The sequence below is a fragment of the Nyctibius grandis genome, chromosome 1 (genome assembly GCF_013368605.1).
Source record: "Nyctibius grandis isolate bNycGra1 chromosome 1, bNycGra1.pri, whole genome shotgun sequence".
In the NCBI taxonomy this organism is placed as follows: domain Eukaryota; kingdom Metazoa; phylum Chordata; class Aves; order Nyctibiiformes; family Nyctibiidae; genus Nyctibius; species Nyctibius grandis.
In genome coordinates this window covers 35,988,180-36,560,878 of record NC_090658.1, presented here as the reverse complement: position 1 = coordinate 36,560,878, position 572,699 = coordinate 35,988,180, and the positions used below count along the sequence as shown (strand labels likewise).

The 572,699-nt window shown below is 43.6% G+C and overlaps 14 protein-coding genes and 1 long non-coding RNA gene across 38 annotated transcripts; 8 read left to right on the top strand and 7 right to left on the bottom strand.

Annotated features, from left to right (window-relative positions):
• The first annotated feature begins 95,955 nt into the window (after positions 1-95,955).
• LTBP1 (latent transforming growth factor beta binding protein 1) lies at positions 95,956-252,701 on the top strand. 6 transcript variants are annotated; one of them, XM_068414396.1, is made up of 30 exons: positions 95,956-96,038; positions 116,418-116,585; positions 139,227-139,451; positions 142,931-143,208; positions 155,080-155,182; positions 160,805-160,876; positions 174,349-174,471; positions 176,018-176,185; positions 179,416-179,649; positions 181,614-181,636; positions 182,656-182,758; positions 183,356-183,454; positions 188,692-188,817; positions 189,969-190,094; positions 190,816-190,938; positions 195,876-195,995; positions 198,240-198,362; positions 200,414-200,536; positions 205,176-205,298; positions 208,730-208,855; positions 217,161-217,286; positions 219,551-219,694; positions 226,959-227,141; positions 228,460-228,546; positions 231,689-231,817; positions 233,138-233,278; positions 235,584-235,754; positions 246,154-246,276; positions 250,322-250,471; positions 251,708-252,701. In XM_068414396.1, exons 3-30 carry the CDS (start codon positions 139,247-139,249, stop codon positions 251,875-251,877), a joined length of 3,822 nt encoding a protein of 1,273 aa, XP_068270497.1. In that variant the 5' UTR covers positions 95,956-96,038; positions 116,418-116,585; positions 139,227-139,246; the 3' UTR covers positions 251,878-252,701. The 6 variants fall into 6 exon arrangements, with proteins under 6 accessions (XP_068270497.1, XP_068270507.1, XP_068270488.1 ...); XM_068414406.1 differs by having other exon boundaries at positions 95,957-96,038; positions 179,581-179,649; XM_068414387.1 differs by lacking the exon at positions 95,956-96,038 and having other exon boundaries at positions 116,265-116,585; positions 179,581-179,649.
• Positions 252,702-267,051: 14,350 nt separating this feature from the next.
• Positions 267,052-329,412, top strand: RASGRP3 (RAS guanyl releasing protein 3). 2 transcript variants are annotated; one of them, XM_068402287.1, is made up of 17 exons: positions 267,052-267,207; positions 297,474-297,664; positions 299,139-299,241; positions 299,825-299,887; positions 301,067-301,198; positions 302,498-302,645; positions 305,634-305,807; positions 306,227-306,343; positions 306,651-306,926; positions 314,321-314,398; positions 318,293-318,409; positions 319,792-319,907; positions 320,691-320,838; positions 324,397-324,433; positions 326,917-327,042; positions 327,798-328,162; positions 328,668-329,412. In XM_068402287.1, the coding sequence occupies exons 2-17, from the start codon at positions 297,595-297,597 to the stop codon at positions 328,674-328,676; spliced, it is 2,079 nt and encodes a 692-aa protein (XP_068258388.1). In that variant the 5' UTR covers positions 267,052-267,207; positions 297,474-297,594; the 3' UTR covers positions 328,677-329,412. The 2 variants fall into 2 exon arrangements, with proteins under 2 accessions (XP_068258388.1, XP_068258379.1); XM_068402278.1 differs by lacking the exons at positions 267,052-267,207; positions 297,474-297,664; positions 299,139-299,241 and having other exon boundaries at positions 299,829-299,887; positions 318,296-318,409.
• A 7,702-nt stretch (positions 329,413-337,114) lies between these two features.
• Positions 337,115-357,349, bottom strand: FAM98A (family with sequence similarity 98 member A). Its single transcript, XM_068399098.1, has 9 exons — positions 357,295-357,349; positions 357,017-357,105; positions 353,816-353,964; positions 352,088-352,222; positions 349,003-349,187; positions 346,558-346,638; positions 345,106-345,222; positions 342,195-342,362; positions 337,115-339,004 (listed from the first exon to the last, which is right to left on the bottom strand). Exons 1-9 carry the CDS (start codon positions 357,334-357,336, stop codon positions 338,249-338,251), a joined length of 1,722 nt encoding a protein of 573 aa, XP_068255199.1. The 5' UTR covers positions 357,337-357,349; the 3' UTR covers positions 337,115-338,248.
• An 11,090-nt stretch (positions 357,350-368,439) lies between these two features.
• ZNF318 (zinc finger protein 318) lies at positions 368,440-395,269 on the bottom strand. 2 transcript variants are annotated; one of them, XR_011048837.1, is made up of 11 exons: positions 394,852-395,269; positions 390,439-390,584; positions 384,934-385,567; positions 382,398-383,819; positions 379,246-379,345; positions 378,192-378,478; positions 375,070-375,273; positions 374,494-374,593; positions 373,336-373,454; positions 368,785-372,901; positions 368,440-368,668 (listed from the first exon to the last, which is right to left on the bottom strand). XR_011048837.1 is itself a non-coding variant. In XM_068408721.1 (10 exons), exons 1-10 carry the CDS (start codon positions 395,218-395,220, stop codon positions 369,467-369,469), a joined length of 6,816 nt encoding a protein of 2,271 aa, XP_068264822.1. In that variant the 5' UTR covers positions 395,221-395,269; the 3' UTR covers positions 368,440-369,466. The 2 variants fall into 2 exon arrangements, 1 of the variants encoding a protein (XP_068264822.1); XM_068408721.1 differs by having other exon boundaries at positions 368,440-372,901.
• A 147-nt stretch (positions 395,270-395,416) lies between these two features.
• Positions 395,417-399,818, top strand: LOC137670471 (uncharacterized). 3 transcript variants are annotated; one of them, XR_011049300.1, is made up of 4 exons: positions 395,417-395,503; positions 397,475-397,585; positions 398,632-398,813; positions 399,482-399,818. It is a non-coding gene; the product is annotated as an uncharacterized lncRNA (long non-coding RNA). The 3 variants fall into 3 exon arrangements; XR_011049301.1 differs by having other exon boundaries at positions 395,420-395,503; positions 397,467-397,585; XR_011049302.1 differs by lacking the exon at positions 395,417-395,503 and adding an exon at positions 396,768-397,001.
• Positions 399,819-402,516: 2,698 nt separating this feature from the next.
• Positions 402,517-419,209, top strand: ABCC10 (ATP binding cassette subfamily C member 10). Of its 3 annotated transcripts, none has more exons than XM_068397885.1 (21): positions 402,517-403,097; positions 404,038-405,409; positions 406,686-406,913; positions 407,123-407,279; positions 407,995-408,134; positions 408,631-408,710; positions 408,859-409,030; positions 410,026-410,124; positions 410,344-410,533; positions 410,921-410,998; positions 411,390-411,581; positions 412,010-412,145; positions 412,543-412,738; positions 413,539-413,882; positions 414,042-414,211; positions 414,482-414,642; positions 415,044-415,297; positions 415,625-415,770; positions 416,252-416,349; positions 416,528-416,640; positions 418,669-419,209. In XM_068397885.1, exons 1-21 carry the CDS (start codon positions 402,937-402,939, stop codon positions 418,802-418,804), a joined length of 4,623 nt encoding a protein of 1,540 aa, XP_068253986.1. In that variant the 5' UTR covers positions 402,517-402,936; the 3' UTR covers positions 418,805-419,209. The 3 variants fall into 3 exon arrangements, with proteins under 3 accessions (XP_068253986.1, XP_068253995.1, XP_068254004.1); XM_068397894.1 differs by lacking the exon at positions 402,517-403,097 and adding an exon at positions 403,361-403,426; XM_068397903.1 differs by lacking the exon at positions 402,517-403,097 and having other exon boundaries at positions 404,157-404,241; positions 404,405-405,409.
• A 2,122-nt stretch (positions 419,210-421,331) lies between these two features.
• On the bottom strand, positions 421,332-430,351 carry DLK2 (delta like non-canonical Notch ligand 2). The gene is made up of 6 exons (XM_068412781.1): positions 430,333-430,351; positions 427,760-427,861; positions 426,083-426,146; positions 423,473-423,603; positions 422,652-422,796; positions 421,332-422,109 (listed from the first exon to the last, which is right to left on the bottom strand). The coding sequence occupies exons 2-6, from the start codon at positions 427,830-427,832 to the stop codon at positions 421,332-421,334; spliced, it is 1,191 nt and encodes a 396-aa protein (XP_068268882.1). The 5' UTR covers positions 427,833-427,861; positions 430,333-430,351.
• An 11,177-nt stretch (positions 430,352-441,528) lies between these two features.
• On the top strand, positions 441,529-486,790 carry TJAP1 (tight junction associated protein 1). Of its 5 annotated transcripts, XM_068407616.1 has the most exons (12): positions 441,529-441,667; positions 442,718-442,792; positions 469,408-469,502; positions 471,087-471,140; positions 473,054-473,212; positions 476,280-476,308; positions 477,447-477,608; positions 478,334-478,400; positions 478,872-478,901; positions 480,145-480,252; positions 480,970-481,053; positions 482,750-486,790. In XM_068407616.1, the coding sequence occupies exons 5-12, from the start codon at positions 473,087-473,089 to the stop codon at positions 484,064-484,066; spliced, it is 1,923 nt and encodes a 640-aa protein (XP_068263717.1). In that variant the 5' UTR covers positions 441,529-441,667; positions 442,718-442,792; positions 469,408-469,502; positions 471,087-471,140; positions 473,054-473,086; the 3' UTR covers positions 484,067-486,790. The 5 variants fall into 5 exon arrangements, with proteins under 5 accessions (XP_068263717.1, XP_068263686.1, XP_068263706.1 ...); XM_068407585.1 differs by lacking the exon at positions 478,872-478,901; XM_068407605.1 differs by lacking the exons at positions 441,529-441,667; positions 478,872-478,901 and adding an exon at positions 441,844-441,879.
• A 1,560-nt stretch (positions 486,791-488,350) lies between these two features.
• Positions 488,351-494,745, bottom strand: LRRC73 (leucine rich repeat containing 73). The gene is made up of 6 exons (XM_068410428.1): positions 494,470-494,745; positions 493,835-493,995; positions 492,549-492,671; positions 491,238-491,338; positions 490,374-490,557; positions 488,351-488,754 (listed from the first exon to the last, which is right to left on the bottom strand). Exons 1-6 carry the CDS (start codon positions 494,739-494,741, stop codon positions 488,684-488,686), a joined length of 912 nt encoding a protein of 303 aa, XP_068266529.1. The 5' UTR covers positions 494,742-494,745; the 3' UTR covers positions 488,351-488,683.
• Positions 494,746-499,767: 5,022 nt separating this feature from the next.
• YIPF3 (Yip1 domain family member 3) lies at positions 499,768-504,979 on the bottom strand. The gene is made up of 9 exons (XM_068405414.1): positions 504,861-504,979; positions 504,579-504,788; positions 504,396-504,502; positions 503,708-503,753; positions 503,204-503,296; positions 502,729-502,860; positions 502,100-502,213; positions 501,507-501,630; positions 499,768-500,262 (listed from the first exon to the last, which is right to left on the bottom strand). The coding sequence occupies exons 1-9, from the start codon at positions 504,942-504,944 to the stop codon at positions 500,141-500,143; spliced, it is 1,032 nt and encodes a 343-aa protein (XP_068261515.1). The 5' UTR covers positions 504,945-504,979; the 3' UTR covers positions 499,768-500,140.
• Positions 504,980-505,187: 208 nt separating this feature from the next.
• Positions 505,188-508,666, top strand: POLR1C (RNA polymerase I and III subunit C). 4 transcript variants are annotated; one of them, XM_068404160.1, is made up of 10 exons: positions 505,188-505,394; positions 505,472-505,543; positions 505,640-505,693; positions 506,274-506,406; positions 506,527-506,646; positions 506,850-507,002; positions 507,179-507,328; positions 507,637-507,726; positions 507,885-508,001; positions 508,348-508,666. In XM_068404160.1, exons 1-10 carry the CDS (start codon positions 505,326-505,328, stop codon positions 508,464-508,466), a joined length of 1,077 nt encoding a protein of 358 aa, XP_068260261.1. In that variant the 5' UTR covers positions 505,188-505,325; the 3' UTR covers positions 508,467-508,666. The 4 variants fall into 4 exon arrangements, with proteins under 4 accessions (XP_068260261.1, XP_068260254.1, XP_068260276.1 ...); XM_068404153.1 differs by having other exon boundaries at positions 505,640-505,747; XM_068404175.1 differs by lacking the exon at positions 505,640-505,693.
• Positions 508,667-511,106: 2,440 nt separating this feature from the next.
• XPO5 (exportin 5) lies at positions 511,107-542,187 on the bottom strand. Of its 5 annotated transcripts, none has more exons than XM_068404328.1 (33): positions 542,047-542,187; positions 541,605-541,726; positions 540,878-540,950; positions 540,140-540,277; positions 539,654-539,836; positions 538,582-538,623; positions 537,664-537,690; positions 537,143-537,328; positions 536,368-536,444; positions 535,821-535,920; positions 534,303-534,386; positions 533,761-533,886; positions 533,425-533,515; positions 531,827-531,955; positions 530,957-531,072; positions 529,832-529,987; positions 529,372-529,413; positions 528,661-528,768; positions 526,590-526,789; positions 525,871-525,970; positions 524,771-524,952; positions 519,759-519,859; positions 518,566-518,662; positions 517,888-518,024; positions 517,177-517,274; positions 516,633-516,679; positions 516,333-516,427; positions 515,416-515,478; positions 514,824-514,906; positions 513,969-514,076; positions 513,651-513,788; positions 513,332-513,496; positions 511,107-512,772 (listed from the first exon to the last, which is right to left on the bottom strand). In XM_068404328.1, exons 1-33 carry the CDS (start codon positions 542,149-542,151, stop codon positions 512,632-512,634), a joined length of 3,660 nt encoding a protein of 1,219 aa, XP_068260429.1. In that variant the 5' UTR covers positions 542,152-542,187; the 3' UTR covers positions 511,107-512,631. The 5 variants fall into 5 exon arrangements, with proteins under 5 accessions (XP_068260429.1, XP_068260440.1, XP_068260448.1 ...); XM_068404339.1 differs by having other exon boundaries at positions 528,661-528,750; XM_068404347.1 differs by lacking the exon at positions 538,582-538,623.
• Positions 542,188-542,387: 200 nt separating this feature from the next.
• On the top strand, positions 542,388-552,441 carry POLH (DNA polymerase eta). 2 transcript variants are annotated; one of them, XM_068403205.1, is made up of 10 exons: positions 542,388-542,566; positions 542,668-542,802; positions 542,894-543,123; positions 543,550-543,719; positions 547,002-547,105; positions 548,160-548,279; positions 548,875-548,998; positions 549,669-549,734; positions 550,436-550,599; positions 551,462-552,441. In XM_068403205.1, exons 1-10 carry the CDS (start codon positions 542,430-542,432, stop codon positions 552,315-552,317), a joined length of 2,106 nt encoding a protein of 701 aa, XP_068259306.1. In that variant the 5' UTR covers positions 542,388-542,429; the 3' UTR covers positions 552,318-552,441. The 2 variants fall into 2 exon arrangements, with proteins under 2 accessions (XP_068259306.1, XP_068259316.1); XM_068403215.1 differs by lacking the exon at positions 548,160-548,279.
• A 2,151-nt stretch (positions 552,442-554,592) lies between these two features.
• On the bottom strand, positions 554,593-565,719 carry GTPBP2 (GTP binding protein 2). The gene is made up of 12 exons (XM_068411698.1): positions 565,455-565,719; positions 563,030-563,056; positions 562,218-562,402; positions 561,805-561,913; positions 561,070-561,267; positions 560,614-560,788; positions 559,784-560,003; positions 559,213-559,348; positions 558,746-558,804; positions 557,770-557,941; positions 557,327-557,491; positions 554,593-556,899 (listed from the first exon to the last, which is right to left on the bottom strand). Exons 1-12 carry the CDS (start codon positions 565,629-565,631, stop codon positions 556,702-556,704), a joined length of 1,821 nt encoding a protein of 606 aa, XP_068267799.1. The 5' UTR covers positions 565,632-565,719; the 3' UTR covers positions 554,593-556,701.
• Positions 565,720-568,589: 2,870 nt separating this feature from the next.
• Positions 568,590-570,543, top strand: LOC137668878 (MAD2L1-binding protein-like). Its single transcript, XM_068410698.1, is given in 3 exon segments — positions 568,590-568,635; positions 568,638-568,942; positions 569,589-570,543. Coding segments are annotated over 3 exon segments (882 nt in total). The 3' UTR covers positions 570,120-570,543.
• The last annotated feature ends 2,156 nt before the right edge of the window (positions 570,544-572,699 follow it).

Genomic DNA, 572,699 nt, shown 5'->3' with positions numbered 1-572,699 from the left:
GTTAGCTGGCCTAAGCCAAAACCATGCCAGGGGCCATGCTACCAGTTCAGCAAGACGGGTGACTGTGGTGGGCCTGTGCTCAGGCACTATTAGTTTGACCAGCCTAGGCATAGCTGAAGAATACGGTTCGTCCTCCAGGAAAACCACAGCCCAAGGACTGCCAAATAGGCAGAGGAATAAGAACACCAGTTTTTAGCAAATTCAGTTTGTGTACAAGTTACTGTGATTATCTGTGAGCGGGTAGAGGAGATGTGAGGTAAGGCCTTGTAAAAGGCAAAGGGCTTTGCAGGCGACCTGAGAGCCATTGGTTTTGAATATAGTTACACATATGGAAGATGTCCCAGAGGTGACCTTGGGGAGCTGACAAAGAAGCTTGTTGCCTTGGCAGAACAAATAAGCCACAGATGGAAGAAGAAGTAGATAACAGCCAGTCTTGACAAGAAAACATAAAAGAGGACAAGACTGAATTAAGCCAGTCTTGAAGGTCCTTAGTCTCTAAATGACTGATAAGGGAGAATAATTAAACAGGAAAGGGTAAAGAGATGGGAACCATAAAATAATCAAACTTGCTAGTGAGCAGCAACCACTAAAATTAATGACTTTCTTCTGCCCCAGAACAAGGATTTTAATCTTCTGCTTTCATTTACTCAGCTCCCATCTCCACCTTAATGTTATTTTTATATATTACACTTTCCTGTGAATACAGCAGATGGTGAATATAGCAGATGTAACTTCTATAAGAAGTCAAAGAAGCCTCTCACAGCTGTGCAGAACAAATACTAATGCCCAGAATATCTTTAGAGAAATATAACCGTAAAAGGTTTTAATTTGTAGCAGGAAATAGAAATCTGAAATTCATGCATGCCTGCAGTCCCCCATGTGCTATATTCCAGCTACAGATGACAGCACCAGGGGGGCAGACAGGCCATAGTGGTCTTCTTCGCAGAGAACCTGTAAATTCAACAGCATCTGGACCCATCCTATGGCTGAATGGCAAGGGAAGGTGTAGCTGTTTTTTTTCTATAATCCTGTTTTATGGATCCCTGGTCATGGAGCGGGACTTTGTTGTGCTAGGCACGCTGTCACCGTTTCAGTCAGTCTGCCCACATCCCCACACAGAAAGGAAGAGATCTGCAATATTTGACCCTCTGGAATCTTTCCCTGGCTCCCCCTTGCCATCAGCATTAAGTACTGACTGAGCTGTATGAAAGGTGTTGGGAAATAAATCCCAGCCCCTACTCTCAGCTGCATCTAGCAGGGCACTTTCAGCACCATTTGGAAGATTTCATTTTAAATGACCTTCAGGCATGACTTATTTTTGTGCTGTGAGTATTTTTAAGATGAGCCCAACGGAACTCCTAAATATCTCACTGGTGACAGTGGAAGAGTACATATGCTGTTGCTGTTTCAAATAGCACTGAAGGGTCTGGAAAGTCCCTGCGTGGAGTTTTCAGCTTTAAAGAGAATATTCTAAGTGTAGAAAGCCTGAGCCCATAAGTAATCTTTGTTGCCAAAAGACTGAGTGAGGGAAGCAGATTTGTTTGTGGCATTTAGAATTTACCCTGTCCAGCGTTATATGGCTAATTGCACAGAGGGGTGAGACAACGGTAAGCATGGCTGTACTTCAGTGTGTGGTGCACACCCCTTGCAGGGCTACAAGGAATTTGCCCATGTTATTTGGGACCACACATTGGGGTGAACAGCTGTATGGGGAGATAGAAAACGGTTGGCTTCCCACTTTAAGTATGGTGGTACTTGCAACTAAACTGGAGTGGAAAGAAACGCAAACTGTAGCCTGGGCATGCTACAGCAGGTTTTTGTTTAGATCAAGGTTCCTGCATCTCAGCTGAGAAGTGGCAGCTCCAGGATGGAAGTGTGACTGAGCAGCTGCTTCTCTGCCCTGGCTGTGGGTGCCACAGGTCATCAGCCCTTGATCTCTACTTGGCCGGAACAGGGAGGCTGGGGAAGCTGCTCTTTACCTCTTCCCAGATGGAGTCTCTGGTGTTTCTGTGTGGCTGCCCATCCATGCCACACATCGAAAGGACACACAGGCTCACGAGTGCTGGATGTCTTCCGACAGCCTGCTCCCAGTGGGATTATGCTTGGAGCAATTGCATAAGGGAGGGCTACGAGACTGAATAGTTTGGATAGTCTCCAAGTCTGACTAGTCTCAAGCTAGTAAGCAAAATGAATATACCCCAGAAGACATCCTCTTGGCTTGTTTCTTCCTGGGGAGCAAGGAAAGAAACTGAATTAGGGTTTTGTACTGCAGGGGCAGGGCATTTAAATGATGTTTCTCCTCTCGGTAGGATTGCAGGGGGTTAAGCTTCCTTGGAGAAAAAGCAGCAGCAGAATAAAGGAAGACTGAGGCTGCTGGGTAAAGAGACAACTGGTAGTGGCTACAGCCTAATTACTGTGTCTGCATATCTAATTAACTTTTTTCCCCTCTTTTTTCTGAAATGTTTTTTGAGTAATTACTGCTATTACTTGTAAACAATCATTTTATAAGGTGTGAAATTCCTATACTGCTGTGTTTATCATGATTCATGACCTTACGCCCCAGGGGAAGGGTGTAGTCAGCTTGGCATAAGCAGCCCTGAGCCAGATGCAGGGTGGTTCATATTCAGAAATGTTATTTACAGAGATACAAGCCAGGGGTGGGCATGAGGCAGGAATCAGAGGATCAAGGTCCCGGATAGCCTGGAATGTGCAGGATCAGATATCTGCATTGGAATGATTACCCTCTTAATTCATGTTTCCCAGGATGCCTGACTCTTACAGATCATTTTTCTTCTCAATGAACATGTGCCTACATATAGCTATTTCCATTCCAGTCATAGCCCTTGTTTATGTCACTAACAGACCTCATCACATTTGACTGTGTTATTTTTACATGATGACTAAATCAGTGGAGGACCATGGAATATGCAGTATACAAATTTTGAAATCAGCTTAAATGTATGCATCAATATGGTTTTAAAAATAGCGAGGGACTTAGAGTAATGTTGCTTAGGTGCCACAAAGTTTAGCTGGTGAGGAGTCTGGTGTTAGTTAGCCATTTAGAATCATAGAATCACAGAATCACTTTGGTTGGAAAAGACCCTTAAGATCATTGATCCAACCGTTAACCTAACACCATCAAGTCCACCACTAAACCATGTCCCTAAGCACCACATCTGCACATCTTTTAAATGCCTCCAGAGATGGTGACTCAGCCACTGAGTTACAAAGATTGATTAGGGAACGTATCAGTGAAATTCACTAAAGATACTAAAATGAGAAAAGCAAGAATGTCAAATAATTACAAAATGGCTTGATGAATGATCTGTAAACACTGAAGAGAGGTATGTAAATATCATCTAAGAATCAGTACATGTCTGGGATTCAAGAGACCCGGGTTAAAATCCCCTATCTAAACATCTCCATTAAATGCAAAATTGCATTTAATTGGAGTGATACCAGCCAGCTCTGCCTGGGACATGGAAACTTGCTCCCGGGGCAGAGCATTATGTGAGACAGAGAATAGTTATGGCATGCCAAGCTAGAAAAAATAAGCAGGTATTTCTTTCTTTAGAGGATGTTCATTGTCTTCCCAACATCAGCGTTTCTCCTAGCTCCAGTCTGATGCTCGGTTACCTCCTGCATTCTGTTGTTGCTCCAGTCACATAAAACTTGGGTGGAGAGAACTGAAAATTAGATACGAAGTTGTGACAAGACATCTAAAGCAGGTCCCATGGTAGGGGAATAAGCTGGAAATGGTTCCAATGTCACAGAAAGTGAAGGAAGGAGGCAGCAAACTGAATCAACTTTTAAGGTGTAAAGAGAAAGATTATGGGGACTTTACTTAAGAAAGGGACAGGGGGGGAAAAAGAGGATTTAAATAAAACAGTAAAGGGAAAAAGTTGATTTAAGTGGGGCTTATGAAAGGTAAAGAAAATATTATTCTACAGAAGTTTTGATCTGGCTACAACTAAGAAGTGTTTTCCTGTCATCCTACTAACTGGAAACAATACAGACATATTTTGATCCATATTTGCACAACTGCACCCCCTTACAAACTATATTTTCTTTGCAAAGATGGGATGAAAAGTAAGAAAGGAGTAAGTGCAGCCATGAGAGGTGTGAGAGAATGAATAAGTCCTTCAAGCAATTGCTCTCCAGAGCAGCGGATGGATCTCTGTCCGTACCAATGTGCATATTTCACATATGGGACTGCTGCCACCTTCACCCTTCCTGTTTTCTGAGGCTTTTGAGCCAGAGCCCAGTGAAGCTTATGGTTGTTGGCCGCTTGCTTTGAGGTGAACTTGGGTTTTTGGTTTTTTTTAAAGTCTGTAGCCTGCTTCCTGAAGCAGACCTGAAAAATGTAAACCAGTATAAATCCACACTAACGGACCACCAGGGAAGAAAGTTGCTGGGCCTTACTTTTTCAGCTGATGATACTGGGGAACCCAAAAGATTCAATTCCTTGAGCCTAACCAAAGTCTCTAGGTTGTTTTTGTGAATGCTGGTACAATCAGAATTGCAAAAGATTTCCAGGGTGTTGAATGTATTTTGTGTGTGTGTGTATGTGTGAAATCCAGAATTTGGTGGGCAGATTATTACAGTTTTGTAACTTGCTTTAGTGTTTGAAGAGTGCCTACTGTCAAGAATACAGAGGAACTTTTGTGACTAAATTTCCTCCTCTCTCAAACAGAGTGAGAACTCCAAGAAGCAAAAAAGTATACACACAACCCATGATTAAAAATAAAATCACTAAAGATTTTGTATGCCTCATTTCTGAGTTGACCAGCTATGAGACGTCAAAATAGACTTGTTTTTTTTAGCTGTATTTTCAAAATTCACTCTCTGATAATAAATCTTGTTTCAGATGTTTTGGCATGCAAAACCACTGCTGAAAATTTAGGACACAACATACTGCTGAAAAGAAAATTCTGAATAGCTTGATTTTTGGCTTTTTTTTTTTCCTCCATGTTCTGCTAAAGATTTAGTTCCTAAAAATCAGGCATCACTTGTTGGCAAAGTAGGCAAGTAGTTTAAATTGTTCATTCTTTGTTGGTCTCAGTAGACTTGTGTCATGGTTTGGTTGTGCAAATATTCGCTCAACTCTCATGTTGTGTGCTTCATAGGTCGCTATTTTCTTTGTCTTCCTATTTACGGCAGTGAGACTGTTTTGTGGTGAGTTAGGTATGTAATTTAAAGAGAAGCGCCTAGTGAAAAAGGAAAAAAATAATCCAGACTTGCACACACCTACAGTACAGTGCTTTTCTTCAAAAATCCTGGAATAGCCATTTTGTTAAACAAGTGATTTTGTGGCAGCAGAATTAATGAAGCCTGGTTTCCTATGGTTTTTTGTCTCATGGGTGATTGACTTTCACTATCTAAGAGGATGTGAGCCCCAGGCAAAGCTTTTCCCATCATTGGGGTGTTTATATAAGGGCTTTCTCCCACGAGGCTTCTCTCATATCTTGAACTCACAATTGCAAGTTTTCTCAGAGACAGGACCTTGATAGCATCTCTACCCATATGTCTATTTTCAACAAAAAAAAAAAAAAGCAGGAGGAATTCAGCTATCTTTTACAACTCTACCAGTGTTAGAAGCTGGGTGGAAATATCATTAAGAAATTGTTGGAATGAATACACAGGTGAACACAAAAAGAATGATCACAAAGGCTCTAATTTTGTAGGAAATTCTACTGAAAATGACTTGGGCATTCCAGGATGCAGTACTGCAGTGAATATCAGAGATATTTTGTGTGCTTAGAAAACCCTGGTTCAAAATTTTTCCCATAAAAGAAGGCAGATTTGATGGTTTATTTCCTGATTTTCAATGTTATATGCACAACAGCAGATGTGTAATATGTCTCCAAAATGGTGCTTTTGTCTTTTTCTTTTGGTGAGTCCACACAACTACTGCCATCAGCTGTTGAATAACTTACACTGTTTAATCCAGACTGCATAGATGTGCACTTTGGAACGGAAGATTTCTATTTCAGCCCTACTATAAAAGCCTGTACTGGTAAATGTTAAGCCTAATTTTTTAGTTTTCACAATTGCACACTGATTCATAATTGTGTAGGTAATTATCCAGTCAAATACAAAGTATCCATTACTGTTTTTATAAGAATGCTATTCCTCAGTGCAGTCCACTGAAACAACTTCTAGCACTTCATGTGTGTATTTGGAGTAAAGGAAAAGTTATAAAGAGATAGTCCTAGCACAGCCAGGATATAGCAATGCCTATATTAAAGTCAGTGAAGTAAAACTCTAGTGTGTATCCTTTGATGCTCTGCCTCAGTGATGCAACACAAATGTACATTTTAATGGTGTTTTTATAGTACTTGAACTCTTGGCTATATTGAAACGCAATTTTTCATCCTTGATGTTTTTGGAACGTGTTGAGAGCATAATATCCATGTTTTTCACAGATCCCAGAGAGACCTTCCTCTAACTTTTCTTTTGCCCACTCACAGCAAACCCTGCCTTGTTTGGGTGCTGGGGAACTCTTGTGAATTAGTCATCATCAGTGAGGTGAGAAGTGGAGTTTGAGTTAGCTGTCTATATTTTAATTAAATGAGAAACTCCGGATTCTCACTAGACAGATTCTTAGGTCTGGACCTTATTTTTAGTGCTTAAGAGTCTGAACTGCAGGAAATCTCCTGACTCTTTTAAAAAGACCTGTATTTTTGTGAGAGGGTCCCATGCAATTTTAAGAACTGCTGGGGAAATAACCTAATAATAGTATCTAGAACTTTTCAGTCATCCATTTCCAGAGGCTTTAGAGAGCTATCATTAGCTCCATTTCACATATGGGGAAACTGAGGCACGGAGGATTGAAGTGACTTGCCCCAGACCATCCAGCAAGTAAGAACCAGAACTAGATTTAGGAGCTCTGACTTTTAAGTTGTGCCAAATCCATTCAGACACATGCTGCAGCCATCATGAGAGGAGGAGATGTCACATGCTAGCAGTGAATAGTAAAGATTTTAACCTTTAGAAATAACAATTATTTAACCTCTGTGGTTCAAAAACCAAACTGAGTGTCTAAAGAGTAGTAAGAGCTGGAGATTTGCACCTTCTGACATTCAGACAGCTTGCACCAGTGGGCTAGCAAGGAGAAGCTTGTGTCTCTGCCTGGACTAGAGAGGAGACATGCCTCCGTGACTGAATCAGTCTTCACATGATTTCCTCTCTCACTCAGTGGAAAAAACCTTTTTTGGGTACAGAATGAGATTCTACTATTTTCTACAGTATTCAACTGTGATGGTGACTGGGATCTCAAGCTCTCATGAGAGAATTATCCTTCTTTCCTTCTGTGCAGACACGTCATATTTCTTTAGGTACCATCTGATCTAATATTTTACTAGTGAGCCACCTGATGCTTAATCATAATCTAAATAAGCTTATTTTGTCTATGTGTGTTACAGTAGGAATCTGGGCAGGACAGACCAAGTTTTGAACTTCTGTCCTGGATTGTGCTGTCTTACGTGAGTAGCTAGAGGTGGAGAACTACTTGTGCTACCCTTCCTACCTCCAATGCCTAGAATCACAGCTTGTCAGCAGCCAGAGGATGGAAACATCTGATATTTTTCTTCTTTCTCTCACAGGCTTCCTCAGCCAGAGACGGAGGCAAGCAGCAGAATAATAGCTTTACATATTCTTCTGAAAAAGGGGAGAAATAGCAAGAAACTACGGTGGGGAAAGATGGAAAACTACAGATAGAGGAACTAAGTTCTGAAATATTTTGAAATGATCCTGTTTGCTTATGGCCTTCAGAATTTCAGTGGCACCCATTACGTAGCATGGTCACAGCACAGGAACTGAGATGTGAACTCCAAACAAACAGTAGGGAAGGGGGAAATGTGCTTACATCTGTTTAAGGAAAGACGTGTAAACATTACACTGAAATCTTCCTGTTGAATTTTCTTAACAGCAGTGAAGAGTAAGCCTGTGTGACGAATGCTGCCCAACCACAGCTTTGCTTTAAAATGATCCCATATTCCTAAAGCTGTGTACTATTGTTTTGTACTGGTAAACCATCTTCTGTGTGTACTCAATTTTTTATTTTATTTTTTTTTCACTAACAACCCGCACTGTGGGCCAAGGGAGGTCAAGACGAGGTTTTCATTTCATTCAGAGCTCTGGAATCCAGCCCACTGGAACTTTTATCTTTTGAAGCTCTAATAATTAACATGCCTGCATTCCTTAAACTGCAGCCCTCACCAGAATGTGCTTCCTGCAGAGCTGAATGAGGGCAAGGACATTGTCTGGCCAGGAGGAAGAAAAGGATGGTGACCCTTCCTGGAAGGATTCCTGCTGTCTTTGGGCTGGTCAGAGGAGAGGATTCACCTGAGCTGGGGGTGACCAGACGGCTCTTGCCTCCTTTGCACATACAGGAGGTATGTAGGCCGTGGCTCTGTCTCTTTAGTCCTCTTAACTTATCTAAGAAGCAGGCTCTTTCCCACCCCAGGGCTCTGCTTACTGTACAGATGCTCCAGTTCCCTGTTAATCCAAATTTGGAAGCAGATATAAGAGAATTCTGTTGATCTAAAAAAAAGCTGTGATTTCTAACAACTGGTGTGAGGATACAACTTCTTTTCCCAGACCCCTTCCTCCCTCGTGTGAAAGGCCAAGTGAGGCCCTATCAGTGACTGTAAGACTGTCTTCTCTGAAGCAGCTCCCAGATAAGCAGAAATGACTTGGAAATGACAAAGGGGAGTCAGCGTCAGTAGGTAATATTTCACATACAATATGGCCTGAAATAAGTACCCAAGATCCTCCTCTGAAGTGCCAAGAAATCCGTTTGGCCTGTCAGCATGGTGCAGTCCTTGTTGACCTTCATTCACATATGCTGTCTAGGGGTCTGTAGAGTGACCATGACACACAGTTTATCTCATTTAGAGTTTTCTCAATCTATGATCTAAGGAAGGTTATGAATTCCGCTCCCTGTCCCAAGGAAGGGTCAGTTAAACCAACATCACTTGTCATAGAGATTTGTCTGATCTGTTCTTGAATACACCCATTAACAATCTCTCCAGACAAACTATCCAGTGTTATATTTTCTTCTTTGTTAGATGACTCTTTTCCCCAAATTTCTCATACTGCAAATCAAGCATATTACTTCTCATCCTGTCCACACTGGACTCGGAAAACAGTTTGTTCCTTTCCTTTTCTTTTTGCAGCCTTACACACTGAAGATTTTTATCAAGTCTCCTCTCAATCCTTTGCTCTAAACAACTCCAGTTTATTCAATCTTTCCTTCTACGTCAGGTTTTCTGGACCTCAGATTAGTTTCCACTGCTCTCCTCAGGGCTATCTCCATTTGGCTTCATCCGTGAAGTGCAGAGTCCAAATGGGGCAGAGTACTTCGGCTGAGCTCTTTCCCATGCTGAGATGGGGAAAGCATCTAGCCCTTGTATATGTTTCACAGTCCTACCAGTGTTTGCTATTCCAGCACTTAGGCCAACAACTATTCCTCAATTTAAGGGTAAAGCAGAAATCTCTAGCCTATAGCCAAAGCAAAACAGGTACTCAAACACCACGTTTCAGTACAGCCCTGGACTGGTGGCTGAATCCACAGAGGGCTCTTATTTAGCTCCTCTGCTTTCTTTCCTCTTTGCTCAGAAAGGGTGACAAAGTGTGGCTTGCCAAGGCAGAATGCCAGCAGCTAAAATTTCCTATACAGCTGTAGAAATAAAGAACTATTGAGCATGCCTGGTCCCCACCACACCCTTTCCCTGGCTCTGCTTTGCCCTTTCTAGCTGAAGTACCCTGCTCTGCCCTCTGCACGTGCAGGGAGGCACACATGGTTGCAGGGTACAATCCCTGTCTCTTCTCATGCCCACTTTCCTTTCTTTTTGAGGCAGACACAGATTCTGCACGGTTGGACCTACGGCATGTTTTGTGCTGCATGGCTGGGGCTCACTTCCCTTACTATGCTGGGCTATTTTCTAGCATTTTAGGGAGATAAAATCTTCTAGGTTGGCCATTCTTATTTCACTCTCAGGTAATAGCAAAGGTGCCCCATAAGTTCAGAAGGACTGTGTGGCACATCCCTACTCTGACACAAAGCTTGAGTCCTGCTTTTGTCTTTTTTTATTTAACCGGAAGTTGATGCTTTACTTCACTGATGTCCCTGGCAGAAGAAGGGAACAGGCAGTCCTGAAAACTACTTTAAAAGCACCTCATAGTTACATTGTGACCACGTCTGAAGCTGTGAGTTCAGGGACTCAGTCTTTCAAGATGCTGAGAGCACTCAGCTGCCTGGAGGTCAACAGAAGTTAAAGTCACTAAGCATTTCATAGGAGGTTCTTACCACCCAGTAGAACAAGAACCAACTGAAATCAGTAAGTGACTGACCTGGTTGCCTGCTTGTATTAAAACCAGTTGTATGAAACTGACCCAGAGAGTAAAAGAAACCTAAGAATTTAATCTGAAAAGGAGGGGAGTTTCATTACACTTGTATGGGGGTTTGGGGAGAGTGAATACAATCAGATGTGATTTTTTTTTTTCTGTTACTGGTAGTGGGGGGGTTTTATCATTCAGCAAAACCATGTATATGTGGCAGAATAAGAATAACATACATGCCAAATCTAAGAGAGCAGGGATTCCTAGCTGTGCAGAGAAAGGCAAGGTGTTTTTTTCTTCTTTGTATAGTAGGAAAATGTATTTTTTTTTCCAGCCTTGCATAACTTGATGAACAGCTGGATATATTTACATTCAAACTTTTCAATAAAGTCTAACTTAGATGATAATAAGCATGAAAAATTTAAAGATAATTTTCAGACAGCAGACAGAGGAAATGTTGGGGTTCTCAGCCCTGACTAATGCTACTCTTGATATGTTGTGCTTTCCACAAATAAGGTAAAGATGCTTGAGGAAATGATTCAGTACGATTAATACCCTGCATTGCAAGAGATCTATATTATCTTGTCAGGATTCTCTCTCTACAAAGGGAGAGTAAAGGAAAGGTACACTGTGTAAAGCAAAGAGTTTAGTACAGACAGCGCATGAAAGGGAAGGCTAGAGAAACAGTAGCAGCACACTTTTACCTAGCATAGGCTTATGCTCAGCTATTGCATCTTGAATGACTTGTCATGTCCCGACTCTGTGTCCAATTAAGTCAATGGCAAAACTCCTGAAGTAACAAACTGGTTTGTTGTAGGACCAGGCTTTTTATATGTTAAAAAAAAATTATATCTTTACATCTGAACTGTCACGTTTATTTACTATAGAAGATTATCTTTAAAGTTTCTTGGCAATAAGCCCCAGTTCTGCTCAGAACCAGAAAAGCTGAGGCTTGGCTGTACGTGGTACTTGGCAATGCCAGAGGCAGTCACTCCTATGTCATCTTAACTAATTAAAAACACAGGGAAATTGATTTTATAATGCTTGGACTATCCATGCTGTAGATGCTATCAGAGGCTTTCATTCCATAGCAATTAATTGCAAATATCTAGTGACTGATGATGCAAATATGCCATGATTTACTCTCACCATGGGCTTCATTTAGGTACCTAATGTCAGTCTGGTACCATACACAGCCTTTGAAAAGCAGCTTTTATAACTAGTCTTTGCTTTAATGAAAACCAGAATTCTTTCAGGAACTGAACAATAAAATTTTTAGGCATTTGTTTTTCTAGCTGAACTTCCAGTGACAAAATACTTAAGGCATATAGTACAATTGGTTTTCATCAGAGATGGGATGGATGATGTCAGGGTATAAAGAGTACATTATTCTTTATACATACAAAAATTGTATTAAATTAGTAAACATTTTTTTAAAATATATTGGGAGATCTTTCGGTCAAAACAAATATTTTGTCCTACATGTTTACAGATTCTAAGAATCTGGTCTTTCTGCCTTTGTATTTTAAATCTCTGTGGCTTGAACTTGATTTTCTAAGTTTCCATAGGACTGTCCAAATTGGTTAGCTATTACAGCCATATTTTAAAGTTTATTTTCAGTTTTTCTTGCAATCTATCTAGTATTTATCAGTTCCAGGAAAAATCTTGACATAGAGGCTGGGTCATTTTTCAATTCAGTGTTTTCTTAGTGGCTTTTTTCTCCTTATAGATACAGCATAATTCTATATTGTTTAGCTTGCAGATGAGAAATTCATTTAGAAAAAAGAAGGTAGAAACACAGAATTCCAACAGAAAACCAAAGCCATAACAATGTAGTGAAATAACGCAAATATTATTGTGATGAAATTACTGCATGAGATTTTATGGTTTGTGTGATTAGCTGTCTAACCCTTCTTAGGAGGGAGGGCTGGAGGCTAGTTGTTGGGACCTGCTCACAGGACGTGGCGTAGAGATGATGGCTCCTGGGTTGAAGTGCCTGGATAAGTAGGAGGATGCCAGGTCTTCCCCTTCAGTAGGGCACAGGGAACAGCAGCAGTGGTTCTTGGGAGGCAGAGGCAATCTTTTGTGTGGAGTTAGCCTGCAGCCTGGATGGCACCTGCAGGGAGCCGCTTGGTGTGCAGCAGGTTGGGACTACACAAACACTTCTGTCTTAAAAACAAATTTAAAAAAAATCTATCAATCACTGTATAGAAGGTAGTTTTGTGAGCATCAAAGCTACTGAGGTCTAATATATAGCTTTCTGTCTTACGGGTAGATCTTGTCTGATCTACAGTGCAAATGCCAACCAAACCTGTTCCCAGAGCTGGAATACCCACAATGTGTTGCATTTGCTGATGTCTAATACTGTTGTCATTTTTCAGTGGAGCTGTAATAGAAGCTTCTCCTCAGTTCAGTTTAACAACCTTGTAGGAACTGAATATGTTTCACACCTTTATTCCTCTTAAAATGCAACTGAAATTGGCCATGTGCTTAGAAGCTATTAAGGGAAGACACATATCGTGATTACATATTTTCAATATCTTAGGAAACTAGGCCAAGAATAATAATGATATCAGGTTGTTGAATAAAATTTTGAATTGCATCAAGATGTTTTTGCACACAAACTCTCCAGGTTTGGCAGGGTCTCATTTGGAGAATGAATTATACATTATAGGGGTTCACTGGAAAGTCAATTGTCTGCAGATTCCTTAGTAGGACAGATCTCTATCTTCCGCTCTCCCCATATGAAAGACAGGTGATGCAAAAAGAGATGCATTAACTTCTTTAGATTGTAGGAAGTCAAAAGGGAAATGAGTTCGGATGGTTCTCTACTTCCAACATTATATAACAGAATAGGTCTAATGTTGGTCAGCCATGTCAGAGGGAGCTGATTTCTATTCACTGTTTGTAAAATTAACTAAATATGGATTTTGGTGTTTAACTTTAGGATTCTACTTCTTCAAACATTTGAGTAAATACTTAACACAGTAAGTGATGCCTGCAGAGATGTTTAGCACTTACTCTACTTGAAGTATCTGTTGATTGCTGAAATAAGGTCTCTGATATCTTTGGTAAAAGCTACTTTCAGGTCTTTCAGGACAAAATCAAACTTAAGCAATTAAAAAAAATCTTTCTACTATCTTATAATGGATGCATAAAACCATGGTTGCATCTGAAGTAGGCAGAAATATTTAGTAGTTTAAGCAGATCTTTTGAGGAAATTTTTGTTTTGTTTTGTTGTTTCATTTACTCCCCACCCCCCCCCCCCCAAAAAAAAAAAGTCAGGAAAATAAAAAGTGTAGCAAACACTAAAAAATAGGAGCATGTTTCCAAAATAATACAATTTTAAAAATCTGAAAACAATAGATTGGAGAAGTCTTCCAAATGTCTTAGTGGGACTCTGATCAGAGGTCAGAGAACTGGTAGGTTTTAAAGCCAGGAGAGGTTATTAATATTCATCTCTTTCAGCTTTCCTTATAGGACAAACCATAGAATTTCACCCTGCAGTTTTTGGTTTGTGCCCAGAACATTTGAGCCAGGTGTGAAAAAATTCAATATTGACACAGACTTGAAGTCATGGAGAATTTACTGCATCCTTTCATAAACTGTTTAACTGCTTAATTTCCTCACAGTAGAAATTTGTGTGCTTTACCATTTGAACTTACCTAACTTCATCTTCTAGCCATGGGATCTTGTTATGTCATTATGCACAGCATTAAAGCATCTGTTTTTATAATGTGAACACCAGTACCTGCACCGAGGCAGGGATGTCTGCTCAGAAAATCAGGATAACACTGAAATGTGTGTCACAGCTCTGCGTGTGTGAAGGTTTTTCCCAAAGTTAGAGTATCTCATCAAGCATGGAAATGGGAAACCTGTTGAGTTACCAGCAACAGAGGTGAAAGACCAGGCAGTTTTAGTACCGATTACTAGTTTCCCACATGCCTCTCCTTAGTGGTAATATCCTATGAGAGACTGTGATTTAACATAGCCACCACACTGACACATAAGATGGCAGAGCTACATCTAAGAGAAAACACTCGTGTGCAGTTCTGGGCCCCTCCGTTCAAGAAAGATAAGGAACTACTGGAGAGACTCCAGTGGAGGGCTACAAAGATGATTAGAGGACTCCCTTATGAGGAGAGGCTAAGGGAGCTGGGTCTGTTTAGCCTGGAGAAGACTGAGAGGGGATCTCATCAATATTTACAAATACCTTAAGGGTGGGTGTCAAGAGGATGGGGCCAGATTATTTTCAGTGGTGCCCAGTGACAGGACAAGGGGCAACGAGCACAAACTGAAACATGAAAAGTTCCATCTCAATATGAGGAAAAACTTCTTTACTTTGAGGGTGACAGAGCACTGGAACAGGCTGCCCAGGGAGGCTGTGGAGTCTCCTTCTCTGGAGATATTCAAAACCCACCTGGACACGACCCTGTGCAATATGTGCTCTAGGGGAACCTGCTTTGGCAGGGGGTTGGACTAGATGATCTCTAGAGGTCCCTTCCAACCCTGACCATTCTGTGACTGTTTGTTGTCTTGTCTTTCCAGAGCTGAGAGTATGTTGCCTGACAGAGACCAAATACCGGTCTGGTCACTTCTATCACCAGAAGCCAAATCTGTCATTTTTACTGAGGTCACGAAGGTAACTAACTTGATTCTGTCTCTTCTATGTCTGACAATACATTTTGAAAAACACACTTAGCATTTCTTCCATCCTTTCTAGCACACAGGATCAGCATCAAGGGAAAGGTTTATGTCGCAGGGGCAAAAGGGTTCTGGGACAGGAATTAGCAGGGCTCATTCGGAGAGCTTTAAACTAGATTCAAAGGGGGATGGGGTAGTAGCTGGGCTTGCACCACTGGGGCAACGCTCTAGTGTTGAGGTAGACCAGGTGGCCTCCCATCCCCCTAGGGTGAAATCGGTGTGCTCAGCTCGCTCCCTGAAATGCCTGTACACCAATGCACGCAGCATGGGGAATAAACAGGAGGAGTTAGAAATCTGTGTTTGGTCGGGGGGCTATGATCTAGTGGCAATTACAGAGACGTGGTGGGACGCCTCGCATGACTGGAATGTGGTCATGGATGCCTATGTCCTGTTCAGGAAAGACAGGCCGCTAAGGAGAGGTGGTGGAGTTGCTCTTTATGTGAGTGAGCAGCTAGAATGTATTGAGTTCTGTCCAGGGGCGGATCAGGAGCGAGTTGAGAGTTTGTGGGTGCGAACTAAGGGGCAGGCTGGCAGGGGTGATACTGTTGTGGGTGTCTATTACAGGCCACCGGATCAGGATGAGGAGGGTGATGAGGCCTTCTACAGGCAGCTGAGAGCAGTCTCTCAATTACAGGGTCTGGTTGTCATGGGGGATTTCAACTACCCTGATATTTGCTGGGAGGCCTACTCAGCCAGCCATCCTCAGTCCAGGAGGTTCCTCCAGTGCATTGATGATAACTTTCTGATGCAAATGGTGGATGAGCCAACTAGGAGAGGAGCGCTGCTGGATCTTATCCTTACTAACAAGGAGGGTCTGGTTGAAGAGGTGAAGGTTGAGGGCAGCCTTGGTTGTAGTGACCACGAGATGGTAGAGTTCAGGATCTCATGTGGCAGGAACAGAATAGCTAGCAGAATTGCAACCCTGGACTTCAGGAGGGCCAACTTTGGCCTTTTCAAGCAATTGCTAGGGGAAATCCCATGGGACAGGGTACTAGAAGGTAAGGGGGCCCAAGACAGTTGGTTAGCATTCAAGGACTGCTTCTTCCAAGCTCAAGATCAGAGCATCCCAACAGGTAGGAAGTCAAGGAAGGGTACCAGGAAACCTGCATGGTTAAACAGGGAACTGCTGGGCAAACTCAAGTGGAAGAAGAGGGTGTACAGATCATGGAAGGAGGGGCTGGCCACTTGGGAGGAATATAAGTCTGTTGTCAGAGGATGTAGGGAGGCAACTAGGAAAGCTAAGGCCTCCTTGGAATTAAACCTTGCAAGAGAGGTCAAGGACAACAGAAAGGGCTTCTTCAAATACATTGCAGGTAAAGCCAACACTAGAGGCAATGTAGGCCCACTGATGAATGAGGTGGGGGCCCTGGAGAGAGAGGAAAAAAAGAAGGCAGAGTTACTGAATGCCTTCTTTGCCTCTGTCTATACTGCTGGAGGCTGTCCTGAGGAGCCCCAGATCCCTGAGGCCCCAGAAGAAGTCAGGATAGAGGAGGAGTCTGTCTTGGTTGATGAGGGCTGGGTCAGGGACCAATTAAGCAATCTGGACATCCATAAATCCATGGGCCCTGATGGGATGCACCAGTGGGTGCTGAGGGAGCTGGCGGAAGTCATTGCTAGGCCACTCTCCATCATCTTTGCTAAGTCGTGGGCAACGGGAGAGGTGCCTGAGGACTGGAGGAAAGCGAATGTCGCTCCAGTCTTCAAAAAGGGCAAGAAGGAGGACCCGGGTAACTATAGACCAGTCAGCCTCACCTCCATCCCCAGAAAGGTGATGGAACAACTTGTCCTTGGTGCTGTCTCTAGGCACATCAAGGATAGGGGGATCATTAGGGGCAGTCAACATGGCTTCACCAAGGGGAAGTCATGCTTAACCAACTTGATAGCCTTTTATGAGGATGTAACCCGGTGGATAGATGATGGTAGAGCTGTGGATGTGGTCTATCTTGATTTCAGTAAAGCGTTTGACACGGTCTCCCACAGCATCCTCGCAGCTAAACTGAGGAAGTGTGGTCTGGATGATCGGGTAGTGAGGTGGATTGTGAACTGGCTGAAGGAAAGAAGCCAGAGAGTGGTGGTCAATGGGACAGAGTCCAGTTGGAGGCCTGTGTCTAGCGGAGTCCCTCAGGGGTCGGTACTGGGACCAGTACTATTCAATATATTCATTAATGACTTGGATGAGGGAATAGAGTGCACTGTCAGCAAGTTCGCTGATGACACAAAACTGGGAGGAGTGGCTGACACACCGGAAGGCTGCGCAGCCGTTCAGAGAGATCTGGACAGGCTGGAGAGTTGGGCGGGGAGAAATTCAATGAAATATAACAAGAGCAAGTGTAGAGTCCTGCATCTGGGCAAGAACAACCCCATGTACGAGTACAAGTTGGGGACAGACCTGTTGGAGAGCAGCGTAGGGGAAAGGGACCTGGGGGTCCTAGTGGACAGCAGGATGACCATGAGCCAGCAGTGTGCCCTTGTGGCCAAGAAGGCCAATGGCATCCTGGGGTGTATTAGAAGGGGTGTGGTTAGCAGGTCAAGAGAGGTTCTCCTCTCCCTCTACTCTGCCCTGGTGAGGCCGCATCTGGAGTATTGTGTCCAGTTCTGGGCCCCTCAGTTCAAGAAGGACAGGGAACTGCTAGAGAGAGTCCAGCACAGAGCCACAAAGATGATTAAGGGAGTGGAACATCTCCCTTATGAGGAGAGGCTGAGGGAGCTGGGTCTCTTTAGCTTGGAGAAGAGGAGACTGAGGGGTGACCTCATTAATGTTTATAAATATGTAAAAGGCAAGTGTCATGAGGATGGAGCCAGGCTTTTCTCAGTGACATCCCTTGACAGGACAAGGGGCAATGGGTGCAAGCTGGAACACAGGAGGTTCCACATAAATATGAGGAAAAACTTCTTTACGGTGAGGGTAACCTAACACTGGAACAGGCTGCCCAGAGAGGTTGTGGAGTCTCCTTCTCTGGAGACATTCAAAACCCGCCTGGACGCGTTCCTGTGTGATATGGTCTAGGTAATCCTGCTCCGGCCGGGGGACTGGACTAGATGATCTTTCGAGGTCCATTCCAATCCCTAACATTCTGTGATTCTGTGATTCTGTGACATGTTAGCTGGAGTATCTTGCTGTCCAGGGTCTGAATACAAGGAGGTGGGCAGCAGCTTTTCCTGCTGTCCTCAAGCATGAAAGCTCCTAATTTCCGAAAAGGAAAGATCAAATTGTGCAGTTTCAATGTCTGAAAGTGGGGAAGAGGGGGAGCACAGTGAAAAATGGGGAAATTACAGTCTTGTTGCATGTGTGGGTCAATCTGCTTGTTTGTTTTCAACCACTTAATTAGAAAAGGACACATTAAAATTGTTCAGTGATTCCAAGACAATGTGTTCTTCCATTTGCAGTGGAATTTTAGAGAAGTTCAGGTGACAAGTTAAGTTTGAATCATAGCCACGTGGATTGAAGTCAGAGGGTTTTGCCTTCTACAAGGTAAGTTATGACACATAGCATAGTGTCATTATTTTTCTAGTAGAAATGGGCCTGTTTACTTGGGGACCTTGGCTTTGGGTGTGTATATCTATCTGCAGTGTCAGTCACACATCTGGTGTTTGTCTCTGCAACCACTTTTTGCTAGTTTTGGTTTAATACATCTGCTGATAGCTATGGTATCCACTGTCCTGTAGCAGGGAAACAGGTAATGTTTTTCAGTTTGCTAAATCTGTCTCTTCTTGTGCATATTACAGCTTCTTTTTTTGCTCCTTTGGTGCAGCTGCATTCGTGCCAGTATAACATAGGAAAGCATCAAAATTTCCTAGTGCAGGCAGAGACCCGCACACAGTGACTAAACTGGATTTGTCCAAACTTTTGCCATTTCATTCTTTCTCAGATGTTTTGTGGGGAAGTTGTTTGTGCTCTGACAAGCAAACTATTGTGTGTGTTTGTTTGCTTGCTTTTTAAGTGTTAGATATTTTTAAAAGTTCATTTTATGCTCCAATGACTACACAAATTGCTACTATCCGTTAGTATTTGCCTGGAGGATTACGGCTAACATTTAGAATAATGTACCCAGCATGTCTCTGATTATCACAGAACTGCCACATGAAATATTATTTGGTGGCAATTTTATGATGTGCCCAAGTGGAATAAAATGCCTATTTTATTAAAAAAAGAATGCACCCAAGGACAGTGCAATGGGACCCTGATACAAATGTTTTGCAATAGGATACATTCTCATGAAGTGATTTACTGTCTCAGCTGGGATTTAACTCCCAGGGAGAATTCCAGAATTGTCACTTACTGACACTGGTTTATTTTCAGTGGCGAATGCTGACTTCTCAGAAAGGGAGGAGGGGAGTGAAGAACTGTCTCGTTTGTTTTATCCCTGTATTTGGTGGGTCAGGGCAAAGTTATTTGGGGGCAAATCTGCTGCATTCCTTGTCAGATCCTCATTCTTCAAGTGCTGAGCAGGGAATTTTATTGCTTTCACTTAGGGCAGTTAAAAATAATAAATTGTATTTGAGAACAGGAGATGCATTTTATATGTCTCTTGTAAACTTTGCCCTCAAAGATCTCCATCACCTGTGCAAATGCACCAGCGATCCTGCTAACATCTAGCAAGGAGCAAACGGGAAAAAAATAAGTTTTAAAAAAAAAAATCTTTAGTGTAATATTCCAAAGCAAGTTTTTAGTTAGTTAGGTTTCCCCCCCCTTATTTTGCCTAACGTGATCAGCAATTTCTTAGTCAGAAAATATGCTGCTTCCACTGACAGTCCTGATTACAATGTGACTGCAACTACTGGACTGTCTTGTTTGAACTGAATTGTCATTGCTGCATTTTGGAAAACTTGAGTTCTTAAGCTTGACAAGAGTGGTGCTTGCAGGACTGTGTGTGCCTACATATCTGCAGTCAGCTCGTGCCAGTAGGAGACATAAAGCTAAATGATTCCTTGCATTTTAACTGACATGGGATGTAAATTGGGTAAGTAATAGGCAGAAACACTGGTTTCTTGACAGCTATGTTCATAACTGGAAACCGTTTGAGTTCTAATTAATGAAATGGAAAAAGCCACTTCCAGCATTATTTTCCCATAGGAGGATTTTTTTAAATGATAAATGACTGCTTTTTTTTTTAATGTTGTAACTGCTGTTCTTGTATGTAGGTGTGTTCATGTATACACATACACAGGCACAGAGGAAACGGATCCATTTCTCCTGGTTTTAAGTCATGCCCGAGAAAAAGCCAAATTCTAATGTATAAAATAGACACACAAATGCAGCAATGTGTATTTTGTTCTGATCTGCTAGCAACGGCTCTCTGTACTTCATTCCTTTATGAAAAATCCAACTTAGAGTTAAAACATACTTTGAAATTTTTCAATATTTGTAACATTTTCTGAGAAGCTGTCCATGCTTCATGCTCAGAAAATTCAGAGATTATTTAAGTGTGCTTTCTCACATGATTGATAGAAAAGACTTTTTGGATAGATGATCTGTTGCATCTCAGGGGCCCTTAAGATTGCCAATATCTATTTTACTTATGTGTGATGCCTCACTGGTACCCAGAACTATCTATTCCCTTCTTTTCGGTGAAAGCCCAGCATGGGTATGGCAGGACTCAGGCTGGATGCTCTCCTGAGTGGCATGCCACACCCACGTGTGAGATAACATACTGCAGTGGCGCCACTCTTTGTAACAGGAGTCGCTGGCTGTGACATGCAGGTGGATATTTCTGGCAATCGTAACTCACCATATCAATATGTAAAGTTTCTGTCAATTTCTCTTTGCATAGCGATACTTTCTCATGATTTTAAAAGAATTTACTGACAAGATAAAGATCAAATAATAGCATTTTAAATGTAATATAATTGTCAAAAGCTATGGGCAAAATTATCTCTTGCATCTGTCTTTGAAGTGAGTCTACAGAAAGGGATGATTTTGATTTCTCTGTCTGCCTTGTCTTCCCTTTTCAGCCCTGCAGACAGACTCTTTTCTTCTGTCCCTCTTCCATGGCTGCACAGAGATGGCAGAACTGGTTGACTGCATGGTGGAGTGCAGAGAGGTTTGGGCAGAAGGGCAAAAGAAGGGGGTGGGAATTGAAGGAAAGTGAGAGTTATTTCCACTGCCTGCAACCCTCTGTGAGACGGGCAGCATTTTGAGAGGACTCCAGCTCCTTGAAGGTGTTTGACTTCTCTAAAGGTTCCTGAGAGAGAAAGGGGAAAATAGAGAAGACCTGCACATCCTACCTAATGGGAGGTCTGACCTTGATCTTGGGAGATGTCTCAATTTCGAGTCTCCCTTGGGCAGCTTAAAGATGCTGGGAACTCCAGTGCACAGGCATTGGGTTTTACAGCTTTTGGGTTTTGGAGTAGGTAAACTCCAAACCAAGTAAACTCCAACTAAGCAAACTGCTTGGGTACATGAGTGGTATCCTTCCTTGAAGGTGAACATGTACCTAAACGCTCTGATTAATCAGGAGCTAAATTGTCACAAAATTATTCAGTGATGCTTTTGTTTCACTGGAATGGAATGTGGCACGACCAGTTCAATATATATTGTGATACTCTGAGTAACTGATGGACTGGAACAGCTTAGAGTCAAGTGCTTAGTAACTGCAGAGCTTAAAGTAGCAGAATGCAACAAAAGCATTTGGGAGCTGCAGTTCTTGGAAGAAAACACTCTTCAGTGTGTCTGTGTTTAGGCTATTTCTTCTTCCTTTGCTCTCACCCTCCACAAGGTTCTGCTGTGATAGTGTGAGGCATCTCTCTCCTTCATTGTCTGCTGCCTCTGCAGAGCCTTCTGAGCATCCAGATCATGCAGGTATAACTGTATCAAGTCACAAAACATGGAGGAGTTTAATCAGGACATTCTAAAGGTCTTAGCAGATATATTCAGAATTGCCAACACCTTTATTTTTATCTTAGTTTGTTTTCAAGCTTGAACATGTGTGTACACTAAGATTAGAACTATTTGCATGGAGGGTTTCAGAGTTCAGTTATTTTTAAGTTAATGCAATAAAAATAAAAATCAAAAAAAGGAAAGTGGGTGGCATTTGATCAGGAGGAGAAGGGGAGATGATTTTATTTAAGGCAAAAATAAAAGACAAAATTTTTTTCAAATCAGTTAATAAAACAAAGAAAAGGCAAAGCTATGCATGGAGATCAAGCACAGGAAAATTTTACTTCCTGAAGAAAGTATTCTCTCTTATCTTCCTCCCTTCTCCAAAGGTAAAATTTAATCTCATTTTTGGATCCATGAGAGCTTGTCCTTGTAGCCATGTATGGGAGGTCTGCTGCACAAGGAATCGGCAGCACTTCAAGGGAAGTTATGGCCAACTGCACTAGTGCTCCACGCTTCTACACCAACACTTATCTTTTTTTTTTCCTTTTTCCAGTTCCCAGCTAGATTGAAGTGCATTTGAATCAATAACCAACCAAACTTTTATGATATGCCAGATACTTAAGGGGTAGATTCCACATGCTTCGCAGTTAACATCTGCTTGCAGACGTAGGTTGTAATACGTTCGTGCATGTAAAAACAGGACTTTCCACACAACTAATAGATTGCTTAATAAGACTACTAATGGCATAATCTAGCTTTTTAAAGTCCAATGGCTACTAATTCTCCTTAGTTCTCATCCTGAATTTATGGCATTTTTATATGTGAAGGTCAGAAATGGGAAGAAACCTTCTCTGAATTCAGAGAAGCAGTAAAGCCACTCTGCGGCTGCTACTGAGTTAGCCAGACTGCAGTTACAGCCAAGACCCTGTATCTTTATGTTGGTAGAAAGGGGTCTCAACTTCTGTTTGGCTATTAAAAGCCGTGGTCCAGATGCAACATCTGGCTCACGAAGTCCCTAAACTGCTGATTGTCGGAAACAGGGAGGATATTTGGGGGGGGGGGGAGGGGGGAGGGGTGGGTGGAGGGGGAATTACTGTGCACACACCCTGTTCTTATATTCTTTTCCTAAGCATCTGCCTCTGCCTGCTGTCAAAGGCAGGATATTGGGCTGGATGGATCTTTCATCTGACCCGTGATGGCAGTTCCTGTGTGTCTGGGGGTGGAGTGGGGTGTGGCTGTGAACCTCCATCTCCCAGGGTCTGAAGATCCCAAACATGACTTTCCACTCCTGCCTAAAGCTTTATGGCTGTACTGCTTCATCTATCATCTGTTTTCCCCAAATCCTGCTTACAGCAGAAGTCCAGCACAGGGGAAAGGGGAGAGTTGGCCCCCTCCTCAAGGGCTGTGTATTTTTATGTGTTTATGTATTTATTTTGGCTCGGATGGAGATTCTTACCCCGCCCCCTCCCTGAATAGGGAATTCAGAAAAGTGACATCATTTTTAATCAGTGACATTTTATGGGCTTTGAAAGAGATTCTGGATGACACTGAGCAATTAAGATGCCATTTTAATAGTTCTTTCAAGTGAAATCAAGTGAGTAATTAAATAAAATTGAATGACGACCATGTCAGGCCACCCACAAGCTCTCATATCCGCTACAAATAAATGAATAAGTCAGGGTAGGGGACAAATGCTGTGTGCCTAAGTGGCCCTATTTATGTATTATTTGGGTTACTCTGGGAATGAGGCTTTCAGCTGAAGATTTGTTTTCGTTGTACAATGTTTCCAAGCAAGAAGATGTAAGATTGTCAATTGCTATTCAGGCAGCAGTAACTTTCCTATCTTTTTAAATTCTATATGGTGGTGTTAATGCCGTTGTTTTGTATAGACGGGCTACTGTTAAAGTCATAGAACATAAACAGGATTTTTTGCATTAAATGCTGGATTTGAATTTCTGCTGCCTTGTTATTTATATGATTGTATATGGACACTTGTCAAAAGTTGCTTCAGAGCGCAAGCATGGGGTATGGTGTTACGCATGCTTTGCATTCATTTTACACAGATAAAAAAAGCAAAGTGCAGGCAAAGGAAAAACAAGTGCTTTTGAGATTTACAGTACGATAACTAAGTAGGTATTGCTGAAAAGTGATATCTCTCTGTTGTATATCAGTTCATTTTTCACAATGAGAACGATCAGCCACTGGAATAATCTCCCCAGGGAAGTGGTGGATTCCCCAACATCGGACACTTTTAAGATTCAGCTGGACAGGGTGCTGGGCCATCTTGTCTAGACTGCGCTTTTGCCAAGGAAGGTTGGGCCAGAGGGTCCTTGAGGTCCCTCCAACCTGGTATTCTATGATTCTACGATTCTATTATTTTCTTAGGGGAAAAAAACCCTTTTTTTTGTTTAAGCTTTTCCACTCTTAGTGTTAAATTTTGTGCCATGATTTCTCACTATAATTAGAAGTATTAACAGGAAACTGTATTTCTGAAGTTTATTCTTTGTACTGTGGCTGGGATGCCTAACCCTGTCTTAGATCTACGCAAAATGTTGATAAAATATTGACGATTGAAAAATGTCCCATTTGAAATTAAAACAGAGATATTAATATGATGACATTCAATAACAGTTTTGAAAACTTGACCTGCATCTACAGCATTACTTTTCCTGAAATTAACACAGGGGGAGGCAGTGGTTCAGTACAACAGCCAAAATAATCTCCTCATATTTCACATACAGATTCACAGAAACACTCATATTATTCCTCAAGAATTTCCTCCATAGGATACCTTCTGGGCACAGCCGATGGAGTGGGTACCAGGCAGCACTCCCTGCTCACCTCACACAAACTTGTTTTCCCTTCATCTTGTCAGTGTGTTGCAGTCAGCTCATCATCGCCCAGTGCCTGTACAAATACATACTTGCCTTTTTTCTTCCTCTCCTAAAACATGATTTTCTGTTTTCACTGTGAATCTGGGACAGTGCAGGCCCCCTCTGGTGGTCAAAACAACATCTGTACATTTCTATGGGATTTCACTCTAAAACTGTTTTGCTGAGGGGCCAAAATGTCTGCTTTATGTTTTAAAGTCATATGACCATAGTTAGTTCATTTTTCTAAGAAAACCACCGGAATGAACCAAAACTGGAGGAGAAGAATGCGTAGGAGAGGTGTTCCAGTGTGTGTCAGGTCCCAGGAATGTAGTCGGTGTCACTGACGGGTGCACACAGAGATTAGCTGCAAAATTCATTGCACCGATTCTCCCTGCCCGGCTGGCGCACGGGAGTAGGGACGGTGCTCGGGATGCCAGGACTGGGCCCACTGTTGGAGACAGGACAGAGCATTAGGGAGAAATAGGAAACAAACTCTTACGGCTGAGAAAAAATACCTGCCTAGTGTCATGGGCTGCTCTTTCTCTGATCACTGGAAACCACAGGGATACTCAATGTGGCATCTCAGGGTACAGAAAGCAAGTATAAGTTGATTAACTGGTTTCTATGGCTCCCTTTTAATTTGGTAGAGTTGGCTCATGATAACAAAAACATTTGGACTCTCACAGAGGATTATGATACGCAACTCTTAAATTTAGAGGAAGACTCTCCTGATCACTTTTCCTTTTCCTCGAATATGTTTGTGTGTGAAAAAGTGGCATTTCCCTTTGCTGTTGTGAGCGTGTTTGGTGGTGTTCTCTCTAGCAAGTTATTTCAACAATGTCTGACTTCCTGAAGGTTGAGATGGTTTCTGAAACTACTGGGAAAACCAGTGTTTGAAATCACTCTGGCATCTTTAAAAGCAACTATTAGCCATGTCATCAGGAAGATAATCCAAATGGCTGTCCAAAATCTCAGTCTTACAGTCACTAGCCGGGGCTTCTCCTTCCCTTCTGAATCTGGCTGATTCTCACACATTGCACAAGCTTCCACTGGCATTTCTTTGCCTGTCCCCTAAGTCCTCAACTTGACTTTCTGTCTGCTGCCTCCCAGCAGCAATACATACCAGCCGCCACTCAAAGAATAACGGAGTCCTGTCAACACAACAGCTGACCAAGAAAAAGAGTAATTCACCAATGTGTTTATTCGCTGAAGAGCCCTCAATCAATTCTAGCAATGGTGACAAAGAGGATTTAATAGTAACAATACAATAATTCTGTTGTTTTAAAAACCCCACTAGCCACAATAATGGCTGCTGAAGTGCTTGTCGTTGTCATGCGATTCTTAGCCTATTCTTAAGGAAGCTGAGAAAGAGGGATTTTAATGTTTCATAAAAATACATTTAATGTTATTTAAGAGTTTGTAATTGAGAGTGTTGGCTCTGTGCCGTAATACACTGTGAAGTTTTAAAACTCTACTAGCAGGGGTCATCCTGGCCAAGGGCTTCTGCATGTGTTTTTTTTTTCTATAGTAAGTCTGAAGGCCCTGCACAATTTGCTGGTAAGTGTACACTGTTAGCAGCTACATGCCACCATCAGAAAAGAGGCAAGCCGCCAGAGTAGCTGGGCTGCTTAGAGTTTAGGGTGTATTTTTTTATTCAAGTTTATGAATTCCTATGTCATAAATAGATATTTCCAAGCTAGAAAGTTAGAAATGGGTATGAGGGTTTTTATTTGTTCTTTTCAATACAGAAAAAAAAAAAGAATAATTTTCCATGAGATTTCTTTTAGTTACACAGCTACAGCCATTCACTATGTGAATAAGCAATACTTGTGCACAGGCTTGTGCAGAGGAGAATGGCTTTAAGAGGGAAGAAGAGGAGTTTATGGCTGCCTCGAGCTTTCTTTTTCAAAATGCCAAATGCTGGATTACGTTCAAAAAGAGTTTGTCCACCTTAAGAAATGAGGATAAGCAACCTTCAGAGTCCTTCTCCTTTGCTGAATTGAACAGTTGTTATCAAAGTCGCTACTCACGTATCAGTCTCTGAACATGTCAATCCTTAACCTTCTTTTTGATGAGCTAAGTCATCTGAATTCATGGTCTTTCTCATATATGATGTTTATTTTCCAGGTGGCTAACCAGTAGCACTTGAGCTACATAAAATGCAAGCAGTGAAGGTGCAATCTCATGCCAGGACCATGGCATGGTTATGGAAGAAGGTGAGTCACCAGCCCATCTTCTATCATGGCCTTGTCTCAGCTTTCATGCAGTGAGTGGTGGGACTCCTGGGGGACCAATGTTGTCTTCTACTGATTATTCCTGGAGTTCCCCTTTCCTGGCTTTTGATCAAAGATTTTGGTACAGGGCTTATAGGACAAGGAAGATTGGTCGTGTCCATGTTAATCACTGTTGTGGCTTTTCTCTGAACTTTCTATAACTTATCAGCGTTCCTTTTGAACCGCAAGCACTAAGCCTGGACAGTATTCTAGCAGTAATTGCTCAAGACTGCATGCAGACATACCATAGCCATAGTACTTGATGTACCCTTGGGTATGTGCTTGTGTATCCAAGAGCAGCATTGTGTCTTTTAGCAGTGTGTCACATTAGGAGCTCCTGTGCAGCTGACAAAGCAGCATGACTCCAGTGTGTTTCCAGTGACCTAAAGCTCATGAAAGAGATCCCCTTTTTTTCCTAGCTGCAGTTAATCATGAAGGGAAACAAGATTACATTGAGGTCTTTTTAACCATTTTTTTTCCTGGGGGCCAGCTTCATTCCTGTGCCCCAGAAACAAAGACCTTAGGTATGAATTGCTAAATGTCTGAAAAGACCCATTCTCTTTCTTTGTTCAGGCAATATACAACAGATGCCAGCAAAGGTATTGAAAGAACTTTTGGTATGGGCATGCATTCCTTTGACTGGGTGCTTGCATGTAAGAAAGTTTATGTAGTTGTAAGAGCTGATATTTGAATACTATTCTTGGCGCAAACTACAAATTAAAAGTTGAACGGGTCTACCCTATTCATCCTGCTGCTGATACTGAGAGCCGCTTCGAAATGGTATTCTAAAGATCAGGAAAAAAATGCTAAGAAAAATACAGTATCCAAGCGAAGTGTGGGCAGGTGTAAAGGGCATGAATATCCAAGCTGCTATGAGGTCCCTAAATACCCTAAGATAGTATATTTGTGTGACAGAAATTGGCTTAGATTCTCCACCCTTCTTCCTCATTACTACTGCTGACAGCTCCCCAGGCTTCTGCCCGGGAAATCCAGCCCCAAGCTGCTGTGTGCTGTATGCCCAGCAGCCTGAACATCAGATGCTGATAAAGACATCAGGTCATGATCAAGGGACAGAAAGAACTAAGTGAGGGATTTCACAGCCACACACAAGGATGGTGCTGAAGAAGAGGGGATAGAGACAAACAAGATTTTTCAATAGGAAGAGCCCAGTTTACCTGCAAGATCAGCTGAGGACAGAAAAGGGAGATGAGCTGGTAGATCTAAACAAAACAAGCCAGGAGCTGGGCCATAATGTAAGGATGCTCCTCCGTAGCAGCAAGAAAACAGAGGCAAAGAAGCATGCGCAGTCTTCGTTGCTTCATTACAAACTCCCTCGTAGTGCTCTGTACTTGGCAGGCTCTTGGCTCACCCTGTGTGCCAGAGGATTTTCCTGGCTAAAGCAGTCTGCTGGCAGATGCTCCCCCACCTCAAACCCAGAGATATCATCTCCCAAACAGCTTGTGTGACTAAGAGGAGGCTGACTATATTATCATTACAGTATCCTGAAAAATATAGATAGGGACGATGGTAACAGGAAAAGCTTTAAACTTTGCCATGCTCGCGGGAACAGAGTGCTTTATTGTGTGAGGTTACTTACAGTCAGATTTTCCCTTAAACTGAGGCTAAATGAAGAGGCTTGCTTCAAACCATCGATCTGTTATACAAAGGTAGGAAAAAGTAAAACCAAACTCACTATTAAAACTACATTTGGTAAGCATCCTCTCTAGGGTCTCCATGAGCTCATGAGGCTGTAGGCCACTGTGTACTGTGTACCCCAGCCGTGGTGTGCACTGGTGGGTGCTCAGAGACGTTATATGTGGTTTTTAGGCCCAGGCAGAGCCACTGCCTCGGTGGAGACAGCTTTTCCCAGCCAGGATGGCAGGACTGCTCTCTTCTTGTCTTTCTGCCCCATTTTTTCAGGGCACTGGACTATAACATGGCACTAAGGGGATTATGTCATGTCTTCCCCCTTCCTCCTACCTCCTTCCCACCCTTAAGGTCACTTGGTTAATATTTCTATTGTATACTTTAATTAGCACATTCCTGGCTGCAGGCTACCTTCTCCTGTTCCTGACCTCTTTAAAACACAGCACTTGATATAATATATATATTTTTGAAAATGTTAATTGTGCAAAGACCTTTTAGGATTTGTAATGTTTAGCTTAGTGTGACCTTTGCACAGGACCTGCCCATGACATGCACACAGCAAACACTGGCTTGCAGCGGCAGGCTGCCAAAACTCCCCAGCCTCTTACCACCTCGTCCCCTGCTTATAGTTTGTTAGATTTCTGGGGAACCCTGCCACATCTGTTAATGCAGTGAAACCCTATCTGTATCTGTTCCTTAACACCTATCCTGTGGTGTGCCAAACTGAGACTAAAAGGTTGGCTTTGACTGGCATCTGAGGGAGTCTGCGTTTATGGCACAGCAGAGTCTCAGAATAAGGACTAGCCCAGTGAACTGGACCAGAGGTTTCCATTTCTCAGGAGGGCTGCTCAAGAGAGGCTCACGTACCCAGAGGGGGTCACCAGCCCCTCAAGGCAAGAAGTGCCTGTGATGACTTTCTGCTGCCATAAACTCTGGACTCCTACAGCAGCCTTAGCCTCGCTGGTGTGTGCAGGTGTCAGCAAGCCCACTGACCAAGCTCACTACGCATTGGTTACCATCCATGATAAACTAAAAAGCCGATGACTATCCCTGACCTAAGAGATATACAGGTGTGATCTTATCCATAAAGTGAGTACCTATTGAGAGGTATCAATGATAAAGCAATCACGACAATGACAACTACATAATTTCACAATGTCACCCTAAGCATGCAGTGACAGAGGCAGATCTCAGAGGAGCGTAACTTCTGGCAGAGGAAAAAAGAAAAAGCAACAGTGAGCAGCTGGGAGGGTGCCCAGGAGCTTCAGTCTCTGACCCAGTTAAGCTGCAGATACAGCAACACTCCCAGGCAAAGCCTCATTAACAGCTTCATAAATTTCTGCAATATCTGGGTGTTGTCTGAAGGTTTCCCCTGAGCACGCCCACGCGATCTGAGCCTCAGTCAGGACGGCTATAGAATATACAGGAAAAAGTAACAATGCTTCTTTTTAAGAAGCAGATATCAGCATCTGAAATAAGTCACTGTGCTTGACTTAGCCAAACCAAATTCCTGATGTCTGGAGTTTTGTCTATCTAGCGATAGCAGGTTTAGATACAATATGCATGAATATACTGCAGGACCATGCAAAACCAAATAGTGCCGCAAAGATAATTGTGGTTTAATTAATACAGTCTGTTGCTCCATGCTCCACCAAGTTTTTGATTATTTGTCCATCTTTAAATTTTCAACAAAGCATTCCTGCACAGTCAGATGCCTTCAGAAAAAGAAGCAAAAATGTATCTTCCTTTCCATTTTGGAAGTTTGGCTTGTTTTCAAACCATTTCATTCAATAAAATATCTTTTTTGGTTTATTAACAACACATTTGGCACGTTCATTTTTCAAAAGTTTTTGAGATTCTAAATTTCTGCTAATTTCATAAGTGAAAAACATGAAATATTTTTACAGATGGCATAAAAAACTAAAGCCATTTGGAAAACATGTTTTAGTTAAGGACATAAACATGTTTCTGAAGTACTAAGTTTACTTGTTAACTTTGTTCAACAATTTCACCTTCATGTCTCAAAGTGCAGCTTTTAACAACGTATCTCTCTCAACTACAAGGTGGCACTTTTGCCACTCACAGCAGTTGACACTGACTTTTTTTTTCATGGTTATTTGGTGTAAAAGACTAAAAATAAACACATATTGTTCTGAGCATTGTGGACAACTTTTCCAGACGGGGAAAACAGAGGTTTTTATGACTTAGGAAAGCAGAGTTCCCAGAGGGCTGGTCTGCTTTTCTTCCACTCTTCCCTTTAGGACTTTCTGAAAACATTTCACTTGCTTTTGACTCTGCAGTACATTTATAGCCTCTTATTTTTAGGGTTTTGTGTATACCTCCCATGTGCATGTTGCAGCCCTGCCTTCTGCCTGCTTTCCCATGCACACAGAGGTATCACAGCACACTTGTTTACATTCACTCCCTCAAATGTGACCAAAGATTCAAAGTGGTGGGGGTGCCTGGTTTTGGTTTCCCCTACCCAGTTCTAGGCAGAAATTTGCTGAGTGTTCAGTCTCCAGGAGGGAGCAGCCCTGGCAAGGAGGGGAGCCCTTGGAGGGGTCTGCTCCAGCCTGGGGTGTTCCCTCATACAGCAGGTGGAGGGGCAGCGAAGGTGGGCTGCAGCCCCCAGCTTCCTTGCCCCACACCAAGTTTCTGTCCTAGTCTGTGCCCATGTGGATGAGTGGGCAGGAGGTTCAAGGAAACAGATATCTCTGCCCATCAGCTCCCAGGGGTATCCGCCAGCTGGCAGCCCATACCCTCCCTTCATTTCCCAAAGCAAAAGCTAAGCAGAAGCAGTGCAGCAAGGTCTGAAAGGGCGAAACATGCCTTTGTCTGCTCCCTTGTTATCCTGAACAGCTGGGTTAGAGCCACACACAACCCACGGCTGTGAATGGCAATATTAACTTTAAAAAGAAAATCCTATTTTTGATTGGCTGTGCCAGCTGTTGGATGGCACAGCTTTCCAGCACCTCAGAATTTCTTTGTAAATAGCGCATCGTTACAAAATAGGGAACAATGTTATACAAAGACTGAGATTCAAACTGGGATGGCCAAATTTACCTTCTAGTTGCACCTAAATTAATAATCTAATTTTGAAAGGAAATCAGAACCTAGCAGCTGCTGGTGACTTTCTTTAAACTGCTTTAGAAAGAGTCAGATTATGTTTTTTCTGAGTATTTGGATGCATATGCTATAAAAATTTGATAGCCTATTCTTAGAATATACTTCTGTTCTTTGTTGATTTTTTTTTTGAACTAGCAATCTAACTGGTAAACGTACAAATGCCTTAAAACTTAAACCACACAAAAAGTATTTTGTACTCAACAGAGGGGCCCAGTGTGTATTTCTTGTTCAACACATAAGCCGTGAGGAGATTAATTGTCAGGTAACTGTATGCTTCCCAATATTTCATGGTTTTTAATCTGATAAGCTTCACTGCCAGACTAAACTCTCTATTATTTGGTGTTTTGTAAAAAGTTATTGAAGTGTGTTGTCTCTAATGTCTCTATTTAAGCATTAATTTCATGCTATTTAAATGTTTTATTAAGGCTACGTTATTTAAATGTTTTGTTAAGGCTAAAGCTTAGTTATTTAACTGATAAATCTGTTAGTCTGCTTAATGATTCTTAAATATCACATGTTTCTTAGTGGTTTAAGTCAAGAACATTGTCTACACCTCTGTAAAGGAAATTAATGTTTTATATTAGTAATTGGCAAGGTGTTGGGAAGTACACTAGATGTATAGTCTTTCTCTTACATCCAAACTGGGATATTCTAATATAGTGTCCTATATTAACATAGCAGTTGTTATTAATCCATAGGTGCTGTGCCAATAGACCTGCAGTTAACTCAACATACCTGTTATCCACTCAGGAAAAGCCCCGAACTTTGCTAAGATGGAAAGAAATTTCTCACACCAAAAGCAGGGAGTCGCTATAAAGCAGTGATGGATAAATGGAGGCTGGAAATTAAAAGAGGGTGTTAGCCTTGCAAAGAAATGGTGGGGCAAAAACTCTACAGGCTATGAAAATGAAGCTTGATACACCTCTGCACCATGGGTGATGGGGGTGCTCCTAACAAAGACTGCACTGTTGGCCCCTTTACGCCTGGGATCTTGCCTCATGGTCCATTTTGTTCTTGTGCAATGATAGGGGCTTGTCTTCCTCTTCTGTTAAGCTTTCATTTACCTGGGCATGGTAATCAGAACTGGGCTATAAATCTGTGAATGTTTCCAGTACAGGGCAGGAACATGGACAGATATGTGACTGCAAAACTCAGGCACTCAAAACAGGGAACTCCAGGCTTAAATCTGCCTGCACACCCTTGATTCAGATCTTACCAGGTGCAGGTGCACACGGCACCTCATTTGTATTCCAGCTCCCCAAATTCAAAGGACACTTAAGCAATGCTTAGGTATTTTGTTGGATCAAAACTTGAGTGTATGAGGTGGAGAGAGTGCCCCCTCTCCTCCTTCCATGAATGCATTTTCCCTCACCCTTCTGGAAGTTTCTGCAGTGTGTCCCCCTCCTCCTTACACAATCTCCCTCTCCCCTTCGCCTTCCTTCTGACCCCATGCACCGACCTTTCCAAGGCTGTGTGTCTCCCTCCTTTTTATTTCTACTTATCGTTGTAATGTGGGAGCAGGCTGTGTTTGGGTGTAGCGGACGTGCTGTGCCTCGGGGCTGCGGCGGGAGGGTGCTGCCACACTTTGGGCTGAGCCCCCGTGCCCAAAGCACAACCAGCTGTGCCCGCAGGATGTGTGGGAACCCTGTGGGGCCTTCAGCCCCATAAATGGCTGCACACTTGAAGTCTGCTGTGGCTAATTAAACCCTTTTCCAGCACACCAGAGGAAAAAAACAAGTAATATCCGTCAGCCCCTTGCCACCCAAATTGCAAAGTGCATTAGAAAATCCAGTGTCCTTCTTGCGTTCCTTGACTTTTGCCCTGTGTAAAACAGGGGTGCAGCTGTGCCAGTGTGCTGAAGTCTATAAATGAAAAGTGTTGCATAGGTGTGAGTATTATTAGCTGCTTAATAGAAGCAGACAGCATTAGAAATGAACCCGAGGCAGACAGTGAGCCACAGCAGTGTCAGTTTAAACCCAGATAGCTGAAATTTTTGCCGAGAACTACTAAAGTGCAAGGAAAAAAACCATTTCTGTAACCTTCCTGTAACTATGTCAAAGGTTTCTGTCTAGCTGAGTCAAATGCAGCAGAGACCATTGAGGTCCTGCAAAGGCTACAAAGATCACTTTTTGGCTCACATTTTTCAACGTCTCTTTCAAAAAAAAAAAGTCATTTTGAACAGCTGAGCTGCCTTCTCCTCCTCTTAGAGCCTTGCAGAGAGATTTCCTGACAGCCTAGTACATCCTCTCATACTACTGGGAGCTCTGTGCTTAGTGCAATCGCGTCACACAAGTGCTTTCCTTGAGTTCGGATGACAAGGTCAGTTTTGGACACCAGGACAGCAGAGGGATGACTTCCCATCAAGAAATAAGCTTAAAATGAACATGTTAGCAAAATCTGTCTGTCTTACAACGACTCACAGAGAAGTGGCCGTAGGCAGAGGTGGCTGGACTGTGACCAGTGCAGTGTTATGGAGGGGAAACCTGTGAGACTAAGCTGGGAAAACCTTTGGAGTTTTCTGAGTGAACTTCTCTGGGCTGAGGAGCACCAGGATGTGTGTGGTTATACAGCATATATTGCGACTGCACCCAGGGCACGGAATTGTTTTCTAACAGGGACAAATGTGGCGTTTTTTCCTCCCTTACCTTGCACTGTTACTTTGATACAGTCCCCCAACCCCTTTTCCTCTGACTCTGTAACACCTCATAAAACAAAGTGCTTGGTTGACTCAGGGGTTTATAACAATGAAACTGGTATATGTAACTTGGAGATTTTTTTAGCAAGCCTGTTTTGTTTTTTGTGTTTTAGTGTTCCACCTGCAGCTTCCAAATCCACAGGCTACCACAGCATTTCCACTGAATTTTGGAGTTTTGGCCCCAAGTGCCAGTGGGTAAGTTGTGCCTAAGCTTTAATTTGAAGATTTTTTTTTACAGTATTATAAGAAACAGATATATTCAGAAATAATACACTGAATTCTTTTCTACGGTACCTAGAGGGGTAATATCGTACCAAAAAATCTGTACTGATTTTTCCCAAAGAACTTGGAAACAAAACAGTGTAGCCATTGTATTTCAAACATTAGAGCAATTGTTCAGTACATGTGGTGTAACCCTAAATTTCTGTCAGAACATGGTACCAGCTCTGGGTCTCTGTAAATTACGGTACTGTGGGCATGTGCATGTTTAAACAAGTGCTTTCCTAGCTGCAGGTTATATAGTCATATTTATGTATATGGTTTGGAAAAGCCAGACAACACTCTAAAGTGATAAAAGGGAACGTAAACATGTGCTCATTTTTCACACCATTGTACTTTTAAAACAAAGCAAAACCTGTTATGGGGCTTGGATTTTTCCTCTAAGTACATTGGCATTTGTTATATATAAAACCTAATGATGCTTATTCTTGTATACTGTAAAACCTGGAGGTAGAAAAAAGAGACCTAGTAAAACAAATACAGATAAACAAAGAATAATTCATTGCCTGCAGTTGAAAGTGTTTTGTGCTATAGTTTGTGTTACTCTAGTATACTCATAAACCTGTTACTCCAAACATCTTTAAATTACAGATTTAGGCAGCCAAAATATTAGTGTAACTCCTTTTGGATTCAACAGGCTACGTAGTGGCTTAACCTACTACTGAAGGTCAGGAGAATATAATTCGTCTTCCACAATGCCTAGACATCACCAGCTACACTTCTGGAGATATCCTGGAAAATGAAACTGTGAAAACATTCCAAGCGCTTCAGTGGGATTATTGTCTATGACAAGATCCTCTTGGACAATACACAGACCTTTGTGCACATATCGCCATAATACCCAATAAAAATCAAAGCTCCCCCTCGAGACCGCTCTGCTTACTGTGCACAGTGTTTCAGATGGGCTGGTAATATGTGGAATCAGCACTATCAGTGACAAAAACTAACTCATGGCTTCTCACCCACATTTCCAGTTTAGGTATTCACTGTTCTTTTGAATGTGTTATTTTCTTACTTTTGAAGAAAGGTTTCCCATATACCATACATAACACTTAGCCCGGGAAGATGCGAATCACTGTGTTATATTTCCCTGTTTGAACAAAACTGGTTATCCTCTGAGACACTATTTCTGTTTTTTTAAGTCACAAAAGTAAAAACATTTTCTTCTTTATTGTTCTTGCTGGAATTACCCTGTGGAAACAATGGTTGTATAGAATAGTTAAGACACTGTGCAAGATTAATTGATTACAGGATCAGCCAGTATGCTCAAAGAGCATTAGCTTTTCCCAAGATAAGAATCTTATTACAAACTAGAAGTGGACTGTAACAGGCAGTGCTAGCCCTTGAACCCAGGCTCAGTGTCCACCCCCAAGCTGCTGCTGATTTAAGTCTAAGCCTTAGCACTGCAGTGCTGCAAAGAATGATCACATGCGAACAACATAATTTCCCAATGCAGATGTGATCAGATAGTATAAGAAGAGAAGAGCATCTCCCTGACGGAAAAACATTAGGAAGACTGGTGGCTGCTTTAGAAATAATCAATATGAGAAACCTAAAAGGTAAGCATGTTGTTTCGATTAGAGAGCCAGACGTAGGAAAACAGCAAGAGGAATGGGAAAGTGAGGAAAACTCCAGAAGGAAAAGAGGCAAAAAGTTTGGTTTGTAGCTGCACAGGGCTTCTATTCTTGTTAGTGTTAGAGGTTAGTATTCTTTTCAGCTATAAAAGATAATTTGGGTTACGCTGATCTTATATTGCTGAGACAAGGAGCTGGACAGATTCTGCAGAAGAGAAGCGTGTGACTCATGGAAAGAGTAACTAGTGAAGAAGTTGCTCGACTTGAACTCTTGCTTATAGGGATTTTATTTACCCCTGGGGAAGGGTGAAATTTTCCAGTTTGGCATAGAGCTAAACTACTTTACCAGTGAGAGAGAACTTGAAGTCTCCTTTGCTGAGAAGATAAGCTTTCATGATACAGGATAAAGGCTAACATGTACTGAAGATTATTGCACAGCAAGAGAGGAAAAAGATGCCTGTTTCTTTTAACTGTGAAAAATAGCTAATGGAGTATTCAACACATATGTCGTAATTAATGAGGTGGTCACATCAACTCTTTTTCAATACACAAGACAAACCATCATACATTTCTTTACAGCAGACACACTTATGAAAACATAAAGAAAAATGCTCCCTGCTTTGAGGAACTGAGGGGAACTAGTAGCTCTTTCAACAGTATTATACCCATATGCTCATTCACAAAAAGCTCCATTAGAGAATGCAGCCAGAACTCTTTTTTGATTTTTATTCCTAATATGAATAATAAGCCACCTGCCTGGTGACAACATTATGGGCACTTTAAAAAATTTGCTGTGGAAACATTTGGAAAGAGTTACTTGCAAGAAAATTACTTGCTAAAGAGGTTTAGTTTAAATGCAAATTCAGCCTCAGCTCATCTGTACCAACATGTTTTAAAAGGGAAAAAAAACCCTACTTCTCTAATGTGCTGATCAGAGCTCTTAATAGCAGTCTAAAACATGCATAAGTTAAGCAAAACTCCCCAGTTTCTCCAGAACAGGGCAGAACTTAATCCTCAGGCACTGCCTGCCTGAAAACTTGGAGATCACAGAGGGGAAGAGAGATGCGATGAGATTTGGGTGCAGATTCCAAACAAACACTTTTAATACATGACTTATGAATATGGATTTTTTTTTACAAACCCTACATCAAATTATGAGGAAATATTTAAACCGCTGTTGTGAATCTTTTGTTCAGAGTAACGAACTATTTGTATAGTTTTGTAAAAACACTTTGTTCTACCTAATTGTGTTGTCAAATCACCTAGATCCTCTCTGCAATAAAAACAAATCTTAAGTTCTTTCAGAAGGAAAAAACCCACCTCATTTTAAAACTAATAAAACATAATAACAGGTAGTAGGAGTGAAAGTTCAATTTATCAGCCCTATATTTGAGTAGAGCTAAATCATTTAGTAGAAATCTATTCTAGTCTTCGAAAGATACATGATAACGTACAAGGCAAGAGAAGACTGAAGAACTGTATGATAGTGGCTTGCAAAAGGTGCTTTAAATAATGAAACACTGAAGTTGAAAATGTCAATATTTGATGAACTGAACTGTAAAGAATCGTGAGATATTCCCGCAGACCCTGAGAACGTTGTATAGTATATCTTAAGCAAAACTGGCAAACACCCAAAAAACCCACTGGTGTTTTTGCCAATCAATGCTAAGAACTTACATATGGCCTTTGTTCAGGTGTTCTCTCAACTGGAGAGGGTTTATCTCAATTTAAATAGTTGGCAGTCATAATTTCTAATTTTCATAATTGCAGTTGCCTTTAAATCAACTCTGCTTGAAAAACTCCTGCAAGGGACCTTGCTGGAAGTCATCAAACTAACCATCCTGGAGAAGAATCCCAATCCTTGTCATCCATGGCTACAGCCCCACAGAAAATGAGGGGCAACATAGATGAATTCAGCTTAGAAGGAGTATAGAAATTACTTGATCTTAGGTCAGAGATGGCCATCCAAGTGTTTTGAATAGGAAGAGACGAGAAGCTTCTGTATAGAGGGAGATCATTCTTTTTGTCTTCAGATTACATCTTTTCAGTTCAAGATTGTACGTACTCTGATAGGTCAAAAGTGTGGTCCTTGAAAATGCTATGCTTATTTTGAAAGAAAAGGATAGAAATCTGCATATTTTTTTTCCTGGAAATGTTGAACTTTAATATGAACAGAGCTAGCAAATTCATCTACGCATGGATCCTGAATCCAGAGACTTTTCTGGATTTTTTGTGTGCCACTGGCTAAAAGTCAACACAAGTAAAAGGAAAAAAAGAAGGGCAACGTGAGCTGAAACTGCTTGCTACAAATGCTTGCTTTCCTGGATGACCCTAGTCTGGACAGATAACGGCTCTACTCTTTACAGCCCAACTACGTATGATTCAAACAAGAATCTAACTCACAGACAGACTATTTAGCACTGAGGCACATCTTCAGGTTATTTCCAGAGAGGAATACAGATGTGTGTAGCTAAAAGACTCTGTGCATGCTGTTCCTGTCTGCTGCATGTGATCTTATATTGCCCTGCAAATCAATCTTTGTATTCTAATAAATCAGCCTGCAGATGTGTAGTGGGACTGCCTGCTTTTGTGTTCAAAAGGCTTATGAAGAGACCATCAGTACGTCTCTGCGGAGACATTGCCTATGCCGGAGACTGGAGCCCCACTGGGAGAAGTGAGTGAGTGCCTGGATGAAGGAAGGAGTGAAAGGCTGCCCCTCAGGTGGGCTCCCTTTGCCGGCAGCGAGGAGCTGCGGTTGCGTGACTCACCGGCTGGCCGCCACGGGAATGTCTGAGAGCAGGACGATGTCGTGGGTATGCTGTGGACAGACCACAAGCCCTGCACTGTTTGGATTCATCTGCTACTGCAGTACTGCTTTAGGGAAGCATGCTAAATTATGATGGCAAGCTTAAAACAATCTGACAATTATAGAGACTTATTTTAAATGCAGCTGTTAAGGGAGGATACAAATTTATAATTTTCATAATCATCCTTTGTTTAGGCTCAGTGTCCTGAGCCCAACAGGCGAATGCTGCAAAACTGACTCTGACCAATGGGAATGGAAAAAGGATCTGGGGATGTGACAGATTCTGAGGCAGGTTAAAGCCATTGCACAAAATACTCTACCTTCCACATATGGGCTTCAATCCAGAGACCAGCAAAATCAGTAGGAAATCTTTCCATTGATTGCAGCTCACTGAGTTTGAAGCCTTTTGAGAAAAATAGCATATCTACTTGTTTATGCTCCTGCCCCCTTTGTGGGGCGTGGTGGTCCATTGCACACAATTTAGGATCACAGTCCTTCTTGCTGATAAGTGCTAGGCAGGTTCTTCCCCCGTTCTCCTTCTTGTGTCCCAGGAAGACCACTCTGGAGGGGGGCTTCTGCTGCCGTCCCTTTGCACAGGAATGAAACAGCATCTGAACTACTGCTGGGTGTGCTTAGCCTGCCTCAGAAAAAAAAAGCCCTTAATTAGGAATCAGATGCGAGGCTAGTGTCATAAGGATAAATCAAGTCACTGGCTTCCTCTGACCTCCACATGCCTGTTTTCCTCAGGATCTCGCAGGGTATTTGGGACAGCTACAGTTCATCTGCTTTGGAAGAAGTAGTCACTCACATCACTTTGATTTGGCATTTGCAAACCATGTTTTAATTACCTGGTGTTGTCAGCTCGTACCAGGCCCTTCTTGGCTAAGCCCCTTTGCTCTAAGGCCAGAGTGAATTTCTGTTGTCTAAATACAGGTGAGGCTCTGTGCTGGGCTGACGTGTCTCTCTACGGTACTCCTATGTTACAACCTGCCTGGTGGCAAGATCAGTTCAGGCTGTGCCTGGCGTCATGTTTGAGCTCAGGTGTTTAGCCTTTTTCTGGGGCCTGCTTCATCCCTTCTGGCGTGTCCTAGCTCTTCCAGTCCTCAAGCTCCTTCCCACCTGCAGCCTACACCAGGAAGCCTTGTACATTATTACCCTGCAGGCTTACTTTCTTGAAACTGGTTTCTGTCCCACCCAAAATGGGCACAAGCTGTGCGTGTTTCCACCTGAGGCTGCTTGTTAGGCACGACGCCACACCTCATCACAGACTCACGCAATAACTGAGGGTGGAAGGGACCCTCAGAGGTCCTTCTGCTCAGACCAGGGTCAGCGTTTAAGCATCCTGATGCAAAACACAGACAGAAACACTGCAGACTGACATTAAACACCTCTGCAGACGCCTTTTGCTGTTGGAGAGAAAGTGATGGAAATGAAAGCCCAGCATTTTTCTCCCTACCTACTTTTTTTTAAAAAAAAGCTTGTAATTTTCATTTCATCACCTTCCACCACAAACCTTGAAAGACCAGCAGACAGAGGACCTATACACATACTCCCAACCTCTAACACTGGTGTGGCTGGGAGCTCCTCCAAATGCATCATTAGAAATAGTATTCTGCCCTTTTTTTTTCAATCCAGAGAGCCATGAGCTGCTGCTCTGTGTGCCCAGCTGGTCTTTAAACAATTGTTTACCCTGTCAGTCAAGATTGGGTACTAGTTTTTAGCACAGCAGTCTAAGCAGGGCTGGGTTTCTCTTTTTGCGACATGGAGAGCAAAGTGAAAGCAGGCAGTAGATACCCAAGCTGGCCATCCAGCGTCACCCCAAGATGTCGGAGCAGGAGACAAGGGGGTGAAAACATTACCTGTCAGGTTATTAAGCAGCTGCTGCAGGGGCAATCATGGCTGGTGTTCCCATGAGCTGTGGCTCCTCTTTCCATAGTATCATACCGCTTCTGTCTGCTTCTCTTCCACTTACACTGATGGGCTGGTCTGCCTGGATTATGTATAATTATGAAATCTTTAAGACATTCTTTGATGCTAATTCAAGTTTGGAGGAGCTTTATTTTACACAGATGCTTTTTCCTTCAGCTTTCATAAGTCTGAGCAGTGCACAGTGTGACAGTGAAAAATCAGGATCCACTGCTGAAGTTTATTTTTGTAGAGGTTAGTATTCTTGGCATATGACATAGCCACGCTGCGAGAGTTTTCAAATATTAGTTATAATATTTACTTTGCTTTTGTGAAGAATGTGTTAGTTTAAACACGTCTTCTCCTAAGGTAAAGTGAAATAATTAAATGTATTTTCTCATTTTTGTGGTCTTTCCACCTAATTTCCTCTGCAGTTTATTTATTTTCAGAGTACATGGGTTTGTACAAAGAAACAAGCAACTGCAAGGAATACTGTAATAAAAAAGCTCAATGGATATTTTAATTGTTTTGTAGACAAGATATATTTATTTCTTTGAGGCGAAGAATAATAGCAACAGCACAGTGTGGAGATTTTCATATCTTGAAAAAAAATCTTGTATTTCTGAATCAGTTATTTTATGTATGTGAGGATAACTGTGAAACTGCCAAATATTCTAGTAGAGATTTCTGCTAGTTCAGGAAAACGTAATTCGAGACTATGCAAATCCACACAACTTCTTTTACTATGACAGTTATGTCAGCAACTTGGAAAGAAGCCAACTCCTACTTGCCTTAAGCATGTATTTTGTTGGATATGGCAGTGGTCAGTAGTAATAGACTGGCATGAGACTTTTGCCAAATGGATTCAACTTTCAGTATGAATTAATGCAAAAAAAAAACAAAAAAAAAGGCCTTATGGCAATCTCTTTCGGTAGTAGTCTGAGGGGGAGTGATGACCATTACCCTAGCTATCATCAGTCTGTCTTCTTTTCCCATCCAGACTTGTAGTCCTGGACTATCTGTGTGCTAATCTGACTGCTTCAGACACCAGTGCCACACAGGACCGACCCATACTGCTCCAAGATACGAATTCATATACAGACCAAGCTCTAAGTCTCATTATCAAAGTTCCTTCATCCCTGAAAATCTAGTCTGCTTCAGGATCATGGAACTCAGTCAGAAAAGCCGGTATGATTTATCTGCTGGCACATGTGTATAGTGCCTAATGCAACAGAGCCCTGATCGCAGTGGGAAGAACTATGCATTGGGAGATGACTTCTTTCAGAGGAGGTGCTGGGCAAGGCGCTACAAAGATGCATTCATGGTAGGAAATCCAAGGAGGGGGAGGCAGAAGGTTGTTTACCCAAGGTAATGTAGTGTGAGTCTGGAAACACTGAGACATGCCAGAGCTGATCATTACAGATCCCCAAGTCACAAAGCAGGGCCACTGGTAGTGAATGGATTCAGCAAAGCTAAGCCACTTCCTTCCAAGCCTCACACATCCGTCCAGACCTAGTCTGACTATCAGAGTACCTTGGAAGTGAAAATAAGTGCCTAAATGAATAGAGTGAGCAGGACTTGTCTTCTTGTGAAATGTTATTAATGATATTTATACTGTGGTAACACTCAGGAACAGTTGAGGCCTCAGGATATTAGTTGCAAACCGTAGAGTAATTACAGTTTCTGCCTGAAGGAACAAACAACAGTCATGGTTGGAATGTACAGTTCTGTTCAAAAAATACCATGTAGAAATTATACTAACATCAACACAGTCTTACTCTACGAGTCTACTTCATGTATGTATTCAGAGTCACGTGTGCTATATACGTTAGTGACATAATAAAGGTCAGTTGCGTCTTTTCCCTACTCTGATGACAATGAGACTAAGTAGTTCTCTTTTGTTCAAAAGAAATACCTTCTGAATTAGCGTCATGTTACCTGTACAAAGCTGTGGCTAAAAGTATAATTTAGCCTGCAAAATACAGAGGTTTTTTGCAGATACTTGTATAGTATGGAAAACGAAAACAGCAGATACAGGTCTCCAGCTGATTCTCAGCTTACAAGAAATTATAGAGACTGCTTTTCCTCCTTTAGCTCAGAAGAAGTTTGGAGTAATATTATTGAAGCTAATGGAGCTACACTACTGTAAAATGCTCTTCTATAGCCAAAATTGGGACTGAACACAGCATACAACCTTGTCAAACTCTAATATGTTAACTGTGAGCTCCCAACCCAGCTTTCCTTGCAGGCTAAGGCTTGCTGCCTGGTGGATCTACAGGAGCACCAGGGCCACTTGCTGGCCCTGTAGCCCGACACAGTGGGCATTGCCAGTCATTCAACATGCTCCTGGGCTAACCTGGACATCAGGTCCCAAGGAGACACTGTGGCACTACGCTGCATAAGAAAGGCTGAGTGATCACCCGTGCTCAGATGACTTCACCCTCAACATAATGTACATCTTCCCTGAAGCATCCTGCAAAGGACCCTGCTTTGCCCTTGAGCCTATGCAGCAGACACATCCTCCATGAGACATGGGGCCACAGTCCTTGCTTTCATTTTGATTTGAATAATGCTATTTTGGTTCTTGTTGTGCATACACTCTCAAACTGGCTTCTCCCCTGTCTGTTAAGCCTTTAACCCTTGAAGCAATCCTGCCATCTCATTGCGCAGCAATTCTGCCTCCTGGATCAGTCCTGCTTCCAGTCTGCCAGCCAGTTCTGCCCTTCACAGCCTCAGCTATGCTCTTGCAGCAGAGCACCCAGAGGGCTGCCCCTCTGTCTGGAGGTGTACAGACTAAGGACCTCTCTTCATGTTTCCCTGTGTTCACCCTTTAGTCACAAACCAGGGCAGGTAAGGAACAGAAACAACGTGAATTGCTTTCCCAGCCCTTTAAGAGTGGTGTGCCTGGTAGGTGGTGTGAGACACTAACTCCTGCTGCCAGCTGCAAACTCAGTGTGTTTTCCACAGGAGGTGGGGAGGCAGCCAGAGGAGGTTTCTCATGAGCAGTGATATCATTTACAGGAGGTTCCTCAGGAACTCTAGTAGCCACCTGGCTTGTTTTTGAAAAGCCAGCATCTAGCTCTTTGGTGCTGGACAGATGAGCTTTTTGGCTTTTGGAAGCAGAGATTTCTACACCGTGAAGAAATTTGGAGCTGAGCTTTGGACTGCAGTGGCGGTTCACTGCAGTTCTCTTCTAGCTCTTAAAACTTCTACAGCCAACCCAAGGTGTTAGTGCAGCCAAACCAGGTCCCTAACACCCAATACCCTCCAGACTTGGGGGGGTAGGAAATAAAAAAAAGGTGACCAAAACCAGAAAAACAGAGAAATGTGGATTTCCTTGTTAGAGGAAAAAAAAGAACTCTGAAAGTCAGATCTGCCATGTAAAATTGTGAGGAGTGCTTGACTTCAAACAATTAATCTCAGTTAATACTTCACATTTTTTCAAGTATGTTTTTAAACCTCGATCATTTTATGCAAGGCATCCACCTTTGTGGATATATTTCCCTTGAGGTCCCTTACCATTTGCTGTACAGTAGCCAGGAATACACTCCATTTGCCCCCTGCTTGACATGACTTAAACCCCACATTTCTTAAAAGCAACTGGCTTCTGCTGTGGAATGATGCAGTTTTTGCCCTCTGTTCAACAAACCCAGCCACACACGTAGTTGTGATCTCATTCTGGAAGACTTCTGAAGGACAGCAGCCTTGTGCAGAGCAACAATCCGGAGTACCACATCAGTTTCTCTCTACTTACTCAGTCCTCACCACACCTCTCTGGTTTCAAGGTAATTTTTGTTCCCTAAACACTATAAAAACATTTAGCATACTCAAGATTGACAATAATCAGCCTTTGGAAGACTGAACAGTTCAGTTGCTGAGAATGTCTTCCAAGTTAAAAAAACAACAGACATACACGTTTGCTAAGAGAGGAGGCAGTGGTCCCACAGTTAACTTCTTAGTTATCTTCAAGCTGGAGTTACTTTCAGGCTTTATCTCTTTTTATTTTTTTTTGTACCACCACAGAGTTTCATTCTAGTTTAACCCACTGTGGATTTAGAAGCCCCCAGTGCTAGTGGCATGTTCTTTTCCAACACTGGGTTTCACTTCAGAGCACTGGAGGCATAGGAGCAGAAGCCTTTAATGTCAATGTGGCTCCCTTACACTGTGACTATAGAAAGCTCCGAACTCTCATCTATTTAAAACATCTATTTATTTTTGAGCAGTTTTAAATAGATGAGAACTAAGGAGGAAGGGACCATTTTGCTCCTAACGCTGGCTCTTGCCTGGAACCCTGTCAGTGTAAAACCCTCCTGCTCCCCATGTCAGCTGCATAGCTGTGCCAAGAGCATTTAACAACAAAATCTCATCAGTTCGGAGGCAGGGTCAGTGTCCTTAAAGCTCTGGAAAAGAGCAGAGGAGAACCCAGGGAGGAGGACCTGGATTCCAAGCTATCGGATTTACAAACTCTTTGATTCTTCAAATAGTTTCCTGGAAAGAACTTAGTCACATCAGCTTCTGAGTATTTTAAAAGATGTAACCTTCAGGGTATTTTGTGAACTTTGTTTTTTTCTTTATTTACAATGCTAAAGGGTGACATCGGTTAAGACACACTGGAGAAAAATGTAGGTAGTTTTGCTTATATATTAATTCCAAGTGTACAATTGTGGTGTGTATTTTGTTCTTTAGGAATACATACTGCTTTACAAACATAAAGAAAAACAAGAAAGAATATGGTCCCTCCTAATCCTGCTAGGATTTCTGCAATCTCAAATCCATGGCTTTCATCAGGCAGAGACTGAGGAATGTGCTTACCTTTAACGTGTGTAAGTGCTTTCATTGAGTTCCTACCCACACACTAAAGCATGTATATAAAGCTTTTGTGGGGGGTTAAAGCCTTGCCTCCATCTGACACCACCGCTCTACCCAGATGGACACTTAATCTGTTGCATTGAGCCCCAGAGCAAGACACAGGCAGCGAGTAGGGCATTACCCTGATTCTCTTCCGCTCCCCCATACCCATTAAAACACAAATGCTCAGCTATTGCAAAAGCACAGGGATGCCGCCCCGGCTGTACGGGACAGCAGCAGCGCCGGTGCCGCAGGCAGCACGGCCAGTTAGCGCCCACCAGGTCACACTCGTGGTTTTGAGGCTTGCTTAGCGGCGCGGGGTCTGTCGCAGGCTCTGATGGCCCCGCTCGGAGTCGGGACCCGCGCGGCCTCCCCGTCCCCATCCCCGTCACCTGGCCCCGGCCCCCCGCGCCCCGGGAGCGCCGCCTGACGTCACGGCGGCCCCAGATTGGCTGCGCGGGGCCGGCACCGGGGCAGGGGCACCCCCCGCCCCCTCCCCTCCGCACACACTCGCGGAGAAACTCTTAAAAAGAGGGTGTTTTTTTCAGCCCGGAGTGGCTTAAGGACCTTTTCTTACACGCGCCCGCAGACCCCTGGCAGCTCCGGCAGCTGAAACATCTGCTCTCCATTGCGACCACCCCCCTCCAGCGAACACCCTTCCCCTGCTGCTGCTCCTCCTCCCTGCCCGCTCCGGCTCGCAGCTCGGCTCGCACCCGCCGCTTCCTTTCTTCCAACGATGTTTTCCTGCTCCACGGGGCGACGTGTTTGCTGAACTTTTCTAACAGTTTGGGGGGCGGGTGGGGGGGAACCTGAGGCTTTTTTCCTTTCTCCTCCTGGAGCAGCCGGGAGGGCAGCGAGCGGAGGAAGGATCCGCAGCCGGAGCGCGGGGAGCGGGTCTCACACACACACAAGGAAACCCTTGCACCGGGGCTCCCGCTGTGGAAATGGCTCGCATCAGATGGGGCTTCCTCCTCCTCCTCGCTGCCTGTGCACTTTTGTCACCAGCGCTCGCTGCCTCCGAAAAGGGCAGGCTGAGGAGGATCACGTACGTCCTGCAGCCCGGCCGGGCGGGCTCCGCCGGCAGCCGGCATCAGCGCCCGGCCCTCCTCGGGGGGGAACAGCAGCAGCGCACGTTTAATGTACAGCTGAACACGCGCTACAGCGGCGGCGGGGGCACCCTGGAGCGGACCCGGCGGATGAGCAAGCCGGGCGGCGCGGGCGTCCAGCTGCGCTTGGGCCCCGCCGGGCAGGTCCACCCGAACTCCGCCGCTCACGCCGCCTCCTTCGCCAAGCCGGCCCGCTTCGGCCCGCGGCCCAAGCCGCCGCCGGCCCCCCACAGCAACAGCAGCGCCGCCCTGCCCCTCCGCCAGAAGCACCAGCTGCCGCCGCTGCCGGGGTAAGGCGCCCTCCCGCCAGCCGTGCCCCGCACGCCCCCCGCTCCCCAGCGCGGCTCAGGTGACCGTGGTGCTGCCCGCCCGCCTGCAGCCTCCCTCCCCCCGCAAGCACCTTCTTCGCGGCCGTTGTCGCCTCCTCTCGGGGAGGGAGGTAGGGGCAGAGGGCCGGGGGAGTCCGCGCCGGGCTCCTGAGGGGCACTGCGGCGTTACCTGCCCGCCGCCGGTGCCCGGCCGGCTGCAAAGCAGCTGGGAGCGTAACCTCCCCGTTTCTTTGCCGCCTCTTCGCGGCACCCGAGTCCGGGCGCGGGGCCAGCCCGCACCCCCGCCCCGGGCTGAGGCTGAGGCGTCGAGTGCGCGAGGAGCCCCGCAGCCGCCCCCCTCTCGGTCCTGCCAGGGGCGAGCTGCAGCCCCCCCGCCTTTGTCGTTTGCGTCCCTGAAAGTAGAGCCCGGGGTGCCCGTCCGTCCCCGGCCCCCTCCGGGAGGCGCCAGCCCGCCTTTCCAGTCAGGGCCGGCGCCGGGCGAGAGGTTCCCGCGAACGCTCTTCGGGAGGTTTCATTCTTCCCGCCTTTTCTCTCCCCGGCCCAGCGCCCGCCCCGCGGCCCGCCTGGGCATGGGGAGCGGGGCCGGCCGTGGAGCCGAGGGGGGCCCCGCCGGACTCTCGCCCCTCTTTGGTGTTCCCGCAGGGTCAATGTCTGCGGGGGGCAGTGCTGCCACGGCTGGAGCAAGGCCACGGGCTCCCAGAGGTGCATCAAACGTGAGTAGCCGTGTGGGTCGGGGGGCTGTGGGGACGCCGCTGCAGTCAGTGTCGGGGGGACCTGTGGGGACCGCGCTGGCGTCTGACCTGGTGGTGGATGCTGACATCGGCTGTGGGCGAGGAGGTGCCGGCTGAGCTACAGATCCCACCCGCACCGCGCTAGCACGGTTAACCAGTGCGCTTGCTAGAGTCCTTCTCCCACAGTGCCGTGGTGCGCAGCATCACTCCACTTTTCGTCCCTAAATCCCTGCTTGCTAAACTTCAGCTTTGCTAAAGGATGAACAGCGGGTGCTTCTTATATTTATTCTCAGCTCAGATAGTGGCATTTTTGCAGAGGTTATTTTTTTGTGGACCCCCCCCCCCCCCCCCCCCCCCGCACATAAATGGGGGCTTAATAGTGTAAAAAACCTGCTAGAGGAGCATAGGTGGGGAGCAAGGAATTGCCATCTACCCTCACTGTCCCTTCACCAGCAGCCTGCATGATGATCCCATGGTTAGGGCATGGAATTTTTGAAGCATTGAACAAGGCAAAAGAAGTGGTTTTGGAGAAGCCCCTGTGTAGGGATGTACCTTTACTGGCATCTCTAGAAACACAAAATATGTGCATAAAATAACACTGATTGAGTCTGCTATTATACTCATGTTGTCCCTTCTAATGTGCAACAGGAAGAATCTTTGCTAATTTAGGCAGGATTCAGGATGACTGCAAATGGCTAAACTGGAGTGATATTGCCATGAGGTCATGGAAGACTGGAATGACACACCTCTTCAGGAAACCCGTTTGGATATCAGCAAAACTGGGCAGATCTTGGAACATTACTTTAGTTCAGCAGGACAGACTACTGTCCCTGAGAGCGTTGAAGAAAACAATGCTTTCAAGATGCAAACTCTGTTTGGGGTTTTTTATAGTGGCTTTTGTCCCTGTGTGGGGTTTTTCACAACAGGGAGCAATCAGTTGTAATCCTCAGAAAGGTCAAGTACCTTTGACCTGCATGGAGCTGTTGCTAAGAAGCAAAGACTTTATTACAGTAGGCTGTTAAAGACAAAACTTCACGATTTCTCTGACCAATTTAGACATGCATTTAAGGTAGTCTTCTAAATGAACATTTTCAGCTTGAAATACATGCTGCTGTGTTAGGGTAGTAACCTTTTTTGCTTAACACATGTTATGAGTACTAGAATGATTTCCTTTAGCTTACATTGTTTGAGATGGTATTTTGAGGCTAATTGCAGACCTTAATAAACACCTACCTTAGCTGAAAGACTAATGAAAGTGTAAAAAACTAATAATTTCTGGAGATTAAAAGTCAAAAACTGTATTTCAACTGCAATGGTATTGTCAACCAATTTTATTTTAACTATTTTTAACAAAACCCAAACAGTTTTCCTTTTTGTGGCTCTTTCTTTGTTTTCTAGTAACTTTTATATCCAGATAACTTCAATCCATCCTTTTTAACTTTTGTTTAGAAATTGTTTGCTTTCTGTCCTTTATGTTTCATCTTTTCAGCTTCTCCAATTATCATCCAACTGTTCTCTCCCTTTTGTCTTATCTTTTTTTATTCCTTTCTATTTTTAGGGTCTTCAGTAAGGACTAAGCCAGGCAATTAGAATTTTATGGGATAACTGTGTAGAATCTCATTTAAATCCATGAATTACTTGGTTCATTCATATAGTTATTGGAGGAATGGAGTAGCAGAGAAAGAGTTAAAAGAAGGGGGGGGATTTTCTCTTTGACCTTTTTTTGTCCTTTTTTGTCTCTGATATTGAGCCCTCCTTTGCATTAAATATTCTTGCTGCCTTCTCTGCTACTCTGATGCCTCCCAGCAGTGGTATAATGCACTTGGCTTGGATCTTCTCGGTTTTACCCCTCTCTTGGCAAGCCAAGGGAAGCACTAAATGTACTGATGTTGTCTGTTTTGTAACTTAGGCAAATCATGAGATAGCATTGACTTGATTTAGCTGTGGAAGATTAGTCTCGCAGTCATAAAAGCCAGATATCTCCTTTTCTTGAACCTCCCAATGTTCCTTTCAGAAGAACAGAAACCCTATAACTGAACAAAAGTTAACTCCTTTGTTTCCTGTAAAAATAAGTGATTTTTAAATTCAGGTAGTGGACTCGCAGTTGTTTTTGAGTGGATTATTGCAGTTGTGGATTAATTGTGCCACAGATGCAGGCACACCTGAGCTGACTTCATGCAGAGTCAGTTTGGATCTGTCAGGGTTTATTAGCTCAGGCTCAGTATCACTTTAATAAGCTATTTGGCCTCTAGGGCCAGTTTATATTCTTTTGCATGGTGCAAAGCCTGAGCTAATAAACCCCAGGCCCATACTGGGTCCTTCCAGAGCCAACTTCCATTTGTCTACATCGTGCTTCCAGAGCCACAGTGCTGAGAGCCAGCTCTGATCAGCGAGGCTTATTAGCTCAGGTGTAATCCAGGCTGGAACAAGCACCATGTGTTTCTGCTCTGCTGCACCTGTGTGAATAAGCCTGCCTGTAACCCTCAGAAAGAGAGGTTGAAGGGAAGAAATATGGTCTTGCAGCCCAGGCTTTGTTAATCTTTCTCTCTCCCTTTCTCTTGCGTGGTGCTGTTTGCTAGCCCTACTTTCTCACGTGTGGGGCTATGGGTGAGCCTGCTGTTCCCCTGAGTGACTTCCATCCCAGGTGAGTGGCAGTCTGGCTGGAAGCAGTGGCAGCTGGATCCCATTTCCCTTGGTAGCAGCAACAGGAGGTATTTGAAATGTTTCTGGGCAGGTCAGAGGGCAGCATCTGTATGGAGGAGGCGAGTGGACTTTTCAAGTCCTTTTTGTAAATTTTAGTTTGAAGCTGAACTGCCTGTTGTGTTTACAGTATTCATGTTCTCTTGGAAACCTTACAGTCTGTTCTCAGAAGGTGAGCTTCTATGTTCCTGTTAACTACCTGTTTGAGAATGTCTACCATATCTGATTTTAGGCGTGTAGGTTTTCCCCCTTCTGTGCCTAATGCTTCAGTTTTACATTGTAAAGTTTTATCTTAAGGACTTTTTTCAGACTTGGTATGACTTTGCTTATGAAGAACTCTATCATTCTAATTAAGAAGATGAAATCATGAAGTTCAGCATTAAAAGTATTCAGAATTGCTTTACACTGGGAGAATGACTTCTAACAATCAAAACCAACCTTTTTGAAGCATTCAAAACATCCACTTTTGGGTAAAGACAAAGGTGGGAAAAATTCAACCACAGCAGTGAACACCTTGGAAAGTTATAAGCACGTGAAAGGGTTTATGGCAAAGATTGTCTTCCAGTCATAGTTATCATGGGTTATAATCTGTGTAAGCACAATAATAAGATACCACCAAGGCTGGAGTCATCATGTTTTATTAGTACTTGTTGCATTACCACAGCATTATACAAACATTAATTAGCTCTATAACATGGCTGTAAGGCAAGTAAAACCTAGAGTATGTTTTTTTTGTTATTTATTTCACTTATGGAAATTGAACCATAAGTTAAATGCGGCCTTGGACAAGTTATAACTGACTGGAAGGCCTAAGCTGGAAATTAGGAGTTCCTGCCTCTCAGCTGCATGTTTATCCTATTGAAACCTGTTGTTTCCTACTTGCTACTAAATTTCTATCAGTTAATACTGCTTCCTACAAAATACACTCTTCTGTTTGTTCTGGTTTTGTTTTCTTTTTCTTAATGATTACAAGGAGCTGTTTTTCATGTTGGGAAGTCAAGAAAGAAATTACCTATTGTATGCAGGACCTGATATCTTAAAAGAAATAATTAACAGAACCACCTTATTGTAATAGTAGACCCCTTCTAAAATGTATAATATGTTTTGTCTGGTGTATTAATATAAATTGTATGTGAGTGTTCTCAATGTAAACTGGATAGTTTAAAAAATAGCATTGCCTGGAGGAATTCTAACTGTCACTAACATAACGGCAAGAATTAACAAATGCTAGTGGGAAGAAGAGAGTTGGCTGTTAATGGACTGCTGAATATGAGTTCCTTATTGCAGAGGTGTAAGAAAAACTCAGGGCAAACAGGTGAGGAAGTGGATTTTGCAGGACTATGCTTAGAGCAAATTTCATACAAGGAGAGGAGTTACTGTCTGTGTAGATGAAGAACCCATGTACACAATCCTCCTTAATTAAGAGAAAAAGGATCTTGTGTCTTTGTCAGTTGAAGGTGTGTGTGTGCATGCATGGGCATAAGGTGAGGATTTTGGAGTTGGAACTGGACTAGATTCTTTGAGTTTGGCCATGAAGTTCTTTCCTGTCTGTTGTGTGCTCAGGCACCTTGGAAAGGTCATCAGAAAATAAGACAAAGGGTCTGTTGTCTTTTTTATATTAAAAGATTGTTTTGCTTATTCTGTTCTCTTTTGAAAGACTTCATGACTCAACATTAAATAAATGCGCTATAGATAAACAAGGTTTAATTTATTTTTCAGAATAAGAAAATATACAACAGTGGAGTCTTCCTGCTGGACAAGGAGACTAGAAAGTTGTCTTAATACTTGCCTAGAGGAAGGTCCCTTTTACTCAGTTCCCAAAACTGCATGGCCTCTGCTTGTGTATTGCTATTCAGTTTGAGCTGTCTGATCCCTAAACCTCCAGAGCTATACTTGTCACTGTTGCTGAGTTTGCACGCTACAGCTTTGTGTCTCCTTCAGGACAAGGGCACTTCACAATGTGACTAGTAGTTCTAGACCCCCAGTTGTCCAAGACCTACTAGCTTGTACTCCTGAATTTTCTTGGGGGAGGTGAGGGAAAGGTTGTATGCTTAGGTCTTGTTCCGATATAGGGTTAGGATCCAGTCCTGGAAGCTTAGAAGCATGCGTGGGTCCCCCAGTTTAGGTATAATGCTGTACCACCAAATATTTTAATATTGGTTGCTCAGAATCTCCTCTTCCACTGTCTTCACTTCAGCTCTTAAAAATGGTGGTATCCAGGGGAGCTGTACTTCTTGTCGTTGGAACTGAGTACTTCAAATGTTTGCAGCTGTGCTTCGTGGAAGCTTTCTGGTCATAAATGATCCCAGAGTCTTGTGCTTAATCAGTTTTGTGGCTTTGAGTTTTACCAAGGACTGTTTATTTACATTGTGTGTACAAAGCCTAACCATAACATACTCTCCCCAAATGTTTCTTCTCATTCTAAGACCATCATCTTGGTAAAAGCAGTATCAATCTCCTTCAAATTACATCTCAATCAAAATTACATATCTCAATTTTAAAGAGACATAACTACTTTGACCTCATGTGACTGACCTATACATTAGTCATTTTTAATCTATTCTTTGATGTTGCTTTTAAACACTTCAAAATTGAAAAACTGAAAGTCATTACTTGAGTAGTTTTTGCCTCTGCTGTACTTGCTACTGTGATGTGTAAATAAAACTTTTTAATTTCATATACAAGGAATAGATGGCTTCTGTAGTGGGAAAGCCCTTGGTGGTAGTTCCACTCTGCTTTATTTTCACTTACTGTCCTTGGGAAGGGGGTAGGATGAGAGTATCCAGATTCTTGTGATGTTTGGCTTTGTCTACATTAGCAAGCAGCATGGACTAACAGGAGCAGATCCACAGACTAAAGCCTTTGGTTTTGATGACCTGAGGCCTATGGTAAACATGTTTCAGGGCTTAGTGTTTTATTTTGGACTAGGTGTAGTCTGGTCTCATGGAATGAATACCAATATGAGGCTGAAAGACATTAGGTGCGTTCCTGGGAGTGTTCATGTTTATGTTTTTATTTAATTTATTTTTCCTCTGCATCTAAAAGAAGTACAGTGCATGTGCCTTAAGACGGCCCCACAACATGAACCAAACCTCGGTGAGTGCGATTGAGAAGATATGCTTTGAGAGAATCCTGACCTAACCTAAAGCAGTAACGCAGACTTTGAGCACAGTGTCGTCTCCTGGCCATTGATGGCAGCCAGCCTCCCTCCCTCGAGAGCAGGCAGTAAAAACTGTGAGAAGACAGGTAGCTGTTAGCTGCTCCCTGCCGTACAGATGTGACCATGCCATGTGCCATTGCCACATTTGGGTGAGGAAACATAAGTCCACAATTAGTATGAGGTGAAACCTACACAGCCTTTTCTTTGTGAGCCATTTGGGGCTTTACTGGAAACAAATGATAAGTAGTCTCTATTTCATACAAATACTATGTGTGTATAGATTTAAAACAAACAAAAAAAGAACCTGAAAAGACACTTCTGAAGATGTTGCGCTCCTGCACTGAAGCAGACAACAGATGGATAGTGAACTAGTTCAGCTCATTGCAGCAGTTAGTGTTAATGAAAGAACCAGGACATGTAGTAAAGTTGTGGTAAATCTACGGTGGATAAAAAGTCCTGAACACTTCCTCTGTTAGTATAGTATCAGAAGACACCCAGAAAACTGTGTTGTTTTTTTTTCTTTTTTTTTCTTTTTTTCCCTTTCAGATTTGTTGGCTATTTATTTTCAATGTGTAACTTGGACGTGGTGTAGAAAGCTGTGTAGGTGCTGGGGGGAGCTGTGGTTCATCCAGCGATTGCACGGTGTCTTCCTAGTTCTGCACGTGTGCAGGAAAAAAATGACATGTTGACAGTGAAGTGATACTTTGATACTTCCAATACTAGTCTTAACACCTCTCTTTGGTACAGCTGCTCTTCCCGAGCGTGGAGAAGGGAAGAGCTGGAAGCAGAGAGTGCTCTCCTCTCCTTCCTCTCCAGCAAAGTGGGAGAAGGAGGGCAAAGCAGCTGTGTGTACAGGATCAGCGAGCCTGCTGGTCTTTGGGAAAGGGGGGCTGTAGTGAGGGATGGGGTTCTGCACTCTGCAGGGCCTTGAGAAGAAGTTGGGTGCAGCACCTCTAACTTTACCCTTCTTTGCAGCCTCCAACATGAAGGGCTGCTTGTGCCACCTGATCCTGCCTTAAAGAAAGCTTGGATTGCTGGGGAGCTACAGGGTTAGAAGAGGGTGGATGGAGAGGGGCACATACCTTCCTCAGCTGGCTTCTTGTTCAAAAACTGCAGTACTAGGTGGTAGCACATTATGGGTGGTTCAGGTTGTCAAGTGAGTCTGTTCTGTAACTAATATGGTCTGATACTGGGTTGGGTTTGGGGTTTTTGCTTTAGTTTTTTTGTTCTGCCTTTAAAAACACCAGTACTTGACTTGTGTAGCCTAATTTATTCATAGAAAAGAGATCCTCTCCACTGACTATGGAAAGAAAGCAAAGCTTTAGCATCTCTCCGCATTTCTGACTACACATAGAAGCAGAATGAGGATTTTACATGTTAGCAAGACAAGATGTTCATTTAAATACAGAGCTAAAAATAGTTCTGCTCGGCCATAGTCGTCTTTTTGTGAAATGCAGATGGTAATCCCTGCAGAAGCCTAGAGTTTTGGAGAGCTACTCCCTGATAAAGGAGGATTGTTTTGTGTCTTATGGCAAGACTTGTTTTTTCATAATTCAGATCACTTTTTTTTTTATTATGTCTAGATGGCAGTTTAGGCCTGGATTTCTGGAGAAGCTCAACTAAATGGTGAACTCTTATTGACACTTGGTTGGGTTTAGGAAAAACGATCTTTCTTAGCATTTTAATTACTCTATTACGATTAATAGTCTTTTCTCTGGTATTTCTTTTCTGTAATACTTCAGCCGTCTGAATCCTGCATCCAGTTAAAAATTTTCAATTGTCTCTTTATTGAGTTTCTCTTAGTTTGTTCATTTTCCTGCATATTTCTTACAAAGTATTTTGTAACAAAATGAATAAGCACTGTGATGAGAAAGGTTAAGAGAATTAAAAAGATTGCAAACTGGAGTGTTAACCACTCCAGCAAGCAAGAACAGCGTGTAACATCTGATGGTTTCCTTGGCTTAGTCCATTCTGTAGTGAATGTTGCTTGTTTTTTTTTTTTTGATACTGAAATGATAGAAGGCTCTATAGCATGTGAAATGTTTGTACTTTCAGAATATGTATAATTATGATCTCATATAATTAAATACTTCAAATGTCTCCCAGATTGTACAGTCTAACTTAAGTATTTATACTATGTGAACTTCAGTTAACACAACATTAATGAAAATGCCAAGTATCAAACAGCATGTTATATTCTTATGACTGATAAAATAATGCGTCCTTTTGCTGAAGTTAAGCTTTTGAAGTATTTGAGTATAGCTGCTATTAAATTCTGATAAATCTTAGCATTTAGAGATAATACTATGAAGATACATAGAAAATAATAAAGGATGTTATCTTGTCATTAGGTTAGGAGAGAAACTCTGTGACTTTTGTTTGTTTTAAAAGAAATATGTATGCCAAAAGCATTGTTTTTTTGTTTCCCTCCTTTCTTGGAGGTCATGTTTGTATAGCCATCCACGCCAGTGTGGGAATGCATCAGATGTTTTGAAGTGGACCAGTGAAGAATTCCAACAGTGACTCATGCTTTTATTTGAAGTATATTTAGGGAAAGAATTCCCTAAGACCATATAAGTTATGATAAAAACAAAGTTCCTGTGTAGGAAGACACAGATGGTCGTAATACTTCCTCCATTAGTAGTGTAGAGGTCATACAGGTTTTATTTAAGTAATTTCAACTTTTTTTTTTATAGAATGGTTTTACAACATGGTTGTCTCATGCTTGGTCACAAATTCCTCTCTCCCCCATCCTCAACAGTTGTGTCAAATTGTTGGATACATTTCTGGTAAAATTCAACTTTTGAAAACTATTTGGAGGGAGATACTCAGGTGGAGAACTAGATCTCTAGAAAAGCATTAGATGGTGAGCACCAAGTGTTCTTTCATTTAGCTTTTGAGTTTCTAGTCTCCATTGTAACGCTTACAATAACTTAAAAGACTCAAAATGGTATCCAGAATTAAAAGGGTAAAAATAAGTGGTGAGCTAATCAATAAGGCAATTCAGAGAATGGTAGATTATTATAAACTTTGCTTTTCTCCAGGATGTTGGCACCATATTCTTTTTTTTCTGAGAGAAACTAGAATATGCGTCTTTCCTTTCAGAACCCACAGCTTGTTGCTCTCCAGAGAAAGTGCTTCACTGCTTTTCTTTTGGAATCGGTGGGGGGTCATCACGCTGTCTTTCAACACAGCAGGAGTTAAAGGTGCCTTTGAGTCACAACTTTTTGTTTAGGATGCGCACTCAACCAAGATGAGCTTTGGTTTGGTTTCCTTGTGTGCTTGAAGAATAGAAAACCTGAATTAATGGAATAAGAAAGACAGTATTTGCTATGCCTTTAATAGTATTCCTGTGATGCATGTAAAGGAACTAGAAATTTCTGTTCTATCACAGGCATATTCATGTTACTCTGTCAGTTTTTCCCATTTCTGTAAACTTGATGCATGCATCATTTCTCGACCATTTTATTCTGGAATCTGAAAAAGCCCCACACTTCTAATCCTCCTTCCAGTTACTATATTTTCTATTATTTGCCCTCCAGCATTAATTTTGCCTGACAGGATTTACGCACTCCTGTGAGAGAAGTTGATACATGCTGTGCCAATGTGCGCAGTGATGAAATTTGTCAGAAGTCAGTGCATTCTGCTGAAACTGATGTTTGACTGTGTGGTTAAGAGGAGGGGAAAAAAAAAAGTATGTTAAATTCTATATGGAAACAGAAAGGAAGAATCTAGTGGATGGGCTTACTAGTAATAACACAAAACTCACAACACTGTTGTAGTGTAATTGTTGTACCAAAGTATTAGAAATTCAGGAATGACATTGAAAAATTTTTGTGGTCATTTAAGCACTAACCAACATCAGGTGCTTGATATAGGAGATGCTTAAAGGTGGAGCTGATGCTAAAACATTATAAACTTTCGGGTGCAAGAAACTTTTGGGACATTCAAACTGTTTATTATGAGTTTCTCACTGAAAAGTACATTTTTGTGAATTTCAATTCTCCACATGGTCTAGAGACACAACGAAATAAACTTGTGAATGAGGTGTTACTGCTTGAAGAAGGTAATTGTGAATCAAGGTAAAATCAAAGTGATTAGCATGGGAATCAGATCTTAATGATCTTAATTCAAGAATTATCAGGAATTTAATATAAAAGTTTATTCATGACAAGTGGAGTTAGTTACACCTGTATTTTGATTCTTTCAAAAGAGCTGAAAAAGCAATTTTTATCTAAACTTCTTCAATATATTACAATATTTTATGCTTACTGATTTAATATAATAAATTATGCTTAGTTTAGTATGTATTAAAACAGAAATACGTTCAGTATATGTAGAAGTTTAAAAATATTTACATATTTTAAAACTGTTATAAAGCTTATGTTTTAGGTCTTGCTCCTGCAAATATTTATATAGTCTTTAACCAAAATAACATGAACACATGGACTGAAAAGGGCACTTGTAGATCAGTCCCAAACCAACATACAGATGTGTTGGAAGGGGTGTGTTTAAGCCTAATGGTAATGTTGTTATTTTAAACTTGCTTTTCAGAAAGAATGTCATAAATACAACCGTACCAGGCCTGATATGCGTCTCTCTATCCCACTATTCTGTCTGAGATGGTGGTGAGCAGTAGTTGATTAGAGAAAGATGCATAAAAAGGATGAACATGTTGGGATACAGCCACAGAAAGTGTTCAGCTTTTTGTGATTTGGGGACTTGCAAAGCAAGCGTGGCACCGTGGCTTTATTTTTACTAGATACAGATTGCATGGTCTTAAAGCACAAAAACCAACCCAAAAGAACCCCATGTTCCTTCACCAGACTTCTGGAAAATGGCCGGGAGGTTGGTTATGTTGTCTGCACCTGGCCTTCCAACGTGGCCAACTTCCTTGGCATAGCAAGTTTTGGATGCTGAAACTAACTGGTTCCAAAAGCAGGTGGGTGGACTCCTGACAGAAAAATCTGTGGAGGGTTATTAAATACAAAAAACAGTCTTGCTCAGGAAGTTGCCAAGATTCTAATTCTTGAAGGCTGTAGTGGTACAAACTTTTACTGCTTCTCATGCTGTCCTTACACTTGTCCTTAAGCATCCACCTTAGTAATGGTGAGAGGAGACTGGACTAAGTGGAACTTTGATCCGACCCACTAAGCCTGGTGTTATCTGCATCTTTGCCAAGCTCCATTTTGAATTTCCAGTCATGACCTCCTTGAATTGAATAGGACCAAGCCTATTGCCTTTAACAGGAGTATATTGGCCCGCTTTTTGGTTTTAAACTTGATACTTCCACGCTTCAGTTTTCGGAAGCTTAGCTTTATGGAAAATAATGATGTTTTCAGTTAGATGTGCCATTGTTGTCTTCAAATGAAATAATTAGGTCATATATTGGGCACCCTGCAGCTATCTTGAACATTTTTAAAACTAAACTGCTGTATTATATCAATTAAAATGTTAATTTTAATTCTTTCCTGAAAATGTGATCTTTTATCCTATTTTGTGATCTTCTATTATGCAACATTAATGAATAACTTCAATCAAAGGGTGTATTGCTGTGAAGATCTAATGGATCAGTTTTTCAACCTGTTGTCACTGTTCACATGATTTGAGACAAACCAAGTCTTTTGTAACATAGCTGCTGGATCTGCTGATGCTTGTTCTGCTGTAAGGCCAGCTGGAGTAATGCAGTTTGTTCTGCAGAGCTTCGTATGCTTTATGTATACGTAAAGCTGAGAACCTTTCAGGGTTTACATTGCTGTCAGTGAAGTAAGAAGCTTCAAGTCTGTTTGGGTATAAAAGATAACGTCATTCCAAAACAGGTTCTATTTTCAGCTTCTTGGTTTTAAATTCATTGCAGCCATATTAGGTTCACTTTGATAAGTGGGAGCTTAAGTTTTCTTAGGCTTCTGAAGCACAGCTTTGGTTATTAACTACAGGAAAAAGAGAGTTGCAGTTTTCCCAGGGTTGTCTTTTGTGCGTGTATAAATTGTTGTTTCACTTCTGAGAGTTAGGAGATACACAATGATCAGTGTCCTAGCAGAGTTGATATTTTGTTATATTGACTTTTGGGGTGGTCTTGTTAGCTTACTTCTGTGTTCAATTTTTGGTTTTTTTTTTTAAATAACTGGTTGAGAAGCCTGGAGGTTAATATAGTTGTGTATCCATAAATCTCCAGAAATATATGTTCAGTATGAATGGTTTTTTAATGTTGTAAAAATAGGACTTTTGAAAATCCTGATTTTTTTTTTTTATTTTTTTTTTTTTACTGATATTTTTATGTGGTATTTTCCTAAAGCACTCCTAACTGTGCCCAAACTGTTTCACTGTGATTTTTGCCCATTTTGTACAGATGACCTGGATGATGGGGTCACTGTTCTGGTCTTAGATCCTCTCCAAAGCCAATGAAACTTAATTAGAATTTAAGGCTCCCGAATCTATTTTCCAAAGATATAATTAATTTCAGTTGTGTGCATATAAGCAAATTTTTACTTTTTGTAGCAAAATCTAGGTCTTAAAAACAAGGTGCAAGAGTTGGCTTGTATATTACAACATATGCTTGTTGTAAATCCCTTTTCAAGTTTACAGTGAAAATGGTCTTCAGTCTTCCAGCGAAGACAAAATATAGTCTCAAAAACAAACAGAAATGTAAGAAAATGATTACTTTTTTGTTGCCAGGGACATGCATAATATTCAATTAAGCTAGCTCAGCTAAGTAGTATTGAAAAGGAAATGTGTTGCTGAACAACATGTGGATGTGGGCAGTAAATGTGAGAAGAACCCCATGCAAAGCTCGAAGTTGTAAGGCAATTCTGGTGTCTTGTGCAGGTGGTACACGTGATACATCTGTATCAGATGGTATTATCAGTTGACAAATTAGTCCTCCAAATTAACACAGTCCCATCCTAATAAGTTATTTCATATGTATGCTTGTGGGTTTATTTTTTATATATCAACATATGTATTAAAACTTGACTGAAGTGCTAAGTACTCCAGTTTATTTGGACCAGGGCTGTGGACAGACTTTTTTAAAAAATAAAATAATTGTGCAATTGGATATACCTGAATATGGTGCAGAATCACATCTTATAGTTTAAGGTAGGATCTTACCTATTTTAGTAAAACCTGTAGACTTTATGATCTGGCATATCATTTTGTTAAAAGATCTTTAACAGTATTAAAAGTATGCTTAGTTTGAAGGAGCAAAGTAGCTCAGCAGTGATTCTTCTTATAAATGCTTCATTATATGCCATCTGTAATGGGACTAATGAAGAAATTATTTTGATAGCTATTTTAATTAGAAGTGTATTTTACTGTTAAATTGTATCCTCTGGATGACAATTTGTTTTGACATCTTTGTGTTATTTTAACATTCTCTAAATACAATAGCATTGTAAGTTTAAGCATCCAAAATAAATCTTCAAACTAGGCATAGCTTTGCAGTGTTCTGTATACATACAATCAACAACTGCTTTTGCTTTTTTTTTTTCTCATTGTTTCGGTATGATTTTCTTCTCAAAGTTTCTTGCTCATTCAGAATGGAATTGATCCTGTGTTAACTAGGTCTACAAGCTGGGTGTTGAGTCTAGGCTGACTATTCAGACTTCGTTTATAGTCAGTGGATAGAGCAACACAAACAGTGTAATTAATCCTAACTGAAGGCAGGTATCTGAAAGTGAGTTGAAGAATCGGATCCCTTTTCACTGGTGGTACTAAGAACGTATAGAAGCTAGTTCAGGATAATCACAAACACCTCTGTTTCTTCGAAGAATGCAATACCTAGATATAGCTATGTCTTTGTAGCAGCAGTTTGTGTCTCCTTTTTATGTTACTATGGTGGTGATATCGGAGGGAGTTACATTTGGGCTTTAGAGGGGGAAAGGTTGAATCACTTCATGCTTCTCTGCATTGTTTTGGTCACCTATAACGTGACTGTAAGGATTCCTTCTAGGTATCTATGGAGGATCTGTGATTTTAAATTTTAAATAGTAATAGAATGAAACCAAGCCTGGATCAGCAGTAAAAGTCTATAATCTGCATTATAGCAGATATTGGTATAATATTGCATTATAGCAATATTGCTTCATTGGATGCAGTTTGGTTGTTAAAGAATGGGTAGGGAGTATGCAGGGAAGGAGAGTATAAAACTTCTCTAACAGGAAAATTTGAAATAATGCCATATTTCTTATTTAACTTGTGCATTTTCTATTTTTTATCTCACCAGTATTTAACTTTCCAAAGCTGTTCAAATGTTGTGCATGTCTTATGTAGGAAAGCAGTAAAAGCTATACCAACTTATATACTATTTTGTGGAGCTTAGTGATGTTGCTCCCTCCTACTCCAATTAACGTTAGCAATTAGCGTCTTTATTGCGGGGAGGGTTTGCGTTTTCCTTCATGCTTTGTTTCACAGGTACTTTTTAAAATGTCTTTTCTTAGCTAACTGTGCACCACCATGCCAAAATGGAGGGATGTGCCTGCGACCTCAGCTTTGTGTGTGTAAACCAGGAACAAAAGGTAATTCCTGTGAGGATGCAGTCATGCAAGACACATCTTCCACTGGAGGCCGGAGCCCTGTTGTTCCCCCGTGGCCCATACCCCAGCAGGCTGCCCAGCAGACCTTCTCTCAGAAGGTGCAGGTCCCACCGAAGGTTGGCCCTATGACTCAGATGGCATTCACCATCAAGCAGAAGCCTCCTGTTGGGTTACCTCAGCAAATGCAACCACAGTAAGTGTTTTCTTTGCTTTCAAAGAAGTCTAGTATGTTAGATTTATAAAACATTGTTCCTTGCAAGTGTTTTCATATAATCATACTTGGAAACTTACACAGATTTTTTTTTTTTAAGAGCTTTTAACTGTCAGAGTTCAGTGGATTTTTAAACTTCTATTACTTATGAGCCAGATCTCCTCACCTGAACAGAATATCCCTTAATATCAGTCAACTTTATTTTCCTTAGAATGACAATGCTGTACTAATTTTAGAGGAGTTAATCTTAATTTACAGTAGTGACTTTTTACATTTAGCCTAGAACAGAGTCTGGCATGGAATTTCAACATCTTCCCTAACTGAGGAGAGTAAGATTTGGTGCTTGTGTTGTGTTCTGGTTTTTTCCATTTGCATTATATTTTCTCTTTTAAAATAGGTGTGTATGGTTTTACTACAATGGATACTTCTGCTTGCTTGCATTTGAGGTTCAGGATTGTATCTGCCTGTCATAGGTAGCATGGAAACACCCCTCTTGTTGGAGAATTTTTTCTCTGCCTCTTCAGTGGCTGGTGACTTAGCCAGACTTTGATATTACTTTCATTAGTTTAAATACTTCAAGTGAGTCTGAAATTTCTCTAATTATAATGTTGTTTTTATTTATGTGTTTGACCTTAACTTGTTTCAGGGCTGCATTTGATATAGGGGGAGGGAGGTGCACAGGAGGGTGACAAGTTGAATGTGGACAGTTTTAGGTGTCTACAGCTACTGTCCTTCCAGTTTCAGGTGAAGTCAGTGACAAAAAGTGTTTCTGTCCTGTAACAGGTGTTGCTTTTGGTTAGCTGTAAGCAGGGTGCAGTCTGTCTTGCTTTTGCCTCTAGAGCAAGATAATCAGGACTGGGAAATAAACTGTGTTTTTCTGTGCCCAAAACTATAAAAATGAACACAGAAGGGTGCTGTGTATTTATAGAAGTCTGTACCTGAGCTGTTATATGGTCCTGGCAACAATACATCCTGCCACCCCTCTCCAAAGCTTTATGTGAGCATAGAGGTCACTGGGCACAGTCAATGACATTTGGTGTTGTCTGGTATCCTCTTTGTCAGGTTCTTTCATCCTAAACCCTTCCAATTCCATTTACTGTTGTCCTAGTTCATCTAACTGTGGAGCCACAAGCAAAACTGGGTTCATACATGTCTTGTGTAATAGGAAGAAGTGTTTATCTGAGTTCCCTTGGAGTTCTAAATCCTAAGCGAGTATGTTCTTTGAGAAAGGTAGAAGGTGAGGCAGAGGGGGCTTTAGGAACAAATACATCCACAGTCTTAAAGGACTGAGAAATTGCTACCCAATTTTAATATTTTATAGTACTCTGAGCCCAGAGAAGACTTTTTTTCCATAATTCCTGGAAAAGCAGGGTACAGGGATAAAGGGTTCCTCTTGTATGGAAAGAGAAGATGATAAACGGATACTCTATGCTATTATGGTAGTTGCCAGGCTATGACGCTCAAAGTGTTTCTAGAGGGTACCAACAGCATGTCATGCTTCACAAAATCTCAGTTTGTTGTAAGACAACATCCCAGATGTAGAGGAAGCAACTTTAGACCAACAAAACCAGTCATCTGTTATCTGCTATCCAAAGGGCCTCTGCATGCTTCCATAAGCAGTGTTAACCCAGGTGCGCTTTGTTGTTCATGTGACCCTTCTCAACCTAAGGGTTTTCTCCTAGATATAAAGAGACCTTTTCAGGTAGATAGGACTGTTAGTATTTGAGATCACGGGAAGATAAATCTATTTCAACCAGCTTAATAATAGAGTGGGAAAATGGAAAACTGAGTCTTTGGAGTAATGAGAAAGCCAGCCTACAACCTTGGCAGGAGCCAGACATAGGAGTTGGGAGATGGAGAGGAAACAGGCTGTTTCACAAACCAAAGTAGTCATATAAAGTGCAGGAGAAGGTGGATGTTTAGGTACAACTGTTGAAATGAGTGCTAGCAGTAGTTCTCATGTAGACTATTAGGACAATTTACAGGGCTGATAGATCCTTCTGAGGTCAAGTCTCTACCATTGACACAGAACAAATGGGCTAGTTTCTGCTTCAGTTCCTCTTCAAATATCTTGTGATCTTGCATGTTGTGTGAGGCTGCCCAGGTATTTCTGGAATGGCATTTTTCTGTTCCTGCTCCTAGAAACATAGGGAAGGCTATGGCAGGAGTGGAATTATCCATTGTCAGTGCAGTTGGTATGCTGATCTAGACACTGCTGCTATGCAGAGCTGTCAAGGACTGGTGAGAGTCAGGGCAGAACTCAGCCTGAAATACCAAAATAAGCTCCTAAAGGAAACTTGTCTCTACAGCGCTTCTGTTTTGCCATCCTCTGTCATTTTTTTCTGTTTTGTATATGAGTGCAACTTTTCCAACTTCAGTCATCGAGTTGTGTTCTTGCATGTTTTCTTAGGATCATGGTGGCAATGGTATAGGGAATTCATTTATTTCTTCCCGGAGATCTTTTCTTGAAGAATATGGTGCTGAACAGAAGGAAGCCTGGAGAGAGATTAATTTCCTGGAATATCCTGGATTTAGAACACAGGCACTTAGCACTAGCAAAGTCTGTCATAGCCCTGGGCTGAAGATGGATATTATCAGGTACAAGGTCTCATCTTGGAAGAATGTTAGCAGAAGATATACATGGCTGTAATTGAAAACAAGTGGTGTCTCAGAAACAAAAATCTGCTTCTTATTGGAACCTGTTGGGAATTCTGATCTCCATAACAGACGTGCTTTGTGGTCCTGAATTCCTGTGATAGCTCTCCAGTAGCCCCGGGTGTCCCTTTTACATCTCATTCTCTCACTTGTTGGCAACAGTATAGCTCCAACAGCTTGATTTTCTGCATTTACCAGCTGTGGAAGCAGAAAATATATACATATATTTTTTTTTTTAAGGGAACTTTCTAGTGCAGTTTTGGAAATGGTCACCAGAATCAGTACAGGATCAACCAACTGAAGCTCAGTAATGCACTGAAGTGTCACAGCATTGCTCCTTCAGCCTCCTCTGGAGGCAGTTGTCGATGGAATTTGAAAGTTTGCTTTTATGTTCAGCAAAGCAAAGCACATCAAGGGAGAGGTAGATGCACAGACTTTAGGTGGCAGATTTGAGCTTACTGGTCTGTCTGATGCACCTCTAAATGTTTCCCAAGAGGTCCCGTCCTCTTCCTGGGTCACTGGGTCTAATCCCATGCTATTACAGGCAGGCGTATTGCCTGCTAATTTTAGTGACTCTGTCAACCTGTGTCTTAAAACTGTTTTTTCCTTCTGTTCAAGGATGTAATATTTTTTCCAATATTTCCCTAATTTTTACTAATTGATGTGAGACTAGTGTGAATTTAGATTAAAAAAACCTGACTGAGAGAAGAATTGGGTATGCTGTTGTGACCCTACTGAATCAGTAATGTATGACAGTTGTAACTGAAAATGGAATATATGCTTTATATAATCTATAATTGTAAGTTATAGATTTACATATATATGTAAAATAACCTATAAAGATTGTTGACTTCGTACAAACTCTTGGCTGAGGTTTACTGCAAAAAATGAGAGACTGCTCTTTCAGCTATTTCCTGTCCTGTGTACCGGTTCATTTTTGTATCTTTGACTGTATGTAATGTATTTTTTTAGAACATGTGGTTCTAAGATGTGATGACTGACCAGGTGGTGGTCAAAAAAAAAAGATTAATATTTTCTGAAGGTTAATAGCTGGTGTGAGAATAAATATTTCTGGAGGACATCCATTTTCATCACCATTATGGTAGATTTTTTTGTACTAAAGATGTACAGAGCAAGTGAAACTGTACTACTTTTTAGTTAGAAGAGCCCTGCACTTGAACTTAACTGTGAGGTCTGTTTAAAAATACTTTATGGAAGCTCTTCTTGACAGAATATTGGACTTGTTGTTTGGTTGTTTTTTTAAAAAGGAAACTTTTTTAAGGAAAGCAAGGACTTTTGGGTAGTGTTAGTGTTAGACGCATAGAAAAATTGAGTTTGGAAGTAGAGGTAATCTGGTCCAACCCTCTGCTTAAAGTGAGATCACCTGTAAGAGGTTGCTCAGCACTTTGTGTGGTTGAGCTTTGAACGTTTTCAAGGCTGAAAGGTTGGAGATCTCACAGTATCTCTGGGCTCCTGTTGCAGTGTTTGACCACCCTCAGAAAAAAAAAATCCTTATCTAGTTGAAATTTCCATTGTTGCACATTGATTGTTACCCTTTGTCCTTTTGCTGTATGTCTCTAAGAAGTCTGGCTTAGTCTTCTCTATATGTTCTTAAGAGGCAGTTGTAGATTGCAGTATCATCCCCTTGAGCTGCCTTTTCTTAGAGCTGAACAAACTCATCTCCCTCAATCTCTGCCCATATGCTACGTACTCCAGTCCCTGACGGTCTTGGTGGCCCTCTGCTGGACTTGCTCCACTGTGTCAATATCTTTCTTGATTTGAGGAGGCCATAACTGGACACAGTACTCAAGATGCAGTCTCACAAGTGCCAGATAGAGGGAATAATCATTCCCTTGGCCTGCTTGGCTGTGCTCTTGCTAATGCAGCCCAATACATGATTGGCATTCTTCACATGGGGGCACGCTGCTCTCTCATGTTCAGCTTGTCCAGCAGGACCCCCAGATCACTTTTTGCAGGCTGCTTTCCAGCTATTTCAGTGCCAAACCTGCACTGTTGCACAGAGTTGCTGTGTCTCAGATACAGGACTTTGTGTTTGCCTTTGAACTTTGTGAGCCCATTTCTGCAGCCTGTCAAAACCCCATGGCCCTCCAGTATAACAACCACTCCTCCAAATTGGAGTTGTCTGTATAATTGCTGAGACTGCATTTTTCCCCTTCTCTGGGTCATTAATAAAGTTGTTAAACAATATTTGTCTCATTATTGATCTATAAGGAAAATAGTTACCCACTTAACCTCCTGTGAGTTGGATTTTGTATCACCAAATACCACCTATTCAGCAGGCAGTTTTTGCACCGTCTGTATAATCCAGTTATCCATATTTCATCAATTTTTACATAAGGAGACAACGCCTTGCTAAAGCTCAGGTTAAAAAGATTCATCACGCTTCTTTCACACGCTGAGCTAGTCATCTCATCACAGAAGTCAAACAAAATGTGAGCAAATAAAACAAAAAAACTTTAATCCAAGCTAAAACTAGAAAGTCTGTGATGACTTCTTAACTTCTGAAAGTTGTAGTTCAGTTGTTTTCGTTCTCTGTTGGTGACACTTTCCCTTCAAAACCAGGAACTTGTATGAGACACTGCCTTCTTTCTTTAGGAGGAGAGAGCCTCTCTTCTCTTGGGTTACACAGGGGAGCTGGAGCTGGAAGCAACTGAACTATAATTCCAGTGATGATAACTTGGGAAATTAATATTTTTTATTCTAGGCAAAATATTCTATATTAATATTCCTAATTCTGTTTTTTCCTGTTCTTGGTGCAATTTGGGGTTTAATCTGTGTTCTTAGGCATATGCATGTATGTGTGCTCAGGGCTGATACACCGAAGAGTGTACTTGAGGATACTGAGTGTATAGAGGGGTCTGAACAAATCCTTGCTTGAGTGAGCCATGACTACACTGTTAAGACGCAACCATATTGTTACCTTGGGCTTCAGAGCTTTTGTCTGTAAGTCGTGGGCTAGTAGGTCTGTCTGCCTAGAGCCCAGTGCCATGGCTGTTTGATTTATTTTAAGAACAGAACACCTAAATCCTGTGAGCTTGTATCAGCACCGTGTGCTATGCAACATCGGGGTGTTACTGCTTTTCAGGCTTCAAAATTTAACTCCAGTGGTCAGCGGTGAGGTTTTTCCAGCAGTGCTTGAGCTTTATTGGTTTGTGTCAGAGAGGTGGAAAACTGACAGTCTGACTGCAGTGTTAAGCTGACAGCTATATCCCTTCAGTATAGGTTTCTAACCTGTAATGAACTCATGGTGTACTTGTTACAGGTTCACTAATGCAAGGTGGCTCCAGGGAGAATCAGGAAAGTTAATTTTCCATTGTGAGCTATTTGGAGTGGATTCTGAGGTGCCTTTGCACAATGCTTTTAACAAGAGACCTACTGCAAGGAACCATAGTGTACCCTATTGTCCCTCAGATAGTGATTTCTTCCTGATTGACTTGAAAATAATTTCTGCGGGCCAGTTATTCATATTGTCCTGTAAGGCACCTTCCTTTTGAGAAAGTAGATGTAGCCTTCCCTCCCACAATCCCAGTGAATTGAACACTCTCCACAAGGTAAACTCAACTTTTTAATTAACTTGTCATCAAGTTACTTTCTTTGAGTGGTACTGGAATATGTTCATGCTAATGTATGTTAATAACTGCAAAATAGAAACATAACGATTTAAGCACACTCCATGTGTGGAGAACTCATTGCCTCTGCTTTCAAGGCACTGCTTTTCAGGAAAGTAAATTGCTTCTAAAACTATACTGGTGCTTTCAACTTAGTTGAAAAGAGGACTGTAAGCCACCATTCCAAACCAAAGTGTTTTTAAAATTCTGTTTTTCTAGCTTAAAGAAAAGTGTGCCTGGCCATTCAGTGTTTGCATGGGAATGTGTAGTGATGGCTTTAATGAGGAGTTCTAAGTGTTATTTGTTACTGTGTTGCAAATTTATGTGTTCTCTTCCAGTGTGGCTTTTCAATTTTTTTTTTTTTTTAAATTGTACAACTATTAAAACTTTTACCATTTCTCATCAAGAAATTATTTCAGGAGGTGTTGGGAAACAATCAAAACAACTTCTTTCCAATGGCTTGCTGGGGCCTGAAGTAGCACAGTTTTTCATGGATAGCATGACTGTGTTTTCAGGTTTAGGAAGGAGTATTTGTATTGTTGAAGTTCGTTCCTCTAAGCAAACTAACCTGCAAGAGTAGGGATTATAGGATGTGGCTGAAGTAAAACAACATTGTAAGTAGCCATTTCCATTGGAGCATGTATGATCAATAAGCTATTGGGAATCATTTTCATGTCATTTTCATTTCTCCCTCTTTAGACCTGTGGGAATAGATCTCAGTAGGTTGATTTGGAAAACTAATGTCTATTGTCAAAAGACATTTGTACCTTTTACTTCCCAAAGAAGAAAAACAAAGTGAGAATAGAGTTTGTTACTGATTTCAGGTATAGAAATATGATTTAACAGTACTCTGTCTTTAGAAAATTCTAGGTGTTTTTGTTTAGTGTTGTAATGAACACTGAACCAGGGACATTTTCCTCTGTTTTAGGTATATTGAACTTGGAGAAAAGGCTTACTATGTTTGTAGATGTGTCTTCTGTTGGTCTTTGTATTAGAAATCTTGCCTATATATTTGATCTTCAGCTCTTTAAAAACAAAATTGGCTGAAACTATTAGCTGATCTGTATGTCTTGGGTATTAGTAGAACTTTTGGTATTGTCTTAACACATCCAGTCTATATTGAGAAATGATTCTTAATAACCTTATTAAATAGATAACGAAGACACAAAGAACCCCTCCTCAGGGGGTTTACTTAATCTTAGCATTTGGCTAGTGTAGCAGATAACTAGATGGTTCATCTTAATTCAGAGGGTGATGTGGGCTGGCTTTAGACAAAGACAGATGTATTTTCGGGATTGGCCTGTCTGATTAATTACAAATGCCTCATTGATTTCTCATCTATGAATAGCCTGTTCTGCTCATGATTTAGGAACCCCAAGAGACACATACTTCATCTCTAGTAAACTTACTTTCTTCTTCAGTGCTAGAGTCTGAATACTTCACTGAGAAGCAGACTTTTTCCTGCTGAGAAGCAATTTCCACTTTACCTAAGCTCCATAAATGTTATGTATGACATGTATGCTTGTACTTTGATAAATTTCTCCCAGGAATCCAAAACTATTGTTTTACCCAATGTGTAATCAGTTGCTAATCTAACCACTACCAAGGAGATTTATTACTCATGTCTTATGTTGAAGTTTGGGTGTTACTGTTCATCAGTATCTGGTGAGAGACAGATTTTTTTTTTTTTTTGTATGACTGGATTTAAGACATGAGTGTAAATAGTGAAGAACACTAGGCAGTTGGAGAAAGCAGGATCTCCTCCTGATGTTATTGCTGAAATATTGATTGAGACTTTGTAACCAGCCATTAGTCTACTAGAGGGACTCTCAGTAAATCCTTGTCGATTTCCCTCTTCAGCAAATTTTCCCTGAATTATCTCATAGGGCCTTAGAGAGGTGTTGGAGGACCAGAAGGTGGGCTGTTGGCTAATTTGAAGTGTCTAGCCTAGATAGAGTTGTATGTGAAGATAAGTCTGCTGGTGTGCTCAGAAGTTATGTAGGCAATTGAATCATGAGTACTTGACTTTGAATTAAGCAACATCCTACACTAAGCAAAGGACTTATTGTTATTCAGAAAGGACTATTTACGTGTGGTATGTTAGGAAAATAAATACGTCCAGACTAATAGCTCACTGAAGCATTGTAATTATTGAAGAGAATTTCTCTCCATGCTTGAAAACAAAAAGAAGCATCGTTTCTGCTATTGAGACATGGAACTTCCAGGCCAAAGGAAGTTGCAACAAACCAGCCTTCATTACCGTCCTGTTTTGTTATTAAAGCAATCTATAGCTTTAACAATATCTCCTTCAGATGTGTGTACAGGGAAAAAAATATTTTCTGATAAGCTTTATCTGTTGTAATAATTTTAAAAATTTTTCTCTATACAGAAAAGTTATACTGCAGCTGAGGACAGACTGTGTTAAAGCCCATAGCACCACTGGAGGATATTGAAAGGAATTCCTTGCCAGTTTGGATGCTATGATACATGATGTTTCAGGCTTGTCAGGGATTTTGTAAGCAGTTTAAAATTGGTTTAAAAGGAAAATACTGCTTTTGGATATTCTGTGTATTGGCTTTGTGTTTTCTGTCTTATTAAAAAGACAATTGAAGATGCAATTCTGTACATTCTGTGTCAGGGAAATGAGTTTCAAAGGCAAGATAGTCTGTTAAAAGAAGATAGACAATACTAGTACATACTATTATGTCATTGGGCAGTAGGTGGCAAGCTTTGCTTTTCCTTCTACTTAGGATTTATTTTCATATTACAGAATGCCAGAATTCTGAAAAGGGTGGTTTGGATTCACTGGAATATGTCATCTATTGGCAGCACATTTTGTGTATAATTGTATTTCTATTGAATGCTGAAGTGAAGCCTCTCTCCTTCGGATGACAGATGGACACAAATCAATACATGTGAGCTCTGTTGTATTCTCTTATGGCTTCAGTGGGCAGATTACTAATACACAAATTAAAAACAAATGAGTTGCAGTCCCAGTCAATCCCAAATTATTTGGGATTCTCCTGTTCAAGTTTTATTGTGGAGCACAGTACAGCTGGGGGGGAGGGGGCACAAAACCCTCTTTTAACAGAACATTTTCCCAAAATGGGACTTACGCTTCTAGCTCTGTAACTAACAACTGAAAAGGAAAAATAACAGAATGTTTTTTTTGCCTTTCTCCTGATGTGTCCTGTGTCCCATCCTGTGTCCTCGCCTGTCTGTTCCTGCCATCCCCACCATTCCCCCCATGAATTGCTAGTCTGGTATAGCTCTCCTGACAAACCCAGCCTGTTCTGCTGATGTGTAGGCTCAAGCATGGGGACAGTAAAGCAGCAGCAAATTGCCTAGCTAAAACTATGGATGTGTAGAGAGGGCAATGCTTGGGTGCTTGTCCTCAGGTATTTTCTGTTGTGGGTGACTGTTAAGACCCCTTCTCTGCTCAGACTTCTTGCCTAGAGCCAGTCACCTGACATCTGATGAATCAGCAGCCAGCTGTGTATCTGTACCAAGGATAGAGGGGGCACAGCACCTCTCCTGTGCAGTTCCACTCAGCTGTTGTCTGGCTTAGACATCCTCAGCTGTTCTTCAGAACACATTTTTACCTGTTAGCCAAGTTAATTCTTCATTGAGTTTCCTCATAGTGAGTGAGTTAGAGTCCTTCTTGCTTTTCTATTAAAGTTTTTTAAAAGTTTGTTCTGGATTGAAAAAATGCCACTCCTCTCACTGTCACTCTGTCCTGCATGCACTTTACAATAACTGTTCTGAGGAAGATCAGCTGTCTTGGATCTTCTTGATCTCAAACTTAAACTTATTAATGTAGATAGCTATTTAATTATGTCATCCTAGAAATTCTAAAACAGTAATTAACACTTTTTTTTCTTACTATGGCAGGGCATTCTGCACAGGGGTCTCCTTATGTAAATAGAGGCTGCATATGAGTTTACGTTTTCACTGCTGAGGCTTTGTGTCCTCACACTATTCTTAATGAATGTCAGAAGTGTTTTGGGACCAGTAACGTGGTTCTGAGCTGTCAGTTGAGGGCATGGTTAACTTAATTGCTGCAGCAGCACTAGGCATACGTAAAGGATCTTTGGCATCAACTATTGGTAAGTTGAGACCAGTATTTTGAGATTCTGATACTGCAGCTATTCTCACTTCTGTAGTCTTTGGCAGTGCTATTGATGTATGTGTGCTAGAACAAAAACTGGTTCATAGGTAGTTACTCATTTCTTTGTGCTGCCAGGCACTGAGTCAGCCCTCAAGAGCACCTCCATTCATCATTCTAGGGGAATGTAGTCATCGGGCTGCAGGAGCTGAAGTCACTCTTTAGTTGAAATGGCTGGTCTCCATCAGAACTGGGATCATTTGTGTTGGCAGAGAACATGGAGATGATTTTTTGATGACAATTATACTGGTCCCAGTCCTAGTGTTCTTTTTGAATGCTGCCGGTGCACACTTCAGTGCTAGTTCATAAGCTAACAGATAATTTGTAGTTACATCTGTTGAATTGAGTATTCTTGCTCTTAATTGTTTTGTAACAGACCTGGGCCTAAAGACCATGGCCTTACTTACGTGAAAGGCGGAAAAACATGAATTCATTACAATATAGGCTAGTTGTTTGGTACCATTGTGAACTAACAGGATCTATGAGAAGTGGGCATTGCAATTGTTATGGCAGACTGCCTTGAGGGAAGCCTTTGGTGTTTTGGTGGACAAAGTCCAGTCTGTTGTTGCAACTTGTTCGTAAGGCCTTTTAGATGTGAACACTTGTGTTTACCACACCTGTTTTAGTTGAAATCTTCGGGTCTGCAAGTATCAAGTTTGCTTGTGTTGAGAGTTCAGCAGAGACTCATGTCGACGGACTGGAGCTAGATAGCATCTGGCCATGTCAAGTACTGTGCGTATGCAGGGAACTCTCAGCAGTACATTGGCTTCTATGCACCGGAAAAGCAGAGATATCTTGGAGAGAATTTTGAAAATACAGAGTATCACTATTGCACCGCCACATGAGGCATTCATGAGGTTCAGCTGCAGTGTCCTACACTTCAGATTATTGATGTTCCTGAGATGATGCAGCCTACCTTTGCATGAACATCTTGTTTTATCCACACTTGAGCTATAATCTAGTGAAGTGATGGTCTCACAAACAGGCATTAGAGGATGTTCAGTGCTTTCATCAGTATCTTTGACAGGAAAAGGATTCTCAGAAATAGAATCACTTTTTGATACAGAGATTTAAATGATAGGAAGCCAACTGGGATCTCAAGCCAGACAGATTTTATTCCAGACAGGAGGAGGAAACTAATTTGTGTGATGGCAGCAGCCAGTTGGCTTATGATTTTATGTGGCTATGTAACACCACTTGCCTGAGTAGAGCTTTGGTGCAAGAAAAGGGTGGTCAATGTTGGAGTAATATCAGAGAAATTTTTGCTTGGCTCTACTGTTGTACAATTTCCTCTACTAGTCCCATCTTTAGTGAGATGGAAGGATCAACTGAATGTGTGTAGGAGAGTCCTCCACCCCCCTTCCCTATCATTCAGCCATGACTCAGCTATGTTAGGAAGCCAACACAGACAACCTTCGTCACAGTGAGAGATAAAACAGCTCAGTCAAGATTCCGGTCAGTGTCCAAGAGCTCACTGTGTTTGATTCACCTCTCCAGGCACTGTGCATGGATTGTAACAAACTGTATGAAAAACATGTTCCACATCAATGGTAAGGCAAATAAAACCCCATCCAATTTTTCTTTTTTATTTTTTTTATGAAAGTTACTATAATTCTTCTCCGTTGCGTTCTGTTGTGCCCAGAGTACTACATACTAAACAGGTAGAACCTTGCTTGCTTAACTTTTAGAAGTTTTGGGTGAGAATTACCTGGTCTAATGACCCCTTGGTGTTGACTGGCTGTCTGTTCTGGCACCTTCTCTGTCCTTCAATTTGAAACAGATCCTGGGAATCCCTCATAGAGAAAGGCATAGGAACCTTTCTAAGCTCCTTCATGATGAACACAGATGGGAAGAATTAATCGAGACTTTCTTCTCTGGCCTTTTCTTCTCTGTGTGTTCCTTTAATATGTGTCTTAATTGGTTCTAAAGACTTTTGGGCAGTTTTTCAGCTCATTAACTTTTTTCCAACTAGCTTCCATTTTGTGTTCATTCTCCTGTTTTGAAACTATGAACTGTTGTAATGAATCTTTGACTTTTGTTCCCCCTTCAAGGGTGTTAGCTAAGTAAGTTTTGCTCATTCTTGCAGTGTCTCTTTAGTGGTAACATTTGAATTTTGGCCTAACCTGTACACAGGTTAGGCCAAAACAAGATTTTATTCTTTTCTTCTGGGTTCCTGATGAGCTGATCGATGAAGATGTTCTTAATCACATCTAAAAATTTTGTTTCACTGTTTTGCTGTTGTTTGGGGGTAACTGAAATTTTCTATTACTATTGCTTCCTGTCTTTGTAGCTTCATTGATATGGTACCTGTTTCCATCTTAGGCAACTAGTAATACAGTCCTAATGCTGTGTTTCCTCTACTTTGCATGGAAATTACAATTCACAGAGATGCTCTGTTAGTGATTGATAGGGTTAATTTGCTGATCTAATTTGAGAGGCTACTCTTTGAGAAGTAGCATCACTCCTCCACCAGGTGGTCTGTTTCATATCCAGGATATTCCGTGGATAATTCCATCCCAATAATGTTCCTTTCCCAAGGTAGGAATGATTCTGTCCTAATAAGTCTGTATAAAGCTGGTCATTCTTTCTCCATTCTGTTTCTTGAACTTGTAATGTTTCATGTAGAAGCACAGGTACTTCTGGTTTGGTTGTCTGCTCTGTTAAAAAGCATGCAGTTTGTTCTGTTTCTCATTGTTACGTGTTTAAGTGTTACCAACTTTTCCTTTGTTCTTTACTTGAGTGCGCTGAGTTCACTAAAAGTGTGACTGTACCATTCAGAGCTGTATACTTTCTTTCCCAGTCTCCAATTTAAAAATTCTCCTATGATATTTGTAAGTGCCATCAACCTAGTCATTAAGCTTTAAATGGAGTTGTCTTCCATAGAGCTTTCTCTGTTCCAGTTTCTGACAACTCTGAAGTCCCCTATGTTTATACCATTTTCTGAGCCATGCACTGAAACCATCAACCGCTCTGGCACCTTGTTTTTGCAACCTGTTAGCAAAAAGTGTTAAGTTTTCGAGCATGAGACAAACACGCTGTCATTTGCCACTTCGGTAATCATCTTCAGTGATCACCTCTGGACAGCAATATCTGAGTCTAGAATCCCTTTAGCTTTAAGTACTTTTAGAATGTGACAAGTTTGGGGAGCATAAAGTTAGGCTTACCTTTATGTGGGTTTTATACTGGGAGAGCTCTTTCCTTAGACCATTTTACATTTTATAGCCTGTGTATGCTTCTGGAAAAGGTAGCAATCAGATGTAAATCACGTACAATTGGTGAATACTCTGATCTTAATTACTACTTTGATATGGGTTCTGTTCTGGTTTCTGCATGGTGGACACAGATGGCTGTAGAATTGATGCTGTTGTCAATAATTACGTTGAAGCAGAAATATATTTATATATTTATTTACTGGAGCAAAAGCTCTGGTGTCTCTCTTGCTTCCTGCACTAGAACCTTGAAGCTCTGAAGTGGAGGACAACTGCTGGTCACCATAGTCCCAGCTGTGCCTCCTTAGTATTTTGAACAGCTTTTTTTGTTGTTATGTAATGCCTGTTTGGGAATTCCAGCTGTTGCACACATGCAGATCCTTAACAAGAGCCAACTCCCCCTCCCTCCCCCCTTTCAGTATTCCAGAGGCTTTTAACTGCAGGGTATGTTCTACATCCTGAAGTATTTTCCTTCTGTTGCACCCTGGATGGCTGTATCCATAAATTTTCTTTGATGGACTACATAGAAATCCAGTGAATTCCTAAATTGGATTGTCTTTTGATGTGCTTCTGGGAGTGAAATTAGAAAGCGATGTAACCCACAGCTGTACACTCAGAATGTTTCTAATGGGAGTTCAGGTGTTCAAGACTGAAGAGAATGAGGTTGTAAAAGGAAAAAGAGGTGTATAAATTTAGTGTGTGTTGTGGTGTGTTTTTTTCACCCCTACTCTTTCCTCCCATTCATTGCCAAATTCTATTATTGAAAGAGTAGAGGGGGGATCTGCTAATTCTGTGTGCAATGCCCTGGTAAGGAGATAATTTTGGGGTGATTCTAGAGTAGTCAGTCTGTCAGTCCTTTCTGTAATAGGTAGTCTGTTTGGAGGGATGGCATTTCACCCCTTTTTCAGGTTCCCATTGGAGAAGGGAGACACACACTCTTCATAGCTTCCTATTTCTATAGCTGGGATGCTTTTTTTTGGCAGGGAGCAGGTTTTCCTTCTGGTTGCTTTGGCAGGTCAGAGTCTTAAAGGAAGAGGACATATGCACTTTTTTAATAGGCTTCCAGTTATTTTGCCTTCAGGCACTTAACACATCTTTGGAGAACTGTTTTGGGTGGACATTGCCATTTCTTCTTGAGTACCCTTACTCCACCTGCATGTGGAATCCTTCAAGTGAGAAGAAGGTGCTGGGCTCACTGTTATGAATGCAGTTTTTCCTGAAACATTTGCGTGTTTTATGGTAGAGCTCCTTTTGGAGATGTCATAGGGGTTAATCTTCAGCCAACTGGATTCTGTGGTGGAATATGAAGTGAAACAGCGTAACTGTGTAAACATTCTATAACTTCTGTACTGAGTGCTTTAACTTTATCAAAGGGTAAGACATAGCAAGGCCTGGTAAGTACTGAACGGAGACCTAGAGTTCCTTTAACTTACAATCTAGGTTGGTTCTGTACAGGGTAGCAGGATGCTGTCATGTTATCCTGTGTTGTCATGTAGCATGAACCGCAGCTGCTTTTCCTAGATGATGCATAGTTTATTCATAGCAGGATGAGATGTTGTAGCTGCTGACTGCTTAATTGATACTTACTTGTGTTGTCATTGTTGAAAATGAAACAAATAGAATCATAGAATGGTTTGGGTTGGAAGGGACCTTAAAGATCATCTAGTTCCAACCCCCCTTCCACAGGCAGGGACACCTTCCACTAGACCAGGTTGCTCAAAGCCTCATCCAGCCCGGCCTTAAAACACTACCAGGGAGGGGCATCCGCAGCTTCTCTGGGCAACCTGTTCCAGTGTCTCACCACCCTCACAGTAAAGAACTTCCTCCTAATAGCTAATCTAAATCCTCCCCTCTTTCAGTTTAAAACCATTTCACCTCGTCCTGTCACTACATGCCCTTGTAAAAAGCCCTTCTCCCGCTTTCCTGTAGGCCCCCTTCAGGTACTGGAAGGCTGCTATAAGGTCTCCCTGGAGCCTTTTCTTCTCCAGGCTGAACAAGGCCAACCCTCTCAGCCTGTCTTCATAGGAGAGGTGCTCCAGCCCTCTGATCACCTTTGTGGCCCTCCTCTGGACTTGCTCCAACAGCTCCATGTCCTTCTTATGTTGGGGGCCCATAAAAATGACATAGGGGAGGTCTGGTGACTGATTTTTGCTCATCTTCTCTTTCACTTTGGGAAGTCTGTTCCTTTCTCTTGGAGCCCTATTCTTTCATTCCTGCTTCTTGTGGTGTGTATTTGGCCTCTATGATCCTTGCACTGTAATTTCTGCCTTGCTGTGTATTTTTTGAAGTGTTTCACGTGGCAAGATTGGAATCCTGGTTGAGGTATCTAAGGCTTACACTGTATTACCAGTGATAATATTATGAAAAAGGTAACTATATTATCTGCTGTTTGTCTGCATTTTAACACTACCTATTTGTCTTTTTAAAAAGTTTAAAACAGCAGCCACTGTTAAGTATTGTACTTTTTTGTAAATGCTTTCAAGTGGCTTTTTCTGAGAACAGCCATTTTAAACTTATTCGTAGTAAACAAGGTTGTTCTAAGAAATGATAGAGCTTACAATTGTTTAAAAAGTAGCTATGGAAACGAGCAGATGATTCTCAATATAAAATGAGCATTCTTTGCTTTCATTGGCTGTGCTCCCGTCTTGAAAATGTCATGCTTCATGGGCACTCTACAACACTTTCAATTAATTTAGTTTTCTTTAAATGGGCAAAATATTCATCCTCACTAAGATATGTTAGAGTTTTAAACATAAAGCTGCTGTTTGCTTGGTTTTCTGTGTTTGTATCTTAAATTATGCAATCATAAATAGAATCTTTTTTTTTCTCTTCCAAGCTGGAAATGTTAAAATCTATTTCTTTTCAAGTCTGGCAAAAGAAAGTTTCCTTCTTGAAACAAGACCAAGTATGCCAAGTTTCGGCTTTAGTCCTTTAAGCTGAAATATTCTTCTCAATATATGTTACAAAACATGTCCTGAACACTATAGGAGTAGTGTACCTGGGCTTAGAGGTGCATAACTTTCAGTTTGTTAGATTACACTGTAGAAAATGCATCTCTAGCACAAAAGGTTACACATTGCCATTTTACTTAGATCATGGCATTTAAAAAAAATACTTGAATAGTCTGTTATTTTCTCTTTAAAGAGAAAGGGGGTGGGGGGGAGATTTCTCCAGCCTAAAAGAATGAAACCAAAGAGGCAATAAAAGCTGGTGATTGCCACACATTTCTTTCTATTCAGTCTGTGGTGGCTGTACTGTTGTAGATACAAAATTCTGTGGGAACGCTTGTTAAATGTTAAATACAGTTCAAAGTCAAAGTTCCTTTTTGGTGCTGAGAGGGGTAGATTATAAACTCTGAGTGTAATGGTTGTCAAGTTGCTTGACATTGAACTTGGTGTAGCTTTACTAAGTTTGTCTCTTGATAATATTAATGAAGTTCTAAAATACCAGGGACTCATATCGGAAGTAGTTGCTATTCTGATTCAACATCCTCGTGGTACACAGAGTATAATGCAGTTATAGTAAAGGCAAATAGTTTGAAAACTTTCCTAACTATATAGAAAACAGTATGCATGCATTCTTAAAATCTTTAGCTTTTTAACATGATAGTGCTTGCTAGAAAAGACTTATTTTTAGAGACTTTTAGCGTGCTTGGCACAAGCTTTCAGAACTACTTTTTCAGCTGTACCCTTAAGCACATGCTATGAGGAGCCATAGCTGGTTTTCACTGTGGTTACGTAGCTCAGGTAAATAATTAGTTTCAGATTCAGTTAAACTATGAATTACAGTGATTGTCTTATGAAAATATATCGTTTTAATTTTCAGACTTGTTACAGAGAATGGAAGAAGTAATGTGTGCCTCTATTGTAAAATTCGAGTGTCAGCTCTTGGCTTTTCTGTTCCTGCTTCGCTTCCTCCTATCCTTCCTCTGTTATTGGGGGGGAAAACCAAACCGAACAAAAAAAAAACCCCTATCCTGTATAGTTTAAACCATTTGTAATTGTTATGCACTATATTTATTGCAATTGGTTTCTAAATTGATTTATAATTTAGTAAAATGCAATGATCGCAGTTTGCATGCAGTTCTGTGTGTGTCAGTTTCGTACAAAAGTTTTGGCGTTCCTAGGAGCTGTAGTTAAGAACTCTAGAAAAATACTTACGGCTGGAAGCGCAGCCCAAATTTTACCCTTTAGTATGTTGTTCTTTTAAAATATTGTTCTTTTTTATCATTATGCGTTATTTCACAATTAATAATAAAGCACCTGGAACTGCAAAACTGCAGAGCTTCATATAGTACAGAACAGCACTGAGAACTACAGCAGCTCATGCAGTAAGCTACAGAACAGAGGATGCAAAAAAATTTAAAGATACTCTTAAAGTCAAATTATTCTCAGCATCTAGCTGATAAATTTTAGTAGAAAATTGCTGTGTGCCCTGTACTTCTGAAATCGGGTATTTTTTCAGGTGCTTGCGGGTCTTTGTCTTCAGTTCTGTCAAGGAAGATATTTAGGATATTTCTCTGCTAAGCATCAAGTGCATTTGTGCTGCATCAAGAGCTAAGCTGAACTGGAAAAAAACTGTTCTTTAAGAACAAGTATGCATAGGAGATGTTATTTTCCTGTAACTAGATTGTTTTAAATGTGAAAACAAGCCTCTGCTATAGCAGTTTCAATCTCCATGTATGTAGAAGCCTGTTCATGAGAAAAAGCTCCTTATAAGCTAAGGAGCAGCAAGCTGTGAGGATTGTGAAAGGCCTGGCAGGCAGTTCTGCTCGTGACCATCCTAGGCCCAATAACATAGGCATACTGTGGCTCCTGTGTGGGGGCTTTTTTTATTTCTCTCCCCCCCCCAATCTTGTGTCTCATTCTCTCCCTCTCCCAGTTTGTTCAGTTGTGAAGTTAATATTGGCAGCAGAGGATCATGATCTGCCTACTAACAGTATCAGTGCAGTCCCCTATCATTATCCTGAGCAGGGGTACTTGGGCAAACCATCTCTGTGGGTTGGATGCTCATGGTATCTCCCCATTGCTGATTGTTAGAGAAAGGAAGTGGAGTGTTATACCCGCCCAGCTTTATATATCTCCCCTGGAAGGCAGGCTGCAGATTTAGACAGCACCTATGGATGATTTACAAGGGCAAGTAGTGACAGGATGAGGGGGAACGGTTTTAAACTGAAAGAGGGTAGATTTAGACTAGATATTAGGAAGAAATTCTTGACTGTGAGGGTGGTGAGACACTGGGACAGGTTGCCCAGAGAAGCTGTGAATATCCCCTCCCTGGCAGTGTTTAAGGCCAGGTTGGGATGGGGTTTTGAGCAACCTGGTCTAGTGGAAAGGTGTCCCTGCCTGTGGAAGGGGGGCTGGAACTAGATGATCTTTAAGGTCCCTTCCAACCGAAACCATTCTATGGTTCTATGATTCAGCCATTTCCAGCAGAAGAACAGGAACTGATCTCAAGATGGCAGGCTGCCTGGCCAGCAAGTACCAAGGAGAGATTGCAGGACTTCTGTATCCTCTAGTCAGCTGAAAGGGCAGAACCAGTGCCTTAATCACTCAAACCTCTTATCTGTGGGTGTGCATAGCGAAGCTTGCAGTGTTTGCTTATTGGTCACGTTGTACGTGATCAGGTGTACTTTTAAACCTGGATCTGAGGATGAAGACATTTGAGCAAGCTAAGCCCAAAGTAGCATTTAAAGAATTGGAGATGAGCAGTGACTGCTCCATCTTTCACTCTTTGTTCAAAAGCAGTGTGTTAAGCCCAGGGGTTCCAAACAGCTGTGCCTTTTCATCATCAAATGGTGCGTAAGGGTAGGTACCTACGGTATTTGTTGCTGGAGTTTCTAAAAATAGCACTGAGCAGTGAGTCCTGCCAAAGGACTCAAAAAGTGACGAGAAATACCAGGCAATTACAGGAACATTTAAGTGTTGGAAACAGGAAGAATGTGCTCAGCGTCATCGTGATTCAAGGTAGCAAAGTGACCTGGAAATGTGTAATGTTGTTGGTTTCACAGTAGTATCCACAGCTTTCTGAAATCCTTGTTGCTTTACTAACGTAGAGGTGAATTTTCTTCATGTAGAACCAAGGACTGCAGAGTTTCTACAGGCTGTTTGGATGTGGGGCTAAACACAAGCCTCAAAAAGGTCTGTTTGGCAGGAATGCCAGTTTCCAAAAGTTCAGTGGAACAAGTTCTGCTGGGCTGCTGAAGATGTGTAATTCACAAATCAGCTGGTACCACAGAATAGTATGTTTTCAAAATACAGGCTTTTAGCAGTGGTCCTGAGATGGTACTGAGTTATTTTGCTTATATTCCTACCATGACAAGTTATGTCAGTATATTTGGTTTGCAAGACGTATGTATTTTACTGTGTCCATAAGGTTGTTTGATCTGTTTTGTGATTCAACATGTATTAGCCTATGCAAATATTGTGAACAGTTTTGTGTTGGTTTGGGCAGTAAGTTGTCACTGTCAATCATCTGATTTGAAAATACAAATTTTGATTTGGTTTATAATTAAGATACATGTTTTAATAACTGAATAATTTTGTCACTTTTTTCTTTACAGCCCAATATATAGCTACATTAAGTTCTGCATATCATTTTTTAAAAAATTGAAATCTTGTTTTAATTTTCAAAAATTCTCTAATAGAACTCATCCCTGTAGAGGGGAAATGCTGTGCTTAGATTTTTGTTTTTCATTGAGTTAACAAACCTAGATATATCAGATGCTAGTTAAAATTATACCATAAACTGATGAGTTTGTAGGTTTGAAGTACACATCTGAATTGTTTCATTGTGGAAGGTGCATAAACGTTTGCTTTTTTAAAATTTTATTTTCTTCCCCCTGGGAAATAAAGAGCAGAAATGGTATGCCATGAAAACCTTTTTGAAAATAAAAATTCAAAATAATTATGTACATCTAGGAGTTTTAAAAATTTATTTTTGTTTCTAGGTTACTGTGGTGCTTTTGCAACTTAAACTCAAATTATATGTATATATATAGGTGGTATTCTTTAATTAGATGTGTTTATTTTTAATTGATTATGCGTGCAGTTCACTAACTAAATAGTATGTTATTTCCAGAAGCACAGTCTGCTTTTTCTGGTTTGCTGAACAGTCAGTGGGTGTTTTAAGATAATTTAAATTACTTTAATGTATTTAGGAGTTCAAGCATGTATTTCTTTGAAGTCATTAATGAGGAAAGAAAAAGAACTCTAGCAGACATTTCAATAATGAAGCATGCAAATCAAAAGAATGTGAGGAGAAGCTTCTAAATTGAACCCTAAGGATGTAATTTCAGACACTTTATAACCTGTCCTTTTTATAGTTTAGACTTGTTGGAATGACAGTATTCAGCTTACGTTTAAAAGAAATCGCTTATGCAACAGGGGGAAAAAAAAATTAGGTACTATGAAATGTGGCTTACTGTTATGACTGTGTATAACACAAACCTGTAAGTCACACACTTCTTTGTCTTAGAATATATGCGTAATATATTGTACCAAAACCTGTGAACCAAAACCAAGGTCTGGAACAGTATCAGAAAGAAGGAATGTACAGCAACTGCATTTTCTCAAAATTTACTCTGAAAAATGTTTCTTGTAACAAAGCTTGTAGTTCTAGGGAAAGCAAAATTTTACATGTAGAGAAAGAAGCAAAGTGAATTTTTGAGGAGAAATCGGAGACATCCTTAAAAACCAGAGGAATGCCTCACAGGCTTCAAATTTACCTACTGCAAATAGGAAAACAAGCTATTCCTAGACCTCTGGAATGCAGTCTGGGCTTTTGGTCACAGTATTTTTTTTTTTTTTTTTTTTTTTAAAGTAGGCAAAGTGGTTTGGAATAGGAGATCCAAGTTCTTCCAGACATTGTTGGTTCAGCCGTATGTCAGAAATTCTTCATAGCTGCTTTCTTGCAAGCTGAATTGAACTGTATTTGGACTTACTTCTATAATAAGGAATTAGATCGCTTTCACATGCTTTATCCCCGTGTTGATGATGGGCTGAAGTCAGGGATACAGTGTTCTTTAAATTTGTTTGCATTTCACTGCCTTCCAGGGTGACAAATGTGGGTTTCAGGAACTAGAGTTAGGAACCAAGAAGAATCTCTACTTTGGTATTTGAAGGCAGGGTAAAAGGCCGCTGAACGTAGTAGCATCTACGGGTTTTAAGTCCAACAGTGCAAAGCTGTGTTTGACAAGTAACAAAGTCCTGGGATGAAATCATGGCCAGCAATGAAATAAATGAGAGTTCTGCTGTTGACTTCAGTGGAATCAGGATTTTATGCTAGTGTCTGGGAAAACAGATCGTATTAAAACCAGTTCAACTGTTTCGGTATTCTTTTGGATGTGTAGCGAGCAATGTACAATCTTAAAACCTTTCACTGTTAAATGCTTTGCAGCCTCTTATTAGGTTGTGATGTAGATCATTGTTTTACAGATGCAGAAGTGGAGAGGAGAAAAAATGTGTGCCTATTCTAACCTTTTTCGGCCAGCTTCTCTGTCTGGAGTAAACTGCATTGCTCGGTATAGCAAGATCAGTAGTAAAATTGAGATTTCAAACAGTTTAGTTTTCATCATTGACCTCAGTGCACTAGATAAGCTTACCTTCTACCTAATTATTTTAGAAATAACAGTGCATCATTATAATACTATAATTATAGCATTTGCTGGGCTCATTAGCAGTGGAATGGTGAGTCACTATTCAGTTGAAATCTACGCTCACCTTCAGCCCTGTAATTTTTGCTGAAAATCATGAACCTTTCTCAGACAAAAATATTACTGCCTTTATATTATCTGGGTTTGCGTTCTGAAAGATTATTTTAACACTCAGTTTTCAAGCAACCAATCTTTTTCTAGTAGGTTTAAGTTAAGTAAATGATAAAAAGCCAATTTTTAAATCTGGATTCGTTGTGTGCTGTTTTTAGATTTACTTGCTGTATGAAATGTTGTAGTGATCTATATATATGTTAAGAGTTAGTGTTGATGTACCAAACTTACTTTTTCTTCCTTTAATATCTGAAGTTAAAAGGTATATGTTGTACCTCTCCTGACTCTGGGACACTGAGCCAATAGAGATACTCCTAAACTGCTACTCCTGTTAAGCCTTAAAGTGATTAGTTGTATAGGTAAAATCCGCAATATCTTCTCTCAATTACTAAACAGGCTGATAAGCTGATACATAGTGTTTTGGTGGGATTTAATTTTTTTTGTGGTATGTCTAGTAGAAGTATAAATAAAGCATGTTGATTTTTGTTAATCTGTTGTCAAGGTTCTTTGTCAAGGTTTTTTCTGCAGAGGAATTCCCCAGGTCATGACAGTGAGTAAGTGCTTTATTAGTTCCGTTAACTTTAGTCAATTCTTTAGCTCTGCTGAAGTGAGCTTTTTACATCAGGGGTCTTGTACTGACACAAACAGGATTAGAGCTACTTTCACTTTCTCTTTTTAAGACATTGTACCATGTAGGGACAAATGCACAATTTCCCTGGATATTGTTTGCCTGAAAATCCATTATGATGAAAACACAGTTATACTGCATCATATGTATGCCATTTTAATGAACAAAAAGTTATGTGGCTGAATTTCAAGAAACAACTAAAATTCACTAATAACTTTTGGAAATTGCTGTTCTCTGATCCTGCATGAATGTACTACCTTAATTGCTTAGAAAATGTTTTTTGCATGATGTTATGTTCAAACTGTTTGTAGCCTCGTCTGTCACGAGGCTTTAGAAGCTCCTGACCCCCAAAGTTAGACTTGCGGTAAGTGTAACTGCTTGCTGTTGCCCCCCCTTTCCCTGGTTCTGCCTGCAATTGGAAGCATTCCATTTTTGTGATGACTTAAAACAAAGGATAATCTTTATTACTCAATTTTGTGGTATGAAAAAGTAGATAACATGAGTTGTTTATCTAGTTCAGCTAAGAAAGTAGTTGTACATTTGAAAGTTTAGATGTTAGACATGTTCTTGGCCTAATACAAATATTATTTCTACCTCCAAAACTTTTTATCACTTATCTTTTCACCGTCAGGGGTACACCATAACATGTACTTCTGGTTTTGTCTTGCATCACTTCCAGAATTCCCAGATGTGGCAGGGAGAATGCTGTTGTTGCATCACTTGAATTTAGGTGGCCACTGGAGGAGAACTTGGATAAACTTTTTGGTTTTGCTTTTTTCCCTTACTCTCAATCTTCAGGATTGCTAAATTCTGTGGCGTAATTTAGTAAGAGCTGTCTGTCCCTGGGGTGTTGCAGGGAGTGTATCCTCTAGCCAGTACAGTCTGTCAGAGCTTCTGGCTGCTGGTTTAGATACCAAAAAGAGATTCTGCTGAGAAATACACGTACTGAAGGTGGAGTCTGGATTTAATCTTGAAATTTTCTAGGCTTGCCTGTCATGAAGTACTATGCACTTTATGCTTCTTGTCAAGTAAATTTAGAAAGCCTTCAGTAAATACGGATAAGATGGTTATTGTGCAATAACCATTTCCCCATTCAAACACATGAAGACATAGTTTATTCTCATATAATGAGTGCATGGCACTTTTTGTGTATAATGCTTGGGCAAAGTCAATATCATACTACATCTGCTAGTAGTTTCTTATGTACGAAATCAGTGTGTATTACAGAGGGATGAAGTGCTCTGACTTGTACACTTGTTGGCACTTCCTTACAAGGAGAAAATTAAGGTTTGTTTACATTGTTTATTATGTGGGAAACTCATATCCTTCACCACGGGGATTTCTGAGGTTTTTTCTGTGATCTCATAATCGAATTTGAGGTGTGCTCATCATGCATTTATATTGGCATCCTTGGAAGCAATTATGGTCAATAATATCTTGTGATAGTTCTTTCCATAAACTGATTATGCAGTATGTGGAAAAAGTATTTCCTTTTTAGTCTAGAATTTATTGCATTTCATTTTGAATTAAGGGTTATTTTGTATCTTTCTGTCATACATTCCCTAAAGAATTTTTTCTGGAACCAAACAGAGTCTGGCTTTTCCATACCTGGGCACTTCATGGACTCTCTTTTAGCTTTGTGGGAATCAGTGCCTTTAAAAGCCTTCCTTGTTATTTTCCATCAGCTCTTTACACTAAGTAATGCTTTGAGTTTATCTTTTAATCCGATTTTGTACGCTAGAAACTTTCACCAGGCTGATGCTAGAGTCTCTTCATTGGTTGGCTGCAGTCAGCAGAGACATCAGTAATGTGTGTGACACGTTCTGGTTGTTTCTGATGCATTTTGTCATGTTCATCTGTGCTTGATTTCATCTACAGTCCAGGTACTCTGAGTCCTCCTCTCTTCCTGTCTAGCCACTATTAATTGTCTTGGGGTTTTTTTTTATGCCTTTTCCTACTTGTACATAAGCCTGATTTATAAACAGGTTGTAAACCTATGATGTATTTCCTGTTTCTGTCTCCTTCTGAGAAGCTCAGCTTGTACCAGCAAGCTCATACTTTTAAAACATTTCCTAGACGTAACAAGCTGTAGTGACAAAATATTTTTGCTAATCCATCTGCATCTACACAAAAACTTGATGGTGTAGTTACTTGCTTGTTGCATTATTTTTGTCATAATCATGACTTAATCTGTCAGAATCTCAAGGGTAGACCAAGGATTTAGGTTCTTTACTGGCATATTTACTTTTATTTAGTTATTAGATTCCTAAATGACAGACTTCTGCTTCATTCAGACAAGGCTATAAGTGCATTCTCAGAAGGAATTTATCTTGTGTAAATATATGCCTGCTAGTCTGGAAGACCAAATTAGATTTGAGGGTTTTCTGAATTACTGTAACAAAAGTGAGGTGAGGTATTACCAAACCATGTATGTGTTGGTAGACTTCAAAAGGACATACTATAATTAATACAGGTCCAAGAAAAAAAGGTGTATCTGTTCTGTTCCATATCTTTGCCTATTTTAAGCTTGCAACACTTTTATAATTTAGGGTTCCTTAGTAGCCTCTTGTAAGATAAGTCTTCAAAGTCTTTTTTGAATTTCAAATAAATTATATCAACCAACTGGGCTCTTTGTCTGCTATTTTGTTTAACATGCTCAAGAATTTGAGTAGATTAGTGATGCATGGTTTTCCTTTGCAGCAGCTGTGCTCGTTCGCCTTTATCATAACATCCATCATGGGAGTTTGTTTCTATTTTTAATTGTAATTTCAGCATACTTGACTAATACCAAAGTCTGTCTCATGGGTGAACAGGTTAGAAATTATCACTAGTTAATGTGTCTTTATCAGAGTAATATTTTATTACACAATGTCAGTGTAATATTCAGTAACGTGCCACTAGCCCTGTGAAAACAAAAGCGATGTTTCTGTAGAAACTGTAATGTGAAACAGGGAAGGGATATCGTATGTTAATTTTACTAAAGATTATGTATTGAACTTGCTCAGTGCTCTGGTTAAGTAAGTTTGTCATTAACTAGTGAATTTCATCTTGACTCAGTGTTGCAGCATAGTGAATGCCTGAAGGTCAAATTTTTTAATGCAAATATTTGTGACATTGGCAGTGACTCTTAAAAGCTGAATTATTAATTAGTTTGATACCCTCCCTGATTTCTAAAAGACACTGACAAAGTATCTTACATGAATGTAGTAGTATCAAATGTAGTGTCCTGGGGAAAAAGAAAAAAAAAAAAACAACCCACCAAACAAAAAACACCAAACCAAAATCAACAAAAGCAAGTCAATAAGAACAAGTCAGCAACGCACCTAGGTTTTTTTGCTTTGGAGTTTTTCCTTTTTTTTACCTTCTTGAACTTTGCTGGTAAGAGGTGCCTGACGAGTCGAAGGTGTATGTAGACTGCGAACCTGTATAAAATAATCCGGATGTCGAATTAATTCATCTGGATTCATGAAGAGCTTCACTGGTTAAGTGTTGGTGTAGGTATGCATAAGATAAAGAATACTTTGTAGCTTCTAGTTGTTCATTTGATGCATGGTGAAAAGGGAAGTTTGGGAGTTGCTGTTGCTGTGAGACTACAGACTTACCTCTGGTTTTTGCTCATCATTGTCTTCTATTGGATTTTCCTAGCCTTCATGCATATTGTTTCTTTAAGTGTTGCTTTACTTTGAGGACAGTTAAGACAGTACTTGTAAGAAGATTTTTTTTTTTAGATTTGCATAAGTTGTATCTTGGTGACACTTTGGGAGTGTGGTGGAACAAACTTTCTGTGCTCATTTTAATGAAAAGATCTAGTAGGCAAGCTTTCATTTTTTGCACTGATAGAATTACCATTTATATAATTTAATTCATTTTCAGAAGGAGTATTCTTCAAATTTAATCTTAAATGCTCTATTATGTGTGAAATGCTTGTCTGCTGTTGCATAACTTCGAGAACTGTAGCTTCCATCAGGCTGCGTCACTGAGCATCTGTATTTTTGCTCTGTATCGGAATATTTAACCAACAGATACACTTCTTTTCCCTTAAGACCTTTTTCTGCTTTTTGACATCCAGGAAATGAATCATTGCCCATGGTTCTGGGAAACTCACTGTACCTCTTCTCTTTAGAAACCTGGAAGAACGTTCATAATCTACACATTTCACTTTATTGTGTTGTATGTAGAAGATGGAATGAGTCAATGGAGTCATAGTTGCGCTTAGTTTGAAAACAGTGTTGTTTCACAGAGCTTTAGTTTGGCTATTACACCAGCTTATGCTGGCAAAAGGATTCTAACCAATGAGCAATTCATTTCAGTCTGCAATTACAGGGCTAGCTTTATTAGCAAGTACTTAAGAGTAGATAATCCCTGAAAGTGTCTCCAACAAGGATTTTACCACAGAAATATTTAAGTTGGGCAATACTGATAGTTGTGGATAAACTATGTTTTATGTTTCTGTGGGAAACTTTATAAACAATTTTGATTTCCTGTTTACCTTTTTTAACTTGGTGTAGATTAAATATCTTTATTAAGATTTGTAGTATTACTTCCTTTACAAATCAAATCAACTTGATTATGATCAAATAAGATCTTGTCTATGGTGTAAATAACATCTTAACCTTTTAAAGGGGTAAAAAAGGTAAAAATTTAATAACGTGAAGGTATTGTTTGAAAACAAATTAGTCATATCCAAACCATGATCTTTGCAAATTTTTGCCTGGGGAAAAATGTATCACAAAGATATAGAGTCAAGGCAGATTTATAATGAAAATACTAATGCAGCCCTGTTTATTCTAGGAGAGGCAGGTCTCAGCGCCTGTTTTGCAGTGTTTGCACTATATTTCAGGGACAGGATTTTTAATTATGCATTAAAAATACATTTTTGTACATAAAATCAATTTTGTGCAGAATTTTTGCAATGATGAAAAGAAAGAAAAGCCTGATCACTTCCTTTCTTTCATTTCTTGTGACTGGTAGGACATAGTAAAATAGGCCATGCTTGATTTATGTTGGGTATGATAATGTAAAGGGCTTTGAATCCCATCTGTTCATCATCAGCTGGGAAGTTAAACTTTTTCATATATCTTAAAAAAAATCAGAGAAGCAATGTAAGGAGGAAACAGCTGGCAAAGGTCAGGCTGAACTAGCAACTGAATTTTAATAATTTGCAGGGTGGGGGGGATTTAGTTCTATTTTCATGCCTTTTGAACTGTCCTGCATGTTTTCTTTATTATCTCATAGTTTTAGAAAAATGCTGGGTTTTCTTCTCCTTTTGACTGTTCTTTGTGAGTTTGAGAGGAGGTAGTGAAGAAGGAATTAACTTGTAGGTTTGTACACAACAATTGTGTTGGCAATTTAGACTTTTTTAAGTATTGCTAGCTAGGAGCCAAGCATGGGAGCATCAGACTTACAGTAAATAAAATGAAGAAAGCAGCCTGAGTCAGGCTTGTCTTATTTAGTCTAGACAGTACTTTTCATGCCAAACATTGCTGATCTCATTTCTGCTTGCCAGAGTTACTCTGATACATCGCATTCCTGGTTTGCTTTTATCAAGCAAGAGAGCTTTCTTTTGCATGATAGTTAGCTGCAAATGTTTGTTCTCCCTCTGTAGTGCTGTTGTAACCTTATTAGTATTTATCATATTGTTTGTTCGTTGAAAATGCAATTAGACGTTTGTTTGTCTGCCTAGTGTACACTTCAGCAATGGAAAGTTTTTGTCAAGCTTATTAAGTTAATGTCAGTTTTGACCATCTAGTTACAAACTACCAGATAAATTAGTGACATAAGCCTGTGTAATGCAAAAATCTTATGGAGTCTTGGCTGTTTCATGCAAAATTTAAAGATTGGAACTAACGATTGCATCTTTTTAACTAGGGTTACAGGAAGCATTAGTAGTACTTGAATATTTTTTTATTGCGACAATGCCTAGGGGTTCCGCTGAGTTGTGTGATGTTCAAATGTGCAGTAAGCAACATGCAAAGTTGGGAAGCCATAAAATATCTTCAGTTGTGGTGATGGTTGTTATTAATAGATAAGAACTATTTATCTCTTAATATTAAGTAGAGTGGCCATGAGTTGATGAGTATGCCTTTCATTTCTTTGTTTTAAATTATAAAACCTGGTTTAGAGTGTCTGTGACCTACTTTGAGTATCCTCTTGTGGGCTGTGGTAGCAAGATAGCACCAGCTGTTCCTAGTGACCTTGAATCTTTAGTGTTGTGAAGAAATCAGTCTGTCCTGCTACTAATTTATTAATTTGGATATTCCAGCACCGGGACTAGATGAAAACACTCCCATTCGGTTCCTAGCATTTCTACCCTAGTGTACACGGAACAGAGATTAAGCTGCCTGAACCATTTGCCTTGGGACAGCTAAATGAATCTGAGCATAACAGCAAGCTTGGCTTTTGCTTTGTGCCAGGGGCCCCTGGTGCAGGTGATGTGACTCTGGGTACAGCACCTGGGCCTCCATGCAAAGACAGGACCAGCGTAAGGGGCTCAGGCAGAGCTCCATAACTTGGCGGAGGCCACCCTACAGGAAAGGGAAGAAGCAGTAGTACTACTGGGCTGGTAGAAAGATTGGCAAGATGGCACCAACAGTCATAGCAACAACCACTGCTTTTTAGAGGACTGGAATACATTGTAGTAGAGCTGTTAAGATAATTTCCAAAGGCTCAATATGGACTGGGGTGATGCTTGTTATCAAACTAGGCCTGTAATATTTCCTTGTGACATCTTACATTTGTGTTAATCATTTTCAGTGCTGACATATTACTTGCCTTCTCTCTGAGGCTCAGGCTCCTCTCTGTCTTTTGAGGTCAATTAGAAGGGATAGTTTTGAAGATTTCTTTCACAAGGATCAATACAAGGAAAAAAAATACTCCTCACCGTGTTGCTGAGCCCACTAGAAATCATCATACTTAGAAGTCCTGCAGCACTGAAGGACCCCTATGTGCTGGTCTAGGAAGAAAAAACCCGTGTCCTTCACTAGCATCTATACCCAAGCCATTGACAGAGCTATGTGACTGGTCTCATATAGCTCCCATGATGTAGTTAGAAGAGTATCCTTGACTCTAGAGGAAGATGCAGCATCTCAGTTAGCCATGCAATATCCTTTTGATTATGAACTAATATCTTTAAGAACTAGGTCACATTGAGAAGAATTTGAATATCAAAAGAAGAGTCAGGACAGAGGGATCTCATAAATACTTTGATATTTGACCATATCAGCTCCTACTGGAACTGCACTTCTCACGAGCAAAACCAGTTGAGCTGGTCGGATGGTTGGCAAAAAACTGCTGCTGGTTAGCTCTCATCCACGCTAGCAGTGGATGCCCAATACTGGGCAACTTTTAAACATTTGGAGTACTCTTGTGCATACCTATACTCAAGATCTTTGGTAGTTATACACCAAGGTGACCAAAACTGAGGGTAAATGTGCTAGAAAAAGGGTCTAGGCAACTTTTAACTTTGGTGTCATGCAACTATTGTAAGCTTACACCTTGATACAAGAATAGGTGATTTGATCTGTGTTGAAACTAAGATTAACAATTCATACATCGGGTGAAGGTGTTTCCTTTTAAAGAACTGGAGTTTCTAGAGTAAAGATTACAGCTTTCCTGTGTACTACTGAGTAAACCACTCTTGCAAAACAAAGCTTACTCTTATACTGCCTTTACAATAATTAACATTAATAGTTAATGCAAGCTAAGTTAAGGAAGAAAATTACAATATTTGAGAAAGAAGGAAGAGGCAACTTTTATAAATTCTGGTGGTAAAACTTTCAGCCTCCAATGTATGACATTTCTGTCTTTTGGTGTGGTGGTGGTCTTTTTTAATTATTTTTAAATTTTATTTTAATTTCAAGTGTTATGAAGGACTCTATTGTAGGTTGACAGGCTTGGGCTGCAGTGTGGCTGGATATGTGGCAATACAAGAGGTAACACTTTACGACATGTTATAGCCTTAACAGAAAACAGACAGGCACTTAAATGGCAGCATCTGTCTGTGTCCAATCAAAGAAGATAACATCATTAAACTTAAATATATTTAACTTCTAAAAGATTGCTGTAGTATCAACTTTTGTAGTATTTTGACCTCTGTTGTAGTGACCTGCTTACACATAACATGGGAAGAATTGTGTAGACCCTTTTATGTCCAAGTACAGAAGTGAATGTCCTTATACTTAGGCTTCAAATGCTATCTGTAGAAAAAAATAGTCTATGCAGGAAGGATTGGAGTGACTCTTCAAAGAAATTAAATTCATATATAAGCAGTACTGAAGGCAGTGACTTTAGCTTTATCACAGGCTGAGGTCTTCCTGGTGATACTTCTTACCAGATTGTGTTGAATTCTGAGCCTGACCTCCAACATCCTTGAAGCGTCTCTTTAGATCTGCTGGTAGGAAACCTATAGACAACATGGGAAGTATAGTATTCTCTCTTAATCTGGGGAAGGGACTTTTATTGAATATAATGAGAATGTGTAAGCACTGTATTAGAAAAATTTGAGTTGGAGGTAGTCTGAGGAGTTACTTTTCTGTTGTATGTAAGAGTCATAGAGTGTCTCTGTTAATGAATGCACTTTTTCTCAAACTGATCCAAGTTAACAAGAGCATCTGTGTAGGACAAAACCCCATTGTTTGTTCTAACCACAAATCCATTGGCTACAGCAGTTACTAAGCATCCTTGAATAACATGACTGAGGAATCAGGCATTGCTTTGGAGATAGGAGCTGGCTCAGGCTCCCCATGTTGGAAAACAATACAATAATCGTCCGACTTCTCACTCAGCTGAAACTCTTCAGTCCCACCACTGTGGGGAAGTGCTGCTCAGCTGTCCTCTGTGATGTAGGGCCCATGCCTTATTCTCAGAGGACAATAATTTACCCTGCAGAACTGTGGCTCTTTGAGGCATGGTTGTTACAAATCCCATGACTTTCCCATTTTTTCACTTTTGCAGGCTGAACTTATTACAGACTCTTAGTTGAGAAGAAAGTGAGGGAGGCTTACAGCATCCCACTCTTTATGCCTTCATCTGAGCAAAGGACAATGTAGTCCTAGTAGCCACTGTTATTAGGTTAGTAATTGATACCACTCTCTGAGGAACATGCTATCTCTACAGTGTGATCTACACTAGCTACAGCTTGTTGAAGACATGCTATTAGTAGGTTTATTACTTGAAGTTGTGCTATTACTTGCTAGGCAGTGGAACTCTGCAGCCCAGGGCCCCAAAGTGGCTCGCAGTTTCACTGTGTGTGGCTAACAGCTGTGTGATTTGCTCTCTTGCTTGTTTATTGCTGGGTCTCACTGTGGAGGAGTGAAGGCCAGTTTGTCTGTTAGTAAAGAAATGGTTCCTATTGCTGATGGTGGCTAAATAACCATGGTTTTTTGAGAGGGAGAGAAGGGAATTTCTATTGAAAGTTGGCAAGATCTTTTGCAGTGAGAAGCTGTTTTTCACAGCAGTTTTGCTGTGAAAGGAAGCCATGTTGTGGGCAGGACATTTGTCAGAGATGTTCAATAGTGCAGGCAAAGAGAAAGTGGATGGGGAAAGTAATGGGGAGCTGGGAAACGGAGACAGACCTTCTGATGAGATGGGAGACAGGCTGAAAAAGGGGAAGAGGAGCAGTGCTCTACTCTATGGCTAAAGAATTACAGTGGGGAAGGGAACAGGGTTTCTGGGAACAGAGTGAGAAAAGTCAGCTGGGCTTAGGTTTTACTTAACGTACCTGGGTATGAAATGGCAGTTGTAAGAAATGGAGAGAGGTTTAAATGCGCTGCTGCTTCTCTGACTGGTCTGGTAAGCTCTGTATGCTAAGAAAGTTGAGCTCCAACTCAGGATTTTGAGGAGAACTCTTTCCCATTTCTCCCTGTTTTCTGAACTGTCCATGATACTTCTTTTGCTGTGTCAAAAAGGAAGTGGTATAATCTCTGTAGTCTTTGTTAGGTGTTTGTTGAGCTGACAAGACAATGAGAATGCTAAATGTATGGAAAATCAGGTGCTTAATTCGAAGCTAGTAAGTTTCCCAAACTGTATTTTGAGAACTTGGAGTAGAGATTAATTTGTCTTTTCATTTTTTACCAGTAGCTTCTAAGTCTAATTTATTAATTCTTACATCATTCTCTCTTCTATTTTTTTTTTTTTTTCCCCCATAAAACAGGATGATACCACTTTCGTCTCAGACGCTGATGATGAATCTTCATCATGGCCATACACAGGAATATGTGATCAAACCCAAATATTATCCAGTAAAAAAAGTGATTTCAGGAGAACAGTCCACCGAGGGCTCATTACCACTGAGACTGGGCCAGGATCAACTTGCATCACCTTTTCAATGTGAGTACAACTGCAAAAAGTGTACTCCCTTCTTTCCCCCCAAAAGATTTCCCCCCCCCCCTTTTTTTTAAGGTCTTGAAAATTTCTTGTGTTCACTTGAATTGCAGTAACACTTCAAGACAGAAAAAGGTTAAAATAGTTAAACATGAGATAATTCTTAGATTAGCAGATGCTTCAACATTATACATCCTGTTGAGAGGCAAACCAGATTTCCTGGATGAAGAAAAAAATGGAACCTGATTCACTGCTGGAATCTCATAATGCTATTTCTAGATGATAGTTTTACCTTCAGATAAAAGGTGCTTTGTGAACACTTGCTAGAGTAGGCATAACCATGAGTGTAGTGAGTGTAAGATGACGGTTCCCCTTACTTCAGCATGATGGATACCCTTCTTGTAAAGCTGGAGTCAGGGATTGTGGTCTCGTTGGTGACTGTTTTTCTCTATGTTTAATTTATTGTGTGTTTATGAACTTCTGCACAGTATGGAGGCTGCATGAGAGTTTCTGCTTCATACTTATAAAAAAAGGATTGTGTAGGTGCCCAGCTTGTAGCCTTGGCTCGTGCCTCATTGTGTGGGGAGCCTGAGGACAAGTTTTGGCTTAAAAGATGAAGAGCTTGATGAATTGTGGGTTAGGTATTACAGAGTGTCTGCTGGCTTGATTCCACGAAAAGTTCCTGCAGTTAAATAATGGACTGATTAACATGGAGACCTAAGGTACTTGCGGTCTCCTGTGACAGACTTCTCCTCTGCTGTAGCACAGAGAAATATGTTCTGCTGAGGATTTAGGGAAGAACCTTTCCTTCTAAATATGTAAATATGGTTTCTTTTTGTGAGTATTGTTGCATTTCTGCATTGCACATCTTTATGATCTGTCCATTTATACTTAAATGCAACCCTGTGCTTCCTTTTCCTCAAGTGTAAGTTCATCTGTGGTTAATTAGAATCTTGGCCCTAATGGGAAGAACAGGGGGCAGCTGGAGTTCTTTTGATTAACACTTTCAAAGTGGTGAAGTATACTGCTTGCAAAGCACTACATCCCTTTCTTGAAAGCTTCAAAAAGATGTTTAATCACATTGTCAACATCAACCAATAGTCCCTTTTGCAAATAAGATACCATTGTTTTTCTTCCAGCTAGCTGTAATTTTCCTCCAAATAAGATACTAGTGGCCACTGGGATTGGACTGTGTCCCTCTTCTCTGACAAAGAGTATACAAATTCCAGGTTGTATAGTTCTCTCAGCACTGGGAGTGACTATTGCTGGGTTGGATTCTGGCCAAAAAATCTTCACTTTTGCCCCTTTCTTTCAGGCTGTTTGAATCAGTCTAACTTAGATACACTCAGTGTTGCTTGCAAGTACCAAACTGCCACTAAACGAATGGGTTGTGTGAGATTTTTTTTTTCTTCTATCATAGCATAAGGAGATAACTCCATGCAGCTCTAAGACAAAGGAGCCAGTGCTTCTAGCTCTCTTTAGCTTATTGGAGCTTCTCTGTTAATTAGAGTACTCTGAGAGGCCTGAGTAGGAGAAGGAAAGCCAGGAGCTGAAGGCATAAAATAATTGTTATCAAATTCTAAGTAGCCCCTCAGTGAGCAGTGCATTAGTGAAACATTCTACCCTTGTTGAAAAGCCTATGATTCCTAAAACACCCAAGAGACAGATAGTTTTGTGGACTGATAAGATCTGCTGTGACTTAAATGTTGCCTCAGAGGTCAAATGCAGGACTAAGTCTGAGGCTATTTATATGGTGTTGAAGTTTCTGATACTGGGCTTTTGAGCAGTGTAAAAAAGGTCCCTTTACCTGTTTTGCCTCCACTTCTACGTTTGTGAGGAGGGGGTAAGTGGTTCCAACTTCTGATGAAGCCATTTCAATATCTGCTAGTACAGAGTTCAGTTTGAGCTATTTGTTATTAAAGATTGTATATCCCTAGCCTGAACAGGAGACCTAGAACGTGGCCAGATATATCTATTTAGGGTGGCTTCTGGTTACTAGAGGTGCTGGAATGGATTCCCAGGGTAGAAGACTACTTGTTTCCATAAAAATTGAGTGTTAAACTTCAACTGTCAGTATTTTAATGTTAGGGATGTTTGAATTATTTATAGTGAGCTAAGATAAGGATGGACATTTCATGTCAAGTGCTCTGTGATAACCACCGGTATGCAGGTCCTAGCCCTGTCTGGAACTGAGAGATGAGCTCCTGCGAATTATGTCATGCCTATGGCAGGGTTGACATTCATTGTCCAATTAATATGAGGAAATTTGAGTGGCTGATGATCTCATGGTATTTTGTCACTGCTGTTAAATGTGTAATTTTGGTACATGGCAGAGCCTCTTATTTCATTAAGCAAAGGAATCAATAATGGCAATGTGGAGATACTTGAAAAGGAAGATGGGAAAAATGTAATAATTTTATTAAAAAGCAAAAGCCAGAAATTTAGTACTGAATACTTCAAGACCTTTTGTTTTTTCCTTCTCATTAAATATTTTTTTTTCAGAGAAGAGAACATATAGTAGCCAGATAATACTTGGTGGCATTGCCCAAGAGTTCATAGTTATCAATTAACATGGGGTGCAAAGCAAGTCATTCTGTTATTTTTTTCTGAGCATTTCTATGCATTCTATTTTAAAGCATTAACACTGTGACAGAGATTGGCATCTGTGAAAGATGTACTCCATAGAATAAATCTGTTTTTCCAGCTGTAGCTTCAATTGGTGTTGATTTTTCTGGACTTCTGCAGATGATTTCAGTCCTGTGACATGAAATGTATAGACTTGAAACTGGAGCAAGTGTCAGTCCTGAGATACCTTTAGAGATAGGTCTGTCCTGGTAGAGGCAAATGAGATGTGGGCTAACAGTACTTTAGGAAGAAAACTGCCAACCTTGAGTAGGTGCTTCTGGGCATCTTCTGATTCATGGACAGTCAGTCGTGTTTGAATGTCCCATTATAGTGTTGCCAGATCAGCTTTGGAGATACTAGGGAAAAAATGTTAAAGATAGTCACATTAAACATTTTCCAATTAAAATTAATTTAAGATTCCTCCTGGAACATTTACTCTGGTGTATTTATGAGCGGTTTAATTTCTCTGACATGCAGTATAGTAGTCTTATTAAAGACAGCAAAATAGTCTATTCTTTTTTTTCCTTTTTAAGCTGAATTTTACTGTAAAGTTATATATCACATCAACAGAGTTCGAAAATTCAGTAAGCCATTGGGGTTACAATAATAACATTTAAAGTCACTCTGGGATGTGAAATGCAGTTAGCTGCCAGTAGCCATTTCTACTATCAAGCATTTTGATCTTTTGTGCTTGGGTTATAAGCCTTCTCCTAAGACTAGCTAGTGTGATTAGTCAAAAAGCTCACATAAAAATTAAGTTCTTCAGTGCTGAATTTGTAATCCTCATTCACTGTACCTAATGGAGGATGCTGTTACAATTGTTCATAGTTATTTTTAAAAAGTCTTGTTTTTTAAAAACAAAACAAAAACCCACCCTGGAAATAATGTTACAGATCTTGAATTAAACATTTTTTGTGTTCAATGACTCATTCAAATTTTCAGAACGGTCACAATTTTACTCCATAATTAATTCTGTCTCCTTGTGCTTAGTATTGTGATACAGTTTTATTTATATGGCCATATATTGCTTTTTTCAAAGGGCTTATACCAGATTCAATACAGAAGGAGAGAGAAAAATCAAGACCCGTAAATAAGGCATTGTATAATTTTAAAGTGCTTATCTTCAGAGCTGAAATGCTATTCTGTTCACATGCTTCTAAATCGTCTGTTCTTAAAGTTATGACACTGTAAAACATCTATCTGATTTTGTTTTAATCTGTATGCTGGTATGTTTAAGCTACTGCAAATTAATCTTCAGATATCTTTGTGCAGAATTAGCAAATACTGAAGGATAAGGCTTTGGAAGTTCAGAGCCTTCTCAAGCAAATGAAAATAGCTCATAGGATAGACTGACAGCTGCAGAGAAAGTATAAATATGGTTTAGCACTAGTAGGAAGACTGAATATGTATATAGTGACAAAAATAAGCTTTAAGTGGAATTGATATGATAAGCAAAGAATAACTGAAAAGGATGAGATCATGTTGGTCTCAACATTTGTAATGTAAACATCAAAAATACTTTGACATGTAGGTGAGGGCAGCCAAATAGCCTGTCTTATATAAGCTCACCATGAGCTCTGAGTAATTCTCAAGGGATGCATTGCTTTCTTAAAAGTACATACCGGCACACTTGACCTATACTCTGCCTGAATATTTGAAACCTCAGGGTTAAAAATCCTCTAAGAGTCTAACAGTAGCAATGGTACCAGCGCAGAAATTTCAACTGTAAAATTCTATTCAGAATCTAGTAGTTGATAAAACAGTAAGAAGATGATACTTTCGGTAATTCAGGTACATCTACCTCAGACATTTTCCACTACTCTTTTAATGGAACTGTTAAATAGTAACCACTAGTCAGTGTGAGCTGGGCATGGATCCTCTAAATATCAGTGTTGATCTCCCTGGCTTTATAAATGTAATGCTGATGAAAATTAGGTAAAGGAATTCTGTGCTGTTTCCATTGGTCTAAAATGTATTAGTGTATGATAATAAGCAAATTCTAAACAGAACGTGTGCTTTCTGGAATTCCTTCATGTAGGGATTGAGTGCACCCTCAGCAAATTTGCAGATGACACCAAGCTGGGTGGGAGTGTCGATCTGCTGGAGGGTAGGGAGGCCCTACAGAGGGATCTGGACAGGTTAGATAAATGGGCAGAAACCAACGGCATGAGGTTCAACAACAACAAGTGCCGGGTCTTACACTTTGGCCGCAACAACCCCATGCAGCTCTACAGGCTGGGAAAAGAGTGGTTAGAAAGCGGCCCGGCGGAAAGATACCTGGGGGTGCTGATCGACAGGTGGCTAAACATGAGCCAGCAGTGTGCCCAGGTGGCCAAGAAGGCCAATGGCATCCTGGCCTCTATTAGGAATAGTGTAGCCAGCCGGTCTAGGGAAGTGATCGTCCCTCTGTACTCGGCACTGGTGAGGCCGCACCTTGAATACCGTGTCCAGTTCTGGGCCCCGCACTTCAAGAAAGATGTTGAGGTGTTGGAGCGAGTCCAGAGGAGGGCAACCAAGCTGGTGAAGGGTCTGGAGGGTCTGACCTACGAAGAACGGCTGAGGAATCTGGGGTTGTTTAGCCTGGAGAAGAGGAGGCTCCGAGGTGACCTTATTGCAGTCTACAACTACCTGAAGGGAGGTTGTAGTGGAGTGGGAGTTGGCCTCTTCTCCCGGGCAACTAGCAATAGGATAAGAGGACATAGCCTCAAGCTTCGCCAGGGGAGGTTCAGGTTGGACATCAGGAAGAATTTCTTTACAGAAAAGGTTATTAGACGTTGGAATGGGCTGCCCAGGGAGGTGGTGGAGTCACCATCTCTGGATGTGTTTAAGAAAAGACTGGGCATGGCACTTAGTGCCATGGTCTAGTTGGCATGGTGGTGTCAGGGCAACGGTTGGACTCGATGATCCCTGAGGTCTCTTCCAACCTGGTTGATTCTGTGATTCCTTTCAACACAGTTATTGTGAGAACTGCTTATTACAGCCGTAAGAGGCTAGGAATTTCTCAGTTTCACTCGATCCACTTTTGGTGTTAAATGGTTCTTCAGAAAATGCATTTAAATGGATGCCTCATTTTCCAGCCTGAGACAGTTGAGAGCTAGTTTTTAGTGGCAGTGTGCATTTTGCGCATCAAGCTGAAAAAAGTGAAATTCCTGCTTCTGAAATCAGTTGTCTGGTGTTGCCTGCGTGTGCAGGACACTTTCCCATACCTCTCACCAGGCTACAGTTCCCCATGTGTACAATGATGATGCCCCCAGTGCCCTGTCTTAGAGGCATGTTGTGAAAATATATTAATTAGCGCCTAAGGCGAACAGAAATTACACTAAAAGCGAAAGGAAAACTCAAGAGTATGTATAGAGAACCTTACCCACAGCTGGAACGGCATCATGTGAAGTAAATAAAGCATGTGTTTATATAACAAAGTTATCCTAAGGATAAATATATGTTTAAGGAGGAAAATGGGCCTAATCTGTTTATTCAGGAAAATAATACAACATGTATGTGAATTCTGCAATTGAAGTTGCATGTTAAGTTGATACAGTTAAATAGTATTGAAGACTTTTTTCCTTTCTTTTTAGGTAGCTGGGGGTTTTTTGATCTTCACCAAAATTCCTTATAAAATGCATTGAGGAGACTTGCCTCCTTTCCATTTTAGGCAGAAAATGAAAACATGCCTTGAATTTAAGTAGTACAGGTTACATAATGCTTAGTGAATACAGGCTTGCAGCACCCTACTATGGCTTAGTTGTGTGTGTTGTGGCTTGAAGTTGAACAAGTATGCATGTATGGGTATTAGACTTTTAGAATCTGCATATGGTTCTGTGGGCAGCAGTTAAATCCTTGTGTAAAGATGAAGCTGAAACAATCATATGAAAGTTGTGTAACGGTTCTATTGATACATTATATTGCCTCATATTTTACAACATAATTTTATATATGTTCATATACATGAAATAAGCTTAATGTGGAAGACAATGTCCCACTGCTTAGGATTGCAATGTGCAGAATACTCTTACAATTTTGGCATAACAGCTGTCCTACTATTGGAAGCATAATACACTGATAACTTAGAGAAGCTCTTTTTTAAGCTCATACATAATTTACACATGCTGGTTTCACTGGTGACTTCATAGGTTGATTTAAGCAAAAACAGGTGTTGCTTTGAAATTCCAATTTAAACTATTTTTGTGAAATTGCACCATTCTGACTTCACTATGTGACACTTACATCATAATAATAGTATTTCCCCATCAGTAAGTATGGGTAAACAGCTGTAAAATACATAAATGTTTTACTGTTTAAAAGAATGCATACAGAGATATGACATGTGTTCCATGTAAATGCATCTTTATGATTTGACACACTACCACAATTCACTGTCTGACTTTAGGGGAAAAGCTCCCTCAGGTCTTCAGTGGGTCAGATATTCTTTCCACCCTTCTTGGTATTTGTTTGTGGAACTGCCCTACATAAACAGCAAAGTAATTCTCTCACTGGGTTGTCTTAACCAGAGCATTGTGTTCCTTGTAACTTCTGCCTACATACGTATGGATGGATATTAGAGTTGAACAGTGGTGACTTTTCTGAATAAGAGGTATTGGGAAATTTGGAGGTAAGGGAGGGATGTTAAGGCTATACTGTGTTTAAACAAAGTATAGCCAGCAGAATGAGGTGGGTAAAAAGAGGATGAACAGTTAGAAGACTAACAAGTGGAAATAACTGATAAAGCACAACACAGTCTATTTGGAGAGAATGTAGAGTCAGATTCATTTCAGTCACTGATGGGAACTGACATTCGTGTCTTGCTCCTGACGTTGTACACAATCAAGTACAAATAAGGGAGTGGGGTAAGTGTATAAATGTCAGGGACTTTTTTTGTTTTGTTTTCTCAAATGCAAAACATTTGCATGTGTGTTCAAAGCCTTTGCTCCCCTTCGGTGGGGGGGGTGAAATTTTTCAAGGCCATTCTAAAAGGGTTAAGAAAAAATTTTGGTGCAGTCAGGGTCGAACAACACTGTGGCTTTTTTGATGACAAAACCCAAACAATTTTAGTAAAGCATCCTTTTCCTCTCTTTCATTTAAGAGCATTACCCATACTGCTATTGAAAGGCATGACAATTCATAACAGCCAGTTAAAGTTTTCATTTGATTCCCGTGGGACTTGGAAACAAGAGGCTAAACTCCAAACATAAGTTAAGTGGCTTAACTAGATTCATGCTAATGCAGTTAACTCTGTGAAATCAAGCAGCACATTTACTTTGCTTTTGCTTTAAAAAGTAGAGTGACAAATTCTGAAAAAAAAATAACTTTAACAAATGAACATAGTTTATTTAGCAAATATAAAAAAACTATGGAGTTCCTTGAAATCCTTGGAGACAGAAAAACTCTGTATAAATGCAGACTGCTTCTCTCAATATACTATAGCTACAGACATTTTAACAATACCCTTTCTAAGCCGTCTTTGTGATTGTGTATCCATAAAGTGTTCACAGTTGAGGAGGTCAGTAAATCAGCACCCCCAAAAAGTACTGTAGTTTTCTCTTTTGACTCTGAGAAGATTTTATGGCCCTGAGCTCACCAATAATTGAATGTCTGTGTGACAGGCAAAGGCTGCTGGTGCTTTTATAGGAACTAATTTAAATGTTATGTTCACCCAAAAATGAATGATCATCTCTCTACGCTTTAAAATATGGAGGCCAAGACTGATAAACAGCAGTGTGGGGGCAAAATGTTGGAAAAACAGATTGGTGATCTGGCAAACAGAACTAAAATCGGTTCAAAACGTGTTATAGCTAGGGGAAACACAGACTGAGACAAATGGATCTCAACTGCTCTGATGAAAGAGAATTGGCTCCAAAACCAGCGATTTCTCAAGAAGAAAGAGAGAAGAGGCTTTCCAGAAAATTCTGTAGGGGTAAACTTCTGTGACGTGTTTGAAAAATAGTAATTTAGCTGGATATAGAGACCAATTGAACCCACACAATTAAACATTAAAAGTCCCTTAGCCAGGCTAACTCCAGAGTTGCTGTGATATACAAGTCCTGGATACCAAGAATTGGTTCTGACTGTTGCAAGTAGCTAAGTCTGGTTTTACTCACAGGAGATGTGAAAGTGCTTTTCTCTGTCAGTGCTGTTGCCCATGCCAGAAGGAATGAACAAATGTTGACAAAAAAAGTACTGCAAGAATAAGGTCCTTTCATACCCAGTGAAACTGAGATTTCAGAATCAGTGACATCCTTATTTCTGTTGTCAATTTTTCCACCTTCAGAAAATTAAGGGAACAAAAGATCTTGGCTTCATGCGGTGCTGAGAGAGAAGATTTTTAATGGTGATTCAGCATGTGGAGAGGACTATGTTCATTTATAACTTAATTCCATGACATTCTGTCCTTTGTCACTGTTTACAGTTTGTTGACTTCCTTAGTGCTTTTCAGTTGCTTCCTTTCAGGAAATCGAATGTTAAGTGAATATACTTAGTAAGGTAATATTAATTTAATTTTTATTCCCTGTTCTTCCTGGAAGTGGTAAACACTTTTAGAATGTTGCATCTAAGACTTGGTTTCTCATTTAAGGGAGTCACATATGCCGGGAGGGGGAAACTGTCTGTCTCAATAATTTATTTTTTAAAGAAGTAACGCTCTTCTAACTTAAGACTTGTACTACTGTCATAGGGCAGGGTAAAGTCTGTTGTCTTGATCGTGAAAGGAGCCTAGATAATTAGCTTAGGCAAAATGCATAGTTTCAGATGAGTGAGGTGAGGTGGGAATGAGTCTCATTCCCAGTGTATAAAGGCCTAATTCAGACCTTCTTGAAAGAGTCCTTGAAAGAGTGAACAGTAGCAGTTGTATTTAGCTGGTAATACTAAAGTGTCAATGACGCTAATAACATGTGTTCATCTGTGCCCACCTGAGCTCATGTATGGCTGTAAGTTGGTGTGTAAAGATGCTGACTTCACTATCAGAGCGTGCAATTCCTGCAGTAGTACCTGCAGTAGCATCCATCAGCGGAAAATTGCTTGTGGTGGGCTGTGAAGTCTCTGCTGCTTCATTACAGCTGAGACGAGCATTGTGTAGAATGGCTTTCCGTCCTAGACATAAAGACAATTGTCTATGTCTAAATGTGGCTTTTTGGCTTTTGTTCCCTTGCCCCTCAAGTGAAAGCCTTTTGAGTCAGGGTATGCTCTTAGGTACCTAAGAATCTTGATAACTTGAATGGGAGTTAAGAAAAGGCTTGTGGACCTGAATCCTCTGCTGGGTTGCTTACAGAATCACAGAATGGTTGGGGTTGGAAGGGACCTCTGGAGATGATCTAGTCCAAACCCCTGACAAAGCAGATTCCCCTAGAGCAGGTTGCATAGAGTCATGTCCAGGCAGGTTTTGAATATCTCCAGAGAAGGAGACTCCACAGCCTCCCTGGGCAGCCTGTTCCAGTGTTCTGTCACCCTCAAAGTAAAGAAGTTTTTCCTCATATTGAGATGGAACTTTTCATGTTTCAGTTTGTGCCCGTTGCTCCTTGTCCTGTTGCTGGGCACCACTGAGAAGAGTCTGGCCCCATCCTCTTGACACCCTCCCCTAAGGTATTTGTAAGTATTGATAAGATCCCCTCTCAGTCTTCTCCAGGCTGAACAGACCCAGCTCTCTCAGCCTCTCCTCATAAGAGAGATGCTCCAGTCCTCTAATCATCTTTGTAGCCCTCCTCTGGACTCTCTCCAGTAGTTCCTTATCTTTCTTGAACTGGGGGGGGGCCCAGAACTGCACACAGTACTCCAGGTGTGGCCTCACTAGGGCAGTGTAGAGGGGGAGGATAACTTCATTCGACCTGCTGGCCACACTCTTCCTATTGCACCCCAGGATACCGTTGGCCTTCTTGGTCACAAGGGCACATTGTTGGCTCATGGTGAACTTGTTGTCCACCAGAACTCCCAGGTCCTTCTCTGCAGAGCTGCTTTCCAGCAGGTCAGCTCCCAGCCTGTACTGGTGCATGGGGTTATTCCTCCCTAGGTGCAGGACCCTACACTTGGCCCTTGTTGAACTTCATGAGGTCCCTCTCCGCCCAGCCCTCTAGCCTGTCCAGGTCATGCTGAATGGCAGCACAGCCTCCTGGTGTATCAGCCACTCCTCTCAGTTTTGTGTCATCAGCAAACTTGCTGTGAGTGTACACTCAGTTCCTTCATCCAGATCATTGATGAATAAGTTAAACAGGACTGGACCCAGTACTGACCCCTGGGAAACACCTCTAGCTACAGGCCTCCAACTAGACTCAGCACCACTGATCACAACCCTCTGAGCTCTGCCATTCAGCCAGTTCTTAATGCCCCTCACCGTCCACTCATCTAAGCCACACTTCCTGAGCTTCCCTATGAGGATGTTGTGGGAGACAATGTCAAAAGCCTTGCTGAAGTCAAGGTAGACAACATCCACTGCTCTCCCCTCACCTACCCAACTGGTCATATCGTCATAGAAGGCCATCAGACAGGTCAAGCATAGCTATAGTGTGGTCATGGTGGGGTTTGGAACACAGCTGTATAGTGAAGAGTTGCCCCGTTCCTCAAAGAAATGTGTCTGAGCCCTAGAAGGATTTGACTAAGCAGTCTTATGTCCTCAGCATTTCCTCTTTAATGGGTTGGGCGCATTCCTATTCAGTGTGCTGGTTAGGCTGCTTGCTTCATGCAATTAGCTTCTCTCATCCCTTGTACAAGAGGCTTAGGACTGATTAGTGGTATAACTCAAGGTTAAAATTTAAGCTTTCTAGTATCGTATCCATTTGTGGATCTAGTCTACATGTAATACCTTTCAAGCAAATAAACAAAAACCAGATTAAAATATTTATCCTCCAATACATTTAATTCAATAGCGTTGAGGCTATTCCATCAGACATCTCAAACCACATTGCAGTCTCTATTAATTTATTTAGGTTGGTATCTTTTTCTGGAACATCCTAAACTATGTAAAGGGAAATGACAGTTATATTCCTCATTACTGGCTACTGATTAGTGTTTTTTAAATTGCTTTAAACATGGAAAATGGCTGTAGTTCAAGATAGGATGTTCATTGCCTGAGGATTGCATGTAGAAAATCTTTGTAGTGGTAAAAAAGACAAGGAAGACAAAATGAGATTCATAAAACCTGCTGACAGAGATCCCAGATTTCAAATCTATGTGTGATTTTTGTTATGCACTTGCACATGACAAGCATGATTGTAATTACTCTGAATTCCTCTGACTTGCTCTAAAAAGGCTGTGTCGGTAACAGAATTTATCAGCAAAGGGTTCCTGGGGGCATGTAAATACAATTATGAGTGTCTTTCAAAACGATTTCAGCACTTGTGCCTGCACGCGCTCCTTTGATGCTTGTGCAGGCACAAGTGACAGCCATCCATCTAAAAGAAAACACAAGCCTGTGTTGTAGACAACAGAGTTTGTCAGAATCTGCCAAAATTAATGAAGACGACCTACTTGAATGGAGAAAGTTTTGCTGTAGTAAATTGCTTCAAACAATATACTGCTTACCTTCATTTCTATCTTAAACCGAGACTGAGTACTGAAGAGTGGGTTGGTTACTTGCCCGTCCTAGAACAGACCAAAAATTTTGCTGTATATTAGGTTTTTTTCTGTGGCGTGGTCATGAGGAAAACAGCAGAAGTCCCTCTTCTCTCTGCCAAGACAGAGCGAGCAAGGAAGAGGTTTTATCCCTGTGATAATCAGGGAGGAAAAAGGCTTTTCCAGATACCTTCTTTTCAGTTATCTTCTTCCTTACCTTGGGAGCATCAAGTCTTCTGGATGATTTCTCTGCCTGTCTGTCAAGGATGCTGAAGAAGCAAGCAGGGCTTTAAAAAGAGGGTAAAAAACCAAGAGTGTGATAGAAGCAAGAAGTCTGAGAGCTCATTTCTGACTGGAGGGAGAATCTAAATTCTGAGAATTCTGACTGGTAGGAGCAACTAAACAAGACAGAAGGAAGAAATGATGTGAAGATGTAGTGACATGGCTAGTCAGAAATAGGTATATAGAGAAGTGTGTATAATACCAATGGTAGCGATAAGAATGGCAACAAAAAGAAGCTGTGGAGATCACTGTTCAGTTACTGTCGCAAGAGCTGGATTGTGTTTTGTTCTTTGAAGCCCCATTGGTTTGCATAAAGGCAGTAGAACTGAGTACTTGAAAAGTGACAAAATATCACAGGTTAAACTGTATTAACTAATGAAATACCTGTAAGATCATACAAATGCAACAAAATTAAGGAGTTACAGAAATAACAAAAAGTAGAAGGAATGCTGGAATTAATTACATGTCAATAATGCGTAGCTATAGCTGTCTAGACATGGTAAATAAAGTACAGCTGGACATACTGCCTTCTTGTTCAAAATGTTTGACTGGGTGGATATGCGCACATACACCTCACCTCATGCAGAACTGTGGGGAGTATTTTTAAGCATCAGAGAAGGCATTGAATTTTGGATGAAATAAAGCTGTGTCATCTTATTTTTAATTTCATTGCCATGTCTAATTTCTCCCAATGCTTGTGAAAAGAGAACCAGGTGTGAGGTGTGCAAGTGTGCTATAACAAAGTTTCTGGAAAGAGCCAAGATGCACTGCCGTACCTGAAGACAGGCATTGTATATTGAAGCCAAAAATGAAATTACTCAGCAGCTGTACCTTGCCTTTTTGAATCCATATAGTTTTCACACTTGTTTATGCTTGTGACTGTTACAGAAAGAATAAGGCTCATATTCTGCCTGGTTTTCAGATGGGCGAGGTTTGAATGCAGAAGGCTTTACTCCCATGCTCAGAGCAGAGTAAGGGCTGAATTCAGTCCTGCTAAGGTCATGTAAGGAATGGTCCACATTCGCTTCACTGGGATGACATCCATATCAAGAGATCAGAAAGGGATTTGGGAGATTTGTGCCCCTTTGGCCTAACCTGCAGACTGGTTCTGAGTATGAAGTATAAATAGTGCACTGTTGGGCAAGAAAAATAAACTATACCAACAGAAGCATTTTACGTAAGCTGTATTAAGTAATTCTGCTGCTCTCCCCAATGCTGACCAGACCTCAGCTGCAGTATTGTCTAGTTTTGGACAGCATATTTGAAGAAAGATGAGGACCAAGTGAGTGGTATCAAAAGCAAAACAAGAAAGAATGGAGGTCTGCAAAATATGGCCTGTTAAACTGAAAAAGTTTAGATGGTTTTGGTCTGGAGAAAATGAGACTGAGAGAGATTCATGGTAGCAGTCTTTAAGTATGTTAGAAATTGATCCACAGAGGAATAATGTTTTGTCAGAGTTTGCTGTAGATAAGGCAGGGCAATAATACACTTGAGTTGCAACAGGGGAAATGTGGGTTATGTATTGGGAATAGCTTTATAATAAGAGAGGCTGAAGCACTGGGATACGTTCCTTAGGGAGGCTGTGGAATCTGCGTAATAGAAGAGTTTTGAGAAAAGGCTGCACAAACTTTTTGTGTAATGCAGCTGGTTTGTCCTGTGTTGGGAAAAAGAAGAGAGGGGAGATTAGGTGATGTCTCAGAGTCTCTTTCAGTCCTTTCTATGCCTAGCAAGGGCTGTATTCATCTCAATGTGTAATCTGAAATTTAGGGAAGATCTGCCTTTGGTCTGTATGTGAATCTGGTGTGTTTTTATTTCTTCTTTTTTTCTTCTTTTTCTTTTTCCTTTTTTTTCCCCCCTTAGCTCCTAGCATTACTAAATCTTCCACACTCTGATATAGCTAAGATGTATGATGGCCCAGTTTCAACTTGTTCTGATTTTTGGAAGATAGGTTTTGGGTTTTTTGTTTGTTTGTTTGTCACGGTTTAAAGCTGGGCCAGCTATTAAACCTGTGGCAGATGCTCTTTGTTAACCCCACCCCCACCCCCCCGAAGGGGAAGGGAAAGGGAAAAGAGAGAGAGACTTACGGGTTGGAAAGTTAAAACAGTTTTAATAAACTATAATAATGAAAGAAAAAGTAATAATAATAATATTGGAACAATCAAATATATGCAAATATATACAAAACCAAGATCGAGCTCCCCCAATGTTGGCCACGTCACCACCAGCACTGCAGGGCAGACTCCGGGAAGGCCCAGGCTGGGCCCAGCGACAGACGGGAACAGGATTCAGGGATGCGCGGATCGGGATCCGGGGCAGCAGGAAAACAGACAAGAGTCCTCTTTGGACACCAGCTGTAGCAGAAGGGCGAGAAGGGAGAAGAAAGGGCCGAAGGCTCAAGCAGAAGCCCCCCAAAACCAGCCAAGACCCTCGTGATCCCCCCACTTTATACAGAGAATGACGTGTATGGGATGGAATACCTTCGTTGGTCAATTTTGCATCACCTGCCCTGTCCGCTCCTCCCTGCAGCTGCAACCTCCCTTCGGCTCTTCACTCGTAAGCAGTGAGGAATTTAGCAGTGACCTTGGTTTCTCTAAGAACAAGTACAGCAAGAGCCTTTCTGCATAACATCCCTACCAGTGCCTCAGCGATAACTACAAACTTCGAGCGTTATCAGTCCTGGAAGCAGACACTGTCTGCAGAACACGCAGTTAGTTGCAGAAAGTGAGGTTACTTAGAAGAGACTTAGCTGAAAGTAAAAATTACTGAAAGGAAAATTGACCTGGTTTAGGCCAAACCAGGACATTGTTTTAAATTGATGACTAAGTGGTGATAAGACAGAACTTCCTCATATATTGTCAAAAATGTAGAAAGGTCATTTGACAATAGTTCTAAAAGCTTAACTGTTTTACTTACGTGGTTGATTTTTATACAATGTCAGCTTTCCTTTTGGCTGAACAAGCATATCTAGTAGAAAGGACTATACTAGGTGGACTGGTGAAATAACTGGGAGACACCTGTTTCAGGAAATAAGTAATTTCCTTCTGGTTATTTCATTTTTTTTCTGTCAGCATTTAATTAAGAAAAAGAGAGAGAGTGGGTCATAGATTTTCACTCCAAAGTTTTCCTCATGGACCATGGTTATCATTCGAAAACATGAAATTCCCTGAGGTAATCTATTGTCTTTGGGAAGAGAATGTAATTTTAAGATAGAATCTTCAAGTCTGATGAGATGCTATGTAGATAAACATATGAAAACATACTGGGTTCAGTGCAGAAGTAGGGTGTCATGAAAACAGAGTAGTGTGTATCGTTATTGGAGGTACTAATGGAGAGCCTACAGTTTGCTTAGTTCTGTTTCCTCAGGAGTTTTGCCTTAGGATATTTGTCATAAGTGAAGTTATTTTTTTAAAAAAAATAAACAAACAAACAAACAAAAAACAAACAAACAAACAAAAAAACACAAACCCCTCTAAAAGTAGAGTCAGAAGGAAGTTTTGTTGAAGGATTATAGGAAAGGTATGTGTAAGCTCTATCAGCCAAGTCCACGGTATAAGCCATTGCTTGCGATTTTTATTGTGAATCCTTTTGATTAGATCACTGTGAAGCACAAAAACATCATACACACAATAACATAATATTTTTTTCAACACATTAAAGTATTTTCTTCTCTTCGCCCCATATGACCTATGAGACAGTACAATGTAGTCATCTTTTTAGCTGAATACCAGTTCTGCTTTCACTAGTGTTGCTAGCCCATTGTCTTCCCGCAAAACAGGGACATGCCACAAATCTTCTGAGATCCACTACAGCTATTGAATACTGTCTAGTTAAATCTTTACAGAATGCTGGAGCTGTGAGGGCAGCCATAAAACCAAGAAAAAAATGTGTTTATAGAAATTCTTCTAGAACGAAATGGAAGGCTGAGTAGTATTAGAGACAAAGGGACCCAGGAGGTTAAGGAGGAATCCTTCCCCTTATGCAGCCCTGCCCAGGCATGGTCCTGTGAGCTGTTGTGACCACCTGGACCTAAAACCTGCCAACTGCCTTGTCTGAGCTCATTCACCTTCTCTGCTAATGCAGAAAAAAATCAGTTTGTCATGATGGACAGTGGGACCAGAAGGGATTCTATGAAGAAATCGTTTTGCTTATATTTTCCATTTCTCCTGCAGTTGTTGTTAAATCATAAATTTATCACAGCAGGAGTTTGCCATGTTCATAATATTATATCATAATGACTTACAGAGATGGAAAGAAAATCACATACATGTGGTGCCAATTTTCAACTAAAATCTCATCACTTTGCCCAGACATCTTTCTTTTTTGAATCTGGCTCAAGAGAGTTTCACAGATTTTTGGAAATTACGGGTACATTCTTCCACTGATCTCCTTTAACAAATGTGTCTAAGAGTTCCTAGGTGTAAGTGAGCCTGGACTATGAGGCAGGATGATGGTGCAGTTGGCTGAGCCTCCCCACTGTGAATTTGTTGCCTAGCAAAGGGATGAAGCTTTCTCCAGTATTAGTAATCCTGACTGTCCTATCTTTATTAAAACAATAATCTGAATTTATCTCTAGTTCTGCCATTTTTTCAGTAGGTTTGCTATTTATTCGAAGTTTATATCTTCTGCTTTTGTTGTCCTTCATTAGGCTAATTTATTTATCTGGTCTCACATTTGTATTTCTTCAGTCTGGTGTTATACTTAAGAGCAGAGTGAGGTGTTTCATTTCCACATGTTTAAAATTGGTTTTGAAGAGTTTATGATACATTTCTGTCTATATATTAAAAAAAGTTATTCCAAGTATGTTGCAGTGCTGTAGCACCATCGTTTTTTTCCAGAACTGAATTTGAGATAATCTAAATTGCAGATCTTGTCATGTCTATGGCATAGTGGCATCATCGGTAAAGCTTCTGGAGTTTAGAGGAAAATAATCTGTATACTACCTTAAAAATGCACTGTTCTCCTTTAATGTGAACTAGCCCAAAACCAAAAGAGGTCAAGGCAGTAATGGGCTTTTTCTAGGTGAAATTGTGGCTTTGAACATTAATACTGCCAAACCAGCTAAGAGATATTGAAGGATTTAGTTTCTCATTTAGAATTAAATCATCCCCTCTTTGGAGAAGAGGGTGGTGGGGGGAACTACAGCAGAGAAGAAGGGGAGAGGATTGAAGGAACTCCCAGAGTCTAACCTTGCAGAGTTTCTGCCAAAAGCTTCCTTTCAGAGAGAGGGGTTTGTGGACTGTTTTCAGTCTAAATCTGCATGTATTATGCTCACCGTTAAGGTCTCTAAACCTTAGGATGTGTGAGGATAGTACTGTCTACTTAGGTACAGCTACAGAGGAGGATGAAGATAGTGTCTCTGCGTTGAATCACCTCCTCATACACTGGTCAATTTTCAGCTCACAGGCTGTTAGCTTTGTATCCTTCCTAAATATCTCCAGAAGAACTAAGGAAGTGAAAAGCTGTGGCCTGCTGGGCAAGGAGAAGAAAATAACAGCTTCATTATAGTTTTCATTAATCTGAGAAAGATGGGGAGAATCTTCCCATGTTAAAAAAATATGAAGCTGTATTATTTCTGGCTCTTTGCAACTAGCAAAACAGGAATATTTGTGAGAATTGAATGTGTTTTATAGCAAAAGCATTGCTGAATAATGATTTGAATATTTGTAGGGGCTTACATCATGTTATTTTTCAGACTTCTCACTTATCTGAAAACCTGCATTTAAATATTCTTTCATGGATACTCTTTACCTCTGTAGATACTGGTCTGTGTTTTTGAAGGTACTGTTCAACTGCTGTTCCTATGTTACTCCCAAACTTACATGCTAACATTTCTCACCCAAAAGGGGTGAGAGCCAAATTTACAATTTCCATTCAGTCTCGTACTAAAGCGTCTCTTCTACCAAAAAAATTATGTTACAGAATTTTTCTGGTAAAATCTGAACTATGTAATAAAAAAATTATTTTAAAAACATGATTTTTTTGTTATAAACATTGTGCCCAAATTTTACTACAGCTCAGGACTCAACAACATAATACAGAATACTATGAAGGAGAATTAAATCATGGTTTAGTTCCATCTATACTGGCAAAGCCAAATTTTTTTTTTTTTTTTTTTTAGCTAAGCTGGAAAACTTGTGTGGTTCCCCCAATACTGGTTTTTACAGTGTAGGCAAGACTGACTTTTGTGACTCAACTAACCATGTTTTTTTAATTAGATCACATCCTAAAGGAGAAATGTTACTCAAACATCTGAAAATACAAAATATAAAATGGATTGGGCTTTTCTAGGAAGAGATACATGCAAAACTATGCAAATGGAATAGAAAGATGGCAGTATTGCTTGCAAAGCTGTGCTTAGCAAAAGGAAAGCTTAGAAGTTCTAGTCTCAGCAGTTCACAAGCCACTTATGCCTGTTCATTGGGAAAGGTGTACTAATAATTTTCATAAGAATTGCTTGGCATCCAGGAATCTAGGGTGTCTTCTAAATCGACTGAAATCACAATATTAGCCTTTAATTGAAATATTTTATACCTGTGTCTGTCTGGGATGTGCTTTTTGTAACTATAGTCTAGGGAGAATAAGGTGGGAACATCTGTAGTACAGCTGCTGTTCAAATAGAGCAATGCCTTTACTGTAGACAGAAGAGTTGGCACAATTGTTTTAATTTATTTGTTTATGAAGACCCAGAAATAAGAAGGCTTTATATTCTTTTGATGTAGGAGGATTTTCTTCATTTTCTTGAGATTTTCAAAAAAATGTTTGTCCAGAGGGTATTTCATAAACTAGGTTAGACAACTATCCAGCAACTTTTTTATTTCTATGACATGAGGAAGAAGGAGATTCTTTTCTTTCTGTGCATCATTTCTTGGGATTGTTACTTTGATATGGAAGTACTTATTAATAGTTTCCACAAAGATGCTGTGATATATTTACAAGAACTTGCTGAATTTATTAGTAAGTGTGCAGACGGCAAACTGTTTTCTTTTTAAATAGTTGCAAATGGAATCTGTTCTTTTCCCTAATTTTCCTAATGAGTAGTTTTAATCTCTTTTTTTTGTCTTCAGCTGTTAGATGTGGAATCAAATACATCTGTTTTTACATCAACTTCTGTAACAAGAAGTTCTTCTAATGAGCTTAATTTAAAATTAGTGTTTGCTCAGTCTTCTTTACATTCAAGTTCTTAAAATGACTGTAAGGAAGTATATAAAAAAAGAGAATCTACCTATTTTTTATCTTTGAGCTCAGAACCAGTATTTTCAAGTATTGATTCTTACTCACCCTTTTCTCTGACTGAGCTATTTATTAAACAAAGGCTGACAGCAAAGCTCAGTCTATAATATGTAAATCCTAGTGGAAAAATTAGTGGCAAAAAACTGTGAAAAAATGGGTCCAGGCAGCTGCGTCACAAGGCTTGACCACTTTGGGCTGGGGTGCCAGGAGATTTGAGACAGATGTTTTCAGACATGCCGCATGCCTAAAACATTTCCAGAGGTCGAGCTACAAATAGTGACTTAATAAGTGCAGAAAGAGGAAAAGTATGCAGGAGGACACAAGAGTTTATTCACCCCTAGGTGCACAGCCAGCCTCTTTACATTACATCTGCCTGTCAGGGTTGGCTATTTAAGCTGTCATGCCCTTGGTATTGCTCTTTGTCTGCCTGTGAATAAAGTGCAGCATTGTGATTACTAATCCCACTCCAGTGACTTGACTTTAAATGTGGTTTTGGAGCAGATCCCGGAGTTCTGTTTGCTAAGCTTCCTACTCCTGTTTCAGAGACACCACTGGAGATCTATGAGAGAGAGCACTGCAGACTGCCCTCCTCCTGTAGACCTGTCGCCTGTTTCTCCCCCCCGCCTTTTTTTTTTCCCAAAACTTTTTGAAGGAAATCAATGGATACCAAAGTGATCTGTTTATTTTTCTTTTTTTCTTTGCCTCCGCTGACAGTGGGAAATCACACTGGTCGCATCAAGGTGGTCTTTACCCCCAGCATCTGTAAAGTGACTTGTACCAAAGGCAACTGTCAGAACAACTGTGAGAAGGGAAATACCACCACCCTCATTAGTGAAAACGGCCATGCTGCCGACACTCTGACAGCCACTAACTTCCGAGTAGGTAAGTACCCTGAAACTGTATTTGTCCTTAGCTGTCCTCTCTTGACGAACAGAGGGAGGAGATATTTTGTTATTAATACCAGTTGTGCATCTGTTACTCTTTGTTTGGAGGGCTGTGCTGAGTAGGAACCATTGTATGTTAGACAAGCTTTCTGGTATCCTTCGGAAATGTTCCCAAAAGTTCCTTTTGTGTCACAGAAAAAAACTCCCATATTTTTCATCTGAATTTTCAGCTGCAGGGCTACAATGTGCTAAGCTGGAGCTTTTCATAAAGTTCATCTCTCAGAGTTTGTGTTGGTAAATAGAGAAAATGTCAGATTGCACTAAAAGTTCTGTTTCCTCTTTTTTGCTTGTTGAATAGGTATTAAATGCACATAAAATCTAGATAACACAGTGAATCTGTCTTCAAAAAATTGTTCAGGAGTCCTTAAAACTACAATCCTTTTTAAAAATGCATCAGCTTAAAACTTTTTTCTTGCTGCTGAAAGGAAATCAGATTTCATGTTTGTCATTTTTAGAAACTGAAATAATGTTAAGTTCAACTGAAGTTATTGAAGCCAGTCATTTCTCTGTTAATGTTTATTCTTTCTGCTTGCTTACAATGAGAGTATCAGCAGTATGTCAGTCTAAACCCTACAACTGCTGGACTGTGTTGAAACAAATCCTGAAAGTTCTCTAGGATAATGATTAGCATATTTTAACTGTACACTATATGATGTTGGTAGGAATTTGTATGCAAGTATTAGTCTTATATCTGTATTTCTCTTAGCTTACATGGATACATACCTAAACACTTTTAAATTTGTTGTTTCACATTATGATATCCTTAACTGCTCTTGGAAAGTATTTTCTTGTTATCCTGAAAATATCATAGTATCATTTTCTAAAAACACCTTATTTTAAAATTAATTATTTTCCCAGTTTGTACTCAAAGAATGCCAGATATGAACATTGTAATTTTAGTCTCCATCTAGTATAAACATAATGTCAGGCAGTGCTGAGGCTGGCCCATACTGCCCTTTTTAAAGTGCACTATATTTCAGGCTCTGAGGGGGAAAAAAGCTATTCCAAATTATTTTTCTTTCATCCGGACAGACGATACAAAGAGCAGTTCCCTCTCTTAACACTCCTACTAGACTATTAGACTGTGGGTGAAAGCTCTTGAAATTAATAACACATTCCTTGGTAAGATGCATGTTAGTAAAAACCTATATGTTTTAGACCAATGATGATAAAACCAGTGTTTTAAAAGAGCAATACAGCACATTTTGGGGTTGTGTGTGGTTGTTTTGAGGCATTAAAAAGAAAAGGATTTTGTAAAGGAATGGTAAATCAGATACTTTAAACTTGTGTTTACTGTCAATACCGATTTTTACCAATGTTTTGGCAAGAACCACAGCTAAGTTTTTCATTTAATTTTCTGACTACTGTGAAAGGATAGGGTTATTCTCCCCCCCTTTCATTTGACCTAATTTTTTTATTGAAATTATGAAATGCTGAGAACGGGCAGTCATGTAATTTGTCTGCTATGTAAATCTGTGCTGTAACATGACCTTCTCTCAAATACTTGAAAACTCTGAGAGTGGAAATCGACCTGTGAAGACGTGTTCTACACCTTCCTTCCTGGCCTCAGGCCATGTAGCTCGTGATGCACTGTGTACAATAGGCTGCTAGAAATATTCAACAAAAGCAGCTCATAATAGTATTTGATGGAAAGATAGGGGAGCATTATGTTTAAAAATGTATAAAAACAAGTTGCTACACGTGTGTAGGGATTTTTAACCTGCCTGTAGCTATCTATCTTCCCTACTACCTTTAAAAGACCAAAAGCATTCACTGCATCTCTAAGTATCCTCATTTTTACAGAAGAGGAATAAGAAAGAGGTCTACACTGTGACTTCAAGGCTCTCTAGCTAAAAATAAAAATGCTGAGTGAGCTTAACTTCTTAATAGCCAGAGAGGAGAGATCTCACACCTGTAGACTGAGTTCTTTCACTGATATCAGATTTTTCGGGAGCTTTTGAATCAGGATTTAAAATATATATTACTGAAATAATTTTATATCTATCCTCTAACTAGTGCCTCTCATTAGCTTAGCCTTGTTCTGATAGAAATGTCCCCTGACACATAAAGCAGAAGTAATTTGGGTCTTCTGAGATCATGTATTTTTGTTATATTTTTAACATCTGTATTAGGTTCTGCTTGTGCTTTTTGCTTTTAAGTCCCTGTTCTAAACTTGTTTAATTACCCTTTATCCAAAATGCATGGAAATTCTTACTCTGATCATTTGACATTTTAAAAGTGCAATCATGAAACAGAATGTTGTGTCAGAAAATACATACTTAAAGCAGCTAACAGCACTTTTTCGTATGTTTTTTTAAAGTATTTGCTCTTCCTAAAGCCAGAAAAGATAAATTCACATGCCCTATTTGGAAAACTAACTCCTATTACTAATAATAGGTACCTACTATGAGTGGTGAATTTAGGAAACTGCTTTAGGTTGTTAGAACTAAATGTATTTCTGTAGCAGGAGCAGCATTCTAGTACACAAGATTGAATTTAGATTCTCTGATGACAGATTGCAGTTAGCCATCACTTTGCTTTGCTCTTAATAATCCATTGTTTCTAATAACCAACAAGAGTAAAATTTTATGTATATGTTTTAAACTTTGTGCTGAACTTTGTAAACACTTTTTATTTTCAGAGAGAATAAGTTGCAGTGCCTGTACTAAAGCTACTCAAGTTTTTCCGTGGGTTATTTCAGATCCTTAAAATTTACTCAGTCATTTCAGCTGAAACTTAGTACCAGCGAGTCCAGGCAAGGAACAAACCCTGTTTCCCGAAAATTTTATTAGATATGGATAAGCCATTAAAAACAAAAACCCACAACAAGAAACAGATTAGGGGAAATGTAGCTTTTCGGGTAGCTGAGATTTTGGCTGTTCTCATGAAGAGCTCTAGCATTTCAATTGAAGGTGATGAAAGCTTGGTATTTAAAAGGAAGGATCTCCTTGAGTGCCAGTCTGCTTCAGTGAAACTTTGGGGTTTTTTGCAGTTTCATTTTGTGAATGGGATACGTTGCACAGTTAAACTAACCAACCTCCAATATTTCATTGGCTTGGAGAATGAAAGCATTTATCTAAGTGGAAACTTCTGCTGAATAGATGATTCTCATTATTCTGTTGGATTGATGCATGTGCAGTTTGTATGGTATTTCAGACCTGATATGTCTACAGAGGCTTGTAAAACAGGGTCGATATATGTGCATAGGACAGGATGCATATAGAATAACGTATGAGGTTTCTGTCTCATTCGCTGTTGAAGTTACTCAGTGATGTGTCCTGTTTCTCCTCAAAATTATTCCACATTCCAAAATACCTATTTTTGAAATGAATTTTCTCTCTGTAAGGAGTGGGAGGACAGCGACTAATTTGTAACTGTAACATGAAGCAGTAAGGAATTGGGAAATGCCCTAATTAATGTTCTTCATGCTCTTTCATTTTTTCCCTATTGTGCATAAGTATTTAATTATACATTTATATTCTGTTTTTTCCACAGGATATCCCCGCCTCATTCATTGCACAAGAATGACAGAACTTAGTAAAGGAAGCAGTCATTTAATACTTAAGTTTATATTCACTGTTGATTTGCAGCCCTGAGTCTCGTTTAAAGTGCTTCATTCAAACTGTTATAAATGAAAAGTTAAAAAGAGTTGCATGCTATTCAGTGGAAGTCCATATCTTTATGTAGAAATTTTGTGTCTGAGCACTTGGCAGTATCTGTGTCAAACAGAGAAATAGCAGCATTCTACAGATGGAGACCAAGGAGAGTTTAAGAATTTTTTCCCAAGACCATAGGAGACGATTGTGGCAGAGGTGGTGATAGAATTATTGCTCTGCTTACTCCTCTTTATGTCACTCCTTAACATTCATCAGTATCTCTTCTTTTAGCATTCCCTTCCGCTTTCCTTCTGATCCCTTTTCATGTAGCCTGCACAGTTGTACTTCCTCCTGGCTTTGCTGTGCACAGCTATCGTTTACTTAGGCCATTATTGGGGATGGGGGAATGTTTTGTTGTGTGCTTTCCCTTGGAAGAAGGGCAGACTTTTAGGAACCCTTTACTTGTTTCATTGAATTTGAGTGAAAGATAGTGTTTCTCCCACAGCCTCCCTAATGATTTTTGTAGGGAATTGTTGTGAGGTTGAGAATTATGTCAGATGTGTGTGTTGTGGCCTGCAGTCCATGTGTGCCATTCTTTCTTGAGAGACTAGAAGAGAATGAGATGATGTTTATCCATCCTCCTTTATTTTCTTCTCATCTCTAAAAGGGCCATTTGTCTCTGGTCCTATATTAATATTGTAATAAGGATCCACTGGACACCATTTGGTGATGTGGTGTCATGGTGTCCAAAGTGAAAATGTATCTGGTCTATCATATTTTGGGACCAGATACATTTATTTAATCATAAATTTTAAAACTTTCAGCATGGATCAGAGTGATCTGCATATCCTGTGACCTATTGCAATAATGCTCAAATTACATTGCCTATTGAATTTTGGCACTTTCCCTATAGGAATTTTGTATCAAAAAATTTTCCTGTTTTACTGTATTGACTCTGTACCAATGTTTTTGGATAATTGAGGTTGTCCAGAAGTTTCCAATTATGTATAGGCAGAGACTTCCAAGAAGCAGCATAAACATTTTGCTCAAATTCTATTTGCTCTTCTGTTGAAAGTAATGAAAGAAAATTTGACCAATATATTTTAAAACAATAGATTATTCAATGGGAATTTAGTAAAAAGTCTCAGTATGTAATTATTATTCTAACAATTTCCTATCTAGGAGAGTCTAGAGAGCGTAATTATTTAGAACTGTGAAAAGGTAAAGCACTTATTTTACAAAAAGGTGATAGAACTTCTGAATTTTATTCAGACATATATGATCATGAATTCCTCTCAATGCTGTAGAAGTTAACATTGCTTTTTATTCAAGCACTTCTGCTGTTTTCAAAAAGTTGTGTTGGTTAAAAATGGCAATGACCTATAAGCATGCCAACACATTTCTATCTGTATTTTTTGTATGACAGGAAATCCAAGAGCAATGAAGGACGTTTTCTTGCTGCCATTTGCCATGTAATAAAGTTGTTGTTTCTTTGCTCCATACCATACATACTACACATACCCTATTATGTTTAAGAGGTACTGTAAGACTATGACATTTGAGGAGATGTATCAATACTGTTTGGTTTGAAAAGGCATTTATTGTAAACAGTATTGGAGGGCAAATTTGATGACTTATAAAGGCTTGTATGCCAAGGAAGGCAGACTAAAAGACAGATATTAGACAAGGTGCTTTCTTCTCTATTATGAAGTGGTGTTTACTACTTGGTGAATGGTGTCAGCCTGGGTAGATGACCCCTGTCGCATCTATGTAACTTGTGCCCCAGCAAAACACAATTCCTATGGCTTGAGCAGAGACTTCGCAGATGTAGATGTAGCTTCTCAAATGGAGGATTTAAAATAGTTGATAACTAATGTCATGCAGAGATTTTTTTAATTCCTTTTGGTAACATAACTGCGGAGAATTTTTTTTTAATGCTTTGGTTTTCAAGTTTATTATGTTCCATCAGACGTCCTAATTCGTGAGTAGCTGATTTCTGGAATAACTGCTTAGCTCAAGAACGGCATATGATAATTCATGGTCTGTTTTCAGTAGTGTATTCTCTGTGGGTAAGAGTGAAGTGTTACTTTGAAATATCCTTTGTTTTTGCACTTGAACTTGCCATAGTATTGTCCTTTTCTGAAGTAGTTATGTTGTAAGAACCTTGCTATTCCCCCAGTATTATCAGTTTAGTTCTTTTATTCCTCTATAGTGGCTACCTTGTAGCCTTATTTGGTAAAAGTTCCGTTTCTACTGTTCCTGCAGTAATTATCATTTCCGCTCTGTCAGGCTTTATTGTTTTATGCTCTTTTTGCTGCCAGATGAAATATTTTTTTCTTTTAACAGACACTGGCAGACACTTGAAAATGTCAGAATTCTTGGTCAACTTGGTTAAAAGATTAACTTTTTAAACTTTCTGCAACAGTAATCAAGCAAGTTGGTCTGTCTGTCACAGTCTTTCTCGCTCAAAAAAAAAAAAAAGAAAAAGAAAAGGATCAGGACATTAGAGTTTATTCACTGGTTTAGATGGTAATTTGAAATTTAATCTGTATAAATGATGACCATTCTTGAAATATTTATTCATGCAGCAGCATTGTAACAGCTGTAGCAAAATGAAGGCCAAGGATTTTTCCTCAGACGCTGGACTATGTGGCTAAACTAGAAAGAAAGACAAATAATGGCGGAACTATTTTATGAATTGTTTACATCCTTATAGGAGATACTAGGAAAAAGCTATTTCCCAGCCTGAAGAGCCAACACAGCTTCGGAGGAACCACTTATCATGAGCATCAATTTAACAGATATTCCTTTTTTCCAATCTCCCTTTGTTGTATAAAGTAAATTTAAGCAGACAGGAGAATGAATTCATTTACTTACAATCCAGGCAGTGCAGTGTAGGCTTTACTAATCTGAACCACTAGTGGACTAAAATTCTGCCCTGTAATGTAAATGTACTACTCTGTAGTCTGAGCAGCACTCAGGGTTTTAATGCATTTTCAATTATTGGCCACCTATACTCAAATTACAAAGAAAAATTATGTCTTAAGGATTTTGTTGTTGTTGTTGATATCCACATCTGTTCAGAAGGAATGCTTTCTTTCCCCCATGTATTTATCAGTACTTGTCATCAACAAATAGTTCTGGTTTCTACCATACAGTTTACAGCATCTGTGAGCTCTTTCTCCATAATCTTAAAATAATTGTTCAAATTTGACATCTTTCCCTCTGGTTCTAACAGAGGCCAGATGTTAATTTAAAGAAAATACATTGTTTAGCCAGATGATTTTAATGAGGTTGAACTTAGACAAGCCTGTTAGCAACTCATTTCCACTCCCTTGCTCACCTTAAGGACTTTAGAAGCAAAAGTCCATCTGCTCTCAAAGCACTCACCAAACTGTATATTATAGAGAACACAGTTTTTGGATGTGCAGTCATAGGAAAAACCACAAATGGAAATGGTACAAAATCCACACCTGTAGCCATTCAAAAACACATGGAGTATGTTTCCCTCAAAGTTAAAGCAAAACAGAACACAAAGTTAAAATGTATAATGCTTTATTTTACTGTATATGGTTTTAATTTATAGGGATTAGTTTATGCACATCTGACTTGAAGTACTGTAAAAAGAGAGCTAAGAGTGCATTTATTTGAATGATTACATTGTTGCATATTCAAATAAACACACTACCTTATACGGCTATAATTTTGTTATTGCTAAACCAAATGTCTTTGCACATACCTCACTGAAGATCAAGTATATGCCAATTTTGGCTTAAAAAAGAATAAAGTTGCCTTTGAATTATGCAAGCACAGAAGAGTGACAAATTTCTTTACTGGTTAAAGTATGGCATTTATCATGGATAGATTTGTTGCAAATGGGTTTGTATTTAAGGTGTGCTTTTGAACGTAACACAATCAGAAGGAAGCAAGCAGCTATCACTGCTTTACTGATCGCAGTCTTTCCCCATTCAGCCTCTCTGCTGTCTATTCTGGTTTTGTTTATTCTGCTCCAGATAATTCCCCCATCTCTGCACAATGTAGCCTATATAACTTTCACCTATCCATTCCACCTATAATTAGTTCTTAGATTTGAGTATCACTGTAATTGAGAGGCCTGTTTTGTGTCAGAGGCACAGAGATTTCTGGATCTTCCTTTTAGAACATGAACTTTATTTTCATTATGTGCACATTTTAATTCTTTGAGTTTTCTATCTATCTGTAAAAAATCTGAACTGTTAAAAGGGACCTGTGAACTTTCAACCAGGGATTTACAGTTGTGAATCAAGTTGAAGTCCATGGGAATTGCAAACTTTTTTTTACAAACCTCTTCCAAAGTCTTGAGGGATGCCAGTCAATGAACAGAAGGAAAATTGGGTATTTGCTGCTTGCACAGCGAAGGAGTTGAGTTTTAAGAAACCCAATCACAGAGAGTATTTCTCGTCTGTATTTTATTCAGCCAAATACCTCGTTAATTTGTCATGTTGGTTGTATTTTTAGTTTAATTTAAAGATGATAAGCTGAGCTACCAAGTCAAATTTTTGTATTTTATATTATTCAGACACTTCAAGTTTAGGGGAACTTTCAGCAACTTTTCGTGTTGTAATTTAGGAACACCAGTTCTCCGACTTCTCCCTGAGAGGGACTGCCTCTGTCGGTGGATTGTATAGGGCAGTGGTCTCCAAACTTCTTTGATCGCATGTGCCTATCAGTAAAAAAATTTTGAGCACGCACCCCCAATATGTGTATATTTATTTATAAATGATATACATGTACTACTGTATATGTCATATATATGTACATTATAAAACATATACAAAATAGAAACTAAAGCTGAATGAGATAAAGGTGAAGTAAACTCTATTTTGAAAATGTATATTGCTTATTAATGGTACAAAACTTATTTCTTTCCAGCATCCCAGTAGATTGTCTTGCACACTGCCATGGGTGAGCACACCCTGCTTTGGAGACCACTGGTACAGGGGGAACCAAAGGAGAGCAGCTTCATAACATAAGCTGTAATATTATCTTTCTGCAGTTAGTATGTGTCCATCGTGTCTCTCTTACTTATTGTTTGATTATATTAAATTCAGCCTGTTATGTTAGATGTTATATGTGAAGGTGCTAGAACACCTTTTTTCAATCTGATCAGAAGTTACGTAGGTCCAAGAATGCCTATTGGAACAACAGGGGCAAAGGGATTTTTTGGACTTACACACATTTTGGTGCACAGGGTCAGGTACAACACTGTGGTGTGAAGCTAATTGATGGGGTTGTACACAGCTCAGGGGAGTTGGATGCATGGTTTAATTGCTTGGAACTGGACACAACCAGCCAGAGCACTGACTGTATTTTAGGTTTGCGCAGCTTGTGCAACAATTTATACAGCTATTATGTGTTGTTAAAAGAACCACAATGAGAAGTGTTGAAGTTGTGTGTTTTTAAATGAATTTCCAACTGTACATTCTCTGCAGAGTAACCGTTATCCTTCCTGCTCGTTAGCAGTGACTCTGCTCCTTTCCTTCTTCAGAACTCCAGGATTTGAGTCTCTTGCTTTTCACTGGTCTCCTATGACCTAATTTATTACTCAAACTCTGAATAATATCCTTCCCAATATTCTCATATTGTGTCACCTCCTCAAAGTCAACTCCCTAGAAAACTTTCCAGTTTCTTGTGGTGTAGCCAGTGCCAGAAAATCTTAGATAGCTTATGTTTTTCATGTTTTTTAACTAGTCCAGGAAGGTCTGGATTACGAGCTCTTACTTGTATGTTAATGGGTATCGTCTTTGAAGAATCTATTCCTACTTTATTCTTCTTGTAAACTTTTTCACACAAAAGTGAGCACTGTCGTAGTGTTACAGTAATCAGAGAGCGGTCTCCTGATGTTTGGAAATGATGGAATTTTTGTAATGACTGCAGTTTTTGTGGCTTTTCTTTTTCTATTCTAAACATAATTTTGTTATTGGAGGATGTCTTGTGTATGGGATGCAGTGGATCAGTGTTCATAGACCCTTTGGATCTAAGGTTGGGACTTCATCCCACTCACCAAATCTTAGTGAGATGCCTGAGTCAGGAGCCTAGCAGTTGGTGATGACAGACATCTTTATGGCAGGTTGGCCTATGGATGGCCTGAATGGCCTGCTGGGTGAGCTTCTCTTCACTGACAGAGTGGGAAACCTCAGGTAACAACACTCCTAACTTAGGTGGCTCAAGAAGGCACAAAAGGTTACATGGGATGAATCTCAGCTGAAATATCTATTATTCAGTTGCCAGAAATGGTAAGGATGCCGATGTCCCTGGCTAGTGTCACCTTTGCTGCTTCTGTGGTCTTCAGAGCCTTTGCATAACAGAGGCGTGACCAATCGCTTAAAGGTTTCTCGGAACATATTGCCACATTGTCTGATGGTAGCCAAGTAGCTTGATGTCCAAGAGCAGCTCTTTTCTCTGCCTTACACTACTGGGTGGTGTTACTTTTTTACTCCATGCAAGAGTCCAGTACGGTTTTTGGAAATAGCTTAATAGGAGCATGGTGTCAGAGCAGAGGATCAGTTCAGTGACTTCATCAGATTGTAACAGTGCATGAGGAATAACAGCTTAGTGTCTTTGTGGTCAAGTTACTCATTAATCCTGTAGACCTTAAAGGTGGGTCATGCTTCTCGGCTGACACCGGAAGGGAAGAGTACAGCCTGGAAGGATCCTGTAGCGGTAAAGATGCTTGTTGTTCTTGTTCTCTCTGTTGAAAACAGATACATTACAACATTAACTAATACATGTTAGTATTACGCGTGCTCAGGCTCACGTACGCTATAGAGAGGAGTAAGAGCCTTAAAAGCGCTGGGAACATAGGAAGGGTTAGTTTTCATTGGGCACTGGGCACCTTGATTTCAGTGCTCCCACTTTGACAATGGCAATTAATAAGTTATTCAGGATTGCTTAAAGTGATACCTAGAAAGTCTTTACACTGCAACATACTATTTTGCAATCTGTTTACGTTTTGTATTCTGCAGGAAATTTTTTTAAGAATGATGGTTATAAAAGAAGTGTTGCTAACTTGCTACACTTTCAAACCCAGCCTTCTCTAGAGATTTTATTTCAGTTGCAAATGTCTTGCACAAAGAAGGAAACTAATACCAACACACTGTAGAAATCTGAAGAAATACCTAGGGTAGCTTTTCTGTATGTGTTAGCATCATTATCAAAGGTTTGACACTGGCCGTTTTTAATGCATTAATTCCTGATAAAGAGCAACTAGTGGTTTTTTTCCTTAGTATACTCTTCTAGGCCTAACTCTTGTGTTATACTCAATATATCAGGACCAGCTATAATAAAATAAATAGATTAACCAAATATGATCAGGGTAGGAGTGAGTCATCCCTTAACGCTGTCTATCCCCTTGCCTCTAAAAATAATGTCTGAATTGTCTCAGATATTGAGAATATTAGAAGCAGGTTTAGCAAAGAGTGACTGTGAACATCATGTCTGGTAGTGAGCCAGAATCCTCCTGTCAAACATTTCTCATCTACCATGATTTTTGCTATACCCTTTCTATGTTGAGTAACCACAGCTTTAGGCCATTTTCCATGACACAGCGTGCCTTTTATTTTTCTGATAACATATGAATATTCTAATAGTTTTTCAGCCATCACATTCTTTCCACACTGTAACACTTCAATAGTTTTTTGGCAGCTTTTGGTCAGATGGTGCTCAATCACCTACACACAGGCCTATGGCTGCATTTGATGTGTCTGAGGATAGCTGGCCTATCACACAAGCTTGGAAGGATGTGATACAGGTCCTACGAGACTCCCATGCCCTTTGGACCCACATTGAGGGATGGGTGAAATACCCAGGGGCGTAACAGATGTCTCGTGGTTGACTTTGTGTACACATCTTGAAGTCACCAACATTCAGCTTTTCTTCTTGATGTGTTTGAAAGTACTGAGTTTAAAACTGAGGAAGACATACGAGTAGTACAGTGAAATTATCTTGTGCGTGTTCCTTCTGAATTTCTTGCTGGTCATGATGCTCATGCAACGAGTACATATTTCTCTGAAATGTAATGCAGCTTTGACCTTTATGATCTGAACCTGCTCCCCAGTTTTCAGTATCGGGATCTCCCATAGTTGACGATGTAGCCTCCATTAAAGAATGACTGATACCCCACTACTGATATGCTTTTATAATGAGAAACTGAGACATAGTGGGACAAGCATGTAGACTGAGACAGCTTAAACATCAGCATCTACATATGAGGTGCATGTTGATACTTACGTTATGGGCAATGAAGATTTAGAAATTTGTTCAGCTCGCTCTAATACAAACACAGAGAACTAAGGCAATACCTGCTTGACTCTATTTTTCTTTGGATGGGGTCTCACAGCTTTCCATCCCCAGTGAAGACAGCACCCCTCCCCCTTTTTCCTTAAGTAGACAGTTCTTCTTTTCTAGTGTATATCTAATTTGTTACACTTACTGTACCTTATTTACAGTGAGTTGACACTACCATTAAGTGATGCTAATCACTAGACAGCCTTTCAGCAGCTCACATAAAGCTCAATTAGTCGTGGAGATAACGATCATCCCAGAAGCTGAGCCTGTACTTACCAGCTGAGTTAGAGAATGAATTTTAAATGGAAAGTTTGCTGTTGGGAGATACGAAAATGTGAAATGCCTGAAGATATAGGTGATCTGATTTTGTGATGCTTTCTTCTACTTGCCTTCCTTGGTAATTGCCATGTAGTGCTGCATTAAGTAACATCACAGACATTCCTCCAATTAGGCTTTAAGGTACTACGTGATTTGTTAAAGCTTCATGCTGATAGTGGTACATGGAGGAGTTTGAGAAGAACTGGTGAAGTACAGTTTCATTTAAAGAGATACATCTTCCAAAATTGTGAGAACAACAGTGAAAACATTAAGAAAATAGCTAGACTGCATTCGAGCAGTGGACTTTCTTTTTTTAGTGTTTCTTTTCTGTTTATTTTAAATGTATTGTTCTGGATCTGTAATAGAATATAAAAAACCAGCTTCTGTAATTCCCAGTTTTAGAACTATGTTGTCAACATGTATACTGCAATGAAAATGCATGTTTGTCTATGAAAAAATGTAGACAGTTTATTTTGTAAAATGATATGACTGCAGCCTGAAAATGGTCATGGCTACAACAGACACATAGTATATCTGTAACATTTTTCTTCACAAATGTAAACATGCAGCAAGTTTAAAATAACTGAATTGATAAATCATCAAATAGCCATAGGCAGGATGACAGCTACTGAGCTTACTTAGTGCAATGTCTCTTTTTTCAGATTTTTAATACGTGCAGTGTGGCATTTCATGGAGTAGGGAAGAGTGACAGAAAGAGAAGGCTATTTGGGAATTTCTTTATTTTTTTTCTGTTGAGAGGAAGAATCCTTCTAGAGCAAGAGCAGTTCCCCAGGATTCTTGGCAGCATATTTTAAAGTGTAAAATCCTGCTTGTCCTGGCTTTGGTGACTAGTACTTGCTCATCTGCTCAGTGGTTCTCAACTCTGCTCAGTTCAGTCGTGAGACTGGATTCAAGCTAAGAACAGTGCTTTGGATCCAATCCTCAAAGCTACCTGCATTTTTCTCTAAATCTTTGTGTATGATTTTTCTTTGGTAAAGATTCTTTGACAAGTGAAAATTCAAAGTAGAATTGATTAGGAGAAAAAAATATGGAAAACTGTGAAAAGATCAGAATTACTTTTGGAAGTGTTCAGTCATGATTCAGCAAGGAAGAAGGAAGACACCAACCTGATTTTGTAATAAGGAGTGGGACACGGAGGGATCACCGATGACAAGTGGAAGGGGGGAAAATAGTGATAAGTATAAATTAAAAGTTAGTAAATATAGAAAGTTGGTAAGGGTAGCTAAAGAATTCACAGAAAAATATTGTAGGGTAGACATTAAATATTATATGAGAAGAAGCCCAGTAGTGGTACAGGAGATAACATACAACAGACACATTTATAAAATTATTACTGCTGATAGAATAAAAGCAGAAGGATTCAGTAACTATTTGGTTTTTGTGTGGAAACAATCTGTCCAGCATATGTGCATCATACAGAAATGCCTGATTACTTTCTGGAATGTTAGTAACTAGAAATACTGGTTAGAGATGTTTTCAAAGCGGATATAGGTACCATCTAGTACAGGAGAGCTGTTGAATTCAAGACAGTGATCTTAATAAAGAGGCCGAAAGGATGAAATCTCATGCTTTGTGAGAAGGATACAATGTTCTTTCCTCTTCTTTAAAAGTGTGGGTCCATGTTGGATCAACAAAAACTAGATTTCAAAAATATTTATAAATTTCACAGTCTAAGAGATATCTCTAAGTAGACTTCTGGTTACATCAATGAGCTTTTTAAATAGAGGAAACAAGAATGTCATCCTCAACAACATTTATTCCATTTCAGAAAGGGCCCGGGCGTACCATTTTTACAGCGTGTCCTTGGAAACTGGCAAAAAAAAATGCTGTTTTACACCATTGGCAGGAGATAGAGGCTAAAACTCTTTTCCCCTTAGTTGTTCTGCCTGGATTCCTCACACTGAAATATGGGTATTTCATCTGTTCTGTCATAACATGATACAATGAGGGATCCATTTCTAGGACACTTTATCTTCTGCCTAAAGCAATCCATTTTTTGAAAGCCCCATGTTCTCATAATGTTTAGAAGTTTAGCGTGCTCTTTGGAGCAAAAAAATAATTCAAAGACTCTTGTATCCTTGTTAGTAGTTTCTGGATAAAGAAATAATTTTATATAAAAGGAAGGCGCGTACGTCTGTATGTGGTGTGTGCACAGATCTCCTTACTCTGGGATTTTTAGAGGCAACCTGCTGCTTTGGTCTTCTTGACAGAGTTGAATGTGTTTGCAGGTGGGCTAGAGTGGAGTAAAGACAGTTGTCGTTACTTGAATGCGGTTCGTTCTCTTGCTCAAGAATTCCTTATTAGTTGAGTTCATCCTTGGACTCTGATGTTTGCTTACATCTTTAATGTTAACAGTCTTGAAAAGTCATGTGCACTCAACTGCAAACCAACAAAATGACCCCTCCAGTGCAGCTTAGCATTAATATTGTTTTGTGGGAGGGGGAGATATTAATAAGTGATTATATATAATTCCTGACAGATGTCGTCATTCTGCATTTATCCCTAGTGTGGTGGGCTTTTTTTTTTTTAATAATTTCAACAGTGCAAATATAAGAAAATAATTTTACCTGCAGAAAATTACATTTATATGCAGAAAAGATTGTTTGTATTTTGGAAGTGTTAAACTCATTTCAGGACTGTTCTTTGAGGCTGACTCTCTTGATTTTCTTCGAGACATTTTTTTTTTGTCCCAGAAAACGTGCATGATCCAGACAGGAATAACACCACAAAGCTTCTTTATTTTGGCAATAATGTGGTTTCCGTCTGGATAAACAGCAGTACTTATGATCCTGTTCCCAAGTGGGGGAGCATTACTTTGTTAAAGATCCCTTGGTAATAATAGTTTAAAAATATATGGCAAATTCTAATGAAGTCGGTGACCACGTTAATTCACAATAGCTGAGAACCCAGTTTAGTAGCTGTGTATTTTTTCTTATCATACCATTAGGTTTGAGGTAAGTTCCTGTTTGAAATTTTTTCCTGCAGTGTTGCAGATCTTATTTCTTTCCAGAGGAAACATCTGAAGTGCCTTCAGTGTCATGTTCAGCCTTTTAGGATGATTTCTATTAATGTACTGCAGCATTCAGAGTAAAAACTTGTTTGATAAGATCCTTGTTATAATATTTACACATCTACTGATAAGCAATGTGAAGGTGACACTATAAGGGACCACATTTGATATAGTTCCTCTGTATCACTTTCTGATCAGAAGTCTGGCATAATGGAACATGCCACCTTGAATGGCATACAGTAGGTTTTTCCCCACTTCTGAACATTTTCAGTTGTTTTATTTCTTTCTCACTGAACAAATGTGAATGTTAATGTGCCCACTGAAGTGACAACTGTGTTTTTTCACAAGATTAAGACTTGGGAGTTCCTATGCAAAAGAACATGCATATAACAACTTTGAATCTATTGTGTTGATGATAGTTATAACTACAGAAGCAGAGAATAAGGAGAAACAAAATCCTGGGAGTATATAAACAAACTAGATTTTGGTGTTCTTATTCACAAATGGTATTCATCAAGTCTGATAAAAACAACCTCCAAGTAAAGATGTTCTTTAAAGTATGCCCCTTACCTATACTGCTCTATTGTCATTCCTACTAATTTACAGTTATTTGTTGTAAAATATTACATGTTTAAATTCATGCCATTTCAGGGGAATCTGTGTTTGTGTAAGCTAATTTTAAACTGCTTAAACTAGCAATAAACCAAATTAAACTATTTACTTGGAGAGATTTCTATATGGCAATTATTCTATTGTATTTTTTACTTTGTATCTTTTTGGTGTACCCAGCTGAGAAAGTGTGCAGTGTTGTTCTACCCACCTTTTCTGGACTGATTTTCCAGCAACACTTACTTTTACAAGCATCTTTCAAAATATAATTGCATGTTGTTATACATATTACAGGGTATTAATCTACCTGCGTTCTTGCCTTATACTTAAGCCATTATTTATGGACAAGATTGCATTCAACAAAGGAAACCAGAGCAGAGCCTCAAAATATTTTTCCCTTCTTGTTGAATACTGGAGATTTTATTAAAGGATGCTGTGATGGGGAGGCTTATCCCCCACACAGTGCTGCCATTTGTCACACACCCTGACTGCTCTCTCAGTAGTAGCCGGGAGTAACCATTTCTACAGGACTGCTCATGTCTGGAACCAAATCTGGTGCTGTCCTCACTGTTTGGATCAGTGAAGAGCAGTGGTACGTAACAAGGGATTTGTGGGTGGTAACCAGGCTATTCACATGAGCAGGGCATCACTTTCCTGTTTTCAGTGGGGAGCAGAAAAGAGAAAAGACCTGTTGGAGAGCAGCATAGGGGAAAGGGACCTGGGGGTCCTAGTGGACAGCAGGATGACCATGAGCCAGCAGTGTGCCCTTGTGGCCAGGAAGGCCAATGGCATCCTGGGGTGTATTAGAAGGGGTGTGGTAAGCAGGTCAAGAGAGGTTCTCCTCCCCCTCTACTCTGCCCTGGTGAGGCCGCGTCTGGAATAGTGTCCAGTTCTGGGCCCCTCAGTTCAAGAAGGACAGGGAACTGCTAGAGAGAGTCCAGCGCAGAGCCACGAAGATGATTAAGGGGGTGGAATATCTCCCTTATGAGGAGAGGCTGAGGGAGCTGGGTCTCTTTAGCTTAGACAAGAGGAGACTGAGGGGTGACCTCATTAATGTTTATAAATATGTAAAGGGCAGGTGTCATGAGGATGGAGCCAGGCTCTTCTCAGTGACATCCCTTGACAGGACAAGGGGCAATGGGTGCAAGCTGGAACACAGGAGGTTCCACATAAATATGAGAAAAAACTTCTTTACGGTGAGGGTAACCGAACACTGGAACAGGCTGCCCAGAGAGGTTGTGGAGTCTCCTTCTCTGGAGACATTCAAAACCCGCCTGGACACGTTCCTGTGTGATATGGTCTAGGTAATCCTGCTCCGGCAGGGGGATTGGACTAGATGATCTTTCGAGGTCCCTTCCAATCCCTAACATTCTGTGATTCTGTGGTTTTTCCTCTGCTGCTGGAGCTCTCGCCATCAGATTTACTTTAAAAATTGTTTGGTTGTTGAAATAGAGTGTTTCTCTTAAAATATAAACATTAGGATAAATTCAGAGATGAATGTAGAGGTGTTATGCTGTTAAGTCAAGGCCACTTAAAGCTGCTTTTCTTTTCTCCCTGTGCTTCCCAAAGCACAAGTTTGTAATATGAAGATTATCTTAATCTTACTTAAAAAAAAATATTATTTGGTTACTTAACTTGCAATTTCTTTACATAACACCTCTGAATTGCAACTAGGAATCTGAAGAGAAAACTCTTTAGGATGAAGAAGTTAGAAAATTGAGGGACAACAGGAACGATGTGGCAAAAAAAAACTAAGGGAATAGGGAAGAGTCTAAGCTGTAGGGATAGCATCATTAGTGCAGTTCATGCCTCTGTGCCTTTTGTGAGTTACTGTTAGAGTTTCTGCAATTAGAAAGTAGAAATAAGTTTGGAGCGATTGCACAGTTCTATATATAGCACCTCTGGGTTTCAACTTTTACCTAAAACATATGGTGTTACAGACACTACATTACAAGAATGTTGCATATGGCAGTGCTTCCCCTCGCTAAATGCCATCTCTTCTTTCCTGTGAAAAAATGTGTTTGGTAGGACTGTGTGCTAGTCCCTGCACTTTCTGTGTGCTTAGTAACAACGTGGATGAAAGATGCCCAAACAGCTGTGGGGCATGTAGTAATGCTGGATAACTGTGTAGTACTCAGACAACATTAATCTGCTGATTCGTGATGCATCCAGTGGAAATACTGTAATCAAATGAGCAGTTTAAGGTTTTCCTTGGAGAGTCTGTTGATGTAATTGAATAGTGCTTACACTTGAATAGTTGATAGCATGTAAATAGAAAAGGCAAAGAGTGGTGAGGGAACACGAGACAGAAACTCGCATGTTCCCTGAGGTGTAAAAGAAATGGAATTTGGACAGTCAGATGAGGAACACTTCAAAACCCGTCTTCATTTTCTTCAACACTAGTTACAGGAAGGGAGTTTCCATCCATCCTAAGGGCTTGTTTGGGTAAGCGTGGGCTACTTTTTAAGGATTAGGAGGATTTACGTGCTTGGAATTTGCTTTGTTACACATTATTTTGATTAAATGAAAACATTCGGACTTGATTGAATTAGTTTATCTGGAGCTGTTCAAGGTTGTTCGAGTATCTTGAAAACAAATTAGATGATGTAATTACATGGACAAACTGTATATCGGTGGTTTCCTAGCTGCTTTGTTGGTGATTTCATGCCCTATTCTTGTGTTTCCAACCCATAGCTGTGGCAGCTTTATCAGGATTCATGTTGCAAATGTTTTCCTTTTTCTATGCATTCAGCCTTTCATATGTTCCCCATGAGGGCATCTTGACACACCTTCTCTGCTTGGCTCATTTTGAACAGTATTACCCACTAAGCTGTGCCAGGCTGGGGGGAATTAAGGCCTTTGGATGCCAGAGAAATCAAAGCTTGTTATTACCAATTGGTTGCCCAACAATGAGAAGAATACTTAAAATGTTTGTAATTCCTTAAACCTGTCTCTACATTTCTAAAGGATGGTTGTTCATTTATATTAAGAAATCATTAAATTTGTTCAATCATATGTTGACTGATCCTTAAGAAAGAGAACTGCTGTAAGCCAAGTCTCTCAACTAAGTGAAGAATTTGTTGCCTTTCTTAGGTCCATTAATACTTTCTTTGTTTTGTTTGTAAGATACCCACATGTGAACTAAAATTTCTTGTCATCTTGTGCAGACCTATCTCCACGTTTTTATCAGGCTTCGAGCAGCTAGAGGGTTTCACACCATAATGGATATTTTTATTTCCCTTTTTTTTTTCCTTTTCAGAGGAAATGGTAACAGCCCAGTGAGAATCAGGCTCCAGTGCGCCCTTTGTCTGAATGCCAATTGTGAACAGACGTGCAAACCCAGCAACTTCTAATGGTCTCTCCCAGTGCATGGGTCTGGTTTTTGTCGGGAATGTCCCCATGCCTCTGGCAGTGTTCAGCCATTCTGTTTGTTTAAGTTCTTTAACCTCAATGACAAAACAAAACAAAGCAAAAAACTTCCATCAGAAGTTGAGCTGTTCAAACATACCCTGGCTTTATATCCTGTTCCTATCTTAAGTGGTTCTTTCCCCAGGGCTCTTTGGTCTTTGTTAACCTGAGATTCCCAGAGCCTTGTCGAGGAAAAGTAGCATTTCCTTCCTCTGCCTTTTTGGAGGCTTACCCCCCTTCAGCACACTTTTCTCAAATGGTCTGTGTGTAATTGCAGCTCCAGTGAAGTTGTGTGCCTGTGATTTCCAGCACCAGTGTCATAATCAAATGTAGCCCTTTTTCCTAGCCATAAACTACCTGAGAAAGTGTCGCAATTAGTGTGTGTGCTTATTTATACCTATTTGAAATTATCAGGTATTTTATTTCGACGTGTTTCATTCTTAATTTTTTGTGTTTTTTTTTTTAAGTTCTCATAATATTTGCCATTTGAGATTATCAGGTTTTCAGTTTAGCCTGGCAATCACATCCTATTTGGTTTTACATGGATGAATATAACTTATAATTGTATATTTCAGAATTTTTAGTCTTTTTATTACAGAATTTTATATTCTCAGAATAGATTTAATGTATTCTCATTTAAAGTTCATTTCTCATAGGTTAGGCCAGACCTTCAAGAGATGTAAGTCAATATGTCTGTACATAAATCAGTTGACCGAGTGATTTGCACCACATGATAATGTGGGCAGCTTGGAATTTTTATTTTCTGTTATGTATAAATACTGAGAAATTAAACATTCTTCATTATTTACCTCATACTAGACCTTTCAGTGGCATTTGTTTGCACTTATTTGCACAAGTTATTTGTGTGAATACCCACAGCAAACAGTTACAAAAAGGGACATGAATGGACTCTTTTTTCTATTGGTGTCTTCCTTCCCAGTATTTTTAGCACAAACTTTTGTTTGCTTGAAAGCAAAGCTTTTCACATGCCTGTTCCTTACCCTGCGGGCTCCTGCAGGAGAGGAAAGCCTATGGAGCGCCCTGTAATGCAGAGATACTCACGTGACGTGGCCTTCCAGACACCAACTGCTTTATAGGAACAGGAGCTCAGAAGAAATTAATTTTATTTTGGTGGAAATACTGGGTATATTTATATTGTTTAAAAGCTGGGTTTTGCATGTTACCTTGTTGCCTCAAGGCCAGAGAGGGTGGGAAGAAAATCTATGGGACAGGCTTCTTTCACTCAAGGAATTCCTCAGGAAAACTATTTCTGTTTGATTTTGTTTCATTGTACTTCTTTCGAACACCAAATTGCTGTCCCCTTAATGCTACTTTACACTATTTCATTGTGCGATGTTACTTTTGCAGGAAAACCATCTTAACTTTCAGCCTTGCTCAGGCAGATCTTTACAAGTACCTAAAATTCTTTGTATGTTGTTGCCATTGTTGCCAGTAAACCTGCTCATTTGTGGCTGCTCGAGGAGAAATGGTACAAGAACGAAAGAGATAGCTGTCATGCTTTAATTACTACTGCAGTCAAAAATCATTCATGTTGCCCTGAAGTAACAGCCATCCTGTAAGGACATCTTTTACACACTCAGATAAAGTCCCAGCGGCGTTGGGACCCAAAAAAGTGAGGCCGGCGCTGGCGTGAATAGCCTTCCAAAGTCAACTAGGCCTTTCAGCACAGTGCCACAGCTTGAAGTACTTTCAGTCAGTTTATATGAAATGAAAATATGAGATAAGACGAGAAAAATATTAAATATACATTTGCAGAAGAGAGTGGAAAAACAGCTCTGGCTGTTTACATTTGTGCTTGGACCTATCTGGCAATCAGGCAGCGCCGTTCCAGACCCTGTCAATACAGCGTGAGGGTGCTCTGCGACGAGCCGGGCTGATTGCACTGTTTCTTGAGCAGTCTTCCTGGGCCAAGCGAGTTACGCAGCTGGGTTGGAACTCCTTGGGCTGCTGAATGTCCTACTTTGTCTTCTTGCAATGCACAACACTCAGGTTCATTTTCCAATACTGACTTTTTACATTATTAATAATAGCAATAGGCTGTGGTTGTCCAGAGATTACACCTCTTGGAATAATAAGCACTAGGTTCCTAATTACTTTGCAGTATCTACAGTTTCTCATTTTTATTGTAATTCAATATAGACCGAACAATACCAATCCAGCAAAATGCCATATTACTGTAAAGTCTAGGTTTTTATTTATTTATTTTCACAGTCAGAATCTTATCTTAAAGATGATAAATGGATCCTCTATGCTATTGCTCCAGAAGTCTTGGATTTCTGAACAAATGACCTTAGTTTGTCTTGAACAAAAACTTATGGTATTTTTCCTGTTGTTTTTACATCATTTAGTTCTTGAAAATGTTGACAGCTCAGCTAGATTATGGTTGGTTATTAAGTCCCACATCATATTTTTTAAAGTGATGAACCTTGCCTCTTACTGTTTGTATCTCTGAGTTAAGAAATATTTTTCATTCAATGTTGACATTTTTCATGTTTCATCTGATAATTTATATTGCTCTAAATGTGCAAGTACTACCTGGCACAGAAGTAATTACCCTTGTCTTTATATTGGAGTTAAAACATTTTAATACTTTGGAATTTGTCTCTGAAATAATTTGAGTAGAATCTCTTGATATTTTTATGATCTTCATGGATGGGTGTACAAATTAGCTTTTTTTATCTGAGAGATAATGTTAAGCAGAATTCTAGATACTCAGTAAGACATGATTTTCCAGAAAACAGCCAAGGCTTACAGTGAAAATGGAAAATTTATCCCCAGTACTGTCTGCTCTCCGGTGAGTTTTTCCCCAGTCTTCCAGGGAAGTGTAGGTGGCCCAGGATTTTCAGAAATGGGAGGCTGACTAAATAAGAATACCTGTACCAAAGCATGAATAAGAGGTACAGACAGGCACCACATTAATTTAGCATCTTGCTTAATATCATGATGAACTAAAATAGCTGGGATTTCTCAGGGAAGAATGCGCTTCCCATGTTTGCCATGGAGAGAAGATGCGAATCAGGCAGAGGGCGAAAGGAGGATTTGTTGTGGAGAGACGATGCGAACCAGGCAGAGGTCACAAAGAGGGGAAGGGAAGTGGTTCTACCACAAGGCAATTAAAAGTGCATGTCAGATGGATAGTCATTCTACAGATGTCAGAAGAACAAAGGGCCCCAGCCCTATTCCTTTCCTCCTTGACTTCTGTGTCATATGTGGTCAGATAGTACTAAAGCTAAAGTCATTAACAACGCTTTTCTTTCTGTTTTCATTTCAGTTATTTGCCACCTTCCATGCATGAATGGAGGCCAGTGCAGTTCTAGAGATAAATGCCAGTGCCCTCCTAATTACACTGGTAAACTTTGTCAGATCCCTGTGCAGACTGCCAATACTCCAAAAGTGTACCATCACCCACAACAGGTGAACAAGGCTGTAGGATCACAAATTATCCACTCTACTCATACTTTACCACTGACGATGTCAGGACAGCAAGGTGTAAAAGGTAACTTTTTTCTTGATAGATATTTTTTTCCTTTGGAGTTGATTTTATTAACTAGTTTTGGGTATCCAACCAGTAACAGTAGTGATCTGTCTACATAGTTTGAATCTTGACACCACAACTTGAATCGTGAGCTCACCAGAATGATTGGAAAGTATTTTGATCAATGACTGAAATAATAAGAAATAACAGAGCTATTGAAAAGAGTTTGTAAGTAAATTTACTTCAGTTTACAGTGGAATTTAATGCAGATTGCAGAGTCAAAGGATAATGCAGGGTCTTCTTCCAGGAATGTAGACCTGTTCAAAAACAGAATGATTGTGGCTGAACAGAGTCCCTAAATTCCAGTATACCTAGATAGAAAGTTGCAGGTGATTCCATAGTTACTAGTGGAGAGAAGAGACAATACTTTTCAACATAACTAAATTTAAATCTAATGTAAAACTAAATATACAATCCATGTTTCTCTTTGTTATGTCATTTGGTAGAGTCCTGTAAGTTAATTTTGTGGTGAACTTTTTAATGTAGAAAGGACATGACATGATTCAGTTAAATAGAACATTCTTTCCAGGTGTTACAACACTATCATAGAAAAAAATGGTAAGGATTTCCTACTGCTAATCCTGTGAAGAAGGCAGAGGATCATAAACAAGAAAAACTGTGTTATTATTCAAATTCTGCCCAGTCAAAGAAAGTTCAGTCAGCTTCAGGTTTCCATTTCCCCTAGTACTTTTTTGTGAGATGACAAATTCTGATGACCTTGAAGAGGAGTGTTGTATTTGTTTCCTGTGTGTCCTGTGACTCTACGTAGCATTTTATCTGGGTGAGATCCTGTCCATATGGAGAGACCCTGCAATTCAGTTTCACAACATATAAATTAGTGTGAATTTTATTTGTTTCTTTGCATTGCCAGATTGTTTTATTTTTTTTTCTTGTCAAGGGTAATTTTGCAATTACCTCTGCAAGACTACTACCTCTGAAAAAACCAAAATATATGGGGGAAAGATGTGAGGTGGCTCAGTTGTTCCTAAATAACTGCTAAAAGAGGTCAAAATATTTATACGTTTGTGATAAATATATTTTTATGTAGTAATTCTGTTTTCAGACAGGGACATAGCTGTGAAGGAAGTGTTGACAGTATCCTTCTGGAAAGACAATATTTTATAAATGCTTTTAAGTATATGCTCAATCTTTTCAATGGATTTGTTCTCTAGAGACTGCTACACAGTCCATTGGGAAATAGTTTCCACTGACGTGTTGGAGTATTAGTCCCTAAAGCTCCCCAGAACTTTTCTGACTAAAAAAAAAAAAGGGGGGGGGAGGAGTGTGAGAATAAGAGAATATAATTGCCTAAACATTTAGCCGAGCAGGAATTTATTTCTGTGACTCTTTAATTCCAGATCAAATTATTTTAGACAATATGGTGGAACATAAAATTTTTTTTTAAGACCTAGTTGTTTTTCATATTTAGAGTTGCTGTCTTAAAAGCCGCAATAGGTTTCTCATTGCTAAAGAGTCTGACCTCTTGAAAATTTTTTTTCCTGACCCTCAAGTTCTCATCAGCACCATCAGCAGTCACAATGCCTTTTCTTCCCTTTCCATGCCCAAATGAGGATGTTGGGTTGTGGAAAGAGGAATGTTTCATTTCTTTCCAGGAAAGAATAAAACTATTCATCCTGAAATGGCTGGCAGAAATAAAAATTAATCAGCACATCTAGGCAGTGATCCAAGACCTGGAGAGGTTTGTGGTGATAATACTACATGGGAGGAACCAGCCTAAATTTGATGTTTTCAGCATCTGTACACCTCTAGGTGAAATGACAGATTAAAGCAGAGCAATTCAGTGATTTCTTTTGAGGGCTAGTATATTCTTTAGATATTCTTTAGATATATCATCTGGAGAAACTAGTTGAAGGAATTGCTCTTCATACATAAAAATGTATGATAGTAAGTTGGGGTGAGTTTTGTTCTTTCCACAGCCAGGCTATGCTGTCTTGTCTTGCCCTGTGAAACCAGTCTGATAGCCTAAGAAGGTCCTTACTGCTGCTCCTTTTAACACTGAATCTTTTCCTTATGAGTTTACCCGTAATGGAACTCACATAGCATAAATTTTGCTTGAAAGTTGTTTTCTGCTACAGGCAAGATCGGAAGAGCCCTTAAGGCCCTGCAGCCGTATTTTGCTGACTTTCTACTACCTTATTCATGATATTTCTGTCTGCAATATGTTGAAGATTTTCATAAATGAAACAATACACGGCAGAGTAAAAGTAACTTTGTTTCTTTTAAGAAATTCCTATGTGAGACCAATTAATACTGAAAATGTGCCTAGAGAAATGAAAATAGTGTGAAAAACCAAAAGTAATTTCTACAAAACAATAAAAGTTTAAAGCAGCTAAAATAAAGGAAATATGCTTCCTGGGAAGTGGAGCTGCAAGGTTGAAATTTGTAAATGAGAACTGAAAATGCCTAATCAAGTTCCAAAGAACAGTCTGGCCTCCTGGAGGCAAGGAGACAATTCAGAAGGCTCAACAATCCAGTATGCATTATAGGGAAAGTACGTCAAGCGATATTTGTTGGTTCTTGATGTTTGGAAGGGCTGTTACATCCGATGGATTGGCTGGCCTCAAGTAGTCTCTGCAATACTTGCTGACGAGAGAGACTCAGCCAGACATAGTAAATGCAACTTTGTTATGCAACTTACAAACTATAAAACTTTTTACACACCTCTCCTCCCTGCCCCTCCCCAATAATAATATGAGTTACATGTTTAAAGGGCATTTTGTGTTTCAATGAAAAGAAGCTTGAGGGTCATAAACAGTTCTGTGGGTGTGGAGTTGACTGGAGGGTCTCAATCTATATACCCAGACCTAAAACTACAACCGTATTTAAAAACAGAAGTATGTGAAAAACATTTCCTCCCTCTGTATCTGCCAAATCCTGAATTCAAAGTTCAGTGAAGGGAGTGGTGGTTTTAGATGGTTGAGATGCTGGCAAGTTTTGCAGGGGCAAACTCAGGACTTGGCCGGTATATAAAGGTGAAAGGATGAAATCTGAAGCTTTTTTTGTGTTCCAAAGAAAGGTGATGGATCTGAAAAAGAAAATAAAGCTTACGATATATCAAAAAATAACCCAGTGAATTCTGGAACTTTGAATGGGATTCTTATTACACAGTATGACCACAAATATTAATATCACACCAGCCAATTTGGACATCCATGTTTATGTAGCAGTCTTTACAATACTATAATGTCGTTCTTTCCTGTGTGAAGTTTTCATTTTCTGCTTTGTAAATGAGACTCTACACATTCTTTCAGCCTTCTCTCTAAGCCCAGATTTGGGCTTTGTTTATATTTTGGTCTCTTCAAGGCACTCTATAAAACTTCTAATGTACAAAAAAAGATGCCTTAGAGGTGCCTAAGATCTCTTTTTGGACATATTTTATTACCAATTTATTTAATGTGTTTTTCCTTCAATTATTTTAGTGAAGTTCCCTCCTAACATAGTGAATATCCATGTGAAACATCCCCCTGAAGCCTCAGTTCAGATCCATCAAGTTTCAAGAATTGACAGCACATCAACAGGACAAAAAGCAAAAGTACCTCAGCCAGGACATCCACAGGTCTCTTACCAGGGTCTTCCGTATCAGAAGACCCAGAAAGGACATACTACTTACACGAGTCAACAACCCATTCCTCATATGTTTCCTGTTTCAGTTAAAACTCAGCTTGGGCGCTGCTTCCAGGAGACTATTGGGACACAGGTAAGAAATGTTTTCTAAGGCTTTTGAGGCAGGTGGCTTTAAACAATATCATAAAAGAAAAAAAAATTCTTCACCAATCACAGGGAAAGGACGCATTTGACATTCTTTTCTAAAAGAAAATTCTTGTAAGAATGGACTGTAAAATGTTTTACGATGTAACATTTTTCTGAATCTCCTTCTCCTTCAAGCTAATGTCTTTATTTTCTGCAGAGTTGGATCCCTGACATCCTGATTTCAGTTATTCTAGCCATAACTTCTCCATTTATAAGCTATTTCTCCAAATTAAAAAATGTGACTTAAATCTTAGCTCCATCTCTCCTGATTGCATAACTAAGGTTACATGATCTTCCACAGCTTTTAGTGTCCTTTGGTTTAATGAATCTTTTTGCAAGTGTGTCTCACCAGCCAGTGTTTTTTAAGGAGTTGCAGTTTTCATTGAAATTTCTATTCAGCAGCTTCATATGTTTTACAGTATTGTAGGCTAATGTTTTGAATCTGTTGAAATGTGACCATTGAATGGAGCAGAAAAATCATGAAAGCCAGTTGCGTGTTTGCTGGAGCATTAAAACCTTAGGTCAGTTTAAAATAATATGTTCACATCAGGTTTTCCTTATGGCTATTCAAAATTGCATATCTTCTTTCAGCTCTTGAAAGCACTTTAATAAGCGACACAGCGTTATCAGTTTTGCATATATATGTAAATATGCAGAGAAAGGAAAAAAGCATATATGAAGAGATTGTAAAAGAGTTAGTAAGACCCTGTTATTTATTGTTTATCACCTTGCCAAAATTTAACTTTTAAGATCAATTTTTTTTATGCCACATGCATGCTTCAGGCTGAAATTTTGTGGGAGGTTTCAGAAAAATCACTCACTTGTTTTGAGGGATGATGTTAGAGAATGAATATGTTGCTTTACTCAGAATAAAAAAAAAATTTACGACTGTTTCAATGAAGATTTGGATTGTCTGTATGCTTTGAAATAGAAACTTAAATTTATCAGAAAGGTCACTCTGCTTTTGGTCCTTCCAGTAACATGCACCCAAAGTTAGCCCATTTTCAGGCATCTAAAAATATAACTATTTCCAATATATTCCAGAAACATTTGTTAGATGTTGGCAGCAAAATTCTCCAAAGATTTCACCTGCACAGAGCATGGTCTGCCTTCCCCTCCAAGGGACAACACTCATCGTCCCTGAAATGCAGGACTGGAGCAAAATGTCCTTCACAGGTGTTTCTTCTAGCTGTCAGTGAATGCTGTGATGCCAAGCATTAGAACTGACTGCAAGGAAATTTTCTCGTGGCTCCCAAGCAGCACTCCCTGCCCTGCAGACCCCCCTCCCCACCCCTCCCCACCCCCCAGAAAAAGAAATACCTCACTCAGTGAGGATCAGTGATGAGGAACAGACAGGAGCAGAAGCAGGATGAGGGTAACGTAGGTGACAGATTCCAAGGTAGCGATAGCAATTACCTTCTGGAACCTCAAACTGAAATCATAATTCCTTAGTCTCAGTCATCCTCTGCCAGGTCCAAAGAACTGACTTCTTTCCTGTAAAATATTTTTCTCTTTTCCTTTCAATGACTGGCTTCTGCACAGCATTGTAGCATTCTTACTAGTGACATAATTAACTCTAGTTTCAGAAGTCATTGCTGTGGAAGTAAAGATCCCAAAACCTTCTTATGCTAGACCATCATGTGAGGGTGTTTAAAAAGAATTAATTCTGAGAAATGCTATGGAAGAAGTAAATTTAAATGTCATCGTGCACCAAAAATGTTTCTAGAAGACCAGAGTTAAGTTTGCGTATGGAACATTAAAGGCTAGTATTCACTAATTGTTGAATGCTTGATTTGGGATCCACAGTGTTAGTTTATACTGATGAGCTCTTTGTGCTTGTCTGTTTCAGGAATAGTAGAACCTTGAATTTGTTCTTTGACAAGCGTTGAAGCGCATGTTAAAATGAAAGTTCGTGGATTTTACATGACAAAATGGAGCAGGGCCTGTGTCAAACAACCATTTCTCTGTATTTCCTAAGAATGAGAGAGCTAACAAACGTGGCATTATAATATGCAATCATGAAATGCTGGAAATAATTATGATAATTAATAGTTATTTATTATTTATTTGTATTTCAATTTGCACTTGTATATAGAAGACAAAATTCCTTCCTCAATCTTAGACTTGGCAGTGGGTGCTGCATCTTTTCTCTCTTACCTCTTGTGCTTGATACATTTCCTGTCTGCTCTTTCTGTTGCATGCATGAGTGAGGTGTTTTGAATGACATATCCCAAACTTGCAGTGTCCTACGCATGCCCCTCACATTACAGTGGTTTTAAAACTAAAGCTTGCTGATCGCTCACCAGAAGACAGGAACGTGCTTCTTTTAAAGGGGGAGAAAAGGGGAAATACACTTGCATTGCTTTCATGCCTGACTGGAATCCTACTAAATGTTCAGTTTTTTTTCAGTATTCCCCTGGAAAAATGTGTCTTTGTAGTGCTCTCAAGAAAAGGGTAGTGCCTCCTAGTTTAGAATAATGCATGTTCTAATTTTTTACAAATTTCATTGATTCTTTCAGTGTCAGTCTTGGAGAAGAGCTCCAAGAGTAAGGATTTCAGAGGCCTTTTGTTATTTAATTTAATGGTTCAATTTAGAATTGGAGTTGTATGGTGGCATTTTGTAGAGCATTCATTTAAGACCTTGCCATAATATATAGAGTTAAGTGACTCATTCAACTTTCAAATTTGAACCTGAAATGTTAATATGTTTTTCCTGCAGTAAGGCAATGCATATTATTTATTTGTATGTTAAATATACCTTGAACTTGGAAAGACACCTATTTTTTTTTTTTTTACTCTTAAATAAATCCATTCTAAAAGAATTTGGTTTTCTGTTTCTTTGATATTCGCTTTGCTAAATATGAGGGTTCTGCTTATTTCTTCACATGAGCTGCTAAACTGAGCTTTCCCTATTAGTTGCAATGTGTTACAAGTCCTTTCTGGAGTTTATGCTGAATAATTTTGGTGTCCATACTTTTTTCAACAATCATCAGTGTTTATACATTTTTTTGCAGGGTGGATTGTATATTTGGCTTCAGAAATGTTTTATTAAATATTCCAGGATCAGAGGTGACTTTACTGTCTATAGAGCAGCTTGATGGAAGGATATGTGTGTGGCCTCTTGTAGGCAAATCAACCAAGTTAATAAAGACTTTGCTGAACTTACTTTTGATCCAGGCTAAAAGCACAGGATAAAAACAGTATCAGAATCTCTATGGTGGTTTTGTGTGTGTGTGTAACCTCTACCATTCTATGTTTCTCTCCATCTCTTTTTCTCTCCTTCTTCCTTGAATTTCTTCAATTACAGGTCCTCTGATTTTAATGCTTTGTTTTTTTCACAACCTTCTGTGGAATTTTTTTCATCTCCCAACACATTCTTCTTCGCCTCACCTTAGTTAATTTCCTTTAATGTATCTCATCCAAAAACTGTACTCCTGCAAAAACAGTAGGATAGTTGCTATACTCAAATCCCAAGACAGACAGGGCGTATTTTCTGCAGTGTATTTCCAAAAGAGTGCATATTGCTAAAGTTAGCAACTGGAGCCACCCTGAACTGAAGCTTGGAGGACATTATGCTACAGATAGTTGAAGAATCTGGTCGTATTCTCAGGGCCTCCAGTCACTCCTAATTAACAACACAGAAATTCTTCTAGACCTCCTATTCGCTTGGTTGTCTATAGTGTCATAAATGACTATAACCAAAGGCAGCAACCAGAAAAGAGTAGTAAAAGATGTGTGAAAAGATGTCAGTCTACAAGCTTAGAGGGACAACGGCCAGGAGGAGGGGGGGGGGGACTAGAGGAATGAAATTTCCTAGTTCAATTAGAATAGATAAAGAAAGATGTGTGTTTTCATAAATACGTGTACACATGTATGTATGTGTTGCTTAATTGTGACTGTTTTCTGAAGTGTCCTCAACATTGGGAAATAAAGTGGAAAGGGCAACTATGAAAGTAGTGTTAATATTTCCATTTTTAAAAAGTAATAGAAGAAGCAAATAGTGTTCTAGATGGCTCTCTTTTCTACTCAAGTCAATTCACCTTTTCTGGCTGCCTGCCTTTTCTGTGAGTGGAATGCTTAGCAATTATTTCTGCTCTGGGAGACGTTGACGATTACTCCAGCACAGCTTACCGTGTTACATGATAGCTTACTGTGATATGTCGCATACAAAAGTTGTGGTTCATCAAATGCTTTCCTAGCACCAAAAAGATTTTTGCAGGGTATATCATAAGCTAGCAGTTAAGCGGCAGGCCAGAAACTTATTGTTGTCATAAAAATATAGGAAACAAACCTTTACCTAAACTTGTACCTTGTTATATAGAAAATGATGTTGAGAAAATAGAGACTTGAGGTTGGGAAACAGATGCAATGGAAGCAGTAGAGCAGAAATCCCATTTAAGATGGAGAACAGTAGATTTGTGGAGAGCACTGTATGATACGGTGCCTTCAAATGCTGGAGACTGGATGTGGTGTCCTGCAAGGTCCTTTACAGCCAGGTAGTCTTGTGTTTCTGAAATCCAAGGAGTCGGTTATCTTAGACCCCTGATTCTCTAAATCCTGTTTAAAAAGCAAGCAAACAGGGAAGATTATGTTGCTCTTCTTTAATTCCTCCTCTTCAGCTGCTTTTCATTTTAATTCTAATAAAAATGCCTTTATTATGACACAGAATATCTTGTTATTTCCCAAAAGACTTCTACAGTGTCAGTGGTGCACCTAGTAAAGATTGTGTTGGTAATCTCAAGTCCTGTTAATTTTGCATGTGATTACTTTGCATTTAAATTAAGAAAAGAATGCAGATGCCTACTATCTGTCAAAATTCATATAAAGAGAATTAAGCACTGGTTTTTTTTCCTGTCTTAAGATCACTTTGAAGTGTCTACTAAGTATATTCATGTGTTTTCCTGTGGTTACTGCATTTCAGTGTTTGACTAAAAAAAGTCTTTTTTTTCTTCAAAATTTATTTGGTCTCTCTTTTGCTTAACTGTAAAGAGGGAGGCATTTTTTGCAAGGCAGCAAGAAATTGGAGAAGCTGGTGTTTCCAAATTTCTCTAAAGCAGGCTCTTTCTGACTAGATTCACAAGTAGTGCTGTTCTCTTCAGCAGATATTTTTGAGTATTGTTTTTACTGAAGGAGACTTCTGGTGATCTCAGCATCTATAATTTAAAAACAAAATAAAAAAAGAGTTGTTATTCTAAAGAGAGACAGATGTTGAAGATGCTTACCTGGCTGAAGGCAACATATGCCAAAATGTCCAGAAGAGAAGCTGGCTAAAAAGTCATGTCTGCCCGTGCTTGTTCATTCCTTCTCACTGTCCCTCAGTTGTGCTAGTGTAACTGCTGAGAGGAAGTTGGATTGCTCTCCAAAATAATCGCTGATCTTCTCATTCCCCCTTTTTGTTGGAGTGTTTTAAATTCAGATCAGTTCCAGGTTGCAGTGTTCGGGAGATATGTTCCACTCCTCGCTTGTCAGTTGTTTGCTGAGTGATGCTTTGTTCTTCCCTTGTGAAGTACCTTGAAAGGTGTTGCAGAAAAGATCCATGCTTGTTGCAGCTCTGTTGAGAAGGATGCCTGAATTAGAGTTGTTCTGGTATTGTGAAGTGAAATTTGATGTATTATAATAATATTTTGGAAAATCATATTAAAGAAAAACAAAATATACCACCTATAGCAGACAATAGGAGCATATTTTGATAGATTTTTTTTTTTAGAATAGATTAAGCTAAATACATTAATGGTGAACACTGGTAAAGACTTTATTGAAAATTATAATGGCTGTCCATTTTTCAGCATGATCAAAACGCTCACATATATGCATTCAAATGTGTTTCAAATGCTGCTTAGTTTTGATAAATAACAAGTATGTCTGATAAACAGGTGTTAGTTGATCAGCATCTTTAGTGGGATAAATTTCTGTGGAAATTGTTTAATACTGTGTTTCAGTAATGTCTTTTACAGGAAACGTTTGTTTTGGTTTGAGCAACACCCTTCTCTCTGCTGTCATACTTGGTAAAATGCAAAATAAGCCAAGTGGTAGGTGGCAGCTGGAAAAGCTCAGAAATTGTCAACATGGTATCATGATAAAGATTCTGACTGCAAATCATTGAGCATTTACTTAACTTTATTCACACAAGGGCATACACTAATTGTGTATTAACTATGAGAATATACATAAAGCATTTAGGAACTGGGCTTAGATCACTGATTTTTTCATGATGGGAACTATTAAACAAAGGCATCAAAGTTTTTGAGTTGGAAATCAGAGCAGCAAAAGGTGTTGATAGCTCTTAATGCATAATGTAACGTGTCGATACTACTGTATGCAATATGATCATAGTGTATGTAGGCTGGAAGCGATGACAGTAGGAATACGCCAGTTGAAGTTATTCATTCAACTGTATAAATATCCCTGTTGAACTTCAGATTTAACAAAACATTTCCTATGAAGATAAATTTCAGGTATTTTAATTTTTTGATAGCTGTATGAAATGAACTTCCCTGTTTATATTCTTTAGGCAGGAAAAATGATACGAGTAAAATTCTGTGCTTCATACTGGTGCTTCTTCTCTTCGAGCACTTTTAAAACCTTTTTTCTTTAGAATAGTCTTAAAAATACCATCTCATAAAATAAAATAACTGTCTGGAATTCCTTGAAGCTCATGGTTTGGCTTCTGAAGTTTTTAAACAAACAGACTGTCAGAAATCAGCGTGGATTCCTTTCCAGGATTAATGCTTCATTCGCAATAGATTCTTTGCAAGATCAATACCCTGAAATATCAGAAGATTAAAGCTGTATCAGATACCAAAAACACCAAACGTTGTTTTAATTACTCAAATAGAAGAAAGCTGGATAATTTTTACTTGCCTACGAAGAATGTTCTGCTTAAGCCAAAACAAATTCTTTACCAGTTCTTTTAGAAAGTCTGGAAGTATTTAAGTTTCTCTCCTCTGCTTATGAGACAATGCCCGTTAGTGAGCCAGTGCTACATGGGATAATACTCTTCATTTGTAACAACCTGTCATTCAGCTGGTCAGTAAGCTAATTAAGTATGTTTGTTAATTGTTCCAGTAATATGGTTTATTAAGTTCGAGGTTTCTTACTCTGTTTGTCACGCCTATAGGGGCAAAAAAAAAGCAGCAACAGTCCAAGGTCTGTGCCTGTTGAATAGTTTACAGAAAGTTAAACAGTGTATCCATTCACTTCTGCTATTGTGGTATGTGAAATGCAGCCTTTTGAGCTGAATCCGAGAGTCATTAGCTATTAACTCAGGCAAAGCACCTATCGATTTCAATCATAGTTAATCATGTGACACTCCTTTATTTATGCTGTATTGTGATTTTAACTAATAGCTCGTGACAGGGATTTGTAGATGGGTCACGCAGAAGTGGGAGTCCCAGGAAACGTTGTGGTCCCTCAGCCAGAATCCTCTGTGGTTGCACTGAGACTAGTTGCCAGACTGGGTGCTCTTCTACACTTTACAGGGAGCTGAATAAATTCCTTCTACTTCCCTTAGCAGAGGGATTTCGAGGATATAATCCTTCCTTTTCCCTGGCATTGAAAAACACATGGAGCCCTGGTGGCAGTGCACAACTCAAGTACTGTTAGCGCTCCAGGACTGCAGAGATGGGGCAGAGGCTGAAGTCTGGACAGAGGAACAATGAGGTGATGTGGCTTGGGGTGGCCTTTGTGCACCAGCACAGGGTCAGCCAGAATTTCAGTCTACCAGTGGGAATATTCAGTACTTCCTTCAGTTATATAAAATATTGGCATAGAAGCCCAGGCACGCATGGGGAAAAATATGTGGATTCGAAACAATACTTTCAGTGTCTGTGAGTGCTTTACCCAGGAAGAACTTTGTTTTATAGCAGTAGCATGTGTGCCTCATACTGCTGCTACTGCTGAGCCTCTTTGAGCACAGCTGAGGTCTTTTATACCAATCCTTCATGACTTCTTTGCCTTCTGAACCAGTAAGAATTTTCTCCAAATCATAAGTTTGTGACAGATGTATCATTCATGAAAATCTGTTCTCTGTCTATGAGGAGTTTTCCAGAAGCCCTCAGAAATACAGGCTAGATTAGTTTAAAATGTGTGTGGATGATGGATAGAAAAGTGCAAGCCTAAGCTTAGGGAATGGCATCATCTTCATGCATAGTGCAAGCTGTGTGCTTGTGTTTAGCTTCTGTGCTTATTTTAGGTTCATACTTAATGTGTTGGAGTTATGTTGAATGGTGAGACAAACTAAAAATAGTTATGGATTCCCCCAAGTGACTTTTCCAGTCACTTGTGACTCAGAGACTGGAACAGACTGTCTGAAGAACTAATGAGTTCTTCTCAGTAGTAGGAAGCAGGTAAGACTTTTGAAGTGGATAGAAATTACCTAAAAGTTTTTGAGACCTGTAGAAACAGAGCTTCAGTTCATTGATGATAAGGGTTTGTGAAAGGGAGGAGCATCTTGAGAAATTGTAGCTGGCTAGGAAAGTTTGTGTAGTGCCACGAGTGTTGAAAGTATCTGAAGCACTATGAGATGTACCAGAGAAATTGGGGTTTATTAGCCGTAGAACTCTCTGCTTGGCTTAGGAATTTGCAGAGCAGTCATTTTTTCTGATGCATAGCTCCAAAATTACACAGATCTTACACCACTAGGAGCCCCATGTGGCAGTTGCTTTTCCTCACTGGCCAGTTTCTACAATGATCTGGATGTTACCCAAATTATCATTGATTCTTCAAGCTTTAATTCACCATAGAGGCAGTGGGAGCAGCAGCTTTAATCATTGCCAGTTTTTACTGACAGGACTACAAACCACAGTTGCCAGATGACTCAGACTTTGGCATCCTTATTTTTGCTCATGGTTTTTATATGGAAATTTGAAAAAGTTATTACCACAGAGATCATGATTTTCAGTAGAGTGCAAATGCTGTAGCACCACACCTAAACTAAAAGTGGGCTTTAGTCCATCTTCTTCTTCCTTTCTTTTTTTTCCTTTGTTTTATATGCTTTTAGTTTACTACTGTTAAATGACACCTTTTCTATTCTGGGGAAAAAGGAAAAAAAGGGCCAGTTCATGATGGCATATTGGCTCTCATGTCAGTGAAGTCTTGCCTCAACACACAGGAGCTGCTGGGATGTGTCTTTGAGGCTTGTGACCTTGCAGAGGAACATTGGGTGTTAGGTAATGTGCCTCGCTGCCCAAATGCTCCATTTCTGAGATCATAAGGGGAGGTGCAGCAGCAGCCTTGATTCCTCCCACTTCTTTTTGGAGAGATGAGTGTTGTAAAACTCTCTTCTCCTTGTGAGGCACAAGGAGGGAGAAGAGTCGAGTGCAAATTGGTTTAGCTGACTCTCACTAACAGCCACAGTATACGACTTCAGTAAGTGGCTTCTCTTTTTTGAAGAAGCAGTACCAGCTCTAGGATAGGAGCTGAGCAGCTGTAATTATAAAGTAAAATGTTCCTTCCTAGAGCATGCTCACCTGGGATGAAGGTTGAGAAACCAGCATTGTGTAAAGATGTAACATGAATTCTCTGAAGGTTTTAGGGCAGCCACTTGGAGGAAACATTGTGAGTATTCTCCAGTTGAAAGATTTTTGAGCTTCTGAGAGCTGGAGCAAGATCTGTGTCTCATCTATCTAGAGGCAGTTGAAAGAGCTAGTTCCAGTTTTGATAACAGCTGAGCTGCTGCAGTAGAGGAAGTTGTGCAGAATTCCATGTTTGCGCATCTTGACAGCCTTTGTGAAGTGCCAGGCCAAGAGTTGCTTCTGGAAACAGAGTGGACTCTGACTGATCAGGAATGGTCTATCTCATACTAATCCTGCCACTGCCCAAAGCCAGGGGAACACAAGACAGCCTGAAAGATGGGTTCACATAGTGTAAGTCTGGGCCTGCATCTGAAAGATGGGACTTGCTTTGATACTTTACTGTTTTAACACAGCCAAATACCATCCAGACCAGGACTGTTTCTCACCCCTTGGAACATGGGAAAATTTGTCGCAAGACCCGCTGCAGGTGGTAGTGTAGAAATAGACTCCTAAAGTTACACGATAACTGAGCAGTCTCTTTTAACCTGTTTGGCCACTCTGTTCTTTATGTTGTTCATGTGTCACCGTAAAATGCGGCTCAAAGCACAAGTGGTGCTACCCCGTATAGGGGTGATGTGCAGAGGCGAACCGTAACTTCGCAAAGTTGCCCTGGTGCTAAAAGCTCTGTTTCATGGGAGAGGCTGGGACAGAGGATGCTCCTGGCTGCTCACACACCCCTTAATTGACAGATCTCTATGCTTCACAAGCAGCAAGTGCAGAGCTGCTGCAGGTCGCACATTACTGTCTGGTGTTTAAATGGTGAACTGGTGCTGCTTTCAGTTTGTTGCTGAGGTATTTTAGGAGGCGCTTGGGGAGTATCTGTGAAAAAGGGGCAGAGAATATGACTGGGATGATGCCTTGCCAGCCCTCACCATGCAAAGAGGGGATGCTCTGATGAGTCAGAGCCCTGACGTTGTGGGTTAGCCTGCTATCCTGTTACCAGTCACACTGTGAAGCTACACAGAGTAACTGTACTTTGAAAACCTCATTGACTCCTGGGTATCAGTACAGTTAAGAGCACACTGGAAAAATTTTGGGAAGGTTGGAGGAAGCCGTCAGTGCCTGTGCATTCAGCCTGTGTCCCCTACTGCGGAGTGACTGGGTTACCAGCCCAAGTGAAAGCAACCATAAGGCCACAGCCTGTGCCATAGGATGAGCCAGCTATCTTGAGCTGAAAGCTAAGTGGCAGTGAGCATTTGGGTAAGAGGTTTACATGCAGTCAGGAAGGGAAGTTAGATTAGGGAAGGTCTATTCGCTGCATATTGAGGATTCACACTTCACATTTGAATTGTTTGCTGCAGTACCTATTTATATCAGCATGTGCTTTGAAAGTGTTACGCAGTGCAGCTGTTGTGCACTTCTCTTGTGCTTTGTGCACTTCCATTTTATGCCAAATTAGTGGATTTAGATGTGTTTTTGTCTGCATCTCAGAAATACACTTAAGCTTTCTTTACCATGTAAAATGGAAGAAAATTGCGAAAATCAAGAACATAACTATACTGCAATATTCTGAAAATTAGTATTCTTATTAATAAAAGGCATAATAAGATTATTCTTGGTCAGGGGGAAAAAAAAGGAATATTGACCTCAGAAATTATTGCAAGATTAATTTAAATATTTGCATGGGGAAAGACACTTGTTTGGGATAACATAGACATCACTAACTTCAGCTTCAATCATCTTATCTGTGTTACCTTCTTTAGTATCTGGGCAGCAGAATCTGTCATTATAATTTGGCAGTTTTCAGTAAGTGGTCATAAACATTAAACATAAGTGGGCAGGAAGCTGAGGCTTTTTAGGCAGAAATAACATTATAGAAATCACAGTCACACTTTTTGTCTTTCTTTAAGAGAGTAGTTAGAAAGGTATTTGAGATAATTTATCAGCTTTTGCAAAAGTGGATGAGCACATTTTAATGAGGAAAAATGTACGGAATAGGTGCCAATGGTGAGGTACTACCTTGGAAATATACTCACTCATTCCTATGACATACAGTTCTCTTCTGTTTCTTTCTCATTCTTTTCAAGTTGACACAGGGGAAGATAATAATGTCACCTAATTTTCTCATGCCTGTGTAGAGAGCCATTGCAATGCATAGGCACTATTTTAAGTTCAGCTAAGAGCTCTAGTGAATCTTCAGTGTTTCAGCAAGAGGTTGATCGAGGATGACTGAAAAAGAACATTGCACTAGAAGTGAGCATCATATTGTATCATTAACCGGAGTATTCTTTACCTGACTATTCCAGTGTGGCAAAGCACTTCCTGGCCTTTCCAAGCAAGAAGACTGCTGTGGAACCGTGGGTACTTCCTGGGGTTTTAACAAATGCCAGAAATGTCCCAAGAAGCCATGTAAGTGCTGTTTTGTTGTTATTCTCTTGATCAGTTTATGGCTTTTTTTTTCCCCCTCAGGTAGTATTTTTCCTTTTTTTTGGAAAAAAAAAATAATCTACTAGAAAGAATATACTATGCTTTGATTAGGGACAGGTTGCAGAAACTGGATTTCTCCTGCATGCCAGCAGAGTTACAATATGCAGGCACTCAGTGCAGCCAGCAAAGTTAACGTTGTCGGGTTTTTTTCCCCTTCCCCCATTCCTTTAAGTCAATGATGCACTGTTGCGTTTTCTCAGGAAGGATAATGACATCGAATCATCGTGCCTCTTCCAGCTGGATTTATTTTTTTAAAAGTTTGCACAGAAATGTTAAATTATAGAGGCGCCAGTTACTGCTTGGAGAGAATGCAGTGACCTCTTGGGACTGCAGATGAACTTCCAAGTTTGAAGCCAAAGTTTTCTAGGCTCTAAATTGTCAGTTACATTTTTTTGCTCTGTTTTTGAAATATCTTCCTCAACAATTAGGCAATGACAAAGACTTTCTTCACTGTTTTGTTATGATTTGACATCATATTATAATGAGAAAGAAATTTCAATTTACATTATAGGTGAAGCTAGTCTCTGAATGTGAATGACATTACTGTTGCACAGGAATAGTGATATTTCGCCATTATGTCCTATTTTCATCACTAAATGAAAGATGAGAAAAGATAATGTAATCTCCATTTTGCAGGTGGAGTGGACCTGTATTTAGTGGGCCAAAAATAGTGCAAGGAGTTGCAGTCATTCTTATCTAGGTCTTCTAGTTCTCTGTTGTTTTAACAGATAGCAACGCTGGAAACATGTTCAGTGTTTGATTTTTTTGGAAGCATATATTTGTCCTCAAGTCTTAATGTGGACATAAATACAATCCCAGCAGAAAATCTACTGTTACTTCTACTTCTCTGACTCTTCCTTCCACGGGAGAGTCTGATACAAATTTACACTGACTCAGTCTGATCTGCTAGTTTATGAAGCATTTAAATTTTGTGGTTTGGAGTATGTTTATCTTCTGATTTGCTTCCAAAAGAGAGCCTTCTTGGGGTCTTTGAGGTCCATAGTTAATAAAAGACTCGGGTATCTGAATTTTTGTTCCTGTAGCACATAAATTCGGTTTCTAAGAGAGACACATGTTCTGTATTGGTGTATGAATTGTGAAATGTGTCCTGATTTTGTACCTTTCTCTAAAGAAGTAGCAATTTATTTATAGCTTTCTCCAAAGAAGTAGCAATTTAACTACAACTGGAAGTTTTGTTCATCAGAAGCATGCAGGTGTGCACAATATTGCTTAGTGGATATAGGTGTGCCGTGGGAAAATCATAAAAGCCTGAAATGTGCTTCAACCAAAAACTGGTTGGAACTACTAATACAAATTTTTGGTGCCTAGTTCAAAAGGAAGCCCTGTGTGCTAGTTCTTCGTAACTCAGGTAAAACACTGGTCTCCTCAGCCTGGAATCCACAACAGACAACATGTTGTTCAGGCAGCTGCTTAATGCCAACATACTTGGCATGATGTTAAGAGCAAGGAAACAGGGAAACACTGGGACAAAACACGTCCAAAATCCTGGTCCCCAGATGCTTCCTAGGTGGGTACAGAGAAGTGCCTAGACTTGCCCTAGAACCTCTTCTGAAGGGAAGTTCACCACCCTTTTTTCAAAGCAGAGTAGGAATAATTTTTTTTAAATGCTAATAAGATGAGCACTGTCCTTTATAATAAAAGCTTGGTGGCTAGCACACTTGCTCAAGACAGGGCAATTCAGAGTTTCTTTATCTGCCAGAAGAATTTCTAATCTACATTTTATACCTATGAGGAGATGCCCTAACCCGTAAAATGTAGAAACAATTCTTGGAACAGTACTGGGAACTCAGTCTCTTTCCCAGTGTCCATAATTACTTATGGTATGAGTCATGCTTATTTCTGCTTTCTGGCTCAATCTGGAATTGTTTTTTTGAACATAACTGTACGATTTCAAGAGGAGACAGAGAATGTTGCCACTTGGAATAATCCCGTCCTTGTGATTAAGGCATTCCTGGAAAGCTAAGGGTTTGTGTCTCCTAGACATAACAGGATACATTTCTCATCTTTCTAGGTGGGAGCTCTTGCTGTACAGTAGTGTTTTAAGAAGGGAGGAGGAGATGGGTGCACTGTCTGTCAGTGTCATCTACCACTACATTATATCAAGAGTATGATTTGGTAGGTGTATGCTTCAAGAATATTCACTGAATCTGTCAGGAAGCTTTGGTAGAAGTATATGTAATTTGTTAGTCTAGATTTGATTTAGAAATTAGTTAAGCAATTAAGCAATTAATGCTATTCAATCATGCCGTGACATATGGCAATTCTGCATGAGTGCAAATGGTGAATTTTCAGATTTCTAAGAATGTAAGGTGATAAATTTGGAGGGTTGCAGGAGTTTTAAGTGATCTTAAAGCATCTTAGAGTTTTACAGATGTTCAGTTTGAACTTAGGCACACAACTTGTTTTGGATCTGGGCCTAAGTGTCCTTTGGGTATAGGTGTCAAATTAAGCCTTGTGTCAGTATCAAAGTGTTATGCTTCTGTAGAGCAAACAATTTCCAAAAAATAAATGGAAATTTATGATAAGATTTAATGAAAGTGTAGAGTGCCTGCTTAAGGATTTATATTTCATGAAGTATTTTTTTTACAATAATAAGAATGTTTCAGTGGTAAAGAGTGTGTGCATATATATGTATGTATGATATTGGATGAAAAAAATCGTGAATCAAGTAAATTATTAGTAAATTATCAGTTAAGTGGTGTCCATGGTAGTGTCTCAGCAGGCAAAGTTAGTCCCACATTAGTCCCATGTCAATTTGACCTGTTCTGATTCTTCACTAAATTGGTATTACCCTTTTTATTGTAGATGTTTTGGAAGCAAACAGACTTCCTTTTGCTTTTATGGTTTTACGCTTTATAAACTTAATTTAAGATTGACCTCTTTTTATAACAATACCTAATCAGATTGCATTTAATGTGATCTTCTGCAAAACCCACTTCAGCAAAGTATTTAAGCATATACTTCACTCTTGTTAGCAGGCACTTTTCTTGTCTCTTCAGTCAACTACTTAAGGATGTACTTAAGTTTACATGTGGCTTGTTTCCATGGACTCAAATAGGGCTTTGTCGCTTTGTAAAGATGTACTTGCATATTTTGGGTAGTAGCCACTGCTCAGTCAGGGCTTCTGTCTTGTTGCAAAGTCAAGTGCCTTGGCCGGAGACAGCTCCCATGTCTGTAAGTTTACGGGTTATTCAGTATTACTGAAAAATGAAAGAAGAAATTTTGGAACAAATCTCCACTTTTGAGGGCTTCTACAGAAGACAACTTTTAAGACAAAGTGCATTTCTGTGTTACATGGGGAATGTTACGATTTTTCAGGCTTCTTGCTAACAGTTAATAATTACAAACAGGTTGTCTTAAGTGAGTAAAGGGTAAGTAATGTAGGACTCCATCCAGCTCCCACATGGATCACTAGCCATCACTGTATAAGCTCCTCACTCTACTGCGACCTGCTTACGTTGCTGCTCTTTGTAGAAGGAAGAAAACAGCTGCTACTAAGCTGCTATTTCCTGTTCAGTATGGGAGTAGGAGGATGAGGAGGGAGGGAGAGATTAAAATCTCTGACCTCACTCCACCACTGCACTTTCTAGAGCAGCTGAGTCACCCTGGAAGGGAAAATGCGTTGCAGCACTGGAAAAGGCCTGGCATAGCTTACGGGCTGGTCTCCATCTACAACTGGAAGAGCTCTTCTCTTCCTCTGTTTTCCTCCGCCAGGCTGTACTGCAGGGTACCATTCCTACCCACAAAAAGTTAGAGAGACTCTCTTGGTTTTAGTGTTAATTGAATCAGGTCTGTAATGGCAAACACATATAAGTTAGGACATAATCAGTGCAATTATGAATCTGAATCTGCCAACATGAGCATTACGAGTTTCACTGACATTTTTGGGGACCAGGAATGGTCTAATGCATTGCACTTTTGAAAATCTCACGTTATATTTCAAATGTTTTTAATATTAACATTGTGAAAAGATTGGAACTGTCTTGAAAGTAAATGTGTAGCTGCCACTTTTTTGGTGAGAGATATGAAATTTTCAAATTTTAATTTGTGTTAAAATGGATGTAGTCAATGTAAAGATGGAAAAGTATGTGTTCAAAACTGTAAGAACATTGTTGCTGTATTTTGATCCATACTATTTTTGTGTTTAACCATTTTATCACTTTAAGCAATCTCTAAGGAGAATCTTAATGTTCTAATAAAGCAATTATTTTAAATAATTCTCAGCAATTTGAAATAAAACTCACTCCAAAAGCTGCTACTCAAGATCATCACTTAAATTTTTCCAAAGAACAGGAAAAGCTTTAGAACTAATAAAAAGAATTCTTTTTTTTTTTTTTTTTTTTCACCCTTACAGTTACCAATTTTAAAATAAACTGTGGGGATAAATGTGCAATTCAGGCATTATATGTGAAGTGAAGCTAATTGGAAACATTATCTCACTCAGTGTTTTGTCCTAGTTGACATTTTACATATGATAAAGATGGAAAGTGGTGTTCGATTTTTTTATTTTTTTCTTCTTTTTTTCTTTCCCCTCACTGAACATTTAGAACAAAAGATCTGACCAAATGTAAGGTATCTCTGTTGTAGCATTCAAATCCTGAAAACTCTCTTGTCTCATAAAAGGCACTTGTGTGATCATAGTGCCAAAAGGTGAGTCCTATATGTTTAATAAAGTACTGGGCTTTGCCAAGAGGTTAGCTTTTAGTGCATGACCATACAAAGAAGTTACTGCTTTCATTTATGATGTTATAACAGTTTAAGAATCAATAAACAGTTTTCTGTAGTCTCAAAGGCAACCTTAAGTGGAGGAAAGAAACAATAAATAGAAATAAGAATCTAGTTAACTGAACACTTTCTATTTTGGCAAAATTGAATTCAGTCTGTATTTTGCAGTGTTGCTATGCCCTTGACAGTCTACACTGATCAGCCAATAAATCACAAAGTCTTCTAAAATTCAGCAGTTTTGTTAGGTAAATCACAAATGTGCCTCTTTCTAGTTTTTGCCTTGTTTTAAAAGTTCATTTGCTTCTATTTCCTATGTATTTCAAATATTTTTTAATTCATTGTGGCAGGAGAAATGGTACCCAACAATTTTGCTTAACACTGAAGTAATTCTGCTTTCTAAAGCTGCTTTCAGTTTTAAAACCATTGACTTTCCATCATGAATCTTGAATTTTATCTTTTCCCAGCGTGATATTTGTAGCTGATTTGGGAAAGTAATTCTTTGAATATTTGAGAACAACTAGGATGAAAGATAATGTCCTGATTTCAAAGATTTCTCTTTTGGAAAAAAAAAAAATTTGACTGGATAACTGAAGACTTAAGTGGTATACATGTGGGAAGAGATGGAATTAAGGTTACCTGTACAACCTTTAATTTTAATTTCTTGACCTTTTATGCTTAACCATACATCATAAAAACTGAAATGATATTTTTTTATAGTTACATAATAATTTGGTTTTCAGACTCTGTAAATAAGCATATAAATCAGCAGTATTTAACGGATGTAATTTTTTTCTTCAGCTTACCATGGATACGGTCCTATGATGGAATGCCCACAAGGCTACAAAAGGATCAACGCTACATTTTGTCAAGGTACGATAGCGCCCACAATTAATTGTGTTTATTTTGAGTACCAGTTTTCTGTGACAGATCTTTGATATTTATGACTTAGGTGAATGGATCCAGTCCATTTATTTGTATTTGGGAAAAAACATTGAGGCTACTTTTAACTCTTTCCAGATATTGGCAACTCCAGAGTGGTGTTTGTTTTTTTTTTTGTTCCAGGGCAAAAAACTTTTAAAACTTTTATGTATACTCTTGGTTTTTTTGATGATGTATAAAGATGACTTCATAAGGATTCATTTACTTTGTTTTTCAGTAGAAATATACTGTTCTGTCAGTTCTTTTGCTGAACAGTGAACCTGCAGACTTACTCAGTTAAGTCAGATGAAACTAGCAATAGAGAATAATTTCTATAATCGTGAAAGTATAGAGTAATCAGAGAACAATTCTTCTGGACTTAAGAGGTTAGACACAACAGTACTCAGAACAGCCAGATAATGTCACTGGCAAGTGGAAATGAAAAACCATGCGTACCTGACTGCCATGTAAAGCAGTGACCCACGTACTTCAAGAATGTGCATAGTGCAGGTGAGGATACTGCATAAGTTGTGTTACTCCAAGGTTATGCCCTATATCTCCTGGCTGTAAGCACAGAGGTTATCTAAACGCAGAGGCTTGTGGAATCTGCATGATCATGCAGCTCCACAGAAAGGCTTGGGGCATTTAGAGTCTCCTGGCTTACGGCATGTCTATCTGATGAAGCTGGACAGATGACCACAGACATATGCTCATTATTTCTGTGTATCTTGGGGTATGGAACAGAGGTGCCAGATGAGGATGTAGGCAACAGCTTAATTGCTTGTCCGACTTGTTTGGCGCAGCTCAAGTAAACAAGAGAAAGGAGCACTGAGAAGATGTGAGCAATCCTGCAGTGGTGCTCTGGAGAGAGATTTGGAAAGGAAGGGAAGAATGAGTTCAAGTGAGGCTGATGTTGAGCTGTGGTCAGGTTTGTTAGTCATTGTTGTCACTGCAAGGGTAAAAGAGGTCCCAACAAATAGTAGTAGTGGTGGAGAGAAGGAGAAAATGAAAGAGTAACTGGCATTAAAGGATATATGTAGGCACTTTGGAGATAAAGTTAATTTTATTTAACTGAAAACTTCCTGTTAGCACATCGATGAAGGAACGTGCAGCAGCTAGCCACATAAAGAAATTATTTTACCAACAAAAAATACCATTTGTAGAGCACTAAACACAAACATCCCACTGCTTCCACTGCTGAGGGACATGTGAGCTGCTGTCTGAAAGTACAGGCATTTGGGCCTATCTGCTGATCAGTTCTCTACCTTGTGGTTTACCAGCTTGCAGGGTAGGGGCATTTGGAGGATTGTGAGAGAAAATTGGGTTGGGTCAAAATAATAACAAAGTGGAGAAGAGCTGCAAATCTCAAGAGCTTCTTCCTTGATCTGCAGTGAAAGACTGTAGAGTCTTCTTAATAAATAAAAGGGATGGGAACATGTTGATGGCAACTTACTGATGAGGACTGCAGAGTGAAAAGGTGAAGGAGGTGAATGTAAGGCAAAGATGGGCCACCTTTTCATGCCTCAAATTAAACACATAGTTGGTGCATATATTTTAGCAAAATGTTTCCAACCATTTCGAAAGAGATTGTCTCATTCTGTATATTACTTACAAGGTTTTTCAGTCTGCAAAAGAGAGTATTTCTAATGTTGAGCACAGAAAGTGTCTGGAAGATGCCATGATGCATTAGTACTATCATGCATCCCTCTGCACATGGTCCAGGAGAGACAGGAGCTTTTGGTATCTCCAGTAGTTGTACGCAAACTCCACTGCATACACAGTGGTTTCCTAGACAGCAGCAACCTACTCGCATTTAAAGGCGAGTAGGGCATTTGGTTTATTTCAAGGGGTTGTACCTAGGTGTTAGCAAACCTTGTTTCATGGAAACTAAGATCCTTAATCAGAGGCTACAGACAGTTATAAAATGGTCTGGTACTTGTGAAGGTTACCAGAAGTAGACCAGGAAGTTGTTTCACTGAGCAGTGACAGGCTGAGAGAGAGGGAGAACATATGCGTCTGGGTAGCAGTGTAAGAGGGAGCCAAGTCCTGCCATGATGGTGTGCAGAAATAGATCTGTACCTGGTAGGCTAGTCATTGTTTGTAGTACTGGGTTTTGATAGTTTTTCCCCTGACACAGTTTTGTATGACATAACTAATACTGCAAGACATATGAGACTTTAAATAGTTTGTTTTATTGCTGCTATCATTATCCCAGAAGAGAGAGAGCTGTAGACTCTAAATATAACTTGTAGTTGATACATAGAAACTTATAACCTAGAGTTTAATCAGATAATGGGAGTCAGATTATCCCACCAGAAAGCAGAGTGTTGATGAATTGAGGATGGGGACGATCTCTTAACTTTCTGGAGAGGACAGAGGTGGTGACTTCTGCAGGTTCCCCTTATTGCCTTATTGAGGCTCGGGTGGCTTCTCTGTCATTTACTTACCAACACACTCCAAAAAAAGGAGGTACAAATAAGGAAGGAACCGGGAGAAGGAATACCCATGAAACAAAGCCAGGGTGAAGTTTAGTCCTATTGAAGTAAGTAACAAGATTACCATTTTCTTTCAGAGGGTCAGGATTTTGACCTCTGTTTGAACGGTCATCAGGAAAGCTAGCTTTATACATGAAAGTTGATTACAGGGTGCATTTCAGTCCTGAAATGGTCATTAGCATGCGCTTCTCAATGGATCAGGCAAAAGTGTCCTGTTTGTGTTTATCTGGAGCAGACATGCTTTTCTAGAAGAGAGGGGGACAGGGCTGATGCTTTTCTAGAAGAGAGGGGGACAGGGCTGATGAAGAAACAGCTATCCATATCACAAACACGGAGCAAGGCAACAGCAATAACTGTGAAAACGGTTTAAGCTGCTGGCGGGGGAGTATTCATATTCTTGTAATATTCCTTACAATTAAATTGGAAAGGAGTGGCACAGCACGTCTGTACACAAGTATACGTTTTAATTAGATTATTCTTTGCTGAAAGGGCGTGCATGCTGTGGCCATGCTCAGAAAGGGCCAGCATTGCCAGACCAAATAGTAATGGGGATATATTTCTGAATCTCTGCCTGCAGCTAAAAGAGATTGCTGTTTTCACCTAGATGTCGTCCAGCTTTCCCTGCCTTTGAAAACTCAGGCCTAAAAGCCTAATTAATCTTTTGTTCTACATTGTTTTTGCAGTCAAAAGCCTCCTTAGTTTACAAAGCCTATGTAGTATTAGTGTGATTAATAACCAGATCCTGATTTTTTTTCCTTTCAAGTGAGCGAACTAATGTAATGAAACGTTCTCCTCTCTGATGTGTATGTAGGATAACAAAGAACCATCTGTGGGTATGCTAATTCAAACAGTTTAGTGTAATTGGTATCAAGAAAGCTTTTCCCCCCCTCAGTAATTATCTTTTCAGTGGGTTGATTTATTACATGTACACACATGGATACCCTAAGGCTGTCATTAAAGCCAAAATACAGCTTATCAGAGTTGCAACTTCTTTGTCAGAATCCACAGGCAATGCTATTTTCTGGTTCCCTGTTTAGAATTATACTCACTGTTTCCTTCTTCTGCTAATGGTTTTCTTGGAAAACTGAAATAGAATGAAAAAAACAGCTAGTGAAAAGGCTGGATTCATTTTTCAGGAAACGAGCATGTTGCCAATGGAGCACTTTAAAAATCTTATCTTGAAGAACTGGAAAAATACCTGAACACTTGTTGTTTTTCAATGAAGTAAAAAGTTGCACATGAAATTTCTTGAAAAGTCCCCATATGCTTAAAATTAACTGTATATGAGCTTGCAGAAACTAGTACTTGTATGTTGATGGATCAAATTCTGTAATCATGTGCTCTGGGACTTCAAGATTTTCCCCTTGGCTTCATCACGATTTAAAATAAATTTGAAGGTATATTCTGCCCTCCTACATTTGTCCCTAAAATACAGTAATAAATGTTTTCTCTGCATGTTGTATATATATTTTATTACTTTTAAGTAATAAAAGATCTTCGCTTCATAAGAAATGCTGTTTAATGTTACTTAGCTACTAAGTTAACAGCCTTCTTTCAAAGAAGTTTTTATGATGATCATACTGAGAAATAACTATATCTCCAGAAACTGGGCTGGGTTGCTGTTTGGACATTGATTATGTGTCTGAAAAGTGTGGCTCTGCAAACTTGCATTCCAGTAAATTCCATGCAGAAGTACAAAATGAGTTGGATTGATTTCTCCTGCTGCTACTCTGTTAGCTCACAGAAATCAGTGGGTCATTTCTTAGAATAAGCAACTGTGTTTTCTGTAATTTTTGAAAATACATATTCCAATAGTTTCATTAGCAACCAAACCTTGTTGTTTGTTTCTTTTACCCCTTGTTGTTCTCACTAATGAGGTTATTATTGAAACAATCAACTATAATGGAGGCATTAAAATCTGGATGTTTTTCTTAGAACCGAGGATACTAATAGTGGTTAACAATATAGCTATAGCAGAAACAGTTGGAACAGTATTTTCAGTGGTGTTGGTAGGTACAGTTGTGATTGATTGATTTTCGTAAAGAGAATAAAAAATGATGCCTACATATTGAGCCAATTTGGAGGTCATTCAGTCAGATAGCACTCCCCGTGAAGCCTAGCATACACCCACCAGAATGAGTCAAATTTTCACAAATGAGACATAAATTATATATTCCAGTCTTAATTTGCAACATGAGATATTGTGCACATTAAAGCATTTACTTCAGGAAAACATTTGTTGAGGCAGATATTACTAAATAACATTTAATGACTGACCACTAGGTCATTTCTAATTAAGACGTTGCCCAGTACTTTGACAAATTCTAATTAGTAGGTAATTGATCTAGAAGGCTTGCTTTGCTTTAATGCAGCGAAGTGTCTTAAGTGTGTGTGGTTCTTATTGAAAGGCAAGTTGCTCGCTTTGCATCAAAAGGAGATAAACATTTTCCGTTCAGTTTTATTACTTATTTAAACAAAGCCAGTCAGTTTTTGAAAAGCATAGAAATCTGTTTTCAGAGCTAAGTGCAGAAGGCCACCTACAGAAATTTACCTTTCCATGGTGCTTAGGCCTGAAATCACCTGTGGGCTGCTGATGTTGAGATTGCTTGTGTCCTCTGGCACCAGGCATTTGGGGCAGAGGGGATGAGAAGGGCTGCAGTACTTTCTAGCCACAAGTTTATTCTGATTGTTTCAGTGCAGCTACCAGGGCTGTAGTGGTCTGACTAGGCTTTCTGCTTCTACAAGTTCCATTTCTTGGTCCAGTTTTCGTAAGAACCTTCTGGATATCATGACTGCCCTAGCTGGAGGCTGTTGCGTATTCAGTTTTTATGCCTGTCATCTTTATGCCATGTGTTGTCTTAAAAATTGTGTGGTTATAAGTTGTTTTCTTCTGTTTATGCATATAATGTGACTTTGAAACTCTGAATTTTTCATTGTCATAATCAAAAATCACTTACCAAATGTGTAAAGTAGAGAACACATTGTATAAAATGAGATCTATTGTTTCAAAAGAGGGATTATTATTTTAATACTAAATCGCTTCTTAGTATTCTCCAGCCTTGTTTATGAAAATGTTAAAAGTCTTTTAGCTACTTCAACATAATATAGTAAAAAAAACAAACCCTGATCCGATTTTGATGGTTGACACTATCACTTCAAAGTTACTAGTGCTCCTGAAAAGAAACTTGACTGCATACTTTACAGGAATGGTAGAAATTATTTCTTTCAAAAAACAAATTAAAGATTATTTTTGTTTACATTTGCATTGTTAAGAATTCTTGTAGTGACCTCTGACTTTTTTGAACTCATAGACTGTTTTTCTCAAGCAAAAATATTTTCTTTAAAAGGAATAGATAGATTTCAATAACATACTGTCAGAAGATTGCAGCTTTGACTAGAAGACTTTAATAAACATGTACATTCAGTTCTGGAATTTTGTTTTTAAGTTAAATGTTTAAACGTGGTTAAATGCTCCAAGCTGTGATGATTTTGATGAGCATAAATTCAATGCGTTAAGCGTGGAGATGAAAGAATGAATTTCATTTTATATGAATGTTTCAAATTCTGGGATGTCTGTGACCAAATATGGGCCTCACTCGCTATCTGAAAAGGGTAGAGAGTGGACTTGCTCCATGTGTCCAAATGAGCTACAAGGCTGAAGGCAGAGAAGACAGCTTTACACCACTTTAGTGCTTCCCGTGATTCTGCGTTAGGCCAACTGGGCCTGGGTGGTCTGAAGAGCTGTTATAATGGTTAACACAGCCAAAACACAGTGAACTTCTCTTCCTAAATACTCTTCCAGCTGGAGGCTGCCAAAGGGAAACACTACAGAGCTGATATTCCAACCGTCAGCTTTTGTAGGTTAGTCTATAGCAGAACAGCTCTCTGCTGATCAACTAGTCCTTCTGTACCACTTCACTTTGCTATAGCGGGCATCAAGCTCTTCAGGTTGTGTTTACCTGTTAATGTGTAGAAGACCAGTAGGCTGGGAAGCACTTTCGTATTTGCTTGCTGAGGCATCTAGTAAAGTTATTTCAGTAAATGGGCAAATTAAAGGAGGTTACAGTAGCTTTATGATGCACCCAGTAAGTCACTCAGCATGTTTTACAGTAACCAAGCAAAGCATATTCTTTCAGCAGTAAGTGAGAGGTACAGATCTCGTTATAAGCAGGCACAGGAATTTTTCCTAGGATTGGATGTTTACACTTGACATGGTTTGTTATCCTTGGAGAAAGGATACCCAGTCTATGTTATGGTGTCATTAATCCTGGAATAAAGCTGGAATGATTCACTTCCTGAATGTGATTGAATTAGGCATGCCATTGCTCAGGGAAAGGTAGGAGAACAGTACATGTAGGTTTGCAGCAGAGAGCCAAAGTAGTGTGGAACAGCAGCTAATGCAGCCCCAAAGACTGTTTTAATCTACTTTAAAAGCTATTGTAGAATTGGAGAATGCAAGCAGAGGATTGGAAGATAATACCTTCTGCAACATGTCCTCCACTCCAGCACAGAGTTCTTCCATGCATCATCGTACAATGAAGAGAGAAAGAGATTCTAGTGCATTGTGCCCTTCTGTACAGAAATACCTATACATTACCCAGAGGGAAACCTTCCATGAGGTGTATAAATACTTTATCACTTAAATTTAAGTACCTTAGAACAGAATTTGATCCCATATCTAACTTTTCTCCTTCTAGAGTTTTGATTCATATATTTCTTTTTCAGTGATCACAATTCCCCAGTGTGCAATGCATGTAAGAGAGGAAAACAAGTAAATCAATACTTGAGTAAAAGAGCCCAGCCCTTATAATACAGATTGAGATGTTGAAAAGCCACTGAGGTTTTGAGTCTTCAAGCAAGGAAGAACTGTGCTTGTGCTTTCTTGTTTAAATGAATACCGTCTTATGTTGTTCACATCTTCCTCCTTCACTTCTGTTTGATTTTGAAGGGTTGGTTTTTTTTTTTTAAGTCATAAAGATTACTTTGTTTGTAGTCACACTCTTCACATGAACAGACAAGCATTCAGTTGGGAAATGGTTTTTTTATCTTGTTTTTTTTCCCAGGAAATTCAGTGGCAGTGAGTCATTAACACATTACATTTTCTGAGAGTAGGTTGACCTGAGACCCAGTAGACCTATAAAAATCCGTGGGAAGGTGTCAAGCACTAACTGTTGTTTTTAAGTTCTCTTTCGTGGGGAAGACTGTGGGATAGATTAGCAGCGGTTTGGTTACAGCGTCTGGGTTGTTTGAATCTGGGAGCACTATGGTGGCTCTGGAAGAGAGTGTGGTGGCTGACCTCACCATATATCAATCTCTGTGCTTAGAAGAGGACATAGGAGGGGCTGAGACACAGCAGTCTCATCTGTACAGTACTGCAACACCACTGTCAAGACCCTGGTTATGGCAAAGCTTCTGTGCCTTTGGATGAACTTGTATGAGTGGAGTCACCAAGAGGGCCTCTGGGATGGCATGTGGCTTCCACTGCCATCTCAACAGATCCAAAGTAAAAGTAAAGCTTTCATTTCTTGTCAGACTTTCACAAGGACAGACTACCAAATCTAGGAGCACAGTGTGTCAAGGACCAGTTCCATGTATAATACTAAAGAGTAACAGCAAAGGGTCAGGCTGTCAGTCAGTGCAGAATGACAACACTTCTTTCACGCCAGTGAGGTTACACCAGTTTATTACCATTGAGAAGGGTCAAGTCATTGACATTATCAAGCACCAACTATTACAAAATCAATGCCTTATAAATCATAAATAACAGCACCCACTGTGAGAGTTTGCTGTGGAGCCGTGCAAGGTGCTGTGTGGAAAATCTCCTTGCTTAAGCTTTTTTTTTTCCCCTATCACTAATGCAGAGGCTTTTTACCAGTGGAACTTCATTACTGTGTTTTCCTTGGAAACTGAAAATTAATATTTAGTTGGTCTTTAGAAAGCTTTATTTACATATGTATGGTTTTATAGTACTGCTACATAGCCCCTTAAAATATTTCCTCTGTGTAGAGGAAGGTGTTTGATCAAAGCACTCTACAAGCATGTCATCAGTTCGTACTTCTGCACAACAAAAGGTTATTCAGACAACTTTAAAGTAGCTTTTTCTCTATTTTTTACAAAAAAATCAATTCTCATTGCTATATTAATTTAAAACTGGAATCTTTATGTCCATATACAAGAAATAGAGGGCTAAAAAGAAAAAAAAAAAAAAGTCTGTTGATCTTGAATCAGATTTCTTTTCCAGCTGCCTGAACAAGTTGATCCCAGTGAAATTTGCACAGCTAGTCAGGCTGGCAGGTGGTAGGAAACATTTTGGGTAGGTGGCCTTTTACCACAGTCTGAAATAAAGTAGATAGTAAATCTGGAAGGGTTTGTTATGTTGTTTGGTTTTTTTTTTTACCCAAAGTTGTTAAATAAACACTATTCCTACGTGTATGTATGTTTCTTTTGAAAATTTGAAGGGTTTTTTTTATCAACCTGGGGCTTGTTTCTGTTGAATCCCTAGATAGGCTTGTGTAATTCTGCATAGAGCATCAGCTCAGTAATTCTATGAGCTCATTGAAAAGACATGACTTGGAAAAGTGACATTAAAAATACATTATAATTAAGTTATGCTGAGGCATCAGAACATGCACAATAAAGTTAACTTCAAAAATTGGACAAATTTAGCAAGAGAAATATCTGTATCAGGAACTCTAGAAGGAACATTCATTGGTATTTACGTACGTGTAAGGTGTTACTTAAATGTAGCAGTGCCCACATTAAATAGCAATAACAGAGTACATGTGAATAGGGTGTTATGTTTTTAAATATTAGATGTACAAGAACAGTTCATCTGGGAAGAGATTTAATAGAGACAGTAATGACAGCATCTGTGAATGTTTCCTGCAGAATAGTTCAGTCATTTGGAAAGAAAAATGACTGTGTATTGATGAATTATAGGAAGACCCCATCTACCTGCAAATTAACTACTTCAGTAAATAATGTCATGAAACCTTTACAAACAGGATTCTCCCAGCATCACCAAATGCATCCAATACGTTCCTATGCCAGTTTTTCTCAGCAGTGACATGAACTAAAGTTCAGATCTCTAAAAATGTGCATAATTTCTATTTAGATTATATTTAAATTCAGTCTACTTTAAAATTCACAATTAGAGTTTATCTGTATAAAGACTTAAATATAAGCTATGTTAAAAAAAATTTTCGTTATAAAATACGAATTGCACAGTTTTGCTACTAAATATTCAAGATCACTCAGGTAGTTGAAGTCTGTAACCTGTAACTAGAATTTGTTCAAGCGCAAAGCCAGTTTTTGTACCCCCTTCTGCAGAACAAAATTTTTTTTTCTTCATTTCACGGTAAATATATATATATATGCATTTCAGTTCAGTAGCTAAGTTATTCAAGGTTGTAAAACTGCTTGAGAATTATAACAACAGACACCATTTTTTCCTTCTACAACATGCAGATATAGTTCTACAAACTTAAAAGATATGTTTCATTTGAATAGTACAGATAATAGTGTTGTGAATAAAGTTATTCAAATTCAAGTTAGAAAGCAGGTTTCATAAATTTTTTTTTTCTCTTATCTATCTGTGTCTTTGTGGGATTTTACTTTTTGTGTTTTGCATGCCTATATACTTTCAGTATTCAAATAATAAATTTATCTATATAGAGATTTTTAACATTCCTTGAAATGAAGCTTGATGCAAACAATGAGTAAAATTATCATCTAATAAATGAAAAATGCATCATTAATAATTTTAAACTTTGAAAGTATGAATGCAGTTATATTAAGCCATGTAATTACTTACCTTGCTGAAATACATGCAGAGTGGTAGAGCTATCCTCCTAGACAGGAAGGAAAAGTGCCAGGTTTTCCATAATGATGATATATAAGCAAATAGCAATGTATTTTAATGGTTAACAAACAAGAAACTTGGTCTTTCCTTGAAAATAAGAACTATAAAATCAAAGTCAAATTAATATTATTTAAAATAAGTTGACTTTTTCACTGGTTTGAAATTTAAATGCTGTCTTCACTAGACAAAGCAATTCTGCTTGTTCTACATGTATATATATTCCAGAAAAAATGACAGAAAAAGCAGTATGTTATGTAAGTCCCCTGGAAAATATCTTCCATTTTTTTCCCAGTAGTATAGGTTAATTTTCCTGAAAATAAAAATATATACTTAGAATTTGTAAAGGGAGAAAGTTGTTTAAAAATGTCTGGCTATTACGATGTAGAAAGTGAGCGATTATTTTCACTATATGTACCAATGTCAACACCAATGAGTAACTAATATTAAATGATAAAAAGCAAAAGTCAGATCAGAATAAAAGAACACAGTCCTTGTTAAAAATATGTATCTTAATTTTTAATTTTTGATATTATCTTTCTTCCATCTCTTAATTTCTCCTGTTTTTTCTCTTCCTCAAAAATTATATGTCCTTTTTTTTGCACGTATGTGTGTATATAATTTTTGTATTTGTGTGTAATTGTGTTGAGGATTTTAATTTTTAAATGAACCCGGATACAGAGATTTCTCCTGTATTCAGAGTAAAGCATACTGTCTCTTCCTCTGACTTGTTTCCGATGACAGTCAGTGCTTCATCAAAGCAAGTAGAATTGTTCCACGGTTTAGCATTTGAGGACCAATCTGACAACCCAAATTGCCAACAGGTAGAAAATTCAATAGCAGTTCATGAGTGTTCCAGTATTTGCTTTGTATTAGCTTCCAGGTATTTCATAGCCTTCTCTTCCGTTATGCTCCTCGTCGTGCCTGATGTTTGGAAGTGGAGGGTTAGCAATAGGTCCTTTCCTCCCGACAGCTTTACAACAGCATCAGTATGTTTCTATTCAGGGATGTTTCAATAAAGTCTTTGGTTTGCTGTCTGTTAAGATTTAAGTTCATTCCTTGCAATAGTCACAAAAGGTAATGGTATTGAAACGATGATCTTCCTTTTCAGATCAGTTGGCATTCTTTAGATGCCTTCAATCATATTTTGAGATTTCAGGGTAAAAGAAAGAACCTAGTCAGGCTAATCAACTGAAGAAACTGTCTAAAAATTTTTCATCGAGTGCATCAGAACAACTCTAGCTTACTAAACATTCTGTACTAGTGCAATCCTTAAATAAGATACTCCTGTGCTTATATGGGGCATCTTCCTGCTCAAAGATTGGATGGGTCAAAAGGTCGACTGCTGTAGGAGAATATTTCGGCAGGTTTTTGTGTTCTTTTCTTATACCATTCTCCTTTTTAAATAGTCCACTTCCTCTGAGGTCAGAAAGTCATGTAGTCTGGGAATTTCACTTGAAAATTCCTCAGAGGCAGAGCTGATCCTTTGTAATTCATGTGGTTTCCAACATTTCATTCAAAGTTCTAGGATATAAATTACCACTCTGCCATATGTGGCTAAGTGCGCATAGAGGCGAAGTTGATCCAGGTGGTGTCAAGATACTAGACTAGGTATAGCATTGGAAGAGCTGAGGGATAAGCTCATCACTGAATATTTGGAAAAACTCACAGCTGACATGACAACTGCTAGAGTCTGCTCTACTGTGAGCTTAAGTTGTGTGCTCCTGTGTAGTGGGAGAGGTAGCCAAACTTGTGGAGAAAAATTAAGAAGGTAGGAACATGAAAGATTCTTTCTGTAGGTTTCCAAAAGCAAACTCCAGCACATCTGTTATATTTTACATATTCAACTTCTTACCCTCATTGATTGTGTTGAATCAGGCAGCAACATACAATGAGGTCAAATAAAATGGTGAAGGTTTTATAAAAACTAAGAGGAAAGGTAATAAATATTATATATTTTAGATAAAATGATCACTAATACCTGATTTCCAAGGAGCTAGCTGGAATATCTGACTTCCACTTGAAGCTTGTTTACCCAGCAAGGCAGGCATTTTTTCCTAGCTTAGGGGTAAGGAGGGAAAGTCTTACGTAGAAATAATGCATGTGAACATTTTAAAGTAGGTCTGTTTCAATGTGCTGTCTCTGTTTTTCTGAAAGAGGAGATGCGACAATTTATGACAGAAACAATTATAGATTAGGGGGGGTTTTTTTAATTTTTTTTATTATTATTTTAAGGTTTTGATTATCAATGCAAGCTACATTTTTTACTTTCTCGTGAAATAAAATCCTAGTTTGGCTGACTTTGTTACAGATGGTATCCAGATGATGATTGTCGGACAGGTCCTATTCTAAGAGTAAGTGAATTATAGATACAGCCCCAAGTGTGATAAAGGCCTGAGGCCCAATGCTTGGGGCATGGGAGAATAAATCAGTGAGACCCTGAAAGGGACACTGATGCAGGTAACCTCGTAACAGAAAACTTTGTCAAAACAGTTGTTAATTATTACAAAGTTGTCTTCCCACGGATGAAATCCTTTTTGCCCCATATCACGTGCTCTGTGCTTCCTGAAGCCTATTCTTGCTATTAAGATGGTAAGCTCTTTAGGCTAGAGAAGGTATTTTTGTGTTGTGCTTCTTCCAGCACAACGAACCTTCAGGCACTAGCAGATACTAATAAAAACTGTATTAGATGTGTCAAGCAGTGTTCCATCCTGTATAAAACATACTACATTTCTTAAAACTTGTCTCTGTGAATGTTCTTGTGAGTTGCATTTGACTGAGCAAGCAATCATCTAGTCAGGAAAAGAGGGGTTGATAAGCCAGTCAAAGTGTATTTGTTTTTTAATTCAGAGTACTTGAGAATGATGTATAAATGTAATTGTTCTTCTGTTATGTTCTCAGCAGTGTTTTAAAAGGTTATAAATCAAATGTTGTCAGTGTGGGAAAAAGTGTTGATTGGAGTGTTAACTTGTGACAAACAGTTCTCCTGCACATATTTTAAAAAAGATTACTTCTGAGGAAAGAATATTAATACATATTTTGGTATCTGATTATTTTCAATTTTCCCACAGATATCAATGAGTGTCAGTTACAGGGAGTATGCCCTAATGGTGAGTGCTTGAATACCATGGGCAGCTACAGATGTACCTGCAAAATGGGGTTTGTGCCAGATCCTACCCTCTCAAGATGCATACGTAAGTAATAGTGCTAATCAAAGTACCGAAATAGATACTTAGTTGCACTTTAGATGAGGATTTATTTGACTGGCCCCAACTCATCTAAGCTGTCCCCATCTTTTTTGCTATCCCTGCCTCCTCTTCTCAGCTTATTCACTTTATTTAGTCAATCTCAGTGTTCATGCCTCTTTTCTGTCTCTTTGTCCTGGAAGCCTTGGTCTCCACCAGTGGCTGTCCAGGATCCTTGCCATCTTGTCCTGGTTTTCTTGTCACAAAACCTTCAAGGCCACATCCAACCTCCTCATACACACTCAGTCTCTCTCACCAGCCTGGAGTTCTACTTCCCACAATTTTTTTCCCCCCTCTCTGCTACTTCCCCAGGCAAAATCATCTTTGCATCCTGCCCTGCTCTCTTCCACCTCTGCAGCTTTGACCTGGGTAGTTTCCATTGAGCCCAGGATGATCTTTGGCATATTTTCCTTCTGATTAAGAAGGATTAAAAATTAAGAAGGAATTAGGAGAAAGAAAAAATTTGTGAACAGCATGAATGCAAATATTTTCCTCTGTTAATCAGCTTTTATTTAGTTTGAAATCAACTACCTCTGCAAGAAGAAAAGAAGGCATAGAGAACAACTAAATTTCTCACTTTAAGTTTTTTGGGAAGAATATTTACAAGTGAAAAATATCTCATTTCCTAAGATCCTTATCTGAGTTATCTTTAGATTTATAAAATATAATCTAGACCCATAGGTGAATTCTTTCATTTTTTCAGCATAATTATCTTATGCTACTAATTAATGACACTCAATTACCGGGAATGTTTTTCAGCATTTTGAAGAATTTCTTATCACTTTTCAGTTTAACACCAGAAAAAAGCAGTTGGTTTTCATTTTTGCTTTTACATGTGATGTTGAAAATCGGATAGTCTTTGTATTTTTTTAGTTAAGTGAACATACTACCTAGAACTGTTAACTGTATGTTAATATGGATGCATAAATTAGAAAGCTGGATGGATCTCAGCTTCCTGTTACCTTGTACTAGTCATAGCTTATGGCCTTTGGCTCTTCCACATTAAAACTAAGTGTAACAAAATGTAAATATATAGTTGTCTCTTTTATTAAAAAAAGTGTCATGTATGATACTTAATCCCTTTGGAGTCTTATTTATGTAGCCTACTTACAGCTGAATGTTCCAGTGGCTATGTGGCTTCACACAACTGTGTATTGCCAGTAACTGACCTTAGTCTTCAGCAGTTGGACTTGTGTACAAATGAGAGCGCTGATTCTGACTCTTTATTGTGGCAGCCTGGCAACGGCTGGTTTGGAAATTTTTTTTTTTTTTAAATACTTTTTATCCTTGGTCCAGGATGAGTTGGAATTCATGAGTGTTTGATGTGAAATAAGAATTTTCTTTTATGTTGTGATTATGGCTTGAGATAGGTGCTTAAAATAAAACTTGTGCAGATGGTAATATTAATCCACTTAACTGGTGTTGGAAATCTAGTGGTGTTTCTGTGTTGCTTTTCATGTGAACAGTACCATCCTCTCTTCCACTTTCATTGCAGCTGATAATCCTATAGTTGCTGAAGAGAAAGGACCGTGCTACCGGTTTGTTAGTGCAGGAAAGCAATGCATGCATCCTCTTTCTGTTCAGCTCAGCAAGCAGCTTTGCTGTTGCAGTGTTGGCAAAGCCTGGGGCCCGCACTGTGAGAAGTGTCCGCTTCCAGGAACAGGTAAGAACTGTCTGTTAAAAATGCAAGCTCTTGCCCCTACCCTGTGTTTGTTGTGCATGCTTTAAAAAAATAAAAATCCAAGAATTGATTTTACACAAAAAGTGTCCATCAATAAGTTATGATAGTTCTCTATGTGATAGTAGAATAATCACATATATAATAGTTTTATTCATAGGGATTTGTGATTAAAACAAAGGAATTATCTTTGATATGTTGTGACAGAATTCCGGAGTAACAATATTTGCATCTCAGAATATGTCTTTGAACTTTGATTCTCCATCATATGAAGATAAATTTATTGTACATTATATTCTGACCATAGATACAGGGAAATTAACCCAAAATCTAATTAATATTCTTCAGTTGTTAAAGGCACCGGTGAAAGGATAGCAGCTTTTGAGAATTAGGTTACAGAAAAACGTGTTGTAGTTCACATTACAGTTAGTGGGATATGTATGGGATCTCTGCTTTCTAACCTTACTTCATATCTTTACCATCCATTTTGAGGAACGTCCTAAGTATGGTGTTGCCTTCTTAACAATAAACTGGTAGTTAAACATTTCATGCCACCTTTCACTTAAACAATTCCTTACTTCATACATAAAGCTCACTTGTATTATCAGTGTTCACTTGGAGTCCTGCTGGTTTTTAAATATATAAGGACTTGGAATATACCAGCTTGGTTGGTCACCACCCTTATTTAGGCTGCTCATAGATTAAGATGCCACAAATTGTAGATACTGATTGCTGTTTTTGAGTACTTTCTATTCTCTGATTTTGCTTAAAACTTAAATGACCAAAGTTGGAGTCTTCAGTCAAAATCAAATGAATATTATTTTTTGTTCAGATGTATGGTCAAATTCATCTTTTGTTTAAAAGCATCATTGCTTATTGTAATATACATCGTCCAGCCTGTCCAGTATTTTAGCACAGGTATTTGTAATGGCAATCCACTGTTCTTACTGAAGTCGCTGATGCAGATGTCACTGTTATGATATAGGTCATGTATTCCTCTGGAGTATCTTATAAATATTCAGATTTTCAAAACTAGCTAGCTGCTTCAGGAAATCCACAGCTAGCAGCAGAGACATGAGGAGAGCAGCAGATGCATTTTTTAAGTTGGGCTTACAGAAATGGAAGAGACCAACATTTTTGAGCATTTTAATTGGTTTTTACAGCCATTGTTTCCTGCATGACCATTGGGTTAATATATCACTGATTAAGATTTTAAAAGTCCAGTTCACTTTCAGATAAATAATATTTCTATGTTTTTTTAATGGAGAAAAAATATATTGTCATCAGATGACTCACAATTTAAACACAGATGCTTTACATCTATGAGAATATTGAATGAGGCTTTATGCCCAAGTGTGTGTATTCTGGAGCAGTATCTTTTTGCAGAGTTGACTGCTCTCTAATCATAAAAAGTACATCGTTGAATATTATGTGGAATTGGTTATTTTAGTGCTTTTTCTTAATGAAAAGACTTCAGAGAAAATCTGTGAGTAGAAAATTCTGATGAGCTGTGTGGGAAACACTTTTCCCATTTCATGGCAGGTTTCATGATTTAAAAATATGTTCCTTTCTATAACAGGTTAAATTCATAATCTTTCAGAGTTTTCTATGAAAAATGTGTGAAAGTGGGATACTCAAGAATGGGGTAATGTATTTACTGCAGCATCCCATGTTAATTTAAGAATCATTGAATTAAAAAGTCATGATCTCGTGCTCTGATAGCTTTTAAAATATTTGTTCAAAGTAGACCAGGTCCAAAAGAGAGACTGAGAGAGGCCAGCTTTGTATATCCGGGTGTTGAGAGCACTTACCAGAGCTGTGGTAGAATAAGGTTCACATTTCTATTCTGCACTTGAGAGAATATGACCTGAAACAATATTTCCTACATCCCAAGTATGCATCTGAAGGGACAGGCATCAAATTTTCTGTCTTCCTCGTTTGACCGGAATTCCCACCCTCACTTGGGTGTTTTTGTGGCAAGTTTTGATGGCAAGTTTTCCCAACAACTTTTTTTTTTAAATTAGGATTCCCCAGTTTCATCATTCTGAATCCACTCCATGTAATCAGTTTGACCCTTCATCTTTTCTATAGCTAAGACACCTTCAGAACACAGTATGCAACTAATGCATACTGAAATTTAATGTATAATTTAACGAATTAATCTGTGGAGTACATATACCTAGTGTTTTGTGTTTTTATTTTAGATGCTAATTCATTTTAAAACCCTGATGTGTTCAAAGCAGAATTTGTGAAATCACCAATGCCCTACTCTGCACATCTCTTAAGAAGTTGTAAGAAATCACATCGGGCACATGGGAGACTAAATATTTGGTGTTTCATCCCAACATAGCTTTACCTAGAGCAATGAGCACAATGAAGCACTGCCTCCTCAAGACTCCTGAAGGTCTCCCTGTCCCTGACAGGAGCGTAGCTCTTATCTTTGATGGGGAGGAAGGCTGACCTGTATTTCTTTTTCATTCTAGTCTTCCACTAGGACTGCAAAACCTGATGCTCATTTAGAGTGGCTGCAGAGATCAGAGCAGGTGCTACTGCCTGACTTTCATTACCTTCTTCTGTAGCAGCTTTATAAATGAGATTATTTCCCCTCTCTTCCAGTGGTGATTTGGCTTTTTATGATCCCCATCTTGTTTTTATCCAGCCCACTGAGGTCAGTGGAAAGACTTATTCAATTCAGTGCAATTTGGATCAGGTCTGGTATGACTTTGGTGTAGTCAAATGGGATACTGTGAATGAATGTTGTTACTGGTTGATATTCTTCTGCTCCTCTAGTATAGGGTGGTGAGCTTTTTTTCCTTGGTTTCTGCAAAAAGAGAAAGATAGAAATAGTGATCTTCATTCCTTATGCATTGTAGATTGTGATAATTTGCATATTTAAATTTATATTTTGAAAGGATATACTGTTTGAAGAGGATTAATACAAAAAATTATCTTGATATAATGGTAGATTAAACATAACTGAAGAAAGGTGGTAAAGTGGAGTGGAAACCTCCTGGGAATAACAGCCAGAACATGCTTTTGGGAGAATGCTCAGTCATATTAGCGTGCAATGCATAGCTTGTCTTTAAATATTTTTTGTAAAAATGTACATACAATATGAGATTAAATTTATTAGTGGTAGTCATTATATTTTCCACTATGTCAACATTTTGCACTTTTAGACTCCTAAAAGGAATATTTTCCCATCCCAAATCTAGCTGCTTTTAAGGAAATCTGCCCTGGTGGAATGGGTTATACGGTTTCTGGCCCTCACAGAAACAAGCTATATCATCACCCTGCAGTTAGAGTACAGCCACCTGTCATTGGCAAGACCCCGATTACTCAACCTGTTGCTAAAGGTACTTCTCCTCCACCTCTCCCAGCAAAGGAAGAGCCAGTGGAGGCACTGACCTTCTCACAGAAAAGTGAGACTGAGATGGCTGTGCAAGAAGGTGAGAGTGGGAAAATTTAGTCTTTCTATATTTCTATGCATGTGTCTTCAATGGTATGTTTCTTTGCGGAGTAGCTGTGCCGGACGAAGAGGTGTCTCTTCCCACAGCAGCGTTCCATGTCATGGAGTGTATTGTGTTATGTGATTTACTTCTGAAATTTTATGTATAGCTCCTACCAGATGCTGAGAACACCAAGGGGAGAGAGAGTGCTTTAATCTCATTAATTTTTATTATAAGAAATAGTACATATTTGTTGTAAGACTTTTATAAATATATTTATAATCTCTAACATATGAAAAAGGACAACTCAGGCTTTGATTTACTAGTATTTAGGGTGGCAGAAGCTAAGAGGTTTTCATTGTCTTCCTTCTGTACACTCCTGTAGATTAGCACCACCTGATGTGGGCATGCTTCCCCTTCATACGGTCTGTGCACGCCCGGACATGGCCATGTTGGATCAGCCCCTCTCTGCTGGGCTGTTTGACAATTAGTTGACTCCTCTAAGATATTTTTCTCAGACTTCGTTTTCTGCAAGCTCCTCTAAAAACTTGTAGCAGCCGAGATTGTCCTGAGTCTAAAACAAATGCAGAAGCAAAGAAATGCAGAAAGCAGCACTGCTATAAATACATTGCCAGCAGACTTAGGGTGAACTAACTGTAGACAAGGAGGGATACATTGCTGAAGAACCCTCTCATGGTATTGACTTCTTAATAGGTTATTCCCAAGTAACAATTATGTATCTGTATGTCAGGCTGTTATTAGGAAGAGTTTCAGTCAATTAACTGTGCAAAATTCTGTGCGACACGGGTTACTTTGCAGTTAAAATCACTGCTCTGGTTTTGCTTTCAAAAAGAAAATGGAGCTAAACTGAATCTGGAGAGAAAAATAAGCAATTCAAATATACTTATGGACTGTGCTGGATTATAAAATCTCGCATAAACCTCTGGACTTTTCTGTGTTACAAAATGGCAAAAAAGTGATGTGTCATTTGCTAAAATATTACTTCAGTAATTGGAAAGATTGCCACATTCTAATAAATCTTAGAGAATCTGCATGAAAAAAAAGGAGTATTGTTCTTTTAAAATAAAAAACTTTAAAAAATATGCTTCCTCTAAGTCAGTAATGACACAACAATGTCATAAAATTCCATTTTTGGATATGTTTACATTTGGAATTTTTGAGATTTTATTAGAAGTTCTCCTAGTTCGGATAATCAGCCTCCCTGCTAATACTGAAGAAACTAAAGCAAGAAGAGTGATTTTTTTTTTTTTTTTTTTTTTTTAAAGCTATCCTGTGGAAAATGTTGATGGTGAAAAGAAAAATATTCTTAGTTTTTTACAGAAACATATAGATTTTCATCAGTAAAAGACAAATTCAAAAAAGGCGAACTGCAATGGAAAGTAAAAACTTTAATGAAATTTCTACCTCTCCTTCCCAGAAAAAAAAGTCACTTTTGTAGAGAAAAAAAAAACAACCCAAACCACTCTTGCTTGCTTAAAGAAAAGGCAAATTTCAAAACTTGATTTTTTTTTTTTTACAATAAATTCTTGCAAACTTATTAACGGTTTGTTATATATCATTATGATATTAATTTGCCTTTAAAATAATTACAGATGTTGATATTCCTTGGAAATAATTAAAAAAGTTTAATCAGTGAGTTAATAACCTGTGAGTTTCTCGGATTGTTTCAAAGGAAACGATTGAGAAACCTGTAATGCAGCTGAATATTGAGTAAGTAATTGTAAGCGTTGGTCAGTGTGTAGAATCTTCTGGTTTCAGGTTAGTTTTTACGCTTGCTTCAGGAACGTTACTGCAAGTTTGCACCACTTTGGGATGAGGTTAGAGCCTGAAATTTTTCTGCGATGGCAGCAACCACTTTCAAATGTGCTGGTAGTTTTAAATAGAATGTGTAAGTAAATGCTATGTGAGAATTGATTAATTTTCTTTTTTCTTTCTGGTTTCAGTGGCAACTGCAGCCCCTGATCAGGTAAAAAATGATGTGATTTATCTAGGAATTAGGATGCAGACCATGTGTACAAGATGTAATATGATAACTCTGAAAATGGTTTAGGATTTATGAGGAGCAAAAAGCTCACTGTGGACTTACAGTATAAACTCTGAGGCAAAAAGAGCTTGTGTTATTATTATATATAAAAACAGGCAGGTAGTGAGGTACAGGAAAGAGATTACTTTAACCTCTCTTTAGGGCATTGGTGGAGGGTCTAGTACTGTGTTGTTCTGTCCCATTCTGGTGCCTGTATTTTAAAGAGGATATTGGAAAATGCAGACAGTATGAAGGAGAGACACAGATATTGACAGCTAGAGAAAATGAGTTGGAGAGAAACAGTATGAAGCTTGGAGAAGCATTTGTGACACCTGCTTAAGAGACTTGTATTAATGCCTAAGTTAGTTTCCTAGGGGTTTTTTGGGTTGGTGTGTATTTGGTGGAGAAGAGCAGGTATGTATCTGTGTTAAGTCCCCCATTCTGGAGGTTCCAGGTTTCCTGTGCTTAAGATAATGGAATTCATTAGGAATAACTGCAGCCGTACTTCATTTGCTTTTCCTAAAGACTTACAAGTATCTAACACTTTTATGAAAATAAGATGATCAGTGCAATAGCTAAGAGAGAACCTTTCACAGTGGTCAAAGACTTAGAGACATATGTGATTGTATACTTTTGTGTAGTGCTGAACTGCAGTTAAATACTCTTCAGAAGCAATTAAAGACTAGAGGATGGGAGAACTATGGAGGGACAAAGCCAAAGATACAATTAGAAGCTCCTTGAAGTGGCTTCTTCAAGTAAAATCAATGTTAAATTGTATGCCATTGTGTAAACATAGTATTCCATGTTCTTTCAGGCTTAAATTGGTGGTAATTAATGATCTGCTACCAAAAGGCACTCATGTGAGAATGTTAGCAGCATCTCAAGCCAGGAGTTTGTGGGTTGTTATGACAGCTGAATTAAGAGAATGTTTTCACAATGTAAATTTTTAATAATTCTTGTAGGAATTAGCTTCCCTTGATCAAGAAAAGCAGCCTCATCTAGAGCCTGGACAGCCTCAGCTTTCTCCTGGAATTTCAACAATTAACCTGCATCCACAGTTTCCAGGTAACTTGTTTTAACTTGTCTTTCAGTATGAGAGAGTGCTTACAATTCTTCAAAGAATGGGAAGGTAGCAATTGTAACAGAGGTTAATGAAAAATTGATTGCAGCTTCACAAGCAATTTTTCCATTAGCAGAATAGAGAAAAAAAAACAATCATGGAAGCTGAAGTGGGAGGAATTGAGAGGTTGACACTGGCTGGGTGACTTGTCAGGAGACAAAGGCATGTTTTAGGCAAAAGTGATATCCTGGATTATGTACATGAGAATTTTAATGTCAGCAGAGTTGAGGCCTTATACCCCTTTCAAGTGGAGACTTTACTTAGGTGCCTCCTTGTAGATTTATGCATAACTTTCACTGCAAAAGTTTTACTATTGTGCTTGCTTTCTTTAGCATCTCAGGTTTTTTTCACAAGCAGTAGAATGATGGAAAACCCAATTATACTTTTTTTTATACTCCAGATCTAAGCAGAATAAACTAATGAAAAGCTCCATAAGTGTCTGGCTCGTTCAGTATCATGTGTGAATTCTTTAAGGGTTTTTTTTTTTAATGCTTTAAGGTTGTTTTTTTTTATGTGATTGATTTCCATTCCATGTCACACAGTAGTGATTGAGAAGACATCTCCTCCTCTGCCTGTTGAAGTTGCTCCTGAAATCTCTACTTCGAGTGCAAGTCAAGTAATTGCACCTACTCAAGTTACAGGTATTGTACTTCCTTTTTAGAACTAAAATAAATTAAGAAATGACTCTGAGTTCCTGACACTATAACTTGTTTCATGCTACTTCTGAATTATAATAGCAAAGAGAATATGTCTGTAGAACAGAAAGGAATACTCTGGGGAGACATAGAAAGTACAGAACAGCACAGCAATGAGGGTACTGTCCACAGAACCAGGACTGGGCCCTCCCAGGATGTATCTGCCATTTTTGTGCCCACAAATAAATAATAGAAGGAAAAATTAATAATTCCACCTCAAACTACATGATCTGCACCTGAAGTCCAGAACTGAAGACTTCTTGGCCACAAGTCAAGTCTTTAGACAATCTGCACTTGTGTTCATGAAGTATATGTGATCGTGTTCTTTGAGAGATGTAGACTTCGTGGGATGTATATCAGCATGTTCTACAAAAAGCAGATGGGGAGTTACTGTAAGATCTATTTTGAAATGTTCTTTTTACATTAGTGCTTCTTCCTTTTTTGATGTATTAAAGTTGTCTTTTCTACATCCATGTGTCAAGAAGTGAAAAAACGGAAATGCAAGTAATGCTTCTGTCATAGCTGAAACTTGTCTAAGTGATGGCTGTGTCCAAAAGGTGTGAAAATTTCACTTGCTGTAAATTTGAAAACAAAAAAGTGAATGTACTGTGTGTGTATACATGAGAGCATTACAATGTCGCATTGGCTAGTCTCAGAATTAACACAGGCTTTGAAGAAATTGTGCAATATCCAGGGAAATACTTTAAGATGCAGTATTGTATATAGAATCATAGAGTCATTTTGGTTGGAAAAGACCTTTAAGATCATCAGGTCCAACCGTTACCCTAGCACTGCCAAGTCCACTACTAAACCATGTCCCTAAGCACCACATCTACCCATCTTTTAAGTACCTCCAGGGATGGTGACTCCACCACTTCCCTGGGTAGCCTGTTCCAATGTTTGACAACCCTTTGCGTGAAGAAATTTTTCCTGATATCCAATGTAAACCTCTCCTGGTGCAACTTGAGGCCATTTCCTCTCATCCTATCACTTGTTACTTGGGAGAAGAGACCTACACCCACCTCACTACAACCTCCTTTCAGGTAGTTGTAGAGAGCAGTAAGGTCTCCCCTCAGCCTCCTTTTCTCTAGACTAAGCAACCCCAGTTCCCTCAGCCTCTTCTCATCAGACTTTTTCTCTAGACCCTTCACCAGCTTTGTTGCCCTTCTTTGGACTTGCTCCAGCACCTCAATGTCTTTCTTGTAGTGAGAGGCCCAAAACTGAACACAGTATTCAGGATGCAGCCTCACCAGTGCCAAGCACAGGGGGATGATCACTTCCCTAGTCCTGCTGGCCACACTAGTTCTGATACAAGTCAGGATGCTGTTGGCCTTCTTGGTCACCTGGGCACACCGCTGGCTCATGTTCAGCTGGCTATAAATCAACACCCCCAGGTCCTTTTCTGCCAGGCAGCTTTCCAGCCACTCTTCCTCAAGTCTGTAGTGGTGTATGGGGTCGTTGTGAGCAAAGTGCAGGACCCGACACTTGGCCTCTGCAGAGCCTTCCTACCCTACAGCAAATCAACACTCTCACCTAACTTGGTGTCATCTGGGATTCTCTCGTCCAGATCATTGATAAAGATATTAAAGAGAACTGGTCCCAATACTGAGCCCTGGGGAATACCACTTGTGACCGTCCACCAACTGGATTTAACCCCATTCACGACAACTCTTTGGGCCCAGCCATCCATCCAGTTTTTTATCCAGTGAAGCGTACACCCATCCAAGCCATGAGCAAACAGTTTTCCCAGGAGAATGCTGTGGGAAACAGTGTCAAAGGCTTTACTAAAGTTTAGGTAGACAACATCTACAGCCTTTCCCTCATCCACTAAGTGGGTCACCTTGTCATAGAAGGAGATTAGGTTAGTCAAGCAGGACCTGCCTTTCATAAACCCATGCTGACTGGGCCTGATCGCCTGGTTGTCCTGTATGTACCCCGTGATGGCACTCAAGATGATCTGCTCCATAACCTTTCCTGACACCGAGGTCAGTCTGACAGGCCTGTACTTCCCCGGATCCTCCTTCTGGCTCTTCTTGTAGATGGGTGTCACATTTGCTAACCTCCAGTCAACTGGGACCTCCCCAGTTAGCCAGGACTGCTGATAAATGATGGAAAGTGGCTTGTTGAGCATTTTCGCCAGCTCCCTCAGTACCCTTGGGTGAATCCCATCTGGCCCCATAGACTCGTGTGTGTCTAAGTGGTGTAACAGGTTGCTAACCATTTCCCCATGGATTATGGCGGCTTCACTCTGCTCCCTGTCCCTCTCTTCCAGCTCAGGGAGCTGAGTACCTGGAGAAAACTGATGTTACTACTGAAGACTGAGGCAAAGGCGGCATTAAGCACCTCAGCCTTTTCCTCATCTATTGTCACTGTTTCCCCCTGCATCCAGTAAAGGATGGAGATTCTCCCTAGCCCTCCTCTTGCTAAAGAGGAGGTTGCTAAAATATTTATAGGAACATTTTTTATTGTCTTTTACAGCAGTGGCCAGATTAAGTTCTAGTTGGGCTTTGTCCATTCTAATTTTCTCCCTGCATAGCCTCACAACATCTTTGTAGTCCTCCTGAGTCACCTGCCCCTGCTTCCAAATGTCATAAAGTCTCTTTTTTTTTTCCTGAGTTCCAGCCAAAGCTCTCTGTTCAGCCAGGCTGGTCTTCCCCACCAGCTCATCTTTTGGTACATGGGGATGGCCTGCTCCGTGCCTTTAAGATTTCCATCTTGAAGAGTGTCCAGCCTTCCTGGACTCCTTTGCCCTTCAGGACTGTCTCCCAAGGGACTCTGCCAGCCAGGCTCCTAAACAGGCCAAAGTCTGCTCTGTGGAAGTCCAAGGTAGCAGTTCTGCTGATCCTTCTCCTTACTTCTCCAAGAATTGAAAACTATCGTTTTGTGATCGCTATGCCCAAGACAGCCTCCAACCGTCATATCACCCACAAGTCCTTCTCTGTTCGCAAGCAACAGGTCCATCGAGGCACCTTCCCCAGTTAGCTCACTCACCAGCTGTGTGAGAAAGTTATCTCCCACACACGCCAGGAACCTCCTAGACTGTTTCCTCTCCACTGTTGTATTTCCAGCTGACATCCGGTAAGTTGAAGTCCCTCACGAGAAGGGCTAGCGACTGTGAGAGTTCTCCCAGCTGCTTATAGAGTATTTCATCTGCCTCTTCATCCTGGTTGGGTGGTCTGTAACAGACTTCCACCATGATATCTGCCTTGTTGGCCTTCCCCCAATTCTTACCCATAAACACTCAACCCTATCATCACCATCCTCAAGCTCTAGACAGTCAAAACACTCCCTGACATAGAGGGCCACCCCACCACCTCTCCTACCTTGTCTATCTCATCTGAAGAGTTTATAGCCATCCATCACAGCAGTCCAGTTGTGCAAGTCATCCCACCATGTTTCCGTGATGGCAACTATGTCATAGTTTTCCTGCTGCACAATGGCTGCTGGCTCCTCCTGTTTGTTGACCATGCTGCATGCATTGGTGTAGGTGCACTTCAGCTAGGCTATTGATCCTGCCACCTTTGTCGGGGGAGAAGCCCTAATTCCTGTATGAAGAATTCTCAGGTGCTTCCATGATTTCTAACCCATCAATAACCCTTTTATCTTTGCTGTCACATGGTTCTCCATCCCCTACCTCCACTGAGACGGCAGACCGAAGAACCTCACTAGCATACCATCCCACAAACACTGGTGTGCTGCCCGCAGGCTTATCTCTAGCAAGCCTGGTTTTATCACTTTCCCCCTTCAAATCTAGTTTAAAGCTCTTTCAGTGAACCCTGCTAACTCCTGCACAAAGATCCTTTTCCCCCTTTGAGACAGGTGTACCCCATCTGTCACCAGCAGGCTTGGTATTGTGGAGGCTGACCCGTGATCAAAAACCCCAAAATTCATATAGCAGAGATATCTAAACCTACCAAGAGGTTTCCCAGTTTGCATTCACAGGGAGAAACTGCACATGCTTTAATAAAAGTTTAACTCTTCAAAGATAGCTTTCCTTCGTGCAGGAATGGATTTTTGAGTTGCACGCAACATGCACAGGTTCTAAATCACCCAGTTGTTTGAAGTATGATTCTGTCTGCAGTTAAATCCTCTTGAATCTACTGTAAGAGTAGAGAAAGTATCCTGTCCTGTAAGCATTCATCTTCTTCCCTCAATTAACTATAGTTAGTTTGTCAGTCCCATATGAAAGTTCTACTAATAGTAATTGTCAAACCAGAATTTGGAAGTCAGCTCTGCTGTGACTGTGCCCCTTCTGCCAGCCAGCTCCTTGCTTCCTTACGGGGGGAGGAGGTTACCCTCCTGGGAACTCACATCAGTTAGAAAAAAATGGTAATTTTCCATGTTATGCTGTTTTTTCTTTCCTCAGGAAAAGGAGTGGAACTAGAAATTGCTGTGTTCTATAAACAAATACATCAATCTGGTGTTCAGATACAGTTCCAAGTGTAGTTCAGATATTTAAGAGACAGTAAAGTACAAATAAAGTAAGATTTGTAGGACAAAATCCTAAACTGATTTTAAAAAACTGAATGCAGTTAGAGTTGAGATGGTTTTGAGTGCCTTAATTCTGTACTTTAAGATTTAGTTAAATTTAAATGTAACCTGTTTCTAAATAGTCTGGATAAATGATTCTTCTTTACGGATGGTAACTTCTTTTTCAGGAATTACGATTTCATGCTGATGTATAACCTTGGTTTAAATTGCAACTAAACAGTCATTAGTATTTTTTGCAGTAACACATATAATTTGAGAATTTGTAAAACTGCTTTAAGAGTTTAGCATCCAATGCTGCCCATATCTGAATCTCCTTATCTTACAAAATATATCCAAGCCATTAACAGATGGGTATTCTGTAAAAACAATCAGAAACCCACTACAGTTATTTTCTTAACCTTTGATGCAAAGGGTAAATTGTATAAATATTTATTTTATGTTATCTTCATTTTACTTTATTTTTTATGTACCCATTTATAGATCTTGGATGGGATATGAGAATATGTCACTAGCAAAAGCCTAGATGGTTTCTAGATTCTTCCAGATAAGGTATCCATTACAGAAACTCAGGACTTAAAAACTTGATTTACAGTTGTTTTCAGGCCTGATCTTTCTACTTGCTTTACAGAATATTGTGTACTTACTGAACTATGTGGAAGAGTTTAACATTAAACTTTTTTTTGTTTCCTTAGAAATCAACGAATGTACAGTTAATCCTGATATCTGTGGAGCAGGACACTGTGTTAATTTGCCTGTGGGATACACTTGCATCTGCTACGAGGGGTACAGACTTAACGATCAGCAGACAAAGTGCTCTGGTATGAATGGACGCTTTCAAAAATCTGAAATAACTGTGCTATGAAATGATTGAAATGTAGAGTCTGGTCAGGGGAAATATGCTACAGTGTAGTCGGGAGTTGCTTCCTCTACTGAATGCTTCCAAAATACACAGAAACTGGTTTTTGTATGTCAAATAAAATTTGCCAGCTAGTCTCTGATATAGCCTTTCAGCTGCTCAGAACTGAACATAAATTTAATTAAATTGAATGTACACATTTCCCATTGTGAGAGGAGAGAAAAAGTGATTAGACAGACCATCTCTTCTCAGCTTTATATCAAGTATCTAAAATCATCAGTCTGCTAGGAAGAAATACACTTCTGTTTGGAGAAAGAATGACCAAATTAGTGCCTGTTTCTCAGAATGATTTGCCCAGCTACCAGCTCTGCAGCTGGACTAAATCCAGTCATTTTGTTAGATTTTTCTTTTCAACCTTCTGCTGAAAAGAGAAGGTATATTGTAAACATCCCAGAAGCACATTAGGAGATCTGCAAAGTGAGGTCTTCATACCCTTCAAAGCTAGTAAGTTCTGGAACAGAAGGCTCTGATGAACATGAGGCAGAGCCCAGACTGGCTCTACATAAGCTGTTTCAGATTTTGAAGCAGCTGTATCGGTATCTTTCCTTCACTCAGAGTGTGCTGGTTCCTCTGTAACTTGGATCAGAAAGAGTTTATTACATCACGTTGCCAGATTATGCACTATCAACTTTTCATGCTACCAAAAGTTCAGTAACTTCACACTCATACACATGCTATCAGGTGCAACTACAGTATTAAAAAATAATTTACACACATACACAGCCAAATGGTAACTTAAAATCTTTCAGTTTCATCTGAATTGTGCTACTGTTCCATGCTTGCAGCTTGTGCTCAGCTTGCACTCAGCGTAGTGTTTTGAGTAGTAATCATGTCACATTCTTCAGGCCCATGTGATATTATTATAGTCTAAGCCAATAAGAGCATTTTTTCCCAACCAAAACTATTTAATGCATCTTTTTTGCAGCTCTGAGGGAGAGGAAAACACACTTTTTCAAATAGTTAAAATAATTACAAGATCAGTCTTTTGAAAAGCATGGCATAGAATGCACAAACATATTTTTCTATAGTCTTATGTTTTTATTTCTTTTATAGATATTAATGAGTGTAATCAGGCACCCCATCTCTGTTCCCTTGGACGCTGTGAAAATACAGAAGGAAGTTTCCTCTGTATTTGCCAAGCTGGATTCATGGCCAGTGAAGATGGAACCGACTGTGTTGGTGATTACTGGTCTCCTTTATAGAAAATAAAAATATAAAAATGAATCAAAAAGCTTATCTAAAACCCCCTAACATCCCCTTTTCAGCTTTTTTCCTCAATGTCATTGGTACTGGACTGATGCCTGTAAGTGTTTTTAACTGTCTCTTGCCAGGTATTGTGGTGAGGAAAATACTTGAGTGGATCCTACTACTTTTCAAAATGATTATTTGTTAAAAAACAAGAATTTATTCAGTATCATGCTTGTTTAGGAAAATTACCATTTAGTAAAAACACCTTCTGTGTTGGGAAATACAAATATTCAAAACTCTTTCAATCCCTAGGAGCTGTAACAAACCATATTTTTAAATATAGCTGCAAACAGCCATGGACTGCATGGAGAGCAACAGAAACAGACTGAAGTGGCTGTGATCTTCCTCAGGTTACCGTTGCCTTGGGCACAATATACATGCAGTGACACGCATTGTATTTGCAACTAGAGGCAGGGTTGCTCACTGCCCTTCGTCCTACAGCCTGGTTGTTTCTAGATCTCATTCTCTCTGTGATTACAAGCAGTGAGGTAAAGATGGAACTGATCAGCAAGAACAGCTGTAGGGCTGTGGCTTGCAAACAGCTTGAAAATCCAAACTTACTTATCTTTAATTAAAACAGAGTTTAGGGGAGATGCAAGCATTCAGTAATTTCATGGTGAAGCAAAGTTTCTCTTCTCTTTTTCATCTGCAGACTTTGATGAATGTTCAAGACCTCATATTTGCGGGGAAGGCTTTTGTATAAATACTGTTGGCTCATACAGATGTGAATATTGTGATAGTGGATACCAAATGAACAGGAGAGGTGAATGTGAAGGTAGGTTTGGACTCTTCACCAGTAGTGATACAGTAACGGTTGCCAAGCCAAACAACTGCAATAGGAAGAGCCATTTGTTCGCATTGACTGCTGTTTCTGATCTCAACAGAAAACTTAACATCATGGGGATTCACCCCAGAGTAATGAAGGAACTGGCAAATGAACTTGCCAAACCACTCTCTATTATCTACCGGCAGTCCTGGCTAACTGGAGAAGTTCCAGCTGACTGGAAATTAGCAAATGTAACACCCATCTACAAGAAGGGCCAGAAGGATGATCCAGGGAACTATAGGCCTGTCAGCCTGACCTCGGTGCCAGGCAAGGTGATGGAACAGATCATCCTGAGTGCCATTACACGGCACATGCAGGACAATCGGGGTATCGGGGCCAGCCAACATGGATTCATGAAAGGCAGGTCCTGCTTGACCACCCTGGTCTCCTTCTATGACCAAGTGACCCGCTTAGTAGATGAGGGCAGGGCTGTGGATGTAGTCTATCTAGACTTCAGTAAGGCATTCGACACTGTCTCCCACAGCATCCTCCTAGACAAACTGGCTGCCCGGGGCTCGGATGGGTGGACTCTTCGATGGGTTAAAAACTGGCTGGATGGCCGAGCCCAGAGAGTGGTGGTGAATGGGGCAAAGTCCAAGTGGCGGCCGGTCACTAGCGGTGTTCCCCAGGGCTCAGTTCTGGGGCCGGTGCTGTTCAATATCTTTATAGATGATCTAGATGTAGGGATTGAGTGCACTCTCAGCAAATTTGCAGATGACACCAAGCTGGGTGGGAGTGTCGATCTGGTGGAGGGTAGGAGGGCCCTACAGAGGGATCTGGACAGGTTAGATAGATGGGCCGAGACCAACGGCATGAGTTTCAACAAGAACAAGTGCTGGGTCTTACACTTTGGCCACAACAACCCCATGCAGCGCTACAGGCTGGGGGAAGAGTGGTTAGAAAGCGGCCCGGCGGAAAGAGACCTGGGGGTGCTGATCGACAGCCGGCTAAACATGAGCCAGCAGTGTGCCCAGGTGGCCAAGAAGGCCAATGGCATCCTGGCCTCTATTAGGAATAGTGTAGCCAGCCGGTCTAGGGAAGTGATCGTCCCTCTGTACTCGGCACTGGTGAGGCCGCACCTTGAATACTGTGCCCAGTTCTGGGCCCCGCACTTCAAGAAAGATGTTGAGGTGTTGGAGCGAGTCCAGAGGAGGGCGACCAAGCTGGTGAAGGGTCTGGAGGGTCTGACCTATGAGGAACGGCTGAGGGAGCTGGGGTTGTTCAGCCTGGAGAAGAGGAGGCTCCGAGGTGACCTTATTGCAGTCTACAACTACCTGAAGGGAGGTTGTAGTGAAGTAGGAGTCGGCCTCTTCTCCCGGGCAACTAGCGATAGGACAAGAGGACACAGCCTCAAGCTTCGCCAGGGGAGGTTCAGGTTGGACATTAGGAAGAATTTCTTTTCAGAAAGGGTTATTAGACATTGGAATGGGCTGCCCAGGGAGGTGGTGGAGTCACCATCTCTGGATGTGTTTAAGAAAAGACTGGACATGGCACTTAGTGCCATGGTCTAGTTGACATGGTGGTGTCAGGGCAACGGTTGGACTCGATGATCCCTGAGGTCTCTTCCAACCTGGTTGATTCTGTGATTCTGTAATATAGTTCTTATTTTTGAAGAAACCTGGTCATTAGATGGAAATATTAACTCAATACAGATTTTTTTCGTGTTTAACTTAATATTTTTTCTACCTGGTATATTTCTTTTAATTCCTTTCAATCTCCATTTGCTATTTGATTTCAGATGGCGTGTCTTGGCACAATGGTTTTATATCTATTTGTGTTCAGAGTTCCCTTTCCCGGTCCCACTCTGTGCTTCTTTCCATGGGTAATTTCTCTAGCTTAATCTGCTGGATTTCGCTCAGAGCTACTTTCTTCATTTAATTTGCCTTCAGATCATTTAACTTTCCCCCTGTACACCAGCTGAAAATGGCAGAATGTTCAAAAGGACATTGCTTGTTTTATCTACAGTATATCTTGGATGATGAAGTGGAGTTACCGTTTATTCACATCACAAAAACAAAGCCAAATGTTACTGCTGTTTGGAATGATTAACATTGCCGGCTGTTCAAGGGAGGGTTATCGCTGTGGCTTGAGCTGCAAAGGGAGAATTCTCAGAGGGTGCAAGATTAAACAAGAAACCTTTTTGAGTACTCTCCAATCTTTTCAGTTATTTGATGTCTGGAACTGCAATTCAATTCCTATTATTTAGATTTAAGAAGTTGCAAAGGAGTTCCCCCACTATAGGCAGAACCATCTCAGGATAGCTATTTTAATAGCTCTTGCTATGGAATCTCTTAACTTCATTGGTAGTCCTTTCCTGCATACTTGATACCAAGTTTCTGTTTCAAAAAAAAAAAAAATCTGTATTTTTTCCTGTATTATAACAGGTAGCAAATGATAAGTTGATTGTTTTTTTTAATTTGGAAATATATATCTAGCAGGTATTTCATGTTGCAGGAGATCCTAGGACATCTGACCTTCAAAACTTCACATTATTTTCCAGTGTAATATTTTTGCCTTTTTTTGCTGTTCTTTTTTCTTTTCTCAGATTGAATTGTGATCTAAAAAACACAAGCAGCCATTTCATTTTAAACACAGTTTTGTTCATGCATTAGTCTAAGTTACTTAGGACAGTATAAAATTGCTAACATGTTAGGTTGCCTAGCAAATATGCAGCTTAACGCTGCTGTGGATGTATTTGCTCCTCTAAGCTTTGCTAAAAGATTCCTCTTTCTATTCAGACAGTTTTTGGTTTTTTAATTTTAATAAATTTTTCACACACTCCACTCTTAGGACTACTTTTTCCAAATCTTCTCTGTCAGTAGGGAATCTGTGATTAAAATAGGCTGGAAATCAGAATATCACAGTGCATCAAATTTCTTATTAACTTGTATTTTAAGTAGTGTGGTGGTAGTCCTTTATCATTTAACTTAACAATATGTAATTTCTGAAACCAAATTCTCTGTTGAAAGTTATTTAAGGTTGCTTAAGGGAAAAACCCTCCTACACTAAATCCATCAAACCAAGGAAATGACACATTCAGGGTATCATTTCGCCATGTCATTACACCTACACGTTATAGTCACCCTACTGACAGATTCCAAATTCCACAAATAACTCCTTTCCACCTCCTCCACACTTCAGAAACAAAGGCAAGAATCCTCCAAGCTGCACACAGTACACACAGTTCACTTACACTTCCTTGCACCATCTCCATTCTGCCTCCAAGCTATACTCACACAAGCTCCGTCATGGGCCTAGCCTGGGAAACATAAAGAGTGCATATATGTTGTTTTTGTAGGGTCTGTTGTTTATGTAGAACAGTGTTATAGGCATAGCTGAAAACCATTGCATATGATTAAGTATTCCTATAAAATCTTCTTGTGATTTCTTTAAGCTTTGCAGCATTTAGACTTTATTTTGACTGAAAATTTCTGTACCAAATACATCATTCATGTGGTGTGTTTTCAGGGCAGACGCAGTCCAGGCAGTTCTGAGAACAGGTTTCAGCAGAAGTGTGGGTTTTTTTGTTAATTAAATAAAAAAATCTCACAGCAGTTTCACTGAGAGACATTTACAGGTCTGCATCGTAGCAGCTGAAGAGGCCTGTTGCTGTTTTTATGAGAAAGTATTCTCAGCTGGACAATCACAATTCTATAAAAAATTGTGATTTGCCCACATCCAGTGACATATTCAGTTCTCTGAAGGTTGGAGCATTATTCAGGTAAATTGCAAGTGTTGGAGGCTACTTTCCTTCTGTGGGCTTGTTCCCAAAACTAGGAGTGAATTGCCTCCCTACTATCTGTGCTGGAGTAGCAGTCCTTAATTGCAGAAGACACAACTGCTAGGCTTGGGGCAGGGAAGGGACAGGAGCTTAGGAAGCTGTGTTTAGAGGTGACTTTGATGATTTCATTAGTTCTGTGCACTGCATGAAGCACGTATTTGGTAGGAAAGATTATAATTATTGTATAATTAAAGATTATATTATAAAATGGTACTCAACTATGGAAGCAGACTGGAATGAGGCTGCACACACAGTTTTAATTCCAGCATCTTCTAATCATTGGTCACTTGACAGCAAATTGTCTTTGAATGTCATTTTTGTGTGTACTCTCTTCTAGATTGCATGTGTTGCATGTATTGTGGGTTTCTTTGATGCAGGATAAGAAATTCTTGGTAGATGCTCAGAGCCTGGACATGAGATCCATGAGTTTTTCAGAACCTGTTTCTTGTTTTATTGCATCAGAATTCCTAGTTTACCCATGACAAGTCCCTCTTATCACTCTGAACATTGCCAGCCTCAGTGATGTGTGTGTTGGTTTTGCCTTCTTTCAGACATAGTTAACTCCCTGCTCCCTGTAAACATCTTTGATTACCATTCACACAATTAAATTTATAGTCTACGTAATACTTACGTGCCGCATAACTCTAGGACACTGGAGAATACCGAATTCCTCTTTGCTTTGAGAAGCCAGAGTTACAGCTTTATTGTTGTTGCAAGGCACTTTAGTCTCTTGAGACTGACTATAGGAAGAACCTCAAGACACTTCAGTATAGTAAAGGGGTGACGTAAGCAAAGTTGTTCTTACCTATCTAAGCCAGAAATCTGATGTGCTGTATGTTATGGAGGGCCTACGAAAGATTCACAGTATAACAGAAAATTCAGATTCTGTTGCAGGTACTATGATCTAATTTATTTCTCAGAGATGCCCCTTTGCTGGTACAAATCTGTGTGAACTTGTACCTTCCTGAGTCTCCAACAGATAAAGTACACAACTCTTTAAATGTATTAGTATAACATGAGCACAGTCAGAATAACCAAATTAGTTTACTGTTCAGTGTTTTGTTATGGCTTTGACCGGTATTTCCTTTTATCTTCTCTTTTGAAGACATTGATGAATGCCGGACTCCAACTACTTGTCCAGATGCACAGTGCATTAATGCTCCTGGCTCTTACCAGTGCATTCCTTGCAGAGCGGGATTCAGAGGCTGGAATGGACAGTGCCATGGTATGTTCAGTACTCTTTGTATCTCTGCTTATAGTTTTTGTTCCTAGATGCTGTATTTCCTACGCCATCAATGTTACAACCTAATGACAGCACTGTGCCCTGGGTCCCCATTTCATTCTATAATAATTGAAAATATTCTATTTTTGAAATGACTTTATGTTCTCAGACACAGTATATATGAGGAAATCATGTTTTACTGTAGATAAATGAACATTGAACCTAGACTGCAAACAATACAATTATCATTACAAAACAAAATTCTTGAAATAGAAAATATGGAGCTGAAAGGAATGTATTATCAGTGAAATGCTAGTAGGCCATTGTTTGGAGGTATTAACAAATGGAAAAAACATGAGAGTGACAACATCAGTGTGACTGGCAGGCTTTTCAATAGGATGTGGGAATTTGCTCACAAAGCATATTAATAAAACTTCTTAATTATCCGTACTTCCAGCAAAACATTCAGCACATCTTAAAGCAGCTTGTGTCACTTTAGGTTAGGTTTTTAGGACAGATTATAGTTTTGTCAATTTTTTTTTTTTTTTTTTTAATTTTAGATTATTTTTTTTCCCAAATCAGTTTTGACTGTTTGAGATATAGGTAAGAAAGAGCAAACTAATCAATTGTACAAAAAGAAATAATCTTTTGCAGTTTTGAGTGCCACTTCCTGGGACACTAGCAGAAGCTTAAATTTGACCTCAGTTGTAAAGGATCTGGTGTCTGTTGTGAATCCTCCTGTCCACTCTGTGTGTAATGCATGCCCTATAATTTGTGATGGTTGGGGTAACCGTGTTACCTAAGCATAGGTGTATAATAACCTACATAGGAGGCATTTGTGTTATTGCTGTAGGTCAGATTAGCAGTGTACTTCCATAGCTTATTTCCTAATCACTCCCAATTGCTGTGCTTTGGTTCAGTTCATGAAGCAGTCTAAGAGCATTGTTGTGGTTGAAATAGGGCTGGAAGGTGGACATCTACTGTGCTCCAGCCACAAATGGGCTTTTGATGTGGAGCAAGACTAGAGCCAGGTTGCAGTGAAACACCCAAAAAATATATGGTGTAGCTGTCAGAGCCTCACCACCGGTTTTCCTGTACAGATGATACCTTTTTCAACCACTCTATTTTCTAATGAAGGCAAATTGTAGCAAATTATTTCTGTCTGAACATCTGCCTGTTACAATTTATCAGCATGTCATAGCTGTGTTATTTGGTCTTGTCATTTGACTTATTGTGGAGGAATGTATTTCTCAGGTAATTTCATGGATTTTAACAGAGTTATAACAAGCTATGGAATGTTTACAGCAAACTGATGTGGTTCACTTAGCACACGTTCATGTTCATCTTTGTTTTTGCTCCTTCCCACCTGCCTGGATTCCTGCTGTCCTTGCAAAGAATATGACACATGCACTCTGTTAAAAAAGGTTTTGTCTTATTTAATTCCTTATTTGGAAAATGTAAAGTTTATTTAATTTTGCATTCTTTCATGATATCAAGCTTGATACCTATTTATGAAAATAGCCTGGTTGAAAATGCCATGGCATAATTTTCACTTGTTTCATTCTTGCTAACCAGGTTAGTAGGGAGCAGAATGAGAGAAAAGAAGTCACTGCTCTGCTCAGATTTACAAACAAAACTAAATGTAGGGGATAAGTCTTCATTCCAAGTTGCTGATACATTTTTGCTTGTATTACTGCATGTAATTTCCCTTTTTCCTTTGTTTTATGAAATGTTCTAAGCCTAGACATCTCACTCACATCATTAGTGATGTGATCAGTCTTCATTTTCTGTTTATCCTAGACTTACGTCATGTTGGAAATGAGCCATACACATTTTAGAAAATGTGATGCAGACAGAGTTTGTCTTAAATCTGTAGCTTTGCAATATGGTACAATTTAAATACACTGGAAAGGAAAATATTTCCCGAGTTATCTATGAAGGGTATTTAAGTCCATTTTTCCATGAATTAATTTGTTTCTGCTGTTAGTTTAGGTCAGTTGTAGCTCTGCTAGTCTTCCCCAGTGCTGTTTTCAGTAATTTTTTTTTTTACCTCAGCTAATTCCTCTGCCTGTACTTGATGCCCTAGAAAGTTTAGTGTGACAGTTCTACAGTTCTTTGATGCTATTGATATTGTAATCTTCCAGGAACATAGCTACTTATGGCAGAACTTGAATAAATTCCCAAGGTCAAGTGGAAGTCGGTTGTACCCAAGTTAATTATACACTTGTGCTTTCTTTATATTCACAGATATAAATGAATGTCAGTACGGCAATCTCTGTACAAATGGGCATTGTGAAAATATGGAGGGGTCTTTCAGATGTATTTGTGGCCAAGGTTTCAAACTCTCTGCATCAGAGGATCAGTGTGAAGGTAGGAAAGAACATGATTAAAATTCATAAGGTTGCACTTACCTTTTAGATAATATTTTTCATCTAATAGTATTCCTTTTAATGGAGAAACAACAAATACACAACACTCAAGCTAAAAAACCCCAAAAATTTAAGAATATGTATTTCCATTTTATGGCTTCCATGGTCACATTGTCGATTTTGACATTTTTTTGTAAAGCCAATCAAGAATGTGTAGTAATATTTATATTGCTAAATTTGAATTTCTGCAAAATCTTTGGCATTTCTGTCACTTTGGAGGTTTGGGGACAGTGGCTTTTACTGCCTTAATTACTTTTTTTCTATCTTATTCTTTCGTATGGGTGAGTGGTATGAAAAAACCCAGTCTGTGCACCCTCTTGGAATCCAGCAGTGTCAGTTAACACTGAGATGATGCCTGCATTGGTGTCACTCCATCTCAAGTAGTAAGTTTAGTAGAGAGAGAGTTTGGTATCATATTTCTCAGAACAGTACCTGTACCTCCAAAGTGTGAGGTTCTACATTTCTTCCACATCTAAAATTCCCACCAGGACTGCTCCGGTGGAACAAAATGAAGTCTGAAGTCAGAGTGGAGTAGTCAGAGAGAACCTAAAGTGTGTACAGGGGTATGAATATCCCTCTCCTTAGGGAGAGAGGACTTCTTAAAACCTCTCCCCAAAGGTGAAAATATGGCAGAATGCCTCCAAACTGTGGAAGCACGCAGAAACCTGAACGTTTCTTGTCAGATATTGCTTTTTATTCTTTTCCCTTCCCCCCACACTTCCCTAAGTGTCTGTATATAGCTCCAAACACTTTCAGACTTTTGAGTGCTAAAAATAATACAGTAAAACTAAATGATCGTTCATGTAAATTTGTCAGGAAGTTTGAAACAAAACATCAGTGTAAGTTAAGTGTCTTGAGTGAGTTAAATGTGCTGTCCAGGACGCACAGCAGACTGGTCTTGGGGAAAATATGTAGACAAAGTTTGACTGTTTCCTCTGAGCCTTTCATGGAAAAGGGCCCTTGCCAAGCTGAGCTGGCATGTGCAGACTGTTCTTAAAGTGCACCCTTCTCAAGTAAGGACCTGTACACATGCCCAGATGCTTCATGCAGCCCCACAGATTTCAGTGATCCTTAAATTCAAAACTTCTGTGGTCGCAAGGGGCCATTACTCAAGAGGTCAGACTACGTAGCCATAACACAGACCTGAAAAACCTCATTGAGGAACTTTCTCCTGTTTGAATTGGAGTATATTTTCAGAAAGACATTCAGCTGTACCTAAATGTTAAAGTGACTAAGAACCTACCATATTAATTTAATTACTGTTCCTTAACGAGTATTTTATAAATAAGGGAGGGAAAACAGGCTTCGTAGCTCAAACAAGACACGTGCTATGTTCTGAATTCAAAGTGCCACTCCCCTCCAATATTTTGAGTTTTTCATAGGAAAATATAAGTTTGATGTTCAAGTCCATCTGTTAACCCAGGCTGACCCCAGTTTATGAGAACTGAAGCGCTGAGGAATTAGCAGTGGTTGTGGAAGCAGAGAGACATTTCCCCATACTTAGAGGATTAATACAAGGCAAGTATTTAAAGGAGCCTTAAGGTACAACTTAATAGGGGAACAGCCTGTCAGTGTACATCTGAAAACCACACCCTGTTAAAACATGGTGATCCTGCTGGAAAGTATTTTGTGGGTTTTGCTGACTCACTGGAGTGGCTGGCTTGTTACCCTTGCCAGATATAAAAGAAACAAAAGCACCTCTCAAGCAGCATGTGTGTGTCTGTGTGTGCCTGTTTGTGCATTGAGGGGTATATTGACACTACAGGAGAGAATGCTGAATGCAGTCATCTCAAGGAAAACATCCAATATGCAATTTCATATATTTTTATGCATTATATTGACTGTCTGCATTTTTTAATGAATAAGACCAAGAGAAGCAGGACTGGATATTGACGCTCTGCTTTCTTGTTTTGTTCAGAATTTGTTGTTGCACCATTTGATTAGTAATTGGTATTTTCAGATGTGTTGTTTTCACTGTCCCTTCTGCTACAGATATAGATGAATGCCAGCACCGATCACTCTGCACGAATGGACGCTGCAGGAACACAGAAGGATCTTTCAGATGTATTTGTAGCCAAGGCTACACATTATCATCTACTGGAGATCAGTGTGAAGGTAAGCTTGTGGACTTAAGCTACTGATCTGTTTTTTTCAGTAAGATCTTGAGTAATTCAGCTATAGGCATGAACTCTTTTGAGAACGGGTCAGAAAGATATGTTGCTTCTCTTTCTTTCTCTATACTTCACTGTCAACTATTCAACAGTCCCCACCCACACAGCCACATATTTAATGGATTCTTAGAAATAGTCCCTGTCATCTTTCCACATACAAGAAATCAGCACATGTGTTTCCAACAGTAAGATTGGAAGAACAGTTGACATTATTACCAAAAACAATTAAGCCTTTCCAAACCTTGTTGCTCAGATTCTGACACGGAGGCTCTGTGTTACAAAAGCTTCTGCCAGCATACACTATTCACACGGGGGCCTGCTAAGTTAAAACTTCTTCTCCAGCTGTTTTTGGGAACCTGTAGCCAGCCACCACAATCTCGCATGTGCACTGGCATGAGAAAATATGTAGTATAAGATGAGCTCCAGGGGGATCTGCTGGAGCTCACAGCTTTCACTGTCTCAGAAGGCAGTCTACATACTGAGCTTGTTAAAACAAAAATGAGAGGTGAAAGATGCACTGTAAATGTAGGGAGAAATACTGTGTTATAGAAAACAGAAACATTCTGTTATCTCTCAAGTAGAACAATTTAATTGTTCAGTAATTGGCAAACAGATTTTTTTCTAATGAATTATTTCAAAGCTGCTCCCTCTTCTCCATCATTGGCTATACCGCCTGATATGGCACATCTGCTGCACTACTCATGGTCACCTTGAGTGTGTAAGATTACTTACTAGCGAGCTCCAAAAAAGACTGTACCTCAGTTGCTTCCTTATCTTACCCTAGGGGGGGAAAAAACCTCTCAGTTACGGTCTCACTGTATATGTGGTATTAGCAAGTAAAAGCTTTCCCGTCTCTAGTGTGCTTTCTGTAGCTGCTGATACCACCCATGGAAGACACAGCTTCTTACTGCTGTTCTACCTAATAGTGTTCTGTTGCTAGGTTATCATCCACACAGCACTCTAGGAGGCAGTTCCCACCTTCTTCCCCCACAGCAATAGGTCAGGAATCCTCCTCTTTAAGTGATCCAGGCAGAAGAGCAGTTCCCCCTGAGCCAACCAAATGCTGTCTTCTCAAGACAAACCTATAATATCAGACCAGACTTTATCATCGATGATGATACTGGATTGTCCACATTTAATGAGTGACAGCATCTCTTGAAGTTCTTGGCAACAAGGAATAAGGATATCTTCTAAAATCTCCACAGCACACTGATATGCTTTGGTATTGACCTGTTTGGAGAATCTAGTCATGGAAGAACTTAAGACAATCATCTCAGAGTGTCTGGTGAATACCAGCATCACTTGCATCAGCTTCAAGAAATGTGGGCTGATGACACAAGGCACTAGGAACTTGTACCAAAGAATTTTGCTCTCACCTGGCTTCAAGATCTTCATGAGTTGCAACAGATACAGAGATACTGTGTCAAGAATCAAAGAAAAATGTGGTGGAAGGGGTCACTGGTCCATCCTGCCTCCCAAAGGCAAAACAGACCATATGGTGTCGTTTCTGACAGGTACTAATATAACCTGCTCTGAGGAGGCTTCAGCAGATGAGATTCCAAACATCTCTTCAAGCAGCCTGTTCCAGTGCTTTGCTGTCCTTGTGTTAGACTTTCTTTTTTCCCAAACACATGATGGTAATCTTCTATTGCTGCAGTTTAATTTATGAGTTCTTACCTTGTCCACCTTAAACAAGAAAAGGTTCTTTCTTTCCTTTTCATAGCAGAGAGGGAGATGGTGAGAGAGTGGGATGCATAACCATTTCAAGCATTTTGGTTCCTTCAGCAAGAAGCCTTACAAACCATCAAGTCTGCAGAGAGAGATTTTGAATTAGTAAATGTTGTTAGCATGTATGAGCACATGAAAAATTGTGAGTTAAAACATCTTGTACTGAAGAAGAGCAAATGAAATATAGAAACGAATTTAAATCCATTGTAGTTGTGGACCAAATGTTTTCCAGAGCTTCTCTTCAGACTGCTTTGGTGCATTTCATACAGCCCAAGAAGTCATGATAACTAATTTTCTTTTTATGGAAGCTTTGCCCTGTAGTCCATGCACACATCTGGCTGAAAAACTAGCTGCATCCTTGCACTGAACTCTTCAGAAAATGAGAAAACTGGACTGAGGCCTTCATACCTTCAGTTCTACCTGAGAGCAATAATCCATATGTCCATTCCTATTGTAAATGCTTGTATATGCTGTTATCCAAGGCTGAAGAACTTCTCCCTTCTGCAGTACATGTAAAGACTTGCTATGATCTGCTTGGAAATCAGTAGCCTGGATGTACATGACCATCCACAGGTGGGCTGTATGCACAGCTTCCCACTTGAAGATAGAAAAAGAGGTTACTTCCTAGTAGTCGGAGGTCTTCAAGATGCATGACCACATGCATGTTTATTTTCTTTCTGCCTTACTCTCTCATTCAGCATCTTGTTCTTGAGATGAAGTGACATTGAGACTTTCTGCTCTGTGTTGCTCTGAATCTGAGGAAACACAAAGTGTGAGCACACCTGTGGCCTTGTCTCAACTGACAGGAAGTACGCATATGCACCACTGGACTTACATATAGACTGTACATCTCAAAGAACTCAGGTTACTGGAAAAGAGTCTGAAGCATAGGAGGCTCTGGTGTTCTCGTAGGAGCCTTCAGAGATTTTGCTGGCCAAATGCTCAAGACATGCACATGTAAAGGGTGGTAAAAAGCACTGAACATCTCAAGCATGTGTTACTGTCTCTGATTTTTCTGGAGATTCTTTTGCAGCAACCATAGGACCTGTGAAGAGTTGTATCAGAGAAAGGGAGGTTTGCATCTTATATGGAAAATTATGCATTTTGACTGAATTTGGCAGAAGACACCTTCTTGTTGTGAGACTTGGCATTAACTCAGCGCAAGGGAGTCGTTAATTTTTTCTCATGCTCCTAGTCAAAATTAATTGCTGCTTTAAATAAACCACAATTTATTTCTCAGTTGAAAATGATTATAAAACATGTGGTTATCAAAAGGTCACAACTTTGTCAGCATTAAGTGCAGTTTTATCTGCAATAACATTCATTTATGTAAGAAAGCTATCCCTGTTTCTTATTTTTATCAAATAGATTAAATCCCAAGGATAGCTGCACTCTGATATAGTGTGGACTTTCCAGAGATAAATGTAGAAATGAGGTCATGTCCTCTTTTTTAATTACAATTGTTATTCATTCCTGCAATGCAGGAAAAAGTTACAATTCTAATCAGCTAAAATCCATGCTTAAGAAATCAGAAGAATCAAAGGCAGTGGAAAAAGTCTTTGATAATGCAGATAGTTTCCTTTGAAAAACAGTTATCAGAGCAATAGACTCATTGAATTACAAGGTGGGGCACTGTGGAGGCAGAGGAAAGTTGCTTATGAGATGCTTCTTTTATTTGACTCTCTCATTTTCTGTTTGCTTTTAAAACTTAGAGGCACAGTCATCAAATACTTTGTGATCTTTAGCTGTAGTGAAGCAAAACTGTGTATCATCACTGGAATGTAGGCACTTGCTGAGTTAATCCTGTACCCACAGTAGCTGTGCTCTGTTTCCTCCATCAGGCTGCCTTTAAGCCCTTTGAAAGACAACGGGAAGAAAAGACTTTAGATGGAGACAATGCCAGTGTCCTGTTCTTGAAATATTTGATTACTTTGTATCTAGTTTCTATGCTGAGACTTGGCCTGCTATGCGTCAGTCAGCACGTTTATCCCATGGATGTCAAGACACTAGGGCAGAGTCTACAGGCCTGAGGCTTGATGCTGGGAATGTGGTGTATCGGCAGCTTGGAGCTAGGCCCTGCGTGCCCTGACTCTGGAGCTGGATTTATGGCTTGGGTGCAGCGCTGTGCAAAAGCAGCTATTCAGCTTTGTGACCAAGCTGTGAAGCCTGCAAAATGGCTGTATTGCATCGTATGAACTGCATGAAAAAGTAACTGTTAGCACAGCAGTAGGCACAGTGTGGCCCCTGTCCTACAAGCCGCCTGTCCACGTGGTCGTTTTGTGAGTAGTCTCCACAGGCATGTCTTGTCTGGTGTGACACACCAGGTACGCTTGGGCTTGCCCATACTCTGGGGGATGTCTGAGTCATGTCACTTCCAGCTCAGGGATCTCTGAGTATTGATCTAAACATGTCCAAAGGTGCATATTGCAAACTACAAATGTGCATGAGTAGGCAATTTTTGTCTGTCTTCTAAATGTGCAGCTGCTTGGATTTCTTTTTAACTGCATTACTGTAACAGCACAGTCACCATTATAGTAGGGTAGAGAGTGGTATAAAGATCTGTTATGATAGCGTTCATGAGAGATGCAGATGGTACATTAGACATATTTGCTAGGAATAAATGTCATACAAACTCAAATTTTAAAGCTCTCTAGAAATACAAGAAGTTTGATGATATGATGAAAGGGAAATTAAAAGGACATCCTAAAGTGTAGTAAACTTGATTTACACACACACACACAGAGTTATTAAAGGGTATTGTAGCTTCAAGTTGCTACATTAGTATGGAAGTATCGCTATTAAAAGTTTCATCAGTTTTTACGTCATCTAATAATTCAGTTGCATTTTTATTTCAGATGTGGATGAATGCCTTCAAGACAGGGATATTTGCCTTGGAGGAAACTGCATGAATACTGACGGGTCTTACAAATGCTCTTGTCCAGATGGTTTCCAGCAGATAGCGAATAGGGGATGTCAAGGTATGAAATAGCTATAAAAAATACCTGCATCATTATTATAAATGTGCAGATTTGTAAGCATAACTTGTGATAGTCACAGATCATGCTAAGTAAGAGAAACTCACTTTATTTATCATTTGTAGTACTTTTTTATTCTTCTCATTTTATGTGGCTCTCTGTAAATATATGCTGAGAAATTATTCCAAGAGACTGAAATCTCAACCTTCATAACCTGAAAGAGAATCTCTTTTTTAACTAACAGAGATACAGTGTTGCATTTTCCCAAATCCTGGAAACATTTATTTTGACAGAACTTTCTGCGTTTGTGAATCAGTGATGTAACAGAAAGAACAGTACAGTTAGTGTCAAGTCACATTGGATAAACCCTCTCTCACCTCTGTAACACTTGCAGTGCTTTGTGGAGAATGGGTGGGAGGAAGAGAATGTGTTCGCTGAGGCTGAGTCAGCATTGCCAAACCCAGAAAAATACTTTCCATGTTTTAGTTCTCTCCCTTTTGCCACCTGTTTTTATGAGATGAGAACCATGGTATTAAAGCTGGAAGGTGATAGCGTGTTCGTGCTCTAAATGACTGGAGGGCCAGGACACTGGACTTTGCTTTGGCTTCTCTCTTATGCACAGTTTAGACTTGAGATGAGAGACTGTATTCCAGCTGATCTATGTTGAAGATCTTGTGCAACCAACAGCAAATTCCCTGTAAAAGTTCTGAGTATTCTATGTGAATGCTTTCTAATTCAGAAAATGTTGCATTCAACATACGGAAGTGCTGTATTAGACCTTGCTTTAGCAGAGAAAAGAGAATTGGTCACAACCTGTAAATCAATGCCAGCTTTGATACCACTCTATTCTCTTCACTCCACTATGGAAAGTAGTAGTATATAGGCTTCATGTTTTAAATGGATAAATATAACAAAACTGAAAGCACTTATAAGCCGACTTAAGGGACAGACAGTATAGACAGTATTTTTAACAGAAAAATGTGAATGAAAATTGAAAATCATTTCAGGTAAGAGCGCCACACTTGAGAAAGAAAACCAGCAACACTGAAAAATAACAACTTGCTGTAGAGGGGGATGAAACTGCTTGAGAAATAGCCAGTTCAATATCAAAACAAATGGAAGAAAGGAAGAGTTTATACAATGAATACTGACATGTTAGAATAGCAAACTGGACACAGCGAAAGAACATACAGGGAGATCTTTGGCTAGCAGAATTAAGTATGGTTAGACTTTTTTACCATGTTGACTATTTGTTGTTAAGCTGTTACAGGATGGAACAGTAGAATTTTTATTTGTCAAAGATAGAAATCTTCAGTATGTTTTCTTGTCCTGTATTTGGTACTGGACAAAACTAGCCATACTTGTATCATAAATGATTACTTCTTTATATTTCAACAGTACCTTCAAAATATTTTAAGCAGCAACTAAACTGAGACATTTTTACGTGACTGAAATTTAGTTCTATCAGAGTTCTGTAATAACAAGAAAAAACATAAAATTTTTGAGAGAATTTACCTGGAGAGGTTAGGGGTATGGTAAAAGATCCAGATAATAGGGCACTACTGCAGAGTGATCTTGATCACATGGTATACTGGGTATGAGCAAACAATATGCATTTCAATGTATCCAGTTTTATATTGAAGAAGGAATCTCAGTCATGCTTGTAGGGTAGTGGACTTCCTTCTGGGGCACAGTCACTGAGAAGGATTTAGGGGTCAGAGGCAGTCAGCTGAATATGAGCTTCCAGTGCAACCCTGTGGCCAGTGGAACTAATGCACTGCCCAGAAGACTGAAAAATCAGAATATCCAGCAGAAGCAAGCAAGGTTTGTTTACCTCTGTTTATCTTGTTGAAGAAAAACATGAGAGGTGACTTATCATAGACTTATTATGTTCAAAGGAAACCATGATTGAAACTAGAGAGCTATTGAATTAGACTGGCAAATTTATCACAGAATGCAGCGTCTGCAAGTTGAATATGGCCTAGACTGGAAATTAGGAACATGCATTTTGGTAAGGAGCAAAGCTGAAAAGTCCAAAACAAAGTGTGCAAGTTTGCTCTTTGAGACGAATTATACTCTATTTCCCTAACATTGTTAATTTTGTTTTCCTGTCTTTTAATACATCGTTCTACCTTGCGTAATGCATTGGTTTGGTTTCCGGTATTTTTCTGGCAGTTTTAAGAAACTAACAGCTTAATCTTGAGAACAGTGTGAGTCCTGAGAAGGTACCGTAACTGTCCTTGTCATTGGTTATCTCCCACCTTACTTGACTTTTAGAGAGCTTCAGGAAGTATATCATTGGTCTGCATTTACTATGAATTCACAGAAAGTAGGTGTGTGAAGCGCAGTGCACTGACTTTTCCCTGTGCACCTCATACAGATACTACCCTTCCCTGAGCTGCCTCTGTTCTTTCTGCATATGTGCCATGACATCAGGACACTGACCTAGAAGGTTTACACACAGGACAGAATCAGTCTGTATCTAAAGAAAATTCTATAATGGATGTCATGGGTCTTGAAATGATGGTATTGAAATCATAATTTCTTTAGTCTATGAAAATTATTCTGCTTTGATGCATTTTGTATGGCCGTAAGGACAGCCAGAATCTAAGCAACAAAAGACACGGTTAAGAATAAGAAATTCTAGTATCTGTGGTGAGGGATGAATGAGCCACATGTATAAGTTTTCTTTGTAAATTTATGTTTGATCTCAGCATGGTACTGAAAACTTCTTAATAGGTTTTTGTAAAGCAAAATACAAAAGTAAATTACAATGTGAATGGTAATTTACATGAAAGTGGTACCTCCTTAATGACTGAATGCAGTAGTGAAGTTCTGATGGCAGGTTTTGTTGTTAGGATGAGACATCGATAAGAAAGAAATGCTTGTTTTTCAGATTCACAGGTTTGAAAGGCAGTGTTTGAAATATGCTTTCTAAGTTTAAAAAAAAAAAGCAATGATGACAGACTCTTGTATAGCAACCTTTTGGGACCATTCCCATTCCCCATCAGCAAAAAAGAGCATTTGGCTTTAAATCATATAAAATCAGCCTACTGGGAAAGATGCAACTCCAGACCTGCTGGTAACACATGGAGCCAGATGCACAAGTTGACCAGCATGCAGCAATCAAAAAGCAGTGAGATGGGGCCGTCTGAGAATTCCCCTAACGCAGACAAAATGTTGGCTAGTAAGGAGCTTGTACTGATATCTCACAAATCACTCTCATCTGCTCTTCCTCATCGCAGAGAGTGATTTAGTGAGAGTGTGATGCAGCAGAACACTGAAGAATGATCCCAGAAGATTTGGTTACTCTGGAAAATGAGCCCTGTTTACATAGCTGGTGGAATAAAAGCGGCTTTTAAGACTAATTGAATTTAGGCTTAATATTAAGGGTGTGGTGATTTGCAAAGCTATTAATGTCTCTGTGTTTTCAGATATCAATGAATGTGAGAGATCTGACCTCTGTTCACCTCACGGGGAGTGTCTGAACACAGACGGTTCCTACCAGTGCATATGTGAGCAGGGCTTTTCTGTGTCTGCAGACGGGCGAACGTGTGAAGGTGAGACAAGTTACAATAATGCATCCTCATTGATTTGCTGTTATTAGTTGGGTGAGATAAGTAGTCAGTTTGGGTCTAATACCCTAAAACCACTATTAACTCCACAATCTGCCACCTAAAGGCCCTTAGTTTTTTCTTTCCCCCATAAAAGTATGGTGAGCTGTGCTGCTGTTTGAATCATGAAACGTATAACAGGAAATGTACAAAATGGGCAACGTAATGGAGTTAACGATTGTTACAAGCTGTGTTTTACTTTTCTTGGTTTTTAATAATTTTGCTATCTTAACATTGGATTATGTTTTTTTGAGCAAAATAAATTAGTGGAAAAGAAGGCATACTAACCTAACTATGGTAAATGATGGCAAAGGAGGGAATGCTATTCTTATGTTAAGATATATGAAACCAGTGGACATCTGTAATAATACGAAAATCTATTAATAAATGGGAAATCATTTCTATCTTATAGCAAGGGTGGAAGGAATAAGTATATATAAAATGCATGCAAAGTGATTCTGAAACTCAGGCTTCTGATAAGTTTCAGTGGGGAAGACCTTCCTGCCATAAGTCTTTAGGATTATTTAATTTAAAGCTTCTTAAGTCATTAGCATCAAGCCTGAGCTGCCTGAATGTTCTCATTGTTGTGTGTGAGACAACAGAAACTTTCTTGTCGAGACTTTTTTTTTTGAAAAAGGTGCAGATGAAGCATCCATACAACAGAAGTAACTCCAGTGAGAAACTGTAGTAAAATGCTATCTATGATAGAACCTCAGGCATTTTGAAATGGCAGAAATGGAGTAAATAGCAGTAATTAGATCTTTACAGTGCTAAAGGCAGCTTGTTCTTTCTGAGTGTATGCAGGTATGCTTATACAGGTATTTTTCATATAAGGTTGTAAAAGCTGCTCCAGTAATAATACTGGTGAGAAAATCAACTGGGAGCATAGAATTTAGGTGTAACTAGGGTTTTCATTTGGTTATAGCATGAGAATATATCCTGTTGCTAATGGAATGCACACACTTGCTAGTGATGCTGCTCTCCTGCACTGAATTTTTAAATAGGAGACTTGTGCTCAATGATACCAAGGAGCTGTGTGGCTTTGTGTAGTCAGAGATGTGACAGAAAACAAAAATTCCCCTAACTGGATGAAGAATGGCTGTTCTTATGGATGAGAGGACTGTTCGAGACAAGAAGCTTTGTGGGAAAAGTTCAGAAGGGGAAAAAATTATATGGTGGTAGTTCGGCAGGACGCATGCAGGAGAAGCACTGAGCAGATGATAGCTTGGTGTTAAAACCTATGGGTAGTGGATCTCAAGCATCCAAGAAGTAAGCAAGCTGTTGTCTCTCCCAAATTATAGGCTAGTAAATCCGTATGTGATGGGTATTCATGGGCCAGCTCTTCTCATAGTTCACTTTGGGGTAGTGAAAAGGTTCTTCCTTCAGTGGAGGAGGTGTATCGAAAATCTGTCTGACTGTTGTGTTTACTCTCCCTACTTTTACCAGAGGAAAAACAGCATTACAGCATTATTACTCGAGCTGGCATATAACCTGCCATATAGTTAGTAATATAATATCTAATGAAATGAAATACACTACTGGCAAGAATACTATTATGCTGATGTAAGGGAGTAAGTGCTGTATATTTAGATACAGTATGACATCAAACACACTATTTGTGTTTTAATTATTATTGATAACTAAAAAAAAACCTGTCATATTTTTGGTGCTTTTTCCTCTCTAAACATTTACTTTATTTTGTAATCATGGCATAAGTTGAAAGAAACATTCTCTTACTGCCAAGACAAAAGCCTGGTCAAGTAGGCTAGAGAGAACGAATCTGAATAACTCCAGTGATTGATGGACAACGTGGTATTTTGTGATTTCAAGTAATGGGGTTAATTCCAAAGCATGTTCACGGACTTTTTTGGCAGCATGTATATATTTCGCCCAGTGTTTAGGAAGGATATGGTTAAATATCTTCAATTTCTCTGCAAGAAAAGTAGCAGCAGGTGTTTTGCCTCACTGTTGAGCATAGCTGGAAAAAAAAAGTGGTCAGAGAAGAATGCAGCCTGCTCTTAGTAGAAACCAAACACTTTATTACAAACCAAAGTTGGAAGAACACTTATTAACCTTGTGAAATCAAACTCTCAGAAATTAAAAAAGGCAGAACTGAATAGAAACACAACTTTAAAAAAAAAAAAGTCGGTGGCATCTAATTTTAGGGGATGAACCAGAAACAATGAGCCCGTCTGCCTGGATCTCTGACAGTTAATAAAGCAACACAGTTCCCAGGGACAGGTTACCATCGCATATGATGAAGTAGTACAAAGTTAATCTCCCTTAGAACAAAAAAGCCAAACTTTTGCTAAATAGAAAAAGATGAAATCACAAGATCTTATTTCCAGGATTGTGAGTAGTTTTGGAACTTTTTAATGAAGAATAAAACAACAAGTACAAAACCAGTTGAGCGTGCTTCACAAGTAATTGGTAGTGTGTATGGAATACAGATCAGACTTTATATTCAGCACTTGGAAAAGTATTTTAATAACTTGGCAAAGCAAGGGTACTTCTAGTCTTCTGAAGCAGCAGCACTCCTTTTCTACCACAATTAGTTTCTCCATTGTGTCATTTTAATAAAAACAATTCTAGAGCTGAAAAAACTCATTTGAAGGGAGTGCTGATGGCGTCAGTGTTAATATTTGTAGTGGTGTCGTCTTCATACGAAAAGGCATGATGAAACAAAAGGAACGTGTGACATTCCAGGTACTGAGAAAGAACGTGGCTTTCAGCCGCAGGAGCTACTGTTCTTTACACTAGGTGCCTCTGTGAATTTACTTCTAGTTAAGTGAGTGAGGATAGCTGTTTATACCATCAGCAAAAGAACCTGAGGAAATTTTGTTGGATTCAGACGCCTTTCTGTACCTGGGGAGCAGATTTTCCGTATCCCCAGACTGGTTTTGTGCGAGTTTGACTCATTTTGTTGAAAAGTTAGAAACAACAACAACATAAAACGTTTAAGAACCCCGTGTGGTTCAGTTCTGGTATGGAATTTTTATGGCCATTGGCCAAAGTAAACAGCTGTGGAGACTGTGTCTTCTTCCAAGGTGTAGACAAACTTTTGTTGTAGCAGTGACATTCCACTGCCGCCTGGCCCCAGGCTCAGCAATTTGGCTGTGCCAGGCTCTCTGAATGGGAGGCTCTCGGAGCTCTCCCTAGCTCCCTGTCAAGCTCTCTGGGGTTCCTGTAAAGGCAGCATTTTACCCAGTTGGCTGCTAGTCAACTGTGTTGGCAAAAACTCAAGTTAGAGGTTCTCTGATGCTTAAGTCAATACTCTGCCCTAAGCGCCTCTTCTGTCTCCATGTCCAATCCCATATGTCTCTCAGTGGTTCCCTCACTTTTCCCTCCCTCTGCTCCAAGCCCCGAGCTTCACTGTCTGCCTCAACAGGCACTCCAAAAACACTTACACATCCCACCAGAGCTCACTGACCTCTTCTTCTTTTCCCCTCGCTTACTGTCTTGTATCCTGTTCTTTCCTTCTCCACTGAATTTAGACGCTTGCACGGAGCATCCACTGATTATTCTGTGATCAAAGAATAATTACAAATCTCTACACAAAGATGCTACGTTGTCCATTGTTTAAGGTGACTGCATACCTAAGAATTCTGAAAACCAGGGAAACAAAGAGCAGAGCTGTGAACAGTGCATAACTGTTACCTCTGCCACCAAAGACATTTTAAGAGAGTAGATGTTTGCTGTGACTGCACATCACAACCATAATTCTGCCCATATATAGGGAAGATGAGGCAGCTTTAGGAAAAGGGTATGGTAAATCTAGGACTCCTTTTGAGGCAGAGTATTATCTGTTACATGGAGTAAATTTTATGCAGTAGACAACTTCACAGCTTCCCCAAATCTCTGGTTAAATACTGAAATAAGAAGATTGGCTTCTGCCAAACATTCAAGTATGCATCTCCAGAGTGTGCCCCCGTGAGCTACCCTCTTGTTTCACCGTGAGTCATCACAGACTTCACCAGCCCTCTCACATTTGCAGATAGAGATGTTTTAGGGCACCAGCTACTTCTTCTCTGGATGCTGTCTGGGGAAGTAAGAAGACAAAGAGAGAAACAAGAATATCTTTCTTACCCACATCATCGCAATGTTGGAATGACCATCGAGCCTTATTGCCTCTAGATGGCCAAAGTCTTTATTCAAATATTCTTTTTTCTCATTTTCTCATAGCAGTGATTTTTATGTATGAGTGTTATGGGTAGCACTGGAAGTGTCAGAATCGGAGCTCTGTTCCCCTAAGCACTGTACAGATCTGTCCTAGGAAGCAGTTCTGCTTCCAGAAACTTTGCCATGTAAGTAGATTTCAGTGAGATTTAAATATCACACGAGGTTAAGTATGCCGTCGTCTTATCTAGGTTGGCAGAAAACAGGAACACGGCGTTGAGCTGAATAGGAGTTCACTTGAGCACACGCGTGTTTTGCCTTTCTTTAGATCCTGATGATGTTAGATCAAAGGAGTTTTGATTAAAGCAGGCAGCACTGAGTCATGGATTCTAAAACAGGTTGTAATTACAGAGAACTGCTTTAGTCACTGTATAGACGTAGGATATATGCGTTGCATATTTAGGTTTTCCCCTTGCTTTGTCTCCATATAGTAAGAGAATCACTGATTACAAGCCTCATGCTTTACAGGGTGATTAAAGAAACAAATGCCCTTTCCGGCTGTAAAACAGGAGTCCTTTGAGTGAGCTGTCTAGACAAGGGAAAATATTTGGTGCTTGGACCTTCTCTGTAATTTCCCATACACTGAAAGATCCAGTCATGTTCAGACTGTGTACTTTTTAAAAACAAAACTGTCTTCTGTGGCTTTATTATACACTAAATTAGGACACTTGCTACAAACACAAATTTTGTTTCTGCAGCTGTTTAGTCAATGACCTTAGTTTACCTTTAGAGAACCTGCTTGCGTGATCCGTTGCCCTATCTGCTTCCTGTAACATTTAGCTATTAAGTAAGAGCAATACTGTAATTTAGGTAATTCTGAAATCCCCAGATGTAGTTTCTTCTGTCTAGGCTTTTAACAGAGTAACTGTCTTGTGGCTCAGGAACTTTGGTTATTAAACTATACTTGGCCACTGAAAATATAAACACTGCTTTATTGTCTGTTGTCTTAAATTCCTGTCTGTCAATCCGCCTTTGTTTACTCATTTTGAATTCCTTTTCTTAACTTTTCTTAACAGGGTTTTCTGAATAAGAGATAGAATATTCAGATTTTTTGACCAGATATGCAAAATTGATGATCACAAAAGACTAAATATTAAAATAAGATATGCTCATAGAATCATAGAATACCAGGTTGGAAGGGACCTCAAGGACCATCTGGTCCAACCTTCCTTGGCAAAAGCGCCGTCTAGACAAGATGGCCCAGCACCCTGTCCAGCTGAATCTTAAAAGTGTCCAATGTTGGGGAATCCACCACTTCTCTGGGGAGATTATTCCAGTGGCTGATTGTTCTCACTGTGAAAAATTTTCCTCTTTTGTCCAATCGGAATCTCCCCGGGATTAACTTGTACCCATTACCCCTCGTCTTTTCCGTGTGACTCCTTGTAAAAAGGGAGTCTCCATCTTCTTTGTAGCCACCCTTTAAATACTGGAACATGGTGATAAGGTCTCCCCTAAGCCTTCTTTTCTCAAGGCTGAACAAACAGTTCTCTCAGCCTTTCCTCATGTGACAGGCTTCCCAGTCCTTTGATCATCTTTGTGGCCCTTCTCTGTACCCTCTCCAGCCTGTCCACATCTTGTTTGCATAGCGGGGACCAAAACTGAACACAGTATTTCACGTGTGGCCTGACAAGCACTGAGTTATGCAGGTATAGTGCACAGCAACAAGAGGGAGGGACCAGGAAAACACAACCATAAAGAATTTGTATCTTCTTCCTCCTGGTGACTACATATGCATCTTTTTATAGTTCTGTCATTATGGTGACTGGAGAAGGAAAGGGTATCAAAGGTAATACTTGACCTTTCACCTTTGACAGTGTCTTTAATACAGATAGGTTGCTTACTCTTGTTGCCGAATTAATTCTACTAGGGAGGGTTTGTGGTAGATTTCAATAAGTTCAGTGTGCAGAAACCACCCAAATTTTCATATTCAATTACTTGAGAATAAGCATACTAGCTATTGTATTCTTTGCCAAATACAAATAACCCTTTCTAAGATAAATTCCTTCAATATTTTTCCTTTGTTTAATATAAATCAAGATATAAAGACCATTAAAACCTTTATTGACAAAATCAACAAACCAAATAAATTACTCTGCCAGTTCCATCTGCAAGTGCTTTTTTTTAATAATTATCAATTATAGTCATATGTGTCTCTTAGATTTTGGTGTATGTAGTACATACCGTTTTTGCACAAATTTTATATTTTAGCTGAAGGTTGTTAACAGTGGATCAGTTCAGTAGGAGAAGAGGTGAGTTTTCTGTCACTTAAACATCCTAAAGTGAAATTAGATGCCTTTCTGAAAAAGATGTTAAAATTCCACAGTTTAGTTCATTGGTACAGAAATTGTCTCTTCTGGCCATAAAAATCTATATGCAACTCTAAACCTGTTCAAACCCCAACCACAGCACATAGGAAAAGCTGGTTTTCAAGACCCCAAAAAAAGCCTTTCCCTGAGGCAGACAGAAGCATGTGTGGATGAATTTTGAGCACTTGGGGAGCAAGAGGGCAGCACAACAGCTAACCTGTGTGACTGGTAATGACGTGCTGCTAAAATTTGGAGAGCTTGGGGAGCTGTGACCACATAGTTCAAAGACCGAGAAATCCCTTTCAGATAAGCATAAGACACAATTTAAAAGTAAAAATGTCCTTGCTCTGTGAGCACTGTCAGGAGAAGAACGAGGTACATCTTTGCTGATTTCTAGGCCCTTGTTTGACACAGCTGTGAAGAGCTGGAGAAGTAGACAGGACTATGTTTAAGCCCTACTCTCTCCTTTCAGAAAGACACCAAGCAGCAGTGCTGCTCACCTATTCCAACAAGCCCTCTCTCTGTGGCAATTCAGGATTCAGTCCCACCATCTCTTTAGTTCGGTGAGTGCCTAAGGCCTTCACTGGAGACAGAATGACGGTAGGCTCCATCACATGAAGGTCTACTCTAATGTGCAGAATTAATGATAGTAGCTAGTACCCAGATAAATCAAAAGCAAATCACTCTGTTCACCATTTAAAATGTTATCACACCTGAGGCACAGTACAGAAAGTAATTCCAAGTGGACAGCAACCTTCCTTAACAGTCATAATGGTTTCTAGGAAAGAAATATAGTAATCTGCTTCAAACTGCAGAGGAATTTAGAAGGCAGAAGGTACTAATCCTAGTATCCTGGCAGGTTCCCAGTTTCAGTTAATGTTCTTTCTCCTGAGAAACACACCATGACATCTTTAATGACCGCAGATGGTCAGGGCCTTGGGTTTACGTCTTACTTTGAGTGAAGATAAAAATAATACATTCCTAGCACTTGTAATACACTTACAAAAATAAACCACATTCTGCCACAAGCAGCTCTGCTTCATTGTAGTTTGATGGGCAGCTGAGTCAAAGAACAGACTTACTCATGCAAGTGACTCTTAGTTGTAAGGCCAGCAAACCACAAATGGGAACTACGAATGAAAGGGCCAGTACAGAAAGCATGAAGGCATTGTAATTACTTTGCCTACCTGAGTAAGATTATTCACATGTGTAAACCTACAGGATTAAAGCCAGAAGGCTCAGTCCACAGATATTTACCACTTACACATACACCATGAAATTCTCTTCTGTGCTGAGAGCCAGAATGAGATCTGTGCAGCACTTCTGCACAATGGGTGCAACTATACCCTTGAACTCTTCTTGTAGGCACAGTAGGTTCAGTTTCACACATGTTGTTGACTGTATAGTGCTACACTGGCAGAATCTGTAAGTCAGTCAGAGAGATGGTCATATTTAAACTGTCTTACTTTGTGGTATGTAGCATCGTGCCATGATTGGCAGGTTTGGGGAAACAGATGGGAGACAGTTGACCAAAACCGTTGTCTGACATATTTCCTGTGAAGTTAGCACTGAAACAATTTCTTAAATTGTATGTGTGCTTACATTAAATTTTTGTGTCTTGTCCTTTGCGGTTTTTTTTCCTAACGTACAGAGGGACATCGCTGCATCTGTTTGCAAAAATGGCCTGTCTGTTGTTTTTCTGCACTCTTCATGGATGTCTGCCTTTGAATGTCACACGGCCTGTCTGATGTTAAAATTCTTCCTTGCAGATGTTGATGAATGTGCGAATGGCACAATATGTGGCAGTCACGGGTTCTGTGAAAATATGGATGGTTCCTACCGCTGCCTCTGTTACCAAGGGTATCAGGATGCGCAGGATGGGCAAGGGTGTACGGGTGAGTTCTTAGGTGCAAGTAGTCATTCCTGCAAGGTTCTAGTGAGCAAAAAGCAGCATGTGAGCAAGATGCATTTCTTCACAAGAACTTTTTTATTTTCCATCATTTTTTGTTGAAGTTGTACCACTTACTAGTAAAATAAGGTTGAGCTGTGCTTTACTCACTGAACTTTGTGCCAGATGGAAACTCAACTACGTATCCGTTTAATAAGAACCTGTTATTAAGATTGAATGGAAATCAACAGCAAATAAGCTGAATCACTCATTTTATCTCTTTAAAAAAACCCAAGAAAACCCACTACTTCTGCATGTCGGGACCATTCACAAATATAAATCATAATAGATTGAATTTAATACTTTAACCTATTTAAATGCAACATCTGTTTAGTCTCTTAGCTGAATAACCAGAACTCTGTACTACCCCCTACAGGAAATAACGTCTGGCATGTGGTACAGCCAGTCTGAGTTAGATGGCACACCTCCCTAGGCACATCATATTTGAACAGATTTTAACATTGGCTTCAAGCTCCAGGAAAGACACCTATCACCATGAAAAGATGTGAGATTTTTGCAGATGTGTAAATACTGCACGTTTCTCTTGTGAGTAATAGGTTTCCAGATCTGTTGTTAATAGTGCTGGTTGAACTTGGGAACCATCTGAGGCAGCACAAGTTTCTAATATAAAATTAATACCAGATCAAGGAAAGGTATTCATTAAGCAATTTCTTTAAGCCAGGCTCAGGATGAAACACCTTTACCAGGAACAGAGACCTAATTGGAATACTGAACAGAGAGAAGGAGTTAGAAGTTTTACAGAAGTGTTTGTGTGTGTTTTCTAATATATTAAATAGTTTTATTACAAAATTCTTTATGCCATTTGGCACTTAGCTTGCAACATACCAATGTATATTTTTGCATACAGTGACTTTTCATGGATGAAAACAAATGAAGCAAAGAAAGAAAAAGGGAAAGCAAAAGTTGATGTGAAACTAAATTTAATTTTGAGTTGCCAGTGAAGTGATTCTGCACTATAAAATAATGCCTTAGTTTTTTTTCTTGGATGCACTACGGAATATAAAATACTCTTATAAATTTTGATGCCAGTTATCTACCAAAACAATTTTATGAAAAGGTAAGTCTCTAGTTACCAGCTAGGCAACGTTCCCCAAAGAAGACTTATTCCTTATAGCAGGAATCCAGCAAAAAGATAAAGAAAAATCTAAGCACATTTTAAAAGTGCTGAGCAAACCATAAGTTAAAATGCATATTTATATAAAAATACACAAAAATCAACATTCAGTCATATGACTAGATTTTCGTTCTTGCTGGATAAGAGGTAAAAAGGATAAAACATTGCCTCACAAGTTATGCTTTAGACCACACTCACTTACAGAAATTTCTGAATTGTGATACACCCATTATAATTTTCAGATTCTGTCATTAGTAGACAAAGTAGATTTTCAAACGTAAACTTTAGCAACTGAAAAGAGAATAAAGTTAAGTGATCCTGACAGTATTTGGTGACCCTTGTTTAAACAGCAGATAACTCTCCCATCGATCAAAAAAGCATGTCAGGGTAGACTAGTTAGCAGGTATATGGAATCCAAGTTAAAAACATGTGAGGTTTTTTGGGGAGAGAAAATTTGCAGTGTTCAGCAGGGGCTCCCTGGGTGACCTGGGCATAACCCTTGTGAGTTTCAGAGCCACCTGTAAGGCCGTGCATACGAGAGGCACGTGGTGGTGGTGGGGCTGGGGAGTTCACTATTCAGTGGATGTTCATGAGGAAAATGGGATTTTGAGGAGAAAAGGGAATTCTCTTTTCATAATGCAGTCTGAATCACACCAAAACCTGCTCATTTTGCTCCTTGAGTTCAGTGGAAGTTCGATAATAAAGGAAGAAAACAAATTAAATTAGCCTGAATCTCAACTCCCAAGAAAAGGGTACAAAGAAAAGCGAGTATTTAAAAATGAGAAAGAAACCCCAAAAAAAAGCCTGAAAAAAAAAAGCAAGCCAGTGTTCTGGTCTACAAGCAGCACCTAATCAGCACCAATAGTCTGTAAACTGTACTGTGGCTTTCAGGGGCCTTTATTTCAAAGGACTGACTACTTGTTTATGAATCCACTTAGGTATTAGTGAGTTTTTAATCCTTCCCCAGAGATCACATCCGTAATCTGGCAGACAATATTGGCACAGATACAGCAGATAAAAGAGCAAACTGTCAGTAATGGGTCTGAATTGATTTATGGTTTGGATTTTTTCCCCAGATGTGAATGAATGTGAAATGCTGAGTGGAGTATGTGGCGAAGCTCTCTGTGAAAATGTTGATGGTTCTTTCCTGTGCCTGTGCTCTGATGAAAACCAGGAGTATGATCCAATGACCGGACAGTGTCGTTTCCGTACCTCACCAGGTAAAATGCCAGTGGATTTTTGCATGCTTGGCATTATTTCCACTGCATATGTAACCAATGGAAGGTAAAGTTGGTTTAAATGCTGCTGTTGCTTTAACTATAACAGAAAAATTTAAAACTGTCTTCTTGAAAGTTTGTGCATGAGAAGAGGTGTTTCTAGGATGGAATATGTTATCAGTGAATCATTAGCGGTGAAAATATAGCAGAAACACCTTCTAAATTTTATAAATCAACAGACTTGGCAGTAATAATGAATAGTTTCAGCAGTGAAGAGTAAGCAATCTCTTGTTTGCTGTACTGTAACAATGAAATGTGATATGGAATCAGGTCTATGGCCTGAGTGATTTTATTTTTTGTTCACATTTTTACAAACATCCACTAGGATGCTTGGACAATGTTTATGGGAGCATATCGTTAAGAACAAAGTGTATAGCAGTATCCTCTTAGCGTTATCTACTACTAACATAAGTCCTCAGAAAAGGTAGCTGGGAAAGCAAAAAACCAAAACGCTGAATTGTTGTCAGTCTCTCTGAGTGCCTTTTTGAGTGCCCTTGCCTGTTTTACTCCATGTTTTGTCCTGTTTTTCCTAGTAGTCCATTGAACTGGATTTGTGAGCTTTTGTTATCAGGTGTTTTGGGTGTTGCAAATACTACTGGAAATACGCTCATTAAAAATGAGGTTAGAACTCTTAAAAGTTGCCTCCTCCACGTTTCTACACTGATCTGGTTTGGAGAAAGGAACAAGCCCACAATAAGGAGCAACAGAGTACAAGAAATGAAGGGATTTACTTGCACAGCTTTTTTTCCCCCTCCAGAATGCAAATCTTGGTATTTTTGTTATTTTGTTCGTACTCTGCAGGCTGATCTGGCTTCCGGAAAGCTTTAGAATAACTGGCTCTAGTGCCAGGATGGAGACTCTACAGCTTACAAGGCTGTGGCTCTTTTCTCCTATCACTCATGGTCTTTCAGACTTGTAAACAAGGTTGAAATAGCTGTGAACTAATTTGCAACAAGTATTCAGATCACTGAATGTAGCACTCAGCAGCACTCAAGAAGTTGCCTGTGAAATATCATTAACAGCAGATTGACAAACTGAAACCTTTGCAAAATCCTGTGAGAGCGATTCAGACTTAGAGGAACTTGTTTTATGAAAGAGGAATGAAAAAAATATGATGGCTGAGGCAGCAGGGCAATGCCCAGGGGTACTGCCTCCATTCCTGTTTGCAAGGAAAAATACTGCAGTACCTTTCCACCATGAAGCAGATGAGCTTAAATACCCACTGATGATAACTGAAGTAGAAGCATTTAAAATTCTTCCATGAATTTATGGAAGAAGAGTGTTTAAATTAGATTATCAAGATTTGCAGGGGATGCTAATGCCATCTTCATTTTGGTACTGTGAGGAGGTAGTAGTACTTGGGAGAATTCAGCTACTTTTCGAAACAAAACTAAAGCTAAAGAAATTAGCAGAGGACCTGAGCCCATGTAAAAAGAAGCCACGTCCAAGGAGCATTCAAGGACATGCCCAAATGTTACTGTGGGGAGTGAGGGTATGAAAAACCCAGTGTGGCTGATAGTACTATCAACAGGTGAATACGCTACTGTCAGTACTAACTCCGTTTTGTTGTCTCTGGTGAATGTGGCTTTACTGTGGTCAGTTTGGAAAGAAGCCATTCTTCCTTCCCCTCCAGCCTTCATCAGGCCCTAACAAAACATGTGCTTTGCCTTTTGTCTCTTTGGTAAGGTCGTCAAGGAGGAAGATCTCACATAGGAGAGCAGAAGGCATGCAAATTAGGACCCAGTGAGATGTACTTTACACCATATGCTCTTGAACTAGAATAAGGAAAAGTGGCAGTACTAGGAACAGAGACCTTAGTATTTATTCTCTTACTTTTCTTCCAAAGCAGAAGGAGGAGAAAGTACTGTGTTAGTTCTTCTTAAAAAGGATTCTTGCTTTCCTGTACATCCTGCAGCCTTGCTGGTTTTTTTTTTTTCTCTTATCTGTTGGCTTCTGTTTCTCAAGACCTCAGAGACTGATCGGTGAAGTGGTAACACTGCCCCATGTACCTCTGGATTTGACATTTCAGGAGCTGACAATACACACTTTATTCTTCTACATCTGCTCACTTAGCTTGTTCCAGTTTCGTTCGGGGAACCAATGGGTGGCCCTTGTGCAGCTGTGAACAGAAGAGGGAACAAAACCAGTCTTTTCCTCCCCATTTGTAAGTGACATAAGGCCCATGTGCTCACTGCAGGATGAGCAAATAACAGCAATGTTGGTTTGCCCAACAATGAGTACTTCAGCCTCCCCTGAGACCAGCTGCAGCATGATCACATAGGAATAGCATGCCATCTCCCTGCAAAGAGCGACAGAATAGCCACACATCCTCTGGCTTTGACAAGCCATGTACTCAAGTCAGGCGTCATGCTTTGAGAGCTCCTACGGTGCATGTGGACATCATCTGTCAGCATTAGCTTGCATCATGCCTATTTTCAGAAAGGAAGAATTGAATCTGCATTATCCTGTTGCAGATATCTATAGTTCAGTGTAGTTTACTCAGCTTTTGCTTATTTCTCATTTTGTATTTTTGTGCATAAAAAAATGTTTGTCCACCTCGTATTAAGTGCAAACAGGTGAAGATTTTTCATATGTTACTTTAATTTGGGAACTTTTTTGCATGCTGTTAAAGGCTGTTAGCTTTGTGGAATGCTGCGTGTTCACACTTTACTTGCCATTGGGGCTCTCGAGACTTCCTTTAATTTAGATTTCACTTGGTTGGAAATTTATCTGTTGTTAGCTCTATCCTGAAACAATCCTCTCAGTGCATGTGTCAGTAATTCTAGCCCATATTGTCACGTTCCAGTAACGAACCAAAAAAAAGTAGTTGTGCAAGGTTTGATTTTCTTATTCCCCTCCTCTCTGTCCTGCCTTTCACAAAATATAGCAAATGCTTCAGAAGGAAGGAAAGATAAAAGAGGAAAGAACTCTCTTTTGTATTAGATAAAACTTTGCTGTTATACATGTTTGTACCTAAGAGAGAAAAAAATGCCTGGTTTGAGTTAGTCTTCTCATTTATTCTTTTAACAAGATATATAAAGCCATTTATGACTAATTTCTAGCAAGTACCAAGCTGAATGCAGTTTGAGTAATAATCTGTATTAACATGGTTTTAATTGTCTCTACATAAGAAAAAGTGCATGTTCTAGTATGCATCTAAATTACTAATATATACTAATATATTACTGATATATCTCATTACATTGAATCCAGAAGCTATAAAGGATTGTATGTATTTGAGGATTATAATAGATATGAATTAAAATGAGAATTGCAAACAAAAGTGTGTGTGCAAACATAAGCATATCGGCAGGAATCTGGCTTATATACATAAGGTCAGTAAGATCACGAGCTTGGGTTACAGCTCAGCCAATAAAAAGAATTCCAGTGAGAGAACTCCACTAAGGTACCAGGGCCCACTTAGGTACCTATAGCTAATTTAGACGTTGCTTTCTCCTGGTTACATGAAATGTGATCAGTTATTTATGGCAAGATGTTTAACAGTATTTACTATGATTTATAAGTAAAAATCACAGTTTTGGTGTCCAAACATGAGTCCCTCCTGGACTGATCTGTATTAAAACAAAATGCCCCTGCATCTAACCAACCACCAGCACAAAAAGTTGAGGCTGCCAAGTAACAGTTTATAAATCTGATCCAAAAGCTTCCTCAAGGCTAGACATTTGGTGCCTGAATACAAATTCTAGATTTCCTGAACTTTAAGGGCTTTCTAAATGTTAAGACTTTAAAGGTAACTCTTCATATTTGTGGTTTTTTATGGTAATATGTGCATGGTTTTCTAAGGTAAATAGTGATCTGAAGTTCAGTCGTCTATGAACATAGTCTTAGATATCATTTTTAAATGTGCATCACTTACACTAACTCCTGAATTGTACATATGCACATATTTGCATATACACTGCACACACACACGTTAGGCGTTGCAGCTTGCCACATGTGGATCCAACTGAGAAATCTAAACAAGTACACCCTGACGATAGGCACATACCCATCCATTTTCCTGTCTTTTTGAAAATCAGGTTCTGAAAGTGTGTTACTCAAGCTGTTTGCTCAGTCACCGGAGTCTTTGCTGAGGTTTTAGAAGTCATGAACTTGTAAGGATGATTTTTCACTTTAGTAATCACCTTATTGATTCCACCTGTGAATAAGAGGCATCAGTACACTGCTGCAGTATTTAAGATCCCATCAGTTCTATATATTTTGTTTTTTTTCAGATCACAGATGCTAACAGGCCACTATTTAGGCAAATTTTTGAGTGTATGATGAATTCTAAGCATATGCTAATATCCTGATTATCCACTGAATCCTGCATTACTAACGCACATTTTTGCATCAGACACATGCTGAAGCACATTGTTCGATCAAGGTTACACTAAGGTATATAAATCTATTTCTGATAAATACTCAGAGTTCAATCTAGCAGCAACTACACAGAATCTCTCTTGTAGGCTGCTAATAAAACAGTCATATCAATGACCTGATAAAACTATATTGCTTTACCAGCGTGCCTTAGGTAGAGAGATATTTTACATTTTCTAACAACAAAAAGCCTGAAACGATGCTACAAAAAAATAAAGTATCCATTTCCTACCATATTTTGTCAACATACCTAGTGAAACCACTTCAAAAACAACCTGTTTACTAAATGGTTAATAATGTATGAGAGAAATTATAAGCTTGTAGACACAGACTGGTCTTGGTTAAAAAAAAAAAAAAAAAAGATTTGTGTCTCATTTGCTTTCCAAACATTCATGACGCCTGCTTGACTAACCCTCAGTCACAGCTGTGTAAACAATAGACTTTTAAGCTGCTGAACAGATAATGGGAGGAGAAACCAACGCATCATATGTAAAATGGGAATAAACAATGACATGATGAGACTGTCTCCCCTTCCTCCCAGGGCAGCTCCTGGTGTTCTTTCTCTGGTAAACAGTGTGAAAACTGCCATGCTTTTTCTCCTGTTGAAGATTTGGCTCTGATTTGGTTAGACAGATGGCAGATGGCCAAGGAAAATGTATAATTTGGTGGCTAAAGTACTGCACTCTCACCTTGGAATAACAAGTTTAGTTCAGTTGCATTTCTGTAACACGTGATAGTCTTAACATAGTTCCTATTGTATAGCAGCTGATACCGCAAAACTACATTATCTGATGAGGGGAGACCACAGGCTAAACTAATGAAGATGAAATAAGCACTCAGCTGGGTGTTTCCTTTAATGTACAACTTAGTTATATTGGTGAAACCGCAAAGGAAAATTTGCCTTGTAGGTGGCAACATTGTACTAAAGTCGGAGAGGTGTCTGCCAGCCCCTCAACCTCCCAAAACAGAAACAGTCGCTTTTCTGAGGAAGATAGAAATAAATTCAATTGTCTGTTTGGAATGAGAAGCCGAAAGAACTATTACATATGGTCATACTATTGAAGTGCAATAATAGACAATCCATACTGGCATTTTTAAACCTGCTTTTCTCAAAACACATCTCGTATTTGCATCCTCAGTAAAGTTGCCTTGACCCGTCTGCTTGGGGAAGTGTGGGTGGGCAGGGATAACAACAGGCTTGAGGTAACAAGAGCTGGAGTTCATTTAATTCCTTCAGCATTTTTTGGACAATCGCTAGCTTCAAGCTCCCACCTCACAGCCATTATTTTTTAAGTGGATGGGATTAGAAGAAAATCCATCCTATAACTGGCATAAAGAGGCTAAGCTTGGCCTCCAAGAGACAAACTGAGGCAGATAGATGAGGTGGTCAATTGAACTTGGCTCTCCCAGGTATACTAATACTTGTAAGTGGGCCAGCCTTAAGCTCTTTCTTGAGAAGAACTGCAAGGCAAACAAAGGTAGTTTATACACCACAGCTCTTTGGGTCTTACTAATCTTCCAGCATTTTGAAATGCACTGTCACTCAGGTATAAAATAAGGTTTTGATTCCCACCTGGGTATATGCGTTACTTGAGAAATGTCTCATGTGTGGCATATTGTGTGAGAGCCTGAATAGAAATGAATGAAATCTCAAACAATGGAAAATCAGCCAACATGCAATACTTCTTAGTAGGTTTTTGCGAATTAAACATTTGTTAAGTGCTAAGCATAAAGAATTTCCCAAGATAAAAAGGAAATAAACTAGTCACCTCAAGATTTATCTGTCTTAAGTTCCTGAACAAAGTTTTGGATTTGATTAATAAATGTGAGCTTCTGTAATTTTAGAACTCGGTTTCTTTGGGGCTGGCCTGTGAAAAGTTCTTCATATTGCTCAAGTGCGAATAACAATTTTATGTGATCGTTCCCACTTCTGAGCTCTTGCTGAGAATTTTTGTGAAAGTGCAAGGTTAGATAGACAGAGTTCTGCAAACATAGAAGCTCTAACTAGTTATTTCTTTTCAAACTCGCTTCTTGGTGTACTTTAGGAGTCCCTTGCTTTAGAAAGGCCTTTGACTGTTAATAGGGTTTTTTATTGGATCTATGGGAGAGACTATTTTGCCTCCATCCCTTATAAATATTGTGAGAGGACCCACTCAACTGCTAAAGGCAGAAAATCTGACTTCTTGGCTGGATGCCTATTTAAAAGTAAAGGCTATTTAAAAGTAAAGCACAGAGTCAGTTAACTTGACATCTGCATTATATTCCTCTGTTTACCATGGAGTCAGTCAGTTACTTTTGCAAAAATCATAAAGGGCCTTATTCAAGTGCGGAACATGCTTTTTTTCCCCAGTGAAATTAAAAAGGGGCTGGAAATGTTCAGTCTTTTGAAAATCAGGCCTTTTCAGTTTGTGCCTTAGCTCCTTTATCTGTAAAATGATGTAATGTTTGCTCATGTCTGTGAAGAGCTTCCAGATTCATACGTGAAAAGCACCATGTCAGTAATTGGGCATGGTAGTTAGACAGCTGAGCACGAGAAAAAGTAGTTCATGCATTGCTTAAAAATTAAAGAAGTGCAAATGTGAAGAAGCCCTTTGTGGCCAAGTTGGAGAAAAGGTCTGAAAAAGTCCAAGGAAGGTTATCAACTTCTATCATTCTTCCTAAGAACAAAAAAGTTAAACCAAAATTTGTACTTAACCATTTTCTTCCCTGCTTGACAGTGCTTCTCTTCACTGTGGTGAAATTGAGGTACTGTGGCTTTTCTGGTTCTGTAAAACTGATTCATTTCACATGTCATCTTATGTGGTTTATGTTCTCTTTTTGCCTTTAGAATTACCAATAGAGGCTGATCAACATGAAGATGGGAAGAAGGAGTGCTACTACAATCTGAACGATGCTAATTTCTGTGACAATGTGCTTACGTCCAATGTAACCAAACAAGAATGCTGCTGTACCTTGGGTGCTGGCTGGGGTGATAACTGTGAAATCTTCCCATGCCCTGTCTTTGGAACTGGTAAGAGGAGGCCCTTCTGTCCCTTTGCAAACTTTTGAAGCATTGTGTTTACGTTAACAGTAGCGTGCTTTGCCTGCAGAGAAGGCTTGCCCATTAGATCCTATATTCTGTAGTATTTAGTCATGACTTATCCATGGGAGACTTCCACGGAGGAAAAGTTAATAGGAGTAATTCATACCTGGTGTAACTCCATTGGCTTCACTGCAGTTACCCTAGGGATAAAAAGAGCCTGTTACTGAACAGCATTATCTCCAACTGATTTTAAACAAAGATGGATTCTCACAGAAGCTTTTTCCAGATGCTACGGTAACATGTTAGATTTTTCCCACAAGCTGGAAAACAAAGGTAAGCATTAGTGGTTTTGAGTCTGCAGCTATTCTTGCGATGTTGTTTCTACAGCACTACTCGTGTATATTATGACAGTAGTTTTACATTTTGCTACTTACTGAACAATTCATTTAATCATGTTGTCTGCAGACCGTTGTTTAACCTCTGAATATTAAATTAGAAAAACATAGCCATATGATATTTGTCACAAATATTGAAAACAGTACTTGAAACATAAACAGTGATGGCTGAAATTCAGGATCCAGCTGGAAGAAATCACATAAGAGAGAACATGTGTAAACTTTTTGAGATTAAACACTAAAGATTACTTTTCACACAAATGTATCATCATGTTTAATTCCTGTTTTAACTATACTTCAGAATCAGTGAAACTGAAATGAAATATGTTACAAAAAGAGCCTCTCTGCTTGGATAGGTTTATTTGATTCTGTATAGTCTCCAAGACACTTTAAATAATTTCCCTCTGTAATCCACACCATGTTCTCCTGTTGCAGTCAATTAGTGTTTTCCTGTATAAGGACTGAAGAATGTGGACACGGGTTTGTATCTCAGTTGGCGTATGTCTAGTTTGCAGCTTGCAGTATAGCTTGGAGAGGCCCACGCTAGCTTTAATTAAGATAATTTGGCTACTGGTATTGTTATAACTGCAGTGCACCATGAAACCCAGTAAGGACTATGTTCTCCTGCCAAGGAGCAAGAGAAATGAGTTTGCATGGAGCTCTGTGATGCTGTGGGTACCATAGCTAGGTTTTTCAAAGCTAGCTCTGCAAACTGAGAGCAGGGGAAAGTCAGGCTGTAGCATTAACGTCCCCTAATAGCTGAAGGAGTGCATGATTGCCTGATAGATGTGAAAAAGGAAAAACGTTGCCTCAGATTTCTCAAAATACCCTAAAACACATATGTGTGTAACATGTATGTACGTGAGTAACTTTTTCTTAACGGTGTAAATTTTGTTTTCTCTCTCTCCTAGCTGAATTTACTGATTTGTGTCCTGAAGGAAAAGGTTTCATTCCCTCTGGAGAATCATCTTACGGCCTTCTTGCTCAGAATTACAAAGGTCAGTACTGACTTGTATTATGTTTACTTCAGAAGTTCTGGTAGTTGATTGACTAGAAATGTGAGCCAGCAATGTAAACATACTAATTCAAATTTTATTAGGTGACAAAACCAGCTTGTGATATGAAACATTACTGAAAATCATCATTTGACAGATTGTTAAGAATGTCAATTATACAGACTCTGTAGTATTCTGGCTTAATTTATACTAAGTGCTATATACTGTGAGAGTAACTGCTGAGACCACAAACCTCAAGTACTCATTTACATATGCAATACAAAGCCACCTTAAATTTGTAAATAAATGTATGGGGAGTTGGGAGAGAGAAAAAAAGTTCTGTTAAACATTAGACTTACAAGTGAGAATGAATATAAAAACTGAAGAGAGGTTCAGCAATGATGTTTTCATTACAGAACTTCATGAAATAAGTGTTGAACAAAAGACTGTAGAGAAATGTGAGTGACAGAAGGGGTTTGTGGGTGTGGGCAGGAGGGAGTTGGCATCACTAAGAAGGAAGAGTGAGATCAGCAAAATTCCTTTTCAAGTTTCGAAGTAGCCATCAATATTAATAATTTGTGAAATTAATTTTACTTGGCATAAACACATTGTATTTGTGTTAGCTAAAATGATGTCAGTGTATTATCTTTGATTATGTAGCAGCTACAGGATCTTTAGAAAAGCATACACATTTTATGTAGCTGTTCCTACTGGAATTGCCGGTTTACAAATCAAGAACTAAATGTAGAAAGTACTGTGTGTTCATATCACGTAAAAACGCGGTAAAATTTACTATTTTTAGAAGACCTTAATAGAGGCATAGTATCACATGGTTGGTTGTTAAGCATTTGTCAGAGTTGCTTCTAGCTAAATCAGTAATCTGTCAGACCTAATTCTGAGAGATGACAAAAATTGGTGGGACTTAAAAGATTTTTGGGATTTTTTCCTAATGATTGTCACATGTACTTTTTCAAACTATCCTTCCTCACTGACTAGGACACTACTAGGTTGGTTTTCCTATTGACTTAATGAGTAGACCATGGTTGAGTTCAGCTCTCTGTCCTATTAACATCTTTTTGTGTTATCCTGAGCAGGTGTTTCTTTGCACCTGGAAAGCGCATGGGACATGGAAAAGATACTAAAGATTATAAGGCACTAATACCCAGATTCATTCAAACCAATGTGGGGGTTTAAATGGGGTAACTCCCACAAGACCTCCACTCTCTGGAGGGGTGTCGCTTTGTCCACCAACTTGGAGGAAAGAACAAAGTGCCATGGTATGAATCCAGACCTGAGACTGATGGTAGCAGGGACCAGTGTTGGACAGACTGACAATTGACATCTAGACAAGTCAGAACACTGTCACAGAGCTCATCTTACAGGACCTAATACTCTCTGAGAGTATTTTTATTCAGGGATTGTTTAAGTGTGTTGTTTATCTTTACAGGTCTAAGACTTCTGTATATCTTTGCTATGTACCTTTGGGACACGCTATGTGTACAGTATGTCCAAATGTGTCTCAGAGAAAATCTGTATTGTTTTTGTTGTGCTACCTCAGGGTTGATAATATCTCTAGCTGCCATAAAAACAGAAGTGTGGAAATAGTTCATCTGGAAGTATCTTCCACAAATCCTTGCCGTAATAAGATTTTTTCTGTTTTCAATAAGTTTATTTTGTAATAACCTTAGGAATGGCACAAAGGACAAACAATAAATGGCTAAGTACTTTTAGTAATGTGATCTTTCTCTGTTACACTAACTCATATGTTCCTTTTGCTTTTGTCCACAAGCTTCTGCTTGTAGGAGCAACTCCTGTTTTCTTAATTGGAATTATCTGTCAGAAGTGAACGCACTCAGCTAGCCTTCCTTGACTCTACTCCCAGGCTTTCCCATTTTCCCCAGACATAAATCCATGTTCCACAGGAAAAAGACAGACATGTACATAACGTTTCTTATTAATCTTTGCATCGTTCTTGTTGCTAAACAGTCAAACTTAAAATATTTAATGTTTGAAGCCACTTAGTGGCTGGAAGAGTGGCTGTAAAAATAAATAGCTTTATAGCAATTTCAGTTCTTCTGGAAAAAGTAAGCATTTGAATAATTCAACTTTAAAGCCACTGTACAGCTGGAAATGACAGCTTTGGGCTAAAATATGTATTGCCACAGAGTAGATGGGGAGTAAATCTATAGAAGAAAGTGGATTAAGACAGTTGGTATTATGAGGAGAATCACCTACTTTACATTGTGCTTTTTATTGCCATTTTTAATACCAGCCTAGCTTTAACATACTATTAGGTCTGTTAAAGCTAACAGGTCTAGCAAATGAAAAGTAGGTTGGAAAAAAGGAAGTGGATGGAATTCCAACAGTAACAAATACATAAATACAAGACTGGGGAAAAATGTGTACAACTGTGAAAAGCTACGTATAAGCTGGCATATATTTTCCATGAAACCTCCCTGAAAACACTTAGCCTCATTTGAAAGTGTGGTAGATTCTCTTTATCAGCTGTCACTAGGTCTATAGTAGTGGCAGCCTTATATTTAGCAACAGACACAATTGTTCCTACGTGGTGGGAAGTCTCCACAGAAGTTGTGCACATAGCTTTGAAAAACAAAGTCACAAGTGGTGAAGATATGAAGATTCCTTACCATGCACAGCAGTCACCAAACTGCGTGGAGAGGAGAGCAGTCACAAAGTCCATCCATAAGAATAGCTGCTTAGTTTTGTAATTAGATGGTACAATTAAATTAGAACCATGGTGGGAATCCCTTGGGTAAAGCAAATTATACTGGAAAATACAGGCCGTATTCTTCATCTGTTTTGCTTGGAGCTAAGAGCAATGTCGTACCAGAGGAAAGAAAGGGGAGCTGCAGATTCTTCCAGTCTCTGTGTGCCACGGGACTCACTCTGACAAGGGAAAGGGAAAGTCACGGTCCACCAGTTTTCCCTTTCCCATTCTGGCTATGAGCACACCGTAGCCTTTTCCACACCATTTTTTTTCCCCTGTGGATATCTGTGCCCCAGGGCCCTCTGTTTAAAGTGAAGTTTGCTTGAACAGAGAAGTGTATAGGCTTTATTCTGTCTTGCTCCTCTGCGTGGCCTCATAATAATTATGGTAACACAGCCTTTAATGTTTACTCCCCAGATGCTGATGAATGCCAACTCTTTGGACAAGAAATCTGTAAAAATGGCTTCTGTTTGAATACACAGCCAGGTTACGAGTGCTACTGCAAACAAGGCACATACTATGACCCTGTTAAGCTCCAGTGCTTTGGTAAGTTTATTTAAAGTGGTCGTGTCACTATAATAGTATGCAGATGGGCAAAACAAGCAGACTCATACAGCACAATTCCCATCAGAACTGTGGTATTCCCAGCAACGGGAGGAACACTGGGCCTCCAAACTCCTGTAGCAGCTTTTTAAGAGGCACTGGGTCATTTCCCTTCCCTTCTGCTTGGCTGAGCAGCAATTCTGGCTGACATGGTGATGGCATGTAGAGCAGGGTGTGCTTTATTTGCTTCCTTTTTCAGCAAATTTCTCCCAGGAGTTTGCATCTCCAAAACAGCCCCTTGTGCTCCCTTGAGTGCATAGTCTAGAGCCGCTAACAGCCTTTATGCAGGCAGCACAGAGTGATCAGAGGTGGCTCCCTCCTTACATGCACACTGCTGCTTCACTCTGCCAAAGTGCAATTTAGCCTTCTGCTCTTTGTACATGGGGTGAGCAGTGAAAGCCTGTATGTTGAAGCTCACCTTTCATTTGGTAAGTGTGCTAGTTTTACTATAATAAATCAAATTAATGCAGAATATTTTTTTGAAGGACAGATATTTTCCACAAGGAGTTAATATGCAATGTGAAATTACAGTTCAGGTCATTGATAAGCCCATTTAGTCTGCACAACCTTGTTCTCCTTTGGTTCTGGTATGCAACTGAAAATTACTCATAACCATGACCCTGGCTTTTGCTTTGTAAGCAGAAAACCGTGAATAATGTGCAGAATAGCATAATGAAAGGAAGTAATTTTTGCAACCGCAATAAGAGAGCCTTTCACCTTGGGATTCTGTGATTGTTCTTTACAAAGGGTGGTTTTTTTGCTGATTTAATGTAATTTATTTGAAGTAAAATGGCCTGCTCTTCCCTTTGAGCTAAATTTCTGCTTTTCCTCTCCAAGACAAATTAAGGAATAGAACTACTGTGGCTAGGTAAAGTGATCCCTTCTCCTGACCAGCTCATGAAGCATCTCAGAGACTATGCCCACCTCTAATCTGCTGGTACTGTCCTAAAGGGATAGAAACATGGGAAACCAGCTGCACCTGTGCTGGATGCAGGGTGTGCCTGGCACTCCAACCCCCCCAGCAAGCCTCCTCATCCTGATGCTCCCTAGTACTTGAGGGTTTGAGGTCAGCATCCTGCTGACCTGTCTGTCCTTCTCCATGGGCACAGGCATGATTCTGCTGCCAGCAATTGGTATTTGTGATAATTAACAGAAGGCATGCAGGGAAATCTGCTCCTAATATAGGAAAATATTAAACATGGATTAACACAATGCGACTACTTTGTGCTGGCTCTCCTTGATACATTTCCTTCCATTTTAAAGACACGGATGAATGTCAGGACCCAAACAGCTGTATTGATGGCCAGTGCATTAACACAGAAGGATCTTACAACTGTTTCTGTACACACCCAATGGTTCTGGACGCAACAGAAAAGCGATGCATCAGACCAGCAGATTCAAGTGGTATGATCCATTATACATATTACTGAAGTGAGTACACCTCCACGAGGTGGTGCTGACATGGCCCCAGTAAGCTTAGACTGGGTTGTGCTTGGATGAGCCTGCTCTTTAGGAGGATTTTGGAAGGCAATACTTGGGCTGTCATCTGTTGATCCAGAAGGCATCGTGATGTAGGACTCCACAGGGCTCCACTTTGCCAATGCAGACAGGAGACTGATGGAAGTATTGATGAGATTAGGCTTGGGCTGGGGAGTCTTCAGCCCCCCAGTTCACCAGCTCTGTGTCTGCCTCATCCAGTCTTGTAGGTAATGAGGCACAGCCTGCTTGCTGTCTCACTAAGGCTGCAGTTTGGCTGTGGGCTAACTCCAGAGATTCAGTTCAGAGTGACTGCCTGCTTCTAACAAAGCAAGGAATAAAAACAGGAATAGCAGGATATAGGAGGAAATAGCTGAAATTGTATCTGTGTATTCAATTGACTAATATTGAGGGTACATCGAGCTCACATTTTCAAGCTGTAGGCTGCAGTGTCACTGTTAAAGTAAGGGGTTTGCGTGTTCTTTTAATTTCAGTAGACACTGATTTCAGAAAAAAATGTTAGATATTATGAGATTCTTAGAAACGTCTCAGAAATCCAGAGCATTTTTCAGCCTGCACAGCTTTGTCTATGCCACACACGTCTTTGAAAGAAATGTTACAATGGGTTTGATTAACATTGGCACTGTATAGCCATAAATCCAGACCTCTGGTCCCTGCAACTTGCAATGAATTTTCCTAAGATGATTCTGTGAAAGGAAATGGGAATATAGACTGAATGCCTGCTTTAGTCACTCCAAATTATAAGACTGATACTTTTGAGGAGTAATGTATTCATCCTCTTGCCTGAAACTGTGAAAGAACCACAGCACTTCTGTTGTTCAATCTTCAATTAAACAAACCAAGAGCAGGATTGTCCTTTGGGTTCATCTAGGATGTGAAAAGAATGCAGGGGCCCAAAGGGTCTTCTGTCATGCAACATTGGGGCTGATAGAGCAATGATCTTCTCACCCAGCACAAAGCGCTCAAGCCTTGTATCACTACTGGCAATGTCCTCCCTAATGCAGAGAAGGGGGGGCAGGCTGGTTCCTTTGCTGCCAGCAGAATTTGGAGTTGGTTGCAGAGACCTGCTGCTGCTCTTCACTGCATGTTCTGGCACGTTCTTAGTAGAACAGGTATCTAAATGCTGATCACCTTTGCGCTTTCAGAACTCACCGTTTTACTCTTGAGCTAGGTTTCAATTCTCTACTCACCCGTGCACCAGTGCATCATGTAAAAATGCAGTAAATAGATATGCACAGACAAAACAGAACCTTGGTTTGTGACAACACTTGTTTTTCACTATGTTGGAACAAAATCAAAACCTTGCAGATGTCTTTACAAAATATTGTGCTGAGGTTTTTACATTCCAAGTGGAAGATTAAGTTTACAGTTCCTCTCCCTCCGATCAGCAGTGATCAGAGATTCCTAGGACTAGGAATTGTTCCTACTGAGATCTTTGTCAGAACTAGTATGCCTCTGAAATATTCCAGCTTTGACAAAAATACATGTTTTTGTTAATGTTCCTAAGAATGTGACAGTAGTTCACAGCAGTATTCTGTCTCTAACAATAGGGACCAGAAGAGCAGATAAACAATACTTCTCCTCACCCTCCCCAGCACTCTCCCAGCCTCCAGCTATTTTCAGCTCAGGGGATTTCCTGAGCCTGATGTAGTTTGTCTGTTTAGTTAATGGGACTCTTCCAAGTATTTGTCCGGTCTCCCGTTGAGCCCATGCAAAATTTCTGTTCAGCTCTGCCCTAGCTGTAAAAGTTCTTTCAGATGCCATTGATGGCAATATAAGAAAAGCAAAATAACAACTTTTAAAGATTCATTCCATGGATGGAGTTTGGAAATATTCACCTCTGTCCTAACACTGGTTTTTGTCAAGCTCTGTTAACCTCCATGAGAGCTGAGCTGAGTCAGTGTTAAGCATTCAGCAATGGCTACTGATTTAGGAAGTTTTATTTCTTGGGTGTCCAACGCAATGTGCTTTTAAATTGGCCTAATAGTGCCAAATCAGAACCTTTAAGATTTTTGCAAAGCTGAACACTCAAGGGATGAGCCACTTCAGGCACTTAAAAATGGTCATGACTTCTAAGCTTAAATTTGTGTTCAGCCAAGCCTGTAAAGTTAGGTTATTTTTCTAATCTAAATTTAGAAAATTCTGCATTATGCCACTATCTTTTTTAAATAACAGTGCTGCGATGATGATCTAATACTGTCTTCTCCATCAGAACAAACTGAAGAAACTGAGGTCTACCAGGATCTTTGCTGGCAGCATCTAAGTGATGATTTTGTTTGTAGTCGACCTCTGGTTGGAAAGCAGACTACATACACTGAGTGCTGTTGCCTATACGGTGAAGCCTGGGGCATGCAGTGCGCACTGTGTCCTATGAAAGAGTCAGGTAAGGAAACGTATATGTCAGTTCTTGGAATGAAATCTGAAATACTTAATCAGTTTAATCCCTTGTATTAATACTTAGGCTACTGACATGAGAAAGAACAAAAAAACTAACCCTTCAAGAACTAATGGAAATTTTTCTCATTAACTAAGGGGAAATCATTACAGTCCAGATTTTGAAAATGTAGCTGCTTTTATTTTTCGGCACTTAGAGAACCCATTTCCTTCAGGTGGAACTATGAGTGATAGGCAATTTAGAACCCTGGTGGAAACAGGAGAGCATTTTAGGGGTAGCAGAGTTCCTTAACATGACTGACAAATTAAAACCGTCTATGAAAATACAGATGCAGTTCATGTGCACACACATGCATGATACTCAACAGGTTACATAACTGTGTTGGATTTTTGTTGCTGGTATTACACATTCAGATGCATTTTCCAGTGGGATATTCTACCAGGCTGGCTGCAATTAGATGCATTTGCTTGATAAGGATCTGGGAAGTTGTGGTTTAGAATCACTAAACATGTCAAAGAATGAGTTGTTGTTTTATGGCTATATGCTCAGATATTATGAAATGCATAGATGAGCAATTTAAGATAGATAAGGGAAATGGAGTACCAATAAGGACTGAAGAATTTCCAGGGAATGTAACTTACTAACAGTCACATTTTTAAAAGACAGTATTTTGTTTACATTTTTAGAAATTAGACATTGTTCCAAGATATTTCAGGTAAAATCTGCTTCTTGTGGTAACTACAAAAGCTAAATGGATATCAAGAGAAATGTTGTCATTGACACACAGACTTATGTCTGGGGACTAGGGACTGGAGAAGAGACCAGTGGAAGCAGCATAGGTATATGTCATGCTGTGCCTGAGATATGTCAGCACTGGTATATACAGTCTGGTACCATACTAACTTCTTCCCCCATATAAACTATTCCAAGGCCTAGTTTGGATGTAGCTTTCTTACTACAAATGTGTCTTTCAGTAATATGGTTTTCCATGTAGGAATACCGTGCTACACGGGTAAAGCATTTTATTCTGATTATACCTGGATTTTTACTTGGGCTTGTGTTACTCTAACCATAATGTTGTGGCTAAAGCAGTACGTGTTCTACTTGTAGCAAGAACCCTGGAGTTAAAACTACATAGAGAAGCTCAGTGAAGCATTAATGTGGTTGTTTGTGTCTGCTTGGGTTTTATGTTTTTATAATTTACTTGCAAGATCCCTGAACCTGTTTTTATATATAATTACTTGTTTGAGTTTGCTTTGGAAGTGCAGCAACTGAAAAAAGCGCCTGATTTTGATGATGTTGGCTGGAGTAACTGCTGGCTGATGTTTACCCCAGAAGGAGACTGAAGAAGAAAAATAGGGCATGACAGCAGCTTGATTTATAAGATATAGAAATCTCTGAAACAGAACATATCTTATAGGAGGACGTTCCCAGGCATTGAATTACTACAACTGCTAGAATAACAATTGCAATGGAATGAAATGTAATAGTAAAAAAAATACAGGGCAATAGCTAATAGCAAGAATTGTTGCTATGACCTGGAGCTCCTCAGGTGGAAAGATAGAGCAGAATAAAGGAGTTTCTCTTTGTACAAAGTTCATCACATGGTGACGGTGACCCATCTGTGTCATGCAAGTGTGCAATCCTGAGAGAAGGAAGGAAAGCTCTTCCAGGTAGAGAGTTCAGGTAGGTACGAGACTTGCTTCTGAAGATTTCTAGCTAGTTACATTTAAAGCAGGATAAACCTGAAAAGGAAAAGAGAAGGACTACCAAGATGGTCAGGGAATGGAGAACCTGTCTTACAAGGGAAGATGGAAAAAGCCAAAACTAGATGGAGAATAAAGGCTACAAATGGTAAGACTCTCCGCTACAGCATGATCATGGAGGATTCCCACTAGCTTTTAAACAACAGTGCTGATGTGAGGAAAAAATTGAAACAAGTTCAGTCTGAACATATTTATGCTTGAAATTAGATGGCTTTTGATCATTAGAACCACAGGATTCTGGAGCAGCAATCCTGTGACACCAGTGGGGTGCAGATTCCAACTAGCTCTATGAAGAAATTTGACAAATTCATTTAAAAAATGACATGAAGGTTCCTGATGTGACATGCTAAATGTCACTTGGATGACCCTCAGTCAAAGCTGAAGAGCATTATGTTGGATCATAAAATCTTTCTTCTTCCAGACATAAGGTAATTTTTATGTGAAGTTTAATATGCATTGAAAAGTATCTGCTCTAACTGAAACTACGAGGCGTACTTTGATACAAAATACTTTAAATCATCCTTCTAGGTTGGAACATAGATGGTTAAAAAAAATAAAAGCATATTGAATCTTTATTATGTCAGAACAAACATACAAGCTTACATTCCTCAGTGGAGGTGGTATATGCTCATGTATGCTCACACACACGTGCATGCTCACACATAGAAACCTGGAAGCCTTTTTCTGTTTTCAGGAACATTTACCAAGAAAAATTTAAAGCTGACTGAACTGAATAAATGATTCATTTGACATGTCTTCAGCTTGTAGCACTTAAAGTGATATCATTGGCTCGAGAGAGTGCTTTCACACCTCTGGGCCAGGAGGTCACAGGTTCAAGTCCTGGCTGGGGAACCTGGAATTTCTCCATTTTTAAATACTTGTGTATTGTGTTGGCCAGATTTACTACTGAAGGTGTTTGCTTATTTCCCAAGTTAGGGGCATTCTGAAGATTTGTAACACAGGTTAAAGAAGACCTGGGGATGTGAAAAGCGTTATCACCGTAAGACTTGCACCATAAAATGGGTTGGATCATAGAATGGATCATTCCTTGATCTGTGGTTTCCTTTTACCTTGTTTATACTCACCTTGTATTTGAGGATCTAGACGTTGCACTTAGAAAGAAGGAAATACAGGCCTACCACCATAAGTGATACATTTGCAAGTCCTTTCTAAAACAAATTCATGTTTTAATAAAAATAACCTCTAACTTCTGTGTCCCAGCTTTTCTTGAAACCATTTTTCATGACAGGATTTAAACGTCCCGTTTAAATGGCATCCAGCATAAAGCCACTGGGAAGATAGAGAATTTCTGTAAGAATTGATCCATATAAATTAAAAAGAAATCAGTAGCACCTGTTGAAGTACTGCAACTGAACAGCAACATCTTAACAACAGTGAGACTGATAAGTATTTTGATGACAACATCAAGGAACAAACTCAAAATACTAGTTCAAAGTCCTGATCAAAATAGTGCAAACATGAACTGTAGTGATGTGATTGAGTACATCTTACTTGCCCAAAGAATTTTGTGGGGCAGGCCTTCTTGCCATTAAACAAAGGAAGCAAAGACAGATTGTTTTCAATTACATTGTTTCTAACATTATGATCTTATGATATCATCATATTACAGATAAAGGCTTTCATAGAAGCATCCAATACCAAAACTTAACTACTGAAATGTATTCTCTCAGGGCTCATTGTGGTGTTAGGCTGTACTTGCCCAAAGAACTTCTAGTAATTATCCTTAAGAAACCTCTGTGTTATTTGAGGTTTGTCATTTGCAATCTGTAATAATTCACCAATTGAGGAAAATCAGAAAATTGGATACTCTTGTTTTAGATAACAAAAGCAAAATATCCTTTCTTCGTTGCACGTCCCGCCCCCCCCCGCCCAAAAAAAACCAAAACCTGTTGGATGACCTGCCTTCAGAAGTTCTGTTTTCTTGATCAATTTACTGTTAGTGCCCTAAGACCCAACTGTCTCCATTCAGAGTCCATGCTCTAGTAACTGGCAGCAAGACAGGCACCGATGGGTTTAGCAGCTGAGTCAAAGCATCCATGCCAGGAAATAAAGCAACTGGCCAAGACTGAAAAAATCTGGAATCTAAAATAAGGCCATACACACCTCATGTTAACCTGAACATGTGTAGCACATGAATTATAAACCTGCTGAGCCTCCAGAAGCTCCTGTGAGACCCTTATGGGACTGGAGTGGATTTTAGACAAGGTGTATTGTTATGGGGTACAGGAAATTTGAAGGGAGGAGATAGAAGTAACAGCTAGAAAATGTAGAGTAAGGTAGTGTGCTGGGGTCAGTGTTTAATTTAGAGAGACTGCCTATTTTTCTGTTTGTAAAATGATCTTCTTGGGAGTTTGTTATTGAGGTGCAGTACCATCTTTGCTTCAGTAACACCTTAGGATGCCAGGAAGATGGAATTATGTGCCCCTGAACTAAAGATATGACAGTCTGTTAAGGAGGGTGCTTCCTCCTTCTGTGGCTGGCTGCCTGGAGAAGTTTTAGTATAGAAAAAGGGGGTAAGGTAGGACTGGGACTCTGCAGTTTTAACAGATGTTTTAATAACTATGTATTGAGGGTGGGGGTACATTACTACATCTATAACTAAGAACTTGTTGGTGGTCTGACTACTAAAATAACGTCATGAACACATTCTTAGGCAACTGTAAAGGACACCATCGCTCAGTTTATCAGCCTGCTTATTTGTGTAACCTTATACATACCTTTTACTGTAAGTTTTAAATTCTTGTAGTTTGTGGGTTTTTATGGAACCACTTTTATGTTTACAAGATCTGCAGAACTGATAACGGTAGAACTCCAGTCAGTAGATGTTCGGATGTTCTGCAGGACTAGAAGTCACAGAAAGAACTGCGGAACACTTATGTTGTACCTGAAGTTTCTCTGTATCTCCACTTTAGCATTTGCAAAGCCCGGATTAGGAGAACACTGAGCGTAGTGGGTAACGTGAATCATCTGGGGTGTTGTATAATGTAGGATTTCTCTTGGCCAATTTCACATGTCTTTTTAATACAGAAACCCACATCTGCACTGGTCCTACCAGTTCCCCCTTTCATCAGGAAAGAGAAATAGGCACCCTGAGCATTAGATTCCTCTGACCTGTTCTAGACATCTACTTAAGGATGAGATGGTGTTCTAGGAGTAGTTATGTCTTTCCATGGACTAAAAAGGGACAATGGATGACTAATGCAGGTGCAGACCCTTGGAGATGCCTACACGTAGTTGTTGAATTCTACCCCTTCTGGCAGAACAGATTGTTTGGATTGCATTTTTGTTGCAAGGAACTCTATCCTTTGTAAACGTTATGAGTTAGTTCTGAGCTGAGCTTCCATATTATGAGAACATGGTGTTCCCTTTGAGTTCTGGCTAATGTCACTCATTACGATCTGGAAGTACGGGGAAAACGGATGTGTGTAAAGAATGAGTTTCCATCTGTCCTCTTGAGATGGTAAAGATCAGCAGGGGGGAGGCACTTGGATTCATTTCTGAAGACCATTGTTCATCTTTCCATTTAGGATGGCATTGTGCCTCCTTTCTGGTAAGGACTCTGGACAAATAGATTGTCTTTGGGGCTCAAAATATTACAGTGATTGGGCCTTGAATATTCAAAATCTTATGCTCAGTTGTGTGGATTTTTGGCTGCTTTCACTTCTGTTGATGAAGTTTTTCAGTGCTTTTCCTGAAGTTTAGGAGAGACATGCAGAATAGCCTTGGGAGGATTTTCCTCATGGAACCTCGCATTCCAGGTGTACATGGGAGTCAGAAAGCCATTTGCAAAGTTGTGGCAGAAACAACCTGACTCTTACTACAACTTTTAACAATCTTACCTTGAGCAGCAGGAGAGAGAAGATTGTTTTACAAAATCTGAGCAGCAATAGTTGAGAAACAAAAGGTGACTAGCAAGAGGTTTTGAAATAATCAGGTTGGTAATTACTTCAATTTTAACAAGAGCTTTATATACACTGTGAGCTTTTCCTCAGTGATTTCATTTAGAGTATCTCCATGTTGAGGATATTAATATCCTTCTTAACTCATGAAAAAAATCCTTTAAGACTGGTATCCTTCTCTTTTTCTTTACCACCAAGAACTGTAGAATGTATATGAATGCTGTCCACCACAAACCTCTGCATCTGTTTGTGGAAGATGTCAATGAGATTATCTAAATTGTCAAATAACACAATGTAAATGTAGAGCAGAAATATATTCAGCTGTGGTTCACAAATGATGCAATGTCCTGAGAGAGCATAAACTTAACCAATTCAGACCGATGTCCAGAACCTCTAGTTGGGAAAGGACATATATTACATGTAATAAATGTTTTCTTGGCTTTGTCCTTCTCTCCAGTGATTTCTTTCATGGTGAAACTGTTGCATTCTTAAATAATTTGAGGGAACTGCCTTGGTGTTGATAGCTTTGGCTCCTTTTTTTGTGTGTGTGATGGTGACAATTCTGAGGAGCTGGAACAGAAATAAAGCTTGCTTTATGGGCAGGAGATAGGATTGGCTGTCGTGCAGTTGTTTCATGGTTATGTCAGGAAAAGCTTTTTTTATATAATATTTTGCTTTAAATACGTGAAAAATGGAATAATTTTTCTGACTATAGAATTTAGGATTTTTAGGCCTTCAGGTACAAATAAGGCCCACACAGGCTTGCACAGTTACAACAACTCTATATGCAAATTAGATGCACATTTGCACAGCTGCACATGTGCTAACAAGTACCTAAAAGCCCGTCAGTCCATCCAATTCATGTTGCGTTGTCTCTGTCAGCCTAGCTTTTGTCACCAATTGTGGCTAACATCTGTGCCAGGACACGTGTGTCTAGTTGTAATCCCCTAACACGCTTATGCATGTTTTATGTGTTTTATATGCACACATCTGACTTTAAAAATGCCCTTTACATTTTTGGAAGCATACATCAGCTTCCTTTTATAACAGCTATCCTAAGTTACACAACAAGCTGTCTCAATGCTTCATTTGCAAGTTTTGAGAAAAACTTAGAAACACATGGAGCAATGTAGACTAAATTATATTAAAAACACAAGTCTCTTTTTTTCCTCTTGAACTGCAGTTGTATTGTTCGTGATCACAGACAGGAGATGAGCGAGCAGAGAAAATAAATCCATATAGAAAAAGGTTTTATCATTGATTGTGAATTACAGAAAATTAGTATTTTTTTTTTTACTTTACATGAAAGATTATTTTGAAAGTGAGCATTAATGTTTGTGACCACTGCAATGCCTTTGCCATTCAGGGGGAGTTACACATTTTCCCTTGCTCTCTGCCCCCTTACTGCCTTCTTGATCTAGGTCTCCTACTGTCACCTCCCTAGGGCAACATCATGCTGTTCTCTCATTCGTATACTTGCTGCAACTTTCTGTGCACCAGTCATGGTTTTACTCACAAATCTTGTGGCACTGTTCATTTAGTTCCCTTCCCTGGAAAACTGTGACCAGCGTACAGCACAGTGACCCGAAATATACTATTTTTAATTTGAACTGTAGGAAGCATAGCAAGGGGAAAAGTTTAAAACAACAGACAGAAATTGTACATACACATCTGTCTTGCCCTAACTTCTTCTGTCCTCCAGAGGGGGACTCCAATGGGTTCATTTTTCTCAGGCATCCAAGTCTCTAGTTTACCTTACTTCAAAACGGCAATCCTCGTGATCTTTCCAGAATGTGGCCCCCCGAATACCATTCAGTCTCTGCCCACCTTTTTCTTCCCTGGAAAAAAAAAAAAAAAAAGACAAGCTCATCAAGGTGGCACAGATAACTTGCCATTGTTATTGGTCCTGAACTTCTACTATTGGTTTCTTAGGTGGATTGCTGTTGCTCTCCTGGAGTTTATCTCCTGAGCACCTAGTAACTGAATCAACACCTTACAAAAGACGAGAGAGGACGTCTACAGTACTTGGACAACTAAATAGAACATACAATATTAAGAGAGTATTATAGGTAATTCCAAGTCTTCACAGTATGTATCAAAACAATTATATAAATTATATATAAGGAGGATAGGTGTGTACATTCTAAAGTGACTTAAGACTATTTAAATGCTCTGTCAGCTTTTGTATTAAAGCTCTGTATACAAATAATGTATAAATTATTAAAAGATTAGAGTGTATTAACAAATGGTTAATTAAGCATAATAGACTTCAAGAGGTTAATAGATTATTACAGTGGCATGTATAGCCTTGTAGAAGACCTTGATATAGTTACAATTCCTTGTAACAAATACCAAGTTTACAGTATGCCTTAAAACAGCTCTTCATCATGTTATAGCCACTAATTTACTTAAAATGAGACCTAAAAATGCAGACATCTGGAACTTGACTGGCAAAGGACCAGTGTGGCAGGAAACAAGTTTCTATTGTCAACATTTCTTTGTTGTTCTTTAGATAATAAACAACTTTGCATTGGCAAATGTGCAATATAAAATATTCTTGCACAATCTTCGAACTGCCCAACTCTGATGTATGTGAGAGCTCCAGCTCTATGGATTTTCAAATGTTCCAACTGCTTCCTTCAGAAGAAAAACATTGTTTCTACTACCCCTATCGCTAAGTGCAAAATTAGCACTGAGTAATCTGAGAAGCTAACGTCCAGGTTGTGTCCAATCCTTTCCATCAGATCACATTCATGTGGAAGCAGCAGTGATCCCTCAGACCTGCCTGACTTGTCCCCTTGACGTTCATTGACTGGTTTTGTGTGGTGGTTTCTTCCACACCAGCCAGATGAATTAGTATTTTGCAGTAGAGCATAGATTTCCTTTGCCAAGAACATTTATGTTCATCTGTGAGAAAGTGCTTGTACACTTCTGCACAGTTTTTCTCTGTATACGTATCAAAGGCCTTGGACACAATGAAGTAGCTCAACACAAAACAATGAAGGAGTCAGTCTGAGATGATAACCGGGCTGTCCCCATACGTGGATGTTATTTGGGGATAGATGCAGGGAGGGAAGAATAGGGTGTTTCTGGTCCCATGACAGCCCTTAAAACTATGCATATTATTGCAGTATCTCAGCGGGAAGCTGTTCATTAAGGGATGTAAGTAACATTTGCCATATGCCATTTATTTTCTCGTGCTGGCTTTATTTCATGTGCCATGGGATGTCTCTCTCGGGCAATGTACTTTTTCATCTGGGAGAGGAGAGAGTTGCTTGAACATAATTATTACTGTATATAAATATATTCTGGAGGATGAACATCAGAGGAAGTGGTGAGATTTACAATGATTTGTAAGTTCGCTGGGGAGCTCATTCTGCAGACTCGGACTGGCACCCATGACAGTTCTGGATGTGCACAGACAAGCTTTGCCCGTACTGTATAGTCTTATGGTCTCAGAGAGCCAAGTTGTTGACCACAGAATTCAAGCAGACTTTTTGAACACGTTGTTGTTTTCAGTAAAAAATAAAACCGTTCCAAGTGGAGGAGCTACTACCTGTGAAAATAAAATTACAATGCTGTGCAGCAAGTGGGGCTGTGCTCTGCACTGTCTAGAGGCAGTCTGGATTTATCCAGCTATTTGCTGTCTGGGACAGTTCTACACAGCATGAGGTTTCTGGCTCTGTAACCATCTGCAGTTCTTGGATTTTGTATCTGCTTAGGGCTTTTTTTCCTCTCTCTCTTTTGGTGGTTTTCTTTCCCGTCCTTATTCTGCCTGATTCTCAGAACACCAGGCAATCTTCACGGAAACAGATGCTAAATAGTCTGTAGCAACAGCAAAGGAGCACCTGGATCGCTGTATTTTAACAGTGTTTCTAGTTTCAAATAAATTGTCTTGTATATATTTTAGTAAATGGTAATGGAAACAGAGGTGACACAACAAATCAAATAAAAAATCTAACTCTGCTTCAGCATTTCAGACACAGACTCTGACACCTAAAATGAAGAGTTGCTTTGGTCTGCTTCAACTTGTGTAGTCTAGCTGTTGGAGAGAGGCAGAAAATCAGAGTACAACTATTTCTCCTGTGCATTTCCCCTTGGCCTTTGAGGTTCACAGCCAAGGAGACTTTCAACAGCACTCATACTTAAGCCTGTGGTTTGAAGATACAGTTTGCAGATGAGTTTGGGCTATTTTAGAAGGATTTTTCATTCTAGGATTTCTGCAGGTTGGCTGATAGTGCCAGAAATATGGCCCCACCTGCTCCAGTTGCTTCCTTTGCGCTGGCTTCTGCTAGCAGCCGCGATGGTCTGGGATAGCCTTTGTTCCACCAGAATGAGGAGTGTAACCATAGCTAGGCCTAGAGAGGGGCGTGTTGGCAGTGGGATACACAGCATCCCTCTGCTCTTGCTTCCCATGCAGGCCAGAAGAACCTGACCTGTAACTTTTTGTACAGTTATTGACTCAAATTTATCCCTGGTGTTATCCCTGTTATGACTTAATAGTCTGTATTTGGCTCATTAACATTTTAATGACATTTTTCTTGAAGAGAGAATGCTTTGTGGAAATTGCAGATTTATGGTGTTTCTAGGAAGATAAGTTTATTTCCAGCTAAAATGAACCACAGCTCACTGGGACTAATGTAATGCAGCCTGTGTTACAAGTGTGATTAGTTTTATATCCTATTTTCTTTTCCCCCTCAGAGGATTATGCCCAGCTGTGCAACATTCCTGTTCCAGGATCTCGGCGGCCATATGGACAAGATGCTTTGGTTGACTTCGAGGAGCACTACACTCCAGAAACTAATCCATACTTTGTTGAAGACCGTAAGCAAGTTTCTCTGTTATGTAAAATACTTGAAATGAGGGTTGTAACTTGGATTATTTCCCTGTAGCTGGCTTAATTCTTCTGTTTGCTTCGGAGTTATGTGGCCTATTTATGTTTTAGTAATTCCTATGACACTAGCTTTAAGTCAGGTGTTCTGGTTCAAGAGCCAGCATTGTATAAGAGTCCAGTTGGGCTCAGAGTACAATATTAATTTTTAATATAGTGAAATAGTTTGTGCCAAGTGTACTAAATTTGTATTTACCAACAGATTTACAGCTAAAGGTCAAAAGGATTGCCAGTTTTCCTTCTCACAAATTAATTTTCCTTTGGAGCATACGACAGATTTCCTCGGAGTCCATTTAGTTTAAAAGAAAAAAAAAAATCCCTTCACGCCAGCTTTCCATGATTTTCCAGCAGAATTTATATGGGGGAAAGGGTGAGCATGCAAGTCGTTCTCGCTCAACAGAGAAAATGTACAGCACAGTATGATCAGAGAGTATGCATGCATAGAGCCGTCAGGCTAGACGGAAGGCCTGCCAAGCAGGGTCTGAGGGATTGTATACAGCATCTCAGTTGTACTTCAGGAATATCGGGGGTCTTTACAGGTCTGGCCCAGCTCACTGTTAAGACTTGTGGGAGAGGAATGCTTACAGATCTCAGCATCTTACTCAAAATCAGCCACCCTGTACAGGTCCAGCATATTTCGTCACAGTTTTAGAGAAGAAAAGTGGAGGTATCAGAAGGAATTGGTAACTTCTCGTGCTTTATACGCATGGCTACAAGTTGCCACTCCGCTCTTTCCCAAAGTGCTTCTCCTGTACAAAGAGTTCTTTTTAAAGTAACAGTAATAGGCCAGAACAGGGCAGGAGGATTACAGCATGCTATTAGACGGGTGATACGCATTTCTTGTGCACATTGCACTTTATACATTTATACAGAACTACACAAATCAGGTTAATGAGTTCATTTCTATTTAGAATCTAAATGACCTTCTACCTCTACACAGAATTGTAAAATGTCTTAGTTCTTTATATCCAGATTATTTTAATTGAACAGTATGAGTGTTGATGTCTAATTGAAATGTCACACAGGTGATCACTACCAAACACCATGAAGGGCCCAGAAAGGTGACTGGGTAAACAATGTGACAGATAAAATAGGGAGTGGGAAAGAAGCACTTCGCAAGCTATAAGCAGTGGTGAATAAATACGATAAAATTGTGGACAGTTTTGAATCCACAGCTAAGTCCACTTCTTAGGGACAGAGACTTAAGAGCTCATGTCTCTTGCTCCCATCCTGTCACTGAATCAGATACAGTGGCAAGCAAATGCATAAGAAACGTCAAAACACGCGGCTGTATGACTCTGTCATAGAATCATAGAATGGTTTGGGTTGGAAGGGACCTTAAAGATCATCTAGTTCCAACCCCCTGCCACAGGCAGGTACACCTTCCACTAGACCAGGTTGCTCAAACCCCCATCCAGCCTGGCCTTAAACACTGCCAAGGAGGGGTATCCACAGCTTCTCTGGGCAACCTGTCCCAGTGTCTCACCACCCTCACAGTAAAGAATTTCTGCCTAATATCTAATCTAAATCTCCCCTCTTTCAGTTTAAAACCATTACCCCCTGTCCTATCACTACATGCCCTTGTAAAAAGTCCCTCTCCAGCTTTCCTGTAGGCCCCCTTCAGGTACTGGAAGGCTGCTAGAAGGTCTCCCCGGAGCCTTCTCTTCTCCTGGCTGAACAGCCCCAACTCTCTCAGCCTCTCTTCATAGGAGAGGTGCTCCAGGCCTCTGATCACCTTCGTGGCCCTCCTCTGGACTCGCTCTGTCCTGATCAGAGGCATATTCCCTGACAGATACAGTTGCTGCATGTTTAGGGCATCAAAGACTTCAAATTCACAGTCCTGCTGTGGTCTGTATGAGGAATACAACAATACCTCCCATCCTGTGGCAGGGCTGTGTGCTTCAATGTAATATTTGTCACTTGTGTGTAATCAACTTCTACAGAACCGAATACACACATATTAGAATTACAAGCCAGGTCCCATCCAGCTGTTTTGAAGTAGAATATTTTATGAAGTTGAAGGTGCTGTGAGTGATAAATACTTTGGTTTTAGCTAGTTAAAACAACAACATACTGTATTTATGAGAGAGAGCAAAAAGACCATATGTATATATGTGTGTACATATGTCTATGTACATGCATATATATATGTACATATATTCTATATGTTGCATAAATTATGCCTTTATTTTAAAAATATCTGTGTATTGGGAGGGGCACCTTGCCTTTTCTTGGCACTATTTGTTGTCTAAATTAGCAAAGATCTCCACTTTAAAGGACCCTCATGAGCCGTCTGCAAGCTTTGTTAGAGGACGTGAGAACATAATGAAAATTGATCAAGTTTCTTACTGCATTGTTACCATAACATCATGACAGTCTGCTCAGTGTCCTCAGTACTATCACACTGAGATGTGTTTTACTAGATTCATGGAAAAGATTGTAATGTTTCCCACTTAATGTACACTTGTGTACATCCCATGTGTTACGTATGTTCTTGAGATGTAGCATATGTCAGCAAGTACTTATGTCACATTATGTGTTCAGTGTCTCCAGAATTTATTCAGTGTATGACTGACCAGCATGATCCTTACTAAGAATCCCACCATGCTAGAGAAAGTCCAGGATAGAAACAATGTGTGTAGTCAAAGAGAAGGGGAGTGGAAATGACAGTACAGAAGTTAAGTGGAGGATGATACAGAAAGGGCAGAGTAGGAAAGACAAAGCAGGACAAGATAAAAGAGAGGGCCTCAAGACAGGAGGGAGTAAATATGAAAAGACAGCAGAACAAGCACAAAGAAAGGGAGAAATTCATATTCCTAGGTAGCTTTGCAAATCTCCATATCGCAACTGTTGCAACAACATAAATCAGTAAACAGGTTTTAGATTAACCAATGGCTGGTATGTGGAGTCACTATATTAATTATATGTTATGGGGCAGATGGGGAGATGTATTCTATGCTATTCCACTCCAGCTCCAATTTCCCCTCCACTTCTATGCTATATATTGATTATGCTGATAAACTTACAACTCCCAAATGCTCTCAACTTTTGCCTCAAAAGTCTTTTTGATGTGATGGGCTGCCATCTGCAGTCCTGTTACATCACTGCTGCATGAATAGAAAGCTAGTGAAAAAAGTTGTGCAGGACTAATAGGAGCAATTCAGTCCTAGAGAGAATCTCTGAACACGTAAAAATGTCAAATAATTTTTTAAGTATAAATCCTTCCTTATACATAAAAACATAACTGTCAAAAAAGCCCTAAGACAGGGAGCACAAAAGGCATTGTACAAACCACTGAATACAAAGACAACTCTTTGGCTTTGACTACTCACCATCTAGAATTATGACAAGGAGCAATTGGTAGATTATAGGTATTTGTACTGGCACCAGTCGCTGGAGTACCAGCCAAAGGGTTGTTAACCAAAACCGGAAAGCAGTCTCTGATTTCTTCTTACTTTCCTTTCCTTGAGGCAGTTGAGATTGATTTTTTTTTTAATATGTTTTCTTCTAGATAAATTAGAATGCACCTCTTCCCTGCTACATGCACCTTATTTTTCTAGAATACTGTTTTAAGGAAATTTTACCCCAAACCACACTACCACTTCTTACCTTTGTTTCCATAAAGGTTGACACACATACCAATTCAAATAAAAGGTGCTATTTAGAAAACACTGATTTATCCTTTAAAAAAAGACTGTCAAATTCTGCAGTTTCCTTTGAAAAAAAAAAAAAAACACAGATTTTTAACACAAATTAAAAACTTAAGAGTTCACAGAGTTATTCAGTTTTCAATCTTGCGCTTTTCTAGTGCATTTAATACTCTGCATGGTGGAGATCTGCTAAAGGTGACCTATTTTCTGCAAAGTCAAGTCACATTCCAGTAAACTCCTGAGAGAATTTCAGACTCTCACTATACATTTGGGTATACTGGTTCAACAGCTCTGTAACTTACTTGATTGCAATTCTTTCTCCACCCAGGATTTCTGAACAGCTTTGAGGAGTTACAAGCAGAGGAATGTGGTATTCTCAATGGGTGTGAAAATGGCCGATGTGTAAGAGTCCAGGAGGGCTACACCTGTGACTGCTTTGACGGTTATCACCTGGACATGGCCAAAATGACTTGTGTTGGTGAGGATAGCGTATTACTACTTCTTCTGTTAGCCTATCACTGGACCTAAGGAGGGGCTGGAACAAAGGAGTTAGAGATGATCACCTGAATTGTATTAAAGATGCCCACTTTGATTTACTGCGAAGGCCAGTAAATATTGTTACAGAAATAACTATGTTGGTGTTTCTCAGTTCATCTTGGTCATTACAGCTGTGTTCAGTTAAGAGCCTAGAAATGAGCAGACACACGTTTGTGTAATGAAGCTTAAACTTCTATCAATAATTTAACACTAATATATAGAACAAATGTTTTTCAAAGGCTTTAGTGAGCTAAGAGGATGGAACTGGATCCAGAGTAGAAGAGTAATTTTAGGAGCAGGTTTTTAGAGAGGCTGAATCACCTAAATATGCAGATAACCACTTGGTGGGGTTTGACCCCTGATTCTCACTGATTTCAGCAGTCAACAGACCCAACTATTCCTCTCACTCTCAAACTAGTAAATCTGCACAACTGCTAACCAGGACATCTAATGACTACGTCTTTGATTAAAACAACAAAACATGGGAACAGCAAGTGTCAGTGAGAAGACGAAGCAAAACAACACCCCTCAGTGTAGAAGCCTAGTAGAGACCGTGCGTGGGTATTTCAGTTTAAGGTCTGTACTGACCTTGCTTAGCATTACGCTTTGTAACCCACAGCTGAGGTCTCCCAGCTGTTTCACGATAAGATGCCTGCATGCCTTGTAATCTGTAGGACTTTATGGCAAGCTGACCTCCTTAGTAAGAAAAGATGCAGCTCCTGTGTATTTCAGGCCAATGCTGCACACTGTTGAGTGCAGGTAGTTTGCTGTTCACAGCTATTTAGTTGACAACGCCAACAGCTCCTAAAGTATTTGATTTTTTAAAATACAGATATTATACTAAGAACTTGGAACTTCTTTCTTATAAGCCACTTTTCAGTCATCAGATAAAACCTGTAAGTGGTTATTAAATTTTTGTTTTGCAGCTTAGGCTGAATTTGGACTTGGTAATCTAACAGTTTAAGGCCATTTAATTCGCTATTGATTTCTTATGGTAACTTCTGTCTTTTCCCAACTTGTCTGTTACAGCTTTTGACCAAGCCTAATTCCACCTGATCAGAACTGAAAATAAAGTTTATTCATACAGCATGTTCTACTCCTGACAATGCTGGAAATAAACGAGTTTTACCTACACACCAGAATTAAGTACTTGTCTTTTGATGTCCCCTTTTTGCAGATGTGAATGAGTGCAACGAGCTGAACAACAGGATGTCTCTCTGCAAGAACGCCAAATGCATTAACACAGAAGGTTCGTACAAGTGTTTGTGTCTCCCAGGGTACGTGCCTTCAGACAAACCAAACTACTGCACACCACTGAACTCAGAACTAGACAGTGAACTGGAGTAGAGGAAAATCTCCATATCCTAAGCCCATATACTCTGCACTGTATAAAGAAAAGGAAGAAAAGTATTTAACTTGAGAAGAGAAGGCACCAGAGTAGCGAACATAAGGGGAGAAAAGCATTAAAATGTGTCAAAGGTGAGACATGATGGGCTGATTGTATATCAGCTTCACTGAAGTGACAGACCAAATGGACACATTACTCTGTATGAAAGAAACGATCAAGTATATAGTGTGTTCATAAGAAAAAAATAATATCTTCGAAAATAAGCAAAAACAGTGCTGTTATTTTAAACAGAAGAGCTTTGGTTTTTTGGTTTGGATTTGTTTTTTTTTTTTACTATTGCTTGATTAATTTGGCATTTAAATAGTGATGGAAATATTTTATATTACTATGTCATTTTTTTGATTGTTCAGTTTCTAGCCTACTGTTTCTTTTCAGACCTTTTTTCTGATCAGTACAAATTCTATGATACAGATATTCTTAGGCCATTTTATAAGAACTGTTACACAGGGTAATGCTCCTCCTTCTCTGGAACATTGGTCAGTGACTTGTTTTTAATGTGCTAGTTGTCTGCCCTGTGGAGCAGGCACCATTTGTTTTCAAATGTTTATATACCTTGGCGAAAAGTCCTTATATTCATTTTGTATTCTGTATGGTTGTTACTGCACTTAAAGTCTTTAGAACCTTTCTTGCCAAGTTCAAAGCTGCTAGTGGACAACATTGGATTCCTTTTGTACATTAAAACAAAAGATTTTAGCTCATGTCTGTATTGTAATGTGTAAATTGAACACAAGAGAGATCTTGTATGATTACCCTAACATATTAAAGCTGTATATTAAAACTCAATAAAATTACCTTTTTTTAGAAAAAAACCTATTTACTAAATGTAGGCATTTTTATTCTTTTATCGGTGTTTATGTTACAAGAGCCAATCCCTCAGGTGTTTACAGTACTAGAATTTAATTTACATTACAATAGTTATAGGGAGTTGTCTGGCCGGTTTTTCCTTCTTATGCTGTTTTAATAAGACCAGAATCTGAATTAGTTGATGCCTGAAGCTAGGCTTCCAGAGGGAAGATTTCAAACACAGACCTACAGAAACTGTTTGACTTGGAAGCTGATTCCCATGGAATTTTTCTTCTTTCCTGGTTTAGGTATGTTTCCCACTAAATCTGCAAATAAGGCTCTTCAGTACGATGGCCTGGTTTTCAGAAAATACTGAAGGGGGAAAATTTCCTTTTCTTGATGAACTGTACTTTCCCATCAGCTCTATTTTTCAGTGGAAGGAGAGAAAGAGATTAGGAGACTGACAGATGTTTCACTTTGACCTTCTCCAGAGTGAAGGAGTTTGCTTTGGAAATCCCAAAACGGGTCCTTTTGATATTTTCCAAATGAAACATTTTTGCTGTGTCTTTTAGACCTGCCCTGCATTAAAAGGAAAAGGATAACATGAGACTTTAAAAAGTGGGTCAAATTGGGTCCTGTTGTCTGAAAATTATATTTTTGTTTCTCATTTCACCAAAAAAAGAAATAGTTGTTTTGGTTATGAATCCAATTTCTTTTCCAATATTTAAGTCAGACACTGAACCAAAAATATCCTAAGTTGTGTTCCTTTCAGTACTGCGCAGTCAGTTGATCTCATTAAAACCCCTGTGCCTGTTAATGTGCAGAAGCACCTGTCCTTCCCAGGGCCCCTCCTCTCTATCTGCTGGAATTTGACACTAGGACTAGTGAAGTTATTGTATGCTTAAGATCTGATGGTATCTTAAAATGTAAGAAAAAAATGATAAAAAAAACTGTGGGGGAAGGTTCTTTAAGGAAGAAACTCTTTGTAAAGTGCCCAACTCCCCTGACTTTTCTAGAATTAAGCAGGAGAGGGGTGGGGGCCAATCGCTCTTCTCAGTCAAAAGCAGTAGACTACAAACACTAGAGCTGGTCTATAATTAGGAAAAAAAAAAAAAATTCTTCCTTACCTGCTGTGGTTAAGGAGGCAGGAAGGAAGGAAGGAAGGTCTGGCCTTACTAGAGAATTCTGTAACTAATGAGCTCTTAGTTGTCCTGCTTAAGGTTAATCCTACGATCTTTAAAAAAAATGAAGTCACAGTTACAACCTTTCATTGGATTCAAGATGAGCTCTGATCTGCTTTCAGCTATCATGAAAATTCATAGACAAGACAGTGCTCCCCCCACTCTCACCTCCAGACAGCCTCCTCCTGCTTCAGAAAGTGGCTGTGTTCACCTCTGAAAGACGGCCCAGGCCCCAAAGCTGTCATTGGCACCAGCACCACAGCCTCAGATTTTCAACATCCCGGTACTCCTTCAATCCTTCCCCAGCAAGGGCTTTTAAATGGCAGTACAAGTCTCTGCTTTTCCTGGGAGCACACCAGTATGACAGCTGAGGAAGTAACACTCAAACTTCAGTACCCTTAGAAGTCTTTGCCTGGGGACAAACACTGTATGAACATGTAATTCTGAGCCACAAGATTTGGCTCCGTGCTGATTTATTACATCTTTTTAAAACAACAAGTTTAGAATAGCCTGGGACTTTGCCATTCTCAGACAATATACGCTCTGACCCCCTTACTTTGTGTTATTTCAGACATAAAAACCAACCCAAGCCCAAGTTGTTCCATGAGCAACAAAACCAAAATGAAGCCTGAATTCCTAAAACCTTTCCTCATAACTGTTTCCTCAGTCAGACTAACTCCAGCTCCAGCTCCTTGCATCTCTACCACTCTGAACAAGCACAGGCAGCACCTATCTGCAGCTGTGGGTGCCAGGACAGGGTGATGAATGCACATATGTTGACACAACTGCTGCCAAACCAAGTGTTGTCGCTGCTCTCAGGAGGGAGGGTTAGTTGGGTCACTTGTCTCTAGCTGTTCATCAAGCTTCACAGACACCAGATTGTACTGGCTTTTTTGTCTCGTTTGCCTTATGTACATGGTTGAAATTGGTCACGGGGTTAAATGCTACCAGTAGGTTCAGACAGATGGCAAACAATGCCTCTGTCCACAGAAAACAAACCAACCAACAAACCTAAGCCTAAGTGGCCTCTTGGCCTCTCAATTTCTGTTACCAGCAATTCTCAAAAGAGGTTTCAGTGTGTCCAGCCACCTTCCATCTCCCCTGCCTGATTCAAGAGGACAGCAGCTGACCCAAGCCCTGAGTGAAGCTTGGAAACATTCTTCTGCTTCAATAGCCATGTCCTCATCACAGCCACACTCTTCTATTACAGACACTGTATAAGCAAACAACATACTTTGTGCATGCTTCTGCCTTTCCCTTTTGCATCTTCTTACCTCTAATATGCCTTAAAACACACACAGGGAGCCAAAAGCAGACCAAACAGCCTAAACTCCACTTACATCCCTGTGCTTAGTATTCCACGTTGCCTGGCTCCAGGCCTTCAAAAATGCTTAAACAAAGGAACCACAATTGAAGGAATTAAGTGAAATTCAGCCGATTTGACCTCAGCCTCTGGAGCCCACCTACTTTGCCCCAGTGTAGCAAGGCTGGTTCTGTCATTTCACCTGAAAAGCTGCAGGGCTTCGGAATACAATTTTGATTCATAGTTAAACAAACATTTTCTTAACATCATTAAGACGAGGGATTGGACACCACGGATGTAGCCATTTACTTGTTACAAGAGCTGTGGTTTAGGTGAGAGCCCTAAAAATACAGAAACCACCACATATAATTCCATGATTCAAGTTTCTGAGTGCAGCAGAGTCTGGAACTGATTACAATTTATACCAAATGGCACCACTAGTTTTTACATCCATATGGACCCTTTAAAAAAATATATTAGTCCTTTTTCAGCCAGCCATTTCCTTGCTACAAAAAATAAAATTGCTGACATGGTAGAACTGAATTCTGCTAGTTCCCTTATAATGCTGCTATGTTAATGAGAATGAGGTTACTACAGAACTAGTGACACACATTTCAGCTAGAAAGACATTTGATATGAATAGATACTTTCATGTTGGAATGCTATTCAGTGAAAAATCAGCCAATGTTAGAACAATTCAAAGTGAACACTAACATTCCTTGGGAAAAAACAGTCACAGCTGGACAGATCATTTTAATTCAAGAGACAAAACTGGCAGTCATGACAAATATTGAGCTAGTCAGTGGCAACTGACACAGTCAAATAAATATCTGACTAAGAGAAGTCCTAAAACGCTAAAGGCGCCAAAGTGGTTGTCATGACCTATTAGCTCCCAGTGATCCTCACCCTCATGGGGGTTTGAATCTGAGTTTTGGGTTCCTCACTGCCCCTTGAGTGATGTCCACATCGCAGCAGAGGGGATGCTGGCTTTGGCACTTTCTCCTAACCTCTCAAAAGGAAGAGTGACAGATCTCATTAGAGCATGTCATGGGCCTGATCTGGCCAGCAATTGAACCACAGTGCATTCCTTCAAAGTGCACAGCAAACTTCAAAACCCCACTGCTGCCTCTAGAAGAGACTACAGTATTGTTCTTTTAATAATGCCACCCACTTTGAAGAGTAGTTTGTACTTGCTGGGGACTCTGCTAACACCAAGCAGGCCAAGGGAGCTATTAAGGAGCAATTCAAGCAAAGAGGAGGTGTGTCACAGAGGCTACTGCTCACTTCTGAGATCATTATTTGGTATTTATATAGCTTTTTCTATGAGAAAATCTGAAATTTACCTAGGGAGGCTAACTGATGTGTCCAAAAGAGAAGCAGAGTAACTAAGAGTGAGTGAATGAGGAAAATTAGCCATTTGCTGAAGGCCTCCCGATGAGTGATGAAGTCAAGTTGTGAGAGAGTAACAGTGTTCTTTGGGAGAACGCCAAGGACCAGGCTACAGTCCCTGCATTCACCTGCAGGATTAACCTCACACATTAGGAGAACTAGAAAATTTGGACCTTCCTGGGCCACCACCTCCACAGCTGGCACAGGCTGTGTTTGCACACCAAGCTGTGAAAGAAATGCAGGATGTCAGCCATGTCAGTTTTCCTTCAAGACCACTGAATCACCAGATATGTATTTTGACTCAGAGACTCCTAATGGAAGTCGTCATGCTGCGTGTTCTGTCCCAGCTGTGTCTGGGGCCTATGATTGCTCTGCTCTTGTCCCTCTCAAGCTGTAGGGCTGGGAAGATAACCTCTGTGCCTCAGCAGCTGAGCAGTCTCACTGAACTTTGAAGTTTGCCCTGCCTGAAGCAGGAGATTGCACTAGGGGCCTCCAGAGGTCCCTTCCAAGCTACCTTTTTCCATGAAAGGAGGCTGTGACCTGACACAGCAGCCTCTGCTCCCTATCCTTATGTGAGACAGGGAACCTGACAGAGGGAACGTGACCCCTTCCCTTTCTTCTCCCACACCTGAGCACATGCCAGGAGTGTGCCTTTCACTTTGGAGAAAACAGAACAATCTGCTCAGCCTGTCTCAGGATAATCCTATCCAGAAGGAGCATTATGCACAATGATGTGCACTGTTGCTTGCTATGGACCAATACGTTCTTGAAGAGTTAACTGGCAACCTCAGGTAGAAGGAAAGTTCTGCAGTAAAGTTTTTGTCCTGACAAAAGACACAGAGGAGGGAGGAAATTAGGATATTCTTATTTCTTTCTACACTGACTTTCCCTTCCCCTCAAGTCATGCTTTGCCACACACTGCTTTCCATTAGCTCCAAACCAAGGGGGATGGAGAGGATACTGCTAGCCAGCATGGAAAAGTTCTGCATGACAATTTCAGCATCACCTCCAATCCCTATCTACTCACGCTGCCAGGATCCATTCCGGGATGGATTTTTCCAAAGCACTCCGTATTGACTTAGCTCTCCTCCCACCAAAACCTGTGGCACCTCAACGGATTCCAGTGGGAGCAGAGCAAAGGCTGTGCCAAGCTCATTTGAGAAATCCCACCCTGTGTGTTTAATGAGGAATGTCTCTGGCAGAAAAATTTTGAGTATAGCTAAGCAGATTTTTTATTTTATTCACATTAAAAGAAGTTTTATTTCTGCCACTTCTCATCCAGGAGGTAACTGCCCGGAAGGATGGGTAGGACCTGTTCCAAATTCCCCAGCAGGATATAGTCTGTTTCCACCTAAAACTGCATTAAACTTTCCTATCATCTAAATGGTCCCTGTCACTTTGTGAGTGGGCAGCATTCTCAAGATCCACACTTCCTCTTCCTCCTGCAGGCTGCCATCCAGCTCAGCTCTGGCCACAGGGGCATTCCCTACTTTCTGTCCCATTTGATACCCCTTTCCAGGGCCAGTCCTCACTGCAGTCCTGCTTCTGCTTTTCGCCTCCAGCTCACCCTGTCATTTGCTCATGACCCAAAACCTCAGCATCCCGTGCACCCGTTCCTTCCTGTTCACTGGCATTGGACTCCACAAAGTAGTTTTCAGTCTCTAAATACAGATTTGGCATGTGGTGAAACTGATAGCTACTATCCGGTACTTAGAAAAATCTTCCATCGAGGTAAACTGATCACATCCATCACAGCACTCTCTCTCCTCACAGAAATAGAAGGCACCACCACCACCAAGTCAACTTTGTATTCTTCACAAAACTACACAGAGAGATGTGACATGTTTGTCTTCCTTCTTTTATCACAAGCAAGAAATTTCAAGTATGATTTTAGCAATGGACATATTCTTTGGTCTGCAGCATCATCAAACTGAGCTGAATAGAAAACATGGAATAAGGAAGTTTCAAAAATAAAACAGGAAAGGGAAATCCTTTGATTTGCACAACAGTGAGCTGAATGAACATGTAATTTTCATTCACATTTGCTCATGCTTATATGTAATTTTTTCCAAAAGCTAAAGAAAAATAGAGGATTATTATTTTAAAAGTCCCTTAAGCTGAAAAGAAAAAAAAAAAAGGAACCACATAAACTATATTACTCATTGCAATGTTAGTTCATTTCAGTACATTGAATATAAAACAAAGCAGATGATAGGGAGCTTTTGAGGGTTTCACTGTTCAATGAAACAATACATAGTGCATCCAGACATACATATTAATTTCACATCTGGTAATAGTTCTGGTATTGGGTCATTCCACCAGAAGGCAGCAATAACTATTTTTAGCCAAGATGGCCCTTACTTCATCCAGTAAAACTTGGTTTATGTTTGAGTGTTTGCTAAAAACATTACATCAAATACTAGACCTAACAAAACACTTGCAAATGTGTACTACGAGGAAGATGATACTCTAGGAAAATCTAACGCTTATAGGTGTTTTCCCTGTCTAAACACCTAACTCAGCTCCAGGAGACTTAGCAGCATACAGAGCTCAAGGGCAAGGACCTTGAGCAACATCTCCTTGCACATGGTCTACCAGCCTCCAGGGCAGACCAAACAAAAGGTCCCTGCAGAGCTCTCTCACTATGATTCCCATAGACTTCTAATGTCTCTGGTTTAGTTCTCTGTGATTTCCACTGTCATTTCTTCATTCTTCTGTACAAGTGCAATTGACAATATCTGTTAATATCACTATAATAACATTTTCCCACCTAATTTTGGTGCAATGCCACTGATTTCAGTGACTCTCATAGGGAGAAACTGTGCTCCTAATATATAAACCACAGCAATTTTCTAACAACACTTCAAATTTTCAAAAAATAAAGCAATTCAAATCTGTGAGGAATAAAGTGTTTAAAACCTTTTGAAAGAGATCTAGCAACACTGGAGAAATTTGCTAATTATGATTTTTTTTTTTTTCTGTGTTTCAAAACAAGTAGTATCTCACCGAACCCTTCCAACTCTCCTGCTGTCAACATGAAACATGAACTAAAATGTACTTGTAATTAAAGGGCAAATAGTAAGAGTCAAACCAAACTTTTTAAACTCTGGGTTTTGGGGCTTAAGTTATCTTTATATAAAGTATTTTATTGTAGGATCATAAATGGGATGAACTATCAGCATCTTGCAAAATTTGTTAATTTTATAACTAATAAATATCAATAAAAGTAAATAGAATTCTCCCATTGCATAACCAGCAGAAGATCTGAATCCAGCACCAGCTGTTCAACAACTGCACAGAAATATAAGCAAATATCATGAAGACCTGGAGATACAGTAGGAGAAATTAAGCTCTTATAATTTGTTTGGGCTGAAAACTGCAGAAAAGAGGAGAGCTCCGAGGAAGCCTGCCGTTCACGGGTTTTCACAGCAAAGATGATATTTTTTTCTCCTGCCTTGTCACTAGAGGTCAGCACAGCATCTGAAGTGCCACATTGTTCACGTTTAAGGAATGATAAGGAAATCCACAACACTTAGAGGGAAACAGTGGTCTTAAGAAACAGCTCCAAGAAGACAGAATCTCTGTTTCTGCAATGGAAGAAATGTGAAGCCTCAGAAAAAGAAGGACACAGCAGCAAAAGCGTGAACCCAAAATCAGAGTAAAAGCATGCTAGAAGTTTAAAGGTTCCCACAGAACAAGGGCTATTTTTAACACACCCATTAGCCTAAGGTAAAAGCTGTCACGTAAAAAGCCCAGCTGACTAACAGTCTGAGGACTCTTCCTGATGCATGAGAAATAAACTATTTAATCTCCCGGCACAACAAAATTCCTATCCCAGGCTGTGAACAGCTGGTCTAGCTCATGTGAAGCTAGCTCATACATGCAGGTCAAGGAGATGGGGAAAGCATTAACTGCGCTGGAACGATTCCTAGGAATGCAGGGGAAAAAAAAAAAACACAAACACACTCATCTTCCCAACACAACAAAACAGATCTCCACTGTGTGATCCTTGTCCCTTTGAAGTCACTGAAGAAACCTCGTTGTTAGGGAGTCTCACTGTGCACGTTGCTATTCCTGTCCCCAGGGGCCTCTCCAAGGCCCGATTACTGTCAGCCAGGAGGTGACATGCTATCACAGCACCTGACAGGAACCGTGAAGGAGCAACTCTTCCTCTTCCTTTCAGAAGAGGAGATTGCAGCAGTCAGCTGCTCTCAAGACAGGTGCAGGCAACAGAGATTTGGCACTGAAGAGATTGCGTCAGGGCAAATCAGTCACCTCCCCTCCCAGCGCATGTGCCAGAAAAGGGGTCCGTGTTCTGGTATGATTTATGGTGTTCACCGCTCCAGCAGAAGAGCACACGTTTGTCAGTATGACCCAGACTCCAACAAAGAACTGTGTAGCTATACCCCAAAAACCCATTTAGTACAGACTGCCCTACCTCAAATGGCAGCAAAGGGCCTTGCACTACAGTGTCTTCCATAAGCTGACACAACAGCATTTAGCACAACTTAGCCTGCCTCCCCTGTTCTGGCAGATAAAGGAAAGCAACACCTTGAAATACGCAAATGTTTGGTCAGCAAATTGAAGACCCTTGGACTAGTGGCAAAGGAAACTACAGGAGAATAAATTCCCACTGACATACGGGGAAAGTAACTCATCTTGGTCAATGATGTATTACAGCAAGGGGAAACTCATGGAAATGAGAACCTAACTCCATCAGCCTAACAAAAAGTACATAGATTTTAGCCATTTTTAAATATTTTCTTTCCTACTCTGCACCTGGTTATGAGTGATAAGTAAAGTGGTATGCACCCAGCTTCTAGCAACCATGAAAAAGTTAACAGATTCCTGTAGGGAAGTCTTTTTGCTTGAGATGCATTACCTGTAAAACACATCACTGCTCTTTTATTAGTACATTATACACAAAGGATGAAACAATTTGTCACTGCTATATGTCTTCTCACTTTTCTTCTTGGAAACTTCAATTCTAAAAGACACACATTAAAATAGATGCAAGAGTAGAAAAGTGGGCTTTTGAGCTCAAACATCTAAAGGTTGAAGTGCAGGACTATAATGCCTGAGGTCTTCTGTCCATTACTAATACCTTTGAGTCATAGTGCATGGGAGTCAAAAACGGGCACCTTATTGTGCCAAGTGCTGTAAAAAAAGGCTTTCTCTCAACAGAGGTAGAAAATGAGAAAATAAGGTGGGTACAGGTGGAAAAAGTATACCAGGAAATAGTGAGCTAATGCTAGTAATAGTGAGAGCAGCTGCCCACCCTGTGGGAGCAACAGATGCAGTCAGGAACGGGGACTTCTGACACAGCATCCTGAGCAGCCAGGAGAGCAGAGAAGCCACCCACAAAGATGGGCAGCACCAGAAGAAGAATTTGTTGGAGATAATGTCTGACAATTTAAGAACCTGTTGAAATTTTAAGTAGCCCCTTTTACCTTTCTGGAACAAAACACCACCTGCGCCCTGCAGCAACAGTGTCGACATTTTTGGAGGACGGTAGGACAAAGGAGAGTTTTGCCCTTCCTCAGAACAGTGAGGTAATGTTGCAGTTGTTTATAGCAGCTTCTCACAAGTAGGGGAGGAAACACAAGGGTGCTTGCATGAAAATTTTACAAGTGGGAACACAAGATGAAATCGTGAGCTGGCTGGAAGCAAAGATCAACTCTGCTACACTAAATTACACACACCCTAAGCAGGACAGAAGTAGAATGCAAAGAAACTTGAATACAAAGATGTGACTCAGAAGGGAATAGGAGACAAGTACAATACATGGAGGAAGAAAGATGAAAAGCAGAAACAACCAATAGAATAAACTTTCCAGATAAAAGTATTACTTCCTGTAAGATCTTTGTCAGGTTACTCTATTTCCTCATCAATACCATGAAGACAGTGTTTCCTGCTGTCACCAGCTCCCAAAAAGCTTTGAACTCCTGGTTGTTTGTACAGAAATCAATCACAGGGAAGAGACGGGGATGTATAGAAGGTTTGGGCCTTAAGAACTTTAACTTGTTGTAAATGAAGCTTTAACTTTAGTCTTCACTATTATGCTGCCATCAGGATTAATGCATGTTCTTTGTTTAAGATACAGAGAAAAAAAAACATACATTGTGTTTTGGTAAGCAAGAAGGTGAAAAACAAATTAGACTTCTATTCATGTTCTCCCTTCATTACCACACAACCAATCTAAAACATGTACAGATAGTTTATGGCATGAGGGATTACAGACCACAACTGTGCTAACCTCATGAGGCCACAAACACAGGGCAGACAACCAGCACATTATCTTCTATGTGTATGTTGACTCACAGCTTGAGTCTGACCTGCGGTTTTCCCTGGCTTCTTTTTTTTAAGATCACAGTGAACTGTTCTTCAGCTTGCCCCATAGCTGTAAGTGGCAGGGCTGTTGGGATATTTCTATGTTTTGGTGATTTGCTTGAGTGGCAAAAGGGAGGAAAACAATACATTTTCTATGCAGTGAACATAAGCTACAATTAGAAAGGCCCTTAAATTCACAGCTCCTCAGCTGCTATAAACTGGCACAGTTCCATTAAAACCAATTGGCCACATTCCCCAGACAGCTCAAATCAGTGTCGCTCCAATGAAGCTGATGAAGAAACACCAATTTGTAGAAGAGAGGGATCTGGCCCACAGCTTGCACTGCAGTCTAGAGAGACCATCTGTGTTTAACAGGACCGGAAATCAAATGGAAACTCTGTGTCCTTATAATTTACTCAATACTACTGAGACAAGTGATTTCCATGGTGGTGTCAGGTAGACTAAACAAGAGCTATACAAGATAAAAACTGGCTTATTGTTTCTGCCTCAGTATAGCTTTACCAGGGAAAGTTACGCAATTTCTTGCAACGTATTCCATGAGGCAATGAAACATGAAGGCAAGAAGGAGACAACTGAAGAGAGAAGAGGGACAGGAATAACATCATAAAGAATTCAGGCTATTTAATGATCTATAGGCAGGACAAACTAGAGTGTTCTGCCCTGCTCGTGCTGACTTTATGTCAAATCCATTCCCACTGATGTCAGTGGAAGGAGTAGCATAACACAATGCTGCTCAGCAGCACAAGGGAGGGGCAGCATAAAAGCAGAGGAGAAGGCTCAGGTAGCTCAGGTTTTTTTTATTTTGGAAGCTGTTCTGAAAAACTTCCATATTCAAATTTCATGGGAATTTGGATACTATTTTTACCATTCTAATAATTGTGAAAAGCCAGATGCAGAGCTAGAACTAACTCAGTAATCAGTACTAGGGGGGAAACCATATCAAAGCATCTAGATTAGTGTTTTGTGACTCATTGGTAGAAATCAAAATTATTTGTGCAAAGCCCCTTTGAGGTGTCCAGCAAAAAGCAGTGGTTTTGTCATGCTGCCATGGAATAGCTCAGTCTAAGTTCTCTGTGGTGAAGAATTCACGATTCTCTTTACATGAACAAGCTGACTCTGCACACAGGAACTCACTGAAGAGAAAGAGTTTGCTTACATCCTTAACACATGCACACATGCATGTATTATTTAGGGCACAGAGTGTAAATGAACTGTGAAGAAAAGACGTTTTGAATTCTAGGGGACAAAACATCCCCACAAGTTCTGGGCACCACAGTGTTGTTACTCTGCATCTGCTCATGCAGCCATTGTTTGTCCTAGATGCTAATGCATAAGAAAGATGAGTAAAAATGGGACTGTCAGAGAAAATACATCTCTTCTGCTTCGACATGGAAAAATTTAACTGCACCTTACAAGGATCTGCCCTCAGCAACTCTCTCTCACCCTGCTCCTTGCTCACTTGTAGCTCCACAACTACCTGATCGATCCCCAAAGGAAACTCTGAAGCGGAAACGCTGAAGACCTCTCTCAAGACAGACTATCTGCTCAAGACTGAAAGGGTAAAGTGGGAGTGAAAAAGTTTGCACACTGGGTGATAATTTCTTCCAATGTGCAAAGTCGGAATGACAGAGGAGAGAAATCCTGCTTTAACTTTGAATTCTATTTTTAATTGTTGGAGATGTTTTGAATGACATTGAGAAAAGATGTGTGTGTTTGAAAGAAAGGCTACCAGCAAAATCAGTGCAAGCAGGATCCTGCAACTGGGCTCTACTGGCACCGTGCTGACACAAAGCAAGCAGCTATTCAAGACTAAGCCTCTCCAGGGCTCTGGCAGTGCTTGGTGCTAACTGCACCACAGTGCGCAGAGAATGCGTGATGCAAATTCAAGTCTGTAACCACTAGCAACGCGTTAAGCAGATTTACAATTTAAACTAAATGACATTTGAATAAAGGTATGCACAAGTGAAATGCTAAGCAGCTTTGCATTTCAGTGCCATTACACTGTGGAGATCAACTTTGCAGAACCAGGGTTAGTTAGGCCTATTCCACAGCTGTTCCATAATGATAAATTCAATCAACTTTTACACCTTGACAGTCCTTCAGCCTTGGTCTAAGGTCTGAAAGAGCCAGAAAGACTGCAGCTTGCCTTCAGTCGTCTCCACGACAGAATCTTCTCAGCTGAAACTGGTTCCATGCTTCAGCTGAAGTCAGTATTTGATCCACTGTTCACTACAAAAAATTATCCTACTCTTTGTCAGATTTGTAGTGTGTGATCTTCAAAGATCAACATCTTCCTAAGACCTTAAACCTGTCTGCTAATTATCAATATTAGCACAAGAAAAAATATCATAAATATTGTAAGTTTCAGGTCCTTCTATATAGTAAATTATTGATTTTGAGAGGAGTTTCACTTGCAGCATGTCATTTTGGTTTAACTTTATGAAAATGTACTTTCAAGGAAAACCTTGGTCTTGAGTTATTATTAATTTTCAAGAAACCAACAAAAATGTTTATTCACCCATCACTTGTATGTCTCTTCTTTTTTCATAAACAGTCACATTGCAAAGTTCTCAATAAGGCAGGCATTTTTCTGAAGACGCTCTTGATTTTTATATAAACTGCTCTGGCATCATCTAGTCTACCTAAAGCTAACACAGATTTGCAAACTCATACATAAAACACCATACTAGCTAACAGTCATGATCATTGCCTACATAATATGACCAAAACAAAAAGTTTACCGTTTTCCAAATTCCTCAAATGCCACAGGTCCTTAACTCTCACCACTTTCAGCACGACATATACATGTATATTTCACATACAAATGTTAAACAGAAGAAAAATTACTTGTCCACATAGCAACATCTATCTTTTAAGTCTCTACCTTCCCGCTAAAATAATCACCAATCCCAAACCATGCATTACAGTCTTAACTATCTTCAATAAGCACACTGCTATTCTAACATGAAACTACCACTGTAAAGAGCAGCAGAAAGCTTTTTTTACAGCAATTTACCTAATCTGTATGAATTGAAGCAAACGCATGTACCTCAGACAGCAGAAAAAGTGGGAATAGAGAGAAGAGATAAAGAGCCAGGTAAGTACAGTACTATATTATCATCTTAATTGAGTATAATGTGAAAATGGTTAATTTTTTTTTAAGCTTGACAGGGCCTTGGAAGCTTGGTATGTATTTTTAAAACCACTCAGCTGAAAATAATTGAAGTTGGAAAGCTTCTGATCAAAAAACTGACCCAAAGTCCATAAAAACAATTCTTTATGTCAAATTAATTCATAAAATGTATTTGAGGATTTTAACATAGTTGCTATTCAAGAGCTATAGCTGCACAGCCGTCCTCACTGAATACATGCACAACGATTCTGCTTCCCTGCATGTAAATATACTTAGTTTGCTTAACTGCTTCCAACCTCTTAGTCTCTGGCTTGAGGCTGCAGGGTCAGTTTCACTGGGGAAGAAAGTACTCAGAGGAAATGATGATTCACAGACTTTAAACGTCATTTTCAAGCATGCAAGATCTGCACCTCCTATAACACATATTTTGCCATCCTAAAACGTTAGCCATCTTTATCCTCTTTTCTAAGCCAAAGAAAATCTTTGTTCCAACTAACCAGTCTCAAATAATTTCAGAGATTTAACCAAAATTAAATACTTAGGGAAGTTACAAATACTCAAGAGACTAAGGTCGAAAGGCCTAGTGATACTGTGTGTGTCCTCATTTTTTTGTAGAGTACAAAAGATGACATCCTAGCACGTTTTTTGAACAAGTGTTTTCCTCACACAAGAGAACTGCGTCTGCAGAGCAATCTTTATCAAATTCGTTTACTTATATTGGTGGGGGAGGGCAAAAAGCCCTAAGATCTTTCCTTTGTTTAAATGCATTTCCTGCCTTCCTTACTGCTATAGACTGTGTTGTGGCAGTCCTATTTATAGTCCAAAGAAAGGAAAAAGCACCACTGGAGGCAGGAAAACTAAGTTGGGAAAGAATAGAAGGAAGTGTGGCTGCCATTTAGCCAAACAATCTAGAACTAATTGAGCTCAAAAGAGCCCCAGCCTCACTGAAGCTGCTGGGAGCGAACAGAGCACAATCATGCTTCTCTCTCCAGGGCCCTGCCAGGGCTGCTGAGCAGGACAGTCAAGTACAGGACACTGCTGGGCAGCAAATAATCTCAGCATCCCAACACCATGAGAAGAACTCTTTAAAAACCGAGTGTGCTGAAAGTTAGATACCTATCAAATTAAGGTAAGTGCCTCCTTTGGGCTTTTCTGCTTGCTACATTCTCTGTGTCTTTTCAGATGTGTCCAGGCTGGTAAATGAAAATAGAATGAGCTTTGGAGAAGGAACTGTATCTGATTTTTAGATAACGGTTTGCAGGACATCTGATTCTTAGATAAAGAAATCTGAATTCAGTTACAGATTCTTCAGAACTTCCCTTAAGCAAAAGAAGCCTTTGCCATATATCCATAAGATAACTTTGCTGTTTTCCTCACCTGTGTTGTGTTCATCTTCTTATAATCTGTGATTAAGTACTAGAGAAATGTTCTTGGTAACTATATGCCCCAAAGAAAAATAATTAAATCAACTCTGCATTAGGTTAAATATATAGATTTAGAGACAGAGAGAGGGAGGGAGAAGTATATGTAATATATATTTATACAAGATATGTTCATTTATAATACATAAACATATCAAAATGTATATAATTTATAATTGAAGTTTTGTGAGGATTTAGCCTTGTACTCACGAAGTACACTTGAAAGTAGGAACTCAGCCAAAATTGAAGCACTTGGAAGTTTCTATAGTTTTAGAATTTATTATGGCAGGTAATTTGTGTGTGTGTGTGTGCGCGTACGTAAAAATATACTATATCTAGATATTGATATATATTATTCATTGTGGTTTTGCATTGCAATACCATGTAGTTGCTATTCAGAGGTCTAATTTAAACTGACAGTAGAATACAAGTGGAAATTTTTAATCCGCTTATTTTCAGATGCTATTGTCCTGGTTTCATGGGGATAAAATTATAGAATAGATTTTCTGTTACATTTTGTTTCAGTTTGTGGCCAGCCATGGTATGGTGATCAAGGCCATTAGCAGTGAAAGCCAGGGCAGCTGACCCAGGCTGGCCCATAGGTGTGTTCTGTAACGTCAGGTTCACTATAAATTGGAAAGCTTGGTGGGGAGGGGTGGGGTTCTTTGTTATACTTTTTTCATTTCTAATGCTCTCTTCTCAATGGTTGCTACCCTTAGAAGGGCTTGCCACCACTCTATGGGCTAAGTATAATTGTGTCTTTTGTATTAGTATTGATAGTTTTCTTATTTTATTAAATCTGTTTAAATTTCAGCCCATGAGTCTCCCTCCTTTTCCCAATTCCCTTTCTTGGTCCGGGAGGGGACATTGTGTGATGGAAAAACTGGTTACTGTTTAGCCCTGGGTGTGGGCTAAATGGAGACAACTACATACAGAGTTATGCTATCATGACTGCATGTGTAAGAAGCTCCATTTTAAGACATACCGGTACATAGACCATATTATTTCATTGAATTAGCATAAACAAGACAGACTTTTAAGAGGGAAAAATGAGAAGTTATTCTGTGTTTGACTTCTTCAATTTCCAACATGTCCTTTGCTCTTATTACAAAGGAAATGCTGTTGTGATTTGAGGGCAGGAGGATAGAAGCTGTGGAATACTAGATTCAGGATTTCATCATGTGATTTTCATCTTCTTTGAACAATCTATGAGAATAACCTTTGTATTACTCTCACTTGTGTTATCACATTACCTCTATGCATATGCCATTCAGATTATTCATTCATTATTCAGATGTTTCTTAGGATTAGTGGTTTATTGTAAGAAGGAAGTGTGATGTGTTGTTATTCTACTTATCCTTTTAGGATGCTGTTATGTTTGGAGTCTGTTATTGTGAAGATAGCAAGGCAGGATGTCATCCATGTAGGTGAAAAGCTGTGATAGGACAATTGTAAACATCAGCAGTCAACTGAAAATCTGATCCAGGGAGGTCACTGTATGAGGAACATGGCAGTAGCTTGAAGCTACCCCACTCTTTCTTCAATCCCTTCTCCCATTTCAGTATCTACAACAGGCTCAAAGGAACCCAGAATCGGGGAAAATTAGTTAGCAGTGCTAAAACATACTATGCTGTTTCCAAATAAGATAGATTGTCTTAGAAAAAACCCAGCTTAGAAATTACTGTTAGGTTTTCTGTCTTCGAGAACTTAAGGCCAGTGTTTTCAAGCTTGTCTCTGTAACTGCGAGAGTTAGTAACCCTAGTTTAAAAAATGAAAACTGCCTTACATAGTCACATAATCGCAGAAGTAGGAGTTTTAGGAGAAATAAATCACACACATAAGAAGATTTGTTTCAAAACTGCAGGAGTTCACAAGTTCATGAGTTCAAAGTTTGCAAACTGAGAGTTTTGTCCTGAATCATTCCAGAAGGCCTTAGAATGAAATTTACACCCCTGCACCTTATAAAATCTTACTGCCTGCTAGGGTCTAACTACTCTGCAGGAGATTCTTTGTATATAAACACTTTTGAGAGTTCACAAGTACTAACACGGTTGCAATTATTAAGACTTGCTAAATATTAAACAGGAGAATTTGATATACTAGAAGTAAGCGGAGGTTCACATGCTTTCTACCCTGCCACTGTTTTGCCAGGAGGAATAAAGAAGTCTAGAATTGTCAAATAAATATTTCAGTCAACTGTCACTGCTGTATGGGCAGCATGGCTTTCTAGTTCCAGGAAAGCTGACTGACTTAAAGGAAAAATCATATGACTTAAAAAATAATGCACTTTGGGTGACAGACAAATCATGCCATGCTTTCATGCAAAGCTAGCTCAGTGTTAGTAGGATTTATTATTCCTCATGCAACTGCTCCACTGTAAGTATCTTAATTTCTCCCTAAGCCCCTATTCCACTATACCAGATGCTCTTACAAGTGAGCTTTGTGCTCCAAGTCACAGTGAAGACCACTAACATTACAGGAAAAAAAGAGCAGAGACTTAGTAGTACCAGTGTGTCTGTTTGGGGCAGTCAAAGCAGGATTTTTTGAGAACACATGTACAATCCATAGTAGCCTCACTCAAAAAGCAGAACTGGAGGAGAGGGGACGTAAAAAGAAACGCAGCTAAAACACATTAAGAAATCAAAGTTCAATATTGGACAGCATCAAAACAGTTCTACAAAGAGAAGCAACTGCTCAACACTTAAAACAGAAATGTCAGTGCTAAAAAATAATTTCTTTGATAATGTCTAAAAAACCCAGCTTATAACTATGTGCTGAATAACATCCTGACTCGTGCAAATATTTATACAGGTGCTTAAATTTAAGCATATGAGTGGTCCCATTGATTTCAAGCAAAATTATTTCAATGGGCTGATAAAATTTAAAGCCAGGCAGAGTCATTAGATCATCTAGTATGACTTCAAACACAGCATGCTAATTTTACCATTCCTCTTGTCTGAAACTCAAAAGCTTGCCTGCTTACAACAGAACATATGGATATAGTGTGTTAAAGGGGAAGATCATGATGTTCTACATGCATGAATAGTGACTCACTACGGCGAGAATTCTTCAAGTTAACACAAATCCCTTAGCTCAAATGCGAATTAAATGTTGCACAGGCTTTGTACCAGCTTACTGCACAAGGGTGAAGGTCAATGTGTGTATGGAAGATGGACTGTTTGTCCCAGAAGTCTATGTGCTATCAGAAAAAGCCATTAACTTCACTTTGGTTGCTTTCCTAATCTAGTGGACTAGAGAAATACTGTTGCATAAGCAAGGATGAATGAAAAAGCTGCTTTACAAGTCAGTCTTCATGCTGAAGTGCAGCTGTATTTTTTGCCTTCAGTTCTCTCATTTCCCACAGACCATGTGCAAATTGTGGTATAAAATAAGGAGCCACTGTTCAGAAGCAGATGAGACAGAAGTGTTAACCAAATGGAGACATAGAGCAAAAATTAAATTGTCAAATCTCTTATTATTACTTGAACGCACATAGGCAGTTTAAAAACACTTATTATTTGAACAAAAGACAAGATGAAAAGTGGGAGACTTGACCTGTGGCCTCCTTTACAAGTATCAGTAACAGTGGGTTTATATTACATGAACACACAACAGCAGAACAGTGCTGTGGGAGGATAAAACCTACTGTCATAACAAAAAACAAAGGGAGTGGGAACAAGAAAGACTGTCTTGGAGTACAAGTCCACCTTGCTCACAGTTCATATTCTGTTCCCAGGATTCAAAGATCCTTTGACTACGAAGGTTCTCCCACATTGCATCAGAACAGAGGAGTTGGAACATACAGTCTCCAGGGTTTGTTTGAAAACACAGCTAGGAGAAATGGGATGCAGAAAAGACAACAAAAACTCAGAGCTGCTGTACATTCAACATTGCAGCAATGCCCCGTCCTTGTTCAGCATATCATTCACAATGAGGATGGCTGGAGAAACCTAGAAAACAAATCTCTTCTAAATGCTCAAGTCTGTTTAGAAATCTTCAACGTCAGAACATACAAGGTAGTATAGGAAAAATCACCCTTTATGACAGATTTGGTTTTGTGCTTAGAGGTGCTACTGCATCTAGGTCTAGAATTATAGGAACACACCCTTCAAGCTCTGTTTCTAAAATGAGCATATACATCCTGTGGAATATAACTATTCAGTTTAGTTGGTAATAGACAGTGAAGAGCTTTTGTTGTTTTGTTGGGTTTTTTAAACAATCATATTGTTATTGCTACAGAATAGGTCCTTATCACCTGCTTTGACTGCATGGCACAATTTCACCCTATCCCTTAGCAAAGGCAATGCCACTATTCTTTAGCATTCACAGTGTAGAACAACTTACATTTGTCAGTCCATCTCTGTACTTCAAGGATTACAAGAGGAAATTTCTCATTTCTTTCTAAAAGAAACAAATTCTTGCTAAAAATTCTTTCTAAAAGAAACAAATTCCTTTTCAATAACTGACAATGTGAGAAATACATACACATTCATCTATTGGTTGCTTTAGATCAGCTATTTCATGAGCTCCTGCTGCTTTTGTTAAAATGGAAGTTGCAGTACTGAATGAGGAGCATCATGGATAAACTTAGAAGCAGCATGCAATCCCATCATCAAACAAATAAGACTCCATTAAACAAGAAAAAGTTGCTGAAAGCACTGAGAAACTTGAAACTGAAATGCCTCATGCTGCATACTGTTGGTCACTTGGTGCTTTTCAAGTCATAAGGAATTCTTCAGTCAGCACCTTGACTGAACAATCAAGAGATGTTTTTGATGCAATTCCATGTTTGAAGACAATACACTGGATAAAATACAAATTCCTTGGCTCACCCACACATCACCTAAAATAATTAAATAGTACTGAGGATCTTATATTAAGACCCTCATCATATTTACTTTTTAAAAAAACTACCTTTCCACCACAGCCTCTTCACTGCAACAGCCAGTTAGTGCTCAATTTATGCTGTAGGCTTTCAACAAGGTGTTTCCACTTAAAAACATGTCCTGCAACAAGACAAATACAAAAAACAAGAATTATGACCTCTCTCTGTAAAACAGAACCAAGCAAAATGAACTGAAATAAAAACCATTGTAGTCTTACAATAATAATAATGATTTTAATAATTAAAATTTCTTACATATGTTGATAGAGAATCATAGAATTATAGAATGGTTTTGGTTGGAAGGGACCTTAAAGTGCCAACCCCCCTGACATGAGCAGGGACACCTTTCCACTAGACCAGGTTGCTCAAAGCCTTATCCAACCTGGCCTTAAACACTGCCAGGAAGGGGGCATCCACAGCTTCTCCAGGCAAAGGAAGGAACTATAAATTGCCTGCTTCTCTGTGAATACTGTAGGCTTTGAGAGGGAGGGAATAAGGGAGGAGAGTTGGTTCTGTAGATTTGTTTTTTGTTTGAGTAGGTTTGTTTTTTGTTTGAGAAGGTTTGAGGTTTTCATTCACCTCATTAGTCATTGGCATCCCCCTTCTAAATCTGAGGACCAAAGGTACAGAAAAATTAAGACTATCCCGTATTTTTCATGCCAAATTTGTAATCCCTAAAATCTAGTATCTCCCTATACTTCTTCAGAATATTACATGAGTTAAGGCACAATTACCATTAACTTACAGCTGTGAGTGCACAGCATTTCCACAAACCAGAGCACAGATTCTAAGCTGGACTTCAAGGGAAAAGAAGGAAAAGGAGAGAGGAGCCACCAGTAATGTACATGAGTGAAAAGGCTGCCTTAAGTGATTTGGTCGTGCTATTCCCACCACTTTTATACAATCGACCCTTATCATCAAACTTCATCCTTCCCATCTATACCTCCTGGATCCTCTCCTTTACTCTTATACGTCTGCACTTCACAGTTGGACTAGATGATTGTTGCAGGTCCCTTCCAACTGAAATATTCTATTCTATTCTATTCTATTCTATTCTATTCTATTCTATTCTATTCTATTCTCTTCTCTTCTCTCCACCTCTTCTGCACCTTATCACCTTCACTGCACTTCCCTCCTCCTAACTCCAGTAACCCCTTCTCCATATTCCCCTCCATTCCAGGCATACTGCTTCTGGGTTTTCCACTATGCAGACCAAATACTTAGGAGAAAACTAAGAGCCATCCAAAAGTGGTGGGAAGATGGCTGGGAGGACATGTAGGAGCCCCTCTGGAGTATGGCATGAGAAGCACTGAGGGCATGGACCATTGGCACAGTGGCTTAATCCCCAGAGAATTCAGCAGCCACAGTAACAAACAGCCAAATCTCTACTGAGCAAGTGAAAACATTAGTCAGAAACTTATAACTGGGCTGAATGTTTACCCGGTCAACAAAAAAATCCCCTGCTGTCTGCTGTGATGCAACTGATCTGTCAAAAGGCAGGTCTCTACTTCAGAGCCTAGAAGTGTTACTGTTTTTCAATGCCACACTTAGAAGAAAAGTTTAAGAGAGCACAACAATTTTACCCCTCCATTATTTCTGAGAATAGAATTATCAGATATTTTAGCTTAATTCGTGAACTCCAAATTTCAGGCAGGTACACAGTGTATCAAATTGCAGTTTAAATTACTGTATTCTCATACATTTAAAATCACTCAAAAGCTTTTTTTTCCCCAATGGAAAGCAACCACAAACCTTAACTCTAGGCATTGCTGTAGGCTCCACTTGTGACATATAATTGCTGATATAAAGAAAGGACTGATTTCAAAGGTCATACCTAAGGATGACGTAATTTGAGGATACCTTATCTTCTCAGCTCTTGCTTTCTTAGCCATAACATGACTATTGGTTGTATCCTTGGGTATGAAAGGGGATGCACACAGTGCATTTGCAGTACTCCTGTGCCCCCTAGAGCATTATATTGAACCACTTGGAATTGACTTAGATTGCTATGGATATAACATAGTCTATGGATGTTTAAAACTGATTAATGTAATGTGAGGTTGAGAGACTTACATACAATATTTTCAGCAAAATTTCCTTTCCATTGTGTCCTTCAGATGCCCTTTAGCTGGCAGCTTAGTGTAAAAGCTGTTGGACTATTTATAGCAGACTTTTTAATCGCACTCAGGTATTTGTAAAACATCCTGTCTAGTGAAGGCTACCATGGTCTGCTTTCATGCACTTCTGCTGATAGTGAAGGCTATATAATATCTGAGGCAGTGAGGTAGACTATCAAACCAGGCACTGTTTATTAGTTATGGATTCCACATATTCTAGAAGGCTGCAGTTGAATCATAGTGCAACCATTCAGGAAACAAATGTAGTAACACAGACTTGCAGTTAGTATAACCTGGCATTTATGTCCACTGAGAATCTTACCTCCTGTTACTCCAGGAGGTAATACGTCAACAGAAAAAAAAAGACATTTTCAGGCAACCCACAAAACAGCCATCCATAATTGCCATATTCAGAAAATAACTCTATATTCCAAAATTTTGCACAGTATCAAAGCACTGATGCTGAGATAAGCTCTTTATCAGTGATCAATTTATAAATTAATGCACCTACAGTTAATTAAATGACACATAAGCAAGACATAGCCAAGTATGTCTAAAAAGATAAGAGAAACAATAATTAAAAACAAGCCATGAAACAAAGCCTCTCTTACAGTAAGGAGAGTCTCTGGATCCGTTCATCCAGCATCAATAAAAGCAAACAAATTCCTGATCTCAAACTGAACCAAAATGGGCAACCGTTCCATTCTTTAGTTCTTTGCCACTTTTCTAAAAGCTATCCATACTATTTGACATTAAAATTTTAACCTTACATGCACCCATCCCTATCACAAATCAGTGCTAACTGTACTCATTTTTTTGTTATTCCTGTTCCATATTTCTCATAGCATGTTGGAGAAATCTATGTTCATTTCTTAGTTTTTATTTGAGGCATTAATGTCCACAGAGAAAAATTTACCCTTTTCAATACAGTCTTGAGTTTTTTTTCTGAACAGAAAGAGAAGCTAATATACTGTTGTGTAACAAACAGCAAAGCTTTTGTCATGCAGAAAATGCCATCTGATAGATATAAGAACACAATGTTATATTAATTGTATCTGCATTAGCTACTTTAGCTTTTTTTGTATGTTGGTATTTCTTTAATAAAGGAAAGAACAGGAAAAAAAGAAACCCCCTACAAACTTTTTAGACTTTTATTTTCTGGAATTATACCCAAATTATTTATCTGTTCTGTTTCATGATGACTTAAATCTGTCCATCTAGCATGAGGAACTGATAAACTTTTTCGTGCATAAACAGCAATCAGCGTTTATGGCATTTTTTACTGAGCCATAAAAAATCATTTATTTGTCTATTCATTTCGGGAAGTACAAAGGCTCCTTTTTTTTTTAGGGAGTGTATCTCAAGTTGTTAATGGAATATTGCCATTCAGTCATTATCATCAATTTATGTTCCTATGAGGAGCATGACTACCAAACAAAAATAGGCAGCCATTCAGTGCAGAGTGATGACTCTGTTCTGTGTCCTATTTCAAATGGCCCAGGTACTACCAGTATTTAATCAATAACATCAAAGGGTCTTGATAAATGTAAAAGAGTGAGACTGATATCGCATAATCAGAGAAGTGGACAAAGTAATATTAATGGCACTTGTGGACTGGTGGAACACATTTCCGTCATGTTTTCTTCAGTATCAGCAGGGAGTAATTCTGTAACAAAGTCTGTAAAGAAATTTCGGATCAATTTTAAAGCTGCATATAAAGTTCTGTTACCCTTGATCTCAAATGAAAATGCCTTTTAGGGGAAATGAAATGGCATTTATGAAAGATAACTCATTTGGTCAATGGACCATGCCCTAAAGCACAGTGAGTGCTTTCTTCTTTCTCTGAGTGAGGCCTGGTATTTTATGCCCAGCTCTGTGAGCAGCCATCCGTGGCCAGGGTCTGCAGGAGCTTCCAACACAGTTCTACAGGGGCAGCTCTCAGTCCCTCTTTGAAATTATCATCCCGCCAGTGTTCTAAACTTAAATGAACTCATTCCTCATGGGCTTATTTCTCATTTTTAAATTCATGGTTTTTACAATCTCCTCCACCCCTCTTTTAAAGCCTCCTCAGCAGCTCAGAAGGCCCCAGGGTCACAGACCCACATGCACTGGAACACTCTCTTCAGAGGCCTGGTGAAAGTTCCCAGGGAAGCTTGGGGAGGCCTCCTCAACGCAGCCTCCAGGGATGGCCAAGAGGAGCAACTGGTTGATGTGTTGCCAAGCCTGATTGCACACTGGGACAAAATGGCGCTGCACCTCGGCAGCAAACGTTTGCTGTTTGCCTAGCCGGTGGCTACTGTTCCAGAAGCATCCCTCCTTGCGCGGCACTCACTCCGTTTACCAATGCAGAACAGGGGCCGAGCATCACACTACCCTCAAGCGTTTCAAGCACAAACCCACGTCTTGGGCCTCCGAGGTGCGGGGTGTGAGGCGGCTGCAGCGGGGGCCTCAGGCCGCTGGGGGCTGCTGTGGGGCCTCCCCGCAGCGCCTCTCGGCCTCTCGGCCTCACGGCCGGCGGCCAGCGCCCGCGGCCCGGCCGGCGCCGGGTGCCCATTTCGCGCCTGGGGCGCTTCTGCCCTTTGAAATGTGTGGCGGAAGGGGCGAAGCCTCGTCGAAGTGCGCGGTCGCTGCGGGCGTCGCGCTGCCCTCTGTGAGGGTCCTAACGGCCGGCTCTGCCCCGCCGCCGGCCAGGGGAGGAAGGCAGCCGCGCCGGGCTCGTTCTCCCCGGCCACAAACTGAAGAGACTTTCAACTGATGCGTCCTTCTCGCTTATTTGTTGTTTACGTACGTAACCAGGGTGTGGGCGCAGAGGCAGAGGAGGACAAACAAGGCACCAAACCCTGCCGCGTCACCGGGGAAAGGTCAGGGGTTCGGGGTGCTGGCGAGAGGCCCCTCACTGGGGCTCTGGCCACAGGTGCTCAGGGCACCTTCACCTCCCAGACTGCCGACGAGGTTCTCTAATGGGCCGGGTACCCCCATGTCTGTCTGGGTTATGGGAGTCCATGTAATGTGGGAGGGTTTTTTTTCCATGAAAATTTGTCAAGGAAACGCAGCGGTTTCCCTGCGATACCGAGAAAACGAGAGACCCACAAAGACATGGCTAATTAGCACGAGGGCTTCTTCCCTGCTCCAGGCTGTGCTGGCAGCGCTGATGGCTGTATGGTTTCGTAACCACGTGCAAGTTTATATAATATGAAGAGCTGGGTAAGGTCAAAGGAAGCAACCTGAGTTGCCCTTTTTTGCTGCAGCCCTCATCTTCAGTGGTTTGCAGGCTTCCATCGGTTTCTGACAAATGTGCCAACTAGATATGCTATTATAATTTAACAATTTTAACAACAGGCACCTATCTGGCTCTGGGCAATTCCTTGGATTTGTTCAAATCTCAGTTGCAGTACTAACCGTTGGTGCAGGTTGTATTTCAGAAAAATGCCCTATAATGCCCTTTATAATCCAACGAGACTGTGCAATCTTACAAGATCTGGATTGCTTATCAAACAATAAAATACCATGACCGCATCCTATACTGAGTTATGGCAACTGCCTGTGACCTGTCAGTCTTTTCAATTTAAAGTACCAACGGAGTTTCAGCACAGTATATCCTATAAGTGGGATGGGAATTAAGCATTTCAGAAAATGATGTTTTGCATCTTACCCTCAAAATCCCATTGACAGTATGCCTTTGTCCTTAAATACCTAAATATCTTTATATATTTCACCAAGCTAAAGGGACTTAGGCACAGAGTCTCAGCTGAATTTCAGTAACGTATGGCTACATATCACCCTGGAAAATTCCAGCAGTCTGTTAATTTCTTGACTTCAGTGTTTCTCCTTCATTTGTCCTACATCTGGGAACATGGGGATAAGGATGCTTTTGTTTCCCATTTTGCGTTCTCTGCTTAGACTGATAGTCTCCACCTCAAAAGGGCTATCACAGTCTGACTAGACAATGTCTGGCACAATGCAGCCCCACAATCCGTGTTGTAAAAATGCTAGATACCAAAATTAAAATTATCTCTGGTATAAATAAAGCACTCATCACTCTACTAGCCAAACACAAAAGGTAGTGATGTTGCCTCTTAAGTACAAATAATTCCCAAAAGTGGGGTTGTTCACATATTTTGCGTGATCTGTCGAGTGGCCGGGTCTTAAAGATGCTATGGATGCCACAGTGTTTTAAATTGTCCTGTTTCTGATGGTTTAAATTCCTAAATTTAAACACAGCAAATTGTGAAGTCAGAAACAAACCTGAAGCGATCAACAGGGATGTGTTTAACTTTCCATTTGTGCTGCCCCTACTGTCGATTACGGCTTATCTGCTGTTTGGTGTTAGTCATTAATAAAAAAAAAAAAAAAATAAAAAAAAAAAAAAAAGAAGAAGTTATGGAGCACATAGTGCCACGTTCCAGTCAAATGCTTTAGCAAAGGCTGCTGTTACGAAAAGGATTTTCTAATAAGGGGAATAATGATCTTCAGATTCTGACCTCCTGGCACAGCACTGAGATTTATCAGGAGGGGCATGTGACTAGTTAAGACACACAGCCCCAGCCTGAAGGAAACAGCTGCTCATTTCATGCTTTAGCACTTGGCAGCTGGACAAGGAAGGGTGATGTTTGTGTTGAATACCTCTGCAGAACCAAGTACAGTAAGTGATTTTCCCTGTTTTTGTTTTTTTTTTTCTAGACTGCCGCTGCTTTCCTATTTTCATCCTAGACCTTTTGTAAAAACACTTAAGGGTGAGGCATATTTTTGTCGCTTCATTGATAAGCAGTCATTCATGCTCAGAACGCCTATATTTTTCTGACCTGGGATTAACAATAGCGTTGTTTTTGCTCTTGCGGGAACAAGACAGGTACAGTGTTTTGTCCTCATGCTAGCCGGGGAGGGAAAATGGTGCTTATTTACTCAGATGATGGTGTGAAGAGGTTGTTTATGGTGAGCGTATTTTCCTTTCTCTGTAGAGCTAGTCAGTAGGTAATGATGCAACTTGAGTATAGAGCTATTTCAGTATTTCGTTTAAAAGTACGCACGTAAGAAATTGACAGAGGTGCCCCCTCAAAATAGTGTGATTGATCTGAAGAAAGTCACTTGTGACTGGTTCCTTTTTGGGGGTGAATGAAGAGATTTTTTGGAAAGAAAATTGTGGAAGCAGAGAAATACAGGAAGACAGTGAAGATGCACTGATTAACATATAATTGAATCATTCTGGATAATAATGCATAATTAGATTGTGAAGATTGAAAGATCCTCCCTAAAACCAGGGAGTGAGTCTCCTAAACATCTCCAAGTTTTTAATTCAATTTATTTTTGGATACTTGCGTTTTTGATGTTTTTGCTTCATGAATGATTGATTTCCTTATCTGATAATTTTTGAATGTTATGGTCTGAAGTTTTGCTTTAAAACGCAAAATTGGAGTATAGGATATATATAAAGGAACTTTTGATCAATTATTTACATAGAGATGAATTAGTTTTTTTGAAGGAAAGCTTAGGAGGAATGGGAACAAATGAATGGACGATGGAGCTTGATATGTGATGAGACTGAGGGATGCCAGGTGCTTTGGGGAAGGTTAAAGAGAGGCAGAGAGCAGTGGGGTCTTGTTGAGGAAGGTGTATATCAAGTCAAAAAGCCTGAATTTCAGAACAGGATCAAGGGTAAACACTGGCAGGTTTGGTGAATCATGTGGTCCCTCCTTTAAAGATGGGGAGAGTAATCCTTATTCAAAGACTTCTCACGTAAGAGAAACTTTATCTATTTCTCCCTGAAGACTTTTGTTTTTCTTTTAAAACACAGTTTATGGCTTTGACGGTTAACTGGAAATTTTATAGGAAAGTGTCAATCAGTTTCAATTGCTCACAAAACCAGAAGTCTGCCTGGCTTCCTGCCTGTTCGTGTCTCCAAGGGTAGACTGCCTTTGAACCAAGAGCTGAAGTACTATCAGGCTGCAGTTACACTGCAGCTCTCCCACGCAGGTGGTATGCGACGCCATGAATGCAGCAGGTCCACGGGGCCCCAAGGTGCCTGGCTTTGTGCTCAGGAGCCCCTCGTCCCCCAGGAACCTTGGGTGCAATGGGGCCCCTCAGGCCTGTCCAGGTCTCCGTCCCATGTGGAGCAGGGAGAATAACTGGTCCGCTCTTGCTTTTTTATTCTGATCCTAGAATAACTCTTTTTTTTTTTCAGAACTGTAGGAATTCTTGATTTTGGGTAAGACTATGCCATGGTGTGCTCGTTTCCAGATGTATTTTATGTTTGTGATGAATGTTCTCTGTTGAGCAAGCTGCCCAGTCAGATGAAAATGTCTGTTGAAGGACTGTGCTTTGAACCTAAGTCAAACCCCAAATCCACCAGAAAACAGGAGCTCAGACTATTCCTGCTGTACCTTCTTATTCCCTATCTCTGGTACAACTGCTGTGCCAGGGTTGGTGCAGAAGACTGATGTAAAGCCTTATGGTTCTGCATCAGCTGGGTTACAAGCCTGCTATATGTTCCTCTTGTGCAACTGATTTTATTCTCAGGCATCCCTGGGAATTAAGTGTAGTATAAAAGCAAACTAGTGATGACTGCGTAGTAAAAACTGTACTACTGTACAGTAGTACTGTAAATAACTGTACTACTGAACTCTCCTTCAGGTGTCCGAAAAGACGTTGTCACAGCAGTCACTGAATTGTCTCAAAGAAATGTGGTGAGAGAGCTCAGTTTCGTGCCTCTGTACTGTTGATTATTAAGGTTATTTACAACGAAAGGAGAATAACTCTTCATGTGGATGACCAAAATTTAAGGTAAACAACGCTGCTTTATTTACAGCTTCCAGCTTTCATTACTGTATCTCATTTTGAATGAAATGCAAGACTCATGACTAGACTTTTAAATCCTCTATCCACAAAATAAAGAAAACTTGATCAACATTACAAGATTCTCACAGATGCAGTTGTTTCAGCCCTTATCACTAACCCATTTTGGTGGGGATACTTACTGTTAAACACAGACAGTATACTTTGAGAAATGAGAGTATTGCAGTCTTCAGGCTCTCCTCACTTTATGGCTTTTCTGATTAATTTCAGCTGCAACATCTGTTAGTGCAGCACCAGTCATGGGACAGCACTGGGCACACACTGATTTTGCACTTGAGCAGAAGACACAACCTCTGTACCACCACTCTTTTATATTATTTTATAATATTCTGATCTCACAGAAACACAAGCTCAGGTTTTTGAATATACCCCCCCATTGTGTTCATGTAAGTCAAGGCAGGTCTGCATAAGCATGAAGTACATGAATTAAATTTCAGCATGCTTTGTTTGGGGAAGTGCTCAGCCCTTGTATTTCCCACTGACGCATCTCCAGAAAGTCCAATACCTGACAGAAATAGTTCATCCTGGATTTTTTTTTTTGTTACATAATAGAGGAGATTCGGTAACAGAGTGACCATTGCTGTCCTCCTGCAGAAGCTCAGTGCATACTCATGTCACTGACAGCTGTGTAAGGTTCCTGTTAAATTCTTTTCCTTTACTCTGAGGAAATGATCAGGGCAGCCTTACAGTTCTCTGAATGGGCATATTTCTGCTCTATAGCAAAACATCTAGCTGAAGAGTAACCGCAGTTTTGCCAGCCCATCTCTGTAGCTGAAAATGCCATTATACAGAGGAGCCACTCCCAGGATGTTCCTAAATAAAGAGAGGAAACTACTTTTAAAATACTAAAGGGGTACTTGTGTGGTTTTCTTTTTTTCCTAAGCTGTCTGGGCCTGGCTACAGAACATTTGTATAGGTACTCTAAACAACTTGCACAGAAAGTTTTCTGTTAGCATATTTGTGGTATAATCACTTTTCACCACTAAATTTAATAGACATGTTTTCATGTTGGCCTTCTCTTTTAAGTAAGGAATGGCAATGTCTTATACCCGAGTGTTTGATAAAAAAGCTGAAACAAATTCTCAGGTCTTCTGATTTTTACTGTTCCTTGTTCTTCTCTGCCTTCTTAATATTCAGTGTGAACAGCCAGTGCAGTAGTACTTTTTCATTAATAGGTTTGCTTATTGGTATAACATATCTAAAAACCACCTGACCACCAGATTAGAGACATTGGGACAGGGGAGAACTTTTCTCATGTAATGAAGGTAAAAGAATATCAGCTACAAGCACTGGCAATATCAACAAAACAGACTTAGTGAGTCCAGTTCAGATACAAAGACTAATCCTGCTAACGCATAGGTATTTGCTGAGCTGAACTCATGAGTGGTCCCATCAGAAAGCTCAGCTTACATCTAAGTGTGTATGGGGTCGGGATCAAAGTGTGGGTGTGTGGAAATACCCGCACAACTGATGTTTACAGCTCAGCAGAAAATACAATTACCCCTGAGAATTACTCTGGTTGTTTTGGTGGCCATCTGCTGTCTCGCTTCTCTGAAGAACTGCTCCCCTTGCTGCAGTGTCCTCTGACCGCATTCAAATAGGTGAAGTGGTTTGACTCTCTTGACACTGTACTCTCCCACCTGTGATTTATGCATGTTCTCTTTACTAATGATCTGGAGTTTCTCAGGCAAGGGGAGAAGGCTTCAACATCTCAAGAACCTGCAAGGCATAATAATCTGTGCAAAATTCATGAAACCTGAGCTATTCTTGTTCAGAGACTTTATATACTTAGTTCCTGCAGACAGAAAATAACCGTATCATCTTAAATTAACACAAATTTAGTATTAGTGAATCAGCAGTGTGTCTTCTTTGGACTACCACAAGTCATACCAAGCTTAATATACCAGTACCTAGTACATATTGATATTACATGTTATGTATATCAGTGCGTTTCCATATACAACTCCTTCCACTACTGCTTCTCTTCTCAACTCCTACCATGGAAACAGACGTTCCACTCAGAGTAGTGGTGGGCTTGTGCGAGAGAGGCTGGAGTGTGGCAAGTGCATGTAGGAACAGGATCTCCGAGGTGAACGAGGATTTTCCATTCCTTTTGAAGTATATTTTGCTCCCCATGGCTGAAGTAGGTTGATAGTTTTCAACGTAGAAATGAGTCTTAGAGGCTAGTATTTAAATTGTACATGATATGGTCAAATAGATCAAACATGATTTATAGTGGGTATATTTGCATGCTTGCTGAACATGTTGATGAGGCTGCCTTTGACACATGATCTAAGGTTGCATATATTCTTTGTCATGATGTTATATTCTTTTTCATATTCTTTAAAAAGATGTAACATTTCTCCAGATTATCTGGTCTCACCAAATTGAATTTCCTTAATCTGAAATAGCATTATTACAGATAGGCTTCCATTCAGAACCTGTAATTCACTTAGATCCACCCAATCCATAATCTTGGTGCTGGTTCATATGGCATAAATTGGTGTGTTCTGTTTGTTTTGTAGTGACCCAGTGTTTGAACCCAGAGCTTGTTTGGAAATTTCTGGTGTTGCTAGTGGAAAGTAAAAAAAAAAAAAGTTTATGCAAATATGTAATTGATTACCAGTGGGGCAAATTACATCAGAAAATCTTTCCTGAACTAGGGCGTGAGTCAACTTACTGTCTGGGTATATAGTGATTTTTGTCATCCAAATCAGAATAGCCGTAACATTCCAGCCTTATCACGCTGTTCATGAAATAGCTTCCTTAAAAGACTAATAATAATCTCCTCTGCTAAAGATGTCTTGCCTACTTTAGCTTGCTTACTCATGCTCTGCTTTACCAAATTCATGAACACATACTTCCTGAAACAGCTGCCACCCTTCCTAAAATTCTTGGTTTCCAGGCCCTGCCCTAATGACTGTCCATATATTTTTATCTTGACTGGGCATTGGGGCAGGAACTAGAATTCACTTGTTTTTTCCCCTCCTCTTCAGTGAGTGCTCCTCCCCTTAAATTATACAGTCATGGTCTTGCCTGCTTTCTCCCTGTAGCCCAGAGAAACTCCTTTTTTTTTTTAATATGGAATTTTCTTTCTGTTCTGGGGCTGGTAAATCTACTCTGTAGCCTCAGCCAAGACAGTGGGGAGATTTACAATCCTTCCACTAATGGGAAGAATTGATCCTGTATCTCTCACAGCTTTAAGCAGTTGTCCTGGTTTTGCAGGGATAAAATTTATAGAATCAATTTTCTGTTACATTTTGTTTCAGTTTGTGGCCAGCCATGGTATGGTGATCAAGGCCATTAGCAGTGAAAGCCAGGGCAGCTGACCCAGGCTGGCCCACAGGTGTGTTCTGTAACATTGACGTCAGGTTCACTATAAATGGGAAAGCTTGGTGGAGATGGGCTTTTTGCTCTACTCTCTTCTCCCTCTTTCTCTTCTATTCTCAATGGTTGTGATCCCTGGAGGGACTTGCCACCACTCTGTGGGCTGAGTATAACTTTGTGTCTTTTGTATTGATATTGGTTTTCTTATTTTATTAAATCTGTTTAAATTTCAACCCACAAGTCTCTCTCCTTTTCCCAATTCCCTTTCTCATCTGGGGAGGCGTCTTGGGTGATAGAACACCTATCTAGTATGGGAGTGACGTGCTAGGTGTGACCAGAGGATGCTTACCAGAGGGAGCTGCTTGCTGTTGCTGACTCTGATAGGCTTCTTGAAGCCCACCGTTGGGTATTTGGAGACTTTAATATTGAAAATGCAGAAAGAGGCTAAAAGCTCTAGGGAGTAACCTTCTCGGGTGAGGAGGTGAGAAGTGAGAGACCAGGCTGAGAATCACATCCCTGGACTCAGGCCCTGGAAGTGAAAGGGAGACAGGATTTGGGCACTTAATCCTATTTTTGGATCCAGTTCTCAGCTCCCATTGCGGAACCAAAATAAGAGAGGTGGTTTTTAGATTAATATATCTTAAGTAAAGGCTCTTTTGCAATTTGCTTCATGTTTGTGTTGCAAAATCTGCTCCTTATGGAGTTCTTGCACTGATTTAACTATATCGATTCAGAAATTTGTGTAAATTCTGACTTGGGCACAGTTATCTAGTATACTAGTGCTTATAGAAATATAATTTATTCCTGTAAGTAAGCTTGAAAAGGAGTGAGCTGTTTTGAAAACCTGATTGCAATAGCAGTCAGTCTTTCAATGCTGAATACTGAGGAGGGGGGGGAACAAGGGAAAACAAGTCCCTAAGCCTCTATCTCAACTTCTAAATCCTAACACCTCCCGCCCTTTAGTTTCCTCTCCTTACTTGACCACTTCTTTCACTTCATATTAGCTTTACCACATAGCCACAGGATTTTTTTTTTTTTTATCATTATTGGAGTTAAGCAGACCCTTCAAAAAATTCCGATAAGCTCCTTAAATTTGATAAATACATGCTAAAGAGGAAATAGTTACGAGTTTCCTCTATAAATACAAAGCAAACAGGCTTGGATGAATTTAATAAGTGTCTTCCAAGTTACTCATGAGGGCAACAGGTATTTGGGATGGCCTGAACCTGCCACTACAAAGTCATTATGCTACCAATTAACTGAGGGGGTTTTATCCACAGAGGCAAAAAGACACTTGGTGGAGTATGTGATTTTCAACTGTTACAGCTACAGCAACTGCTCCTGTTGCTTTTCAAATCATGGTGAATTTTTGGCATAGCATCTCTACCAAGTATGCACTTGGGGATTTTCTAGGGATCTTGCTCTTGTAGGCAGAAAATACATGAGCTTTAGAGAATTAGAGTGTTGTATCTTAAGACATGAGCATTGCAAACTTAACCAATGGGTTTTGGTAACGTTTGTTTTGCTGAAGTCCTGTTGTAGCAATGTGTTCTTTGGTTGCTGAAGTGGGATATTTGTGTAGCTGCAATCCTGTGTTAAATATTCTTTCATACAATAAATATTTAACTACCAAAATAATATTAGCAAACTAAAGATCAAAGTTACTTGTTTAATCTATTACTTATTAAGGCAGGAGCTGCAAGATGCTTTTCCTCTTTTTTTCTGAGATTTTTTTTTTTTTACACTGTTCCTTCCCCTTTTTCTAATTGTCTTGCTGTTCTGTATATTTTTATATATAGCACCTTCTTCAGATGAGCTTGTGTTTGTGTTTCAAGTCTTTTGATGAGAAATTTCTGTGTTGCCATTACTCTCTTTCTAAAGAAGGCATTTAACTTGTTGGCTGCAAACTGTCTTGTTGTTAGGAAGGTACGTGGCTATTAATAAAACTCACTCTGTTACAGAAGTTTGAATATAGGAATCAACTATGGTGACGCTGTTCTCGTATCCTGTGCTCTGTAGACGACTTCTTGTATCATAAACAGTTTTAGAAGTTTGCTGTGTGTCTTCATACTGCCATACTAACCAGTGTGTGTTTCTTAGTAGACTGCTTAGTAAGGAAACAAGGTTTAGCCAGCTGACCGACAGTTGCTTTGTTACCTCTGAAAAAAAGTACAAAATCTGGTCAGACATGCTAGAAAGAGCAAATAATCTCTTCCTTGCTTTTATCTCTTGGAGGCTATTTTTAGGAGGCTATTTTATTTTTACTATTTTAAAAACCTCTGAACTGCCTTAAGAAGCACTGTATGCCTGTGTTTAAAATACTCTTTACATCAAGAAATCCAAAGCCTCGCATTGTTTCACCCATCTTCCCAAGGAAAACTCATAGAAAATAACAAGATGTAAGGAACTACTTGTGTATTTTGATGTCCAGGGTCTGCTGACAGAATTTTGCAAAGAAAGATGCTGTATCTCTCCTGACCTCCAGGCCTTGTTTTTGCTCTACCGGCTTTTTTGCACGCGTGCCTGCCTGTGAGTTGTGAGTAATCAGTGACTTCTGCAGAGGCAAAACTGTAGCACCACACCAGGCGGGCATCCCTGATTAAGGTGAGTGTGCAGCAGACAGCAATTTGCATGAGTTCCTAGGATCACACAGCAGGTCTGCTTACTGTCATGTGTGTCTGTCAGTGTTTTCTAGCATACCATTTTAATGTTCATTCTCTCTTTAAGGAGAGATTGCTCTCAAATGATTGGGAAGGTGCCCCAAGGGAGTGACAAGAGTTACTGACCATTAGCAACTGGTCCAGTCTCTCTCATTGTCTGTGACCTATTAGCACACCTGAGGGGAAATAGCAGTTACATGTGAACCATTTTCTACATTCATCAAAGGGAAAACAAAGGATGATTCCATTAGAAGTGCACAGCCAAATGAGCAAAAGGAGCCGAAGTTCTATCCTGCCCCTCTGTCCTTTTAACTGTCTTGCTCCATCTCAGACATCCAGCTTCCCATTACTTAAGCCTCTGAAAGCCTCTTCCTGCCTTTATTGTTTTGCCAGTTGCTGCCTTCAATTTACTGCACTGATAAGTACTTCCCAGGCTGTAAATGTATGGTTGAGATATTTCTGAAGCCGACTCATGTTTTGATTGTAGTCGCAGGAGGAAAGGTCAGCAGCAAAACCGCTCTCGCTACATGGGGAGGCCACTCCTCACATTAGGATAGGCATAGGTTGTGAATTCATGGGGAGAGATGTGAGGTAATGTATGGGGTAATAGGGACAAAGAGGAGAAAATAAACATGCACTTCACCTCCCCTCTTCACAAGGCAGTACCCTTGCTTTTATTAGATGTAAAGTAACTGCAGTTCTTCTTTGGCTAGGGGAACACTGGAAGCCAGAAAGAGTGGGAAATCAGATACAGTCATCGATGCTGGTAATGACAGCAGGTAGGTAGGAGGTGTTGAAGTCTCCCTTCACTGGTGTCTATGACTGCAGATAACAATTTCATCTTCTCTTGATACAATATAGCTGCAGAGATGGAAAAAGGAAGAGGGGATGTGTTTTAGCATCTGGTTTTCTGGGACACTTTGCTATAATCTCTGCTGTATGGGTGACCAGCACAAGCCTGTAAAGTTTGACATGCTTGAGAAGCTCCATCCATGACTGTAATTCCTGTGATGTCACTGTAATGCGTGGCACAGATGTTTGCAATGTGGATGTCTGTCAGTGGGGGCCTAGAAAGTATTGTGCCATGAAGCAGTCAGTCTACAGTGGGAAATAACTGGAAATTATGGAATTATATGGAGTGAAAAAGCTTCTTCCAAGGGAAAATAAATTTGGAAGCCATGGGTTTAACAGACAAGAACTTTGATACCAAACTTACTGAATTTTAATACCAGTTAGATGCTCTTACGGTTCCTCTTTGCCTTAAAATTGACTGAAAGGTGGTGTGAACCTGAAATTAGTGTTGACTCTTATAACTGTCATAAGTCTTGGAAGATATAACAGCTTTGAAAAAGACTCTACCTGGGGACTGTGCTACTACAGAATCATTTTGACTTAGTTAAAAAGAAGACAAAATAAGCTTTGTGAGGGGAAAATGTAGATCTCCAAGCTGAACATATAATAAGGCCTAGTTAAATAGGACCTAGGATTTCTTAGTAATCTAAAAAATAAATCAGTGTGATTTTTCTAGCTTGTCTGTAAGAGAATATAGGTAGCAATGATAAATAATAAAAAATATTAAAATATTTTGTAACAGATACACGATAATAAATATACTGGGTCTTTGTCTTTCATAACTGAAGGGTTGATTATTTCCCCATACGTGTTTTAAAATAACTTAAAAAAATCGTTTCTCTTGGGCTGGTCCAGTCTCATTAAAGGCATGCAACCGTGTAACCAGTCAAGAATATGTGCTGATAAGGTGGGTTTTTTCCCTGAGTTGAGCTATGTGTCTAAGTTAACAAACCACATTTACTCATGAAAGACACTGGAGAGCTGTATCCAAGTCTGTGAATAATAAAGGTAATTGCCAAGAGTTTCTTTAAGGCTTACAGGCAGTAGTATAACTTGTAAGAGGTATTGATAGTGTATTGATTCGGTTTCTGAAAAAAGACTGGATTAAAGAAGTACGTGAACTCCTATTGCTGTTAGCTGTCCTCTCCTGATGGCTTGTGCTTTGGTGGTGGTGATCTCTAACATGTCTGAAGGGCAAAGACTCTCAGAAGAGCTACATCCTCTGGCATCATACACGTTAATCAAATGTGTGATATTTGTAATTTTATGTTTGCTTTACTGGGAATAGCAAAACAATTGTTGTGACAAATCTACTGAGAAGTGTGGCTGAAAGTTTTCCTCCTTTTGAAGGCAAATTAAAATCTTCCTTTAGCTTTTCCTTTGAACCTGATGCTTTCTGGGCAATTGTACTACCTTGAGCCCTGGAAAGTGAAAGTAAGATGTCATCGTCACAGTACATGGAATAATTCAAGGATGTATGTTCAGATTTTACTGCCATTATTAGCTGGAGTTACAGTTACTGCCACAAATGCCACCACGGTAAATTGAGGAAACAAATATAGAAGTGGATGGGAAAAAGCAGAAGTATGGTATATAATCACTTCCATAAAACACTAGAATTGCAATTGAGAATGAAACCTTTATTTTTACAAATCCAGTTATCAAGTTATCCATTGTTTTAGAGGGTTTGTAAGTGAGGAAGCCTGGGGTTTTTTTCTGTTGTCTCAGAAATCATCTTGGTTATATTTCACAGAAAGAGATAAGAATGCTAAACCTAATGCTGTCTAAGCAGGTCAAGCCTTAATCAAGTGACTTTCTGATTGCTGAAAGTATTTGATCGTGTGACTGTCCATTAGCATTCCTCATGATTTATGTAAGCTTCTCCTTAATGTTAAGTCAGCATGTATTGTACCCCATATGCTAATTTATTAACTTCTACAAGGCATTATGCGTCTCTGAACTAAGAGTTTGGTAGTGCATATGAGCGGATCCGTATATCCATTTGGTTTCTTACCTGTGGTCCTATTTATTTAACCTCTGTTCCTCTAGAAGAGTAGATGTCTAGGCCTTGAAAGCATTTGTAATACCCTTCTATGTTAATTAGGTGACCTGTGATGACTTGAAAGTAAATATTTTGTGCAGTCGACTTTTCTCACAAAGTTAAGCATAATGAAATACATTTTGACAATTTGCAATTCGCATATTTTTGTGCTAAGGTGACAAATGCTCATCCCTTAGAGGCTCTATTGGATGCAAATAGCAAGGTTTTGGCAGCAGTGGGGCTGCAGGCATGGCCTCTGAGGGAGGAGGCCAGGGGCTGCCTTGTGCTGACAGAGCTGCTTCCAGCTGTCTTTGCAAGGGACCCATCGCAGGCCACAGCTGAGCCCGTCAGCCGAGCTGGTGGCACCTCTGTGAAAACATGTTTAAGAAAAAGCAGAAAATGTTGGGGGGGGGGAGGAACATGGAGAAAACAAGGGAATGGAGAGGTGGAGGGAATAATAGAGGGAAGAACAAAGGGAATAACAAGGTCAGGGGCCTAGGAAGTGCTCTGTGGTGGAGCAGGTACTTCCCTGAAGGGAGCTATGGCCCTTGGGTAAGCCCATGCCAGACCAGGTACACCTCTGAAGGGACTGTGGCCCGTAGAGGACCCATGCTGGAGCATAGGACAAGAGTGAGAAGAAGGAGCAGCAGAGAGAATCTGCTGTGTACTGACCCTGACCTCCTGCACCGCTCATTGCCTCACCAAAGGGACTGGGTGCAACCTGCAGCAATAACAAGGCGGAAGAAGAGGTGTCTGGAGTGAAGCTGAGCCTGGGAGTGTGAGAGGAAAGAAGGTTTAACGTTTGTCTTCTTTGTTTCTCAATACCCAAATCAGTAATTAAATATTTATATTAATTGCAATGAATTCAGTTAAATTCCCCAAGTCAAGTCTGTTTTGCACATGACAGTAACTGGTGAGTGATTTCCCCTTCTGTATTTTGACCCGTGAGTTTTCTTGCTCCTCTTCCTCCTGCAGCAAGTGGGGACTGAGCAAGCAGCTGTGTCGGTGCTTGGCTGCTAGCTGGGGCCAACCCACCACAGAGATTACACTGGTTTAGGGTAGGTGAATGAAATGGAGTAGGGAAACTTTATCCCGTGGAGTCTGTGGAGCCACTAACATCCCCTGTGTAGTGTCTCATGTTAATATGAGGTTAGGCTTTAGACATCCACCAGCAGTGTACACTTGGCCATCCCACTCATCCTCCCTTTTGAGACATGACTGTCTCACTGTGCTTAGTGTCTTTTGACGTTCCCGTTTGATCCAGACAAAGAGTGAATCAAAGTAATAGTGTACAGACAGTTACTGTGGTTTACTGCATAACTACTGTCTGAAGGTGTGTAGCAAAGGTGAATGAGTACTGGTGAGTCACACTGGATGAGCCCAACACTCTTGTATTTCACTTTCATTCCTCTCCTGCCCCCAGCAAGGCTTGTATCTTGCATTCATGAAGCAGTGCCACAATCTCTCCCTTGTTGTGTGTCCTCACTCCGTATGACAAATGTCATCAATAAGCCAGATGTGCCATCCTGTGATGGCTGAGGTCATGGACTGGGACAGAAGCTGTGGCATGAGGCTGCCTGACAGCCCAGCATCACTGCTCTTTCCTGCCTAGCACAGCTTCAGCATGTGTCAGACACTGGAGAAACCTCACCATGTATGTCACTTGCTCACAGTTTTCTAGAAATTGATTTGTGTGTACTGCAATAAATAAACTGGTACTAACCACCTACAAAAAATATTTAACTGCTTGGAGGGGAAAATGTTCGGGAACCATGTATTAGGCAACCTAAGACCTCTGGTGACCTGAGCCCAAACAGATGTCTCAATTGCACCTGTGTAGGCAAAGGTGCAACTGTCATGTGTCTCAGCTGGGGTTCTCATTATGGTAATTACACTAATATGTGTGGAGACTAATCACAGGAAAGGGCCTCATTGCGAGAGCCTGCACTACATCTACAGGGTAGCAGATGGGCTCTGTCCTGAAGAGCTTGCCCTGGACACGAGCAAGACAGAATAAAGGAAAAAGGTTTAGCAAAGGAAGTTACCCTTAAGCCTTCTCATGAGACTCTCGATTTCTTCTCTGCTTCTTTTTCTGCATACTGCTACTGATTTGATATCCCTGTTCAGCTGCTCACATTTAGCACTCTTTCTCCAGCAGCCAGGTGGAAGCTGTTTAATGCAAGCATTCAGTGACGTGTTGTGTAGGCTTGGAGGAGGGGGAGATGAGGGAGGTCTGGCTTACTTAAACCCCCAAGAATGTCCTAATCTTGTAAAGAATATGAGTCTTCTGCATGCAGGCCTCTGGAAAGTTTACGGATAAACTGAGACCCGTAGAGGTGCCTCTGTGTCAAAGTTGAACTGTATGCACGTGGCTCTATTTATTGTCCCTAAGTAGAAGGAAAATAGCCCACTTCTAATTAATGGGGAAAATGCTACATGTACATTTACTTTGGCTTGGCTAAACAGCTCTTTACATTTCATTAGCTAAATAAATATTACTCTGTGTGTCAAATTTAAGCCTATTTAAACCCGACTTATTGGTTTAGCTTGCACCTGTAACCAATATAATGTGCTTGAAATCCATGTGAATGTGCTGACACGGGGATTTGTGCTGGCTTGACATTTTAATATTAGCTAAAGTGCTGTTACTTGTAAGTATGGACCTCCCCTTAGTAGCCTCCAGCAGTAAAAGTGATGTCTTTTGGTTTTACTAATGACAGTAGCCAACATTGAAAACTTGACTGCATGCTACCCACTCTGTTCACATCATTTGATGCTTTTGCATAAAACCACAACTTTACTGGCAGGGTATCCTGCTTCTTTTAAAAACTAATGTATTGTACCTGACCACATCTGTCTCGAGAGCTCACAGCCTACACACTTGTTTTAAATACATCTATCAAGACAGTCCACAATAGTGCTATCTCAAGTCTTCCAAAATCTTGAACACAAAATGCAATTACACTGCACGAGGAGTGCTGAGGAAAGCCATCTGCTCAAAGTCACTGTCTGTGTGCGTGTGGTGGTTGGGGTGACAGCAGAACTTGGAAGGGACTCTGTGACTTGTAGTTCAGTCCATCATGAACTTCTGCCCTCTGAGCACATCACTGCAGATGTTTCTACTTTTCCTCTAAGTAGGAAGCTCACATCTCGTAATGGTAATATTTCATGAAATAAAGCATGACGTGCCTGATACCACGACTCGGTTAATAGGAATATTGCAGTTGTATCTATTACCTAAATGAAGGGGATCCTTTAGATGAAGCTGTAGGTTTTGAGGGAACGCTAAGGAATTGATCATTTTCCTACAATCCTTCACCCATTCCTGACTATTGCCCTGAAGTCCCTTCCCAGCATGTGGTGGGTTCCCAGCAAGACTTGTAGTGGAGTCTGTCATTTTGAGTGACCTGATTAAGAAATGAGAAGGGATAGCTGTGGAGGATTGTGTGTCTCCTGTGTCCTTAATAGCCTCTGTTAACTATAGTAAACCCAATAGGATTTATAATTACTTTATAAGGCAAAAAGGTACTTTTTTAGTTTCATTGTAGTATGCAATCATTCACTAACTGTGTGAGCTCACTGAGTGAGCTCTGTTTTTCTTATCCAGCTTTCCTGAATCCTCCTGAAACAGCTGGATGGCAATGAGATGTCTCAGAGTTACATTAGGAACCACCTGAGGGCAGAGATTCTCCAGGTTATCTTTATTTGGAAGTCCAACTGCACCTTTGGCAATCAATTTTTTAATAGTAACCACTTATTTCAAAGCTTTTAATTCTTTACATGTATTATATAGGTATTATATACATATATTACATATTTTTATATCTACACATTATTATGCGTGTATATATACATTATATACATGTGTTATTACATGTATGGTTTTTTGTTCTTCTCATGTGTTGAGCCATTGACTACCAAAATGTAATTTATTTAATTCATGTAGATGAAATTTATAGTTGTATTTTACTCATCCATTTCTAGAGATGTTGATGTGGTTGGATACCTTTGTGGCATGGTATAGACAAGACGTTTATTGTTCTAGTAAAACAGCAGTGCTTAATCACACAAGTAATGATGTAATGGTTGTGGTTGTTGGAGTCTGCAGTCAAGAGATGTGATATCAGGTTTTGGCTCATGTGGTTTAGCTCCGGTCAGCCAGTTCTTCCTCCAGTGGAAATGTGTTATTCTTCTTTTAGAAGCATTGTGAGAATAAAACCCTTTAGTGGTCAGATAGGCTGTTTGGAGGGATGGTACTGTAACATCAGGACCTAGGTATCTACTGGTTAAGTAGTTGTCATGTAATTAAAAAAAATCCTACTATTTTACGTGGAGCATTGTTTGTTTATTACTATATGGCTGCCTTAATACTGTTGCCAACGGAAGATAGGAATGATACTCTCTTATGCTATATATTAGAGGATGGTAAAACTAACAAAACTGAAAAGGCAGATCAAATCTCTTCTCCTCCTACATTTCATGCTCAGCAGTTTTCAAGGGATAGGCAGAAAATGCAATAGCTTTTCTCAATTCTATTTTTTAAAGAGCTGACTAAAAATGATTTTGAAATAGCCAATGTAAAATTTATTTTATTTTTGTCCTCTTAAAAAAAAAAAACAAACAACTGAGTCAGATGAAGCTGGAACAGCTAGATAGCTTACTCTGTGAAAAATCAAGCCAGTAATTTAAGCACTTAGAGAAGGATTTTGGGATAGTCAAAAAGGACAAACATACCCCAAGTGGGATTCTAGCAAAAGTTAGGTGCCAAAGCACAAAGTTGTGATCTTGAAAAACACTGCTCAGCTGTTGGCTAACTCTCAAAGCAAGTAAACCAAGCAAATGCTCTACTTTGGGTTTTTTCCCATTAAATACATAAACAGTCTTGGGAAGAAAGACTGAACCTAGGGTGACCCTGGCTCATGTATGGCCTGAGCAGCAGGTTAGAGAGCCACGTATCTCCCTGTATTCTCTCTCTGGTCCACTTCAGACAACTTTGGGTTTTGTGCAATGGCACAGCTTTAGCAGGAAGGGTTGAGGCTGCCCAGCCTAGGCCCAGACCTAACTGTTAGGACTCCTTCTGCTTCAATGCCAAGCATGGATTCAAAGCCAAGGACCACTCTGAATCCACCTTCCCCTTTTTCTTAAGTGAGTGCTCTGGCTGCTTACTGTTGTGTGAAAGGAGTAGTTTTCCCCTGATTTGTTGCAAACAGGAGCTCTGCTCAATTCCTGGAAAAACAGATGTGTGTTCCTTCAAGAGGGGGTTCTGCACCACCAAACTTGAACCAAGGTAAATGCTTTCTTCCAGCTAGGAGGAAAGCACTGGCAGGGCAGGACTGATGCTTGCACCTCTCTGCTCATGTTTCCTGTTGGCTGACCTGGGCTGCTGCAGCATCGTGTGTGCATTGACTTGTAGAAACACCCTGCTTGGTGAGCTGTGCTTATTTCCTGCAGGGTCCTTCTCTCAGCTTCAGGGAAACGTGTGTCATGTCAAAATCTTTTGTTGGATGGGACCAGAAATAACCTGGCTGTAGGTACACAGATAAAAATAATAGTATCTTTGGCTGAACAGTACATTTTGAAGGTCTTCCAAGCAAAACACTGCTGCATGCTTAGAGAAGCCTGGGCCCTGCAGGGCTCTGAAGCCATGTTTATAGAGAATTTTCCAGTGCAGGACACTTCCAGATGCTGGGATGCAATATGCTGTGCTGCTAGAGGGTCCCTGACCAGCCAGTGGTCTCCTAAGTGGATCTCAGTTGCAGGTGGGAGTTAGCACAGGCCAGCAATGAGCAGTTTGCATGTGCCAGCTCTATTTGGGAGATATTGAGAGACTTCACTGGCGTAGATCTGGGCCAACCTCTGCTACTCGACCTCGGCTCCTGGGAACTGGTCTGAGCATGGTCAGTTCAGTAGTGCAGACATAGCCTGAATGAGCAGTATTTTCTCCTCTTTCTAGGAAGTAGGAGTTGTGACAGGATACATTGGCCCTGCCTTTTGCTGAGGAAGGAGCATACCTGCCCATGCCATGGGTGTGAGCTGGCTGGCTGAGATGGCACCAGCAGGACCAGCAAAGCTGCCACTGCCTGGTGTCCCTTGGGTGGCTGGACCATGGTGACGTCTGCACTGCTGCAAGCTCACAGGGACCTAGCTCAGAGCACTCTGTGCTCATAGTATCAGTGGCATTTGGGAGGGCGTCAGGGTGGGTTAGTAAAAAGGGTGAAGGATGCCAGTCCTACCAGGACTGAATTTGCAGTACGAGGTCTGTGATATGATAGGTTTGAAAAACTTGATATTTGTGGGTGCATTAAAGCAGGTATATAGTTCATCAGTGCTTTTTAATGAACAACATTAAAAAGTTATGTTACGTGCAACAACTTCTGAAAATAAATTTCCGAAATTCCTGCATTGTTTTGCTTCAAGGACTGTTGTAGCTCTACTCTTGGCTTTTTTTCTAGAAAAGTTGCTGGATGCAGTTTGTTATTGTTTGTCACATTTCAAACACTTGTTATGGCCAGGCAGTAATGGGGCTTAGTCACAGATAAGAAATAATATACTGATTTCTTCTCTTCTTTGACTATAACCCATAAAATTATTTCTGAAAACTTGTAACAGAGTATTTGTGCATCTTTCAGGTAAATGGATATTTGATAATTAAACGCATAGGAGATGCATGGTACAATTTCAAAGTTTCTGTATGTGTTCACCTTTCTGTGAGTGTTCAGCTATCATGGGAAGATTTATTTTAAAAAGCTGTAGGGACTGATCTTAAGATTCTTTGGAAAATCGCCTCCTAGTTTAATATTTGCTAATAACTTCATTAAACATTTTATGTAGTCTGTGTCAATTAAGATTGTTAGCATTCCCATGAACCAATAACCTTAGGGAAAAAAAAATTATTATGCTTAAAAACATAAGAGCAGGTTTATTAACAAAAAGTGATTTATCAAGTGTAAATAAAACGATCTGAACAAAATGTGCATCATTGTACATACATGCCCTCGTTTACCATCTGGTTTCTGTTTTATGACCCTTGCTATGGATTTATTTTATGCTAGTGGACAAATAATTGGACAACGCTTAAAAACACAAGCTGGAATGTAGGGAAAGCTTACGGCAGTCTTTCATGTGCTCTGTACCATGTGGGGAAAAAAACAGTTTATAGAAAAGGTGAGTTGAACTGTAAACATTGCATCCTGATAAGTCTTCCATATAGTCATATAATTAAGATTTCTTTTACTTTCTTCAGATTTTCCTTGAAGTCCAACTAAGAATGCAACCAACAATAAAGTGAAAAAGCTGTGCAGCTGAAGAAGCATCCTTCTGCTTGGTGAAAATGCCTCTTATTTTTTGACAACGATTGAAGAACAATGGGGTCAAACACACTTGGGAAGGCTGCAACATTAGATGAGCTTTTGAACGCTTGTATTGAAATGTTTGGTACGCTTTTTCAATATTTTACTTTGCTGTTCTTAAAATTCATCTTATAATAGAACTCCTGCTGTTCTCTGATTTAGCCAGTCTTTCCCTTGGCAAACAACATTTCTATTCTGTAAAATTTTCCATGTTTCATTTTGGCCTAGGATCACACAGGCCAGAATTTTAATCACATGCATACTGTATTAAATATTCTTAATACAGATAATGCACAATGGTGGGTATAGTAGTTTTTAAAATGCTGGCCTCCACCGAGAGAAGTGTTTGGTTGAATTATTCAAGGAGTTATTTCTGGCATTGATCTTTGTCTTGAGTGGTTACACAGCTGCATTTCTGACCAGTCGTTTTTCTGAAAGGTTTTCTGAATCATAATGCAATAATTGGCAAGAATATGACTTCAGGCTCCTGTAATATTTTACTCTTATTAAAATGTGATGTACCAGGTTTGAGCGAAAGAAGTGATGAAATAGACCTTGATCCATAACACCATTAATCATGACATGTCACATTGCAGTCAGATGAGTTCATGGATGGGCTTAAGTGCTTTGAAATGGGGCCTTAATTCACAAAGCTACATTTAGGTTCTCTTGAAATGCAGGACAGCTTTTGAATGGAATGAGGTATTGATTTTTTTTTTCCCTTGTGGAGAGAAACAAGTATCTAAAGGTGCTACTGAGTGTAATGCATCCCCATGTATCCATGTTTGTAGACCACTATCAAACCTGTTGTTCTAAATACCTAATGAGAGGTAGCAGAGCCCATATACTTGTCTATTGGAAATCATGCCTCTTTGCCTTGTATACACACTCTCTCGACAAGTGTAGTCCGTGTGTGTTCCCGTTTCATACATGCATATCGACTACTGTCTTTTAAAAGAGTGACAGAGAGAAAATAATCTAAGATTGCAGGTGCTGAGGAACACTTGTGGTCAGCCAGCGTGCTAGGGAATAACTCTTTCTGTAGTTTCAGTGGCTATGTTGCAAAGATGCAAGGAACTGTACAGCAGCTGGAGATGGGACCCTGGGCACAGATGTGAGGTGTTGCTTTGGAATTTAATTACTTGAGGCAGATCCCTTTTTTAACAATGTCATTGTTAGCATAAAGCTGCAGTAAAAGAAATATTGTAAGTGGTTGTACATAAATCTTCTCCCTGCCCTTTTGGTAGACTAGTTTTGGATTTGTTCTTTGGATTACTGGCAGTCTCTTTGTGTAACATTTAGCATAGTGCTGTCCATACCCTGTTTTTTTCAGCTATGGCCTGTTATCTACACTGATTATTTTTTTACCTACCACTACAATCTAGCAGTAGTTATCACTAAAGTAGCTTTTGTGTTCTTTGGTTTTGTTTCCTACCTATTAGGTAGATAATGACCCAACATTTCCACTTTTGATCCTTTCTCTCTGACTCCACTTGAAGAACAAAAGTTCCTCTCTGTTCACAAATAATGTGGTTAACTCACTTATTTCTCTTTTGCAGATGACAAAGGAAATCGGTGCTCCAGCCATTTGCCAAGAACCTTTCTTTTAATGCATCGGTGGTATCTGCCTTCCACAGAGCTGGCTGGCAAGCTTCTGTCCACATATCCTTTCAGGAAGACTTGCAAATTGACATTACAATGTAAAAAGCAGATTCTTTCTCTGACTGCATGTAAAAATGTTTCAATTAATTAGTGACAAACAAGGTTTAGTGGTGAGATTTTTTTCAGCCTGAAAGGTGGAAGTCTGTGAGCTTCTTTCTGCTATTGGTTGTGGATTTTTTCCATATGTACAAGTTTTGAATAAGTGGAAATATATTGCCAAGGTAACTTTTCAAACATGTAACGGCCGGCTGGCCTTGGGCTAGTATGAAATTTCAGTGGTAGCTAATCACCTATGTATCATTTATACCTCTTAAAGACTTCAGTAATCACAAGTATTATCGTATTTGGTTAGCCAGAGCTGGCAAGAAACTGTTCAGCAGAATATTCAGAATAGTGTAATAGAAGCATTTTTGCTAGGGCAAAAACCAAAGTGGCAGCCAGGAAATATCAGAGAGATTGTGGTTATCTCTAGAAGAAAAGTCTGATACTGTTTTTTATTCAGCTGGTCTAGTGTCGGAGTCTTCTGTGGATAAAAGCAGCATTACTGAATCAAGGCATACAAAGCTTTCTTTAACTAGCCTACGTATAGAGATGCCAACGGGGAGAACTGCAATGAATTCAGATTAAAAATCTGCTATTTCATGAGGTAAGCGTGCTTCTGGTCCTCTAGCATTTTGTTTTCATGCTTCTCTGAATACTATCAATGTAATTTCTTTTTGTAAAGATTAAAAATAAACCATGGAAATATAAAACTTTTTTTTTTAACTTGATCTCCTGTCCATAGTGAAGAGTGAATTTCTGTGCTTTGACAACAATTGTTTATGTTGAGCCATCCAGCCTTTAAGATGCTTAACTGTATTGTCCTAAAAAGCTGATCGAAAACTTGCAGTATGATTTACCTGGTGTTTGAGCGTGACATCTCTTAGAGGGAGACTAGTTCAGTGCCACACAGAGGAGAGACACATTTTGCTTCAAGATGTAATCTAGTGTGGTAGAGGAAGATTGTCTCTGGGCTGTCAGCTTCAGTTCACGCAATCCGTACATAATTTATGACGACAGGAGAGTGTTAGTGATGCCAAAGTTACTACAGGTCGAGTAACTTGCACCTTAAGTAATGAGACCCTTGCACTGACTGTCTCTGACCTTGTTTCTATGAGAAAGCTTTCATGTGTTAGGCTGTGCTTGTGTAGGAACATCTCTCTGGAAAAGAGAAAGCATGAACTTTTAAGCTAACATGACATAACCTGCTTCCCTCAAACAAATTCTTTTTCTTTCTTCCTCTGGACTAAATTATATCACTGTGAAGAAAGGGAGGGAGGTATTGAAAGCAGGACTGATAAAGCCTTTTCCATACCCCCTTAAATAGCAGAGGAGACATCTCCTTTACATAGTTGTCTCTCAAATTCACATTTTCATTGTCATTGAAAAATCTTCTCTGAGCAGATAAAGTGTCTCACTTAGACAAGGGATAAGTGCAAGTGTCATTTGGGTGTGCTGGCAGCATGAGTCAGGATACACGCATGTGCCTTTTGCGTGTGTCACCCAAGGCATCACTTTAATTTTGCATTTCAATAGAATGCTGCTGTGTTGTGCTGTGGTGAGTTAACCAAAGGAAATTATATGATAAAGTGGCTTTTACCACTTCAGTGTCACAGATAATCACAGCAGCAACAAACTGGGGTAGTCCACCCTCTCTGCCCAAGAGCCGTTGGGTCTGAAATATGTATAAGTCCTGTGGAATAAAATGTGAGTGTATATATATGCAACCACTGAATGTTACACCTGAATCCCTGGGCATCTCTGAACTGCTGTCTGTGGATTTCAGATACTGGATTTTGGAATTTCCTGCAGAGTTTAACTTGGATCTTGGGCTGATTCGTTTGACTGAAGAGTTTCGAGAAGTAGCCAGCCAGCTCGGATATGAGGATCATATCCATCTCATTGATATCTCCAGCATGTAAGGATGTTATGAGCTTCATCATCTTTCTCTCTGTCTCTGTAACAGCAGAATTCTAGTTCTGTGCAAAATATAAAAATATTAAGGGCCATCTTGATCTTGACAGAGCAAAAAAGCTGTTACAAAAAGATTACACTGTCTTCTAAATTTCAAGTTACTAAAAATTTGAAATTCTAGTTGTAGTGTTAAAGAGAAGTTTCTTATCTGTATGTGTTTTTAATATAAACGGGAAAGAAATAGTTTTCCTGACAGAGCTAGTGGCAATTGAGTGATTAATATTACTTTTTTCCTATAATTTTTCATACAGAATGACAAGCAATGCAGTGACTGGCATGTTGTATAAATCTAGCATTTTCTCAGGGAAGCTTTTTTGTTCTCTCATCAGTAACCTGCTACTTTTTTCTAATGGCTTTCTGTGTACTTCTTTTCTATGATTTAATTGGATAATCTTCAGCATTCACAGTTGTAGTTTTATTGCATCAAAATGATTAGACTACTATTTCCTTGACATGCTGAAATGAAAGTTACCTTTTAAATATCACCACAGAGGCTTTTGTATCTCACCTGATGTTGCAGATTTTCTTTTAAAATATGGCACATGAATAGTGACTTTTCCTTATTTAAAAATGTCATAGTAACCTGGAAGGACAGCACTACTAATCTCAATGAAGTTTGCAAGACTTCCTGCAAGAACAGAACCAGTGAAATCACATGAATATTGTCTCTTAAATCTTCATTTTAAAATATTGTTAGCAATCTCTTTCTGCTTTCTGAAGTGCTTTTACTGTATATGGGTAGTAATTATTCCATTGCTTGCAAGCAAATGATCTGCCTTTTTGTCCACCCACTTCTTAATGTTTTGTTAGCTGTTTGACTGACTCTTTCTGCTGTTCCATTATTTCATGAACCTGTGGTCTTACAGAGTAAAAATTAATCCTTTATGTTATTCAAATATTTTTTTATTCTTTATCAGAATTTGGTGTGACCTGTTCTTCTTCTATTCCCAAGGCATTTTTTAATTATGGCTTCCTGTATCATAGAGAAGAGTATGTTGTCCTTTTATTCTGATAGAAACCTGCTATTATTTATCATTTGCAGTAGCGCCTCAAAACTCTTATCTTCCGTTATGCACCTCAATGGTGCATAACACTTACTCTGAGTGTTTGTTATGTGCTGGATGTCACAGATCAGAAAACACATGATCTGTCTCTTGGTAATTTTATACTATGTGTTCAAACTGTGGGCTACACTCATATGTACCCAAACAGAAATGAGAATTGTACCTATTTTCTGTTGCAGTCCTTCCTATGATTGGATGAGAAGAGTTACACAGCGGAAGAGGATTTCCAAGAAAGGAAAAGCCTGCCTGCTGTTTGACCATCTGGAGCCCATTGAGTTAGCTGAACATCTCACTTTTCTGGAGTATAAATCTTTTAGGAGAATTTCTGTAAGAAGCCTACAACTTTGTCACTTGCAATTAGGAGCCTATTGTTAAAGAGTGTTCACATAGTTCAACACTTATGACTTTTTTTCCCTCGACATTTCAGTGTAGTAAGTCTTTGTAATCCTTCATATGATGTACATAGCACCAGCACTTCCTTGATCTTTTTCATGACTGATGCTTTTAGTGACAGAAGTGAATTTTGTGGAGAAATTCTAGGCAAAAATTACTGCTAAAAGCTACTGCAGCCGTGTGTTGCAGCAATTGATTAAACTAATATTATTGTTCAAAATCTTCAGGTTTTTTTTTTTCCTCTGAGGAAAATAGTTAATTACTTTTCAGGAAACATCAGTATCTTTGCAATGAATAATTTTTGAAGAGATTGAAATATATATATAGTCATTCTGTAGTCTCCGTTCACTCCCAACCACTTTTTCAGAAACTGTCCTTTCATTTGCTAACTTAGGATCAGAAGATAATTCAGGTTGGAAGGAATCTCAGGAGGCCTTTAGGCCAACCCCCTGCCCAAAGCAGGGTCAGCTCTGAGACAGGTCATCTTCCTCAGGGACTTACCCAGCTGGATCTTGAAAACCTGCAAGAACAGAGACAGCACAACTTCTCTTTTCTCCTTCTCCCGTATTGGCACTGAGGAAAATTCACAGAATCGCAGAATGATCAGGGTTGGAAGGGACCTCCGGAGATCATCTAGTCCAACCCCCTGCCAAAGCAGGTCCCCCTAGAGCACATTGCACAGGGTCATGTCCAGGCGGGTTTTGAATATCTCCAGAGAAGGAGACTCCACAACCTCCCTGGGCAGCCTGTTCCAGTGCTCTGTCACCCTCAAAGTAAAGAAGTTTTTCCTCATATTTAGATGGAACTTCCCATGTTTCGGTTTGTGCCCATTGCCCCTTTTCCTGTCGCTGGGCACTACTGAGAAGAGTCTGGCCCCATCCTCTTGACACCCACCCCTAAGATATTTGTAAGTGTTGATGAGATCCCCTCTCAGTCGTCTTTTCTCCAGGCTAAACAGACCCAGCTCCCTCAGCCTTGAATTCAGATACAGTTGCTTCTTTTCACACAGGATTGTACATGAACAAGAGGCAAAAATGGATGAAAATGAAAGTAGAAGATAAAGCAAAATAAATATCTATGTGAAAAGGTCACATGATGCCACTGTATCTGGTGGCAAATGAAAGCAGTAAGTTGCCAAGATGACAACTCTTCAGCAAAAAAAATGAGGATTTTTTTAAAAGTGTTTAGGAGCATGAAAGAAATCAAACTCCATAACTAAGAAAAATATATGAGTTTTTTTGTTTATTTCAAGAGAGGAAGGAAAAAGAGATCAATGAGGAGCTGAGACCAGTCTAAATAGAATCGCTTTTGACGTCATTTAATAACGTTCAAAGGTTTATTACTCTAGACTTCAAATCATGGGAAAACACCCTACTGTGATCTGTTCAATGCTAACCTCAAAGAAGGAGGGAGGGACAAGAAAAACTAGACTTAAGATATATTTTAATTCCTTTGGGAATTCCAGAAAGAAAACTCAGACCTGCAATGAATGTTCTTGTTTCCTTGCTGTTTCTAATTTGTCTGTTAATTCTTCAGTTTGAATTTTGCTGTCTCAGGTGTTTCTCTGCAACCAATTAGAGTTAACTAATCTTATACTATCCTATAATGCAATGAAGATGTTTGAAAGATGTGTTGCTTGTTTATATGAAACTGGTAACCAAAAAGTTGTAAGAATGGTACATTTCCAGGAAATAAAGTGAAGGGCACACCTCAAAACATAGAGGTTGAAAAACGAGCCCAGGGTAGCTTATCTAATTTAAAGAATACTTGAGAACTGCTACAGAGAAACAACTAGCATTTATTTGGAGATGTCAATGAGACCAGTTCAGAAACTGTTCAGAAATGTAAGAGTACCACTTATTTTTGCAAGGTACACAAAAGTGTTATCTCAAACCTATGTAATAGTAAAAGATGATTAGTCTGAATCCTGTCTTTGGTTTTACCTATTTAAAAACATGTGGGGGAGAAGGAAAGTCTGTGTTAACTATAAGAGAAAACATTTTAAAATATCTGAACACTGAGATACTGTTTATCTGCAGCTCTGAAACGAGCATCTGCAGTGCAAAAGCATATGCCATCATATAGTCTTCTAGCAAGCAATTTTTGACCAGCTAAGACCAAGAAACCCATGCTGGCTGGCATTGCTAGCAACTCCCTGCACAAGCTAAATTTATGTCATAAGCTTCTGAAAATCCATCTTAAAGGGACAGCTGAAAAATGTTTTCCAAACATTTATGGAAATTAATTCTTGGGAGCAGTAGCTCTCCCATGTAGGAAGGACTATGTCCATGAACATACAGGGACTGAACAATAACATCAAAAGAAGCAAGATTTAGCAGAAGTAGCTGCTTGTGCTACAGAACTTTTTTGCATAGGAGGTAGAAAATGGGTGCATAGTTAGCTTCTTGGGATGCAGTTCAAGCTCCTGTGAAGAGTGACAGAGCTCCTGTTGATTTCAGTGGGCCAAGATTTCCCTCTTTACATCAACAATGGAGTTAGTCAGGATATTGGAGTGGGATGAAAACTCTTGTTTATATGCTTCTTGCTTGTAGCACTAGATGATTCCTATAGAGTATCATGTCATAAGGATGTCAAGTAAAAATACACAGAATAAAATGTTTTAAGTGTTGAGTAAATTATGTGAAAGATGATTCCGTGGAAGTAGTAATCATGCTCATAATGCATGCTGCTGTATTATCTGACAACACAAACACTGAAGTTTTAAGTTGACATTTAAGTAATAAATAAAACCAACAGCAAAAACAAAATTTTAAGAAAGACCTGATGTGCAGCAGGGTCTGCTGACCTTGAGTCTTGGTCACTTTCTAAACAAGAGGAGCTTTAAAAGGAAAAAGTGATCAAAGCTTCAGTTTCATTCTTAAGTTGTCCACCGTATTACTGAAAATGCCTTTCCTCTGTTAGTTCACAGACTACCAAAGTTATGTGATCCATGGCTGCTTGGAGAACAATCCTACTTTGGAGAGATCTATTGCTTTATTTAATGGTATCTCCAAATGGGTCCAGCTCATGGTTCTCAGCAAACCAACACCCCAGCAAAGGGCAGAAGTCATCACAAAGTTTATCAATGTTGCACAGGTAAGTTTTGCATACGAGTCTCTCTCCTCCTGTATAAAGCAGTAATACAAATAAAGATTGCTGTAAACAAATGAACTGGATGCTCTTTGTGCTGTTTCCCCAGTGAATAGCCTGTTCAACACCACTGCAGGCTATTTGTAGAGGTGTGGTATGTCTGCATTTTTTAACTAGCAGCCATAACTATAAAACAATTTTTCTTTGTTATATTCTGGTTGACAACTGTCACTATTATGTGGTTCTTGTGGAGCTAAGCTAATTAAAAAAAAGAAATGCTGAACCATTCTGTTATGTTCCCTGGTTTAGTGATTTCTGCTTTAGCAGTGATAGGTTGTCTCCTTTTGCTCGTCATGTGTGAAACTGGATAGCTGCCACATGTTTTTCCTTCATTTTTAATTATGCATGATCAATCTTGCCTGCAGAAGCTCCTTCACCTCCAGAACTTCAACACACTGATGGCGGTTGTGGGAGGTTTAAGCCACAGCTCTATTTCTCGCCTGAAAGAAACTCATTCTCATCTGTCTTCAGAAGTCACAAAGGTATGGCGGTCTCCAGAATATGGACATATTGAGCAGAACATCACCTCTTTGAGGTCTGATGGGTTCTGCAGTACAGATGTCTCACCAGCACAATACTTGGATCGTGGCAGGGCATCCTAAAAGGCACTTTGGTTGCATTCCTCTTGGTGGAGAAGGATCAGCTCACAGAGATCCTCTGCTTGATTGCCTGTGCCAGAGAGGAAATTAACACTGTTGACACCCTGACACAAGTTGTGTTCATTTAAAACAGGTTAAGGAAAATGCTATGAATGCTTTCACAGACACTTGTTTCTCTGGCTATTTGTAGGACTGGAACGAAATGACAGAGCTGGTCTCTTCCAATGGAAACTACTGCAACTACCGCAAGGCTTTTGCTGACTGTGTTGGCTTCAAAATTCCTATTTTAGGAGTTCATTTGAAAGACTTGATTGCTGTCCATGTCATTTTTCCTGACTGGATAGATGAGAACAAAGTAAACATAGTGAAAATGCAGCAGCTTTCTATCACCTTGAGTGAACTGGTTTCCCTACAAACTGCCTCTCATCATTTAGAGCCTAATATGGATTTAATTAACCTGCTAACCGTAAGTATTGAGCATGTTTCAATTCACTTCAATTATTCAGATGCTGAATGTCAGTAGGAATATTCATATCTATAGAGATAAGGGCACATTGTTATCCCAGTTTTATAAAAGAAAAGGGGGAGAATACAAAACAGAAACAAGTTGTTCACATGAGGTGTGAATAAAGTCAAAGAGAGTTTCATTACTCTAGTATGTGATAGCTGGAAGCAGCAACAGGATTGTTATCAATTAATTATGTTAAGGACGACAGAAAGAGGGCTGTATTTGTGTTAGGAGAAGTAAAAACTAAGTTCTGATTACTTAGAGTTGAGGCTTATGCCTCCTGTGAAAAGATCGGGTGATGCGCTGACATGGACACAAGTGAAATTCCAACTTGGCTATCACCCTGTTCTTGCTCCCCTGTGCTTTGTGTGTGACACAGCACTCTTCCTATCCAGTAGATAAAAATGCTCTTGAATAGTGTTAAAGAGCCCCTGCAACCCCTGCTCTTTCCCCTTCCATTCCCCCTTGGCAATGGCTACATTTTGGGAAGTTTGAAACTTGCACACACAGATTACAGATAAGGATTTGAATGTCCCATTTCAAACCAAAGGAAACTGAGATTTCAAAAAGACTGAATAAAACTTTTTAATAAAAAAAAAAAATGCTGCAACTGGCAATGCTAAAAGGAATTAATTTTCAGCCCCCTTTTTGATGTGTAGACAATGACTGTCATTTTAATAAATACTACACTTTATTGCAAAGCATACTGAAGCGTGGAGCCTGAACCATCAGGCCAAATCCTGTTTCTATTGAAATTTAGTCATTTTAGCACTGATCTTAACTGCAGCAGTGTTTGACGCAGCAGCAGCACAGTCTGTTCAGGTCACGAGCAAAAAGCCAGTGTCTTGGAATTAAATACAGAACCTGTGGAACTTGAAAAAAAAGGAATGTTGTTTGTTGTAAACCAGTTGATGTTGCAAGCAAATAAAACCCACCTACTCATCTGAGAGTAATCTGAAATATGTCACATTAGGTAAAGGTCTCTCTTAATATGTAATAATTTATGCTGTTTCTGTTCTTGTTATTTAACTTTGTCTTTCAGATCTCTAATCTGTACTGAAAGGGAATCTCTTTGCTCTCCTTAGATCAATAGAATTCTTTAAAAAATAAACTTAGAAGTAAGCAAGGTCTATGTGTAACAGGGCAGATTTCAGATTTTTTCCAGTGTTTATTTTGTTGGATAGCATGAATTCTCAAAATTAACTCCCTGGGGAGGTGGGAACCAAATTCCAGCTTTTCCTCAGTCAGGTCACAGGCTTGAGGTGACTCTCACTACCAACCTCATTCTAGGTGAATGCCTTAACTAGAGGGCTATTGGGCAGGAGCTTTGGATTTTTTTCTTTTATGCTTTGCTTTAAAATGCTCAAAAATGTGCATACCTAGAAATTAAGCAGAGGTGGTAGTTTGTGGTGGATTTATGCCGGGACTGATCGGGTACAGGGGTTTACACTACGGAGTCTGACAAACATGAGCCTGAGTTTGAAGCAGACAAGATGGTGTGGATATATCTGTGGCTTCATTGTAATGAGGAATGGGAAAGTTGGGGGCAATTGGAAAACCTTCTCCTATTGCACTTTATATGGAGCAACCTGGGAACAAGTCCTACTCACAGTTAGTGGGACAGAGAGGAGAAGGGACTGTGTATTGCCCACTGCAACACCCACCTAATTAAAATATTAGACTATAAAGGCAGATATTTATTACCTTGGTTTGTTTTAGTAGGGATTGAGAGTCACTTTCTTATCTCATGCCACTCTTTCCCTCCCTGCTTGTTTTTGAAAGTTTATAGTTTCTTACAAGATTGTCTGTGAGTAGGGGGAAGTGGAACCTCAGGTTTACAGAACTGAACAACAAGAAACTGAGCCCAAAAGGCCAGAAATTAGACAACATGAAGTGAGACATGGAAGCTGAACCACTGCTGACATTTTCATTAGCTGTCCTTCTCTCTTTTGGGTGACAGCCTGCTTTCCAAAAGGCGCAGAAAACTTCAAATTTTTCTAAGGCCTTGCAGGTTCTTCCCCATCACTGTATCAACCTGAGTTTATGTATTTTACCTGGTTTTCAATTTTTAAAATATTTTGCTAGTTTGTTTTTAGCAAAATGATACAGATTTTATTTATATCTACATAGTATTTCATTCAGTATATTTCATTTTCCAGGAGAAGTAATTGAGTATGTGACAAGTACTTTTTCACTTACTATGCTCTGATGTATTAATTCCTAATATAACTGTGTTGATTTTGGTTACATTTGAGCCAATCTGATTGTAAATAAACGAAGCTGCATGCTGCAATGTTGATTCCAGACCTGATCATGGGTTAAAATTAACTTGTGCTGCTTTTTACCTGTTAGCATGGTTCCATAGTGGTACCTTTCAGTAATGATGGAGACAGCCATAGGTATCCTAGGTATACAGCTGTAGATATCCTAAAACCTTTCGAGGGTAATTCTGTCTTCATAGTAGCCACTGGAAGTATAGTTGTGAGTCAAGTAGGTTTGATAGTGTGGGAGTTTTGATTTACGACAGTGACTCCTGGAAAGGATAAAAACAAATTTCTATGAAAGGTTCCTGGACCTGAATTTTGGTAATTCATAATATTATGAATAATATTATGAATATTCTCACTCTTCTTCCAGTATGTACGTTTTGTCCTCATTTGTACATATGAATACATTACAGTAATTTTTTTTACAGTGGTGTCTTAAACAGTAATAATGAATTTATGTAGTTGGTGAAATGTTTTTGTCAATCTTTTTGTTAATAAGAAAGTTTTAAATTATAGGCTGGGGTCAGAGAAAGAGGAGAAGAAAGCTAGGACTGCAGCCCAAAGCTGCCAAGAACTCACTAAAAATAGTTGACCTTGCTACGTGCAAATGGTCTTTTAGCAGATTTAGTCTCCCTTGCTGCCAAAGTCATCCTCAGTTTTCAGAGCCTGAAGAAATAACTATTCTATTTATTGCTACATCTTCCCTCTCTAATGAAAGCTGTAAAAAATTTTCTCATCTTTAACTTACTTAGAGAAACTCCCTTTCAAAACTAGTAAATGTGCATAAATATGTAGAGTGCTTTTCATTTGCGTGTAATTATGTAATAATTTCATTTGCGTGTAATTATGTAATAATGTAATTAGTGTAGCCAGCCGGTCTAGGGAAGTGATCGTCCCTCTGTACTTGACACTGGTGAGGCCGCACCTCAAATACCGTGTCCAGTTCTGGGCCCCGCACTTCAAGAAAGATGTTGAGGTGTTGGAGAGAGTCCAGAGGAGGGCGACCAAGCTGGTGAAGGGTCTGGAGGGTCTGACCTACGAGGAACGGCTGAGGGAGCTGTGGCTGTTTAGCCTGGAGAAGAGGAGGCTCAGAGGTGACCTTATTGCAGTCTACAACTACCTGAACGGAGGTTGTAGTGGAGTAGGAGTCGGCCTCTTCTCCCAGGCGACTAGTGATAGGACAAGAGGACATAGCCTCAAGCTTTGCCAGGGGAGGTTCAGGTTGGACATTAGGAAGAATTTCTTCTCAGAAAGGGTCATTAGACATTGGAACGGACTGCCCAGGGAGGTGGTGGAGTCACCATCTCTGGATGTGTTTAAAAAAAGACTGGACATGGCACTTAGTGCCATGGTCTAGTTGACATGGTGGTGTCAGGGCAATGGTTGGACTCGATGATCCCTGAGGTCTCTTCCAACCTGATTGATTCTGTGATTCTGTCTGAATCAGCTGACCCATCTATTTGTTCACTTCTGCTGTTTTCCCATTAAGCTGCTTCTATCCAGGCAGGCTTTTAGTAGGTGTTTTGTCCTGATAAGCAATGTGTAAATCTCTTGCCTGGCCTCCATCCCTTGCAGTGTTGCCTTTTACACCACACTTAGGAAGTGCTAACAGTCTGGCCTGTGCTTGCTTGACAAGTAAATCACTGGGTGCTGGCTTGCTAGTCAAACTTGCACAAAAAGATAAAATGGGTATTTCATGGGCATGTGGGAATTTGCCCTGGTCTTTCTTTTCCTCAGTGGTGGAGGCCTGTCCGCTCTGGGGAAGCTGATACCTCTCAAGTAGTTTGGAAATGGTGACATTTGGCAAGACTGTGTTAAGAGTCATGAAGTGAGAGCTTGGTTTGAAAGCTGGGACAAGAGCTTGGCATCCCACCTGGTGAAGGGTCTTATGGACATTTTTCAGATGCTATTGTGTGTATAGACCTAAAGGGTGAATGAGGAACATGAGAACTTAAATCTTTGTGGTTTCACACAATGAATGATCAGCATTTTGGAAAGTTGGGGCTCTCTCTTGATTTAGATGTCTGCACACAAACTTAGGAGTCTGCTCCCTCACCACCCCCCATCTTATTGTCAGCACAAAAAAACAGCTTCTAGCTCACAGAATTTTAGCTTTGAACCAGTAGCTGAAAAAAGCCAATATTTTGCATGGAAGTTAAAATGCCACTAATAAGGCAAAGGTTTGTTGTATAGAGGGCAGTGAGACAAATGTGAGGCTTACTGGCATAGGAGACTTCAAAAGCTGAGGGGGAGCTTTAGTGATGCGAGTCTTCCCTTGTCATGTGTAAGTGAGTCTGAGTTATATGGGCAAGAGAAGTAAATGTGCCACGACTCAGCTGCAGGTGATCCAGAGCGTGTTACACGAAGACGGACTCACATCTTTGTGCATTCTTGCTCTTAGTCTGTGTGGTTCTTCCTCCTTTCCTGCCGTATTGGCCGCACTTGCTCCATCTCCACTGACTCTGTACCTGGTTCTGTACTGGTCGCTGGCATCTGAAGCCTGGAGCTAAGAAACAGAAGTAGTAAAAAAGAACCTAAGCACAAGCTTAGCAGTTCACCGGAGAGGAATAATAGCTCTAATGACATTTTAATCATTAGAAAACTTATACATTTGGTAAGGATACTTAAGGGATTTCCTTACCTGCTGTGCAATATTTCCACATTGTTTTTATTTCACAACATGAATAAAAGCCTGTAGGTAAATGTTTCATCGCTTTTGATGCATTGGAAGAGGATCTCAGTCTCTGAACTAGTCTACAGTGTATTTATACTAACTGCGTTAGAACTTATTTGGTGCCACCATTTTTCCCCCACTATTTTTAGGTCTCAGCAGCTATTTATCTAACCTGTTCTGAGACTATATGCAAATGACTGGAAAGTCCCAGTCATTTGTACAGTCTAGTGAAGAGAATGAGAAATATCTAAACAATCAAATTGAAAGTCACCCTCCCTAACTTGCATTCAGTAAATTCCACTTACAAAAAAAAAGCCATGCCTTTCTGATCCCTCCTCCACCCTCCACACCCCCTCCACAAAGTTGCTTGGAAAAACAGGACAGCAGTGAAAGTCAAATCAGAATGGAAACTGCCACCTGCTGTAAAGGTTGTCCTAGGAAAACTCTGATTACGCTTTATCTGTCAGAGCAAAACTGTAAATAAAATATAAAATGAAAGCTTATATAACTGCATAGTCATCATGCTTGTAATTTTTTTGCTAATATTTGAAACTTCTGTACTAGACAATACCTTGTCCACTGTGTGCTTACGCATTGTGCCTAATGAAGTTATACCTGCTGCTTATATGATACAGTCAGATAATTCAGGAAGGGGGGAGATACAAACTTGCTCAGTAAATACTAATGCATTTCCATCCCCAAATCCACACCTTGCACATCTGGCCTGCTGAGAAAATCGTGCTTTTTAGTAGGAACAGGGCAAGGTCTTTTGAACTAGCAATTCTGCTGTCAGTCCCAGCCTGATGTGGTAATACCATGTGCTCCAACTGAGTTCTGCTTATTTTATACTACCAAGGAATCTAAGAATACAGTCACTGAATAACTAACTACATGAATTATATTTGTTACAGCAGTTACTGGATCTACATTATCTTTAAGACAGGTCCTTACATTCCCCTGTGACAGCAGCATGCCAGCTGGGTGCAGGAACCTGCAGGATGCTCAGGCGTCCACTGGTGCCCATAACCAAGTTACAAAGCACAAAAATCAGCATAGTGTTACAGCTAGACAAAATGAATAATGCACAATCCAGACATCTCTAAAGCCATGTATTCGCTCTGGGATATGTACCTATCTTGGGAAAGGGCATGACTCCTGTCTTACTCATTGCACAAAATTCTGCCTACAAGAAGGTGGTTCCTAGAGGTGGTTCTGCAGTACGGTGTCACTGGTCCTGCTTGTTACTAACTTGGCACTTCAGGTTCTCTAAAAATAACCCGCTGTCACAGTCATTTAGTCAGTACTAATTCTATCTGCTGCTGGGAAACATCCCTTTAACTCAATCTTAGCTTAACTGGGGATTTGCAAGGTAGGTGATTGATAACTTCAAATCATGTCAATTACTCCAAAGCCAATTAATGTTGGGACATGATCACAGGAAACATGCAGTGTTCGTTTCCTCTCATTGCAAAATATTAGCCACAGTGTTGATTACTTTTATCCTTCATCACTCCAGGCGAGGAGGAATTTACTGCAGACCTACACTGGCACAAGACCACAGCTGCCAAAGGAAAAACAGACAGATTCATCTTACTTTAAGTGTATTTATGCCCCTCCTTTTTTCTCTCAACAAATCCAATAGGGAAAAGAATGAGTACATGAAAGAAAAATCTTTCATTTGTCTAAAAAAGAGAAGCTGAAAGGGAATTTGCCTTACTCACTGAGAGAGGATCGTGAACAGGCCAGGCTGGGCTAAAGTAACTGGGATTGCTGTTCATGGAGCACTTGCTGCATCAACAGCAGTGCCAAACTTGTCTTGCCTCTCCTGAGCCTGTGTCAGTGGTCAGCTGCTGCCCAGGGCTTTCCAGAGAGGCTTTTGCTGCATGGGCTGATCTCTGTAGAAGAGCTGCAGTACTCTGACACTTCTTCAGGAACAAAATTAGATCAGAACACAATCTGAAGTACTTCTAGCCTAGACCCTTTACAACTTCTTTCCCACAGTTTTTGAATTCAGCAGGTTATTTCTCTGGCATCTGTCATCGCTATTGAACCGCTAGAAGAAAGTGTTTTGCATAAGGTCTTTGGTGGCAGTGTCCCTCTTTGTAGAAGGACAGCACACAGCCCCTCTTACTCGATGTGTTGGGATGCAGGTTGTGACAGCCCTCGAGTCCAGTGCCTGCTCGGCTCAGTACAGGCACGAAAAGCAGCATGTGCTCTCCAGCGTGGATTATGTTAGCTCTGTGAAAAGCTGCTTTCCCACCAGCAGCAAGCAGCTTCAGCGTGTATCCTGAGCTACAAGTAGCAAAACTTTTTGTTTAGCTTCAGTGGGGGATATAGCTCTGATTACAAGCCTGTCATAACCAACTCGGTCTAATAAATATTATTGGGTTTTCTCTCTTTCTTACACATAGCTGTCCCTGGACCTCTATCACACTGAGGATGATATCTACAAGCTCTCACTGGTGCTGGAACCAAGGAACTCCAAATCTGTAGGTGATCTTTTACTGCATTTTCACATATTGCTTATTTTGTCTGCATGTAATTGATTAAATTTTTAAATGACAGTTAATGAGTTTCCTTGTTCGTATTCATGTAAAGCCTTTTAGTGCATATGCTTGAATAGTAAACACACTATTTACAGCTCACTATTTACAGGTTTTAGTGCATATTGGGAGCAGTAAATAGTGAAACATGCCAGACTTCATTATTAATTATTTTTCAAGAAAACCTCTGCAAGTTCTAGAAAACATAGTTCAGCTTTATGTGAAGATATCCTTTGTAAGTTTATATCAATTATTTATTGCGTGACCATTACATCATTTTCTGGATGCTGGTGCAGTTATATAAAACAACACTGAGTCCAAAGATTTTTTTTAGGTAAAGCACAGCATCAGCTATGCTGTTTTATAAACTATTTGTTTATGCAGAATTGACTGTATCTTGGGCTTTCAAGCAATATTTAAACACTGCAGAATAGTTTTGGTTTTTTTTTAGTATGTACAACTAAAGATACTGATGCATTGATGCATTTTTTATTACGCTTTGCAAGTCTGAGGATACAGATAAATCTCCTAATTAATAGATGACTTTTCATTTAAAGTACTAGTATCTCTTCTGTTGCCAAAGTTTAGGGACTCTTCTTCCCTCTGAGCGTTTCATCAGTGCATTAACATCTTATTGCCCGTCCTATGGAGCACATGAAGCTCTCAGGCTGATCCCTCTCAAGTCTGACACCAGCAGAAACTAAGGGCAGCATTAAATGCTTAGCAGCGTGTGAGAGCAGAGTCCAGTAGTCTGAGGTGTTTCATAGCAGTGTTTTTTATGTTTCTGAAGTATTCCTAAATGCAAACAAAGAAGAAAACCCCCTTAATTTCCAAGTATATGGCTTCTCTGGATTTTAAGATAGTTTATCAATCAGTCTTGGAGACCAGTTTGAGGACTATGTATGTGTGCTTTCAATGGGGGATGATGAGCAATAGTAAGGAAGTTATTGAATATTTCCATAGTCAACACAAACTCACTTTGAACACCTGGAATTTCATTACTGAATCTCCAGTCTTTGTTGGATATGATTTGACCACAACAGTTCCCATTTATCGCTGTCATTCTGCCTCCCTCATGCCTCCATTACTGCCAGCAAAGCTGAATTGTTACAGCTCTATGTTGTGGAAGGACTAATGGGCCACTACTGTAAATGAAGAAAATTATTACATTGCTGCTTTGATCTCCAGCCTGTGCTTTAAGAAGGACAAAAGCAATATAAACAGTGCTGTGAACTTTAACAGTACCCAGAAATTGTGGGACACTTCTGCATGATGATCAATGAGTAACCACTGACATTGAGCTGTTGCAGCACCCTGATGGGCAGAAACTACAGCTGAATTGACAGAAGCTGGACTGTTTGAAGCATACTTCTCTTTGATGGAGTGCCAAAGCACATACAAGGGGAAAGAGGGGAAAGAATCTGTAGAGCTTTTGTACGTGGAAAAATTTGTCAAAGGCAATGTGACAGCATAGTTATGTCATTCCAACTGCTCCTTGATTTATTGGTGTGCTGGTACAACTCCCATGCAGGTGCACTGCAGAGGAAGTGCCTCAGGCTGTTGCAGTCGTTTTCGAGGAAAAAGTGGAGCTGATCCATTAGCATATCAGCCTGCTCTCAACAGAGACTTGAGCAAGACTTCCATTCTGTTAAACTGGGAAGGGACTCTTCAGTCAGTGTAGCAGCCTGAGAAAATACTCAAGACCAACGGCCAGTTGTAGTATAGCATCTCCTTGTCAAACTGTCCCACTTTTCCCTGCGCATTAGTTTTCTTCGTGTTGGGGGGGTTTACTAGTACAGCTATTGGCCAGAAGATAACTCTGCCTGGTGCAGTTGTGCCACTGAAGACACACTTACATAGATTTTTTTGCTTTTGGGTACAATTTGTTTCAACACCAAAATATGCAGATATTTGCATCCATCTGAAAATGCTTTTTCTGTCTATGATACCATTATCCCTGTGCTGCTGAAACAGACAGGAGATACAGGCTGAATCACAGACAGCATGACCAGATACGATATTTCTGAACATTCAGTACATTCAGCTAGTTAGTCTCTGGACACTGGTTAGTACGTTTCCTCATAGCATGCATTTCAAATACCTATATAAAGTCATGATTGTTCATATGAGTCTATGAGTGAAATAGGAGGAACTGACATTTCCCTCTGGCTAGTGGGCAGTAACATGAAGTTTTCATTGCAACTTGTCAAAAAACATAAAAATTGAATGAGGCTTCAAATGAAATAGCTCAGAAGAAAGAGGAATGCTCCAGTGGATTCAGTCTCTGTGAGGATTTGGTAGTCTAGCACCACTCTGACACTTTGATACTGATGCTTGGAGTCCCTTTAGTCTAAGATTTTTTTAAGACAAGGCACATTTCAAATTTCTTCTCTGACCATAGCTGTAAGAATATCACAATAGTGGCATGTTACGTGTTATCATGTAACATGTCATCTTTAAAAGATTACTGCATTTCTGCATATTTTTAGAGCAAAAACTCTTGCCAGCATGTTGGTCCATCACTGTGTGGTGACATTAGTTTTAGGACTGAAACATTCTGTAAGTGGTTTTGGCATATAGAGCTGGGTGTCCAAGTTCACTGTATTTCTTGTTGATATTGAATTCTGTGGATATAGGGATTTTTTCTTCCCAAACTTATTTGTGCAGAATGGTGTGATGAGTCAAGAGCTGTTGAGGAACTGAGAAAAGCTGTTCTGACAATTGAATGAGGAAAAGCCAAACTAATAAAGCAACCCACTAACACATTCTTCTTTTTTTTTTCCTACCAAACACAGTAGAGTATGACCTTGTGACCATTTTTCATATCAATAGCAAAGTTTACAATACCTTTGTTATACACAATAATAACTGTAACGTTTTTACATGGCTTAATTATCTCCCTCTCAACTCACACCAATTTAAAGGAAGGCAGATGAGACCCAGATTTCTTGCTCATCAGCTAATACAGGGGCCTTCTGAAGCCGTGGGCCATCTCCCTTCTGATTTAACCATGCTGAATTTTTTCTGCTTGACACTGCTTCACCTGCTAGATGTCCAGTGGCAGATGCAGGAGAAAGCCAGTACTCCTTGCAGCATTTCTTATGCTAACTCGTGATTTTTGAAGCCTTACCTGAAACTGTGTTCGGATTTGTCCTGTATTTTCTACTTGAACAGGCTGAGCTGCGTGCCAGATCTTCTCCCAAAGTACCGTAGTGGTGTGGAGGGAGTTGGGTTGCGTGCTCTGTGCTTCAAGTGAGCTGTCAGCTACTGTTTTGTCAAGACCAAGCTGTTTTCAAAATAAAATAGTCTGGCTGGTGTTACCTGCAGAGCAAGTCAAAGGTTAGCCTTTCTGCTCAGGCTGCCTAGATGAATTAAGCTGTGCATCCTGGCATGTCTCGGCTGGAAACCTGTGGGATTGCTGAGCACAATTCTGCCCTCACTTCTGCATCATGCTCTCCTCTTGGGGCTGCACAGAGCAGGAGTGTTAACTTAGGCCATCAGAGTCCCTCACGTGCCTCCTGGGCATGGTCCCTCCGTTGGGGAGCTAGGGCCAGGCTGCGTCATGGTGGCGAGTTCCTCAAGGGCTGTATCGGGAAAGAGAAAAGCAGGGTTTTGGGCTTACCTATTTCTGATGCCCACTGTGTCCAGAGACCCTTCTTCTTTCCCCCTTCCTCTGAGTCTCATTGCAACATCTTGCCTGATGTTGTGCTAGCACATTTTTACAGCACGGGGACTCCAGTAGTTTGTGGTTGTAGCTCTGACATACAGAGCTGCTTTTAGCAGGAAATTCAACTTCATAATTCAGATTTTAAAATCTTTGTGTTCTGATCCATCTCTCAGCAGCCTACCTCCCCGACGACCCCTAACAAGCCAGTAGTGCCACTGGAGTGGGCATCTGGAGTGGTACCAAAACCTGACCCTACTGTCATTAACAAGCACATACGAAAGCTGGTGGATGTAAGTATTTGGAAGAATATACTGGTCAAATATACTAGTTGGGATGAATTTCAGATGTCGGATAACAAATTTGAGCCTTTGCTGACACTTTCAGAAATATTTATTTTATCCCTGCAATCAGTGATGGGATTAGTAAGCAGGTTTCTCAATACAAAGGAGCAAACTTTCAGGAGCATCCAAAGCCTGGCTGCTGTTCAATAAATTTGATTAGTGAATATAAATTCAGAGGGCAAAGTTGAGTTTTCGCAGCTCTAGTCACCCAGTTTATGTCTGGTTACAGACAGCTGGAAGCAAAAGTACTCAGAGTCAAGGACTCATGCATTACTAGGTCCAGAGAAGGTCTCTGGAAACCCTATTTGTGGTTTTCAACTTGCTGTCATTTGACTGTCCAGAGGATACTATGTAGGGTGAAGAAAGCACTGTCTTGGTGTCACTTTAAAAATCTGGGCATGAGGTCATGAAGAATTATAGCTGGGATCTTCCAGCTTCAGTTTGGAAGGTGACATGTTAGGTAATGCAAACAAAACCAAACACTACCAGGTTCCCCTGGCGAGACCGAGCCCTGTTGTGTTGGTGTGTAAGGGACTTTTGGCAAGCAGAGGAACCAGGAATGTGTTGTAGATAGTGAAGCAAGATTTCCTTCTGCTTTTTACAAATTAGTAACTAAGTCTGGGAAGAACTATTAAATTCTGACCTTGTCTGTGTTACAGGTCATTAATTGGGGTTATGTTGTTAAGATAACTTAAAGTCTTCAGTTCTCTCACTCAAGACTTCAAATATATCTTGTGGTTTACTTTATGTACATGCTCTTTTTAAAAAAAGCTTCATTTTTCTCTTCATGTGGGATGCCAGAACTGCACATGCTGTTCCTGTATTGCTTTTGTCAGTGCCATATGTGTTGATAAAAATCACTCCACATCCAAAACTCTCTTTGATATCTTGTTTAAATAGGAAGTCTGTCGCAACTCCTTAATCTTTCCAGAATGTGGTGGGTGGAGGGTGGTTCTTGTTTCTGCATGTCAGGGAGATGCAGTCCCCCATTCCACAATTTTGGCCTAGTTCAGGACATATGATTTTGAGATTGACAGGATTAAAATATGGTTTGGGGCTGTTATGGATACCGCGTACTAAGAGGCTCACACCACTGTGTACAACTGTCTTCATTTTTCCAATCTTTGTCATTTACTAGCTGCTTTGAGTTGTGCTCCAATAAATATGCATATTGAAGTACCAAGTAGGAATAAAAGGAATAAAACAAGGCAGCAGAGCATGTGATTAGTAATATGTTGAACATTAAGTTACATGTAATTATAAGGTTGAAGAGCTGGTATAGATTCAGGATAGGCTAGATATTAGGACAATAAGTTCTTTTTTTTCCCCAGTCTGTCTTTAGGAACTACGATCATGACCATGATGGCTATATTTCTCAGGAAGACTTCGAAAGTATAGCTGCCAACTTCCCCTTTTTGGACTCTTTCTGTGTGCTGGACAAAGATCAGTAAGTTTGGAGATTTCTCTGTGTTTTTTTTATTTTCCTCAATTTAAAAACTCATGAAAACCAAATATTGAAGAAACAGTATCTCCCAAGCTTTTTGTGTCTGACGTCTCACTTAAGGAACTGAAGATCACTGAATTCTATTCTCATTTAACTTCTTATGCTGTAGTCCGTTCTATAAGCCCACCCAGGCTGGAGTCCTGCTTTACCTGCTACTTTAAAAATCATTTGTGTAATAGCTTAGTGAGGAATTCCTGATGGGACTGAGTGAAAACCCCTAGAGTACTGTCAAATGACAGTGGAGATGCTGTATCCAGCCAGGCATCAGACTGATGAAACAAATAAGTTGCGTATGGGACAGGGGAAATGAGTGTATGTAGCAGAGAGAGGGTAACAAATATTCTAGGAGGTATATGTTCCTAGCCAGTTGGGCTTGATAATTCTTCTTGTGCAGAATCTCTTTGGCTGTCAAGGCTGGTGGTCAGCCAGGGGCATAGCCGCTTGGTCTGTGTGAGCAGTAAGTAAAGATCCTTCACTTAATGGCCTGGTCTGTGCTCTGATACCACGAACAGGTGAGAAACCAAAGTCCATGCTGTAAGTTCAGTGTTTGCTGTTTAATGAAGGATAAGAACCACAAAGGCTGTAAGGGTTTTTTTCTGCCAGGACTGTTGCAGCTCTTTCAAAGAATGTGCTTTGTGAGCTGTGTGCTTTTTGCAATGAGAAAATCCTGAATTGTTCAGTGCTGTGAGCAGTGACAGATCTACTCTACTTTTTTTTCCCTAACAGAGATGGTCTTATAAGCAAAGAAGAAATGATGGCTTACTTTCTGAGAGCTAAATCACAGTTCCAGTGTAAAATGGGACCAGGGTTTATTCATAACTTTCAGGAGATGACCTATCTTAAACCAACTTTCTGCGAGCACTGTGCAGGTTTTGTAAGTATATTTTTAATAATAGTATATCTGAAACACAATTTTTTACCCTTTAACGTAGACAGGGTGAAACTGGCTCCATGCATTGCTGAAGTCTCTTGGCCAAATATCTCATTGCATGCAGAAGGACAAATCATTTAACTCATGTTGTAGCTGTGCTGTCCAGTTTTGTTTTAGTGGTTCCTGAATACTGGCATTTGTAAGAATTACTGTGCAGGGGGAAAAAAATAAATTATGTTAGCTAAAGGATATTAGAGACTATATGAGTGGCTTTACTTGGTTTATCTTAAGTTCTTTAATTTGGCCTGATTTCCCACGTAAACAAGCTCAAGGGAAAATGGGTGTCTGGAACAGAGGATGTAGATGAAGCAAAAGCCGTTCTTTCTCAGGAAATTGCACATGGCAACATAGCTATGTTCATAATTCTCTGAATGGTCATAACAGCCTTAATCCTTTCTCTATTGAATTAAAAGATCTTCTAATTCGGTCAAGAAATCAGAAGTGCTTCCAGCAGTTCTGTACAATAAGAATATTTTTAATTTATTTGTTTTTTTTTAAATTTGCTTTTTCTCTCAGCCATAACTTACCAGATACCACTTATTAGAGTGCCCTGTACATAACTGGGAAATGATAGGGTTTGTGAACATTTGTGTCGCTTGTAAACCTCCTCCAACTTCCACTTCAAACCAAGTATAGTAAAGAAAAAGGAATTACTATGATTTAAGTTACATTAATGTACACACCCTGCTGAAATAAAAAGTCCACATTTAGACAGCTTAAGCAATAAGAGTAGAGGCCCACATCCTCCCCTTACATGTGGCCTACATACAGGGTGTAAGCTCAGAACATGGTCCCTGCTCTCCAGCGCAGATCTGCTCTTGCTACTGGCGGCAAAATCTCCAGCTTGTACTATGTTAACTTTTCCACTAATTAATATTTCTTTGTGGTTGAAAGTAACAATAACAGCACTGCTAAGTGAAAAAAACGTGCCTCCTTTCACACCAGCGCTGGTGTTCCTGCTCTTGTCCATGCTCCCATCTTCCGCTCGCTTCTTTTGTGACACATTGGTCTTGTTCAGATGCTCATGGTCCCTATTGCAACCACTGATCAAGGCCACGGGGAAGAAGGAATTCCACCTATTTCCGCTAGAACTGCAAAAACCTTGGAGGCGACATGGTCAGTGCTGATTCAGGAGCGTGCTGGTGGGCTCTTGAGGTGACAGCTCCAGCAGACTGATGGGGCAGGGGTGGCCACTGGCCTGAGCCTATTGTTTCAGGCTGCCTGTGGCCTCAGGAAGATGTCACTGCATTCTTGGCACTCGGTTCATGTTTGGAAGGCTTCCATAGCAAAGCAAGGCCCGAGGACTGCCCTGCAATGTCCCTCTCCACCAGATATTTTTCTCCTGCATCAATCTGCTAATTGGCCATTGTTGGATTTTTCACGTCTCCCTGCTTACATCCAGTGCAGGAATACAAATGAGTAAGGGGTTGTACAGGAAACGGAAATAAGGTCATTTTTCCTGTCAACTCACTGAAGTCATTGGCATTGTCCTGTGGATGAGTTGGACTGACAGGACAGGAACCAGCTACAAAATCTGCTGCATATTTGTTCCGCATTTCAGTGCTGCTCATCCACAGGTGGAAACCTAATTTCAAACTGATGCACTGATTTGCAGTCAAAATAATGTGCACTGACAGTGCAGCAGGATGAATTGACATGACAGTGCAATGCATTCAGTAGCCAATAAAATATCTGTTATTAAAATGATACGAACTTTAAAGGTCAAGCTAAAACCTAATGCCATTAAGCAGCACAAAATTAATACACCCATGGCCTGCCACAGTTCCATCCCACAGCTTGAGCTGCACCGTGTGGCGGGGTAGGTGACCAGCCATCCTGCCGAGCTTTATAATACAAATTTGCACAGATCCTCTCACCTTGCAGCTGGCTTAAGCCAGCTTTGCAGCAAAGCTGTGTCAGATGGATTCAAAGCTTTAGGTCAGAATTCATGACATGGCACTTCAGCTAAAAGTTTTGCTGCTGTCTGTAACCGCGACAGCGGTGCCAAATTTGAGTAGAAGGCAGGTACAGAACTAAAAAGGTGAGGAGAAAGCTCTTCAGTGGGAATGGATTAGAGCTGAAACTAAAGACACTACAGTCCGTGTCTCTTACGGTCATCCTGGCAAAGCGAGCTGAGAAAAATCACGTAAAGCTGAGCAGTGACAGCCCTGCTCTTCCTAATGCTGCTGCTCTTCCAAGATAGGGCTGGGGCCTCTACTGTCGCTGCCTCGCCACAGCGACTGCATTCACTGTGCATATATACAGTGTTAGCAGGAAAAGAACAAGCAGCGGGCTTTCTATGGACCCTTCTTCCACTGTTGTCCCTTCTGTTCTTTTAGTCACCTTTCTTCCACCCTGTTTAATGTATTTTGCTTTCTCCAAGACCCCATTTTTCCTTGCAAATTCTTTTTTGCAGTGTATGGGATTTCCCGCCCCCCCGCCCCCCGCCCCCGAATCTTCCTGTTCTGTTTATTTTACTCTCTCCTTTGTATTTTGAATGTTCTCCAGCTCTTCCTTTTGAACATTTCTTTAATGATCATATTCACCCCCTGCACACTGTGCAGGCTCTTATAAATACCATGAGGAGCCACGTGCGGTTTTGACTGCCTGGATGTGCTCACCCTCCCTAGTAATGTTTTGAATGAGGTCAGGATAAATAAACACTACAGTCCCCAATCTTTTTCCTTTAATGCTAGGGCTAGAAAAACTGCCCCTTCCTCTCTCTGCCTCTCAGAGTGAAAATGCTTGTTTTTATAAAGCCGTGGCTGTCGATACAGTGCTTCTGAGTGTATAGATAATGACTTGCTAGGGAATTTTCCTACTTCCAATCAATCCTGCTGATGTTGCAGTGAAAGATTCCTAAAAGTGGGACCACACACACTACCTCCTGGAAGTTTACCATTTAGTTGTCATGTACATCAACAAGGACAGCTTCTGGGAGGAGGCAAAGGTGGAAGTTAGTGGCTTTTATGCCTGTTTCAATCTTCAACCTTTTTTTTAATGGAAAAATCAGGCGGACAAATCTGATTGCTGTGGCTGGGTGTGCTGGGGACTGGTATGGGAACCAAGAACCTAACTTTTATCCCCAGTGGTGTTTTCTTCTGCTGTGTTTGAATGGCATGGGCCATGCATGTATCTGGAGGATGGATATATACTGGAAATTCCCTCACAGATAGATAACATTAAGTGAGCCTAAAAGCAGAACGTGCTCTGCTGATTTCAGTAAGCTTGATATAATGGCAATTTTTCACCCGTTCCTGGAAGCAAATGTCATCTGTGTCTCTCCTTCCCTAGTAGTCACACTGTAAGTAGTAGAAATAAGGGGGAAGCCACACAAGTCTTATCACAATTAGAGGGAAAGGTCTGCCTAACAGGAAGGGTGTTAAGAGCAGTTGTATCCTGTTTGTGCTTTTGTAGCCATTGGTACTTCCTCATTGTGACCTTGTTTTCCTTCCAGCTTTCTTTTTTGATTCCTTGACGCTCTTTTGTCTTTCTTTGCAGCTCTGGGGTATAATCAAACAAGGCTACAAATGCAAAGGTAAATAAATATCCCATTAATTTTTCAAGCTATTGGTGGGTTTTAGCACAAGTAGGTCAACTGTATTTTTTAGTAGAATGACATCTCTTCATCCAAATTTTGCTTACACACTTGGTAGTGTCCATGACCAGTGACTGCTGGTACGCTATGAAGTCTCACTGAATTAGGGGACATAGCACCCAGTAGGAACACACAGGTTCTGTGAGCTGAAGGTCCAAAGTAGCCATGGACTCCATGAGGTGTCACTTTCTAACAGCAAAGACCTTGAATTTTGGAAATCTAAGTGTCCTCATCACACCGAGACATCCTGAAATACATCTCCTGAGGCTTGGGGTCAAGAAAAGTTCTGCTGGCAATGCTGTCTGTCATGTACATCCACATGCCTGTAGTGAAGCCTAATGGCAATAGTGGCTGAGCTAGAAATAGAGAAATATTTAATTCCTAGACTGCCTAGCAGATCTTATTGCAAGATCTTCTGCAGACATTCAACTCAAAAAAAAAATCTTAGACCTCTTACAGCCCTCTCTGTTGCTTTCATAAAATGTTTAATTTCTTATGCAGTACTTGCACCATATTGAGCAGGTCAGACCAAGAATGACATCGTAGTGCTCCTCATTGGCTTTAAAGTCCTGGACCTATTTATTTCTCAAGCAGCCCAGCTCTGGCTGAAGGGTACTGTTGACTTTCACAGTTGTAGTTGCAGCTCAATTATTCACAGGGGAACATTCACGCTTGGGCTTCATAGTTGTATTTATATGCACTCTTTTCCCTTAGTCTTACACTGGCTCCTAGGAGAAGGGTGAAGAATTGGCAGGATTGGTTTTTAGGATACGCCACGTTCCTGTCTCCCTCTCCGCCCATGGACATCTCTTCCTCAGAGAGGGGTAGGGAAAATGTCCATGGCTAAACCAGCATATGTAATTCAGCTATTCCTGATTACTGTCATCTGAGCAGCTACGAAAGGGCTAGTTGCAGTCTATACTTTTACTGGTAGGATGAGGGAAGGAAGATAGATAGGGGTTTTGTCACAGCAGCCCAGTAAATTCAACTTGAGATCTGAAAGCTGAGCTCTGTCTTGCATCATTGCTTGTAACAGTGGCCCAGTGGAGAGCGAGGAAAAGTCGTTCTGTAAAGTCAAAATTCTAGGCAATGGAACATGAGAGTAAGAGAGCAGAGCTGCTCGCTCAGATCTTAAAGTGGTCAACAAGGCACCAATTAGTGCCTGCCCTTTGTTGTAGCAGCTACCAGCTGCTCCCTATGCTGGCATCACTTGAGTGCTGCACCCATTATGGACGATTTCTGCCTTTGAGCACAGAGCTGTCATCTTCCGTTTTGAACCTCTGAGGCTATGCTAGCAGGGGGAGGGAGGGAGTTCATCTGTTCAGGTCTGCTGCTTACCCCAGCACTGTGGGTAAGGAGATACAGCTAGACTGTGTGGTCTACAAGTGATGAAAGAGGTTCTCCACTGCCAAGAGAAATTTATTGTATTGGGGCGGGGGACGTGGTGGTGTTACCTTTAGGGCGGACAAAACCACAGCTGGTACTTTTGTATTAGTCATATGAACAAGGTGATGGGAGAAACCAGAACTCTCACCCATCAGGCTAGAGCTGCTGCTCTGAGCAGAATTATAAACACTCTTCTTTTAGCAGAGTTATAAACACAATGCTTTGGCAGTGGCTCACCTCAAACATGTTAGGTCATGGAGCAGCAACAGAGACAAGGGAGACAGAAATTTTCAAACAAAGGCAAGGGACACAGGGGAGAGAGACCCTGTGTTTGGGGCACACATCCTCCACCCTTTGGCCCTCTCTTGCAGATAAGATCTGTGCTGCAGTCACACTTCAGATAAATGTACCTAGTGATGAGTGTATCTGCAGTGGTGCAAGGCCCAGCAGAGGCTGGGTGTGCAGGCACTCAGCCAGTTTCATCCAGGTGGCTGATACACGTCCACAGAGCTTACTCCATGCTGATGTTGCTTGCTGAGCTACTTAGATGAGTTTGAACTTACAGTGGTCTACATTGACCTCCAGCTGTGTTTCCAGAGGCTCAGGGTATGCATGCTCCAGTGTCTTCTGACCAAGTGTGTTTACTATAATAGGCCCTGTTGGGTCAAATAAAAAAAAAAATTTTTTTTGGAGACTCATGCAATGGAGCAGAGGCTTTATGCATGGCATACACAGGTATGATATACAATCATACCAGTAATTCCAGGTCCCTTCCTTGAAACTGATTTCTGATGAAAATACCATCCCACTCTTCCCTTCTGCTGCCAGATTTCTATTAATGGCTGCCATGGAAATGATCCATGATTTGTAACGCTCTTCACACCAAATGATCCATTTCTGTAACTCCCTTCACACCTTCTGTCAAAGAATTTGTTCCTTCAAAGTCCCTCCTGGTATCTGTCTGCTAATAGCCCTGAGGGATTACCAGATAGTTGTGGCTTTCCATTTGGTGACTTGACAATTCCTTCCTTTTACAGATTGTGGTGCCAACTGTCATAAGCAGTGCAGAGACCTGCTTGTGCTGGCATGCAGGAAATTTTCCAGAGGAACCTCAGTAGGCAGCAACCACGGCTCTCTGCCTAGCAGTCCGTCTCTGCCTCCAGGTGAGAGCACTTTTATTCCTATTTTAAACCATTTCTGGAATCCTCTCTAACAGCCAGTGTCCTTGCTGCCATTTTTAATTTTTCCTTTGTATCAGCGCACAGAGCAGCACATGTACTTTGTACTGCACTGTGGCTTGTGTTCAGTGCTCAGATTACAACATCTCTTTCTGCAGTGGTGGCCTTAGTCTCCTGCCTGAGGCTCCCTATCCTCCATACTGGCACCCCTATCCTAGCTGAAAAGAAATAAAATTATAATTAGGGAAACTGTACTTCTCCTTGTAGGCCACGTACGGGCAGGGGCTAGAAAACATAAGACACAGTTCTAGCTCTGCCTTATCCCCTGAGCGTGCAGACGGAGGGAGAGAGAAACACGTGCACACAAGGCCAGAATCAGTTTCCATATTGCTAATTATACCACTGCTTCTTATAGGCAGCTACCTGGAATAAAGAGCAACCTCCTTCAGAGCTTTCTGCTGCTAAGCGATACTGCTGCCTTCTCTTTCACGCATGCTAGTGCTGCCTGCATAAAGCACCTTGGCAAACCATCATGCAATTATATATAATGGTATATAAAGACCTGGTCCTGAAAGTGATTTAACTACTAAAAGACCTGCATAAACATTCCAGAATAGCCAACTTTAATTCTGAACGTTTAAGTCCCCTTCTTGTCTCCCCCATCCCAGGCTTAAGATATCTTTTTTGTAAAGATCTTGAAGTAAAATATTTAAAATAAACAATTCTACCTTCTCTTTCAGTCCAAGATGAAGTATTTGAATTTCCCAGTGTTGCTGCGGAACACCAGGACCTCGATGGCAGAGCGATCACCCTCGTCACTGGCTCTTCGCGGAAAATTTCAGTGCGGCTGCAGAGGGCCACCACCAGCCAAGCAACACAGACAGAACCACTCTGGCATGAGCCAGGCTGGAACGATTCAGGTTCCCATACTTTTCCCAAAATGAAGTCCAAGTTCCATGGCAAATCTGGGAAGAACAAAGGCTTTGCGAAATGGGAGAACGAAAAGCCCAACATGCAGGCTGATATAGAGCCAGAAGCCAAGTCCCCACAACACATGCAGGATCACAACGGAATAGAAACACTCCTAGAAAGACAAGAATCTGAGGTGAGTTGCAGAAGAATCCAAGACAGTTCAAAATCTGCTAGAGTCTGAGGTCTCATAAGGTTATTTTATGAATTTCATGATGCTTTTTTCATTCAAATTTGCCTCTGCTTCTTGCACAAGAGTCACTTTCAGAAAACTGCCAAATCATCCATAGATACCTATTTTCTACACCGCAGTGTGCAGTTACTGTAACTGGGAATTTGTTGGCTCTTGGTGTCAGTATGTGCTTTTAGGAGTTGGACACTTTCCTTTTTGAAAGTCATTAAAATAGCCTGGTGGATATCTGACCAAATTCTGTGCTGTTGTACCCTTGCAATGCACAGTCTGGGGCTCTGTGTTGGATTCACAAGAACTACCATCCTGATAAACATACGAGTCCAGACTAGGGCGGGATATCGGTCCCATTTCTGTTGCTCTCACCCATAAAGTTTATACTTCCAAAGCCTCATGCTTTTATTGACCATCCTTTGCTAGCATGTAAGTGCCTATTTTCTTTTGGTTACAGGATAGCTGATTGCTCACCCTGAAGCACAGAAAAATGAAGATGACAACTGTAATACAGCAAGAGTTGATGGACTGTCACAGACCCCATTTGGCCATGGGAAGTCTTCCTGTACCTCGTACTTTTAAATTCAAACGTTGCTCTGTTTTCTTAGCTGAAAGGTGTTCTAAAGCACTATTTATTTTCTCACAAATAAGCCATTTGGATGAACGTTGCATGGACACAGCAGAACAGGTCTCTGCGCTCAGTGTTTTCTCTTGTATGACTTCTATGGAAACTTCCTCTACGTGCCACTGAGGATATATTTGGCCTCCTTTAAATATACTGCATCATTTTGGTGTGTCTGCCAGCAACAACAATGGTGAGGACAGAAGCCAAGCTTCTAAGTTTGTTTGATAATGCTCCTTTTCCAGAGGCTCGTAATGATCTTTTAAGGAAAGAAGTAGGTGTGTATGTTGATTAAATCTCAAACAAAAACCTTTCACAAAGTCCTCTATGCTGAAATTCTTTGCACACCTGTGGTTTTAAATTTTGGCCATGTTTACATTGCTACAGTGAGCGTATTGGTGTTCAGCACAGTGATACCAGTTCCTAGGCGGGATCCTTCAAATAGGCACCACATAGCTGAGACTGAAGGAATTCCAAGACACTATGCATATGTCTGGTTACACGGCGATGGAGAGGGGTCCTCTCTGCCAGCACTGGTTATGGTAAAATTAGCATGTAATAAACACCTTAGTTTTAAGTACGTGTTTATGTATGTGTATGTGATATGTTTTTCCCTGGTTAGCAACCTGCATATGTTAAGACTAAATGTACTGAAGAGCAACCTCCAACTACACTAGCAGTTTGCTAATACAGGATTTAGCAGCTGAATCTGTAATGGCCTGAGAAGCAGGTTTGAAGTGGCATTTCTCAGAAGCATTAGATTACTTAAGGAGCACAGCCCTCATCTGGAAAAAGAGAAAAACACAAAACAGAACAGCACAGAGCTCAAACCTGAAAGGTGCATTCCAAAGTGGTATACATGCATTATTCTTCTTCCCTCCATCTCCTCACAAAAACAAGTGTGTGTGGGAAGCACACACTCTGAATTAAAGCAACCCAATTATAAGATTTCCCACAAAATTCAAGTTATTGCACCCTTCACCAAGATATAAGCCCTCAAGGTCAGAGAATACTTTCATAACCTTCCCTAACCAAAACTGACAGCAGCACTGCTGGTAGTTTGACTGTAAACTGCACTGCAACTACATGATGCCCGCTCAGGTTTGCATCATGAATCCTGCAGGTTTCCTTTATTTTCCAACACAACTAGTAATGATGGTAAATCTAGGGAGAGAGGGGAAAAAAAAAGAGAACATGGTCTTAGTGTTTTAAACTCAGAGAAATAAGCACTGCAGGGAGCACTGATTTCCAGTGTGGATGAGGGCCAGAAGCATCCTTCTGTGGGCAAAGAACAGACATTAGCAAAAATACAGTCTTTATTTCCTGTGGTGGGTCAGGTGACAGGTCGCAACAGGCTGACCACACAGCTACCGTTACAGCGTACGGCTTGCACACAATGAAAATGATGTGGTAGAGAATTTGAATAGAGATTTGGTTGTGATCCAGGCTGTTGATGGATCTGTTGAGACAAGCCTTTTAACACTTTGTAAATGAAATGTTCATGTACGACTTCATTCTTAACATCACGTAAGACTTTTAAACAGCCTTTAATCTGTAGTCTTCAGCCTATTTCTTGCAGGCTTTTAAAAGTTAGTTGTAACAACTCTTGCTCTGAAAGGTACCTGCTTTTGTATTTCTATCAGGCCCACAAGCCACGCTCATCTTCTTTTCATTGTTGGATAAGAATGTTCTTCTCACTTTACCTACTCCCCACGATACTTATAAGCTTCTTGTCTAAACTGTTTAAAAGGGTAGATGCTCTGTGTTCTTCAGATGAAGGCCTTTTCAAGGACACATTTTTTTCCATGTATACTGTTGTCAAGGCATAGACTCACATTTAAGCAAGAAAACTGACATCTTCTACAGAAGCAGTTCCCACTTTCTGGGGGACCATTCTACTAGCAAACAGACTGCTTAATTTTCAACCTGCTGTAGAGAGTTCATCAATACATCTCTAGCAAGCTTGGTAGCTTTGGTCAGTTAGGTGCTCACCTCAGCAGCAGTTGCAGATCAAGCATAGACTGCAGGCTCACACAGCTGATCCTTCTAAGCAAAATATTGCAGGGTCCAAGTAGAAGGACTCAGAAAATTTCAAGGACCTGCTCCTGCTGGAAACCCTTTGCTTTAGACATTTCAAGAAGGGGAATATTGAGAGTGCGCTGCTGGCAATAAGTAGTCATGGCCATTGGAAAACTTGAGAAAAAGACACTGGGTAGAAATACAGTCTTTTTTTCACTCCCCGACCCCTAAAAAGGAAGAGACTCATCATAGACAATGTAATAATTTAAAAAAAACAAAAACAAAAACAAAAAACACCAAAACATTAATGGGTTGTTTGCAGCAGAATGATGGTCTAGTTCCACTGCAAGCACCTGAACGGGGAGAGCTGACAGGGCATGAGCAACCATTTTAAGAAGTTGGTATAAGAGGAGCTCTTTACCTTGAGGAGGCCTGCATACATCAAATGAAAAAAAACTTTTTCTATCCTTACTTCAAGATGACATCTTTTTCTGAACAGGGGCAAGACAATTTTAGTTCCCCAATCTGGGCAAAGCAACAAAGAATTTCTTGTTTGCCTCCCTGACTTAACAAAAGGCAAAACATACCAACCATCACAGTTCCTGACTGAGCTATGTGCCTCTGCTGGTCTTGGTGAAATCCTGCCTGCTAGAAGTAAAGCAATTCCAGGAGAGTGTCCAGGAGAAAGTGTCATAATGACAAGAGCACTGGCTTAATTAAGTAGCTAAAGTGAGATACAATCCCAGATGAGGCTGGATACTTCTACCACATCCATTCGTCCCTCGCTCAGTCCTCAGCATCTTTTAAGAAACTGGGGGGGAGAAGAGAGGTGTTTTTAAAACAAAAAAAAAAACCACCAATCCCACACCACCCACCTAAAAAACAACCACCTCCACCACACAGTGGAAAGAAGGAAGATTATGCCAAACATTATTTACAGCCTAATCTGCAAATGCCAAATAATATAAGCAACATGAGCAGGTGAAAAATGCAAGTGCTTGCATAGACCCTGTAAGACATGATTGGCTGATCGAGCCAAACCCACTAGGATTTTCTGTGCTTGTGCAAAAAACTTACACAAAGCCTCATACTGCAAATAAGGGCACTTCAGCCTTGCTGTCGACTTTATGTAGTAGCCCTGAGTGCTATGCAAGGAGTCAAGCAGACATGTGGCTCATTCAGAGTGAAAGGCAAAACCAGGTTTGTACTGCCCGTCTATCCTCTGCTCTAGATCTCCTCACAGTCTTGCCTTCCTCTGCCCTCTCAAGACTTACCCAGCTTTTCAGCTTTTAAAGAATAATCTCAGCTCTACAAAGAAACATTTTCCTAGACACAAGCTGTCTTCTCAGAGGCGCCTTCTTCAGGCAGGTGAAGTCTGAGGGGGGGGGGTGCGTCAGGGGATAGTAACATGCTTGCTGACCAGAGCTAGTCTGAAGCATGGATTTTTCCCCTGCTGGGAAAGGTGAGCCTTTTCAGTACAGAAGAAGAGAAAAAGCTGAGCTGCAAAGCAAGTTTAGGGGCAGCTGCTGCCTAAAATTTTACATTTTCCAAAATGGAGTGGACTGGCTGCTGTCACCTCTGCGGATTGTTGTTCAGGGACTCCTCTGCGGAAGCCAAAGTGAAAGCATGCCCTAACGCAGCCCCCATGGTCTTCCTAATGGGGAGCCTGGAAGCCTTTGGCTGGAACAGCCTGAACAGCCACAGGAGGGTCCTCGCAGCCTAGGACGCTAGTTCAAGAAGCTTTAAGTGTCTGTGTGGGAAATAGCTGCATGTGAAGGATCCTGGACGCGGGGGGCGGGGGAGGGAACAAAAATGGGGAACAAATAACAGACAGATGGGGAGTAAGCGTGGGAAGAAGCATGCTAAGAGAACTCTCCTTCTCTACGTGACACCAAGAATGGAAGAGGATTCCAATGGAGGCCAAGCAGAGGAGGGAGGAAGGAAGGAAGGAAGGAAGGAAGGCAGGCAGGAAGGCAGGCAGGCAGGCAGGCAATCTGAATGCAGATTTCACGGAGACACAAGAGGCAGGAGAAACAAGGGCTTCTTGTGGCATGGTCATTGTAGCCAAAAAAAAAAAAATCTAACCAAGGTTTGCTTCATTCAGCATCAGCCTGCTAACTGATGGGCCTCCGTACAGCACAAAAATTAGCTCCAAGTACTTCTCAAGAGAGTTTTGACAACAGAGTTCGCCCACCCAGGGACACTGGAGAAACAGCTGTAACTTTGGAACAAGTTTTTGAGTTATCATCAGCACTGATCTGAACTAGATTTTCAAAATAAGCTCTGCAGCCAACAGGCTAAACTCATTGGAAAATCCGTGTGCTGAGCTTTAAAAGTGCTGTTTACAGCTGCTGACAATCTGGTCCTAGGAGACAGAAAAGCCATCAGCAAAAGGCTGCCACTGGGGCAGTATGAAATTTAGCCAAAAAAGTCTGCTTTTTCCATGAGTTAAGCCAATGCCGGAAAGTTTAAAGAGTCCTTATCACCGTCATCTCTGCTTCATGTGTGAAAATGAGTTATGACCTTCCACCTGCCCACAGCACAGGCAGACTCCCTCTTTCTTTGGCTTTACAATAGTGTTTTCCTAGGTTTTGTACTTGTTTTTCTCTCCTCTGTTGTGCGAAAGACCCACGTGGACAAGAGGGGAAATTACTGGACAATAAAGGGGAAACAATGACACTGACAGTACTCAGAGCTGTAAAAAGCACAAGGTAAACACAGGAGAAAAATATTTTTTCCCTTCTAGCCTTGTTTGTTAAGCCATTAGAGGTGCGACTTATTTTCAGCCAAAGAGGGGAGACGGCAGTGTTTACAGCTGGTAATAGCACTTGCTTTTTTCAGTTTGCGTCCCTTTGAAAAGGCACAAGCTGAAACAAACAAGCACATGAGTATTTTGAGAGCCAACACAGGGGAAACAGAAGTTCACATCCACCTCGGTGTACTGCTCTCCAGTCACAACACTGGCATGATTCTAAGCGAAGGGTATGCTAGGAGGCTGATAAAGCAAGCTTGCACTTTAGCATGAGCCAGCTTGTTTCAGACTGCGAAATCACACTCAACACCTTAAAAACGCACGCATACTTCTGTAGCATCCAGGTTGTCCAAGGAAAATCAGAAATTCAGAGAGGAAGCAGGATCACAAACCTGACAGTCTTTAGCAGCAACACCAAGACTCTCTACTGCAGTCCTAAATATGACAGAACTAAGAATAAATCATGTGCGATGAGCAGACAGTTGAGGGCTTTTGTGTGCTGGCCTTCATTAACCTAACAGGGGGCTGAATTAATTTCTAGCACTCTAAGAACCCACACAAGCCTTCTGGACACCCAAAAGAGTCATCAGATCTTAGTGAGAATCCTCTTACTCCCCATTCAACTCTTCCCACTTCAGCACAGTTTAATTTTAATTTCCTAGGTGCATAACCCGTTTCGTGGAATACTCTTATGCCAGAGCATTTTCAGGCTCCAGACATTTCTCATAACTACCTACTGACACGAATCTTGCTTCCCTTCTTCCCAGTTCTATCTTAGGTATTTGACTGGTAAGTGTCTAGTTTCTAATTAGGCCAGAAGTTGCCACTTTCATTAATTCAGATGCAAATAGCAGTTTCACGGAGACACATAGTCAAAGCCCCCACCACATTGAAGCAGGTTACCCACATACTCTGGCTGAGAAGTCTAACCCGTAGCTAGAGGAGCCCCTCTGGGGGCCACCAGCTGTAATGGCACATCACCATGAAGTGCACACTTCGGGGGTTTGACTACAGAAGTAGAGGAATCTCATCAAGTGAGCTAGGGATTACCAGCCAACACCAATCCTAAAGATTATAACCACTCAGGGAACAGCTACAAGCAAAAAGGCTTCCTGGGCTGCATGATGCATGGTGAAAGCTCAGCTTGATCCCCTTTCCATCATCACATTACTGTTTTGCACAAAGTAAGGAATAAGTTTTTATCCATTCCTTAGACCTGCAAGGAAAACCCAACTGTGACCACAGTGCACATAGATCATGGTGTTCTAAATCATGTACTAATGTGCCTAATGAGTGAAGCAAGTGTGTGTCCCGCTTCCCAGTTATTTTACTGCACAATGACAACACCTGAGAGAGGGTTATCCTAATAGATGGAATGGAAGGGCAATGCAAGTGAAGCCTTTAGGAAACAGAAGTTGCTAGAGAAGGAAAGGCAGATGAGAAAACAGAATAAGATGCCTAAAGCTTGTGGAAGAAGAGTGGCAAGAACAACTGTGGTTAAAAGGAAGAACACTTTGTTCCCCTGTATAAATGCTTGTTTACTTAATTGCCTTCTTGATCTGCTGGAGTTCTGCTTTCGATCATGACGCACAATGAAATCAAGCACATATATCCAATCCACCACAAGCCTAATAATCCCCACAACCCCTCTCTCCTCTCCCAGCTTCCAGTTAAGAGATTCCTTCCAGTGCAGCAGGAATCATGTTTGGAAAACAGTAAATATCAGAGCATCATACAGACAATAACAAAGCAGTGGCTGTTTGCTTTCATTAATCAAAGCTGCTCTCTCCACATATACAAAGCTTGTTTTCTCTGGAGAACAAAGAAGTCACAGCACACTAGGAGGAAACAATAGAGTAAAGAAAAACAACAGCTGGCAGAAGTAAAGTGTTTTCTTTCCTGTTGGAAGCATAAAGCCTCCTGTTTTGCCTTCTTCAGAATTTTTTTTTTTTAAGCTTTCCCCCTCAAACAGCATTGAAACGAGACTCAGCTTACCCTAAGTCCTGGAAGAGGCACGAGGAGAAGCAACATATTTTGAGGAGAAAAAGCTAGCTAGAATAAGGAGGAAGGGGAAGCTGTGGGCTCCTACCCTACCCCAGCATCATTTCACCATATCACAGTGTGCAAAAGTGAGACTATCCACTGCAGCAACAGTCACAGCCTTGCAGAGAAATTGGCAGCTCTAGCCCAAAAAGGAGTCTCTGAAGGTGCTGATGCAACTCAACCAGAGGCTCACCGAAGAGCCTCCTGGGTTCCCTCTTGCTAGGAACAATTTTGCAGCACTGATGCACTGACAGAAAACACCAGACTCTTTAGAGTGAGAAGCAGTGTGAAGAAAAGCAGAAGCTGTCAACTTTAAGATACTACACTCCCAGCAAAAGGCTCTTTAACTCTGTCAGTCTCTCTACCTTTACCAGTCCAAGAGTGACCCAGTTGTAGGAATCTTAATTCTCAAAAAAACCAATTATTTTTGCATGAGTGCAGCTAGTCACCAGCTAATGCTCGTGACAAGGTATTACTCTCCTACAAGGGAGATATCTTCTCTGGAGCATCCCACTGTAAGAAACTATCAATACCTTTGTGAAGCAGCAACGTTCATTTTTAGATGTTCATAATTTGAACTGTATTACGCTGAGACAGATCTGTATCGGTGACCCTCAGAGACCTGGATTCAATATGGAAAACAACTTTTTTCAAGTCAATACGACTTTTCCCTTGTCAGGCTTGTTAAATTTGTTTGAAACATGAGAAAAATAGAAGAGACACTGAGTCAGAGGCCCAAGCGCCTTTCACGGAGACCCTCGCTTCCAACCTGTGAGTCACTAGCAGCACCTAGTGGCCTCAATAAATTAAACAGGAGAGTTTCAGGCAGATCATGGAATGAGATACAGGGAAACCAGTTCTAAGCGATGTTTATCAGCTTATTTACATGATTCGTTTAAACTACAGCAACACCAGCGTTGCAGAGATTCTCTCAAATGCTCGTGTTATTTCTGTAATCCAAGGAACTCCTCCTGCCTGCATCAACCTGGATTTAGCCCCAAGGGCACTTCAGGTAGCCTGAGACTCTTGCCATCAGCGTAGCCTCTGCTACAGCTATCTGAGCACAGCAGCAGAAACCTACATTTTCCACAAGGCTGGAAAGCATCAGTAGAGTTCCCAGAAGCAGCACAGCATGTTCACATGGCATGCAGGAGCATAATCTGGGAGACCGGTGCTCACACAGCCTACGAATGACTTCACACAGCAATGCCCAACAGAGACCGTGCCGCTCCACCAGTTCAGAGGGAGGAATAGAACAAAACTCAGAGCAATTGAAGATAAATTCCTCCCATCCGCACCTGTTCTGACAGCTTCTCAGGGGGCAGAAGGCACAGTACGCCTGGGAGGACTAGAACATCTAAAATAGATTCAAATGTAAAATAGATGAAGCAGACAAATCCCCACAAATTTCCAGCTACTGTAGTAACTGCTTTTCACTACCAAGAAGGAAGAGAAACCAAAGCAAAAGGAACATACAGATACTTTTATTGCTCACCTTTTATACAACAGCACACCTTCAGCCATTTTCTTTCACAGCTTGACAATGTTTATGTACACAAAAAACCCAGCAAGAAGCATTTATGTGGCTTTCAGTAAAGAAAAAAAAACCCAAAAAACATTAGAACATCAAACTCAGCCAGGCTTTGTTTTCTGCAGCAATAATAAAAGGGCTTCCTCCAGGCAGGAACTAATCTTCCCAGGCCGTAGTGCATTTCTTTAAAAAGACAACCCCCAAAACAAATTGCCCTAGATTTGCTGAGCCAGTGGTATTAACTTGCAAATAAAATACATTTCAGTTTGTCATTTCTTCTAGCTGATTTCAAGTAAAAAATTAGGTTTGGAGGAAGAACAACTTGTTTTGGATGGATGCAGGTCAGTTTGAATTGCTACACCTAACTACAGGCCTACACACGCTATCAGTTCACAATTTAGCTTAGTCTTAAGTGATCTTTGCAGATTTTGGCAGCGGTCAGTCTTCAGAGTTGAGCACATGGGAAAACTTTGTTTAGCGGGAGATAAGGCTACCGAACACGGCATCCACAGTAGAGCTCATATAATAGACAAAAGCCTGTCTGTTGGAGGGAGTTCACTGTGCGTGCACGCACGTGTCTGGCATCTTTGTGACTAAAATGAGAGGCCAGCAAGCCAAAAATCAATACTCAGAACTGGTTTTAGAACATGTCATTGAAAAATTATTAAGAGGAAAAATGCAGAAGTTCTATTGTGTATTATAACAGACAAATTTGATCAGACAGCTCTTTGTATTTCTCTAAATCAAAGCAGAAGGCAAACACAGCAGGTAGTTTCAGAACAAAAGTGTTTTAAGCAGAGGGAACCAGTTGAACATCTAAAAAGCATGGCTATTAGTTGATGTTTAGGGTGCAGTGGGTAGTGATGATGCATTTAATACGGACAGGCTGGGGGCAGGGTGGGAAGGAGAGGTCTACAGAAAGTTGTACTTTGCTCAATGCAAAACATCCCACCCAAAGAGATTCTGCCTGCCACGTACAAACCTGTACTAACTCAAGCAGCGATTAAGCCAGGCCTCTGCAACCAGGTTTCTATTACGTGAGCTCTGCTGAAGCAAAAGTTTTTAGCAGCCTCAGCTCGTGAAGTGTCTTCCTTGTCCAAAGCCAGATTGATTATACTGATAACCTCCATGCTGGAAGTGCTGCTCAAACTGCCCCCCTTGATTAAAGTTCTGTCCACCTCTGCCCCCCCAGCCTCCTCCTTGACCTCCACGGCCGCCACGACCGCCACGGCCACCCCTTCCTCCACGCCCACCCCCTCGGTCACTGTGAGACCCACCATCTTGATATCTGTTGTCTTGCTGGTAGCCACCACCTCCACCCCCTTGGTAGCCACTTCCTGAATATGAAGATGACTGGTAGCCACCATAGCCTCCTCCTTGGTAGCCACCACTGCCACCACCACCGTGGTAGCCACCCGTTTGAAAACCTGCATCTCTGTAGTTGCTCTCCCTGTAGCTGCCATCCTGGTAGCCACCACCTCCTCCATCTGTCCAACCTCCCTGAAGTTTGTTTCCTCTTCCGCCTCCTCTGCCGCCATGATCATAACCACCACGTCCTCCTCGTCCCCCTCGATCATGGCTTCCTTGTTCATGACCTCCTCGCCCTCCATATGATGAGTCATAGCCTCCTCTTCCTCCTCGGTCGTGACCCCCATGGTCATAACCTCCTCGCCCTCCGTATGAGGATTCGTAGCCACCTCTTCCTCCTCTGCTGCCACCTTGTTGCGGACCAGCCTCTGGTCTCTTCTGCCATGGTGGCATCTCAGGAGGCGGTGGTTCAATTTCATTGGGCCTTCCTCCTCTGTCAGGCACTCTGCCCATTAGCACCTGCAATGGGAAAGGGAGAACTGCCGTAGGAGTTGTAACACCTCACAGGAGAGTCACATTTACTGATACACACCACAAACAGCCGCCGCCGCTCAAGGGTTCTTACATCCAGAGGATTTCATCAGTGCAAACTTTTGTCTGCTTGAATGTGACAGACCTTTATCTCCAATTAATAAAAACTAAACAGGGATTATCTAGTACTCCAGCCACTGCTAACAAGACAAGCTGGGAGACTTGGGTTTTTTGTTCAAACAGCATGCACACCAGCAGAGGCAGCATCAATAGAGTCTTTCACTAAACTGTTTACTAGTGCAGATTGCTAATCTCGAACAACCACAAGTACAGTGCAACACAGTCTCTCTCCTAACTAGCGCTCTGAATTGCTGCAGAAGCCATTGGCTTGGTAAACGAAGTGCAAAGATTTTTATTTTTCAGTAAGGACATGCAAAAACTTACACACGAACAAACAGGTGTCGGACAGTGCTGATCAGAGCTGAGCAAGACTCTAGAGGTCTTTAGCTGTCTAAGGATGCTGTGACATCAGAATTTAGCAAGACTTAAAATGAGACAGGACATTTGCATTGCTTCAAGTTTTAAAACAATTTAACAGAAAAACTTCAATGGAAGCAAGTTACTTTATGTCACTGTCTTGGAAAACATTTAATATTGATAATGGAGAGAAGTTAACGGAATATGGATAAGCAGCAGGGCAGTATTGCATTTCTAGTAAAACACAGGGTCTGATGATAGTCACACCTGTCTTCCCAGTTAATTTCTTACATTCCACACTTCAACTACATTAAAAAGGTGCAAAAATTATTTGGGGTGGAGGGCATGTGGTCAAATCAGCACACAACCATTCTATCCAAAATTAATTAGAACTCTGTACGCTGCTGTACATAACTACTGAGTTTCAAGTTCAGCACATGTACTTTTGTGAGCCTATTATCCCTATAAAGTCATAATTTTTGAAACCAGGAAAATTGCTTAGTCTAAATCATATTCCTACTATGTCATTATCCTGGAGACGGAGGATAAAAAGAAGGCGGAGTTACTGAATGCCTTCTTTGCCTCTGTCTATACTGTTGGAGGCTGTCCTGAGGAGCCCCGGACCCCTGAGGCCCCAGAAGAAGTCAGGATAGAGGAGGAATCTGTCTTGGTAGATGAGGGCTGGGTCAAGGACCAATTAAACAATCTGGACGTCCATAAATCCATGGGCCCTGATGGGATGCACCCGCGGGTGCTGAGGGAGCTGGCGGAAGTCATTGCTAGGCCACTCTCCATCATCTTTGCTAAGTCGTGGGCAACGGGAGAGGTGCCTGAGGACTGGAGGAAAGCGAATGTCACTCCAGTCTTCAAAAAGGGCAAGAAGGAGGACCTGGGGAACTATAGACCGGTCAGCCTCACCTCCATCCCCAGAAAGGTGATGGAACAACTTGTCCTTGGTGCTGTCTCTAGGCACATCAAGGATAGGGGGATCATTAGGGGCACTCAGCATGGCTTCACCAAGGGGAAGTCATGCTTAACCAACTTGATAGCCTTTTATGAGGACGTAACCCGGTGGATAGATGGTGGTAAAGCTGTGGATGTGGTCTATCTCGATTTCAGTAAAGCGTTTGACACGGTCTCCCACAGCATCCTCGCAGCTAAACTGAGGAAGTGTGGTCTGGATGATCGGGTAGTGAGGTGGATTGTGAACTGGCTGAAGGAAAGAAGCCAGAGAGTGGTGGTCAATGGGACAGAGTCCAGTTGGAGGCCTGTGTCTAGCGGAGTCCCTCAAGGGTCGGTACTGGGACCAGTTCTATTCAATATATTCATTAATGACTTGGATGAGGGAATAGAGTGCACTGTCAGCAAGTTTGCTGATGACACAAAACTGGGAGGAGTGGCTGACACACCGGAAGGCTGCGCAGCCATTCAGAGAGACCTGGACAGGCTGGAGAGTTGGGCAGGGAGAAATTTAATGAAATAACAAGGGCAAGTGTAGAGTCCTGCATCTGGGCAAGAATAACCCCATGTACCAGTACAAGTTGGGCACAGACCTGTTGGAAACCAGCATAGGGGAAAGGGACCTGGGGGTAGTGGACAGCAGGATGACCATGAGCCAGCAGTGTGCCCTTGTGGCCAAGAAGGCCAATGGCATCCTGGGGTGTATTAGAAGGGGTGTGGTCAGCAGGTCGAGAGAGGTTCTCCTCCCCCTCTACTCTGCCCTGGTGAGGCCGCATCCGGAATATTGTGTCCAGTTCTGGGCCCCTCAGTTCAAGAAGGACAGGGAACTGCTAGAGAGAGTCCAGCGCAGAGCCACGAAGATGATTAAGGGAGTGGAACATCTCCCTTATGAGGAGAGGCTGAGGGAGCTGGGTCTCTTTAGCTTAGACAAGAGGAGACTGAGGGGTGACCTCATTAATGTTTTTAAATATGTAAAGGGCATGTGTCATGAGGATGGAGCCAGGCTCTTCTCAGTGACATCCCTTGACAGGACAAGGGGCAATGGGTGCAAGCTGGAACACAGGAGGTTCCACATAAATATGAGGAAAAACTTCTTTACGGTGAGGGTAACTGAACACTGGAACAGGCTGCCCAGAGAGCTTGTGGAGTCTCCTTCTCTGGAGACATTCAAAACCCGCCTGGACGCGTTCCTGTGTGATATGGTCTAGGCAATCCTGCTCCAGCAGGGGGATTGGACTAGATGATCTTTCGAGGTCCCTTCCAATCCCTAACATCCTGTGATTACTAAAACTAAACACTTGACTACAATCTCTCTTATTTGTGTACATAGGGGAATCTAACCTGTGAGATCCTTGCTTTGTGACCTTAATACATCCTATTTACTTAGACCAGAAACACAGTTACTATGTACGTGTTATTTTAGACACGGTGACAGAATTAGGCAGTGGCAGCGTAATGACATCAGTAATTCTGATAAGACAGAGCAGGCCTACTCCCACTGAAAGTAATCAAAGACATTTCAGCAATTTTTTACTGCCCCTAAGAAGGTGAACTCTGAACCTAAACAGGTGAAACTGCAGTTCCCATAATGCACTGATGCATAATCTGGAGTACATACACACCAGCTTTCTTATCCTTATTTCCAAATTCCACTTATGATCCTACAAAAAGTAGGATTTATTACTACATTCAAATTACTTAAATATTCATAACAGAACAAGACATCTGTCATCAAAGGTACCTTATTAATGGCACATGCAGTCTTCTCTCGGATGGACCCACTGCTCGTTCTCATAATCTTTGACAGATCCTGCCGAGCTGCCAAGAGATTTGCGATGGAAATAGTGCACTTAGTAGATAAGAGGGCACGTTTTGGCTGGTAGACTTTAGCTAGTTTTTCTGTTTGACTCTGTTGGAGAGAAGAAAAACAAAACCCAGTCAGCTAAAGTAATAGGAAAGCAATGGGACACTTCGTCAAAAGGATCAAATCAACACTGAAGAACAAGACGCTACTGCAAATAGAACAAAAATTAATATAAAAACAGTGAGAACCACTTTGTATCTAAGAATCACTGGAACAAAGCTAGCATTTGTCAAATTAATTTCTTCAGTAATATAGGAAACACTGTTCTGGCTGAACTGACAAGACACTGATGTTAGGACAATTTAAAGATTAACAATATATACATGCAGACTGTATTACTTTCAGGCAAACACAGAATAGAAATGTGTCACATAGTTATACAAATCACTGCTAATGCCTAAAAGATACTGAAAGTGAAACTGCATCCAGCCTCCAGACCTCCTTGTGCGCCTGCACCCTGACCCACACCCATTCCAGTTAGGCTACCATCACCATATCTCCAACACGGTATCAGCAGAAAAGGGCTGTGTTAACTCTTCCACACTCTTCATTCTAGTCAGCTTCTTCACAAAGGCAAGCCATCAAGAGGTACTGGCAGAACTAAAGCTCTCAAGTGCTTGTTTTCTAATGCAGTCCTTTGACTCAGATACGTAGTGCCCAAGCTAGAAATGAGATCCTACGTGTCAGCTTTGTCTTCTATGCAATGTCTCTCCCTCTACTGCCTTTTGGCATTAACCATACGAGCTTTTTTGAACACCTCGAAAGTATGACAGCAGTTTTCCAACTGAGAGACACAACAGAAATCTGTGCTATCAGCCATGAGTTAATACATGAGTTACGTCTATCTTCAGTTATCAACAGAGTATAATGTGTGATGCAGTTAGGATAAACCAGACTGCAATCTGCACACAGACGAAAGGGCTGCTTTTTGTCTAGATCCCAGATAACAGCAGTGGGGACAGGCAAACCAGGTTTCCCAAAAAATCTCTTGACAGGGCAAGAACTTAGAAGCAAATTTTACAATCCTAAAGTCTTATTTTCCATCTAAAGGCAGAAAACTGGAACTGGGAAGAACTGAGAGCCTGTATTTCCAAGTGACTCAGTGGTAAGTTTTTACAACCAAAAACTTGTACTTTTATATTACAAGTTGAACAGGGTTTATTCAAAACGAAGGAAAACATGCACATCATTTACCTGAACCTAGCTAAAGGCAGGAGAAGCAATAGTATTCACCAGAGCAGTAGTATGTTTTTCCCTGGCAAGTTTGAGCTCTGAGCACAGTATTTTGGTGCTATGATATTATTCTTTTAGGTGAAATTTGAAATTTTTGAACTTAAAACCCCCCTAATAATAGACTATAAAGTTTTTACTGGTGTTTCTACCATCTGGAGAAGTAACTACTTAGTCATACTACTGTATTCTGATACTTTTCAAATTTGAAAATAAAAAAAATAATTACCATAATGTATTAAAGCATAGCTAAAACTTAACTGTTAAAACAAACTGTATTACATGTCTGGAATACTACAGCCACATTCTCCAATTTTGTATTGTTATGGTCCTAAAATTTAGATTTGCATTTCAATAGATATAAATGCATATATATAATTTGGGGGTTTTGTGAAAGGATTTCATGTAGTCAAGTTCAAAAACATCTGAGAATTCTCCTAGGAAAAAAACCCAACAAAAATGGATTTGGATGCCAGAGCTATAACACAATTAGAAGTCCCTGGTCTTTGACCTAATTCATACTTTCGCCCATTTTTATTCACTATTAAAATACTCAATCAGACAGTTCTTCAATCATCTACTAAAAACCCTGAAGAATACAAGGTTTAAGAGATAGGACATCAGTAGAAGCCCTGTTCAGGTGATGAAACAGAAAAGGGGACAAGTCACAGTTTACTATTAAAATACAGTTGCTTTTTTATTAAATCATTTATCAAGAACACTTGATGATTCATGTGCCACAGTTTATGACTAATAACTCAGTCTCAAACACTGCCAGCAGCATAATTAACAGCATGTTAGCAGATCTGGTTTAGTCCTAGAAAATAAATTATATGTACTATTTTTTTAAATCTTGTCATTTTTTTTAAATCTTTTTCACTATGAAATATAGGAAATAGGGAAACCATGTAATTATTTTTAAAAGCAGAGTATGTATCACATACTCAGAGAGAACAGACATCATGTCACAGCCACTTGCACAGTTCAAAGACAAAAGAAGCACATAAAATATTACCCTGTCTATGAGGTAAGAACAAGTAGTGCCTTAGCAGCTTTTCTCATGTGCATCTGTGGAGTTGTGCTTGCAGACACACTTTGAGTTAAGGAAATCTGATCACTGTGGACTGCACAAAGCAAGTTAAGGGATGGTCAACAGGAAAAAGCTTTTCTACCATCACACAGACACAGCACTTAATGATTCACATTATGGTACTCTGAACGCAAATGGTTGAATCAGTAATCTCTCTTACTATTTTTTTCTAGCAGCCTACTTATCTGTATGTTCTGGCTTTGGTGTATAGTTACACACAGTCTATCTTCTCATTTTACATACTGTTGTAAAATCCAACAAATCAGCTTTAAGTAAAATTTTTTAGTCATCTTACATTGTCCTAAACTCCTTCAGAAACTCCAAACCAAAACCAGACAGTTTGAGACAGTTTGAAATAACCTGTGGTTATTTCTTACTCATGAAGGATGAAACAATGAAGCAGTTTTCCAGAGATACTTATTATAAAGTATTACCATCAACCAGAACTTCACAGCAAGTTGTTTGTACCTTAGCTCTGTCTGACCAGCCAAAGGACTGCACAGTAACATCCAAACGTTTGACTAACAGTTTTCTTCGGACTTCGTATTCGTTGACTATGGCTTGATTAATAGCTTCAATTTTTTCCTGGAAGAAAAATTTGCAAACATAACCTATAGATAAAATGTTTCTACTTAAGATAATATGATGATGGAAGAGAATAAGACGCGCAGGGATATTAAGCAAGGCTTAAGCCTGCAATTATCTACCTTGTCGTATGGTCTCACAGCAAGCTATGCCTGGTGACACTATTTGCCTGAAGGCTTCAAAGGCTCTGTTATCTTCACATTCAGCCTGCTACCATTTCTAACAGCACAGCTGTCTGTTTTTCAGAAGGGACATAAAAACTGCACATACTGCTGAGACATTTCTCAACTCCCACCAGGGACAGAGAAGCAGAAGTGAGAAAATACTACATGCAACAAGCTGAAGGAGATGCAAGGACATATATGCAAGGACCAGGGTGTCCTTGCCTTCTTAAAAAGTAGTAAGCTTAAGGACAAAGACAGAGCAAAGACAGAGGACTAAAAGTAAGTAAAGTACTGTACGAGGATCTTGATTAAAGCACAATCTGCATACAGACAAGTCAACAAAGTGCCCTACGGGGAAAAGCCATCACTAGAAACACACCTGGTGGCAGACAGTGGTCTAGTCAGAGCAACAGCTGAGATATGCATCATTAAGGAAATAATTTATGTACTGACTGAAGCCTGGCTGGAGGGAAGCGGGGCAGGGGGCACTTTCAGCCTCAACAATGCAAGCATTGAAGGAAGCAGACTGCTGGGTTTCGTCCTTAAGGAAGAGACACAAGAGAGACTTGCAGTCTTGCAGCAGTAGCCACAGCTTTGTGCTGGTGCAGCAACAGCAGTATCTAACCCAGGCACCATCAAACCCATCTGGAGATGACTGTGGCTCTGCCACCGGGGTGTACAGTCTCTCCCAGCTTCCACCTGCACACTCATTGCTTGTTGGAGAAGAGGCTACAAAGGAAGCAGACTGCTCCAACAGGACAGAAAGAGAGGAGGAAATGATGGGAAGACCCACAGATTAGCTGGAAAGAAGTCACAGGAGGGGATGTGACACCATCTCAGCGAGGCTAGGTCACACAGACAGTGCTGGCAAGGGACAGGAGAGGAAGGCTTAATCTACTGCACAAGCATGCAAGTCAGCACCACCACTGTAAATCTCCTTTATCTTGGAAAACTTTGCCTGCATCTGGACATACAGATTCATGAGCCTAAGATCTTATCAGTTGCTGAACATTTATTGTACCAACATGTATCTAAAATACTGCAAGAAATTGTCTTCTCATCTTCAGAAAGAGATGAGAAAAATCATTTTGCAACATTACACACAGGATCAAGATCAATACTTTATATACCTGAAAAAGGGAAACGGGCTCTAATACCTGCAACTACTTACCCAGTGAGCTGGTCCCAGTTGTTTCTTCAATAAAGGTTTTCCAACATGATTAGGTGGAACCTTTGCTAGAGTTTCCTTCAGCTGTTAGGAGACATAAAAATATAAGCGTTGGCTAAAAAAAAAATAGCTTTTCAAGATTCAGATCACAAGAGAGGACTCTTGGACAGTCATAGGCACAACAGAGCAACCTCCAATATCAAGTTGCTTTCTCTGGGACAGAGAACCAAGCACACTTCTTTTGGAAAGCAACTATTTTTATATTTCTGGTAGTCTCGGCTATAATTGTTTAAAAATTACAAGAATGGACTATAGAGTAGATCTACATATAAAACAGAAAGATTCCATGAGGTACAGCTCCCCTTGAAGACAGAGGGATTATTCTACACATCATCTCTTTAATTCAGGAAAAAAAAACAGACTTGTATCAAAAAGGTTGTATTAAGACTATGTGAAATATAACAGGAACTAAAGAAGGACCCCTCTTTACAATCAAAAGGAGAAAATCTTCAATATGAAAATTAAAATTGAACTTGCATTTTGGGCAAGTTTGGGCACAACTTAGGTTATCTTTCCCATCTCAAAATTTCTGAGGACTTCAGGGGGAAGAAATGGAATAGCAGCAGCAAAAACTTGGATCAAAGCAGGCTGGAGTTATGAAACTTCACTTTTCCACTGCTGCAAACCACATTTTTCAACTTCCTTGGCTGTTCATGCCAGCAGTTGATTTAACACATGCAGTGACCTGGTTTTCTAAAGGTGCTGAGCCCAATTCGTTTAACTTGAAGATTTTAAAACCAAGTGCTTTCAGAATAGCAGAGGTAGCAGTTCATTCAAGTATCAGCAGTTTCTTTTTTTAATGTGGTGGATCATTAACAAAGAGAGTCAATTATAGAAAGATCCTTCTCCAAACTGTACTATGCATGTGCGAAGAAAAATGTAGCTGGATTTTCACATGCTAGATCAAAATACTGCCATTTTAAGACTCACTTTTTAAAAGCAAGAAAACTTTAAGGTGATTTCTTGTTATAACTATTATCTTACAGTCAAAAGTAAAATTTTCACTCTATGTTATTTGTTCTCACATTTTGCTCAACTTCGTGATGTATTTTCATTTACAAAGTGAAATATGTTTTTCAGTTATTAGCCGGCTTTACTTTCTCCTCTCAAATACTACCAACATCTGAGGTGTTCAGACTGCAAGTACCACAGCTATATATAATTTCTAAAAAACTCTGTACGTTAGAAATTCCTGATGTATTTTATTAAGCTATAAGGACTGTTCAGATTTTTTTTAGCATAACCATCTACAGATATAAATCATTAAGATAACATTCATTTAACCTTGCAAGACAATGTAAAAGTCGATCAGTAAAACACAACAGAATTCCCAGTTTAAAAAGATTTTGATCTACTTCGTATTCAGTATTTTTATAGTCTCTTTCACCAGCAAAGCTTGCTAGCATTGTTCATTGTTATATTTTCTACTTTTTACAGAAAAAGGAAGTACAGATTTCTTATGTATCTAACTGTTTAATGCCCATGACAATGCCAAAACCAGAAAACAATCTGCTTCCATTCTACACTTTGGACTTCTGATGGAAAACCATCCTCCTCTTGTTAAACAGGTCAATCCAGACTGATTTCTTGCAAAGAAATTATCACTATTTTCAGTTGCTTGGATGTGTTTAAGTACAATGCAACTAAAAGGTTGTCAAAAAACTTATCTGAAAGTATTTTGGGGAGCTTTGTAATCATATCTGTTCTTTACAGTTCACAAAGGTTCTCTTCTGCTGTTCTGCTCTCCCCTATCCTGCAAGTTAAGTTAATGTAACTTAAAAACTTTCTGTCCCCCACCTTTGGTCTGTGTACTGGACAGTCCATTCCACTTCATATAAAAATTACTCAAACAAAAGTTCCTTTAAAAAAACCCCACAACATCCTGGAGAACACATACATGTAAAGGAACAAAAATAAATGGAATCACAAGAGCTGATGAAGCCTTAGCGAAAAGGTGTAAACTTTACTTCAGTTACAACACCTTTTAACCTAAACATTTTTAAAATAGTAGGTTCCTGTAAAAATTTGTTTAGGTGTATTTGTTGGAATACGTTTCTCCTTAACATTCTTCCTGAGGCCTAAGCTCAGCATTTTCCATGTCTTCTGCAACAGGTGATAATATTAAAACCTAGAGCAGAGTAAGAAATACCTCACCCCAGAAGGCAATGATAGCAGTAGTCCCTGACCTCGTGCCTTGGCGTGAAAAAAGCCTTTAAATTAATTTTCAAAATCCTGACTCTTGGCATATTCAGTAAACCATGTTGACTCTCCTTCACAATGCAAAACACTGGAGTTAAACAAGAGGCAAATCTCTTCCTGGTAGCAGAACTATTTTCCATCAAAACAGTAACATCATAAATATTCTAGTTTTGTTCCTCTGGATCTTACTTTTTTTTCAATTCCACTGAAGAACTGGAACATCGTTATGTTGGCTGGAGGCTTGGACATGCCTAAAGCAATACATATGCCTTTTAGCTCCTGAAAGACTTCACTGCCACCTCCTTCCTGTGCTTTTTTAGGAGGGGCGTTCACACAGAGCATTCTGGCAGCTTCCAGTTCTGAGATGAGGTATGCTGGGGTAAGAAAAATTAGATTTCAGCATCAGATACAGCCAAGTTAAATTATTTCAGAACCAGTGAGAACTCAAGTGCTTACAACCAACAAATGTGCAAATGGACTGTTTTAGAAAGAGTGAGAGCTATAATTTTGGTATCCACAGAACACTCATATTTCTAATAATCACTAAGCCCAATGCTAGAAACACAACAAACAGGGGAAAGGTTTAGTACAACTAAATAAAGCCTGCAAAAAATCCCTATGATTCCGACAGGTATTAATCACAGAGTTCAACAGAGCACAGCTCTTTTTCTTCAGGCTTCGCCCAGCAAAGACAGGAGACTGGGAACACGGAAATAAGCAGGATGAGGGACTGGGGCACGCACTTTAAGCTAGACAAGCAAGCGCTCCTTGAGGCTCTAGGAAACAAAGCAAGGGAATGAGTAGAGAGAATCAAAATGTTGGATGAATCTCCTCTAATTCCCCAGGCAAAATGCAGAGTGGAAAAATAACCCCACTTTTAAAAGTACTATTGAGAGTTCAGGTTTATAATAACTCAGAAAGGAAGGCAGTAACTGATGACATAGAAGCTAGAATGCCTGCAGTGCTCTTCAATATCAGAACTGCAAGAGCCTACCCTCACATTATCACTCCTTTATCAAACAAACAAACAAAATATTAAAATCACATAATTTTTGAACATGGTCTACAGCCAAAATTTCAGCATTAGGTATAGGCTACAGCGATATAAATTTAGCACACAGCCTTTGCTTGCAATTGTCACAACTTTAAAGTCTGAATTGAAAAAAAATGCACAGGGTTAACAATATTTTTATCATGAATCACACTAAGTGACCATAACAGTAATGTAAATAATTATTTCTAAAAATAAGGATTGAAAAGTAGATGCTGCACTGATAAAGGCAGACTTGTGAGCAGGAATGTAAACCCATGGCTATACAAAAACAGCTCACTAGCTACAAAATCGGGACAGATCAAAAGATTAAAAAAAAAGAACAAAGCATTTTAATGATCACCAGAATTTCTTCCAGATCTCTAGAACGACTTCTGCTAAAGATACAGAACACCTTATAAACTATAAAATTCTTAACATATGTAAAGCAGTGAAGAATCCTTTGTAAGTGCATTACATAGATTTTTCTTATATTCAACTTTCAATTATTTACACCCTGTTAGGACCTCCTGAAAAAGAAACTAGCAGCAGGATTTTGTTTCAAGAGTTCAGAGATCACATTCAAGCTACCTTCAACCTCCTCTGTCAAAGACTGAAATTTTTAAGTCTATCACTGTAAGACACAAACATTCTCCAGATACTGATTTCTGTTTGCAGACTTTTTCTGAACCAACATGAAACTCTTGTACTTTTTATTTTTGCAGATGCCAGTACTTAATATTGTATTCTAGTCATGCCGCACAGCAAGACAATCCTAACTACTTACGTTTATTTGGTGCTTTCCTCTCCCAGCAACACCACTACATCATCCAATTGACATAAACTGTGCTGCATTTCATTAAAAAGTAAAATACCCTGGCATTCAATTAAAGAGGGTTATTCTGGTTTTCCTGAAAAAAATCTGGTTTCATGGCTTGCATACAACCGGATACCTAAATAAGTTAGTTTAATGTAGGTAAAGAAAGCTACAAAACTATCATGGTACACAAAAAAGGGGGTTGGCATCTATTTCAATTCCACATTTGACAGTAAATATAGTATTCCTGCCAGATGGGATACCAGAGTTCAGCTTCTGAATATGGCCTTATATTACCAAAACGAACATCACAGAGGACCTCCGGGATAAACTGTGTGTCACAGACAAGCCAAATTCATTAAATGTCTTGACTTACAGAGAATAAGCTGAAGGGCAGACTGTTTGAGCTACAAAATATTTTAAATGCAATAATTACCTCACTTCATCTGACATTTTTGAACATACTATCAAAACAAATTCAGATTAAGTCCTACCACTCATCTTTCTCCTACTGTTGAAATACAGGAACCTACTCTGTAATTCATTTCTTACATCTCAGCTAAGGGCAGAACTAAATTTCTGTTTTGAAAAGTTAAAGAATCAGCAGCAACTGAGGAAGCAAATAAAATATTAATTTACGTTGAATTTAAGATTAGATTAAAATTAGTATTTCAATTTCTAACTCTGACACTTGTAAAAATCTTTTTCTTTTTTAAATGTGAATCAACATCACACACTTTTTCCAAATTTAAATACTATTTCTTCTTCTCTAACATCTCCTAAGCAGGAACAAAACCAGTTTAGGTACTGACACCTGCTGGGTGGAAACTTAAAGGGAAGACATCACTGTTGCTACTGCTAAGTTCTTTTCAATCAGCAGAAAGCAACATTGAAGCTATTTACTAAGGGAGATGATCAAAAGAACTGGGAGTTGGGATAAAACATTTTCTCTTTTTCACAACAAGTCCAGTTGTTGTAAGAGTGTAGGAAAACGCAAGGTTCTTATTGAACCTTGCAAATCATGATGGTGGGGGCTCCAAAATGATGACACATGTGATGCTAGCGGCCATTTTTACAACGCTTCTAAACAAAGTTCAGTGGCTAAATCCTGGCAGAAGTCTTCAAATTATTCCACCTTCAGAGTACCTTTTGAGAAGTTACAGGACAGGCTTTTTGCTAGTGAATGTGAAAAAGGTTAATACTCAGAATATTTTCCATCATATAATGGCTACAGAGTGACTGGTAAGTTTACGAGACCCAAAAGTATAATATTCTGACACTGTAAATTACAGGGAAAAATAATTCATAGTTTTAGGCAACTGTTTTGATACACTGTGGTAAACATAAGAGTATCTCCATTAAGTGTAAGAAACAATACTGATTCTTGCAGAAAAAATTATTTGCTTGCAAGCACCCTTTTAACTTACTAAGCAGCAAGAGACAGTTCTTTTGATTATGAAGGCGTTTTGTCACATCTCCTGATGTTAATGATGTATATGGACAGTTCATTTCAGCCAGCAACCCACTCATTTCAAGTTGAAATTCTTCTGCTTCGTTTGGACCTTAGAAGGAAAATAATAATAATTTGTTTACAGCTAATATATATCTCTCTAGTTATGAACAGAATGAATTAGCTCTTTTGAAAAAAAAAAAAATAATGCTTTGCTCCAGTTGCTATTTAACATTAAAATGCTGCTTTTAATGGAAGCCAAATGCATTCTTTGCGTTTCTCAAAGACCCAGCACAACCTATTTGGAGCCACGATATTCCCTCATTACTGTAAAATGACGTTTCACTGGCAACTTTTCCCAGCTATAACAGACAGCCACTGGCAACTTCTACAATGAAAAGTGACATTAAAAACATGACAAATTTTACAGAGATATTTTAAGTATCAACTAACTGTTCCTACTACAAATGTATTAGATAGTTCTGATAAAGTCATGAATAATATGGCTTATGAGCTCTCATGGTTTCTTCTCCCTGTAAGCTCACATTTGTCAATTGATCTTATTTTGTACCAACATCCTTCAAAAAATAATTAAGTCATATAAGCCAAAGCTTAGGCTGATATTTGTGTCAGAAATTGGTGAAACTAATCTGAACTTGTTAAGCCAAGTTATGCAAAAAATAGTGATAAATGAGAGACAACAATTTTTCTTCTTTTCAAAAGGGACTTCAACCCAAAATGTCTGTTATTTATAAACTCAAGTCACACAACATGAAGGTAGGACTTGATGGTACTACAGATAAAATGTTTCTATCCCTGTGTTTAGAGAATTTGAAATAGGTGTTAGAATATTGCTGGATTGTAGTTTTACACAAAACATATAGCAGGAACCTTGTACTACTAGAAGACGTGAGATGCTGTATTGTTGCAGAGAAAGGGAGTCAAATACACTCAAAGAAGAAAGGATGGACACGTCAAAAACATAGAGAAAAAGGAAAAGAACAGATGTTGAGGTGAGAGGCAGCAATCTTTGGCCACTGAGCAGACTGAAAGTTAAGCTCATAAAGGCACTCTGAGTTAATACACTAGATACTCAGAAGTACAGGTTATCATACCAGTTTAACAGTTTAATCTGTAGAATGTCATGACTAGTTGACCGAAAGTAACACTTTTGGGAAACTAAGGTTTGTTTCCTCCATCAAAACAATAAACAAACATTTTCAGGCTCTTTCTCACGGAATGTTTCACAAAGAGGGAAAAATACATAGTAAGCACAGAATTAAGGTAATCAACAATAAGAAGAAAATATGGTTACTGTAGTCATGAGAATGTTTCCTTGAACAGTAGGTATTTCTTCCATCAAAATTACAAACAGAAGCACTGAAATAAAAGTATTATCATGATCTAATTTAAAAAAAACCACTAATGCTTCCTTAAATCCATCCAAGAACTTTAAAAAAAAACTCTACGGTTGAACAATTAAGAGAAAAACCTTATTTCAGAAGAAAGACTGTTTGATCCTCGCTATTATTTCAATGTCTACTGGCTGTTCAATAGGCAAGTCTGAGGTAGAAAATATGCAAAATCTGACAGCGTTCAGACAATACTCTCTGGTACAACAGATTTAGCAACTGTCAGCCCAAATCTTTATGGCATGCAAGAACCCATATTAAGTGCACGTTTGTGCTAGTTAATGGCTACTTACTGTTAGTTGCCTGCACATTTTCCTCTAGTTTACAGAATAGCCGTAACTCAGATACCAACCAAGCACAGAGTTTGGTGAATTCAGGGGAACTGGCTCCACGAGAGACTGCCTGAGCCAGCGCTCCATCATCCAACAACGGACCTTTGTAACTAACAAGTAAAACAAAAGCACAATTTATTTATGTTTGCTATGACTGATGTCCTGTGATAGATTTATTTTATGCTGTATATATATATTGAGAGCTACACCCTCATCACATCTGCAATGCTGAACATCTAAACTGCTAAGATTCCTGCACTGAACTCTAAGAAAAAGCATATTGAAAACATCTGAGTAAAGCCAGTATTCCCATGTGCATTAGCTTGCTGCCAAAGAGACTGTCACAAAATATCATCATCAAAGGTTTCATCCTGGAGAATGTTATCACATACAGCTGCAACTTCTTTGTCTCTCTCTCTTGAAGATGTTACTTACAATATACCTATCCAGGGCAACTGCAGTTCCAAAGTATCATTCTTGAACACTGCTTTACAGTACACTGAATAATTACTGCTGAACTAGTGCATCTCTTCTGTTGTTTCCCATCATGTATTAAAGGGTTACCATGCAAAACAAAGCCTTTGGTACAAATGTTACAACAGTGATCTGCAAAATAATATCGTTTTGAAAAATTACCTTCTTAAATGGACACACAAAAAATAAATAGTTATTTCCATAAACAAAATAAGCCAAAATCAGGCCTAGTGTAAGAAAGCATGAGTCTGCAAATCAGGTTTTCGAAGATGGCATTTTCAGGACATCTGTGTACTGATACTCTGTCAGGGGGAGGAGGAAGAGTAGGGAGAAGATTGCCTTATTAACCAGGTAGAAGCACAAAGTCGGAGCTTACCAGCTCTGACTTTTAAGAAAAAATGTACAATATTATTTTGATATACTGCACCCAAAACAGACATCCGAGAGTGAGCACAATCCCTCTCTCGATCTTCCAGGTAAAGTTACCCACTATGTCACAGCAACCCAGTGAGTCCAGTCAACTCTTGGCAAACCTCAGAAGTAAAAAAAAAAAAATATCTCAAAGAGCAAATTAAAATGTTATTCTCGACACTTTGTTCTTGTGCTTAACATCACACATAAAGGGTTTGGTCTTCACTGTAGCAGCTTGTTATTTCATCCAAGCAAAATGAAGAAGCCACACTCAAAAATAACTTTTACCTCAGAGAGCAGCTCAATTAGCGACACAGAGTTAATCTACTAGCAGCTGATGGGAAGCTGTAATCTGATGTAGTACATCCCTACTACACTACCACAGTGGGCCAGACAATTCCAACAGGCTAATGAGAGCAAGTTCAAGTCCCGTCCCACAGACGTGTCAGATCTACACGTGTATAGGAACGTATGGGACTCAGAACAGAAACATCCAGTTAGAGATCAAAGTAGAAGGGAAGTGATGACAAACCTTTTGCCTTGGCAGGATCTGGATTTAAGTCACTGGTCACGTCAGACACACCTTTTCTAGAGTTTTTCTTTGATAGATACGATGTCTTGACTGCGTCCTCTCTGATAACTATGACTTCAGCTACACATGTATTTGGCCAGCCACCCAACCTGCAGATTCCTGACTGCAAGCAGCCTTTTCCTTCCATTCCTGCCAACAGCACATGTTCTAGAGCTACACTCCTCTTTTGGTAGCATTATGCTTATGCTGTCCGGTTTGTTTGCTTTTTCAACAGTTCAACAAACCGACTTACAAGGGAAGAGGCCACTATTTGAGCACCTTGAGCACAAATCCAAAAAGAAACAAACAAGTCTTTGATGTGCTACGCTATTAAAGAAAAATAATCGGGTAATATATTAGAGATGTCTTTAGTATCTGGTTAGAAAAAATAAGTTGAATTGTGAAGGGTCACGGAGCTACTGTCAAAGCTTAAAACCTCAAACGCCCCAGTCTTTCCAGACACAAGGAAACAGATGTCTTTCAGTCACATGCAGTAGTTTTCCCAGTTGTTACCAATACTGTTGAAGCTCTATGTCTTTCACCCTCCAAATTTTCTTTCCAGTCACTGTTACCAGTCTTCATTGATATGACTCATTTTTTAATCTGCTTTCATTGTTTATTTCAGAATGTCAAAAATTGACAGCAACACTTTCTGTCTAGAAGTACACAGTTAAGGAGCACAAGTAACAACACTTCCAAGCCAGTAACATCCTTTTAAACATATGGCAGGAAAAAAGTGCCGATCACGGTATGTGCATCATGGAAGAAACCTTTTCACATTTCAGTTCGGGAAACACCTGCCAAAACAGAAGCCTATTTGTCAAGCTTTGGAACTATCATCACAAACGTAGCCTGGAAATATAATCTTTGTTGGAGCGTAATGACTCTAGCCACAAAGTGATTTATGGGAATGTGGACAATGTGAGTAAGTACAGCTGTTTGCATAGAACCAGCAGCAGTAAAATTGTAACTGCCTCTTGTCAGAACTCTCAGTACTTTACAGACATGCAAGCTTACAGCAGGCCATGTTCTCCTTGCTCTCCCTTTCATATTTACATAACCTTTACTGACTCTGACAGAGTAACAGGTTTAAACAACAAAAGTTTCCTGTGCTTCACCAAAAAAAAAAAAAAAAAGTAAAGGGAAAAATACCGTCATTCACAATTTTTTTTGCTGTTATTTTTCACTGAATATGAAGCCTAAAAGTTTTCCTGTTCCCTGACTTCGCTTAAAAGGTTTCTTTCTCCCTTCTCCAGCCACAGCTGGAACTGCTCTGCAGAAGAGGGGTTACCGATGAGGTTGCAACACAAGAATCAAGGAGATCAGCACGCAGGAACAGGTAAAATGTTTGCAACGGACCCGCAGCAGAAAAACTGCCAGCTTGGGTTGGTGCTTTTCTCAAGCCCAGCCGGCACCACCACGAGCCCCGCCACGGGGGCGGCACCTCAGCTCCCATTAAAAGGCACCGCTCCAGGTGCTGTCTTGGGCCGCGGCCCTTCGGGGCGACACCAACCCCTCCTGCTCGGGGCGGGCAGCTGCGCTCCCAGCGCCTGGGGCCCGCCTCGGGGCCGCTCTCCTGCTCCCGGCCCACACCGGCCGCCCGGGGACGCCGCAGCCTCGCCACCGGCCGCCAAGTGGCCCCCTCCCCCCGCCAGCGCCGGCCTCGGGACAGGGCGTCGCTCGGCCCCAGGGCCGCGGGCACTTACCCCAGGTCCTCCAGCGACTCCAGCACGTCGCTCTCCAGGACCTCGAGCTCCATCCTGCGGCGGGGCGCGGCGGGACACGGCGGGGGAACCTACGCGACAGCGGGACTCAGCGCCCCCAGTACTCGCACCCCGCCACTCGCCGCCTCCCCGCTCGACCCCCCCGCCTCGCCCCAGTCCGGCCCCGCGGGGGAGCTCAGCGGTCGCACCCCGACCCCGCCCTGCGGTGCAGGGGAGCGCGGAGCTCCCGGCGGGCGCCCGTTCCCTCCGGCCCCACGTACGCTGCTCGCACGCTGCTGCGCCGCTGACTGCCGGGTTGGCATGTCAGGGCGGGGAGGGAGGGAGGAGCAGGTCGCCGGCCTGACCCCTCACCCGGCTTCTCTCGGGCCGCCCCACCGTCATGCCTGATCGGCGCGGCCTCCTTCCGCGGTGCTCTCCGCCTACCCGCCGCGCCAGGCAGCGTTGCTAAACGGAGACGCGGATGCAAGGACGGGCGCCGGGGTATTTCTGTGGGGAGGGAGCCCGGGACGAGCGAGGGATCCCACGTTTCTGTTCAGGCAGCGCATAGGGCAGGCGCGGAGAAAGGACCCCGCCGTGGAACCCACGCTGGAATGTGCTGCGGCGAACGGTGTCGCGGCAACAGGCGGCGGGGGACGGGGCGGCAGAAGGGTCAAACTGCGTCAGCGAGCGAGCACCTCCCCAGCCAGGAGGACCCCGCGGCACCACCGGGACCGCACGTCCCAGCCTGCCATGTGCCGCGCGGGGCCCTCGCCGGTCGCCGTAGGGCCGCCCCCGCCGCCCCTATGGGGCCGGGGCCGCCGGGGCAGGGTGGGGTGTGACGGCGTTCGCTGCCTTAAGGTGCCGGCGTCTTCGGGGGGAAAGCCACGCGCCCATCATTAATAATGGAAAACTCAATTACAGGATTATAGGGGATAGTTTTTCTTGCTCTTTCTAGCCCTAAGCAACACTACAGGCTCGGGAAGAGTGTCTGGAAAGCTGCTTGGCGGAAAAGGACCTGGGGGTATTGGTCAATAGCCGGCTGAATACGAGCCAGGAGTGTGCCCAGGTAGCCAAGAAGGCCAACAGCATCCTGGCTTGTATCAGAAATAGTGTGGCCAGCAGGACTAGGGAAGTGATCGTCCCCCTGTGCTCGGCACTGGTGAGGCCACATCCCGAATACTGCGTTCAGTTTTGGGCCCCTCACTACAAGACAGACATTGAGGTGCTGGAGCGAGTCCAAAGAAGGGCAACGAAGCTGGTGAAGGGTCCAGAGCACAAGTCTGATGAGGAGTGGCTGAGGGAACTGGGGTTGTTTAGCCTAGAGAAAAGGAGGCTCAGGGGAGACCTTGCTCTCTACAACTACCTGAAAGGAGGTTGTAGTGAGGCGGGTGTTAGTCTCTTCTCCCAGGTAACAAGTGATAGGACAAGAGGAAACAGCCTCAGGTTGTGTCAGGGGAGGTTTAGATTGTATATCAGGAAAAATTTCTTCACCGAAACGGTTGTCAAGCATTGGAACAGGCTGCCCAGGGAAGTGGTGGAGTCACCATCCCTGGAAGTATTTAAAAGACATGTAGATGTGGTGCTTAGGCACATGGTTTAGTGGTGGACTTGACAGTGCTAGGGTAACAGTTGGGCTTGATGATCTTAAAGGTCCTTTCCAACCAAAATGATTCTATGATTCCATGATTCTCTTGGCAATGCCTTATTGCCTGGGACACAGCAGTCCCACAGACAGCACGTCAGTACTAAAAAGGAAGCATGGATGAGAGCAGAGTATGTCGTCATGGCTAGGCCATGCCAGGGAAAGCCAGAAGCGCTCATGCCAAAAATAATCCCAGCCTGTCACCAGCAGTGAGCTGATACTCCAGCAGAGGAGTCCTGGCTGCCTGTACTTTGTGAAATTGCCCATGGCAGGCATAAAGAAGAAAAGCTGCATTCAAATAAGGAGGGGTCTTGTAGCCTTAAGATAAGTAGGAGGACAAAGAAACAGTACCTCAAAGGGCTAGAAAGAAGAAATTCTTCATTATGAGACAGCTCAGTCACTGGTTCTGCTATTAAAGAGAGGTCAATCTTCAAATTTAGGGGAAATTTACCTCCTAAAGGCTAAAAACTCAACATGAAAAGAATAATATGGGCATTGCTATTTCTTTGTGTATTTGCTTCTAGTTGTATAGTGGTTGGTAAAGAGTAGCCATAGGCTATTTCAATTTTTTAAAAAACAAAAACAGATTAAGGCTCCTGGCAAGCTGCCTCATTTGGCAAGCTGCCTTATTGCTACTGGGCTAAATTTGGCTGTAGGAATTTCTTGCTTTTCCTTGAGGCTATTCGTTCTGGATTTACGCACAGCATCTCAAATGTTCTGCCTGGGAGCCCTGCCTGGGTGGGTAGTCTTAAGTTGAGGGTTTGGGGGACTGGGTTTTTTACCTCCCAAATTCAACGCTGCAGCTGAAGGCTCGTGGCACTTTTCTGATGAAATGGTTGCGTTCAGCTTGCTGGCACAGTTGGAAGTGCAAAGCAGGGCAGTATGTCCACAGTCTGCCCCTGCTCCTCAGTTGCTGCTACTTCTGGTCATTATAATGTTTAGCCCTTATTTCTGAACCTTCTGCTTTTTTTTTCTTACCCAGAGACAAGGACTAAACATAGGGTTTAAAAGCGTTCATAGTAGCAAGCAGTACATGAAACAATTCACCTTCTCATATGGAGATTGCTTCCGTGTCCACTCGAGAATCTGCACATGTTGAGAAGCAAGGATTTTGTGGTAATTTCATGGAAACACTTGCTGTCATCTCCTACATTTACTGCAGGTAAACCCTATACTGACATTACTCAAGATGATTCAGATAAGCACAGGCACAGGAGAAGGGTTGTATCCATCTTGGTGCTCAACTAACGACATCTGGCTTTTGTTTATTTCGCTCTCTGATTCAGTCGTGGCAATACTGCAGGGTAGAGACAAGATGGAAGGCATTGTCGCCAGGCTGTATCGCTCAGTTCCACAACTACCTGATTTTCCTTTCTCTGCTGTGGGAACCAACAGTTTTGAGAAAACCATATGGATCTCATGGTTGGGGAAAACAGTTGGAGGTATGATACTAACCTGCAGCAGGCAGCTAAAATTTCACCTGAGGACAGTGAAGAGAGCATTGCTTTGTCATTCTGTGTCTTGTCAGTTGCAATTTTTTTTCTTTCCTGGCTACGTAGTGTTCTTCACGACCCAAATTTTGGAGGCATAGGAGGTATGAATGGCAACTGTGTAGCATCCTAGCCCCTCTAGAAGAAATTCACTTGAGACACTGTACAGTTAGTTTGTGTTTTGCATACAACTTCTTCTCGAACAAACTAATCTTGTCCCAAGCAATTTGCTGTTGCACAATGAGATCCATGGCTTTGCAGAATGGTTACTTCTGGGAGTAGCAGCCATTCAGGCTCTCAGCTCGCACCAGGGCTGTAACTGGGATAGCTGATTTCCATGAGCTACGCAAAGGCTCTGCAGAAGGCTTTTCAAGCTGCAGAACTGAGCTGTCTCCTCATGTTTGTTCTCTCCCTGGTTGGGTTTGTTACAGCTCCTTCCCTCCTCACCCTCACTCGCAGGGAGCTGTAGCTCTGGGATGCCACGTGGTCCTCAGGCAGCTTCACTGCAGCATCCTCACTGGAGAGGTACATGACTCCTTATGCTGTGCTAGCAGTGGAAAAGCCATGTAATACCAGTTTCCCCTATGGGAAGAACCAAACCAGCCCTGGCTGCTGCTGTCCTGTCCATTGGACCCCTGTAAACTCCTTCTGGCCCTGTTAGTCCTGGAGGGATGTGTATGGTGGATCTTGGTCAGGTGCTCTCAGGCTGTGACATATAGGTTAAGGAAGTTGGAAGCCTTTGCATGGCCTGAGGCTGCACAGTGGCCAGAAATACTTACTCAGAGAGGTGTGAGGTGCTCCAATGCTCTGACACCAGTTGTCATTTAACAAAGACAATTGGTTTCCTGTGTATTTGCCTTTTGTGATTGATTGGTTTTGGTGTCCAGGATGATGTGAGCTCTGACTGAAGATAAAGGACGTCCTCCTGAGCAGATTCTCTCACATCTAATAATGCGTGAGCTGACATTGCAGCCCCTTCTTCAGCTTTGCACCAAAAGGATCTGCCACCAGTGCGGAGATTTCTTGAACTTGCCTGGAATGGGTCACTGAGTTTGAAGATACACACCCTGATGGTTTAAACCTCACTTCCATAGGAAACCTGGCCAAAGAGGACAGCTTTAAGGCAGGCATTATTTCATTAGAGCCGAATTATTTTCAGTGTTTACACCACCTCCCCTCAGGTCTTGCCTGTTTGCTCTGTGGTTGTCAAAAATCCCAACGACAGAGGCATCCTGATGAAACACACGGGAGTGTTGTGCACATGTTAAAGTGCTGCTAATCACTTTTGTATCAAAATCAAATTTTTTACTAATTTCTCTGAGGATGCTGCAGCTTTTCCAGAGTGCCTGGATGCAGCAGAATCCAGCCACTGTGTTGCAGATAAAAGCCCACTGGCTGCCAGACATACAGCTGTATTTACCAGGTATCTAGGAACGTCAGTTCTGTCTCAGACCACGCTCTGGTTAGCAGAATAGCCCGTTGGTAGTACTAACTAAAACCAGACGCCAGAGGAGGATGAAGAGCAGGACAAGCACATATGACACTTCCCCTAATACTTGTCCAGCCTCTGACTGCTTTCAGCTCTCCAGACTTTCTTCAGTCCTTACTGCTGTGCAGTCAGGTTCTGCCTGAGAGGATTAGAGATGAGAGGGCACCAGGGTCAGCTACAGGGTGGACTGCCTAAGGCCAGTTATTGAAGGGATCCATAGTCTGTGGGCACCTGTGTTTGTGGGTGCAAGGGGGTCTGAGTGGGGCAGTGGGCCTTGGGGCTTGTATGACCAAGTGTCTGCAGCTGGAGAGAACAAGGATCTGGGGCCAGCTACTGGATAAATGACCATCCAAGGCCTCTTACTGGAGGGAATCATGTTGTATGTATGTCTGTATGTTCCACTAAGGACCTTCATTCCAGTGAGGGGAACAGGATGATGTTATTGGTCCCGTTTCCTTTTGCAGAAGTGCTGTTTTCTGGTTTATATGTGTTTATTTGTGTGGCTGGCCACGTGCATACACATACACGTGTTTGTGTGTGTGTGTGTGCCTATTGGGAGTACACACTCAGCCATGCTACTGGCTGGACCTGGGGAGACGGAGCTGCAGGCAGCTTCACCTCTGTCAGGCTACCAGGTTTAGCAACTTCAACCAGTGCTTCTCTCCTACTCCAGGCAGGAGGTAATTTTTGCTAAAGAACAAGATTAAAATGCAGCCTTTGTGTAGCAGTTAATTTTTTCACCAGCTATACTGTAACATGTTCCTGAATACCTCATCAGCAGAAATACATGCTTATTTTGGAGTAGCTGGATCTCTGCTATTCTGCTGCTTTGGTTACTGAAGAAAGGGATGAAAGTACAGGCAGTGTCACTAGACAGGGTGTTCAAATCCATCCCTGGATTACACCTCTATTAGCCAAAGGATGTCAGTGCTACGGTAATTACTTTACCAGTCAGCCTCTGCAGTAGCAAATTAAGGAAAGAGAAAGGGAAAGTTGACCTATAACACAATAGCAAGCTGAGAGATGACAATTCAATACTTAAGATTATACAGATGGGTAAGACTTACCAGGCACTCCTGCTAGGAAACAGGTTAGCATTGTGTGGAGCTTGTGTGGGAAAAATAAATATTTCTAAAGTGCTCTCCTTCCCTGAGCAGCAGCAACAAACTAGTTTGTGGTTTTTCATCACATGTAACGCAGGATGAGCCTATCTACATACTGTAAAGCAAACTCTTACAAATTATTTTCTAGAATAAGCAACAGCTATGATAAATCTATGTAAAAAAGCAGGCTGTCTATTGTTTGTCCTTATTCTTTTACATGTTTGGTAGCTGCCGTCAGGACCTTTTTGTGGGTGAAACGCAGCACCATCTCAGGTGAAATAATTGTGAAAAGAGTTAACAAGGGACTTCTGTGAACATATGACAAACAAGTTTGCATGAATAATTTAACATGGAACCGAGCTTAAAAATAGCTGGAAGATTCCAGATTAAGCATAGAGACAGGAGTTTTAAAAAGCCTTTTTCCCTATTTTAAGCAGCTCTTCCAAGAGATGCAGAAAGTACATGATTGTAGGGCCATAAAGGCCCTATGAATCAAGAAGCTTCAGAATCTAGCGCCCTCTCTTGCCACTATTAATACCTTGAAGTAGCCTGCACTTTTTAAATCCTCTTTAGAGAATAATTTTAAAAAAAACAGCACTCAGGATCCAGTGTTATTTCATAAAAGTTTAATGTTTGTTTTTAAAATAATACTGTTGAATCAAGAGAAAGAAAGCATCCACACATACACAGTCTTCTTGGATGCTGGCAAAAGAACTTAAATTACAGACATACCCATGAACAGCATGTTTAACCATTAAGAATATAGAAAAAGCCTCACTGATTAATCACATTAATAATAATGAAAAGAATGTGCCCTCATACCAGAGAGAAGAGAAAGAGATACCATTCCCGTTATGCAAATCTGCACTCACCTTCTCAGAATAGGATCCCGAAGTCCAGCAGTTCCAGATAACATTTTCTTAGCTCCTGTGGAAATTAACCAAAAGCCAGCAAAGGGAATGGGCTTGTTACACCAAACTCCATGCTCATCCTAAAATCCTGCTTGCTGAGCATGTGGTGGGTTTGACTATTACATTCCCAAATGTGAGGCCCTTTTAATTGTTTTCCCCTCTGCATCAAGAGCTTTCAATACCAAAAGCTTTCGATATAGTCTGGAATAAATCTGGGATGTGTAAGAACTAGGATAACTAAAAGCTATGTATTTGATGCTTTGGTCTAGGATGCTAACTTTATAAAGCAGAGGGTTTCATCTAACAAACCTGAAATAAACTTTCAACTATAAGCCTTTCTTGGGTTCTGAAACACAAATTCAATTCTCAGAGGAATGATTACAGGTCATTTAGTATCTTGGATGATGCCTCTTCTGTAGACGACGTAGCCAGCTTGAAGCAGGCTGTCCATGCCTGTATCTTATATCAAATGCCAGACAGATCAAATATGAATTATAAAGTACTGTAGCAAATGCAGATATGGGATTTTTTTTTTTCCCTCACAGCCAAACTGAATCCATTGCATGAATTCGTTGCACTGAATGCAGGAAATGCAAGTGCCAATTACTTTTGTAATCCTATCTTGGACTATATGGCTAGAGACACGATCAAGATATACTGGTTTTGAACCTCTCTCATACACTTGGTAAAGCAATATAATCGGTGAAACTAACAGTCAGAGGACATGAAGTTTAAACGGTACCCAGAAAGCACCATAGTATTTAATTGTATTAAGCCTTCAGTTCTTATAAGAAAAAGCAGTGACTGATACTCCTTTGCTAATGGACTTTGTTCTTTTTTTCCCCCCCACTACTCAAGGGTTTCTAAATACCCATCTTTCAGGTGCGTAACTACATGAGTCCTTCTCTCATCTAATTATTTGGCATTTACCTTTAATTTCTGCTTTTTCATATCTGACAGGAGACGAACACAGCCTAACGTGAGCACTGACGTGAGGATCATCCCTACCATTTCTTTACCAGATAGCTGTTACAGGGCTTTTCATATTCTTCACAGCTACCATCACTCCTAAAGTGTTATTTTGTTTCTACAGTCATCTAAAGTTTGTAAACAAATTAGACAGGGTGGTATCCCAAGTGATTGGTACTAATTTTAGCATTGCTTACGTTCTGGCTAAAGCTCCCCCAGAAAAGCATTTTCTTGAAGAAAAAATTATATTTGATTAAGAATTGAAAACATTACCTTGTGTCTGTGCTTGTCTGTCTGTAAACTGAAGATTCCTCAGTCAGCCTACTGGTAAAAGAGAACATCGCTTTCCTCGAAGCAGCTCTGATACAGGTTTTATCTGCTGCAGCTACTCACTGTTTTCCACCACCCACCTGAGCGATTCTGATGGCTCTGCTCTCTGCACCCCCAGCTGCTGCCCAGCTTCATGGGAATTATTACAGCAGCTTTGCTTGTTTCACCAGAGCCTAGAACTGCTAACATACGGCAATCAATCAGCCTCCTTGCTGCAAGCAACAAGGCAGCCCAAGAAGAGGTGGAGGTAGGATCGCAAAACAAAACCCAGAAACTAATACTAAATATGGAGCCTTGGGTTTCTGCTCTAAGTCAGAGTACAGTCTGCAGCTGCGTTATTTTGCTCAAGTTGGTTATAGCCAGGAATACATCCATATTGGCTGAAAATAGCTAACAGAAAGGATGGTCTAGCAACCATAACCTGCAGCTCTCTCTCCTTCATGCTAGATAGAGGCAGAGGAGTCAAGTAAAATCAATTTTATGGCCGCTCTATACTCCCACAGTGGTGGCACGCAGGCTGTTTGCACTTACTCTGTGCAGCAGGCAGAAGAGGACTGAACTCTATCTCAAAGAATGATTTTCCTCCCTTTACCTTTCTGTAATGTTCTGAGAGAGTAATAAACCAACACAGTATTACATTAAGTGCCACAAAAAACCTGTCTCATGCGATTTCTTTTGCCCTTTGCGCTAAAGAAATAGTTTTATCATGCTTTGGGATGCATTAGTTTGGTGGATGGTTGTGGGTTTGTTTTTTTAAAGAGACTTCTGCAATCATCACTTACTTTCACTTGCTATTTCTGAAAACCATTTGGGGTTTACCAGGCTGAAAAACTAATCTGTCTTTGCCCACTTTTCCTACTATGTTTCCATGGGCAAAATTTAAGATCTTTGTGCAGCTTCCCTTAGCTATGAATTAGGCATTTATTTCCACTTTTGGCAAGAATTAAGAAATAGCAGAGACCTTATATCTTAATCTATTACTTGTACATTTTACCACTAAGACACAAATGCATCTGGAAAGAAATAATAACAGAATGCTGGTTGATACATTTCTTCCCTGCTCACATGCCATTTAAAAGTCTAAAACAAACAAACAATCCCCCTGCTGCTTAGTTAAAACTTAGTCAAAGACAAGATTCAAGCAAGCTAGAAGCCAGATTTACCAGCCCAAGAGACTACCTCAGGAAATTTACTGTATTTTGTCTAAAACACTACTTCTGCTTTTAAAGTTTTCTGCCAATTATAAACATTTGAAGGCTGCTGCTTCTTTCCAAATGCAGCCACAGATGTTAAAAGAAACTGAAGGAAGTATTAAAAAAAAACACCTGGACTTAACAATAGACTGACAGAACACCAGCAGCTTTTCCATGGCTCTTCTTCCACCGCCTCTTAATAAAGCTTGGTTTTGCAACAAACTTCATCTAGGAGAAAGGCCTTTCTGCCAGCTTCCATCATGGCAAACTAAAGGTTGCAGCATCAAGTGAAGGTTTAAGAGTTAATCCACTGTCCTTTGAATTTACGAGTTATTTGTGCTTGGTTTGAAGTAGTGTAAAGAAAGAAACATTCAAACTGAGCTTATCTCCTCCCTATCAGCAGCTTTCTAAAAATCAGGAGAAAGGTAACTTCTTACGCCTTATGCAGCTTTTAGAGAACTAGTTCAGGAAGGAGAGGTAACACTGTATTGCACCATTCAAACACACAAGTAAATCGCCTCCATTAACTCACCCCTCCTCCTGAGGATCTGGAGTCAAGAGTCCAAGGCCAGCCTAGAACTTAAGGCTTCCCAGTCAGTGCACTATGCTACAGCTCTGCCAGCACAGGGGACCAGTACAGCAGATAAATCATTTACTGCATGCCTCTGGAAACCACAGCAAAAAAAAAGAAAAAAGAAAAAAAATACATAAATAAAAATACATGCCATTTCATGAAATTGCAAGACAATGTTAAAGCCTCTGTCTGCCAATCTGCTTAGATGTCATCATCTACCCAATCCATTTTGTTCTTGTCCATTCCAGTGGCTCCAGGAGTACCTTTTACTCCTACCTCAAAAAAGACCAAATTAATCTTTCTTCCAGTGTGGAATAGAGAGCCCTACTCCACTCAGGGACAGAAGAACAATTATTTGACGAAAGGGCACGAAGAGAAGTACTATTTGACTTGTACCATAGCAAGGTTCAGCTTCTGCAAAGCTGAAGACAAATATGAGGTAACAATTTTGAGTTTCTCGTTTGCAAAGCTCTTGCTTTCCCTGGGTGCTAGCTGCTCTCCGTTCGTGGCCAGCCAGGTTTCACACTGCATACCAGCACTACTTGTAGAAGCAACTGTAGGAGAGCAGATAACAAGGATATTGATTTATATTGATGTCCTTTCCCCCAAAATAAAGTTAATCAAGAGAATGTCCCACACAGGTAACACAACATTGAATAAGGTTGTCTGAAGATTGTCCAAATGATTCTGTTTGCCATTGCATGCACCAAGACCTTTATGAAAACCAATCTGCAAAAGGAAACTAACCAGAAAGTACGTCTGTTTTCCAAAACAGCACCATCTAAAATGCAGAACTGTGCAAAAATTCAGCCTTCCCTTCAGGATCTCCCTTCCCTGCACTGATATCCCTCAACACAAGGCAGGCAAGAAAATCAGTTCCCCTCTTCCTCTGTGGATTTACAAAGGACCAGGCACTTCACTGAAGAAATTGGAGAGAAAATGGGGGGAAAAAATTTAGCCGTCAAATGTAAACAAATAAACTCAGATATATAATTAAAAAAAAATCTACAAAAGAGAACTGAGAAACGACTACAAAGGCCTTTTTTATAAACCAGGATTTAAGCAATCTCTACTCATTACCCAACTCCATTTTAAAAGTATCAAAGCATGTCAAACCTTTCTTTCTTTGGTTTTGACAGCAAATTTTTTTTGAAGAAAGTAGGGCAATGCTACTAACAATAACTTCTTATATTCAATGCAGTAACTGCTTAACATCGTAAAAACAGCTCAAAGAGCCTTTCTCAAAATCCTCTTCCCTTCTTAATTACCTTTTTTTTGGTGACTTGACCCTTTATACTAGATTTCCAAATTCAGCTTAGTTCTTACATTTCTAATATGAAAACCACCATAATGACTCTGAAAAATGTTTCATACCTTCTTCACACACAGTCATGGAAATGGAAGAAAAATGGTGACTTTTTCCCCCTCTGGAGGTCCACATGCTGGTAGTTATTACAGAAATATGAACTCTGCTTGGGTTTTCTGCCCCTGACCCCCTGCCTTGAGCTTTACACAGGGCTCAGGACTTCAAACTTCCACTGATGATGTTGACAGTAGTTCTTCTATTGACTTGAGCTGAGCAGGCTAACTGTTGAATGTCTTCATCGTCTACAGTTTCTCAATTTTATCACCTACTACAGGAGTTAGAAACTAATTGAAATAAAACATTTTCCTTGAGTTAAAAAAAAAAAAAGAAAATCAAGAAGAAAGTCTTGTTGACCACCATATGTTTATTTTTTAAACAATTTACAAATAAAAATGTTATATTTATCCAAGCAAACACATTTAATACTTTAGTCTTCAACAAGCTATACAAATGAGAACCATCACACTAGAGTTTTTGATAGCTCAAGGACCGTTCAGGGTAGGCATGCATGTGTCTGTATCACATGAAGCGAGTCCAATTCCTGACACCACGGTTCTGATCTTCCGCTTCTTCAGAGTTGGTCAGCTGCTAAATGATTTAACACAAACAGTTACTGGATCACAATACAATGAAAAAAAGCCCATTTCAAATCATGTAAGTGACCTCAATATGTCTGGTCCAGGTGTCAGGCCACAGAGCCTTACCGATTAGTCTTCTTCTCCAAAAGCCAGTCGAACAGATTTTCTCCCCTTGCTTAGTGATGTGGCATCCATACATGTGCTTACACAATACAATGAAACAGCTTAAGTACAGATGTAATACAACAGCAATAACAAATCGCAGAGACAGATAAACAAACAAACAAAAAAAATCAATTCTAATCACATTCTTGCATTTCAAACAATGAAAGTAAACAAAACCATGCATTAGTTTAGAGAAATTTTCAGTTTTAGCTCTTCTGCAAGTCTCCGTCTCCTCAAGTTCTAAATTGCTGTTCTTGAGCTTGTCCCAGCAGCTGGGCTACTCACAGTGCTACTGACACAAACAGGGTGAGCTGAAAATCATCCAAGAATAGTCAAAGAATAAAAGCCCCAAAAATAAACAAAAAAGACACACGCATTATAAACGAGAGATTCCATTTTAATAGCAGAGTGTAGAAAAGAAATTGGCAAAAAAATTCACATGAAAAAACATTTTACACAATTAATTATGTACAGAATAAAGTATGCGTCTGGTTTCCGATGATGTAAGTTTCACTTCAGTCAAGTCCTACCACAGGATGCAAAATACACCCAAAACCCTCAACTGGAACAAAAAAAACAAACAAGAAACATATACATAATCCCAGCTCTGGCTCCTCAAATATTGGGACTGGCTGGGTTCACTTCAACCCACTGGGCTTTCTGCTAAGCTTTCAGCGATTCCTGATTTTGTTGTAGCTTCCAAACTACTGTCAGCAGTTTCTGTTTGCTCAGTCTTCTTGCTCTGGATGGTGCATACTCCCTTGCCTCCTGAGCTACCCTCCTTTCTGTGTGCTTCTTTGACCCCAGGAAGGAAAGTTTCCACGCACCCAGAAGCCTGACTTTCTGTGCTGCCTCCATCACAACTCAGTGACGGCATTTCAACAGCGCCACCTTTGCTCTCGTCCACTTGCAAAAGGATCTCGGACACGGGAGAAATGCCCTGCATTTCTAGAACTGGCATGACCACTTCTGTAGTGTCACTATTTGAGGACTGCAATCCAAGCTGTGGCATAGCTGTTTGAGAAATCCGTGTGCAAAATTTATCTTCCTGACTACCAGAAGTCAAGGTAGCAAAATCGGTGATCTCTGTTTCATCCACTGTTTTTTCAATGCCCAGCTTCTTAAGTTTACTGGACTCCAGCCTAATGGATGCATTAGTTTCTAGTTTTGAGACTTCTTCCGTATTCTCATTTAAAAGGCCCGCTGTAAGAATGCTGAAGCATTCATGTTTTACCTTAGTATCTCCCAAACTGAATTCAGTGCTTTTGAACTCGAGCTCTGCTTTCTGGGAGGGAGTCTCATTGTGTTTCACATCTTCTGATGTCAAAGAAACTTTCTTGTTATCCACACAAACATTTGCAGAGAGACTTTCAGATTGCTCAGTGTTCAGTCCTGAGTGAGTGGTATTCAGATGAAAGTCACTGGCTGCTGAGGTTCTTACGACCTCATGCTTTGTGCCTGGGGAGTGGACAGCTTCTTCTGAAAGATGCTCCCTACGGAAATCTGCTGATAAAGCAACTACTGACTCTTGGATGAGATCACAGCGAGCCCTAGAAAAGCCTCCAGTCCCTGCTTCCTTTGCATCTCTCTTGATAAAAACATTATCTAATGCTGCATCAGATCCACTGTGTCCTAATGATTTTTTTTCAACTTCAACTACTAATTCTACACTGGATCTGAGTTCAACAATGTTCGCAGAGCAGGCGTTGACTAACCATGCAACTTCCTGCCTTTGGGTTTGGTTATCTAATACTGCATGGCGTGAAGGTTCAGGTCGAACTTTCTTTTGAGCTTCTAATATGCTACTTCTGGTTTCTGTGTTGGCAAGACGTGTGTCTGGCCGTACCTCTGTCAATTCTGAAGCATTAACTTCATTAGAACCAGTTTTTATTTCTACATTTTGAGTATTTGATAGATCCAAACCACTTTCAGAACCAGAACAAGTTGTGATGACGTGTTCTTCTCCATTACTAGTTCCGGAAGTGTCCCATTCACCAGGACTTCTTGTCAAAACTGAAATCTTATTTTGGGTTTCTGAAATTCGGGGAGCTTCGTCAAGGACTCCTGACTGAGATACTTCCACAGCTACACTTTTCAGTTTTGCAACTTTTAAGGAGGCATCAATAGAATTCTGCTCTGTCATTGCTGCTACTAAAGCTTTTTCTTTTGAAGTGTTTTGAGAATCACAAAGCAAGTCTGGACTATCAGTTTCTGACTGAGTTCTACAGTTATCACTTAACTTTCCCTCTACTAAATGGAAATTTCCCAAATTTTGAATTTCATTCTGTGTTTCAGGTGACACAGTCTTTGGGTGTAAGCTAAGGTCAGGCTTTACCGCTTTTACTTCCCAGTCTTTCGTGTCTGCATCTTTCTCCAAGGTACCAGGGATGTTTGTGTTAGTAACCACAGTTTTACTTGCATCTCCCTGTCCAACTTTCTCTTGGACCTCTGTTTTCTGTAGTTCACAGAATTCCTGACTGCCTACCTGCTCTCTGTCTCCTATATCCACACATACAATTTCTGCAGGCATCTGGATACCAGAAGCAGCTTTTGTTTCTGGCAATTCTGTGACCGACATTTCTGATAGCTGAGGCTGAAGTGGTTTCTTGTTCATTTCAGCCTGATTCTCACCAAGAACCCAACTCCCTGTTACTTGATTATTACCCTGTAAGGAATCTTCTTTCAATTTAGTCCGAACACCTGTTGAAAGAGGAGTCTGAAATTTTTGACCTATGTCTTTCTGAATACCATTTTCAATGTCGGGGCTCATCTCAGTATGAAGTACTGAAGTCTCCTGAATATCAGTTTTCTCCAGTTCTGAGCTTCTCTCAGCTGAGTGGACTTGGCTAACTTCAGTAGCTGCATTCTGAAAATCCTCTTTAAAGGAGGATGAGCTATTATTTGTTCTACCATTTGCAGACAGGTCTGCAGGTTTTGTTAGGCTAGAGTTTTCTCCATTTGGAAGTGCAGAACTTGCAAGCTTGCTGTCAGCCGAACCCTTTCCACCACTACTGTAAAAAATATCGTAGAGATCTTTAGCATTGGCTGTGGCCAAGCAAGAGTTTCGTTTCTCTACCTTTTTTGCCTGTTCACTGAAAGCAGTTGAAAGTGGTGGTAGCGGAGGGGGTCTCACAGGCATTGCCAGCATTGTCTGTTCACTTTCAGACACACCTGGAGCTACTTCATCTGCAGGGATGACAGCTGCTTGCTGGACTGCTGGTGGAGGAGGGGGTGGAGGTGGTATATCAGAAGTCTGAGAAGACCCACTTTTCTCTGCTGCTTTCAAATCCTCCTCTGCCCCTTTTAAAATTACTTCTTCTCCTCCAAAAGCTTTAGAGATGATATCTGGAGGCAGTAGAAGATATGCATTGGTTTCTTTTACCACAGGCAGTGGTTTGGTGGTAGCTCCAGAGGATTTTATGGATAAAAAGGTGTTCAAAGGTGCTGGTTTGCTAACTGTTGCAGTAGTAGACTTCCTGAAAATCATGGTGGGGACTGGTAGATTGGGTAGAATTTTTGCTGGTGTTGATGTGGAAACAACTGGTGTCCATGGGCTAGTGTGTGGAATAACAGTTTTCCCAGACAGCTTGATTTCAATGGGCTTGACATGGGGTTTCCCAGACTGACACTTGTTCTCCTCTTTGTTTCCTTCTGTACTCTCCTCCTTTGGAATAGCTCCTCCTGGGGTTTTATCCTCTCTCTCTGTCTTTTTCCAGCTGAATTTCCCAAAGGAAGTCTGGCTTGGTGATTCCCTTTTAGATTCCTCTTTCTTTTCTTCTTTTTTCTCCTCCTTCTTATCTTCCTTCTTCAGCTTAAGCTTGATACCCATTTTTTGCCCAGAAGAATCTATTTTGCCTTGAGTTTCACTCGTCGCTTCTCCAAGCTCGGGGGTTCGCTTTGCTTCCTCTTTCTTTATTATTTTTGGTTTCTTCTCATCCTTCTCTTCTTTCTGTTTCTCGACTAGTTTCCGTTTCAGCTCGTTCTGCCGCCTGCGCTCTGTTTCCAGAACTACAGCCAATCCAGCTTGACGGTCTAGGTTTCTCCTCTCTTCATAGAGTGGGTTTTCATCTACATATTTCTGTGGAAATAAATGGCACAATTTTAGCCACTGTTTCCATGAAAAATAAACAAATAAATTCAGCTCTGTAACAGTTTTGACTTGTTCAGTAAGCACCATCTCAACACTAAGAGAGCAGAGAACTTCTTCCTACCAAGACACTGAGATGCTACAATCTCCACATTCTGTAATTTAATGTGAATTGAATGGTGGCTTGCAGCAGTGCTGTCACTTTACAGAAGAGTTTGAAAATCAACACTGGGACTTAAACACTGTTTCAACCTCATGCAGATGAAAGATTAGTCTCTATGTAGTGGGAAGTTCTGCTTATTTAGTTCAGTACCATGTAGTGAAGTTAACCAAATACATATACTCCAAAAACTCAAATATCATTCTTCAGAACGAGTAGAAGCTAACACAAGGAATGACTCACTCCTGGTACACCAGTTACCAACCTTATATTTCTCATTGTGAGGATGACTTTTCACATGCTGTTCTGCTGAGATTTGATCTCCAAAAAATTCATGACAGAGCTGGCAATAATATCCAGTGATGGGAATCAGAAACTCAGAGCCTGAAAAGGCCGAAGAAAATGATCAGAGAAACAAAACTTAATAAATGCCAAGCTCTAAACAAAGCCAGATAAACATATCAAAGAATGACAGCAAAACCTCCAGCAATGTTCCTTTTGGAATAGTTAATGCTGCTCTCCTTACGCTTACAGTATGGGAAACACCACTACTAGAAGCAAACATGTAAAGTGAAGAAGCTTGATTACTATGATTCAAAAAATTATTTTAGTGCTCTCCATCATATTAAGGCTATCCCCTATTTAAGAAGGTTAATATTTCCTACAGTCTTAATCTATGTTCCATCTTTGTGGTATACTCTGCTCAAATACTAAACACATGGTTTATAAAAAGAACACAAGTATTTTCACTGAAGCCCAGCAAGACTGCATCCTTGTGCCTACAGAACCAGTTGCAGTTGTCTAACATACTGCAGATTCTCCTTTAGCGGGCGCTACTAGAAGTGCGTAACAGATTAATAAACTGAGACTGATCACTGGCAGGCCTATTTAGACATCCAGATTTTAAATCTTATCTTAATTTTCAAATCACTTACAGCCCCTTCCATAAGGCTTTCTCAGATTCTCTGTATTCACACCCTACCAAGTACTCATCAGTGATTTTTCAGGGATACCTCTACTAAAAAGGTATTGAATGGAAGGGTCTGTTGCAAGACTGTGTGGAGTACTGCACAAGATCTGCCCAAACACAGCAAGCTCTTGTGATCACATTCTAATTTCTAATATGTTAGCAAAAATCACCTCAGAACTACACTGGAGAAAGAAAAAGTCACCTGGTATTCAAAATAAAAAACTAAACTCTAAAAAGAAGAGAATGAACCATACTGTGTTTTCCTACACTCTTGCTTCATGACCTTTTCCACACGAACAACCAGGAAATTAAATCATTTGCCTTTTACCTAATAATACACTATCTATATGTGCTCCCATAACAAGGCAAAGTTTTGAAATCCTTTCTCTAAGAAACTGGAACCTGCTGGAGGGCAAAGAGAGGTGATATCCAAGTTAAAAAAAATTAACGTACCTTTGGCAGGAACAGTTATCTTATCGATGCGTTTTATGGAGTCTTGTTTGGTCTCACTCTGGGTCTTCGAAGCCCAAGGTCTGTTGTAAGGATCCAGGGTCTATTTGCACAGTGACAGAGGTATACAGGCTCATATATTACACTAGCAAAGCAAGTACACTTGTCTTTTTCCTTTTTAACATCCTTTCAGAACACTGAACATTAAAATCAACGTGCAATTTACAGGAACTATGTTTTCCTCTCTTTCCCCTCCCATTTTGCAATTTATAATGAGAAAATAACCTGTTAAAAGGGTAAAATGTAAATGATAGCAAAGAACACGTAAACATATGAAACAAATACCAAATGCTACTTCCCGAGCGAACTGAACACAGGCCCTGTTTACACTAGTCGGAACACACTTGTAGCTGTACAAGCTGCTCAAGTCCAGCACTAGGGAAAAGAATTTGATAAGCAACTTCTTGGGTTCATCATTACTTCAGGTTCTGTTGTAAAATGTAGTTCTGTGATGTACGTTGTAGTGTTAATATTTATAGCAATATGAAATGCACTTAGTGAAGGAAGCCTGTAACATACCTGTCTGTGTTTCTTATTATGCATGTGTGTGAAAAAGTCAAACATGGTCCCGCAGATGGTATTGCAGTCTTTGCACCAGTGGTTCCCTGCATCATAATATTCATAAATATTGGCCAACTGGAAAGGATGTTTGGAGGACTGTGAAGAGGATTCTGCTGGCTTCGGGCTTCTACCTCTGGATTTTTCATTAGTAGTTTTTGATTCCTGAATTGAACAAAAGGAAACACTTCTCTAAGACAAGGCAAGACAGACATAATGCTCTAGAACTCAGAACCTGCCTCCAGCAGAAGCCACACACACCAAAAAAAAAAATATATATCACCTGCTTTTCAGTGCCCAGGCTAATTCCACTGTGTCAGAGAGCTGGTATTGCCGACTAAGACGCTGCGTGGCCACAGTGAAGAGCTTCCAATAAGGCTCCCAGATGTAATGGCTGGATGGTTGTAGGTAATCAAGGAACCAAATTAACAAATTCCCTATGGCATGCACCCTTCCCACTTTATGGGTTTCACATAAAGATCTGAATAGTTCCAATTTACCATACTAGCCAAACAGCGCCCAGAAGACCTAAAATGGTTCCCCTAGAAGCATTCAGAATTTACTGTAAAAGTAGCTTGGATGAAAGCAGAATGAAAAAGAAAGGAAAAATTAGTTGACTAAAAGTATTTAACTCAATCAGCTTTATCAGATTATTTGAGAGTTCCTGAATTCTGCAGAAGACTCGTTGCTTAGGAATAAAAGAAAGATGGTGTTTTGTTAATTACCTAAGTGTATAAGGTGAAGCATCTTGTGATTTAAGCATGTGATATTTGCACTTACTTTGATTTGTACAGAAAGACGCCATACAGTGATACACAGACATTTCAGGACTCTAGCCAAAATTAATACTAAACTAACACTGCAGAGTAACAAAACAAATAATCCCTGAAATAGATAATGAATGAGCCCTGCTAGTTTAGATTACGATAGTACTAGATGTATTTTGAGTTTTGAGTTACATTTTCAATGGCTGAAAGCCCATTATGTTATCATTGCTAATCTGCGTGGCAGTCTGGAAAGAACAGCATTTAACTTAGCAGACCCGGGCTGGTTGCGTGTTTTCCAAGTTATTCACTATTGGTGTTGAACAATTTTACTTAAGCAGATTCAAAATTGCTAAATAACATCTGCCTTACTTGAAATTCCGTTTGGTAAACAAGGATAGATTCTCTCCTACTAACACCGCCCCACACAACATACATTGTAAATCAAACAGTGAAGAGACACCCAGGACACTATGCACCCCACAGACATCCACATCCCAATACAATATAGTTCTTGGTAGCAGAGCAGGATGTGACTCAGTGAATATCTGCATATATTCTGTCTGCAAGAACATAGCAAAGCTGACATTCTCTTAAACAATGACAGAATCAACTTATGGTCTGCAGGAAGTGCATGGAAGGATGTTCATGAATTCTGAGAAGTGTCATTGTTTATGTTATTTACAGACATACACGCACTCAATACAACCTATAAAAATACTATCTCAATCAGAACTTTAAAAAGACGATGCTTCTCACAGATAGGTGACAGCCAACTCTTAACCCCACTTTGTGCTTAACCCCAGCTCAAAGATGCCTTTATAATTTGCTGCTATTTAGAGCCCCGAAGGGACGACCTGTCTGTTTAGTACAAGGCTAGCTTCACCTCTGCAATGACTGTGTAACTGCAACACACAGACACAGGTTCAGCAGCAAGGGACCACAAGGTAGCTTGCAAATAAGCAGGAAGGCATATGGTTTTGCCCTTAGGTTGGCAGAGTCAACCAATCCCAGTGTCAAAAGGCCTGCACCATCTTTCTTTTCATTAAAAAATGTTAACAATCAGAATTATAAGGTGAATCTTAGAGACTAAAGGCAGTGTCCTGTGTGCCTACAGATATCTGAAAATATTATATGCTCCTGGCCAGAACTCGGAGTTTTCCATGTTAAAATAAGGAACGATGAAAAGGGGATCAAGTCATTATGGGTTTGGACAATACAAACAATGAAAGTTAAAATAATGAAAAATATATTCACACATGCCATATCTCAATAAAAGAAAGCAATATAACTTAATGCAATGTAGGATTTAACAAACATTGTTGCCTACTTTAGTTTTATGATGTGGTGACTGAAGCAAATATTTGTAAAAGTAAGTGGATACTGAACTTCAGTGATGTTTCGAGAAACAACAAAAACAAAACACAAAAGCGAGCCTTAAAATGAAAGACATCTAATGAGTTCTCTGAACCAGACGAGGATGAAGCATAAGGAAAAGTCTACAGGATACACAGATTTGAGTGACTTTGTAGGAAATACCTCTTATCCTACTAACATGTTCCTCTCTGCAAAAAAGGACCTCAGTAAGGTCTACAAAAAGCATCTACCATCTCCTACCAGCTATTTTGGTTACATATTTGAATGAACATCTGAAACGCAGGATAATTAATCTCCTGAATACATGCATAACCTTTCAGATGTTACTATCAGACACTACTTCCAAAGTAAAAACTATCTTCTGGAATGCGATAACCCTGTTTTGATACATCCAGCACTCAGTAGTACAGACCATGTTAGAGAGACCATACTGATGCATACTGACATTTCTTAAGAGAGAACATGTAGCATGTACATAATAATCATGTTAAGCTGACAGTCATGTGTAAGCCTTGCGATTTCTTAATGTCATCATCCAGTGAGAAGACCAACACGCTTCAAACTTGCAGAGACTTTTGCTGCTACAAACATTCCTCCTTGACAGTCCATGCCAGAAATGTTGTAGAGAAAAAAAGTCTGTCCTCCTGGTACAGCATTGAGACTGAACAGCTATAAACACTCATGGTACTGTTCAATCCAACCAACACTTTAGCAAAACCAAGATCAAAAACAGTAAGTGGTACTGAACTGCACAAACCCTGAGGGAAATTATAAACACTGATACATCAACTCTCACCTGCATGCACCATCAAAACCAGCATATGAGATGTGATAACAAATGACATCAAATGATCCTCTAGTAAATGTTTGGGAGCAGCTGTCTCCCCAGTGCCCTCTTCTCTTAGTGGAAAAATCATTAGCACACAAGCCAGAAGACTTTACCTTGTTGGAAGATGATGTTTTCTCCAGACACTTTGCATTTTCTGACTTGCTGTTCTTTTCCGAGGAATCTTTGGTTTCCACAGATGGTTTCCGGGGTTTTTCAAATATGTTAATCCCCAGAATTTGCGCTACTTTGTCAAGCTCAGACTGCTTCTTGTCAGCTGCATCAGATTCTTTATGCAGCTCTGAAATCTCCTTCATAATATTTTCTTGTAGTCTGTTTACCTCAACCAACAAGGGGTCTTTGTGTCCATCCTTCTCACGACGTTTTTTCCTCAACATCTCTCCTGAGCCAATCAAGGAAGTAGAACAGTTGGAAATGCAACAGGAAAATTGTCTTAACATCTGTACAACTATTCCAGCAACAAGTAAAATACTAATATCAAATATTACAGCTAAATCTTGACTAGGAAGTTGTAAAGATGGAACTGACTCTCAGATACAGCATCACTAAATCTGTATGATCCACCTCTATAAGGATTGCCTTAGTATACACCCCTAACAGAGGTTCCATAATCCTCAAGAGAGAGAATCAATTTAATAATCACTATTTCCCTGTGTGACCAAACAAGCAAAAGTTAACCGTACACTCTAGCCTGAAAGTATCATTTTCCAAAGGTGAGGGAAATTTGTGTTTACTTGGACCAAACAGAAGTTTTAAAAAGTGTTAGCTCTGTCTAGAGAGGACTCTTCCTTCTCCAAATAAGATTCATGAAAAACTGAAAGGCATGATGACATATCTTCAGTTACTATTTCTCACTCTTCTAAAGAAGCACTAAAATGCACAAAGTGCAATTAATTTAATTTATCAAGCTGCTGAAGAAGATGCAAGAGCAACTGTTTGCTTCAGTGTAACAGCCAGATTTTGACATAATTAATTTTAATATAGTAATTAGGTCATTGTTTTCTCAAGAGTTCTGCACTGCCTGGAGTATGAAAATATTACTTTTAGACTATAGACTATTATTACTTTGGTCTTCACTTCTCCTAGCAGGTACTAGGACTTGTGACACATCCCCGTGAAAAACAAACAGCAGGGGAGGATGCACTGTACCTTGCTGTTTACGAAGCCTGTCCAGTTCGGTCTTGAGATAGTAAAGCTTCTTCTGCCGTGCTTCTCGTTCATTCTTCAGTTTTTCTCTCTCTTCTATCACCTAAACAGATTGGAAGGGGACTGGATTTTCTTCTCTTCCCAACACAAGTTAATCAGTCTTGCAAGAATGACAGCAAGACCTCAGTTTGCCAGCCACAAAACACTGCTCACTATTCTCAAGATGTTCTTGAGTATTTTAACACAACAAATACACCTCTTCCTCTGCATATGCAGGTAATTATACCATGTGCTTATGCTTCAACCCTGTATGAAGGCAATTTTTTTCTTTTGGGTAGTGTATTCCCTAAAACTGCTTTGTTTTTTTGCAGCATTTCCCAAGGCACTTAGGCTCAGCTGACTATCTTCTACAGGGGTGAGCAAGATCAATGCTAAATGGCTCTTCAAAACTCATGCAGTACCTCTACAGCTAGCATGTTCCATCAATGACAAAAGACTTCACAGCCCTTCATCTTGCCTCCTGCTTTGACTCTGGCCAATTCTAGCTATTATTCAGGCTTCTACTTCAATCTGATCATAACTGCATCACCAAATATATTTTGCAGGCGTAACTGAAATTAAACAGCTGGATGAAGTTTGTTTTTTGCTCAATAAGGCAAACTGGCATGAGGAGCTCACAAATATGCTTTTCACTAGTTTTCATTGATTCACAGAAGGAAACCAGGAAATGTGCTAAAATGAAACATGAAAAGTTCTTTCAATTTCCTTCCCAGCTTCATTTTTCAAGAGACAAATCCCAATCTACTTACCTTCACAATGCTCTTAAAGTCAGCTTACCACTAACTCCTCCCTTGAACAAACAACAACTGACCCAAGGCCTTCCTTGTCTTCCCTAGAGAAACACTACTACTATGGCAATGTAAATGTTGGCAGGATCCCTAGATGGTGCCTGGAGTAAGCCCTGGAAGGAGTTCTGCCAACACAGTCAGGCCACGTCTTAAATGCCACCAGGTTTTTTTGTTTGTTTTTGTTTGTTTGTTTTTTTAATAATCAAAACACCATTCTCTCATTCTGGGTTTTCTGCCAGCATAGGGGCATTAACTGGAGCATGCAAGTTTTTATACTCCAATCCATCCCAGCAAAAAAACAGTCGACTAAGCCCAAGCCAAAGAAGTCTGTAGTGCTGACAAAGCCCTAGAAGTTCTGCCAAGATGCATAGGTGAGCTACCAGGGTATGTCACGGCAGGAGAAAACCACACACCTTCAGCGAACAGAGGTCTTCCAGAAGTACCAAGTTTCATTAACAACAAAATTTCTACCGTGTCAGATGAAGAAAATTATTATTCCTGCAAGCAGTGAAAGCTCACTTATCTGCTGATGTAGCACTTTGTGTAAGTACTCCTCTTTAAGTCACTTCAAACAAAAAGGAGAGAGGTTATCTCAGACTAAAAATTTAAAGTGACTTCTTTTGAGCTGCTCTTGGATCCAGTGGTACATCTTTCCACGGCCTGATTTGTTCTGAGGAGCATGATATAACTGAATAGGTGAAAAGCTTCCAGACTCTGCCATGTGCTCCTCTTCTACTAGCAGATCTACCAACACAATGTATCATTAGCACAGCTATACTATAAGGATGTCTCTAATGAAGATATGCATATGTAGATGAAAAAATAGATATGAGCCAGCAATGGGCTCTTGCAGCTTAGAAAGCAAATTGTATCCTGGGCTGCACAAAAACCATGGGCAGCAGGTCGAGGGAGGTGATTCTTCCTCTCTACTCCATGCTCATGAGACCCCACCTGGAGTACTGCATCCACCTCTGAGGTCCCCAGCACAAGGAAGATATGGACCTGCTGGGGCCATGGAAATTACTAGAGGGCTGAGACACCTCTCCTATGAAGAAAGGCTGAGAGAGTTGGGGTTGTTCAGCCTGGAGAAGGCTCTGGGGAGACCTTATTGCGGTCTTGCAATATATAAAGGGGGCTTATAAGAAAGATGGAGAGACACTTTTTACGAAGGCCTGTAGTGGCAGGACAAGAGGAAACAGTTTTAAACTAAACAAGGGTAGATTTAAATTGGACATAAGGAATAAATTTTTTACGATGAGCGTACACTGGAACAGGCTGCCCACAGAAACTGTGGATACCCCCTCCCTGTCAGTGTTTAAGGCCAGGCTGGATGGGGCTTTGAGCAATCTGATCTAGTGGAAGGTGTCCCTGCCCACGGCAGGGGGGTTGGAACTGTATTATCTTTAAAGGTCCCTTCCAACCCAAATCATTCTATGGTTCTATGTCCTTATTTTAACAAAAAAGATTAGGTGGATACCAGTTTGAAAAGCCAAACATCTTTCGGGAATCTTCCAGTCCTTTGACAGTTATATTACAACAGTTTCCTAATTTAAAATACATTCTTCCCCTCTCCTCTCTAATTATCATATAAATCAAGGTAACTAGAAGAGGAAAATATTAACACCCATAACCTAAACTGGTGTCAGATGCACCAAGTAAACAACAGTTTCCCTTAAGATCTTTTGATTTTGTGATTCTTATAAGAGATAATGAATACAAATGTAGAGGAAAAATTGTATGCAACTGTGAATTATGATGTCCTTTAGTATGTATTTAAGAATGTCTAATATAGGTATAACCATCGTATCATTACATCACATACCATGTTCAGATGGAGCCTCCTGTGTTTCAGTTTGTGCCCATTGCCTCTTGTCCTGCCACTGGACACCACTGAAAAAAGCCCAGCTCCATCTTCTTTATACCATCCCTTCAGGTATTTATATACCTAGATATCTTCAGGTATTTCAATATCTAAAGCTGAGCAAAATAAAGCCAAGCTGTGGCCACCATGTGTGTTTTCAGTAAGATTTTGGCTGGCCTCAAGAACTTCAACTTTGTGCTTGATTTCAGCTGTTCAGTCATAACCTATGGGCGTACAACTCTGGGGGATCTTAAATGCATTTTTTTAAATTGTCACAGAGTAATGCAGAGAAATGCCTAAAAATCTTTAATAGAAGCAAATTTGGTCCAACTGCTTTTAAACCGGAACCACTCAGGAAAAGAAAAGGCACACCTGAAGAGAAAATGCTTTTACACCAGCCAATCAAGCAGTCCAACATATTTTGACACATAGAATAGATAACATACCTTCTGCTTTTGAGCTGCCCGATTCTTTTCATCCGACATCTTTTCTGTGGTATTTTTGACAGGGTGTGAAGACAGACGAAGGGGCATTTTGGAAGGAGCAGGAGTGGTAGGGACATGAACGAGCACAGAGCCATCTCTTTTTACATCAGGGACATCCTTCCCCATAGAGACTGTCTCAATCACCCGGAGGTTGGGACGTGTGGGGTTCGCTGACATGGCCATAGTAAGAAGACCATGAGCTTCTGGCAGTGTAGGATTAGGCTGCTGGGCAGGCGGGTACATGGTCCAGCCAGGGGCTGCATATGCCATATAGTGCCCATATGCATCGTATCCTGGAGGAGCCATTGTGGGAGGTGGATAGTTTTGGGGCATTTGAGTGGCAGTGAACTGGGAATAGTTGGGAATTTGGTATTGGGAAACAGAAGTAGGTGTAGGTGGCAAACTAGCAGGAGTTGGTGGAACTGAGGGAATGAGAGAGACAGAAGGAAAAGGTTGTTCTGGTGCACATGGAGGTATATCCTGTCCCACTGGCTTGTTCTCAGTATATTCTGATTTCTGAAGAGAGGATGCATCTTTAGACTGCTGGAAAGAGACTGGAGGTGATGCTGAGGACTGCTGGCCTGATTCGGGAGAACGAGTGTCACTCCGGCTGCGACGCAAGACCCAAGAGTCCAGTCTGCGAGGACCTGAAGAGCGACGATCAGGAGAACGAGATGCCAGCTTTTTGCCATGAAGGCGTTCCTGGGTACGAACAGCCAGTTTTCCAATTTCAGCAACACCAATGTCAAGTCCAATGGTTTTGAGTAAGTCATGGATCTTTGCATATTCAGCATTAGGCTCTTCTGAAGGATCCAGCTTGACAGCTGGAGCAGAAGAAGGAGGTGAGCTTACTTTTTGGCTTATTATCTCATTGCCACAACTCACTGGGGGCTTCTGAATGGGGAGAGATTCAGTTTTGGTGTCTTCATCCTCATCACCATAAAGAAATCTCTCTTCATCCTCAATGTCAGGAAAACTACGCCTCCTCTTCTCCTGAGCACTGACAGAATCAGCCATCATGCCCAGAATTCGTGAGAAACCACTGCCATCCTGACTGGCCCTCTCGTGAGGCAGCAGGAAGTCAGTATGGTGATCAGGCTCTGACTTGGGTTCTACCTTTTCCTTGTGACTTAAGAAGCTTCCAAACTTCTCTTCAAATGTAAAAGCATCTTTCGGAGCCCCAGAAAGCGGGCTCCACTCATACAAACCGTCACGCAGCTCCTTGTTTGCAGACTCCACAACAGTGTCTTTGTTAAACCGTTTGAGAAAGTTCTCCACTTCAGAGGCAAAAGGAGCTATGTTGTTGCTCTGGGGCAAAGGTGAATGAGTAGAAAGAAGAGGAGGATCTTTGCTGGGAGTCAGACTGCTTGAAAAGCCCTCAGGCTGAAAGAGAGAGAAGTTACTGTTTACTACAGGACCTTCTAAGGAGACTATGCACCTCACAGAACAAACAAAGGAACATGTTAATTTCTCCTTGAGTTCACAACTGAAGAAAAGAGTTAGAAAAGACAATATAAAGTTGAAAGAGAACACAAAAGATCACAAAACAAGTTGTCCAATGATTCTGGAATGTCATGTCCAGCAATGAATTCTTATCTCAGAGAATACACAAAATCACAATTATATTTTATTCATTTTTTGCAAGCATAAGAACTGAAACTTTTAAATTGAAACCCATAACATAAATTTGGCTATGCTTTGAGTTTAATCACAGACAAATAGGATTTCAACACCTTAAGACAGGTAAAAACAACTGCACTGGGGTTATTCCCAGTCACTTCTTCAGATATGCATAATTAATGCCATGTTAAATAGGATTTCCAATAACAGGTATAGAACAGGATCCTCAATATTGGAGCACCTCCTGAGATGTCACTGTCAAACCAACACTGATCAATACAACAGGCAGATCAAAAGTGATGCGCTAAAACACGAGAAAATCACCGTGGTCACAACTGCTTATCTTTCCATTGCTCTAATTTTGAGATTCAATTGGTATAGCTTGGGTACATACTAAGTAGGGTTGATCCCAGCCTACAGTCCAAAGGGACAAAAATACAGAAACTCAAAGATTTTTTTCAGCCAGAGGTACTGAGGATGCATTAGGCAGTTCTCTAAGTCTATAAAGAAACAAGAAAGAGCAACTGTGACAGGCAGAGAGCTTCAATCAATGCCCTGCCTGCCTGTGGTACAAAAAGACTGAGCTTTTCTGTAAAAGCCAGCCCAGATCTCAGCATCCTGAGTTGAATTTCAACAAGGACATTTTATTCTGCCTCAGATTTTATATATATATGATTCTTGACTAAATGCCTTCACTGTTTAAAGCTTCTAATGCACTCCCAACTTGTACAGGCCTGGAAAAAGATACCTATTCTCTCAAAGACAGGAAAACGTAAAGATCTGGCTTTTCTATTTTGGAAATCAAACTAATATTCTGTATCATGAAATGACTGTTTTAGAAAGTAGAAACATATAGACAGACAGACAGAGATCAAACCTGAATCGGAGACTCTACTTCCATCTCCACTCGTTTCTTCAAAATAGATTTTTTGGGCATGGATGGGATTTCCTCAGGCCTATACGTATACCGAGGCTCAGAAGTCTGTAGTGTGTTAGTCAAGCCGGGGATCACATAACCACTGCCTGAAACATCATGATTCAAATTTCTGCTACGCTCTTCTTCTTCTCTTTTCCTCCTTGCACGGTCAAGCTCTCGGAATTCTTCATTTAGGTATGATGGGCTCGGGCTTCTACTGCGGCTGCGGCTTCGTCTGCGATAGTTTCGTGCTCCTGATGAGAAACCTGGATGCTCTCCACTCACACCATGCATCTTCTCATCCTTTTCGTACCGTGGACGCTTTATTTCTCGTCCCCTTTCTTCTGGCCTTGATGGGTAGGAGGATTTCCTGAATTTGTCACCATCTCTGTCAGATACACGAGGCAGCTCTTCTCGACGACCATAATGTGGACTATAATCTGAACGATGGAGGAAAACATCTCGGTTGCGGTAGTCTTCATCATGTCTCATGATGAAGGGACTTGAAGGTTGATCTTCATGCGATGGATATCTCTCAAGTCCTCGAGGACATGAGAGACCTCTAGTGAATATTGGACCATCAGCCATATCATCTCTGTGTAAGAGAAGCACAGAATAAACATAAGTACTTGAGTCAGAGTAAACTAAGTCTTACTTCTACTCAAGAGTAAGAAATTTCTAAATCAGTTTCAGAATAACATCTCCATCACTAAACAGAAGCAACATTTTATGTGCTTAAAGCAGGGGAGAGGGGGACACTTATTTTTAATGGTACTATACATCCCTCCTAGGAAGTCGCCTGCCAACACACTGACATGAACAATTCAACTCATACTGCAGAAGGAGAGCCTTGAAAAATTGATAGGACGGATATATTTCTGCAAAGGAGAAAGACTACACGTTTTAAAAAAAACATTACTATCATATTTCGGACCACAGTCCCTTTCCTCATCTCTCCCAGCAAGATGCCAAGATCACATTTCATATGAATTATTCAAGGTATAATTCAGTTTCACACTGGCAAATGCAACCAGATCCTCTTTTTATCTTCAGCGTGGCCAAGGACCACAAATTCTAGCAATATTTTCTGTTGCAACAGATCTGTAGGCAGGACTGTCCCTAATCACATGAACCATACACAAAAAGAACCATAGTTTTTGATAAGATATCTATGAACCAGGGATAGTAAATGTAATAGTACCATTCCTCTGTGCCAGCCTTTGCATTATTACATACAGTGCATAGGCAACTGGCACAACACCAGAATAACTAGCTACATCTCTTGGAGTATCTTCGTTTGGACCAATTCCTACACACAACTCCACTTAGGAGTACTGTTTTAACTAAGGCCTTTTTCCCCACCCCTAAAAACTTTTCTGGGACTGTTCTTTAGATCAGGCAGAAACAAACCAAATCAGCTGCTGTTTTTAGTCACAGGTATTTCAAAAATATAGCAAGATCCTCCAAGAATGGGAAGCAAATGTGCTCCTTAAGTGAAATCAATGGGACAGAAATCCTAGAGAAATGTCTTGCCCGAGTGATCAAGACATTAACTTGAGATGAAGTATGTATGATTGCCTGAATCTTCAAAAATCACCTCCTCCTACTGAGAAAAGTCCCTCCATAGATCTGAGAAGGGACAAATCAAGTCATGCCAGATGACATCTTCAAAAAAAATTTGCAGATAAATTACAGCCTCAGTTTTTAAAGTCACCAGACTAAAGAATAACAGACATAAACAGACAAGATCTTTTTCCTGAGTATTTTCATAGTTTATACATGCATATTTAAGAACAAAACCAACACAAAACTTCACTTTATCTCTAACTCGCATCATTGAAAAGCATTTCATACATTATTAGATGCTTTATCAGTCCAAAACATCTTATAAGTCAAATACAGCATACACCAGTACCCACATTATTAAATGGTACCTTTCCAGTTTCCAGCAAACTACACACATCCTCCTCCTCCTCCAAAAGCACCAAAATATCTAAAAAGTAGCTAGAATTAAATTTCATACATAAATGTTGCTGTTCACAGCCTACATAAAGGTATATCTATCCCCAGTGTCACCTTTTCCGAGAGCCTGCTAAATCTATTCAAACTGCACGAACACACCTGATAGAGTAACAGGTTTATTTCACCATACACCTTCAGCTGATTTTTGTGCAAATAACTTGCACACACGCTTGCCAGGTGTCACCTACAATTCAAATGCTCCGACTGCAGTGACAAAGCAGAAGGAATATTTAATCATACTTCGGAAAGAAAGGAACAGCAAACCTACTATACTTACAACTAGAAGATGTTTCAAATACACCCTGAACAGCTAAGATGCAGATTTAAAATCCAAAGATTAAATACAGGTGTGAGGAAAAGGATTACTTGCCTTATAGAAACTGTGATTCTTTGAAATATGTTTTCTGTAAATACAGTCCAACAGAGATATGTCCCTCTTAACTGGTTTAGATGCTTTTAGTCAGCAATGTCCACTACAGGCTATTGCATCCCCGAGAGAGGATACAAGGTGGTACCACTGTGACCATCCCAATTCCTTCACTGACACAGAACCTGTGACTTACTGGTATTTGCAGTTTCAAAGAAGGAGAACAGGCCAGACTACATAGACATGATGCCTCAGAGAACTACAGCTAGTGTAAGGTGTGTTTACTTTTTGGCATATTTATTCACATACACAGAAACAGAAATAAATAATGGTATTCTGCTGTCAGCAACCAACAGGACTCCATCTTAACAGTCTTTGAATAGGAAGTCAGATGAGCTGCTCATACTCAAGCCAACTGTCACTCTTGATATTATGCCAAAAAAATGCTGTTTCAGAGCACAGCTTAACACAGACCAAGTCTCCGCAGTGATATGGTCTAATCTTTCGGATTAACCTCAGATGAAAGAATTGGTGGGATGCTCTGTACAGCTTATGACAGCTCAGATAGCAGAAGAATGTCTTAAAAATACCAACAGAGGGAGAGATGGAAGACAGGGAGAGGGCTAAGATATATTATTCACAATAGACTGAGATTCTGGAAGACAAAAAAATACTAATCTGTTGTAGAAGACTGAAGCTGCTTAGTTTACCTTGAAGTCACAGGTCAGCAGCATTCAGTATGCTTCCTTAGACATGTGCAGGAGGCCAGCTGCCCTAGAAACTCAGGGCAAGTTCTTACAGATGTTTTAGGATGGACCTGAACACCCTGAGAAATTCTCCTGGGGCATCCTGAAAATCCACTGCTGCAGGTGAATACAAAAGCATCCCTGATTTCCACCCTTTGGTATTTTATTTCCTTTATAGGCTAATGAACTTCTCTACCATCCCAAGGCCCTGCAAATTACAGAGAATAATTTGTAAAAGTGATTGCTTGACATCTCTAAGTAGAGTAGTTAGCAAAAATAGCTGAGAATAACTAAATTCAGAATTATTTGCTCCAATTACTTCAAAATTTGAAGAGACATCTTCAGAAAATACTCTATTTTTTTCTTTTTCTTTTTTTTAAATGTGAATGAGAACATACCACATGCCAAGTAAGAATGTGATATGTCCAGTATTAAACTCAATAATGATTCACAATCAGGGCTATTTTAAAGCCCTGTGATAGATATAAAGTCAGTGTCCCACCACCAGGGCAGCTTCTCAAAGGGGAAAAAAAAAAACATGACGAAAAAATACATGATAAACAATGTCCTTAACCGAATACAAAGTGTCTTTTAAAAACAACCAAAATGGCTAAACAGTGAAGAAATGTGGAGGTCAGAGCAGTACCTAGAAGATTTAGGAAAAGATATGGGATGAATAGATTGTCACCCACATTAAGCTTCTGGACAGTGGGCACCACTCAGACAAGTGCAGCCAGCAACAAACAGACTGGATAAATGAAAAAAAAAAAAGTAAATGTAACCACAAGGAGTTCTTGCATACCTACACTACAGATATATGGGAAGTCACTTAAGAACTGAGATCTACACGGTCTTACTTTCTCTTATTCTCATTCTGATTAATCTGCCATTTTTATACATTCTCAGGAGTCTATTCAGACCATTTTTTTACATCTATGGGTCCTCTAACAGAGACAAAGTGAAAGTTCTTCGTCATTTTCACTCACGTTAAAATAAACTCCATTGTACCTGATGTTACTTCTAACCACGCATCATAACCACAAAACAGGTTAAATATAAAACCTCACTGGAGAAAAGGAAGCAATGGGACAAACACATCCCCCCACCCCGCATGTTCTTAATTTGCCAGAGCAATGCCAGTTCTCCTACATACAATTTCAAGCTCCTTCCAACCACTGTACTCCTCCTGGGCATAGGCACTCATTTCATTCAGAAGACTGCAGAATGCACAGGGGATTTACAAATCGAACACTGATCCCAGGAGAACTGAGGTACAGGCGTAAAAGTGACAGTACTGAAAACTAAACTCTTATTTGGTTTTCTGCACCTGCTGAAACTTAACCTTACACGTGAGAAAGACAGGAAATTCACTTATTCTGCTCACTTCCCTCTTTTTCTCTCTCTTTTATATTTTTAACAGTTTGCATCAAAAATGGAGGTTATAGTGCTTTTTTTGTGCTGGATGTTTATCCCTGACCTGAAACTGCAATTGTCTGCTCTGGGGCACAAACTATGCCATCTTTAACTTCACAATTCAAGACAAAGAAAATGATTTTATTTGCACTAAGCCTTCTGATTTTACGTCTTTTGCCAGATTATACCTGTTCTCCTACTGAAGGAAAATATTTCCAAACAATATCTACTAATATTTATACTTCACTGTTCACAACAGTATTTTTAACATAAAAGACATCTCTTCATTACTTATGTTTCTCTCCAATTCCAATCAAGGGACCCTAAGAATCCTAACATTTATTTTATCGTGTATGAGACTGACTGACTACGTTCACGTCTCTTCTGCAGGGTTTGTATAAGTCAAAATAACAAATTTTCTTCAAGCTCCACTAGAGCTTTCTTGTGGACTATTCTCAAAAATCAGGAAAGTAGCTTATTCCTCCCAATAAATGAGGAAGTTGAAGCTTTATGCTACCCATAAACAACCTTCCTTTCAGTCAGAACTACTACGTTCATAAGAAACAGAAGAAGGTAGCTGAAGCTGTGAAATGTAAAATGAAGCAGCTCCCTCCTGCAGTATACTCTGGGCACTTTTAGTTTATATGGGTTTAGAAGCAGTTGACAAAAATCAGAGAAGAAATCTCTGTTTAGAGTTACTACGAACACAGGCAGCGACTTTTATTCAGGTATCCCCTACACCACAACTTGCTGGAGGCTGGGGGAGTATTCCCCGGAAGCATCACTACGTGCTTGCCCTCTCACCCTCATTCCCTAGGCATTCACTGGGCTAATTAGATGTTTGGTCTCACCCAGTACAGCCATTCCCATGTTCTTGCTGTTTCAGACGCTTGAATCCCCATCTGCAGAGGACCATACCTGTCACTCAGGTTATCAATTGGTGAGCCCAGTCTATCAGGCAGCCTCCTTCGCTCTGGTGTGCCAATGCAATACCGGTCATTACCAACAGTAATCCGCAAACTCTGTTCCAGTGAAGACTCAGAGCGGAGACTCGGTGAACGTCTCTGTAAATCGAAGAAAGAGTGCAAGCCCATCAATCAGGGAATTTTAATCTCAGCTACAGAAAGGCAAGTAACTCTGCTCTGCTTAACATATGAGACTTGGGGTAGATGGATCAATTAAAAAAATCAAACTAGAAGAACAATTGTTCCAAATATTTCAATTGTCTTTAGTTACTAAGAGAGGGAAGGGTATTGACTGCATTTCATTTCACATCCCAGCTGCCAATAACACGCTCTGTATTTACATTATCAAGAAGGGAAATTTTCAGCTCAAAAATAACATTTCATAAAGCATCATTTTGGAGGGTGGAAAAACAGAGAGAAGTTCAAGAAGTCCCAGATTTGCTGCTGTCCTCTTTTCTTTGTAGACGAGAAGCAGCTAAACAAACACTGCAGAAAAAACAGTGCCAGGAATTTCTTAATAAAAGTGTCTGGATTTCTGGTCCTTTCCAGCTTTAGTAACAACATGAACCAAAGTATAAACCAGTGTAAACAGAGGTTTTCCTAGCAGTGATGTTTTCAATAGTTTTCCTCATCTCAAGCTGCTTTCAGATAAGCGCAACATAATACTAAAAACCAGTGACTATAGAAACACCTTCTATAATAGAATTCCCATTATCATTATTTATTATTGGTAGAGCTAAACCAGAGCTAAGTAAAGGTGTCTTTGAAAAAACTACAGCAGAGAAGGCCTGAGCTAACTGCCTCTGCACAGACCTTCCATTGGACACATACTCAATACAGAAAATGTCATTACTGGTAAGTTATGCTTAACTAGTTATCCTTCACATCGTTCTAGAATATGGCACTAGAATACAGGAATGATCACAGTAAGGGGAGTTCCATAAGAAACAGATGAGACTGCCTGAAGACAGAGATACTTGATTCACTTTTTAAAACCAACATGGTTTAGATTCTGCTTAACAGGAAGCAATGAAACAGCTTCAGTTCTGCCAAACCAGTCATGCTCTGCATATTGCTTTCACCACTGAGAACTGCAGTAGCAAGCAGCAGGTGCACTGTGTTATCTACATCCACCTTGAGAAGATGCAGCAGATTCAGCTCAATCCTCCAAGAGACCAGAAGAACAGTACATAATCTCCATTTTTCAATACTTGCCCCAAACCTTTGCTGTCACTGCATCCTTTTCCAATTCCCACAAAGTTGTCCCCAGCTACTAAGACACTAACACCATCCATACTTAAAATGTCCAATACATAGCTTCACCGGCAGTCAGCATGCCAGTTATGCACGAGAAAATGGGTAATGATGCTGATAACCTGGGAATGCATGCACTCAATGTCAAAAAAAAAAAAAAACAAAACAAAAAACAAGAAACAACCAGAACAACTCCCAGAATCAAGAAAGGGGAAGAAGAAATCTCTAAGGCTGCTCCTTCCATACTCCAGTTCATATGAAGGGTAGGGACAGTAACTTAGAGCTTGTACTCAAAACTTTTCTGCATTTCAACCCCGTGCCCTTATCCCATCAGTGTCGTCATTCCACATCCTACATCTTCCACCCTTACGCATATACTCTCCTCTTCCAAGTCCTCCTTCCTTGTTGCAGTTTGAATTCCTCTTCCTCAGTCTTCTGTCTGAATTCATCTCCCTTCAGTGACAGCTCCAAAATGCCACTTACTAACACATTTGTGTAACTCTCCACATCTCCACTTTGTATCCCCAAACATCTGAAGAGGGGGTCTTAAGTCATATAAATCTGAAAACTTTATTAAAACTTTACCCGATCACGCTGTCCCAACATATCTGCTGTCTGCTTTGTTTTGATCACACTTAGTTCCGCTGTTTGGAAAACACCAGCATAATCCCAGCTTTTATCTTTCTCTAACTAATGTTAATTTTGTAAACAGTACTTCTAAAAAGTAAAACCAACCTGTATACGTATTTTATGCTTTATAACATCACTTTTAAAGAAGAGGTAGTGTTGGTCAAACACCTTTTGGTGGACAAAAACTTCCATGGAAAAAATGTGCACAATATACACTCTAAGAATTGCTTACACTGGGCTTTAGCACATGCAAGAGATGGCACAATACAGGTTAAAGAGCTATATTTAATTGCCTCAAGATCCCTCTTACTGTGAGAGCTGCTACCTAGAGAAAGGTTTTCCTTAAACGCAGTAGTATTCTTGTAAATAAACAAAAAGTCTATTTGGCTTAGCAGTTCTGCACTAGCTAACTTGCTAAAGCCTAATTTATAGGATTAATAATTTTTAAATCCTCCTTCTGTGAAATTAGAACAAGCAAGAAAAACATCAAGAATCTGCAACAATTTGCTGAGATGACAACTGTAACTTAAGGCAGAAGGGTGCAAAATAACACTGGAAGAATAGCATTTGTCAAGAATGATGTTTGTGTAAAGTGGGGGGTTTTGGTGGCTTTTTTTTTCCCCTAAAGGGCAAGTGGGAGGCTTCCAGTCAAAAACTCCTAGTTCAAATTTCTCCAAGTCTGAACTACCAACACATTTGGCATTGAAAGTTTTGTTACAGCCAACGCAGGTTCACAGCCTATCATGGATACGGTGAAACGGCAGACTGAGTGATGTTGAAGTCAGTTTAAGAAAGTTCTGCTCCTGTATCCCAGTTTGTCATCCCCTCAGTTGTGACCATGCAACTGTCCATCGAGCCACAACACTGACAGGAATCAGATTAAAAATTATCTCCTCTTAAAAAATTACTTATTTTCAACTTAGCTCTTACTAGCAATGCAATTTGCAGGGCTACCCCACAGACAACTTATAGGACTGAGATAATGGTGAAATACATCATAAAAACAAATGGCCAGAGGCAAGCTTAGCCTGGCTGGGCTTAACTGTCAAATACTGTCAAATAACTGTCACATGTTATCTTCCCATACCTTCAGGCCACCCATAAATAACAAATAGCACCAATAGCTGAATTTTAACTCTACTACAATAACCTGTGATCTGTTCTATGGCTACAGCTCCAAAGAAATGCAATAAGAACCTGTACCCCCATCAGAAAGGGCAATCCCCGTTCTCTCTTGGCGTCCCATCATGCAATGAATCATAGCAGACAATATATTTTTGTTGGATTGACTTTCAGCCACATCGTTTCCTCAAATCAGCCCACCCCACAACTTCACAAATACAACTGTGAGCACAAGAGAGGGGGCAGAACGTACTGCAGAGAGAGAGGAAAAAGTGAGCGTACCGTTCTTTTTAATTGGACACGTGCTGTTTTGAGTGACCGTGGAACCATAGCCTAAAATATCCCAGTATGAAAATCTCTTCTTTTGGCACAATACAAATGCACAGTGAAACTAATACATACCACAGGTAACAGTTACCAGACAAGACGATCACTGCACCAAGGAGTAACAAGAGAAGACCTAAGTGAGTGAATGCCACTCGCTCAAAAAGAAGTACGGCTATACACTTTGGTTCAGTAAGAAGGCGTCTGCATCCAACATGGTATCACTTCAGATGCCAAACCAGAGTTTCACATGTCTAATTCAGATCTTGCCAAGGCTGAGCGAGAAGACTGGAACACCTTGTGCACCAAGGTGCACCAAGCTCCAACTACAAAGCAGTGCCTATCAAAGAATACCTCTCAAAGATACAGATCTGTAACAGAGTCTCCTTTGTACACCCATGACAGCAGGAAGAACTCAGACACTAAGTACTCATTCAACATCCTATTAGAAAAAGTTATCTTCCCACAAATTAAACTATATTTATACAATAACACAAACCAGTGTTAAATGGAGGAAAGCGACTAGTTACACCCTTTGCCTTAGCAAAAGATAGCATCATCTTCGAGCCTTATCTAAAATGGCTTTAGCCGATAAGAGGGAAATAAAAAGGTAACGGAAATTAAAGGAAAAACATGACTTAAAGGGGAAATCAGTGATTTTTTTTTTTTTTTTTTCATTTGGTTCTCTAAGGAACAGGGGGGAAATCGCCCTTCTCCCTGGGCACGGGGAGAGCCCGGGGAAGGTGCAGTTCTCCAAGGACCCCGCCGCGCCGAGTTTGGGGCCCTGGCCCCGCTGCCCCCCTCTCCCGCCCTTCCGCCGGCGGCGACACGGGCTGACCCCAGGGCACAGCCGGGGGTCCGGGGTACCGCTGAGAGGTGGCCGGTGCTGGGAGGAACACCTCCCGTCAAGGCGCGGGGGACGGTGGCCGCCATCGGCGGGGGCGGCGGAGGCGGCCGGGTCGCCCTGCGGCCTGACAGCCACCGAGGGAGGGGGCAAGACCCGCACCGAGACCTCTCAGCGCACGGCGGTAGTTACCCGGCTGCTGCTGACATCTCCGTGCTCGCTCCCCCGGCGGCCCCGGGTCCCCCCGGGCCCCGGTCCTCCCGGTGGCGATGGCAACCTCCTGCTGCGGTGCGGCGACGGGGATCGGCGGCAGGCGCCGCGGTGGCCCGACGGGGAGCGGTGGCGGCGCGGTGGGGGACGGGGCGAAGCGGAGCGCGGCGGCGAAGCAGCGGCGGCGGAGGCAGCGGCGGCGGGCGGTGGCGCGGGAGGCCGACCGCGGCCTGGCCCCGGCCCTGATGTGCTGGAGCGGGAGGCGCGGGACCCCGACGAGTTGCCCTCTTTCAGCCGATGTGAGGAAGACGAGGACGAGGGGCCGGAGCGGCCGCTGCTGGAGCGGTACATGATGGCGCCGGCGTCCCGGGGGTCCCGGCGGCCTGCGCGGGCGCCCCAGTTCCTCTGACCCGGCCCCCCCCCCGGCTGCCCCCCCCGCCCCCCGCGCGTGCGCGCCGCCGGCCGCCCTGTGCGCGCTCCCGAGCCAGGCACCCCCGGGCCCGGCCGGGGGGCGGGGTGAGCGCGGGCTGGGGCGGGGGCAGGGGCGGGAGGCGTTCCTTGAGGGCGCCCGCACAAAATGGCGGCCGCAGGGCCCCGGTCACGTGTGGCGGGGTAGGCCGCAGCCCGGCGGGAGGTGGGTGCTGCCGCCGTGCTCGCTGGTGCGGGGAGCCGCTTCCTTCCTTCCCGCTCGTGGTCCCAGGCGGCCGTGAGGGGGACATGCTCGGCTGCGCGCAGGCGGCTGCTTCATACTGTTTGCTTCTGCTCCGGGGCTTCCCGCTGCGCCGCCCCCCCCCCCCCAGCCCTCCCGGTCGGGAGAGCGGGCGGGGGGCGAAGGCGGTGCGGAGGGAGAGAGGGAACTTCACTGGGGAGGCCGTGGGTGGCCTCCCGCTCACGGAGGCTGAGGGGAGACGCTGAGGGGCGGGCTGTGAGGCAGCGGGCCTCGGCCGGGCCTTGCCGCAGCTTAGTGTGCCTGCGCTGGCAACAGGTCAAAGCCAAAAGCAAAAGAGCTTTGGGTTTCCCCCCTCCCTGCTCCACGCTGTGCTGTGGAGCTTGTCGGTAGGGGTGTTGTCCTTAAGCAGAAATGTGCTCAAGAGTAATCCTTGGCCGCTCGATGCGGTGAGGCTCAGCCTCCAGCTCAGCAAATTTCTGAACAAATTTCCTTGCTGTGAGTGCCAGGAGCTGGGCTGACATGGTAGGGAGGAGTTCCCTCCCACCTCCTCCCTCTGCTCACCTGAGCACCTGCTGCTGACCATGCTCAGCGCAGGCAGGTGAGTAGGGCAGTTTCGAGTCTCATAAGTGAAGCATGAAACGTTTCTCCTGTTTCATGGTGGGTGCTGTCTGTGAGGAGGAAGAGTGTGTTCAATTTAACTGACATGGGCTAGCAGCAGAAAGAAATGAATGCAGAGGAATGAAGGTTCTGATGAAATTCTACATTTCCCAAATTTCTGAGCTTTTATATTTTGTTTAGAGACTGGGAGAAGTTTCATACATTAGATTTGTATTTTATTATTAACTAGGTGACATGTGAGGCTTGTATTTGAAGACCCAGTCATTTTTTGCAGACTTGGATGAAATTTTCCCTTGGTTTTTGGGAATGTATTTGCTAGAACATAACACACCATTTGAAGGGTGCTACTTACAGCAGCAGCAACAAAGAGCAGCAGGCTTGATGGGTGGGGGTCTGTCTGATACTGTAATAAGGTGTTTCTGCTGGGAGTGGTTGGGTACAATTGTGTTAAAACTAACTGTCCCGCCTTGACATTTTCTGAGTGAGTGCACCACTACACAGGCTCAGGAAATACGCTTGGTTATGCCAGTCATTAAAATAAGCACGAGCTATATAAAGACTATCTTATTTTCCGTTACCATTTTCCACTCCTCCCCCGTATCTCCTAAGGTTGATAATGTTCATCAGTGACTTTAATTCAATTATAAGTATCATGGGATAAGAATTTAATCTTTGAAGATGCCCAGCAGACTGCGGATCTGCTTCTGGTGGGAGCAAAATGCAATGACAGTGGAGGCAATGGATACTTGACCTGTTCCAGCTAACTACCCTGAGCAGCAGACTTGGTGACACACAGAGAGGCACAGAGTTGTGCTAAAGCAGATGATAAGTACAAAACTGATGGGTATGTAGCAATTTCCCCCCTAGTTTTGTATTGTAGATCATATCCAAGTAGTTTATCACTATAAGGAATACACTGTTACCCCAAATGAGTTTTGTTACTTTATTAAAAGGAAAACCATGGTTTTGTGTGTTAGTGTCAGGAGTCTGCGTCAAGTGCTCAGTTTCACCAACTGAAATAAATAAAAAAACAGCCTAGCAAGAGAGAGAAAATGGACTTGTTTGGTTTGGAACGTCTCTTCCATGCTGTGACTTTCTTTACATCAGTTTTAAAAAAATGTTTTAAATCACAGTTTGGTTTTAAAACAGTCAAGAGTAAAAAGCCACAAACCCAAGAAACCTGGCAAATTCTTTTTTTTTTCCTGTCAAAGTTTTATATAAAAGTTATGCATATAATATCTAAAAGCTTTGCAAAATGCCAGAACATGAAAATATTTTCTAACTTCATTTTGCCTTATATCCAAATGAGGTCTACAGGAGATGTCCTGGTCGTTTCTGGTGATAGATTTCAGTGGCATTTGGAAGGTGAAGGAATCCAGATACCAATAACTAATCAGAAAGTTCATTAAAACATCTATCTGCATACCAGTAAGTAAACTGCTGAAGGGAGGAATGGTAAAAAGAAAGCAAACAGCCTATGTGTTGTGGTATTTAAAAGAGTTCAGTAGAGAAAAATTCAATTTTTTTGAGAAAAATACTTAACTAGTGCTTACTCATTAGCATTTTGTAGCACCCTATCATCTTATTGAGCATTACTTTACAATTACAATTTATAAACATCCTGTACTAGCTGTAGTGACATCTTTCATTCACATGCCTTACTGAGTTAGGTTTTTAAAGGGACTGAACACCCATAGTGGGATTCAGTTAAATTATTCCCAAAATCAGTACTGAAATTTGGGCCAGGTGGTGCAGAGCAAATTGAGAGTTTTCAATGCCTCTGCAAGAGGAAGTGCTAAAGTTCTGAGGGATTGAAAAAGTCAGGCAAGGTCCTTACCTGCTTTGCACAGGTTTTTGTAATACTCCTGTGACTGGTGCTCCAGGCTCTCACTGGACGAAGGAGGTGCCAGTCAGTCTGCTCTGCTACAAGTTCGGCTCCCAAACTCCTCTTTGACATTCCAAAGCTCATCTTTGAACTTGCAATTAGTTGCTGTGGAGAGATTTTAGCTAATTGGATGCTGAGGGCAATGTTGTGGTAATAAGGTGTCTCTGAATTCTCATTAGGCCTCAAATAAGAAAGTTACAGGAGCAAGCGACACTGAAAAAGAAAAGAACAGAATGAGAAAAGTTAGCAGTAGCTCAGTATGAACAAGTAAACAGAAATCAGAATTTAAGTTAATTCAGATTAGGTTAAAAAGCAGTACAGTAACAGAGAAAAACATAAGACCTTAATTATAATTTTGTACCTTCTTACATCTGAGTCAAGACTAGATCCAGGGGCATGAGACTATGCAGCACTCCCTCTAATGCTAAATGGCTAGGCTACTAGTAAGAACAAAGACAATTTCTGTGTTTTTATGACAAAATGCGTGTTCTCATGAGACGGTGTGGTGGAAGATATTCCCCTGTCTTCTGAACTTTGCATTAATTTTTCCCCTGGAAAACAGGGCAAAATATGTATGTTGTGTCTTCAGGTCCAGGCAAAGCAGCTTGTTCATGAAAAATTTTGGACTGAGCCAAGTAATCAAGCCTTCCTCGGTCATCACGTCATGGAATTTGAGGATGGTTCAGCTGATAGCAGAGCCCTGGCTGGGAGCACAGAAAACGCATCCAAACAGACAATTGCCTTCAGAGGTTTTACGTCTATAATTACAAGGTTGATATTTCTGAATTTAAGGCTTGTCTAGGCTGGCTTCTTTTTCAGCTCAATATTTACTTGTAGTTGGGAAGTGGAGTGGGCATGCAGCCTACACTTATTCCCTGACTTGGTGTCCTCGGAGGGGTATTAAATAATCTGTTGCAAAATAAACTCGTAAGAGAAGGCGGGGGGCAGTCTCGCTTTGCCAGATAGCTCTTCCTCGCTGAGGGTATATCAATCTAGAGCATTAGAAAACTCTGGATAATAGACAGTGAATCAAATCTGGCCTGCATTGGCATGTGGGGGTGGCTTAAATTAAACCTGATATTGAGGGTTTTTTCCATTTTAATGCTCTGGGGTTTTTTTGATAAATGTCAGGTGTATGATTATTTATAGTGCACAAGGTACTTTGTAAGCAAGATGTCCACAAGCCTGTACTCCACATGGCGCACATCTTAAATCAGTCGAATACATAGCAGTGAACGTCACGGGCAGCAATATTCAGGAAGAGGGGAAACAGCCAAAAGGAAGCACGAAAAGGAGGAATGGCTAGATTCTTGCCTTGCTCCTATTTAAATGTACTATGCAGAACAGACACCAGTGATTTCAGATCAGTTAGGGTGGACTGGTATTTTCCTAGGGTTCCTTTTCTTTAATACCCTTTGTTTGTTTTCCCATGAGCGTAGATAATGCTGTCTGGAGAAAAAAGGGATCCGTGGCATCTGAAAGCTGTCCATCTTTCAGTTGAAGTGGAAAAGTTCATGTTATTGAACATGAAGAGGTTAGGAGAGATGAGCAAGCAGAATGCAGCACGTGAGAAAGAAACGCTATAACACAATGTGGCTGAAATGGAAAAGCTCTGAGAGTGATTAGCGAGAGAGAGGATGGTGTTTGTCCTAATATCTGAGAACTTCTCTGGTGTCTTATTAAGTCAGGGGAAGTGGCTGGTTGGTTGGTTGGTTGGTGGGGTTTTTTTGTTTTCATTTGGAAATAAATAAGACATCAGAACTGCAGAATCTGAAAGTTTCACTTGTGTGCAGCTCATGGTCCAGCCTCACACATCCCCTCTTTGCTCTCTTGAGAGTTTGTTGCTTTCACAGCCTGTTTGTCAAGGGAAGCTTCCTTCAGCGAACGGAACATAAAACTTATTATCAAGGCCTCTACAGGAGAGTTTATTCTAGAAGCCTTTGGATGACCTGTGGGAGAAAGAGCAGAGTGGACAAATACACACAGTGTACAGGATCAGTAGTTAGCCTGGTCATGAAAAGGCAGCTTTGCAACTCTTGGCACGCAGGCAAAGATTACTTTCAGGGCTGTGAGAAATCAGAATCCTCAGAGACAACAATTAAACACAGAGATACGTATATATAAGTTTAGGAAAACCACCCTCTCCTCCTTCTCCTTTCAAGGAAACTATGAGTAGAGGGTACTGTGGCCTCCAAGCTCTTATCTCTGCTGTGTCACACTCCCTCAACCAGATAGCTCTGTTTTCTCAGTCAGGAATGTTACTGATATTTTCCTTCCTCAGCACCCCACTGAGAACACTTCAAAGCTCAGAGAATGCTTTATTGTATCTCTGATGAGCTGCATGCTGAAAGTAAAGTTTGCTACCTGTGATGAGTTATTTACAGGGATATGCTAGTTTTGCCTGGCAAGAGAGAGTACTGAGGGAGGGTTTGGGAAAGTGAAGTATCCAGAGCACCTTCTATAAAATCACCAGTAGCAGCTAAAATTGCGAGATGGTGCGGTGACATTTACTGCACGCTCCTGTTACTGCATAACGGCGATGAGGCTGGATGTCCTCTTGGGTTTATTTTCTCTCAGCTGGGAAGTTGAGCATTTACTCACCCCTCAATGCAACGTGCTCTTGTAGTAAAAACTGAGTGTTGTATTTGGGGATGCTGCTCGCATGTGTGTGTTTAGGCTCTGGACAAACAGTCACTGAGCACAATGCAGGTAAAACTGAGTGGATTTGCTTAGCTTGTGTTATTCAGATGATTCACAGAATCACAGAATCAATCAGGTTGGAAGAGACCTCTGGGATCATCGAATCCAACCATTGCCCTGACACTACCATGTCAACTAGACCATGGCACTAAGTGCCATGTCCAGTCTTTTCTTAAACACATCCAGAGATGGTGACTCCACCACCTCCCTGGGCAGCCCGTTCCAATGTCTGATGACCCTTTCTGAGAAGAAATTCTTCCTAATGTCCAACCTGAACCTCCCCTGGCGAAGTTTGAGGCTATGTCCTTGAGGATTTTATTAGGTTAACATAATGATCTTGCTTTATATGGCTATTCCTCTGCCACTTTGCATATACTGATCTATTGTTGGCAAAGTGCTCTTGTAGTAATATCTGCTACCAGCAAAGTATGCTGGGCATATAAGAGCACATTTATGCCCATAAAAGTACCGCCTGGGCCGTACCTGCCAGTGCTGACTTCTGGAAGCACAGCGCTGTATAAATCCTCCGGTGCTGGTCGACACAGACTGCAAGGCTGTAACGTGCGTCTGGTGTGTGTCAGTCTAAAAATGTTCATGGAGTGCCAGACACTGTGGGCCAAATGTGATAGGAGAAGGAGGGGAGAAATAAATAAGATCACCAGGAAGGAACTAGAGGATTTTTGGGGGAAATCACATTTGCCCATGACCAGGGACCGATTTTTAGTTTGTTTTTAACTAGAAGATAAAAATCTGAGCGAGATGCACGTGTTTAATTCGTTTGCTTCTCCTCCTTATCTCGGTCTCGTGCTTCTGGCCGAACCCCTGACCTCCCGTGGGCTCGCCCCCTCCGTGGTGCGGCACGGCACCTCACGGGCAGCTGAGCTGGAGCTGCTTGGGAAGCGATGGCGGCTGCTCCTCAGCGCAGGGCCCTTCCGCCTCACCTCCCCGGCTGCCTGCCGCCCTGCGGCCGGGCCTCGGGCCTGGGCCGCCGCCGGGGCCTGGCTCTTCCTGGTCCACATCGCGCGGCTTGACTCGCGCTGCCGTTTCGCTGCCCGCCGGCTGGCCCTTGGGCCCGGCCCCGGCCCCTTTCCGCCGCCCCGGGCCCCTCGGCTCCCGCGCTGCCCGCCCGCAGCCAGGGCTGCAGCGCGTCCTCCCGCCCTCCAGGGGGCGCACGGGGCGGCCCTGCGGCCTCTCCTCCCCCGGCGGTGGGGGGCGAGCCGAGGTACGGCGGGGGGCAGGGGCCAAAGTGCAGCGGGGGCGTGGGGAGGGGGTGGTGGCGCCGTTGTGCGTCGCCCCGGTGGGAGTGGCCGGGGGGGGTCCCCGGGGTCCCGCCCGCCGCCGGACACGTGCCGACCTCTCCGCCTGCCCCTTGGCGGCGAGGCGGCCGCCAGGCTGGGCCTTAGCCAAGGGCTTCCCCGCTCCGCGGGCCGTACCGACGCAGGTCGGGAGGGCCTCCATGACGGGACCCGATCCCCCGGCTCTGGTGCTGCAGTGCCCCGTTCCTGCGTCCCGAGCCTGTGGCTCTCAGCCGGTCCCAGGCCGGAGATGGGGCCAGCTGGTGCAAAGACACCCCTGTGAAGCCGAGGCCTTCCCAGGAGTGCTTCAGCACTCAAGGACGGAGTCCTGCTGGTTCCCTCCTCCTGTGTAGCTTGGAGGTGCCGCCTGCTTTTCTGCAGGGACAGCGGCATCCTCCCCTGCGATCTGGAGGGTGTTTAATGTTACACGCTGTCTTAAGGAGTGTGGTTGTGGGAATTGTTTTGAAGATAGAAGTATAATTGATAGATTATTGTTTAAGCAGCTCAAAATATTTTTCAGAGCTATCCATAGAAAGGCAAATGCTTCCTGATGTTAGTTTCAAAGGATAAACTGGCCATGGCAAAAAAATCAACCTGGAAATATGCAGAAAGCTTCAAATTCCCAGAGCATTGAGTTCCCAGGGTGACCTACGGGGACAAACAGCATAATTTATTTTAAGCTGGAGCCTGATCATTTTTTAAAGTAGATTATATGATAGCAAGTGCGCAATAGCAGGGCCTGGACTCTGTGACCCAGGAAGTTGCTTCTAGCCCTATGTTCACTTCTTATCACAGTCCACCTTGGACTGGGGCTGTACTTTTTTCGTTTTGTACCTCATGCTGTTTTTTCTTTTCCACCCTAGGAGCTCCTGTCTCTCACATTGAATTCCCAGCAAAGGATGGAGAACATCCTGGCTGGTCTGTGTGGGACCAGCCCAGAAGATCCACTCCCTGTGTGGGTTCATGGCAGCGTTGGCCATTGCTTTAATCAGCTGACACTAAATGTGATTCCTCATGTGATCCTTGCAGTCGTCAGTGCCTGCTTCCTTGGCACTCCAAGGTATGACAACTAACTTGTCTAGCTCTTGATTATTATGCAGGACTGGAGGTGGGGTGGAAAGCCTGGAAATTAGATCTCCCTGTAATGTGCTGAGTACATAATTAGAGAAGGACGTAACATTGTAATGCTATTATGTTTGTCAGCATCCGTCCTAGTTCAGAGTACTGTGTCCCTCCATTGCAGAAAGGAATCCAGAAAGAACAGGGAACGTAGTGAGCATAAAATCAGAGAAAATAATTCAAAAGAATTTCAGTGAATGGGGATTGGGAAAACTGGGAGTCTTCTGGGAGAGGATATAAATCCAAAGTGGCATGGAAAATGTCTATAAGGTAATAAGGGGTTCAGAGAAACCAAAAATTGTTTTTACCCTCTTCTGAAATTCATAAATAAGGCAACGTTCACTGTTATTGAAAGGCCACAAATGATAATGGAACAAGTGATAATTAAATCTTTCGTTGGGCAATAGATTATGGACTTTACATACACAGCATCACTGAAATGAACAGTGATAAAAATAATGTTTCTAGACAAAATATCACAAAGGCAAGAGAAATAAAGGATGAGAGATGTGACGCAGAGAATTTGATCATCCAGAATTTGTGTTAGAGAGGTTAAATATACTTTTTTTTTAATCCTCAAGGACTGGAGTCTGATTTGACCACAAACTGTCACAGTTTGCAAACAAATTTCTGTAGATAAATGCTATTCTTTGGTAGCATCTGAATCTTTGGTATTGATCAGATACTGAGCTATATTGACGTGGTCTAGTTTAGCAATGCCTACAGTCTGAAAAAGTTACAAATCTAGGGAGGTGAATCTAGGAGGTTAAGTAATAGTGAACAAATAGAGGGGGGGAAGAGGGGAGGAAGAAAGGGGAGTACTGACTGAAAAGTGATGGAATTTCAGCTGTAAATTTTTTCTCTGCTCTTTCCTCCTCTAGATCTGGCTCCAGGGTGCCTTGCAGGCCAGGCTGGGGATGCAGAATCACTGCCTCCTTTGTACTTGCTGGCCTGTTCCTTGCTGATACCATCCCAGTCACCATTTCTCGGCAGGAGCTGGGCCCTGTGTACCTGGAAGTGCTGGCAAATGGCATTGCCACCCTGACGTGGCTCACGCACGGCCTCGCTCTTCTCATGCTCTTCAGGTCCATTCACGGCTCTACCAGGGGCCCTGTGGCCTTGGCTCTCCTTGCTCTCTTACCCCTACCTTCCTTCGTCATCACGCTGGTGTGGTACTACCAAAGTGGGACAGCTTGGTCCCCTGCCCACCCTGCTGCTTCCTCCAGGTTTGCCATTCTTTGTCTGCAGCTGGCCTCTCTGCTTGTGTATGTGATTGGCTACCTCTTACCCACCACTGGCAGACAAGACTTCCTCTCCATCAATCGCTCCTGGCAAGAAGACCAGCTCATCTCAGAGCCAGGGATCCCAGTGCCTGATCAGCAGGGAGTGGCAGAAGATGGTGAGAGCTGGCTCTCACGCTTCTTTTACATTTGGATGAACCCCCTTATGAAACGTGGTTATGAGTGGAAGCTGAACCAGCCACAGGATGTCTATGTGCTTCCTCGACAGCTCCAGGCTGCCAGGGTCTCTGATCGGTTCTACTCCTGCTGGCAGAAGAAGGCAGTTCGGCACCAAGTGGAGGAGGAGACGGTGTCTCTTACTAGCCCAATCATTGCTGGAGGCGATGGGAGTAGTGATGCCCCAGAGTACAGCTCGCACCGTACCCAGGAAGCCGTGCAACTCTTCTCAGTCCTTCATGCAGCCTTTGGGCTTCGTTTCTACTCCCTTGGACTTCTCAAGCTGGCTGGTAACCTGCTGGGTTTCTCAGGTCCTCTGCTTCTGAACCTGCTGGTAAACTTCATGGAGTCACGACAGGAGCCCCTGAGCCATGGGGTGCTCTATGCCCTTGGGCTCTTTGCTGGCTCCTTCCTGGGTGCTCTCTTGCAGAACCAGTTCAGCTACGAGGTGAACAAGGTGATGCTGATGGTGCGGGCCGCCATCATCTCTGCCATCTACCGCAAGGCTCTGCGTGTTGGCAGCACAAGCCTTGCCCGCTTCACCGTGGGGGAAATTGTCAACTTCATGAGCACGGACACCAGTAGGTTGGTCAACTTCTGCCTCAGCTTTCATGAGGTGTGGAGCCTGCCTGTCCAGTTTGCCATTACCCTCTACCTCCTCTACCAGCAAGTGGGGGTCGCCTTTCTGGGAGGCTTGGCCCTGGCACTGCTGCTTGTGCCCATCAACAAAGTCATTGCTAACTGCATCATGATGAACAACAAGGAGATGCTGAAACACAAGGACACACGGGTCAAGGTGAGGGGCAGCTGGTGGCTCTCTGAGTTTGTTGCTATATTTTCTCCTTGTTCCTAGAACGTTGTCTTTTTGGCTGCTTGTCATGATCCAAAGTGGATTAATTGAATCACAGCTGTTCGGAAAAATGTTAGAGGGGTCACACACACACACACACACACACACTTCAAAAGTGTTTCAGGGTGATGCGGTTTCACCACCCACAAGACAGTGAACCTCTTAACACTTGTCTTGCCTCCTGGGATAATTCAGGTTCCCTTGCAGGTTTCTTTTCTGTGTGCTGTGTGTAGTAGTTAAGGTAGGACTCCTGATTGCTTCCTCTAGAGATGCTTCCATCCTATTGCTCCAGTAATGCTATCAATGGTGAGGTGGCTTGCAGTCTGGACAAAGGCAACAATCATGGATGTAGTGGTTTTATATCGCTCCAAGGCTGGCACCCTCGGTCATCTTTCCCACTGCTTTTTGCATATTTGCAGTGCTGTCTTTGTCCTCACCACATGTCAAACATTTGATTCCCAACTTTTAGCCTTGTATCTCTAACGTGAGGGGACAGCACTTTCACTCGCCATTTCCATCATGCTTTGGAAGCATGAAACATAAGTCAGCTCCTTGTCAGAACTGTTAGGAGCTTTAAAAATATTTCTGTTCCCAACAGGAGGTACATCTGGTTGTATGGGGTGTGCTGGACTTTCTCCAGCTATTGTAAGAATGATGTGCTGAGTGAACTCGCTCTTGTTAGTTTTCTTTCATGTCGGGCACCAACATGTCTCAGCTCGCTCTGCACGTGATGACCTGAGAGCAGGAATGAGAGGACAGCATGCTGCAGGGACACCTGAGCTGCTGGATGTGAGCAAGCCACGCTCGGGATACAGACTAGCTGTGTCGTGGCAGCACTGGGCCTGAGAGTCTGGTGTTATTATCTCAAGGCGCTGTCGGGCTAAAGTAGGTAAATGGCATCCAGGCTGGAGCTAGTAATTCCACACATCCTTTCACCTGTGTTGCACATCCTTTAGTTGGGAAGTAGTGTAATATTTTGCCTTTTCCTGAGCTGCACACAGCGCAGGTGGCTAAGGAAGCAGGTGGAATGAGCGAGAGCAAAGTTCCTAGTAGCTGCCCCTTGAGTTTATGTCTTTGTTAGCAATAAACGGTTCCTGGTATCTCTAGCCTGGCCCTTAGTAGGAGGCAACTGCAAACCTGGCCCCAGCCCAGATGCCTAGCTGGCATTTGGTGCATTAGGCAGGCACCGGTTGCTCTATGTGCTTTTCCTCTTTGCCTGCAGCTAATGACAGAGTTCCTATGTGGCATTCGTGTGATCAAGTTTTATGCCTGGGAGAAGCACTTCAGCACCAGGATAAATGCCTGCCGGGCTAAAGAGCTGCAGAAGTTACGAGCCATCAAGTACTTGGATGCTCTGTGTGTGTATCTATGGGCAGCACTGCCTGTTGTTGTCTCCATTGCCATCTTCATCACCTATGTCCTGTTGGGTCACCAGCTCACTGCCACAAAGGTGAGTAGGTAGTAGGGAGAGCTCCAACCTTGCCTCGTGTAGAGGACAATCTGCAGTGGGGCTGCAGTCCTGAGGCATCTGTCTGTGAAATGAACCCAGCCTGTGTCTCCCCACAGTTCTTCAGGCTCTCACTGGTGAACCTGTTTGTAGGATACAAGATGCAAGGGAGTTATTGCCTCCAATTCATGAGTGTTTCCTTGCCCATGCAGGTGTTCACAGCGTTGGCCCTTGTAGGGATGCTCATTCTTCCCCTCAACAGCTTCCCATGGGTGTTGAATGGGACCTTGGAAGCCAAAGTTTCCCTGGATCGAATCCAGCGTTTCCTTGAACTTGTCGACCAGGACCTGGAAGCTTATTACGCCCTAGGTAGTGGGGAAGGGTGCTGCTGGGCTTGGGACCCTGGGCAGGGGGCACTGGGAGCAGAGAGCTGAGGTGTGAGGCCCAGGGACAGTACTGGAGGGCAGGTGGCTGTCACCCCGTGATTCAAGACATTCAGTTGTCAGAGGCAGAGTGAAGGCACTTCATTTCTGTGGAAAACAGGAGACAAGACTATAACATTCCTCTTCACCAACCATAGGCCATTGCTTGTCCCCACAGAGCCCTGCCATTAGTATCCCTTTAGAAGAAGCTGCTCCCTCCTCTGTCCAAAGTTCCTCTGACATGGAAGTCATCAACAACCTTGGCTTTGCCTGGCAGAAAGGCTTGAGTGGGTGCCCCTCTCCTGAGCTGTCAGGGCTCCCTTTCTCTCCTTCCTTGCATTTTGCCAGCTCCCTGCCATTCTTTCACCTTCAACAATAATAAAACCAGATTATCCTTATAGTGTCTCCCTGACAGCCAGCAGGTCACCATGTGTGTCTGGTGGGAGCTGGAGATAGGAGGGTTGAAGGACAGGAGGTGTAAGTTTAAGGGCAAGTCTATAGACAAGCGTCTCATTTTGTGGTTGGGTCCAGAGCATCATGGTGGTGCCCTGTCTGTGTCTCACCCATTTGGGAACAAAGCTGATAGTATTTGTGATGCCAGGTGCCTTTCATTTTCTGGCCTTCTCATAGTAGTGCAACGCTGTACTGCTTTTCCCTTGCAGATAGCCCTTCAGGTACTGCTACTGCCATGGAGATGCGATGTGCAGCCTTCTCATGGGCACCAGTTGAGGAGGAAAGCACCAGGCAGCCCTCATCCACAGGCACTCTGCAACTACACATTGAGAACCTGTCAGTGAGAAAGGTGAGCAAGGATGCAGGAGGTAACAGAGAAGAATGGCACTAGAGAAGCCAAATAACGGAGCAGGAGTGGCACGTTTTCATGTTTTCTGTGTCTTATGAGCCATGCATCAAAATCTTGTCTTGGTCAAGAGGCATAGGGCACCGTATCCCATCTCTCAGAGCTGAAGGATGCTGGAGGATATCTGAAGGCATGGCTGAAGGCATGGGTTACAGACGAGATGAACCGGCTCCCTCTGCTTTCCACCACTGCTACAGGAGAGGACTGGGCAGGGAACACAGCTGGGCTCCAGAGTTAAAACTCCTTGCAGACTTGTGACCTGCCATATTAGGAGTCTGGTTTACTCAACAACTGTACCCAGCTCTGCTGCTGAACCTGTGAGACAGTCCTAGCTTAAGACAGCAGTCAGCTTTCTTACAGGCTATATGTGGCTCAAGGAATCTGGACAAGCCCCCCAGTATTAGCACATCAGGTCACTTTTTTTCATTTCCCTTTGCAGGGGATGCTTCTGGGGGTTGTTGGGAAGGTCGGCTCTGGCAAAAGCTCTCTGCTTGCAGCCATCACTGGAGAGCTCATTAAGTAAGTAGCCTAAAGACTTCTTTCTGCCTGGTCCCTCCATGCCATGTCGGGCAGGGACTATCCAGTGCTATCCCTATTTGTAGGCCATTTTGATCTGCCAGCAGTTCTTCTTTGTTGCCCTTTCCACCCACTTCTGGTGTGCTTGCAGACAAGGTGGACAAGTGTATGTTTGTGACCTGGAACAAGGATTTGGTCTGGCCACACAGGAGCCTTGGATACAGTTTACCACTGTCCGTGAGAACATCCTTTTTGGGCGGGAATATGATGCCAGGCTGTACGAGGAGGTGGTGGAGGCCTGTGCCCTCTCCGAGGACCTGAACGTGAGTGCCTAAACTGTAAACCTGCCTGAGCCTTCTTGGCCAGCTTTTGCATCCAGCCTGAGCCTCACTGGGAACAGTTCTTATTCTTTCAGGCTATAGACTGCTTTTTCAATGTCCCAATCACACAGCATTACTCTGATTACCAATCCCAGACCATACCTGGTCCCACGGTTCTTTAAGGTGTGAAGTCACTCTGACAGCACTTTGGATGGCTTCTGCTGCTGCTGAGCCAAAAGCTCTTGATCCTGGGGAAAGGAGATGTTCTTGCAGAGCTGATGACTGCTGGGTTTTTCAGGCAGAACCTATCATCAGCTGATGCTTTTTTGGATCAGAAGGAATTTCCCTGGGATCTGGAAGGGCTGAGTCTGTGGTCCTCCTGTCAGTTATATTCTAGGTTTGAGGCTTATGGCTACATTAGCCAGTAAACCTGCCTGTTATATATGGTAGGAAGCTAGCCTTCTCCTCCCAGTTTGTAACCTCATGCCTGATTTTCTGAAGTGCCAAGGAGTAGGAGCTCCTGTTTGCTTTGGCAGGAGCTATGAATACTCTGTAAAGTCAAGGTATTTATTTGAGAAGCAGTAGTCTATGCCTGTGCTACCAAATCGAGAGGAAACTGTTTCCAGCTACTGAAACTCTGTAGCTTTTACTGCTAAACTGTTTGGATGGGCTCCTGGCATAATTTTGGTGCAGGCACAGCTCTTGCTCTCCCAGAAAATTCCCAGGCACAATTTCAGAGTTACCTCATACCAGAAGTTGCTCTCAATGGGTAGTTCAGTTGTGGCCATCCTATTCTGGAGTGTAAGAGAGTTTAGTTGCATAAATGCCAAGCTTGCCAGTTGTCTGCAGAACCAGTGTATAGACTGTTGCATTGTTTAATTTTTGTTAAGGCACCCTAAGGAATTACTGCCAGAGGCAGGAGGGGGACCCCAGTGTTTTGGTTTTGGGTCCCCAGTAGTTTCCCATCCCTTCTAACTGGATTGTCTTGAATGTTTCAGATTTTACCAGCAGGTGACCAGACAGAGGTGGGTGAAAATGGTGTGACACTCAGTGGGGGACAGAAGGCTCGAATAGCCCTTGCCAGAGCTGTTTACCAGGTAAATAGCAAAGCAGTCATGCTGTGGCACATTGTGCCCAGTGCCAAGTCCAATATAAACAAGCTGGAAGCACCCAGCTGGCAGCATGTCTTAAACCACATCATGCTGGCCTAAAGGTGCTGGCAGTGTGCCACACAGAGGCACTTGCACTTTTCTCTACAGCACTGGCCACTCTGGCAGGGCCAGGAGCTATATCCTTGTCTTTTGTCTCCCTCTCAGGAGAAAGAGCTTTACCTCCTTGATGATCCCCTGGCTGCTGTTGATGCAGATGTAGCCAACCATCTTATGCGGAAATGCATTCTCGGAATTCTCAAAAACAAGACCAGGATCCTTTGCACCCATAGGACGGAGTTTTTGGAGAAGGCCGATGCCTTGTTGTTGATAGACAGTGGCAGGATAGTTAAGACAGGTACGCTGTCTGTCTTCTCAGGCATGCATTTGTGCCTGTGTGCCCGTCTTGGAATGGCTTGAGCAAAGACGGATATAAAGGAGTAGGATTAACTAGTGGCGAACCCAATGATAAAGAGCTTGAGGACACTGCATGTGTGCAAAGATGGGGTGAAAGGGAATGTGCAGGTGCACAGATAAAACTGGACAGCCTTAGAGGTGGGGAGCTGATAAGGCAGAAGGCCATAGCAGGTTGCATGGAGCAGGGCCTTCAAGGATACAGGTGCTATGAGAGAAAATAGGGAATGTTATGAGAGAACAAAACTGGGCCATGTCATAGCAAGAGGCAATGAGTAGCTGGCATCTGTTCCTCACAGACTCTGAAGCATTTACATGTCTCTCTTCACAGGCACACCAGCTGATATCCTGCCACTTGTGGAAGCCTTCCCCAAGTTCAGTGATATGGACAAGAGGCGGAAGGATAAAGGTGTATACCTGGCAAGCTTGAGGGTGGCTGGGGCAGCACAGCTCAGCTGAGCACTCAGACAGAACCTGTACCTGATGGCTGCCGGCCTTAGAGCAGAGCTCCCACCGCCTTGCTCTGCTGTGGCAGTGCTGATCTGTGGGTAGTGTGTGCATAGAGGAGAGGAGGCCCATGTATCGTTGGGTATTGGTCTGGAGCAGTATTTGAATCTGTTCCACTTGTGGTCCAGCTTTGGATGAAAGTCTGCCAGGATTGGTGCATCTGTCTTGAAAGGGGAGAGAGGGGGGAAGAAAAGTCTCCCTCATAGCCTAGACTTGGTCTGTTCACAGCAAGGAGCAGCTGCAGGAAGGATCTTACATCGCACTGACCTCTGCTTTTGCCTCCATTCCCACAGCCCCTGATGAACAGGGCCAAGAAGAGGCTGTAGAGACAGAGGCAGAAGAATCAACCCCAAACCATCATCTCATCCACAAGGAGGAAGAGAAGAAAGAAGGGGCAGTGGCTTTTCAGGTGTACAAGGCATATTGGCTGGCAGTGGGCAGCTGCTTGGCATTATCCATCCTCTTCTCGCTGCTTCTGATGCAAGGTGAGGCAGTGGCCCAGCAGCACATCTCTCTTTAGACATTCCTCTCCTCTCATTCCCTGGTTGTGTGGAGTCCAGGGAAGAAATGAGGCCAGGGGTTTAGTCACTCTCGCTGTAGCAGGAAGACCCCTTTTCTCGTCCCCAAACTAAAGTAGCACAGTTGGGAGGGGGCACATTGGGAACAGGATGTTGTCTCACTGCTGCAGTTGCGTGTCTGCTCCTCTAGCAGCGCCCTGTCGCTGCTGCAGCTCAAGGCTGTTCCCTTGCTCCTGCTCTACTACTAACAGTGGAGAATGAAGGCAGGGGAAGACTAGACTGGGCAGTGAGACAATAACAAAAGTTGTCCAGCAGCTTCCCCTCCAGCTTTTCTGCTTTATATTTGTTGTTTCAAAGGTTGAATTCCTCTTTATGCAGTCTGTTTTTCTCTGTAGCATCCAGAAATATCTCAGATTTGTGGCTATCACGCTGGATCTCCAGCATATCCCAGACAGCAAATACCTCTGTGATGGTCTGCTCAGCTTCCCTGCCTTCCCCAGAGCTGCTTCTCTTCTCCGTTGTTGGGCTTGTGTAAGTGAATGCTGATCGGGAGATGCCAAAGGAAGCTGGAAACACACTCCCATTTTGCCCTAAGTGCATTTCCTGTGAAGATCCTTGTTGAGAGCAGGGATAAACTGACCACCACGCTGCAGGGAATCTGTGTGGCTGCTTTGACAAGGAAAGAGAATTGAAATCTCTGACCTGATGAGGTGCCTCAAGGGCTTCTGCCTGGGGCTGATGGAAGACCCCTAGCTGCATAGTAATCAGAGTGTTTGTCCCAGCATGCCAAAGAGGTAGTCTCTCACAGGAGTATCAGATTGAAGTATCCTGGTTTCCCTTTGAGTGTGCTCCTGAGTTCTCATGGTCTGCGAGTTTGCTGTCATGGGGACCTTGGCAGATTCATAGTCTTCCTCCTCCTGTGTTCCAGCTCCCCCATTCAAGCTCTGGACACCACTCCAGTCCCTTCCAATGGTTCGCCGGATGTGAATTTCTACCTGATGGTTTATGGGAGCATTGCAGGGGCCAACTCCCTCTTCACCATTTTCCGGGCCTTCCTCTTTGCTTACGGCACTATCCGTGCTGCCACTGTCATTCACAACCAACTGCTCCAGAGGGTTCTAAAGGTACCTGTCAGAAAGTCCAGGGCAGGCTGGGGCTCCTGCAAGTGACTCTACCCTGACGTTCTCATAGTTGGGAGTAAGGGTTTGGGAGGTGGATTAGGGTTTCTGCTGATATTAGCTGATGATGTCCCCTTGGGACTATATCCAAAAGGAGCTGCACCACAGCCAGCACAAGGGTCTAATGAGCTAGGGTTCAAAACGTGTCCTGTAAGGCTTGTTCCATTCCATGGAGGGGTATTCTATGGCTGGCACCGGAATCTGTTCACTCATTAGGCTTAGATATATAGCCAGGATGAGGGCAAATTGAATCATAGTAGCTTTTGCAGGATCAAGAGCTCAGATTCAGATGAGATTGGAAGGAGTCATTAAGCAAGATTTAGGTCTGGTGCTGGTATGTACCAAGTAACTTTCTTTAGGGTTTGGGCTTCCTTGGGTCCTCAGGCTAGGGTTAGGATTAGAGGATTAGAAGGTAGGATTAGAGGCTAGGGTTAGAGGATTGTCTCACTGACTACTGATGGGCCACTATGGGATCTGAGTGACTACTATCTTGGTAGCTGTCTGCCATTCACCACAGAAGGGCTTCTTCCTTTTACCATGCGAACAGCATAAGACGTTTGGCTGTGAGTGGATGCTGGCTTTGGGGTCTGAGATTTCTCCTCCAGCTGACAAAAGGAAGGGGGCTGTGGTCGCCACCCCTTTATGGCCTTAGCTGCTCCCCTTGGTGCTGCTCTCCTGGACACTGTTCTGTGGCTGGATCTCACTGCAGCTGACCAAGTCTTTCTTTCTGGTTCCCTTGTTGCCAGGCCACAGTCACCTTCTTTGACACCACACCAACAGGCCGGATCCTGAACCGCTTCTCCTCAGACCTGTACTGCGTGGATGACAGCCTGCCATTTGTCCTCAACATCTTCCTGGCCAACATGTATGGGCTCCTGGGCATGCTGGTGATAATTACCTATGGCCTCCCTTGGGCTGGGCTGGTCTTACTCCCTCTGGCTGCCCTCTACTTCTCCATCCAGCGCTATTACAGGCGCACATCCCGGGAGCTCAAGCGCCTTTACAGTGTCACCCTGTCTCCCATTTACACTCACTTCTCTGAGACCCTCTCAGGACTGAACAGCATCAGAGCCATGCGGGCAACACAGAGGTGAGTTGAAAAAAAGAGCACCCAGAGAGCCAGAGCTGTGGCTTTATAAACCAGGGCCTTCCTGATGTGGGGCTGGTTACAGGGTAGCAGGAATACCCCTGGTCTGGGGCAGCAGGAATGGGCGTTGAGTGGTGTGAACCTCTGTTGTGTGCCTGCCAGGTTTGAGTTGGAGAATCAACTGTGCCTGGAGCAGAACCAGCGCTGCCTTTTTGCCAGCAACACAGCGACACAGTGGCTGGACATCCGCTTGCAGATGATTGGGGTCACCGTGGTTACTGCTATTGCAGGAATTGCCATCATCCAGCACCAGAAGCAACTGGGAAATCCAGGTAGGCTGCCCACAGGGTTCCTCCTCTCCTGGCCCAGAGCTGCACATCTTCCTGCACTGCGGTAGGATCCAGAGCTCCTACTCCCTGTCCCTCTACAAGTCACCCACAGTGTAGTGCTTCATCTCCTGTCCCTCCTCCTGTGTGTCCCCATCCTCGAATGGGATCCCAGACTCCAGAGTGCTAACTTCTCCCTTGTTTCCTTGTCCTGCCACCAAGATCCCAGCTCCTTCCCTGCCAGTAACATTCTTGCTTATGCTTTTGTCTTCACAGGACTTGTGGGCCTGGCACTCTCATACGCCCTGTCTGTCACAAACCTGCTCTCAGGCCTCATCTCCAGCTTCACTCTGACAGAGAGCATGATGGTGAGTGTGGAGCGGACAGAGGAATACACCACAGACATCCCCACGGAGCCCCAGGATAAACTGGTCCAGGTAAAAGCTCAAATATGTTCTCAAGGACTGGCCCATCTTCTGGCTCTGTGCCCTGCACTTGCCTCCTGGGGAGATCACAGGGTTCCAGTGAATGGGTGGAGGGCCCTTACCCACAGATACCACCTTGATTGCTCATCCTTTACCAGTGCATCTCTGGCAGGAGCTGGTAAAGGCTGGAATGATGGGAAGGGGTAGGAGAGCAGAATGGGTGCTGGGTCCAAGCTGTGAGAGAAAAACAAGCCTAGGAGGGGGGTGGAGATGAAGCTGGGCTGTGCTTTGGGTCTGTTCAGAAGCCAGGCAACCATCTGAAGGGATGGGTGGGGCTTGGCCTGTGGGGAGGTGAGGCTGAAGATGACAGTGGGTCATGGTCATGCTCTGTCTCACCCGGGTATCCCTCTTAGGTTGCTGCTGACTGGCCAAGCCAGGGGCTTGTGGAGTTCCAGCGGGTGGTCCTGGCCTACCGAGCAGGCCTGCCCAATGCGCTGGATGGTGTGAGCTTCACTATTTACCCCGGAGAGAAAGTGGGGATTGTGGGTCGCACAGGATCTGGAAAATCCACCCTTTTCTTGGCACTTTTCCGCATGCTAGAGCTGAAATCAGGCCGGATTCTCCTGGACGGCGTTGACAGCCAGCTGGTGGGCTTGGAGGAGCTGAGGTACAGAGGGCTGAGCAGAGTGGAGGGTAGCTGGGGGGCCTGGGGGCTGACAGCTGTCACTGGTTGGATGCCAAAGGGAAGAGTGAGGAGCAAAGGACTTAACTGTCACAGCAGCCTCTTGTCTGATTGTGGCAGCTTCTTAAGAGTTGCTCTGTTGCTTCTGTACAGCTGTGCTAAAGAAACCAGGCTGAATATGTGACCCATGTCTCTGTGCCTCTAAGATACAGAGCAAGCCAAGACACCCCACCCCAGGAAAAAAAAAAATTACAAGCCTTTGCTTTTCTGCCAAACCCACCCCACGAGCCCTCAGCTCTTGTTTGCTTGCAGATCTAGGCTGGCCATCATCCCTCAGGATCCATTTTTGTTCAGTGGCTCAATCCGAGAGAACCTGGACCCCCAAGGAAAACGGACAGATTCTGAGCTCCACGAGGTGTTGGAGCAGTGCCACCTGCAGGATGCCGTTACTCAGATGGGTGAGTCTGAACCCAGTGAGAAGCAGCTGGTGAGCCCTGGTACTGGGAGAGGGGAGAAGGCATCAGCTCAGACAGGGAGCAGAGGAAAAGGGACCAGGTGGAGGCAGCAGGGAATTGGTTAGGTGAGGCCACACTAGGACCAGGGTGGGAGCAGGTCAGTGGGAGCCAGTGGCATTCCCTGAGATTTAGTGGCAAGGGACTGGCAGGTGATGGATCGGTTGGCAGGATCTTGCTGATGAGACCAGGCCCCTGGGGATGTTAGAGCAGAGCCTGAGAGATAAGCTGGCCCCTAGTTCAAGGGGAGCGTGGCATCTCTGTGCCAGATGTTGCTTGTGTCCAAGCATAAAGGCTCTGGTCCCCAAGGCCTGGGCCTGAGCAGCATTGGGATTTTGAATGCTACTGGGAAAATCCCAGACTGGGGGAGCCGTTTGGGGCCCTGCGCAAAGCCTGGTGGAGTGACTGCAGGCCTTGATCCCTGCAGGTGGATTGGACTGCGAGCTGGGAGAGAAGGGAAAGAGTCTGTCTGTGGGACAGAGGCAGCTGGTGTGTCTGGCAAGAGCCCTCCTGACGCAGGCCAAGGTGAGTGCCCTGCCTCCATCTGAGCAAGGGGGAGGGTGAACTGCTGATGGTTGTGCTCCTGAGTTGGGGGTGTAATGGGAACACACAACCTGTGTTACCTTCCCGGGCTGTCCCTGGGTGGGAACTGGCGTCTCCCCTGTGGTGCTTGGGAGCTCCCTTCACTCTCTGTCCCTGGCAGGTGCTGTGCATCGATGAGGCCACAGCAAGCGTGGATCAGAAGACAGACCAGCTGCTGCAGCAGACCATCCGCCAGCGCTTCGCTGACAAAACTGTTTTGACAATTGCTCACAGGTATGGAGGAAGCAGCATTCTGCACCTAAATTCATCCTGCCACTCACAGGGAGTGGTGGCTGCATCTGCCATGCCAGGGCCTTGAGCTGAGCAGGGAGGTCTCCGCCATGAGGCTTTTCAAGTACAAAACGCTGGATCTTGCCTATTTGCCTTTTCTGCTTTATTAGCCCCGGGTGCTGGGAACAACTGCGCGCGAAAACACTGTACCCAAAAATTGGGGGACAGCAAAGGGCAAAACGCCGCATCATATGGCAGATGGCTCTTCCTGGGCATTGCCTGCTGGAACCGGGGGAGTAAATCGGACCTTGTGGTTCTGCCAAATTAGGGCAAGGAGCAATGGAGAACTATCTTACAGAAAGGAGCAGCATGGAGACCGGGGAGGAGCAGGTGTCTCTGCCTCAGTAGAGGGCACTGCAGGACATCCGGCGGCGAAGGGCTGCAGCCAGCTCCTGGCCAGGGGAGGCAGAGCGCTGGGTAGTTTTGTTTTCCAAAATCCAGAGTTTTGGTTCCAGCCTGCACCTGATGCTGGCAGGCAGGACAGGGCAGCAGTGCTTGCCCCACAGCTTAGAGATTTAGTGTAGGAGTAGGGGCAGTAGGTTGTTACAGGTGGAGGGAGGAGGGCAAAACATGAATACCATGGATGCTGAGAAGGGATGGATCAGCATTAGGCACTGCTCCCTGCCCAGGGTGCTCTTACTCTTGCCAAGTGGATGAGAATTTGGAGGAGAGTTATGTAGTTGTATGGAGGATGTTTTCAAAACACAAAGGTTACCACAAAAACAAAAATCAAATGAGCAGGTGGCAGAGCTGGTGTCCTGCTGCAGAGAAGTGGGAGTGATGGATGACAGGCAGGGTGGGCTGAGCCTGGCAAGTGAATCGAGTGGGTCTTGTTAGATACATCAGATAGGAGTGAGGCAGGAGGGGTGTGAAGAGAATGTGGTTCCTACACTAGGGTTATTATGCATAAATAGAGTAGAAAGGTAAGGGCACCGTGGGCTGAGGTGTGTGTTTGGGTTGGGTGGGGGAGGCCACCTCTGATGGAGGAATAATTAAAGAGGAGAACCAGCAAAGGAGGGAGTGGCAGAAGGCAAGGCAGCAAGACTGGGTTGAAGATGGCCCCAGCCATCTTCCACTGGGATGAAGGGAGATGGGGGGAGCAGTAAGGAGGGAGAGGTGGTGCTGGGGTTGTTTTGTACCCACGGTTCTTCCATGCCATTGAGCTTCAGGTGAACCATTAATTGGATGGGTGAAATCTAGGATGGGAAGTGACTCAGTACTTGTCCCTTGCCCTCCAGGTCACTTCCAGTGCTGCAGCCTGGCACTCTTTTGGGGATGGATGTGTAACCAGAGTCCTGAACTCCATAACACTTTTTACCTGCTCAAATCGTGTGCAGTGTCTTCCCTGTGACTTGCAGCTTTGTAGGGCTGTAGTTTCACACTGAACAGTGCACGACTGTGCAAAGGCATTCCTGCTGCCCTGTCTTCCTTCCCCAGGGCCAGAGGTTGCTGCCCTGCTAGCAGTCTGAGCAGAATTGGGTGCATACCTGTGCTGCGGGTGCTGTGGTTGGCACTCTGGCAACTACAAATCCACTGGTGGTGGCAGCATAAGCAAAGATGCCAAACTGCTGGGGAATGGCAGCTGGTACACAAATCCACATTTCTGCTGCCCTCGGAAGGTGGCAGGTGAGGAAATGTAGGGGCAAACAGAAGCAACTCAATAACTCTCCTGTGGGAAAGGAGACATCTTGTGCAACCCCAGAATCAGGTGTGCCCTGAGCTGTCCCTCCACAGGGCTTCCCTCTGTGCTCCTGGTGCCCTGCCATGCCCAGCAACTGGAAGGCTCTCCTAAGAGGTGGTGCAGAGGCTCTCTGGGGAGCTGGACTACAGTGTGCCCCTGAGGGCACAGGGAGATGCTCCACCGATTCTGATGTTGGGCATGTCTTGGACCACCCCTTGACAGCAGGGGAAGTAGTATCCAGAGTTCTCCTCAGGCCCACCAACGTGTGTCCTGGCATTTGCTGTCCACAGGCTGAACACCATCTTGGACTCCGACCGCGTGCTGGTGATGCAAGCTGGGAGAGTGGCAGAGCTGGATTCACCCACCCGCCTAAGCCAGAAAGATGGCTCCTTGTTCCAGCGCCTCCTGCACAGCGGGCAACAGTGACCTCCCTCCTGGGCTGAGCCCAGGCAGCCCTCCTGGCTCTGTGCCTGGCTTTCCTCTTGCCTCAGCCGCCAGCCCTGGCCGTGCAGCGCCAGGAGCTGCTGAGGTGAGGGAAGGGGTTATTCCTGCCTGCAAACAGCGATTGTGTGTCCTCAGGGACCGGAGCACAGCACTAAGGCCTTTCCTTTAGTAGGGAAGACGGGACCTGATGTTTAGGGCCATGCAAGCCTGGGTGGTGGTGGGATAATGCTCCCCTCCAAGGCTCCCCTTTGAGATTACAGAGGGATTTTCTGCTCACTGAAGAATCAGTGACTCCTATTCTGAGACTTAGTCTCACATGTGAAATTTAAAATAAAGTGGAAACATCCTTGTGAAGGTCCGTTATTCAGGTCCCTGTCCCCTTTTCCCCCCAGACACAACCCTACGTGCTCCCTACTACTTTCAGAGGGCATTGACCTTTCCAGCCCCAGATGGTTGCACCCAGGGACCTTGCTGCTCTTCCTCCAGTTTACAGTGGAGAAGGCCTTCCCCCGAAGGGCCTGGATGTGATTACATTAAAGGCCTCTAAGGCTAGTTTATTTCAAGATCACTTTTCTAAGGAAAACTCCCTATCCTTCCTGCCCTGCTCCCAGCTGCACAAACCCACAGCTGCTTTCAGTTTTAGGATCAGATTGCTCTCCTGTTGGCACCCTTGGACTCAGTCTTGGGTTTTCCCCTTCTCCCCAACACTCTAAGGCAACGCCTAGCAGATACACACCTTTGCTACGCTGTCCTGAGGCTGTGGGAGCCATCTCCACCCCTGCAGCCAGAGCATGGGGCAGGACAACTCCTGTGCCACAATCTGGGTTTGCATTATCGAGGGAAGTGATGGAGATATGTATTCATCCAGAACAAGAAGCTAAGCAACCCGATCTAACTGGATCTGCTGAGAGCAGGAGGTTGATGTCCAGAGGTCCCTTGCAACCTAAATTATTTTATGATTCTCTGATACACTGTTTCTGGGCTTGTATTTGTTTTATTTGATAAAGGTACATCATCCATCCATGTATTAAAAAAATAATCTTTCTGATGAAGCCCCAGTCCCCTCTCCCAGGTCTCCCTCCTCGCTGAGTGTTCACTCCTCTGTCTGCTTTCTTCACACCATCTTGAACCCAGCTCTGCAACCCTACAGGCCAGTAGTAGGGTTTGGGTTGTGGGGCTTTTTACCCCACTGCTTAGCCCTCTGTGCCCATGAGGGGGCACAGAGAACTGTGGCCCTGGCAGAGACACGCTGATTGCTGGACACCGGACCAGCACAGGCAGGACCAGACCTAGTACAAAGGCTAAGTGACCTGGCCATCATCTACTGCCTCTTAGCTGTGCTTTAGCAATGGTGGAGAAGGCAGTACTGTATCTGCTTCCTATGGTCATCCCAGGCTCGGTAGCTTGTCCTCACATCCACTGTGGGGAGCTTAGCCTTTGTTGTATCAAGAAACGCTACAACAGTTGACTTGAGGTCAGTGCCAGCTGCTGCCTCAGAGTGACTGGGCGAGGAAAGGAGGGTCTGGATCTCGTATTGCTCCTGAACCAGCCACAGCACATCTCCAGCCTTGTCCATCTCTGGTTTCACCTGCAAGGGTGTATGAAAAGAACCAGCTCAGGCCAGAGGACCCCAGAGGGGAGCAGGCCATGCTCCTCCTTGTCAGCAAACGGTGAGGCAGAAGTGCATGCTGGAGAGGGGAAGAACCTTGGTCATTTGTGGCCAGACCAGAAAGGACAGCTCGGTAAGTGGGGGGAGAAGACCCCTGGATCATCAGGAGGAAAGTACAGAACGTGTTTGTAACCCCAAGTCTGACAGCAAGAGGAGGGGGCATCACCCAGGGCAGAAGAAGGGCACGAGGAGACCCCAAATGATCTCCAGAGTCTCTTTGAACTGGCTCACAGAACCACAAGGCCAGGGAGCAAGGGTGTTTGCTCGCTCCCTAGGGACTTGGCATCTGAAATGATGGCCTCCAGAAACAGCTGGTAGCCACCCTATCCAGTACTGGGGCAGGGAGGCTCGTGCAGCCATGACTGTCCCGAAGGCCGCAGAAGAAACATTCCCAATGCCAGCAGAAACGAGGACAAAGCCCCTTCTGATAGTCACAGAGAGGAATTTCAAAGGGCCTGGCATAATCTGGGCTTGCAAGAAGGCTGTGCCCTCCTCAGCACTACCCGTCCTGTTTCTGAGAGGTCATGTCGGACGATAGCGGCACTGCATGGCGTGGGCTGCCGCAAGCGGCACGTCGCCGCTCCCCTGCAGGGCTGGCCCAACACAGCCCTGCTTTCCAATGCCCGTGGGTGCTGGCTGCGCCAGCCAGGCAGGAGACAGCTCAGATCCAGGCGGAGCCATCACACCAATGCTCGACACCCAGGGGTTTCGTTGACGCGTTCACTGCCCTGGGAGCCCTTCCCCACTGCCCAGCTTGTGCCGGCAGGGCCCCCCAGGGTGCAGTTCGAGGGGTTTGCCAGCACAACAACCTGCCAGGGCCTGGTTCAGAGTCCTCGCAGGTCACAGCTCCGTCGTCTTCCTGGGCTCGATGAGGACGGTGTTGAGCATGCCCACCTGACACTCCTGGTCTTGGAGCTTCCTCGCAGCCTGAGAAGGGCTTTGGCACCAGTTTGACCTCTGACGGCCCCTCTGCCAGTTCCTCAGCATTAGCAGGACGGTGAAGAGGATGAGCACTGCAGTCAGCACCCCGAACACCAGCACTGTCACCAGCTGGGCTTCGCTCAGCCCTGAGTCCCTTTGGGTCACCACCTCCTTCACAGAGATTTTCAACAACCCTCCCCCTGGCTCGCTCTCACTGTGGTTGGCCACACGCCGCCCCGTGACCACGGTCCTGACAGGCTCCGGCTGCGTCACCCCCGGCATCTCACTGGTGGTGCTTTTCACACCCCCACCGTTCTCATGGTTCACAGGGTGGTAGGGGGGAGCCCAGGTGGGCTCGGGGACGGAGATCTCGCAGGTTTTGCCAGTGAAACGGTCAGGACACAAGCAGTCATAGTCATTGATACGGTCATAGCACTTTGCCCCATTTCTGCACGGCTGGCTGGCGCAGTCGTTGATGTTGATGGTGCAGAAACGCCCTTCAAAGCCCACCTGGCACTGGCAGGAGAAGCGGTTGATCCCATCGTGGCAGGTGGCACCGTTGGCACAGGGACGCATCAGGCAGTCATCCACGTCGTTCTCACAGAGAGGCCCCACAAAGCCAGCGAGGCACCGGCAGGTGAAGTTGCTGGCAAAGCCATTTTCATCTTGACACTGCCCCCCGTTCTTGCATGGAGACCTGCACGGAGAGAGCAAGGATGGGTCATGGCCCTGGAGAGCAAGCGGCTTCCCCTGCCCCAGGGAGGTAAACACACACAGCTGCTCGCATGGCCAGTGGGTCTGGCACCGGCTCTCTCTATGAGGGCAGCTATCTCAAGGAGAAGACCAGGCAGGAATTTCTACCTCCTCGAGTGAGAGGCTGTGGGCCCTCCTCAAAGGCTGTGGCTGTGCATGGGCCCACTACCCACCAGGGAGGGTCTTCAGCCAAATGATGTGAAGAGGAAACGTGCCCTCCTGATGCTCCCCAAAGGCATGACGGGTGTCAGCTCGTCACACCTACAGCAGCGAGGGACGGGAATCTGTTCAGATCGCAACAAAGACCTTGCCCCAGTGGGACTGTGCAGTGCACGCAGCTAAACCAAAGCCAAAGATGGTTTTGGCCTAACTCCATTAGCACCTGGAAATCCACAGATAACGAGCCAAGCTGGGCCACCACTTGGCACTGTGTGGCCTGAAACTAATGCTGTCTGTAATCTCGTTGCTGTCGCTGCTGTGTCTCACCCTGCCTTCTCACACGGCCCCGTCTTCATCTCACAGTCCTTCCCGTGGAAGCCTTCTGGACACAGGCAGGAATATTCTCCGTCTCGATCATAGATGCACTGCGCCCCATTCTGGCATGGGGACTGGTGTTCGCAGATGTGTATGTCTGAGGGGAAAGAAAAAGGTGGAAATTAGTGAGAAAAGAGGGGCAATGTGGCCAATTCAGTTTGAACACAGCCCATCAAACCCAGTGGGGATGAAGAAATGGCAGGAGCTTCTCCCTCCTCCCCTCCAACAGGCACCTGCAGCAATAGAAGTGTGGTGCCTATGTGGTGCCTCCCAGCTACAGTCCATAAAATGCACAGGCTTAGGGGTGCAGAGAGAGCAAATCAACCTGCAAATCTGCACAACGTGAAGATGCTGTGCATGCCATCTGGCTGGCCAGTGCGGACCCCCTGGCACAGAGGAGCCTCTGAGGCTGGAGCAGGGGAGTCCATCAGCCACCTGCTGAAGGCAGGAAGCCCCAGGGGAAGCAGGAGGTGCTGCCCAGAGCCCAGCTGTGGCATGGGAAAGGCAATGAGTTCATCTGCTCCATTTCCTGAGGCTGGCCGGTATCGCTGCAGCTCTTGCCGTGCAGCCAGAGAGCAGGTGCCAGCAGCCTGACCTCTTCTGCAGGAAGGGGACGGTCCCAGCTGTGGCGGCCAGGCAACATCCCATCTCCCAGGCAGCCCAAGCGGCATCACCCAGGTGGCTCCTGGCTTTGCGGGCTCACCCGTCCGTGCAGGGTGTGCTGGGCTTCTGCCCTCAGCACCAGAGGCTGGGATGCCCAGCCCGCGACTCACCTTTGTCACAGAACTTGCCGGCCCAGCCGGTGTGACAGATGCACTGCCAAGGCTGGTGGCACGTCCCGTGGAGGCACCCTGGCATACGCACGCACTCCTCACAGTACTCGCCCTCCCAGCCTGGATCGCACCTGCAGGAGGACAGGGCATGGCAGCGTGATAAAACCCAAGCAGGGGCTGCGGAACAGCTGGCTGCTTGCCGTGCAGGGTTCCCGCAGATACGGCGGTGCTGGGAAACCCTCCCAAAGGCGCCCATGAACCTGCTGGCTCCCTCCTCCAGAGGAGGTCAGTACTGGCATCTCATCTTTCCAAGGAATCAAGTGGACAGAGCAGGAGAAATCTCACCCTCCGCAGCCAGGGAGGGCAAGGGGGCAGAAACAGAGCTCAGCAGCTTCGTTTTTAGTTCCCACGTCCCACTGCTCTCCTCCAGCCAGCCGCTCTGTACACACCACTGCATGAGCTCAGCAATTCCTGCGCCTCCCTCATTGTGCAGCCAGTCCGACGGGCAGAGAAAAGGCCCATCCCTAACCCTGAGCTCCCTGAGGGAAAGGGACAAGAGGCCCCTGAGGCCCACATGTTTCATTGTGCCCTTTTGCATTATAATGTGTGTCATTTTTCATCTGAAGTGCACAGTAATCCAGCTGCGAAGCCTTGCTTGCCATGGCTGGTATACGGAATAGACTTATCAGCCAGCTCACAAGGACAGTATGATGGGAAAACCTGCAGCACACAACGAGCCTTCTGGCCCCAGAAGAGCGGGGCAGTAGAGCCAAGCTGCGTTGCTCCAGTGGCTTCCCTCAGACCTGCCAGCTCCAAGGGGGAAAGCGAGTGATAACAAGATGAGAGCTGGGTGGAGGTGGCACCTGCCACAACAAAAGCTGTACTCAAAATAGCACAAAATTAAAGTTAACAAAAACAATGCTGTCTCTAGAGTAAGCAAGGGGGTTCATTGTCATGGCTGGGGCTCATTTCAGCATGACGTGTGGTGACTACAGCTTTTCCAGGCTGGTCTGAGGCTGCACTTTCACACCTGGACTGGCTGTTGTCACTGCAGGTTGTTCGAAAGAGATGAGGAAAATGGTTAAAAAAATAAATATATATGTTAATGAGAGGCTTTTTGACAGGAACGGAGGTGATATCATCTATCATTCTATCCCCTGATGACAGAATCTGGGGAAATACCTGGACAGCCATGAGCTTACAGAGGGCTGTGGGCATCCCTACCCCCCACTACCCGCAGGGTGCAGGCCCCATCAACTCATGTCCTTCTCTGAAAGGGAGATGGCCACCCTAAACATTGCCAGGGAGAGGACCAGATAAGCAGCCAAGTGTCCCTGAGTTTGGGGTGATTTCAGTGGGTTACTGCCAAGCTGCTGAAGGGTTCAGCAAATGCTCTGGAGGCCTGAAATCTGGAGCAGCAACTCACTCATGCCTCCACCAGGAAGACCTGCAGCTGGGCCACCTGCCGCATGGAGAACTGCAGAATCTCTGGCCAGGGCTTCGCAGCACTGAGCTCCCCCGACCAGTCACAGCCACCAAAAGGGCTCAAGGAGGAGTGAGCTCTTTGCAGCTGCAACTGGGGGCCCAGCAAAACCAGAGCTGGAAGCTCCCTGATGCAGTCAGTGCAGTTATGGTCACCGCCAGGCCACGTCTGCTCCATTAGGTGAGAACGAGTGGCCCAGGCATGGTGTGACACTGGGGGCTGTTTTGTGAAAGGGGGCTGAGCATGCCCCAGTGAGGAGAATGGGGCAAGGAGAATGGGGTGGTGGTGGGCAGCCTGTCCACTTGCAGCACAGATGTCTGGGCCAGCCCGAAGCAGTCTGCTCCCCCGAGGCCGCCCTGCAGGTTGGGGGCTCCAGGTGGCCCTACAGTGGGACGAGAGGCAGTGACGGGGCCATGGCAGCCCAGGGCAGCCACATGGTTGCTTCCCAGGCTGAAGTGCAAGGTCTGGCTCTGAGCTCTGCCCCTGCGGGAACTGGGCACCAGCTGGAGCTGGGATGCCAGGGATCACACATGCACTTCTGCTGCAGTAGCCCCCAACTCGCTGGTGAGTCCTTTTCAAAAACACCTGGAGACCCCAACCACAGCCCAGTCTTCTGAGAGGGGACCCCTGATGCCTTCAGACATTTATGTGCACGCTGGCAGCTCTTCTCTTCCACGCCCCTAGGGAGAGCATCCCCATCTCAACCAGTGAGGAGGCCAAGCAAGCTGGCCAACCTCCAAGCCTGTTCTGCTGCCTGATGACTTTCCCCATCGTATCTAAGCCTGGAGGCTGCCTCCCATCACCCAGGCATGGCCAGGCTGTCCTAAGCTCCTGTCTAGACAAAAAGGGCTCAGCAGAATGACATCGGTCAGTGTGTGGCACGGGGGACCCTGGAAGCACTGGAGCAAAGGCTGGAGGGGATCAGCAAGAGGTTGAGGAATCAAAACCTCCCACTCCAGAGGGTGTCAGGTAAAAAGAGAGCAGTTGTTTATTCCAGGTGTGGGTGAGCGGAGGAGGAGGCACTTCAGCTCGGGGCAGGGGTGTAAGCACTGGGGACACAGCATCAAGGGAGGGAGAACAGTTACGGTCAGGGACAGCAGGAGCGGGGAGCCAAGGACAAGCCGTACCTGCACTTCCCATCCTGGTCACAGCAGCCATGGGCGAGATTACAGCGCTCGCTGCAGTCATCACCTACAAGGCAGGAGACGGGTGGAGTTGGGTTAAGCAGAGACCATAGATGACTCCAGATCTGCCCGTGGCCCTGCCACATTGCAGGGTTTTTTCCTTCCTAAGCTTGCCTTTCCCCAGAACTGTAAGGTGGGGGACCTTCCTTTCAATGGCTGGATGACACATGAGAGATCAGGATTTCGCAGTCACCCAAGTAGCAATAATGCTGCCTTTATTGAGAAATGGGACCCTGATTCAAAACTACCTGGTCTCGGATCATCTTCCCCACTCTCTCTCTGCTGCCTCTCTTAGACTTTGGGCCCTTCTGAGCAAGAGCTGGGGTTGCCCATGCATTAAGACAACCTGTGTAATAGGGCCTGACCCACCTGGGACCTTGGTCGCACAGTCACGAAGCAAGTATGGTGGGAAAGCTCAGGGTCAGGTACTGCGAGGGACACAAAAGGACCGAGGATGGAAATGAAAAGAATGGCTCCTCTTTATCTCCCAGGATGTCCCCATCCCCAGGGACAGCTATTGGCAGGGAGCAGTCTGGTCGGGGCTCCTGCCCTCTGCCAGGACCCAGCTGCCAGCACTCCCCCTCCAGTGGGGGGAGGCAGGACTGGGCATCTCATGGGGCCAGGTATCCAGTTCTGTTTATTTATTTAAAGGCCACAGAAGCTGTAACTGAGCCATGGCCTCACTGTGCCACTTCTCATCCTCCGCTCAGCGCTGGCCTGCTTTCTCCTGCCAGATATCCCCTTTCATCTCCACCTTCCCCTCTCCCCCATCACTTGCTTGCATCTTGGCCCCAAGGGGAGCTGGCTCACTCCGGCTCCATGGGCAGTAGAGCTAGAGCAAATGTCAGGAGGCAGGGGCTTTCTCCAGGAGCCCAGTGTGATCCCAGTCCAGGTCCAGGAGATGAATGCCCTTACCTGACTGAGCTCCTCCATCCCAGACCCAGGCAGGTTAAAACCCCCATGCCAAAAGGCGCACTCAGGCTTTCCCCAAGCCGCTTGATGTGCTGCCTAGGAAATGAGCAGGGGGAGAAATCCCCCATGCATGCCTTTTTGCTGCAGTGAGGTGGCAGGTCCCACTGCTCAGGATAAGCCCCTCCCAAAACAAGCCACCGTGGAGCTGGAGCAGCATCCTGGGACTGCTCAGCCCAAGCCTGGGTATCGTCACCGTTCCTATTTGTAATCACCTCTCCTGACAGATGGCTTTGGGAATTCATTGCTTATGCAGAGCAGGGGAAGAGCAAACTAATCTTTGGGAAGGGATTTTGTCTCATTGGATCCAAGATTAGCTGTTCAGTTTTGGGGATCATCTTCCCCCCTCGCTCTACCTCTCTGAACAGGCTCATGAGTTCAGCGACCCATTCACCCTGAGAGAGACAGAGCAGTGGGACCTCTCACTGCCCGTCTGCTCAGGCACTGCCACCTCTGTGGGCACCAGAGCAAGGGTCTCTACAGTTGCCACTAGTCACCTCCCATGTGCTGGATGACTGAGCAGCATTTTCTGGTCTTCCAGATCAGGCCAGCTCTATTTTGCACGGAAAACTGAGGAAACTTCGGCAATGCCAAGGACAGGTTTGGAAAGATGGATATAAAAGAGAAGGACCCATGTCTACAGAGTCTCACCTTGGGCAAGCTGGTGATGGGCCAAGAGGATCCAAACCAAGGACATGAGCTGGAGACAGAAGCTCCTGAGCATGGTCAGCGTGGCCCCACCGAGATGAACACCTACAGAGAGAAAAACAGCAAGCTCAGAGAAATCCCCTGGCTCACACCACAGCTTCACTTCATGCATCCCTTCCTCTATGCTACCTGGGAGTTTTGAGTTGAAACATCCAGTTTTGTACAGACTTGTCACCGCACTCCTCTCTGTCCTTCCAGACTCCTTCCTCTAAGGCAATGTGGGAGCACTAAGAATCAAAAAGCCTTTTAAAATGTGTGTACAGGAGAACTGAGTGTGCACACTCAATCTTGAGCATGTAATAGCTCAGGCTGTTACACCGCATCTTGGACCACGTGCCCCTGCTAGCTGCTGTCAAGAGAGCAGAAGCTTCCAGAAATACCAGCCCATCATCTTCCCTCCCTAGGTCTGGGGGGCTTCAGCTTTGTGTTAAGCAAGGTCCCTCCTGTGCATGTTCGAATGAATAGATGGGCTGAGTCTTTTTACAGCACCCAGGCTGCTTTTCATGCCCTTCAGGAGGGCAGGGAGTCAGATCTAGCAGACAAGCAGGCAGTGAACAGCAGCCATATTTCATTTTCCAAGCAAGGGAGTGAAGTGATAGGTGCTAGACCTGGGCTGCAGCCCCCAGTAGGAAAGGCAAACACGCACCTCTCACTAGGTGCGGTCCTTTTCCTCGGCTGTCCTGCAGAGCGCCCTGTCAGCCCAGGGTTCCTGCACCCATCTATTTTCCGACCGCCTCCTGCCCTCTTGAAGTAACATTAAATACTTTCCAAAAACGCTTCATTCCCTCCCAGCCTTCTGGGGTTGTTAAGGGCAGGAAATTCGAGGGTGATATCATAAATATATTACTATAATGAGATGGGAGGGGTTAAACATTTCTGCTAGGAGAGTGGTGAGGATATGGAGCAGACTCCATCCAGCTGTGTGGGTGTGATGGACAGAGACCATTCCACTTTCAACTTGACTCTCCAGCTCGGGAAGGTGGTGTTGGGTCAATAGTTGCGTGAAAGACTTCTCAGATGGGGACAGAAGTCCTCCCACCCACCTACATGTACACATGCATTGCAGGAAGAGGTTTTGGTGTCCCTGCTAAGGGCTTCAGATGCCTGGACCAGACAAAATAGCTCACAAAAGCAATGATGTTGCTCGAAGCATCTCTCCAGCAAATAAACCATCACTGACGAAGGATGCAGCATTTTTCAGAGGGGCTACAGGATGTTACTGTCACTGCCCCAGCCAAACCCCAATGTGGACTGCTGCATCCTCCCCCTCCACGGTCCCCTAGTCACCATGCTCACAGGATCCTCCTTTGCCTCCTGCCCCAAAATGCTGGGCAGTGGAGAACAGCTGCTGCATTTCAGGGGAGGGTGAAGCAATTCCTATGAAACTTATAAAATAATTTAGGGCTGAACTGTTGGTATCCTATGCCTTCAGGGCTGTGAGGACCTCAACCTCTGATCACATGTCATTGCAAAGGTCTTTTCCCCCATAGCTCCCCACAGCCTCCCCACTCGAGCCGCAGCCTCTCAGACCTCCTGACCCAGCCACCCCACAGGCGCTGCTCCCAGCTCCCACCCAGGGGCCGCCCCGGACCCCAGCAAGGCGCCAGGGGCATCCTGGGGGGCAGCCGGTGCCCAAGGGAGGTGTGAGCAGCACCCGGGCTGGCCTGGCTTTGGGGGGACACTGGGGAGGGAGCTCCTTCCGTCCCACTCCTCTGCTACCACCTGACCAGGCTGGGGGCTACCAGCCCCCCAGGGGCTGCGGGCTATTAGGGAAGCCGCCAGGGACTATTAACCTCCCCCTCGGGGTTATTAGGGACCTCCGTACCGTTGGGGGCTACCAGGGACAACCCCAGGAGGGGGGCTAGCAGGCACTGCCCCTAGTCTGGGGGCTATCAGGGACCCCTCCGGGCTGGGGGTCCGGGGGCAGAGCTGGGAACACGGAGGATGCCGCGCCGCTGCGGCTCGCCGCTCCTGCTCCCCCCCCCACCTCCCCCCCGCAGCTTTGGGACCACCCGAAGCCCCCAGTGCCCCCCGGAGGGTCACGGCCACGGGGGTGCCCGCCTTCCCCCCACCCCCACGGCCGGCCGGAGGGGACGATCCGCGGAGCCCCGCACCGCGCCGGACCCGCCGCTCCCCCTGCGGCCGAGGCGGCGGCGGCGGCGGGGGGGACCCCGAGGGGGCTGCCGGTCCCCGCCGCCCGCTGCCCCCCGCCCCCCTGCTCACCTCGGCGACGCGGCGGGTCGTGGGGCTATCGCGGGGCGCGGCGGCGGGGGGCGGCCATGCCCGGCGCGGCGCGGCGGCGGCGGGGCTGGGGAGGCGCGGGGCTGCGGAGGGAGCTGCCGCCGCGTGTGCCGCGCCGCTCCGCCCGCCCGCCGCCGCCGCCGCCGCCGTGCAGCCCCGGCCGCCTGCCAGCGGCTGCGTGTGCCTGCACATCCCCGCTCCCTCCCCGGGACATCCCGCCTCCCGCCGCCCCAAACCACAGGCAGCCCCCGGCCCGGCCCGCCCTGCCCGCTCACCCCTGCCCTGCTCCCGCCGCCGGGGGCCCGGCACGGCCCCGCGCGGGCCCGCCCGCTCCGCACGGCCCCGGGGGGGGGCTGCGTCTGCGAGGGGTCACCGGTGCCGTCCCCCAGGACCAGCACGCAAAGGATGGAAGGGTGCCCAGGGCTGGGGGTGCTCAGGGCGGGGGGTGCCCCCCCCCGGGGCGCGGCCCTGCTGGGAGACACCCGCGGGGGCTCGGGGGGCTGCAGCGCTCACCCCCTAGGAGTTGCACACACACGCTTGGGTAGGGGCTCCAGCTCGCTGCTGCCCGCCTCCCGCCGGGCACCCCCAACCCCGCCTGGGTCCTCTCTCAGAAATAGGTGCGGGATGACCCGAGCCCTCATTTTGCTCAGATTATCCAAAATTAGCAAAAACGCCTCCTGCAGCCCCTCCCTGCCGGCTTCAGGGGCCACTAACACACCTCCAGCAGCAAATCGTAGGGTTAAGAAGCTCCATCCTTAAAGTAGAGCTGCAAGATGGAGTGGTCACCCCACAAGAAAGAAGCCATCGGGTAAAGTTGTAGTCCGTGGCACTTCTCTCGCTGCTGCTCACAAGCCATGGACATCAGCACCTCAGTGAACAATAAGACGACCTGGGAGAGGGGCTGGGCCGTCACATCTTCAGGAGGAACAGCTGCCTGCTCTTCCTCCTCACCTTGCGTGGCCTTCAGGCTGCTTGACAAGATCATATCTGTCACCTTCAAAGGTCCTAGCAATCCTTAATTAGACTACAAGTTCACCTCAGCCAGCCCTCTTCTACTCCTGCGCCCGACAAGTTTTGCTGTTTTCCACCAGAAAGGAAGAAGAACCACGTCCTACTGGCACTTAGGTGGATGCTTCCACATTCCATCTCATCTTACCAGACAAAGCTCACCCCATCCCTGCTCTCACCTTGTCCAGTACCTCCGTCTCTCTTCAGCTCCTGCTAGCCCCGTCAGCACCACGCACCCTGCAGCAGCCGTGGGTGGCACTGTGGGCCCCAGCGCCCCAGGACAGCCCAACAGGCAGCAGCCCCATCAAAGCCCAGCTCTCTGCCAGGTCTGACTGCAGACCCTTGCTTGCTCCATCCTCGGCAGGTCTGGACAACACAACCCTACTGAGCAATAACATGGGAGCCTCCCACCCTGCCCACCACCGCAGGAGCTACCTCCTTCCTGCTGCTTTCCCACTCTCCACACAGTGAGCAGCACTGTTCCTTTCCTTGCCTGCCTCCTTCTGTCTCCATCACCCCACATAATGGCTCCAGGGTCCCCAAGGGCCAGAGAGGTCCAAACCTCCCACTGCTCAGGCTGTTCCATCAGCTCCTCGGGTATTTATGGGACAGGTGTGCACCAACTCTGTTCTGAGATGCTTCCTGTGGTTCTCCATCCATTCTCATCCCCTGATCCTTCATGTCAAGCTCAGTCTGCTTCTGAGTCCTGGCTCACACCATATCTGGGGCTTACAGCAAAAGGGAGAGGGGGAGGCTGAGGGCAAAGCACAGCTCCTGGTACTTGGTTAAAAACCAGACAGCCTCTCCTTCAGTCACTGCTGCTCTAGGACCTGGGAGGATACACCTTTCTCCTCTGATCCCCACAACACCCTGCCTTGCACTTTTTGCTCTGCTAGTCATGGTTAGAGGCCAAGTTTTTACTGGCGGCACCTCCAACGTTGAGTGTAGGCTGCTCAGCCTCACCCTCACCTCCTCCTTGAAATCCTGCTGCCTACACCAACTGTCTCAGATACGACACTACCTCCCACAACATCCTCACCTGCTCTCGCACTTCTCTGCTGGGATCTGCCCTGGTCCTTACTGCGCTGTGCTGCAATGCCATTGCACAACAGTGTCTGGGTGCTCTTAAACCTTACGTGGTTAAATGCACCTAAGAAAACCCTCTGGATGCTGTGTCTGCGTTTTAACGGGCAGGTACGAGGGTGCTTGCAGAGGGGTCCCTGCACACGTTGATATCTGTAAGTATCTGTGTCCACAACACAAGTGCTGCAGGAGAGGGAGAGGGGATTAGGTTGCAGTCAGTGGAGTGGGACACGTGGCTCTCCCCATGCCGCTTCTCTCAGAGGTGAGAGCTGTGGTGCGGAGCGAGGGCCATCCAGGCGGAAGAGGTGAAGTTGGTTGCTGGAGATCTGAACACCGAGGCAGGGGAACAGAGAACAGAAACCAGGGTGGGATTTCAGAGAGGGGGAAATGGGTGTATTTGAGGAAATGGGGTTTGGGGTTTGAGTTTTGAGATTTGGTTTTGCGTGTGAGTATCACAGACTGAAGCAGGCAGGGATGGGTGGGAGTAAAAAAGGTGGGTACAGAGGAGGGGGAAGGGACCAGAAGGGAACCCCAAGCACCGTGGATGCTGGGTGCGTTCCTTCCTCAGCACTGAACTGCTCCTATCCCGTCCCCAGGCACACTCCTGAGTCCAATGCTTGCTCTGGCAGTCCCTGGGCTGCCCAGGGTGATTCAAGCAGAGCAACTCTATTTGCGGACCCAAGAAATAGATGCTGAAGAGGGGATTCCTGTGCTTGGCTTAGACCCTGCTCTACTAGGCTCTGATCCCTGCCGTGCCATCCCTAGAGGCGTCTCAGATGGAACAGCTGCTGGGTCAGAATTAGGAAGGATTTTTTCCTAGCCATAAGAGTCCCTCCATTGCTTTTTCCTCCAGTGATGGAAATCCCACAAAGCAGGGACCTGGAGTGGGAACAGGAACAGCCTGTCTCCACGGTCTCCCCCTTCTGACATGTGCCAGCTGCAGGCTCCCTCCCCTGCTGTCCTTCCAACCACCGTCACCGGTCCCAGCCAGAGGGAGGAATTACCTGTCAAAACCAGCTGAAGCTGATTCCCTTTCTTCCAGCGTCTGGAACCTGCACCTTGGAGGCAACCAGACATCAGGGGCGAGGAGCAGATGCTGGGCTGAGGGAACAGGTGATGTCGCCTCTTCTCCTCCACTGAGGAGCCTTCCCCGCAGCAAGGAGAGAAAGCAGCTCTTCCCTGTGCAGAAGCCTGGAGACACTCTCCCCTTCCTGCCCACTCTAATCCCTTGAGGGAAGCAGAGGAGCGGCACAAACCAGCTGGAGAAAGACCACAAACACTTCTGAGCTGCCAACTCAAATGATCATCTTCTCCAACAGCTCTCACTCCAGGTCACCCTCTCCGCCTTACGCACTGCACCAGCCTGGGGTCTCTGGGTTAAAACAAATGTTCTCCCCCATCCCACCCCCCTTACTTTTCCCATTCCACCCCAGCCCACAACAAACATCAGCAGCTCGCTGGCCCTGCAGCCATGTAACCCAACCCCGGCCATTGTTCTCTGTTCCCCAAGGTCTATATTTGACTCTGTGGCAGCACCGTGGCTGCGCGCGTGTGTGTGTGTGTGCACTCACTGCACACGCACGCTCCGTTATTTGTTCAGACCCTCATTCCCTAGATGCCCGGGATTGCTTAGAAATAGCTTCCATGGGCAGTAGGTGTTTGTGCCTGCAGCCGGGAAGTGGAGGGGGTGGGCGAAAGAGAAGCAGGGAGAGGGTGAAGGTCGAAGGTGCAAAACCTCCTGGCTCTTCCCTCCCAATTTGCACCATTTCGGTGACCTGCCACCCTGCAGAGCGTGGCTGGGTCGACAGACGGCAATGCATACACTCAACAGTGGGACTGGCGGCAGATCTGGGGAATGATGGAGAAAAGGCCAAGCTGTGGTCTTGGTGAATCCATGCTGCGTCGCCCTGCCCTAAGTTTTGCTCTTTGGTTGGCAAAAGTGCAGTTCAGCCTCCAAAAGCCCTTCAAACCTTCCTAGGTCTGGTGGCTGAGGCCACCAGAAATGGCACAGGGGAGGGAAGGACCTAATTCCTTTAGCCTGGTGGCTCTGCAAGGGGTGCCTCAGTGTATGGGAGCTGCCCTGGGATTCACCCTCTGCTGTTTCAGTACTGCATTAAGGGTAGACACTCTGGGCTACCCTGGGATGTATTTTGTGTTTTCCCAAAGCCTCCAGGAATGTTGCCCAAGCCCAGTGTCACATTCCCCGTGACCCCAGAGTCCCTGGGAACACTGCCTAGGATCAGCAGGAGTCTCTCTTATTTGCATCCTTTGTGGCCTGCCAGGATATCCAGCAAAATGGGAAATAAGTGCCGTCAAAATGAGTGACAGGAAGGATTGCCTTTATCCTAAACATTGATGATCTGGGGAACACGTTGCCGCTGGGTAACAAGGAAAGGCATTAATTTCAAAAATGGCTAGACATTTATATAGATAGTGAGAATAAATAGAAATGAACTCCAGAGAGCTATAAAACCTCCTGCTCCAGGGCACTGAAGATGAGCTCGAGGCCATGGGGTAAGGAGCAGCTTTCCACAAGGTCAGGTTCTTCAGTAGTTTTGCTCAGAGGAATGCTTGAACCTTCCCCTCAGCTGTGCGGACCCAGCCCTGGGAGAGGAAGGACGCTGGGCATGAGGAGGCACCATTCACACATGCCCACTAGACAGAGGGGTGGCCCAGTGCACGTTTCCCACCACCAAGGCCAAGGGGGGATGGACTATATGGATGCTCCGGTGGTGCCTGTGAAATGTCCTGGAGATGCGATTCCTGGGTGTTCAGAGCCATGTGTCAGCCTCCCTCCAAGCCCCTCACCACTATCCCGCCTCTGCTCCAAGACAGCTGCAGGGAGTCCCTCATCATCAGGGCTGCTGCTTCCTGATGGGGGTCTGAACCCTGCACTGGCCTCCAGGCAGCTGCTCTGTTGGGACTAGCTAAAATCTGACTGTCTGCTGGGCTGCTGAAGTAAAACATCCTCCGAGTGTGGGAGAGTGCGTGTGTCATTGTAATGGACTTGAGTTCAGTACCCGTCAGCCTCCAAACCTGCTGTGAGGAGGTGGAAAAGCAAGCTTAAGTCACTCATTTTGAGATACAGATTCCCTGAGTCCACCCTCAGTACTTCTATCCAAGATAAGACAGAGCCACTGGTGGGGGGGGGGGGGGGCGGGGGGGAAGATTAAATCCTGGAGGCAAAATGAGTTAGACTTGAAGAGGGAGGGAAAGAGACAGAGGTATATATAGAGGGCAGCTAGAGAAAAGATGTCTTATCTTGAGCCCCCACAGCTCAAAAGACTGAGTCATCCCCCTTGAAAAAACCCCCATGAGTTCATTGAGAAGGTGTAGGATCTTGTTTTGCCCTGTGATTTCTGGCTTCCCTCTGCATGTGTGTGTGACAGCTACTGTCAGGGCTCTCCCAAGGGCACAGAATTCAGGGGCTGTACTCATTCCCTGCCGCCTGCCTCCCACTGCCAGGAGGAGGTTTGGAAGTACCGGAGCAGGAAGGAGATGTCTGCCAGGCCTTCCCTTTGCTGGCACACACCTGTGGGTGCCTCGAAGCCCACCTCCAGCCATGTCATCTCCCTTTCCCTTTCCAGCTGGCAGTTCTAGCAATTAAACCTCTTAATCTCACCGTGAGCATACAAGCATTTAACGGGAGTCTCTTGAAGCAAATGTTTTGAGCTTCCTCAGTGCTTGCCTCTGAGCTTGCTCCTGGGTATTTACAGAGGTTGGCATATCTTGGCGTTTGCAGCGAAACCTGGCAGGAGAGCTTGTTGCAATGAATTTCAAGGTCATTTCACAAAACTATGGCCTGTGCTTAGAAAGGCTTGAACCCTGGGTACAGAGGAGGGGAGTCTGTAATTAGCAGCCCCAGGTGATGTGGACGAGTGTTGTGGGGGGAGGCTAATTGCAGACTGACTGGCTCCTTGGCCTTCAGCAGCTCCCATGAAGCAGGGGAGCAGTGTGCTCAGCCAAGCACCAAGCGTGTCCTAGGGAAAGGTAATTCCTCCCCAGCCTGCCTGGACTCGTCCCTATAAACAACGAGAGCTGCGCGGGGAGAGCAGTGCTGCAGATTTCACAAAAAAAAAGGTCTCTGTAAGCTGGAGACACGCGCCAGGCACACAGAAGGGCTCCTCCAGAGACGACACAGCCACGTGCCTCTACCTGAAAGAGCCTGCGAGTCTCTGCTCTGCCCTCGGAGGGCTTGAGGGATCAGCTCCTTCCCCCTATTTGTGCACCCTGGTGAAGTGCAGTCCCCGACACTCCAATGTGCAGTGATCTCCTGTCACACACGGGTGAGCACTCAGCCCCAAACCCGAATGAAGCCCCATTTGCCTGTGCACGCTGGGGAGAGCCAGCGTCATCACGCCTAATCCCACCGCCACCTCCCCGCATGCTCCGGTGAGACATCCCCCCTCGTCCTCTCCACATACTTTTAACTCGGTTCATTTCAAACACTTTATTAGCATGACAAGCTAAACAAGTTTTGACAAAAGGGAAGGGAGGCAGAGCCCCTTGAGTCTCAGTCTGAGGCTGACACCATGACTCCAGCCTTTGCTTCCCGTGGGGTTTTGCCTTGCATTGGAGCAGCCGTCCTGCCCCTGGGGCACATGTGCTGTTTCCCCCTGCTCCTCCACCAGGCTAAATCGCTGGCGTGGGAGGATGACTGCCCTTCAGTCTCTGTTGCACGGCAGCAGCCATGCTGGATTTAGAACCCGTTGGGGCGAAGGCTTTACAGGGAGCATTGGCAGGGCTCGGGGAGGCTGCGGGAGGAGAAATTGTGCAGTGCTGGGGCAGCTCTTCCTGCAGGGAGCTCGCCCCAGGGAGAAGTGGTAACTGTGGTATGGGTCCCAGCTGAGAACCGGCTTTTTCTGGCAGAATACCCTGTATAAGGCCACAGCTTGGTGCCTGGTCCCTTGCAGAGCCCTGGAGCCATGCAGAATAAGAGTTGGAGGCACCTGTGCAGGCCTCAGTGCAAGAGCCAGCATCGGTTCACCAGGCGAGCGTGGCGTAGAGCCAGTGAGCAGAGAGGTGAGGGGGATGCCACAACCCAATACTTGAGGCCAGAAGACCCCAATTTCTGCTGCCTGCCCCCAGGAGTGATGCAGCTGGCGCAAAGTGAGTGCAGAGAGTACAAATCCACCGCTGCCAGGCTCTGCACTCCCTGCCCCACGACGAAAGACTGCACTAGGGAGACAGGGCAAGAGGTGAGAGCCAGCTGTTGCTGCACTGTTTTATGGCTAGTTAGAAATGGCCAGTAGGGGTCACTGATATCTATTTATTTTATTTTATTTTTTTTACGTATGCATTTATAAAAATACAAAATATGCATAGGCAGCAATTGTAACGGGGAAGTATCGATGTGCAACGTATTCATCGCGTATACAGGTCGGGGGAAAGTGCCCCTACATACATCTGAAATACCAGTGTGAGCTGTGCATCCCCCTCTGCTCAAACCCCCCGATGGCATGAAACCACCAAGCTGTGCCGAGTGCCAGGGTGCTGCAACGGTGGGTTTCTGTCGTTGTTCTCCAGTTCTGCGTTCATCCTCCATCCATTGGCAGAGACGCTTTGAGAGAGATTCAAGACATTCAGAGATCCAAGCCTTGGGGGCAGGATATTGTGTCTGCTTGTCTTTCTGTGCAGTGCCCAGCACAAATACATCCCAACCACGATGGGTGCCTTGAGGCAGTCCCATAAGACAAACAGCACTTTGGGTTGAGATAGGTCAGCACAGTTCTGTTCTTCAGCTGCTGTTACTGGGGATCCTGATGGCAAAGTGTCTGCCTGTGAAAAAACTCCAGGAGTTTTTTGAGGGTTGCGTCTTCATGTCAAAATTGAGTCCCAGCCCTCACTCTTATGTAGCGGGATGGATTGAATTATACACATGGGTGTTGTTAGCAACTGTTTTACTGGTGGGTTATATTTTTCTGGTAGGTGCATGCTCCAGGCATACTGGCAGGATGCGACTGGCCATCCAATTCTGCATCCACAGACTTGTTTGGCTGTCCCAGGCTGGCTGTGCTTCACTGTTCTTACTGTTCCTGAGATGTTGTTGGTTTTGGGTGCTGGGCTCCTCTGGTACTGGCATATCCCAGAGTGCAAGCTCTGCTCAAAATATGTCTTGTTTTTTTTTTTGTTTTGGTGAGCTCAATCCATCCATGAAACCTCTTCTGCCTGTTTTTCCAGCTGAGGTCTAGTGGGGAAACCTCTGAAGTCAGAGCAGTAGCAGAGGAGGCGAGTGTTTCCTAAGTGTCCCTTCAGGACTGCAGCATCCAAGCAGGAGGAAATGGAACTTCATGCAACTCTCAGGCATGTGACAGCCTCCGAGCCATCCACCAGGCCGTGGTCCAGCACCTGCCATCTTCTCAGCTTGACCTGGGTTGGTGGGGAACTTGGGAGGACCAAGCCTGCACTGCCTTCTTCTGGTGGGGAGACGCTACTTCTGGTGTCTCCTTCTTCACCAGTCAAGACTACAGGCACTTTAGAGGGATTTGTCCCTCCACGGGGTGGCACCTGCCCCTCCAGGGGTTCCTTTTATACAGCTACAGGGGTCTATATAAAGTGCTGCCAGATGGAAAGTATTTTGAAGAGATTCCTCCCTGCTCTTCACCAAGGGTCATAAATTCAGCTGGTATTTGAGAGAATCTCAAATGTACTTCCAGAACTGTTTGCTGAGGGCTTTACATCCGCCAGAGGCCCCTTAAAATAAAAGGATTATTGGGAGTCAAGTTTTAGATTACCTTGTGCTTGTTAATTGAACTTCAGAGGCTTTAGCGAGCAACTGGCTCTAGCAGGGAGCAGCACTTTGGTATTAATGGTGTTACATAAATGAATATAATGTAACCTAACGTCATGCTTCCGCATCATGTCACATCTCTGGGCTCAGGGCAGTAGTGAGTCCAGCTCCCAAGCATACCGGATACAGGAAAGGGCAGGGTGGATGTGTGTGGAGAGGGGGAGAGGGATTGGGAATCAAGGCCTTTGGGAGCTGAGGAAAGAGTGTTTTTTGGCATTCAGAGCAGGTGACTGGTGTTCAGGCATCCCGAGTTCAATTCCTGTCTCCCTTTAGCTGTTTGACCTTGGGATCTGATTTTGAGAAGAGTTGAGTTTAATGGAAGCAGTAAATGCCGAGACCACCTGAAAATCAAACTGTCTCCTTCCTGTGGGGCTTATTTCACCAAGACAGGCAAAAAGCTTCATGATCCTACCCTGACTGGTCACCAAAAGAAAGCAAAGGACTCTAATCATTGCAGCCATCAGTGCGCACCCATGGAAACCTGAACAGACCACAACTGTGAAGGCTCCAAGGCAGCAAGGCCCAGTGGAAACGAGAAACCTCATCAGCTATGAAAATTTCATCAGCTGGCGCTGTGGAAGCAAGAATCTGGAAGTGCAGAGCAGATGGGCAGCCTGGACTCTTGGAGCCATTGTCCTTTTGCTTGTTATCTGACTCCGGCACAGGGAGGATTTGGAGAATTTATGGGGGCACAAGTATCGAAGGCTTTCTTGAAATATCCCTGGCTGACGTGTGGCATGGTGCAGACAGAACTTGCTGGGTGCGCAGCAGACGTTTTTGCACAATATTCCCAAGGTCATGGAAGTGGGGTCCTGCTGACCACCTGTCTTTTATTGTGTAAGAATGGACTACTCGGGCAGAGTTTGCAGTGCTGCGAACCTGGTACTACCTGAATGCAAATCTGAAGGCTTTGTAAATGTAGTACATTGAGGAACATGATCCAAATACTATCAGGACTTTTCTTGACTGTGCAAATTTCCTCTAAACTAGCTCCATGATTTAACAAGTGAATAACCAATTCAGGAGATGTTTGTGAAAGAAACAAAAATAGGGAAGGGGAAGCAGAGGGTGAGTAAGTCGGTGCACCAGGCACGAGAGGCAATGGACAAGGTACCTGTGTGAGCTCAGAGTGGAATAAATGGGGCAATTTGGTTCAAAATTAAAATGTATTGACTTCTTGAAGTCCCAAGGCTAGAACAACAGAGTGCAAGATCTTGCAAATAAAGACACATTACCAAATTGTGTCCAGGTTTGACTTGCTCTTGTCCGCCATTGACTGGTACATGATGTCCTCAGTTCCTCTCCTTTAAGAAGCAGGCAATTGTCCTTGGGGGTTTTAGGTGGATTTTTCCATTTACTACTCTCCCCCTCTCCCTCCTTCTCTACCTGGCCCCACAGATGGGGTTATACTTCCCTAGTGACAGGCTGTGGTATGCCCCAGACTGTCAGGATGTTTCTCAGAAACTGACGCACATAACAAGGGGAAGGAGCTGATCCTGGACACTGGCTCCCAGTGAATTGTCCTGGCTGGCAAAGACCTGAAGAGAGCAGATCACCTGCAGTTCCTGTGAGCCCACTGTGGGGTCCTGAGCGCACCCACAGGCTCTAATTGCCGTGACCAGCCTATACTACTTTTTTCTTTCATCTTCATCAACCCAGGGGTTGAGCTGCTTCTTTTCAAGGTCTGCTCTCAACTGCATAACCTCGGAGGTAGCCTGTGAGGCGACCAGGGGCTGCAGCCTGGCTTCTCTGTTGGAGCCTCCAGAAGCAAACGCAGGGCAGGGGCAGGTTCTGCACCCTTTTCGAGGCAGGCGAGAGGCCTCTGCCCAAGCCAGGCAGCGACAGGCAGCTGAACGGCCTCTTGACGCATCCCGTGTCCTTCAACACGTTTGAAGGCATCTCGGCCCTGCCAGTTTCCTACCCGAGGGCACACGGGTCCCGGTTTGTTGGGCTATCCCTGTGCCGTGCCCTCGGCGGTACGCTTCGAGCCGGCTCGTCTCACCAGGGAGATTCATCGAATATGAACGTCCACAGACAGCCCCGTGGCGTGACCGCGTCCCCACGGGTCCCCACGGCAGGGCCGTGCACAGGCCTCACGGGAGCCTGCTCCCACCGGGGAGCACGGGGGGAGCCCTCCCCACGGGGCCGTTCCGGGAAGTAGCTCAAACAGCCCGGCAGAGCTTCCATCCCCCCGCCCCCCCCGTCCCGAAGCTGCCATCCGCCGCTTGCTACCTTGGCCCGGGACTCCACCAGACCGGAGAGGGTAAGCGGGCCCGGCCGGCCCGGCGGCAGGCTGAGCCCGCTGGCAGCGCCGTTAGGGCAGCACCACCCGCCTCGACCCTCCTGAGGGCACCGGCACCGCCCCCCCCCCGCACTGGCACTTGGGTTCGCTCGTTCTGCCCCCCCCCGCGCGGCCCCGTTGGTTTGGCCCCGTCGCCCCTCTCCCCCGCCCCGCCCCTCGCGTTGCCGCGGTGACGGGGGAGACGCACCGCCCTCCCGCCGCGCCTGGCTCCGCCCCCTCCCGGGCTGCCCGATGACGCAGCTGCGTTGCGGCGTGGGGATTCCGCCGGATTACCCGGCGTGCCCCGCGGCAAAATGGCGGCCTGAAGCGAGAGCGTGGGGCCGGGCCGAGCGGGGGCAAAGTTTGGGGCGGGCTCGAGGCGGGGCCGAACCGGGGCCGAACCGGCCGCAAAGTCACTGGGACCCTGGGCGGAGCCGAGCCCGACCGGGTCAGAGCCGGGCTGGGGCCCCGGGGGCTGGGAGCGGGGAAGGCGACCGCCTGGGGACTGAGCCCGGGCCCGGGCGGGGCCCCGCGCGCCCCCGGGCCTCGCCGGCTTTCCCGGGCGGGCTTCGGGACGGCGTCCTGCGAGTGGGGGGCTCTCCCTGTCCCCGTGTGTGGCCCGGGGCCGGGAGGAGTTGTAGAGTCCCCCGAGGACAGCGGGTCCGGGCGGGTCGCACCGTGGGCAGGGGGAGTCAGCCGGGCGGGGCGGGCGGCCTGTGGGGGCCGGGTGCGGGAGGGCGGTTAGGGCCATAGCCTCGGCCCCGGGGAAGGGGCTGTCCCCGTGGGGGAGGGCGGTAGTGCCACCGCCTCGGCCACCAGGGCATGGGGGAGCTCTGCCTCCCGGGGGGACACCTGTGGCGGGGAGCAGAGCAGGCACGGAAGCGGCAGGCCAAACCGGGACCGCGCAGGGTGTAGCGTTGTCTGGGTGATGGAGAGGCAGGTGGTGTGGGGGATGAAAAAGCAGTATCTGTGCAGGGAGCGTTGCTGGAGTAGGAGCTGCAAAGTGGAACAAGTCTGGGCCAGCATGTGTGTGTTAAAGAACCAGAGTATAACTGACAGAGGCAGAGCTGGAAAGGAGGGAGCAGCACTCCCCTGGTGCCAAACCTGACAGAAGGGAATGGGAAATTCTCTCCCAGCCTGGACACCCTCTCTAGTGCAAGGGATGCTTGCTACTATACAATTAGGGAGCAGCCCCGGGGAACACGGGAAGACTTTAAAGAAAAACAGGTGAATAATAAATACTGAACTGCATCTGGCTCTGGGCTTGAGCACACAGCACAGAGCAGAGTAAAAGATTGAGTGCTAATAAACGGTTTTTATGGTGGGCAGGAGATTGCATTGGTAGGCATCAGGGTGTGCAAATGCTATGCAAGGCTGAGGATGACCTAGATTTGAGAGATGCCAGGTGGAAGTTGTCCACTGAAAAGAATCATCCATCAAATGTAGATAGTTCTGTTCCAGGGAAAGCTTTTTAGAGGTATGCATCTCTGTTTTACAGATTCAGAGAAGGAACTGGGATAAAGGGCCTACGTATGAGGAAGCAATGAATCCTTGTTGAAGCATCAGACAGCAGGTAAGAAAGCCAGGAATGAGCTGATGCTGAGTCAGACTGTGTTCTTTCAGCCCACTACTTGAATTTTTTGAGAATATGTGAACCACGTACCTGAAAAACTGTCCCCCTCTGCGGTGTTCTCTGGATCATAGTAGGCCTACATTGCCTGAATTGAGAGGCCAGGGCCGTCAATGACATGGGAGTGACCCTGAAAAATTCAGTAAGAACCCCTGGGAAGAAAAGTTCAATTAAAGATGTAAGCCAATGCTCTTTACATGCCATCCAGAGAAGCAGTCAAGTCTATTCTGTCAGTGCTGAAGTAGCTGTGTTCTCTATGTAATCACAAGAGGTCTGCCCAGCCAGAATCCCAATGAAATCCTTTCTGATGATCCTGCTTTTGCAATAATTGCAATGCCAAAGTTAGGTAATTCTAGTGGTCCTCTGTTCTGTTATGTTTTTGCTTCCAGCACATTGTTTTTTCTACTCGTATTTTAACTCGTCCTCTGATGGGTGATGCAGCTGTACCACTGGCCTTTCTGTCCTCTCCTGAACTCACCGTTGAGATCCAGTTTAGAGGGGCAGCTGTTTGGTACCCAGCAGCTGGTCCTTTGATCATACCTTTCAGTTACTTGTCAAATCACTTGTAGTACAACTCCTTTCTCTTTTCTTCACTTCTTAGTGAATCACTGCAGAAAGCATATGCATCCCAACAGCGCTTTGCATACAGTGTGTTTCAGCTTCTGGATGGTAAATCGGCATTTAAGCCATAAGGTCTTAGCTGTGGTATCAGAAACTTTTGGCTTTTCATTCCTTCCCAGGCACCCAGTGCTCTTGAAATCATGGGAATGCATTTCAGTAGGGCCAGCAGAGTTCCAAAGTGCAGCCCGTGGCTATCTTCATCTTTAATATTAACAAGGCATCGGGTTAGGAGGGGACGGGTTACGTGCCGAGACCTGTTGCCTCCTCAAACCAGCTTTCTGAACCAAAGATGACCTTGCATTCTTTTCCAGTCTGTTTCAAGCAGTTTGTTGGCTGCTGCTAAGTCACTTGCTTTGCATCTTTCTGAATTCTTATCTCTGCCATCCACTCTAAGTACAATCATGTGGTGTAGGATGTAGGGGAAATAGACTATAGCTTTGAAAGAGGTGTAGTCCTTTGCAAGTCTGCCCCCTTTTTGTCCCAGAGCAGGACAAATAGTCAGATGAGGCGAGTGATATTTTTATCAACGTGACAGTGTTAATAATACCAGAGCTGGCTTGGAGAAAGGGTTTGTGGCACCAGGTGTGGCATATAAAGTGCTTTTAAAAAGGTGAAGAAAGCCAAGCTGTTTGAACAATAGCAAAATAAACAAGTTTCAGTAAAATGTGACTGTATTTTTTGCTAGTTATTTGGAGTAGACTTGATGCTTATGAGTTCTGGATTTTATGTTTTATGGAGGAGCTACTGAAAACTGGACTCTCAGATTTCCATGTGTCACCACACCTACAGCATAGTCCCAAGAAATAGTTCTGGAGGTTAGATCATAATGAATTAACCATGTTGTGTCCTCGTTAGCAAGGGCCTAGCTTTTACAGCACAGTGTGACAAGAATAATGTAGTAGTGGCTAATAACCCTCTCCCTTTCATGTTGCTGGGAGAAATACAACATGTAAGGGTCTCAAATGAGTCTGCATGTGATACACATTGAGGGCAGGATTCCTCTGCTAAGAAATGAGGATCTGGCTTGATGCCTTTTTGGCTCATCTCTGCCCTTTTGACTGGGGTTGTCAGGAACTGGAATTGTCATAATAGAGAAAATTTTCTTAACTGTTTGACTTGGTTGATGCTTTGCGAGTAAATTTAAGGTCCTGAAGCTGGGTACATTCATCTCCTTACTTGAAGGCTTTGGTTGGGAAGATATCCTGGTTCTGTATGACACCTTGAGCTATGGAGAGAAGAGTGCTTGTGGCATTTGTGCTAGCTGTGTGTGTTTCAAGTCGCTAGGAACTGGATAAGTATGATCCTCTCTGAAATTCATTTTACACAGGACTGCAAAAGAGCTATGTGCGTAATCTATGCAAACAGGGCTAATGCCTTAGGGTATGAAATCGTAGGTCCTGTTTCCCTGCCAGTTCCACTACCTGAGGGCGTTTTCCTTGGATCTGAGTTGGCTGGGTCTGTAATTGTAGTAGGAAGAATGTTACTTTTTTAAAGTTGAAGTACCTTTACAGCTGGTTAGAGGGGAAGGGTGGCACTGTGGTCAGAATTCTGAACTGCAATGTAGGATACCTGATTTCCACCACAGATTTATTGTGTGAACGTGTTCAGATCATTATTGTTTCTTGTTCTTCATTCTTTGGTTGCAAAATACGATTAATGCCCACCTTACTGGGGGTTTGAGGAAGAGTCCATAATTGTCTATAAGATGCTTGGATACTGTGGTGTTTAATGCTTTAGTAAAGCTCGGTGGAGAGATGAAAAGGATATTTCAAGCCATGACTACAAAATTAAGTAGACCCCCGTGTGATCCAATGTCGTGCATATTCTGTAGCATGGTGAAATTGCTATAGAGTGGAAGTCAGGCCCTGCCTTGTTTAAGGCAAGTGGGCACTCTGAGACCCCCCCTTTTCTTCCCTTCCCAGGAGCTATTTGCTTGTTTTCGTGGCTTATAATGCCTTATCTGGCTGAATCTTTTTGACTTAAATTAATCTTCTCTCTTTTTTGCCCCCTTGTTTGTTCCAGACTCGGAAATTGTTCTCTTCATTGTCAGGATGTTCATGTATGGTCTTATTGCTAATATGCTCAGACAGAGAGGGCCAAGAGCAGCAGCTTGCAGGCTGTCTCATATTTGGAATGACATGAGCCACCCTCTCCGGAGTGTCCTCCTGGGAGCTATGTTTAGGAAGGAAATGGTGTGGAAGGCTGTGTAGGAGTGTGAGAATAGCATTGCAGTGGTTGGAATGCAGGATAAGCATCACTTGGGTGGGCTCAGTTTTCCTCTGCTTTTTAACAATGCTGAGTGCCAAGCCTGAGGAAGACTGCTGCACAGAGGTGAAGGAGCTGGAATGTATTCTTCAGTTGAGGTGAACGCAATTCAGTGAAACTGATAGGCATCAAACTGAATAATGATTTTAAAGTATTTTCACATGATGTCTAATCTGTGGAAATTCACCACCACATAATAGCACTGAGGCTAAGAGCTGAGCAGGATTCAGAAAAGATCAAGCACTTATGAGTAGAAATGTTCAGACTTGCTTTAGCTAAAGAACTTGTTTTAGAAGGTGTCTTTTTCAGACATAACCCAATCTCTTAACAGGTAAAGGTTTGAAGAAAGGGCAGTTTGTTCCATAATTGTCCACTGGGGCTTCTTGCTCCATCTTCTAAACCACCTTATATTGGGCTGTGTCAGAGGCAAGGTATTGAATCACACTGATTTGCTATGTCAGGTTGCCTACTAACCTTTCTTTTTTGTGATAACTGCATTAGGGAAAAAAACCCTACCAACCAAAAAACAAACCCACAAAGCACTCTTGTTGCTCTGATTAGGCCTGGTAGTTGAGGATTTTAAGCTGGTGGAAAGCAGGGTCCTTGGAAAGATAGTGCAGTCCATAGATGAGAAGTGTCTTATTCATGAATGTGAAGACATGTAAGTATTGTTTCGTCATGCCAAGTGGTCAGGCAAAGCCCTTTATGCTTCTTGCCTTTGTTTGTAAGAGGGAAAAGGACGTGTGGAGTTTGGCCTCTCCACGTTGCAGTCTTGTAGCGGACTTTAGTCCAGAAGGCAGTTGTAAGGAAGGGCCTTAAAGCTGTTCAAGTGAGATCCGGTATGTTGTAGTATGAGCCTCAATGTACTAGTGTCTGGGAAGACACAGTCTGTGTCCTGTGCTCATGTCCAGTCTGTGTTGAGGATCAAGAGAATCATCAGTGCTGCTTGGTCAAGTAGGCATAAATTTGGTTTGATGGATAGGCTAATAAAGGTAAGTGGCAGTGGTATGGAGATACGTATAAAAAGGTGTTTGTTGGTAATGTCTGCCTAAATGCAAGGGGAACTCCTGAAGGAAAGAGTGTGTATGTGGATTTTCAGAGCTAGGAGCAGGTCATGCAAACCTTGAAATTTCTGTATGGATACCCTCCCTATGGGCTCTTCTAGGAACAACATGTACTTTAGGGCACAACGTAAACCTTTTGTGGCAGGTGTAACAGCCGTGAGTAAAGGGTTACTGACTTTCACAGAAGTTTTGTGATGCTGAGAAAGTGAAATGAGTCAGGATTGGAAAGTAACGTTTCCTGCAAGGGTTAGGCTGTTTTTTAGGCATAGGGGATCTGACCTGCTGCTAGTGGCAAGAGAGAACTGGTTTAAATTTCTGTTTTCCAGGGGTCAGCAATTTCAGAACTGAGAGTCCTGCAGTGACTACTGTGTCTTTGGTTGAGTTCCATATTTGTATTTTGGCTCTGCAATAAAGCTGGCTTTGGCAATGTTGTAGGAGTCATAACTGGATTTTCTTACTCTTGTGTTTAAAGTCTCAGTTGTCCAGCTGCGTTAATGTAACACTTGTGCATGAATGGTTCTGAAATCAAAAGGGACAGATGAGGTAGTTTCTCTGACTATTGGGGAGTTATAGATAGGCTCATAAAAAGCCTTAGGCAAGTTTTACTTTATAGCATTTGTTTCAAAAGAATATAAGTTATTTTCCCGAGATAATAATTAGATAATCATTGTGGCAATAAGGTTTTTGACCATTATTTTAGCATATGCTACTCAGGATAACTGCATTGAGACCTGGGTATGTCTTGCTGCACAAGCTCTATACAATTCCCAAAGATGCCTTGCTTCGTTGTCTCCTAAATCAGATTTCGTCCTGCAGCTTTGCTGTTCATTAGTGAGGATTCTGCTGCTGCCCAAGGGGGAGGTTAAAAATATTCTAGGGAAATGACTTGAAATCTGGTCTGTCTCACATAACTGAAAAGTTGATTCTATTGTTCTGTTTTTTCTTGTGTGTTTTTATTCATCATTTTTTCCTGGTTGAGAACGCATCCCCCTTTCCTTTTACTTGTGGGAGATCCTTACCCAGTGCACTGTGTGCACAGCCCTTTCAAATGGGGGAAAAGGAAATAATGGGAAATGGCAGATTTGTTTAAAATTAGAGTTAAGTAACCTTTCTTGAGAATGGACTTTGGTTTCACATCCTGCCTTTAGGTGGTTTCATTTTTCTGAGCAGAAAGCATCTCATGCACTAAGGTATGCAAAATATATTCCTTGAACTTTTAGAATTGAATTTCTAAGCACTGCTTGCACTATAGTTATGTAAATACTAGGAAATGAAAACTTTGCTCAGAAGGATTTTCTTGCCTAACTGCATTTTGCTAGTGATACACGCTGTTAGTAGACGTCTGTGTAGGCACTTAATCTAGTTTCTTCTAGGGCTAGTACGGAGTGTCATTTTTGGGAAGCTTCTCATACCAGGTTGGATCGATTCCTGAAAGCAAGTCACTCTTGCTGAGCTTCAGAATTTCTCTAGAGTCTACTTATAAATGTATCCATTTTTCCTTGATTAGATGATGCCTTTGTAAATAGGTCCTCAGGTGTATTTGAAATGGCTGTAACAGTTTTCGGTGTGGTCAAGGCTCCAGCTGGATGGGTAGAGCCGTATTACTATACAGCTTCAGAGATGATTTACTACCCAACTGACAACTTGCAATATAAACATTAGTCCAAGCATGATCTTGTCCCAAAACCCCGCCTACGCAGGGAGCCAGGAGTCTTCTTGCCACACGCCATAAATCGTTTACGGTTTGCTCATGCTTGTACATTTGAAAAACAGCTGTGTATTGGGGATTAGCAGTTTGCAGAAGGCCCGTGCGGGGCTAAATTAGGGTCTCTTGCCCTGGTGGTGAATACCGGTATTGGAATAGCAGGAGTGCTTCTCTGCAGTAGAAGGCAGTTTACTCGGGATGGGGTGTGGGTGCAGGGTATCTGTGAGGGTACAGCAGCCAGGGGAGAGCGTTGGATTGCAGTGGTCCAGTTTGAGCTCAGATGCCTGATTGATAGCTGCCCAGCATGGTGGGGGATTGGCGAATTCATTGTTAGCTGTGTGGTTTTAAAACTTTATTTATATATTTATTATTTCTATATATTTTACATGTGTGTGTATATATATATATATATGCACAAAATGCAAAAGGACTACCTCTGTCTCCTAGGAGCTGAAGGATGATAGAGTTTTTGGGTCTTGTTTTTACAGTGTGAAGAGTGGTTTTCTTTTTGCTAGCCCATGGTAGCAGGATCAAATTATAACCAAGGCCATCTGGGGCTTCACAACTAATTTTCAGCTTTTATAAAAAGTTTTACTGTGTCACTTGGATTTATTATAGCTTTGCAACTTCAACTCCCAAAGTAAAACTATTTTTGTGTTGGCTGTGATAACTTAAATTACCTCCTGGAGCTTCTAACGACTAGCTTGTGTTTATGGTGAAACCTCCCATTTGTCCAAACCCTGGAAGCAGAATCTGTTTGATAACTCTAAATGTATCAATGCTTTTATATCAGTGCCGACTACATCAGAACCTAAAGTCAGTTGATGCCTTCAGGTCTTTCTGTAATAAAGAGAATATGCAGATTTTGCTGTACAAATGAGACTAGACAGTACAGTTCAGATACCTCCTATGTGCTGGCTGAAGGCAGCTGCTGAGTAAAGCAGATACAAGTAGATCATTTTTAGCTGGGTTGGTGTCTCCGTCAACAAATCCTTTCTCGGGTGGGTTGGGTAAGAATCTGGGTGGAATGTGTCAGCAAGGCACCCCCTTCTAGATGCGTCAGCTGAACACAAGTGCTTCCAGGCTGTACCATGAGCATCCATGGGGCCATGGGCAAAGACAGTGGGCTCTGGGTAAAGCAGGTGATGTGTTTCCAAAATGACACAGTTAGAAGGGTTCTTACTATTTTGTTGAAGCTGCTGCACAGGTGTCCCTCTGGAATAAGACCATTTTCCTGGAGCTTCCTGCTCTGCTGTCCTCTGTTGTAGGTTTGGGGAGAGTAGCTGGAAGGGCTCATCCTAGGCTTGTTTCAGCCTAGGATTTGCCTCCATTTTTCTTATTCCTTTTGGTGAAACGCTGTACAGTCTGATTCTTTGTGCTTTGCTGAGATGGAGGCCAGATAGCACCAAATAATGTTTGTGGCTGTTTGTGTGGGCATTTGAGATTTGGAAGGCACCTGCTAATGAGTTACACAGAATCACAGAATCACAGAATGTTAGGGATTGGAAGGGACCTCGAAAGATCATCTAGTCCAATCCCCCTGCCGGAGCAGGATTGCCTAGACCATATCACACAGGAACGCGTCCAGGCGGGTTTTGAATGTCTCCAGAGAAGGAGACTCCACAACCTCTCTGGGCAGCCTGTTCCAGTGTTCAGTCACCCTTACAGTAAAGAAGTTTTTCCTCAAATTTAAGTGGAACCTCCTGTGCTCCAGCTTGCACCCATTGCCCCTTGTCCTGTCAAGGGATGTCACTGAGAAGAGCCTGGCTCCATCCTCTTGACACTTGCCCTTTACATATTTATAAACATTAATGAGGTCACCCCTCAGTCTCCTCTTCTCTAAGCTAAAGAGACCCAGCTCCCTCAGCCTCTCCTCATAAGGGAGATGTTCCACTCCCTTAATCATCTTCGTGGCTCTGTGCTGGACTCTCTCTAGCAGTTCCCTGTCCTTCTTGAACTGAGGGGCCCAGAACTGGACACAATACTCCAGATGCGGCCTCACCAGGGCAGAGTAGAGGGGGAGGAGAACCTCTCTCGACCTGCTGACCACACCCCTTCTAATACACCCCAGGATGCCATTGGCCTTCTTGGCCACAAGGGCACACTGCTGGCTCATGGTCATCCTGCTGTCCACTAGGACCCCCAGGTCCCTTTCCCCTACGCTGGTCTCCAACAGGTCTGTCCCCAACTTGTACTGGTACATGGGGTTGTTCTTGCCCAGATGCAGGACTCTACACTTGCCCTTGTTATATTTCATTAAATTTCTCCCCGCCCAACTCTCCAGCCTGTCCAGGTCCCTCTGAATGGCTGCGCAGCCTTCCGGCATCTCAGCCACTCCTCCCAGTTTTGTGTCATCAGCGAACTTGCTGACAGCGCACTCTAATCCCTCATCCAAGTCATTAATGAATATATTGAATAGAACTGGTCCCAGAACCGACCCTTGTGGGACTCCGCTAGACACAGACCTCCAACTGGACTCTGTCCCGCTGACCACTACTCTCTGGCTTCTTTCCTTCAGCCAGTTCACAATCCACCTCACTACCCGATCATCCAGACCACACTTCCCCAGTTTAGCTGCGAGGATGCTGTGGGAGACCGTGTCAAACGCTTTACTGAAATCGAGATAGACCACATCCACAGCTTTAACATCATCTATCCACCGGGTAACATCCTCATAAAAGGCTATCAAGTTGGTTGAGCAAGACTTCCCGTTGGTGAAGCCATGCTGAGTGCCCCTAATGATTCCCCTATCCTTGATGTGCCTAGAGACAGCACCAAGGACAAGTTGCTCCATCACCTTTCCAGGGATGGAGGTGAGGCTGACCGGTCTATAGTTACCCGGGTCCTCCTTCTTGCCCTTTTTGAAGACTGGAGTGACATTCGCTTTCCTCCAGTCCCCAGGCACCTCTCCCGTTGCCCACGACTTAGCAAAGATGATGGAGAGTGGCCTAGCAATGACTTCCGCCAGCTCCCTCAGCACCCGCGGGTGCATCCCATCAGGGCCCATGGATTTATGGACGTCCAGGTTGCTTAATTGGTCCCTGACCCAGCCCTCATCAACCAAGACAGATTCCTCCTCTATCCTGACTTCTTCTGAGGCCGCAGGGGTCCAGGGCTCCTCAGGACAGCCTCCAGCAGTATAGACAGAGGCAAAGAAGGCATTCAGTAACTCCGCCTTCTTTTTATCCTCTGTCTCCAGGGCCCCCACCTCATTCATCAGTGGGCCTACATTGCCTCTAGTGTTGGCTTTACCTGCAATGTATTTGAAGAAGCCCTTTCTGTTGTCCTTGACCTCTCTTGCAAGGTTTAATTCCAAGGAGGCCTTAGCTTTCCTAGTTGCCTCCCTACATCCTCTGACAACAGACTTATATTCCTCCCAAGTGGCCAGCCCCTCCTTCCACGATCTGTACACCTTCTTCTTCCACTTGAGTTTGCCCAGCAGTTCCCTGTTCAACCATGCAGGTCTCCTGGTACCCTTCCTTGACTTCCTACCTGTTGGGATGCTCTGATCTTGAGCTCGGAAGAAGCAGTCCTTGAACGCTAACCAACTATCTTGGGCCCCCTTACCTTCTAGTACCCTGTCCCATGGGATTTCCCCTAGCAATTGCTTGAAAAGGCCAAAGTTGGCCCTCCTGAAGTTCAGGGTTGTGATTCTGCTAGCTATTCTGTTCCTGCCACATGAGATCCTGAACTCTACCATCTCATGGTCGCTACAACCAAGGCTGCCCTCAACCTTCACCTCTTCAACCAGACCCTCCTTGTTAGTGAGGATCAGATCCAGCAGCGCTCCTCTCCTAGTTGGCTCATCCACCATTTGCATCAGAAAGTTATCATCAATGCACTGGAGGAACCTCCTGGACTGGGGATGGCTGGCTGAGTAGGCCTCCCAGCAAATATCAGGGTAGTTGAAATCCCCCACAACAACCAGGCCCTGTAATTGCGAGACTGCTCTCAGCTGCCTGTAGAAGGCCTCATCACCCTCCTCATCCTGATCCGGTGGCCTGTAATAGACACCCACAACAGTATCACCCCTGCCAGCCTGCCCCTTAATTCGCACCCACAAACTCTCAACTCGCTCCTGATCCGCCCCTGGACAGAACTCAATACATTCTAGCTGCTCACTCACATAAAGAGCAACTCCACCACCTCTCCTTAGCGGCCTGTCTTTCCTGAACAGGACATAGCCATCCATGACCACATTCCAGTCATGCGAGGCATCCCACCAAGTCTCTGTGATTGGCACTAGATCATAGCCCCCCGACCGAACACGGATTTCTAACTCCTCCTGTTTATTCCCCATGCTGCGTGCATTGGTGTACAGGCATTTCAGGGAGCGAGCTGGGCACACCGATTTCATCCCAGATTCACCCCCTGATTTCACCCCAGGGGGATGGGGGGCCTCCTGGTCTACCTCAACACTAGAGCATTGCCCCAGTGGTGCAAGCCCAGCTACCACCCCATCCCCCTTCGAATCTAGTTTAAAGCTCTCCGAATGAGCCCTGCTAATTCCTGTCCCAGAACCCTTTTGCCCCTACGACATAAACCTTTCCCATGTATCACTGTCACGCCTGTTGTCTTATAAAACCAGCCATTATCAAAGAACCCAAAGCCCTGCCTGTAGCACCAGTCTCGTAGCCAGGCGTTAATAGAGAGAATCCTACTATTCCATCCCACGTCATCACCTGAAAATGGAAGGAGGGAGGAGAAAACAACTTGTGCCCCAGACTCTTTCACCAACCGTCCTAGGGCCTTGTAGTCTTTCTTCATCCCCCTCAGACTACGGGATGCAGCTTCTTCCCCACCTGTCTGGAAGATCAGGAGGGGGTAGTAGTCTGTGGCCTTCACCAGGTTGGGTAGTTTCCTGGTGATATCCCTGATTCGGGCTCCAGGCAGGCTGCAGGCCTCCCTGTGATGGGGGTCAGCTCTGCATATTGGGCCCTCAGATCCCTTTAGAAAGGAGTCTCCAACTACTAAAACTCTTCTCTTCTTCCTTGTGGAGGAGGTAGCTATACACCCGTCAGGTTTTTATGACTGTGGTGGGACCTCTGATATAGGTTGCCTCTCCACCACATCCCCGTTGGACCGGCTGTATTCCACTAGGGCTTCATATCTATTGCTCAGAGGCACCTGTGGAGGCAAGGTAGGCAAGGAGGGCACTCGCCTTTTGCCACGGCCATAGACTTGTCTCCACTCACTCTTCTCCTCTAGGTTATCGTTTTCCACCTGAGAGGGGCAGAGTACAGGGGTCCCTCAATCCTGGGAGCTCTCCGGCAGGTGCTCCCATTTTTGTTGCAGTTGTAGTCATTTCATTGAGTTGTAGGTCATTTCATGTCAGATTGGCTATGTTTCCATCAGGGTCGTTCTTTGTTGCGGCAATGCATATGGACTGTGTGTGTTTGGGGATCCCTATTATATATCATCTCAGGTGGAGAGGGCTTTCCTCCTGTTTGCTGCCTCCTCTATCCCCACAAGAAAAAAATAATCACCTGATTCTGGAGAGCTTTTAACCTCCAGATTGAATTAGATGCTTTGCTCTTACTTATATAGACTTTCCAGATATATACAGAGGTTAGAGGGGGGCGTGGGTATGTGATTGTATTTCAAGCTTTCCTTCCTTCTCCTTGTTTTTGATGCTGCTGTTGGAATTCATCCTTCCCTTTTCCTGGGAACTGGTGTGAAGTAATTGCTGTCACCCAGAGCAAAACTCAATCAGCTTGCCTCAAGGCCTTACCTCTCCAGGTTAGGACTTTGCCTGACTTCCACAGGTGGCAGTTTGTTTATGAGTTTACGTTACCTGAGTATTCTGGGGTAGGTCTGAAGGGAACAATTCAGGGCAGTGGAAATCTCAACTTGGAGACGCTGGGATAGGGGAGGGAAGGAGAGAATAGAGTTAGCAGTGCAGTTAAATCTTCCCCCCCACCCCCCCCCCCCCCACCCCCCCCCCCGCCTTTTTTCCCCTGTTTCCTCACCTGCCCAGCTGTGTAGTAGGTTAGCAGTACGTGTCTGTTCTTATTCTTATGAAAGTAGACTTTGTTCTCTGAAGACTGCTAATCATGCCCCATGGGGGTGTAATCAGTTATAAAGTATTTAATACAGTGCAGGCGGGAACAGGCCGCCTGGACGGGCTGGCAGATTGCAACACTACAATTATAAAGGGCCCCTTTCCCCCACTCACCCGCCCACCGGTGGCAGGATGAGGGTTGTACCTTGAAACAGTATTAAATCTATGAAAAATAAAGATGTAGTGGGGGAAGGGAGAGGAGAGGCTGAAGCGGCAGCTCCTATTCTGGGAAACAGGCAGACCTACATTCTGCGAGAGCTGCAGCCATTGCAGGTTGCACTGTTGAGACTTGTGGAAATTTGGGTGCCATCACCATCGAAGTGGATTGCACAGGGATGGCCCTTGGCAACCTGTAGAGCAGCAGGGGCTTCCGTCCTCTCCGAAAAGGGTTTTCTTGTGGTGGCTGGGGTTGGAGAGGTATGGAGTGGTTAGAAGTGGAGAAGCCCTTTCTCCTGCATGTGGTGATTTAGACACCTAATCTGTTTGGGTGCTTTTGTAAATCCTGCCAGGCTTCTATTTATATCTTTGGATATAAATCTATTGGTAAATCTGGCCTTTCATGCCTCTTTCTTCCAAGTACTGGAGCTACTGCAGCAGCTTACCTTACTGGCTTAGAAGGGAATAGGTAGCTTGAGGCCTTGAATTTTAATGGGCATGGGAAAATCTGCTGGACCTCATCTGGTCTGTTCGTGTTACCTAATACCAGACCATTCCCCTTGGTGAGGGCCTTGAAATGCACATGTGGGGTGTGAAGCGGCTGGGCCACAGCCTTATAAACCATCCCTGCTCTGGCAGCTTGCTAGATGCATCGGCATGTTTCTGGAGCTTGTGGCTACACTGATCTTTCCACTTCCAGGATCCCCAGTGATTACAGTTCCAGCCCTTCGTCAGTGCTCTTTGAATTTGCTGACACTGTTTTGTGCAGTGACAGCACAGGGGTCCCTCCATGTGTGTGCTCTTTGCTTCTTGGAAAGTAGAAGGGAATATGTGTTCTACTATATCTGTTTGTGTTAAGTAGTTTCTGTTGGTTTTGCCTTACAAAATCCTGCTTCTTTCTGACATCCCTGTGCTTTGCTGAAGTTCAGAACCTGCTCTGAAGCAGAGCATCTTTTTTTGGCAGCCTTTGGAATATTGGTGTAGTTTGTCCCTTGTCTTATAGGAAAAGTCAGGGAAATTCCCTTCCCAGGCTACTGCATGGAGCTGTTCCTGCCCTGGAACGTGGTTACTTATAGAATGATAGAATCATAGAATGGTTTGGGTTGGAAGGGACCTTAAAGATCATCTAGTTCCAACCTCCCTGCCACAGGCAGGGACACCTTCCACCAGACCTCATCCAACCTGTCCTTAAACACTGCCAGGGAGGAGTGTTTAAGTGTTTACTTCCAAGCCATGGTGGCAGCTCTTCTCCTTCTCGTGGCTTGCATGCCCAGTTGATAACTCTCGTGCCTTGCTCTGTTTCTCTTGCCCCATGGCCCGAGAGGTTGCCTGGAGAACTCAAAGACTCTCCCACAAATGAGTTTGAAGCTGAAGCTGTTGTTGGGGTCCTGGCAGTGGCAGGGCTGGCATGTGTGGGGAGCGTGGCGGGTGTCAGGGTGGTGGGTGTGTGGGCTTGCTGCTTGTTTTCCTTCCCTGCCTGGTGAGGAATGCAATGTGTTTGCCTTCCTTGGCCTGTGGTTGCAGCCACATTCCTGCACTGGGAGTCAGCACTACGGCGGGCGGCGTGCTGTTCATGCCCCCTGGCTACATGCTTTCAGCTCCACATCAAAGGTGTGTTTAGTGTGTAGCTTGTGCCATTCCTGGCCACACCTGGTGGCCTGCAGGCATGCAGGAGGTGGAGTCTGGCTGTGTTTGCAGATGGCATTCAGGGTTCAGACTTCTTGCTTGTGGAAAGGCTGGAGCTGAGTCCATGCTAAACAACCCCAGGAATGCAGCGGGAGAGCTGTGCGGCACAGTCACTCCAGGGGCATGTCCTAGCAGCAATGTTTCCTTTATAGCTGCAGCAAAATAACTCATGCCTGCTCCTCCACAGGAACGGGCTGTTTGCTTGGGTGTGTTGTAGGGTTTAATTTACACCGATAAGGCCAGTTAAGGTTGGCTTGTCACCTCTGCAGCCTGTGTGCTCTTGGCAATCAGTAGATGATTGAGTGGCTTGTGCCATCAAGCTCTGCTCAGTACAAACTGTGTATGAGATGTCTGCATGGAGATGGAATGGCTCTGGGATTTAACCTGGGCAGGAGTGCTTCCCCCAATCGGTGGGTAAATGTTCTTACACATATGCACTGCAGCTGAACTGCTCCAGCTTCTTCTGGAAAAGCGTCCTTTTTCTAACTGGTACCTCAAGAGATGAGGACGGGAAGGTTGGTGAAGGATGGCAAATCAGGATGCAGGTGCATTATTTTGGGATCCTTGACATGATGTCTGTGAGAAATGGTCAGTAGTTTTCTGTGCCCCTATCATGCAAGCCATCCTTGTCTTTCATTTGTGGTCCCTTTTGGCAGTGTCAGTATGGGCAACCCATAGGCAAGGCTAGTGGAAAGAACAGCAGAGCATCTTCTGTGTCCTGGGTAAGCCCTGGGCTGTTCACTTCATTACCCGGTTTGCTTTGATCTTTGGGACTTGCAGTTTTCCTTCTGGCAATTTCTGGTAGCTTGAAATTCTGTAATGTGCCAGTCATTTCCACATTAAAGTTAGTCTGCAGAAGACCTCCCTACTGCCATCCTTAGACAGTAGCAGGCATGAAAGAATTGTCTCTCAGAAGGGCTCTGGCTTTATAGCATAGTTTTTGGTTTTTAGCTGTTGCCCCCGTCTCTGGGGCAGTTGCTGCAGAGCTACTGTTACCAGACTGGTCCATGCCACACTTGCTCGAGAAGGGTGTATCACTTTTCAAAGCAGGATCTCAATGCTAGGTGATTAGGGGAATGTTACTTGTTGCAAAAGACTCTTACATTATGAAACAGTTGGAAACTATTCACATTAGGCTCTCTTTGCTCTTCATTTCTTGTAAACTCTGTATTTTATTTCAAAGTAGTTGCCACTGACTCCATATCTGACTTTTAGGGCGTGGGTGTGGATAAGAAAGTGTGTTACCTGAATCTTCATTTTCCTTCCTCTGTTCTGCAGTGCCAAACTGAACAATATGCCCTGTGGCAACATGAGGTATAGCAAAATGTAAGTCTAAAAATGGGTTATGTGGAATGTTATTGATAGAACATTTAAGTCTGTGTAATCATTGGGCATTTCAGCTTTGTCATGCGATATAGGCTACAGCTGCAAAAATGGAGGTCTTGTTTAGGATTAAATACTGCTTCTGCTGTCACTTTCCTGTTGCCAGGAGGAGAGTAAGGGAACCAGAATGAAATGGGTGTGACATTGGCTAAGGAGGAAGGAGGGCTGATTCTTGGCCTTTTCCTCTCCTGTCTGTGAGTTTTAATATGTTGTGGAAAGAAAGTGACTAGTTCTTTGTTTTGGCTTCCCTGCTGGCCTTCAGGACTGTGTAGGAATCCAGATCTCTGTGCTTCTTTGTCCAGTTCCAAACACCTCTGCCTGGGAGATGTGCTCTTCTGGCTAGAGCAGTAACCCTTACCAAGTAGCTAGATCTCCCCCTGGTGGGACAGGGAGCAGAAAGCAGGGCTACAGCTGGACAGTAAAATTGGCAATTGGTCTGATCCTGGGGCACCTTGAGCTGGCAGCAGATGTGGTGTTTCTCCAGTTGAGACATTCCTTAGTCCAGAATCACAGACTCTGTAGAGCTGAGCTCGTGCAGCTGCATGAAGCTGAAGGCGTGAGCAAATAGCTTGCTGTCAGCACTGGACAAACACCTTATCTTTGCAACATCTGCCTGTCTATACACTAGCATTTGTCCATGGTCTTTGCCCTTAGATGAGCAGTGGGCTGCTAGCTCTTTGAGTGGTTTAGTCTGACACTTGACCAAAAAAAAAAAAAAAAGAGTACCTGGAACATGATGGCTTGCTTTTGTTAGGATATCTGGGGCCGACCATCCTCTGCTCTCAGTTAGAGCCCCTTTGAGGATAGGTGACTTCACCTGCAGCTCAACTATCTGTCATTCCCAGCTTGCTCTCTGAAGAGCTGCACAGTGCTTACTAACAGGGGGATCTACAGGGAGGAGCCCTTTGGAGGTGAAGAGCTTGTCTTCACTGCAAAAAAGGAGATGTTTTTCATTAACCTCAGAATAGTTAATGGGCTTATGCTATCCCAAAGGATAACAGCGATAAAGACCAGGCATTTCAGTTTTACAAAAGCAATGCTGGGCAGGGGATGCAGTGCTAGTCTGGACAAGCTGACCTTGTGGTAAAACTAAAGTGCTGGGTCTTCACTGCAGTTGCCCCTTGAGACAATTTATGCTCTTTATTAGTTCCAGCTGAAGAACAACACTGGTGTCAGCAATGATGACAAATGTGGAAGAAGATGGTTGATGAGAGCTCTGACTCTGCCCCGAGGAGGGGTTGTGTCTGAGGGAAGAGCTGAAGCAGCCCTGCTTGGTCTGAGGTGGGATGTCTGTGGTTATTCCCCCCCCCAGGGGAGTAAGGTGAACCTAGGAGGTAGAATACAGTGTATACAGAAGGACAGGCAGTGCAGCCTGTGACTGCTGGTGACAGGCAGCCTCCTCGTGTACAGCCTGTAGGGCAGGGGTGGAGATGTGGGTCCCCTCTGCTGTGATAAGGATCCTGCTGTTAAAAGGACTGACTGGAGCCCAGGTGAATGGGGAGAGAAGAGCCATAGCCAGTTGCATGCTTTATACAGGTCACCAATGAAAGACGAGTGGGTGGATCTGTTTGTTTTTCCTAAGCTGGATTAAGCTGTGTTGTATTTATGTGACTGAACTCTCAGAATAAAATCTCTCAGCAGTTTGGTTGTGCTGAACACTAAGAGAATCATTTTTAAAAAGCTTAAAAAAAAAAACAATAACAAAAAAAAAACAAATGAAGCAAACTGAGGCGGATTAACTACAGGGCCACACCACAAAAAAGAGAGAAGATGCTCCAGGGTTACATTCTGCTTCAGGAGCTGTGCTGCTCTATTGTTTACAGAGTTGAGACAAGTTTTGTGGCTGTTCCTGCCCTTGGCTCAGCCTCTGAATCTGCTAGGCCCAAAGCATGTTTTTTGAAAGTTGTCTTCTTTCCTTGTTCTGCCTTTGTGGCCTGTTGAGACGACTACTGCCAGTGTGTAGGTGTGGGTGCTGTAACACTCCGCATCATGCCTGGGTGCAGAGGCTGAGTGTAAGTCAATGGGGAATACTTGATGCGGTCTCCAGAGTAGGCAATGGCCGTGACTTGGGTTAAGTGGGAGGCGTCTGTGCCTGGTAGGAATCCTGCTTTGCAGAGGAGTCAGCAACATCACTCGTAACCTCTGGGAAGGGAAAGTGGCAGGATGTGACCAGCTTTGGGAAAAGGCTGTGAACCCCTTTCTCTTTTATCCCTTTGGCTGGATAGGTTTATTCCTCTAACACCAATTCTCTTTCTCTCAGTGCTACACTGCTTTTCCCTGCCAGCTTGTAACAATCTATTCCTCGTTGTAGGTGAAGTGAGGATCAGGCAGCTTGGTTGAAGAGTGACCCACTGCTATCCTCACACAATGCTGGAGTCTGTAATTTTACTTCATTATACTGACTGCTGTCTGTACTCAGGTAGAGATCATAAAATATTTCTGTGCTAGAAGATCTTCTCTGATGAATAGCACAGAGGATGGCTCAAGTTTCCATGGCAATGCTTCTGAATGTGCTTCTGTCACCAAAGAATGAGGGACTTTCAGTTGATTAAGGTTTGAGGGGTTTGTCTGAGAAAGGGGATGGTGGTGAGACTGCATGTTAGTTGTTTGCCTGCCTTTGGGTAGTGCCTCTGACTGATACATAATCTGGAGAAAGAGGAAGCTGACATTTGGCTAATGGCAGAGACGGACTGTGTCGTGCAAACTACAGCTGGACTCCTGGACGTGCTTAACTGTTCGGCTACAGATGCAGCTGCACAATCACCCAACAGTTAAGCCTGTACCATTCTCTGCCTCTCACATCTGACCATCTGCTAGGGAAAAGCTAATTAAACCAAAAAGATTCTTGCTGGGATTAAACCCCAGCAGCAGAGAGAATTGAGTATAGTACAAATATTGTTCTCCTACTGGATCAGGGTTGCTGCTTTATTTGTACTTATAAAGAATTGCAGGCTATTCGACAAAATTGCTGTCAGGTAGGTGTTTAGCTCATGCACACTTTCCTTCTCGTTTCTATCCCAGATCACTCTTGTTTTATATGCAAGAAATAAGGCTGTGTCTTGCTGAATTTTCCTGCAGTTCCTTTCCTGTGACAGCTAAGGCTGTTTTTCTTTAAAATGGAATTTTGTGCAAAAAAAGTGCACTAAGCTGTTTTTTCTCCTAGTGCCTCAATTTCTTTACTTATAGAATGGGAATTGTTCCTGCCTTCTTCATTGCATGTATTTATGGTGAGCATGAATCCTAGAGTTGGTGTGGGGCCACATAGCCTTATAATTGCTAGAAGCTACCAGTGTGAATCTGAGACTCAGGACGAAACGGTTTATTGCGAAAATGTGCCTGCAGCCCTTTGAGAGTTGAAATTCAAATCTCATAAAATAGAAAAAGTGGAAGTGTGGTTCCCTTAGCAACTGAAATCTTGTGTGTACCTACAATCCGTGTTGCCATGTGATCAGGGCTTCAAAATAGCTCTTTCAAAAAAAATAAGTTAAATGCACTTAAAACTGGTTGAGTTCATGGCTGCTGCTGGTAGTCAGCAGAAGTGGCAGCTCACCACGTTGTTCAGAGTTGTGACACAAATTAGTTTCTGAAGGCCAATGAGGGATTTAGTTCTCTGCGAGGGTCTCTGAGAGGATTCTCACTATTGTCTTTCCATGCTGAACATGGAAAACTTGTACTCAAGAGGAAGTTAGTTCTGTATATGGTATCTCAGAGACGGCAGTAGAAGGCAGCAGTGAGGAGAGGGTGATGGTTGTGTTGCTGGAGTGGATGTGAGGAAGGCTGGGGTGAGCTCAAAGAGACCCGATTGAAGAAGCAGGTAGAGAGGAAAGTAAGAGTACCAAAAGAATGAAGATAAATTAAGTCTTGATATTCAGGAGGAACAGTTCAGATAGTTTTGAATCTGAGGGAAATGGGGTGGTTTAGTCGCGAGAAAAGGAGGCTCAGGGGAGAGCTTATTGCTCTCTACAACTACCTGAAAGGAGATTGTAGCAAGGTGGATGTTAGTCTCTTCTCCCAAGTAACAAATGACAGGACAAGAGGAAACAGCCTCAGGTTGTGCCAGGGGAGGTTTAGGTTGGATATTGGGAACAATTTCTTCACCGAAATGGTTATCAAGCAGTGGAACAGGCTGCCCAGGGAAGTGGTGGAGTCACCATCCCTGGTGCTATTTAAAAGACTTGTAGATGTGGTGCTTAGGGACATGGTTTAGTGGTGGACTTGGCAGTGCTAGGGTAACGGCTGGGCTTGATGATCTTAAAGGTCCTTTCCAACCAAGACGATTCTATGAATGAGGAATGGAAAAAAAACCCAGTAATTTTGGAATTGCTGGAATTTAGTTTTGACAAATAGGTTTCAAGGGAAACCTGTGGAAACTGAGGAGATGCGAGGTGATTTTAGAGTGTGGATTTGTAGCACATTAGGTCTGTGACCTCAGACTTGTTTTGTGTATGTGCTTACCCACAGTTAGCAAGAGAACTTCATATTTTGGTGGAAGAGGGGCTGTAGTAAGACCATGCCTGGGGGCAGCTGAGTAACGTGCTCTAACTTCACACTCCAGTTTGCTCAGATAAACTGGTGGTGAGCCATACGCTTAGGAATGAGTGTGTGGGGAACATTGGCTTCCTGGTGTCTGAACTGCTCCAGCTTGCTGGACATCAGCAAGCAAAAGCTGTGTGGGTGTATGGATAGCAGGGTACAGCACAAGTATTTGTGATCACCCTTCCGCTATTGCTTGGGGAAAGTAGAGAAAATGTTACGCCATGTTGTTCTGAGCATTATGATGATGTTTAGTTGGCATAGGAGTAGTAAAACTTACAAGTCATATAAATGTCAATACCTTTCACAGAATCACAGAATCACAGAATCACAGAATGTTAGGGATTGGAAGGGACCTCGAAAGATCATCTAGTCCAATCCCCCTGCCGGGGCAGGATTGCCTAGACCATATCACACAGGAACGCGTCCAGGCGGGTTTTGAATGTCTCCAGAGAAGGAGACTCCACAACCTCTCTGGGCAGCCTGTTCCAGTGTTCGGTCACCCTCACCGTAAAGAAGTTTTTCCTCATATTTAAGTGGAACCTCCTGTGTTCCAGCTTGCACCCATTGCCCCTTGTCCTGTCAAGGGATGTCACTGAGAAGAGCCTGGCTCCATCCTCTTGACACTTGCCCTTTACATATTTATAAACATTAATGAGGTCACCCCTCAGTCTCCTCTTCTCTAAGCTAAAGAGACCCAGCTCCCTCAGCCTCTCCTCATAAGGTAGATGTTCCACCCCCTTAATCATCTTCGTGGCTCTGCGCTGGACTCTCTCTAGCAGTTCCCTGTCCTTCTTGAACTGAGGGGCTCAGAACTGGACACAATATTCCAGATGCGGCCTCACCAGGGCAGAGTAGAGGGGGAGGAGAACCTCTCTCGACCTGCTGACCACACCCCTTCTAATACACCCCAGGATTCCATTGGCCTTCTTGGCCACAAGGGCACACTGCTGGCTCATGGTCATCCTGTTGTCCACTAGGACCCCCAGGTCCCTTTCCTCTACACTGGTCTCCAACAGGTCTGCCCCCAACTTGTATGTACTGGTACATGGGGTTGTTCTTGCCCAGATGCAGGACTCTACACTTGCCCTTGTTATATTTCATTAAATTTCTCCCCGCCCAACTCTCCAGCCTGTCCAGGTCTCTCTGAATGGCTGCGCAGCCTTCCGGTGTGTCAGCCACTCCTCCCAGTTTTGTGTCATCAGCGAACTTGCTGACAGCGCACTCTAATCCCTCATCCAAGTCATTAATGAATATATTGAATAGAACTGGTCCCAGTACCGACCCTTGTGGGACTCCGCTAGACACAGACCTCCAACTGGACTCTGTCCCATTGACCACCTTTGATACCTTAATATACCTTGTGTAGTGTGGTTAGCTTATATTGATTCTGAGAGAGAGATGTCACTCTGGGTTTTTGGAAGGAAAAAAAAAAAAACAAACACAAAACCCAGCAAAACCTTCTTTGGAAGTAGCAAAGGGCAAAAAAGGGTTAACTTCAATATTGGTAAGGATTTTGCCATTGCAGGGAAGTCCTACTGACTTAACTTAATCAGATTAGAAACAGCTGTGATTACATTAGTGCAGCATTCTTGTGTAGGCATCCTTAATTCAGTTTGTGTCTTGTATCTATCTATTTAACTTAAGTTGATTCAATGTAAAGTGCTCTTAAACTGAATTAAGAACATTTACCCAGGAGGGTTATACTGCTTTACATTATTTTCTAAGTCAATTTATTTAGTACAGTGTATATGTAGACAAGACCTTGGGGAAAAAGCTGATCCTTTTTATTACTTGCTGAACAGTATGTCGTGTTTGGCTGCAGCCATGTGATCGTGGAATGAAAGAGCCTGTTGTGGTGCACGTTGGTGGAGGATGGGCGAACTGATCGTTGCAAGCCTTTGTACAACTTGGTTGTTCTTAGCCATAGTGTTCGATTAAAGTAGATTGCTCCTCCTTATAAACAGGCTTTTTCTTCTATAGGACAGATGTGAGACCCCTGAAATGTTATTTTAGGGTTCCTCCTCAGCCTGCCAATAAAAGTGCCTGCAGACCTGGTCAGCGTGCTGTGTATGCAGCAAAAGCAACATCTCAAAACTTTTGCAAATGTTTAATGTTTCAAAAGGTTCAGATGGATGAGCAGGTTTGAGCTGGACTTTTCTACAGCTAGGCAGAGCTTGAAAGAAACTTCACCCCATTTTGATGCTGTTTTCTGGTCACTGTCTCCCCCCAGTATGTATGGTGACTTATGCACATACAAAACTCATGGCCAAGGAAGAAGTTACTACGTTAAGTACTGAAGATGTCAGTTCTCTTTCTTGTTGAAAAGGATAAATCTAGTCAGTACATCTTGTGTTTTCTGCTTGCGGGTGAAGGCTCTATGAGAACAAAACTGGCACATGAATTACTCCGCAAGCGTGGTTGTAGTGATAACATTTCGGAATAAAGCTGGCTGCTGTAAACAGCCATTTCATTTCTTGAAATTTGCTTTTGCCAGCACCTGCAAGCGTCAGGGCTGGACTTAATGCCTCCTCAATATTGCAGATGCTCTGTAGGCTGTGTCACTGCAACAACTTGTCCATCTGTCCTCTGTAAATAATGCAAATAATGTGCTCTGTTCCATTGTCCGGCTGTGTAGATGCTGCGTAGTGTGTTAGCCATCTGTGCATCGCTGCAACTCGTAGACAGAGGGGATGTTTTGGAGAGCATATTGAGGCAAGTATATAGGTTGCAGTAACGGAGCATTCTCTAGCATTGCTATATTCTCTGGTAGAGGGGCGGCTCAGTGACATTCAGTCCCTGGCACTGAGGAACTGGAGACTATAGTTTTCTCAGAACTTCTGAAACCAAAGGCTGAAACAAGAGGACTGCTGACATTAATTGCTGTGGGGTTGTATGAGACTCAGGGAATACTTACAGGGGCTGAGAGTCCACTTCTCAGTGGTCGAATAATTTAAGCTGTTCCTACCTTGGCCTAATTAAATGCCTTTTGATTTTATGCTCTAGGAAGGTAATGTATGATATTTTTTTTTTCCCCCCCTCTTCTTCCCTTCCTACAGAGCATAGGAGCTGACAAGAGGTCTGGGAAGGGAATTCCTACATGTTAATTTTCTACAGAAATGTTCACTCGCTCCCTCCTTCACATCTCTTCAAATGTTTGCTTGCTGTAGCCGCTCCCTAGATTGTGTTTGAGAAAGTTTAAGGCCATGGCTCCCAAATTTCCTTTGTGTGATCTACAAGGTTTTTGCCAGATACATGTTGTTAGAGTATCAAGATTTGCTTTTTCTAGCAGGGCCCAGACAGTTATTTTCAGGAACTTTTGAGAGTTCTCCTAATCAACATCAGTTGTTTTCTAATGGCCTGGTATACATCTCTTTAAATATCTGAGAAACATGCTCCAAAAGTCTTCCCATGGAAGATCTTAAAAGAACAAGGTAAGAAGACAGAGTGGGGAAGGCCATGAAACCCAAGGTGCAAAGATGAAGAGGGTCTGGAAGTTTGTAGCCTAAACAACCTTGTGAGAGTTGAAAGGATCACTGAACAAACTAAAGAGATCAAGCGATCAGGATCACTGAACAAACTAAACAGGCTTCTGGTGTGTCAGCGTTTCTGGATGAGAAGCTGTCATTAGCCCCCGACATAGCTGTCAGTGCTAAAGGTAACTTGGCAAATGACCTTCTGCCAAGCTGGTTCTTGTGCAGTTTCAAGAAGTAATCATTAAAGGTAGTTCTGTGCTTTTATACGCATTAGAACGCTAGCGTTCATTTCCTGGTCAAAATCTCCCCTCGGTATTTTTATTCTCCATTAACATTCCTTCTGGGGATTGGATTCGGGTCCTTTGCTTCCTGTCCTGTTCCTGTTCAGATGTTAATCAGCTGTTGCGTTCTATTCCAGTTACACGTTAGCGATGTTAGTGTGTCTTGGGCAATGGTGATCTGTCCTGGCTTTTATAAAAGGGTTATGGGAGCTAAGCTACTCTTAACACAGCAAAGAGAGTAGATAATAAAATGCATACTTAAGGATATGGAGTGCAACTGAATTGGGGGGACTGGGTTCTTTGTATTGTGGAAGGAGGGAGTGAGACTGTAAAAGTGCGATTCTGATTACTTTTAAGAGACTTCCGCAGGGTGCAGTGGGTATGACAGACACATGGTATGTCCGGTGGTATTTACATTCGACAAGTACTATGTAAGACTGTAGAGTCTAGGGATTTCATTTTCTTTGGAAATATGTTAGGTGTTAAGTAGGGCTTGTTACATGGACTGTTGTTCAACAGCTAGGCTGATCCCTTTTTCTTGACAGCTCTTGTAATTGTTCCCTTACAGGGAATAGAGGTTTCTGCCTAACAGTCAAGGTTAATTGGTATGGAAAAGCAGGAATGAGCAATAATCCTCCTGAAACTCGATTTTAATCCAAGGGTCACTATAATGCTATTGCTCAGATCTGAATCGTGATCATTAATGTACAAGCAGAACTGAGATACGAGTTTCTGCACTAGGAGCTGTCATCCTTTTATTTTAAAATGAGCTTCAAAGTAGCCGGCAGCAGAAGGGATCTGAACGTACTTTTAATTGAGATGCCTTCTCTGAATGAAAAGATCCCTCTCATTAAGTATTAAAGTATCCTTTAATAACCTTGCAGTCCTTTTCCATCGTACTTGGCACCAGCAGCCTACAGGTGCTGCTTTTAACTTCACACAGCTTGTTCATCTGTCCTGGACAAGACCTGTTGATGCAGTTATTGCATCATCCATCTCATTGATCAGGCTTACTGCAGCAGCTTCTCATGTAGTCTGGCTTGAGGCACATGGAGGCTGATGTTGCCTCTATCCATAAGCACAGGAAGGCAACTGGACAAGTCTCTCTTGCTTTTGCTTCTCATGATGCTGGTGAAGAGACATTGTTGCCTCCTAAAGCAGGATGTGCCAGTGTCCTGTATTGGATATGCATTCATACATAGTATAGGTTGGCCCACACAGAGTGAAAATTCTGGGTTAGCTGTGGTGGTCAGATATGTGGCACAGGGCAGTAGCAGCATTTTTTTTTTTACATACAGGTATTGCATTTGGAGTTTTTTGGAGTACACTGACTCTGTGATAGCCAACGAATATTTCTGTAGCATTGCATTAGATACAAATGTGACTGTGATTGTGTTATGCAATGTATTTTCTCTGTCATACAAGTTTAACTTTCTGAATAAAAAGCAAGGTTAAAGACATGCTGCTTTTAAGAGGAAAAGGCTGGAAAGATGACACAGTGCCTGAAATAAGAAACACTCTCTGCAACATAATCACCATATTTCTGTTGAGGAAGGGAGACTGCTGACCCTGAACACTCGTGAGCATACTGTTTTATAAGGTCAGAAAAAGGCAACACAAGAGAAGGTAATGATGTGGAAAACCCTGCAAGTCCTCTGCCTCTTTGCAGGGAATGTTCAGCTGCTGCAACAGCAAGCAGGCAGAAACTGTGTGCGTCCTAGAACCACAGCTAAGTATTAGCTACCTCTGGCCTCCAGGGGCTTGCCGGGTGTCAGGAATACAGTAGGTGCCTACAAATGTTGCTTTATTTTTTTCTTCAGTGCTTTCCCTTTTTGTCCAAAGGATTCCTTTTTGGACCATATTTGTATGCTATGGACCTCTGTCTTGTTACTGGAGACAAAGTTATGCTAACAGGTAGTGTTGTGGTTTTGCGTGCATACCAAGTGGCTCTTAGTTCTGTGGGCCCTGTACAGAATAGTCTTAAGCAATTTTGTGCTAGATCACATCTGTTCCTCGTGTGTGGTAGAGGTTTTGCCTTTCTCAGATCACACAGAGAACATAGCTACTCTGCAAGTGGATTTTACACTGAAGGGTGCTCTCTGGTGAAAACAGCTAAAGTCAAGCTTGTATACTGCCTGTGCAGCTGCACTCAGTCACCGTCGCTGCATTCCTTCACTGAAGAGGAAAGAGGTTGTGTGTGTTTTGTCTTTGTGAGGGGGTGGAGGAATCCTCAGCTTTTTGCATTAACAAAGCAAATTGTTAGCTTTCCACTGCAGTGTTCTGACCCTTTGTGTGTTCATGTCTGTTTGCCTGGAAGATGTGACTATTGCTGATGCTCATCAGTGTGAGGCCAAGCCTTGTAGCCTTCGGTGAGCCATTCCAGTGAAGCTGTAACTGTCAGTGAGCTTAGAAATGAGACTGGAACTACAGTGGGTAGTAGCTAGAAGACAGTAGAATTGGAGGTACTGCAGACAATAGCCTGCTAGGAAGAGGACTGTAAATGTTAAGGAAGGTTACTGATGAGAGATGGAAAGGGCAGATAAAAGGAACCAAGAGGTTAAGTTTCTTCTTGTATTACAGTGCTAATTAGAATAGCTGAAGAGCTACCTCCTGCTGTAGCTCCAGGCTAAAGCTGAGCTTCTCCAGGGTAGTCAGAATGTGGACTTGACAGCAAGCTCCTTCAGAGAGAGGCTTGTGAATAGTGTGGTGAGCAGAATTAGTGCCTCCTTCTATTTCTGGGTATTACCTACATCCATTTCTGCTTTGGAGCACAAGGTTGATCTATTCTGCAGAGTATCTGCTCCTCTCTGAATGGAGGTGTGGTGAATTGAGCCACCTTGGGATTCTCTCTCTGGTAGCAACGGATGCTCAGGTATTGTAGGCAAGGAGGGCTTAACTGTGCTGTTCAGTGCAGGGAAGTCTGCAGAACAAAATAAGGTTGATGTGGCAGGGTGGTTGGAACAGAATGACAGAGGCTGGATGCCTGGTGTTGGACAGGAATGCAGGTGGGGAAGCAGTGACCCCTGGAGCCATCCAGAAAAAACAGCTGCCTTTCACATCTGCCTTGCAGAGGTCAGTTACTGTTCTGCAGAGGCATCCTGCTCAGTGGAGAGAAGGTTAAAAGACCCTCCTCTTCTGGGACACAGTGAAGACAAGGAGCTTATTTCACTGGAGGGTCCTGGCATTAGATAGTAGCCTGATGGTGCAATGGTTTGCTGCTGACTCCTGCCCTGGCACCTAGCCGCGGGTTGCCCTGCGTGTGCCTGTCTGTTTCCATGTGTTGTGCTGATAGGTGACTGACATCAAGTTTCCTTTCTCATGTTTCAGGAGCTGTTGGCCAGATGCTGCTGGATGCTGACAGGGGAAAGCTGATTTGGAGACAAGCGGCCAGAAATGTTTGGACACGTCGTCACTTTGGATCTGTAAGTCCTTGTTTGAGGGAAATTTGCCTGAAGGCACTGGGAGTATTTAAGTGTCTCTGGAAATTCTCAGATCATGAGGGTAGGTTTCAAAACCCAGTATCCTTTCCAGGTAGGTGGGGATGAGATGGCAGGTTGCATAGTTGCTGGCTGTGGGGTAGGAAGCAGGACAGTCCTGTTTGAGCCTGAGGAACTGTGTGCTGAGAGACGGAGAGGCCTTTGGCGTGTTCGTTCTGAGCACCCCTGCAATGGAAACATGCATGGATCCATGGGTGCAGCTGTTCCTGGAAGCCTCTGCTTGTCTGGCAGCCCATGTGGCTGGTGGTTTTGCCTTGATGCTGCACCAGCTCCTGCTGCAAGTTGGTGGAAAAGCAGATTCAAACTATGCTGGCCTGGTCCTTCCTGAAGGTGCACGTTCTCCCTCTCTCTCTCTCTCTCTTTCTCCCCCCTGTGCTGTACAGTTTGCCCTGCAGAGCAGTTATGCTGTTGTGAAGCTGTTTTTTCATGTGCTAGTTGAGACCCGACTATAGCATTGTAGTAAGGAAAGGGGCCAGACAGCTTGTTGGGGCAGGGCCAGCACTAGGGCACCTCTTCAGTTTGTTTTGGCAAAGCTTGAGTTTGCGTGGTCCTGGTTGCCTGCCTGTTCCATTCACCTTCAATCTGGCTCTCCCCATGTGTGTACAACTGCTCCACACCCTGTGCTTCTGTCCCACCTCCCAGGGCTTGGTGCCACTGACAGGGAAAAAGCAGCAGAGCAGCAGAACTGCATCAGGGAAGGGAAGGCTCCACTGCAGTCTCTCTCCTGCCAGTGGCAGAGTGATGGCCACAGAGCTATGCTCTTACAGCTGGCTCCCAGATCAACCCAATTATCTTCTTGTAGTGATGGGTAGCCTGAGCTTTGAACAGAGAGGAAGGTTGTTTCTGAACTTGTGTTGTATCCCTGGTTGGCTGGACTCTATTTTACAGAAGCCTGTTAGCAGCAAGGTAGAGCATGGCATGCTGCATGCTGGAAGTCGGAGTGTAACTTGCCTTCCTCTCTTGTGAAGATGTGGGTTATCACAGCTGTAGGCACAAGGACATAATGTTTTGGCTTAAACAAGAGTCTGATAATTGCCAGCTCATTTGGAGGTGAGAAGCACTGACTTAAAAGGATGAGTGAGGTAATTGTTAGCATTACCAAGCTTAGTACCGAAGGCTTCACAGTTAGCATCCCTCTGCAATAGCAGGAAAGATTAGCTGGGAGGGTCCCATTTCACAGGAGGCTTGTTTAGTCCTTCCTGTAACCAAGGTTCCCTTGAAGCTATTGCTTCATGAATTTTGAGTTTGTGTGGTCCCAGTTGCCTGAGTGCCTTGGACATGTCCTTGCCAGGTACCTTTCCAGATCTTGCTGGGCTATGTGGCCCAACTATCCTAAGCTAATTTCATTTACTTTTGGAAGATTTTATGTGGGTTGGGGCAGGTACCTGGGTGAGATGACCATCCAGTTGTCCTTGGTTATAAACATTCCCTATTCCTTACATATTTATGGGGTGAGATTTCAAACTGTCTGTTTTGAAGGATGCTAAGCTATTTGTTTCTGTTCTTCAGGGCATCTGAGTGAGTGTCCCTGCTTCATGAGGCTTCAAATTTGAGCCCAAGCTGGTAAGTGCTCAGGTCCTTGAGGGCTAGAGAAGTGATTGTGATTTCAGCTTGGGATATCTCCATGCACATATCCTGCCCTTAGCGTGGCAGGAATTGACAGAAGAGTCCCCTCGATCACCTGTTTGATGGTAGGGTGTTGACAAACCTGCTTCTGGTCAGGATATCAGCATTCCTCTTTGAAGAAGAGAAATATCTTCCAAGCAAGTCAGACCCATCTGTTTTGCTTGGGGATGCAGGGGAAGGTGCATTTGGTACGTTGGATGTGATTTTTCTAAAGTATTAGAGATCTTTTCACCTACTTGAGTCTTTTTAGGAGAAGGGACCCTGAGGGAATGACTGCAGCAAGGGGCAGTTTCCAGCCCCTTCTGTGCACTTTCTGTGCACTTTCCAGATGGTGGAGATTTACAGGCTAGTCCTAGAAAGTTATTCATGTCTGTGGAAAGGCATGAGAAACTTTTGTGAGCTTGTGTTTTTAGCAGAGTGGAGGACAGCTTGCAAGTGTTCCTGTGAAGTGTAAAGCCTGTTGTGGCTTGGAGCCACTCTGTGCTTGGTGCAGGCACCTCACACTTGCCGGTCCTCCCAGGGGACTCACTCTAAGTGTCAAGAAGACGCAGCTAGGCAAGAGTGGATAAGAATTGGAGAGAGTTCTTGGGGCTTCATTTAGACACTCAACATGTAAGACTTGACTGGCCAAAACAAAGCAAGCGAAGTCTGCTGCGTCACTGGCCCAGTGGTATACATTGACTGCCTTGAAGGTATGTGAATGGGAATTGGATGGCCCCGCCTGTAGAAGAGGGGAGAGGGTGATCTGAGTTGAGGCAGGTCCTGCACTTTGAAGTGCTGCAGGTCAGGCACTGAGGACTGCAGAGATGCTGGGCTTGATCAGTGTTAGGATCCAGCAAGGGAAACGGGAATGAGAAGTGGGCACTTACCCCAAATATAGGGGGAATATGAACGATGCATATGTTGTCGTCGGGGAAAGTCTGGTATTGGGCTTTGTGGGGACTGCTTGGCATCTCTGAGACATCTTGTGTACAATGGAGGGGTTGAAATCCTGGCTGCTTGGTGGGAAGCCTGCCTGCCCTTTGCTGCAATCCCAAAGTGGTGGAAAGGAAGGAGATTCTTCCATGTGTACAAGATAGCTGCTTTCCTTCTACCCCATTTTTTGCTCTCGTACTGCCACTGCTCCTGAGCAGGAAGAATCCTGCTCAGCATGGCTGGGCTAAAGGAACTAATCTGGTCTTTCCTTTAGTGGTAGTGCTGCATGTTGCAAAATCTGCCCTTAGGTACCAACGTCAATGGCATTGCTCCCTAATTTGAAGCCACCTGTCACTTGGGGGTGGTCTTTGTCTTTTCTGACAGAGTGAGCAGTTGTAATGGTATGGTACCTCCTTCTGACAAGCCTCCTGTGATCTGCTCCATTGGGGTTCCAGTGGGTTTGAGCTCTTTAATGGCTGGAGTCTCCTCCCACATAGTCACTGCTGACAGTGACAGCACATGATCAATAACTCCCCCCCAGCTGTCACTGCTGCCTATAAGGCTTGCAATTTCCATATTGGAAAAGGCCTTTCCTAAAGAGCCTAATCAATATGCTGCTGTGAGGTCTGTTCTCGTTTGCTATATATAATCCAGACACACACAAACTACGTGAGTGAGCGTGTGTAGAGGGGGGACAGGATGTGCCAGCCCTCTGCTCTCACCGCCTGGGAGAAGGACACAGCTACCTCTTACTTTGCTCCCTCTCCTGCAGCTGCTGCTCAAGGCTTGTGGCCACATCCTTTCCCTGCTCTATTAGTGCTCTGCATGGGGACCTGCTCTGGGACTCCAGGGGAGCCGAATTCCTGCTGGGTCACTTCTAGGGTTCGATGGAGCGCCTGTGACTCTCTCTTCTGTGCACTTTCTGCTGTTGGTAGGTAACCTGCGTTCGGAGCCACGCAGGTGGGAGGATGTCGAGCACAGCTCCATCAAAGAAGCCTTACCGCAAGGCACCCCCGCAGCATCGCGAGATCCGCCATGAGGTACCCATCATTCGTGACGACCAGGATGGAGTGATCTTGGCCGAGCAGAGTCAGGTAACGGCTTGCCGGGTGGCAAAGGGCTTAACACCATTGCACCAGCAAACAGGGTTTAATTACACCAAGGCAGGCCAGCTCAAGCAGGCAGAGGGGTTTGGGGTTTGCAACCTGAACTTCTCATCGTGGTCCCTGGAGTCCAGCAGTGAGAAGGAGGTGACAGGGTGCAGAACAGAGTTGAACATCAAGAGCCAGTCTGTCTCACCAGCACTTCCACGTGGTGGGAAGATGGGGCAGCGAAGTGGGAAGCAGTGCCCAAACCGCAGTCGTGGGCACCTCAGCAAATTTGTGAGCCGTAGCATGGAGACGGTTGTGGTGTCTGGAGATGAAAGACACCATCCCACTTGCTCTTTCAAGAGCAGAAGCCTGGAACGCTCACTTATGTTTAAAGAGCCTCCTGAAGTCCTGACATCGAGGAAGTTTCGGGTCTCCTCTACACACCTGCCTCTCAAAGGTATCCTGAAGCAGACCAACGTGACAGACCAGTGCCCTGACAGCTTACACAAGTCCCGCTCGGTAGAGCTGCTTTCCCGTGGCCATGGCTCACGCAAGTACAGTGATCCTCAGCTCTGCCTCAGCCGTAGGGAGAAGCGCTCACAGGAGCACAGCAGCAGCAGTGCCACTGACTCTGTCAAGCGCAGGGAGAAGATCACAGAGGAAAAACTTCAGTTCTCCAAGTTCCTGGATGAGATTACCCAGCGGGTTCTGAGCCCCATCCGCTCACGCTCACTGGGACAGACCAGGGGAGCAGAACAAGACCAGAACTCCCCCCTTTTCCCCAGAAGATCCATGCCAGAAGGCCAAGGGGAAGGTCACCTGCAAGGGGTCAAAACCAAACTTGCAACTGAAAGATCCCCCTGCCCAAGCAGAAGAAAAGCAGGAAAGAAACGTGAAGAGCTGGGAGTGGTTTCGTGCCAGAGAAAGTGTGCTGAGGAGGCTGAGAGAGCTTCCAGACTAAGAAAGAAACCCATCCTTGGGAGGAAGGACAGTAAGGAAAAGCTCCTTTCCTTGGAGAGAAGGATAGTAGATCTGTGTCAGTATGAACTGCAGCAGCTGGCAGACCTGGGGCTGGCAGGGACATCCTCTGGGCAGCAGCACTCACTGTCTTCATGGAAAAGCAGTGCAGAGGGCAGAAGGGATGAAAGCAGTCCCTGTTCACGGCTGTTACAGCCACACCATCTGTGTGCTAAACTTGGGCAGAAGCGTGCAGTGGAGCCGAACTACCCAGAGAAAGGATCCTTCTCCACACCGACACGCTGGAGTCGGGAGGAGGGGCCTACCCCATCTAGATCCTCCCCTTCCTTCAGCCTGGCACTAAACAAGGTAGGTGCCAGGGCCATGAGTTCACAGACAGGGGCCTCGCAAAGGCCAAAGCCCCCACCTGGATCTCATCTAGTCTGTAATGCCAGTGGGGAGAGTGAGAGCAGGCCCCCAGACCTTGTGTTGTGGGTGCTTAATCACCAGGGGCTGCTCTCTTGTGGGTGCCACTCGTGGCAGTGTTCCAGGGTGGGTATATCTTCCTGGGAGGAATCAGCTTCCCTTTGGCCACAGGAGTTAGGGAGGCAGGAGCTGGTGCTGTTCTCCCCACTGCAGACTTCCCAGGTGTTTGCGGGTTGGAGGCCCTCCAGGCTGCAGGACAGCAGGCATGTGCAGGAGGCAGGCAGCTCTGTTGTCAGGAGGTGTTGGGATGCTCCTGGTGCTTTGTGCATGCCCTGTGCCTGGCTGTCTTGGGGTGCTGGATCTTTGTATGATGGCTGTTTCAGGCCTTCTCCTCTTTTCTCCAGCCTGCTTTCGGGCCATTGCCTCATTTTAATAGGAGTCACATTATCCCCTTTGCCTGGTCACTAGCATCTGCTGTGTGTGTGTATTTCTAGGGGTAGGGGTGGCAGTTGCTAGATAATTCTGCATGAATTAACTGATTGCCATGTGGGATCAGGATGTAAGAAAAGAATGGACTGATGCTTTGCCTTTAGGGACAGGAGGATGTATGCAGCTGGTAAGGACCATTCCTTTAAAGTGTGAATTGATGAAGCAGCCCCGTGATGTCTTAAGGCCAGGACTGGTGTGGTTTGCCTTCTGTAACATTGCTAGCAGCTCAACAACCTCATTCACAACTGTCTGTGGCATGGCCTCTCAGCCCAGAGCTGGCTGTGACACTTAATGAACAATCTTGAAGTGTGGTAGCACTTTGGGTTTGTGCATTGCTGTTGGTACCAAGCACCAAAAATAATCCATGGGCAGCTTGGACTTTGTGAGAATAGTCACAGTCTTGGGCTTTCACAGAAAATATGGTTGCTTCTAGTGCTAATTAACTCTCTCCCAGCCGTGCTGACAGGCAGCAGCCGTCTCACAGGTTAACACAGAGAGTGCAAAGGAAGTGAGAATAGCTGAACCATGTGCTCTTGTCACTGCTGTGTCTCCTTGTTCTGCAGGTCCCTGCTCCAGCCATCTCTGGGGATCTTGCCCAGAATGTTAATTTCTTTCACAGGCTTTTCTGACCTTTGGTGTTTCTTCTGCTATCCCAGAATAGTTACAGTGGCTGGTTTCAGGTCTGCAGAAAGAAACCCTTTTCACAGCACAATCTGGATGGTGTAAATGGTAGACACATTTTTCAGCTCCGAAATGATTCTCTCTCATTCTTTTTGTGGGGCTTCAAGGGTGTTGTGATTGCTGTGGTGACAATTTAATCCTCAGTGTATGCTGGCCTGTGAGATTCCTGCTGCCCACTAACTGTGGATGTGGGGGAAGCTGAAACACCAGCTAAGGAGACAATGTTACAAGAGATGCTGAGATTGCACTGTGGGAGAGTAAAGTTACCTAACTTGTGTGGTGGTTTCTAGTCTAGCTCTTCCAACCTGAACCAGAATACACAGTCTGTCTTGGTATCACACAGCTGAGCAGTGTCTACAGATCCTAGCAGCTCCAAGCTTGCCTAGCATGACCTGTCAGAGCAGGTGAGGAAGAGTCACAGGTAGGGTCTAGCAACCAAGACTCTGCCCTTCAGGATAGTGTGAAAGACCAACTCCTCCTCTGAAAGAATCTCACAGCTGTTTTCTTCCCTGTGCAGGAACCCTTGACGGATGCAGAAAGGATGAAGTAAGTGTCCTGCTCCCCCTTTATGCCTGTCATACTGCAACTGTGTGGGTGCTGATTCCTCACATCCTGCCTGCGCCACCTGCACAGCGAAGCTGACTGGCCCTGCAGGCTCCTCTCAGATCTTCAGTCTTCTTGGGGACATGGGGGCAGAGCTTTAGTCTGTGCTTTGCCAACCTCTGCCTTGCATGTGTCTCCCCCTGGAGGGGGAGGGAACATAGACCCCCCACTGCAGGTGCAGGCAGAGGAGTTTGTGGGTGTGAAAGAAAGTAGGAAATGAAGCCTTTAATACAGGTGGAGAGAGGAGGGCCTTTTTTAACCCTTCTTATTGTTGGCACTGTTTTGGTGTAAGCCACCAGAAGCAGTACGCAGAGGCCTGCTGCTGACTGAGGGTGAGAGCTGAGCCCTTTGCTGATGGTGGTGTGGAGCACTGACAGCTGCTAGCACTGAGCTCCAAGCCATAGTGAGGAGAATGCTTGCACTGCTAGAGAGAAGCCATGCTTCTGACTTTCTCAGAGCAACTGCGCACAAAGGAATGAAAAACAACAGGAAATCCTTCTGACCACCAGACATGTCCTGGCTGGGGAGGAATGGAGCAGTTTGTGTTGGAATGGGGTTGACTGACAACTGTGATCACATCTGTAAATGCACCCCAGTACCTCTGCTTCTGGGCTTAAGGCTGTATGGAGTCCTCTTTCCACCACGTATTAAACGTGTGAGGGATTTTGAACAGTTTCAGGGGAGGAGAAGATGATTCTACTCTTTTTGCCTTCAACTCTTCTAACCTGGACTGGTATAAATTATTGAGTGGGTTTCATTCACCAGTGAGGGACACTGGAGCTGTGCAGCTCGTTTGGCTAGTGGGCTTTGTCCAAGCACTGTAACCCGAGAGGGAGCTGGGAACCATGGCTGGCCAGCTGGCGTGTGTTTCTTTGCCCCTGCTCCGAGAGAGTTTGAGTCTGCCTCTCCTGACAGAGATGTACCTCTCGCTGTGTGTGCTGGAGTCTTCTGCCAGTTCAGTTCCTAACTTCCTGGGGCCCCTGTGTAGGGTCTTGGGCCCTAGAGCAGGGCGGCAGGGTGGGGATGCTGGTGTGGAGTACCCCTTGTGCACTCAATGGTACCTTGTTCCTGTGTGCCCCAGGCTACTGCAGCATGAGAATGAGGAGCTGCGCCGACGGCTGACATATGTGACTAACAAAATGGAGGCGATGGAGAGGGAGCTGGAATCAGGTCAGGACTACCTGGAGATGGAGCTGGGCCAGAACCGTGAGGAGCTGGAAAAATTCAAGGACAAATTCCGTAGGTATGAAAAAGAAAACAAGAGAGGGGTAAAGTTAGAGAGATCCCTCCCACCAAGAACTCCCTCAGCTGGCATGAGCAGACTATGCCCTGCTGTGTAAATCAAAGGCATGCTGCACCCTCAGAAAGGTGCACCCCGAGACTGTAGGGGAGTTATAAGCTCTACAGCCATTACTTCCTCCAGGGTACACTGTAGGAATGCTGTGAGGGGCTGACAACAACAGGGAATGTTGTGACAACAGGGAATGTTGTGATTTTGGGCAATGGTTGGACTTGATGATCCCAGAGGTCTCTTCCAACCTGATTGACTCTGTGATTCTGTGAATTCTTCATGTATTGGATGTAAGGCAGGATTCAGCTTGGATGGTTACCCTACATGTGCAAAAGGAGCCCCTGATGGCTGGAAGAAAATACCTTTTACCTGAAAAGTACCTCAGTTAAAATCAGTGCCAGTCACTAGCCACAAGCTTATATATGACAGCTCAGAGGAGTCCTCCAAAGTCATTCACACCCTCCCCTGCAAGATCCTTTCACCCAGCCAACCTCATCTTGCCTCCAGTAACTTGGGGTCGGAAGGCCATTATGTGGCAGAGGCATGGCTAATATGCCTTGTTGTCTTAGTACCAGTCTTTCTGGAGCTGTAGAGTTGGTGGTTTGCTTGGCAGCTATGAAGGACACTTGAGTAGGTGCCTGAGATCTGTTCCCATGTATACAATCTTGTTTGTGTAGGTTGCAGAACAGCTACACTGCTTCCCAGAGAACGAACCAAGACCTGGAGGAGAAGCTGCATGCCCTGGTAAGTGCCCTATTAAGTCACTACAGAGAGGAGGTGGAGGAGATCTGTGTGTTAGGAGTAGATGCGGGAAGAGGCCCTGGCTTTACCCAGTAGTTGTGTCAGTGGGTGAGGGGTGAGATTCTGGCCACGACCATCTACTCCCCTTTCCGGCTGGCGTCATGAGCTGTTTTCTTGATTTACTGAGCCCCTACTTGGTCATGCACATGAGCTTTGGTTCCCCACAACATAATTGCATGGTATTCCGTCATGTTGCTTCAGTCCCTCTCAAAATGCCAGGGATGTGTCAGCCAGTCTTGGGGTGGTCATCCTGGGAGGACGGGGGCAGTCAGAGCAGAGACGATGTGCGTGTGTGTCTGGTGTGTGCATTCATAACACTCATGGCTGTTTCTTTTCTCTCCCTCCCCCTCTCTCTTTCTCTCTTTCTCCTCCCCACGCTGCCGCTGGCACACGCTGGGCGCACTCACCTCTCAGGCCTCTCTCAGCCAAAGCTGGATTTTTGCAGTTGCGTCTTTTCGTTTGTGTGTTTTTTCTTTTTCCTCTTTACGTGTCTAAGCCTGTTGGTTTCATTGTCAGTCCCACATACACCATCCCAGATGGAGGGGCCCCAGCCCTCGTCCAGCCAAGGGCTCACCTGGTATCCAGCAGCTGCCCGCAGATGCAGCAGGTCCCAGCTTGCAGTGCTCCATCTTAAGAGCATTTGACTCTGAGCCAGCTGGAGCATGGCGTGTTGGGAAGTGGTGCCCATAAGCTGTGGCACCGCACAAGATGTGGATGGCTGTGAGCCTCGTTTGCTCCCTTTCCTTCCCCTTCTGGGCTGTGAGCAGGCAAGTCGAACAGCTGAGATGCCGATTGCCTCCATGTAACCCAGGATGAGATTTCTTTGGTTCTAGCACTTGAATTTCTTGGGTTAATATTCATTGTGCTGGTGCCTGAAGAGACTGCATATGTGGGAAGCATTGCCCTCCCCTACCCCCTTGTGTGCTGCTGCGCTGCACCCCTGACGCACAGCTGGGCCCTGGTGGTCACAGCCTCAGAGCACCCTTGGGCAGTTTTGAAAGAACTTCCAGAGAAGCAGATGGCTTTGTTGTTCTGAGCTGTTGCCCCGCTCTGCTGTTACGTCTGGTTCTCTATCAGCCCTGTACCTGAACTGTTAGGGAGTCTAAAGAGGCAAGATTGCCTGCTTTAGGGAGGGCATTAACTGAGCTCCAGATGAAGCTACACAGGTCCTTTTTCGTACTAGAACAAGGCTTAAACTCTTTCAAGATGGTGCCCTCTCCCTGCCAAAAAAAACCTTTTGTCCATTCAGCATTGACTGCTGGATCTTTATGGGCAGTATTCTCATTCTGTTGCCTCAGAGAGGAGGGCTGGGTATCACAAGCTCAGAGGTCTTTGCTGCTAGTGGCAGGATGGGATTGATTGCTCAAAACCACTAGCTTTCCACCAGGCACCCTGTGAACCGGGACAGAGAGGAGAGGAAACATGGTTGTGCTGCAAGAAGAGATACTGCATTAAGGAGGTTCAAACTCAACCTGTTGTCTCTGTAACCAACGGAGTGGCTGGCTCCATTTGGCCTTTGGAATCCCTCCCTTGGTGAAGAGCCAGGCTTGTCCCCCTTGTCTGTCTTGTCTGGAAGTTTTTGTATTCCAGCTGAACATGTAATTGTGCTATGCTTGGGCTGAGGTGGGTAGTGAAGTCAGGTTCTTCTGTGCTGGGGAGATTTACACATGATATTCTTGCATCCTAGATTAAAAAGGCAGAGATGGACCGCAAGACACTGGACTGGGAGATTGTAGAGCTCACTAATAAATTGCTTGATGCCAAAACCACCATCAATAAGCTGGAGGAACTCAATGTAAGTGTCAGTCTGCAAATGGCTGTGGAAGTGTGTGAGATATGGGCTTTTTCTCTTGTTCAAAGTCATTAGTGTAGAGAAGCATGGGAATGACTTCAGTGTGTATGAAAGCATGGGAGCTGTACACAACAGTAGGGACAAACAGAAAAGGATCTGAGAGGTTGAGCAAGGAAGAACTGATCTTCAAGTTTGATGTATTTGCTCTTTTGAGCTTAGGGTTTGACCTGAGTCCAGGCCGTACCAACGGAGGGATCATTTACTCTAGAGCTGGGAGGAAGCTGATGCCTTTTCTACGCCATTAATACATGAGTTCCTGGATCCGGTGCTTGTTTATATTAACTGCTTTCAACTCCCTCCAGTCTGTCTGCAAGATGCCTGACATCCTCAGTGTCTTCAGGCATCGCTGAGAGCTCTGGGATGGGATAACAAATCTGGTAGGACTTTTGGAGACTATGAAAATCCCCAGAGGGAGAGGGGGTTGATAACACTGACAGAGTATATGCCTGAAGCAAGGGCTGGAGTTGAAAGGGACACCTTGGCTGAGTTTTAAGAAAATATACAGGGGTGTAGAGAGGAGGGAATGGCAGGTGCCCTCATGAGCGATTCATCACATGCCTCCTCCTGCTTCTGTTCAAGCAGCATCTGGGTCAGGTGGCACCTTTTCGGGTAAGAGATTGGGCCAGTCTGACACTTGCACACCTGTGCCCTTTCTTGCAGGAACGCTATCGGCAGGATTGTAACCTTGCAGTACAGCTGCTCAAGTGTAACAAGTCCCACTTCAGGAACCACAAGTTTGCTGATGTGAGTATCAGTCCTGCTGAGGTGGGGAAGAAGGGCTCATGGTCTCCACCTGCAGCTTGCTTTCTCCAGCTTTCTCTGCAGGGCTACTGGCCTCATCCTTCAGCCTCAGAGAGAGGGGTAGGGGGGCTCCTGTTCCCACTCCCACTGAGAAGGAAGCACAGAGCCTCTGCCAGCTCCTCTTTCACGCCAGCTCCATTTCACAGCTCAGCCAGGAGCTGTTATAAAAAGCACAATAACCTTGAATTTGATAGCCTGCTGGGTGCCTGATGGGAGCTGGCAGGAGGACAGACCTCTCTCTTATCCTGCTCTGTCCCCTTCCTCACACCTGGCCACATGGAGGGGCCACGCTGCCTGATAAGGAGTCAAGCAGCAGCAGTCTGGCCCTGCTTCACATCTTACTCTGAGGAAAATTGTGCAAGGCAGCATTCAGGGTGTCTTTTAGGCCTCCTGAACAGGACAAGTTGGTACCAACTCATACTCCCCCTTGCGGGGTCTGTTCAGCTCATCCTGCCCTCACCATGACCAAAAATGGAGTTTAGGCCTTTCACATTAGTAGCATCACTTCTTCGGTTGGAAGTATCATTCAGGCCCTTACCCCAGCTCACTCTTTGCTGTACCCATAGTCTCCATCCCTTCTTATATTTCTCTCAGCAAAACCCTGTGGTTGTCTTTTTTAACTTAGCAGGTGACCAATATGTCACCCTCCCCCATTGTGTCTCAAATTAGCACTCTTGAGGGCAGTGTATCAGTTGCTGCTGGGATAACCTTGACCCCTCTCCCAGCTGTCTCCCCTCCCTGGAGCTTTGAATTCTGCCCCCCAGAGCGCCACATCCCATGTGGCTGCCACTGGAGGGGGGTGGTGCTGAGCAGCTGTGCAGTCTGCCTCATAGCCAGCTGTTGTCATGCAGTGTGCCCTGCGTCCCCAGCTTTGGACGCAGTTTCCTTCTGGCTGTGATGGGACAGACCTTGCTGTGCCACTTAGTGGCTTGTGGACTTCTGCTCTCCACTTCATGCTGTACATGGGTGTGGTGACAAAGGTGAGGGCAGCTTGGCACATTAATGTGGAGAGCAGTACTGCCCATTTGTGGGACAAGTAGCAGTGCTTGCCCCCTCTTGAGACCCCAGTCCTGCAGCTTTGGTGATAAACCCCATGTTTGCCTCTCTGAAATGGAGAAAGTGAGGAAGTGGGATGAGGTGGTGGAGTTGGTGGGAACAAGAGAAGGCATCGATTCTGGTCTGCAGGCAGGCTGCCAAGGCAGCATGGCTGCAATTACTGCATTCGGGGAGCACTGTGGATCCCAGCACTGGAGGCTGTTGAGTCACTTCAGTGCAGCCACCAGCTCATTTTCCACAGATCGATAGACCCCTTCCTAGCACGCGTTCGCTGGGCCTCATCTCTGTGCTCACAGGCGTGGGGGACTGAGCCCACGTACCATCTTTTCTTGTTCTCTTTGCAAAGTGGGGCCTGTGAACCATGGCCTAGAAACGTAATTGGTGTGACAGCTAGAGAGCCTTGTTAGTCCCTTGTGGGGTGGGTTTGCTTTGGGAAGATACACCTTTCTCAAGGCAAGGTAGGTGAATGTTGGGGTCAAGGTAAGGAGTACAAAGTACACATGAAGGTTGGAAAAGGCAGATTATTTGGAACTAAATGGCTTGCATGGCAGCCCCCTTCTAATGTCCTTTTCCTTCTCCTTAGCTTCCCTATGAGCTGCAGGACATGGTCAATAAGCATTTGCACAGCACTCAGGAGTCCACAGGCCCTGGTCAAGAGGCAACCCACACCTTGGCTCCATCTGATGTTGTGCCCACCTCAGTCATTGCCAGAGTCCTGGAGAAACCAGAATCTCTGGTTCTGAATTCAGCCAAGTCCAGCAGTAGCAGCTGTCCCATGGCTGAGGATGTCTTTGTGCATGTGGACATGAGTGGAGCCCCTCCCGATGCCTGCAACAGTGCAGGGCAGATGGGGAAGGAGGGAGGAGATGCGGAGAAACAACAGAACGGTGGCTGCAAGCCACAGAGCAGCGTGGAAAGTGTGCCAGAGGAGGTGCCTGCCTTTGAGAAGCTAAGTCCATACCCTACGCCCTCACCTCCCCATCCTATGTACCCTGGGCGCAAAGTGATTGAGTTCTCTGAGGACAAGGTAAGGATCCCAAAGAACAGCCCCTTGCCCAACTGTACATATGCTACGCGCCAGGCCATCTCCCTCAGCCTGGTACAGAGCGAAGACGAGAGCTGCGACAGGCACCGGACACTCCCCAACAGCCCTGCTTCAGAAGGGCGCCGTTCGGCCTCCAGCTGTTCCTGTCAGCAGTCCCCCAAAGCAGCCAGGGCTCATGGCTCGTCCCAGAGCAGCCCATTCAGCAGCCCTCCCCAAGTCCCGAGCGCCTTTGCCAGCTCTGCCAGCTCCGAGGAGGACCTGCTGGCCAACTGGCAGCGTATGTTTGTGGACAAGGCACCCCCCACCTCAGAGCGGGTGCTGATGAACCGCACAGCTTTCAGCCGTGACACGGCCCCTGAGCTCCAGAAGAGGTTCAGCCGCTCCATGCAGGAGCTGGGTAGGGCAGCCTCAGCTTACTCGGATGGTGAGGAGTCCGCACAGAGCTGCAGCTGGACCGTGAGCCGGGACTCGAGCATGGACACAGACAGCACTGAGTCCAGAGCCCGCAGGAGCCATTTCTCCTCAGACTATGGTACAGATTTCTCCCAGGATGAAGCCCAGAAGCTGTTGCAGGAAAGCAGTGGAGGCACTGCTGAGCCTGGAAGCCCCTCACCAGAGAAGCATAAGGACTATGTGGACCTTGGCTTGCCTGAGAGCCCAGCTGAGGAGAGAGAAATGTTACTGCAGGGAAGCAAGGAGAGCAACCAAGGAGGTGTCCAAGAGGAAAGTGGAGAAAGCAGGGTCAAGCCACCCTTCAGTCGGCCACACCGCAGCCCCAAGAGGATGGGGGTCCACCACTTACATCGCAAGGACAGTCTGACGCAAGCCCAGGAGCAGGGCAACCTTCTCAGCTGAGGCAGGGCAGGAAGCAGCCACGCGCTGCAGAGCTGTGGGATGCCTCCATCTGTCCACCTTCAGGGGGAGAAACCTCCCTTAGTACCCTCCTCCCAGGGGTCTCTACTCTGAAATTTTATATTTATTCTATTCTTTTGCTACCTGGAAGAGCAGGGGTCCCCCTTGCCTGGCACCTCAGACCTACAGTGCTAGCACTCACAGTGTGCAGAAGCACACCCACTGCCCCGGCACACTTGCAGCTCTCTTCACAGCCTCACACTGGTGCCTGTACCGGAGCTCGTTCTTGGTACCCCTCGTCCTGGTGCCTGTGCCTCTTTACGCTCGCATCTTCCTTCCCCCTTCCCACTCAGGTACCTGAGGCCCTGGGTGCTCTCATGCTGGTTGCCTGCAGCTGCTCTGCTCTCTTTTAACTTGTGCCAACAGGGCAGAGTGCCTGCGTGGTGGCGTCTGATTCCCTGGGAGCCCCCGGGGGCCGTGAGTGGGGCACGAGGACTCTCCCAGCGGACGGCTGTGTGGCCTTGGGGATGTGCTGGGATTGCTGATGTCTCATTTTCCTGCTGGGTTTTGTTTTTCCCAGCTGCCCTCGGGGTGGTTCTCCAGAATCTGCCTCTGCAGGTCCCCATCACTTGGCTCCTGCATGTTGGGCACAGCACCCGTGCCCCACTGAGGCAACGCACAGATGCTGGTGCTGTGGCGTGGGGCACGGGTGCTGTCTGCCGAGGTGGTTTGGGGAGGCACTGCCTGCTAGGCGCTGGGGTTTGTGTTTGTGTGTCTCCTCCCTCACACCTCTTCCCCCGCTTTCTGTGCTGTTGTTTTGTTTGAACGGTGCTGATGCTTTGCTCTTGGGTGGGCTTTCTTCTTTCCAAGCCTTTGGTTTTGGGGTGTATTGTTTTTTTCTTTCTCCCCGCCCTGCATAAACAGACGCAGCTGTTGGCAGCCAGTCCGATGCCTGCGTTGAGGGTGTGTTGAGGAGGCTCAGCTCTCAGAGCTGCGCTTCCCTCTGATCCTGGCCTCCAGCCTGCAGAAACCCTTCCAGACCCAAGAACAAGGTCTCGCCCCAGGCGAGCAAGGTGTAAAGGACACTACTGGGCTTTTCTGTGCAGGGCTCAGTGCAGGGCCGGCAGGGATGCGAGGGCAGTGTGCTGAGGAGCTGCTCCCTGTAGACGCACTACCTCACGGCTCGGCAGCAGCCCTTTGCCAGGGTCTTCTCACATGCCCCCTTCTGCGGGGGGCTCCAGGCTGGCTCTGGTGCCTCTCCGGGGCCTCCCCTTCTGGGTGGGGCCCCACTGCGTGTTTTTCCTAGTGTAGCATGATATTGTGTGACTTTCTTAGTCGCGTGTGCTCAGTGTCTTGTTGGGGGGGAGGGAAGGGGAGAGCTCTGTAGACGTAGGTATTTTTTTGAGGGCTTACAAAGCCCACGTGTCCTGTTTTAATTTTGTCCTGTGCCCTTGTCTGTCCGGTGTTTCTTGGCTTCCCCAGGGGTGTGAGGCAGAGAACAGCCTGGTTCCCTACACCATGCCTCCCTCAAACCCCGCTGGCTGTCCTTAGCCTGCTGTCTGGTTTTTGAGTTGGGTTTGTGTTGTCCTCCCACCCTACTCAATGAGGGCCCTTCACTGGGCTGTAGGAGAGCAGCCATCTGTCCAGGAGGGAGCTCCAGTTCATATGCTTACAGCAAGATGTGCAGCCAAGAGCTGCCTGGGAGCCCTGCTCCCCTCCCCAGACCCCTGTCTCTGCAAAGGGGCTGCAGCTCGCAGCTGGGGCTAGCCAAGGGCTTCAGCTCTAGCCTGGAGGTTCCAGGGCCTGTGAAAGGGAGCTGCGGGCCGCTCTGGTGGCTGTGTAGGTTGGTTTGTGTACACTGGCTAGAGCTGCTGCCCACACGCTCGCCTTCTTTCCCACCTCGAACAGTTGTGGAGCTGGATGCCACCCTCTGGCAGGGAGGGGGGACTCAGTATTTCACTACAGTATTTCACTTAGTACCTCTGAGAGCGGGAGCCTCCTCTGAGCCTGCAGAGTGTTCATCTCCCCTGTTCTGAACGTGGTGGTGGGGTCCTTGTGTTTGCTCTCATTGGCCACTCCACTGCTGCATTTCTTCTGTTCTTCTGCAGTGTTGCTGAGGGCCTGCACCTGCAGCAGCTGCCAGCTCCTGCCTCACGGACATCACGCTGGGGTTGGACACTCACTGAGTGAGCTCCTCTGGCTCTGAGGCTGCTGGTGGCCTGCCTGTGGGACAGCACAGCCACTTGGGCTTTGAGGGAGGCATTGCCCCTCAGGGCTCAGCCCCATCTCCCCTGAATCCTGGCATGCTGGTCAGGGGACAAAACCCACTCTTGCTGAAGCAGCTGGTGCTGATGGTGCTGGGCAGCCTCCCTCTGCTTTTGGTCAAGGTAGACTTAAAAGCAAAACAGTGGAGAAATGGAGGGGTGGCAAAGGGGTGCCCAATGCCTCACCAGACACTTCTGCTTCGCAGCATTAGGCTGCTGGCAGAACTTGAGGGGGAGCGGTGGCCTCAAGAGAAGCAGAGCCTTTTCCTGGCAGGCACGGTGCCTGCCCTCTGCATTACTGCTCACCTCCAGCAGTATTGGCTCTGGGGCCTTGAGCTGACCCCACTTTCAGTGTCCCAACTCCAGACTGTTAATCTGTAACTAATGTGGGTTTTTTTCTGAAATTTTCAAACTGATGTATATTTTAAGACCAGAAATAAACTATTTTAAAAGTAGGTGGCAATGGCTATAGTGTTCTCTCTGTTGGTTAAGACCTGGACTGGACCGATCCTGAGCATGTGAGGGAGCAGAGTCTCTTGTGGTACAATGTCCCAAGTTCGCTGAACTGTGTGTGCTGCTCATTAGCTCTTCCAGGGAGAGTGATCCTGTGAGCTTTGCAGGAGACTGTGAATTCACTGGCCATCCTGCGTGCCCTGGTTCAAGGTGCTTGTGCAAATTGAGTCATCTGTGTTGGAGAAGAGGTGCAGTCCAAGGCAAGGCGTGATGTGTGGGATGAGCAGCGTTTTACTTCTGTAATCATATCCAGGCTCTGGAAACTGCTCTCTGGGTCTGAATGTAGCCTGTCAGCTCAAAGATCAGACTGAGCCTGCAGACCAGAGTCCATTGTTCACAGCAGCACTCGTCACTTTTGCCTCGGAAGATGACAGCGGCTTAAAAAAAGGGCAGATTCTTTAACCAGGCAACTTTGAGAAACAGTAAAAAACAATATGTCCAATTTTCACGTTACTTAAAGGCTGTAACGGTTGGGCTTGTCAAAACCTCTGCAGTGAAGCTTGTGCCGTAAGCAGCCTCAGCACTCATAAAATTCTGCCTACCCCAGTTCAAGTATTTTACTGACTGTCCTCTCTGATCTGTGTCTTGGCAAAGACCTCCATGTACTGATCTAGAGTAGATCATTCTTCTAATATTTGTTGGTTTTCTTGAAGCCCCAGTTCTGTCATGTGAGGGTATTCTGTATGTGAGTTCTCCATTTCAGAAACTGAGTTGCTTGGGTAACTTACCCCCTCCCTGGAATTCACAAGAGTTTTATAATTCTAGTGTCAGTATTTTGTGTTTTTCTTTTTTAGTGGGGAGGGAGGATTGGGGGTGATTGGACATACCCCAGGTAGGAAGCACTCCAAACGTGAGAGAGAGGGAGTTCCTGTAGGATGCTGGTATGGACACTTGGAAGGGTTTCCTTTTCATGATGAACGGTGCTGCAGGTGTCAGAAGGCTGTGATGAAACTTCCTCCGTTTCCCAAGGTATGCTGCCTGTGCCCTTCTGACCTCGGTGTATGCGAAGCGTAACGCAGAGCTTGTTGTTTCGTTGTCCCCATAATTAATGATTTTATTCTGTGTTCCCTTGAGGAGCAGCTGCTGCCACAATTTAATCCGCCAGCCTAATCCGAGCCTTGAAACACGATCATCCTCGCCTAGCGAGGGGCGCTTGGATGAGCAGCGAAACCCGCAGCGCTGGTGCGGGCTGAAGCTGGCACGGCTGGTGCCAGGCTCCCTGCGGGTGGGCTCTAGCCCAGCCCTCAGCCTCCGGGGCAGAGGAAGGCCCTGGGGGACAGCAAACGGGGCTATGACCTCCCTCCCTCCCTCCCTGCGGGGCCCGGCCAGCGCCGCGCAGAGCCCGCCGGTGCGGGGGGCAGCGGGGCGAGGCGCTGCTGCCCCCTGCCGGCGCTCCCGGCGCAGCTCCCGCCCCACGGCGGGCGCAGAGGGACGGGGGCTCACGGTGCTGGCGGTGGTGCCACGTCTGTGACCTTTATAAAACTCTCATCGCGACAGCAGTGCACGCAATAGAAAGGACATCTCTTATACACATCTGAATAAATACAGCCTGCGCCCTGCGGGCACAGCCGGGCGCGGGGCGGGGGAGGCCGGGCAGCGTGAGCTACACATGCAGCGACGGGACAATCGCAAGCGGCAGACGGGGCGCGTGACAACACGGAGACAAGGTGTAGAGATTGGCTCAGAGCAGGCCCCGGCACTCGGAGAGCCGAGGGAGGCATCAGCAGGCCGTGAAATGTGTGAGAAGACGGCTGGGGCAGCCCACCGGCGGCAGGGGCTGGCGGACGCAGGCTCCCCAGCGGGCACGGTGCTCTTCTCGGCAGAAGCAGGCAGGGTAGCCCAGCTACATTTCTGTTTCTGCTAAGAGGCTGTCACCGAGACCTGACGTCATCAGGACCATCTGGGAGCTGGAATCTGTGGCGAGAGAGGGAGAAAACCATGAGCTGTTTGGGTTGCTGGAGAGTGTGGAGCTGTACTCCAGATCCAGAGGTGAGGATGCGGAATTAGAGCGCTGCAGGGTGGGAGGCGAACTGCTGAGAGGATTGAGAGATTAAGTAGTAACTAGGTCTACTCTGGCCATGCAGCAGAACAGAATTGATGTTCGGGGAGGGGGGGGAGGCAGCGCCAGCAGTGAGAGCCCAGGGTGGGGCTCTGCATTTGTTATCTTGTCTGTGAAGAGGAACATCAGCCCCGAGCACTCCCCACATACACTTGCAGGTAATAGTAGTTGTGCCGACCCAGCCATGCCCTGACCCAGCCCCACGAAGACCTTTAAATCTGCACTCACTGAGTGTCTTTTCAGCTCGAGAGACAGTGTCCAGGTGGGACGGGCTGTGAGGCTGCAAGCCAACCAAACCCACGCAGGGTGGTGGTGTTCCCAAGAGCAAGGAACACAACGGGCAAGCAGCCATTTTATGGCAGCAGAGGCCTGGAAATCCTGACCTTCTGCGCTGCATGAATGGAGGGTTTGTGCAGCCCTCCCTGCCCGCCTCAGGAAGGTGAGGGCAGCTTGCTGGCTCTGTGACGGCACAGAGCGCCAGCCAGGAACGCTGCGACTCTCCCCACGCCAAGTGAATCAGCTGCAAGGAGGATGGGCAGGCATAGCAAGTAAGAAACTCAGCAGGGTAGCAGTTTCCCATCCAGAAGCCTTTTTAAACGGGAAAAAAATTTGTTTTTTTCCTGGATGTGAGGAAAGAGATCTTTCATGCCCGGGTGCTTCAGATCCGGGGTCCTACACATTCAAAACCACTGTGCGGGATCTCTATTTTGGGTATCAATTTCTGGAAACTGGAACCAAAACTTGGCCAGAGCTGTCAGTAAAGGATTTTTATGGCTCTAATAAATGAAGATCCAGATGTTTTGAGGCCCAGGGAGTGGCTGTGGTTGTCTACTGCTAGTCTGATATGAGAATTGGGAGGGGGGAAGGACAACTAAAGGTAAAAAAAAAACCAAACAAACCAGCAGGATCACAAAGTAGGCATGACACTATACAATATCATGTATACAAATAATACACAACAGGCTACTGCTATCTCCTTAATATACCTTTTTTTCTGTTACAAGCAACAGACAGGCTGTGGCACCTGGCTAACCCTTCGCACGGTTGGGACGCAGGGATAGGAATAGCTGATGCTGTGCAGATTGCAGGGAGGTTCTGGAAGCAGTGCGGAATGACACAAGTTCTGGCTGGGATATCTGGCAAGGCCCCCGAGATCTTTAACGCTCCTGCCCTTGAGTTTTAAGACTTTGCACAAAGATTTCGTTCCTGCAGCATCAGGGAAAACGCCTCTGAGGTACCGTTTCCACTCTGCAGCGGCCGCATTGTCCTTGGAGGCCGCCTTTCCAAGCGCGGCTCAGCCCAACACTATTTAACATGAAGGTCACGCCTGGAGGCTGTCTGGATTCCAGTTCACAGGGAGTAGGGACAGACCCCATTCACCAACCCCAAGAGACCAGTGGTGCTGGAAACACCCCAGACACCCCAATTCCTGCCTGTCAGCCCCTACCCACAGCCCACGTCCCAGAGCTCTTACTGTTCTGGCAGATCCAGGGGTTCTTCTCCCTGGCTGTGACTTCACGAGCCTCTGTCTCCTCCTCTTCCTCACCCTCTGAGAGTAGGTCAGAGATCTGCTGCTGCAGCTCGGGACTAATGTTGTTCTCCGCCAGAATGAGTGTCCGTAGGGCTGTGGGGTAATTCTCTACCATGTCCAGCAAGGTCTGGGCAGAGAGCGAGATAAACAGGCTGACAAGTGGCACAAACAGCAGCTAGGCTGAGCAGAAAGAGCTTCAATGCTCTGTCTCCCTGCAAACTCCAGCCCTCCTCTTCTTACCTCTACCTTCCCTTGGCCTTGACCTCCTTTCGCCAGGCTTTCTGAGAGCCTGAGGACTCCCCATCTTTCTGTAGGAAGAGCTGAGCCTGGATTTCTCGGCTCTATCTAAAGAGGAAGGGACTGCTCTACACCCCGTTGCTGCCACATATCCAGGCTAGTCCCCCCTTACCACTGGGAGCTGGGGCTCTGAGAGGGGAGCCTGTGCTACCAAGCCTTGGCCCCTATCTGTCCACAGAGCTTTAGCTCTGATCCTCAGTCACGAGTCCAACCCCTTAGTTCTTCCAAGAAAACCAAACTACAAATAGAGCCGCGTGTTTCTCCCTGCTGACATGAGGGAGATCCAGGAGCCCTAGGTCAGAGCTGTGGCTTACAAGCTCCTCCTGTGGCCGAATGCAACAGGACAGGGGAAAGCAACAGCATCCCTGGGCCCAGGGACCAAAGGGGGGGTGCATGTTGACTCCAGGAGGGGGACGGAGGCAGATACAGGTCCTAGGACCTCTATAGACGGCCAAGACCTATGCCCTTGAGATGTCAGTGATGCTGTAGCAAAACTGTAGGCTCTCATACCTGGGCTGACTGGTTGGTAAGTCCTGTTCCCTCCAAGTCCAGAACTTCGAGGGTTCGACTGGAGGCCACAGCGACGGCGAGCATCCCTGCTACCTGGTCACCTGTGGGAGAAGCAAACCAGGGCTGTCAGCAGTGCCTGCCTTCCCTCATGTAATACCACTTGCCCTCATGAGCCTGGGGCTGTCATGGAAACATCCTCCGAGTATTTCTGCCATCAGACAACCTCCAAATCTCAGTTACCTTGTGGGGAAAAAAAAGCTGTTAACTGAGAAAAGAGACAAGATAAAGGTGCACGATTTTGTGGTTATGGGAGCAGTCACTGATTATCAGGGGGAACACGAAGGAACACAGTGAAATTGGTTTTATTCCCCAAGGAACCATATCTTCCCAAATCTCCTTCCTACTCAAGGATGCGAGGGCCTTCAACAGTCCCTGTAAGGCGTCTCAGATGCAGAATAAGGAGCTCAATACCTCAGTCTAGGGGGAGGCTGGATCTGGACAGAGGACACTGCACCAGCTGACGGACTGCCTCCCTGGAAAGGGGGCAGAATTTTGGGGGTGGATGCAGCAGGACCAGGAGCATTAAAGATTGATGCTGGTGAAGAGACAAGACTCCAGCGTGTTCTCCTGACATTCCCTGGCAAGTGCCAAGATACTGTACAACTGTGACCCCTTCTCTTGGAAAAAAAAACAGGCTGCTGTCAGGTAACACCCTGGGGCCTTTTCTGCCCAAGAGGGGGTACCTGGTCAGACAAACAGGGCCTGGAGGGAGGCTCCATTTCCAGATCGGGTGAGAAGTGCCCTGCTGATGCCCAGAGAGGCATGGCCTGGTCTCTCCTCACCACCTTGCAGCAGAGCTGGAGAGAGTTGGTTTCTATGGCAACAAATGCCAGGCTCTCCTCCTCCTCCTCCCTGCTCCGCCGGGAAGATGAAGGGGGGAGCGGGGGTACACACTGCATCTGCCAAGCCAGCACTGGTGCCCAGGGCTTCAGGAACAGGGGAGATGTGGGGGGTCAAGCGTGACGACAAAGGTGGTGGAGTGGGCAAGGGACAACCTTTCTGCACCTCCCTGCAGGGCATGTGGCCACCTCACACAAGCAGAGCAGCAAGGCCAGCCTTCCCTACAGCGGAGGGCACCTGGCAGGGTGAACTCGCTGCCGGGGACCAGAAGGGACCTATGCAAGAACCTGGTGATGCTTTGCCGCCCTTCTAGAGCTCAATCCCTGGCCACCCACCAGCGCAAATTGCATGAGTGCTGAGGGGCAGGAGTACAGTGTCCCCTGCTCCTCCTCCCTGCCCCCTGCAGCTTACCTAGGGGGTTGTAATCCAGGTTCAGCACCCGGAGCTGTGAGCTGTGAGCCACTGCGATGGCCAGGCGTCCCCAGCCTTTGCTTGTGACACCTGGATTGGCGCTCAGCGTTAGCTCTTTGAGGCCTGGAGAAGAGAGAGAAACCAAACCAGAGCCTTAGGATCACCAAAGTAGTCTCAGGGGAACTAGTTCAGCCACCTCGAACAGCTTTGAGTCGTGTTCCCTGTACTCTGACAGGCTAAAGGGTTTGGTTTGCTCTGACAACTGTCATCACGTATTTCACTGATCAGTGAAATATTTCACTGCCTTCAGCAGTAGCCCTTCATTTGTGCATGCTGTGACTGCCCCATTTCTCTGCTCTCCCAACCTGTGTCCTCCTTACCCTAAATAGCAAACACAATGGAAACAAGTAAGGACTCTGCAAGGTGACTGACCAGCAGAAGGAGGTGGCACAAGGTAACAGGTTGGAAAGAGGATAACAGGGACAGTAGGCTCTGAAGCCTGCACCTGGGAGGGGTGGCCAGCAGAGATAACAGCATCAGTGGCACTGTGAGCAAACAGAGGAGAAGGTGCTGGGGAGAGGTGGAAAGCATTTTGAGAGTCAAGAGAGACAAGTGGTGTTACCTCAGCACATGCCAGCTCTCGGCTTAAAACTGGCCCACTGGCTTCTGACCACCAAAGATCATCCACTGCAAAGATCTGAGTCTTGGCACTAGGGCTATGACCATGCAACTATACACTCACAGACTGCACCTGCAAGCAGGGACAATTCCCAGGCACGGACAATAAAGCCAAGTGCTGAGGTGGGGGCACACCATGTATTTATCTACAGTCATTATCAACACACAAATACAAAATAATCCTAGAATCATAGAATCGTTTTGGTTGGAAAGGGCCTTTAAAATCATCGAGTCCAACCATTAACCTAACACTACCAAGTCCACCACTAAACCATATCCTTAAGCACCATATTTGAATAAATTCAAAGTCCAAGCTGTCCCCTCCTCCAGTTTCAAATACTCCTGTCATGAACCAGAAGCAACCTGTTGGTCCCTGAGCTCCAAACTGCCAGCAGGACGGATCAATAGCAGAAAGCCCTTGCCTGCCCGAGGGAACCGCTCCTCTATTGCTTGCCTTTTCTGCTTTACTTAAGTTGGGGAAAGAAATTCCTCAGCCCAGACTAACTACAGAGCCTGCCTCCTCCAGGGCTGAGGATTTACTGCTGCATGCATCTGCTCCGTGTGAAGCTCCACTGGTCATTGTGCAGCCCACAACCCCTGGTGCTTACCAGACTTGGCCCCGTCAGGTGGCAGGAGCCCACAGATAAGGTTGATGCCTTCATCACCCAGCATGCAGTCTCCTAGATCCAGAGCCACCAGCGAGGGGTGGATGGAGAGAGCAGGGTTGAGGAGGGCCAAGCCTGCATCTGTCAGGGGACTCCCATGGAGGCTGTGCAGGTAAAAGGGAAAATTACTAAGCAGCCTTCTTCCTGGGGGCTAGGAAGTGGCGAGGGAGAAGCAGATGAAATGAAGAGGATGACAAATCCTAACCCCAGGTGGGGAAAAAGTACTGGGAAGCCTCTGCTGAGAGGGTCAGCCGGCCACTACGGCAACCCTCCTCTCCCGGCGGGGACGAGGGGATGCAGGGGATGCCAGCGGGGCAGAAGCAGTCCCCGCCACCGGGGCCAGCCAGGCTGCAGGGGCTGGGATAGAAAGCCAGGGCCGTGCCCAGCGGGGGGGCAGAGGTGGCTCCCTCCAGCCGGGTGAAGGCGAGGGGTTACCCTCTGCAGCGTCAAGGGCGTTTTTCCTCCGACAAGACTTAGATTCAGCGGCTGACCCGGAGCTGCGAGCGCCCGAAAGACCCGTCCCTGGCCGGGAGGGGGCCAGCGGCATCTCCCGCAGCCCCCCGCCCCGCTCTACTCACAAGAGGGACTGGACGGAGCGGTTTGTCTTGAGGGCCTCGGCCAGCTGCTTGACGCGGTTGATGTTGGAGACGATGCCCAGGTTGAGGTTGAGCTGGGCCAGGGAGCGGGACTCGGCCGCCCCCCGGCAGACGTGCCCGAAGTCCCGCTCCGAGAGCTGGCAGCCGCGCAGCGACAGCAGCCGCACCGAGTTCTCCCGCAGGCTCTCGCAGATGTCCCGGATCTCCGCCCCCGACAGCGTCTCCCCGGAGATCTGGATGGACCCCGGCAGCATCTTCCCCCCGCTCGGGGAGCCGCCGCCCGCTGCCGCACGCCGATCGCGTCGCGGCGGCTCGGCGCCGGGGGGGAGCCGCGCTGCGCGCTGCGGGCCGGGGCGGGCGCCAACGCCAACGCCACCGCCGCCGCTGCCGCTGCCGCCGGGCAGTCCCGGCCCGGCCCACCGCGGCCCCGGAGGCGTCACCGCGCAGCCCTACCGGCGGCCACCGGGCCGCCCCGCTCCACCCGGCGGGGCCGCCACCGCCCCTCCACGGGCGGCGCGACCCGGGGCAGACATCGGTGGGGGCTAATCCGACCGGCGCCGGGCTCTGAGCCCCGCGGGGCCGCACCGCCCCGCTGCGCCAGCACCGCCGGGAGGGGGCCGGGCAGCCCCGCCGCTCCCCGCCCCGTCCGCCCGCACCTGCCGGGCCGCCCCGCCTCCTCCCTGCCGCCACTCCGGGCCCTCCTACCGCCCGGGGCGGGCCGCCGCCGCCGGCAGCGCTCCCTCCGATCCCCCGCTGGCCGGGGCCGCCTCCTCACGGAAGGGGGCGGGAGGGGAGGGACCCCTCCATCCCACCCCGGCGTCCCCCGCCGCCATCTTGGGCCCCGGCGCCACTCGAAGCCCCTGAGGGGCGACGCCGGTGTCCTCTGGCTCCTGCCCGCCGCCCTGAGGCGATAGCGGGGCCGAGGCCGGCGGGGGCTGCGTCCCCGGCGCTGAGGGGGCACAAGAGGGGAGGGAGGGTGGGAGAAGCCCCTGGGAAGGGCTCTCCCTCCTACTTGGGGAAGGGGCCAAAGCCATTGGGCCATGGTGTACTCTGGGTGATTCTTGGTCTGAGGACCAGCAGCCTTCTGCCAGCTTCGGTGACATTTATGCTTAAACCCGCTACACCTCGAGCTTGGACCCATGGCTTAATGGCGAGGTCACTGTGAACCCCTCCTCGTGGCTCAGGGCTCGTGGAGCTGGTGCTCGGAGGCAGCTGGTGGAAGGCGGAGGTTTGGGGGAGTGCAGCAGGCTCCCATATCCCCGCAAGCACACAGCCTTCACCCCCAGCCTGACCTGAGGTGTGAGGGGCATACGTTGCCCCTGCTAATTCGCAGGTATGGATCAGAGGGATTTGTCCCCTCTTTCCCCCCGTCGGGTAATCCTGTATTTGTAGAGAAATAGGAAGCAGGGCCTCTGCATTTTCGACTCCACTGAGCTGAAAAAGGAAGCCAGTGATGTGGAAATTAGGTTAAACCGCCTAAGTAGGCAGCTTTCTGCACGTAACTAATCTGGCTGCTGCATATAGCAATGCTCAAGTGAATTCCAGTCCGGTGGGTAACTCTGGGTCAAACCCAGGCTCCTCTGCTTGGTTAGCAGGCCAGGGCGGGAGAGAGGGGATGGAAAGTGAGGGGAAAAAAGAGTATGTGGAAGGGGACATGAAGCAATTCTCCTCCATTGAAATGGAGGAGCAGGTTACCTGAGCTGAGGGCTGCACACTACATCCTGAATGACACAAGGGGAGCAGCAGGTAAGAAGCTGGACTCAGATGTCAGCTTTAAGACTTTGGCTCTAGCATCTAATTTACAGTGTAGGCATCATCATGCCCTTTGAGTAATCCATTGCTGTTCTCTAGAGCTAGCTACACACCTCTCTCTTTTTCCCTGCTGCACAGGGGTGCATGGGCTTTATACTGTACCTGCAAGACGCCAAGAACAGACCACTGGCCTGGCAACATGTCTGCGCTGGTATATGAGCAGCAGCTGCAAGCATCCAGCTATGGTACAGGTGATGGCTTTCAAAAAAGGAGCGACCGATCTCTAAGGTCACATTAAATGGTCCAGGTGAGAATGGGATCCTACGTATTGCAAGGCTGCGAGGGGCAGAGGCTGGATGTCAGAGTGGTGGGCAGGAGGGTGACCAAGAAAATAACAGGTGCTGACCTGTACAGGTTGACTGGAAGACTGCACTCAGTCTCACCTGGCAATTACCTCCAGGCACTAATTAACCCATGCTTTGTTAAACAGGCTATTATTAGAGAGGTGCTTGGAGGAGAGCCCCTGGGACATGTCCCACCTCAGTTGACAGCAGCAGCCCTGAAGCACTGATGAAGATGCCCTAGTGCTGGCATCCTCACTGCCTGTTGTCACGAGCAAGAGCACATTGAGGAGACAAGCATCCTACCTTGCTTTATGCTCAGATACATTGGGAAAAGTGGCACAGGAGCTAGTGGTTGAAAGCTTTGGCTCACTAAACCTAATTAAGGGCTATGCAAAGGGGAATTTGGCAGTGGTATTTTGTGAACAACTAGATATTGCTTCCTTGTCATGTGTAGTTACCCAGCAGGTATGAGGAAGATAGTTTATTGTTTACCTACTGGGGGCACAAGGAATGAGAGTTGACTGATGGACTGATGCCATTAAGGGCTAACACATAAACAGAGAAAAACAGTGGATGAGGAGCAGCTAGAGTGAGACTAGATGCAGGACGGAAAACAAATGGGAGAAGAAACAGCCTATCTGTAACCCAAAACATAACTAAGGTGACAATTAGTGCAACAAGGATGGACTGTAAGAAAGGTTGGACTCCCAGGTACTGCAGAGGAGAGGAGGAGGTCATAGATGCTTTAATATAAATTTAATCTTCCTCTTTCTAATCTGACAGCTTTATATGTTTATTTCAGCTTTAATAAAAAGGGGCTTACACAGTTCTCACAGAGCTACCCTTCCTCCAAAGGGGACATGATGGGGAGGGGGAATTACTTCAGATTTACTGCAAGAGAGGAGGGAGAAAATTACTTTAGATTTGCTGCAAGAGCCATGGCAGGAAACAAAGGCAGAGATAGTCTGGCATGATAGGGCTGTAAGGCTTGTCCTGATAACAAGAGGACTTGAGTAAGCACTGAGAGATGCCCTCCCACAAGGACTTTACTAAGGCTGCGTGCTCAGCATGCTCCCTGGAACTGCAGCACACATGCATTTCCCTGCAAAAGTGCATCCCTCTCTGTCAGCAAAAGGAGATGCTGAAGCTCTCAGCCAAGTGCTGAATTTCTGTCAGTACAGAACAATTCAGCTTCCAGCTGCTGCTGCACAGAGAATTAATCAGGGCTGAAGAACTGGAGCAGAGCAAGCCTCGCAGCTTCTGAGAGAGCGATTGGTTGTCACCCTGGTCATCTGTCCCCAGCTGACATAACACACAAGCTGCGCAGGGGAAGCATGAAGAGTTTGCACGCCGCTCTCCTATGCTTTGAGTGAAAACACAGGGCGCAGCTTCATCCCTCTGATTTAGCTAAGTGGCTAGTTGTGGGAGGGGGGGCACAGCTCTTCTCCTACAGTGTCTGTAGATCAGCAGTGGTAGCGTTTGGCACAGAATGATTTTTTGTCTTGGCTGGACTTACTCTAGTGACAATTGTCTCTTTCTCCTTTCCTCCCCCCCTGCCTGTGCTTGGAGAGTTTGTACCAAGAGAAACAGACCCGTCCTAGGCTGCCAGGGCAAGAAGTGCGAATTAGGAACTAACCTCCCATGGAGTTACAAAGAGGGAAATACCAGAGTCATGCAGCATTACAAACTAACACTTCCATTATGTCAAATTTGAAAGTAATGGAAATTCTAGGAACTTAAAGTGGTTCAATTGGTCAAAAAAAAAGTGGAGACTACGAGCCCAAATAATGAATTTGATTCCTCCAAACAACTTGCTCCGAGTGGTGTTCTTCAGCCAAAGTAAGTTTCCCGAGGTGAGGAGTGGGGGCAGGCAGAAGAGAGTGAGAGAACGTCTGTTCTGTATGTGTTTGTTAGCAGACAAGCTTCTTGCTCTTTGAAGGGGAACAAATTATGAACTTGGGAATGAGCAAACAGTGGAAAGTAGGTCTGTGAAGAAGAAAATGTTTTGACTGAAGCGGATGACCAGCCTACCAACAGTAGCTGGCACTCTCTCTGTCTCTTTCATTGCACCTTGGCACTAGTTCGAACGCCACTACAGCTGCATCCTCTCCCACAACATAAGCAAGGGGCAAGAGCACAGTTCCGACATGTTATCTGCCTTGTGCACAGCTAACTTGTGGGTACACCAAGACAGGGAAATGTCTTGGGTTTTTTTCCAGCCTGAGCATAAGGGTGAACTTCTCTGAGTGGCTCCTCTCCCCAGGCATCGAGCTACACGAAGAGAGAGAGGATGAAAGCCAGATAGCAGCTAACAGCTTTCCATTCTTGGACCAGTACAAGTTAGAGCAGTAAGGGAAGGCTACACCTGAACTATGCAATTGTGAATTACTACAGTGCAAGTAAGCCAAGGCTGGGCTGCTCTGCTTCCCCATCCTTACTGGAGCTTTCCTGCACCAGTATGCAGGAGATAAATGTGCCAACTCTATTACCATTGTATACTCCCCCATTTCTCCCCTTGTTTAATGGAAACACTGGAGAAGAAGTTTGACAGAGACTCTCAGGGCTCCAGCAGTCCTTTCAGAAACAAAGCCTAGGCTCAGCTTGAAAAGCCAGACAGTGCACAGCAGACTGTGTCTGGGGGAGAAGGATGCCGCTCCTGCTCAGAGCAATGGGGTGACAGTCCCACCGCTGGGAGACACGAGAGCACGCTGCACGAGGGTGAGCTGGCCTCTTCCAACAGAAGTATCTGCAGAAGACCATGCACAAACCTGCTGCCCCTGCAGTCAGAACTGCTGCCCCACAGAGCAATGTGGGCAGAAGGGTGGTAAGAAAAATAGGTGCTGTGGAAGCACAAGGACAGATACATTTCTGACATACACGGGAGAAGTGAGGTGAGATAGCAGCTTGGACCACATGAAAAGAGCAGGATCGATCTGGAACATGACAAGGAAGAGAATGTGGTTAAACATTGTGCTGTTCCTGAAAACCTCCAGAGAAACTGAAGTTCCTGTGCCTTTTGGGCTATGGAAGAGGTGCCCAAGATGGGCCATGTTATCACGGAACATTTGAAGTAGGACAGCACAAAGTTGCAAAGAATCCTGCTTTGAGTCTAGGACAGGACAGATAAAGGCATAGAGACCCAACATCTCTCTCCCATTACACAAGTAGGCTCAAACGTAAGACATCACTCAGCACCAACATCAATTTAATTCTTCCCTCTTCAGGACAGGAACAGGGCAGATAGCCCTGGGGTTACATCAGCAAGCGGAAAGAGGGGTAAGGGACAAACTGCGCTGGGAAATCCCAGCTAAACAAGCAGGCAACAGAACCACTCTACTCAAGACAGCCCAGACTTGGGTGAGGGAAGAGCGTAGTTCTTCTGAGTTACTGAGGTGCAGTACACTCAGCTGCCCAAAACTGCAACCCAAAGGACAGGTCCAGGAAAACAAAACCAAGTCTTCTTCCTGCTGTTCTGTTCAGTTCCTAAGAGGCAGCAGGTTATTATGGCCCTATGCAGCCCTGAAAGTAGTGAAGGAAGCAAGTCCAAGTCTGTGAAACTACAGGGTCAATGCAACGGCTTTGGCTGTTGTGTTCAATACAGCATTGGAAACAACTGGAATGTCTCTGGCAACTCTCTGAAAGGGCAGCATGTTGGGTCCTTCCAATGTGTCCAGGATACCTGCAGGGAACAGAAAAAAGGGAGAGTGGCAAGAGTTAGTTCAGATGCAGATGGCACGTTTCTTGCTTTTCTTTCTGGCCAGGTAGAGGCTAATGGTGGCAGGGCCCAAGACATGTGAAGCACTTGGAGGCAATGGGAGGAGACATCTAGCCCCAAAAAATGAACAGCAGTAAACATGTCCAATCCAGAGATCACAGGGTACAGATCAGAGCTCATCCTTGGGGCAGGGAAACTGCATGTTCCCAAGAGGAACATAGATCCTTTCAGTTTGAGGGTACCAGACCCAGTCCCCTGCCATTTGACCTGAATGCAGACATTGCCAGGGATACTGTTCTGCTGAGGCAGCTTGATAAAATCCTCTCCCCACCTCATCCCAGCACAGACCCTGCTCTTAGACCAATTCTTTGCTTTCATCCTGAGATACACATGCAGACTCACGTCAGGGGCTGCAGCTGGGGGTGCAATGTGGAATTTATGTCACTGCAATGCAAACATAGCCCCTGCTTGGCAGGAAACACACGTACCAATGCAAGTGTCCTCCAGTTCCTGTCAATGACCTTCTCAAGACTGATAATCAGTCCTGGACATCCTTGAAGAATAAAATATACTCCAAGCAATTTTCTATTTCATCTAAAAGGACTTGTAATACCGTGCTGTAACCCCAAATTATGCAGATTTAGCTGTAATACCATGAACAGATCTGGCTGCCTAAACTCAGAAAGGGGCTTGCTTTTTTTTTTTTTTAAAAAAAAAAAAAGGGGACCTGAATATGTATAGCCTGGTAAATGGCACTGACTGGGGAAGGTGCACCTTCTGCTATCAGTGTTGTACAAGACAAGATACAAAAAGGTGTGACACAAAGAAGGAAGACGACTTGTAACATATTTCCTCATCAGAGAAAAGCAACCTGACTTCAGCAACATTCAGGAAGGGACTGGACATCTGCATGCAAGAACAGTCAGTGCTGTAACACTTCACTTGTGGGGAAAGAATAAGCGTCCTGCCTCACAACTCAGGTCTTAAGTACTAAAAGTCAGTGCACAGAGACTACCCCACATCTGCGTGCTGCCCTACTTCAACAGCTTCCTCTAATAAAGCTACTGCTCATCACCCTTGGGCTGCAAACTGGCACAGATGCCCTCAGGTCAGATCCAAACTGCCCATCCTTTCTCTCAGAGGGAACAAAAACCAGCTCCTCTTCCCCCAGATCTAACAGGATATGTCTTCATATCTCCCTTGCTTACCTTCCACCACCTTGTGATAAGCAAAGTGCAGATAGAGGAGGAAAAGCATATGCAGAGCAGCAAGGGTCCCACACAGGATGAGCCGCTGGGTATGTCCCACAGTGCGTGACACCAACACAGCAACCTAGGAGAGAGATGGAGATTGGAGACAAGGTAGCTGCTACCTGAGCCTCTGGCATTGCAGTCAGGAGCACACAGGAGGATGGGCCAAGTAGCGAGAGCCAGTGGAAACATGGCTCAGAGCTTTTTTTTCAGTTTGCATCACCAAATTCAGAGTAATCTGGCTTTGTTTCACATAGGTGAACCTTGCCCAGTCTTGTCAAGAGTTCAGGATGCTCAGGCATGGCTGTCCACAGCAGCAGGGGCTGTAAGGGAGCAAACCTCCTACAGCTGTTAGAATGCTTGAGGATATTAAGCCAAGTGTCACCTCCGTACACCAGTGGCCAAATGACCCAGGAGCATCAGGCTGTTCTCCACAGCAGCCTGACTGGCTGTGAAATGAACTGCCTGGCCCAAGGAACAAAAAGTAAACAACACTTCCCTCCCTTGTTTTGTCCCCAGAAGAGGACGGCCCCAGGCTGCCTGTCCCTTACCATTCGTAGTGTAGAGAGTCCACCAACACCCAACCAGAAGACATAGAAGAGGGAGTGGAAGTGGATATTATAGGTGACAAAGAGAGTGATGCAGTGTCCAAAAAGGCCATAGCCCTGACAAAACAAAAATGTCCGTTACAAGCGTCAGTCCCACACAAAGGGCCATTGATCAAGAGCGTGAGCAACTGAGAGTTGCTTGTGAAGCGTTGCTATTCCTGCAACGCTTCACAAACCACTCATTCAACGCTGAAGAGTCAACCAGCACAACAATTTTAACAGCAGCTCCCACCCAAATAATTCGTCTAAAGGATTCACAGGGATGTCAGAGATTGCAACAACTTGGGCAACAGAAGAAAGAGCCTCTGATTCCAGAGAAATTTGAATCTCCTGTTTTTTTACCACCAGGCTCTCAGACAGGAGACCTGCATGAAGGAACTGCCTCTTTGTACTATCGCTGTGCCAGGGACGGGGCAGGTCAGAAAAGCATCCTGGGTTGTCCCAGTGCGGTCTCCTGGGACCACTGATTTACAAGGACTTTTCCCATTCTCTGGGAAGATCTCACAGGCCACCCTTGTGCTGGAACACCACACAGCCAACCCACACCTTGGGGCAACCCCATCTGTACATACCAACAGTGACAGCATCTGCACCATCGTGATTTGGGCATTGCACAGATATGCCAGGAAATAGATGAAAGAGGAGACGCCCAACCAGTAACCGAAGCAGGTGCCAATGGCTGTGCCCATCAGTGTGCCTTCCCTCTGTGGAGACAGCATCAGGATGAGGAGGACTCAAAGAAGCGACCTGCCAGCACCCAAATTCCACCACAGAGAGTTCTCAGAGCCTTTCCAGGCATTATCAAATAGCTGGATAGCAGCATCCAGGGTGCCACGACCTACACCCCAGCTCTCCCAGCAGCAGAGCATCAAGACTTTCTGATGAGTCCTTCCTCCCATCCCCAAACCAACAGGCTCTTCCTCAAATCAATCTGCTCTTCAGCAAGATGCCATTCAGTCATGGAAGAGGTTTCCTCTCCCTTTCTAGTCTCATTATAGCAATCCAGAGCCCGGTCAAACCATAACTTATCACTGAGACTCGACGTACAATGATGGTGTCCGAGGTCTTCATCCCATGCAAAAGGATGGCCACCAGTGTGAAAACCAGCATGAGGGGTCCATAAAGCTCGCCTGCAATCTTCTACAGGAGGAGACAGATCAGCGAAGGTTTGGTTAGTGCTCCTGAATACCAGGCTCCCCAGCCCAAGCGATGCGAGAAATGCCTTGGATGAAGTCTGTCACCTATCCACCTGAGAAGTAACAGCAAGGCCATTGCTGGCAGGAGCCAGGCAGAACAGATGGCATAAAGAGGAGTCAAAATGGTGTTAAACAGGATGCAGAAATGGGATAAGTGAAATCTAGAACGGTAACAGCACTAAAGATAGCAGAATGGGGTTTGGAACAACCACAGGAAAGGGTTTACCAACATTTTCAGGGAGATGAACACCTAACAAAGTCAATTAGTCCATGTTATTAAAAACCTAAGTTTTACAAGGTGTCTGTGGGACACTCACTTGGGCCACAGAGTCTGATTCAGCAAAAGGGAACTCACCTGCGGAAAATTAATCATCTTGACAGGAATCATGGACTCCAACAGTCTGCATCAGCAAAGCAGGGAATGACATCAGGAGCAGGGAGGACAATAGGATGGTTAACAAAATGCTTCAGAAGTAAAACATTCCTTATACCAGTCATCAATGTTTTCTGCTGTGGTCACAGGCCTTGGGGGACAGAGATTCCTTCTAAAGGGTCACATCAGGTAACTAAAGGAGAAGAACCTTACTGTCAATGGGTTACCTTTGCTGGGGGGGACTCAATGAAAATGTTTAGGGATCCACTCAGGGATGAGAGATCACTGACAGAACAGCAGGCAGGAAAGGCACCTTTCTTCATCCAGCCTCACAAAACTTTGCCTTTTTAGACACAGCTGTGTTGCAAACCCAACACAAGCCACATAACGCAGCTGAGTACTAAAAGGCTGAAGATGCCCCAAAGCCCTTTTTTCTGCCCTGAGCGGTACTGCTAGGTGACAGGGCTGCCAGCCCACCTGGGGGGACCTCATTAAAGACGCTGGGACAAAGCACAGTGTGTTTCCCCGTATCTGAGCCTTGCTGCAAGGCTGGCAGCCCACTCCAGCTTGCTCGCTTTGGAAGGCGACGGCCAGCCTCTTGCCGGCAAGAAGCTGCCAGCCCCCCGTTCCCCCATTCCCCCCGGTGATGGCCGGGCCGGGCCCTGCCTACCTGGTGCGCACTTGGACGGGTTCCACGTCGAAGTAGGGCCGGAGGATGTCGATGTTGGCGTAGAGGCTGAAGGCCCTGGAGGCTTGCCTCTTCCCCACCTGCCACATCTGCGGAGAGAAGGGAGCTGGCAGCGGCGGGGCAGGCGGGACCCCGGGGCCGGGGGCGGCAGGGGGCCGCGCTCACCTGGTCAGCCACCTGCCGGCCCAGCTGCCCCCGCAGCCCCTTCATGCCCAGGAACTCCCCGTCCTCCTCCTCGGCGGCCCCCGCCTCGCCCTCCGCCTCCTCCTCCTCCTCCTCCTCCTTCATGCGTTGGTGCATCTCCCCCATGTCCTCGAAGCTGGAGCCCGACGTGTCGTCCATGTTCTCCATGTCGATGACGGCGGACCCGCCACCCTGCGCCGGGGCAAGACAGCGTCAGCGCCCGCTCGGCTCGGCCCCGCAGCACCGCCACCGCCCCGGCCCCACCTGCATGTTGTCCTCGAAGCCGCCCCAGTCGGCGGCCGTGCCGCTCCTGCCGCCGCCCGCTGCCACCGCCCCCGGCGCGGCCATGATGCCCGGCCCTGCCCGCGCCGCGCTGGCTGCTGCCGCTCGCCAGCGGCGGAGCACCCGGATGTGACGTTTGCGGGGGGGAGGGGCGACACACACGACAAGCTCTCGCGAGGCCGGGTAGGCGCTGCCGCCATCTTGTGTGTGGCGTAGGGCGGGGAAGGGCGCAGCGGGGAGGGGGAACGACAAGACAGCGAGGGCGGGTAGCGGTGGGGTGGCAGGGCGGGCGGGAGGAATGTGCCGCCGCGGGGACCCCGGGCCGGCCGGCGGCGGGGGAGCGCCGCGCTCCCCGGGAGCGGGGAGGCCACGCGTGGGGGGGCGGGTGGAGGCGCGTCACGTGCCGGGCAGCACCGCCTCCCCGGCCCCCCGCTAGCGGCGGCGGCCATGGCGGCCAAGCGGGGAACCGACGAGATGCGGGACCGTGTGGTGCTGGGCGAGTTCGGCGTCCGCAACGTGAGTGGGGGGCGGCGGGGAGCGCCCGCTCCCGGCCCCGGCCCCCCTCACGGCCCCGCCTGTCCGCCCTCTCGCAGGTCCACACCACCGACTTCCCCGGCAACTACCCCGGGTACGAGGACGCCTGGGACCAGCGGCGCTTCGAGGAGGTGGGTGAGCGCCGGCGGCGGTGGGGGGGGTGGGGAGGGTGGGGGGGGTGCCCGCATGCGGACCCCGGCGTGACCGGCGGCGCGTGGCCCGTGCAGGAGTTCCGCGTGGACGTCATCCGCGAGGAGGAGGGCGCGCTGGAGTTCGACATGGTGGGCATCGACGCCGCCATCGCCAACGCCTTCCGCCGCATCCTGCTCGCCGAGGTGCCGCTGCGGGCGGGCGGGGGGCGGGCAGGGACCGCGGCTCGCCGGGGCGGCGCGGGGAGCTGCGGGGAAGGCCTGGGGGTGCCGGCCTAGGGGCGGGAGGACTGGCGTGATGGGGAGCGGGGAGGGTCCTGCGTTATGTCAGGCCTCGTGGACGGCTTCTGGGTTTGGAAGAGAAGCACAAATCCGTTCTGCATGCCTCTGAGGAGCCAAAGAGAGTTAGGGCCTCAGCAGCAGGAGCAATGGCGCTTGTTGCTCTTTAGGGTGCTGTTGGCAGTATCTGTGGATCAGCCTGCCCTTCACTTCTCGTGGTCGTTGGTTTTTAAAAAAAAAAAATAGAGGGAAGGGGGTGTATTGGGTGTGGGGATATATTGGGTAGCCTGGTTTGGCAGAAATAGCACTGAAAATAGTCAGCGGGGCAATTGTTTATGGAGGAGAAAGGACACTCTAGCTGAATATTCTGTTGGCATGTAGTTAAACGCTTGTAGTTCAGTCTTATGCTGACTTGATCTCTCGTCTCCCTGAGGTGCCAACGATGGCTGTAGAGAAAGTCTTTGTGTACAACAACACATCCATTGTACAGGATGAAATTCTGGCTCATCGCTTGGGCCTCATCCCTATCCGAGCTGACCCTCGACTCTTCGAATATAGAAACCAAGGTGAGAGTCTTGGATCAAATATAAATATTGGGACGCCTCCTACAAAGTAGGAAATCAGGGTCACATAAACTGAGCAGGAGTGTGGTTCCATAGAGGCTCATGCTGTTCTCCCCTTCCCAGGAGATGAAGAAGGCACAGAAATTGATACTCTGCAGTTCCAGCTGAAAATAAAATGCAGCCGAAACCCTCAGGCAGCCAAGGAATCATCTGATCCTAATGAACTATATTTCAATCACAAAGGTGCGATCTCTCCTAAAAATAGGTGCTGTTTTTTCTTTTTTGGTCTTGGGAGACAGTATTTGGTCTGTTCTCTCAGCCCTGTGAGCAATGAGAGCTGATTCCCTCATACTGCTAAACTTACTTCTTGCCACCTTCAGTCCTGTACAGGTCAGCAACCTGTTTTGAGACAGCAGCTGGCTGATGCTTGTGGCTTCTGTTTGCAGTGTACAGTAAGCATATGACGTGGGTGCCCTTGGGGAATCAGACAGACCTCTTTCCAGATGCTGACTTCCGACCTGTTCACGATGACATCCTCATTGCATTGTTGCGACCTGGCCAGGAAATAGATGTGCTTATGCACTGTGTCAAGGGTATAGGTGAGTCGTGGGTCCTGGGGCAGCGGGAGGAGGAGTGTGAGTGCTTGGACTAGGGCACAGCTGAGTGAAGGGGAAGGGTGGAGAACTGGCTTTCCCCCGGGACCTGGTCCCCGACATCATTGCACTCTTGTTCCCTGAGGCCTGCCCTCATCCTTGACTCTTAACTCTTTGTGCAGGTAAAGATCACGCCAAGTTTTCTCCTGTGGCCACAGCTAGTTATCGACTGCTTCCTGACATTACTCTCCTGCAGCCTGTTGAGGATGAGGCAGCTGAGATGTTGCAGAAGTGCTTTTCCCCTGGAGTCATTGAGATCCAGAATATCAAGGGTACTTTTTTCCTGCTCTAAAGTGCCTTGTTCCTTACAAGCCTCAGCAGAGACTGATCAGAGAGTAGAGCCAAACCTTGTAGAGACAAAAAGCACATTGTGATGTTGCCTTGCTGATCAGCAACAGTTCATGTTATTCTGAGCCTGGTTTTATGGATGAGTGCAGATGTATTGGGTGATGAACCGGGATTTCCCTGAAATGCTAAGGCATTGGGTGCCTGTCTGCAGAGCTCAACAGCTGCTGGCTGCAGCTTCCAGTACTGTTCAGTTGTCTGTAAGACTGGGTAGTGAGCTTGCTCTTCCACGCAGCTAAGCATGGAGAAGACTTCTTGCGTCCTGCCCGAGGGTACATACAAGCTTTGTGTTTGGATTCAAACTGTTCAAGACCAGTTCTGTCAGGTTGGAGTTTCATGTTGGGGCTGTGCTAATTCTTTGCATGTGTGGCTTCACTGCCTTTGCTGATGGGGGAGTGCATGTTTGAGGGGTAAGCACCTGCTGTGACCACAAGGTACCCATCTGCTGCAGGAACCCATCTCATTTCATCTTTTCCCCTTTAGGAAAAAAGGTGGCAAGAGTAGCCAATGCACGGTTGGACACGTTCAGCAGAGAAGTTTTCCGTCATGAGGGTCTGAAAAACCTTGTACATCTGGCAAGAGTGCGAAACCATTACATCTGTAAGTGCCCCATTTGCCACAGAACATAGAGCCCTGCTGTGGTTTGTGCAAACAAGTAGAGACTGGCCAGCATGTATAGCTGGGTCACTTTTTCTCCCTTCGCCCCCACATCAGCAGCATTCGTGCATTCATGTTTCAGTGGGTAACTGCTGAGGTTGCGGTTTGCTGTTGCTTTGGGATTGAATGTGTTTGTGCTTCCTGCCGGCAAATGTAACCTCTTCTCCTCTGGCTGTGAAGATCTGGCTTGACAGAACTTCGGTGTAAGGAAGGATGAGGGACAGAAATGCTGGAGCCAGGCGTAGGCTGAAGCTGCCTAGTGGCTGTGCTGACTTGTGTCTCTGTGCAGTTTCAGTGGAGTCGACGGGTATCTTGCCTCCAGATGTGCTGGTGAGTGAAGCCATCAAGATCCTGATGGGAAAGTGTCAGCGCTTCCTGAATGAGCTGGACTCGGTGCCTATGGAATGACCAGGCTGTAGCTGGGAAGCATAACCCTGCACTGCTGTTCTGGGCTTCCTGCACCTGCCTGCAGGGGTGATTCCTCTTCCAGAGGCAAGAGGTTTGAGATGGACTTGTCAAAGAGTCCTAGGACCATCTCTTTGAATTTGTTTTCTGTCAGTCATGCGCCTCAGTGAGGAGATGCACTAAAATAAAGGCTTTTCTTTATAGCCGTCTCCTTCTGTGCTGTTCACAATTGTGAGACTATAGTACACGGAGAAGAAAGTGGCATCAGGTCTAAAGATGAATGATAGCATTTATTTTAGATTGCGTGCAGCATGTGAAGAGGACTGCTATGGCAGTGTAGTAAAGCACTTCGCAGCAGGTCAGTGAGATTTAAGAAGTCAGTATCAGTGCAGGACTGTTTTGCAGGTGTCTCAGTCCAGCTCCAGGGTAGTTAATGTGGTAGATAAAAGGCTGTACTGTCAGAGGGCTGGGACACCTCTCCTGTGAAGAAAGGCTGAGAGCTGGGGGTTGTTCAGCCTGGAGAAGAGGAGGCTCCAGGGAGACCTTATTGCGGCCTTTCAATATGTAAAGGGGGCGAGGAAAAAGACTTTTTATCAGGGCCTGTAGTGAGAGGACAAGGGCCAACCATTTTAAACTGAAAGAGGGTAGACTTAGATTGGACATAGGCCATTTTTTATGATGAGGGTGGGGGTGAGATGCTGGAACAGGTTGCTCAGAGAAGTTGTGGATGCCCCATCCCTGGAAGTGTTGAAGATCACTTTGGATGGGGCTTTGAGCAACCTGAGCTAGTGAAAGAAGTCCCTGTCCACAGCAGGGAGTTGGACTAGATGGTCTTTGAAGGTCCCTTCCGGCCCAGACCATTCTATGATATAGTACTGGGCTTCTCTGCAAAGGCAGGGTTTAAAAACATGCTCTGTAAGGACTGTCTGTCCCTTCTTAAATATCTCAAGGTAAGGCACTTCTTTCCAGGTGTTAGATTTGACTACTCTGTTCTCCCTTTCAGTGACTGAACATACTTTGACCTGACCTTGCAGCAGAACTGGATGGTGGCGAGCAAGTGACAGTCAAAGGCCTGTGTCCACCCAGGGACTCCTGGGAGAACTTGCAAATTAGTGGTGACCACTACTGTTAGTCAGCACTGGGTAGGTCTTGGCTTGTGAAAGTCTCTCTTGACAAGCAGATGAAGGAACTGGAACTTCAGAGAATGGCCGGGAGTACTGGTGTGTCCCAGTTGTTGAAGCCAATCCTCACTACAATGCTAGAATTTAGTGTAGCAAATGGTACTTTTTTTCCCCTGTTTCACTGGGATATAGTTACTTGTACTGTAAACATCCTTATAGGTGTTGGGGTGGATATGCTGTAGGGAAGAAGTACACTTGGCATCCTGGCTACAATCCCAGCCTGTCCCATGTCACTATACTGTGTTGCAGACCCTGCCTGCTTCCAGGTTTTGTTTCAAGACAGCTGGTAACTCGCTGCGGAAACTGGCTGCTTCCCTGTCAGGGCTGTTCTGGGAGCCGTCCCTGTTTCACAGCTGTGCTTGCTGGCCTTTGCACCTCATCTTCTTTCAGGAGACTTGCAGGAACCTTGGCTGCTGAACCCATCCATCCCAAGGGTTTCATTCATCCACTTACCCTTAGAAAGCAGCGTTGGGAACCTAAGAGCTAGGCCTAAGTCCTGTAGTCTGTACCTCAGGGTTCAGAGCTCCTAGCAGCCTTAGCCAAGATACCTCCCCAGGGCTTTTTGCTTGCTTAAAAAGGCTCAGCTGTGCAGTACCTGCCTCACATGTATGAGGAACAGAGGGTGTAGCCCCAGTGCCAGCATAAGCACAGAAAAGTTCCTTTCCATCTGGACTGTGGCTAGTTCCTAATCAACACCATTTAGGTGTAAACAGTAATTTCCACTCGATCCTTTCAGTTTAAACAAGCTAAATCAGCTTCCATGCTGAGCTGGATGACAGCTGGGGCCTTGGAAAAAAGGTTTTGTAACAAAAAACTTAACATTGACATTGCCCAGGCCCATCTCTTACAACAGCAGCAGAAGCCCTCAAAGAGAGACCTTTCTGTGAGGTGAGAGACCAAAGGCAATAGCTACATCACGTTCCTTTGTTACTGAAAAGGTCAGCTGAGAGAGTTAGGCTAAGCTACAGTACTATCACAAGACATTGCTCCTCCCAGCCAGAGCTAGGGTTGGGCTTGGAGGCTACTTCAGTAGCATATGCACCTTTCTGTGCCATTTCTTCGCCTGTTTCCCAGATGGCTTATGGGATGTAGCCTGGAAGAGCCATGCCAAAGGGTTTCACTTGGGCAACACCTACCCTTCAAGCTGTAAACTGGGACCTAGCAGCTGTTGTGGAATTAATATAAACCAGCTGTGACTGATACTAATACTTTAAAATGCCATTTTCCCCTTGCCTTCTAATGTAATTACGTAGTCTGGAATGGTTCATCCCCTCCCTGATAATGTGACTACCAGCAAAGGTGCTCCCTTTTTGGTAGCTGGAGTAAGGAGTGCTGAACAATCCTTAGGAAGGCAGTGTGGGCAGAGCAGAGGCCTCAGATCTTACTGAAACAGATCAAAGAATAAAAATGAAACCATGACACCATGTGTATGAAACTGGAATAGCTTTACTGACATTGAGAGGTGTAACACAACCAGTTCAGAGACCGCTTCAGATTTAAGCATTCCTACAAAAAAGGTTCTAAAAACCATTAAAAAAAACCCCCTTGAGTCTAGCATGAAGTCACAGAATGTTAAAAATACCACAACACAATAAATACACCCAGCCTCTGCTAGAGCCAGGAGCCACGTTAGCTCAGATGTTAAAAAAGTTTGAGGCCAGGAGGAAAGTGGAGGGTGCTGGTGGAACAGCAGGGGCAGGAGGGTGAGTGGATTCCCAACGCCTGCTCTTCCTTTCTGCGTACCCCCCTTTCCCAACCCCAGCTTTTCTGTCCAGTCTGTCCAAATGGAGACTCCACCTTCTGCATCCGCCATGGTTTATTACTTACTCTGTCTCCTGGATGGCAAAACTGCCAGCTAGCTCTGGACAGCCCCTCCCAGCTCCCGTGCTAACACTAGGATAGATCGAGTGAACCACTTGTCATATAAGACCAGCTTTGCAGACTGGAGTGGTTTGATAGAGTCCCACCTCATCTAAAACCTAGTTTCTGACCTGGCTCCCCGCCCTGTAAACTGCAGTATAAACTCCACCCCTCCTGCCCCACCACGCAATTAAGAAGTACCAGACTGGGTAAAAACAGGGGCTACTCTCACCTCCACAGCAACAGGGTGAGAAGATCTCTTTTGGTTTGCAGGTGCTTCAGATATTGGTCCAGATTTTGTGTACCCTGCACTGGCCACGTTCTAGTCTACAGGGCATGGTAAAAAGAAAAAATGATTAAAAAAAAAAATCTGTCCTGCTCCCCCTGAGAGATGTCCAAGAAAGGCTGGCACAAAGTAAAAGCCTTCCACTTGGCTCTGGGTAGAACAAACTGCATGATCTCATATATATACATATGTATGTATATATATGTATGACAGTGTCTGCCTCCTTCTAGAGAGCAGGTGCACCTTAGAAAGGCTGATCTCAAGGGAGATCCTAGAGCACTGCTAGGCTTCCTGGCACACAGCCCTCAGCCCAAGGCTCAGCATCGTGGAGGGAAACCGATTCATCAGAATACCAGTCCGCTATGGACAAGTGCTGACTGGCACGACAGGAGTGTCTGATGTGTTCCCTACAAAGCCTGGCTACTAGCACCCACAGAAAGATTAGAGTAGCCCCTTTTCACATGGTACACTACTCTGCGTTTTGCATTAATCCTAAACCCCAAGGGATGAAGAAGTGGAGCAAGAGTGACCCAAGGCTACAGGATGACCAGACTTTATGTAACGGAGTCTATGGGGTCAGCTCCCACCTTGCAGAGTAGCAGAGGTCTAAAGATGCTCATCCAATGGAGGGGAGGGGAAGGAATCAGGGAAAGCTTAATAGACTGGTTCAAATGCCACCGCAGGCCCCATCCCAGCGTAGGGAGGAGAATGGGACAGGACCCGTAAGGGGCTTTATTCAGATGAACGCTTGTGGAGGCGATGACAAGGAGAATCTAATGTGCTTACTATGAGGAGAGACAAAATATAAGGTAGGGGAGGAGATGGTTGCAGCACCCCAGGCTCAGGGCTCAAAGAGCACAGTGAAGCCCTCTCCATCCTCATTTTCTAGCACATCCGTCTCCAATGATGGCTTCACCTTTTTGAAGAGAGATGGGAGGTTCCGGATATGAACCTCCTTGCGGAACTGCTCCCCAAGGGCCTTCTGCAGAAGACAGACAGGCAGGCATCAGTCATTACTGCCATCAGAGCCCCACTCAACTCAGGGGCAGCCTGCTTGCATGTCAGAGGCAGACCCCAGGTTCTGAGCAATCCCTAGGCCAAGATCCCCTGCTTGCATTTTGGGGAATCTTGGGCCTGGTCCTTCCTAAGTGCCAGGGCACTGGGGTAACCACCAGTGCACCAGCTCCCCAGCTTTTAATGCAATGTACCAGACTCCAACACCACCATCCTCACAAAAGCCCAGCACCCACCTAACAGATTCATTCAAACATTTTAACACCCTGTTCCCACAGGTGCCCTTGTGCAAGGTACCCCCTGCCTTGAGAGGTCATTGCTGGAGGGGCTGCTAAGTCTGTGCTGCCATCCCCACTGTACCTCCAGGTTGAAGAGAGACAGAACAAACACTGAGAAAATGCTGCAACAGCTTCCTGGCTGTGAAGGGGTGTGGTTGGGGAGAGGCAGGTAGACTGGCTGCCCCATCACTTCAGCAAGGTACAGGCGTGAAACAAAACAGGTTCATTTTCCTTCAGGATATCACCTACCCCAATGCAACCTGTGATGAGGCGCTTGAAATGATCTTTCCGGCGCTTGTCTGCCACCTTCTGCAGGGCTGGGTTGAGAAGCTTTGAATCAAACTGCTCCAAAGAGTCCCTCTGGATGTCTGGGATTTGCTCCATCACTGCCTTCAGCTCAGTGTAGCGAGGGCGCTGCAGGAAGAAGTAGAGTTAACACAGCTCTACTAGAGGAGCAGCCCTGCCCTCCTTGGAGGGCCGTTAGCTCCTCTGTCCCTACACAAGCAGATACGGGATTAGTTTTCAAACAATCCCCAGCCAACCTGGCATCTGGAGAGCAGTTTCTCACCAAGGCCTCGTAGATCTGGAAAGCCAGGTGGACAAGAGCTGCCATGCAGCCATCATGCTGCCCGTGTGTCTGTAAGCCCTTCAGCACGCTTGTGAAAAACCAGGACACAGCATCGGGCAGGAGGTTTCCTGGAAGCACCTGGGGAAGAGACACTGTCAGCACGGAAGTGGGACACTGATACGTGACTGCCTTTTTGCAGCAGCTTGGTCTTCCCGAGGAAGAAGGTGCCCAGGGGTGAAGCAGCCACATTTCTCACTACATTTAGAGCTTCTTCTCCCAGCCCTGCCAGAACTAATCCCTTCTTCCTCCCAGAGGTACCTGTTTGAGCAGCGGCCAGCAAAGCTGTGTTGTGGTTCTTTGGCAGGACAAGGTGTCCTTCCAGGAGAGGGATGCGTATGCAGTGATCAGCAGCGCAGTGCAAACATCCTGAAAAGGAGTCAGAGAGGGAAACCATTCAGAAGAACTATTTCCTACCTGCAGGGTTCAAACCTGAAGGGAGCCAAGAAGCAATCCAGGGACTCTGCAGGAGCTCCTTAGGGCTATCTTCTGAGAATCCTGTGTGCTGCTGATGCTCCAGCTGAAGGTGCTTAAAGGCACCCAGTGTGCACCATCATAGCCATGAGGAACCAACATCAAGCAAACCTGTTCCCTTCACCTCCCCCAAAAGGCCCTGGAGCACCCATGGACTCCCATCAGCTGCTGCTCTCAAGTCACTGCAAAAGCTTCTACAACAGCTTCCGAGGCGTCCACAGGAGAGGAGGAGTGCAGAGGTATCGGGATGAAGGTACTCTGCACAGTGGGTTGTGTTAACAACTTGGCTCCTGTGCCAGCTCTGGCAGATTTTACAGAAAAAAAAGAGCTGCTGGGTGAAGTCCTTCCTTGTGAAGGCTGGAGCCCAGAAGCACCCTGGGGCCTGAATGCCCAGGGCCTCACCCACAGAAGGGCTGAAACTCTGTAGCTGCATGTTATACTGGATCCCAACCCCACTGGCTTTGTGGCTTCTGCAACCATTAACAGGGCCCTTAAAAAACATGTATGTTCCCAAGAGAAGATTCTCACACTGGGGAACGCTCCAGCAGCCTAGATCTCTGTAGCAGCATCTGGCTGCACCAGGGACAAGCATGACAAAGAGTACAGAGAAAGGACGGTGGAAGTCAGAGCACGGGCTCTTACCTCCTGCTTCATCAGACACTTGCCGAGCTCGGTGAGCTCTGCGCTGGCAGGGGGAGTCACTTCCGTGGCCATCGCCTCATCATCTGCAGGGCAGAGAAAAGGCAGCACTGTGAACATGGCCTCCCGAGGACTGAGTGAGACACAGGGACGCACAGTGAGAAATAAGCTGGGAATGAGGGGACAGCACACACGCATCAGTATGCTGGCACAGCTTGCCAGAACATCTCTCTCCAAGCACAAAGCACCCACCCTTTGTGGGGCAGGAAGGGCACCCAACTAGCTACCTCCAGCTCTTGGGAAGACCGTGCACATCCCATTCTTCTCAGTCCTCTTCTTGGTACCTTAAGAATCATCTTCTCCAGCATGCTACCTGTGAACCCTACAGCACATTTGTTCCTAGGCTAGACCAGGTTTTTCTGTGGCCCCCAGACACACTGGGTAGGATAAAGCTGAAGGCTTCTTACCAAACCTATACCCCTCACACAGAACTTCCAGCAACAGGCCAGCCTCTCCTTCAAGAAATGCATGAAGAAATGGGAAAAGTGCTTGCACATACCAAGGGGAGGAAAGGCAAAGGTGGGCATTTACTCACCATCTCCATCTACAGCAGCAGTAGTGTTATGCTCAACACCTTTCTTAGAAACACAGCAAACAGCTGCAAAAACAGTTGCAGGTCAGAGCAGCAGAAAAGGGAGGATGCTACTTCAGAACATGCAGAGATTATCCTACAGACTCTGATGGGTTCAGAGCTGTTTTAGGCTCCCCTAGCTCTTATGGAGTATCTAAAGAATCTGAATCTCAAAGCCCAGTATAAAAGCCAAATACTGCACTACCTGGAAGGCTGAAAACACCCCACTCCCAGCATCCTCCCACGGCGGAACCTGCTGCACAGGGGCTGCTTCAAACTACTGAGAACCAGGAACATGCATAACCATTTGAAGCCTATAACCTGAGAACAGCAGCATCTCAGGGCAACAAAGCAGATCAAGAAAGGAGATACAAGACTGAGGACCTGTAATCTCTATGCAGAGTCAATTTTCCCAGCCTCTCTGCTCAAAACCACGCTGGCAAAAACAGTGTTGGAGAAAGGGAACACAAAGGAGATTGCCTGGAGGGAGGGGCTCTTCCCTTCTGTCTGGCTAGAGACATGGCAATTGCCAGCAACAAAAGTGCTCTACACTCAGGTTGTCCACAAATCAATGTCCCATATTGGGCTGCAGGGCACAGAAAGGGAGAACTTGGATTCCAAAGGAGGACAGGATTCCTACAGGGACAGTGCCAAAAACATGGAGCCCTAAATGAAAGAAACTCTTCTGAAGGTTTTTAATTGATCTCTTAGTAGGTTTTAGCTAAGATTTTGGCAGGGTTAACTATCTCACACCTAGCTTCTAAGGATTATGTTAAATACTACTGGCCATTATAATTTTTACTGCACACTGGAAATTAGTATTGTCCTCTCCAGGGCAAACTTCCCACATACCCCAGAAGACCTAGCATGATTTTACTTACTGATGAGATCCATGACTTCTCGGGTCAGCAGCCTGACCAGCTGTTCCTCAAGCATCTCCTGAGACTCAGGGTTGTCATCTGCAGCATCATCCTCACTGAAGAGAACAGGGTTTAGTGTGAAGGGAGCCAATGTCTTACAGTATCCCCTCTGCCCCAGCACAGGGAGTGAGTCACTATCAGGGCACACACAGTGTTTTCCAGTCCTTTCCTGACAGGGCTCTCCCCTGGGCAAAGGGCCAAAGCTCCATCCCACTTCCCATTTACTCCTTCCAGTAGGCATATCAAGGGGTGGATGCTTACCAGAGCATGTTTCGCTGGTTGATCACCTGCCATTTCTGAGACAGCCTCTGTTCAAGACAAAATGGAAGATTCAATACCTTCCTAAGGAGCCACACTGGACACAATGCAAAGAGGCCCAAGTGACAGTCACTGATGGAAGCACAAGAGCTTTAAATACAGCTCTCATGCCAAGCCCCGTTTTGAATGAGACAAGAACTGCTACCAACTGTGCTGAAGATGATGTGGCTGTACTGGCTGTAGGAATCTGAGTAAGCTGTCAGGAAAATGAGGGGACACAGGCAAAAAAAAACCCCACGAAAATTCTCAGGGCTGAACGTTGAGGAGCTGATATCCACAGGTTTGAATTCACAACAAGGGGTGCTGTGCAGCAGCCAGGGTTCAATGCATCTCAAAAGCTCCCCCTAAACAGCATCAAAATCATTAAGCAACAAGGCTCTGCCCTTGTCTCTGCTGGCTTTGGAGAGACATTCTCACATGTTGCTGTCAGCTGCTACAAGGAGTCTGAGCTGCCAAGGAACAGGCATCAAACAAGCTGTTTTCTTACCATGTGCAGATAGGTAAAGAGCGGTCCCAGCATGGGGCAGACAAGGGTTTCGTAGTATTCTGAAGGGCAGGAGAGTACCAAGGGCTTCACAAACACACCTGCACAGAGCAGTTAAGGAGGAGACCCAGCGCTAGGGAGCTCCTAGGGCGACTGCAGCACATCGTCCAAACCAGCACATTCCACTGGGAGGCCAAGCTACAGACACCTTGAAGCCTGTCTTCTCACAGCCCTGAATTAACAAGTAGCATCTCTACACAGCAAGAGCATGAGGTATTCAGCCTCCTCCCCTGACAGTTCAGCTGAGAAAGCTGAGAGTGCTTAGCACCCATTTCCTAGCTGTGAGACTGAACATCCAGCCCTGAAAGTGGGCTGGGAACCCCAGATGGCCTCCCACACCAGCACAAAGTCTGCCAAGCTCCTACACTGTTCAAGCCCCCTTGCCCGCTAGAAGGCACTACCCACCTTCTTGTGGTGCCTCCAGGACCACACAAATCCTTTGCATTTAATTGTCTCTGACCCCATGCACTGCTGCTTCTGCTCATGCCCTTCTAGGCTTACGCCCCATCCCCACCAAGTGTATCCCTGTTTGTTTACCTCCTCAATCACCCTTCTTTGGCTTGGCCATACTGAAAACAATGCTAGGAAGCCACACTTTCAAATGTATATGCTCAAAACCTCCCTAGCTGGCCTGAGACAGTGACTGAAGGATACGGAGCATGGGACGCAGCCTGTAATCGGGAATGTTGTTGAGGTTGATGAAAGCTGAGCTGAGGAGCTGGGTGGCGAGACCCTCAACAGTGTAGAAATCCTGTTGCATGGAGGGGCCTGCATTTCCCAGGATGTGGAAACTTCAACAAAAAACAAGTTAGTTGTAACTCTGTAAGGTAACAGGTACCATGCCTCTGGCCTGCAAAGGCTGCAAGTACTATCATCTTGAGATTAGATAGTTGCCATGTTCTTAAACAAATACTATACAGGAATTTTAGCATGGTATCTTTTTTTCTGGGATACTTGCAGAGGGATAATTAATTAATCATTTAAGCACTAAAATGCACTTTCAAGTGCTGATGTATCCTAACACTCAATTAAAAGTGGCAGAGAGACAAACTAGGTCAGGATATCACATAAGTGCTCCAATCTGACTACCTAACGGCAGAAGAGCTAAAAGCAGATCCACATTTTGAGGTACTTTTTCCAGTGACTGTGTTCCATGCGTATGTTAGTAGGTTACAACCACCGAGTATAGTTCACCACTGCTACTCGTACTTGGATATTACAGGATACAGCTCACATAAAAAGTCTAGCTCTAGAAGTAGCCAGCACCCTGCAATAGCCTACTGCTCCAGCTGAGCACTGTTGGATTGTGGGGGGGATATCTGGTGCTCTTACCAGTTGTCGTAGAGGGTACAAAAGAAGCCCTGCATCCTTTCTAAAACTGTTTTGTAAACAGGAGAGTCATAAAGCTCCAGCAGAGGCTGAGGGAGACCTGTGGGAAAGAATAAGCTACAGTTATATTAATGAGAAAGCACAATGCACCTTCAGAATGTGCTGGACAGGCCCCAGCCAGCCTGATGGCAGTGAGGGAAGTGCTTGGCAAGATCACCATCAAATGGGAAGAGGTGCAGCAACCCTGGGACAGAACCTCCCCTCGAGGTCCGCCCAGTTCAGGTCGGTTATACCCAGAGCAGAGGTGTTCCCACTAAGGTTGTTATAGCTCCCTCATTTCTCCAAAGCAAAACTTATTGGGGCTATCAGAACCCGGTCAGAAGCAAAACCGACAGTTGTGCAGCTCCTCTAATAGCCCATACCTTCAGGTTTGTATTCATCTCTGTCGGGCCACAAGCTACTGCTGAACTATGATACTAAAAAGTTTACAGCAGAGATCAAGGCCCTGCTGCTTTATGTGCAGTGGTTCACAGACACAGAGTTTACAAGTCACAGAAAACAGGTAAAGGAAGCATCTCCTAGTTTTACAGATACAAAATGGAGGTAAAAAAGACAAAGCAACTTCCCTGAAATATTTCACTGTCTGTCAGAACCTGAAACTAAACCCGTTTCCAGAGTCATGGTCCACGCTTTATCCACAAGACCACCCACTTCTGCTTGGCCTGGAAGTCTTTTGTGTTCACAAGCTCAAACCTGTTTTAAGATGGTTCCAAAAGCCTCTTTCTAATACACCATCTGGAAACAAATGACAGGGCCATCCTGCAGGACTTGGCTCTTGCCCTCCAGGATAGGTCTCTGCACCAGCACTCAGGGATCCTGCTGAGCACTAATTCTGCTCAAAGGCAGACAATTACAGCGCCCCCAGTCTCTCCAGCCTGAAATGCCATGTTGCAGAGACCACCACCCAGCTGGGATAAGCAGTTTGGTAGGGTACCCTTCATTTCATACAGAAGAAACCCATTTGTCTGAGACCAGTAACTTCTTCATTTCAGCAGGTTCATATCATAGCTGAGCTGTGAATACTGTGAAGAAACTGGCTCTCTAGCCCCTCTTCGCTTTCACTGCTGTTAATGGACCACTACCTCAAATACTTCTGAGAATCTGCCCACACATCCTCCTGAAGAGAAGCTCCTTACCTAGGATGGCATTCTTCTCCACCTCCAGCATGTCTAAGGCCTTTGCAAACGTTTCCCCCAGCCTAGCCACCATCTCTGGCATGTAGAGATTGTTGTGTGTCCTGAAACAGAAGAGCACTTGGTTTATACTCATGTGGGTCAACCCCTTTTGCCCTTGACAGTGGGATCCTCTCCTTCAGCTTGTGAACAGCTCCTCTGAGGCAGATGATGAGGAAGGTGAGACCAAGCACGTGTGCATGGGATCCCCCTTCCCCACCTGCAAAAATATTGGGGAAGCTGACCTGACAGAGACATGGAGTGACTCCACCTCATGTCCTGAATCTCCTGGCTGCCCCTTCCGCTTATTTCAGTTCACCCCACCCCTTGCAAGCACTGGCAGTAAAAATTCCCAGCAATTCTCCAGTGGATGCTGGCAACAGCTTATTAACTTGGCCAAAGGGATCAGAGAATGTATTTTAAAAATTGACATGGATTCTGTGATCTCACAAGACCTTCTGCACCTAAGGCCCCTGCAGAGGATGGGGCTGTTTCAGCTCCAAAATACACACACTGCCCCCCAGGGATGGTTCACAGTCCCCAGAATGGCACGTGGCATTGGAGTGACTCTAGGGAGAACATCAGTCCAATCAGATGTTACTCGTGGCAGACACACATGCCCCCTGGACAACACATCCAGCTGGGAACAATTCCGCATCATCAGGAGGCGGCCACGGTCAGCTCTCTGCCAGGGACACCAATTCAGCCATGGGTGGCTGGTTCTTGCCATCCAGGCCAAAATGGGTCCCCTCTAAGCCAGGGTACTGACACTCAGCGCTGGACTTGGCAGGGGGTGTCTCTCTCACCTACCTCTCTCCTTTGAGACCTCAGACCTCCACTCTGGGTGTCGCCAGCTGCACACAGCACAAATCCTGCAGCCTCCTCCAAAACTGCAATGCCATTGTACCTGCTGCTAGAGGTGATCAAGGGCAACTCAGTATCTCCCCCTAGAGCAGCGTTTCCCAAAGCAGGGGGGTACATGGGAATGGCTGGGGGAAGGGAACGCGGACAGACCTCAGTTTTTCTCCAGAGTCTCAGCTTTCACTCATGTCTTAATGATTTTTTTTTTTTTTTTAAGGTCTCTGTTCACAATGCTGGCAACCCCAATGCAGTGATGTCTGCCTGAGTTTGCAGAGAGCCCGAGTTAGCTCCAAAACGGCAACTATCCCATTTCTCTCTGCAAGTGTTAAATACTTCCCTGCTCACTGCACGTGAGGAAGGCAAGTATGTAAGTTTCATAAGAAAGAGCTACACAAATGACTTCTTAATGACTCATACTCTCATTCTGGGCTGGATCTAACACCATGCAACAGGCCTCAAAGTGGGCACAAGCTGGTTTTACTTTCCCAAGAGGGGCTAGGGAGCAGCCCAGCCTCCACAAAAGTTTGGATAATGCTGTTCCACTGACTCAAAAAACTGTGCATGTCTGCCTGAGGCTATCCTGAAACCTAGCCAGTAAAATCTCCTCTTGCACATCTCCTGCCTGCTCCATGCCAGTGTTGGCTTTGCCTCATGCTGGGCAGAAGGGCAGTGGGGCAAACCCAAGGGCTGCGGAATAGCAGGGGTGAACCTTGAAATCCCACTGCTCTAGCCTCAGCAGGATGGGTCAGACAGTCATATCCTGAAGCTGCAGTCATGGTCCTTAGTTGTTTCAGAGTCCTTGAAGCATTTTCTCAAGTTTGACAGTTGGGAGAGCAGATGTTCACTCACAGGCCGATCTCCCTTAACTAATACTTTAGCAAGGTCCCAGTGGTAACAGAGAGAAAATGGCTAATCAGCTGCTCTGCATGGGAGTTAAAAAAAGCATCCAACAGTCCTCATACATGATGAAGATGTAGCCCCTAGGCATGTTCCAGCTGGGACTCTCAGCAGTGAGCAGCACTCCTGGCCATCCCACACACAGAACATGGAAAAAAAAAAAAAAATCAAGAGACGTTTATGCTTTAGAAAAGACAAGCAAAGGATATGGCAGGACTTGAAGGAGTGTATTTTCAGCGATGGTCACAGCTCTGCTGGAAAGAGTGTCTGATGCCTAAAGAGATGGGTTTGAAGGCCAGAAGATGAGCCCTTTAGGACAGCCCACGCTTGAAGAATCTTCATCTAAAGCTGGAGCCGTCTACACTGAAAATGCCTACAGCATCCATGTCTATCCAACAATTCTTTCACCAGCATTCATGCCTTGGTAACGTCAGCATCACATCAAGAGGAGTTCCAAAAAAGCCTTTGTCCATGCAAAGCATTTGCTGAGCCTGACCAGTCCATTTGTAACAAAACACGAGCAAATCCCAGCACAACAAAAGTGCTGTGCTAATCAGTTCATGTAGCTACTGACTCCAGAAATGTGCCTTTATCTAAAGGTGGCTGGAGATTGCGATTTGGTTTTAAATTCAAGAGAGAACAACTTAAGCCAGAAGCTAGAAAGCACATTGGTGAAATGAAGTACCGCAGAGGACGGAAAATCATCACGCAAAAAGCTGCAAGCAGTGATTAACAAAGCAACCTCAAAATCATTCAGTAAATATAGCCACCAAGACAGAGACAAATACAGGTAGGCACAAAAAGATAGGCTGGCAGGGAAAACGCCACACTGTCTATGCCACTCAAAACTACTTTATTTTTCCCTTGTTACCTGGACTCTTTCTCATTCCTCTCGGGTCTTTGGTCTCATCCATGACCATTTAAGCTACTTACCCTGGCAAAGACCCAATGGCTTAGCAACTTTCACTGCTTCTGTCTGCAAACACAGCAGAAGAATGCCATACAACATCCAGAGAGCAGCAGACCCAACTGCTCAGCCTGCAAAATGCCTTTTTTTTTTGCATACTGGTGCCTGACTTGGTGTTCAGTTCAGCTGCTCAGTAGGCTCCATGCTGCTGCTACTTGCAGATCTGCTCATGTGGTAACCAACACAATCTGTGAGGACTTCCACATCTGCTTCCTGCGTAAGCACATGAGCAACACCAGACCTTGTTTCTCCTCACAGAAAGCTGCCTAATGGCACAGAGCTAAAAGCAGCATCCATCCTCAAGCAGTAATGCAGCTGTGTTTCTGAAGGCGTCCTCAACACAGGCAGCTTTCCTGCCAGCCAGCCTTCCTCACATCCCTGCACTTCCTGCCTGCTGACAGGCTGCTACAGATTACATATTCTCTTGTGTAATCCACGTTAAAGGGGGCCTGAGGAAGCAGTGCATGGAAAAGGCACTCAAAGCCAGCAAAAAACACACCAGAAGCTCCATAGCACAAGCTCCAACTTCTCCAGAAAGACATAAGCATCAACAATTGCACTGAACAACTATGAACTTGCAGTTGTCACATGAAGAGGCCTCTACATCCAACAGCAGCCAGGAAAGGTATGAAGTGGAGGATCTACTGCTCTTAATACATCATTCACTGGTTCTTGTTGGAGCATCTAGCCTTAAGAAAAGCCTGGATACCTCTGAGTGAACGCTGCTCCATGTATGCTACTACTACGTGCTCAGAAAAGATTTTGGTCTGCAGGGGAGATGCTCGAACAACACAGATGCATTATCTCAGAAGACAGCCAGGGAGCCTTTTCCCTTATGTAGATGGGGAAGCAACCAGCAACAGAACATAGCTCGTGCGTTTTCCTGGAGGTGGTAAACAAGCAGGCACAGAATTTCTGCTGCTTTACAGGTAGTGATAGAGTTTGACAATAATTTCCTAAGCTTGTTGTAACAGAGATCTCAAGTGTTTTGAATAATACATAAGTTCTGGCAAGAACAGCGACTGCACAAGCAAAAAGTTGGTCTGTTGCAGCCTGTTCAGACCTTGGGCACTGGTTTAGTTGATGTCCCACAATATGGAGCATGTTCCAGGCTCTGGATGAAATGGCATGAGGCTACCTCTGCTCAGGCAACTCTACCCAACCTCTCCCAAAACTCATTGGCAGGATCTTCAGCCTTCCAGGATAAAAGGCAAAAACACTTCAAGCACAGCTCCACAGCCATAGCAAGATGGTTCAACCCTGCTCACTGGCCAAAGTACCACCCGCTGTGCTACACAGAGCTTTGCGAGGAGAAGCACCACTAGGGTGGGCCAAGACAGCACGTGCTTGTCCTACCAGTCCAGCACGTTGCTGCTTACTGGAAGGCACACAGGCCTGAGCTCAGAGAGTACCACACATACCTGATTAGACAGAGCTTGAGTAATAGGGCCCCTTTCCTCACAGACCTGGGAGCTGAAAAATCTAAGTGGATCTGGCAATGCTCTTTCACAACAGGCTCCTGCCAAGGACAGAGCCTCAAGTTGTCAAGTACATAACACGTAGCGTTATCTCACAAAACTGCCCCACAAGCGTGGCAAAATTCCAGTGTCAGCAGTTATCCTGAGATAGATTCCTCCTTTAGAATTCTGGGAACTGTGTTATTCAGGATTCCCCTTTTCTGCCTTCTCTCACTCCCTCCTCTGGCTGCCCCAGATGTACACAACACCTGTGACATGCAGAGAGGCACTGCAAGGTAGCAACAGCCTGAGAGTATGCATCCACTGATTTCAATAGCAGACAGTGCTTCGGGAGGCTGGTGTTCATGTTCAGCAAAACCAGCTTAATTTAACACTGAAGAGAGAACAATGCAAACAGGATGCGATGAGAGCTGGGACTGCCCTGGTGGTGACTGGAGAGTTGGCCTTGTAGGGGCTGAGGGCAGAGCAGAGATGTTAGTCGAGAAACGATTAACTGGGTGGCAGATTTATAGCAGTGGAAGTGGGGGAGGCAACCCCAGCCCAAGCTCCCATTGGCTTTGACGGACTCTTGTAGGCCAGGACAATGAACATTCAGAAGGCTCCAGTTTCCCCAGTGCCATCCCCCACTGTGATCAGTCAGGAACAGTACTTGGGCACCTGCACCAGCCTGTGTTCCCACTGGCTTCACTGGGAGAACATGCTCTGAGTATGTATTTATCACAAGTATTTATCACAGTTTGGCTTTCAGAGATTCTTAAGTCAACTTGACCCACCTTATAAGAGCAAGTAAATTGTCAAGAAGCTTCAGGACCTGCTCAGTGCAGGGATTACGGTAGATTGGACTTCCACTGGGCATGTATCCCAGCAAGAATCCTCCAGCTTTCGCCTCTTCGGTAGCAGCAGGCCAACGAGCTCGTTTCACAACTCCCAGAATGGTGTACACACAAAAGCTTATCTGCAGCAAGAGATGTGGAGACGGTGTTTCTTAGCCAGAGCACAACCTGAATAAACAGGTTTTCAGAGAAACCCATCATCATCCCATTTCAAAGGGAATGCTCTACAGTGAGCCTAACCTGGTGATAGGAACAAACTCTGGTGAGTTTGCTGCCACGAAAATGCAGCAAACGATCATGCTATGTTCCATCATCTTCAGTGACCCTTGGCCGTGGCAGGATGGCCTAGGAACTTGCTATGAGACAAAGTATCAATACATACGGTCTCATGAGTAAGCAAGCAACCAGGAAGGTTGCCCTGTAAAAGGAACGGTCTACGCTATCAGTTCCTCATTTCCTTCATGTGCCAGGATGGATGTAGAGATCTGTGATGACACAGTGGTCAAACTGCTTTAGCCCCAAATCACAAGCAGAGCTCCGTGGACAGCATTTCAGTGTCTTCTACAGTCCTAAAGATACAACTCCATTTGCAGTCTGTCCAAGGAGTGAAGACATTTCACTAACAACTCGAACAACACAAATCTCCACAGATGAATTTTAATTATATTCCATGCTGCAGTCTCAGCATGACGCTTTCCACACTGCCTGGCTCAAAAACCACAATTCACTGCACTGTATTTCCAAAAATCATGTAAACCAATTGCTTCTCCAAAACCAAACTCTGCTACACAAAGAGCAGGGAATAGTATTCTTCACTCTGCTGAATAATCTGGTTTTGCATGGCCTACATGCTCGTTACTGTAGCTTAAAGAGGCAAAAAACAGCCTGTTATTCTGCAATCTGAAAAACCTACTGATCTGCACCCTAAAGAAATAGATGATCAGGAGAGATCTTGTGTGTAACCACAACAGAAATGGGGGATGGAAGGAGGCAACTCCCATCTCGCTAAGGATTACACCTCTCCTGGTAATGATACTCACCCTAGAGCGGTTCAGGCCACTAGGATCTTCCAAGACTGGATCGACAATTTTGTTGTCTGCACCCACATAGGAGATAAAGGCTTCGGGATCTGAGAGGACTCTAGCAGCAGCAAAAGACAGCAACAGGGATTATTGTTTGTACCAGGGAATTTGAGCAGAGCATTGCACTGGCAATAAACATCTTAACAAATACAGAGCAGGCTAGAAAGACTAGCTAGTGCTCCACTCTGTACGTGGCAACATGAGAAAAAGCACCAGAGACAACGTGCACTCTCCGGACATCTCCAGTTCTCTTGGGCCATGGGGAGCTAAAACCTTTGAATCTCTTATGAAGATAGCCTTGCTGGAACACTCTTGTGCATGCCCAGCTGCCCAGGGCTGCAGGACACCTCAGCTTTAGTACGGAGAGCTAAGCTTCCCAGCTTTGCTTATCTCCAGGACAAGATGTCCTTTATTTCTCATTTTCTGCAAATGCTTTGAGCATGCTGCGAAGTGTTCCTCTATCACCTTAAACAACTCTTACCTAGCAATTTTCAACAAACAGCACTGAGACTCAGTTGGCAGTTTCTGAACTGCAGGAGAGCTACTACCATGACTGCCCAGAGCACAGGAGGTCACGGGGCACCCCACCACCCTCATTCGGTTTGCGCAATCCCTTATTGGGCACAACATTACCTCTGCAACACCTCCAGCTCAAAGCTCAGAAAAATGATCCATACCTCTGCATCTCTGGGGACAGCCACAAGCCAGCCACAGGAGCCATGAGCTCCTCCAGGAAAGCTTTCTGCCGCTCATAGTCCTTGAACTGGTTGCTGACGAGGACAAGGGCCTCCATAAGAGCACACTTCTCCATCTGCGTCAGAAGTAGCTCATTGGAGAGCAGCTGCTTCACATGGTTGTACAACATCTCAAAGTTTGGCTAGAAAATACATCCAAGTGGAAGAGCGTCATGCATTTGATGTGGAGGAGGGACACTGGGGGAGACAGAGGTGGGGTGTACTGTACTATGCAGAACAGCTGGAGGAGCATGTCTAAGTCACTTTTTCTCTACATAGCCATCTCCTTCCTAGTTTCAAGTTTCTCTGAATCTTCAGTCTAAAAGAACCTCTTCTCTTCCCTACCCTCTATCATCATCCTGCATCCAGTTTAGTCTGCAGAATGAGTGAAATAAGCAGAGGAAATCTCTCTCTTCTAGGCGGTCATATCCCTTACAGAAGTGTCACACCTCAAAATAGTCCTGGTGCTTTTATTTGCTCACAGAAAGTACCTCACTCCTTTGGCGCTCAAGTGCCAGACTTAGGACTCTTCCATCCCTTTGCTCACAATTAGGTTAATAACGATTCATACAGTCACAGAATCACAGAATGTTAGGGATTGGAAGGGACCTCGAAAGATCATCTAGTCCAATCCCCCTGCCGGAGCAGGATTACCTAGATCATGTCACACAGGAACGCGTCCAGGCAGGTTTTGAATGTCTCCAGAGAAGGAGACTCCACAATCTCTCTCTCTGGGCAGCCTGTTCCAGTGTTCGGTCACCCTCACTGTAAAGAAGTTTTTCCTCATATTTATGTGGAACCTCCTGTGTTCCAGCTTGCACCCATTGCCCCTTGTCCTGTCAACGGATGTTATTGAGAAGAGCCTGGCTCCATCCTTGTTACACTTGCCCTTTACATATTTATAAACATTAATGAGGTCACCCCTCAGTCTCCTCTTCTCCAAGCTAAAGAGACCCAGCTCCCTCAGCCTCTCCTCATAAGGGAGATGTTCCACTCCCTTAATCATCTTCGTGGCTCTGCACTGGACTCTCTCTAGCAGTTCACTGTCCTTCTTGAACTGAGGGGCCCAGAACTGGCCCAGTCATCACTATCTCCATGGGAATGGTTGAGTTTCTTCCCTACCCACTCTGGTCGCAACCATGACCTCCTGTAAGTTTGTATAAGCATTATAAGCATACATGTATAAGCATATCAGCAAAGTCACCTGACTATATTTTGGAGCGGCTCTGGGCCCTTGGCTCTTCCAGTGAGGATGTGTGGCTGGCCATGGGAAAGAGAGAGCTGTAGTTCAAGGACTAGTAAAGCAGGACAAAGACAAATCCACCAGTTCTTAGCAGCTATTGCAGAATGCAGACGGGAACCCCTAAATTACTGTAATTAGCATCCTCAAAAAATGTTTTTGTTTAAACTAGCAATGTCCTATGGTGCCCCAATAATCCTAGAACCACTCCACACAAACACCACTAAAGAAAGGAGTTCAGAGCTACGCGTGTTGCATGCAGGCTGCTTAGTTCAGCAAAACCAAACAAAACACCGGCTCATGGATTTCAAACATATCTGTTTTTTCTAGTCTCCTCAAGCTAATCCAGAAAACAAATACTCTCCTCTTGCTCCTACATTCTGTTAAGTAACAGAAGAAAGTCTGGAGATTAGTCATTGCTAGTGTCTTCAGCTAAGGAATCAACTCAGACCACCACAAGTGACAAAATGGAAATTCAGCAAACATTCCCATAAAACGACCCTAGTGCTGCTTGTATCCTCCTCCTCATCCCTTTTGCATTTAACCCATCACCTTTCCATTTAACTCATCACTTTACAATTCAACTCTTCAGGCAGAAAATTTTTTGGGAGCGGAGCGGGAAGGGAGGTGCAGGGAATAAAGCACTTTGGCATTTGCACAGCAGGAATGTTTTTTGAAAGAAAAACAGAGCCTGTAGTCAAGGAAGCTGAAGATCACACAAAATCCAGCTGAAACTGAGGCAAGACTCTTCATGATAGAGTTGAACTTACATACCAGGACAAGCTCAGGATAATCCCGACACATCTTTATGATTGAGGAGCATGCATGCCTTCTCACATTCTTCACTGCTCGAGTTCTAGGAGCCTGGACAGACATAACAAACTTCAATGCAACAAAACAAAAGTTCAGACAAATGCAGGGTATCTTCAAGAGACAAATGCATTACATACAGTTTTCTGCACTGTTGAGTACAGATCAAAAAAGCATTTCCATACCCCCCACCCCAAACAATCGCATAACAACCAAATTTCCTCTGGAGCAGTAGCCAACCCAAGACGCCCATGTTCAAACAAGCTGTGCTCAAGGAGAGAGGATGACATGGATCTTACTATTTCAAGACTCCACGCACTCCCTAGGTAGCTGGCAGTTTTACAGCCATCCTTCACAGCCACGTACACCAATCACTGAAGAGTACCCACAGCTAACGAAGGGATTTCACTCTCAGGAAGGCCAACACAGACTTTGGGACTAAGTGCACCGGCCTTAGACCACACCTGTGGCCTTCTGAATGTGTGAGCCAAAGCTTATTAGGCTATGTTAACAAAGAACAGAGCAGTTCTATCTAGAATTCCCAGCCCTTTCCAGCAGCAGGACTACACTCGAGAAGCCTACTACAGCAGAGTCTTCAGACTCAGCATGCTGTTGAACAGAATATGATTCGATCCAACTCTCACAGCTTATTAGTAGACAATAATTCAGACATACCTTACTTTCTTCTATGACTTCAAAGGTAACTGAAGCAAACAGCTGTGAGAAAAGGGAGGAAAAATCCAAAACCTCATGTCAGTTGTTAATATCTAGCACTCACATATTTCTTGAGCTCAAGGAATAGATCATAAGACTTTGGTGCAATTTCGTTACAGTCAGTGAAGAACTCTTGACTAAGCTGACAGACGAATCATCAGCACAGTGAGGCCTTGGAATAAAACACGGTGTTTACTGGCCAGAGCATGCACTTAATATTTAAGGCTAGAAACTGCAAAATTTGCATTATTTGACATTGTTTCTTCTTGAACAAGACTCGACCTCAGTTTTTCCCATCTTTAACACGAAGGATAGTCCTTCCCTGACAGTAAAGCCAAGAGGATTAACTCCTGCAGCTTAGTACAAGGGCCTTGAACCACAAAAAGCCTACTTGATTTTAGCATTGTCTACAAGTACCTACCTTGGAAAGTACCAGCGGTAGGTATTCTGGTCGGTAAGTGACAAATGGGAACAGAGCAGAGACGTTGGTGAGCACACAGGACAGGATGAGAGGATCCTTTGTTTCAAAACTAAGGACAAGCTGCAGAAGATCTATGCCATCGTTCACTGGGATTTCCTACAGAGGAAGGAAAGGGAAAGCAGAAGGAAAGAAACAAAGGAGGCAATGCTCAGTATTTCAGCCTGTAGCACACATCCTACATCTCCTAGAGCTAGGCCACAGAGCTGCTGCTATCGTATCAGGCCTCTCAGCTGAACACAGCTGTTCTCAAAGCGGAAAGAAAAGCAGTAGAAACCCCAGTTTAACTGTGTGCTATGTGCACTTGCTGAGGGAAAAAGAACAGCAGCATTGCCATTGTTGGTAGGGCAGTCTTGAGATGTCAATCTCAAGTCCCCATACTATTGCTTGCACCTCTGGGAAAGGTAATTTTCCTCTCTCTCAGTTTCACTCTCAATTCTCCTGACTCTGTTCAATAGATTCCATGCTTAACCAACTATATCAACCCATATAATTATTTTACTGTGGTTAGAACGATGAACTAAAGTGCATAAGCAGCCTAATCCAATAAAAAAAAATCAAGTCAGTCTACATCAGATAGAGAAAAAAAGGCTTTCCTTCTTTTTGCCTCCTGTCAAACAAAAAGCAGATGGAAATTGCTTCTGATCTTCTACTCCCTGAGCATGAGTTTTCTCTCATTTAGTTAAAAGTTAAAAATAAAATAAAATTTAAAAAATCTAATCAGGGGATAATTGAAAAGAATAAAGTTAGCAAAATTCCACTTAAGCAGTCCTCTTCTCCTCTAGCAAGGCACTATGTCAAAGCATGCCACCTGAGAGCTCTCCTGTGACTTCTCATGGCATAGCGTCCAGAACCAAGACATGCCTGACAGAGTAAGCCAGTATGAGTTTGGTCCCATCTAAAGAGGGGTCACTACACCTCATGAGAATTACTCACCAAACAATCTGGGGTTTTGCATGGAGGTAACTGGTTACTACAAACTTTTCCATGACAACATAGCTGAAGAAACCCACTCATGTCAACCCAGAACAAGCCAGGAGAGCAGGAAAGAGCATCTAGTACACATACTTCTTTATCCAGGGTTCGAAACATCTGGCTGATGACGCTCTCTGAGAAGAAGGTCATGGCATCCCACTGCACAAATGATGGAGAGAAGATGGAGCAGAGACCTTCACCTGTCTTAGCTGAAAGGAAGACAACACAGGAGCTCTCACCATGCTCCTCCCCACATGCACACCACCAGGCTGATAAGCTCCCACGCTGCAACACCTTAGCACTCACAAGTATTTTGGTCACACAGCTCTCCCTGCAGATGCCTGGGAGGGATGCACTGGGAGCAATTAAGGTACTCCCGTGCGATCTACCTCATTCAAGTGAAGGCTCCTGAGACATAAGTCTGATCTTTGAGATACTATAGGGAGCAACACCAACAAATCACAGAAGGGAAAAGGAATGGAGGGAGATCACATGCCCAGACTCAGTACTGCAGGCAAGACTGCCCTCGGTGTTACTTTACAGAGCATCAAGTGGCCTTCCTTCACAGGAGGAAAGCAAGGTGACTGACAGAGGGATCTGCCAGCCAGGCAGAACCTCCCTGGACAAAAATAATGTGTTACAGAGATAACAAGGCCCAAATAATTGTAAAATTGTATCAGAGCGACAGCTGCATCCATGTTGCAGAGAAATTTGGGGGAGGGAAAGGAGAAGCCAGGGGCTTTACATTAGCTATTCCATAGGTAGGCTGCAAAGGGTTAAATGTGGGGTGGAGTGGGTTTGATTTGATTTTGCTTTTAACTTGCAAAGACCTTAAAAGCCTGACAGCCTAGTGTTGAGTCTTGGCTCCTCCTTAAAAAAAGAAGAAAAAAAGGCAAAAAAATTTCTTCTTGGCTTGAATTAAAAAACAAATCCCATAGCCCTAATTTTTTTCAGGTAACTTACAGTTCATGGGTCCAGTATCAACAGGAGCTGTGAGCTGGTACTTCAGCCATTCACCAGCCATTTGGAAGCCAGTTCGAGGGTCCAGACGACAAGCCATCCTCATCACCTCTCCTTGCTGGGCTCGGAAAGCTGCAGTGAAAAATCAGACACCATGCAACAAGCTGATGCTACAAATGCTCCCTTCCCCGAAGCCCACCTGCAGATTTGCACACCTGGGAACATTACAGACTGTTGCTCCAGCAATAGCTGTGTAGTAAGCTCAGATACACAGTCAATAAACTAGGTGTAACAGGATGGGCAATTTTTTTAAGTTATTTAAAGGGACTAAAAAATGGTAGATTAACATGAGAAGAAGTACAATTAAAGTGCAATATGAATTATGAAAATCTATGCTAAACCCAGATTTACTACAATTAAGCCTCTATTTTTGATTTAAAAAAATCTTCAAACTATACACGTTTGCTGCTTACAAAGCACTTTGAGATACTCAGACAGAAAAACAGCATTAGATAACTACCGCTTCCTTCAGCTAAACGCTTTTTCTAGATTATTCAACTGAACTCGTCAGCCTCGAATCTGAGCTAAGCTAATGTAAACTCAAAAAACCCAAAGTAGTCTTGTTTTCAATTTCAAAGATATGAAAAACAAAGTACAGAACACAAATTTCCTTTGTTCCAAAATATTCCAGTACGTGACCACACAAAAGAATCAGCTCTGCTGACTACAGATGCAACTTGCGTGCTCATATGAGTTGTTTTATCATGTAATTTTATTTTGTGTTTCAATTTAGTTTTATTCTCATATATATGTAATACGTTCAATATAATTTAATTCCCTAAAACCAGTTCAAATTCTGGCTTCGTGCATTTAGCTACTTTTTGATTTCCACACAAACAGATTTATTACAATAAGTAAAAAATAAACTATCTAATAAGCAGTAAAAAAATGCAACACTTAAAATCTTCAAACACAAATGTAAAAAGTAAGAATTAAAGTAATTTATTAAGTATATCCTCCCAGCCACGAAGTGAATACCAAACTATACCAGCCAGTGAGAACCAGGCTCGGTTTTGGAAAGTAAAATACGAGAACAAAGAAAAAACATTATTAATACCCAGGGTTCCCTGTTTGCTGGTTTAAGAACATGATTAAATTTGGATATTTTAATTATTCAACTCTAGCTATTGGTACTGAACCAGAAGCTTCTTAGCATGGCCAAGACAGATTTTCTTTCTAGAATGACATTTAAAGTCTTTTGTAAGCTGCCTTCCTCTCCCAACCTGAGCAGGACTCCAGGCTGTTTCATTTCCTCCTCTAGGTGACCAAGAGGCACATTTTCTTTGATACTAGGTAGCACATGGTACTAGGCCACCTACCTGGCCAGCAAGCAAAATAATATCAAAGAGTAAGTAAAATGAAATGCCTGAGCTGCCACAGGAAAATCCTAAATTAATTTTACTCCAAGATCCACGCTGAAAGAGTCAAGACAAAAATGGAAGCTGTCAAGCCAACATGGCAGGCTCCAAACTCAGCCAGCAACTAGAAAGTAAAAGGAAAGGCACAGCCAACAGTATCCACACAGGGTGATGGCAACTTACAGTTGAAGAAGGCATTGAAGTCCTCATCACTGTCAAAATCAAAGCGGGAGTATTCACAACTGGGACTGTCTGTTTTAGAGGGAAAGCCCACCTGGAGACAGAGCAGACACGGTCAGGAAGGAAGAGAAGTCACCCATCACAGCTAACACCAGCTTCAAGGAGATGAAGACTGAAGGCAAGGAGCATACAGTAAAATGCTGAGATAAGCTGTTTGCTCAGCGGCCTGGAGATCACATCTGTGGCAGACACAATAAAAATGTAGTTTCTCCCCATAATCCACAGGCCGGGTTCACCTAGGCACCTTCTCACACCTATCTGGCCGCAGTTCCCACATACCTTCACTAGGTTGGTCATAGATGCACGGAGATACTTGGGAATCATAGCCAGCAACAAGGGGTCACGAGACAGAACTTCATGCCGAAAGAGGGCTCCCCATGTGATCTGGGTGGAAGAGCGCAAAAACTGGGGGGAGAAGAGAGAAGAGAGGGGAACAGAGCAGGATTTCAGTGCTGGAATCTCCACCGCTAACATTAAGTGTTGCTATCAGAAGGCAATAGCAAATTACACGGACTATTCAGTTGAGGCCAAGGCACATTGTAGGCACAATGCAAACTTGCAGAACGTCAAAAGTCTCTAAGTAAACAGTAGGGCTGGTTGCAAATTCTGCACTTTCTACTCAGCACCTCTGTGTCAGGCACTGTTCCCAATGGGGTGGTAATAGAGGAGAAACCACTCTGCCTTCCAGGTCTTCAGCTGCCATGGAGAGGCTGGAGAGCAATATTTGGCAGCTGAAGTTCTGCAGTCTTCTATAGTCAGCTCAATTATGCATTCACACACTCTTACATAGACATACATGAGACTTTCAGCCCTCTACATACCTGGCTGGGATGGGTTGTGAAAGCTAAAAATGAGTCAAGGTATTTTCCAAAGTTGGTTGGCGTTTCCACATCAGAATCTGAGCCCTATTAGGAAGACAAATAATTTCAGACAAAATGCTAACTCTGTGTCACGCTGGGCTCATCAGTGGTATGTCTCTGGGTAAAGCAGGAGCTCTACATCCAAGGCCATAGACCGTAAAGGAGCAGAGACAAAAACACTGAACAACTGTGATTTTTTCTGAAACCAGTATAGCCTGAGGTGTAGCAAGTTCTGCTGAGCAGTCTGGGGGTGCTGGAGACAGCACCACCCTCATTCAAGAGAAAGAGTGACTTCTCAGATACTAGAGTTCCATTAAAACCAAATTCGTAACTGCTGCTGCTGCTGCCACCATGAGTCACAATTTTACTCCTATTGGGTCAAGCCCACCCAGCAGTACCGAAGTGGAGCCATTCACAACCGCAGACTGCAGGATTTCACAAGTACACACAGATGATTTCACTCCCATTCCTCTAAATGTTTCCTGCATTTAACGTATGGACATCTCTTACCAATAAATTCCTGTGAAGTTTGTCAGGAGAATGTTTTGCCCAGAGCCATAAATTCAAGGTTTTGCTGCTCCTCACTAACCATAATATGACCTGGTGCCCTCAAGATCCCTGTTCTGGAGCTGTACAGCTCAGTGCTGCCTCTCCTGAGTGAATCTGGATGGGAGGACTCAAATCCCCATCTCATTACTTCATTACAGACTAACAGCAAGTGAAGTCACTGAAAGTAATTACACACCCTTTGTTTGCTGTCCATTCTTTTTAGGGATAAATTCTCAAAGGTTTTTTTTTTTTCTTTACCTCCCTGTGTGAATTTACTTTGCTCTATCACTTGCACAGGCTGTCTGCCTCAGTGTCCCCACGAACAGCATCTCTCAAGAAGCCTGCCTTCTTTACTGTAGAAGCATTGTGCTGAACGGAGGAAGAGGGAATTCAGCAACCAGTGTGGCATGCTAAGTATCAGTGTGCATCTTCATCTCAACATTAACACAAAGCATCAGAAAGATGAACATCAGGAACAAAACCTGTTTCTTCCTTCAGCTTGAAAGAATCTTGGTATAAGAACAAATAGGTATACTGTTTGAGTTATTTTAATTGGGAATTTAAAAGGCTTCCAACACAAGAGTAATTTCCTGGAGTAGTTTTTCTGTAGCAGCAGACAGCAAGAAACAACCAATTTTCAGTGAAGCTTCAGCATTTTACAGAGGTTATAGGAGCTGGTTCTTGATGACAGCAAAGGCCTGGAATAAATCAGTCAGGGCCCCTCCATTCTACATTCCTATGACTTGGCAGGACACAGTTATCCCACTTGCAAGCAGGGTCATTTCTGCCTTTTCCAAATGTGTGAAGAGAACCCTACGGCTACCAAATGTGTAGAGAGAACCCTGGTCCTACCTTAGATCAGGATTGCCTCACCCTCAGCCCTAATAACTAGCCTTGCCAGGGCTGCTGCTGGTATTGGTAGTGACTTACTAGCAACGCACATAGCTGGCTGCCCAATGCGCATAAAACTTGGCAAAGTCTCTTCAAGAAAACATAGTGCTTCTCCACCAGGCCTTCTTCATCTGCTGTCCTGGGAATGAGGGGAGGGGGAAAAACAGGATCACAGTTACTCACGCTGTAGGCAACACGCACACTGCTATCTATCTTGTAGATAAAAAGAGGACTAGAGCAATTTGATTTTATTGCAGTGGGATTATCTTTGCTATTATCAAGAAGTACTGCTTTATTGGTATCTAAAACCTCTGAAATTGCCTTTCTGGAAGAGTCCCTTCTGATCAGTTTCAGGCTAAAAGAGAAGGCTGGGGAAGCTGTGATATTTACACCACTTTGTCCTTCAATTATGGGATTTGAAAAAACTTGCAGTTTTGCAGGTTTTCCAAAACAAATGGTGGTTTTGTTCTCTCCTGACCCAGTCCCAGCTTCCTGCAGGTAAGCAGCAATATATTTTGCAAATCACATCTACAAAGCCATTTGTATTCAGTTTTGTGTGAAATTACAGCAGCAGGATGGTACTCACTGGGCAGCAGAGAGAATGTAGTGCATGGCAACGTCTCCAAACAAGACCATCAGAGGCTTCCGATCCTCCAGCTTACCCTATATGTAAAATATGCCACATGCCTCAGTAAGAACATCAGTATTTATTCCCACCTACGTAACTATTTATTCCCATCTGCAAGGGAAATTAGGAGATCCCTAGTTGTCCTTCCATCTGGGTAGGGGCTTACAGTCCACAAATGATTTCAGTAAAAACTTGCCAAAAAATCTAAGGTATTCCTGATCTCAAGAAACTTCCCCAAGCAATCCCACCACAGGAACTTTACATCAAAAAAAACGATCCTGAGACATTAACTCTTCTTCATGGCAGACAGGCTAGTTACTTAAAGGCAGCTGATAAACACTCAGCCTTGACACTAAGCTGCTTGTGAACGTATGGGTCAAATCACCTGTTTAGATCCTCCTGTCATTTCTCTGAGCTGCCAGATGACACAGCTGGTGACAATATTTCCCACTTCACAGTTGTAGAAAGCGGGGGAAAAAAAAAGTCAATGGGGATCTCCAACTTCAAAACTGTGAGGAGAGGTGAGCACAGAAGTTGGAGCGTGTTCCAACAGTTGCTCTGTGCATTGTGCTGGCATGACATTCACACTAAATATCATTAACATAAACAGCCAAATTTGAATTTTGTTTCTTAAATAAAAGGTCAAAGACATCATTGCTCAATCTGAAGAATTATATAGGAGAAGAGGAGGAAAACAAAGGGGAGCCAGAGGAGCTGAGGAGGAAGAACTCACTTTCCTGCTGACAGCAATCAGGAGACACTCTGCTGCTCCTATCTGGAGCTCAGGCTCATTTAGGAGCAGACACAACATCTCCAAGAGCTTGCAGTTGTCTGCTGTGATGTGGCTCAGGGCCACCCAGTCAATGTAGCCAGCCAAGGTGTTGAGTGCTGCTATCCCCACGCGGCAGTTTGCCTGGGCCTGTGAACAGAGAGAAGGCAAGAGGTCAGGGCCAAAGAACACCAATTCCCATCCAAAGCCATCCGCTCCCTGGAAGAATAGTATCAGGAACCGCCCTGTGAGTGAGGTGGCAGCAGAAGGGTATGAGTCCCCACACTAAGGACAGTTAAGGCCTGGGCATTTCTCCACTTGTGCCTCACTTCCTTCTTCTCCAGGACTTTGTTTTATGGGTGAACAAACCCATCTGTAAATAAGAATTGCAGGTAATAGACTCCAAAGCCTGGGAGAATCCTGCTTCTAAGCAGTCCTGGTCTTAAGAATGACTAATGCATTAACTCCCATATAGCTCCACTCACCTTCGGCTCCTGAGCCAGATCGGTCTTCTGAAAAAGAAAAGAAGAGATAAGAGGTAAGTGAGCAGCTACAGCACATACTTCCACCCCACCACTGCTGGACAGGCTTATTCTCGAGAATGCAGCCAGAAGCAGCTTCACAGAAGAGCTCCCTAGTGACAGAGGCTGCAACACAGTCTCTCACTCAGGACACTGCTGCAGCCATCATAACCACCTCTGCAGCCCCCTGGCAGGTAAGACAACAGGACTTTCAATTGCCAGTTAAGCCACAATTTCCTTCTCATCCAAAAGATGACACTCCAGTCAGCAGGCATCAGGGAGACAAAGGGGACAAGAAGGAAAGGCATTGTAGCGCTTCCTGGAAGCTTCCAGGGAAGAAACTTTTGACCTTTTAGAGCATCTTAGATTCAAAAGCCAGAGTCTGAAAGATGCTGGTGGCTTTTATGTACTGAGACTGATGTGTGAAAAGGGTGAGTGATCTGTTCATGGTCAGAAAGGCAGCTGGAGAGAGAGCTGGGGCAAGAGCTTACAGCCTGACTCCCAGTTCCAAACACTTAACAGCAGCAATGCACTGCTCGCACTATGTTTTTGACTAATGCAAACGAGTCCCTCGGGCACTCGGGTTTGACTTGTTTTTCAGATGCAAAGACACCACAAGCACTTCTTTCTGCTGCAAGTCTTTGGTTTGGAAACTCTGTCCATCAATGTAGTCAGTGCAGTGATTTTAAGTTAATCTGATTGTGTCCCAAACATTTAACAACTGAGCCACCATACCAGAATTGCATACTTATAAGCACTGCAGATTATTATGGTCTCGGGGAACTGTCCATCATCTCCCCCAGTCTCAGTGTGCAGGCAGGTAACTGAACACCCAACCCTCAGAATTTACCCTGTGCACAAACATCCCAAAGATCTGCTAACCTGTGAAGTGGTGAGGGCTTCTTGTTCCTGGGGTGCTCCAACCTTGCCAATCAGAAAGATTCCACTGTTAGCAGAAGCAGCCACACTTCAGAGCCTCAAGCATTGCAATTCAAACCTTACCTGGAAATGCATTTCAACCAGACTACAGAATGCACCAGGGTCTCCCACCCACCACCATGAACTGCACAGAGAACTGTCTGCTCTACAGCAGGGTTTGTTCACCCTGCCAGTGCATCGGGAAAATGAACAGAAGTCAGGCAGGACAGGGTTTTTCAGTGCCTCTCAGTTTCACATTTAGTGTAACTCTGGATTTTAATTCACAGAAAAAAAAAACACACAAACAAAAAACAAGAGATACACCTAAGCAACTCATTTCTAGATTGGTTTCTCAATTGTGCTTCACTCTCTCAAATCCACTTCCTTCTCATAAGAACAGACTGGGGTATAGATTTGCCTTCACCATCCATCTTGACCAACCTGCACGCCTCTGACACTAGCTAAGAATTCAGGCAAGAAGTCTTTACACAAAAAGTAAGAGCATTCCTCACCACATCTTGACAAAAAAAAAGTGCTTCCTGACCTGAGCTCTCAGAGAAAAGGACCAGAGAAGCCCAGATACAATGCTGAGACACCAAAACCTCATGCATTTTGGTGCATCAACACAGACACCACTGCAGCATAAAACAGCAGAAGCTCAGGACGACGTCTCTTACTGCTGTGTGTTACATAAACTACCACAATTTAACTTGTTTCTGCCACAACCACACCTTCGTTTTGCTAAGCCATACACCCCTAGTGTCAGTGGAGCACTCCAACAGCACAGATGAGGCACACATCCACTCAAGCCATTTACGCGAGCAAATCCAAACTACCAACACTAACCCTGCCAACCTTGTGTGCTCAGACTCTCTGATCATCACTGGCTTCCCAGGCCACAGCAGATCCCTACCTCACACTGACAGCAACAGATTTCAGGCAGTTTCTGCGCTTGCTTCCAAAACAACTTGGGAGTCATACTCCAATTCCTAAATGCCTCCAGCATTGACTGAACCCAAGGAAAGGAGACTCTTACCATGCGTCTGTACTTGTTGACATTCTGCTGCAGGGTAGTTAGTAGGAAGCTGAAGATCTTCTCCATGTTCTGGGTGAGGGTTTGCTGGATATCTCGTCGCCGCTGGGTAGGCAGAGTTTGAAAAGTCACCACATCCTCTGCCAAACGTAGGAGGATGAACATCACCAGTTCTGTCTGAGTTTCCTGATGTCCCAAAATGAAACACACTCCATCAACACAGTTCAAACATTAGTAACTCTATAATCCAGCTCAGAGATGTAGAGAGACAGACAGCATGTGTAAAGATACAAGTCATACCTTGGGGAAACAAGACAGGAGGATGGCCCTCTCTCTGCTAAAACCATCTCCTAGAATAACTTAAACTGAAATAACTAAGTCCATCACCAGCCTGTCTCACTTGACCACCTGTGGCTTCCCTCAGGATGATGAAAGACTGAAACCCACACTATGAGCAAGCAGAAGAGAACAAACAGGTGTATTTCCTACCCCTTGCTTGGAGAGGGTATCCAGCTCCTTTAGCATGTCAGGCCAGTGCTGAGGCCATTCACGCTTGATCATCTCCACCACAATGCGAGACAGAACATCCTTAATGTGACTTTCCTCCTCCAAAATACTTTGAGTTCCCTGTGATAGAAGAGAGACAGAATTATACAAAACAGCAAACATCAGACATTTATAATTCTGATCTGGGAAGCACAGTGGTTGCAAATATTCTAAACCACACGAAACAAAAACAACAAAACACAACACTGGGCAGCTCTTCATCCCAGCTACCTTGGGTGACACACCTACCCTGCCAAGCACCCATAGCAAGTGAACTCTGGGAATCAAAAGGATTTTCCTCAAAAAAAGGTCACTTGGTCATGAGAGCAATCACAACAATAGAGAAAACAGGACTAAGATAATGAATTTAGTCATTCTTGTAAACGATAAGAACATCCATACTTACTGAATTTCCTCCTAAGAAAAGAAAAAGTACCTTATATACGTTACACGAGCCTCACAACTTCCTGCCATGTAAGATGACATGGTTAGTGACCTGGCTACAAGACAGGGAAAAGCACTGGAACACCCAGGGATGCATAGCAAGAAAGTAATGAAATGCAGAATTCAGTTCAGGTCCTCTGTGCTAATTAACTGGAGACTTTTCCTTTAGCTCTCACTTTCTATCTCCAAGTGAGAGAATCATGTTTCAGAGAACAGTCTAGGGTAAAAGGTACTTACATTTGATATAAGGCCCATGACATTGTTCTTTAGATAAACTTTTTCTAAGCGAGGCATATTGTTCCAGCGGAATCTGTTCAAAAGAGTTTAAAAAAAAAAAGAGAAAGAGACAAAAAGGACACCAAGTCAAAACATTTATAAAGATCTCTGACTTGATTCTCAATGAACCATCACTTTTTTACCTGAACTAAAGAGAGACGCTACAGTTCACTGACCCTGCCAGTGCCCAATCCCTTAATGAAAAGGCCGAGCTAAAAGTGCTGCTGGCAAATGGGTGTGCACCACTGAGGTCAACAGACATGAGAAGCAGCAGCAAAAGCACAAAGCATCAGATCTGTAGAGGCGGCAGAGAGAGGACTCAGACTGAACTAATACAAAGCCTCTTTGTTAGCATGAGGCTAATGACAGAGAACACTACAAAGACCTACCGATAACCCTGTGTGCTTATTTACATCTTGCGATGTCAGTGTGTCTTAGAGCTTGGTGAATCAACCTTCCCAACTTTCCTGAAAGCTATTTTCTCCTCTCCTTCCTTTACAGAGGAGGAAAGAAACAGAGCAGGACAGCAACTGTCCTCTGCTGCAGAACAGACATTCTGCATCCTGAGAGTGGCTCCCTGAAGCGGGAGGCACCGAATGGGATCAGAGCCCACACCAGCGGCCGCGTGGCAGCGGGCTGGCACCCTTTCCCGGCGCGGGGGCGCAGGCGGTGGGGCGCGCTGCCTTACTTGACCACATGCTCCAGGATCTGCAGGCCGAAGTGCCGGACGATGGCCGTCTGCGTCTTCTCCGCCAGCTTCAGCCCGCAGGGCACGCAGATGGGGCACTTCTCCTTAAACTCCTCGCAGAACTGGGACAGGGCCGGGGACACGCACACACAGTTACAACAGAGGAGTGGGCATGGGAGGGGGGTCGGTAACGGGGGGGAGAGGGCGGGTGGCCCCCGTGGGGCACAACGGGGCGGGGGAGGCGCCCGACCCCACCCAGCGCCGCGCAGGCGCAGCCCTGGCCCCCTTCCCTCGCCTGCCGGCGGCTCCCAGCGCCTCGGGGGTCGCTCGGGGCCGGCCCGACACTCCCCCATCGCCTGCCAGGACCGAGCGGGTCCCGCGGCCGTGCAGACGAGGCAGCCGCGTGGCCGGAGCCCGGCGCCTCCCCTCCGCGGCCAGGTACCTTGAGCGCCTCCAGGCGGTAGCGCTGCGTGGAGGCCGGGTCCATGATCACCGTCACCGCCTTCACCAGCTGCTCGCAGAGGCCGCTCACCTGCTCGGCGGACATGGCGGCGGCCCCGCGCCACCGGGCACCCACGGGCGAGAGGAGGGGTCGGCCGGCACGCGGCGCACGCGCGGCACGCAGCGGCTCTGCGCATGTGCCGTGGGGAGAAGGGGGCGGGTGGGGGCAAGGCGCATGTGCCCAGCACGGTCGCGGTAACACCCCCTCCGAGAACTACAACTCCCGGCATGCCCCGCGCGGGGAGGCGGCGGGGCGGGGCGCTCCACCCCGCCGGGCGGTCAGTCAGTCGGGCGGGACACGGCGGCGGCGGTGCTGGCGGGGGGATGTCGCGGGGGCGGGAGCGCGTGGTGGCCCTGGTGGACATGGACTGCTTCTTCATGCAGGTGGAGCAGCGCCTCGACCCGCAGCTGCGCGGCCGCCCCTGTGCCGTGGTGCAGTACACCGAGTGGCAGGGCGGCGGGTAGGTGCCGCCGGTGGCGGCGGGCCGGCCGTGGCCCCGGCCCCTTGCACTCCCTCCCCGCCGAGCCGTGCCCGCCTTGCACCGCCCTCCGTGTCTTGCAGGATCATCGCGGTGAGCTACGAGGCGCGCGCCTTCGGCGTGTCCCGCGGGATGTGGGCGACGGAGGCGCGGGCGCTGTGCCCCGAGCTGGCGCTGGCGCGGGTGCCCCAGGCGCGGGGCAAGGCCGACCTCACCCGGTGAGCGGGACCGGGGACCGGGCCGGGGGTGGCGGCGGCGGGGGCCGTCTGACGCGGAGCGGCGCCTGAGGCTGTGCCCGCCGCCCGGCAGGTACCGGGAGGCCAGCGCGGAGGTGATGCAGGTGCTGTCGCGCTTCGCCGCCATCGAGCGGGCCAGCATCGACGAGGCGTACCTGGACCTGACGGGCAGCGCGCGGGAGCGGCTGCGGGCCCTGCGGGGGCGCCCCCTGGCGGCCGAGCTGCTGCCCACCACCTTCGTGCAGGGGCTGCCCGACGACCCCGGGCCCGGGCCTGGCCCCGGCCCCCAGCCCAGCGGGAAGGGTACGCACCGACCCCGCCCCGGCCCCGGTTGGCCCCTCGGGGCTTCGGCCGCCGGGACCGGAGCGTTGCATACCGCGGCGGGGCGGCTCTGGCGGCTTTGCTTTGAGGCCGCACAGCGCCGCGAGAAAGGAGCCCGGTGCTGCCACCCCCGGACCTCCCGTGCTGTCCCTCTCCAGCTGCATCGGTAACACTCTCTGTACATAACAGAGGTAGCGGGCAGGCTGCTTTATCTCCCCCGAAGCAAGAGCATGGTGAATGTATCTGTGTTTTCCCTGATGAATGGCTTTTTAGGTGCCCGCTTCCCCTCCTTGCTGTTGGCACGCAGTTATGGATGCATGTGGCTGTTGGCTGGCTGATGCTACCGGTCCCTTCGCTGGGCTCAGCAAGAAATGCCCACGTTGATCCCCCTTTGTGTCCCTTTTCTAGAGGAGCTGCGGCAACGTGGCTTGCACGAGTGGCTGGCGTCACTGTCTTTCGATAACCCTGATTGTCCTGACCTGCAGCTGACCATGGGTGCAGTAATTGTGGAAGAAATGAGAGTGGCTGTAGAAGCAGCCACCGGATTCAGGTGTTCAGCTGGGATTTCACACAACAAGGTATGTGTGTAGCACATCAGCCTGACTTCTGAGTAGCAGAGTCAGAATGTGCTGTAGACACTCTTTTATGCGCTCTTCAAGTCTCCCATAGAAGATGAGCTGAGTGGGGAATGCAGCTATGTGTGAGCACACCTTCAGGGAAATTACAAGACATCTGGGAAGGTGGGAGAGGAGCTTTTTTCCCAGAGATGTGGCCTGTGCAGTCAGCAATCGATTTACTGCCTGGATTCCTGGCATACCCTAATGAGTTAGCTCACTAAGAAGAAAAGGGTTTTAACTCCCCCAGGAGAGTTTTGTTCAGGAAAAAAACATGAGCTTAAAGCAGGAAACTTCCACCTCAAGTTTTAGGCAACAGTGGCTATAGCCAGGGAACGGTTTTTACTGCCACAAATTCCCAGCGACTTGGAGGAAGAAGAATACCAGTTTGGGGCACTGAGGTGAGTCAGGTTGCTTTTCTTCTTTCTGGTCAATCGGTCTTCACCCCTGCTGGCTGCACTTTGGGTGATGCTCAGCCAGCTGCTGAGAGCAGCCGCAGGAGCACTCCGTGCGTGACAGCAGCTGCAGAAACAGACTTCGATGCTGCAGCTATAGAGGGTTTCCTGCTGGGTGAAATGCAGGGTGGTTTACGGAGAGCACCCAGCACTCCTTTCATTCTTTGCAAAAGGGGCTTATCTGTACAGTTATGACTTTAAAAATGCAGGCTCTAAATAAAAAAAAAGAAAAGGAGCAAGACTAAATGGATGCTTTGAAACTTAAGGAAGATAAACTTCATCTTAGACTGCTGCAGAAACAACTGGAACTATTACCAGCTGTACACAGGTACTGGAGCTAGTTCTGCACTGGCTCACCTTGAAACTAGAGCAGACTGTGAGGCAGACATGAGCTAGCTGAGGAAGATCACTGGTGTAGAAATTTCCAGTGGAAGGGATGTTCAATTTGCCTTTTTGCTGTTTGTAATAAAGAATAACAGAACATCCCTGCTATCCCTAGCAGCTGCTCCCAGCTTCCATTTTCTATGCCAGCATTTTTTTTTTAAAGGGAGTAAGGAAGTTATGATGTACTGTGCTGTCACTGAAAAACTGTATATCTATACCAGCAAGCACAATGCAGAGATTACCAGAGCTTACATGTGGCTGTGCAGAACATGCTACAGTGCTTCCACAGCCAGCTCACCTCTAGGCACGAACCTTTTCTGCAAAGAATGAAAGGAGTGCCGGGTGCTCTCAGTAAACCACCCTGCATTTCACCCAGCAGGAAACCCTCTATAGCTGCAGCATCAAAGTCTGTTTGTTTCTGCAGCTGCTGTCACGCCCGAAGTGCTCCTGCAGCTGCTCTCAGCATGAGCATCACCCAAAGTGTGGCCAGCAGGGGTGAAAACTGGTCAGAAAGAGGAAAAGCAACCCGACTCACCTCAGTGCCCCAAACTGGTATTCTTCTTCCTCTAAGCTGCTGGGAATTGTGTCAGCAGAAAACATTCCCTGGCTACAGCCACTGTTGCCTAAAACTCAAGGTGAATGTGTCCTGTTTTAAGCTCATGGTTTTTCTAATGAAAACTCCTGGGGGTACTTTTCTTCCTAGTGAGCTAACTCATTGGAGTATGCAGGAACCCAGCTGATAAATGAGACCAAATAATTGAATGAGCTATTTGGAAGCACCTGAAGGACAACAGCATGGTTTTATCCAGAACCACTGGTGCCAAACTCATTTATGTGCCCTCTTTGGCAGCATATGTGGCCAGGGGTACAGGGGAAACTGCAGATGTGAGGTGCTGACCTTAAGGTTTCTAACACCTCACCCTGAGTCGCATAAGCTGACGATGATACCCTGGCAAAACACAACATGACTGAGGTAATCTGAAGGGCATGCATCTAGCTGAAGAAAATCTTATTGTTCTCCATAATGACTTTGTTCTGTGAGTTGCACTTAAATTGGGGTGTTTAGAGTGGGATCCTGGGGGGATCTGTCTGAGGTCCGCTAAGAGCCAGTATTTTCACTGAAGCCTATAGAGAAGGAACAGCTGTAGGAATTCAGGTGATGCTAAGCACAGATGAGGTTCAGGGCCTGGGCTGTGAGAGTTCTGGGAGATGAGATTAGAGCTGAAAATTCTGGGCTTGAAAAAGCCCAGAAACAGTCTGAAATCACTGAACAGTGCTTATGCTCCTCACTGACGGATTTTGTGGTTTATAGGAAAAAAGCAATCAACAGGCTTTTGGCTAAGTCACAGTAAGTTAGGAAGTAGCCTGGAGTTACTGTGGACAAGCAGCAGGATGAGTCAGTAGTATGAATGCTCTTGTAGAAATAGCAAATCCTGTTTCAGCATGTGCAGATTAGAGAAGGTGTCAGAAAAAAGTAAATTATTTCTGCCTGTGTAGTCTCAGTGATTGGTTCAGCTTGCAGCCCTTCACTTTATGAACAGTGTGGGTAAACTTGTAAGAGTCTCTAGTGAAACAAGAATAACAATGATTGGACATCTGGAAAATGACTGGATATGAAAAATTGAAGGAAAGGGATCTACTTTGTCTAGAAAAGAGTGAAAACATATGCAAGCCTGTGAAACGGGCTGTTAGTAAAGATCATAGCTCAACAGGCAGGAAAGAAATTTTGCTTAGTTAGAGGATGTGTGGTAAAGCAGTGAAAGAGGAAATTATCAGACTTTTTCAAAAAAACCCCAAACGCCCAGCTAAACGTATTTCAAGCTGGTCTGTGTATTCTTGATCCTGCGGTAGATTAGTGTGGGAGGGGAAGCTGTACAGCAGATAGGCTAGAGAACATCCCTTCCTGGCTAGCAATTCTGTATTTTGCAGATTTCCTTTTGCAGCGTTATGCTGCTGTGGACCTCGCAGAGAGAAGATTAAAATAGTGACATTGGGAAAAAGCGAGACAAACACAGAAGATGAAGGAGCAGGACACCATGAGAGAAATAGCCTGGGGAGGATTATGGGGATGCTCTGGAAGCTCTGGCATGCTTACTTGATAGAAAACTAAGCCAGCCAGAACAGGTGATAGACTCAGATCCCCCAAGCTGCCTGGAGCAGGAGTCTGGCCCTTTGCAGAGCTAGAAGTCTGGAAGCAGCAGTCCTTTTGGAGCACCCAGCTGTGCATGCCAAGTCCCAAGGTGGGTACTACCTGGGAGCAAGCAACGGTGCAACCTGCACGTCCTTCCTAGCAGCTATTCCAAAGGCAGCCCTTAGAGGTGATACAGCACAAGCCGTTAGGTAGAGTCACAATAAAGTCAGTGCAAAGTGTGTAATAACAGGGTTTCCACGCTCTTCTCTTTTACAGACGCTGGCGAAATTGGCCTGTGGGTTAAACAAGCCCAACCGCCAGACACTAGTATCTTCACGATTTGTCCCGCAGCTCTTCAGCCAACTGCCCGTCGGCAATATGTAAGCACTGGGGAGCTGCCTGCTTTTGTGCAGCTTGGGCCTCAGGCTGAGCTGCTCTGTGGCAAGAGCATGTATTTGAAATGCTGGTGCTGTGATTCCACAGCCCAGGCTTTTATCGGGAAGACAGCCCTGTTTGTCTTCATTGTTGTGGTACTTGCTCCTGTTGGTTTGTCGTCATTGCTTGTGTGAGCAGAACTAAAGTGACTTGGAGGTAGGAAACTCTTCCTGGCCAACTCAAAAGAGACCAATTTAATGCTAATCGATAGCAGCCAGCAAAGGCTTTCAACTCCACAGTAACTGCTCATCAGTGCTTTTAACAAATGGAGAGGAAATCCTGCCCGTAATCCCTCACAGCTGTGTGTGACAGTTCAGGAGGAGCTGCAGCCTGCCAGGGAAGGCACCACAATGGAAGAGGCCACTAGCATCCTGTGGGCAGCCTTTCCCTGGGTAGAGCTGTGCTCAAGATGACTGCTGGGGTGCATAGGTGTAAGCTGGAGCAAACAGGGGCAAGGAGGCCATAGCTGTGCCCCAGTGCGAGTGACAGAGCTGTGCTCCCAGAGAGCAGATATGGTTTGGTTTTGAACATCTGCACTGTGCACAAGGACTTTCCCTGGTGTAGGGAAGAGTTACCAGCACCGCTGCTCCAGAGGAATGGATCCCTGGTCCTGCTCTCCAGACCTGCAGTGCTGTTCTCTGCCTTCAGTGTCTCACTAGGGATGGAGAGGGGCCGTGTAGGGAAAGGTCCTGTCTGTGTAGGAGGAAGCAGGGAGCATGCGAGGCATTCTTCAGAGCATGGTTTGGGATCACATTTTGAAGATGGAGCTGAAGGAGAGGCACTGAAACTGTGTGAGCCAAGGAGCAATTCCCACTTAACTCCTATGCGTCCTTCTGCTACAAGGAGAAGAGCTGTTATGTACCAAGTGCTCCCTTTTGTCCTACGCTTTTCTGACTGCTTCTAGCACTCCTGAACTAGGGGCAGCTGCTGCATAAAGACTTGGCATAATCTCCACATGATGCTTCATTTGTGTTCTCTGGTTTTCTTTCTCTGCCATAGCCGTAACTTGGGAGGCAAGCTTGGCACTGCCATCACAGACATCCTGGGAGTAGAGTACATTGGGCAGCTGACACAGTTCAGTGAGACGGAGCTCCAGACTCACTTTGGAGACAAAACTGGGTAATGATAAACCACGTGCCATGACTTGGCTCTTGGCAGGAACTGAGACTTCCTTTTGGTCACAGGTTCTGCTGTGATTAGGAAGGCTGGAAGGTAGAACTTCAGTGACATCTTTGAGAAGCATTGGTCTGGCAGGCCCACAAACAGGTTTCCAGTCTTGCCTGCTCCCAGGCACCCTTCCCAGGGTAATGTTTTGCCTGTCAGCCAGCTCCTCTGCAGCGTCTAGGGATGGGGCCAAGCTGTGGAAGGGCTCCCTGCAGGCTGGGAAGCTGGCAGGCTTGACAGCCTCATTACAGAGGAAATTACAAGGCTGGACTAGAGCCTGAAACACCACTTCTGGGCCCAGAGCAGCAGTTGGGGTGCCCTGCAGACTGGTGAACTGTTGCCACTTCAGGAGAAGAGGCGGAGGAGTTGCGCTGACAGGCAGTTGTGGCCTGAAGGAAGCCTGCCTCTTCAGCTGCGGCTGCAACTGCAGAGCTGGGGATGAGAGGCAGAGTCACAGCTTGCACAGAGCTGAAAGCATGGCTCAGCAGAAGGCTGCCTTGCCTGCCTGTCTGTGGCTGCCTACACCTCATGCTTCCTCTGTGGCTTTCAGGTCTTGGCTTTATGACTTGTGCAGAGGAATTGAAGAGGAACCTGTCAAAAACCGGCACCTGCCTCAGTCCATTGGCTGCAGCAAGAACTTCCCTGGGAGGACAGCCTTGGCCACGCAGAAGGAGGTAGGAGACGCCTACATCTAGCACAAGGCTTGGCCTTTGCACTGGAGAAGATGAGAATGCTAAAAGCTGAGACAGGCTGGCAAAACTGCTGCTTATCTGTGTGACGGTGCCCTGAAACTTAGCCTAGGGGCTCAGCAGGAGGAGGTGGTTTGGGGCCCAGAAATTAGGGAAATCCCCGTTTGACACAAATGCATTGACAAATTCCTGCACAAAGAGGTCCAACCTTGTAATTTCCATGAGCAAAACTGGGCCTGTGCTGTTCAAAACATATTCATTGTGCCAAGCTTCAAGGGCTTAGTTGCTAGAAAGAAGGTAACTAGCCCAAAGAAAGACAGAGGATGCACCTTACCTGTTAGCTGGGGAGAGGTTCCCACAGAGTGGTAGGAAGAGGCAAAGAGAGATCCAGGGCAGGGGACCCAGATTGCTTGGCAAGGTCTAGTAGTAATGCTGCAGGACTTGTATGGTGTCTACAGCACCTTGCCCCCAGCATTGAATCCTCACTTGGGCCAGTTCCTCCAGGAGTACTGAAGATGCAGGACCTCGTGATAGTCTGTGTCCATTGCCGTCTGATCCCCTCCAGTGTTCCCTGCTGTGCATAGCATTAACTCTGGCCTGGTGGCAGTGCTGTGAGCAGAGGCCCAACCTATCTGTTACTGCTGTTTTTGTCCAGGTGCAACACTGGCTCCTGCAGCTGGCCTTGGAGCTGGAATCCAGACTGATCAAGGACAGGAGCCAGGTAAGGAGGGGAGGCACGGGAGCAGCATTCTCCCTGCTGGCCTTTAGGAAGCCACACAGCACCTTTGCACCATGAGCTGTCTGCAGGAGGCTGAGGGCAGTGTGTGCTGGGGGAGGAAATCTGCTTGTCCTCAGCTGTATGCCTGTGTGCTGCAGTGCCTCAAGCAAAGAGGTGTGCAGGAGCCCGGCCAGGAAGGATGGTTTTGTCCCAGAACAATGCAGGGCTAAGGACAGTCCTTGTCCCGTGCTTTAGGATGCAGGGATCTGAAAGCCATCGCACCTTCATCCTGCCACACTGCTGCTCCCTTGCGAGCCCTTTGCTGATGCAGCTCTGCCTGTGTCGTGGGCTGTGAGAGGAAGAAATACACTCAAATCCAGATGGTAGACTGCAGGCCAGGGTGAGATTAACCTGCTGGCTTCATCGCTGCAGGGGGGCCAAGAAAAGGTGCACAGCTGCCTTTGAAGGAAAGCGAGGACTAACTGCTTCCCATCCCGCATGGCACAGCTGTACAAGCACTTGCTGTCCTGTATCTCATCCCTTGGAGATCAGGCCCGGCAGGACAAGCTGCCATCTGTCACACAGCATCACTGGGAGGTGGTAGCTGATAGCCCAGGGTTCTGGGCAGCGAGACCGTCTCCTCGGCCTTTCCTGCTCTTTCCTGCAGGGGTCGCTTGAAACTCATCTACTACTTCTTCCTGCAGAACCACCGAGTGGCCAAGCAGCTGATGGTGGTCATCCGCATGCAGGGAGACACCCGGGTGTCGCGCTTTTGCGCCCTGTCCCGCTATGATGCCCAGAAGATGTGCAACGATGCCTTTGCCCTCATCCAAAACTGCAACATGGCTGGGGCTCACCAGGCGGCCTGGTGAGTGTGGGAGGAAGTGGTTCACATCCCCGTCAGGGGTTGTTGTTGTGCAGGATGAGCCAGGGACCTGACAATGAATGAGCGCGTTATGCCAACTGGGAGGAAAAGCAGGCCCCAGCACACGCACAGCGGAGCGCAGTGACCTCTGCTTATTAGTGGCAGGACAGCTGTGAGAGCCTGGCCTCTTCCTAGCCCCCCACTGGGCCAGACACTTCTGACATGTATTTGGAGCTGATGATTGCTGCTGGCATGAGGGTGTCCAGCTGGAGCGAGGCAGTCCTTGCCCTGCTGGGCTGGAGAAGCTAGCCAGGCCTTGTTCTCCTCTCCTAAGGACAAAGCTACTTTTTTTGTGAAGAGGCCATTGGGGCAGGAAGGAAAACTGAGGTGCACAGCTCCCGTATTCAGTGTTACTTCCTTCGTCCTCCTACTCTGCAATGAAGGCTGATGTGTAGTTAAGGCATGAAAGTACTGTCTGTTAGGCTCCAACGAGGCTGCTGCTCCCTTAAAGCCCTCTCACCTTGCCTGGGAGTCTCACAGCAGCTCTGGCCTGTGGTGGACTGAAAGTCCAGGCTGGCAGCTGGCTGCCTCTGCTCCAGTGCCCTTTCCTTTGGGAAACGCCCTTCTGGAAAGAGGCTTTCTGCTCTGCCCAACATAGCCTGCTATGTTTGTGAGACTCAGTTCTGGAGGTAGCAGCACTAACATTTTTTCAGAGGAAATGCCTCTCCCACCCCTTGCCACATACCCAGACTGCAGTTCCCCCATCCCCTGCCTGTGAACATTTTATGTTGCTTAAAACCTTACCTCAAAACACTTCTTGCTTCCCAGGCTGGTGTCTGAGCTGATGTTGGTCTGTCCTTTGCAGGTCTCCACCACTCATATCGGTGCTTCTCTCGGCAAGCAAGTTCTCAGAGCCTGCCACACACGCTGCAGGCATTGCCACCTTCCTGACGAGTGATACCCAGTCTGATGGCACTGCCACCACCAGCCAAAACACCACATCTTCTAGGAGGCCCAGGGTCAAGTTCTTCAGGAGCCCAAGCAAAGAGCTTAGGCAGAAGCCAGCTAATGCTATTGAGTCTTTCTTCCAAAAGGCAGCAGAAAGGCAGCAGTCACAGACAGCGGCAGGAACCAGCGTGCCCACTGCTACCACTGCAGAGTCACCTGCACCCAGCTCCCTCGAGCACCAAGAGCAAGATAGCATTGGACTTGCCTCTGTGCCGTGTGACCTGGAGTCCCCTGTGAAGTGCAGCCCCAGAGACGGGAGTCCTACTTCTCCTTACAAGAGGCTTCCCTGTGAGAAGTCACTGTCTGATGTTACACAAATACCCTTGACTCCACCCAGCCCCAGGACCCTTCTGAAATCAGAGCCAGCTATGGAGGGAAATGAGCAGAATTTGCCACCCTCTCCTGAGCTCGCCCCACTCCCTCCTGCCTCGCCAGGGGACCAGCAGTGCTGTGAGAAGTGCGGCCAGCTCGTGCTGGTGTGGGAGTTCCCAGAGCACATGGACTACCACTTTGCTCTGGAGCTGCAAAGCTCCTTCCTGGAGCCCAGTGCTCCCACAGCTCCAGCAGCAGCTCCCAGCCCAAAGGCTGCACCTTCCAGGTCTCCTGCCAAGGCAAAGAACAAGCCCAAGACTCCAGCAGGATCTAGTTCAAAACGACCCAGAGAAGGTGTGACAAGAACTTTAGACTTTTTCTTTAAGCGCTTACCTCCTTAACTACCAGGCACGCTGGGAGTTTTTTAGATAATCAGTGTTTTTAAAGAATCTGTGTTTTTAAATACAGTTGAAAGTTTTTATACTGCCTGTCAGGTTTTAATGCAGAAAAGGCTAATAAATTATCTCTTCCCCAAGTCTAAGAGGAACTGGAACTTGTGAATTGCGTATGATGCTGGATGTACCCAGTTTAGCTGGGGGCAGCCAGCTTGCCTCTTCCTGCTTGGTGCAACCAGAAGCTGCATTGTTCTCTCACCTACACCTCCTTATCATGGGTATTTCCATAGCATCACTGCTCAGTAATTCTGTTCCTGCAGCTTTCTGTCCCTACTGTAAAAGCAGGCAATGCAAGCACAGTGGCTTATCCCAGGGAATCTCCAGCCACGCCTAGGCTTGAACCCCTACCCAGTCACTTAGTAGGAAGCCTTCACCTCATGGTGGTTCTCTGGCTGCCATTGCAGGCCTTGCCCTGACTGTACAACTTATATAGGGTAGCTTAGCCCTGTGGTTCCTTCTCCCCTCTCCACCCGGAAGACACTAATTTTTATTCCCTCCCTTCATCAGGATTTTTGTTACAGATGGTTTGGCAATTCCCTCTGTGGAGCAGCCCATTGCGTGATGCTTATCACCAGCTCTGGAGCGCGTAAGAAAGACTGCTCCTGTCAAATAAGATCTGAGGAAGCTGGAGCTGCACAGGCATAGTTTTTGGTGGGCTTTTTAAAATCTCAGCACCAGTTCCTGGTAATTGCTGTTGACACCTAAAAGCCTACTGCTCGAGTCCTCACAGAAGGGATGGGAAACATGCCAGAGTCACACAGCCCTCTCTGAAAGCTTTCCTCCATCACAGAAAGAGTGTATAACCACATTTTTCTTCCTTCCCAGACTCTGGGTGATACTACATCCAACTTGATGACGTGTATCTGTTTTGATTGTGCTCTGCCAAATGACTTGTTCAGCTCTCTGGGCCACAGTTCACATCAGAGTGGCCACCCCAGCGCTCTACAAATTACAACAGAGCCAACAAAGCAGAATATCGTGGAAGGGACAAGCAGGCACTGAGAGAGGGTGAGATCAGCTCCAGGGCAAGAGATGTGCTTGTCCGCCGCTGCCCGGCAGGGCTCAGCTCTGTGCTGTGCCACTAGCTGCCTGGAGCCTGCCAGCCTCTTCCAGAAGTGCTGCTGCCAATAATTTGAACTCGGCTCATAGGCAGTGGGAAGGAACGTGCCACGTCAAGGCAGCACTGGGTGGGGTCAGCTCTCTCACTTTGCAGGGAGTTTCATCAGCTGCAGGCTTCCCCTCCCTGAGAGGGGGAGAGCGCCTTTCAGGCAGCAGATAATGATGCAAAGTGCAGCTCTATTTGCATGTGCTGTTTCCCCTTTTCTGAACTGCACCATCCTTCTTGCAGCTGTTGAGCTGCTCTCCTTCCAGCACACAGCCTGTGCTGGGAAGCTGCTACGCTACTGTCAGTGGGTGTCTAATACTTGACAACACGGTTGTTGCAAGATTTCATGAAGCACAAGCAGCTCATTCTGGTGCATGCAGTGCGGCTGGTACTCAGCACAGGAAGGAATTACGGAGTCACTCCCGTTAATGACAGTCCTCATGTTGCAAAGTGACAAGTTTCCCAAAGTCCTCACGTAAAAAGAAATAGCAACCAGTCTGGCAGGGTTGCCTCACACTCCTGTCACAGTGGCACGTCTCATTTGCTAAGTGTCTGGCAGGACCGGACTCTGCAGATGCCACTACCTGACACAAAAACAAGTTGAGAACAGGCAAATCCCTTCAGTGACACAAGTCACCTCCACAGGGAAGCCCTTTTGCCTCTGCTTGTCCAAAGGGAACAACCTGTTCTCATGGAGAGAAGGCAGTCACAGCCCCCTTGATCAGGTCGAAGCTATTTTAAAAACAAACCACCGGGTAGACGCGTGCCCTAGAAAGCATCCCTTTAATTAGGCTCTGGGGGAATCTGTGGCTGCAAGGAAGCACTAGCCACAGCCTGTTCCGCCCACAACAGCCTGAAGTGCTGTGCTCAGGGTGACGTGGCTGCCTGTCACCCCAGCCTGCACACCCAGGCTTGCTCAGATAAGCCAGGAGAGCACGGTTGTAAACAGCAGCACGCGTGCATTCCTTCCACACCACAGGACGGTATTTATAGGGCTGAATGCAGGAAGCTTAGGAAGGGGTGAAGGGCAGCCCTCTCCAACCGCGACCCAGCTCCAAGGGCAGCAGGGCAAGAGCCCAGCTCCACCCTCGCTCCTTGTACAACTCAGCCAGCAAACTCAATAAAACATATTTATTCTGTACATTTATATATAGATGCTTGGGGAACAGGGACAACCCCCAGCATTAGAAAAATTCAAGACAACAAAACAGCAATTATGAAATGAAGAGCATGGCACCAAGAACAGTCATGCCACAGATGGCAGGGATGAGGTGAGAACAGCCATCAGCTATTTCAGAGGTCACAGCACCCCATGCCCGCTTTGGGGCAGAAAACACCAGGGCTGCTGCAAACAGCTGGAATCCCCCCCACACCCAGGCAGCTTTCTTTGTGACCCACTAGCACCAAAGGGAAGAGCCTGCTGCCAGCTGGGGCCTGTCCTTCTTGCAGACATGGGTGAAAGACCATGTCACCATAACACCCAGACCACTGCCAGGATGGGAAGAAAGAGGGATCCTGCTTGAGCAGTGACCCTGAGGCAACAGCTCCTATCTCACTGCTGGGCTGATGGAGAAGCAGCAGAGCTTTCAGCTGGGTCAGCGCTCCCCTCAAGGGAGAGGTCACTACTGAACTGCCTCTGAATCCCTTCATATATACCACCATTTCACCAGCTTCCCCATGCCTCAGTATGCTCTTTGCAGGGTGCAGCCACCACCTCCCACCTGCTAGAGCCAAGCTCAGTGGAGAGCACGGGTTTGCAACATCCAGAGATCAGCACAGGCCCCTCAGCCCTACAGGCACGGCCTGTGCCAGCAGCCCAGAAGCAGAACTTGCTGTCAGCACTTGTTTAGGTGTCCAAGTGCTATCACAGGCCCTCGTCCTTCTCTTCGGTCAGGGCTGGCAGGCCACCATGCCATGCGACAGGGCTGGCTGAAGGCCTGTTGCTCACAGCTGATACATTTGGTTTAACAGTCAACAATAAAACCAAAAGCCTATGTACAGCTATACAGCCCCTGCTGCACCCTCCAGGCTACGAGTGGGCTGGAGTAACAGTCACGCAGGGGAGCTGCAGGACAGCGAGTGGGAGACAAACGTGCTCTACTCTTTGTGCACAGAGTCCTTGCTGGCAACACCAGCTCTCCTCTGACAACAAACCCCAGTGGCAAGGGAAAGAAAAGAAGTCTTTCTCGAGGAGAAACAGAAATAAAATCATGCCACTGTCAAATTGCATCCAAACGATAGAAGTCACCTGGTTCTGTGTCAGTAACACAGCCTGTCCTCCTCACACATTAAGGCAAGCATGTGAGGAGCAAGCTGGGCTGGGCCCTGGAACAACCACACCAAGGAGCCCACTGCAAACCACTGCTGCCGACATGAAGGTGGCAACATCCATGGCAACAACCTGCGTGCGCCAGAGCAGGCCCAGGCCCTGCTCAGCTCCACAGAATGGCCTCCTGCCCAGCTGCTGCAAGGAACAGATGCAAGTGCAAAGTCTGCCTTCACACCGTTATGTCGGGAGGCTGTGCCACTTGGAGCAGCCACAGCTTCCCAGGAGTCAGAAAGCGGGATGCTGAAGGAGTGTGTACATGTCAGTGGGGCACAAAACACTTGTCCAACAGTAAGACACTCAGATTGGAGTAATGCAAAACCAACACACAAATGGACACACAGCAGATTAAAGCCAACCAAGATTAAAACAGTTAAAAAGTGTCCTGAACACATTCTGAGAGGTTCAACCAAGACCCTGCTGTGGGTAGCAGGGCCTCTTCCATCCCCTGCCCAGAGGGGTGTGCTGCAGGATGTCTCAAAAGAGGACTGTCATCAACCCAGTGCTCAGAGAGCAGAAATGGGACCAGATCTTGTGTCAGAGATGGAAAAACATCCCTTCACTGTTAGTCTTCAAGGGTTCTGCTCCTCCCAACCAGTAATTTTCAAACAGTAAACAAAGCCAGAACTTGCCTGCCCAGGTTTACAGGTGCCTCTGATCTATTCTGAAGGAGGGAAGGGTAACAGAAGTTGCAGGCGATGTGGAGAACATGCTTAACTTGCCCCATGTACAGCACTGAATGTGAGAAACTCTCCCAGGCTCCATCTCACAGTGCGGAGGAGGGACTCCCATGCCAGAATGGGACAGCAGCAGCTCCAGGCATCACTGAGAACGCCATGGGAGCTTCCATCCTTCTCCCTGGTTGCTGGTGAGTGGAGATCTTTCTGACCTGGTGGTAGTCAGAAGCTCAGCTGCCCAGGCCCCAGGGACTCCTCCAAGCCGTTTTCTTTGGTGGTGATGGCTTGGAGGTCAGTGACATGCCCAATGCCTTTGGTGACTCCTTCACGGAAAAGCAGCTTGGCTCCAATCTTCAAGTATTCAGGATGCTTGATGAACCTGAAACGGACGACTGCCTTCTCTCCTGTCCGCAGCTTGTCCTGAAGAGAAAAAGGGGAGAGCTTAGACCCATCTACCACACCAATGCATGCAGGTGAGGTGCATGCAGATGCTAAGATGAGGCAAACGAGCAGGTCGCCTCCCTCAGACTGCATGGCTTGAGCGCTTCCCATTATTGTATGTATAAGGGGACACAGGAAGACACAAGCTCTGGAGAATGGAGAGTTCACCTCCCTTCATGGTCTTGCTGTAGTCCATCACGCGGCTTGTTTTGTGAGGAGGGAATTCTTGAACATATTGGGAAGAAAATCAACCAACTGGGCAGGATTAAAGGAATGGAGTGTGCTCCTAGGAACGAACAGGGCTACTCAAGATACCAGCAGCCCCTAGCTTTACTAGAAGGCATGGTGGAATCCCAACAAGCCCCACGGGGAGGTGTATCTTTCTCCCCTTTCCTTGCATGCTTACCTTTCCATGGATCTTCTCTACGATAGCGGTCTGTCGCACATTCCCCACGTGCACCGTCACCTGAAACCCCTTCCGGAAAGTCGTGGCATGGAACAGCAGCACGATCTCGGCTTCAAACACTGAGCAGATGGTGGGGTTCATTTCTGGGCTCACCATGACCATGCCCTGCACAACAACCCAAAGCTCAGACCAGTTAGGGACAGTCCCCTTGCTTCTGAACAGCCCCCAAAAACACAAACACATTTCCACTTTGGGACTTGGGCTTGCATCCCATTCTCAGCCCTGTACTGATCCTACTTCATAGGCTGGCCGTTTCCTCCCCTTCCAGCAACTTTCCTGCAAACATCTCTACTTCATTCCCACCCTACCCATGGGAGATCTCCAGGGAAGCCTCTAGTCCTGCTCACTGGACAAGTGAGGAACCTGGCAAAAGCAGGACTCACCTTACGCAGCAGGGAGCGGTCGAAGGGTCCGAGAGCCAGCGTTGCTGCTTGCCCGGCCCGCAGCACACGGCAGGCTGAGCGGTTGCGTTGGATACTGCACACTTTCAGCCGGAGGAACTTCCCATCGTCAGTGGGACCAACCACCAGGTTCTCCCCTTCTCGGCAGATCCCACTGCCCAGGGCACAAGAGAGGGACAGAGTTCATTAGGAGACAAGGAAGAAATTTCACCCTCCAAGATCAACCTGCACAAACTCCCCAGGGCCAAGGAAGTGAGTGTCCTTGGACTCTTAGCTGGGACCAACTAACAGGGATGCAAAGCTGGTGGAAACAGGGATTTCCTACAGTAGGAGCGAAAGCCACACTATCACGTTTAAGAATACCAGGTATCCCTCAGACAAGGGCCATTCTGGACCCAGGGCTCTGCCACACTGCATTGTTTCTGCTGGAGACACTGCAGTTGATGCCTGTTCTGCATGGATGTGCTGGTAGCCAAACTGCTCTGATCACTCCTGAACACTGCGAGACAGCTGCCTTCTCATGGGGTAGCACGCAGTTAACCTCTGCTTTACTTGCCCCATGTACAGCACTGAATGTGAGATACTCTCCCAGGCTTCAGATCAGAGGACTTGCCCTCTACATTTTCTCCCCCTGCTTGGGGAAAGAAGAAAGCAATGCCTTGGGATCATGGCTAACTTCTGCCAACTCTGGGTCCCAGCATACCTTCCTTCTGCATGCTACAGGTCACATTCCTAATCCAGCAACTTTAGAGCAGACTCTCTGCTTGCCAGCACATGACCAATGGTCCGCTCATGGCACCTCCCAGCACCATGTAGGGCTCTACCCCCACTTGGCTCCGTCATCTGGCAGCAGTCAGGACTGAGCCTTGCACTGCTTCCATCTCCAGCGGGTGACTCTATCCTTGTGGGAACTCCAGCAACCATTCACACCCACTCTTGTCTGCCTGGCCTCACTTACCTCGACAGGGTTCCTCCCACAACAGTTCCCACCTCTGGCACAGTATAAATTTCATCAACCTGCAGCAAGGCAACAAGAATAAGCTGCTCAGACAGCTGTGAAATAGCACTCCAGAATGAGAACAAGGTGCCTGCCCCTTGTGTGGAGGGAGGTGAGTTCTCTGCTGGTCGTAAGACACCATCTTGGAGCTTTCACCAGCTCCCACTACCTTCTGATCAGAGGAACCTCTGCCTTTTAAGTGCCAACCAGAGAAACGATCTTATCCCTGAGATGGGCATCCCTTGGTTAGGACAGAGCCGAGCCGAACAGGCTTTTTTCGAGGAGCTTGTCCTTTCTTTACTTTAATGTCTCCCGATAGCCCAGGAGTTCACCACGTCCCTCCCACAGTGTCTAGAGCCCCAGATGTTTGTCACACATCACAGCAAGGAGTGCGGTACCAGAACTGGAAACAATCTACCCTTACACACCTGAAACTCTGTCAGTTGCTGCATTAGTTCTTCCTGCTCTTTACTGTTGGTCAGTGGAGGGAGGATGTTGAGGAAGACTTTTAAGAGATCCAGGTTCTCCCCAGAAACGCTGGACAGTGTGAAGATTGGGGTGATGCTGTCAGACACAAACAGACAGGAATAAGCAGAAGGCCAGAGCGCAGCTGCAGTGTGATTCTGAATCTACTGAGTCTAGCAAGAGGACAGAGACTACAGCGATAAATGGCCAGAGCAGGAGGGCACATGGGCTAAGTACAGGTCTGCAGTAACCCCTGCCTCAATGGTTGGTTGAGACACCAATCCCCTGCCAGCCCACACTTCTGTCATGGAGAAGTAACTCCAGTGCAGCCTCGGGCACCTTCTGCTCCCAGAGCCCAGAAAAAGGCCTGGGAGGGGAAAATGCCTTCTTGGGGAATGCAAAGGTAGGAAACTTGATAAGGAGCAGAGATGTTCAAGATGCAGTCACCTCCCCCGTGGTCACCCTTCCCCAGCTCCACACAGCAGCCCAGTCAGAATTGTCTGCTCCCAGCAAAAGAAAGAAATTGTCCCTTACTTGGGAGACTGTGCAAACTGCTGTGCTGCTGTAACAGCATCATCATCTGAGTTCACAAGCAGGGGGAGCTTGTTGCAGCCTGGCTGCTTCAGGATTCGCTCCAGCTGCTTCACTGTCCGTTCCACGGTGGCTTTCGAACACAAGTCAACTTTGCTGATGACAATGAAGAAGGGGACCTTGAGGGCCATGGCCAAGCCCAAGTGCTCTCGCGTTGTGCCTGCTACAGGAGACAAGAGAGAGCGCAGGTGCAGTAGCAGTCACCACTGTTGCTTGTCTCCTGGCTCTCCCACAGGCCCACTGTAGAAATTTCACTTAACTGCTTAGTTCATCAGGCAATGAAAAAGCAAAATTATTCTTTTAAACAAAACCAAACATCAGTCCAGAAAAATAAAAAACACCACGAATTTTTGTGACTGATCTGTTTGCTTCGGAAAGATGTAGTAGTTTTCATTCTTGGGCTGAAGTTTGCCAGAAAACAGCCACAAAAATGTCAAGGAAAATTGTGGGGAAACTCCAGCTGCCTTTTTACAAGGCTTCAGGATTCCACACGCCTAAGAATATGTCAAAGTTGTTTTTTTTTTCTGACAAGCACAGCCTCGAGTTCCAAACAAAGCCTCTCTGTCCAGGGTACAGTTTAATGTGGTCTACAGCTGGTAAGAGGATCCCAGCTCGGCTCCCCTCCCAGGCATGGGCTTACAAGAAATCAGTAGAGGCTTCCAGACTAATATTTTTTTCTGACAACTGTTCCCAGCTAACAAGGACCCACTCCCCCCATTCTCCATTTCTCTTAACACACTGCTGTCAATCCATGCAGGCAAGGCAACACTCACCAATGCCTGTGTTGGCACTAACCACCAGCATAGCAAAGTCCGGGCAGTAGCTGGTGAGGCCAAAGATGGTTGTTTTCAGATACTTGTGGTGGCCAGCCAGGTCAATGAAAGTGATCATTTTGGAAGAACTCTCACAGATCTCTTCTGCTGTTCGGGAGTCACTGTAATTGACCACCTAAGGAACATAAGGACTTGGTGAGAGAAGGAGCCCCAGCAGGCAAGTGAAGAAAACCCAGCTCTTATCTATCCACTTTGACCTCAGAATTAGTGAGGAGAGATCATTCACCATGGGTGCAAGAAACAACATCTGTTGCAAATGGACAAGTAGCACTCAGGTTGAGCTAAAGGGACACAGAGCTATGCCACCTCTCTTTCCTCATGTCCCACTCACAGTTGTAACAGGAGGGTAGTCCTGTTCTCCTCCAGCCTTCCGAGTTCAGCAGCCCACTCTCTCACCTCTCCTTTGCTGTTGAAGCCGAGGATCTCAAAGCTGATGCTTGATGTTCTTCCCGACTGGATTTCATGGAGATGCCGGAAGAGGTTGAGGCGTGCTCTGCCCCGCCCGTTGTCCAGCTCTCCTTGCGTCAGGACACCCAACAGGGTTGACTTCCCTGAGTCCACATTCCCCAGCACAGCTACTCGCAGGTCTAAGAACTACAGGAAGAAGAACAGAGAAATCATGAAACTTAACCGTTGCTGTGCCAGGTGCCTGGCAGCGGATATGTGCCTCAGGGAGCTTCCCTCCACGATGGACACCGTGTGGTGTAATCTTGCTCAAATTCTGCTCCTGCTTCCAGCAAGCCACTGCTGAGGAGTTGTGAGACACTCTCTAGAGTTGTGATGTGATACATCAGGCTTTGATATCACAAAAAAGGTCATCTGCTGCAGCAGGAACTCTAAATTCTTCTGTGTTTGCACACTGGCCTGCATCAGAACTGTTGCCATAGAAGAGAAATAATTTCTCACCTCTGATCCAGGCCATATCCCCTACTGGTATCTGCCTCAACCGCAATCTTGGAGATGAAAAGCATTATCATCAAGCCTCCCTCTGGCAGCTCTTTAAAGCATCTGCTATGGGCCAATCTATGACAAATAGCTTCTAGGGTTTGGGCTCCCATCCCAAAAAGAAGCTGCTTGTATGAAGCCCCTAAGTCTCCAGCAGGAGAGGACGGCCAAGTTGCAGGTCCCTACCTGCTGGTTGTCAGGCACCTTTCGGACAAGCACCTCCGTTATCTTCCTTGGAACGTCGCTGTCATAATCGACCTCCCTCTCTCGCAGCACCGTAATGTCAGCCCCAACCCTGCCACGAACACGAAAGGAAGGAGTGAGACACACCTGCACTCTGCAGCTTTTGTACCTCTAGAATCACAGCTGGCAAAGTGAATGGGACGAAAGCTGGGGATAGCAGGGAAGGAGCCTCAAGCTTCCAGCCAAAAGCCCTGTAACTGCCTTCGTATTTCCAGAGCCATATGATGAGGGAATTTCAGTCATACAGGGGCTTTGTAGAATGGAGCCACCAGCTCCTCAGGGGACTCCTGGGGCTGAGCCTCTCTACTCGAGGCTGTTTACGCCTGCGGGTCCTGCAGATGAAAGGGAACACGTACTTCTCTGCCATACGGCGCAGTGTCTTGAGTGAGGCACGCATCTCCTCCTCTGAGAGGCCCACCAGCAGCCCATTGTCCTCCACGCCGATCTGATAGACAGCCTCACCTCGGCCTTCCTGTAGTCGCCACTTCATCTGTGTCACCAGGTGCTCAAAGCGATATTGCGAGGGATTCACTAGCTTTAGCTGTTTAACGGAGGGGGTAGTTACAGTCACAGCCTGGATGCAGAAGGAATCCCATTGCCCAAGCCAGCAACTCCCTAACCCAACACCATCAAGCAATGCCCCGAACTCTGACCCACCACTAGAAAACATAGCCCATGTTAGGGTCTGCACAGAAGCCACAGGACAGGCGAGAAAGAGTTTCACAAAGGTGCATACATATGGTAGCAGAACTTTCCTGCATCTTGCCAAAGGGATCTGTACCCTGCCTGCTGTGGGGGTAAAGACAGCACTGTGGGACCTATCTGTGACACAGGAGCCAAGTAAGTGCAAATAGCAGAACAGCCACAAGAAAGTGTCAAATTATTATCAGGGACACCTGCAGCTCACTCTCAAAAGGAAGAAGATTTCAGGAAAAACACAGTGGGTCTCATCTCCTAAAACAGTTTCCTAAAAATGAGCACTGAGATCAAACTCTTCCAGCTCAGCTCACTGGGTATTGCTAGGCACAAAACCAGAAGATGACTGATAGTTCCTTAGTACAGTGTTCACTTTTCTGTCCCTTCCTTGGACATGTTCCCCATATGTTGTCTTTGGTGAAGCTACTCACTGCAAAATAACCCTCTGGGAGGAAGACCTCAAAAGGCTCACCTTGTACTCGATGTTCCCATCTTCTGCCTGGTAAGAGAATGAAACAAGACAGAAAGGTTAGATGCTGTGCCAGCAGGGACTTCTATAGGCATCAGCTGCCTGGATATTCTGAAGCTCTTGCTGACAGTTTCAGAGAGAGGGAAAAAGGCAGAAATATACTGTGTTAGGTCATAGCCTCTTCGGCCATTCATTCCTACACTCAACTGGAACTTACTTTAGGTTTGTTTCTCATGTTTGCATCCCACATGATGAAAACTACAGGATAAAACTAGAGAGTGACACAGGGGGTAATACTGCTTTTGGGGGATATTTTTACTGCCAATAAAGAATAGGGCCAGTCTAACAGTCAGAGAGAGACTTCCAGTTTCAAAATGCACTGGCCAGCAGATAATTAACAGCCTACCCCCTCACCCATCCATGACCCACACTGCCACCCACAGCATCCCATCCCCACCCTATCCAGCAGCTTCCATCTGCCCAATGTGCACAGAAACAGGGGACTGGGGACAAAAGCCACCGTCTCCTCTCCTGCACACTGATACCCTCCCTCACTCAATTATTTTTTCATTGACTGCTTCTCCTATCCTCGCATATCTTATTTCTGCAAGAGAGAAGGACTACAGACATAAGGAAGCATGCTACTGACTTTTTTGCAGTACAGCAAGTTGGTCACTGGCCTGGCAGTTCGGGAGAACCAGACCTGATCTTGACTGTCTGCGCACAACGTGCTCAGGGGAACTTTCCCAGCAAGCGCTGGAGCCAGAAAGAATTGTCACAGTCTAAACCAGAAAGGCTCAGGTACTCATCAAGTCCACTCCAGCTACAACAGGCTCCACCTTCTGAAGAGAACGTATTGTCAATATTGAAGTAACTTTCCCACTGATTTGGTCGAAGGACCACTGAGAAAGGGCTGGAGCGTGCAGGAGGCCAGGTTCTCTGGCAGACTGAACTGAGCTGCCAACACTAAGCACTTCCTTTTCCTCTGGACATCGATTTGCATGTCAGGAGAGGCAATAGGCCTCTCCTTGCCTTCTAGCTCAGCTCCTAACCACAGCGGTGCTTATGGTGGCAAAAGGCCAAGAGAGGGAAGTTCTGAACTGTCAGCTCAGCTCTTGAGCAGCGGAGCTACGCAGCGAGAAAATCGTACTTGAGGAAGGTTTGCCTCTCTCACCATCTACCAGCTTTCCAGCTCTAAGGAAAACATTGCATTCACATACTGTGCTGTCCTCTAAATAAGGGGGTGGGTCTCTTTCAAGGCAGCTGAGACTAGAAAAGCAACAAGCCCAGACTTGCTGGGCCACATACTGCATAGGGTAGCCAGGGACAGGAAGCTGTGCTGAAACCACAGGGGGCTGTCCAGCCTCTAGCTGAAAGGACCAAAGCATAAACTGCGGCTGCAGGGGACAATCCTGCCCGTGGAGAAGATCTAACAGTAGCAAAGCGCTGTTCTTCCTTCTTGCCAAGAGTCACAGCCCTACCTCGTGGAGGAATTGTTCCCTCCCAGTGCAGGCTTATATATATTTTACAGAAAGCTCACTGAGTGGGGCCAAGCAATCGACGCTGGGGCAATGTAATGCTCCCCACAGCAGCAGTCCTGTTAGTGTGGTTCCAGCTGCCTGAACTAACACACCCACTTACTACCAATGCCATTATTTCTTTCTGCAAGAGACAAGTGCCTCACACTCTGTCAATACCGTTTGCCTCTCCATGTAAGAAAACAGTTGCCAAATTAGCTGGGAAGGTAGACACTAGAACCTACTGAGCAATGTCTATGAGTTTGGCAGCTGCAAAGGGACTTAGACCCACTAGGTCCGCTCTTAGGGAAAGATGCGAACAGGATGCTCAGGACTGCGAGTTGAGCAAAGCTATTTAGTTCCCAGACAGCAAAGCACCTACAGACTGATGCCAGGCAGCCAGATACTATGAACAAGACAGGATTTGGTGGACCACACAGGGAGCTCGCTGGCACTGGGGGCACGAGCACTGCGCGCCGCCACGTCAAGCCCCGGAGGAGAGAGCAGGGCAGGGGCCAGGAGGGCACACTGCTCTCCGGGCTGGGGCTGCCTGCTGCAGGACGGCCCACAAGGCTGCCAGCCCGACCCTGGCACGACCCCGCAACACCACCGCCGCGACCCTCGGCCGACCCTCTCCAGAAGCTGCCTCCAGCCTGACCCACGACCACACCTGACAGGGTCCAGCTCTGCCGCGGGGCCACAAGGCCGCGTCGCACCGAGCCGCCTGGGGGGCCGCCCCTCGCCCCCTCCAGCCCCGCAGCGGCGGCGCCCCCAGCCCCCGTGCCCAGCCCAGCCCAGCCCAGTCCTGACAGGAGCGGCGCGGGCCCCGCGGCGCCAGGCCCCGGGGCAAGGGAGCCCCCTCTGCGGCTGACGGGACGCGGCGGCCGTCGGTCCGGCCGGGGGACACTCACCTCGGGCGGCAGGTACGGCGGGTTGTTGGCCTTCCCCCCCCGGCTCCGCCCGTTCTTCTTCTTCGCCTTAGAGCCGCCGCCGGGCGTGGCCCCTCCACGCCCGCGCAGCGCCCCGCCCGCCCCGCCGCCCGCCGGCCGGCAGCAGCCCCCAAACAGCTCCGACACCCGCGAGTCCATGGCGGCCGGCGCGGCCCCGCCGCCCCGGTGCGGCGTCCGCTCCTCGTCCGGGCTCCCTGTCCGGGCTCCCTGTCCGGGCTCCCCGCCCCGGCCCCACCCCCGCCCGTCCCCCCCCGGCCCCGGCCCCGGCCCCGGCCCCGGCCCCGCCGCCCCGGCGTCGGCAAGCGCCGCGCGGCGCCACGGGAAACTGAGTCCTGCCCGCCGCCCACCTACAGCTCCCGGCGTGCCCCGCGCCCCGCCCTCGCTCCCTCACGGGCTCCCTCCGCGGGGGCCGATGGGAGTTGGAGTCCGAGGGAGGCGGCACCGCCTGGCGCCCGCAGCGAGCAGCGCGCGGGCTGCCCCCGCTCCCACGGCCGTGCCCTCCGGGACGTGCCGCTGCCCGCGGCTTATCCCTTGGGCAGTTCACGGGCTTTGCGGCGGGGCAGAGCCCCGGGTGTCTCCCGTTCAGTGACAGCGGGCTATCGGCAGCCGTTCTGAGTGGCGTCGGGGAGCCGAAACGTTTCTGAAGGCGTTTGGCATTGGAGGTACCTCGTAACTACACAGCCGCAGCAGCCCAGCGCGGCGCTACCCCAAAAGCGCCTGAAGCTCCTGCCGAGGGAGGGTAACAGCAAAACACCCTCCTGCTGTGCACCACATCTCCTCACCGAGCGCTTTGCCAGTCTCTGATACCACCGCCACCAAGCCTCGTCTTTCTCTGCCGCATCCCTTGGGGAGGGAGGCGCTTGATTAGCGTCTGTAAAACTTGTGCACTCTTCGGCGCTTTTAACGGGCAGCCAAGGTTGCTGTAAAGTAACCTCGGGAGAACAACACTCAAACCATTGCAGAAAGTCAACATCTTGAAGGGCTATACCATCCCCCGACCCATATATCTGGCTGACCAAGCTGATGTGGAAACTACATACCTCGAAAACCTCGACCTGACCATAAGATCGACAGTCAAGGAATGGCTACACCTACCCTCGAGCACTTGCGATGCCATCATATATTCCAGCACAAAAGATGGAGGCCTGGGGCTAACGAGAATGACGGGACTAACTCCCAGTATACGGGCACGAAGATTGCACAGACTAGCTCAATCTTCAGATGAAATAATCAGAACCATTGTGAAGGACGAGAACATCGAGAAAGACTTCAAACGATTATGGGTAACAGCCGGCAGTGATAAGGAGAAGATGCCATCTATATGGGACGCCAGGACAAGTGTGATGCTGCAGGACGACAGCGGCGTGGAAGAAGATCAATCGGAGTGGGAACTACCTGCACCAAAGACAATATATCCGAGACCTTGTAATTGGCGCAAACGAGAGTTCAGTAACTGGACCCAACTACAATCCCAGGGCCGAGGTATCTCCAACTTTGAAAGGGATAAAATCAGTAATAGCTTGATAGAATACTCCAAGGGCATTCCTCACAGAAATCTGCTCACAGCACTACAACTAAGGGCTAACGTATATCCTACGAGAGAGTTTCTTGAGAGGGGCAGGCAAGTTTCTCAGATAAAATCCTGCTGACGTTGTCAGGCGGAGAACGAATCTAGCACACATGTAATTGGCTACTGCCCGGGGGTACAAGGGGCGAGAATAAAAAGGCATAACCAAATATGTGAGTTACTAATTGGCGAAGCGAAAAAGAAAGATTGGCTAACCTTTCAAGAACCCTTAATAAGGGACGAGAAAGGAGAATTGTTTAAACCTGATATAATATTTGTCAAAGAAACAGAGGTGTATGTAGTTGATGTCACAATTTGGTATGAAAGTAAACCGACATCTCTAAAAGATGCCACGGCAGAAAAAAGTTAACAAGTACAAACATTTAACCGACGAGATACAGGAGTTGACTAATGCTAGCACAATCAAATACGTGGGTTTCCCACTGGGAGCAAGGGGGAAATGGCACGAGGGCAATTATGAATTACTTGAAAACCTTGGGCTTTTGAGAACCCAACAGGACAAGGTCACACGGCGACTGTCAGACAGGGTTCTGTTCACCTCAGTGGACATTGTCCACATGTTTGCAGGGAAGGCGCGCTTTAACATAAGTTATCTCGCGCTATTTATGTATTGCACTATTATTTATGTATTTATTGCATGTTTCACTGTTTCACTTTTGTTGTACATATTCTAACTTTAATTAAACGGGACGAATTGGGAACTCGTGATGATTACAAATATCATGACGCTGTCACATTTACCAACTATGACGATGGGTGGACGGGCCACCTGTACTTTACCCGGAATAGGTGCATGTACCCTGTACATGTTCGATAAATAACCTCGACCGCCGTCAACACCGGGGAGCGGCTGCTCCCGCCACCCCCCGGCAGCGACCGCCCTCACCTCGCCGTATTTTGGAGGCTGCACCCAATGGGGCTGCGGCCACGTTGTTTCCAAACACGGCAGCTCCCACTCGCTGCGCGCTCCCCGCCTCCGCCTCCCTGCTGCGGGCGGGGCAAAGCCCGCCGCAGGCCAGGGGAGGTCCTCTGCGGGGAGGCCGGAGCTAACAGGGCTGCCAGGGGGAGGCGGAGGGAGCTCAGCCGCTTGGGGGCGGCCGCCGGGGCTTTGCCCGCTCCCTGCCGCGCACCTTGCCGAGGTGCTCTGGTGGCCCCAGCGCGGGTCGGAGGGAACCCCCCGGCTGAGCTGTTTCCCAGGGCCCCCAGGGCAGCCCTGCAAGGACGCGGCCGGAGCTCGCGGCGCCCGCGGCCGCGCTGGGGCACCCGGGCCCACCCGAGCCCCCGCGGGGCCTCCTCAGCGCGGGGGTCGCCAGCCCCGCCGAGCGCCCCGCGCGACTGCCAAGCCCCGGGCACGAGAAGCGGGCCGGCCCGCTCTGCTTGCGCCGCCCACGGGCCCTCCTCGGCAGGGCCGGGCCGGGCCGGGCCGGGCACCTCCGCGCCGACCGCCCTCACCAAACATGGCGCCTGCGCGCCCGGGAGCCGCGCGGGGCGGGCGTTCCACCGCTCCCATGACGCCCCGCGGCGGCGGCCGTTTAAATCCCGCCCGGTCGCCAGTTAGAAAATGGCGGCTCTCGGTGTGTCGGCTGCTCCCGCTTTCGCTCCCGCCCGAGCGACCTCTCCTACGTCCCCGCTCCTCACCCCCGCTGAGGCACCGCCGGCCCTGGGTGATGGCGGGATGAGGCCCTGGCAGAGCGGGCCGGCGGCGGCCAGCTCTTCGGTGTCCGTGGTGTTCCCGGGCGCCGTGAGCCGGGAGAGCTGCTGCCGCTTCGCCTGCGAGCTCCTCAAGCACGTCCTGCACCAGCGGCACCAGCTCCCGCTCCCCTACGAGCAGCTCGCCTACTTCTGCCGGCGGGCAGCGCGGGTGAGGGGGCCGTGGTGGCGCGGGGGGGCGGCCGGGAGGGGCCCCGGGGCCCCGGGGCGGCCCTGCCGGAGAGGCTGCGGCGCTGGAGTTTTGCCTGGCAGCTCCATATTCTCGGTCGGTAACTCGTGTTTTAGTGTGTCAGCTGCTTCCAAAGTGAAGCGCTCGTTGTAGCTGCAGCCTGAAATGGTACCACAACTTCATTTAAAAAAAAAAACCCCAAGGCTTTAGTTTGGGCGGTTAAAGGTCTCAACAGGTTCTGTTTCTCTCTTGTATTGGCTTCTGCTCAAAGCATGTTACTGTTTTGTTTGTTGCTCAAGGAGCTCTAAGAAAAGGGCTGTTTTTTTTAAACCTGAAGTGGATTTGAAGTGATAGCTGATGTTTAAAGGATGAGGTTTCTAATTCTTGTGGGAATTCATCAGTGGTGTGATTCGGGTTCAATCTGAGCAGCTATAGAGCAGGCTTTTGTGTTCCTCTTGGATATCCTGACTCTATATGTGGGTACCTATATCTCTTAAAAGGAGCCTAGAGGCCTTTGAACCTTCCTTAACTTTCAGGGCTGGGATGGGCCATGCTTTCTGAAGAGTGCATTAGGACTAATATGTCCTAATAACAAAATGTACTAGTCTCTTCTTGTTTTGTTTTCCAGGATGGAGATGTGATTAAGAAGGCTCCCTCCATGGACCTGGCAAGCAAGAAGTGCCAGCAGGTGCTGCTGGAGCTGGAGGGAGTGCTGCAGCACTTGGAAGTAATGTTTAGTTTGACAGCGGTACCCCGGGTTCTTATTCTACTGGGAGGCAATGTCGTGAGCCCCAGGGAGGTCTATGAGCTCAACTTGGAGGGTATCTGTGAGGGCAGTGCCGAGGAGAGCCTGAAAACTGCACCCTGCGTTCGCAAGCTCTTCCACTCGCTCTTTGTTGCGGATGTCTTCAGCGACCTTAAGGTTCTCCCTGTCACGGGCACTGTTGTTATGCTCCAGGGACACCGCGACTGTGGTGTTGATTGGTTCCGGCCCAAGCTCAACTATAAAGCGCCGACCCGAGGGAGGAAACTAACTGTCAACTTGTCCTGTGACGGAGACATCAGCCTCAGTGCCTCGCCTCCTCTGCATGTGACTTCTCCTTGGGAGGACTACGTATGGTTTCAAGCACCCGTGACGCTCAAAGGCTTTCGTGAATGACGTGGGCTCTGTAGAACTTTTGGGGGAATATTGATTAAAAGTTTGTTGCTGCTTTAAGTGATAAGAACTTTGTCAAACGGAGCCGCGTATTCTTGTGTGCCTGGATCTCTTTGCCAGGGCATCTGCTGCCTTCGTGTAGCTGGGCTGTGTTCATCTGTCTTCATCTCCTGAGTTATTGTTGTTGAAGGCAAATACCCTTTAAGGGACAGTTGCACACAGATGCAGTGATTCTTTAGGGACCCGAGTTGTGGCACAGGAGATGAATTAGTGCGCTGGGAGTAAAACTTCCCTGCCTCATAATTACTGAGCTGGCAAATACTGGATAGAGTCTTCTCTCTCCAGAGTTCTAATGGGGCCGTTTCTCTGGTAATAATGACTACATTAGCTGATTGTTTGGGACTCTAGATAATGTATGTGATTATTAATCCTCTGGGCCTTTACCTCTTAGAAGTCTTAGAGTCTTAGGCTCTGTTTCTGACATGTGAAGAAGAGGTGAGGGGAGTGTGATCAAGTTCAGCACTATCTTTAGGTGACAAATTCCTGTTCTAAGTCCCAATGTATTGCTTGGGAGTAGAACTTGAGCCCTTTTTTCTGGCCTGGTGTCTAGTCCAGAATGGGACAGGGAGGGAGGGAAACCCTTGGAGCACAGTGTGTCAGAGCTAGCTGTCTGCTGGAGTTACCTTCAGTCAGCTGCACGCGTATCTGTAATGTGATGAGCTTAACAGCTCCAAACAGCTCTATCTGATTTGAAGAGAAACTCGAGGCTACTGGTAGTGAGGTTGCTTGCAGTTTCTTGCTAGCAAAGCTTGCATGATGGGGTGGTAAAAATCCTGTGAAAGGAGGGTGAAGATTGAAGTAACCCTCTGCACTTGGTGCCTGTTTTAACTTTGACCTTTTGGAGTGGAATGAGATGATAGAAGTAGGAGGAAACTAAGTGGATAGTTTTGAGCTTGGAGAACACCAGGAGCCCTCTCTCTGCCTCATTGTCCCTGAACAAATGTTTACAATGTGTCGGAAGTGCTAAAGCTGCTCTAGGGGAAAAACTGCTAGAAGGAAGCAAGCTGCCTTGTGTGCAGCTGCCCACTTGAATATGGAATGGCAGGTCTCTCGAATTCGATGTAACTTGAACGTGGGCGTGTTTGTGCTCAGGGACCAAAAGCCTTTGCGCTTCCACCAAAGCTGCTTGTAGTGCATATGTAAGAATGCTGGCCCTCAAGTATTTAAAGAAGCTCTTGAACAGAAGCCTTAGTTCTGAGGAACAAGGGGCCAGTTCCTTTCTACTCTCTTCCCCAAATGAGTGCAATGTTAGTGCATTAACCTGTTACATGCTCTGTTATACTTGAACTATGAATGCAGCAAGGATATGGTGCCGGGAATGAAAGAAGACAAGATGTGTGTGTGGTGGTTTTTTTTTTCTTATGAAGACTTTTAGAGCTTCAAAAGAAATTGCTGGCTTCTGTATGTGATTACATTGGATTTATTTAATCCCTCCAAGTAAAGGTTCTGCTGGCGGCAGAACAGCTTGCTTCCATTGCATGTATGTATCTAAAGGGCAGGTTCACAGCTGTTCCACCTTTCTGACAAAGTGCATGATGTCTTGTGCCAGAAGCTTTGGTTCCTCAAAGGCAGCAAAATGCCCTCCACGTGGCATGTAAGAGTAGGTGATGATGTTCTTGAAGATCTCCTTTGCCCAGGCACGTGGTGTATGTGCCAGCTCCTGAGGAAAAGCTGCAATCCCTGTGGGAAGGTATACGCCAACCCTAGAAGACATTAGTTAACTGCATTTTGGAAAGAAGTCCTGGGTGGGTAAAGTCTATAACAACCTTCTGACTCTGGTAACTGCCACAGTCAGCTGGAGAAGTTTCACCAGAGCAACACATTTTGTGGTCTGTACTCTGCTGAAGAGCTTCACTTGTATTTGGATCTCATAGAATGGTTTGGGTGGGGAGGGACCTTAAAGATCATCTAGTTCCACCCCCGCTGCCATGGGCAGGGACACCTTCCGCTAGACCTGCTGGCCACGCTGCTTTTCAGGACTCCTGGAGTTTCAGAATGTTCTACCCAAAGATGTGTAAAGTAGAGCCAACTTTGCACACAGGTTGTCCTGGTTTCATTGGGATTTGGTTTCAGTTTGTGGCCAGCCATGGTGATCAGGGCCCTTAGCAGTTAAATCCAGGGCAGCTGACCCAGGCTGGCCCACAGGTGTATTCTGTACCATTGACACCAGGCTCACTATAAAAGGGAGGGCTTGGGGGGAAGAGGGGGGGCTCTTCCTGCTCTCCTTGCTTCTCCCCTCCCTCTTTTTCAACAACTGTGATTCCTGGAGAAACTTGCTGGTGCTCTATAGGTAAGTATAATTTTGTCTCCTGTGTGTTGTCATTTATATTAATTTCTTTATTTCATTAAATCTGTTTCACTTCAACTCACAAGTCTCCCTCCTTTTCCCAGTTCCCTCCCTTGTTTGGGGCAGGGACATTGGGGGATAGAAAAACTGTTTGCTGTTTAGCCCTGGGTGCAGACTAAAGGAGGGCAGCTTATTTGGCGCCCAACGTAAACAGATCACCTGGGGGAACCATAAGC

Excerpts from the sequence above, each read along its gene's own strand:
- LTBP1 (XM_068414362.1), top strand. The coding sequence starts at position 116,363 with ATGGATACCAAAGTGATCTGTTTATTTTTCTTTTTTTCTTTGCCTCCG. Across the intron at positions 198,363-200,413 it reads ATCAGAGGATCAGTGTGAAG|ATATAGATGAATGCCAGCAC; the intron begins GTAGGAAAGAAC and ends CTTCTGCTACAG. Across the intron at positions 235,755-246,153 it reads GTGTCCTATGAAAGAGTCAG|AGGATTATGCCCAGCTGTGC; the intron begins GTAAGGAAACGT and ends TTTCCCCCTCAG.
- RASGRP3 (XM_068402287.1), top strand. The coding sequence starts at position 297,595 with ATGGGGTCAAACACACTTGGGAAGGCTGCAACATTAGATGAGCTTTTG. Across the intron at positions 297,665-299,138 it reads CGCTTGTATTGAAATGTTTG|ATGACAAAGGAAATCGGTGC; the intron begins GTACGCTTTTTC and ends TCTCTTTTGCAG. Across the intron at positions 327,043-327,797 it reads CAGTCCGTCTCTGCCTCCAG|TCCAAGATGAAGTATTTGAA; the intron begins GTGAGAGCACTT and ends CTTCTCTTTCAG.
- FAM98A (XM_068399098.1), bottom strand. The coding sequence starts at position 357,336 with ATGCCAACCCGGCAGTCAGCGGCGCAGCAGCGTGCGAGCAGC. Across the intron at positions 345,223-346,557 it reads AACTGGGACCAGCTCACTGG|GAAAAAATTGAAGCTATTAA; the intron begins GTAAGTAGTTGC and ends TTTTTCTTCCAG. Across the intron at positions 339,005-342,194 it reads CTGCATGTGCCATTAATAAG|GTGCTAATGGGCAGAGTGCC; the intron begins GTACCTTTGATG and ends TTCCCATTGCAG.
- ZNF318 (XM_068408721.1), bottom strand. The coding sequence starts at position 395,220 with ATGTACCGCTCCAGCAGCGGCCGCTCCGGCCCCTCGTCCTCGTCTTCC. Across the intron at positions 390,585-394,851 it reads GAGATGTCAGCAGCAGCCGG|AGACGTTCACCGAGTCTCCG; the intron begins GTAACTACCGCC and ends TTCGATTTACAG. Across the intron at positions 383,820-384,933 it reads AAGTAGAGTCTCCGATTCAG|CCTGAGGGCTTTTCAAGCAG; the intron begins GTTTGATCTCTG and ends TCTCTCTTTCAG.
- ABCC10 (XM_068397885.1), top strand. The coding sequence starts at position 402,937 with ATGGAGAACATCCTGGCTGGTCTGTGTGGGACCAGCCCAGAAGATCCA. Across the intron at positions 410,534-410,920 it reads TGGCAGGATAGTTAAGACAG|GCACACCAGCTGATATCCTG; the intron begins GTACGCTGTCTG and ends CTCTCTTCACAG. Across the intron at positions 416,641-418,668 it reads GTTTTGACAATTGCTCACAG|GCTGAACACCATCTTGGACT; the intron begins GTATGGAGGAAG and ends TGCTGTCCACAG.
- DLK2 (XM_068412781.1), bottom strand. The coding sequence starts at position 427,832 with ATGCTCAGGAGCTTCTGTCTCCAGCTCATGTCCTTGGTTTGGATCCTC. Across the intron at positions 426,147-427,759 it reads CCATCACCAGCTTGCCCAAG|GTGATGACTGCAGCGAGCGC; the intron begins GTGAGACTCTGT and ends CCTGCCTTGTAG. Across the intron at positions 422,797-423,472 it reads CGGCAAGTTCTGTGACAAAG|ACATACACATCTGCGAACAC; the intron begins GTGAGTCGCGGG and ends CTTTCCCCTCAG.
- TJAP1 (XM_068407576.1), top strand. The coding sequence starts at position 473,441 with ATGGGGCAGCGAAGTGGGAAGCAGTGCCCAAACCGCAGTCGTGGGCAC. Across the intron at positions 477,609-478,333 it reads TTCAAGGACAAATTCCGTAG|GTTGCAGAACAGCTACACTG; the intron begins GTATGAAAAAGA and ends TTGTTTGTGTAG. Across the intron at positions 481,054-482,749 it reads GGAACCACAAGTTTGCTGAT|CTTCCCTATGAGCTGCAGGA; the intron begins GTGAGTATCAGT and ends CCTTCTCCTTAG.
- LRRC73 (XM_068410428.1), bottom strand. The coding sequence starts at position 494,741 with ATGCTGCCGGGGTCCATCCAGATCTCCGGGGAGACGCTGTCGGGGGCG. Across the intron at positions 492,672-493,834 it reads ACCTGACGGGGCCAAGTCTG|GCCTCAAAGAGCTAACGCTG; the intron begins GTAAGCACCAGG and ends TCTCTTCTCCAG. Across the intron at positions 491,339-492,548 it reads CCTGGATTACAACCCCCTAG|GTGACCAGGTAGCAGGGATG; the intron begins GTAAGCTGCAGG and ends CTTCTCCCACAG.
- YIPF3 (XM_068405414.1), bottom strand. The coding sequence starts at position 504,944 with ATGGCCGCGCCGGGGGCGGTGGCAGCGGGCGGCGGCAGGAGCGGCACG. Across the intron at positions 502,214-502,728 it reads TGCAGATGCTGTCACTGTTG|GGCTATGGCCTTTTTGGACA; the intron begins GTATGTACAGAT and ends TTGTTTTGTCAG. Across the intron at positions 500,263-501,506 it reads TTATCACAAGGTGGTGGAAG|GTATCCTGGACACATTGGAA; the intron begins GTAAGCAAGGGA and ends TGTTCCCTGCAG.
- POLR1C (XM_068404153.1), top strand. The coding sequence starts at position 505,326 with ATGGCGGCCAAGCGGGGAACCGACGAGATGCGGGACCGTGTGGTGCTG. Across the intron at positions 505,544-505,639 it reads ACCAGCGGCGCTTCGAGGAG|GAGTTCCGCGTGGACGTCAT; the intron begins GTGGGTGAGCGC and ends TGGCCCGTGCAG. Across the intron at positions 506,407-506,526 it reads CTTCGAATATAGAAACCAAG|GAGATGAAGAAGGCACAGAA; the intron begins GTGAGAGTCTTG and ends TCCCCTTCCCAG.
- XPO5 (XM_068404328.1), bottom strand. The coding sequence starts at position 542,151 with ATGTCCGCCGAGCAGGTGAGCGGCCTCTGCGAGCAGCTGGTGAAGGCG. Across the intron at positions 537,329-537,663 it reads ATCTGGCTCAGGAGCCGAAG|GCCCAGGCAAACTGCCGCGT; the intron begins GTGAGTGGAGCT and ends CTCTGTTCACAG. Across the intron at positions 518,663-519,758 it reads GGAGAAGAATGCCATCCTAG|GTCTCCCTCAGCCTCTGCTG; the intron begins GTAAGGAGCTTC and ends TCTTTCCCACAG.
- POLH (XM_068403205.1), top strand. The coding sequence starts at position 542,430 with ATGTCGCGGGGGCGGGAGCGCGTGGTGGCCCTGGTGGACATGGACTGC. Across the intron at positions 542,567-542,667 it reads ACCGAGTGGCAGGGCGGCGG|GATCATCGCGGTGAGCTACG; the intron begins GTAGGTGCCGCC and ends CGTGTCTTGCAG. Across the intron at positions 549,735-550,435 it reads TGATCAAGGACAGGAGCCAG|AACCACCGAGTGGCCAAGCA; the intron begins GTAAGGAGGGGA and ends TTCTTCCTGCAG.
- GTPBP2 (XM_068411698.1), bottom strand. The coding sequence starts at position 565,631 with ATGGACTCGCGGGTGTCGGAGCTGTTTGGGGGCTGCTGCCGGCCGGCG. Across the intron at positions 558,805-559,212 it reads AGCAACTGACAGAGTTTCAG|GTTGATGAAATTTATACTGT; the intron begins GTGTGTAAGGGT and ends GCCTTGCTGCAG. Across the intron at positions 557,492-557,769 it reads ACCGCTCCCTGCTGCGTAAG|GGCATGGTCATGGTGAGCCC; the intron begins GTGAGTCCTGCT and ends GTTGTTGTGCAG.